The sequence below is a fragment of the Zalophus californianus genome, chromosome 5 (assembly GCF_009762305.2).
Source record: "Zalophus californianus isolate mZalCal1 chromosome 5, mZalCal1.pri.v2, whole genome shotgun sequence".
Taxonomy (NCBI): domain Eukaryota; kingdom Metazoa; phylum Chordata; class Mammalia; order Carnivora; family Otariidae; genus Zalophus; species Zalophus californianus.
In genome coordinates, this window is record NC_045599.1 from 62029110 (window position 1) to 62605825 (window position 576716).

The window sequence follows — 576716 nt, forward strand, 5'->3', positions numbered from 1 at the left end:
TTGTTTGTTTGTTTGTTTGTTTTGGCAAGCACATAGAGTAGAGTTAATATAAGTTAGGTTTGGGATATAACCTTACTATATGTATTTTCAGCCTGACCTCTTTCATGAACTCTGAATTTATACACCAAACTGCCTACCAAATATCACCTTTTGGATATACCAATCTTGATTGTTTTAGTTAGATTTCTGAAAGATGAAGATATCACATACTTGTACACTGCTTAGGAAAGTCATTTATTAAAAGGATACGGTGATGTGGCAAGCGTACAGCTCACACGCAGAGTGTTTTCCTATTAAATGGGTTGATGTTCTTTTTCCAGACAGATATTCCTCTAGCATTATACAGCCTGGCTAGAGCCATAGGCAGCTTCGGATTGGTGGAATCTCTAGGCCAAGTATCACACAAGTCAGTAACCTCTGACTAAACAGCTTTATTGAGACTCCTGGGATTCATAAGCAACTAGGAAGGCATTGCAATTCTTTACTGGTCTTATATTAAAATTTTCTGCTTCATCCAGTGGCTGTTACATCCTACAAGACCATCCTCACGAGGCCATCATGACCAATCGGCAAGGCAAAATAGCGTTTCTGATGAGACTGAACATCTGACTATTACAAGTAGGGGGTATGTTGTGTGTATTAAGAACCAGTATCAGGGGGCACCTGGCTGGCACACTCAGTGGGGAGGTGTGACTCCTGATCCTAGGGCTGTAAGTTCAAGCCCCTTTGGGTATAAAGATTACTTAAAAATAAAATCTTAAAAAAAAAAGAACCAATATCAAAGACAAGTCTGTATGACAATAAACTTCACCTCCTCTTTATCAAACACACCAAACAGCATAAATAATTAAAAGCATCATAATACAAAGCAGTCAAACATTACATCAAAGATGTAGCAGCACTACTCAACTGTGGCCTGTTTCATTTGACATTTGACATTTGTCCTCTTTCTTCCTGTCATTATTCATGTTCCATAATATGTATCTTAACATGTCTTGAGTATATATAGAGTAAGGATGCCTGTTTATATCCTTCTACTATCTCTGCCTATAAATTTATACTATCAGCCCCTTAATTTGAGGAAGATTGAATGATGAAGGGACATTTTCCATGGTCAACACTGGGTTGCAGAGGGTAGGAAACTGTACATTTGGAATATCCCATTATCATCTTTTGCTGGCCATCACATTTTGGCTTTTCTCCCTTTGAAGTTGATCTCTTTGCCTCCATTCTTACTCCCTTTACAGAACAACGGGATATAATTTCATCCAGATAACATTCTTTTCTTTGTGTCAAATATATGTTCAGTAAAGTTAATATTGTAAATCATTTGCTCCCATCTAAAAATTGCAGACATCAATTTTAATTTTTTTATTGGAGGTAGCATTCTTTAAGTTTATTATAAAAAGTAACACATTGATGATACATTATTTCTTCTAAATCTGAAATACCAAAAAAGTATGAAGAAGAAAAGGCATTCATAATCCCCTTACCTAGGGATAGGCATTGTTAATTTTTAGTTGTACCCTCTTATTATTTTTCTATAGGACCATAAATGAAGTCATACTTTAACATATTGTTTTGTTCTGGTCATCTTTCTATAATAGAAAACACAGATTATTGATTATATTAATGATTGTATTATTCTATTGCCCCTATGTGTCGACCTCATAAATTTGAAAATGTGTATCTTTTTGTTTTTCACACCCTGCAAAGGTGGGATTATTACTAATTCCATTTTATAGATAAATAGATCCTGAGGTTCCGAGAGGGTAAGTGACTGCTTGAAATCTACATGTCAAGTAAGTGGCAGAAATAAAACTTACTCTATGACTTCGTTATGCCAAATTGGTATCCTTTCCACAGTGTGCTTTCCATCTCTCTAATGAGATAATGCAGATGAAGGGGCCGAGCAAATGCACATTATTGTTATTTATTTTAAGAGGCAGCTTAAAGAGAGCCATTGCCTTGGGAGCAACTTCTGATTTGGTTAGGGTCTAGGGCAGCTTCATGAATTAAAATTGCACAAAGGCTTCCCGTGCTGCAGGCTGAACTTGTCTTAATGCAAAACATTATTATAACACACCAATATATCAATATGCAATTGAATCCTACAATCAGAATTAATTCCTGATCAGTAAACAGCCATAGAACATTAAAGGAAACAGGTCATTATTGAACCAGGACATTCAAGTCCTTGTGTGCAAAAAGGCAGACCCTATGTATGTACATTGATCTTGTGTCATTACCCTCCTGGTATTTTCTTTGCTGGGTGATGAGTGGAAAGTCTAGCAGGGGAGAACAATCTTTTGTAGTTGTAAGGAATCTAACCTGTGGCCTAGAAGGCACAGGGAGCTTGAACCAAAAATTCTGAAGAATTTGAGATTCTGTAGTTACTTCTTTTTTCTCTACCTGTTGCTTTACAGATCAATGGATTCTGGATATAGGGTGCTGCGAGTATCCTGTATGACTTTTTTCCCTACATAATCCAAAGGTGAGGCACATTCTTTTACCAAAGATAGTTTGCTATTTATCTACTTTCTCATTTGCTTTTTCTTGGGCCCCACACCATCTTGGTCAAGATTTTGGTTTGCCTGGGCAGCTGTCCTGTTATGCCTCCAAAGACTCTGGACTGCTTTTCCCTTTGAAGGTCCTCATTTCAGTGAGACTTGGGACTGAAAGTGTGCAGTGAGAATTTATTCCTATTGGGTTCTTGGGTGCAAATTGCCAGGCCTCTGTTGAAATATAATTTTTAGAGAAAGATAAAATCATGACTTTCTTATAGATATAAAAATGAATGTATGTTAAAGAATTCATTTTACTCATGTGAGATCAGGGAACCAGGCAAAGTGGAACAGAACTGATTTTTCCATGGGTAAAATGGGGGAGTCAATTAAAATCCTTACCAGACAGGACAGAAGTTACATATATCTATCAATTACCTACAATTTACAAAGTGCAGCAAAATTACTTAAAGATAATGAACAAAGCTAGAATCTGATAACCCAGAAGGATATGCTATAGACATGCATAGTTTTTTCTGTATACCTCCCCCCCCCCCCCGCCAAAATAAAAGAACAAAGGGCCCTCTTAACCAGTTTCAGTGGGAAAAACAAGCAACTTGAGTAATGCCAGATCACTGCCAATGTGGTCCTTTTAGAACTCTGAATTCACCTGACAAATTTAAAATAAAAGTTTTGGTTCCTAAATGTCCTCAAGATGCTTGAAAGAAAAAAAATGTCCAAATACGAATATTAGAAAACAAAGACTAAATATCAAAATTCATTAAAATATTTCGACCTTTATTTAGACAATTCAAATTGGATTATTTCCTGAAATGTGTTATATACCCTTCATGATACAAACTAGATCCTCAAGGATAAGGTCTTCAAAATACAAGCACAGCTATCCAGTCCTATTGCTATACACTGTTAGCTTCGGCATCTTGCTGCTGAGATTCTATGTTAACATTATCCTTTGCTGTCATTAAGACTTTTACAACTTTGGGGCACCTGGGTGGCTCAGTTGGTTAAGCATCTGCCTTCAGCTCAGGTCATGATCCCAGGCTCCAGGGGTTGGGCACCCTGTTCAGCAGGGAGCCTGCTTCTTCCTCTCCCTCTGCTGTTCCCTCTGCTTGGGCCTCAAGCCCAAATAAATAAATAAATAAATAAATAAATAAATAAATAAATAAAATCTTATTTATTCTCTGTCAAGTAAATAAATAAATAAAATCTTTTAAAAAAGGGTTTTACAACTAATTTTCAGTAACCTTCAGAAATTTTCTAAAATTTTTCTTAGGAAACAAGATAATTATATATAGATTGTCATTAGAAAAATGACAATTTTCCATTGCTATTTCCATACAAATACTTGAATCCATGAGTATCGTGTCACAGTCCCCAACTTTATATACTTTAAGTACATATGCCCACTACTAAAAATCAAATGAAACATATAGTAACTTAAGTTCAGCAATAAGTTTCCCTAAATTAGAATTATGAAATAAGACAAGCCCTAAGCTAAGGAATGTGATCAATATAGAATTATAGTCAAAGAACACAACTTGTATTTCCATAGTGATTCCAAAATATATGTTTACTCCTAGGTATTTACCCAAGAGAAATGAAAATATATGTCCACAAAAATACTGAATGATTATTTTTAGCAGCTTCATTTATAATAGCCAGAAACTGAAAACAACCTAACTGTCCTTCCCAGATGAATGGATATACAAACTGTGGTAAACTCATGTAGTGGAATACTAATCAGCAATAAAAAGGAACTAATTACTGATAAATGCATCAATGAAACATGCTGAGTAAAAAAAGCCAGACACATGTGTACTGTATGTACTGTATGATATCATTTTCTAGGATTGGCAAAACTAGAGTGACTAATCTAGAGGAAATGAGTGGTTGCTGAGGGTCTGACGGTGGAGGAAGTGATTAACTGCAAAGGGGTAGTAGGTCACTTTTTGAGATGATAGACATGTTTTAGATTTTGATTGTAGTAATGGTTAAATGGGTGTATCTGTTTGTCAAAATGTACTGAACTATAGACTTAAAATGGGAGCATTTTATTATATGTAAATTACCTTTAAAAAGTTTGATGATAAAAATAAAACCAAAAACCAAAAAATATGTCTGTACTGCAGGTATACTAAAAGTAACAAATAAGTGGCATGATGGACAGTTTGAATCACCCTGCTATGATTATTATGAGTCCCTAAAATCCCATTCTTTGATATGGACTATTGGTTTTTTTCAGTGTCATTAAAAAAATTAATAAACTTTATGTCTTAGAAAATTTTTGTTTACAGAAAATTGAGCAGATAATAGAGAATTCTCATGTATGCCATTCAGTTTTCCCTTTTATTAACATCTTGCTTTAGTGTGGTACATGTGCTTTAATTGATGAGCCAATATTGATAGATTGTTGTTAAGTCCATAGTTTATATTAGAATTCATTCTTTGTGTTGTATAGATTTATAGATTTTGACAAAGGCGTAATGTCATATATCCACCATTTCGGTATCAAAAATGATAGTTTTGTTGTCCTAAAAATGCTGTATGCTTTTTTATATTCCTTCCCCCAAACTCTGGCAACCACTGATCTTTTTACTGTCTCTATAGTTTTGCCAACTATAGTTTCTTTCTCTCACTTTTTTAGGTAAGTGCTATGTACATACAGGTTTATGTTTCTTATCTTTGCCATCCAATCAGATTACCTCCCATAACTCTTTCTTTTATATAATTTATCTTTTCCTGAGGACTTTCTGGAGGGTGGTGGAAGAGATCTGCCTATTAAAAGCTGCAGCAGAGAGCTATTCCTTCCCAGTATACATTCTGCCCTTCTTCCTTTTAATAATAAAATAATCCCACTCTGTCAAGGTTTGACTGAGCTCTTGGCTATGAGTGCATTTCCTACCTTGCTTGTATCTTGGTGTGGCCTGTGGAATATGAGCAGAAAGAAAATGTGCAAGTGATACAAATTGACAAGATTGAGAAAATAAGACATTTACCATGTAATTTTAAAGATTTTCATTTCGGGTTCCTGGGTGGCTTAGTCAGTTGGGCATCTGCCTTTGGCTCAGGTCATGATCCCAGGGTCCTGGGATCAAGCTGCGCATTGGACTCCCTGCTCAGTGGGGAGTCTGCTTCTCCCTCTCTCCCTGCTTGTGCTGCTCTCCCTTGCTCTCTCTGTCTCTCACATAAATAAATAAAAATCTTAAAAAAATAAAGATTTTTATTTATTTTTATTTTAGAGTGAGAGAGCATGTGAGTGGGAGGGAGGGGCAAAGGGCGAGGGAGAGAATCTTCAGGCAGACTCCCTGCTCAGCATGGAGCCTGACCTGACCCGGAGCTTGATCCCAGGATCCTGAGATCATGACCTGAGCCAAAACCAAGAGTCGAATGCTTAACTGACTGAGCCACCCAGGTGCCCCTGCCATGTAATTTTAGACTGGTGTCGCATTCTTGGACCACACTACCTAAAGGATATTGTGAATTAATATTATCCTTGGGACGGACAAATAGGAGCCTGTGAGGGTAAGTAAAGGAGCTGTCAAGGGAGCTAGAAGGAAAATCAGGGGACTGTGGTTTTATGGAAGCTAAGGGAAGCAAGTCTTTGTAGATGTGATCAACATGTCCAAAAGAAACTGAGAAATCCAATGAAATAAGGAATGGGGATTTGATCATTAGTCTCTGTTTTCATATCTATAAAATGGGTATCTTGTGTAGTTATCATATGGTTGACTAAATTAACTAAGCTGGCTTATGGTGGGTACTCAATAAATTTTAGCTTCCTTCTCTTTTTGTGATTAATCCATTGTTTTATTCAACAAATACTTATTACTTACTAGTGACGAACTCTGCAAGAGGCTGGCTAGGCAATGATGACAGACCCTGCCTTAAAAGCACTCGGTAGTGTTGTAGGGTGAACACATAAACAGGCCAGTACTATTCCTTGCCAAGAGTGATACGATGAAAGAAAGTACATGGAAGTTACCTGATTTATTTCGCTTTGTTTCTTTGGTTTTGGCAGGCGAATTACAAAACTTAAAAACATCTCAAAGTGCAAAAAAAACCCACTTTTTTTTTTAAAGATTTTATTTATTTATTTGACAGAGAGAAACAGCCAGAGAGAGAACACAAGCAGGGTAAGTGGGAGAGAGAGAAGCCGGCTTCCCGCTGAGCAGGGAGCCCGATGCGGGGCTCCATCTCAGGACCCTGGGATCATGACCTGAGCCGAAGGCAGACACTCAAACCGACTGAGCCTCCAATGCACCCCTAGCAGGATCTCTTTTTAAATTGAGTTTTATTTTACATTCAGTAAAAATCTATCCTTTTTATGAGTTTTGGCAAACAAAACAACAGTGTAATCACGAACACAATGAAAGCATAGAAGTTCTATTACCCCCCAAAATTTCCTCAAGCTCCTTTTTAGTCAACCCCTTTTTCTGGTCACCATTGATCAGTGTTCTGTCCCTTTTTAAGAACTTTTTATTTTGAAATAATTATAGACTCACAAGAAACTGCGAAAACAGTACAGAATCTCGTGTACCCATCACCTAGCTCTCTCCAATGGTGACAACTTACATAACTGTGGTACAAGATCATAACCATGCCCTGGTAACGTTTGAAGGCAGGTTTTCCTTTCACTTCTTGCCCGTGTTTACTTTTTTTTCTTTTCACACAAATTTAATTCTGTTGTGTTAAAAGGAGCAGATGCTAGTTTTCCCTCAGATGTCTGCTGTTGCATTTTCAGTATTTCAGTTCCATCACCCCTGTTACTCCTACATCTTTCTGTGGTCGTTTCTTTATCCCACCGCCCTCCCTACCCCCATTTTAATTCTGCTGCTAGATTTTTTTTTCCCTGAGCTTTGTGCCACAGATGGTACTATTGTAATTATTGAATTGCTAACTTCTACCTCAGTCCTTACGTTTTAAAGGAGGGAGTCGTGTTTGTGCTTAATTGTTGCAGTGCTTACAATAGTTATACAGTGTGTGTATGTATGTTAGCCGGCTTGGCTCTTCAACCTCAGAGGTTTTTGCTCTACCTTTTCTCCCTTAGTCACTCATTTATTTCCTAGATATTTGGCTATTTGTTGGAAGAAAGGGTACAGCGACCGTTAAAAACGCCGGTATCCCCCTTTCCCAGGCTTGCCTGCCGCACCTCCCTAACAGGCCGCCTTTGTGCACGCAGAGAGCACAGCCCGCGTTCAGTTCCTGGGGCCAGTGAGATGAGGGGCGGGGCCTCGGCTCTGTGGTCCCGGGCGGCAGGAAGGTCACGCCCCCTGGCCCGGGTCCTGCGCGCGCGGCCCGCGACGTCAGCCACCCGCGCGAGCCTGGCCCCATGGTGCGCGGGAGGTGCTGGTGCGCATGCTCTGACTCGCTCGCTGCGGTGGCGGTGGTTGCGGGAGGGCTGGGCCTCTCTCTTGGTGGGTCTCTTTGCGTGTTCGTTCCGCTCCTCTACTATCGTCTCCGTGGCCCCTGGGAGCCCATCACTCTCCTCCCTGGGGCCGCTGGCTGGAAGGCAGCTGGCAGAGCGATGGGCACCTCACCCCGATTCCCCTCCCCCTGCCCCGTTGCCCCGCCTGCGCTAGGCTGGGCGGCGGGGTCAGGGGCCGAGCGGAGCGGGGTGAGTATTCCCACAGCCTTTGCTGGCCCCTCTTCCCGGCTCTGTTTCCCGCACGGTCCTCACCCCACTCCTGAGATGGTGAGGAAGGGCGGATGCGGGTAGGCGACAAATAGCCCAGCCCTGAACAAAAGACTGGGAATCGGGGCTCTCGCCAGTGAAATATAGGCTGTGTCCTGGCGGTCGTGGGGCGAGCTGGTGGGGGGTGGGGCCGCAGGGGGAAGGAAGGCCCGCACCCAGTGTGACCGGCCCTCTTGGGCCACTACTGAGCGCTCGCGCACAACGTCGGTAGTCACTGCCCTGTGTTTAAAACCTGCGCAGGGATAGCAAGTCTTTGTCCGCGTAACTTTGAAACAAAGGGTATTAAATTGTCGGTGATTCCAGTGGCGAAGTCCCACTTAAGTTGAAGGGGTTTCAGATAATCAGTAAGAATCAGGAGGAATAAGTTAATATTTATAGCCAACAGTTTTTCTTCTCCCAAATAACATATCTACTCACAGTATGTGAAATATGAGTTGGGGGGTAGTTAACTGATTTATAGAAACATTTATGATGGCGAAAATTATAAACATCTAGGAAAAGCAAAAGAATAGCTCAGAATGGAACCTTGTCTAAGAGGCCCACCTGAGGATGAATTAATTATCTAGGGGACTTGACTCTTGCCTGACATAGTATTGATTAGGGCTCAGGCCCAGCAGTTACTTTTTTTGTGTGTGTGTAATGGAGATGCAAATTATTTCTGACTGGGAGAAAAAAACACTCCTGAAGATTGTGATTTTATTGCCCTATTTCCAAGATTTTTATAATTTTTACCATTCAGCTTGCTCTGTCATGAGTTCAATAAATCTTTGCCACAGGCTCCTTTTGGGTGAATCATGTTTATAACTGAAAAAAATTACAGTTTAACAGTGGCCTCACTCTTGAGTGGCAAAAGCTTAAGTTTATACTTTTTAGAATTGGAAAACATAGGCCCTTTGTAGTACTTAGCAACATTAGAGGACCCCAAGTAGAATTCTTAACTTCTTGCTTCTGAAGAGTCAAATATGGACAAAAGGAAACATTTACAAAATGAAAATTTAATCAAAAAAGAAATGTTGAGCATTGAGAAATTCAAATTAAGGTATTGTAATTACAAGGATTAAAAATCGTTATTGATATTTTAATTGAAGTTAGTGGAAACAGTTTCTAGTTCTACACTGGATTCATTTGGATATAGACTATTACAAGATTATTTCTCTTTACCTTCTCACTTTGCCACTTCCTTTCCCCCTTTATTTAATATTAACTGAGATACTGCTACATCGTGAGGCAATCAAGTTGGGCATAATGTTTTATGACAAATTAAATTGATAGTAGTTCTTAATGCTTATAAATTTCTGAGAAAGATAAGCAACCCTTTAGGAAAAATATGTCAGGTAAAGTTTACATAAATAGATTGTTTTAAGTCTGGGTTTGATTTGATCATTAGTATCTTTGAAGCCTAGAGATGTGTTTGGGACCGTGGAGGCAGTGTTTGAATCATAAACATAGTCAGGAACCATAACAACAACAAAGTGCCGTAGAGATTATTTAGTGATTATGTGCTGAAAACAAATGTCTTCAGGGGCTCAGCAGACTGGGTATGAAACTATTGGAAAGTAGGGGAATGGAGAATAAACACTACGTGAAAGCATCCAGATTAGGGAGAGGTTGCTGAAAACTGCAAAACCAGAGGCACCACTAAAGAATCTGGTATCTCAGGCCTTGAAGTGCTGATCTCAGGCTTACAAAACCCAGGAAGAGTACTTATTAATCTAAGATTAGTTTTGAGGTTAGGGTTATTTCATATCACTGTCATTAATTGCCATCAGAGAAAACTTTTAAAATCATCTCTACACTAGCTCAAGGACCTGCAAAGATTTCTTACTGCCCACTGCTTTAAATGGAATTTCTTAAGGTTATCAGTAAACTGCTTTCCTTCATCCAGCTTGCCCACCTCCCCATAGACTAAATTCTCAGCTTCTTGGTGGCCAAAGGAAAGAAGGAAGCATAACACAGCTTTCTTGGAAGTAAAGATTTATTGAGTCAAATGCAGGTTGTGATCTCAGATTTCAAAGCGCTAAGAAACACCGTGGTTAAGTTTTCTAGACTTTGTGAAGTTTTAACCTACTTCCCAGTGTTTCTTAAAGGGAGCTCAACTGGCATTTGTATGGGGCTGTCTCATACATTGTAGGATGCTCATTGTATCTGGTCCCTGAGCACTAAATTGCAGTGGCAAACTATAATTCCTCCTCTTTGTGACAGCCCACTATGATCTCACTCATTTCCAGATAACTCCTTTGAGAATGATCCCTCCTAATGTTGGGAACCATTGGACCATATCTGCCTGTAGTTTACTACCCAACTTATGCTCAAGTGTTGCCATTTTATTTTTTAAAACTTAGCATCAGGCCCTCTGTTGAGGAGCTCTTCCATCTTTTTATTTTATTTTATTTTATTTATTTATTTGAGAGAGGGAATGAGAGATAGAGAACACAAGAGGGAAGAGGGTCAGAGGGAGAAGCAGACTCCCTGCTGAGCAGGGAGCCCGATGTGGGACTCGATCCCGGGACTCTAGGATCATGACCTGAGCCGAAGGCAGTCGCTTAACCAACAGCCACCCAAGGCACCCGCTCTTCCATCTTTTTGGCATGGCTTTGTCTCTACTTGGTAAGCCCTTATTCACATGTGAGTTCTTAAAGAACTGAATTCAAGTCTTCCAGACTCCCCTCTTTTAGCGTCTTCTCTGATTTTCCTAGGAAACATGATATTCCTTCCTATGAGGACACACAGAGCAAAGTTCTAGGATATTGTAGGTGCCAGGTGAATGAATGAAAGCTTGTGGAAATAAGAAGGTACATTAATCTAGTTTTTAACAAAGACTTTGTAAGAAGAAAAGGGGAATGTCTCTTTCATTAAAAAATGTCCAACTACTATTTTTTTAATGGTACTTGGTAGTATATTTTAAAAATGCATCTCTCTATCATCTATTTTCAGAGTAGCACTGAGTCTGTAGCTTCTGATACAGTGCTGATTTTTTTCTGAATCTTCTTTTTTGTTGAATAACTTTGGCCAGACTTACACACCATCAGTTCCTGGTTCTGGCCTAATTAGCATACATGCAGACGAGAGTTAGTTCAAGTCACACTCACTATTCAAAAGTAAAGGGGCTCCAGGGGGCGCAGCTGGTAAAGCATCCAACTCTTGGTTTCTGCTCAGATCCTGATCTCAGGGACTGAGCCCCGTGTCGGGCTCTGTGCTCAGCACCGAGTCCGCTTGAGATTCTCTCTCTCTCTCTCTCTGCCCCTCCTGCTGGTGCTTTCTGTCTGTCTGTCTCTCTCGAATAAATAAGTCTTAAAAAGATACACAAAAAACCCAACAGTAACAAGAGAGTTGGTGGATCAGTTTAAATCATCAGCAGTGGTGGAACAGTTGCACTTCTGTGCTTGCAGAGAAGTCTAGTTTTATATAAAAATATGATAATGTTAATAAAAATAATGACGCTGGTATCAGAAAGATTAGATGTCATATAAATCTGTTGTTTGGGTGGGAAAAGACCAATTGGTAAATAAGCTTGAAAGTTGAAGAAATGTACTATAGAGAGGTAGAGAGATATAAAATAAACTCAAAATTTTTAATTTTTCTTTTATTCATTACAACTTTTATGTAATGTTTATAGTGTGCTTAACTTTGTTGTAGGTGCTAAGATACAAACTTGTAAGTCAGAAATTCGCAGATGTTTAGACATTCCTCTGTCGACTTTTGGTGTTCCCGCGGTGGAGGCTACCCAAATTTTTGTTCCTTTGTAGGTAAACTCTTACCTGCCTGCATCTTTGTTTTTTCTTTTTCTTTTTTAAATTACAATATTCCACTAGGCTACCTCTAGGCATAGTTGTTGTTTTTCCAACATTTTTCTCATAAATAAAGTGAATCCTCTCAATTTAGAAGGGTAAATATGTTTGATCTTTTTTTTTTTTTCTCCCAGCTCAGGAATAATTTTTCAGTGGTATGTTTGCTTATGATTTCAGTTCAGAAATGCCAGTTATTTGTAGATTGGATTTGTATTTTTTGTCCTCCCTATCAATCAATATGCTTTGTTTTCATCTTGGTCCTTTTTCTTCTGTGTTTGGAGAGCATCTCACATGTATATGCTAAAGTACTAATTAGATTTTTTCCAGCTTCTGTACTTATCTCTATTGCCTCTCATATAGAATTTAAATCTTTACTATTATTATATATTTGAATCCCCTTCCAGTTTTTTCTTATCCAGTTTCTTTTTTACTCTCAGCTGTTGTTTCCCACCTCATCTCTTGGTTTTAGAGGCTGTGTTTTTCTTTTCCCTTTGTCTTTTTCAATTGGGAACGTAAAGTAGATAATTTCCGAGTTTTTCTCCTGATTCCCAGTGTAAGCCCACTACAGAAGCAAGCTTTCTCTCTTCCTCTATATGGCGGTGTTCTTCTTCCTTATGGTTGAAGAGCATGGTCTTGCTCCCACACTGTTATTGATGTTCTTGATTTTCTTACCTTCACAGAAAAGGGACGTATGTAGGGATGGTATTGTTCACTCTTGTCAGAGTGAGCAAGCTCTCTGTGTCACTCTCACTACCTCTAGGTGCTGAAAGACTCTTCATCTACATGTGAGGTAGGAGACTCTTTGGAAAGATACAACCAGATTTCTGAATGATAGATCTTTCTGTACTCAGAAGAGGTCTTCCTTGGCTGTTGTTTAATTTTTCAGTCCTGTGTCTATAACAAGGGGAGTGTTTCTGTATGATTTGAAATGGTTTATAGTTTTTTGAGTTTTTGCAGGGAAAGAGGTTGTGGTGAGACTGTGATCTTCTGAGGGCTCATCCTGTTCCCAGAGCCTCCAGTTGCTGACTTCACAGTGTAGTATGCATTGCTCCACTTGGCTTCACCTTCCACTTCTGGCCATGAACATTTTATTATTGAGAGAGAACTGCCTTGAAAGAGAATTAGCAATGGGCTTGGAAGCCAGTAGTGGAGGGGGCACCTCAGGGTCTTTTTTTTGAAGGAAATATAGAATGGGTAGAAATGAGATGCCTTTGTATGCTCTTCCTAACTGGACCTCCTGCTGCAGAGGCTGCAACAAGCATCAAGCTACCAATTAACATTCTTCAGTTCCAGTCCAGGTATAATGTTGTATCCCGTTTAAACTTTATTTGGGATATATATTTCACTGGGAAGGGAAGGAGGGAGTGCTGAGCTTACTGGTTAGTTGCTGTCGAGACTGAGCCAAACTTTCTCCCTTTTGCTGCTTCCCTGTGCTATTTACTGGATTACTGGGTCTATCCCTGCTCTGTCTCATCCAGACTATCAAATGCCTTGAAATCCAGGTCCCTCACTAGCCCTATCAAACCAATCCATCTTTTGTCACAATTTCCTAGCATGATCCTTCCTCAAATGTATGTCTGGTGCAAATTACAAATGTTTGTTTGGGGGGCTTCAGAATCAGGTAATCTCTTTGGCCTGGGCCTTAGATTCCACATTTGAATTTGTATCCTGGCTTCTGCTTTGCTCTCTGAAATTTGAGGCTCACTGCCCAAGGACCCTGCTAGGTAAGTGATTATCTAAATGAATTCAAGCCAAATTCTCATAAAGGTATTGGGTTCAGTTTATCTCCCTAGCTAGTAATTGCATGTTTTTGTTTGTTTGTTTTCTTAGGAAAGAGTCTAAACCTAAATTTATAATAATGTGGAATTGTTACAGGGAGGGACAAATGTAGAGGAAATTGCCTATTTTTATTAGTTAAAAATTATCTTTAATGTTTAAAGGTATTCATAGTATATTCTATGGTAAGCACATCTTAAGCTCTGGGGAGATTTATATTTCTTTAAGTGTTTTAGTCTCACTGTGATTCTGATATACATTGATTTATAGGTTCATCAAAAGTGTCTCTGACCAAAAATAAAATAAAATAGAATAAAATAAAATTAAGTAAACATAAAGAATCAGTTCCCCACACATTAGATTAAAAAGCACATAAAAAAAGTGGAGAATGGTAGTGAAAAAAATTGTTTTTAATTAGAAAGATGCTTTGAACAATGATTATACACAGTATTAGAATTTACAGGGGCTGTTTTCTGAAAAGATAATTAGTAGCAGCAGAATAAGCTTCACACTGTCTAGTCTTAGGGCTAACCTCTAGTTTAGAAAGACTGCTTTCACTTGGTGGGGAGAAAAATTATTCTACCTTCCCATCTGTAGCCTCTGCTGAAGCAGTTAAAAGAAGGTTTTGATTGTTTGAGCTTAAAAAAAAAAAAAAATCGAATAGCTTTCCAGCAGGAGTAAAACTCAAGCAAAATAGATGCATTAACAACTTATATTTTATGGCATGAAAAAGCTTGAACTCATTTCTAACATTTACTTGTAATAAGAAATGAGAGGTTCATTGTTTAGGATGAGATGAGAATTGGAATTAGTCTTTTTACTGAAAGTTCATTTGTGTTCTGTTGTCGTCTCTAGTCTGAATTTGAGATAGCTTAAGTCTGGAAACAGAGGCAGGTCTAAGGGGTTTTACATTTGCAAAATAAAGTCTTGCCATTTTTGCTTAAACTGAAGTTGTGGTTATTTCCACTTTTTTTTTTTTTTTAAGATTTTATTTTTTTGAGAGAGAGAGAGCACACAAGCATGGGGAGGGAGGGGCAGAGGGAGAGGGAGAAGCAGGGAGGGGAGCAGGGAGCCTGATGCCGGGCTCGATCCCAGGACCCATGACCTGAGCTGAAGGCAGACTCTTAACCCACTGAGCCACCCAGGTGCCCCAAGTTATTTCCATTTTTGACCATAATTTCAGCCATCTCATAGTAGGAAGTTCTAACATTCTAATTTCTGCCTCTACTAGTCTGTGAATTTGGTAGAGGACCAGAGAGTGTTATATATTGTATTATATATTGAAAAGTATGTATGAAAATGTTGATTGTATTATATTTTAATATTTAATGAGTTGAAATATTCTTACTTGAGCAAAGACATGATAATTATTCAGTGATATTTTCATTATGGCATATTACGATGATTCAAATTGAGATGGATATCATTTTAATATAATATAGTTCCTAATTTTGTAATCAGGCTGTGTTTATATTATTATATGTAACATCCTTCAGCAAAGCCCAGTCCTTAGATAATTTTAAAAGTATTCAACCAAATATTTAGTGCTTTGATGTGCTGTCATCTTGTTAGTGGCACAGTGCTGTTAATTAGATAAACTATGGCTATTGAGTGAAATTTTATGTTTTGAATAACATTTTGAATAGTTTAGTAAACCTTAAGTAACCGGGGGGCTTCGGGAATGGAATGTTTTTACTTTAGTTCAATTTTCTTGTTAAGTAAGGTTTCGTTTGGAATTTATAAAATATGCCAAAATGTATTAGTATTTTTTTATGAATTAAATTCAATTTTCATTTGATTTAGTATCTCTCAATATGTCAGGGTCATTGTATAGATGAAAAAACTAATTTTCTGACTGCTCCATTTTGGTCTTCCTAATCTACTTCTGTATCCTCCTCCTGAGTGATCAAATGTGTTCTGTTATCTATACAATGTTGATTTAGAATTAATATTTCCAGCCCAGATTTCTCTTTCTTTCTGAGTTCCAGATCCATCTCAGAATGCCTGCTAGATTCTCTTCACATGGGTATTCCAAACTCCAAATCAATATGATTTATTTAAGTCCATCTCACTCCCCAAACCTGTTCTTGCTCAGTGCACCACCACCTATGGCAAAGAGCAGGGAATCTTTCTTGAATCTTCTCTCTCACAGATCCCTCACCTACGGGATCCATCAGTTGTAATGAGTATACTATCAAAATGTCTTTTGAATCCCTCCCCCTTCTACCCTACTTCCAGTCTTTGGCTCTGTTTGGAATCATTTTGTCTTTCTTGGGTTATTGCAAGAGACTTTTAACAGGTGTTCATCTAGTCAGGCAAGACCTGAGGCTCCACTGGAAGCCAGAATGCATATCTGATCCATTTACTCCCACTGTCGAAACCCTTTTGAGCCCTCAGGCTAGCAGGCTCTCCTTTCTCATCAGCAGTGGTTCTTCCAGTACCTTTCCTCTACCTCTGTATTTCAGTCAAGCAAGGGTTCTTTGATTACCGGAGCTTCCCTTATATTCAGATTTTGTACATTCTATTCCTTTGCCTCTCTGCTTTGCTAAGTTAGCTTCTCTTCTTCCTTTTAGTTATCTTCTTAGATGTCACTTTCTCAACTTGTGTCTGCACTGAAGCACCTTAGCCAGGATTTGTTGTGTAACCCGAGATCTCTTTCACATACCTGAAATGTTTGATGACTGCCTCAGTAGAAGCCCCTGCATTTTATTGTCTCTTATATACTTAGAATTCCTGTACTTGGTGCTTTCTTTTCCCAAACCTCTTCTCCTACCCTCTCAGATTTTCCATTGTGATCTCAGGAGCACACATCCCTAGTAAACAGACTTATCTAAATCCTTAACCCATTATTGTCTTTACTACATTCTGTGGAATAAGTTAAGTGTTCCCAGAAAAAGAATTTTATGGTCAAAAGAGTCAGGAAATCCTGAGTTAATAGTTTCCCCATCACAATGTATATTGTCAATCTCCAGGGTGGGGGTGGCGAGTGGATATAGTGTGGATCAGTTTCCACATCTCACATGGTGTTAACATCTTCACAGGTCAGTGCTTCCACTACTAACTAGTTTTAAAGGAAATTTGGCTTTGAAACAAAAAAGAACAAAGAAAAACTGAAACTCTTTGAGTGGAAGCTGCTCCTTCCTCCACCCTACAGATTTTAGGGTATGAAGATTGCTGGTAGCCCCCACTTCCCCAGAATGAATTTTAGGTCACTGCTTCTCTAGTCTCATGTAAATATCCCTGCTCCTTTGGGGATCTTTTGAGGAATTTTATATCCTATGAAATTCAGCTCTACCGGATACAGCAAGCTAGGTTTTTTTTTTTTTTCCCCTCACATATTCACTGGTAGTGTCACATATCCCTATTCACTCGTAGTGGCTGCTTTTAGCACCATCTTGAGAAGGAATCCAAGGCTGTGTTTTGGCTCATCAGGATCACTTGTATTAGTCTATTAGTGATTATTCTTGATGAATTTAGCATTATACACCATGTATCGCCTATCATCTCTGGGCTCTTCCATCTTCTACCATTTGTCCCTTGTCATTTACAAATCTCTCATTTGATCTTCCATCTTCTTTAAAGAGCTCTCCACCCCCACCAACTCTCCAGATAATTCTAAGTGACTTCAGCAGCCATGTGGAAAACGGCAAACATAAGCCTCATATTTTTCTGAACTTCCTGAGCTCCAGTGACCTTTATCTGTAAGTTACTTTATATACTTGCTGAGACCTCCTGAATTCTAAAGTCTCAATGTCTTCTGGTCTTCCTTTTCCCTCCTTTCACTATGGTTGTTCTTACCCCTTTTGGTACCTAATATTCTTTGATATTACCATGTTTTCCGAGCCCCTTCAACCTTCTCTTGGTATCTTTACTTTCCTACCTAATCTGGAACTCTGAGCTAGTCTCACTAGCATATTTCATTTCTTCTTCTACCTTTATCCTTCCACTGAATCAACCCAGCAAAACCTCAGCTTTGCATGTGTGCTCAGCGCAACTCCCTGCTGGTTCCTGAGGGGAGCTGAGTATTGCTAACGGTAACCACAACAACCTTCCAGTCCAAACTCTTGCATGGCGCGTTAAGTCTCCCTTCAAAAAGTTTATTACTCTTCAATCTTGTGCCTTTGAAACTGTATCTCAGCCTTTCTGCTCCAATAGAGGGCAGACAAGTTTAACTTGCATGTGACTAGACTATATCTGCCTACACTTCCTGCATCATGTTTGTGAGATCAGACTTGGAGTTCTCTACACCCTAACTTGCCTTTGTTCGTACCATCCTCCCGGCTTGGACCACTGTCCTAAGCCTTGTGCTTTACCCACTGACAATCTGCGCTACAAAAACTTATATACCCGGGGTGCCTGGGTGGCTCAGTTGGTTAAGCAGCTGCCTTTGGCTCAGGCCATGATCTCAGGGTCTTGGGATCAAGCCCTGTGTCAGGCTCCCTGCTCAATAGAGCCTGCTTGTCCCTCTGCCTTTGCATGCTCCTCTCCTTGCTTCTGCGTGCGTGCGCGCTCTCTCTCTCTGTCAAATAAATAAATAAAATCTTAAAAAAAAAGAAATGAAAAACTCTTATATACCTTAAAGATTCATCTTCACATCCACCCCACACATACCATCCCACTCTATCCCCTCTTGTTAAGGGACTTCATCATTTGTATATACTTTAAACAGAAGTCCTGTTTTCCAATGCTGTCAGGATTGAGAGTTGAACAATTAATTGAAAAATTTGATTAAAGCTAGAGTTAAAAAAAAATACATGCAGACATGAAACATTTTATTTTAACTTAGAACTGAAATGCATTCATTTGTCAATTGTCTCATGTATGACCAAGGGATTTTCTTTGAGTATGTGTACTTGAATGGAATTCATTGTTACTTCATGAATGTACTGAACCCAGAATGCATCCTCTAGATTTCCAGTTTGGGTTTAAAAGAAAGAACTCAAGCTATTTGTGTAGCAGTCTGAGCACAGAATCCTGGATTTGTATGGTTTTTTTCCCCACCAATCTTTTCAGTTGCATTGTCCATAGCTACTTCAGTAATTGTTTTTCTTATGGAGACTTACCTTTATAAAGTCTTTCCAAGGCATTAAATCATAGAAATAACAGTTGTTTTTCTTTTTTACTTGTATTTTATTGGTTTGGTTTATGTAGCTTTTAATTAAAGCATGTATTTATAATATACAAATTTGTGAATATAAACTCAACTGATGGGAGTAGAAGTGCTCATGATCACCATGTTGTAGACATCAGTGTTTACTGAGGGAAGGGATATTATGTTGGTTAACCTGGCAAGTTGGTTGAATGGAGGTTGGATAAGAGAGTTTCTACTGTAATGATTTTTATTGCTTATCTCCCTTCATTACAATGTGAGCTCTTACAAGGCAAGGACTATATATATATTTTTTTTTCATTTTGTATGTCTAACCTTCCCCTATGCACAGTACCTACTGTAGATATTCAGTATGTGTTTCTTGGATGAATGAACAAATTCTTCTAGAGGTCATACTAAATTTGAATAATCAGAAAGAACACTGTATTGAGAATCAGCTAGTATAGACAGATCATTGGCCTGGTAGCCAAACTGGGGTTTGAATCCTTTCTCATTTGCATTGCTTGAGCAGATTACTTTCTTTTATTCATTTGGGGAATGGGGATAACAGCAGTCTTTGGGTTGTGTGAGGATTAAATGGGGAGGTAAGGTGTTTAGCTTAGTGCTCGACATAGTAAACAATCAACAAGTGCTAATTTTCCTGATGATGCTTATCACCAATGAGGAGAATGTAGGAATTCATTTGGTCTAACTTTTCTCGCCAAGGGTCTTGAACTATATAATTTACCAGTTTCCTTTTAGCTCTAAAATTCTCTTTTTATAAACAATGGTTCATGATTTGGACAGATTTATATAAGAAATATGTGGCTATTCCTTGATTTGTTAAATTTGTAGATTCGATAAAGTAGGTAATTGCTTAGATGATCATAACCTTACAAAACAGAACTTTCAGGCTTTAGAACATCATTTGTTAGTGAGTTGAACTCCCTAATAAAGTGTGAAGAACAGTGCAGATCTAAGCACTGCCACACTATCTACGTAAGAGCAAAGTAAGGTAGAATGTAGAGAAGGAAGCTCTGAGGAGATTGGAAGCATTAGCTTAGAAGAAGTGAGATGAAATTAAGCTCTTGAAACTAAATTTATGGACAGATTTAACTTTTTGAACCACAGATGTGTATTTGTTATAAATATAGGTTTTAAGTTTTCATGTTGATCACATTTTCTTTCTGATTAAGAAATGGGGATGGGTGAGAAAGATGGAAACATAGCACTTTTTTGGAATGGCTCTGAGGATATTTTCCATTCTATGTCCCAAATTTTGGTTTGTTTAAAGAAGTAAGGGATTTAGCAGAATTCCTTTTAGCATTCATTCTACAGCTCATGCTTATACTGTTTTTATATTGCAGTTATCAATTAGTATGGAAGAAGATGAGTTCTTTGGAGAAAAAGCATTCCAGCGTTTTTGTGTAGAATTCATTAAACATTCACGGCAGATAGGTGATGGCTGGGAATGGAGAACTTCGAAGGTAAGAACAGAAACTTTTATTTTCTATTTTAATGAAGTTTTTTTGTTTTTTTTTGGCTGTATAAAACCTCAGTAATTGAGGGGTGCCTGGGTGGCTCAGTCAGTTAAGCGGCTACCTTCAGCTCAGGTTATGATCCCAGCGTCCTGGGATCGAGCCCTGCATCGGGCTCCCTGCTTGGCAGAGAGGCTGCTTCTCCCTCTCCCTCGGCCTGCCGCTCTGCCTACTTGTGCTCTCTCTCTATCTCTGTTAAATAAATAGATAAAAATCTTTTAGAAAAAAACCTCAGTAATTGAAACTAATGTATGAAAGCTAGTTTGATTTAGTAAAAGGCTTAAATTGAAGAATGTTTTAAAAAAGATGTCCATTTTATTGTTGCAACTATATATACTCATTATAATTTGGCTAATGAAGTATTATCTAGAAAAGTCCTTAGGTGATCTGCTTTAATTTAATAGATAAGAATGCTTAGCATATTAATTATCTGAATGTAAACAGATGCTTCTGGGTGCTTCAAACCATTTATTTACGCTATTAATTTTCTTAGGAAAGTACTTTTGTCCAGAGAGTGGAAAGATAATCCTGAAACCAAACCATAGTCAAACAATCACAAAGTCTGAAATATTGAAGAATGAATTAATTGGAAATTTCTTAATAATATAAACACATTCCAAAGTATTCTTTCTTTTGGTTCTATTCAGTAATAATAATGTAAAAGGTCTATGGACTCATCTATTTCCACACATACACTTAGTAAGGATTCTCTGCCAAAAGCTCTTTAAGAGTTCCTTGAGATAATTTTCTGAGAGGATAAATTTTCTCTACTTGATATCTTAATCTGATGCCTAAAAAAAATGGTGATTCCCTATTTTCTGCTTATTGGCTCTATTTGCTATATGAACTCTGAGAAATGTGAATACTTTTGAGCTGATTCCTATGATTCAGAAGTAGGGCAGGGAAATGCGGGTTTTGATCTGATCCATGATGTCACCGGAGAGAGAAGCCATGATTTCGCTTTGGGTCATGTGCCAGCTAAGCTTTCATGGGGCGGGAGTGGGGAGGTATCATGGGAGCCTCCAGCCCCACTCTTTAAGTTAGTGATTGGACGGTTCATAAGCTCCTAAGGCATCTCCTGCTCCAGGATAACATGACTTTATTATTAGTACCTTTTATTAATGTTTTTCCTGAGTATTTTATAATTTTGTTTGCTATTGTGTTTAAGTTTTTATTCCTCTTTATTCATCTTTTATTGCCTTCATCCCGACTTTATTTATTTATTTATTTATTTATAATCAGAGAGAGAGAGAGAGTGAGAGAGAGCACAAGCAGGGGGAGCAGCAGGCAGAGGGAGAAGCAGGCTCCCTGCTGAGCAAGGAGTCCTGTGTGGGACTTGATCCCAGGACCTTAGGATCATGACCTGAGCTGAAGGCAGCTGCTTAACTGGCTGAGCTACCCAGGCGTCCCCATCCCGACTTTAATATCAATGTTTCTGATATATAATGATTTTTTTAAAATGTTGGCTGTTTATTCGTTGAATGAATGGAGGTTTCTGATCCCTTTGACCTGTAATAATTTGTATGGTTATTCCTGAGAACCTTTTCCTTTCCTTTCCACAAATTTTTTTTTAAAAAGAAATTTTCTTTTGTTTTAAGCTGGAAGTAGAATAATAGATACTCTAGTTACTGTTTCAGTGACCTAGTAGAATGGGGGAGGAAAAGGTTAGGGAGGGAGATGGGACTGTGTGTGTGTGTGTGTGTATGTGTGTGCATGCATATGCATGCATGTTGGGGGTTGCTGGGGAAGGTCTCCAGGAGGGAGATTCATAATAATAGAAATATCTGTTAGAAATTTCTTCACTGAATTTGTTGAAGCTAGTGTGCCAAGAACTAGTTTCCAGGATTTGTTTTTATTCTTGTCTGGCCTCTGCTTCAGGGATGGGTATGGCTATGTTTGGCTTCTTGTTTGTTGCTACTGCGTGCTCAGTTAGGAAAGTTACCTACCCTTTGGACTTGGAATTGCACCTCTAATTAAGGGCAGGTTTTTTTGTTTTTGTTTTTTGTTTTTTTTTTAATGTGGAGGTGAGTCCATAGATAGTACCAAAACAAACAAAACGCTGTTTAGAGAAAATCTTTGTAACCTTAGGGCAAGGACTACAAACTCAAAAGCCTTGGAGTCCAGGCATGGTAACATAAATGGATCAAGCTGCCAGGTACAAGACAATATGGACACTGAGTCCTAAGGCCTGTGCTGAGCAGACTGCTTGTCCTCTTGCCTGGTTGGGAATGTGGACCCAAGAGTTACCAGACCTTTCAAGAAAAGTAAAGATATTTCCCCCCAGAAGATTGGGGGGGGGGAGAAATCTCTAAATTTTCAAATATTGGCAACTACTTAAAAAACATTTTTCAGAAATAGGACCAAACCCAACATGCTAGTGATGAATAAAATGTGGGATATGAGTGGCCAGTTGATGATTTCTGGGATTGGGTATGTGTGTGGTATAACTGGTTTCTTACCCAGCCCTGCTTCAGTGCATGCTGTTGATCTGAGTTAGTAAAGGGGGCTCTTGGCAAAGCAGATACCTCTCTTGTGAATTTTGGTAGGTTTGTATTTTTGCCACTTAATTTCTGCAGTGCTGGACCACTTTTATGAAGGAAATTACGAATCAGTCACTTGGTTATTTCCTTCAAACCTTCAGTCTTTATCTCAGTCTTTTTGTTGGACTGTTTGGAGAGAATACTTATACTGTTGTTTTACTTTATAGGCTCCAGAAATTTATTTTTATTTTATTAAAAATAGTTGTCTTGAGGTGTTATTGGGAAACATAAAGCTGTGCGTAGGTGAGACCCATGAACCCTCACTATAGTCAAAGAGGGTGATCATATCCATTACCCCCAAAGGTTGCTTTTATACCTTTGTAATGCCTCCCTCTGCCCTTGAAAGTTATTTATTGTATTTTTTTCCTGGAAGCTATTTTTAAAAAGAATCTTGTTTATCCCTATATATAGAGCCTCCTTTAAAGAGTACACATTTGTCACTCATACCTTCAGGTTTGTTTATAAATACCCCTCAAGAAGGTGGTATACTCTTGTTGAGAGCCATTGTTTAACATAATGGTCTGTTAGATATTAAAGATATTCGTTAAGAGCATGGACTTCAGAGTTAGACATGGCTATAAATCCTTACTCTACCATTTACAAGCTGGATTTTGGACAAGTAACTTAAGGTCTCTAAACTTCATTTTTTTTTTTTACTTATAAAATAGGAATAAAAATAATACCCACCATACATCATGGTAGTTGTGTAGATTAAATAGGATTTACATTCAAAGAGTTTAGCACAATTTCTGGCACATGGAAAGCCATATTATGGTTATGACTTTTAGCTGGTTGTTTGAAATTTTCAGATCTTTTATTTTAGAAATAATGCTATAAATGAAATTGTAGTTAAGTTTTCAGAAAACTCTGTGAAAATCGATTTACCACCAAATATACTGTGCTGGTCTTTAGTGTATTATACTGAGTCCTCCAGGATAAGACGAAGAGCAAAAGATGGCAAACAACAATGAATGCATGCAATGAAAACTTTTTTTTTTAGATTTTAATTACTTACTTGAGAGAAAGCAAGTGAGAGTGCCTGTGCACATGAGGGGGGAGTGGCAGGGAGGGGCAGAGGGAGAGGGAGAAGCAGACTTTCTGCTGAGCAGGGCACCTGACATGGGGCTTGATCTCAGGACGCTGAGATCAGGACCCGAGCTGAAGGCAGCCGCTTAACTGACTGAGCCATCCATTTCAGCCACCTCTGGAATACAAGTATCTTAAAAACCCATCAGTTCATAATGTTAGAAAGAGAGAGAGAGAGAGAATGAACAAACAGGAGAGAGTGGAATAGAAGAGTCTCCAAACCTAACTCACTGAATATTTTTGGTTTGAAAATTGTTAATCAAAAGGAAAGAAATAAGCATTTATCTTACCTTTCCTGTATTATCTGTATTTCATGGTAGCTAAATAGGCTAATTTGATAAGGGAACTGTTTTCCCCCAGAATTCCATCTGATAAATGTAGAAAGGATGGTAGAATTAGAAAATCATTACTTTTCAATCCCTAATGAAATGAATTAGGTGACAGTAATCAGTGGATGAAATTATTAGGTGAAAGGTTGATGGGGAATTTACAAAGGAGGGATTGAACTATCATCACCTGAACCCTAGTGATTAATCATGGCATTACTAAAAATAGTACATTCAGGTACTATATACTTGAAGTTTTATAATATGAATCGCAGAGTACAATCCATGAAATATTCTTGCCCAAAATGTTGAGCTTGAATAGAATCAATTAAGGAAGTCAAGTGATAGAGAACCAAGTTAATTGACACCACAGGAAACAAATAGAGAAATCCAGAAATCTAAAGGACAACTGACCCAATTTCCTTAAAAAGTTAATGGTTGGGTAAAGAAGTGAGGAGAGGATTGCTTCTCTAACTATCTGGTATTGAAGACCAAGCTTGTTTTGTTTTTAAAGTATCCTCTGAGAGCGCTTGGGTGGCTCAGTCAGTTAAGCGTATGACTCTTGATTTCAGCTCAGGTCATGATCTCAGGGTCGTGAGATCAAACCCCATGTCATGCTCCGTGCTGGGCATGGAGCCTGCTTTACATTCTCTTTCCCTCTCCCTCTGCTCCTGCCCCCCACACCACTCTCTTAAAAAAAAAATCCTTCCTGGGCAGCGACTGGTAGGTGGTCCTAGTGTGCAGCTCATGAGTCACCATGGGAGGGTTAGGACCACTGGCCTGGTTCAGGGTCATAGGTCCACTGACCATGCACTGGGATGTTTTGAGTGTCAACTTGCTGTGAAAGTTTCTAAGTCCTCACTTTTCTTTTCTGAATTTATCTCATTAACCCATAACAAAGAATTTGAGGACCGGTAACAGTTTTTGGACTGACAACAATTAGTTCTTGAACTGGCAACAGTTCAGACCATACTCTAGATTAAAAGAAATTAAGAGATATAACCTAATATAATTTGTGACCCTTATTTGGATCCTAACTCAAACAAATCAACTGTAAAAGGACCTTTTTAAAGACAATTACGGATATTTGATTATGGAGTAAAGTATAAGATGACACCAGTTTAGCTTAACAAAATAAAAATTCACGGATAGAAGAAGCAAATGTGGCAAAATATTGTTATGTATTGAATATGGGTAATGTGGATATAGGTTTGAATTTGGTACTTTTCTCTTTACTTTTATAGATGTTACATATATGCTTCCTTTTCTTCTATCTTATCATAATTTACGCTTTACCGTAAACTTTATTAATAATTACAAATGTTCTTAGCCTTATTTTAGATTTAGATCCCCGTTGGCGATATGTGCAGAGTTTAAAACTTCAAAGCAACTTGCCTTCTAAATTTTTTGTTTTTACCTACTAGATATGAATACATTAGTTTAGGACCTCAGTTCTGTGATTTGACCTTTCATAGGTTATTGATAAAATAATATCCCGTGGGTTTTCAACTTTCTTCTCTCACTTTTGTATAGCAAAAATGGGAAGAGAGATACTCAGATACTGTAAACAAAATAGTCTACAAATATTGATATTGGATTTTATACAGTTAATACTAGATTATTTTGTATGTTATTGTTAAAGAAGAACTAAAGGCCCCCCAATTAATTCCATCTTTAGTTAAACCTACTTGATTATATTTTGAAATTTACATAGCAAAACACCAGAAATATTTTGATTACTTTCTTTACAGCTTAGGAACAGGTGACTGAAAGGGCTTTTATTTCCTAATTTAGATAGAGTAAAATTTTACACTTTCATTTTATTCTTAGAGATTTAAGTTGATTTTTTAATTCTTTCCTTTCAGTAGTCTTTCTGGTTAAGTTCACATTGTTCTCCCTAAAAACCCTTTACCATTATTCTAATTACATCAACTTCATATTTTTAAAAAATAGATTGTAAAATATTTCAATATTTTACTTTATATTCCATCTCTTAACACTATCTTGGTAGAAAACGTACCTTGCCATTCCCATCAATACTTCTGCCCTCCTGAATTTCACACTTTGCTTACAGCTGTTTTTATTTTAAATGTCTTATAAAAAAATTTCAAATGTACAAAAATAAAGAGAATAGTGTAATGAATTCACATGTGCCTGTCATCTAGCTCCCACAATTATCAACTCACAGCCAGGTACATACTGTTTTAAAGCATGTCTAGCATATATAAAGTGATATAACATATCTCAATATAATTAACTTGGCTTTCTTTTTTCCCTGTCTTAAAATTATTGGTACTTCAAGTGCACTCTATTTCTCATTATATATTAAAATTAATGAATGAACTCAGGAAAAGACTCAAAGACATATTATTTCTATGATTTTTTTTATTTCTATAATTTTTAAATTTATTTTTAAAATTATGGCTGGGTGCCTGGGTGGCTCAGTTGGTTAAGTGTCTTACTTTGGCTCAGGTCATGATCTCAGGGGTCCTGGGATCGAGCCCCGCATGCTGCTTCTCCCTCTGCCCCTTCCCCGACTCGTGCACTCACTCTCTCTCTCTCTCAAATAAATAAGTATATAAAATCTTTAAAACTATGGTAAAATACACATAATATATAATTTACCATCTTAACCATTTTTATGTATGCAGTTCAATAGACTTAAGTACATTCATATTGTTAATGCAACCAAGTTCCAGAACTCTTTTCATATTGCAAAGCTGAAACTTTGTACCCATTAAATACTAATGGGTATTTCCATTGCCCCCTCCTCTCAGCCTCTGGTAATCACCATTCTACTTACTGTCTCTCTGAATTTGATTATTCTAGGTATCTCATATAAGTGGAATCATACAGCATTTATCTTTTAGTGACTGGCTTCTTTCACTTAGCATAATGTCTTCCAAGTTTATCTATTATTTCTACAAATTTTGATTTAGGTTTTATGAAGTAGAGAGCTAAACAGAGAATTGGGATTGAATTTCTGTTAGATGATGACATTTTGTATTGCATAGCCTCATTCTGTTAAGAGATTTCACTTCTTTTATTTCTATTATTAAAGAGGATTAAAAATGCTTTCCATGTATATCTGAGAAGACTAGTTCTTTACCATGTCTCAAATTTGCTGATAATAAATAATCCCAGCTAGATATTTCTTATCAGAAACATAATCAAATTAGAGAGTAAATAATGGAATTAGTATTTTAAATACAGTTACTTTGCTTACCCATTCACCTTTGTGATATTTATACATTGAATTGTTGGAATTAGTGATTTTTATTTCAAGAGTGAAATGTTAAACACCCATTTTTTTGATCTCTGTGTATATAATATGCTTAGATTCTTTGCTGAAGTTAAATGACAATTTTAAGGTTTACTGAAAGAAATAGACATTTTTCACAGGTTTCTTTTTTTTTTTTTAAGATTTTATTTATTTATTTGAGAGAGAGAGCACATGAGAGGGGGGAGGGTCAGAGGGAGAAGCAGACTCCCTGCAGAGCAGGGAGCCTGATGTGGGACTCGATCCCGGGACTCCAGGATCATGACCTGAGCTGAAGGCAGTTGCTTAACCAACTGAGCCACCCAGGCACCCTTTTCACAGGTTTCTTAGAGATCATGTTTCTTTGAGTAACAAATACATTTGTTGGTTTGAAATACTTAATTTTTGGTTAACTTTTCTTCTTTTTCCTCTAGCTTATTTAAAAAAAATTACATGTCACTGTATTAACAGTCGCTTTTAGGGAAGTTGTGAGCATGTTACTTCTATTAAATTTTGGTGTAATGCTGTATTTGTTTAAGCCATCCACTGTGAGTTAATGAAATTTTATTTCTGGGCCCAAATGTCACTAGATAAAGATTAAGTATATTGTATTGAAATAGTAGCTTGATTAGACTAAAGTAGATTTTTTTTAGTTTATCTTTGGAGATTAGGAGAAAAATGCACTTGGAGCAACATTCTGTGTTTTTATAATAAACATTGAATCATAGTCAGTTACACTAGATTTTTTAATTCATAATTTATTGTGTGTTATGATTTGTCACTTAAGCATATACAAATCTTAAGCAATCATTTCAAGAAGAACAGGTTCAAGTGTATCACTTGTGAATTAAATATTTTTGAACATCACTTTTAAAGATTATCAAGAGTATCAGAGAAAGAAAAGCTATACTACTTCACAAATTTATAAATAAAATGTAAATAGTGATAGTAATTTTGCATGCTTAACAATTAAAAGCATATTCTTGGCTAACAGTGATGTTTGAGTTTACTGGGCAGGATGGCAGGCTGTATTTCAAAAAGCCTTGTGGATCTCCCGCTGACCCTCCCCCTCTCGTGCTCTCTCTCATATGAATAAATAAAATCTTAAAAAAAAAAAAGGCGCCTGGGTGACTCAGTTGGTTAAGCAACTGCCTTTGGCTCAGGTCATGATCCTGGAGTCCCACTTTGGGCTTCCTGCTCAGCAGGGAGTCTGCTTCTCCCTCTGACCCTCCCCCTCTTGTGCTGTCTCTCTCATTCTCTCTCAAATGAATAAATAAAATCTTTAAAAACAAACAAACAAAAAGCCTTGTGGAGAGTTATCTTTACATTCTTGAGTTTATGAAGCCCAAGATCATCTTACCCTTAGGTTCTAAAGCTTATATATATATATAGAGAGAGAGAGAGAGAGAGAGGAAGAGAGAGGGGGACAGAGGGAGCCAGAGAGAGAGAGACAGAGAGTATATAGAGTCTAATTTATTAATTCATAATAAATAAAATTGTCAAGTGAACTAGAATCCTGTCATGATGATTCATTTTTGCTTTGTAGATGGGCTAATCACAAGTGTATGAGCACAGAATAAGTACAAATTCTCATGTGTAGTTGTAAAACTGAGATATTTAATGGCATAATCTGAGAGTGGCATACATCTTGCTCTGCAATAGGGGTAGTCTTACCATTGAGGAGAAGTTGCAATTTTAGGTTTGTAAGGTAAGAATCTCTCGCTTGAACTGTGCAGTGGACACTGCCAATGTTTCCTTCACTGATCTCTCTCTCTCTCTCTTTTTTTTTTTTTTTCAAGTTTTAATGACTGGCCAGTCTCTCTTTTGGTTGCTGTCAGGTTACAGTCAAATCTTGCTGGCTGGGGAGCCATTCTCTCTCATTAAGTAATTCATCTATGGGGCACCTGGGTGGCTCAGTTGTTAAGCATCTGCCTTCGGCTCAGGTCATGATCCCAGGGTTCTGGGATCGAGCCCTGCATCAGGCTCCCTGCTCCGTGGGAAGCCTGCTTCTCCCTCTCCCCCTGCCCCTGCTTGTGTTCCCTCTCTTGCTGTCTCTCTCTCTGTCAAATAAATAAAATCTTAAAAAAAAAAAAATTAAAAAAATAAATAATTCACCTATGTGTTCTGACCTATTATGGGTTATTTTTAACTTGAAACTTGAACTTGAAAAATGCTTATTTCTAAAGCCTTGGAAAAGGCCTTCAACTACAGACAATATTATTATCATGGATATTTGTAAAAATATAGGGGAAAAAATAATAAAAAATCATACTACCCTAGTACAGTTGTGGTTGTTTTGGTGAATTTCCTCATATGTCTATTTACCTATTGGGATTTTAATGAGTATTCTTTTAAATTATAAATTTGGAGTGAAATTACATATCTATAACATTGTCTTACTTTTTAGGAAAACAAGTTTTCACTTTATTTTTTTTAATTAATTTTTTTTTAAGAGAGGGGGAGACGTGAGGTGGGATGGAGGGAGAGGGAGAGAGAGAATCTCAAGCAGGTTCCATGCCCAGCACGGATCCTGAAGCAGGGCTCAATCTCACAACCCTAAGATCATGACTTGAGACGAAATCAGGAGTTGGTCACTTAACCGACTGAGCCACCTAGGCACCCCAATAAGTTTTCACGTTATTAGATTTTATTTATTTGTCAGAGAGAGAAAGAGAGAGCACAAGCAGGGGAGTGGCAGGCAGAGGGAGAAGCAGACTCCCCTCTGAGCAGGGAGCCCCATGTGGGACTTGATCCCAGGACCCTGGGATCTTGAGCTGAGCCAAAGGCAGATGCTTTACTGACAGAGCCACCCAGGTGTCCCAAGTTTTCACTTTAAAGATTGATTTTGCTAGGTATCTTTTGGAACTGGTTATCTAAATGAGCTGTTTTCTACTTCTAGTACTTTTAAAAATAATTATTTGGTGCTTTCCATGTCATCTGATATAGTGAAAATATGTTTTTTTCCCCAATATTTATGGCTTCATTTTGGTCATATTATTAGTTACAATTTCTAGGATAAATTGTGTGCTATAGCAGCAATCAAATGTATTCTTATTTTACAGCATTCTTTTTATGTTCGTGACACTCCTGTAAGTATATAGGGCAGTATTATTTTCTTCATTTTGTATGAAGATAACTTGAATCAACGATAGACTTTGGCACCAAAATAATAACTGACCTGCCCAAGTTTGAGCTAGAACTGGAGTGAGAACTCAGGTTTTTGGACCACTACGGTCCCATATTTAATGATATTAGCAGTCTCACAGATTAGAGTTCTGTGAACCTTGAGCTCAGTGTAATCAAACCCTGAGCTCATCATCTTTCAACCTCCTCATTTGAACTCTTTGTTTTAGTAGGTGGTTCCACCATCCTTCTGGTTCAGACCATGAAGCTGAAGGCTTTCACATTCCTCCATCTCAATACCTAAACCTAATGGATCATTCCATCAGTTTATTCCCCCTTTAAACATCTTTCATACTGACTCACCTCTGCATTCTCTGCTTTCCTTTCCATTGCCACAGTGTTGGTTCAGGTTGTTATTTTTGCTCTCTGTGTCTTATCTTGCCCTCTGCCATCCTGCCTTCTATCCTACCAAAGTGATCTTATAAAATGCAATTCTAGGGCGCCTGGGTGGCTCAGTTGGTTAAGCGACTGCCTTCGGCTCGGGTCATGATCCCGGAGTCCTGGGATCGAGTCCCGCATCGGGCTCCCGGCTCGGCGGGGAGCCTGCTTCTCCCTCTGACCCTTTCCTCTCTCATGCTGTTTCTCTCTCTCTCTCTCTCTCTCAAATAAATAAATAAAATCTTTAAAAAAAAATGCAATTCTAGTCCATTACTCCCTGGTTAAATCCTTCAGTGATTCTTCATTACTTCAGGATATAGTTCCAGCTCCTTAGCTAAGCATACACAGCTCATTCCTAAAAAAGATGTACTCTTTTGAGTCTTGCTTCTTTCTCTCAACATTACATTTATGTATAGCTTCATGGGCTATGACTGGTCAGAGTTATGCTCCAACACCCAGAGCATGAAGGGTGGAGTAAGATTTCCACTGACCTGAAGGATCTGTATGTGGGCTGGGGAGCACATTCAGAGTTCAGGCAGGCTTCTAGTCTGCCTTGGCTTCTACTTTCTTCCGTGTCCTCTGTGCATATGTGCAGCCCCACCATCAGAACAGGACATGAAGATAGCCTGGTTTCCTTAAGACATGCAGGTGGAAGGCAGCCAGCGTCTCTCATTACTAGAATCTTCCTGTTACCTTTCTGCTTATGTTGCTGGTTGGTTGGTGTCCTAACTGTGATGGCTACCTCAGACTTGCTAGTGAGATTGCTACTTTTACTGGAGACATTGCTGAATGGAGTATTTTCTTTCATCTTCAGCTCCGGATCACTTGAGCCTCTCTGGCCTTAAAGCTGTCCTAGCTGTGGTCCAGGGAGAACACTCACCCAGACCACTAGGAAGGATGGCAGTCACCACAAGCAGGAGTGCCACAGATTCCTCCTGTTTATGTGCAAATCACAAAGGGGTTTCATGAACAAGTGCTTCTTAATCTTTTATTTGACTTCGGTTGATTGCCAGATTCCTGAAATGGTTGTTTTTTTTAGCAATTTTGAATAGTTTCAAAGTTGTTTTTTTGGAGAAGATTTGAAGTCCTGCCTTCTGAGGCCACGTGGTGACTTTAATTTGCATTTTCCTAAAAATTAGTTCATTTGAATGTATTTTCATATGTTTATTAGTTATTTGGTACCTTTTTTGTGACTTGTATGGTTAAGTCCTTTGCACATAGTCACTGCATATTTTTTCAAGATTAAATTTAAACATCACTTCCTGTAGGTAGGCAACCCTGACCCCCATGTTTAGCTTAGATGCCCCCTTCTTTCTATTTCCATAAAATTGATGCATAATTCTACATGGTGATTATCTGTATACTTGCCTGATTCCCCATAGTAGTCTGAAAGCTTGACTGTCAGGAGTTTGTTTCTGTATCCTCACTTCTATATCCTTGGTGCTTAGCATGATAAGCACTCTATATGCACTTGTTTAATTGAGCTAAAATCATATAAGTTGCAAGGAGTTCTGCCAGGTTTGTTATTTGTATAAATACATGTCATTGTATTTCATTTCATTTCATTGTATAATGTATTGTTTGAAATAAGTGGGTCATTGAGCAGTGTTTAAAAACCTATTTGTTTTAGAAGAATTTTTATTAAATAGCAAAATTCCTTTTTAGTGGAATGAACCATTGGATATGATATTATATAATGTCATCAGTGAACTCTAAGTTCATTACTGCTAAGCTCATTAGTAAATTATTTGATCTTTTAATAGTTTTTGACAGGATTTATCATTCTGTTCTTGTTATACTTTCTTCATTTGGTGTTTTCACTCTCTTGGTTTACCTCCTATATTACTCTTCACTCCTTTTCAGTCTCCTTTGTTGTTGTTTTTCCTTTCTCTACAACCTCATAATATTAGTGACCATGCTGTCTATGTCTTATTCTCTTCTTTTTTCACCTTATTAAAATACTGAGTTTATTTCACATGTATAGTTTTGTCTCGTCACCATTCCATTTGACCACCACAACTACTATGTCTTATTATAACATTCCATACATACTTAAAACCAAGCAAAGGGTGGAGTTCCATCTTTAAAAACTAAACAGGCATTTTAGACAACACATTCTTGGCAATGAAACCTGGACATTTATCAGACACAGTAGAGGAAGTTCTCACTCTGCATTATAAAAGGGACAGCCAGATATCAACTGTTACAGAAATGAAATAAGATGGAAAATTTTAACAAACTGTTTAAACTGCTTTCTAGAAGAGACTTCCTCCTCTGCCAGAGGCCTCTTGGTCAGTCATCCAGAAGCAATTCTTCATGGCTTCCACTTTGGGAAGAGAACCACCTTTTTCTATACTTGCTTGCATGTTTGCTTTAATTTCTTCTACAGAACTAAGTCCTTTGGGTGTTTTGGGAGTCTTTTCCTATTTTTTGAAAGATTCTTTGATCTTGATGTTGATGGGTTTTGACTTTTTTCCATTCTGGTTTGATTTTTGTACATTTTTGGCTGGAGTATCTCGCATAGATTTCTTTACTGGAACCTTTTCTTCAGCTTCCTCATCATCAAAATCATCATCATTATCATCATCTTCATCATTGTCTTCATTGGCAACAAGTTTTACTTTTTTCTGTGGAACCTTGCTACCCCTACCAGGGGCAGAATGCTTTGCAGATACACTAAGGAGTTTCTTCCTCTTCCTCTTCTGACTCTGCATCTTCCTCCACAGCTTCCAAGTGCTGTCCACTAATATGCACAGGCCCTGAACCACATTTCAACTGTAAGACCATAGGTGGTGTTATTGCAAAGCCCCCAAGGGAAACCGTTGGCTGTACAGACATTTTCAAAGTTGCCAGTGTGACTTTAGTTGGACTGCTTTCATAACGCATTGTGTCTGCTTCAACAGTGTGCAATTCATCCTTTGCACCAGCCCCTACATTGACCCTTCTTAAAGATAACTGGTGCTCATTTTCATCATTATCCACCTTAAAGTGATAATCTTTGTCAGCCTTTAGTTCACAACCAAGAAGATAGTTCTGTTCTGGGGCTTCAGGGGGCTCATGTCCACATCCATCAAATCTTCCATGGCGTGGTCGCCTGCACTTAGGTGGGAGAGAAGGCAGATGGAGATCAATGACTACTGTTCCATAGAACAGCTATGCAGGAGGAAATCACACCAGGGACTGTCTTATTCTTTTAGCTATTCTCATGAACCTGGAGGTCATCATTAAATTGCATCAAATGCTAATTACTCCCACATGTATATTCCCTGTCCAGACTTCTGTCTTGAATTCTAGATTCATCAGTCCAACTTCTTATTTCACATTTCTACTTTAATGTCTCCTCTTAGATCCTGAAGTCAACATGTCCAAAATTAAACTCTGAATCTTCCCCCTCCCAAACTTACTCACCCACTACTACCCAAACTAATCTTCTCTCAATTGATAACTGCTACATCTTTCCAATTATTCAACCTACTGGAGTTATCCTTACCTTCTCTATTCCTCTCAGACCCCATTTTCAGTCCATTAGGTCATCCTGTTGCCTCCACCTTTATAATATCTAGGATTAGACCATTTCTTATCATCTCCTCTTGCTCCCACCCTGGTGTAAACAACCATCAACTTTCACTAGGATTACCTTCCTATCTGCCTGCTTCCACCCTTGCCTTCTGATGTTATAACCCTTTTAAAATGTGAGTCATAGCACATCACTTCTCAACTCTACGTAAAAGCCAGAACATTTATTTATTATTTTTTAAAGATGTATTTATTTATTTTAGAGAGAGAGAGAGAGTGCATGCAAGCATGAGCAGGGGGAAGGGCAGTGGGAGAGGGAAGAGAGAATCCTCTAGCAGACTCCCTGCTAAGTGCAGAGCCCCAGTGCGGGGTTTGATCCCAGGACCCTGAGATCATGACCTGAGCAGAAATCAAGAATCAAACGTTCAACTGACTGAGCCACCCAGGCGCCCCAAGCCAAAACATTTATAATAGACTGTAGACTACGTGATCTGCTCCTTCCTTACCCCTCTTATTACTCTTCTGACTTCACCTCCTGCTCCCTTCTTTTCATTTGCAACCATCCAGGCACACTGACTTCTTGCTGTTCCTCAAACACACCGGAGAAACACTAGACAAACATTCCTGCCTGGAGCCTCTACATGGGCTGGCCCCTAGGTGTACACCATCCCTCTTCCACGTATGGCTGACTGCCCTCCTCTCATCATCCCCCCATTGTTCATGTGGGAGCTCACACATCCCCTTCTGCCTGCAGCCTTCTCGTCACCCTTTCAACACGTCGGACCACTTGATCTCCCTACCTGCCATCCTCACTCCTGACTTTGCTCGTCCTTCTCCATGTTGTCTTTTTCTCATACAACTCTTCACCTTCCAATGTGCTCTGTAATTTACTTTTTTATTATGTTTACTGTTTAATGTCTCTTTCCCGGCTTAGTCTGTGAGGCCAGAGATCTTTGTTTTGTTTGCTGATATGCCCAGTGCCCCTAGAATATCACCAAATATGAATGTACAAACACGAATATTGGTTAAATGAATGATTTTCTGATTTTCTGTAAAAAATAAAAATTCACAATTTGTCCGAAGAACTTTATTAGGTGAAAAGTTTTATTTGAAAAATTATGAGAAATTTTTAAAAATGCCGATGTTCTTTTATCCCTTAATTGGTGAATTAGGATCCATGAAAACACCATAAAATTTACATAAAAAGTTAATAAGTATCATTCAAATAACCTCTTCAGGGCAGTCTTTTTAATAAAACTGGCATTTCTGTAAAAACGGAATTTTTCTATAATGATATGCAGTATAGTGGAATTTAATGCATACTTTAGATTTAAAAATAACCATGTAACAGTGTGTTGAGTGGGACCTTTTTATCTTGTTCCAGAATTGCAGCTAAGGCCTTAAGCTGAAGACAAAATACCCTGAGTAACTATTTTTCTATATTTGGATTGCTATGAATAACCTACTAGCCACTGGGACCAGAAACCTGCCTAGAGAGATTGCTCTGAGGAACCATTCCTGAAGAACTGGGATCCCCAACCCCATCCCAGTATGAGAGTAGGATTCAGCAGAGGAGAAGTGTAAGAGTCTGTGATGAGGAATGATTCCTTCCTTCCTTCCCCTCCCAAAGTCTGCCTTCCTTGTCCAAGGAACCATTTATAAAGAGTATTGGATGCCCTCAAGTCAGAAGGAGGGTCATTTCATTGCCTAGTTGAACATTTGCTTAGCATTAGACTGGCTGGTCCGCCCTTTTCTGCTAAAACAGTGGCAAATGGAATTGAGAGTGGTAGTATGGGGAGAGAGGACACTGTTTAATCTGTTAATGTATGCACTCCAGAGAGTAGCTAGGCTTGGCCTATTTTTCTGTCATCCTGCTTAAGCCAGGAGGTAAAGGGACCTCTGCAGAGGTAGAGGGTGCATGGTCACTCTATCATATTGGGATGGGGTTGGGGATCCCAGTTCTTCAGGAATGGTTCCTCAGAGCAATCTCTATAGGCAGGTTTCTGGTCTCGGTGGCTAGTAGATTATTCATAGCAATCCAAATATAGAAAATTAGTTGCTCAGGGTATTTTTGTCTTCAGCTTAAGGCCTTAGCTGCAATTCTGGAACAATGTCCAGAGGGTGGTTTCCCTGCACGATCTTCTGAAGAGCCCATACAGTCACCCCATGAGGGAGCTGGCAGCTGCGTGCTTGCCACATGCAGGGACACTGACAGCCAGTCAGTATCAGCCAGAGAAGAAATAGCAAAATGGCAGAGAGGGTACCGTGACTCTACCCAGTTAAGCAAGGGGATAACTGTCCTTCCTGCTTCCAATTCTCAAGCCATGGGCTCCTGGAAGAAGTATTGAGGGACAGCAGGTTCCTCTGAGCAAGACCATGCTTCATTTCTCCATTCCACGCTGCAGAGAGTATGGGTTGAACCACAGGGAGAAAAGAGCTTCAAATTGATTTTGAGTCTGAAGGCTTCAAAATAACAATAATAATAATAAGATTGAGCTCTAATTGTCTGAAGGATAGAATTCTAATAACTGAAAGTGCCTAAAAAGTTATAGTATGGTACTGAGTTGTTTAAGGATACTTAATATATCAGTTAGGTATTGCTGCATAATAAACCATTATAAAACTTAGTAGGTTTTTTTTTAAGATTTTATTTATTTATTTGACAGAGAGAGACACAGCGAGAGAGGGAACACAAGCAGTGGGGAGAGGGAGAAGCTGGGAGCCCAATGTGGGACTTGATCCTAGGACCCTGGGACCATGGCCTGAGCCGAAGGCAGATGCTTAACGACTGAGCTACCCAGGCGCCCAAAAACTTAGTGGTTTAAAACAACCATTTGGTATTTCTGAGAAGCTTATAAATTAGCTAGACCATTCTTCTGATCTGTGACACGCTTAGTTGATATCTGCAGGGCTTGTGTATGTATCTACAGTCAGCTCAGGGTTGACTGGGAGCTGGCTTGTCTAAGATGGCCACAATTGGGATGATTTGACTTGGTTCTGTGTTCCAGGAGGCTAGCCTGAGCTTGTTCTTATGGTGGTGGTTGGGGTCCAAAAACAGAAAGTAGAAACACTCAAGCACTCTTTAAAACTTCCATTTAAACTTTTCTTGGAGGCCAAACTCAGAGTCATTGTGGGAAGGCACTGCCAAAGGGCAAGGATATAGTGAGGCGTGAAAAAGTGGGGTCATTAATGCAGTCAATCTGCCACACTTAACAAGTGGGAAAGGAGATTCCACATAAGGGAGTTAAGAGCAGCTATTGGGAGAACAATTTCATATTTGTACTCTGAGGAGTAGAGACCCTTTAATCACAGGTTACAATTGATTTGGACTACTCTCCTAAGATAGAGTCTATTTCTTCTCTATGTTCTTTCTGATGTATAAGTTTAACAGGAATCATTTTTTAATGATTGTGGTTTTTTAGTTTGAGGGTCAACCCTGAATTTCATCTATCAGGAGAAAGCTATATACATAAAATATATGGAATTTGTAGATGAATGCCAGAAGATATAGCAAGGAAAGTTGCAAATGGTTGCCTCTAGGTAGACTGACCAGAATATGGGGAAGGGTAAGAAAAGGCTGCTGATTTTTGTTATATATACATATATATATATATATATATATATATATATATACATATATATATATATATATGTGCATTTTAGTGCCCTTTGACTTTTAAAACTATGTGTTATATTATTTTGATTAAAATGAGTCATAATTTTTTTTAAAAAGGAAAATCCATTTTCAAAGCATCATCACTGTGCTATTATTTACATATGCCTAATTTCATTTAATCCCCACAATATCCCTATGAATTAGCCATTATTCTTTCTACTTCAGATGAGATATGTAGGCTTAGAGAAGTTAAGAGACTTATAGTCTTTATGTAAGAGGCAGGGTCAAGATTGGAACCAAGGTGTGTCTGCTTCCAAAGACTACCATCTTAACCCCTAAACTGTAGTTTAATATGTAATTTGCTCACTTAGTTTGAAGTTGAAGTTTAATCTCCTCCATACCAGAGATTCACACTATTATGTAACCCCCACAATGGAACTAGGATATATGTATTTTTTTCCTACTAACAAACTTTAGTTGCTTCTTATCAACATTTAGGCTTGAAATGGAAAAATAGTGATGGAATAAATTCTTCCAGGGGAATATGATGAATATCCAGCTTATTTAAATTTGCTCTGAGGAAAAAAGTATTTACTTTTACGTAATACTTTGATACATTAGATGCTTAGATTCCAGATATTAGATTATAATAGCACATAAATTTAAATGTTTCTTAAAACGTATGCTTTGTAGCATCTTGTCGTATAAGTATTTATAATTAGGAGTTTGATTAAGAAGAACTGATCTGCTTTCATGATTTCCAAGTTATCAATATCCGGCTGTATTATCTTACTTTAGGTGTTAAATGTGATACAAACTTCATATACTAATTGCTTTTAACAGCTGCTGTAGATATTTGTTGCAAAATGTCATTGAAAAGACAGATTTAATCTATTAGTTTAGTATACATGGTGATTAAAGATTAGAGTATGTTAAATAAACTGTGTCAGAAATTATAAATAAACTAAAATGAGTAAAATTATCCTAAAATTGCTAGACAAGTCTTCACATTTAATGTTACATTAATGAGTTTTGTACAGAGACTTTATTCTAAAAAAGAATAAAATCCTTTTTCATCAGATGTTGCGCATATGCCTTCACTGTTTGTTTTTCTTCAAAGTAAAACTTAATGAAACAGCTAATAAAACCCAATTTTACTCCTGATCCTTGAACGAAACAAGCTCTTGAAGTGCACCCACTGTTTATTCTTTTGCACTGGTTTTTGCCACTTTTCAGCATGTAAATTTTCCAGTAATGGAAAACAGTCAAAGCCATAAACCTTTTCTTCCAAGTCTTATAAACCCAGTATTTATTTCTTATTTGTAAAGTGATTGCACAATGGAAACACGCTTTGCACACATACGGAGAAGTTTGGTCTCAGATCTTCATGTTCACCTCCTGCTGGCTTCAGGAGGGCGTAGTGCGTGTGCATTTAAATGGATCTTTATTATGTAAATAATGAAGAACCAGAATAGGGGATTTAACTACCCCCCCAAAATGAGAGGTTTCAGAGTGAAAAGCATATATGAGACTCCTATACCCTGTTACTCTCATAAACCTGAAAATGTATTAGATTGGTGAATAACTTATGAAAAAGGATCAGCTTCCATCAATTAGAAATATATAGATGGCAGATGTGTATGTACCCCAAGTGGTTTTTCACTAACCATAGCATATGCCATTTGTGTCTTCCTGGTTCTTTTATGGAGAGGATTGTTTTTGACTGTGGTGACAGGATGGAGGTGGATATTTGGGTTGAAATGAAAGGCAGTGTTACTCAGAAATGTGGTCCTGGATTGGTACCAGTGCAAGGAGATAAATGCAGAAATTGAAAGTGAGTGCTTGGAAACTTGTAAATAATTTGACAGTAATATTATGTCTGTCAAATATAATTTGAAAATCGATACTGATAATGGGGGAGGCCATGCGTATGGGGGAGGCTATGTGTATGTGGGAGCAGAGATATATGGGAGGAACTCTGTACCTGTGAACTTAAAACTGCTCTAAAAGAATAACATTCTTCTTCTTTTTCTTCTTCTTCTTCCTTTTTTTCTTAAATTGAGACATATTTTGTATGTTTTGAATTTTTTAATTTCATTTTTTTTCTAGTAATTCATTTTAGTGTTTTTCACAAAAGCATGTCTATGACAGATTGGAAATAAAATTCCTGATCTTTTACCACAGATGGTTTGAAAAGCATTTGGTCTAGGATGAGATTTTCAAATGTTGATTTATGTTCCTTTGCCCCATTACATAACATTTGATATTCAAATTTGAGTGAAAAGAAAAGGCTATCATTTGTAATTTCAGGACCCTAACAAAACCACTTGATGACATTGAGTGGTTAATGAGCTAAGGGTTGGTTAGTAGAACCTGAAGTGGAGATAGTCTGTGTTTCCCCATTAAGGGCAGGTTCATATGCTCCAGTGACCCCTGGGTGGGAACTGGTGTTGACATTCTTGAAAGAAAATCAGAAAGCCTGACCAGGATTTGTGTCCAAATGGAGGTGGGCTATTGCCAAATTGAAATTTTTAAAAAATTAGGGCAGGGTTTTAGGTGGAGGAAAGTGAACAATAGAGAAAGCTGAGCTATGTTCTTTGTAGCACTTTTGAAGGGTTGGGAACTTTGAGCCACCACGGGATAATCTGTGGGCCTTGACGAAAGAGTGGTGGTAGAAATGGGAGTGCATCAGTGGCAAACTTTAGTTTTCAGTTTTACCCAGCATATTTTAATCCTACTGAAAATCATGGTAAGGGATGCTTCTTTGATACGTATGTTATTCATTGCTGATACCTGGACAAACAATCAGAATATAAAGCTGAAATTTATGTGTTATTTAACCTTGAGTCATAAAAATGTTCATAAGTCATAGAAATAGAAGTTTAGCGTTAGAAGGTCACATAATTCACCTTGTTCCAGGTACTGCTTCTAGTAAGGCAGCTTATGATGAATTAGCTTTTTTTGCAGCCAATCTAGGTATGAGTTCATGCCAATGGTGCTGGAGGGAAGGTAACCTGGGATAGCATTCAGGAAGTAGGGATTCCAAACCTTGGTTGATCTAAGGATGAGATTTACCCAGAGGATTGTCCAGGAATAAATATGCTGACCTTGGGAGAGAGACAAGAGGCTAATCAGGGAGAAAGTTGGAAGTTGAATACTTGAACAGGCTATAAGTGGGCTCAAGATACTAATGGTCATAATTCATTAACAATGTCTCGTATAGCCATTCAGAAATTTATAGTAGTTGAAATGGTATTTGAGCACTATTTAAATGACTCTATATGTAAACTCCCTAAATTCAGCAGTTATTTTGGTGTGGCACCTATGGCCAGAAAGTTCTCTGTAGTAGCCATATCATATAGCACCTATGTTTGACGCTGGACCTTGAATCATCCCAGTGATTACATACTTATGATACACTTCTCATCAGTAATTTTTTTTTAATTTTTATATTTGTGGTAAAAAATATAAATATAACCACTTAAATTAATTTAAAAAATTATGGTAGAAAATGAATGACATAAAATTTACCATCTTAACTCCTTTTTAAGTGGTTCAATTCAGTAAAAGTTTTAGTCGTAGTAAGTACATTTACATTGTTATATAGCCATCACCACCATCCTTCTCCAGAACTTTTTCATCTTAGTAAACTGAATCTCTGTATTCATGAAACACCTCCCCATCCCCTCTTCCTCCCAGCTGCAGGCAACCACCATTTTTCTTTGTGTTTCTATGATCTTGATTTCTCTAGGTACCTTATTTAAGTGGAATCATATAGTATTTGTCTTCTTATAACTGGTTTATTTCACTTAGCATAATGTCTTCAAGATTCATCCACATTTCAGATTTTTTTCCTTTTTAAGGCTGAATAATATTCCTGTGTGTGTGTGTGTGTGTGTGTGTGTGTGTGTGTGTGTGTGTGGGGCACGTTTTATTTATCCATTTGTTTGTTGATGGATATTTGGATTGCTTTCATCTTTTAAAATTTTGTCTTTTAATACATGTAGAGTATTTGTATTTTAATTTCAGCTTAGTTTATCATTATCACCATCATCATTTTATAATTTTGTTGACTTAGAATTTACATATGATTATTTTTATTACTTTTATTGCCATTTTCTGCTACTGAGTATTGCTAAATAAAACATTGATTTTGTTATTCTTGATTTATTACTTAGTTTTTGCTTTTGGTGGTAACACTTAGCCAAAGTTACATTCTTGAAAGACTTTTGTAACTACTATTTGTTTTTGGAAATTAAAAAATATTTATTTTTAAAAATCAAGTAGTGATTGAATGTAATTTAATTAGGTTTATTCATTAAAAGGCTTTCTAGCCTTAGAAAATACATTTGTGAAAATATTTTTAATCACACATCAGTTGATATGTTATATATTTTGTGACCTGTGTCAAAGTTTTAGTTTTTGGAATAAACAAAAATCAATGATGGATTATTTGAACTTTTATGAAATTTGTTTTAAAAACATTTTATTTTTTATTTTTATTTTATTTATTTATTTATTTATTTTTAAAGATTTTATTTATTTGAGAGAGAGAGAATGAGAGATAGAGAGCGCGAGAGGGAAGAGGGTCAGAGGGAGAAGCAGACTCCCTGCTGAGCAGGGAGCCTGATGTGGGACTCGATCCCGGGACTCCAGGATCATGACCTGAGCTGAAGGCAGTCGTTTAACCAATTGAGCCACCCAGGCACCCTAAAAACATTTTATTTTTTTTAAAGATTTTATTTATTTGACACAGAAAGAGAGAGAGAGCAAGAAGGCAGAGCGACAGGCAGAGGGAGAGGGAGAAGCAGGCTCCCTGCTCAGCAGGGATCCTGATGTGGGGCTCGATCCCAGGACCCTGGGATCATGACCTGAGCCAAAGGCAGATGCTTAACCGACTGAGCCACCTAGACGCCCCTGTTTTAAAAACATTTTAATGAACACAGAAGATTCCCTATTTCCCTATTCCTGTAAATAGATTTTATGTAGTTGTAAAAGTCTATAAGCCCCATTAGGTCTTTATATTTGAAAAAGGTTTAAATTTTACAGGTACTGTACTTTTCAATCTTAATGGATAACTCTTCATTAAAGCTGGAAAGCCATCAAGTCACTAGTTAGGTAATAAAATGAGAATCATCCCAAACTTGAAGTTGTGTGCTCGGTAACTTTTTCCCCCTCAGTCTAAATGTGTTGCTGGCAGGAAAAATTATTGTGAAGACAAGGTACAAAGCAAACGGTGCTGGCACCTCACCACAAAAACTCAACCTGTGCGGGAAAAGACTGGAACATTCTTAAGTTTTGTAAAAGCAATACAAAAAACCAAAACTCTTTTTAAGATTGGTTCCAACAATGAGCCGTTTCTTTTTTCTTTTTTTTAATTTTATTTTATTATGTTATGTTAGTCACCATACAATACATCATTAGTTTTTGATGTAGTGATCCACGATCCATTGGTTTCATATAACACCCAGTGCTGCATGCAGTACTTGCCCTCCTTAATACCCATCACTGGGCTAACCCATCCGCTCACCCCCTCCCCTCTAAAACCCTCAGTTTGTTTCTCAGAGTCCATAGTCTCTCATGGTTCACCTGTCCCTCCGATTTCCCCCCCTTTGTTTCTCCCTTCCTTCTCCTAATGTCCTCTATGCTATTTCTTATGTTCCACAAATAAGTGAAACCATATGATCATTGACTTTGTCTGCTTGGCTTATTTCACTTAGCATCATCTCCTCCAGTCCCATCCATGTTGATGTAAAAGTTGGGTATTCATCCTTTCTGATGGCTGAGTAATATTCCATTGTATCTATGAACCACATCTTCTTTATCCATTTATCTGTTGAAGGGCATCTCAGCTCTTTCCACAGTTTGGCTATTGAGGACATTGCTACTGTGAACATTGGGGTGTATATGGCCCTTCTTTTCACTACATCTGTGTCTTTGGGGTAAATAACCAGTAGTGCAATTGCTGGGTCATAGGGTAGCTCTATTTTTTATTTTCTGAGGCACCTCCACACTGTTTTCCAAAGTGGCTGTACCAACCTGCATTCCCACCAACAATGTAAGAGGGTTCCCCTTTCTCCACAACCTCTCCAACATTTGTTCTTTCTTGCTTTGTCAATTTTTGCCATTCTGACTGGTATAAGGTGGTATCTCAGTGTGGTTTTGATTTGAATTTCCCTGATGGCTAATGACGATGAACATTTTTTCATGTGTCTGTTAGCCATTTGTATGTCTTCTTTGGAGAAGTGTCTGTTCATGTCTTCTGCCCATTTTTTTGACTTGATTATTTGTTTTTTGGGTGTTGAGTTTGAGAAGTTCTTTATAGATCATGTACCAACCCTTTATCTGTAGTGTCATTTGCAAATATCTTCTCCCATTCTGTGGGTTGCCTCTTTGTTTTGTTGATGGTTTCCTTTGCTGTGCTTACCAACAATGAACTTTTTCAGTTTATTTAGATTAAGCTAAATAAACCAGTTACAAGGTCACACCATTAAATGCTAAAGCTGAGCTGTGTCACACAAGGATAGAAGCCCTTGTTTTGTCAGCCAGTCTAGACATTGAGGCCAGTAAAGCAAAAGAGATGGAAAAAGTGGTACTCTCAAATAATACTTATAAATACATTAATGATATGTCAGATAACATAAAGAAAACATTAATCCAGATTATTATTAAATCAGACACATGTTAGAAACTGCCAAATTCCAGCACAGTTAGAATTCCTAAAGAGAAATGCTGGGAAGAATATCAGTTCTTTGTAAAGCAATACCAAAAGAAATTACTGGGGATGAAATATTGAAGGTGGTGAATTCATACTTTGAAACAAATAAGGTATTATGGAAACATGCTTGGGTTTGTCTACTGCTGGAGTGAGTGCAGAGACAGGAGGAAGGAGTCGTGAAAACACAGAGATTCAAATAATACGGTGTTTGATTCTCAGAGAAACTCTCTTGTGTAAAAGTTTGCCTGTACATGAATTTCACATAGTCTGGTGTATCTAAATGGAGAATACGTATAGCTGAAGCTGCCTTATTCACATCTGTTATTAGCTTCACGTGAAGAAATGGGATTGGGATATAGCTTTCCACTGTTTCATACTGAGGGACGGTCTATGTCCAAAGAAGAGTTCTGTTAAAGTTGATGAACTAGAAGGAGAATTCAGACTTTTTCTGTAAACAGTTCTTGCTTTGAAGATTTGTTAAAAGGTAGTTACTGCCTTGAAAAAAATACATTCATTAGGTGAGTGAATAAACCTAATAGAAAATTGCCAGGATCTCATGATAATGTATTTGCATGTACTGATAACATTTATGGATTCAGTGCAAAAATTTAGCCTTGGAAATGTATGCTTAAAGAAGACTGATTTGTGGCATTTAGTTTGTTGCGCGGTTTGAAGAGTAAAGACTGATCATTAGGACAAGTAGAGCAACATCTTGTATACTTAAGGAAGAACTGCATCATAGATTTAGGTGTATGATTTCAGTTGTATTCACAATTTATTTATACTATTGTAAGAAATTTTCACGTTACGTTTGTTGATGAAAGTAAAGGAAGATCTGTTTGGTTTGCTAAGTGATGGCAATTTTGAGTACAATTTAGATTTGAATTATCCAAATTCTGGTTAGTGATGAGAAATAAGTTTCTATCACTTGTCTCTGTAGAGAGAGAAAGTAGAGTAGCTTGGGGCTGGGGGTAGGAATGGGGATCGACTAATAATTTTATAATATAAAGAAAATGTATTTAAGATTTTTTTTCACTGAGTTTCACATAGACACCACCAAATTCCCTCAAGTTTACTCCATTATACTGTTTAAATATGAATTTTCATGTGTGTCATGATGTGAAAAGGTTAGGAAGCACTGGAGTGAATCCTATGACAGTCTGGAAATCCGAGGCAAGAATGTTAACTGTGACAGGTCTCAAATGCAATAAAGGATTTCAGAGAATGGAGTAAAAAGCAAGGACTGGGAGAGGGTAAAATTTCAGGAAATGTATTTACCAACTGGGCATGTGTGATGGAGCAGAGCCTGCAGTATCTTTTGTCTTACTGAGGTGGGGGATATGGGCCAGCAGTAGTGGGATGGGTAGGTGGCAAGAGGATGATGAACCAGACTCACCTGGACTAAGCCAAAAAGCTATTCAGATGGCCTCTTAATTATGTAGAAGAATAAAGGCCTGGGAAGAGAAATAGGTTATCCTAGCCTTCTATAACTCACTCATGGGGATTGATCAAAATAAATTAACTTTTGAAGGAGAAACCTACTTTTTGGAAAAAAATACTCACTAGTAATTACTTTGTGTCAGGCTCTATTTTTAGTGTTTGTATGTATTAGTTCAGTTTAATTTTACACTGGTTGGTAATAGTACTCATTATTATTCCCATTTTATAGGTGAAGAAACTGAGGTCACTCTTATTCATGGTAGAGCTGGTATATGAATTCAGGCAGTGTGGCTGTAGAGTCTATGTACTTGACTCTATGCTGTAAAGGTTCTCAAATCCGTAGTAATCCTAACTACTCCTTTCCTTCTAAACTCCCACCCCTGATCTCAGTGCAGACTGTTTTCACAGCCTGGACCTTCTCCTGTGAAGGATGTGGTCTACAGTGGGTGCTGTACTAGGGCCTCCTCCTAGGTTATGACTCAGACTTTTTTTTTTTTAAGATTTTACTTATTTGACAGAGAGAGAGAGCGAGAGCAGGAACACAAGCAGAGGGAGTGGGAGAGGGAGAAGCAGGCTTCCCCCCCGAGGAGGGAGCCCGATGTGGGACTCGATCCTAGGACCCTGGGATCATGACCTGAGCCGAAGGCAGACGCTTAACGACTGAGCCACCCAGGGACCATATGACTCAAATTTGATGGGCCCCACATCAGCTGCTTGTTTGGGGAAAAGTTGATGAATATAGCTGATCTTAAGATGTCATCAGAATGTTTACTTTGCAGCACCTCATCATTTATGTAGCTGTGCTTTAGCATGTGGTGGCCACTAGCTACATGTGGCAATTCAAATTGAAATTTAAAATAAGTAAAATCAAATTTGATAAGAAAACTTGGTTCTCTGATTACAGTAGCCACACTTCAAGTGGCTACTGGCTACCATTTTGGAGAGCACAAGAAAGTTTTCCGTCATCACAGCTGGTTTTATTGGACAGTAGCTTTGTTGCTGGTTCTCTTTAGGTCTGCTTCATCAGAAGTGAGAGCTTGTTTCCTCTTGGCTCCTAACTCCTCAGGTTGCCTTATTGCTTCAGTGGTTGGCTCCACTGATTCTGTCTTTCCTTATATTGTAAAAGACAGCAATACCAGAAAATAATAGATGTTTGTGGCCATTAGCTGCTGGTTCATACAAGATTTGCTTTCTTAAAACAGTTCTACAATACTGTTGACCTTGCTGTCCTTACCTTATTCTGCAAGTATTAAAATTACAAACTGAGTTCTAAGAAACCCACATATGACAGCCTGTCACAATTTGGCTCCTATTGAACTTGAAGGCATCTGTAGCTCTTGTGGCTTAAAAGTGGGCATTACTGTTCAGCAAGAGCTCCTATGGGTGTGTAGTTGGATTTTTGTACCTAATTTTAGGATATTTTTATTCATCCTGAGTGTCATCTTATTTTTCCCTGTTGTGACTGAGGTTTTGGTTTGTTTGTTTGTTTTTAAATTAAATGTTGATTTGATCTCCTGACAAACCATTATTCTTCTTATTATACCCAGCTTTGATAAGCATACTTTTGTAGGTTGGCTAAAAAAAAAATCATGTCAAATTAATCTTTTATTTTCTTTTGAGAAGGTTACCAGATGGGCAGGATGCTATAGAAGTAGTGTCTGATCTCAACCAAATCATTTAGAATGCTTTCAGGGGCTGGCAGTTAGGTGAGTAAGGACTGCAGAAATCTTACCAATTTGAGAACCTGAGAATATTTAATCTGCAGAAAAATAGACTATTTTAGATATTCAGAAGACTGTTGAGTGAGCAGTGTTGATCCGAAGGAGAGTTTATTGTTATCAGAGGAAGTTATTAAGGTTACTTATGAGAAATATAAAGTGCTGTTGGTATGTTTGGGGGACACACGTAAGTTCCCAAGACCTTGGGGCAGCACTACATAAGCAGGGGTAACTGCAGGATATTTTCATTCTTGCGACCACAAAAGTGAAGTGAGCCAAAAAGCACAGTGGGAATTAAACAAAGTAGGGTTAAGTTTTCATTAAAGGCTGTGCGGTGCATTCACCACTCCTGGTTGCCCTGGCAACCAGGCTCCCTTGCATGCTAATGACATTATAATGAGAAAAAAAACACATGCAAATGCAGTAAATAGTAATTAGAGGCAGAGCCATACATGGAGTGGTGAGCTCCACCTTGGGAAGGTCTGGGGAAGAGCTGCTGAAGGATTTGTACTGAAGACAAAGAAAGAGGTAATGGAAGAAAGACTTGGAGTTATGTATGAAAGGGTTGAGTCTGCATAGAGCACACTTTAGCATTTGCCTCCCACAAATACCTGTTGTTTCTCCAAGCAGAATTTAGTCAAAGTCCAAAGTCATGCAGTTGTACATCCACATTATCATAACCGTTCTACCTGTTGGCATCACGAAGTGGAAAGAATCTTAGCTGTAATTTGCCTTGGGTGTGGAGCAACTGTAGCAGCCTGCTGTTTGGAATGTCCTTTCTGCTCACATTGGACAGGGCTGGGCCCATCCAGACAAGGTAGTGGGGCCAAAATATTTAGTCAAAAGTCATTCTTGGTGAAGAGACAGTAGAGTCTTTATTCTATGTTACTTCAGATGAGACAAATAGGACCAATGAGGGACTACATTTGGTTAATATAAGGTGTAACAGATTAAGAATACATGCTGTCTACATCACTAGAAGTGTGTCAGAGATGCTGGGTGACTATGAATCAGTGTTCATAGTCTATGAATCAGTGTTCAATTTCGTTCTCTTCCCTTTACTTCATTTTATTCAGGCTCTTCTTTTCTGTCTTTTCTATTTTTATTGCCACTTGTCTGTCTATGTATCTTTCTTGGAAATGACTAGAAAATGTTCTATCGCCTGCTTCTGATTATCCTAATTCTTTGATTTATCTTTTCAGTGTCAGCTGAACCATAGATTATTGAATGAAAAATCACCAAAAATAACCATGAAGATTCATAAATTTTTACTATTCTTTTTCCTCTTTAAATTAAAAAAGTTGAAAAATTTCACAAGAAGTGCACATCTACTTTTGTAAAAATTTGCATTAGTATATTATTAACAATTCAAGTAATTTAGGCATATATATGGTAAAGTGTTTAAGTCCCTGTCAGCCACCTCTCACTCCTCTGCCAGCTCCCAGTCCCAAACTTCAGAGAAAGCAAGTGTTAACAGTTTGGAGAGTAAACTTCAAAATCTCTTTGTATGAATTTATATGTGTGGTTATTATTTATTATATACATTATTATGATATTAATTTCTAATACTTATTGAGTGCTATGTATCAGACACTGATCCTTTTTGTATATTAATTCATTTAATCCTCAGATAACCTCCCTTTGAGGGATTTTATAGAGGGAGGGAGGAAGGCCAAGAAAAGTTAAGCAACTTGCCTAAGGTAACAAGCCAAATTTATATCCCAGGAAGTCTGTTTTGGAGCTCATGTGTTCTCTTATCACACTATCCTGCCTATTCTGCAGGTAACATACACATACATGTTTTCTTTTTCCATGTGTCTGGAATCAGTCATTCCATATGATTATTCTTCAAGTAGTTTTTTTAACTTAATATTCAGAGATCATTCCATCTCAGGAACTTACCTCTTCCATTTATTCTAATTATTCCAGTTTATTCTCTTGTTCACATGCACCATAATTTAAGCAGTCCCCTATTGATGAGCATTTAATTTGCTCTAACAAATAGTAATTTAGAAGTATCCACGGAGAGAGCAGTTTTCATGTGTGCTTATATATTTCTGTAGAATAAACAGTTCAAAATGGAATTGCTGAATGAGAGACTATTCTCACTTTGCATTTTGACAGATACAACAAAATTAGCACAGTTATCACTACCTTCTTGAAAATATTCTTTGCTTAGCATCTGGGACACTGACTTATCAGTGTCCTTCGCCCTTGAGACTGCTTCTTTTTCGCTTCCTCTGCTGGTTCCTCCTCATCTCCCAACTGAACACTGGAGTGCCCCAGGGCTCAATATTGGATTTCTTTTTTTTCTAGTTAGACCCACTCTCTAGGATATCTTATATAGCTCCTTGGCTGTAAATACTATATATTCACGGATGACTCTTAAAATTGTATTTTTGGTGCCTATCATGTCCCTGAACTTCCAGTTTTTATATCCAGCAACCTGACATTCCACTTGACTGTATACATGGCATTGCACATTTAACTCATTTTTACTCAACCTCTTTCCCTCTCTACCCCAACCTGCTTCTTCTACAAACTTCCCTATCTCAAGAAATACTAGCTTCCAGTTACTAAGGACAAGAACCTGAGGCTCTTCTCAAAGAGGTGAGAGAACCTGAGGTTCTTTTTGACTCCTCTCTTTCTCGTGCATCCATGTTTAATCCATTAGTAAGTCCTACTAACTGAATCTGCAAAATACATCCATAATCAACCACTTCTCGCCACCTGGACTGTGCCACTTTAGCCCAGGCTGTGTCATTTCTCGCCTGGCTTATTGCAATAGCTTCCTAATTAATGCCCATTTAGAATCTGGTCTTTAAACAGCAGCTAGAGTGATCTTTTAAGAATGTGAGTCCTGTTGTAGAACTCCATGGCTCAGAGCCCTCCAGTGGCTTCCAGTTTTAGGAATAAAATCCAAAGCTTTGTTCATGACTTCCAAGGCCTAACTGGTCCCTACACTCTTTCTGTCATTCCCTAGTCTTACGTTCTATCATTTTCTTATTCTGTCATTCTGCTCCAGCCATACTAAGGTGCCTGCTGTTTACACCATGGGGCCTTGGCACTTCCCATTCCTACTGTCTAGTGTGTTCTTCTAGAAAGCTTTATGACTTATTCCCTTACTTTTGTTAGATCATTGCTTACCTTACCAGTGAGGACCTGCTACCTACCTACCTTATGTAAAATAGCGTCTAACTAACCTGATAATTGTCAATCCCCCTTACCCTAATTTATTTTTATTGCACTTAAAACCACCTAATTTATGTATTTAGTTCTTTGTTATTCCCTCCACCCTCCACCCTGTCCTCCAGAATGCAAGCTCCATGAGGAGAGGAACCTTTGACTGTGTTGTTCACTGCTGTATCTCTGGGGCATAGTAGAATACTATGTATGAAGTAGGTGCTAATAGTATTTGTAGAATGAATGAGAACGTGGACAAAATTTCTCTCCAAATATACTGTAGCAATTAATTTTCTCATCAAAAAGTATATGAGTATGCCCATTCTCTCATACTGTAAGAAATTAGGTATTACTGATCTTTAATTTTTTCATTCTCAAAGGTAGAAAATGGTATATTGTTTTGATTTGCATTTTCCTCATTACACTGATGTTGAGCATATTTTCATATGCTTATTGGTCACTGGTATTTCGTCTAGGAATTTTTTGTTTATGTCCTGTGTCTCTTTTACTGTAGGGTTGTTTATCTTTGTAATATTGATTCATAGGAATAACATATATTATGACTATCAATCCTTCATTTCCTGTGTGTATTGCAAATATTTTTTCCTAGACTGTCACTTCTCTTTTAACTTTGTTAATAGTATCATTTGTCATATAGGAGTTTTAAATTTTTAATAAATCTGCCAGTATTTTGCTTTATGACTTCTGGGTTGGTGTTTTGCTCAGGAAATCCTCCCTAACTTCAAATTCTGAAAATATTCTTTTATTTTCCTCTAGACCTTTATTTATTTTTTTTATATTTAGGACTTTAATCCATCTGGAATTTATTTTGGAGATTTTGTGGGATAGTAATATAGTTTATTTATTTTATTTAATGTTGAACCGTTGACTTCATGTTTATTTTTTTATTTTTTATTTTTTTAAAATATTTTTAAATTTATTTTTTATTTTTTATTTTTTTATTTTTTAAGATTCTATTTATTTATTTGAGAGAGAGAGAATGAGAGAGCACAAGAGGGAGGAGGGTCAGAGGGAGAAGCAGACTCCTCCGCCGAGTCCCCGATGCAGGACTCGATCCCAGGACTCCAGGATCATGACCTGAGCTGAAGGCAGTCGCTTAACCAACTGAGCCACCCAGGCTCCCTGACTTCATGTTTATTATTGACTTATCTGTTCTTCCATCTGTGATCCAATTTTTTTTTATTATATATTAAATTCTAACATGAGTCTACTTCTAGACTCCCATGTTCTAATCCTTGATCTATTTTTCTTCTCTGTCACAAAAACATAGATTTTAATTGTTGCTAGTGCTTTTTAGTTAATTTTGATATCTGATAATTATACCATTCATTGCTCTTTTTAAAAAAAAATGACTACTCCTGTAGTTTTTTTTTTTAACATGAATTTTAGAATCATTTTACAAGTTTCATAAAAAAACTTGTTGGAATTTTTTCATGGTCTACAGTAAATTTGTAGAGTTTTCCTGACATGGTAGGTATATTCCTGGATATTTGACATTTTTTGTTCATGTTTTTGTTCATGGAATGGTGCATTTTATCTTTATGATTTTAATTGATTATTGCTATATTTGTAAAATTATTGATTTTTATATGTTGATCTTTTTCCTGGCCACTCTCTGAAAGTCTCTTATTCATTTTGATTACTTTTTCTGTTGATTCTCTTAGGTTATTTAAGCAAACCATGGAACCATCTGCCATTTTGTATTTTCTTTACAAGAACTTTCTCCAGCCACTGAGCTGAGACATTTGTAGAGCTCACCTTGTTTATTTCCCATCTCTTAGAGATCACTGTCCTGCAATGCCTGTGTCTCATATCTGAAAATTCTGATTTCACGTTTTTTGTTTGGTTTTCTAGTTGTTTAAGATAGGAGGGTAAGTCTAGTCTCCATTATTCTATAGAAGACTCAAGAAACACTTAAAAGAATGCAAAACTTCTTGAAGGATACTAGTGTGTATTGCCATTATATGAAATGTAAATTTAAGAAATACAGATTTTAAGCTATTAGATACCTGATCATCAGTTCAACTGGTCTGTTTCCAAACCTAAGATTGGGAATACAGCAGTGGGAGAACATGATTAACTCTTGGAAAGGAAGAAGAGGTATTGAATGATGTCTCCCTAAGATTTGTAACGTAAGTGTGAGGCAAGAGGGGGTGTGTTTCTGTTCTTTCTGCTATTGCATTGTATCAGCCCAGTTTTCTCATAGCTCCTGCCTTGATGCAGAGGCAACAGACCTCCTTCTTCTTTGAGACTTGCTCATGTCAAGCTATAGGAAGCAGGAGTTCTGATAAAAGATACAGAAGGAGAGAACATTCGGTAGAAGAGCTTAAACATGCACAGGCTTGCAATGGAAATGACTATAAGGACACAGATTGTGACTCATTCTGGGAAATATGTCTGGAAACTTTTGTTACATTAATAAAAAAGTCTGAGTGGATAACATCTTCCTTCTCTTTTTCCACCTTTTCCCTCTTCTCTGTCGACAGTGTGTTTGCCGTGTACTTGGTATTGATCCAAATAGTGGATATTGAATGCTTTTTGGCAAGTAGAATGATTTTAGTAAAGTCTTCAATCTCATATTGTCCAGGCCCCATGGACAAAAAGCAGTAATTGTACTACTACTGTGCAGCCTTCTCTAAAGGCTGTCAGTATCTTCTTCCCCGTGATTGGTCAAAACCCTTTCGGTTTCCAGCAGGAGCCATGAAAATCTGGCCTCGTGTGCTCAGGCTGCAATAGCTTCTGAAATATTGGCCATTGACTCTGTCCTACCTTGGCTTTTCTTTTGGGCAAGCTGCCTCTGTGTTAGGTGCAGGAGCTGTGTGACTACTTTTCTCCCACCTCCTGCTTTGCCATCTGTACTGAGTTGAATAGTGCCCCCCCCCAAATCATGTCCACCCAGAGCCTGTACCTGTGACTTTATTTGAAAATAGGGTCTTTGCAGATGTAATCAAGTTAAGATGAGGCTATACTGGATTAGAGTGTTTCCTAAGTACAATATAACTGGTGTCCTTGTAAGAACAGGGAGATTTGGACACAGAGGTATAGACACACAAGGGAGAAGGCCACATGAAGACAGAAGTAGAGATTGGGGTGATGCATCTACACGTTGGCAACAACCAGAGCCTAGGAAAAGGCAAGGGAGGATTCTCCCCTAGAGTCTAAAGAGAGAACATGGCCCTGCCAGCACCTTGATTTTGGACATCTATCCTCCAGATTCAGTATGGTGAGAGAATAATATATCTCTGTAGTTTTAAGCCACCCATGTTATGGTACTTGGTATGGCAACCATGCCAGGAAGGCCTTTCTCACTCCCTCTTTGCCTTTTTCCCACCCTCCTAGCATGAGCCTTCTCGGAGTAAAACTGCTTAAACTCAGGCACCCTTTATTTCTTGAAAAACTAGGAAAGTTAAATTATTTGTACCACTTTTCAAGAACAGTGCTTTGAAATCAAAGTGACAACTTGCTACCCTGATAATTTTCTACTGTCAGACTATCAAATTTCTTTCAATTTACTTTAAGTATAAAATTACTTGAGTACTCTTAATTCTCTTGAACGATTTGCTTAGAAGAGATAATGTTATAAAAAAGGAATTACTTATGAAAGGAATAAGATTTGGAGTAACTTTAAATCTAGAAATCAAGACAGGTTAGTTCAGAACATGGGTCATTTATATGTTTGCTTTCTAAGCTATGATATTAGAAAAGCAATGATAAACCTTTGAGAACATTTTAACGAAGCAAACAAAATATGGCAAATCTCTATAAAGTTAAATTGGAAATAGAAACAGAGAAAAATTATTTTTCTGCACCAGGTTTTCCACATGCCCTCTAAACAGTTATAGTAGCTGTTGGCCATTCCTTGGGCACAAATAAGCAAGAATGCTCTAGGAGGCAAAACCAAATTGTTTAATATAAAAAAAGTATGAGGGCACAGATGGAGGTCCCACATCTATGAACTGAAAATTGAAAACTCAAAATGGGCAAGTTGGAAAACCTGAAAACATTATTAAAAAACAAAAGAGGAAAAGGAGAATGAAATCTCACAAAATGCTTAATAGTGAAATTTAATACTGTAGAGATACCGGTTGAAAGTGTTAATAAGGAAAATGGAACCAATGTGATTTAAAGTTACTTTTGATGCTTTGGCTCCAAGAAAGGGAAGGGATTTAGCATCATTTAAACTGTAATCATTCTTTAAAGTCCTGTATAAAATAAACAGGCTGTGTAGGTATGTGTAAACAAATAAATGCATGCTCTCTTCAGATAAGGTCACCAAATTGGCTCAGTAACCTTTTCTGATTTGATAACTGGCTAATTTTCTTCTGCTCTTTTTCCTTGGAGCCACTGTGCTTTGCTGTGCTTTGACCTGCATTTGGGGAAGGGGAGAGTAGTGAGTCTACTGCTCATCTCCAAAGACAGGAAGAGGCTGGAGGTGAAAAGAAGGGGGACATGGGAGGCCTGAGAGTCTTACCAGGGAAAGGGAGCCAGGACTGTTGTAAAAACTAAAATAGGTTTTTAGACAAATGAGCACAGTGTCGGGCTTCTCTGTATGTTTTTATTGAATGAAATAGAAAATTGAAAGCCCTTAAAATTGAAATTTTAAGTGGCCAAAAAAAATGCCCACTTGAAAAACAAAGTGAAGATATGCTGTAATTCTAGGAAAGAAGTATGTATCACCCTTCTTTTGGTTTAGCAACTAGAGGGTTAATTTAAAAAGGAGAGAAAGTAAAAACAAAAATTAATATTGTATACAAGAACATTTTATGGTTCTTAGAATAATTTTGATTTCAGAGTAGAAGGAAAGTTTTAATTAACTTTCCTAATTCAGTCTTCCTAGGACAGTGTTACTTTTTATTTCATGGGTTAGGTCTTTATTTTATTTGTTTTATTTAATTTTTACAAGGAAAAACGGTACATGGCCATTGTAAAACTCTGATAATAAGTAAATATATAAAATATAGATGAAAATATTTTCTTCCCTCTCTTTTGACTCAGTTCTATAGTTTGTTTTCTATGTGTATATATATGTAGAAAAAATATATATATATGAATGCACATTTATAATATATTTACATAAATGGGATCATTGTTCTGTAACTTACTTTTTCACCTAACATTATATCATGGCATTTTTCTTCATGAGCATATAGAGAAATATCTCATTATTTCTGATGGTTGCATAATGTTCCATTGTGTGGATGATTTACATTTGTTTATTGGAGCCTCTATTGCTGAAGAATAACTCCTTAGTTATGCTCATAGTTATCCCTGTAACTTTAAACAATGTACTTCTACTTACTCATTTTTGGACAATGATGATTTATTTCTGCTGTGATAGATGAGGAACTTAATGTGCTTATACTGTCTCCCACATTCCTTCCTGTTCCCCTTCTGATTTTTAAATTATAGTATTATTTTTATATCATCAAGATTTATAACATTTAGATTTTGTTCATTAATGATAATTAGTTCTCTGTGCTGTGTTTATAGGTTGATTAGAAATTTAAATCTAATAGAAGTATATAGTGAGTGTGCTAATGTAAACAAGATTCACTGCTGAACTAAGTATTGTGATAGAAGGCAGTGTAACCCTCTGATACACTGCTGCTGTAGAGAGAATATTTCAGTTAAAATCCTACAGATTCTCTTTTCATTTCATACCATGGCCATACTAAGAAAGCTCTTTTAATTGGGAAGAACCAGAGAACCTGTAGTCAAGGGCCAATGGTCACAGTGTTTTTGTGTGGTTTAATTACCAGCTCATGAACAAATGTGTCCAGTAGGCATTCACACATTAGGTCACACAGATAAAAGCAACAGTTACAGGTTGTGTTGTGCAAATGGTAAAGCAAGGGGGTATCAGCCTTTATTGGATGGGGCCCAGCCAGAAGATTTAATTTTTCCTAAAAGGACAGCCCCAGCTTCCTCAGCTGGAGCTGAGCTGTGTCTCCATTCCTCTCCCCTAGAAAGTTTTGAAAGAGCGTGGGCTATTTAATAAATGACTGTTATGTTTTATAAACTCCAAAATACTGTAAGACCAGGAAAGATTAAAGATGTACAAAGCTCTTTTTCAAAGGTGAAGTATGTTATATCCTCACTTTTACTTTTGGGTTTTGGTTTCTTGAGTTTTTGGTCTTTTGAAATTTTTACCTAAGTGAGTCAATGGTTGACTTACCCATGAGTCACCATGAGTTACCCATGGATTACTTTGACTGGATCTGGTCACTCTTGATACTGACTCAGAGGCATTAGAGTCGGCCGTGCCAAGATCTACACATGTATTTGGAAGGTTTAACAAGGATCAGAAATCGAAACCAGAGTTAGTGAGATTGAGTAGGTATTAGCAGTGGGCGTGAGGAGGGGACACACTAACATATTTAGAATTGAGTTCTGGAGGATCTCTAAATCCTTAACAATTACTTTCCTATACTATCTAACTTTGGCTTTTTAAAAAGTGGAGAGATAATAGTTTAATGTCTGATCTACCCAGTGTAATCTTTGCTTTTCAGCAGCACTGTTTATTTTCTTTTTTTTACCCCTAAGATTAATCGGCTGTGGGCAGCTGCTGGTAGTATCGATTTGATCTCTTACTGAGGGAAAGAATAATCACTTGAGATCTGTGGCCTAGGTTTGGCCTGTTCCTCAGGGTTCCACTGACCCTGAAGGTCTTGTTTGATCAGTGTTTGCAGTGACCTAGAAACTTCTGCTTGTCTTAATTGCTCCCCAACGGCCTTGCCAAGTCCTTCCTGCAGCTGGTCATTCTGGGCAGTACACTTGAGTTTGAGTCCATATACATGCAATACTTTATTGCAAGGTGGAGCTGAGGCCCTTAGATAAGCACCGATATATAAATTTTTTTTTTTTAGATAGCAATGTTTTTCTAGAGAAGATCATTAAACCCTTACTAAAATTCAACAACAGAAACCCTATAATTATTTGGATAGCTGGATTCCAACAGGCATAATAGCTCTCTGGGTGGCATAGCCTATGGCAACTTGTGAGAAAGCAGACACAAACTTGTTCTGTTAGGAAATCCTTAGATCCCCACCCAATACTCAGTCAGCACTACACTAGAAAACTTGGTTGTCTCTGTAGGGTTCTACATAGCTTCCAGGACATTTTCTCCCTAGAAGTTCAAAATTGGAATTTATTACAGCAGTGTGATAACCTGGAGGCATATGTTCAAAAGGCAGTCAGTGAAGTATTTGTGCAGTATGGAGTGTTATTTATAGGCACAAAAGGGTTTGTGCCCTAAAAAAGTAAGTTTCCTTCCTAACCTTCCACCGTCCTCACCCAAACTTTCAGAGGTCACCAATGATACCAGTGTCTTGTGTATCCTTCCAGATATATTCAGTGCACACACAAACACATGCAATTGTATTTAAATAAATGGTAGCGTAATATACATACATGCATACTTTTGTGCACATTTTCCCCCTAATGATCTATCTTAGTTATTATTCCATATCAGTATTTATAGAACTTACTCATTTTTTATGGCTGCATAACATTCCATTATTTGGATATACCATAGTTTAACCTCACTGATAGGCATTTAGGTTGTTTCCAATAGAATGCTATTAAAGCAATACTTTGTACGTATCATTGCATGAATTTTATTTCCTGCATGTGCAACTATATCTGTAAGATGGATTTCTGGGTGGAAGATATGTGCATTTTTAATTTGGATAGTTATTGCCAACTTGTTCCCCAGGGAAGTAACACTAATTTAAACTACCCTGCCCATGGCAATGTGTGACAGTGCTGTGTATTTTTTCTACATCTTTATCTACACACAATACAGCGCTTTTGATCTTTGCCAATCTGATAGGTAAAAAAATGGTATCACATAGTTTTAATTTGCATTTTTCTTATGGGTAATATATCTTATGAGTAAAACAGGTTTATTTTTATATGGTTAATATCTGTATGTACTTCCTCTTTAGTGAACTGTTTATATCGTTTGCTTATTTTCCTGTTGAACTGTTGGTCTCTATTTTTTTTTATTTTTTAAAGATTTTATTTATTTGAGAGAGAGAGAGTGTGTGAGAGAGAGTGCGCGAGTGGGGAGGGAGGGGCAGAGGGAGAAGGAGAAGCAGACTCCTCGCTGAGCAGAGAGCCCGATGTGGGGCTCGATCCCAGGACTCTGAGGTCATGACCTGAACTGAAGATAGCTGCTTAACCAACAGAGCCACCTAGGTGCCCGGTTGGTCTTTTTCTTATTGGTTTATTGGAACTACTAATACATTGGGGGAATTAAAACTATTTATATACTAACAAAATTAGTCCTTTTCTATGATATGGGCTATAAATCTGGTTTTCACATTTTGATATTTGTCTTTTAACTTTATGGTGTTAAGATTTTTTTCCATGGAGTAGAAATTATCTAAATTTTATTATGACTGTGGGGTTTTTATCTGTTTTTAAAATACCTTTAAAATACATATATAAATATAAGTATGAAATTATATATGTATATTCCTGTGTTTTCATCTAGCACATTGATGGTATTGTTTTTCTCATTTAGGTCTTTATTCCTTGTTTTGTTGTAAGGTGAAAGGTATTCTGTGTAGATAACTTGAGTTTTGACTGAGAGGAGGGAGTGTTTTTTTTTTTTTTTTTTTTTCCCATTAGTGGTGTCTGGACTACAGGACCTGGACATTTCCTATTATTTCTCTTCTACAGTGACAGAGTGAAGCAACCTGCTTTGTTGTGGATGGGCAGTATGGAGTTCTGTTGGCTGAAGTGTAGTTGGACATGGCACAGTGACAGTTTAAAGTTATGAGATTAATGGCAGTTACAGAAGCTTGGGTCAAGGCTGGGCAAGTTGCCAGAAAGCAGAGTTTGAGGTGGTCGTGAAGACCACCTAAAAAGCAGTCTTGGTACTGTCAAGATGAGAATTTGCTCAAGCTGAGAATTCAGAGGCCAGTTCAGCATATGGAGAGCTCCAAGCGAGCCATGGTATTCCTGGAGGTTGGGAGTTGTTTGTGGCCATTTCTCCTGAGACAGCTACGGATTACTTGGCTGACTCTGTTCTCGGAGCTTAAAATGGCAACTTCAGTGAATTAAGTAAAGTAGTTCTCAACCCTGGCTCCTGCCTTAGAGTCTGCACTACAGGAAGATTGTGACTTCACTGGTCTGAGGGGGACCCCGGCTGGGGTGAGAAGCACTGTTTAGTGTAATCAGTTTGCAATGCCTTTGAGTCAGAGGTTGCAGTGCACGTTGCCTCAGTGCTTCCTAGTGTGCACACAAATCATCTGGGATCCTGTTAATTACAGATTCTGATTCAGGGAGTCCGGGGTGTTGCTTGAAATTCTGCCTGTCTAACAAGCTCCCAGGTGACAAGGAGGCTACTGGTCCCCAGACCTATACTTGAATGGCTTCAGTTTGTTTTACTCAGTGTGCAAAGCGTGGACTTACACCACTCTGTGAGAGTCAGTAAACATGTTTCTGCCATGATCCGGACTCTGGCAGAATTGCTTAGTGTGGTAGAAAGAGCATTGGGTCAAGAGGTCTGCTTTCTACCTCCAGCACTTCCCCCATTTAGCTGTAAGACAAGTCTCTTAAAAGTACTTCAGTCCTTCACCCTCTTATCTCTAAAACGAGAGGGTTGAACTGGATAAATTGCAAGGTTCTCTTTGTTCCTACCTCTCCTGTTCTGGTCCAGGGTGTTTTCAGGGACCATGGAACAGGTTTTTATGTGGAACTAGACTCTGTAGTTAGGACCCTTTCTTCCCCAGAGCTGGGGGCCTAGGCCCTAATTTTGGATTGATTGGGGGAAATAAAACTAACACATGTTAAAAAATTAAAACTTTTTTTTTAAAGATTTTATTTATTTGAGAGAGAGAGAGAGAGCACAAGTGGGGGGAGGGACAGAGGGAGAGAGAAAAGCAGACTCCCCACTGAGTAGGCAGCCTGACATGGGGCTCAATCCCAGGACCCTGGGATCATGACCTAAGCTGAAGGCAGACACTTAACCGACTGAGCCACCCAGGCACCCTCCAAAATGAAAGAAAACTTAACGTTGAATTGTAAGCTATCATAAGTACAGAAAGAATGCAGGGAAGCTAGAGTTGAGTGTCTACCAGAAAAGTCAGTCAAGATTTGAGTCAATTATCATTTATTGGGCCAGATGGACTGTAGTGCTAGTTCAGGGGGCAGTTCTCATGCTTTTGTTTGCTTGTTTCTACAAAAACAACCTTCAAAACAGTGAAGAACAAAACATATTTTTCTGCCTTAAATTAAAACAGTGTAGGAGAAAGGCCTACTTTCATGGAAGTAAATGTTTGAAAGGAAGCTAAAATGCTATAAACTGTTTTTTTTCTATTTTTAATTTTTCAAGGCTAATCTTGACTGTTGAGAGATTGATACCAAAAAGAAAATTACCATGACCAGATAGAGGCTGAGTCAAAAACCCTTGTGCATTTCCCTATAGACACTAATAAGTAGCATCAGAAATTACCTAAAATAGAAATAAATTCCCTTAAATAGTAAGTAATATTAAAAATGACATATTTCTCTATCTTAATTCATTGGAAAAGAGATCAGATAATACATTTAGATTTTATAACATAGGTGCATAGGAATTTTGGACTTAACCTCTTGATGTCAAAGGAAGTGTATTTTGCCTTGTAATTAGGGTTTTACTAAACTATAGTTTGCCTTAAGAAGAGGTTGTATGATTAGCGCTCATGAAATAGAATAGTTACTCTTGTTTGATGAATCAGATTCAGTACACAGTTTAGTTCTAACTCTTCTCTGAATATCTTGAGGTCTTTTTTTTCCTCTATAGCTAGATTATTTTTAAATTGCAGACTGTTTTTACTTTTTGTCTCACAATCACCTACCTTTATGGCTTTACTATATTTGGCAAATCTATATAATCAGCTATTGATTATCTATTATAATGAGGGTAATCATATAATACAGTAGAAATCATGTAGTTTGTTTATTCATTCGAGTCAAACTATTTTATTGTTTAAGAGACTCTTTCTGTGATCATAGGAGGCTCATTCTCAACAGTAGGAAAATCTCATCTAGTTTTAAACTAATAACATAGATCATTTTATAGAAAGATTATTTTAGTTGCAAGTGACAGAAAACCCAATCCAAATTGGGTGAAGTCAAGAAAGGACTTTTTGGGGCCATGTAACTGTATTTGAGGGTGGAATTAGCTTTAGGTATGGTTGGTGTGAACAGTGTCATCAAGATCTGGTCTTTCTGCATCTCATGGCTTTGCTTTCCTCTGCACTGGCTTCATTCTCAGGTTCCATTTGATTACATGATGGCTGCCCAAACTGCCAAGGCTTTATCTTCCTGGTTCAAATCCAGTAGAAAAGAGAATATCCTCCCCCATCCCCTAATCCAAGTCCTGAACTGTGTTTCATTGGCCCTGAGTAGATTTTTTACCCTCCTGAGTCTCTCAGGCCAACAGGACTGATGCTCTTATGGGCCAGTTCAGAGTCTTGTGATCATTCCTGTAGTAGGAGGCCATGTCCACACTGATAGGGGGAAGGGAATGATTCCTTAGAGAAAATTGGCTACTGTTTCAGAAGAAGGGGAAATAGATACCTGATGTAAAAAGCAACAGCAAGGGCGCCTGGGTGGCTCAGATGGTTAAGCGTCTGCCTTCGGCTCAGGTCATGATCCCAGGGTCCTGGGATCGAGTCCCGCATCTGGCTCCCTGCTCCTTGGGGGCCTGCTTCTCCCTCTGCCTCTCTCTCTCTCTCTCTCTGTCTCTCATGAATAAATAAATAAAATCTTTAAAAAAAAAAAAAAAAGCAACAGCAACAACTACAATCCCTATATATATCTTTCTCAGTTTAAGCCAATATTAAAAGTTATTTATGTTGTCTAGACACAAAGACTTCAGTGGTTGAAGGCCCTCAGGTATGCTTTGCATTTGGATGATGCAGAGCTAGAATTTGAAACAATAATTTCATCTATAAAATGTATCGTATTGGGGTGCCTGGGTGGCTCAGTCAGTTGAGCGTGGGACTCTTGGTTTCTGCTTGGGTCATGTTCTGGATGTTGTGAGATTGAAACTCCCATGGGTTCCACTCTGGCACAGAGTCTGCTTGAGATTCTCTCCCTCCCCCTCTGCCCCTCTTCCTGCTCAAGCTCTTGCACTCTCTCTCTCAAATAAATAAATAAAATAAGATATTTTTAAAGGTGATAGTATTGGTTACCTGATAGCTTACGTTACAGGGAGGAAGAGTATTTAAATATTTAACAATCTGTGGCAGGGGCATCAACCAATCAGAATAAGTTGGGTCCAGCCAATAGAACTGGTACTGATCAGGACCAACCAGCAGGGTTCTTTGGTGAGTGCTGGTGGGATGTCAGCCCAGTTAACTGGGAGGCATTGTAAAGGTGCCACCAGAGTTCTTAGAAAATATAGTTCCTGTATTAGTTTCCTAGAGCTACCATAAGAAAGTACCATGAACTGAATGACTTAAAACAAATTTATTCTCTTCCAGTTCTGGAGGTTGGGAGTTGAAAATCAAGGTGTCTGTAGGGCCATGCTCCCTCTAAAGGCTCTAGAGAAGAACTTTTCTTTGCCTCTTCTAGCTTCTGGTGGTTGGTGGCCATTGTTGGCATTCTTTGTCTTATAGATGCACCACTTCAGTCTGTGCTTCTGTCTTCCCCTGGCCTTCTCCCTTGTGTGTTTGTGTCTCTGTAGCCAAATTTTCCTATTAAAAGGAAATTGCTTATATTGGATTCACGGTCTACCCTATTCCAGTATGACCTCATCTTCACTTTATTACATTTGCATAGACCCTGTTTCCCAAATAAGGTCACATTCACAGGTTCCAGGGGACATGAATTGTGAAGGGACATTATTCAACCCAGTACAGTTACCTAAAATCTGATGCTCTTACATAGTTGGCATGACACAATTTTTTAAAGATTTATTTATTAATTTTAGAGAAAGAGTGAGCAGGAAGGAGGGGCTGAGGGAGAGGGAGAGAGAGTCTTAAGCAGATTCCACGCTGAGCACAGAGCCTGACATGGGGCTTGGTCTCACCACCCCCAAGATCATGACCTGAGCCGAAACCAGGAGTCAGACGCTTAACTGACTGTGCCACCCAGGTGCCCTGGCATGACACGAATTAAAAAAAAATAAATTCAATATTAAATCACTCACAAACACTATAAAATTTTTCTTTTCTTATTGTGTAGTTAAAAACTGAATTTTTGAATCTTAGTAAAATTAAGTGAATTATGAATGGTTTTAGTTGGAATGCTATCCTGTACTTTTGTTACTGCATCAGATTAAATAATCACATTTCCTTAGTTGTAACTATTTAAATTCTGTTAAAATTTGAGTGTGACAATTTTGTGGAGAATTAATAATATTCATTAATATGTGAGTATGTGTATGAGGAAGTATTATATTTTTATACATGACTTTATTGAATTCAACCAAGTTTTGCTTTTTAAAAAAATGGAACTGACCATAATTAGATAAACTTAAGTGTGTTTAAGAGCAAGTATAGGAAAGAGGTGAGAAATACAACTGGTGAAAGGCTTGGAAATCATGTCTTCTATGGAACGTGTGCAAATGGTGCTAATTGTCTTCAAATTTATGAAGAATGGTTTTGTGGAAGAGTTTAGACTCTGGAGGGCAGAACTAAAACCAGTGAGTTAACGTTAAAGAGAAACATTTCAGTGCAATATAAGATAATATTTTCTCATTGAACTATGTACCATGTACCAAAATGGAGGTGGTGGTCATATAAAGGAGTAAAGCAAAGGTTCCTGGAAGTGCTTAGGCAGGTGCTGCACAGTTACCCCCATGTGATGTTGTAATGGAGATCTTGCCTTGAACAAGAAGTTAAAATGGAAGGTCCCTTTTAGCTTCAGGATCTGTTGCAAGTCCTCTTTAAATCTCTCTTTCTATATAGGCCATGAAATCAATATTAATATGTGACAAAGTATTTCTATAAGTTTAAATGCTTCTTTTTTTTTTAAGTTTTTTTTATTTATTCATTCAAGACACAGAGATACAGAGAGAGAGAGAGAATATGAGCAGGGGGAGGAGCAGAGGGAGAGGGAGAAGCAGGCCCCCCGCTGAGCAGGGAGTCCGATGCGGGGCTCGATCCCAGGACCCTGGGATCATGACCTGAGCCAAAGGCAGACGCTTAATGACTGAGCCACCCAGGCATCCCAGTTTAAATGCTTCTTAACAGCTGCAAACCTGAGGTTTTGCTCCATGACTTATGTGCTATGAACTGCTTGGAAGAAAAAGGAAGGGGGATGCCTAAGAGAAGGGGAGACATCATTAATAAGTAAGAAAGGTAGGGGATTAAAACTGCTATTCAATGAGTACCTACTATGTGCAGGGTTTATCGGATGAGTTTCTCTATCCATATTATATCTCATATCATTTAATATACTTAGTTTTTTATTACTCAGATTGAAATTTATGAGAAACTGTAGTTCTTAATATGATGAATTCTAAAAATAATTGGCATTTTCTTATGTATTCTTTATGTGGAACACAGGATTGTTCTGAAGGCTACATGTGCAAAACAGATTTTCAAATTAAACCTGGGACAGTGGTGTCACATCCGGGAACATCTGCCCATGTACAGACATGTCTTCCCATGGAGGTAAGTGGTTTACTCTATCATATTCTCCTTTTCAGTCTTTGTGAAGTATAAATGAAGCAATTTAAATCTGTTAAATATATATTTGAAAAAAATGACTGACATTGGATCCTGGGCCTGCTCTAGGGGGAGAATTGAACATCATTGGTTAGGGGGTATTTTCTTCTATAATATTGAAAGCAGGAATTGTGGTAAAGCTAAGATCCACTCTGAGTCAATACAGACTGTGGATCTGAAGACCACCGATGCCTTCTATTGCCTGTTGATTTTTCTCCAGTGAAATCCTCCCAGGACAACACAGACCTGTCCCTCAGCTGATTAATACATGGCTGGAGACCTCTGCCTAGTCTGTCTGCCTTTAACTGTTTTTTCCTATGCTCTTTAAAATATGCTGGATCTGGGTCTCATTCCTTAGGGGACTTTAACCTTGACTTGAAAATCTTGGTAAATTAAATTTTAATAAGGTGATAATGGCTTAGTGGTTTTCTGGGATACTTTCAATTTTATTTTTATCAAAATGCAAATAGCCTTCTTGTATTGTTATTGTTAGTAAGGAAATTTTTAATATATCCATGGCAAAAGTAAACAATAAAGACATATATAAAGAGTAAAAAACTCCCATATGTCCTTTAACTGGAGATAGCCACTTTTAATATTTTAGTAAATGTCCTTCTACACATTTTCTATCATATAGACACATATTTTTCTTTTTTTGCAATGAACAAGTCATATATCATGGAGATCTTTCATGTCAGCAAATGTAGAATTCCATAGTTCTTTTTAAATGGCTTCATTGCATTCCACCCTATGGATATAATCACCATAATTTTGTAGAGCCCATTCTGAAGTAAAATACTTGAATTCTAAAATAGAATTCGTGGAGATCTAATTGTTTCAACACAAAGGAAGAAAATACTAATGCTTGGAATTCTGAGCATCCTGGTAAATGGGAGAGGACACTTTTCTTGTGAAGGAAGAGCCCTTTCTCAGGACCTGTTAAATCAGTCCCATTTGGCAGTCCAGCATTAGCTGCCCCCCATATATGACACTGGCCTAGAAGTAACTCTTGCCAATGTAAATTCAGTTTGCAAGTTATTCTTGAGGGTATTGTGTTTGGTAATAAGCTAAGTGCCCCTGGGTAGGCACTCAAATCCTGCTTACTGCTTCATAGTTCAAATAGCCAACATCAAATCTGAGGCCAAGGATGTCAGGAAGCTTTTCAATTCATTATATATTAACTTAAAATATGCACATGAAAATGGTGATTTAAAAGATGAATTACCAATTTATGCCTAACAAGTTGGCAGAGATTGAAAAGCACTAAAAAGTGGTGTTGACAGTGTGAGGGAACTGACACTTTTTGGTTGATGTTTTAACTTTACACAGTGTAAAGATGGGCACATACTATGAACAATTTATTCCAAGTCTAGGAATTAACCTCATAAAATAGAAATCTCTTCAACATTTTTCGTTTTAAACATTTTCTAAAAAATTTCAAACATGAAAAAGTTGCAAAAATTTTGAAGTCAATATCCATATACTCATCACCTAGATTCTACCATTAACATTTGCTGTGTTTGCTTTATTATATGTCTGTCCTTCTACTCATCTATCAGTACATCTTATTTTTTGATTTAATACTTTTACCTCAAAGTAGATTGCAGACAAATACTCATAGAATAATTAGAAGTATACACAGATTTACCTGCAAGTACATTCATCTCAACATTATTTATACTAGGAAGAAGTGGGAACTACTGAAGTGTATAACAATAATGGATTGGTTAATTATGGCATATCTCTATGATGGCATTTTTGATTCCGTAGGTCTGGAATAGGACCTGAGAGTTTGCAGTTCTAACAAGTTTCCGAACACTGCTGCTGCTGCTGGTCCAGGGATCACATTTTGAGAACCAGTGCATTGCTCCGTGATAGAATGCTTAGCATATTTGAGATTCTGTACAGCTGAGATAGTTAATATGATATATGACAGAGTCGATATTACAATAATCTTGGTGGGATGAAAGATGTCTCAGGTTGGGTTTGCCAGAAGCAGAGCCTGAAATGGAGTTGCCTGTTCAAGTGATTTGTTATGGATGAGCTCTTAGAAGAAAGAGAGTGACAAGCAGAATAAGACAAGGGATAAAAGCTAAGGAAGAACGTGGTCTCCTCTAGAAACGAACTTGGGTCTGATCCCATGGGAAGCTCTGGAGCACAAACTATACCCAGAATTAGTTCCACTTTGTGTCATTGGGATGGGTCTTTTGTACTCTGTGATAGTTATTAGCTTGTCATTCAGTCATTGGATGAAGTGGAGGTGAACATAATTTCCCAAGCCAGGTGGCTCCAGTGTTACTGAGTAATTCTTCTGTGTGTTGTTATCAGCTAACAGTCAAAACAGCTAAGTGGAGATGGGTGCACTGGTCTGAAGGGGAGCTAGAATGGGCATCAACAGTGTCCACTACCAAAGAATAATGTGAAACCAACAAAACGGGATCTATAGGAAAAATATATATTTAAGTTCTGTATTTATTTATTTATTTATTTATTTATTTAAATGGAGAGGCAGGCTCACTCTCTTTTTTTTTTTAAGATTTTATTTATTTGACAGAGAGAGAGATAGTGAGAGCAGGAACACAAGCATGGGGAGTGGGAGAGGCAGAAGCAGGCTTCCCGCGGAGCAGGGAGCCTGATGCAGGGCTCGATCCCAGGACCCTGGGATCATGACCTGAGACAAAGGCAGACGCTTAACGACTGAGCCACCCAGGTGCCCGTAAGTTCTGTATTTAGATGCAAGGAGGGAGACAATGCTGTTTTGGAAAATGTGTTTATTTTTCAAAGAAATTTTTCATAGAAGTATGCCATTATGTTAACATGTATTTTAAATGAACTAATAAATATACTTTTATAAATTTTAGTTTTAATTGCTAATACAGTGAATGTCAGTAGATAAACTCTATTAAACAGAAGCTCATTGGGATCTTCAATGAGTTTTAAATGTGAAAACGGGTCCTGAGGCCAAAAAGTTTGAGAACCATTGATCTAAATCAAGGGAATATTACATTATTACATGTGAAGAACACTGATAACTAGAATATATAATAAACACACAAGTAAGAGTTGAAAAATCATAATAAATAGAATATTTATTATAAGTAGAATTCATTCATGCCGAGAAGCATCCCAGGGGCCATAGATGGGCTTGCATACATTGCTATGAGGAATATTTGGAGGCTCTGGAGATGTTAAACTGGAAGTGAAGACCTAGGAAAAGTTGGTTGTCTTCAGATACCTAGAAGCCTGTTCTGTGGAAGAGAGAATAATAAGGTTACTTTGTTTTTGAGGATAAAACCAGTTTGTGTTTGGAAATTATTCTAGATAATTCTCTCTAATGTTTAGTGTTGCCTACAGTGAAGTTGGTCACCTTGCAAAGTTATATGCTACCTCCCCTTTCATGATGATGTTCATCAACAGAGTGAATACAGAGAGTGGTCATTTACTGAAATGCTTGGATGCTTAAAACACAAGGCAGATGATGAGTGAGTGAAGTGGGCTGATGGGAAGTGCAGTGGAGAAGTGGAGAAGGCACGACTCATCCAATAGGGCAGCAGACATGCAGGTCCATGTGGATTTTAAAGATGAGGCACAGATCTGGATTTTTGTGCATTGGCTTAATTAAAACAAAACAAAACAAAAACTGTGGAGGTCATGTAGACCATAGTTATGGGCTGCAGATTGTCCTTAGGCCACCACCCTGTAACCTAGCCTCTATTATTAAAGAAAGGAGTCCTGCATTGTATAGAAGACTAACCTAGGGGACCTCTGAATCCTCTTTTGAATTTAAAGCCCAAAAAGTTCCATATCTCTGCATTTCCAATTTAAAGATATTCTGCTAATAGTTGTTTCAGTTTTGTTTTCTTTTAAATGTGGCCATGTATAATGTGGGATATCAGCTCACTTCCTTGTTCTAACCAGAATCAGCCTTCTTGATTGTAGAAAGATAGCTGGATTCACGATTTTTATGACTGTAATATTATCTACAATGGTATGTTATAATCACAGGATATTTATTTATTTATTTTCAATTATTTTTATTTATTTATTTATTTATTTATTTATTTATTTGAGAGAGAGAGAATGAGAGATAGAGAGCACGAGAGGGAAGAGGGTCAGAGGGAGAAGCAGTCGCCCTGCTGAGCAGGGAGCCCGATGTGGGACTTGATTGCGGGACTCCAGGATCATGACCTGAGTCGAAGGCAGTCGCTTAACCAGCTGAGCCACCCAGGCGCCCCTCAATTATTTATTTTTAAAAGATTTTATTTATTCACTTGAGAGAGAGAGTGCGCATGCACAAGCAGGGGGAGCAGCAAGCAGAGGGAGAGGGAGAAGCAGTCTCCCTGCTGAGCAGGGAGCCCAAAGCAGGGCTCCATCCCAGGGCCCTAGGATCATGACCTGAGCCGAAGACAGACACTTAACCGACTGGGCTACCCAGACACCCCGGTCACAAGATTTTAAAAATCAAAGCAAAATATAATGGAATATATAAGTGAAGTAATTTGTGAGAATCATAATCTATACCTTCTTTGAATTTTTAACATAGAATTCAAAATGACAGTTAAAAGAATGAGATGATATTCAGAAATCTAAATTTATTGCAGTGTTCTTTAGTACTGGTTTGGGGGAACAGGAATTCTTATAGTTTAATCATATTAGATAACACATTTATTGAGAGTAGTTAATATGATTTGCTTATGACATTTCTGAGTTAGCAAAATTACAACCAAGACACTGGCAGTTTTTGGACAAGATATTTTCTTTAGCAGTGACTGAAAGAAATCCATTGCCTCAATTTAAAATCTTTGATATGAATGACTGTTTTCACCAGTCATAATCAACTCTGGTCCTTGAAATATCTTATATAACACTTATTTCCGTAAATGTATATTGGTATAATACTTCACTTTATCACCTTATGATTTTTTGGATTTACCTGAATACTTTTCTTAGATAAATTAAGATTTGATCATTTATTTAACAATAGTAAAAACATTTAATAATTGGTCTGCTTTAACAAATATGAGTTTATTGCAAAAGTCCTTATTGAAGCCTTATTTATATAAATTAAATAATTTAAGAATGGAAGTGGGAATACAAGCTGTATATCTCAATTAGACAAATATTTGATGAAAATTTGTCATTATTAACCTTTAAAATGATATGTGTATATTATTGCAAAATAACTGCTAAACCTTAAAAATATTTTGTAAGATTCTAGATTAACTCATTGGCTAATAAAGACTACAGTGACTAGTGTGGAGAAACAAGGTGATAGTTTTCTATCATGTATAGCATTAAACCACTCTTAATAAAAGGAAACAGTGAGATGAATATTCAACATGAGTACTGTCTGTTAATAATCAGTAGTAAAAATGATTAGTGCATGCTTTGAAGAGGAAAATATCTGAGAAATTCTTTCCTATAGAAAGAATTGTCTGGCTGACATTGCTTTGCATTTTCGTTTTATCTCTGACTTCTTCATTTATGAAATTCTGAATCATTTTCATAGACTGGAGATGCCCAGATTTTGCCCTTTGATTAATTCATTTCAGATACCTATATATATTTATTTTAAGTTGGTCAATTATTTTTTATATTATTGAAGTTTGGATTCTTCTAAAGTTAGATTGCTAAAGTTCCATTTCTGCCTCTTGAAGAAGTGTATCAGAGATGGGTGTGGAGCGTATTTTATTTATTCATTTACTATCTTCATTACTTTAGAGCCTCAGGTTGTACCTTCAGATTACATTTTTTAAAACTATGAAAATGACAGAGTCATAAAAATAGCAATAGTATGCTACTGGAAAAAGGATTTTTTGTCCTAGGGCCTTGTAGTTCACTAACTGGCTCTTTCCTTAGTCCAGGACAGGTAGAATATTATAGAGAGCCCCCACAAAACAACCTATCATAAATTCCCTGAAGCATAAAGCCGAGAATCAGTAACTGGAGATGATCTCAATAGCCAAAAGAACATATTCAAGAGAATGATGATCTTCTGAGGTAACCAGGTCTTCAGATATACTCATTAGCCCTAAGGATTTTATTAAGTGGCTTCTAGGATGAGTTCTATTTTGTATGTCCAAAATAGACTCCTATGTCAGAATATTGTAGAGTTGTTTTTGTTTTTGTTTTTTTAGTAATGGAATAAATGACAAGCCACAGTTCTCAGTTAGTGTTAACAGTTTCTCTGTAAAGCAACTGCTATTTTTAGACTAAAGTATAAACATGTTGGTAAATGTAAATGAGTAATAAGCATGATTTTCCCCAGTATTTGAAAATGTAATTATTAAAGCATTGTTAAAATGCTAGAAGTCTTTTATATTTAATGTGTGTAGACGCAAATGGAAGCATGTGTAGTAGTCACTCAGTATTTATTGCTATGATGAATCTAATGTTGATAGATAAATGAGTTTTAAAAGAAAATAACTATTAATACAGCAGACCCAATCCCACTTCTGTGTTTTTCTTGAGGTATTTTGAAAAAGTTAAAAGACAAAGCAAGTCATTGTTTTATTTAATTTAGAGTGTAAATATATGCCATAGAGTGAGGTGGTATTTGAGAGTGGAGAGTATAGGACATTCTCAAAACCAATCAGGACTGATTAGGATTTGCAACTCTAGTAAAATTGTGGATTATTGCACTAGATATAGTATTTTTATGCAAATTATATTTCTTTACCATATGACAGAAGTGTTAACTTATTCTTAGAACTCATCAGAAACTACATATAAAGATGTAGCACTAAAACTGTTTGATCTAATGAAATCTTAGTGGTATTAAAGCAACTTAGTGTTCTTTTGTGAAGCCAGGGACTCTTACAGGGAAATGTTTCACATTCTCCTGACTCTTCTTTTTTCTCTAGGCCTTTGGTACCTGAATAAATATCACTTTGCAAAATTCAGAGAGTGTATTAGGTTCATTGAGAACCTATAACCTAAATGGCTTCTTTAGGTTACTTCTACATTTGAAATTCTCTGTGCTCTGTTCTCCTTGGCAGAGCAAAGAGAGAATCTGGTTTTTTTTTGAGAGAAATCAAGTTGAATCAATTCAGGTAGATAACTAATTCCTTTTCTATTTATCAAGCTAGTAAAAAAGCTTTCATAAAGACACCTAATATAGTCATTGTATTTTAACTCAGCAGCACATTATATCAGAAAGTTTCCTTTATGTACAGTTCTAATATTGAGGGTTTTTTTTTTAAATCAAAAGTAAGATTATTTCTAGCCATAGATGTGTACTTGAGAGAATACTGAACTGGTATTTCTGTATAAAAATCTGACAGGCTTTCAATCTGGAATGCGTATGTTCATTTGTAAAGGTCTAACAAGAACCATTTGTTTCTGAGGAAGGACACTTAATGTATTACTTTAATTGTTCTAATTACATGTTCCTCCCATTTCTTTTAATGAGTTTGAGATGCTTTTCATGAAATAGCTTAAAAATATATACTTAATGGATTGATAGAGAGTTTCAAACTTTATGTGGGTCTTTTTTCATGGAGAATTTCTGAGCAGGATATCTTGATTTTATAATCGAATCTAAAATAAATGAAAGTGAAACCATTATTTTGTACTTCTTTCTCCCCCTTTGATTTTTTTTTTTTTTGAAATCAGTGGAAACGCCATGTGTGTAAAGGGATACATTGTCTAAATCTTAGTTAAATTAAAAAGGTTAATTTAAAAAAAACATTTTCTGGAGTGAAAGAAATATGCATTAGCATAATTTCCTATGCAGGGCTCAAAAACTGTTGTCGTATACTCTAAAGAAATTGAATGTTACAATGGAAATGTGTGATCTCATGGTGAACTATAATCTTCAGATGTTTAGAGGGTTGTTTTCTAGGTAGCTTGAAAGAAATTAGTTGCTTGTATGGATTTTTTTTAACTGTCAGATAAAGATGAACTATTGTATAGAATATTATTTTACTACAGAACCATTGCTTAGAACTAGGGACATACATGTAAATTGCTACTTATTAATAGGACTGTATAGCCTCCAATATTTCTTCCACTAATACCTGAAGTGCCTACTATTAAAGAGCCTTTATTAAAAATGCAGATGGATTATTTTGTAGGGAGAGAACAAAACATTTTCAAATTGGATTAGTGGTTCTGAACCTTACTATGGATCCGGTTAGATTACTCTGATCACCACTGTGTTCTTAGAAGCATCTAGCCCAGTGCCTGGCATATAAATGCCAAAAACTAATATAGTCTATATTTTGATTTTTGTGGATTGAACTATCTAGAATTTCCTGTCTCCTAATATACTGCCAACTTAACTAAAAGTCAGCAATGTCAGAATAAATATTTTATCATTATTAACTTATTGTCTCTTTATTAAGTGGTACTTAGAGAATGAAGTGCCAGGAATATTTGTTAAAGTTTATTTCTGAATTTCTGTGCCTAAGGGTGAATAATAGTCTTACTTTAAAGTTGGACTGTGTTAAAGGTTTTCAAAGTGAAAAGCTAAGGGGAAAAAACTCTTAAGAGTAAGGCGTCAAAGTGTTTTTAATAGTTATTGTTTTTGATTGCGTAAATGCGGTATGGGAACTTCATTACGTTTTCCCATATGGTGCTTGCAGATTTACTGTTTTAGAGGTATTCTTTGCTCTTAGCACATTATTAGTCTTTTGTATTTGTGCTAAGCATTGAGAAGTCACATCTAGTTCTAGCTGACCCCAAAGAGTACAGGTTTGTTTCAGCTATAGCTTAGAATGGGTTGGAAGGAGTAGGAAGGCTGTCAAGCTGGCAGTGTTACATAGAGAACATCCAGGTGGGTGCCTGAAGAATGCCTTCTTTGGCGGGTGGGTCAGAGGGTACAGCAGCCTGGCTGATTAAATGTGGTCTCTACGCTCTCGTTGCTTGTCCCGCACTTATTTTGAAGGAAAAGAAAAGTAGTTGTGATTTGAAAGTGGTGCCTCTTGGATGAGATAGTTAACATAATCACTGACTAATCGGAAGTGACATGATTAATGCTTTTTTCCCAATAATTATTTATGAAATAGTTCACCCTCAGCCTCCCTGTGGGTTTGTTAGATGTGAAACAAAAGGGAAAAAATATATGATGATCTCAAACTATGAAATTTTCCTGTTTATAAACCTCCTTATTTTCAACTGTATTACACTTTTCTCCCTCTGAATGTATACTCTGCTCTGTACACTCTTTTGTCTCAAGACCTTCAAAGATACCAGTCCCTTTTTTTATTTCTCTTGCTTTCTTTCTTAGTCTTGACCTTGCCATCCCAGTGATGTCCACAGCACCTAAGTTCCATGGTCCCAAACCTTTATGCCATCCTTAGGTTGCCACTTCTTAGTCCTCTTCTATAATCCTGTCTCACCTCTTTCCTTCACGACCTGATTTCTTGAATAAGTAATCTATAATACCTTCCCTCTTGTCACTCCTTTCAACTTCAACTCTTTCTCTCTTGACTTCTATCAAAATCAAGCTGTGGAAATTGATTTCTTCTAAGTTACTAGTTACCTTGTAATCACCACGTCTAGTGTGACCACGTTGCAACATTTGACATGATTGACTAAGCCCTTTCTTCTTAAATTCTCTCTCCTTTTTGTCTCTGGGATGCTGGTGACAAAGGATTATTTTTATTCTCTCTAACAGGTTATTTTCACTATTATTCTGTGGTTACTATCTTCCCTAAATCAGAGTCAATGGGGGAATATTGAAGGTCACCTCATGCAAACAAAGATGAATCCTGAGGGCAAGGGTGGGGCTGGAAATGAGAAACCATATCAGTAGTCATGACTATAGAGCTAATCAGGATCTTGGGCAATTACCTCAAATAAAGCTGAAGTGCCCATAGCCTTTCAGTTTGACAGCTGGCATTCTGACAAGTCAGCTTGACTTAAAAACACATGGTTGGAATCTGGCAGCGAGAAACTTGAGGGCTGGGATTCCATCTGTCCCTCTGTCCCTCTGGCTGCCTTATGAACCCACAGACCAATCTCTGTTTCTATGCTGACTCTCAATACTTAGGAAAGAGGCTGTACCATATGCTGGACATTCTTGAAGTATGATTCTAACTTCCAAAAATGTTTTTCCAAATCATACTCTTTTGGTGACACAAGGTGTTGGAATTAACCTGCCAGGAGGACTCTTTTTTTTTTTTTTTACCAGTTATTACATCTTGGGTTCTTGGGAATGGCTGTAGGAGATCTACATGGTGGTAAGTATAGAAGGTAGTGGTGGGAAGCAAGAGGGGCTCTGCACTAAAAGTAATTTTGGATGGAACGTGGGAGTGTTAAGACTTTAGATTGGTTTGAGAAGTAGTTAGAGTTTTTAGCATGGTTTGTTTAAATCTCCCCTTCTGAGGAGTAGTAGGCTGTCCATGTTAGGGCATTAATCAGGTTGTTGGTATGTTGTTAGGGAAATCTGGGATTTCCATTCAAGTTAGTAAGGGGTACTGAGAATCAGAGAGTCAGAACCTATTAAGGAAAGCTGAGATTGAAATACCAGGAAGTGCAGTACAAACATTGACCCCCCCCCCAAAGTGAAGGGAATGATGGTGTCACGGGTTTGAAATTAGGCAGAGATGAGACTATACTGAGGTTAGGTGGTGAAAAAAGGGAGGACCTGAGTGACCGCCGCAACCAATTTGGAGTGGGCTGGATCTTCTTTGCATTTCATGGATGAATGGTTTTGAGTGTATCAGACAAGTTTGAGGGGTTAGGTAGAGTGGAGAGGTAGTGTGAATATGTGGGAAGGAGAATCAGATGAGGTCTATAATTTGAATGCTTTCTCTTAGCTCTCCTTGTTTTAGTCTCTTGCTTATTTGAGGGTATTTGGTGAGTCTTTCTGGATGTTCTACATCTGTTGCAGATATTGGTTGGTAGCTGGGGTTATTTATATCTTGCTCAGAGGTAATGAGAAGCAGCTGAGTGGAAGCTGTGGCGTCTAGTGTTAGCTCCCCTAATCAAATGCTGGCTCCTTGAGTGCAGGATTCATAGCTTACTTATTTTATAGCACTTCTCAGGGACTCATTTTGAATGAGGGGTATACCAGAAGTATTATAAAGAAAAATCTATGGAAAGTTTTATTCTATAGAAAATTTTTTTGTGAAAATATGCAGTGTGGCATTATTGCTGTATGATAGGCATTTTATGAAATAATGAAGAAAAAACCAAGAATATGCTTGTCTGAAATCTGTTGTTTATAGAAGCTCCAAGGTATATTAACATGAAATTTCAGTTGCCATTTATCCCAAAGGACCAAAAATGTCCTATTTGACAGAAGATCTTTTTTTTTTTTTTAGGTTTATACAGTTTCCACACTGGAGCTTTTACATATGATTGGTAGTTCAGTGTTTTTAAAAATAATAAACAAATGAATGTTTCAGGAAACCTGTGATAGATTGAATCAGGTGGAACTGATTTAATGTTATGGATAATTACATAATTAGTGCTGTAAAAAATAAACCATACTATCTGCTTGATGGACTGGAGCTGCTGTGAAGGAGGTGTGTAATTATACAATCAGCATCCTCCTCCTATACTGATTCTAGGTAATCCTTTTTCTGTCTTGTCTGAGAAGGGACTTCCTGTCTTGTGTTTCCTGATGTTATTTAAGTGAACAAAGCTGAACATTGAATAGTTTCCAGTCCCTTGATAAGTCTCTCCATGTTCTGTTTCTGTGTGAGAGTTATCCTCTGAGACCAGTGGCATTCCAACTTTTTGATATAAACCCACAACAAGACATACATTTTACAGCAGGACCCAGTACACTCCACATACACATACTTGAAACTAAGGTTTATGAAATGATTTGTTTTTATATACCCTGCTTTACTAATCTATTCTGCTGTATTTAATTTTTTTTTTAAATGCTGGTCGAGGCCCACCACTTGATTTCAGAACCTGCTAATATGACTCTCATTTGGAAAATACTACTTAGACTTTTGGTGATTGCTAATGTTAGTTGAAAGGATTCTGACAGTAGTGTAATGAGGTTGCCATGGGCTTTGGGTAGCAGGTGGCGTAGCATGGTTGATAGAGCAAGGGCTTTGGAGTTGGGCAAATTTGGTTTTAAATCCCAACTTTCCTTCATTTTAACTGTATACTTTGAACCTTCTTGAGTCTCAAATCCCTCATCTGTAAACCTGGGCCCCAAATACTTAAGGGAGTCAGGAGGTGGGGAATCAGAGGCTGTGCCTAAGTGGGGTTGATGTGTGCATTAAATGATATCATGGAAGAAACACCTGGCCAGTGCTGGGAAAGTAAAACACATATTGCGGGCAGTGCTTCATAACGTTTATATTCCTTTCCCCACTCTTTTTCAACATCAGACACGTCCACAGTTGAAGGGTGTGGAAACAATCCCTGCCTCACAGGGTGGTTTATGAGGATCAGATAGGATGATGGGGACAAGGATAACAAATGTTAATTTTTATTAGTGCCACTTAAGGCAGCTTTACGGTTTCAGAGTAAATGTGTGCAAGGCGGATCGAGTCCTACAATGGTTAATTGACAATAGTGGAAAACAAAACTGGTTCTGAAATTCTGTGTTGTGACTGTTAGCAGCAAGAATTGTTTTGAGATACAGTGGTGTTGCATGTTGATATTGGAGAGCTGCTACCAAAACTGCCAAAGGATGATTTATAACAGTGCCCGTTATAAATTGCTATATTTGGGTTATTCCATTTTGCATTATATGTAGAATTTAAAGAAACTTTAAAATTATTCACTAAAGGATTTTGCTTCATTAAGACCTGGAAGATGAACATCAGAAAACAACTAATTACCTATTGTATAATATTTGTCAAGTTTTCTTTACCTTAACTGGAATACAGTATAATAATGTAATTGTGAGACTTAGAAAAAAAATGTAACCTCCATCTGACTGCGTGAAATCTTGGAGAGGGGAGAATTATCATTGTACAATTGTATGTTTTTTATAAAACCACCTCCTTTTCTTTCAATGTGTGGTAGTTCTTACTACTTCTGAAATAGTTCATGACTTTGAAGTGCTATTTCCTCGCTAGTTCCAATTTTTAACTTTCTTGCCTGGAAGGAAATTTCTCGGTTTTTATGCTGTCTGTGCTCCTCTCTTCCATGCATCTTTTCTCTGGGATTCTACTGATATTGTGATTATTTAATGGTAACCTGGGCTGTGTTGGTCATGGGAAAGGATATAAATCAGCTAAGGCAAATATGAAGCAATGGCAGCTACAGAGCATCTTTTCCGTCTCTTATTTTCCACGGTGTCCAGTCTCTGCTTACTCTGAAATTTTTAGGTATATGTTGACTGAGTGTACTTAATTTCTGTGCCTTTTCTATGTTTTCATCCCCTTACATCACGTTAAGAAATCCCCTAACGCTTGTGTTATGTTCAGCTCACACTTCCAGACATTCAGGAGAAAAGGCCTGGCTCCTTTAAGACAGAAGCACCTTTTTCTCTGCCAGAAAGCTCATTGTAAAACTGAAGGGCTTAACCAAAAAGGGCTTTAATGTAAATTGAATATTGATAAAGAAAGGAGGTTAATTGGCCTCAGTAACTTGGTTGCTAAGGAAGCATTTTCCTGATTGGGAGGAAACTCTCCTGGGTGTTGTGCATCTTGTTGTGGACCTAAGATGCTTTGTTTTATCTCTTGCTTTCTGTTTCTGAGTTGGAAGAGGAAAGAGCAGAAAGCTATCATAGGAATGAAAAGCTGTGGGAAGCAGATGGTTGCTCTCTCTTAGCTACAGAAAGAGAGCTAAATACTGACTAGCAACAAGCCAATGCCAGCAAGGACTCTTTGTTTAAGGCACATTTGGAAATACCATGAGGGCAAGATATAAAGAACTTGCATAGGAGAACATAGAGAGGTTGAACTAGGGTTTTTTCAGTTCCTGAAAACATGCAGGTGAGAGAAATTAAAGGACATTTGAGCAGATATCCAACAACCACATTAAATAATAAGGTTACATGTTTTCAGTGTGAGTGAGGTTATTAAGAGAAGTTATTCAGTTTATATTTAGTTTGCATTTTTAAGGTTTTATAGTATATGTTAAGTTTAGTAGATTTGGAATTTGTTAATCTATAATTATCTTAAAAAAGAATGTTTAGTTATAGATAATCTCTTTATGTTATCATATAGTTTATTGCTTAGTGTAATAAAAGTAAATTTGGAGTAAATTAAAAATTTTCAGGGAAATATTTTTTTTTTACCAAAACCAAAATGTCTTTGAATGTTGACTAATCCATATATGCTAAGCTCTCTAATTATCCTTTAAGTGATTTGTGAAATATTATCTCCACATACTAAATGATACTTCACTAACCTCAGGGAGTTAGTGCCTATATTTTAGTTAATTTCACCTTTTTTTCACTCACTGCTTTGTTCAACAAATACTTTTGAGTATCTGCTGAGCATCAGGTATTGCGTTAAAGGGTACCAAAAGAAATAAAGCACTCCTAGGAAGTAGTGACATACTTCTCAGGAGAGTTTGGAAAACAAAAATAGTTTTGCTGCTATTTTATGGTCGGTTTTAGCTTTTCTAGCTTTTTTTCATTGTTGACATTGAATATTATTATTTGTACTGAGTATTGTTATTTAGTTTTTTATGACACGTTTAAATTGTAAAATTCTTTTCAACAGTGTTATTTGGATTTTTTTTATAGACATAGGTCTAAAGAGTTAATTAGAAGTTCTTGGCTCTTCCTATGACCCTGGATGCAGTCATCCTTGATAACCTCTCTGGAATTTACCTGCTTTTCCTGGGCATATACTCTTATACTTTGAGTGTGATAGGAGGAAAAGAGGAAAAGCAAAATGTGGTGAACCTTTTGAGGGCCCTTGATTATAATAATATTCTCAGAGAAGCTAGTTTACCATGGAACTACTTATGTATAACCACAGGGCTTAGTAAATTTTTGCATGCTCATCAATGATGACTCCCACACTGCAAGGCCAGACAGCATGATCAAGTAGAACACATTGATAGAATAATAGAATAAATTGGACCCCTTCAATAGGATAGTAATAGAATAACATATTAAATATATGGAGAGTACTTAATAGTCTTCTTCCTTTTTAATGTGAAGGTACAGGTACTTTCTAATAGTTAAAAAAATTTGTGTGCGAAGTCCACATTTTCAGATTTATCTGCTCCCTAATTCTAATCTTGCTTCACAGTCTATTGGTTTAGGCTTCCTATATCCTTTTTAACTTGGATTGTCTTTCAAAGATGTGAGGTTTAGTTAATGAATGGTGTCTTCAGGAGAAAGGAGAGCAACAAATATAAAGTTTAGTGTTAAAAGGTAAATACTTTGTAGATTTTAAGCAAAATGATGAATAATGAGAGAGCACAATGAGAGAAACTGACATGCCAATATTTAGTGGCCCTTTGGTTGTCACATTCATTTTAACTTAGTATTTATTACCTTGTAATAAGTGTAGTGTTTATTTTTTTTATAGTTGTGAGAGAGACTGCACTGAGCTGAGATTAAAAAAATTTTTTTTTTTAGAACTCAACTGCTTCTATTAAGATGAAGCTCGGCTAGTAAACTCATTAAGTAAGGACCCTAGGCAGTTCTCTAGTGTTGAGACTGAAAGCACAGTATTGCAGACATCTTTGCATCACTGTCATGAATGACCTTGAAGGAAGCCAGCACTTCATAAAGCAAAATCCTCTCTGTGGCACTTTGTTCTGATTTGATTGATGCTTTAGAAAAGCTGTAAGATTTTCTTTTCTTTATAGTGTGGAGCCTATACTCCTTATACTTCATAGATTTTTGCACTTGTCTGGAGTATTTTGTTGGCAGGTTCTTATAGGTTCTGATCTTTCACTGACTGTAATACAAGTAAGCAGTGAAGACTCTCCTTTGATCAATTATTATTAGGGAGTGAGGTCTCGGTGCATTGGGATCATAGTTTTTACGAATAGAAAAATACTGAATTTCTAACTTGAGTGTAATACAGTCATTTTTCTTCCATCATAATCTTTCCAAGCATCTCAGTTGGTCGCAGGGTCTTTAATACTGACGTTTTATGATTTATATTATTCAAAGGATATACATTTCTGTCTAGCCGCCATCCACTTGCTTTCTTAGATTGATAATTCCCCTCCTTTTAGTTTTTACCTTAATGTTCAGTGAAGGTTTAGTGTACATTTTTATATCCAAAGAAGAGGACACCAGAAACCTTAGAAGATAAAATGATTATTTTACCTCTTTGGAGTTACTTGATCATCATCTCCTATGTAAGAAGTTGTAAGTAAGGAATAATCATTCATTTGTCTGAGCACTGCTGGAGGAACATCAGGCTCTGGAAGGTGTGTAAAGGCTATATTGGGACCCTTGGGGCTAGGTGTTTAAGAGTTCCCATATACATTACCGTGAGGTGGAGCTAATATTGGGTGCAATCTGATGTATTGCTGAGACCATTATAGCCTTCTCCTCTCTACCAGGGAGCCCCGTCAGCCCGTGCCTCCAAACCTCAGTGCCTCACTTACCCCCTTTGGGATCTGAATTCACTATTCCTGACCTACTTCTTCTAACCTGACACTGAATTTTGCATCTTGATTGGCCCACCTTTCTGCTTTTCCTTATAATTGGTCCTCTATGAATCTCCAGTTATTTCTAACTGTACCCTTGCAATTCAATTCAAATTCCTGGGGTCGCTTCCTTTGTTTCGCAGTTTGATTTGATGCGGTATGGTTCTATCTGAACTAAGCCAGTCATTCGGTTTTTTTGGATAGGCTTCCAGTCCTAATCATTAAACTTCTGTCTTATGAAAATAAAAGGGTAAAATCAGACTTTTTTTTTTCTAGGCTCCTTGGCCATAGCAATCCATATCTCCTGGAATTCAGTGAAGTGACTTTGTGAGAAATTTTGAAGAAGGTAGTAAAAATATGAGAAATGTAATTTAGGAACACCTAAATACCTGTTCTCTTAGATCTTCTCATTTGTTGAACCCAGAAATAGCTCAGTAAATAGGCACTTAGCCAGGCTGAGTTTTTTTCCTTCAGTTATTTGATTAACGTCATGTCTCACGGGCAGCTTCATTTTGAAGACCCTCTTTGAACATCCTTCATTTATTCTAAATCTCTTATATAATATATTTTCTGGCTGATGGACGTCTAGATTTTTCTCTTTTAGAAGGACACTGTGAATGCATTGAGACAAATAAAGTTTCAGCCTTTTATCTGGCTGTTAGTAACTTTTCATTCTTTTTTTAACCAAAATACTGAAATGATTAGAAATCCATTTACTTTCATGAAATAGAAGGCAAATCAGTAAGTCTGGAAGACTGAGGTTTTAGTAAACAGATATATTTATAATTTTTTCCATGTAGTCACAATCAAGGTTTTCTTCAAAACTGATTTTGTAAACTAGGTGTATAAACAGTTATAGCAGAAAATTTAAAATTATTAATGGCACACATAGAATATAGAATTGCAGTAGGTACTCACTAAATTTCGAAGAAACTGTTGCTCTATTAAGCTTGTAAAGTTACAATGGGTATTTACAAAATATGTTAAAAAATTCTTTTAGAAAAGGTTTTGTAGCTTTGTTCAAAAGCTATATTAAAGGACTATTGTATTTATTTCTAATTATTTCATATTTGGCCCTCAAATGCATTTAAGATGTCAAAATATTTTATTTTTATTTGTGACTTGATTGTTGGTTGATTACAGTATGCATTTTGGAGTAATAATGAATTAAAATTGGTACTATTGAATTAAAATAAAAGCTTACGAATTTTAAACAGATGTGACTGTGGATGTCACATAAAAAGTCTTCATTTAAAAAAATTTTAACTGGGTCAGTGGTGGATACAAGATGTTTGAATGAGTTTGAATGAGTTTTTCACCAAATGATCATTTCCCATTACTCATCAATTCAATTATAAACTTTTATTGAATAACTACTATGTATTACTTAGTAAAAAGAAAAAATAATTAAGATGTTGTTCCTACTTCCAAAAAATGTTTAAAAGCTACATATTTTAATAAACAGTTGAGTGGATTCTACAAAGAAAATATTTTCTGTTATGTTACTGTTATTTAAAGCCAATTATAATTTATAATATGAAATAATGGAATAAAATTAAAAGTTGCAATAAAATTAACAAAATAAAGCCATGAAAAGTAGCAATAGACAAATGAAATAGTAATAGCTTTAGGGATATAACTGAAATACAAAACATGTGTATATTATAATCCTGTTTTGCATGTGCCTGAGTGATTATGTTTTAAGTATATGTTTTGACTCTATATTGCTGCCTAAAAAGCCACTGCAAAATGTAGTGATTTTAAGTAACAGTCTGAGTCTAGAGTCATTTGATGTCTCAACTGGACTACATATCCAAGATGGCTTTTTCACTCACATGTTTTGACACCTTAATTCAGATGGCTGGAATTCTTGCTGCTGGCAGGACATCTCTTTCTTTCTACATGTCCTCCCTACGTGGCTAGCTTGGGCTTCCTCTAGCATGGATGTTTTAGGGTAGTTAGATTTCTTAGCTGGTGGCCTTCTTTCCCAGAACACAGAGTCCAAGAGACCCACATGGCACCAGAAGGGATTCTTACTAACTTAACCTTAGAAATCATGCCACATAAATTCTTTCACATTCTCTTGGTCAGAAATGAGTCTGAGGCCACCCAGCTTCAAAGGCAGGAAACCACACAGGGGCCTGTATACACTCAGAAGGCTTGGTTTATTGTGACAGGGAAGAGGAGGAAGAGGAAGGAGGAGCTACCACAATGTATAATATTTTTTCCTAAGTGTATTGTAATCATTTCAGCATAGACTTGATAAAATTTTTATCAGCATACTTCCAAAATTAAAATTCACACTAATTTTATAAGGAACGATATTTTATGGCCAAATTGTACATTCATCTGTAGGTTAGTAAGTGTTTTAGTTGCAATGAGAAAAATAAATCTTTCCAAAATATTGGCCTTAATCCTTTAATTTCAATTTATATTGAATATATAGTAGGTGTAGAGTATTGCCCAACTAGTTAGAGGAAAGATACTGGGAATTATATGACCCTGATATACAAGACCCAGCACTCAAGCAAATGTTAGTTTTTGAGACAAAGTCAACACATCCAAAGTCAAATAGCAACCCACAGCAGTGACACAAATTTTCAAGAAAGGGAGAGAGAAACATGGTCTGAAATTATTTAGGAAACTTTGTAACAGAATTGAGACTACACTAACAACTGAAGAATGGGTGAAATTTTAGGTAAATGGAAAGTCCAAGGACAGTATAAACTTGAGTATGTAGAATCACTCTGTATTTTGAAAAGTGCTATGTAATAATGGAAATTGTTATTAATGGGACTTAGGAGATCCATCCCTTAATGAACAGAACAGATCCATGTAATGTATGACCAGATTGTGGAGAGGTTTTGTATTGACATCTGTTCTTTCTCCCTGTTCAGCACTTATTTTTCACTTCTCTGATTAGGTAATTTTGTTTTCCCTCAACTGATTCATTTGGTGAATATTTACTGAGCTCACACTATGTTTCAGAAACTGATATATTTTTTTAAGATTTTATTTATTTATTTGACAAAGAGAGAGAGAGCACAAGCAGGGGGGTAGGGGCAGAGGGAGAGAGAGAAATAGGCTCCTCTCTGACCAGGGAGCCCAACATGGGGGCTCGGTTCCAGGACCCTGGGATCATGACCTGAGCTGAAGGTAGACACTTAACCAGCTAAGCCACCCAGATGCCCCAGATACTGTTCTATATGCTGGAGATACAGTGGTGAATATCACTGTCAAAGCCTAGCCCTTAGGAATCTTCCCTTATGTTCCCCAACTGGGAATTATTTTGTTAAGACAGTGAATCAAAGTGTCCTGCCCTCCTCTGGCCTAGGGTAAGCATATGACTAACCTAATAGAGGCCCAAGGATGGAAAACGGATGGAGTTGACTCATTCTGACTGTGGTGCCTTGAGGAGTCTATTAGTTCTTTTCATCTACATCCTCAGAGCCAACATGGTTCCTATCTTTTTCCCAGGCATAGTTAAAGTTTTCCCTTAAATTCTAGTGACTAGCACCCATCCTTTCAATAAATCGCTTTTTGCTTTGTTTTGCTCCAGAGTCAGTTTCTATTGCTTGCACCCAGTGAGCAATAAGGCAGTATTGTATTCCTGTGTCTTTTCCTAAAGGACTTGAACTAAATTGTGTAATCAGTAAGGCACTCTTGGCAATTTTTGAACAGATTTATTTATTTATTTGTTTGTTTGTTTATTCATTTATTTATTTATTTAAAGTAAGCTCCACACGCAGCCCAGAGCCCAGTGCAGGGTTTGAACTCACTAACCTGAGATCAAGACCTGAGCTGAGATTAAGAGTCCAATGCCTAACTGACTGAGCTACGCAGGCACCCCACAGAGCTTTATTTTTAAGAAGGTTTGGAGATGTCTTGATAGGTTAGAACAGGGAAGGATTACAATTAGATTGACTATAAGAAGGCTGTTAAAATGCCCAAGTATATAGGAATAAAGGGGTGAATTATGCTGATTGCAGGAGTAAAAAGAAGTAATGGGAAAGAGCAGGGCTGGGATTAGCGTGAGGCAAGAGAGGTGTACTCACCTAGCATGCCTCCTTAAATTTTTTGCCCTACGTGCCTCTCTTACCTCATCCTAGACCTCACCCTGGGGATGATTTATTTAGAGGAAATATTGACGGTCTTGATGACTGATTAGCCATAGGGAATAATCATAGTCATAACTATACCTGTTACTATGTGCAGATACTGTTTCTAAGCACTCTACCTTTAACTCAAAGATACTGTGTGGGGTCAATTTTACTATCTCCATTTTACTGTTGAGTAACCTGAAGGAAGCTCAGTGAAAGGTCTAGGTCACCTAGGTAACGAGGGAAAGAACTGCGGTATAAGAAAAAAGGGATTGAAAAATGAGAGTTCTACTAAACATGTGAGGAGGAATTAGTGCCAGTTCTATACAAGCTCTTTCAGAAAATGTAAGAGGGAACACTTCCTAGTTCATTTTATGAAGTTAGTATTATACTGTTACCAAAATCAAAATATCCCTTATGAAAATAGTTGTAAAAATCCTGAATTAATATTAACAAATAGAATTCAGCAATATAAAAAGTTGTACACCATGACAAAATGTGGTTGGTCCTACAGATGCAAGAGTAGTTCAACTATTTGAAAAATAAATCAATATAATTCACTATATTAACTGGTTGAAGAAGAAAAATGACATCATATTATTCAACACAAAAAAAGCACTTGTTCATGATACAAACTGACAAAAAGGAACAGGAGGAAACTTCCTTTTCTTGATAAAATGTGTAGTTAGTATTCTATTTAATGGTGAAAGATCAAATGCTTTCCCCCTAAAACTGGGAATGAGACAAGATTGTCTCCTCTCACCATTCTTATTCAAATAGTGATAGAAGTTCCAGCCAGTGCAATAAGGCAGGAGGAGAAAATAAAAAGCATACAGATTGAAAAGGAAGAAATAAAACTCTATTTGCAGATGACATGACATGAGTTTTTATGTCGAAAATTCTAGGAAATTTATTTTAAAAAAACACAACAGACCTAGAACTAATAAGTTAATCAAGGTCACTGGATACAAGAAAACATACAAAAATCAGTTGTTTTTCTGTATACTAGCAGTGAACATGTGGACAGTGACATTAAAAATATCACTTACAGTTGCTCCAAAGAACTGGAAAATATTTAGGTATAGACCTAATAAAATGTTAATAGAACTTGTATGCTGAGAACTATAAAATGCTGATAAAAGAAATTGCAGAAAAATAAATGGAGAGATAGGCTGTATTCACAAATCAGAAGTTTTGACATAGCAATGATATTAATTTTCCCTAAGTAGATAGATTTACACAATTCCTATCAAAATCTCAGCAAGATTTATTGTAGATATAGATAATATTGTCCTAAAATTTTTATGAAAAGGCAAAGGAACCAGAATGGGAGGAATCAGTGTACCTGATTTTCAGACTTTATGTAGTCACAAGAATAAGGATCATGTGCTATTAGTGGAGGGATAGACATACTGCTCTCAATGAAATAGAATAGAGACTCCAAAAATAGACCCACATAAATATGTCCAACTGATTTTTGACAGAAGTACAAGAACAAATCAGTTGAAGAAGATATCCATTTCAACAACTGTAGCTGGAGAAATTGGACATTCAGAAGCAAGATGAACCCCGACCGAAGTCTTAACACCTTATACAGAAATTAACTCAAAGTGGATCATGGACTTAAAAATACAATATAAAACTATAAAGCTCTTAGGAAGAAAATAAGAAAGAACTTTTAGAATCTAGGACTATAAAAAGAATTCTTTGATGTGAGACCAAAATCATTATCCATAAAAAGAAATATCGATAACTTGGACTTCCTCAAATTTAAAAACTTTTGCTCTGCGGAAGACCCAGTTAAGAGTATGAAAAGAAAAGTCAGAGTGGGGGTAATTATTTACAAACCACATATCCAACTAAGGACTATTATTGAGAACATATAAAGAGCTCCTGTGGGGCGCCTGGGTGGCTCAGTAGGTTAAGCCGCTGCCTTTGGCTCAGGTCATGATCTTAGGGTCCTGGGATTGAGCCCCGCATTGGGCTCCCTGCTCAGCGAGGAGTCTGCTTCTCCCTCTTCCTGCCACTCCCCTGCTTGTGCTCGCTCTCTCTCTCTCAAATAAATAAGTAAAATCTTTAAAAAATAAAATAAAGAATTCTTGAAACTTAAACAGCCCAGTCGAAAATAGGCAAAAGACATGAAGAATTACTGATGATATAAAGATGCGAATTAAAACCACAATGAGATATCAGTACACACCTATCAAAATGGCTAAAAAAAAAAAAAAAATTAAAACAAACAAAAAGCCAGATTCAGTACCAAAGCTGGCAAGGATACAGAGAAACAGAATCACTCCTACAACTGCTGGTTGAAATGTCAAATGACCTAACCACTCTGGAAAAAAATTGGTGGTTTCTCAAAAACTAAATGTTCAACTACCATTCAACCCAGCAATTATACTCCTAGGTGTTTATCCCAGAGAAATGAAAACGTATGTTCATCCAAAACCTGTACACAAATTTTTATAGCAGTTTTATTTGTAATAACGAAAAACTGGAAATAACACTTTAATGGACAAGTAGTTAAAAAAAACAAACAACATCTGTGGTACAGCCTTACTATGGAATCCTATGGAATACGATAGAGGAATAAAAAGGAAAAGTACTGATAGGTACAACAACCTTGATGAATCACTAGAGAACTATGCTGAGTAGATGACACCAGTCCCCCAAGGTTACATAATGTATGATTCCATTTATATAACATCCTTTAAATGATAAAATTATAGATTGGAAAACAGATTATTGGTTTCCAGGGTTAAGGAGAGGGTGAAGATCGGAGGGAAGTGAGTGTGACTATTAAAGGGCAACACAAGGGATCTTTGTGATGATGGAAATGCTCTGTGTCTTCCCTGTATCAGTGTTCATATCCTTATTTTATTTTTTTTAAAAGATTTTATTTATTTATTTGAGAGAGAGAGAATGAGAGATAGCACGAGAGGGAAGAGGGTCAGAGGGAGAAGCAGACTCCCTGCTGAGCAGGGAGCCTGATGTGGGACTCGATCCCAGGACTCCAGGATCATGACCTGAGCCGAAGGCAGTCGCTTAACCAACTGAGCCACCCAGGCGCCCCATATCCTTATTTTAATTTTGTACTCTCTCTATCTCTCTATCTTTATCTCTATATCTATCAGTATCGATACCTATATCAATATCTCTCTATACATATATAGATATGTACATATCTGTATACAAATATACATGTCTGTATAGATATCTATATATCTAAAAATATATATATTTTTAGAGAGCATGAGCAAGGGGCAGGGGGAGGGACAGAGAGAATCTTAAGTAGGCTCCCTGCCTAGTGCGGAGCCCAACTCGGGGTTTGATCTCACCACCCTGAGATCATGAACTGAGATGAAATCAAGAGTTGGATGCTCAACCGACTGAGCCACCCAGGCGCCCCTACTTTTGCACTATATTTTTGTAAGAAGTAACAGTTGAGAAGAATTGAGTAAAGGACATACTTCTTATATTATTTTTTATAATACACATGTGTGTATTATACATGTGTGACATGTGTGTATAATCATCTCAAGATTAAAAGTTTAGTTAAAAAATGATTTTAGATTTCAAAGCTAATAACAAGGAGAATGAAGGTCTTTTTAATGTAACTAAGAAAATCCCATTCCTTCAATGTGGGTGGTTTCTACAACTTATTAGAAAAATCCACTGAAAGAACAAATTAACACAAATGTGATGATGTTTGATAAGCTCTTAATGTCTTAGAGATTTCTGTATATTTTAGAAAGAGAAAACTTACTGACTGAAATGAATCTCTAATTGAGGTGATTTCAGGCAACATGATAAAATTAAGGGGAGCAATCCTAGTAATTTGGGACTTTTGGGGGGAGGGAGTAATGTATAGGCAGGCGGTTCTTTCTAGGGACCCCATTTAGAAGTCAGCTTTTTTGCTATGTCTGCCTTTTTAAAGCTTTTTCCCCTCCCTTCAATTCAGTGGCTTCCATGACACTCATAAAGGAAAATTTGACAATAGAGTAGAGCTAAAAGGAAGCAACTCAGGAGTGTCCATTTGAATTTCCCCTTTTTTACTTGAAGTTAAGAACTGGATTTCTCCTTTAATATTGTTAGCATGCTTTGTGGGTAGGGACATAGGATTTAATCTTGCTATTACATTAATTTCCATAAAATGTCTTCTTGCAGATTTCACACTAAGGGACTAAGAAATTCTCAAGAGACCTGCATGTTGACAAAGTCCTACCTAAAATTAAACAAGATCTGTTTTTCCCATATTTTTGTAGTGTGGAAAAAATTGACTTGAATTTTATCTCATATTTGTAGATTGCAGTGAAGGCTTTTCAAGAAGTGTTTTCAGTTGGATTAATACTGACTTAAGGTCATTTGGTTAGTACATAGTCAGGGAGCTGTAAAAACCACATTATAAGATCAGGGTTAATTAGTACCAGCAAAATCATATTATAGTGAATATAATACTAAAAAGCTTTCTGAATAATAAGACTATTTCTATAACAAAATGTTGGAAAACACATGTTTCTGATTTTCGTCTTGAAGTGAAAAAATAATTATATTTATAATAAAGTTTGCATATACATACTTAGAATGGAAATAAGGAATTTTTTTATAGAAACACTACTAATTTGGTTTAATAGCTTTTGTATTTGAAAGTGAGTTTGGACATTGTTCTTTTGGATTTGTCCCTTTACATTATCCTCAAAATTTAGTATATGGTAAAGTAGCATTCAAACCAATGGAGAATGGTTATTTATTAAATTTTATTAGGATAAACAGGTAACTATTTGAAAAAACAAGATTGGGTGCCATCTTCATATCCTATGCCAAAACATGTGCTAAATGTACAAATTCAAATATAAAAGCACTAAAAGAAAACTATTGGTTATGTTTTTAGAATATGAAGTGGCAGGGGCTTTCTAAACATGACACTAATAACAACAACAAAAAAATATGTTCCTGATCTCTATTGGTAACAAAACATCTCAAAACTTAGTGGCTTAAACCAACAGTGTTATTATATCTCTCTTAAGAGTTTGTAGTTTGGTGAGGTGGTTCTTCCATGGGTTTCATCTGGACTCATTTATGAGGCAGCTTTTTTCTGGTGGGTTGGCTAGAGCTGAAGGGTCTAAGAGGCTGCAACGTCTCCCTCTCTGTTGTGTCATTCAGTTGACCAGCCCAAGTGTCTTTATATGATGGCTTACTAATTCTTCAGTGGTGTCATTTCTGGGTCACTTTCAATTGGTGGATTTTTCTGCTTCATTTTGACTTGTATTTTTCTGCTTCTTTGCATGCTTTTTTTTTTTTTTTTAAATTAGATGCCAGCCATTGGTGGACTTCATCTTGTGTGCTGGGTATTTTTATATTCTTATAAATATTCTTGAACCTTGTTCTGGGATACTGTTAGGTTATCTGGAAACAGTTTGATCCTTTTCAAATTTTAAAGTTAAGCTTTGTTAGATGGGACCAAACAGTCTTGTCTAGGGCTAATTTTGCTCATTAATGAGGCAAATCTCTTCAGAGAATTTTATCTAATGTCCGTGAATTATGGCTAGTAGGACCCCGAGTTACCCTCAGCCCTACGCAAGTATCAGTTTCCTCTTATTCTTTTGGATGGTTCTTTTCTTGAACTGAGTTTTTCCCTCAAACATATGAGCTAATCCATACTCAGCTGAAGATATGAGGGACTTCTTTTTTCTGTGCTGTTCTTTCCTTTGATTCTTTGTCCTGCAGAGTCAACAGTCTTGGCCTCCTTGGATTCTCAGTTCCATCCACTCCACTCAGGAAGCCTGGTAGGCTTAGCCTGGGTATGCCTCCCTGCACGATGGCCTGGAAACTCTCACTAGGCAGTAAGCTGGGACAGTCCTAGGCCTTACTGTGTTTGTTTCCCATGTTTCAGGGATCACTGTCTTTTGTTGCCTGTGTCCAATGTCTTGAAAAATCATTCTTTCATATTTTTGTTAAGTTTTTTAGTTGTTTCAGGTGGTAAGATATATCTCTTCTCTGTTACTTTCTCTTAGCTAGGAGTGGAGGTCTTCTAATAACTTTAAATGTCAAGTGGTATTTGTATTTTACTATATTAAAAATAAATAATAATACTATAGAACATACTATAAACAAACTTGAAAGACAAATGACAAACTGGAAAAGAATTTGCAATTATTGTGCCCTACTAAGGATTAATAGCTCCAATATATAAGCAGGTCTTGTAAATCAAAAAGAAAAAGATGAACAATTCCAATAGAAAAACGGGAAAAGGCAGTTTTATTTGTTTATTTGCTTTTGTTAGTGGGCAAATGGCAAAAGAAGAAATTAAAATGACCAGTAAATACGTAAAAAGATTTTCTGTTCTAATGCTAATCAAAGAAATACTATCAGAGGGCGCCTGGGTGGCTCAGCTGGTTAAGCGGCTGCCTTCGGCTCAGGTCATGATCCTGGAGTCCCAGGATCAAGTGCCACATCGGGCTCCCTGCTCAGCAGGGAGTCTGCTTCTCCCTCTGACCCTCTTCCCTCTTGTGCTCTCTGTCTCTCATTTTCTCTCTCAAATAAATAAATAAAACCTTTAAAAAAAAAAAGAAATACTATCAGAAATGACTGAGAGATACCACTCTTACCTCACATATTACCAGGGAAGAAAACAATTGATATGCATTGGTGACAAAACAGGTTCTAATACACTTAAGTAGAATGTAAATTGTCATAGTACATACATACATTGTAATATGTATGAAAATTTGAAATAGTTACTTGTCTTAGCAATTCTAATTGTCAAAACTTATCCTAGCAAATCATCCCATAAATTTGTAAACAAAAAATTTTATTGTAGAATTACTGATAAAAACTGGAAATAACTTGAATATCAGTTATTAGTCAAGTAGTTAATCTTTATATATGCAATTACTTATTATTTTTAAATCCTACAATTATTTTTGCAATTTTTTTATAGTTATTTCCTCAGTTGTAAAATACAGGTATGTATATATATTCAGGATACCACTATTCTACTATTACAAACAATGAGGTAGGTATATATTTATTAACACGAAAAGATGTCTTCAACATATTAAATGCAGAAGGCAAGTTATAAACGAGTATGTATAGGTGATACATGGGAAATATAGATACATACAAACATACACACAGTCATTGTCTGGCAGGTAGAATTATAGGTGATTTTTATTTTCTAGTTTCTTTTCTCACATTTTAAAATTTTTGAAAATAATGAGCATGTATAACTTTTACAGTCAGAGACCAACCAACCAGAAAGGAAACCGGAAAGGAAAGAGAAGCCTTCTAGGGTTCTGAGAAGCTAGGTTATAGAATGAAGATGAAACCTGTGATTTGTCAGTTGAGAGGTCTGGGTAGTAGAAAAAGCAAGACCTGGGTTTGACTCCTGATTCTTCCTTTTGTAATTAGGGTGATCTTGGGCAAATTAGTTAACATCTTTGACTTTAATAGTTCTTGAAGTCATTATTTTAACAGATCACCTATTATATTTACGTCACAGGTAATACAAACATCCAACAAAGGGTAGTTTGATTTTTAAAATTATTTTTTGATGAGTAAAATAGGGGACTAAGAATAGTTTTTACCAGGCATCAAGTCTACTTGGACGATGGGTTGAGTTTATTATCCTCACAGTACAATTAGCAAATACCAATTATCTATTTATGAGAGCTATCTTTAATTTCATTTGAGCTCAATTTTTATCTGAAATGTGATCTTTGATTAAGAGAATCACAGATTATTTTGTCTTACTTCCTGTTAGCCAGGAGTGGTGTATGTGCTTGCGGCCAGGAGTTCCCCTTGTCCTGTCTTCCCCCAGCATATCACAGCCCACTGTGGCTCCTCCTTGGCTCCTTCTGGCTGAGGACGGATGGCGTTAGACAGGCAGGGCCAAGGTTTATGTCATTGCTGAAGAAGTTGGCCCAGTGATTTGGTGCCTTTGCTCATGAGGGTCTCTCAGCTTTCTCTTCGTTTCTAACCATTCCTTCACTCCTAGACATACTGGCTCTAAAGAACAAGAAGAGCCTGTGTTTCTTAAAACAAGGTGTATTACTTTAGTGGGAAAATTAATAGACATTAAAGATCTTGAACTCTTAGAAACATTTCTGTATCCCTGTGCACCCTGATGACAGCCCAGCTCTGGAGACTGCACAGGCAAGAAGTCTGTCAGCTTCTTTCCTTTGCCTTACATGTAGCTGCTTGCCACTCAGAGTGGACAGTAGACACCAGGGTTTATTACCAAAGCTATTACTAATCTTTCAGATGAAAACACTGGCACATTAGCTAACACATGGATATCATTTTATAGTCCAATAACGACTCCTAAAGCATCAGTTCTACAGTCTGGCCTTGGAATATTTTTATGCACTGCTGTGAGGAAAGCAGGTGCACTCGCACATCTATTTCTAAGATTTGTCTATTTTGTCATATGATTTGGGTTTAAAATTTCTGCAGATGTCAATCTCAGCCACTTTTGCTATTAGTAGAGCAGCTTAAAAGTTAGCTCTTGTAAGTCTAACTTCGTATTTATTTTAGAACGGCTTAAACCTTGTAGCCTATTTTCTCTCTCAGATATGTGTTTTGTGGAATGACTTAAATCCAAAGTTAGCTCAAAATGGAACCCTTCCCCTGTTGGAATATTGCTGTTTTAATACCTCAAAATCTTTTCCAGTTCATGGTGTCAACACTGCTTTGCAATTTCTTTTGCTGTCCTCTAAGCCCTTTGGCTCTCCTTTCCATTACTGTATTTCCTTGAGGAGTACCTGTACCAGGCTTGGAGGCATTGAGGGTCTATAGGTTGTAGGCTTACTAGGCCGGCTTCATTATCGAAGTCTTGAGAGCTCATAATGAGACTCGTCTATCCAAAATGGAACAAAGTTTGTTAGCTGATGTTAGCATCCTAGTGAGAACTATGAGCTGGCCTGGTAATTTAGCATTTCATCCGAGAGTGAAGGTTTCTATGAACACATAATGTAGATTAATGCCCTTCCTTACCAAAGGAAATAACCGATGAGTAATTACATATCCTTTCATCCTGTGCTCTGCCACACCCCACTACCCCAATTTTTGTTGTAAAATCATCTGATCAAATAATATCTCCTGTTTTTTAACCACTGTCTTTAATGCTTATACTGTTATTATATTTATCTTAAACTACCTACAGAGAAATACCTACAGAGAGATACCTATGAATTATGTACAAAGCAATATCTTCTGAGTTACCTCAAGGTTAAGGTAAATTAGCTTCATTTATGTAGTAGTTGTGTATGCTTTTTGAAACAATAATCTATTTTTAAATTTAGCAAAAGTAGATTCCCTGCAAAATTATAGCCAGTTATATTTAAAAGTATCTTAAACTTGCTATATGTTTTGTAAAACGGAATTTTTCAGTCAACTTTGTTTTTGTTGTTGAGGAAGGAATTTTCTTTCTTGAAGAAGAATGCCATGTAAATACAAAGTATTATTATTGTTATTATGGACGCTAATGACCTTTATCCCTATAAATATTAGTATTAAAATTTAAAAACACCTTCTTTTCGCCAAACCCAAACATTCCTGAATAAAGATCAGAGGTCACAAAACTTATGATGATTCAGTAGTAAAATATCAAAATATTTAGAAAATCTTTTTCACAGTTGCTTAAATTATGTGAAAAGGTTTATCAAAAGGTCTAGGACCATCTTAAATTACAGCATAATATTTGTCCAAAGAAGTCTCAGGAGAACTTACGATACGTTCATGCTGCAAGAATTTCAACCTCAGCAACAAGATAGCCTTGTTGAAAACCTAAACCCGAACTAGAAACATGAATCATTTTCCTCATTTAATTTAAAAAATCCATTGCCAGTAATTTCCCATGATATTGTCGCTCCATTTTAATAGTTGAAGATGCCAGGCTTAGAAGGTGTAAATAACAGGCATATTTCTACTCCAGTGAAATTTTTTTAAACTATCATTCATATTGCTCACAAAACGAAACAAAGCAATCTTGTAAAATTGGGGTGTTGTTTATTATACCCTGTTCACGGTGATGTGGGCCTAGGAGAAAATTGGTATGTGTAGCTGGAGAACTAGGAGGGAAGACAATTGATATTTTAAAACTAGTTTAACAAAAACAAACAAACAAACAAAAACAATGAAGATACTATGTGGAAATGGATCAACTGTTGCTCTACGGTCTACGGAAATCTTGTTTCCCACTGTAACATTCAGTCAGGATTTTCCTACAGTTTTGATTGTCTCATTTAAGATGGTCAAGAAAAGTGTTTTTCAGCCCAGGCTTACAGAAGCTAAGACCAGGTAAAGGCATTGACTACTTTTAATTTAGATTAATTAATCAATTTTGAGACACAAGAATGAAACATTTAGTCTTTCCTTAGGTTTAATATGTTAATATCTAAAGAAATAGAATATATGATAATAGTGAACTAAATTTATTTTATTGAGCACACCTTTTTTTTTCCTAATTATTTGCTAATGTTAGTTTTAACACTGTGCAAATAAAGTGATCATTGTTTCCAGACTTCCGTACTTGATTTGACCTAAAGACAAAGCGATTAGCTAATGAGGCCAGTGAAAAATTTTCAGGTCCTTTAAGAATTGAATAAGATTTATTGAAACGTGAGACAGGAGTCCATCCAAATCCTAAAGGAGAACACAGGTAGCAACCTTTTCGACCTTAGCCGCAGCAACTTCTTCCTAGAAACATCGCCAAAGGCACGGGAAGCCAGGGCAAAAATGAACTATTGGGATTTCATCAAGATAAAAAGCTTCTGCACAGCAAAAGAAACAGTCCACAAAACCAAAAGACAACCGACAGAATGGGAGAAAATATTTGCAAATGACGTATCAGATAAAGGGCTAGTATCCAAAATCTATAAAGAACTTATCAAACTCAACACTCAAAGAACAAATAATCCAATCAAGAAATGGGCAGAAGACATGAACAGACATTTCTCCAAAGAAGACATCCAAATGGCCAACAGGCACATGAAAAAGTGCTCAACATCGCTTGGCATCAGGGAAATCCAAATCAAAACCTCAATGAGATACCACCTCACACCCGTCAGAATGGCTAAAATTAACAAGTCAGGGAACGACAGATGTTGGCGGGGATGTGGAGAAAGGGGAACCCTCCTACACTGTTGGTGGGAATGCAAGCTGGTGCAACCCCTCTGGAAAACAGTATGGAGGTTCCTCAAACAGTTGAAATTAGAGCTACCGTTCGATCCAGCAATTGCACTACTGGGTATTTACCACAAAGATACAAATGTAGGGACCCGAAGGGGTACATGTACCCCAATGTTTATAGCAGCAATGTCCACCATAGCCAAACTGTGGAAAGAGCCAAGATGCCCATCGACAGATGAATGGATAAAGAAGATGTGGTATATATACACAATGGAATATTATGCAGCCATCAAAAGGAATGAGATCTTGCCATTTGCAACGACGTGGATGGAACTGGAGGGTGTTATGCTGAGTGAAATAAGTCAATCAGAGAAAGACATGTATCACATGACCTCACTGATATGAGGAATTCTTAATCTCAGGAAAGAAACTGAGTGTTACTGGAGTGGTTGGGGGTGGGAGGGATGGGGTAGCTGGATGATAGATATTGGGGAGGGTATGTGCTACGGTGAGCGCTGTGAATTGTGCAAGACTGTTGAATCACAGATCTGTACTTCTGAAACAAATAATGCAACATATTTTAAGAAAAAAGAAAAAGAAGAAGATAACAGGAGAGGAAGAAAAGGGGAGTATGTCAGAGGGGGAGACGAACCATGAGAGATGATGGACTCTGAAAAACAAACTGAGGGTTCTAGAGGGGAGGGGGGTAGGGGGATGGGTTAGCCTGGTGATGGGCATTGAGGAGGGCACGTTCTGCATGGAGCACTGGGTGTTATGAACAAACAATGAATCATGGAACACTGCACCAAAAACTAATGATGTAATATATGGTGATTAACATAACAATAAAAAATTAAAAAAAAAAAAAAAAGATTTATTGAAACAGTCCTAGTCGCTGCAAGAACAATGAGTTCACAAGTACTGAATAGATAGTTCTCTTTTAAATGGTCCCCAACAAGTCAGCCTGACCAAATTGTATGGAACTTTGTTCAGCTCACCCACAACACATAGATTTGTTGACAGCATTGAAGTAAGATAGAAAAATGAATCTATAAAAGCAATAAAGCAGCATTACATTTTGAATTTAATTTAAAGTAGGGACTTGAATTGCCATGAATCATGACCAAAAATTAGACAAAACCATACTGATTTGTAGATCTTCTTTCCCTCACCCAAAGGAAAATAAAAAGCTATGAGAGTGGTTCAAACTGCAACCTACCTAGGTTTATATTTTCTTAAATTACTCATTGGGAAAAAAACCACAAAAAGAAGAAAAATCTAAATCATTTGTCAGCCAAACCTGAATGTTTTTTAATTGGAAAAGAAAGTTTAGCTCCCTAAAGAAAAGAATGAATCCCGTTTGTCTTCTATTTTATGGCAGCATAATAAATTTAAAAAGTATTTTCATTGATACCAATATTTAATAATTAATTTAAAAACTGATTGTTTATATACTGCGAATATCAGTTAAGATGTAATGTACTTAAGGGATCGTGATGTAATAATTAATGAAGTATTATAATTTACTATGTATGTTTCTTAATCAGAAATATATATATTTAAATATTCTTTCTGTACAGTCTTTTAATTTTTAAAATTTTTCAATTAAAAAAATTTTAAAAGATTATTTGAGGGAGAGAGCGCATGGGCTTGCGTGCTTTGTGCACACGAAGTGGGGAGGGGTAGAGGGACAAGCAGACTTCCTGCTGAGCTCTATCCCAGGACCCTGAGATCATGACCTGAGCTGACATCAGATACTTAACCAATTTAGCCACCCAGACACCCCTGCATATTCTTTTTTTATAAATGGAATGACATTTATAGATATAAGAACCTTTAATTTACAATGACTGAACCTACATCAAATTAATGATTAGTGACAATGCAGTAAGTATCTAAATGTTTTGCATTGTGTATGTTAGACTATGCCTCTTGTTCAGAAAATAGTGGTGTAGCTCTTTTAAAGTCAATAACGGTAATCATAAACAAGATAATTCCATCAGCACAAGTCAGTCTTACTCTGCATATATTAATTTAGCACAGTATTGCACTTAATAAATTATCATTAATCATAAATACATTTTCACATGTGCATATTCAAGTTCTTTAATGTTTGCTTCTTGGTTTTTCTGTAGGGCTAAGGTATAAGACACTCATTTCAAATCTGAGAAGCAGCATAATCAGTCTTTTGAAGTCCAATGCAATCAATATCTATGCAAATGGGGTAGTTATGGAATTTACACTACTTTGTCAATCAATCACTAGTCAAGTCCCCACCCTACACTCAATGTACTAGTAGATTTTTTTTTTCTTTTTAAGGAGAAATTTTTTTTCTTTTAAAGAAAGAGACTTCCTTTTTTCTAAGTATCTGTTATATTAACAAGTGCCTCTACCTCCTCACACTTACCTCCCTGCACAGTGAGTCAGTCCATGCTGCCGGTCTCTCTCTATATGGTGGTAGTTGGGTTCTGGGCTTCCTACGTGCCACCTGTGGCCTCCTATGGCCCTCTCTTGGGGCCTGAGTTCTTGAAAGAAGAAGACCCAGGGCTGGGACTGGGTCTGGGACCCAGAGCTGGTTGGACAAGCATCCCTAGAATGTTGATTATGTGCTGCCTGCCCACTGGCAGAGAAGTCTTCAGTGGATCAGTAAAGGGCTCTGTCTTTTGCCTTCATCATTTCAAGTTCTTGCGAAGGACTTGGTGGGGACACACAACACTTGCTAACTAAGCAGATGATAGAAGCTAATGAAGAAGGATAGTTAATTAGGTGGAATACAAAAATTGGGGTTCAAGGTTTATTTCCATTGCATGGAGTAATGGACTATAAAAAGAAATGTAATAAGGAGAAATCTGAAATTTTACACCTAGATTAAAGAGAAAGAACAAATTACTAAACATATACAAAGCAGGGAAAGTCTGGTTTAAGGGTCCTTGCAGTGGAAAACAAAACAAAGTAAAAACTAGATATTGTTTTGGCTACCTATAACCATGGTATGAATCTTTAGCCTTGAGGACTGCTGAAGAAGCTAATGCATAAGACTGTCTTGGAATGACAACAAAGGAAGTGAATAATTCCTCTCTTTTCTACTGGTCAACTCACATCTGGTAGATGCTTGGGTTCTATTCTGAAGCTTTTTTTTTTTAAGATTTTTTTATTTGACAGAGTGAGTGAGAGAGAGCACAAGCAGGGGGAGCGGCAGGCAGAGGGAGAGGGAGAAGCAGGCTCCCCGCTCAGCAGGGATCCCAATGCAGGGCTCGATCCCAGGACCCTGGGATCATGACCTGAGTTGAAGGCAGACACTTAACTGACTGAGCCACCCAGGTGCCCCTCTATTCTGAAACTTTTAAGAAGGATTCTGAAAAGCTTGAGCCTATATAAAAGAGGGTGACCCAGATGATGAGGAAGCTGAAAAAGTTGAAGTGTAAAGTAAAGAGGATGTAGGTAGAATATGATATTGCTCTTCAAATATTGAAAATGTTGGGGCACCTGGGTCACTCAGTCAGTTGGGCGTCTGATTCTTGGTTTCAGCTCAGGTCATGATCTCATGGGTCATGGGATTGAGCTCATGTCAGGCTCCAGGCTCAGCAGGGAGTCTGCTTAAAGATTATTCCTCTCTGCCTCTCCCTGCCTCGTATGTGCATGCACACGTGCTTGTGCATGCTCTCTCTCTCTCTAATATAGATAAATAAATCTTAAAAAATATTGATATCTGTAGACTCAGTATATGAGTTAGGAAGTAAGTTCCTAAGTTCTGTGTAACAAGTACACACATAGGGGTATTCTCTTGTGTAGATGAAATCTGGGGATGGATAACCCAGGGCTAGAAAGAGAGCTCCATGAAGTCTTTGAGGACTCCAACTGTGATGTCCTCAGTGAATGATTATTTCCATCTTCAAGATCACTTTATGGTAAATTACTGGAACTCCTGCAGTCACATCCCTATCCTAGACAGCAGGAAGGAGGATGGATATGATGTGGGGGAAAGGCACACCCCTCCCTTTTAAGAAGCCTTCCCAGAATTTTCACAGACGTTTCCACTGACAGTGGAAATGGCCACACCTGGCTTCCATGGAGGCAGAATAAAACCAGTAGGTGGAAGCTTAAAAAGGACAAATTTTACTAAAAATAGAGAAGAATTTCCTAATAGCTTTATGTGCCCCAAGTTGAATGGGCTTTTTTAGAGATACTGATGTAACTGTTGTTGAACATTCAAAAGCAACTAGAAAATTGCCTATCAGGGATATTTTAGGAGGAGACATGATAGGTACAGTTCCTTCTGATACTATGTGCCAAGACTATTTCAATATATGTATACATAGGCTGTGCTGAGTTTTAGTTTGATTAACTTTTCTTATAAGAGATTTTGATAAGATTAGATTTCTACTTATTACATATCAATAATGACAAATGTTCCTTAAAGTGAATACTTAGTACACAAGTCTCGTTTTTATGTTTTTCAGGAGCTAGCATTTCCTTTCCTTTCCTTTCCTTTTCTTTCTTTTCCTTTCCTTTCCTTTCCTTTCCTTTCCTTTCCTTTCCTTTCCTTTCCTTTCCTTTCCTTTCCTTTCCTTTCCTTTCCTTTCCTTTCCTTTCCTTTCTTTCCTTCCTTCCTTCCTTCCTTCCTTCCTTCCTTCCTTCCTTCCTTCCTTCCTTCCTTCCTTCCTTCCTTCCTTCCTTCCTTCCTTCCTTCTTTTCTTTCTTTTTGGTTAAAGATTTATTTATTTATTTGTCAGAGAGAAAGAGTGAGAGAGAGAGAGCACAAGCCAGGGGAGTGGCAGGCAGAGGGAGAAGCAGGCTCCCCGCTGAGCAAGGAGCCTGATGTGGGGCTCCATCCTAGGACCTTGGATCATGACCTGAGCCGAAGGCAGATGCTTAACCAACTGAGCCAGCCAGGTGTGCCTAGTGTTTTTTTTAATGGAAGGCAGTAGTGAAATAGTGTTCTGTGGACACATTAAGACTTCTTTGCACACTTAGCAATCTTCCTGATACTTGAAGTTTTGTGCCTTATGAATTCTCTTATTAATTTGCTACAGGAAGTATTGATCAATTGGTTGAACCAAATTTCATTCAATATAGCTATAAGACATACATTTTAATATTTGTGGCACATGAAATATATAGCTTCAGTCATTTTGTGGTGGATTTTTATTTTTTTTTTAATTTTTCTTTTTATGAGAATTTCTTCAGAAAATATTAAGATGTAGATGTGGTATGTGTTTTGGATTTGTATTTACAATACTATAATTAAGAGATCTAACATATTGAAGTTATGAGTTTTGTAATTTTAAACTATAGTACCCTGCTTGCACCATAAGTCTATTGGGGGTGGACTGAAAATGCTTTAGTACTACCTCTAGACCTGTGCTCATTCTTACTGACACAGATGATATTAAAAAGTTAGACACAATACTTATTGGATGCCAACTCCATTAGAAACAGAAGGAAAAAAATCTATTGCTTGCCAAATTAGAAAAATGTCATATAAAAAAGAAACTTTGCCTTTAGCTGCCATCTTGTATCCCCCTGTGTGTGTGCACTTAATCTCACCTTGTCCGCCAGAGACCCCCTGAGCACCGACTAGTCCCCCATGTGGTCCCATTTCTGTTTCAAGATGGAAGGAACTATCATAAACCAGGAGAAACTGCAAGCACAAGTGAGCATTGGTGGGAAAGGAACTGCTCACCAAAAGAAGGTGATTCATAGAATGGCTACACAAGATGATAAAAAACTTTAGTTCTCCTTTTTTTAAAAATTTTTTTTAAAGATTTTATTTATTCATTCAAGACACAGAGATAGAGAGCATGAGCAGGGGGAGAGGCAGAGGGAGAAGCAGGCTCCTCGCTGAGCCAGGAGCCGGACATGGAGTTGGATCCCAGGACCCTGGGATCATGACCCGAGCCGAGGGCAGATGCTTAACCATCTGAGCCACCCAGGCACCCCCAAAAAACTTTAGTTTTCCTTAAAGAAGTTAGGGGTAAACAGTATCTCTGTTTTTTGAGAAATGGTTTTGAAGAAGTGAATATGTTCACGAACCAAGGAACAGTGATCTAGTTTTAACAATCCTAAAGTTCAGGCATCCCTGGCATTGAACACTTCCACCATTACAGGCCATGCTGAGACAAAGCAGCTGACAGAAATGCTACCCAGGGTCTTAAACCAACTCGGTGCAGACAGTCTGACTAGTTGAAGGAGACTGGCTGAACCTCTGCCCAAACAATCTGTGGATGGAAAAGCACCACGTGCTACCAGAGAGCATGATGATGATGAAGTTCCAGATCTTGTGGAGAATTCAGAGGAAGCTTCCAAGAATGAAGCAAATTGAGTTGAGTCAAGTTCTGAAGAAGATAAAACTTGAAGAAGTTACTGGGAGCTGCTATTTTATATTATGGCTGCTTTTTAAAATTTTGTTCATGGTCTGATAAAATGTAGATCTCTAATATTTTTAAGCCTAAGTCCCTTGGACACTGCAGCTCTTTTCAGTTTTTGCTTATACCCAATTCATTCTTTGCAGTTAAGTTAAGCTGAAGAAGCCTGGGAATAAAGTTTGAAACAAGGTTAACAAAGTTCTTTGCCTAGTGAAAAAAAAAAGAAAAAGAAAAGAAAAAGAAACTTTGTTTTCGAGATTCCAAATAAGTAAATCAAGTATTATTAAGAGTACAATAGTAAACATTGTTAAATTGTGCTCTTTTAGAGACTTAAATGAAATTTCTAAAATATAAAAATATTGACCACACTTGGCCTATACACATTTTCAAGGCATAGTTTTTTTTTTAAATAGTATACTGCTATTTATTTATTATTTTTATTTTTATTTTTTTTTTAAGATTTTATTTATTTGAGAGAGAGAATGAGAGAGAAAGAGTACATGAGGGGGGGAAGGTCAGAGGGAGAAGCAGACTCCCTGCTGAGCAGGGAGCCCGATGCGGGACTCGATCGCGGGACTCCAGGATCATGACCTGAGCCGAAGGCAGTCGCTTAACCAACTGAGCCACCCAGGCGCCCTCAAGGCATAGTTTTGATTATTTATATCTGTATCTGTATCTTCATGTATAGGTACATTTGTATCTATATTTATTTTTAGTTACAGAGAACAGTTCTGCAAAGCGTTTTACTTCAGCTTGGAGTTCATATGGTGCAAGACGTTAAAGGACAGGACTGTGGCGTGCTCTTGGGGAGACCGTCCCTCCCACAGTGGGTACTGATACCCTTTCCTAATACATGCGCAGCTCAGCTCTGCTTTGTGGAAGCAGCTGTTAGATCCCAGGGCTTGGTCCTCCTCTTTTTTTGGCTTGTAGGTCTCATCTCACACACAGTTTGAAAACTTTTAGTTTCGGGGATCCTAACTCCTTGACTAATATGATAGGCACTATGTTGAACTGACTTGAGCTATTCCTTCTCAAGATCATGATTATTTTGCAGGGAGAAGGATTAAATTAAAATGGAGGGGTTGATTACTTTTGCCTCTTTCCTTCTTTCTTCCCAACTCCTGAAGAAAAAAGGGACGAACCTTTCCACCACTTGCTTTTTCTTAAAACTGTGCACAAATAACTTATCAGGCCTCAGGTTCTTTATCTGCAGACAAGGATAATAATACCTATTATGTAAGGATTATGGTAATTAAATTTGATAAACATCTTCTGAGCTCTTTCTGTATCTTTGGTCTAGTAAAATGTAAAATAATTTCTTTGTGAAGCTTTTAGCACAGTTTCTGGTACATAGAGATCAACAGTTACGATTCTCTTTGCGTTCTAAAATGAGGCCCTAATATAACAGGGACCCCACTGAGCCCATAGTCCCAGCTCTTATCCCATGGACCTCTCAGTTTAGCTTTCTCATGCTGTGCTTATGAGATTGGGATTCACTCTTAGATAAAGAGGCACTGCCTGCCTCTTTTTCTTTTTCTACCATGTATCTTTGGTATGTTAATAGATCCATTTCCCAGCTTTCCTCTCATGTCCTGCTTTCCACTTGTCTCCCTCCTCCCTGACTTATCTTTGAAATCCATTCTAAATTAGTGTATGCAAGTATGCCCGGGATGGGCATCACTGGCTCTCTTACTGCTTCTGCCCTTTTTGTTTTGTTTTGTTTTGTTTTGTTTTGTTGTTTGTTTTTTTAAGCTCAGTGAGCGTTCACAAAGCCATCACACCCATGTATCTAGATAAAGAAACAGAACATTACCAGAACCATAGACCCCCCTCTTGACATTCTCAGTCACTACTTGCTCTCCAATGGTTATGCTAATCTGACTTTACACGTAGACTTATTTTGCCTCCTGTTTCTTTTTGTTTGTTTTTTTAAAAGATTTTATTTTTAAATAGTTTCTACACCCAACATGGGGCTCAGATTTAAAATCCCAAGATCAGGAGTCATATGCTCCACCAACTAAGCCAGCCAGGTGCCCTTGCCTCTTTTCTTTTAACCTTATATAACTATATCACATACTATATGTTCTTTCGTGTCTTTATTTTTTTTAATTTTTTAAAGATTTATTTATTTATTTGAGAGAGAGAGAGAGAAAGAGAGAGAGTGAGAGTGCACAAGCTGGAAGAGGGGCAGAGAGAGAGAGAGAGAATCCCAAGAACACTCCCCACTGAGCAGGGAGCCCGACATGGGGCTGCATCTCAGTCTGAGATTATGACCTGAGCTGAAATCCCTCTAAAAACATATTATTGAACATAATAAGACAGGCACAAAAGGGGCGCCTGGCTGGCTCAGTCAGTTAAGCATCCAACTCTTGGTTTCAGCTCAGGTCATGATCTCAGGGTGAGATCCAGCCCCACATCGGGCTTCCTGCTCAGCGGGGTGTCTGCTTGGGATTCTCTCGTTCCCTCTCCCTCTGCCCTTACCCCCTCTTGTGCTCTCGCTCTCTCTCTAAAATAAAATCTTTAAAAATAAATAAAAATATGTTTTTAGATAATACTAAAATATTTTCTGTTGGTTTTGGATCAAACTTTGTACAGTTACAAAATGTCAATATAAAAAATTAAATACATGTAATCTGTTTTTCTGGATAATATTCAGGAAACTGATTTAACATTTGATTTTGCAGTGAAACTAAGTAGTGATGTAAATTAACCAGTTACTGTACTAGTTTTGGCTGCCATATTGAGATTAACTAAAGGCAATAGACAAAATGGAGTTGTAACAGTTGAAAGCTAACAGTTTTGAGGCACCTGGGTTCCTCAGTCCATTGAGCATCCAACTCTTGTTTTCAGCTCAGGTCATTATCTTGGGGTTGTGAGATCAAGCCTGGCATTGGGCTCTGTGCTCGGCTCAGCATCTGCTTGTCCCTGTCCCTCGGCTTCCTCCCCCTGCTCCCCCCACCCCGCCCCCACTTGCACTCTCTCTCTCAAATAAATAAATAAAATCTTTTAAAAAATAAATAAAACTAACAGTTTTTTCTTAAACACCATTATTTTCTTAAATTAACTTTTAAGCAAGGGTCTAATGAAGTATACCTTTAGAGACCTGCTGATCTTAAGGGACACGGAACTTAAGCCTTATCATTGAAGCTCTATGTGAAATTATATTGAATGATCATCAATAAGATCTTTTCTTCTTACTATTATTTTCTAGGGGAAAACATCTAGAATATAAATTTATATTCATTTATATGTATTTTTATTTCAAAATGTCTAGTATTTATCAAGGTAGGTGTTTTGAAAGAAACGTGACATAACATGAGTTGATTGTTATCAGTTCATACTGCATCATAGTGTCTAGAAAGGACTGAGTTATTATGAGGAACACATAATAATGTCAGCATTTGATGTCACACACTTGCACATAATGACATCAACACAGCTGGAGCCTGATAAATGGCCTTCCTTGACATTTTCTTAGAAAATGTCAGTAATTTCATTCAGAAATGAAATTTTCTCTACAGAAATGTTCAGAAATTGCTCAGTAGTTTACTGCACTGGTATTGGCTAATAAGGTAAATGGATTACCATAGGGAATGAAAAAAGCATAACTTTTATTGGATACTGTTTTCATTTTACAACAAACCACATCATAAGTTTCCTGTGTTCATTCAACATTGGGTATATATTATGTTAAATGAAAATGAATCACATATTCTGAATATTTTTCTTCCACACTTCAGAATGCCTTTTTAAGATATTGTTTAACTGCCAGCTAATTTACAGCTCTGAAACCTTGTTGTATTATTTTTGAATAGAGCATTCAATAATTTAAAGTGAAATGAATCACTGTATGATGAATTGCTGTTAAATCTTTTGGGATGTAAGGGTTTCTTTGCTACAGTCATATATGTAATTATACATTTCAGTGAGGATGCCCTCTGAACGTTAGAGGACATATTCATGAGCTGAATTTCCAAAAACAAATCCAGTGATTTGACAGCCCTGCTCAAAAGACAGCAACTCATCATTTTAGAGGTTGCCACGCATTGGATGACAGAGTCTCGGTGAGCCTGGGAATACCCTCTGTGCTCTGACCTTCTCCTTCCTCCTCTGGGCCTGGCTGTTGTTGTCCTTTGGCCTAACAGGGAGGCACCTAGTCACCAACCAGTCTGTCTCTCAGCAATCCCTTGGAGGGTGGGGGCAAACGGTGTGAATCCCAGCACAAGAATGCTGTCACTAGCGTACTGTCATGGCTAAACCCTTGTTCTTGTTCACGTGGCGACTTTCTTTCTTTCTTTCCCTTCCTTCCTTCCTTCCTTCCTTCCTTCCTTCCTTCCTTCCTTCCTTCCTTCCTTCCTTTCTTCCTTCCTTCCTTTCTTTCTTCCCTTCTTTCTTTTTTTCTTAACATTCTTATTTATTTATTTGAGAGAGACAGAGAGAGCACAAGTGGGGGTAGGGCAGAGGCAGAGGGAGAAGCAGGCTCCCCGCAGATCAGGGAGCCTGATGTGGGACTTGATCCCAGAACCCTGGGATCATGATCTGAGCCAAAGGCAGACGCTTAACTAACTGAGCCACCCAGGCGCCCCAACACATGGCAATTTCTTAAGGAAAAATAATTTCCAAGTTCTGCAGAATAGATTAAAAATACTATTTTGACATTCTCAAGCTGATTTCAACAAAATTCTTACTGCCTAATGTTAAGAATGGAATAAATATTTTCATAAATTCTTTGAAAGTAACCATAAACAGATCCAAATATATTGATTCTTTTTTTCTATTTGGCTTCTTCTGACTAGACCTTTAATATTACTGCTTTTAATATTACTGCATTTCAGTTTTATGGATAATCAAGAATGTGCATGAAACCTTAATTTCCAACACAGAAGGATAACTGCTCAGTGATCATTTACTTTCTTTAAAACATAACAATATAAACTAGGATAGGAACTAAGAAAAAGAGCTCTTTTTAAACATGGATGGTATTGAAATGGCATGTGAAATCAAATGGCATATGAAAAAAGCACTCACCTTTTTTTTTTTCCTGCCTTATACCTGTAACTTAAAGTGGACCTAGGATCTAGTTCATCTGTTGAGTCACAGAATCATAGGTAGCATCTTGCTGATCACTAGTAGTCTGAAGGTCGGGAAATGGAGCCTACCATATAAGTGATTTGCTTAGTAACAGAGGTAGCTCTAGCGTCTATGCCACTTAATTACATAAATCCACCGCTCTGCCCACTTACCTATAGTTTACTGTTTTTCTTTGTTCAACGACAAGGGTGAGATCTCATTTAACATGTTTTAGTTTAAAGAGATTTTATAGTACACTTAAAAGCACAGAAAACACGAATTTGTGAGAAAAGACAGTAACCTTTAACAGTGGCGTTTCTACTTGCCTCAGGTTAATCTTTCTGAAATATCAGTTCTAAATAATTTCTTTTTAAATTGACTCCTCTAAGCCATATCAAAGCTTTTATGCACACATATGCCAAAACAACTGGAGTGTGTGGTGTGAATAAACATTTCCCAACGCCAACCTGATTTTCTTACCACTGTTTCTTTGAGCAAGCAGAAGACCATTTAAAGTAAGAAAAGTGGAGGAAAATAGAGAAGTAATAAAGGGCAATTTGAGTAGTAAATGCACTATGGTATCTGTGGGACCCTTTTCCAACTTCATGTGATAGCGTGCAGTATAGAAAAGGTTCTTTCAGCAAGTGTTTAGAAAAGTATGTTCTAGAAGATCTGCATAACATTAGTGTAACCAAGTGTTCCTCTATGTGGCTTCCTGTTTTGGAATTAAATGCCTTCAGGGTACTCAGAATAACTCTGTTTAGAAACACAGGGAGAATTTAACCTCTTATGTTCCTCATCGGTTTTTAAAAAACTATAAATTATTTTGGAAACAAAAGATCTCATCCTACTTTATTTCTCAGTTTAAGCTAAAATTTAAAATTGCTTATACATAAAATAGGTGGTTTAACTAAAAAACAAAAAAGGTATAAACAGGAATTCTGACAGTAATTACTACCGCTGAAATTGTAAGATCAGTTTTGTCTCTTTTACAATTTTGTTAGACCAACTTTTTTACAGATAGTGTTATTTCCGAATGAACTCAATTAAAAATTTCAACTCTGGTTATTTGTAGGAGGTATATACAGGGAGCAGATGAGCTGAATATATGTTTACTTTGTAAACAGTGTTTGTAGTGTTATTGTTCAACATTCCTAACTTGCTGCTGCAAAGCCAGCAGAGGGAGCACCAAACAATATTTTTGTTTAGCTTGAAGCTTAATGTAGTTTAAACTTTTTCCCCACCATTTTCATTTAAAAAGCTACCCACACCTAGTTAATTATTGGTTATACATTTTAACCATAAAATATAGTTTTAACTTTTTATATGCTTCTAAATCTTCTTTGAAATTAAAAGACTTAAACGAGCCTATTCGTGCAATTCAGTTCTACACACATTCATTAAATGTGTAATATACTGTGTATTAGACTTGACAGATAATGGAGTCAAAGGTGAATACACCCATTGTCTTGGTCCTTCTGGAGTTTATAATCTAGTTCAAGAGAGAATTGTAAAGATTCTTCCATTTACAAGGTAAAATATGGGCCACTTAACCTTGATGAAGATCAGTGGAGGTATTATTGAGAAGGTGATATTTGAATTGGACCTTGAAAGAGAGGTTTCCTAAATGGAAATTCTAGACTGGAGGAAACAGTATAAATGCAGGGTGTATTGGGGGAAAGGAAATTATAGGTCTGTGCCTTGAGAGAACATGGATGATAGAGGGTACATAGTAGCAGATGAGGTCAGAAAGCTAAGGTGGGTTCAGATAAAGGAGCACTTTGAAATCCATGCTAAGGAGTTTTGGTTTTATTCTTTTGGCAAAGGAGAACAAGTTGCAGACCATTAAAAGAAAGAAAATGATGTTTTAATAAAATAATTCTTCATTCAGGGTAAAAGGTTGCCTGGAGAACTGAGATATTAAAATTGAGCATTTTTAAAAATTATTTTTGAGAGAGAGAGAGCAAGTGCATGCTTCTGAGTGGGGGGAGGGTCAGAGAGAGAGGGAGAGAGAATCTTAAGCAGGCTCCATGCTCAGCACAGAGCCCGACTCAGGGCTCGATCTCAAGACCCTTAGATCATGACCTGAGCCAAAGTCAGGGGTCAGATGCTCAAATGACTGGGCCACCCAGGCACCCCTAAAATTGAACATTTTTGTCCAAGATCAGATGAGATATTATAACAGCCTAGATAATAATAATGTCTTTCATTTGTATTTGTATATATATCATACATGTTTGCGTGTGTGCATGTGTTTATATAGACACCTATGTGTGAATGTGTGTGTCACATACAGTATATATAATAACACTGTTCCTAAACTATATATATGTATGTATGTATCCTTTAGAGTTGTCCTGTGATTTAAAGATTTATACTAAAAATATGTTAGGCAGTGTGTATAAGGTCTCAAAGGAAATTCAGGGCAAAGCTGGTACTCAAATCCTAGGTCTTTTGAGTCTAGACCTGCTATTGTTTTCATCACAGTGTACTGCTTTTACATTAGATGATGTCCGTGTGGGCAGGAAGGACGGAATGTGTGTGAGAGACATTATGGAGGTATAAAAGGAGTAGACACAGGTCAAGAAAGGAGTTGAAGACAACTCCCAGGTTCTCATTCTCTGTGACCAGGAAGCCGAATGTGTTGCCACTGCCCACATTGGAGATATCAGGGGAGAGCCTGGTTGGCAAGAGGGATGAGAGATAGGCCAGGGGTGGGAGGGGCAGGTGGAAGATAATTCAGCTTCAGCTCGTCAGATTCAGGATGCTGTAGAGACGTCTAGCACATACTTTCCATTTTAGGTTTAGAGCTCAGAAGAGGAGCCGGAGCTAGAGTTTGAGAGTGGATGAGATAATTCAGGGAAATTAGACTGAGAAGAGGAGTGAAGTGAGAACCACCCTTGGGGGATGCCTGCATGTAGGCGGGTAGGGAAAGAACGAAGCGTGGGCAGAAGCCTGCAGATACACTGACAGAGATGAGAGCAGTCAGGGGAATGCCCCATTCGTCACTCAACAATATTTGCATTGCTGCTGTGTACAAGGCACTGAAGCCTCTGTCCGGAGTGTAAAGGAGGGTGTCTTAGCAGGGTCAGCTCTTGCAGGGGACAGTTGGAGATGGGGACTGAGTAGAGGTCATTGGGTTTGTTTACTCAGGAGATCAGACTTCCTAAATATGCACAGAACCTTAGTTTGTGTCCTAAAATACAAAATAGACTTCTACCTCACAACTCTGTTTATGAGAAGTTAGAAGATCCCAGAGGATCTTGGCTCAAAATCTATGAACTATGACCTTGATATCCAGATGTGTTGTTTGTAGGTCAAACGTAATTCTGTAGTTTCCGAAAGATGTACAATGCCCTTGTAACCTTGATTATTTATCTTTATTTTATGTCTACTTTTAATTTTATTGTTTACAACAGAGAAAAAAATCACTATTATCTTGTATAATAAGTTCATCATAAAAAATTAAAATACAAGGGGTGCCCGGGTGGCTCAGTCATTAAGCGTCTGCCTTCAGCTCAGTTCATTATCCCAGGGTCGTGGGATCGAGCCCCGCATTGTGCTCCCTGCTCCGCAGGAAGCCTGCTTCTCCCTCTCCCACTCCCCTTGCTTGTGTTCCTTCTCTTGCTGTGTCTCTCTCTGTCAAATAAATAAATAAAATCTTAAAATAATTTTTTTAAAAAATTAAAATACAAAGAAGAAATTAAAAAAAATCACGCCTCCAATAACCACCATAATACATTAGATAGCCAGAAATACACCTTCCTTCCCTTTCTACTTCCTCCTCCCTCCCTTCTCTCTTCTCTCTAAAGGATTAAAAGTATTTTTACTTAAATGTATAAAAAGGAAAGGAAACTAAAAGGTACTTAAAAGAATTGTAGAACTTCCAAATAGGTATACTTCACTGCAAGAAGTAGTGTATATTTTGGAAGATCCGTAGAGAGATTATGGAAAGCATAAGGTTAGATTCATGATTTTAAGATGCAAATTTCTATTCAGACCTTACACGTGATCTGTTTTGAATGATGTGCATATATACTCTACCTTCCTGTCCTCTCCCTATTTTTGTTCATTACACATTATTTTTACTAATTTGAGCTTTATAACATTCACATTCTGTTTTGTAATTAAGGCCTATACTTGTTTAATTCTAGTTCTATATTTAACTGGAATATAATTAACTGGAATTCAGTACTCACTATGATTTTTTTACCTTGGCTTTTTCACCCTTGAATTTTAATTTTGAATTATATTTGAGTTGTCTAGCTTCCATCATTAAGTAAAATTCTTTATGAATGTGTCATAAGTGGCTGTTTCATGTTGAGAATGTCTTTTGTTGTATTTATCCTATGCTGTCATCTTGGTTAGGCAGACTGCTCCTGGGACATGGTTTCTTTCCTTCAGTACTCTGCAAACACTGGTCAGTTGTCCTCCGGTGTTGGAAGTTGCTGGAGAGGAATCTGATGCTGGCTTAATTGTTCTTGGCTTTGTGTGTGATTCCCATTTTTTCTTTTCTTCTCTTTTCTCTTCCCTTAAAAAAATTTTTTTTTTGTATCCTCTATTCAACTTTAAGTTGACTAGCTATAAGCTATAAGCATGTGGAAATGGATTAAATTGAACCTTTATTTCACAGTATCCCCAAGAATAAAATCCCAGACAGACTGAATAGTTAAAATATTTTAATGGGCCTATAGCACTAGTAAATGAAAACACTGGTGACCCTGTAATGTTTCTAAGAATGGCCTCAAGATAGAAACTGTGAAGAAGGGGCATCTGGGTGGCTCAGTCGGTTAAGTGTCTGATTCTTGGTTTCGTCCCAGGTCTTGGTCTTGGGGTCATGGGATCTAGCCCCGCGTTGGGCTCCACACTTAGCACAGAGTCTGCTTTGGATTCTTTCTCCCTCTCCCTCTCCTTCTTCCCTGTCAACCCTTTCCCCACCCCTCCCCCTGCTCACGTGCGCTCTCTCTCTCCCTCTCAAATAAATAAATAAATAAATAAAATCTTTAAAAAAAGAAAAAAGAAACCATGAAGAAATGGTCTATAGGTTTTTCTGCATCAAAAAGAAAAAAAAAACACAAGGAAACAAAACCCAACAGCAAAATATGAATAATGTTAAAGGAAAAATTGTAGCTGGTAAAATATTCACAACAAATAATAGATGGTAGATGTTTGTTGTATTTGTACATGTGTTTTATTCAGGATAAAATCAATACTACAAAAGAAAAGTGTGTAAGGGGTATGTAGAGTCATTTTATAAGTGGAATAATGCAAGAGAAGACAAGACTTACAATCATTTTATGTAGGCATAAAGGTGAACTTTTTTTTTTTAAAGATTTATTTATTTTAGATGGAGAGAGCATGCATGCGGGTGTACACAAGTGGGGGAGGGGCAGAGGGAAAGAATCTCAGGCTGATTCCCACTGAGCACAGAACCCATTGGGGGCTCCATCTCACAACCCTGAGATCATGACCTGAGCCGAAATCAAGAGTCGGATGCTTAACCAACTGAGCCACCCAAGCTCCCTATAAAGGTGTACTTTTAAGAAATCAGAAAGACATTTTCCTCTTTAGAACACAAGATTTTTAATGAGTCATTACATATAGTGGGTTAAATAAACTTGAACATTCCTCAAGCTGTGACATTCCATTCTAAGATGTTTATGTCTTATCCTTGGTGTTAGATTGTTTTTTCCTTGATAAGTTCAAGAAAGATACCTTATACATCTTTCTGCTCTTCATAGGGCATAGCTCAGAACTATGTATGTACTGTTCCTGAAATAAATATTTACTGAGTAATAATTGTAATGAATTTTCTAAGATTAGTGTTTGCTAGCCATTATTTTATGAAATGTATTTGAAAGTTTTTAGAATCTTTTGTATAGATAACGTTAATGATACTAGATTATTTTTTTAAAGTAATTTTTGATATTTAGTCATATATAGTAGAATTTTGATTAGTGCATTTTATTACTTAAATAGAAAGATTTATTCTTTTATAGGGTAATTGTATACGTAAGCCTCATTTTGCAAAATTCAATCTTTGTTCATTTTACTAGATGATCATATACAGAATCATATTTTTAGACCCTGATTCCTTATGAACTGCAAAGAATTTTGTTTACTCTGTACCTGGTTTATTGGACACAAATGCTATAATTATTAAAAAACTTTTAAAATGATTTTCATGTGAAATGACAAAACTGGCATGAATATGCACATTTGCATATATGGTTAAAGGTTAGTGACGATCATTTTTGTTATGTCATTTTGTTGATGTAAATAGGGAAACTGAAGGTTTTCTTAAATGAGGGCATATTCAAAGTGACAGAATGATTTTATAGGCTATTTAACAGCAAACTTTCTTTGGAGAACCATATGTATAAGCGGTTAGTGATATTAAAATCGGTACCAGCCTTGGGATACCGAATGTGTTTATTTTTAACTTGTATGCAGATATAGTTATTAAAATGTACATTTCAAGTGTCTTTCTAAGTAATTTTGAATGATTTCCTTTTGAGAAGTAAGGAGATAGGTTTGTTAGTTATTGATCCAAATATAGTAATATAGTTTATTTTATTGATCTTTCCATGATTTTTAAAATTAGGAGTGAGAAAAGTCACAGAGGCAGTTTGTTGACATATTGCAATCCATATGTGTGCTTTTCTGATAAGGAAGGTATAGCATATACCATCCCTGCAGAACATTTAGCGCCAGATTTATGATTTTTCTAATTTGGTTTGTAGCTTGCCAAAGAGCATGTGAGTGCATATTTGATCAGAAGCATATTTTGCCTTGAATCAGATGAAGAATACTTAATGAGTCAATGCCAAGAAGCATTGCAGAGAAGATGCAGACTAGCAGACTAAAAAGGCTTTAAAATGCCTTAATGTGAAATATAATAGAGATAAAGTAATATTACATAAAAAGTAAAGTTTTTTAGTTTTTCATCCCATTCCCTTAATAAAACTTTCCACCATAACTATTGAGAATAATATTTTACATTTATGTGATGCATTTTGCATTTTTAGTGGGGTGAAGACTTACTTCAAGTGTATTATATTCATTCTCTCTTGGGGGCTGAGAAAGGCACTGGTTGTACCTTAGAGGTGCCAATAGTTGTGCTCTCTCTAGCAAGTCTCTCTCTAAGAGTGAGTGCTAGAGATTACCAATTAAAATTAAGTTTTTCTTTTGTTTGTTTGATAGGAATAAAAAAAGTATCTCTTTGTTTTGAATTGTATTTCTTGGTTTATCAGTGAAGTTCGAAAATTTTTCTGTTTATTTAGCCATTTGCATTTCTTCCTTTATAAATTGCTTATTCTTTGTCCATTTTGCCATTAAGGTACTCACTTCTTACTGGTTTGAGATTCTTTATTTATTAAGGATGTTAGCATTTTGTTGTGGATGTTATAAGTATTTTGCCTAGTTTTTTTTGTATTTTAACTTGGTTTGCAGTGTTTTTTGTCATAGATAATTAAAAAATAATTATAGTCAAATCTAATAATCTTTTTAGTCTATGATTTCTATCCTTGTTAAGATTTGAAAGAGCTGTACCAACCCTGTATCATATGAAACTTTTCTTTTGAGACTGTGATGTAGGAGGGAATAAATAGGCAAAGCCTTTATATTGCTTCGTTTAAAAAGTTAAAAGCTATTACCTTTGTTGGAATGAGTGATTTTTATTTATAATGCCTCATTTACACATATCCCATGTATATGACTGTCCATTTTACCTCAGCCTGGGGAGGGCTTTTTCCAAATAAAATGTCTTCCAACATTGCTACTTCCGCACTGTGGAAGAAATGGACATGTTTCTAATGACACTCTTTTCTCTTCTAAGAGTGAAGAGCACTTTTACATACAGAAATTACATTATGCATAATTATTTGGTTTCCAGGCTAGTCTACAATAGTGATAATAGTCTTTTTTTCCTTCTATTCATTGTATGAAATTTCAGCCATATTTTGAGTTAATTGGGATTTTAAGGGTAGCTTGGGAACCCGAAGAAAATGGTTTCAAGTTCAAAAGAAGTTACAAATAAACTTTGGAGGCATAGGCCATTTGTAGGTTGTGTTGTGCTGGTCAGTCTTTTTAAAAAACTACATCTAAGGACCCTGGACCAGAAACGGTCTAGTTGGTCTTGGATGGCTCTCACGAGCCCTCAGTGATTCTGTACATTAGGTTTACATTGAGGCTTGTTTTCTAAGTTCTGTGAAGTGAGAGATAGTCTGATTGGTGCATAGGTATTTCTTCTCTTTAGATTCTAGAGCAGTATAACCCAATTGAATTTCCTGCAATAATGTAAAATGTATATCATATGACTATTTGCTTACTAATGGGAGAAATATTGTGTATCTTTGTCATCCAGCATGGTAGCCACTAACCACATGTGGCTGTTGGGCACTTGCAATGTGGCTAGTATGACCGAGAAACCGAATCTTTAATGTTACTTAATTTTAATTGATTTAAGTAACCACACGTGGCTAGTGGCTATTCCATTGAAAAGCATAGGTCTAGAGGTTTGTATTGAATGGAGTAAAGTTAATGCCTATTAGAGACTTTCTCCCTCATTATCTAATAGAAAATGTAATGGAATACATAGCTCTTAGTTGGATCCTGTTTAGGAAAAACAAACTATAGAAAATTTAAAAGACAATTTTGTGACAATCTAGGATATTATTTTTTAGTTGAATACAGTTGACACACAGTGTCACATTAGTTTCAGGTGTACAACATAGCAATTCGACAAGTTTGTACATTATGCTATGCTCACCACAAGTATGGCTACCATCTGTCCCCATACAAGCCTATTAAAGTGTCAATGACTGTATACTCTATGCTGTGCCTTTTATTCCCATGACTTATTCATTCTATAGGTAGAAGCCTGTATCTCCCTCTCCGTTCATCCATTTTGCCCATCATCTTTCTCCCTTTCCCCTCTGGCAGCCATCAATTTGCTCTTTATAATTCTAATTCTGCTTTTTATTTATTCATTTGTTTTTTTGAGATTCCACATATAAGTGAAATCATATGGTATTTGTCTTCTTCAGTTTGACTTACTTCACTTATCATGATACCCTCTAGGTCCATTCATGTTGTTGCACCTAGTACAATCTCATCTTTCTGTATGGCTGCATAATATGCCAGTGTGTGTGTGTGTGTGTGTGTGTGTGTGTGTGTGTGTGTGTGTGAAGCATGGGGTGCATATATCCTTTCAAATGAGTGTTTTCATTTTCTTTGGGTAAATACCCAGTAGTGGAATTGTTAAATCATATGGTATTTCTGTATTTTAATTTTTTGAGAGACCTCCGTACCGTTTCCACAGAGACTGTACTTCCAACAATGTACAAGGGTTCCTTTTTCTCTGCATCCTCACCAACAGTTGTTATTTCTTGTCTTTTTTATTTTAACCATTCTGACAGGTAGAAGGTGGTATCTCATTGTGGTTTTGATTTGCATATCCCTGATGATAAGTGATATTGAGTATCTCTTCATGTGTCTGTTGGCCATCTTTGGAAGAATGTCTAGTCAGGTCCTCTGCCTGTTTTTTATTTAGATTGTTTGGTTTTTTGGTGTTCAATCTAGGAAATTTAAACATGGCTTGGGCATTAGGTGATTTTATGGAATTAGTGTTAACTTTGTTAGGTGTGATAATAGGGATGGATTTGTGTTATTAATATACAACAATGAAGTTTTCAGATGAAACATTGATACTCAGAGTTTGCTTTAGGGAAAAATAGTATTCGTTGGGGAGTGGATGAGACAAGACTGGCCGATGTTCACAGTTGAGCTAGCTGAAGGGCATTTTAATACTTTTATACTTTTGTATGTGATGAAAAGTTTTCATGGTAAACAGTTTTGAATTGGGAGAGCTCCTTGCATGTCGTATAGTTCAGCATTTTGTCCAAGTTCATTTCCTCAGCCATTAAAGGCAGAGTTAGGATCCAAATCTGTCATTCAGTTCTGAGTTCTACTGATTTTTCTATGACATCACGCTGTATTGTTCTCCATCCCATCTGCTCCATGACTCTTGACAAGTTATCTTGCACATTTCCCTCTTGAGTAAGTAAGGCCAAATTTGGTAGTAGAGCTGGGCACATAGGTCAGCAGGGAGTAGAGTTTTTCATGGCAAGTTAGATCAGGTTGGCATGTTATAGGATTCAGATCTGAAGGCTGAATACAGATAGTAGCTTGGGAGGGTAACCAGAGAAGCAGTAGCAGTTGCAGATTCAAGAGAGAAAGAAGCAAGGTCAAATTCCCTAAGAGATTTGGCATGGGTACAAGATGGGACCAGCCAAAAGACTGAGAGCATAGTTTTTGTAGAAAATAAGGGTGCTGACTGCTAATTAGTGCTGGGAAATGGCTATGTAGTTTAAGGGCAGGTTTGCTAACTTGGCATATAGCCATATTGATATTCTTCATTGTGAAATTCTTATTCCACTATACCTGATAGTCTCTATTTCTTTAATATAAAATAATTCTTTAATATAAAGTATAATTTATCTGCCAGGGGCTGTTGAGGTCATCAAATCAACCCATTTATTTCTAAGTGTTATCAAATTCATATTATATTTCCAAACGGTAGTTGGCATTGAATTATGTGCCATAAAGATTCTAAAATTTCATTTTGTTTGTTCTCAAGAAGATTTTGAGATAAGTAGATAATAGTTATGATTATTCAAGTGATGCAATATTTGATTAAATTGGTTATTAAAGAATAATTTTATTTATAAAATAAAATTTATGAAATATAATTTATGAATTGTATTTACACTTACACTTCTAGTATCAGGGCTGTTAGGAAACAAGAATTTCTCTCATCAGTAAATGAATAGCCATGTAGCATACATTTTATATGTATGTCACAAGTGTTCGTGTTTTAGATTTCACGCCAGGAATGTTGGGAAGATGATGGCTTCAGCAACTAAGCCATTAGTGCTTAGGAATAAACCAGTGAGTGGAATGTGCCTCACGAGGACATGACTATTTAAAAGCAAAGCAAAACAAGACATTATTGAACAGCGTCATATTGACATTGTGATAATTTTCTAGCTGTGTTTACTTGTACCTTTCTTGAGCTATGTGAATTTATCTTTTTGACTCGCACTTCTGAATTCTTTAGTTAAAGCCAAGAAAAAGTATTTTTCTTCTCCTGTATCCACATTATTCTACAATCTAAAGCAACAAGCTCCTGAAATCAGTTTCTAAGTTTAATAGCAGATATTTGTACTTAATTAGGTACCATTAAATTAGGACTACTATCCTCATTTGTTGACTCATAACTTCATTATATTTATTCATTAATTTAACAAGCTTACTATGTCTTCCCATTGAAGATGAAAGGATGAATAAGATATAGTTCTTACCTCATGCTGTTCATATTTTAGCTGAGTAAACAGACCTGTAAGCAACTAATTGTGATTGAGTATGCCGATTGTTATGATGGCCGCATATGCAAAAGACTCTAGGAATATTATGGAGAAAAGGATTAGCCAGGAAACAGAATGGGGTTGGGTGACAGACAATTTTCATGGAAAGGAATCTTAAAGAATAAATTGCCAATACTAATATTGGCAACTGTGAGAACCAGATATTGCAAAATCATTGATGTTCTCTATCCTTAGCTTTGAACTTAATACCTCTGGTTTCATTTTCCCATTGTCTGTCTCAGATACTTTCTGTTCTACAACTTTTGTCCTATCTGGTTTTATTCTTCGTATCCTGGTTGGCATTGTGTTCATTTTAGATAACTGACCTGACTTGGAGCTGTGTACTCTTAGTCTGACCTGGCACTCTCTAAGTGCACTGCTTTTAGTAACTATCCCTCTCCTTGACCTATTGTGTCAAAAAAAAAAAGGGGGGGGGAGTTTTCCTGGCATGATTTTGCCAGGCCTCTAGAATCCTAACTTGAACCAGGAATCTAATGCCTTCCAGCCAGTTTTATTTTTCTGAGATCGAGTATTTGAAAAGGAAGTTCTGAGAGAATGCAGGTGTGATATGGCTAGAGACCAGGGTGCAAGGGATTGAGAGGGATGTAATAAGTTTGGAAAGGCAAGTGAAGGCTAGACAGTGAGAACCATGAAAACCATGGATCTGGGGCTTTATTCTTCATACTAAATAGGACTCATAAATTGTTTTCAGGAAGACTGTGATACCATTACAGCTATACTGTAGAAAGATAACAGTGTCATGACTGGAACATAAAGAGGAGAGGTTGCAGTCAGAGAGGCCAGTGAAAGGAAAGAGATGATGAAGCCCTGAAATGAGCATGATAGTAATGATGGAGAGGAAGATCTAAATCAGAAGGATTTCAGAAATGGAGCTTATAAGATCTGGGCACTAATTAGAAATTGAGTGTGAAGGAAAGAAAACTATTGAAGATGTCTTCAAGTTTTCTGCTTTGGGTGATTGAACAGGTTATTTTTTTCCTTTGTCATCACAATTGTAACTAATGTAAAAAATTGATTGTCCTTGTAACTATTTAATGGCTGTTTTCTCCATTGAATAATCTCCATGAGGGAAGGGAGTTTGTCTTTTTGCTTATATCTCTGTTCCCTAGCGCCTGGTGTAGTATCTGGTTATAGTAATCAACTCAATAATTGTTAACCAGCTGACTAGTTTCATGAATTTAGTACATTTTTTTTCCAAATGTAAATTTTTAATGAATACCAAAACTCTTCTGGATGACTTTTAATACCTTTAACTAAGACATGAAATATGTGAGAATGAGCAGTTTCAGTGAAATGATAATGGGTCATATTTTGGACACACTGAACTGAGATGCCAGAGACATCCAGTTGGAGATGTGAATTTATCTGAACTTCAAAAGAGTGATCTTGGTGGTGCACCTGGGTGGCTCAGTTGTTAAGTGTCTGCCTTCGGCTCAGGTCATGATCCCAGGGTCCTGGGATCAAGCCCCTCATTGGGCTCCCTTCTCTGCAGGAAGCCTGCTTCTCCCTCTCCCACTCCCCCTGTGTGTGTTCGCTCTCTAGCTGTGTCTCTCTCTGTCAAATAAATAAATAAAATCTTAAAAAAAAAAAGTGATCTTGGTAGGAGATTCAGATTTGGGATATAAGAAAAACCTGAAGCCATGGAATATTTACGATTAATAGAAAAAGTAAGTAAAGTGAAGCATAGTAATGGCTGAAGATAGAAGTCTGAGGGAAACAAATATTTAAAAGATAAGTAAAGAAGAGTTAACTAAAGCAACTTGAGAAGAATGTCCATAGTTTTAGGAGAAAAATCAGGGGGTAGTGTTGTTGTCAAAGGGAGGTAAAAAGAGAGTCTCAAGGAGGAATGCATCTTGGGATACAGTATTAGTGAAGTTTGAATCCCTAGAAGAGTTCTAGGAAGGCCAGGGATTCCTGAAGTATTCTATCCTTTGTTTTGTTTTAGAATTCTAGTCTGAACTCTTTAATTGATAATCAAAGTACTTACTCTAAACTTGGAGACTTTCAACTACCTTATGCATATGAAATTCAAATAAAATTCCTCCTGTACTGGTATTGTTCAGTTAATAAAGCCTTAAGATTGTCACCTGACTATGAACTGCAAGAAGAAAAGACCAAAATTTGGAAAGAGGCTTCTATTTTAGATTAAGTGTATGTCCTAAACTAATTTCCTCTTCAAATTTTCATGGTCCAATGCTCCTTTCACTTGAATAAATTTTACTTTTCAATTGTGATAATACTTTTAAAGCAATCAAAAGACAAATGAATTTCCAGTTATTATAAATTATTGTTAATGCATAAGGATATTATTAAATATTTGTGCACATACTAAAGTGTGTGGTAGAAAGGGGAAGCTGTAGTTCTTTGATTTGTAAGGCTTTCTGAGTTGCTATGACTTTTTTGAAAACAATAAAGATCACAATTTTGCTTTTATTCTCATTTTCTTTGGAAAAACAAATTATTTTAGCAATAGAATAATTCTTTAACATTCAAGTAGTCAGAACTAACAGAACAAAAAAGAAAAAGAAAAAAAATTCTTTGGAAACAGAAACCCATGAATTATTTGGCTTTAGGAATTCATAGTTTATTATATATATGTATGTGTCCTCATGAAGATTTGTTTGGTAACTCTGAATTCATAAATTGGATGGACTGCTACTCCTGTAGTATGACAGATTTCCTTGTAAATAGAGCCCATCAGTATTGTACTGCACACCCACTAGGTGATTAGTAAGTTTGGGTTGAAAGATTGATTGTTGACAAGACTTAGAAATTACCTGATGTTTCAAAAATGTCTGACTCATTGCAATTTATACAAAATCTAGAGCCTAGTGCTTCCCCATCAGTTGTTTTATGTGGTGGAAACTAACCTGGATCATTGGTAGTCAGGTTGGATCCACTGATGTTTTTTGGCCAGGTTCTGGAAATGTCTTCAATAATGGTGTAGATGTTATGGAACCATTAGCTCAGCAGGAAATTTCAGAGCCTGTGGGAAAGGCTTTGAAGAGTGGGGAAAAAGTCACAAAATAGATGGACTAAGTACATATTTAGGACTTAGTCAGATGTGGAAAACCTGTAGAAAGTATTTGTGTTTTCAATTTAGGTAAATCTTGAATATGATGGGAATGACTCAAGGGGAATTCATCTAATCCCCTTTACCATGGGTTTCTTGATAGAGATTGATTTTGGTGGTGGATAAGGGATGAAAAACAATCCTTACTTTCACTTTTCCTGTTTGTTTTGTTTTTATTAGCCCCACCCCTTTCTTCTAACAAATTTCACTCTTTGTTGATAGTATACTCTCTTTTCTAGGCAACATTTTTATCTCCTATGGCTGAGCAGAAAACTAAGTACTTGGCTTATAACTCAGCCAAGATTTAGGACAAGAATCAGTAAAACGGTTTGAATGTCTAGTGGCCTAAACCAGGCTGAAGAGTAGGAGTGTTATCTGCCCATCTAGGTTGAAAGGGTTATAATATTTCTGGTAGGAACATCCATATTTATTGCCCTAAATTTATTTGGAAATCTTGTGAACTATGCTAGCAAGACTTCAAAATATTTGATAAAATTGCATTCAACAAAATAGGATTCGATAACCCTAACATGGACCTAGGAGTAAGGTTTTTACCATCCCAGAGCCCTTTTCCTGAAAAGGTCATGTCTCCAGTTCTTTTATAGTTAATTCTTCAGCTTGGTAAAAGGAATTGTAACTTGGGGGGTATCGTGGAAACTCCTAGGGTGGTCATAGATTGCTTCATTTCTGTGTCCCTGCCAAGAGGAGCCACTGAGTGTCGTGGAACACAGATGCCCTCTTCACACATTTTCTGATTTGTCTGCTCAGAGGTAAACCTACAGAATAGAGTAGGCCCTTTGCAAAGCTGTGAATTAGACTGAATTTCCTTAGGATATTTTTGCTTTATTTATGGAGACTGCTTTTTACAAATGGAAGTTGGGGGTGGAGCTTATAGAACCTAATCCAAACCCAAACATTTGTTAAAATGAAAGGAAATGGTTGAGTTAAAAATAAACTATTTACTTTTTGTTTTAGTCCCCTTATACCCATGCTTTTTAGTATATCCAGCGGATAAATTTTTTGTATGTTTATAGAAAATGCTATCAATAAGAATGTTACTATTTAAATTTGGGGATTTATTTTGGTAAGAACAAAATTTTAAGCCATCTAATGAGGATTAAGTTAGAGTAGGGTATAGGAATTAATAACCTGTAATTAAATCTTTTTGTTATTGAAGCTTATTGTGCTTTAAAGGGTTTCTTGTACTGGTACACTTGATTTCAGCACAATCATTACTAATTAAGCTAATTAAGAAGATTGCTTTTGAGGGTTCAACTTTGATGTGTCCTTGACTTAAAATATATGTGGACTGTGCAGGAAATGTTTCTTGCCTAATGCCCTCTTTTAGTCTCAATCATAATTCAAGTTTGTAAGGTGGCATAAAAATGAGGAGGCAATGCTAAATTTTCGTTTAAAAGTATCAGTCACAATATACCCAGAAAAATACTGAACAGATGAAAAGAAAAGAAAAAAAGCTAAATTGGGCAAAATGCCCAGAGATTCCAGCAAATGTAGCTTACTTGAGACCAAAAATAAAAAAAAAAAGGAAAATAATGATGAATATATAAAATTTATGCCTAAGAGTAAAAAATTTCCTTCCTTCCCTCAGGGTAGTCTCTTCTGTCTTAAGGATCATTACCTGTATTTTTCTAATCCCAAACTCTTACTAAGGGGTGTGATTACATACAGTCAGTATCAGCTACTTAAAAAATATAGAGAGGGGCACCTCGGTGGCTCAGTTGTTAAGCATCTGCCTTTTGCTCAGGTCATGATCCCAGGGTCCTGGGATCGAGCCCCGCATCGGACTCCTTGCTCCGTGGGAAACCTGCTTCTCCCTCTCCCACTCCCCCTGCTTGTGTTCCCTCTCTCGCTGTGTCTTTCTCTGTCAAATAAATAAATAAAATCTTTTAAAAATTTTTTTAAAAATATGGAGAATTCTGCAGTTTCCTTTGTGAGAAGATTTTAAACTATAACCAGATTATTTAAAGATACAGAGCTATTTAGAGTATTATTATTACTTTTTAAAGTGAATTTTGTTAACTGTTCTTTCATGGATCTTATCCGTTTTATCTGAATTGTAAAATTTTTGACATACAGTTGTTCATAACATTTTCTTAGTATTCTTTTAATGTCTGTAGAATCTTTAGTGATAATCCCTTTTTCATTTCTGGTTTTGATGATTTTTTGGTGTGTTTTTCTTGATCAGTCTCACTAGAAGTATATCAGTTTTATTGATCTTTTCAAAGAATCCATTTTTGGCTTATTTTTTCTCTGGTTTGTCTATTTTCCATTTTGTTGATTTTGCTCTGATCTGTGTCTTTTCCTTCCTTTTATTTGCTTGGGGTTTACTTTGCTCTTCCAGAGGTTGAAACTTAGGTCACTAATTTTAGACCTTTCGTCTTTTTTAATTTTAGCACCTAAAGCTACAGTTTTTCCTCTAAGCACTGATTTAGCTGCATCCCACAAATTTTATATTGTTGTATTTTTATTATCTTTAAGTATGAGGTATTTTATAATAACCTTTCTGATGTTTTAATTTGACCCATGGATTATTTAGAAATCTATTGTTTAATTTGAAAATATTTAAGTTTTCCTAAATATCTTATTTTCAGTGATTTCTAACTTAATCTTATTGTGGTTAGAGATACTCTGTATGATTTCAGTGCTTCCTGTTTATTGAGACTTCTTTAATGGCCAAGCATATGGTCTATCATGGTTAATGTACTGTGTGTACTTAAAAACAGGGGCACCTGGGTGGCTCAGTTGGTTGAGCATCCAGCTCTTGACTGGGGCTCAGGTCATGATCTCAGGGTTATGAGATTGAGCCCTGTGTCGGGCTCTGCACTGGACATGGAGCCTGCTTGGGATTCTCGCTCTCTATCCCACTGCCCCTCACCCCCCTCTAAAAAAGTTAATATTTTGCAGTTTTGGGGGTACACTAGTCTATAAATGTAAGTTAAATAATCCTTTATATCGTGACAATTTTTGTTTAGTTTTTCTATCAGTTGCTGAGAAAGAGGAGCTAAAGTTTCTAACTATGATTATTTCTCTATTTCTTTTAATTCTGCCAATTTTAGGCTTTGTCATTCGGTATATATACATTTATGACTGATATTTATCTGAAAAAGTGACTCATCATTATGAAGTATCCCTCTTTATCTTCAGTGATACTCTTTATTTTAGAGTCTCTTTTATCTGAATTAATATATGTACCATGTATCTATACCAGACTTAATGTTTGTTGTTCACATGATCTTTTTCTATCTCCTTAACTTTCTATTGTAGACAAAGACTACCTTGTTTTCTTAAAATCCATTCTGATAATCAATGCTTTTTAATTGAAGTGTTTAGTGCATTAATATTTAATGTAAGAATATGACTGATTTAATGAATAATTTTTTCTGTTACCCCCTCCTTTTTTGTTGTAGTTGTTGTTTGTTTCCTCTTTCTTGCCTTCTTTTAGATGAATTTTTAGAAATCTCATTTTATCTACTGACTTTTTAGATATACCTCTGCATCATTTTATGAATGATTATGTAAAGTATACATACTTAACTTTTTGTAACCTATTTAAAGTTAATGTTATACCACTTTACATAAAATGTGGAAACCTTGCAGTTATATACATCCATTTATCACATCTCTCACCATCTCTTATATTATGGTTGTCATATATATTATACCTACATTCATTATAAACCCCACATGACACTGTTATAGTTTCTGCTTTAAACTGTCATATGTATTAGTTTTTTAAAATATTTTTTTAAAGTAATCTCTATACCCAATTTGGGACTTGAACTCACAACCCCAGGATCAAGAGTCACATGTTCCACCAACTGAGCCAGCCAGGTGCCCCAATACATATATAATTTTTAAATTTAAGATAAAACTATGGTCTTTAATATTTGCCCAAGTATTTACTTTTCCAGTGCTTCTCATTCATTCCTCAAAATCTGAATTTCCCTATGGTATCATTTCTCTTTAGCTTGAAGAACTTCTTTGTCATTTCTGTAGTGTGCGTCTCATTTCTGTAGTGATAATCAATTGCTTTAGTGTTTCTTTATTAAAAAATATCTTTATTTCATACATATTTTTTAAGGGTATTTTCACCAAACTAGGTTTCTTTAAAAATATTGTCCTGTTGGGGTGCCTGGGTGGCTCAGATGGTTGGGCATCTGCCTTCAGCTCAGGTCATGATCCCAGGGTCCTGGGATCGAGCCCCACATCTGGCTCCTGGCTCAATGGGGAGCCTGCTTCTCCCTCTCCCTCTGCCTCTCCCGCTGCTCATGCTCTCTCTCTCTGTATCTCTGTTTCTTGAAAGAATAAGTAACATCTTTAAAAATAATAATAATAAAAAAAGATTGTCCTGTTGCCTTTTGGCTTATATTATGTCTGATGAGAAATACATAGGAATTGTAATCATGATTTCCTTGTGTGTAATGTATTATTTTCTTTTTATTATTGGTTTTCATCAATTTAGTTATATGCCTGTGTGTGGATTTATTTGCATTTATTAGGTTGTGGTTTTCTTTTTCTTTTTTTAAAGATTTTATTTATTTATTTATTTATTTATTTATTTGAGGGAGAGTGAGGGTGGGAGGAGTAGAGGGGGAGGGAGAGGGAGGGGAAAAGATCCCAGGTGGACTCTGGGCTGAATATGGAGCCAAACACAGGGCTCAGTCTCAACACCTGGAGATCATGACCTGAGCTGAAACCAAGAGTCAGACGCTTAACCAACTGAGCCACCCAGGTGCCCCTAGATTGTGGTTTTCTAAACTTGAGTTAGTAAATTTATTTCTCTCACCAAACTTGAGACCTCTTCTGTCATTATTTCTTCAAATATTATTTTTCTGCTCAATTCTCTTTCTTAACTGACTTCTAGTACTCCATTTTTATATATGACTGATGCTTAAAATTGTTCCATAAGTCCCAGATGCTCTCTTTCCTTTTTTATTGTTTTCCATCTTCAGATTAGTTGATTTCAATTCATTTACTCTAGAGTTTGCTAATTTTTGCCTTTGTTATCTTCAGTTTGCTATTAGTCACACACACTGAATTTTTATCACAGGTATTTTTTACTTCTCAGTTTTGAAATTTCCAGTTCTTTGTTGCATTTCCTATATCTCTCCTGAAATGTCCTATATTTTTAATCAGTTTGAGCATATTTTCCTTTACCTTACGAAGTGTACTTATAGTTGCTTCTTTTAAGTCCTTATTTGTTGTTCCCCTGTGTCTCTAGTTAGAAAGGTGGTAAAATTTTTAGCTAACTGCCCTCTTTCAGCTCTTTTGCCACCACCACTGCTCCAGGAAATAAACTGTAAAAAAAAAGTCACTTGCTCCAGAAAAAAAACTGTAAAAAACAAGTCACTTTTTCCAGATACTGACTCCTGTCCAAAATCTGTGTACTTTTGTTAAGTCTCCAAAGGCCTCACATAGGTTTTTCCACCTAGAATATATATCTGTTATTTATAGGAGGATTGATCTGTTAGGCACTTACTCCCTACTTCATTACTGAGGTATCTTCTGGTTCTGTCACCAAGTTTGTAGCCCTCTTAGCATCCTAAGTTTCTCCTTCTCTACTGACTTATTCCATTTAGCCTACAGATAAACCCAGATTTGCATGTATGTATTTTAAAGCTCTTACTTTGACATTGGTACCCCTCAAGCTACCTATATGTTATCTTTGAATGTAACTTCTTATAAGGGTTATCTGTTATTGATACTTACAGTTCCTCACCACACGTTGATACCACGCTTTATAGTTTTGCATTTTCTCCCAATATGCCTTTGAAATTACTCTCTTAAAAGACAGGAGTGACAGCTGAAACATCAGTTCAAATTGCTTCTTAAGACTATTCTTTATTTTTCTGTAACATCCGAGGTTGTTGACCATGATCTGCTGGAACTTTTCCTTCTATAACCTCCATGTCATTTGTATCTCTTTTTCTTTTTTTGTGAAGTTATTCTCATGGCTAGCTTCCCTTCTCTTCTTCTCTCTGACAGATGGCATTCCTCAAGATTTTTCCTTGGCCTTATCATTTTTTTTTTCTTTAGCAATTTCATCTACTACAGTTGTTCCAGCTCTTGTTTTTATGCTGATGAGTCAAATTAAAAATATATCCAAGTTTTATTATTATTATTATTATTTTTAAAGAATTTATCTATTTATTTGACAGAGAGAGACACAGTGAGAAAGGGAACACAAGCAGTGGGAGAGCAGAGGGAGAGGGAGAAGCAGGCTTCCCGTGGAGCAAGGAGCCCGATGCGGGGCTCAATCCCAGGATCCTGGGATCATGACCTGAGCCGAAGGCAGACACTTAACAACTGAGCCACCCAGGCGCCCCTATATCCAAGCTTTAAAGTTGTATACATGGGCAGAATTCTAGTTCTACCTCTTACTAGTTGATCTTATTGTATAGCTGTGATTATTAGGACTCAATTTGGATAAAATAGAAGGCTTTATTGCATAAAATTGCTTATCACATGCATAGTTTATAGTATACATATAACACCTATAGTATACATATATACAGCTAATACTCAAATAGTGGTAACTATTATTAAAACCATTTTTGCAGTCCCCATCTCTCTTTAGATTTTTGCCTACAAATTCAGTGGCCCATTTAAATCAGCATTTCCAAAATAGTACTTGCTGCTAATGTCCCTTTTATTGTTAATGATACCATCATCTTCTCAGTTATCCAGGCTCAAAACCTTGGTATTAAATGAATGGGCTTGGTTTTTTAAAAAAATTTTTTATTGTTATGTTAATCACCATACATTACGACATTAGTTTTTGATGTAGTGTTCCATGATTCATTGTTTGCGTATAACACCCAGTGCTCCACGCAGTATGTGCCCTCTTTAATACCCATCACCAGGCTAACCCATCCTCCCACCCCCCTCCCCTCTAAAACCCTCAGTTTGTTTTTCAGAGTCCATCATCTCTCATGGTTCGTCTCCCCCTCTGATTTCCCGCCTTTCATTCTTCCCCTCCTGCTATCTTCTTCTTTTTTTTTTTTAACATATATTGAATTATTTGTTTCAGAGGTACAGATCTGTGATTCAACAGTCTTGCACAATTCACAGCGCTCACCATAGCACATACCCTCCCCAATGTCTATCACCCAGCCACCCCATCCCTCCCACCTCCCACCACTCCAGCAACCCTCAGTTTGTTTCCTGAGATTAAGAATTCCTCATATCAGTGAGGTCATATGATACATGTCTTTCTCTGATTGACTTATTTCGCTCAGCATAACACCCTCCAGTTCCATCCACATCATTGCAAATGGCAAGATCTCATTCCTTTTGATGACTGCATAATATTCCATTGTGTATATATACCACATCTTCTTTATATGAATAGGCTTGTTTTTGGCCCCTTATATCTAATAGTAATTTGCTTACACAAATAAATACTACTCTCTTGGAACATCTTTCTCATTTGTTCCTTCTTCCCTAATATAGTTCCCAATTATTTAAAAAAAAAATATTTACTTATTTATTTGGGGTGGGGGAGGGAGAATGGGAGGGAGAGAGAGAGAGAGAGAGAGAGAGAGAGGGGCCATGTGTGAGTGGGGGGAGGGGCAGAAGGAGAGAAAGAGGGAGAGAGGTAGAATCCCAAACAGACTCCTGGCTGAGGGTGGAGTTCAACATGGGGCTTGATCCCATGACCCTGCGGTCATAACCTGAGCCTAAACCAAGAGTCTGAGGCTCAACCGACTGAACCACCCAGGCTTCCTCCTCCAACTATTTTTTTAATCTCTTATGACCTCTCTTGAGGATCATTCTATTTAAATAGGCTTTTAACTTGTCTTACCATGTCTTCTCTAAATGAACTGAATCAGTTCATTTCCTGATTATTCTTTTTTTATTTTTTTAAGATTTATTTTATTTATTTTAGATAGAGAGAGAGTGTCGGGGAGGGGTGGAGGGAGAGGGAGAGAGAAATTCAAGCAGACTCCCTACTGAGCATGGAGCCTGATGCAGGGCTTATCTTGCAACCCTGAGATCACAACCTGAGCTGAAACCAAGAATCAGATGCTTAACCGACTATGCCACCCAGGTGCCCCTGGATTATTCTTTTTAAAACAAAGCTTCATATTACTCTACCACCCAACTAATAATAATAACAATAATATAACATCATTTTTGTACATGCTAAGCAATGTCCTTAATGTTTTACACTGACTTTTTCATTTAGATCATCTTTTTAAAAATACTGAGATCTTTATTGATATTCATACTTTAAAATCTTTACCCTTGAGTAGGGTTTTGATTTTCCTGGGTAGTTTTTGAAGATGGAGAGTTTTAGTATTTGAAATGGGAATTTTAAGACTAGTCAACGCAATGGACCATGGTAAAGAGAGGGCTCCAAGAATCCTGGTGAATAAAAATACTCACATAGCTAAAAAGCTTTACTAGGAACTATAGCTGCCATACCATAATAAGCCCAGGTCACAGAGACTTGCACATACAAATATAATAATTGTAAAATTTCATTTTTAAGGAGCTTTGGTCAAGCATTAGACTTGATAAAGTTAATCAGTGAAGATGTTCTAGGACAGAGGAACTTTAAGCCAAAATTTAATAAGGAGGAAACTTTTGTTCTCATGGTGAAGGGAGACTATTCTTGCACAGATGTGGGTTAGGCACAGTTTCGGCTGTTGAGCTGTGGTGGTTACAGAACAGAGGGGTGAGTTATTCCTTCTGGTATGTGGGTTGTGATCCCCTTTTGAATATTGAAAGCTGTCTGTTATCAAGTTCCTCAAGCAGTTCTTATATATTTTGTGTATGTGCATAGCCTCTGTTTTCTCACTCCTTTATCTTTTTATATCACAGTTTTGGGGACTATATTTTGGCAACAATGTAAATGGAGAATAGCAGCATGAAACTTGTTTGTATTGTTTTGTTCAGCTTTAGTCTAGCTCTCACTTTGATTGCTGTCTTTTGCCTTTTGTAAAAGATTTATTTATTTATTTTAGAGTGTGAGAGAGAGAGAGAGAGAGAGAGAGAGTGCTTGAATCGGGGGAGAGGCAGAGGGAGAGGGAGAGAGAGAATCCCGAACAGACTCCCAGCTGAGCACAGAGCCTGACTGGAGGCTCCATCTTATGACCCTGCAGTCATGACCTGAGCCAAAATCCAGAGTCAGGGGCTTAACCGACTGAGTCACCCAGGAGCCCCAACTGCCTTTAGTTTTTTATCATAGTATGTTTGTCTCTCTCTTTTCCTCTGTCCTCCTTCTTCTTCCTATGCGTTTTCTCTCTTCTCCCCTTCATTTCCTTTTTTCTTTTTTTCCAGATTTCTTAATCTGGCAATTGATTAGGAATTCATTCAGTAACTTTTGTTTGAGGAGGTCAACATGCTTCTAACTATACTATTTTGTGAATGCTCAAGACAAATCTAACAGAAAAGTAGAAGTCACCAAAAAACTGTACTCCTACAAGTCTTAAGCTCCAAAGCATTTGGGAATTCAGATTTTTGGGATTTTTAGAAAAGTAATACAATTTTATAAAAGTAAATTCTGTGTTATGTTACATTCCCACTGGTGTCTTGTGGGCAACAATATTAATATTTCCTTAGTTAAATAGTATTCACACAAAGTGGAGTAAACAAAGAATATAAGTCTCAGGTAAGAGTTTGCTGCCAAAATGAGTTTTGGTGCCAAACTTATGAAGAAATATATTTTTAAAAATTTCAGAGCTTTTTCAAGTTGAGAATTACAGATAAGAGATTGGACACTTGTTGTTGGGCTCTTGCCCAGATCAGCAGTGGTGGTCACTAGCCCTGCTGTATCCCCATGCCATTTACTGTTCCCGTATGTGCAGTGTTTATTGCACACACCTGTGACTCTGAGGGCATTTTGTGGCAGCAAGGGCATGTTCTGCTCCCATGTGAGGTAGCCCTGCAATTCCAGCAGTTAGCACACCAAAGCAGTCTTCAATCAGTAACAGATTAAGAGTTGGTGAATATACATCCCAACTTCTGAACCTCCTTAGATGGGACAAGTGTAAAGTGTGTTTCCAATGGGAATGAGCCCCAGTGCCCACAGTGTAATCTGCTTACTAATGTACCCTGTATTGCTTTCTTTCCCATCCTACCTCACTTCCTCACTCTCTTACTGGTGTTCCTGAAATCATTCATCAAATAGATTATTTGCATTCAAATCCTTCTCTCAAGTTCTACTCTGGGAGTAACTCTCTCTAAGACATGGACCCCAAATACAGCCTGGTTCTTGGATTAAAGAAGTATTCTTGCAGACTTTTATGTAGTAAACACCGTTTTTCATGTTTTTAAATTTCATCACTTAGAGTTGGGGGGATCTTATTGGAGTAAGGAGTTACCACTTTATACCTGCCACTGTTGATGTTCACACCCGCTCCCCCCACCCCCAGCCTTCCTGCTGCTGCTGAAGTTTCGGCTCCTTCAATGCCATGCTGGGAGCACACTGTCGGTTTGAAAGTTTTGGCTAAGATTAAAAAATTTTAGCTCCTAGTGATTTTAAGTGTTACGTATTCTCCTGGAAGTTGATGTCCAATGGCTAATTCTCTGGCTGATTCCTGGGGAGGTGATAGGGCGATTTGGTCTGGAGAAACCTTTCCTGCAACCTCAGATTTCACCGTGTTGGGTATAAGGCTGAGTCTGACCCTTTGTTATTTATTGCTGTAAATGATTTTGTGTTCACTTTCTTGCAAGTGAATTGCTTGAGTTAAAAGTTGAAGTTCTTGATACAACTCTAAATTCATTTTTTTAAAAAAAGTGAAATTCATTTATAGAGGAACTGAAATCATTAATTATGTTGTAGCTCCATATCTTTTTTATGATACACGTAATTGCTGTGAGTATAGTGCTCTAAAACATCTGCTCAATAGTCCGTTATAGCAACACAAGAATGCTTTTACGTGAATGCAGTAAAGTAGCAGATGCTTTTTAATGACAACTTCCCAATTCATTTAGGAAACAAGTCAGTTCTGGATTTGGTTTTTCTTCCAAGTGTGGCAACTGTGCAGGCAAATGATTCCAAAGAGATTAGAATTGACAAATCAAGTTACTCTGTATAGTTTTTTAGGGTTCTGCAAGTTAGTCTAAAAGTCTTACCTGACAGCACTTTAATAAAATTAGCATTTTTCCCACTATGCAAATAATGCTTACCATTATAAGTAACCAGGAAGATGCATTAATTCAGTATTACCAGTTTAAGCTTCTTTTATTTTCTGCTTTGGGAACTTCTGTTGAATGTTGATTTATCCTTACTTACAAATAGAAAAAATGGTTGAATGCACAGACTTGGTAACAGAGAGACATGGGGATCCAGCAATTAGAAGTCAAATGTATGTAGTTCCTTCTAGGAGCAGTTTCTGTTGCCTGAAAGATCCTGAGGCACTGGTGATGCCCACATGCTCCTTTGCATGGTCCTTGGCAGGGCTGGTGTTCTCAGTACAGTAGGCAGTCATCCAAAGGGTGTGTTCTGAAGGGTGCTGGAGAAGCGATCGCTGCCCCCTGCCCCGATGTCATGTTTTCTGTTACAGAAATTGTACAGTGAGTGGTGATTCATTAAGATTTCCCTGTTCAGGGAAGTTTTTCTTCAAAGGCAAAGACTCTTGGTTGGATTAACATGTCTAGCTTGTAACATTTACTGTTGGTAAATTTATCAGTTTCTTTTGCTCTGAAGATCAGATCAGAAGGGCTGAATTTGGAAGCTTTGTGCTAAAAGAGGAAAACAAAGCCATGAAAACTAGATGTATGGGATGCCAAAGATAAATTTCGGCTTCTTTATGTTTTGTTTAACAATGGTCTGGGTCACCAGCTGATAGTTTTTTAAGTGGATGCGTGCACCTCAGAGAGCTTGCAAAAACAGTTCATGGAGATACAAGAAATAACATTTGAACAGCTATTTATATTTACTTGTACTTATTTATTTTTTTTAATGAAGTTTCACTAATATTGAAGCATGGCCTCATGGTGGGTCTTCACACCATTCATGCCTCAGAAGACCAGATGTCATTTGTTACTCAAGGCATCGAAAGGCACAGTGGGAGCCAGACGATAGGAAGGAGCTAATAGTGGTGCCTTTACTCCTTCTGGCCTTTGTTACACACTTCAGTTTTCTGTGGCCTGGATTTACCAGGATGATACCATCCAGTTTCATAACGCAACTCCTGCTGGTCAGACTAGGGGGTTTACAGATTCCTGCAAAGAAACTCTCATGAACAAAAAAATGGCAGTGTGTAAAGAAATATATATAATCAGATCCTTCAAAAAATTAGCTGTCCAAATTTGAAACTAAGACTACTTCAGATAGGATTAATATTTACTGTTGTTAACAATGACTCTCAACCTGCCTGTATGTTGTGCCTGCCGATAGTATGAAGCTATCTATGTTGATTAGCAACTTACTAAAGAGCATCCAGAACATGAAGACAAACCTCTTATAACTGGAGAAGGAGACTGAAATGCCAGTGTCATGGTTTACTAAGCACACCCTGTGATATACAGTAGCTGCCCTTATCTGCTGTTTGCTTTCTCTGGTTTCCGTCACCCACGGTCCAGAAGCAGATGGTCCTCCTGACAGATCCTTAGAAGGTCAGTAGTAGCCTAATGCTATGTCCCAGTGCCTACACATCATTCGCCTCACTTCATCTTGTCACGTAGGCATTTTATCATCTCCCATCATCACAGGAAAAAGGGTGAGTACCATAAAATATGATATTTTAAGAGAGAGAGACACCACATTCATATAACCTTTATTACGCTATATTGTTATATTTGTTCTGTTTTATTATTAGTTATTGTTGTTAATCTCTAAGTGTGCCTAATTTATAAATTAAACTTTATCCTAAGTATGTATGTATAGGGGAAAACTCTATAGAGTGTATAGGATTCAAGTACTATCCATGGTTTCAGGCATCCACTGGGGGGTCTTGGAACATATCCGCTGTGGATGAGGGGGGACCATTGTACTTGTTCCATGTGGATTTGTACATCTCAGCTATTGCAACCATTAAAATTACCTATCAACAAAAAAAAAAAAATGGAAAAAGAACTGAAGCCAGAAAATGCCATATCACAATTAAGATTTAAAACAAAACAAATAAAACAACTGCAGCATATTCAGTCAAATTGTTCTTATCAAAATACTACTGGCAAAAAGGTTTCTGTATCATTATAAATAAAATAACCATATTTTTCTATAACATTTATTGTGTTGATCATACTTTTGGAACCCAGGGCTTTTTGTTTATGTGCTGATTAGAACGGGATTCTTTATGAAGAGAAAGACCCTTCAGAGTCAGTTTTGAGTTAAGGCTGTGCCCCCAGTGCTGGAGAGAGAGACAGGACTGCTGGGCAGGCAGGATCTGGGCATTTGGTGTCCAGCTGTCGGATTGTCTGGGACTGTGATCAGGACTGGCTGCTCAGCAGTACTAGCTCTGGAGCGGGGAGCCCAAGGAAAGACAGGCAACAGTGGGCTCATTTGCATGCTACTTACATGTGTGACCATTTTGAGGTGCTAACTTTTTCAGTGTCTATGTTAAAATCAACATTTCTGCAACTTTATTTAGCCACAGCCACTGGCCCAGAAAACTGAGTGCAAAATGGGCAAGAAGCCCAAAGAAGAGGTGAGAGCAGGGTGCCAGTGAAGGTTCTTTGGTGCTCAGAGCAAAGAGCAGGATGGAAAGGCTATTTCTACCCATGCCCAGATTATCATCTAACTAAAATCATTACTGGAAAAATAGTTCTCCTTCAAATTTGTCTCGAAAGTTTTTCAATTTTAATGTGTTTTATAATATATATAATATATTATATAGAAATGCATGTTCATAATTGATTGAAAGGTAAATATGCACATATTAAAGATGAGTGCTTACATTTTTTGACTTCTGGAGTCCAACCAAAAAAGTGTACAGCCTTCTGATTTATAGGGTGGAAATGGCAACAGAAAGTTTACACTCATTGCATTCATTTATTTCATTTAACAGATACTGATTGAATGTCTTTTATTTGCCAGGTACTGTTCAGGATGCTTAGGATACCTAAGTGAATAAGATAGGCATGAGCCCTGCCCTTGAGGCCCTCACATCCTAAGGGATGTGTGTATGTGTGCCATGCAGAAGAAGCCTTTCTTTGACCATGGACCAGATAAGGCCCCAAGATGCTCTCTTACATTCCTAGAGCATTTGCAACAAAGCTCTTTTGAGCAGAGGCCACGTCTGTTTCATTCACCTTCCTCTTTCCAGTGGCGGCTCCATGCCATGCACATAACAGTTGCTTAGTAATCGCTAGTGAATGAGTGTGTATGTGCTCTGTTCACACACACTGTGCACATGTGAGCACATATATATGAGTATGTGCAGAGCTGAGAAAAAAATGTATGGGACATTATTAAACAGAAACTGTTGCTGAGGGCAGCCGGAATGGAGTGAACAGGATGAAGTGTGCAAGGAGATCTTTTAGTGGGCAACACGAAGAGCTTGCCAGAAAGAAGCTTGGATGGTTAGAGGTTACAGAGGTGACATATTCTAGGTGATAAGGAGTCTGGTGAACACGAACAAAAAAACTCCTACTCCTAAAAATCTATCTGGATGGATGGTATGGTCAATGAACTAAAAATAAACCTTGGGAAACAGTGATTGGGATATTTAAGAGGTCCGAGCTATATAAATTGGTTTATACTTCAAAGAGCTGAAACAAAAAAGGTTAGAATCTCACACACCGAGTTTATAGATGTGGTAAAATTATATACACGCTGGGGACTGTGCATTTTCTCTAGTAGCACTTATTATGATGATAATTTCATTATTTGTGTGATTGCTTAACATGTTTCCTCCCTTGGGGGCGCAGTATCTGTTGTTCTGCCCTCTGTTCCCAGAGCCTAGGACAGTGTCTGGAACAAGGGTTGTCGAACTAATGCCTGCTGCCTATTTTTGTACAGCTCACTAGCTAAGAATGGTTTTTACTTTTTTTTTTTTGTTTGAAAACGAATCAAAAGAACAGTGTTTCATGACACATTAAAATTATATGAAATTTAAATTTCAGTGTCCATAAATAACGTTATATTGGAACAAAGCCACACTCAATTTGCATATTGTCTAGGCTGCTTTTATGCTACAGTGGCAAAGTTGAGTGGTTTTGACAGAAACATGTGGTGCACAAAGCTGAAAATATTTACTATCTGGTCCTTTAAGAAAATGTTTGCTGACCCTTGGTCTAGAGCAGAGAAGGTACCCTTTAACATTTGATGATGAATGAATGAATAAATTGATCTGTACACCTACTATGCGTCAGATAGTTTTACACTCTGTCTTGTTTAATACACTTCAAACAAGGGAAAAATGGGAGAAAAGTGGCTTTCCTTAACAAATAAGGAACTTGAGGCTCAGAGGGATTAAGTGATCTATCCTTCCAGTGAGAGGCAGAGCCAGGAACTGAATCCAGGTCTAACTCCAAATTCCATGCCGTTTTCCACATTTGATTATACTATGTTTCTATAATAGCTGGCTGTTTTTATCTGAGATTTTGAGTGTATTCTTACACTCCAGTAGAAAGATGAGAACTTTCATTGTGCTCTCATTGCTGCTGAAATAATATTATTTAAAAGTAACACCATGGGGGCACCTGGGTGGCTCAGTCAGTTAAGTGTGCAACTCTTGATTTTGGTTCAGGTCATGATCTTGGGGTTGTAAGATTGAGCCCCGCATTGGAGTCTGTGTTCAGCACGGAGTCCGCTTGGGATTCTCTCTCTCCTTCTCTCTCTGCCCCACCCCCTGCTCTCTCTCTCTCTCTTTAATAAATAAGTTTTTTAAAAAATCTTAAAAGAAATAAAAGTAACACCATGATTTGTCCTGGCACAAATACAGTGCCTGGCATGTGGCGTACGTACCTCTAGAACTCTTTAAGGGATTCTTCTGGTAACAAAGCCAACAAGCAAACGAATAAAGCCCTATTCACATCCACATAAGCGAGACACAGTCCTGAGGAAGTAGAAGGAGCTGCTGGCTTACTTGAAGGTCCTTGGGAGCAGTTCTCTGCTCTTTCCTCCATGTGCCATTTCTTGTGCACGGGGTGTGGGAGAGCCCCTACATTAGGGGGCACCACACTCTGAAAGTACTGTGGTGCTTGCCTTTTGGTCTGTTTATCAAGACCTTATCATTTTCACTCTTTGGCAGTGAAATTTACCCATTTCTGGATTTGAGTATACAAGTTTATTCATATGCTGAAGAAATTTGCAGTTTATTCATCAAGACATTTAAAAATCTCACTTGTTTAAATTAGGGTAGTGCTATCTCTGCTTTACTAAATGACTTCAGCCAAACTTCAGCCTATTGGATTCAATTAACATCATTCTTTTAAGGCTCGGAATTTATCCCCATAGGAAATCCAATGTAACATCGTAAGATTAAAAAAAAAAAGAAAGAAAAAGATAAAGGGGAAAGTTTACAAAATGGAGCTATAGTTCCTTTAATAAAATTCTGCTTACTACTTATAAAAGTACAATAAAATGAAATTAAGGAAGGCCCAAAGATGGGACTTGTAGGGGTAGGCAAACTGAGGTCTATGGGCCATACCTTGTTTTTGTAAATAAAGTTTCACTGGAGTATAGTCCTTTTGTTTACATGCTGTTAATGTCTGCTTTTAGGCTACAATGACAGAGACATATGGCCCACAAAGCCTAAAATATTTACTCTCTGGCTCTTCATAAGAAAACATTTGCGACCTCTGGAATTAGGGAATATAAGAAAAATGAGAAGAACTAGATTGTTTAATATGGGAAAGAGAAATCTGAAGACAGTACATTAGTTCATAATTTTGAGAGGTATTATATAAAAGATGACTCTTGTTTCTTAACTCTCTGCAAGGATAACTCTAGTGGAACCTGATTTACCCTGTAGCACAGGGAAGAATTTTCTGGCTCTGGATTTAAAACAAGGTGGCTTATAAGGCATGTCTTACACATTAATGGTTACATGCATGGTACAAAACTTACTTCTTTTTGGCACCCCAAATTCTACTAGTAAAGATTCCTTTTGATTAGGGCTATTAGCTACAGATCTGCAACTGAATGTAATAATCGATAAAGGAGTACCATACTAAGCCATTAATGGCCACTGATACTTGAACAAGAATTAATTCAAAGGAAAAAGAGAAAATGAAGGATTTTTTTTTTTTTTTTTTTTTGGATAGGAGGAAATAAAGGGAAAGACCAGGGTCTCTGACCCTTGAGTGGGGATGATGAGCTTATGTCTTAGGTTAACAGAGGTGCATAGGCTCCCACTGAGAGGAAATCAGTGAGATACCAATTCTCCTGAAGACATAGATGAGCAGCCACTGAAGGCAAGCTGGTTTTTTGCATGGTTTTGAGCCTCTGGTGATTGGGCTTTCTCCATGCTGGAATCCCATAAACTACAAAAGTAAAGAATCCCGAATTAGACCCTTCATGTATATGTGAAGCAAGGCTTTCTGGAGTGATTTGTTGACCACTTGCATTAGCATCACCTGGAACATTGTAAACAAGGTAGATTCTTAAATACAGTCCCAGAGGTGCTGAATTCAAAAGCAGAAGTTTGGGACTGGAACCCAAGAATACAAATGTTTAACATTCCCTACCCCTCAAATGTGATGGTCTTTGCTGAGTGAAGGAGAAAAACACAGAAAAAATGTAAACTGATGCTGGTTTTTCTTATGTGACAAGCAAAGGGGAACTCTGAATAGAATCACATTTGACTGATTCTGAAGCCCAGAATACCAAGTAAAAAGTCTTTCCGTCTTTGTCCACCTAGTCATGATTCCCCCAAGGAATGTCTGATTTTAAAATCCCTTATCTTGCTAACCCTTTTTGCTTATACCTGCTCAGGAATCCTAAAAAGTAGGTTACAAGAACCAAACTTTTCTTTTAAGAAGTCCTTCTGAGCGCTTCTGATTTTTTTCTCAGAAAACAATGCTATCTATATATTGTTCTCATGTCAGGGCTAATTGTCGTTGGCATCTGATAGGTGCTATTAAACATTATTACTGTTCCCTCCCACCAGGGGAGCTGTGTTCTCTGGCATGGAATCTAAGAGGCAGCCTCTTCCACAGTCAGCTTGTACTATCCGATATGCTAGCTGTCCAACTCCAGACTCAAGCTGTCTTGCTGTCTCCTGCACAGTCCTAAAGAAAACAGGACCTAAGAAGCACAATGGAGCCAGCTGTAAACATTCAGAAAACTGCCAGATGTGCTTTGGCGGGTTTCTTCGTCACCTCCCTCCTGCCTTGCCCTTGAGTATGCCAGGCTGCAGAGGAGGATTTAATCCTGCACAGGAGACAGATTCTTTCTCTCAGTGGGAGCCCACATTGGCCATGCTGATGCTAATTCTCTCCCCTCCTAGGAAACTGGGAGAGCAAAGAATCATGGGTGTTGTTTTGCTTTTTTTAAAAAATCAGGAGGAGGAGTGATAATATTCCTGGGAACAGGGGAAGCATCACTGAGATGCTATCCTTGGGATCATCTTGGTGACTGCCCTTTGTTGTTTTGATGTCACCCTGGGTACCGTAAGACACGTGCCTGTCTTGTGTTGAGCCCTCTCTTGCGTACCAGATACTACATTTACAATTGCTGAAAGAATGCCATCACTTGGAAAGGTTCTTGTGAGTCATTTACTCAAAAGCCACAGAGATCATGAAAAAAGTCATTCTAGGAGTAAAGACAGTAAAAAGACCACCCCACTGTAAAACATGTGAAACAAAAAAAGGCCTGCTTTTACTTAAAGTCCCACTTAGATTATTTTTATAATTCACTTTATATATTTTAATAATTAAAATTCTTTCTTAAGGAATTGATTTTTCATTGGTTTGTCAAAAAGCTTCATCACTCTGTCACTTTTAAAAAAAAAAATTATTTGAGAGAGAATGTGCATGAGCCAGGGGAGGAGTGGAGGGGCAAACAGACTTCCCACTGAGCATGGTGCCCAACGTGGGGCTCCACGAGGGGCTTGATCCCAGGAACCCAAGATCATAACCAGACCTCAGAGGCTTAACTGACTGAACAGCCCTGGCAACCTCAGTCTTTATCACTTCTGAAGATCCTAAAAGCTTTTGTTGGCTCAAGAAAATCAAGTTTGTTCCATAGCCCATTTTCCCATTGTGGTGAGATGGCTTATGTGTCCACTGATGGATATAACTGCAGATTGCCTCTGAACCAGAACTGCCCCCTATCACGCTTTGGCTTCCTGGCTATGATTCTGGCCCGTTACCGTTAGGCTTGAATTAAAGACCTGACTGGTAGAAGATAAACACATAGACTCTCTTTTCCTCAAGGCGACATTACGAATAAAGCTCGTTACTTAGGTTTGCTCAGTAATAGTAATAGAGATTTTTAGTGGTAGAAGAAAAGTTTTTCTTCCTTCAATTACTTTTCCCTGTAGGCTAAATAGAGATATGGATCTCATTTCCTAAGCCCAACACACTATTTGGGTTTGATTTCAATAAAATATCTGTGAAGAGTCTTCAGCATGATCCCTATTTAAAGGGATTTACTTGTAAAGCTTAATTCATATCAGATTTTGTAAATGAGAGATCACTGTCAACTTATTGTTAATTGAGTTCAATAAAAGCAAGGTTTCTATAATTAATGGGAACCACTTAATCTTTTTGCTCCTTGAATGTAGTTTTGTAAACACAGGTATCTTCTAATTTAATGAAATAGCAACATTTTGAGGAAAACAAAGGTACATGTGACTTCTTTTTTTAGTAACTATTTTTTTTTAAGATTTTATTTATTTATTTGACAGAAAGAGACACAGCGAGAGAGGGAACACAAGCATGGGGAGTGGGAGAGGGAGAAGCAGGCTTCCCGCGGACAGGGACCCCGATGCGGGGCTTGATCCCAGGACCCTGGGGTCATGACCTGAGCCAAAGGCAGATGCCCAACCATCTGAGCTACCCAGGCGCCCCCTCTAGTAACTCTTAAATCAAGTTACACATACCTAAATCCTTCTTTAAAAACATAATAAAAGAAAAAAGTATTAATAAACTTACTAAAAATATTACTATTAATCTTATGTTGTCCAGAACATCAGTGCAAATTAAGTATGGTAATAAGAAGGGGCATACTACAGTACAAAGAGCAATGATTTCAGTGTTTCCACATGGTTATAGGCCTATCTGTGCCTCTAACTAGGAGTGACATTGGGTAAACCACCCACCTTTCTGGGCTTTGTTGTTGAGTGTTGGGCTAGATGAAATGATTCAAGTTCCTTTCACTGTTAGAGTTCCAAGAGTTCTTTATCCTGCACATGGTTTCAGAAGACTTTGTTATCTATTTTTTTGGATAATTTAGAATATTAACAAAAGTAGACAGAATGGTATAATAATGAATACCAATGGACTCATTAAGCAACCCCAACAGTTACCACTCCGTGGCCAATCATGCCCCTGCTATACCTCCACCCACAGACCCCTCTCCTGTGTTATTGTAAAACAAATCCCAGAAATTAGCCTGTCTTTATTAACCTGATCCCTCTGCCATCTGTATTGTTAGCACCTGAGGTCTTAATTCATTTTTAACAAGACTCAAATTGCCTATCTTTCCTTTTCATTTTTTAATAGAAATATTTTAGTTAACTGTAGATTCACATGCAGTAATAAGAAGTAATCAGAAAGATCCTGAGTACTTTTTACTGAGTTTCCCCCAGAGGTAATATCTTGTGAAACTATTGTATAATATCACAACCAGGATACTGGCATTGATACAACCCACTAATCTTATTTGGATTTTCCAGTTTTGCTTGTGTGTGTGTGTGTATGTGTGTGTATATTTGGTCTATACAATTTTATCACATGTAGGTTCACGTATCCACCACCAGAGTCAAGATACAGAACAGTTCCATCACTATGAGGATTCCTCATGTTGCCCTTTGGTAACACTAACCCACCTCCCTTTGCCCCCCTCCTAACACTAATCTGATCTCTGCTCTTCATTTCTAAAATTCTGTCATTTCAAAAATCTTATATGAATGGAATTATATAGTCTGTAGCCTTTTTGGATTGGCTTTATCACTTACATAATTCTCAGGAAAGTCACCCAAGTAGTTGTATCAATAGTTTGCTCTGTTGAAGAAGTAAAAACCAACACCACAGAAATACAAACAAGTATAAGAAAATATTATGAAAAATTATATGCCAACAAATTGGACAACCTAGAAGAAATGGATAAATTCCCAAAACTGAAGAAGGAAGAAATAGAAAATTTGAACAGACCGATTACCAGCAATGAAATTGAGCAAGTAATCAAAAAACTCCAATAAACAAAAGTCCAGGACCAGATAGCTTCACAGGTGAATTCTACCAAACATTTAAAGAAGAGTTAATACCTATTGTTCTCCAACTATTCCAAAAAACAGAAGAGGAATTCAATGAGGCCAGTATTATCCTGATACCAAAGCCAGATAAAGACACCACAAAAAAAGAGAACTACAGGCCAATATCTCTGATGAACATGGATGCAAAAATCCTCAACAAAATACTAGCAAATCAAATCCAACAGTACATTTAAAAAAAAATCATTCACCATGATCAAGTGGGATTTATTCCTGGGATGCAAGAGTGGTTCAGTATTCACAAATCAGTCAACTTGATACATCACATCAACGAGAGAAAGGATAGAATCCGAGTCCAAGATGGCGGAGGAGTAGGAGACCTTAATTTAATCTGGTCCCAGGAATTCAGCTACATAGCTATCAAATCATTCTGAACACCTGCAAACTCAGCCAGAGATCGAAGAAAAGAATAGCCACAACTCTATGAATAGAAAAGTGACCACTTTCTGCAATGTAAGAGGCATGGAGAAGTGAATCTGAGGCAATATATGGGGAAGATAGACCCCAGGGGGAGGGAGACTTCATCAGCTGGCTACCAGCAAGTGATAGAGCAACAGAGCGCAAAATCAGAACCTTTAGAAGTCTGCTCTAGTGAGGGACATTGCTCCGGCTGCTAAGCAGGGACGGAACCCTAGCTGGGACAGTGTGGTCTCAGGATCCTTGGGGTCACAGGAAGATTGGGGGTGTCTGAGAGCAGCAGAGCTCCTAGGCATCAGATCGAGGAAGCTGGCTGCAAAGAGTGAGCCCAGGAGTGGGCTCGTAGCTCAGGGTTGCCATAAACTGCGGACCATAGCACAGTTGGCCACTACTCTGAGCAGGGACCCAACAAGCAGCAGAACCAGCGAGAACCCCCTTCCTCCCCTGGGAGGAGCAGTGTGGGAGCGCGCCACAGGAGTCTGCAGGGTTTGGAGACTCAAAATGGGGTTGCATGCCTGAGATAGAGCAGGAAGTACAGCTGGAGACCAGGGAGACAGGAGTGATTGACTGCTTTTCTCTGAGGACACACTGAGGAGTGGGGCCCCAAGCTTTTGGCTCTGAGGCCAGAGATTGGGAGGCCACCATTTTCTTTCTCATCCTCTAAACTGCACAAATGGCACATAGAGCAATCCGGAGCAGATTACTTAGCTGGGCCCTCTGGCAAGGGCGGTGTAGTTCTGCCTCGGGCAAATACACTTGATAATCAGTGCAACAGGCTACTCCCCCAGAAGATCAGTGAGAACAACCAGCCAAAACCAAGTTTACTGATCAGTGAGAAATGCAAAACTGCAGCTCTAGGGGAATACAGCACGTGGAATTCATGGCTTTTTTTTTTTTTTTTTTAACTTTTTCAACCATTTCTTATTTTATCAACTCCTTTTTAAAATCCTTTTTTTTTTTAAGATTTTATGTATTTATTTGAAAGAGAGAGACACAGCGAGAGAGGGAACACAAGCAGAGAAGCAGAGGGAGTGGGAGAGGGAGGAGCAGCGAGCCTGTTGCGGGGCTCGATCCCAGGACCCTCAGATCATGACCTGAGCCGAAGGCAGATGCTTAACAACTGAACGACCCAGGTGCCCCAAAATCCTTTTTAATTTTCATTTTTACAATTACATTCTAGCCCTTCATTGTATTTAATGTTATTTTTGTGTATAAATATAAGTTTTTCTTCCTTTACAATTTTGGGATGCAGTTTCTTCTTTTTTTTTTTAAGATTTTTATTTATTTATTTATTTGAGAGAGAGAATGAGAAAGAGAGAGAGAGCATGAGAGGGGGGAGGGTCAGAGGGAGAAGCAGACTCCCTGCTGAGCAGGGAGCCCGATGTGGGACTCGATCCCGGGATTCCAGGATCATGACCTGAACCGAAGGCAGTCGCCTAATCAACTGAGCCACCCAGGCACCCTTTTTTTTAAATTTTTTTTTTTAAGATTTTTTTTTTGGGATGCAGTCTCTTCTAGCAGACCAAAATACACCCAAAATCTAGTGTATAGCTCTGTTCTATTCACCTGTCTGATCATATTCTTTTTCTTTTTGTTTTTCTTTCTCTTTTTTTTCTTTTTCTTCTTTCTGTTTTTTGTTTTAAGTCTTTTTAAATTTTCATCTTTACAGTTACATTCTATCCTTTCAATGTATTTAGTTTTATTTTCGTATATATAAATTTTTCTTTCTTTACAATTTTGAGATGTAGTTTCTTCTAACAAACTGATCAAAATACACTTAGGAGATAGTATATTGCTCTGTTCTGTTCACCTGTTGATAGTCCTTCCTTTTTTGTTGTTGCTGTATGTTTTGTTTTTCTCTTTTGTTCTTTTAATTTCCATTTTTACAGTATTCTGTCCCTTCATTGTATTTAACTTTATTATTATACATATATAAGTTTTTGTTTCTTTACAGTTTTGGGATCTAGTTTTCTCAAAAACAGACCAAATTACACACAGAATCCAGTGTATTGCTCTATTCTGCTCACCTCTCTGATTACATTCTCTCTCTCTCTCTCTTTTTTTTTTTCTTTTCCCCAGTTTAGGATATCATCTGATTTGTTTAGTGTATATTTCTCTGGGGCCATTGTTGCCATGTTAGTATTTTATTTTCTCATTCATCTATTCTTCTCTGGACAGAAGGACAAGATGGAAAAACTCACCTCAAAAAAGAGAACAAGAGGCAGTACTGACTGCCAGGGACCTAATCAGTATGGACATAAGTAAGATGTCAGAAATAGAGTTCAGAATAACGATTATAAAGATACTAGCTGGGGTTGAAAAAAAAAAGCATAGAAGACACTAGAAAAGTCCTTTCTGGAGAAATAAAAGACTAACCAAGTTAGACTCAAAAAGGCTATTAATGAGATTCAATAAAAAATGGAGGCTCTAACTGCTAGGATCAATGAGGCAGAAGAGAGAAGTAGTGAAATAGAAGATCAAACGTTGGAGAATAAAGAAGCTGAGAAAAAGAGAGAAACAACTGGATCATGAGGGGAGAATTTGAGAGATAAGTGATAAGTGATACCATAAAGTGAAACAATATTAGAATAATTGGGATCACAGAAGAAGAGGAAAGTGGGGGAGAGAAGGTATATTGGAGCAAATTATAACAGAGAACTTTCCTAATCTGGGGAAGGAAACAGGCATCAAAATCCAGAAGGCACAGAGAACCCCCCCCAATATCAATAAAAATAGGTCAACACCACTATTATATGTAATAGTGAAACTTACAAATCTCAGAGACAAAGAGGAAATCCTGAAAGCAGCTCAGGACAAGAGATAAGTAACCTACAAGGGTAGAAACATTAAACTGGCAGCAGACCTATCCACAGAGACCTGGTGTGCCAAAAAGGACTGGCATGATATATTCAGGGTGCTAAATGAGAAAAACATGCAGCCAAGAATACTTCATCCAACTAGGATGTCATTCAAAATAGGAGTGATAAGAAGCTTCCAGGACAAACAAAAACTTAAAGAATTTGTGATCACCAAACGAGCCCTATAAGAAATATTAAAAGGGGGCGCCTGGGTGGCTCAGATGGTTAAGTGTCTGCCTTCGGCTCAGGTCATGTTCCCAGGGTCCTGGGATCGAGTCCCGCATCAGGCTCCCTGCTCCTTGGGAGCCTGCTTCTCCCTCTGCCTCTCTCTCTCTCTCTCTGTCTCTCATGAATAAATAAATAAAAAGTTTAAAAAAAAAAACAATTAAAAAAAAAAAGAAATATTAAAAGGGATCCTCTAAGCAAAGAGAGAGCCCAAAAGTTAACATAGACCAGAAGGGAACAGAGGCAATATAAAGTAACAATCATTTTACAGGTAATACAATGCAATAAATTCATGTCTTTCAATAGTTACTCTGAATGTAAATGGGCTAAATACCCCAATGAAAAGACACAGGTTATTAGATTGGATTTAAAAACAAGAGCCATCGATATACTGTCTGCAAGAGACTCATTTTAGACCCAAAGACACCTCCAGATGGAAAGTGAGGGGTGGAAACCATTTATCATGCTAATGGACCTCAAAAGAAAGCTGGGGTGGCAATCCTTATATCAGACAAATTAGACTTTAAACCAAAGACTATAATAAAAGATGAGGAAGGACACTATATCCTACCTAAAGTGTCTATCCAACAAGAAGATCTAACAATTGCAGATATTTATGCCCCTAACATGGGAGAAGCCAAATATATAGCCAATTAATATCAAAATCAAAGAAACACATCAATAATAATACCATAATAGTGGGGGACTTTCATGCCCCCCTCACTGCAGTGGACAGATCATCTAAGCAGAAGATCAACAAGGAAATAAGGGCTTTGAATGACACACTGGACCAAATGGACTTCACAGATATATTCAGAACATTCCATCCTAAAGCAACAGAATACAGTGCACATGGAACATTCTCCAGAATAGATCACATCCTGGATCACAAATCAGGTCTCAATGGGTGCCAAAAGTTTGGGATCATTCTCTGCATATTTTTGGACCACAATGTTTTGAAACTGGAACTCAATCACAAGAGGAAATTTGGAAAGAACTCAAATACATAGAGGTATCTGACTAAAGAATGAATGGGTCAACCAGAAAATTAAAGAAGTAAAAAAATTCATGGAGGGGCACCTGGGTGGCTCAATTGTTAAGTGTCTGCCTTTGGCTCAGGTCATGATCCCAGGGTCCTGGGATGGAGCCCCGCATTAGGCTGCCTGCTTGCCGGGAAGCCTGCTTCTCCCCTCCCACTCCCCCTGCTTGTGTTCCCTCTCTCACTGTGTCTCTCTCTTTCAAATAAATAAGTAAGATCTTTAAAAAAAATTTCATGGAAACAAATGAGAATGAATACACAACTTTTCAAAACCTTTGGGCTGCAGTAAAGGCAGTCCTAAGAGGGAAGTATGTAGCAATACAAGCCTTTCTCAAGAAACAAGAAAGTTCTCAAATACTCAACCTAATCTTACACCTAAAGGAGCTGGAGAAAGAACAGCAAATAAAGCCTAAACCCAGCAGAAGAAGAGAAATAATAAAGATTAGAGCAGAAATCAATGAAATAGAAATCAAAAGAACATTAGAACAGATCAACAAAACTAGGAGCTTGTTCTTTGAAAGAATAAGGTTGATAAACCCCTGGCAAGACTTATCAAAAAGAAAAGAGAAAGGACCCAAGTAAAATCATGAATGAAAGAGGAGAGATCACAAACAATACCAAAGAAATAACAAACAATTATAAGAACATATTATGAGTAACTACATGCCAACAAATTAGACAATGTGAAAGAAATGGATACATTCCTAGAGAGTAGAAACCAGCAAAACTGAACCAGGAAGAAATAGAAAACCTGAATAGACCCATAACCAGCAAGGAAATTAAAGCAGTAATAAAAAATCTCCCAACAAACAAGAGCCCAGGGCTGGATGGCTTCCCAGGGGAAATTCTACCAAACATTTAAAGAAGAAATAATACCCATTCTTCTGAAGCTGTTTCAAAAAATAGAAATGGAAAGAAAACTTCCAAACTCTTTCTATGAGGTCAGTATTACCTTGATCCCAAAACCAGACAAGCACCTCACCAAAAAGGAGAATTACAGACCAATATCCCTGATGAACATGGATGCAAAAATTCTGACCAAAATACTAGCCAATAGGATCCAATAGTACATTAAAAGGATTATTCACCCCGACCAAGTGGGATTTATTCCTGGGCTGCAAGGTTGGTTCAACATCTGCAAATCAATCAATATGATACACTACATAAATAAAAGAAAGGACAAGAACCATATGATTCTCTCAATAGATGCAGAAAAAGCATTTGACAAAGTACAGCACCCCCTTTTTTTTAAAGATTTTATTTATTTATTTGACAGAGAGAGACACAACAAAAGAGGGAACACAAGCAGGGGGAGTGAGAGAGGGAGAAGCAGGCTTCCTGCCGAGCAGGGAGCCTCACGCAGGGCTCGATCCCAGGACCCTGGGATCATGACCTGAGCTGAAGGCAGACGCTCAACTCAACAACTGAGCCACCCAGGTGCCCCTACAGCATCCTTTCTTGATTAAAACTCTTCCCAGTGTAGGGATGGAGGGAACATACCTCAGTATCATAAAAGCCATCTATGAAAAGCCCACAGCGAGTATCATTTTCAATGGGAAAAAACTGAGAGCTTTTCCCCTAAGGTCAGGAACATGGCAGAGATGTCCACTCTCACCATTGCTGTTCAACATAGTACTAGAAGTCCTAGCCTCAGCAATCAGACAACAAAAAGAAATCAAAGGCATCCGAATCAGCAAAGAAGAAGTCAAACTCTCGTTCTTTGCAGATGACATAATATTCTGTGTGGAAAACCCAAAAGACTCCACCCCAAAATTGCTAGAACTCATACAGGAATTCAGCAAAGTGGCATGATATAAAATCAATGCACAGAAATCTGTTGCATTCCTATATACTAACAATGAGACAGAAGAAAGAGAAATTAAGGAGTCAATCCATTTGCAATTGCACACAAAACCATAAGATACTTAGGAATAAACCTAACCAAAGAGGCAAAGGATCTGTACTCAGAAAACTATCAACATTCATGAAAGAAATTGAGGAAGACACAAAGAAATGGAAAAACGTTCCATGCTCATGGATTGGAAGAACAAATATTGTGAAAATGTCTATGCTACCTAGAGCAATCTATACATTCAATGCAATTCCTATCAAAATACCATCAACTTTTTTCACAGAGCTGGAACAAAGAATCCTAAAATTTGTATGGAACCAGAAAAGACCCCAAATACCCAAAGGAATGTTGAAAAAGAAGACCAAAACTGGTGACATCACAATCTGGACTTCAAGCTCTATTACAAACCTGTAATCATCAAGACAGTATGATACTGGCACAAAAACAGACACATAGGTCAGTGTAACAGAATGCACCAGAATGCCCAGAAATGCACCCTCAACTCTATGATCAACTAATCTTCATCAAAGCAGGAAAGAATATCCAATAGAAAAAAGACAGTCTCTTCAACAAATGGTGTTGGGAAAATTGGACAGCCACATGCAGAAGAATGAAACTGGGCCAATTCCTTACACCACACACAAAAATAGACTCAAAATGGATGAAAGATCTAAATGTGAGACAGGGATCCATCAAAATCCTAGAGGAGAACACAGGCAGCAACCTTTGTGACCTCGACCACAGCAACTTCTTGCTAGACATATCTCCAAAGGCAAGGGAAACAAAGGCAAAAATGAAGGTACTTCATCAAGATAAAAAGCTTCTGCACACAATGGAAACAATCAGCAAAACTAAAAGGCAACCTACTGAATGGGAGAAGATACATGCAAATGACATATCTGATAAAGGGTTAGTATCCAAAATACATAAAAAAACTGATACAATTGAATACCTAAAGACAAATAATCCAATTGAAAAATGGGCAAAGGACACGAATGGACATTTCTCCAAAGAAGACATACAAATGACCAACAGACACATGAAAAAATGCTCAACATCACTCAGCATCAAGGAAATACAGATCAAAACTACAATGAGATACCACCTCACTACAGTCAGAATCACTAAAATTAACAAGTCAGGAAATGACAGATGTTGGTGGGGATGTGGAGAAAGGGGAACCCTCTTACACCATTGGTGGGAATGCAAGCTGGTGCAGCCACTCTGGAAAACAGTATGGAGGTTCCTCAAAAAGTTGAAAATAGAGCTACCCTACGACCTAGCAATTGCACTACTGGGTATTTACCCCAAAGATACAAATGTAGGGATATGAAGGGGCATGTGCACCCCAATATTCATTGCAGCAATGTCCACAATAGCCAAACTATGGAAAGAGCCAAGATGTCCATCAACAATGAATGGATAAAGAAGATGTGGTGTGTGTATATATGTATATATATATATATACATATATACACACCCCACACACATATAGGTTATATACATATATACACACACATATCCATATATATACATATACATTATATACATATATATACAAATATATATATATACATGCAACAGAATATTATGCAGCCATCAAAAAATGAAATCTTCCCATTTGCAACAATGTGGATGGAACTAGAGGGGATTATATAGGTAAGCGATAGAAGTCAGTCAGAGAAAGACAAATACCATATGATTTCGCTCATATGTGGAATTTTAGAAACCAAATAAACAAAAGGAAAAAAGAGATACACACACAAACCAAGAAACAGACTCTTAACTATAGAGAACAAACTGATGATTACCAGAGGGGAAGTGGGTGAAATAGTTGATGGGGATTAAAGAGTATGCTCATTATGAAAAGCAGTGAGTAATGTAGAGAATTGTTGAATCACTATTTTGTACACCTGAAACTAAAATAACACTGTATGTTAACTATATTGGAATTAAAATAAAAAGCTTAATAAAAATGAAAGCAAAAAAAAATAGTTTGCTCTTTTGATTGCTGAGTAATGTGGAATGATGTATCACAGGTTAGCCATGACCTTTTGAAGGACGTTGGAAATATTTCAAGTTTTGGGCTATTCTGAATAAAACTGCTGTGAACATTTGTGTACAGGTTTTTCATTTCTCTGGGATAAATGCCCATGAGTGTAATTGGGTTGTATGTTAATTACATGTTTAGTTTGTAAGAAATTGCCATATGATTTTATAGTCTAAGCAGCAGTGTGTGAATGATCTAGTGTCTCTGCATCTCTTCCAGCATTAGAAGGTGTCACTATTTGTTATTTTAGCCATTCTGATAGATACATAGTGATATCTCATTGTAGTTTTAATTTGCTTAATGGCTTATTTGCCATTTGTTTGTCATTTTTGGTGATCTTTTGCATTTTTACTCCTCCATTTACTTCTTTTTGGACCTTGTGGTGGGGATGGTGTTCCTGGTGAATTAACTATGAAGTTTTTTGTAGAATACTTAGATGGGAGGAAACAGGTCTGCTCCTGAAATAGAAAGTATTGCTCACTATGATTCTCAGCTCTGTGTTAGAGTCTCTGGGAGTACAAAGATGAATAAGACAAGAACCTTAGTCTAATATCATCTGGCACTTTCGGAACGGGAAGCAGAAAAGATGTAGAAGTTTGAGATCTCCAAATTGCATGACATTTGCATGGGCATCATAAAGGTCACTGTGAATGATGGATAGATCCTGGCAGACACAGGCCAAGGATTCAAATTCATTTAATATGAGTTAAGGATGCAAAAATGTCTTTCCCCACAGGTAGCTGCCCAGAGTGAGGGACTGGGAAACACAGCAGCCCTCCCAGTGAGAGGAGTGCTCAAACACTCCTGCCTTCAAACCCCACAGAGGTACTCCTGCTGATGAGAATAGTGATTAGAGTGAGACTTCTCATGGCTCTTCAGGAAGCTTGTTCTGTCTGTCCCCTCTGTCTTATTCCTTGGGCCTCCTAACTGTTCCAGAGAAATTGGATTTATGTCCAGTTGATCACTACTGCAAAGTACCTGGTGTCAACCCCAGTGCATGCCTGAGTTTTGAATTTAAGTGAATGAGATTCTTTCTAGGAATTTCATCCTCCCTAGCAGGACTGAGTCTCAGGTAGTCTATATCTGCAGTCTGCTGCATAAATTAATGACCCACTTCAGTATTTACTAAGAATTGGACAGTGATTGTCTAAGGAGACAAATAGCTCAAGAGAGAATAAGGAATAAACATACACACAAATTTAATTTATGGTAAGGTGGCATTAAGAAGCAATGGGGAAAAGAGGGACTATTAGAAATCCTCTGGGAAAAATTCTTACCTCACACCATACACAAAAACAAAATTCAGATGGACTAATGATCTAAATGTAAAGTTAAAAACATATGTATGTTTGTGCAGAATAAAGTTTAACATTCAAAAAAGTTTTAAGGGTGAGGTGGGCCAAAGTAGGAGGCCTTTTAATGAAGGCGGTAACTCAGAATCTGCAAAGAGAAAATGTACGGATTTTATTACATAAAAGTGAAAAAAAATCTTTATGATAAAATAAGAAACGAAGTTAAAAAGAAAATTGAATGAAAATGTTATTTATATATATATACATACTTATTAATATCACACATATCTTTGCACATCTTTGTTTTTCTGTGATGCAGAGGGATATATTTATATCCTATAAAAGTTATTTGTAATATACAAAGAGTTTATATAATTCCATAAGAAAAGTGCAAACTAAATATCAAAAAAATAGGCAAAGGGTAGGAAAAGGCAAATCACAGAAGAATGCAAATTACCAATAAACATATTAATAGATGTTCACTTGCACTAGTAATCAAGAAACTAGAATTTAAAACCAAAAAATGCAGGGCGCCTGGGTGGCTCAGTTGGTTAAATGTCTGACTCTTGATTTTGGCTTAGGTCATGGTCTCGGGGCTGTGAGATCTATTGAGTCCCAAGCCAGGCTTTGCGCTCAGCCTGGGGTCAGTTTCTCTCTCTCTCTGCCCCTCCCCCCACTCTCTCTTCCTCTCTATTTCTAAATAATAATAATAATAAATCTTAAAAATAAAACCAAAAAATGACATTTAAAAATTCATCAAATACACAGAAATTAAAAACAAACAAATAATGTTCAAGTACTTATGGGATATGGGAAAGGACAGTCTCCTACATTCTTTCTGGGAATATAAATCGATGCAGTCTTTTTCTGAGGATAGATTGGCAGTTGTCTGTTGAACTTTAAAACGCACATAATCTTTCATACAATAATGCCCCCTTTAGGAATCTACCACAGAAAAATAGAGGTGTATAAGGATATATATGCTATGATATGTATTGCAGTATTAGTTGTAGTGGCAGAAAATTATAATCAACCTAAAATATCTAGCAATATGGAAATGCTAAAAGAAACAAACTATGGCATAGTCATGTAATGGAATACAATAAAGCCATTAAAAGAAAGAGCAAAATCTATAGCATTGACATGGCAGGACATGAAAAGATGGCCATGAATGAAAAGCAAAAAAATCAAATCAAGGAATATATGTATATACATCATGATTTTTTTTTTTTTTTTTTTTTTTAGAGAGAGAGAGTGTGTGTGTGTGTGTGTGTGTGTGTGTGTGTGAGGGGGAGAGGGGCAGAGGGAAGAGGGAGAGAGAGAATTTTAAGCAGGCTCCATGCCCAGTGCGGAGCCTGAGTTGGGGCTCAATCTCACGACCTTGAGATCATGACCTGAGCTGAAATCAAGAGTCGGAGGCTTAACTGACTGAGCCACCCAGGTGCCCCCATACATCATGATTAAATCAAGGGTGGGTGGGTGGATGTATATGTGTGTATGTGATTGTAGGCCAAAAAATTCTAAAAGTCTGGAAAAATACACACTGACCTATTAAAAATGGATACATACCAGAGGTATAGAAATGCTGGGGTGAGGGGAATTTCACTTTTTATTTTATATACTTTTACAATATTTGCAATTTTTTTTTTTTTTTTTTTTTTTAAGGAGGGATGGGGGACAGGCAGAGGGAGAGGGTGAGAGAATCTGCAGAAGGCTCCACGCTCAGTGTGGAGCCCAACACAGGGGTCCATCTCACAACCCCAAGATCATGACCTGAGCTGAAATCAAGAGTCAGAGGCTTTACTGACTTAGCCACCCAGGTGCCCCTGCAATGATTTTTTATCACGAAGACATAATGCTTTATAATGTTAAAAAAGAAAGGAAATTATAAATGCTAAACAACCTAATCTTTGACCAAAAAGAAGAATTTGGTTTGAAGAACTGCTTTTAAAGGAGATATAGGTAACTTTGCCTAATGAAAAATCAAACAGAAAAATCTCTTGCTACTGTATTAACTTTCTGTATCTGGACTATGTATTTCAGTGATTTCTCTCTGGTTCTTTAATTCATTGTGTTTAATTGATAGTGTTTACTGGAGTTTAGTGAAAACTATTTTGTACGTATCTTCGGTTGTGATTTATCTAGTGGAATATCTCCCCCAATGAATTGCCTGTGAGTGGGGAATTAGTGAAGCAGATACAGATCTGGAGAGTAGTCTGTGGCTTTGCTTATCTTCACAGGAAACCTTATTTCATATTGATAAAAGTTTGAAATCTTTCCTATAACTCTTTCCTATTGTTCATTGTTGTTACTGTTTTAATGAGAGGTAGAAATGAGCCAAACCAACCTTCTTTCGTTTTACTAATTTAATTTCAAAGGAAATTCTTCAACCCAAATCAACCCAAATAAATGAGTGTGGATGGAACCAGATTCTGACTCAACATGTCCAATTAATTGCTCCCAAACATTAAGATAAATTCCTCAGAAACACCCACAAATAATTTTTAAAAAGTTCCTCAGTAAAGAATGATTAGTGGGAAGTGAGCTGGCTATAACCATCTTTGCTTACAAAAACCGTGTTTAAGTTGGCATTAATATTTGCCATCTATTCTATTGTAAATATCAAGATTTATTGTAGAAATATGCCACAGATAGCACAATAATAAAGAAAACAGACTCACCTCAGGTTTTGAAATGTACCTAACAAACTCAACCTCTTGCAAAGTAACTTTCTTATTCAAAATGGAACTGGGAATTGTTCAGCACACAATGAATCATCTTTTGGCAAGTACAATAGAATCTTTAGGGACATTTCACAGCCTCTTGTTCAATTGTTAGGATGTTTTTAGCTTTCACAGGTAGGGAAGAAGGTAGCTTGTATAGCCATCATCTTGTTGCTAAAATTGTATAGTAAAGATTTTTCGGAGTTGCTGTTGCAATAGATCTTTGCTTTTTTTTTTTCCTTCCTGTTTCTTTACCCAGAGCTGCTTTGTCTCTCAAAAACAATCTGGAATTACTTAATGCTAATGTTTTCTGGTTTTACTATTTACCCAGGACTCAAACATTAAACATTAATGTTGGAAACTCCCTTTTCCTTACCTCATAGTGCTATATTTAACTCTTATTTTGCCAGAAGAAAACCTCCTCTTTCCCTTTCTGTGTTAATGTACTTTTTTTTTTTTTATTGACACACACATTTTGTTTTTGTTTTCAGGAGGCTTTAGAGCTACCCCTGGATGATTTTGAAGTGACTGAGACCACAACGGGAAGCGAAGTGATTAAATATGAGTATCATGTCTTATACTCCTGTAGCTACCAAGTGCCTGTGCTTTACTTTAGGGCAAGCTTTTTAGGTAAGACCATGTCGCCTGCTAGATGTAAATTCATAACATTTACATATAAGGCAGAAAGCAGATTTAGAAAATTATTCTTGAGAGAAAAAAAAAATAGAGTTAAAAATAAGAAAACTGTGGGTGAGGTAAGGTTTTACCAGTAAATTTTCTCATGCTTTAGAAAGAGTATCAAGACTTCAGAGTGAATGATATCATCCCAGCCTTAAGTCTGATCTTCAGATTCTTGGCCTCCTGCCCGACGTTGACTAAGCCCCTGGCCCTTTTTCTTTTCCTTAAACAAGTAGGAACAATATAAAGCTACAATGTTTATGTACTTCTAACTTTACAGTAAAAATGTCTTTCACTCTTAAGCGATTCTGTTAACTCAAAAGCCCCCATGTTTCCTTCCCCAAATGCTAATAATTATTTCAAGAATGGTTTATCGAGTAGTTCAAGCTATATTTAAAAATAGCATGAACATTTCCTTCGGCCATCTATACATCTCCAGTGCCGTAGCTTCCTGCCATGCTGTTACTCAACTCATTCCCCTTGCCAAGAAGGTGGAACACCCTGTCTCCTCTGAGGCCTTGGCTAATAAAGCTTATTCAATCAGCAGCCACATGGAGTTCTCACCCAGTAGTGCGGCAATGACTCCCCTCTTCTCTTCCTCTGACTAAACCGGGTCAGCATTGCAAGGCCCTGTCTCCCTGGGCTCAGGACGAGAGGAGCTGCCTCCCCAGCCCACTCCCTACCCTGTTTCTCCTTTGCTCTCTGGCCTTATCAGCAGCATTTGCATTTTGAACAGCCTTCTAACTTTTTCTGGGTAGCTAAGACATCTGAATTTAGCCAGTGATATTTTATTTTTAATTAAAAAGTAGCTTAAGCTACTTTGAATGTGTATTTGGTAGATTTAATCACTTGCTGCCTTATATTGTTTAATGGTCTCTAATTTTGCAGTGTTGGCGGTTTAACAAGCACTTAGGATTTAAAACACAAGAACAAATTCTCATAGACTCCCTGGTGAGAAGATTTTAATCTGAGGTGCAGTTCCTAAGAACTGACAATTTGGGGTAAATTTTCAACATGGGACATGGGGAATTGAGGACACTGATAGTTACTAATTCATAAACTCTTGCTGCAGATTTATCCGTATTATAGGCCTTTAAAACACTCACTTTATTGTTTTAATTCTCTTCAGTTTGGAGCCCAGAGGTTAAGGGGGTTTATTGTCAGTGAACTCTGTTATCCTCAAAAGTAGAAGGGGATACATTTATTTACCATGGGGGAGGGGAAATACTTTTCTTGGTTTTGGCTTGCAGTGGCTCTACCTAGTACCTTTCTAGATTTGAAGACGCATCGAGGCTGTAGGTAAAGGAAATAGGACACTACTTCTTCAATACTGTACTTTCCTATAATTAGTATTCACCATAAGCAGTTAATCACCAGAGAAGAGCTCCCAGAGACAAAACAAGTTGTTTAGCTTGTCAGCATTAGGGAATCGGAGGTGTTGAAACATGACTGCTTCTAGCTGGAAGTGGGTCTTGCCGAGGCTGGTGGATGAGCTCATTCGTGTACTTTGCTCTTATGTGCCAACAGCTCCCCTTACAGTACAGCACAGTGATTGTTCCTGCAAGTCCAATTATATTTTAACGAAATTTGTAGACTTCCTGAGATCTTTTCTTTATGATGGCTTTCTGTTCCTTAAAAAAAAAAAAAAAAACAACAAACCAAACAAATACCGCACTTGCTTTCTTGGATCCTATCTATATACTTGTAAGACACCCTTTATTTATGGTTAATAAAAGAAAACCCCAACAAGTCATTTATTTTACATGGCAGCTTTCCTTGTTCCTCCCTCCCCATTCTGTGTGGTGTGGAATGAGCACTAGGGACTTTTTTAAATTCCAGAATTCATTTAGTATTTACGCAGGTAAATTAAAATATCTAATTTAATTTTTCAAAGCATACTGAATGTTTTCTTGTGGAGGAACATGAAAAATGGTTCTTTCCTTTATCATATTCTAAGAATTTCTTTTCTCTTTTCTACTAAGTTAGCCTAGTGGATGTTCTAAAATGTTTCGCCCTTTACTCTGGAGTCATAATTTTTCATTTATTCCCCTTAATCCATTCCCTTTTTCTGCGGTATCTGATTACTCTGGCCCTCCATCTGTTAAACAGATCTCTGTCAGTGTGGTGAGTGGATTCCTACCGTCTTCCTCTTATTCCAGGTCCAGATTTTTCTTTGTCTCATTCTAACAGAGTTCCGACCTAGAAAGAGGATGATTATAAAAATTTCTTGCTCAGGGGTCTTTTTTGTTGCTTCAGAAATAGTTCTCTTAGCCCTGTTTTGGACAGATATTTAGAATTTCTTTTGCATTTGATTGTTAGTAAAATTTAGTTTCTCTGCTCTGCTCTGATTTTTCTTGTTACCTTTTTTTTTAAGTAAAGCAATTAATAGTAGTAATTCGCATTTAAGTGACATGACCTTTTCTTTTATCAACTGGTTTAGATTCCAGAAGAAATATTTACTGTGTTTCTTGAAATGCAAATCCATTGAATTGTGATTACTTCTTATTCCTCTGTATTGGTCTGTGTCCACCAGGCCTACTATTGCCAGGACTCAGCTAACATGGCACTTGCTCTTGTCACTTCCATATCATATCACATCACACCACATCATTTCACATCATGTCATATATAATATCACAAGTTTCACTATAAGAGAATTATTTGTTTGCTTGTCCCCTATAAAATGGTAAGCGAGAAAATGGAGCTGTAAGGTGAAAAGATGGAGGAAGGAAATTAATAGCGAGTACCTATAACCTACAAAGTGATAAGCTTATTCATGGTAGTGTGTGTGTGTGTGTGTGTGTGTGTGTAATACATATGTGACATTTGTTATTTGTCTTACTCATTTTGACACCCACAGGATCTGCTGTGATATAGTATCAACAAGTATTTATTGAATGAACCAATGATGAGGAATTTCTAACCATTTCTGCATACAACCCAAAGATGGAAACAGTGTGATGGGGCCTTATTTGAACTGCTCTGATGGATTATAAGGAAGAGAGTGATGCTGTTGTCTCCAGGAAGCTCAGGACCCAAAACATCTTTATACTTTTACTCTCCAGTTTGATACTTCTTAGAGACTACAGAAGTAGTTGACTAAGGAAAATGGCAAGTCTTGAGTACTCAAAGGGTGGGCATCCAAACTAGCTGAGCAGCTGCCCCACTTCTATAAACACATATTTTTATTCGATCCTTGAAGGCGGAAACAGCCAAATTGCCGCAGCATTCTGCTGCTGAGTACCTCTCATTCCTACTACTTGGACATTTAGGAGCCCAGTTCTCTCGAGGGTAACATGGATTTAAAAAGAGAAAAAGTCCTTCCCAGTATTCTTTTTTTTCCTAACTACTTTTACCATTTGAAGTTTGGAAGAAGTAGTGGGACACACTTAATACCATTTGTTACCCAGCGGTGGGTAAGAGGTAAGTAACTACATTCCTGTCAAGTAGTAATAAATAGCCTATATTCAAATAGTGCTTTGTAGTTTATGAATTCCATTCTCACAAAACACTGCCATCTTCAGTGCTCACTGTTTCCACTCCCCCCCCAACTATTTTTGAAGCACACTGTTTTAAAGAAGTATTTGTATCATGCTAAAGGCTTTGTGTATTGCCCATCATTCCAGCACCTTTTTATGTCCCATTTTTCCTTTTTGAGGACTTGGTTTTGGTCAAAAGCTGGTGGCAAGTGTTAGAAATGTAGTGAAAAACCTTAGCTATATACATAATGTCTTAGGGCTTCACCAGAGTCCTAAGCTTACATAGTTTTCCCTTTCATGACAACTAGAGATTTCTATATTTATTTCAATTTGAATTCTGATTTATTCCTGCCCTGTCTTTCTTCTTTTCATTTGTTCTCAATTTCTATTGAAAAATAGACCAAATGGTTCTTCTCATTTTCAAAATATTTAATTCTTTGGCTGACATATGGGTTCTTCTTGGGAACTGTTTTGACATATTTCTTTAATTAGTCAGAAGGGCTGCTTTTGAATAGGGAAGGAAACATTTCTTCCATTCAGCAACTGAATGTTCTTTCTGGAGATCCATTCTATTATTGGCCCGGGGAGTAAGAGTATAGAATTAAAAATGTAACCCAGATATTTCATGTGGAAGATTTGTCCACTTGTTATATGCCTAAAGGATCCTCATGGAGGAACAGGGAGAAAGAAATAGCCAAGGAATAATTATCTCTCAAAGGCAAACCACGATAAAGGCCAGCATAAAGGAAGAATAATGGAAAGTTTAGACTTAGAGCAGTGTGTAAATCATCAAGGAGAAGGAAGAAGAGCCTTGTTCAACGTGGTCTGGAACAAGAGGATGTCTTTGGAGTGCTTAGAAGAGAATAACAGGAAAACAGAAAGATGGAGTTGGAGGAAGTTGGAGAATAAAAGTAAAGTATCCACAGCTCTGTCCACAGCTTGCAAGGGAAGGACAGGTTGGCTTTTCTGAAGAGGTTGGAAAAAGCATTGGAGAAGAGGAGGAGGGTGAGTGCCAAGCTGTAGGGCTGGAGAGAGTATGGCATATTTGGGGAACAGTGAGAGGCCAGTTTGAAGTAAAGGTTTCCTTAAGATGAACTGTGGAAGAAATATTTGGAAAGATATGTTGAGATCAAATTATGAAAGAGATAATGGGTTGGAAGTGGTTGCCAGCAAAGTGAGAGGTAAGGCAGTTTGTTGAAAAGGAAAGAAAAAGGTGGATTGGAGAGGTTCTTAAAGATTGAGGCAAAAATGATTCTCGTTAATTATTACAATGAGCAGAATATAGAAAATGATTTGACAGATAATTTAATTTAATTTATTTGATCCTAGAGAATCTTTAGGAAAGTTCATATATGCCATGTATTCTTATATAAAGTTATAAAGCTATGATAATGGAATGGAACATGAATTTTGATACATTAAAAAGAGATTCAATGGATTGAAATCAAATTTAAGAGCAAACAGTGAAAGTTATTAAGAAAAATAATGAAAAATTAACTAATACAAAGATACTCAAATTGAAAAATCAAACAATAGAGGAAATTTAACAAGAATTATTTGTTGAACCATGTAAATGTTTGAAATAGTCTGGGGAGTTAGGATGCTTGATTAAAACATACGATGGGAATAGAATCCCATTGAAAAATCAAGCCCTAGTTTAAAAATGTTTTAAAGAGAAAAATGCTAGAGAAATGTGCAACAAAACTACAGGGAGAACTAATTAGCCAAAAGGTTTATTCTAACCTGTATTAGTGCAAAATACCATAGATACAAAAAGCAACAGATTTTAAGTGGATCCAAGGCCAGGAAGAGGACATGAGAAGGTAATTTATTTTCTTACCTGAGAGAGACTATATTTTAACTTTCCTGGATAGATGAATGTTTGTGTTGTGTTCCATAAGGAAGAAACATTTCTTTGCTTACTCTTGGCAAAATGGTACCTATTTGAAATATCCATGGGGCGCCTGGCTGGCTCAGTTGTTGAGCTGAGCGTTTGCCTTCGGCTCTGCTTATGATCCTGGGATCCTGGGATCAAGCCCCACATCCAGCTCCCTGTTCAGCGGGAAGCCTGCTTCTCCCTCTCCCACTCCCCCTGCTTGTGTTCCCTCTCTCGCTGTCTCTCTGTCAAATAAATAAATAAATAAAAATCTTTTAAATAAATAAATAAATAAAATCTTAAAAAATAGAAACATCCATTAAAACATGAGTGCCTACTATGTGCACAGTACAGAAACTCATTAGCCTATTTTCCAAATCTGAAAAATATCACTGCTCAACTTGAAACTAGGTTACTGCTTTTCTCCTTCTTTAAGTCCATATATTAGGGGCCCCTAATAACTGGATCTGACCATAATAAGTAGAAAAGGACTTATTGGAAACGTAGAACTTAGAGGCAACTGAATTCATTAGAATGACAAGATTAAGGAATGTCTACCTCCCTTTGGCTTTAGTGGTGAAAATGGGGCTTTGCCTTCTACTTATTTTGGAATTTCTCTCCCAAATTGGAAGTATGTATGGATATACTGAAAAATCAAACATCCACTATGTCTTCAGCTACTCGATACTATAGATTTATATATGTATGGGTTTTTAAAAATATAAGTCATGATTTTTTATCATGATTGTTCAGTCTTTATTCTTAGTAATAATTGTGCTATTTGCTGTAGAAATAATGTTGAATGTTCATATATCCAACCATTGGAAAATATTTATGCACAAGGCATGAAGATATCTGTGGGATACAGACATGAATAAAGGAAATCAGAGATGGTTGATGCCTTCAAGGGGCATACTGTCTAATGAGGGAAACAAATCACTGTAACAAGTAGAATATATTAGGAGCCCTAACAGAGGCAAAAATTGCTGCCAGGCAAAGTAGATTGGTGGTTGCCAAGGACTGGGCAATAGGGGAAATGAGGAAATGTTGGTCAAAGGGTACAGATTTTCATTTATAAGATGAGTAAGTTCTGGGGATCTAATGTACAGCATGATGTCTGTAGTTAACAATACCGTATGGCACGCTTAAAAGTTACTAAGTAGATTTTAAATGTTCCGACCACACACACACACACACACACACACACACAAAATGGTAACTATGTGAGGTGATGGGTGTGATAACATTTTGTGGTAAACATTTCCTAGTAAGATACATGTATCAAATCATGTTGTATTAATTTTACACAACATTTAAATTTACACAATATTATATGTCCATTTTATCTCAGTAAAGCTGGGGAACAAAACTGCTACCATGGCTCAGAGAACAGAGATTATCTTGAGCTGGAGTGATCAAGAGAGACCGTGGCTGGACTTGGGATTTGTCCAGGCGGTGCTGAGCAAAAGGGCAGGTCAGCCTAGTAAGAAACCCAGGAAAAGGCAAAATTCTGGATACTCCTTGGTTAGGCAGTGTTGGTGGAGACTACTAGTGACGACAACAACAGCACAGCTAATATGTGTGCATTGTTTTAAATGGTTTGCCGAGAGCTCCTGGGTACAGAGAGGTTGAGTGTAGTGGTGAAAGTGCAGGGTCTGGAGCCAGAAAGCCTTGCTTCTGATTCCTAGGTGTGCTACTAACTAACTGCATGTGCTTGGGGACAGTTATTGAACTTTTTGTTTTCTTTTCTTTCATCTGAAAAAAAAATTGAAGTAATAATAATAATTGTAGTAGTAATACCTACTTAATAGAGTTTTGAGGTTTGTGAACTAATATATGAAATGGGGCTTGGCATATAGTACTTCTCAGTAATGCTAGCTGTGTTATGTATTTTGAGCCTCACAATAACAGCGTAAGGTAGGAGCTGTTATCCTTGTGCACGTACATAAAAACTGAGTGCTTGATGGGGTTAAATGATTTATTCAGAGGTGCATAGAAAACTATGGGCTTGAGATTCAACTCTTTAGCCCATTTTTTTTTTTTTTTTACTGCATGATACAGTAACCAAAATTCAGGAAACATACAAGTTAACCAATGTCATACATAAGTCAAGAGAAGTTGCCATAATCTGTATTTTTGGAATTTTCATTCAGATTTCCTGAGATTAATAAAGATGTAAAGTGCTAAAAATGTAGGGATAAATAAAAATTACAGAATTAGGCAGCATAGTAACTGATACAAATGTACATGAACAATTAACACTCATTTCATATCACAATGCAGTTTTCTCACTGAAGCAAAAATGAATTTTCCCCTTTGGTGGAGCATCATCTCTGCCTTACCGTGGAGTATGACATGAATTTTTATATCCTTCAAAGCTCTCTTGAAGACAATATATTGAATAACGCCATGTTTCATTGTGAATAAGCCACCCTCTCCTTTTTATTTCTAGTGACCACATTCAGAACATTATTCTTAAACTTACTGTAAATAAGGTATATTCTCTGTAATCTTCATTTTAGGACTTACGAAATTTTAGTGAAACCATGCACAATAGGATAAAGGTGACTTCAGCATGCTTGCACTAGAGTTAGGTGGTACCAGTGAAATCTCTCATGCTATTATTTGATTCATGAAAACTAATAGCCCTGAGAAATTTAATTTAGAGAGCTGCACATTTTGAGTAATATATAGATTACTTGACATGTAGGTTATTATTCAATTGAGAGATTTTATATGAAAATTGTTAAATGCTACTGGCAGTTGCTAAAGATTGTACTTTTTAATTATTCTATTTTTCATCCAATGTCTCTTCTTCTTTTATCATTGACATTCTAGGTTGCTGACAGAATATTCCTTTAGCTCAAATGTGTATCATCATTCCAAGAGATAAAGGCACACAGTAGGCATTCAATAAACATTTGTTCAATAAATGGCCTTAATTTACCATGCTTACTTTGTGGGTTGCTGCTGAAATTATTTCAGCTTCTGATTCAATTTTTCAAGTATGCAGGGGATTTTACTGAGCTTCTCAGCCTCAGTGTGATTAATGAGATTTCTAAGTATGTTAAAATTGGTGCTATTGAATATCTTGGGTCCAAAACTAGGGAGTTGTTGATTGAGTATGCTTATGTCACCTCTGACTGAGGCCAGACAGAAAAGAATAGACCCTCTTAACAGGGCTTAAAGTTTCTGATTGAAGATACCTTCAACTGAACATGAAGGTACATAATAATGTGTTTCATGAGCTTAACCAAGTATTTGTTTATGCCGACAATGTATTTTAAGTTAAAATTTTGGGTCTTCGGTTTTCATAAATAGATTCAAAATCACAAAGTTCTTCAAGTTTCTGCAATATTTAAGCTCTACTTTTATGACGTGATTTTTGAAATATATTTGATGGTCTCTGTTTAATGGTTTCAGTGGAATTAATGAAGGCTCCATTTGGTTTTGAAATAATTAGAATAACAATCATATTTTGAATATATTTTGTGTGTCAGTAGTGTATGACATTGTTTTGGAGAAATTGCTGATTCGGTCAAAATTTTTTGTTTTAGCATAAAAGATCACAAAACTAATTTTTGTATGTCTTTGATCATGAAGGCATGAGCGTTGACTGGGCAAGTTGATGATAAAGGCTTAGAGAAAAGAACCCACATCACAGTCATTATTGTCATATCTGTATGTGAGAGAAAAAGCTATATTAGCCAGATCGTCTGCAGTGTAGATGGTCAGCAGAAGCTGGAGAGATTGGCACTCTTGTCAAAGTAGCTTGCACAAGTGCTCATTTGATCATCATTAATACATGCATTTTTAAACAGTCTGTAAATGCATTAGAGAATACAGTCACATCTATTCACTTAGAAAACACTCTTCTCTTTCTAGAAAGTGGGTAGCCCTCTTACAAACATGCATGTAGGAGCATGATGCATCTTTTTATGTTTGAACTTAATATTTTTAACTCTGTAATTATCTGTTATTTCTAAGTTGACCAGATCATTGTTTTAATTCCTGTATTGTAAGATGTTAATTGTTTTCCTGTAAATCTGAGGTTCTCTGAAAACATATGTCACACACCCTCAATCGTAGCATCAAATCTGATGAAAATATTCTGTTACATTTGTTCTGGGTCTTTCCACATTGTTGGTAGCTGCTGATTATTGCATTTTGTATGAATGGTTCCAGTAGGGTATGCGGGGTTTTGACAGTGGTAATATCCGAACCACTTACTCCATCCTCAGATTGTAGGCTGAAATATTTTAAGGAGTAAAATTAAAATCATTATTGATGGCCAGATATTAAACCCAGCATTCTTCTCTAAGTCTGCAAAGCCTTTCTCTGTCTTAGAGGAAATAAAGTTAAGGAGGGTGTCCTTTCATTTATCATTTACTCAGTAAATATTTATAAAGCATTTGCAATGTGTGATTGGGGCTTGGAACTACACTGTGGGGCTGCAGTAGTGAAAGGATAGGGGCAGTCTCTGCCCTCAGAGGCTGCAGGGAATGGCGGGAAGGGTACTGAGACCCGTCCCCAGAGGTTGCCGGGGATGGCAGGAAGGTCACTTGAGACTTGAATTCCTGAGTCATGAACTGGCTGCATAATTTTGCCTGATGTATGTTTGGCTGATGTATGTTTCCCAAGACCTTGGTTGACTTAATTATACCAGCTCTAACATTTTATTATCCTACAACTTGATTTCTTATAACTTCGACATCTGAAAATTATTTTAAAAGCATGTCATCTTTTTATAATTTGATTATTTGGTTTACCATTTGACATTGAAGTACTTAAGACCCTACTCCCCTCTTCCAACATCAGTATACACACACACACACACACACACACACACACACGTGTGCGTAGTTTGAAGATATGTAGTGCTTATCTTAAGGGCAAAGTTTGGCCCTGCTCTGTAAATGTGTTCAGAAAACAATATAACACAGATACTGAAGGCAGCTTGTTTTTAACTTGTACCTAAACATGACATTCAAATGTTAATTGGATGAATAAATCTTGTTCATTTTACAGACATGGAAATGTCAGTGGAATAAAACTATTTATCACAAGATAATGGTCTCCTGCCGCCAGATAAATGCCAAGATGAAGATACTTATTGAAAATGTATCAAAATATTCTATTGCTATTTATTGAAAATAAAGGTTGAGGAAAAGTTCAACTTTTCTGGTCAAACATGAGAAATGCCCTGCCTCTGGTATTAGTATATTATATCATCAAACACAATGTGCATGGTGTAGAAACTTGAGAAAATTCTAAGAAATAGTGGTCTGTAAGTGAATCCTTTAGCTTTATAGTATGGGAAGTACTGAAGTGGTGCAGTGGGGGCTGGGAGGAAATACCTACTAGATATTAAGCTCTGACTGTGTGCCTGGCACAGTCCTGGGTGTATTCACTGATGCAAGCCCATTCACATGAATAGGATTTGAGAAGGATAATTATGCTCATTTACAGGTAAAAGCCAAATAACTTGCAGTCACGTAGAGAGTTAAGTGCTGACACCAGAATTCAAATTCAGCCTGGGCTCCAAGTCCAGTGCTCTTTTCCTACAGTCTACATCTCTACTTAAACTCCATGAATCTGAGTACAATACCTTTTGCTTGGTGGTGGGGGGGTTCGGGGTTGGGGTAGATTATTTCCCCAAGTTTTATTGCACTTGATGACCAAGTACTTCTTTGGGTCTAAGGATTTGATATACTGATGAGCTTTCTTTCTTTACTTTTTTTTTAAAAAAGCTCCCAGGAGTGAGAGTGTTATAGTTTTTTTTTTTTTTTCTTTTTTTTAAGATTTTATTTATTTATTTGAGAGAGAGAGATACTGAGAGAGGGAGCCCAATGTGGGACTCTGACCCAGGACCCTGGGATCATGTCCTGAGCTGAAGGCAGACACTCAACTGACTGAGCCACCCAGCCGCCCGTGATGAGCTTTCTTTAAATGCTATTGTCCACTTGCCTAAGGGGGCACAACCCTAAGTTCTGAGGACTTGATAGCTTTGGGCCAAGTAGCATTAAATTCTAGTAGTAAGATACCTGCTGTCCAGCAGTGTGTGGTTTCAAAGTCTTTAGGTAATTTCTTCTTTCTACTTTATTTTACAAATTTAAGTACCTATTTCTCTTCTAGTGCCATAGTGGTCTTCATAAAATATATTGTTTGGATTGTTATGAATATAGGTGAATTGTTGTGTTTGTTATAAATATAAGTGAATTGTTGAATTGTTTAAAGAAAGAAAAAGAATTATTATTCACTAGAATAATAGTGACTAATACATCCCCTTCCCTAATCTCTTCATGCCAATTCCTTCTCATGTCCTTCCACCCTTAACAATTCCCTTTCTCCATCTGCCACAAACGCTGGATGTTAAAGTCTCCCTCCTCTGTACTGTCGGAGAACTGAAGTTTTCCTCTTGGCAACAACAACTCTTTACCTAGTATTTTAGTATTAGTGTACTATTGATATACTTGTCGTAGTTTCCCTCGTAGATGGTAGGCTTCTTACCAGGAGGAACTGTGTGCTTTCCTTTTTTCTATTCCCCATGGTACTCAACAGAGTGATTTGAACATACAGATAGATGAGAGAGGGAAAGAAACGTGTACATCTTTGGTTTAAGAACTCAAGGAAGTAGTAAGACTTCAGAGGTATTCATAGTGCACGCTTGTGCGTGTGAAAGTCTGCCTGCCTGGTCCTTCGCCTGTGCTTGCAGCTATCAGTTCTCAAATACACTTGGATTTTATTTATTTTGTGCAATTCCTACAGGCAGTGAATGAGCAGATAATTTAACTGCTAGATGGTTACAAAGGAGAGAAGCTTGAATGTTTAAATTTCCCTCAGGAAGAAAACAGTAATTCATATGGCACTCTTTTGATATATAAGTAATATGTGTACTAGCAAAGATTTAAAAAAAAAATCATAACATTCTTCTAGTAGTTTCAGATAAACACCAAACATCATTGTGTCAAATGGATTACTGACTGATGGTTTTTGCCATGCACTTTTGCAGATGGAAGACCTTTAGCTCTGAAGGACATATGGGAAGGAATCCATGAGTGTTATAAGACACGGCTGCTGCAGGAGCCATGGGACACCATTACCCAACAGGTTAGAGGGTACTTTTATTTTATTATATGTGATTCTTTCCCTCTGCTCATCTTTTCTTCTAGTTCTCTCCTCTACTCTTTTTTCCTGTTTCATTCCTCTGCATCCTTACAGATTTCAGTTCAAAGACAGTTTCCTTTAAAACACCTCAGACCCAGAGTTGGTTTCTCCTCCCTGTTATAAGCTCTCAAGGCAAGCTGTAGTTTTCCTTTATAGTGCTTATCACAATTTTAAATTATATATTTGGATAGTTTTTTTTTAATTAATGTCTTTCTTTGTCATGTACTATGCATTCCCATGTGGGCAGAACCTTGTTTTCTTATTTATTTATTTTAGAGAGAGAGCATGAGTTGGTGGGGGGAGAGAGGGGGAGAGAGAATCTCAAGCAGACTTTGCACTGAGCTTGATATCACGACCCTGAGATCATGACCTGAGCCGAAACCAAGAGTCAGGTGCTTAACTGACCGTGCCACCCAGGCACTTCTTTTTTGTCTGTATTGTACACCCAGCATTGGTACAGTACTTATCATATAGTGAGGGCTCAATAAAAATGTATTAAGTAATGAGAATAGTAACTAAGTTGGCATATTCACTAAGAAGTACATGATTTAGCTTGTATCACCTACAATGCTTCAGAGTTTTGCTTATAGGTACATTTGCAAAAAAATTAACTTTTGATTAATAATATGTTTGCAATAGTGATCTGAAAAAAGGAGAGAAAATACATCTGCAAAAGTAGATATAAAAAGTAGATTTGCAAAAGTAGGGAAAAATAGATCTGTCAATCATTAAGTCATTATTACTGCCTTGCTAAAATCAGCAGTTAATTATTTTAGAAATTTAAAAATACTCATCACCTTGCAACCAATCATGGTTTCCTTAAAAATAATTTTTACTTATATCAAAAATCTTATCTTTTCCCAGCCTCTGTTAAGCTTAATCAAAGCTTCCTTTAAAAATGATTTTATCAGCCATTAGAATTTTTATGCCCTCTTATGTGTTTGATCATAATAATGACAGTTTACCTCCCAATCAACGTAAGAATCCTTAGCATCTTGTAAGTAGTTCTTTGACAGTGACTGCAAATGACCATTTTCTAGGTTCTAATTAAGGACAAAACTAGGTTTAAGTACATGCATATTTCACACAGCCCCTCAAGTTAATCCTTTCCTTTCCTTTCCCTTCCCACCATCACCCTCTTAGATCAAGTCCTCTAGCCTTACCTGAAACCGTTAGTAAGGCTTCACAACTCTGGTCTGCTCCTTCCTCCCTGCATCCATCATCAGTCACATCCTCCTAACCACCGTGTGCATATGTTGCCTATGCACAAACCTGCATAGCTGTCCAAAGGCCAATGGCATGTGGTCTAAATGCCTCACCTGGGCTCCAGTGGTTGCCACTCCCTGGCTCCAGCCTGCCCTTTCAAGCTTATCTTGTACTCTGCTGTACACAGTCTCAGCTCCTGCCAAACATGGCTGTTCATTTCCCAGAAGCTATCCTGTGTAGTTTGTTCTTGGAATTCTTTCCAGACTTGTCTTCCCTGTTGCCTTTGTTCTGTCTTTGTATTTCCTTTTTTTTCTCTCATGTTCCTTTCTTGAAACGACTTCAGCTCACAGAAATGGCCCCCTCTGCAACCCAGTTCTGTAGACCAGGTATGGGTGGTTGTGCTGAAGAAGAAGAATGAGATATATAAGCAAATCCATCATTAAGATTTTTGGCAAGAACATTTTATTTTATGCAGAGCGTTTAGATTAGCCTTTAAGCACCAAGGTGAGTGCTAAGAGTTTCAACTTCCAGTGTCTTGCCAGGGACCACAGGCTGTCTAATAATGTAGACTGTAGTGTCAGAATCCACAGGACCCAGAAAATGTTTGATTGTAAGAGTCAAGGAAGATGGCAAATGTTAGAGGCAGACGATAGATGCCAAAGACATGCAAAAGTACATCTGCATTTAACTTTAGTGCCTTTTTTCTCTGTTTCTTTTCATTTACATTTTACATTATGTTCTTGATCCCATTTCTTATCCTTTCCCTTTTTCTGTCACTACCAGTGCTGTTATTAATCTCAGTGCAAGTCTATAGCACAATTCCTGGTGATCTATGTCATTTTGGGTTTTAATTCTATGTGTCTCTGTTCTGACTTGACATATGAACAAGACTTTGTACTCAACTGTATTTTCTTAGTTTCCTAATATGATGTTGTCAATAGATTTCTATTGATAGAACTTCTAAGTTGCTAAACCAACGAAATGAACCAATCTGTACTTTGATTGTTTTTAAAGGAATTGACTAATATCTTTTAATTTGTAGATCCTTAAGTGTCATGTAGACAGCCAGTTAGTGGACCATCTTTTCCTACCCGACATAGTATAGTAGTGATGATCAAATCCAATCACAAAAAGCATTATTTCTAACACCCAAGTGTGGGGGCTCACTTAATGGGACAGATGGTTGATATAACCAAACTACAACACAACTGGAACGTGTAGGTGTTCCTTTGGGATTTGTCTTATGGGAATTGATCTGTGGACAGCTATCCCACTTTTGACAACAAACTTTGTTTAAGCTTTAGAATTGCTCATCAGGGTGTATGTGCGGGCATTGAAGACCTAGCCAGGGAAACTCACTTGTCACCATTGCATTACTTGGCATTCAAAAGTCATTATGATTGTCTCCTTTGGTGGTCTTGGCTTTTAATCCTAGATTAGTTAATGGGTTGGCATTTACATGCTCTTCTTTGCTTGAGATCTTTGAGAGAGTGGGTCTTCATTTTTGTAAAACTGCACGTGGAGAAAAAAAACAGTGTCCTCAGTTGGGGGAAGGGGAGGTTGTGATACAGCACTAGGGGAGAATGAGCTGATAGACTAGATAGCATTTTGCAGATTACCCTAAAGAACCATTAGCTCGCAGACTGAACATGATAATAATATCCTGTCCTTCAGAGTGGCTTAAAAACAAAAGCAGCCTTCACACAATATAAAATGCATTTCACTTCATCTTCAGGCTTGATTGTGCTCATATAGTTTGTTGCTCTTCATCTTTAGTAATCACACTTCTGTTCTCTCAGCATTTGTCTTGATGATAAGGACCTGTTCATGTCAGACATGAACCCTCTCTTTTGACGACAAGCCACTAATGAATCTCATACATTTGATTATGGTGATTACTTACCTGCTTTTGTCCAACATTACCTATTATCTCAACCCTGTAGCCTAATAAAGAACTTCTGAAAGAAAGTTAACAGATGCTTAGGTTGGATCTGCCCAAAGTGGTACAGTGAATGTTACAATAATGATTACTTGCAGGTGTGGGCTCTATGTTTTAGGTAAAGAACTCCTGTGATCTTCGCACAAATTAAAAGTCATGAGATAAGAAAGCATACCTTCAATTTTACTTGAAGATGTGTGTGTTTATGTATGTGGGTGTGGAAGTGGTCAGATAGGTAATTGTTTCTTACTCTCTTCTTGTTTTTAAACTTTATATTATGGAAAATTATAAACATATACAAAAGTAGAGCTAATAGTATAATACATTTACGAACTAATGGCCAATGTTACTTTTTTAGTATCTCACCCTATCTGGAATTTTTAGAAGCAAATCTGAAACATCATATCTCATCCATACAAATTTAAGTATGTATCTTTAAAAAACAAGGACTTTATACCAATGCTTATAGCAGCTTTATCCATAATAGTCCAAATGGAAACAATTTTGATGCCCTTCAGACCATGGAGATTAAATGAAGTGGTACATCCTTGCTAGGGAATACTATTCAGTAATACAAAGGAACCAACTATTGATACGCTGAACAACCTGGATGAGTGTCCAGAGAATTATTCTGAGTACAAAAAGCCAGTCCCAAAAGGTTGTGTAGTATATGATTCCACTTAAAATAACATTTTTGAAATTAGGGAGGTGATTTGTGGTTGTTGGGTGTTAGAGGAGGTGTAGGTAGGAAGGGAGAGAGTGTGGCTATACAAGGCAACATGAGAGGGAACCTTGTAGCAATGGAAATGTCCTGTATCTGACTGTATCAATGTTAGTATCTTGGTTGTGATATTGTACTATAGTTTTGCAGGACGTTACCATTGGGGAACTGGTGAAGGGTACGAATAATCTTTTTGTAATATTTCTTATAACTGCATGTGGAATCTACAGTTATCTCAAAAAGTTTAATTTTAAAAAGGTAAGGACTCTCAATAAACATACCCACATCTCTGTTATCACAATAAATTGAAAATAATTTCTTAAAATCATTAAATAAGGAATTGATGCTTAAATTTCCACAATTTAAAAAAAATTTTTTTACAGTTTCTGTGAATCAGGATTCAAATAAGATTTATATATTAAAATGGTTAACATCTCTTAAGACTTTTGAAATAAAGATTCTCATTCCTTTCTCTGTTTTTTTCCTCATAAATTTTTGTTGAAGAAACAAGGTTGTTTTGTCCTGTAGTGTTTGTAGTCTGTTTTTTGTTTGTTTTTTCCCTAATTGTATCTCTGTGGTAGTGATGGTGTATTCCTCCCTGAGCTTTCCATAAACTGGTAGTTAGATCTGGAGGGTTGATCAGATTCAGGTTTGTTTTTGGGGGCAAGAATACTTCATAGGTGATTCTGGATGCTTCTGCCAAGAGGCAAATAATGTTTGGTTATTGTTCTTTTTTGTGATGTTAGCAGCCATTCATGATTATTGCCTAGATCCATTAACTCATTAGGGATTGCAAATGGTGATGTTCTAATTCCATCATTCATTATTTATTAGCTGGACTGCTTTATAACAGCAGTTTCCCTCACCAGCTTAGTTACTTGAGGTATGCTTTGTATAGAAAATGCAGGATAAATGTTCTAGCTTTTAAGATAATGAGCTGGTTCCCTAGCATCCTAAGGTGACCAAGAAAGTTTTCTTATATATCTTTGTGGACTCATGGATATAATATGTTTTATGCATTTCAATTCATTATAGTGATTATCTTTATTGTTGCTTGATTGTTGCAACAACGTGGATGGAACTAGAGGGTATTACGCTAAGTGAAATAAGTCAGTCAGAGAAAGACAAATACCGTATGATTTCACTTATACATGGAATTTAAGAAACAAAATAGATGAACATAGGGGAAGGGAGGGAAAAATAAAATAAAATGAAAACAGAGAAGGAGGCAAACCATAAGAGACTCTTAACTCCAGGAAACAAACTGAGAGTTGCTGGAGAGGAAGTGGGTGGGGGGATGGGGTAATTGGGTGATAGGCATCAAGGAGGGCACTTGATATAATGCTCACTGGCTGTTACATGCAACTGATGAATCACTGAATTCTACCCCTGAAACTAATAATACACAATAATATAGTGTATTATTATCTAAATTGAATTTAAATAAAAAAATTTTTTTTTTAAATTCTCTTTAAGTTGGTTCCTGAGTTAATTTTGATACAACCCAAGTAGCTCTGGTGGCTTCTTACTTTTTGGTTTCATGAGTTGTTGCACATTCACATTGTGCAGTTCATGCCCAGACTTACCCCTCCATTTTCCAAGGAGGCTTGCTTTGTTTCAGAGCCTTTATCAAGGTGCTGGAACCAGACAGAGTGAGCACCACCGCTTACTAGCTGTATGAACTTGGGCAAATTTCAAAAACTCTGTGTGTCTTATTTTTCCATATAAGGTAATGGCAGCATCTACATAGAGTTGGTGGGAAGACTAAAAAAGAGGGTTGCATACAAAGCTCAACCTGTGTCATATCTCCCTGCAAATATTTTCTAACACCTCAACTGTGCACTTTAAATTTGGAAACCCAGACTTTTGAGGTCTTTGTTTTCTGATTCCACATGTCTGGGGAAGGCTGTCCAGGTACAAGTAAATGAATGGGATTGGGTGGATAAAGTTGGAAGGAAACTCATTATAGTCCCTCATGTGATCCCACCCAAGTAGCATGTGAGAACTGGATTATATATTTGCAGGGAGTAGAGTTAAGAAGAACCTGTGCAATGCATATTTTACATATCCCAAATACCATTAATTTCATTTTTTTAAATCTCATTTTGAAGACTTCATCATGTCCAAAACATGCAAAAATATGGTAATTAATTTCAGTGAGTTTTCATTATATTTCCATCATAAATCTCTCAAGGTAAAAAAAAAAAAAAAACCCAAACACAACAAAAAACAAAACTCCTTAGGTACCTTTTGGTGAATGAATTGCCTTGACTCTCAGTGATGCAGGAAGTCACTGGTTAAGGAGTCTTAAATAATGAAGCTTGATATATTGCCTGGTGATTTATAATGATGGCTGATAAACTGATGATTTAATTGTGCTTCCTCTAGTAATAATCTTAAGTGCTCAAGTGAAGTTCCAGTGATTGGCTTTCTTCTGAACTCAGTCTCCCTGGAGTCTTTAGGCATCTCTTTTACATAACATCCGATAACTGACTTTTAACTGTTCCTATTTTAAATAATACAAATCAATTAAAACACACAGCTGTTTAACAAAACTTCTCAGTGTTGGTATAGGTCTCGGTGGGTATTTCCTGATAGCTCATAATGACATCAATTTAGTGCACCTGGTAGGATCTGTGTGAACTGGAAGTGGCTTAATTCTTAAATGACAAGAAAATTAAGAAGCCTATTATGGATTGCTGCCGCTGCTTTAGAATCCCTGCCAGCACCACTGAAGACTCTTTCCTAGTGGAGTTTGATTTAAATGGGACTACAGACATCATGTGATTGTTTTCTCTGTAATTTGTCGTTGGATCTGGGTTTCTAGGTATTCATTCTGGACATTAATAAGTCACTTTAGTGGGTAGTTTATAGTGCCATAATCTACTTTGCAGACTTTTGTAGAAACTTTCTAATGTTTTTACCAGTACTCGATGGTTCTACCACCCTCTACTATCTTAGAAGAGTAAAATATGCTTTCGTCACCATATCTCATTTTCTTTGGTGTTTTCGGGTAGTGATGACAGTGCTATTTTTCTCTGTCTCTATTAGTAATTATTTCTAGATTGTCAGTCTGCACATGCATTGTGACTTTTAATATTTATTGAATGCTGATGCTGTGAGCACTTCACTTTCCATATTCTTTTTTTTTTTTTTAATCAGATCAGAAAAACCACTGTCACTCACACGCCATTGTGCTTTTCTTGTTTTGGGGCTAAAAAAACCCCCACATTTTTCTTAAGTTTTGCTTGTTCCTCAGATTTTCTTTATTTTTAAAGATTTTATTTTTCAACAGAGAGAGAGACAGCGAGAGAGGGAACATAAGAGGGAGAGGGAGAAGCAGGCTCCCCGATGAGCAGGGAGCCTGATGTAGGACTCGATCCCAGGACCCTGGGATCATGACCAGAGCCAAAGGCAGATGCTTAATGACTGAGCCACCCAGGCACCCTCAGATTTTCTTTAGATTAAGAAGGATATGAAACTTTGTTCTCGTTATCTTCGACGAAATAATTTCTTCCAAAATTTTCTTTTGATTTTACACCCTGGAATGTTTTTGAAAGCCTTAACTTTATCCTAAGTGCTCTTTAGGCATTGGTATGATATTACTTTCTCATCCCCCTTTTACTTTCTAAAGTTTTCTGGCCACTAGCCACTAATTAAGTGTTCAAATTAATCTAAGTAGAAGTGGGGGCTGATTTATTATGTAAGATCCTTGTCTTATTAACTTCTAAGATATTTTGTTTTATTCCATTTTACTGAGCATTCAAGATAAATAAACAAGGAATGGATTTCTTATAAATAATCAGTTTATACTGGTATATTTGAGTTTCACTTCTCTAAATTGAAATTTATTTCACTAGGTAATAAAAACAAGAAACTGGTTAATGTACTTTGTTATATGTATATCTGGTTGAACATAGGGTTGCTTAGCATTTTACCATCACAGTTGCGCTTTTGACTCAGCACGTGCCTTGAATTTATAGAAGGGCTTTCTTTAAACAATTTCCCAGCATTTCACTGATCCTTGAAATTTCTGTTTCTAAAAAAGGAGCAGCTAATAAGTGTAAGAATAAAATACCATTTAAAATATTTATAATTAATTTTAATATGACTAATTTTAGCACATTTCATTTTTATTATTACCTACCATCAATTTTTAATTTTTAATAAACAGCTTAGTTCCAAAACTTTACATTTGAGGAATATTTATATTCTTGTTTCTGGTTTTTGAGAAAGAGGTTATTGGTGGGTAGGTGGAAAAGCAGCCGCTATAGGCAGGAAAAGAAGCCTGGGGGAGCAGAAAGGCAGGCGCAGGGCCCAGAGGGGATGGAAGGTAGAGTCTGCAGACATACTTATCCCGATGGGCTTTGAGTCCCCTGTAAGGGTATAAGCTTCCTAAGAAAGATGCTATTCGTTTTATCTTATTTTTGGCACAACAGTGGCTGGACATACATTTTTCTACCATGCAATTATTGCACATTTTTTTTTCATTCCACTTCCTACCCTCTTCAGCTTTTTTTTTTACCTGTTGTTTTCCAGATTCTTTTCCACGTGAGCCGTTACATTCCACATATTTTATTTACAGTTTATATTTTGTAGGTTAAAATTTGGCCAATAAGTAGGGATAATACCAAAGTATATAAAGTATGTGTGCAAGTCATTACAATTATTGTATTGCATGCTGATATTTTTTTCACTATGTTAATTTATTTCTATTTCTCTCTGTCCAGTCTGAATTTCAGAAATATTTCAAGTGGTGTAGACATACAGTCCAATATAAGAGTAACGTATATACTTTAACCAGTAAGAACTAAGTGGTGGAGAGGAAAAGACAGTTGTAGCAGAACAATCTAAGCTAAGGGTCGATTCTGAGTTTTCTTGAACAACAAGTAACAAAAAGGGAAAGCCAGTTAAATCTATTTCTTTTATTCTGTTTATGGAAGGAAGCAGACAAGTTTATCAAGAGAAACAAACTTTTCTTGTGTTAAATTTTAGGAAGATAATTTTACAAATATGAAAAGCTGGTCTCCTTTTTTGATACCACTTAAACCAACTTTAGGAGATGGGGATGGAGTAATGTCCAGTTGTCGTTGTGTGAGAGTTACATTAATATATATTGTGTGTTTAGGTTTATACAGCAGAGGCCCCTATTAGCAGCTTCCTGTTCAGAAGCAGCCTGCAGATGTATGCTGAGTGCTTGGAAATTTTTTTGAATTTGAATGCCTTTGAACTGGCTATGTCCCCTGTAGTTAATCATGGTCACTTACCTTCTTATTGCCTCATACCTGGTCTATACTTGCTTACTTTGCCTACCTGTCTTCTAAAGGCATTTGTGTTTGCCTATTCCTATATATTTTTTTAAAGATTTTATTTATTTATTTGACAGAGAGAGATACAGCGAGAGAGGGAACACAAGCAGGGGGAGTGGGAGAGGGAGAAGCAGGCTTCCCACTGAGCAGGGAGCCCGATGTGGGGCTTGATCCCAGGACCCTGGGATCATGACCTGAGCCGAAGACAGACGCTTAACCGACTGAGCCGCCCAGGGGCCCTGCCTATTCCTGTATTAATACAACGTACAAAGAAAGAGTTTAGAAATTCTGTATGATTCTGAATTTGTGAATCTTGGTATGTATTTTGGACTATCTTCAGATGAAAGTGCTATTGATGAGGGAGCAGAAGGCTGGCTGAAGACAAAGCCTCCTGGGTGGGACATGTGTGACATTCTTCCAGGAATCTCTCCTAACTATCTTAATGTTAATGCCTTGCTAGAGGGGAAAAACAACCTTAACTTGGCAATGGCAAGGCCTCTGATATCTTGTAGGTATCCTGTAGGTACTCCTTAGCATATGAAAGTTCTCTTGAAACCTCCCTTTTCCTTACCTCCCCCAACCCCATAGTATTTAATCAGCTCTTTCTGCCCACGGGTCCTGGCCCTGTGCTTCTGTAAACCACCTACTTGCACCAAAGACTCTGAAGAATTCTTTCTTGGTGGTTGACGCTGGACTCCACCCCACTGAACCTCACCTATATTCCATAACCACATCATAATCATCTGGGCTTGCATTTTTAATAATTGCTGTTTTTTTCTGATTAACAAAAGTAATACATACTGTTAATTTTTAGCAAAATATAGAGTAGCAAGAAGAAAATAAAAATTACTAATAATCTCAAACATTCAGTGGTACCATTGTTAACCTTTCAGGGCATAACTTTCTAAAAATATTTATTTATATAACTATACATGTGTAATACATATATTCACATATATGTATATATTACATATAAATATACACAAATACAAATGAGATTATACTATGCACCTGGTTTTTGAAATTTACATCACAGACATCTTTTCATGTCAATATTTAAATACATCTAAATTTTCCTTTTAATAAATGCATAGAATTTCATTCTAAGGCCATGCCATAATTGTTTTAACCAATTTTATACTTTGAACATTGAGTTCTTTTCTAATTGTTTGTATTCTAAACAATTCCTAAGTGAACATCCTTGTATGTATAATTTGTGTAGTTGTCAGATTATCTCTTTGGAATAAATTCTTAGAAGTGAAATTGATGAGTCAGTAAGTACTGACTTTTAAAGATTTTGTTAAATATTTCCATGTCAATATCAGAAAAGGTGTGCTAATTCTTACTACCAGTAGGATGTTAGAGAACCCATTTCCCTAAGTGTTCGCTGACACTGGTCATATTGTTCTTAATGTGCTACAATCTGATGTCAACCAGGCTTTGGATTGGAGCCAGGTAGCTGAACACTGAAGTTACTGATGAATAGCTGAAATGTAGGTTTTTCTTGCAGTTCATTGGGACATACATTTTAGACACTAAGGAAGTTGACATATGGTCGTAATTAAAGGGTCTGATTTCCATTCTTGCCAACACTGAGCATTGTTTCTATTGTCCAGAGGCAGCTCAGCAGGGCTGAGACTTTTTTTTTTCTTTGTAAGCCTTATTAGATTTGCCCAAATGACTGAGCAGAATACTTGGAAGCCTGTATTTTTTTTTTTTTTAAGATTTTATTTATTTGACAGAGAGAGATAGTGAGAGCAGGAACACAAGCAGGGGGAGTGGGAGAGGGAGAAGCAGGCTTCCCGCGGAGCGGGGAGCCCGATGTGGGACTTGATCCCAGGACCCTGGGATCATGACCTGAGCCGAAGGCAGACGCTTAACGACTGAGCCACCCAGGCGCCCATAATACTTGGAAGCCTGTAAATCCTGCTTCTTTAAGTACGGAATATAGGATATTGGATAGCAGATTTTTGCCAGCAAGAATTATCAGTCATCCACCTTGCCCAGAGTCTTGCCCACAACACTTGTATGGAATATTTGACTGAGTAAAACTATACCTGAAGGGGCTTGCCAGATGACCTAACTATTAATTAATACATTCCCCTGCAAACAATTAAGAGTTAGCATTTAGATTACTTTCAAAGTATTATCCATGTGGGTCCCAAAGAACATCTTCCCAAACTGGCAACTTTGGTTTTGGCACAGGCTTAAACTCTTCCGCCTGGTAGTAATTAGCTGCTAGATTAATGTATCCTTTAAATAGAATGAGGTCATCACCATATAAACCGGTGCTTGTCTTTCTGTTTACTGCCACAGGACATCAAGTACTCACTTCTGTAAGCATATGAAAGTAGAAATAAATTTATGTATGGGGCATGAATGCAAGTCTTTTAAGGTTAGAATTTATCTCGCCTAAGGATTATTCTAGTAACAACAGCTAACATTTAGGGGGCATTTCTCAAGTGCCAAGCATTCTTCTGAATACACATATTTCGCTTAATCTTCTGAACACCCCTGTTAGGTTGAATCTGTTGTCCAAATTTTAGAGAAGGAAAAACAGACACACAGGCATCAGACAACCTACTAAAGGTCACACATCTACTAAGTGGCAGAACCAGAATTTGAACTAGTGAGCTTGAGAGCTCCTGTCTTAATCAGTATGTCTTAGTCCCTCCCACAATGCTAATCTTGTTCTCAAATGTTGTCATGTTAATAAAGATATATTAAAGTAGATCTGACCCCTTTCTGGGTCATGGACTTCTTTGAGAATTTGATGAAAACTCTGGAAACTTTTCCTAGGCATATAGTATTTTGCAGCCCTAATCAGGAGAACCCTCAACAGGACATCCAAATTCTTGGAACTTATAGTGGCCATTGTGGATTAGAACTCAACATTCATCCTACCCTACCTCTCTTGTGCTCTTCCTGTACTGCAGACCCTGGAAAGCCAAAACATAATTCTCCATCTCTTTCTTGGAGAGGGGTCTGAATTTGATTTAGGTTCATCACATCGAATGCATGTGTGCGGGATTTGGAAGGCAGAAGTGTTGGAGGCTGCGCTTTGTTGGAAACACTGCAGGTCATGGAGGTTCTATGTATGGCTCCAGTATTCAGTCACTAGCTTTGGGTGTGTCAAAAGGCAGATGATGGGGCAGTCATCGTTCTGCTGGTGTGAATTGCAGCAGGTGTGGTGTGGCCCTGGTGATGACCACAGTAGAGACAGGTTTCTGATCAAGGGACTGGGGCTATGATTCTAGAATGGCAGATTCTTGATCTTGAAAAGAAGCAGTAGGTCCCATGATGTCCAGTTCTCCAATAAGAGCTTAGAAGTTGTTCTTGGAAAATCATTTTAAATTTGTTTATTCAGCCCTCCCAATGAGGGCTTCAACTAGTCAGAGTTGATTGTTTTTTGGCAACTGAACCTTGACTGCTACAGTAATAGCTAGACCCGAGGATAGTTTTTTCAACAGGTTGGGAGTTTGGCTCTGAAGTCAGAAACACTTGGGTTCTTATTCAAGTTCTGCTTATTAACATTGTGACCAAGGACAAATATACTTGACTTTTTCCCTTCCTCATTCTCAAAATGGAAAATTATTCTATATGGGAACTATTATAAGAACTACCTCATTGGGTTGTTGTGAGAATTATGTGAGCTAATGCATGAGTAATTATTATCATTAATCCATTAATACTGTGAAAAGGAAACACAGTGGACATAATTTGTTTCATATAAAATATAGCACTGCATTGGTCAAAAGAATAATTGTTTGAGCCTCAAGTTTCTTACGGCAGTATATTCACAGGCACAAACTGATAGTTTATTGAGGAGGGAGCTGGCCTAGAGTATTTAGGGATTGTATTTACTTAGTCAACTAAAGAGTTTTGTAGTTCTCATTCAAAATAGCATTCAAAGAGTTCTGGTAGTGAATCTCCTTTCTCAGGAGAGACTTTTAGCTATTTCAATAGTGTGCTGTATTTTACATGATGGGACTGGCAAATCATGGGAGTAATGTCCCAAGGCTGCAAGAACAGAAGTAGCCCATCTAGGCCTGTGAGAATCCATCTCCACAGTGCTTCTCCCTGAGCCATGTCATGAGCAGTTTCATTCTACAATCTATAGTTGTTATTGGGCCCGTGGCTAAACCTGCAACATCCTATTGAGACATAGATATATCTTAGCATACCCTACAATACGTCTAGAATTGAATACTATAGATACTGTAGTCAATTTTTTAAATCACTTGCTGGTAGAAGGAGTTGAATTGAATACATGTCTAAGTAGCTTCCTCTAATCAATATGACCCTTTCTGTCAGGCTCTCTCCCTACCCACACCTTTACCCCCCAGCCTTATTCAAATAGTCATTAATAACCAACAATGCAAGGGCCTGTCCCTCAAACCCTCACATGGCAGTAAGGCAGGTTTTTCAAACTTAGTTTTGTTAATATGCAACCAGTGGGGAGCTCCATTAAAGGGCATGGAACAGTAAACAGCTTAGATCACGGAAGGTTGCTTATATAAGCCATTTAAAAGTTCCTAAAGCCTTCTTCCCCCCACCTTGATTTGCAGGTTGTCACACATTCAATTTAATTGCAAACAGCTGATAAAGGAGACAATACCTTTAAGAGTCCTGTAAAATGGTCACTTTAGATCCTCCAAAGTCTATATCTCGTACATAGAAAAAAATCAACAAAATGCAGTTATTTTCCACATTGTATTTAATTTCTTCACACGTATGTTTGACATCAGTGTCACCACCAGGAAAGGCTAAAGGACCATTACTGTTGGTCTCTTGAATATGTTGAGCTAGGCAACTAACCTTGCCTTGTTCCTTGACAAGGGGAATTTTAGTATTGAGACGTGTCAGGTCTATCTTTTGAGAGAGTTGAGTCTGGAATATATAAGTCTGTATTGTTTCTAGCAAGTTGCCCAGAAAAAAAGCCCTTTTGATCTTAACTGAGATCAGTGTGGCCAGGCCTACGTTTGCATCTGCTAAAGTTATTTTATGGAGTGATTGAATAAAAAAGGTTCTTAGATTCCATAGCCTTCGATGCTACAGAATTCCTTCTGTCCAACAAGTCAGTTCTAACAACTAATGATATGACTCAGAAGGAAGACGATCAGGGTGTTTGAATTTACCTGTCCCTCCTGGCACTTCACAAGGCACAGACTTTTGGCCCTCTGGGTATGTTCTAGAGTTCCCTTAGAATAATAATAGTAAAAAAAAAAAAAAAAAGTAGCCGGTTAACTTTGGAAAGGAAGGATCTTAAGTTTCCATAGCTGCCAGTAATGTCTCCTTTTTTTCTTTAAGCTCACTCAGCTCATTTGTACCTTAGATAGGAAGGCCAATCTGCAGATACACCAAGGTAGCTCAGGGAAATCACCCAGGACGCTCTTTCTTCCTTGCTTGTGCAAAGTGTGCTTTTACTCTTGTCTCATTCCTGCCTTGTTTCAAGTGCTTTATTGTTTAACTCTAGTGTTGACACTCTCTGGTCCCATGACCTTGGTATTTGAGAGTGATCTTCCTGATGCACAAACCTCAACTCTCTCTTGCCAACATTGGCTTGGGTCTTAGTTCCCTGTGTTACTTGAAGAAAATTTCTCATGTCTTCTTCTGGCCCACAAACAACAAATGTGGTAGGATCTTCCTAACCATCCTAAACTCTTTGCAGCCAGGACTGGATGGAGACTAAAGCAATCTGAAGTTCAGCATACCCAACCAGTCTTTCTGAGATGGGAGGTTTTCCAAACCAGTTTATCTAAAGACAGTGGTGATTTTCCAGGTGATGGTTTGGAAATTTTAAGGGCCCCTTATTTTATGTCTATCTGTCCGTCTCTTTAGGTTAAATGATTTTTGCACCCATAGCAAATTCACATTCAGGGGCTCAAGTGACTGACCTCAGTGGAGTCCGAAGGCCCTGAATACTCTTGCCAAGGGCTGGTGTTTAGCAGGCAGTGAAGTCTGTTTTCTGATCTGTGAGTGTTGTGTCCAAGTCCGGATTACTGTGTGATGTTACACGGAGAAGAGAATCCCTTATTTTTTTAGTGAAAATATGAGTGAAAAATGAGGGAGGGACTGGGCCTAGGGAAGGTTGATTAAGGTGATTCAGCTAGTAATACAGTGTATTTCCCTTGGGGTTTTCATTTAATTCACCTGCCCAATTCTAGATTTTATTCATAGACATTCTAAGTAATATTAGACCACATATAGGTGAGCAAAATAAACCAGATTTGCATTTAATAACCAAAATAGAAGGCTAGGATAAAGGATGCACATATTCTACATGTTTTCTGTAGTTTTGACCTCAACGTTAAACTCACTTTCAAAAGCAGAGATTCCACAACCTGAATTCATGGTCTGAGAGGTTATTGCTCTCATTTTGTAGTATTCTAAGGACAGGCAGCTATTGTATTTTAATTGAAAACAAAATCCCAGAAGGGAGTAGTACTAGAATAGGTTCTTGGGATTTGGGGACTTGCTTGAAACTTTATTTAATTGCTGTTTTGCGTCTACGGCCGTACCACCCTGAACACGCCCTATCTCGTCTAATTGCTGTTTTGCATGACTTTTCACATTGACTGTTCTGAAGACTGAACATCCTAATTTTGTTAGTGCAAGTGTTACTTAATATGATGATTTACCTTTAAGGAATGTGATGTGCCTTAAACATTTTCAGGTACATATGCACATTCAGCTCTCACATGGATACATTATATAGCTCATTTCCCCTACCTTTTCCTGCAGATGTTTCAGTTAAAACCAGGCAGGTTCCTTTGATCATTTATCTCAGCTGGGGGGGGGGGGGTGTCAAATCTAAATGCTGATACTGATTTTTTTGTTAATTTTTAAAAAATTTTCACCATTTTTAAAATTTAAATTCAATTAATTAACATATAATGTATTCTTAGTTTCAGAGGTAGAGGCCAGTGATTCATCGGTCTTATATAATTTGATTTATTTTTTAGAAGTCAATTTCAGAAAAAAAATTGATTTAAAAAAGAATTTAGTAAAAATTTTGAAATTTCGTGTGGGAGTGATGGATTGTTTCTATTATCATGAAAAGAAAACAAGGTAAAAAATCTCCAAGTCAAACAAAAACAGTCTCACCAATATTAGTTAAGTAAACATTTTTCTGGAAGAATATTTGCTAATTTTTCTCAAAATATGAAAACTGCATTTATTTCATGGTGAAATTTTTGTGCTTTGTGAGGGATTGTCTTAAACTTTATTTTTTTTTTTAAAGATTTTATTTATTTGAGATAGAGAGCATGAGCACGAGAGGGGGGTGGGGGTGGGTGGTAGGGAGAGAGAGAGAAGCAGGCCCCACTCTAAGCAGCAAGCCAGACTCTGGGCTCCATCCCAGGACCCTGGGATCATGACCTGAGCCAAAGACAGTTGTTTAACCGACTGAGCCACCCAGGCACCCCTCAAACTTTTCTTTTTAATTAATAAATTTCCTAAGTCTTAATAACTAGAATCTGAGTCATTAAGATATAATAAAAAGAGCATAGACTTTATATCAAGAAAGAGGTGGACTAAACACTGGATCTGCTCCTTACCAGCTATATGTCTTTGGGCAAATTGCCCAAAGATTATTTTGCCTGACATTAATGTAGCTATACCAACTTTCTTTTGGGTAGTATTTGATAGATTTTTCTCTACTTTTAATTATTCATCTTTCTCTGGTTTATTTTTTTCCTGGTAAATAGAACATTATTTTAAAAATGTCATATAGTAAAATTGACCTTTTTTGGTGTACAGTTTTGTGAGTATTGACCAACACATAGAGTTGTGTAACTCTTGCCACAATCAGGATACTGAGCAGTTTCTTTACCCACCCCAGACTCCCAGGTGCCTCTCCGGGTAGTCAACACTTTCTCCCACCCCAACCCTTATTCTCTGTGCCTATGTTTTGCCTTTCCCAAAATGTCATATGTAGATTTATACAATATACAATAGTCCCCCCCCTTTTTTTTTTAAAGATTTTATTTATTTGACAGAGAGATACAGAGAGAGAGGGAACACAAGCAGGGGGAGTGGGAGAGGGAGAAGCAGACTCCCCACTGAGCAGGGAGCCCCACACGGGCTCTATCCCAGGACTCTGGGATCATGACCTGAGCCGAAGGCAGACGCTTAATGACTGAGCCACCCAGGCGCCCCTTCACTAGTCCCCTTTATCCACAGTTTTGCTTTCTAAGGTTTCAGTTACCAGTGGTCAACCATGATCTGGAAGCAAATGATCTTCCTTTTGACAGAACCTTGGAAAGTCAGTAGTAACCTGATACTACATCACAATGCCTATGTCATTCACCTCAGTTCATCTTATCACATAGGCATTTTATCAACTAACATCATCATCAGAAGGGTGATGTTTCTTTTCTTTTTTTTTTTTTTTAAGATTTTATTTATTTATTTGACAGAGACACAGCGAGAGAGGGAATACAAGCAGGGGGAGTGGGAGAGGGAGAAGCAGGCTTCCTGCAGAGCAGGGAACAGCCCAATGCGGGTCTCGATCCCAGGACCCTGGGATCACGACCTGAGCTGAAGGCAGCCGCTTAACCGACTAAGCCACCCAGGTGCCCCATAAGGGTCATGTTTCTATTATGAATTTTCTAAGGAACCTCTGTAATGTTTTCATAGTGGCTGCACCAGCTTGCATTTCTATCAACAGTGCATGAGGGTTCCATTTTCTCCACATCCTTACCAACGCTTGTTGTTTCTTGTCTTTTTGATTTTAACCATTCTGACAGGTGTGAGGTGATATCTCATTGTGGTTTTGATTTGTATTTCCCTGATAATTAGTATGTTGAGCATCTTTACATGTGTCTGTTGACCATCTGTATGCCTTCTTTGGAAAAATGTCTATTCAGATCCACTGCCCATTTTTAATCGGATTGTTTTTTTGGGATGTTGAGTTGCATAAATTCTTTGTATATTTTATTTTATTTAAGATTTTGTTTATTTATTTAGCATGAGTGGGGGGAGGGGCAGAGGGAGAGGGAGAGAGAGAATCTCAGGCAGACTCCATGCCCAGTGTGTATTCTGACGCAGGACTTGATCTCGTGACCCTGAGATCATGACCTGAGCCAAAATCGAGAGTTGGATGCTTGACTGATTGAGCCACCTTGGTGCCCCAATTCCTTGTATATTTTAGATATTAACCCCTTATAGGATATAGCATTTGCAAATATCTTCCCTTCAGTAGGTTGCCTTTTTGTTTTGTTCATAGTTTCCTTTGCTGTGCAAAAGCTTTTTATTTTGATGTAGTCCCAGTGGTTTATTTTTGCGTTTGTTTGTGTTGCCTGAGGAGACATATCTAGAAAGAAGTTGCTACTGACAATGTCAGAGAAATTACTTCCTGTATTCTCTTCTAGGATTTTTAGTTTCAGGTCTCACATTTAGATCTTTAATTGATGTTGAATTTTTGTGTATGATCTTAGAAAGTGGTCCACTTTCCTTCTTTTACATGTAGCTATCCAGTTTTCCCCAACACTATATGATATCACTCATGTGGAATCTAAAAAAAAAAAAAATGAAGAAACAAAAAAACAAAAAGCAGAATCAGATCTGTAAATACAAAGAACAAATTGATGGTTGCTGGCGTGGAAGGTGGGGAGAGGTGATGGGCAAAATGGGTGAAGGGGAGAGGGAGATACAGGCTTCCACTTAAAGAATGAGTAAGTCATGGGAATAAAAGGCACAGCATAGGGTATACAGTCACTGACACTATAATAGGCTTGTACGGGGACAGATGGGAGCTACACTTGTGGTTGAGCACAGCATAATGTATAAACTTGTCGAATCACTATGTGGTACACCTGAAACTAACACTGTGTGTCAACTATACTAAAAAAACAATAAAAAAGGTAAGTACAGTACAAAAATATACTTTGAGATCACATTCACACATTTTTGTAGTATATTGTTATAATTGTTTTATTTTATTATTTATTATTGTTATTAATCTCTTACTCTGCCTAATTTATAAATTAACCTTTATAATTGGTGTGTACATACAGGAAAAAAACATAACATATGTAGAGTTTGATACTATCTTTGGTTTCAGGCATCTCCTGGGGGTGTTGGAATGTATCCCCCACAGATAAGAGGAAGGGACTACTGTATAGGGTTTTTTTTTCATATTTTTTATTATATTATGTTAATCACCATACATTACATCATTAGTTTTTTATACTGTATAGGGTTTTGAGTCTGGTTTCTTTCACTTAGCACAACTTTGAAGTTCATTCATGTTGAGGTGTATATTGATAGTTTTAATTTTGTATTGCTGAATAGTATTCTATTATATGAAAGTACAACATTTTGTTTATTCATTTACCAGCTGAAGGACCTTGGGTTGTTTTCACTTTTTGTTCGTTAAGAATGACACTACTGGGCTGCCTGGGTGGCTCAGTTGGTTAAGCGTCTGCCTTCGGCTTAGGTCATGATCCCAGAGTCCTGGCATCAAGTCCTGCATCGGGCTCCCTGCTCAGTGGGGAGTCTGCTTCTTCCTCTGCCCTTCACCTCGTTTGTGCTCTCTTGCTCGCTCTCTCTTTCTCAAATAAATAAATGAAATCGTAAAAAAAAAAGTTACACTACTGTATGTCAACTATACTTCAATAATAATTCTTTTACAAAGAATAACACTGCTATAAACATTCATTAACATGGTTTGTTTGTTGATACAAGTTTTCATTTCTCTTGGATACTTAGGAGTAAGATTATTAGTCTATATGGTAAGTATTTTTTAAAAAACACTAGACTGTTTTCTAAACTATCTGCACCATTTTTCATTTCACCAGCAATTTCTGAGCTTTCCACTTGTTCCACATCCTCACCAGCACTTGTGGTATGGTCAGTTTTTAAATTTATTTTAACCATATCAATTAGTGTAGAATAATGTGTGGTTTTATTTTGCATTTACTTAATGACTCATGGTGTTGAGTATCTTTTTGATGTGCTTGTTTCACATTCTTGTATTTTCTTTGGTGAAATATCTTTTCAAATCTTTTGCCCATTTTTTAATTGGATGCTTTATATTCTCATTATTGGATTTTGAGAGTTCTTTACATATTTTAGATTCAAGTCCTTTACCAGATATGTAATGTACAGACACTTTCTCTCAGTGTGTGGCTTCTCCTTTGATTCTTTTAGTAGTGTTGCTCAAAGAGCAAAAGTTTTTAAATAATAGGAAGTCCAGTTTATCAAAAAATAATTTTGTACTGTACTTTCAGTATTCTATCAAATAACTCTTTGCCTAGCCCAGGATCACAAGACTTTTACCTAGATATTTTAAAGCTTTAGTTTTTACACATATCTGTGATCCAGTTTTTGTGTAAGGTATGAGTATGGGTTCAGGTTTATTTTATTTTATTTTTTGCATGTGGATGTCCAGTTGGTCTGCCACAATTTTTTGAGAGATTATTCTTTTTTGATGGAGTTACCTTGTACCTTTTCAAAAATCAATTGGCCATATATGAGTGGATCTATTTTTAGACTTTCTTTTCTTTTCCATTGATCTGTTTTTCTGTCCTTTCACCAATACCACACTGCCGTGCTTATTGTAGCTTTATATTAAGTCTTAAATTCAGAGTGTAAGTCTCTCAACACTGTTCTTCTTTTTTGAAATTGTGTCAGCTATTCCTTTGCCTTTCCATATAAATTTTAGAACCAGCCTGTCAATATCCACAAAATTTGGAATTTTAATTGGAATTCTGTCTGATCTGTGTAGATCAATTTGGGGAGAAATGGCATCTTAATAATAATGTCTTCCAATGTGTGAAAATGTATAACTCTCTATTTTTGTATGTCTTTTTGCTTTTTTTCATCAGTGTTTTTTATAGTTTTAAGCATATAGATCCTATATGTATTTCTTAAATTCTTACCTAAATATTTCAGGATTTAATGCTATTATAATTGGTATTTTTTTAATTTCAAATTTCACTGTTCTTGTTATTATATAGAAATAGAAATACAATTAATTTTTATATATTGGCCATTTATCCTGAGACCTTGCTAAATTCACTTATTAGTTCTAGGAGCTTTGTTACAGTTTTGGGGCTTTTCTATGTTGGTAATTGTGTCACCTGTGAAAAAAGACAGTTTTATTTTTTTCCTTTTTAACCTGTATGCTTTTTCTCCTTTCTCTTGCCGTATTACACTGGCTAAGACTTCCAGAATAATGTTGAATAGGCGTGAGGAGAGCTGTGATGGCTAATTTTATATGTCAACTTGACTAGGCCATGGTGCCCAGAGATTTGTCAAACATTATTCTAGATATTTCTGTGATGGTATTTTTTAGATGAAGGTCACATACAAATCAGTAGACTTTGAGTAAAGCAGGTTACCCTCCATAATGTGCATGTGCCACATTCAATCAGTTGAAGGCCTTAATAGAAAAAGACTGGCTTCCCCAAGCAAGAAGAAATTCTGCCAGCAAACTGCTTTTGAATTCTAAATACTCTTCCATGGGTCTCCAGGCTGATAGCCTGCCCTGCATATGCCTCATGTGAGCCAATTCCTTAAAATAAATTTTTCTCTGTCTATCTATCTATCTATCTATCTATCTATCTATCTATCTATCTATCATCTATCTATCTACCTACCTACCTATCTATCTAAACACACCCATGCACACACAACTACACACACCCATACATCCTGTTGGTTCTGTTTCTCTGGAGAACTTTGATTAATATGAGACAACACCTTTGCCTTTTCCCTGATCTTAGAAGAAAACCACTCAATATTTCTCTGTTAAATGTAACTAATTCTATTTTCTATTCAATAAAATGTTAGCTGTAGATACCCTTTACTAGATGTTCCTTAAGAAAATTCCCTCTTTTGTTAGCTTGATGAGAAATGTTTAAAAATCATGAATGGAAGTTCAGTTTTGTCAAAGGCTTTTTTATCCATCTATTGAAATGGTCATAAGATTGTTTTCTTTAGTACATTAATATGGTGAGTTACATTGATTCATTTTCATATATTGGCCCAAGCCTGTAATCCAGGGATAAATTCCCCTTGGTCATGATATATTATTCTTTATATATATATTTTTTTGGCTTCAATTTGCCAATGTTTTGTTGAGGATTTTTGTATTTATTTTCATGAGAGATAATAATCTGCAGGTTGTTTTCTTGGTGTTTTTCTGGGGATATGAATAGTCTTGGACCCTTTTATAGAGTCCCACAGTTTTTTAAATCTTTCTTTCCCCCCCTTCTTCAGATTGGGTAGTTTGTATTGATCTATATTCAGGTTTTCTAACTTGTTCCTTTGTCGTCTTCATTCTGCCAGAGAGCCCATCCTATGAATTTCTCATTTCAGATATTGTATTTTTCAAAGTTTCTGCTTGGTTCTTTTTTTATTTGTATCTGTGGAGAACTATTTTTTCATTCATTTTAAGAGTGCTTACCTTTACTTCCTACAGCATGTTTACAATAGCTGCTTTAATGTCTTCGGGTAATAATCCAGTATTTGGGACATTCTGAGATTGGCATCTGTCTTTTCCTTTGAGAATTGGTCAAATTTTCCTGGTTCTTGTTTGTCAAGTAATTTTAAATTAATATCCCGATCATTTGACCCTTAGGTCATGAAATTCTGAGTCCTGTTAAAATTCTGAAGAGAATGTTGATTTTGTTTGTTTGTTTTTCTTAGCAGGCTATCAGCCAACTGAGGTTCAGTCTTCAAGTTCTGTCTCATTTTCCCTGAGTGGTGTTTCCGATGTCAGTTTAATTTTCTGAGCATTTGCTATGCTGCTTTGCATCTCTCCTTTGCATGCACTTCTCAGGCACTACTCTGAGACTTGAGTAATATTTTAAATTTCAGTTCAGTTCTCACAGTTTTTCTAGGCTGGTTTGGATCTGTCCTGGACATGCACAGCTTAGGGGTGAGCCTGGGATGTGTATCTGTTTGTATACAGATTTAGGGGATCCATTTCTCCAGCTATCTATGCCCCAGGACTTCCCCCATGCTCTCTGGGTATTAGAGGCTCCTTTTCCTGGTCTTCTGCCTGGAAAGACAGAGCTTCTCTTGGAGTTTTAGCCTCTTGCTGTGCATGTAGTTCCATGTGACTGGGACCACCCTTGAGACAAAGCAGCAAGAGAAAAGAGAGAAGAAGAAAAACAAACGTGTAAAATCACAGTGTCTCCTTTTCCCAGTTGCTCTAACCAGAAACAGATTTTTTTCTTTTTATTGTTTGTTTTTCTCCAAGTTTTAGGCTGCCACTGCAGTGCAGGTCCATGACTGGGACCACCTTTGGGGCAGAACTATGAGAGAGAAAAAGAGGGAAAGAAAACATCAGAGGATTCCCCCCCCCCCCCCCCCCCGCCCAATCTTCTTCAACTCACAGAGACCCCTTTTCCTGGTTCTCTGGCCAAAGAGGGGTTTATCCCAATGTTTTTGTTGTCTATGCTTCTTACACAGTTCCACAGTGGGACAATCCTAGGGTCAAAGCTAGGAGAGAGAAGAAGAAAAATCAGCGAACTTACTCCCATGGAAGTTTTTCTTCAAGTTTGCTGTTCTTTCCAGTATGCTACTATTGTTAAGTTTTCAGAGTCCTAGGATAGCTGCTTTTTATATTTTGGTTTTTTAGTTTTAATCAATGAGAGACATAGGCTTAGTGAGCTTACTGCATCTTGACTGGCACCGGAACTACAGTGTTCTTATGTTTAAGGACTGTACATATTTTGTCCTATATTGCTGTGCCAAAAATTTTTGTCTTTAAACCAGAGAGTTTAATCTGTTAACTTTTATTGTAATGACTGATACATATCAATTTTTTTCTACATCTTATTTGTGCTTCTGTTTGTCTTACCTTTTGGTTTCTTCCTGGAGTATTCCTGTACATCTTAAGGAATGATGTAACTTCTATGAGACTCTTTTTTAAAATCTCTAAAATAGAGAAAAAGGGATCTAGCTAGAGTGTTATTTTAAAGAATCATAAGATAAAATATTTAACATATCTAGCACAGTCCCAGATACAGTTAATTTCATAATATTCATTGAGCACCTCATATGTGTTCCGTAACAGAACAGATAAAAATTACTGCTCTAGTGGAACTTACATTATAGTGGGGAAGATATCAGTAAACAAAATAAATAAGTAAATTACATAGTCTGCTATGGGAAAAAATAAAGCAGGGAAGGGAATAGGGAGAACAGTAGCAGGTCAAGGTGGCAGTTGTAAACTGGCAAGTTCTTTTCTGTATGAGAAATGGTACTGCTTTATTCTTTGCATGTTAGCACTTTATATTTATTTATTTATTTATTTATTTATTTATTTTTAAAGATTTTATTTATTTATTTGAGAGAGAGAGAATGAGAGATAGAGAGCACGAGAGGGAAGAGGGTCAGAGGGAGAAGCAGACTCCCCGCCGAGCAGGGAGCCCGATGTGGGACTCGATCCCGGGACCCCAGGATCATGACCTGAGCCGAAGGCAGTGGCTTAACCAACTGAGCCACCTAGGTGCCCCGCACTTTATATTTATTGATAGCACTTTATTTGTATAGCTTTATTTATTTATTTAGTTAGTTAGTTTATTTATTGGAGGGGGGCAAGGGGCAGAGGGAGAGAGAGACTCTTAAGCAGTCTCCACACACAGCACAGAGCCTGATGTGAGCGCTTGATCACACAGCCTGAGATCATGACCTGAGCTGAAATCAAGAGTTGGACGCTTAACCAGCTGAGCCACCCAGCCACCCCTGTATAGCACTTTATATGTCATTTTGCAAAGCATGCTAATATCTCATATTTTATTTCTATTCCCATTCATTGATTCAACAAATGTGGGCCAGACTTGTGCTAGACTCTGGGGTACAGTGGAGAATAAAAACAGATGTGGCATCTGTATGAAGTCTTTAGGGCTATTTCTACATTATTTCCATATTAGAGGAACTCACTGATAACCAATTTACTTATCTCTTTCACAAATATTTCTTGAATCTTACTCTGTACTGGATAGTATAGTAATTGATAGGTTGGCAAGATTGACATGGTCTCTATTCTTATGAGTCTTATAATTTAATGATAAGATAAATGTTTAAACAAGCAGTTGCCTTCTCTGGCTCTAGTAAGGAGATGATTGGAAGGCAACAGGAGTGGAGGAAGGAGGCCAGTAAAGAGCAAGAAGAAGTCACCCAAGAAAAATATGATGATGGCCTAGATTGGGGTGGAGGCATGTAGAAATAAAGGATGATAATAGAGATAAAGAGAAACTCTCTTTAGGAGATGGAATTACAGTGCTGGGGAATGTGGGTGATGGATGATACCGCGCACAAAGGAGGAATGGGATGAGTTCAGTTTTCAAGATCCTAAGTTTAGGGGCGCCTGGGTGGCTCAGTTGTTCGGTGTCTGCCTTTGGCTCAGGTCATGGTCCCGGGGCCCTGGGATGGAGCCCCACATTGGGCTCCCTGTTCGGCGGGAAGCCTGTTTCTCCCTCTCCCACTCCCCCTGCTTGTGTTCCCTCTCTTGCCGTGTCTCTCTCTGTCAAATAAATAAATCTTAAAAAAAAAAAAAAAAAAGATCCTAAGTTTAGAGAACAGAGCATGCAAGACATCCAAGTGTCATGTCTCTGAACCTCATGAGACATGCCAGAACTAGAAATGTGGATTTGGAAGTTATCAGCAATAAATAGTAACTGAAGCCATGGGAGTAGATGAGGTCATCCAAGCATATATAAAATGAAGAGAGAAAATGGCCCAAAAGAGAATTCTGGGGGCGCCTGGGTGGCTCAGTCATTAAGCGTCTCCCTTCGGCTCAGGTCATGATCTCACGGTCTTGGGATCGAGCCCCGCACCGGGCTCCCTGCTCGGCGGGAAGCTTCTCCCTCTCCCACTCCCCCTGCCTGTGTTCACTCTCTTGCTGTCTCTCTCTCTGACAAATAAATAAAAAAAAAAAAAAAAAAAAAAAAAGAATTCTGAAGCATTCTATCACTTAAGAGGTGAGCAGAAGACTGTCTATGAAAGACCCTAAGAAAAGGTAGGCAGAAGTATAGGAGGAAACGTGGGAGGTGTTGAGGCCCTGGAGCCTAGGGAGGAGTGGGTTTCAGCACTGTGGACATACTGAGTGTGCAGAAAAGCCAGGTAAGAAAAACTGAAGTGTGCCCATTGGGTCTGCCACAACCAGGTCATTTGTGTAGCTATGGTGAGTAAACAGACTGTTGTGGTGTGATGCCTGAAAGGGTGATGAGGAAGTAGACACAAAATTAATATTCTTGTCATTAACTGGGGTGGAAGATAGGATGATTCTTGGAGAGAAAAATGGAGGGGAAGGAGGATTTTATTTTTCACTGTAGTTGATTTTTTTTCTCTAGGATGGAAAGGACTTGGATATTTTAAAAACTGGTAGGAAAGAGCCAATGGAGAGGGAAGATATAGGAAGAAGAGAATTGAAGGAACAAAGTCCCAGAAAAGCTGGGGGTGATGGAGGGACAAGAGACGACTCTTCCTTTTTAACAGAAGTTATAAAGAACAAGATATGGTTATGGATTCAGATGTATTTTTAGTTTGGCAAGAAAAGGATATTTTATGGTTTCTATATTTTCTGTGAAGTTGGAAGCAAACTCATCTGCTGACAGAGAGGGATTTCATAGCTTTAGAAAGAATGGAGAAGATTTGACTTCCTTCCAGGGGGGGATGGAAGAGTAGACTAGAGAAATATGTCAGGTCAAGGAGGAGGCATGGAGGGTCCACTTGAGGCAAGCCAAGTTATATGGTCTTCTCCAGCAGTGCTCAGCAACCTGGGTGCACATGCAAAAGAATCAGCCAAAGGTGGGATTTTGCCAGGTGTTAAAATGGAGAGGTAGTAGGTAAGGAAATTGAGAATATTGGTAAGAAAGTGATTGAAATGACTAAGAATAGAATCTAAGTTTAAATAGGAAGAAAGGAGGTGAGCTTATGGAAAATGTGGACCAGAGGTTCCCATGAGATTAAAGAACTGAAGTCTTGGGAATCTCCTAAGAGATCTGAAAGTATAAATGTTTTGGTCTGACAATGGTTTTAGAGGGGGGAGTGACTCTTGATGTTGGTTGCTCAGTGAGGCTGTTGGAGTACTTAGCTGAAGTGGAATTCAAGAAAGAGAGGCCAGTGTGTTGCATGGGTCATCCACATGCATATAGAGTCACCTTAGATGATAAGGGGACTTGAGTTAGAAGGGAAGACTGAATCAAATGCTAAAATTTTAGATGCTAGATCAATAAATAACAGCAATGAGAAGGAGTTAGAAGGTATGAGAATCTGATGGCATGTACATGAAATGAGCTGATTTTTTTAACATTCTCTTATGGAAGTACAACATATATTAACAAAAGTATAGAAATCTGATATATGCAGATATTAATTTTCATGTAGTGATTCTACTTATGTAGCCACCATTCAGTCAAGAAATACGTTTCTGAAATCTCAGAAGCCCCTACCTCATGCCTGCTTCCCATCACTTTCTTTCCCTTTTCCATAAATAAAACCATTGTCTGATTTCTAAAACCTTGTATTAGTTTTGCCTGTTTTTTGAACTTTATGTAAATGGAATCATATACCATGTACTGTATTCTTTTAATTCTGGTTGCTGAAGCACAATATCATGTTCATGAGATTCATCCATATTATTGCATATAGCAGGAATTTATTGATTTTTATTGCTGTATAGTACACTATTTCATTGTATGACTACACCACAATTTATTCATCTTTCTACTGTCAATAGACATGTGACCCTCCCCCCAAGTTTTAGCTATGATCATTCTGATCGTGTCTTTTGATACATATACATATATACTTCTCTTACATATATACCAGAATAGAATTGCTGGGTCATAGAATATGAATATGTTCAACTTTAATAGGTAATACCAGTTTTCCAAAGCTCTTATATTAATAAACACTCCTGTCAGCAGCATAGGAATTTTGGTTGCTCTATCTTATGACCACTGTTTGACATTGTTGTTCTTTTAAAATTTAACCATTCTGGTGGCTGTGTTTTAATATTTCATTGTGCTTTAAATTTGATTTCCCTGATAATTAATGAGGTTGATAGGTTCTTTTGTGAAGTGCCTGTTCAGATATATTGCCATTTTTTTTTCCTATTGGGTTGTCTTTCTCTTCTTGAATTGTAGGAATTTTTTGTATATTTTGGGTATGAGTTTGGTGGATGTATGTGTAGCAGATAGCTTCTCCCACATGGTAGCCTGATTTCTGATTTTCTTGCCTAGTGTCTTTTGATAATCAGAAGTTTTTGTTTTATTTTTTTATTTTTTATTTTTTATTTTTTATTTTTTTAAAGATTTTATTTATTTGTTTGAGAGAGAGAGAGAGAGCATGAGAGGGGGGAGGGTCAGAGGGAGAAGCAGACTCCCTGCTGAGCAGGGAGCCCGATGCGGGACTCGATCCTGGGACTCCAGGATCATGACCTGAGCCGAAGGCAGTTGCTTAACCAACTGAGCCACCCAGGCGCCCAGAAGTTTTTGTTTTAATGTAGTCTAATTTATTACTCTTTTCATGGTTTGTGCTTTTTGTAGACTGTTTGAGATAATTATCTACCACAAGGTCATGAAGGTAGTCTATGTCCGGTGCTGTTCAACAGAAATTTGTCTAAAAATACAGATGTTTATATCTGTACTGTCCAGTGCAATAGTCATTAGACACATTTAGCTCTTGAGCTCTGGAAATGTGGCTAGTGTGACTGAGGAACTGGATTTTAAATTTTATTAAATTTTAGTAATTTAAATAGTCATATGTGGCCGTTAATTATGCTGTTGGGCAGCTGTCTTACCTAGATGCTTTATTATTTTACCTTTCAGATTATTTCTGTGAGCCACTGGGAACTGGTTTTTGTTTGTAGTATGAGGTATAGGTCAAATTTCATTTTTTTTCCATATAAATATCCAGTTGGTGGCACAGCACTATTTATCAAGAAGATTGTCCTTTCCACACTGCTCTGTCACCTTTGTTGCATATTAAATTTCCACATATGAACAGTCTGTTTCTGGATTCTCTGTTTATTCAGTTGTCTGTCTTTTTGTCAGTATCACACTATCTTTATTACTGTAGGTTTATAGTAAGTCTTGATATCCAGTGGAGGAAATTGCCTAATTTTATTCTTCTTTATCTTAGCTGTTCTTGACTCTTCATTTTCATTTAAATTTTATAAGCAGCTTATCAATTTCCACAAATTCATTCTGGGACTTTGGTATTAAATTAGATCTGAGATCAACTTGGAGTTAGTAGAAATTTTTACAATATTGACTCTTCCAATTTGAATATGGTGTATCCCTCCTTTAATTTAGTTAAATTTTTTCCTTTAATATCATTTTATAGTATTCTACTTATAGCCCTGCCATATCTTTTATTGAATTTTCTTAGCTTCTCGCTTTGTCTATGGCCTCCAGTATGTTGTTGAATAGAAGTGATATGGGCATTTCATTCCCAATTTAAAGGGAAATCTTTCAGTACTTTAAGCATGAGACTTACATTAGGTTTTATTGTAGGTATTCTTTATGTGATTGAGGAAGTTTCCTCCTATTCCTAGTTTACTCAGTGTTTTTGAGACGATGATTTTTTTAATTCAGTGCTTTATCTGCATCTTTTGAGATCAACGACTTCTCTTTTACTCTCTCAATATGGTAAATTACATTAATTTTCGAATGTTAAATTAACCTTACATTCTTGGGGAAAATCCAATTTGGTTTTAATATACTTCCCCTTCACTATATTGCTGGATTTTGTTTGCCAATATTTTGCTTAGGACATTTTCATTCATATTCGTAAGAGAAATTGGCCTATAATTTTTCTTTTTTTTTCAGTTTCAGATATCAAGGATACATTACCTCCATATGATGGGTTGGGAAAGAATCTTTTTTTTCTCTTTTCTGGAGGAGTTTATGTTATATTCATATTATTTCTTCTTTAAATGTCTGGGAAAATTAATCAATGAAGCATCTGGGTCTGGAGTTTCCTTTATGGGAAGGTTTTTAATAAAAGATATGATTTCTTCTATAGATGTAGTACTGTCCAGCTATCAGTCTTATTGTGGCTTCTTTGAAGGTAGTCATTTTTTTCTCTGGCTGCTTTCAAGATTAACTTCTTGTGTTTTTTTTTGTTTGTTTGTTTGTTTGTTTTTTAGCCATTATATGTATATTTTCTAGTCTTTATCCTCCTTGAGATTCATGGTTCCCTTTGAATGTGTGGCTTGATGTTTTCCATTGGTTTTTGAAAATTTGTGGCCATTTCCTCTTTAAATATATTGCTTCTGCCCCAGGCTCTCTATACTCTCTTGGTGACTCTAATTACAGGTATTTAGACCTCTTTACCATATATCATATGTCTGTCATGCTCTTTTCCTTTTCTTTTTTGTTTTTCTATGCTTCATTCTGATTTTTTTCCCTGACCTATCTTCCAGTTTCATCTGTGTAAATATGGTATGAAAGCCTTTCATTGAGATCTAAATTTGAGTTATCGTATTTTCGGGTCTAGCGTTTTAATTTAGTTCATTAAAAAAAGTCCAGTTTCCTACTAAAATGCTCAAGCTTGTCCTGAATATATTAATAGAAGTTTGAAGTCCATGTCTGCAAAATTCTTTATCTGGATCATGGGGTTATTTCTATTGTCTGTTTTTTCTCTTGGGTTTTGGTGAAATCTTTTCATCTGTCTACACATTTAATAGCTTCTTTTTATTAGGATCCAGATGTTGTGTGTATAAAACTTAAGAGAGATAATCTAGGGCTCTGTGAAATGTTATTTTTCTCCAGAGAGAATTTATTTCTGCTTCAGGCAGGCAGCTAGCTGAGGGCACTAGCAATTTCTGATCACATTGATCCAGTTAAGGATTGAGATGTTTCGAAGCTGGGCTTCAGTTGCTGTAAGGACTAAACTGTTTCCAGTACCCTGCTTTTGAAATTTAGTCCTTCTAAATCCAATCCAGTCTAAATCTAAATGTGTTTACCAGGGGCCCTCTTCCTTGGTGGACTCTGAACTTTCAGAATCAGCAGTCAAAAAGGCAAAAGGCAGTTCCAAATTCCAGCTTCACTTTGCTGGGCTTCCTTCTCCTCTTGATTCTTTGTCCTGTAATCTCATGTTTTTGTAACTCTTGGATGCCTTCTAACAGATGTTAAATTTTTTTCCAACCTGTCTAGTTCCTAGTTGGAACCATGCTGGACATGGAACTTGTTTGGGTTTTTTGATGAAGGTTAGGCAGGGGCTGTTTGGAATTGGCAGTGGGAAGGATCCTCCCCCCGCGCCCCCCCCCCCCCCCCCCCCCCGGCCCAGCACTGAGTTTCTATTTGAGAGGATTGCAAGGAAAAGAGAGCCTTAAGGGGCTGTCAGATTTTAGTCAGGACAAAAGTTAAAGGATTATGTGCTGAGAAAGTTGGAGAGTTTGGAGGAGGGGAGGGTCAATGTAAACTTTTTTTTCCTCTTTCTTTAGGATGGATTGGTTGAACTAGATGACATCTAAGTTTCCATACAATTTGAAATTCTAGGATTCTATTAAATGAGCTGGGCTTCCATTCAGGTTAATTTAGAAGTTTAATTAGAACTTAAAATTTCTCCTGTAGAGATAAGGAGGCTTATCATCGTAAAGAAAACCTCCTGGTTTTAATTTCAGCACAATAGCTTCCAGTTGTAAAACATCGAACCAGCTTCTTTCCATAGTGCACAATAGGATTCTAAAATCTTAAGTCCAAAGGGAACCAGTTGCAATATTATCTGCTAGCAGTTTACTATTCTGTGGATCATTATATAGTGTTCACTTATGGAAACTGCCTCATTTCTATCTTACAGTGTATTAAGATTTTATTATTTCTTATATATAACCTACAGATTCTGGATCATTCTCTACCCATGATGTAATGATCTCCATTCATCTAACTTCCCCTGGATCCTCAGACTCATTCTGTCCTGCCCTTTCTATCTGTCAACTATGTTTCCCACTTCTCCCTCCATGCCATACTTTTCACTGTGCTGTCTGGAGAAAGTTTCAATTATTCTCAGCCATTCCACGGACTGTTCCTTTCAGTTCCTGTCTTTAACTGAATCTGGCTCTCTCTTCCCCTGCAACCTTCTCTTTCCTGAACATCTCTAACTGCCATGTGAGGCTCATGGCCCCTTCAGCCTTGTAGAAAATCTGTTAGCACCTTGTGGCCAGGGCTGTTTCACCACGCACCATCCTGATCTCTCAGGGACTGCTTCTCATTCCCATACTCCTGTATTCCCACTCCAGTAGTTCCTAGCTGCACAGAGTCCTTCAGTCCATTTACCCCTTTGCTTTTTACACTCACCACCTCTGTACCTCAACATTCTCACACCTCTCTATAGCGTGTGTAGGCTCTATGACCCAGGTCAGTAGTCATTCTCTTCCAAACCCTTTAATATCCTACATCTCTCTCATGTTCTGCCCATCTCTAAGCAATTGAACATCTCTGGGAAAAAAAAAGTCACACAGCCATATTGTTGAAGCCCACTTCAAAATGATGACCACAAATCTGAAAGGGACACACAAGATGGCCAGGTCATTTGATACCATTCCTCTAGTATATTCACTTTCCTACTCCCCTGTTTCACATCTTTTCCTCTCATGACTCAAGCTCCTCTTCCCTGCACCCACCATATCTCATAGTGAGAATAAACATAATCAGGAGAGAGCCACCTCATTTTCTTAGCATGAATCCTCAAGCCTACCAATATCTGTACCCAGATACTCCACTTACATTACTGTTACTGTGGGGAAAAGTGGACCTGCCCCTTTCCCACTATAGCCCCTGCCTTGTGTCCTGGATCCTCTTCCTTCTCAGGGATGGGACTCCCACAGTAATGCCCTTCCTCTCTTACATCATCATGTCTTCCTGCCATGAGGTCCTTCCCATTGCTATATAAGCACCCTTATTATCACCTATCTTGAAAAACTTGCCCTTCAGAGATTATGAACAGAAAGTTCATAGACAGGTACAAACAAGCATCTTATATTTGAAAAGATATTCAAGCCTACTCATACGAAGAAGAATGAAAATTACAACTATACTGACATGTCGTTTTTTAACCTACCATATTAGCAAAGATATAAAAGTTTGAAAACACATAATACCGAGACGAGTATGGGAAGAAAGGGTATTTTCATACTGTGCTCTTGGGAGTAAATAAGTACAGCTTCAGGGGACATCAATTTGACAATATCTAGAAAAATTACTAAATTTATATGCCCTTTGACCCAGCAGTCCCACTTCTAGAGTTAATCCTGTGTTAGACCTGCCAGTGCTAGAGTGTCCCCAAGGGCTTAGGAGACCTTCTGTGTCTGCATTCTCTTCCTAAGTGGTTTTATCCAGTTCCATGTCTTTGAATATCTTTATATGCCAGCAACTCAAGTTCAATCTTTAGCCCAGGGATTCCTGTGCAGGCCAGAGTAATTTATTTAAACAGTCTTTGTGGTAGTTTGATGGCATCTCAAACCTAAAGTGGCCCAAATAGGATTGATGTTCCTCCTCCCCAGTCTACTCCTTCCCTCGTCAACCCTTTTTCCTTTCACAAAATTATTCCACTATTCTCTCAGTTTCTCAGGCCAGCAAACAAACCATAACTAGTGACATATTTGATTCCACTTAGTCCTGAACTTTTTACCTTTATTTATTCCTTGGCTTTATTCCATTTGTAACTTATCTTAACTCAAAAGACATTGAATTTGCTTCTCACTCTCCAATTTCTGTTTCATACTTTTCCTTTGGACTTGAAACAAGTTCTCATCTTCCAGTCTCAGAGTTTGGTTCCTCCTGACCATGGTTTTGACTTTTCATCTCTCCCTTCCCTTCTAAGTGCTTTTCCCAGTCTTCCTTGGTGACCTTTTTCCCTCTGGCCACCACCTTCCTTCAACTCTTTGGGCAAAACTCAGAGAATGCTAACCAGTTAAGTGACTAATAGGGAAAACTTAGAACATCCATGTATTAATTTATAACCATGCCAAATGAAGGTGAAAGCTCATGTTAGCTGACCAGCATTGAGGAAGATTATTGGAAGCCATCTTATAATGACAGTGTTAGCCGGTGAGCCTAGAAGCACAGCAAGGAGAGTTTGATGATTTTAAAAGCAACATCTAGCCTGGTGTGGCCAACTCCACCATGCATATTCCTGCTAGTTAGACTAGTCACTTTGTCTGTCATCTACCCTACTAAAATATAGTTTGTGATAGCAGGATCCATGTCTTTTGTGGTCACCATTAAATCCAGTGCTTAGCTCATGGATTAATACTCCTAGAATTCTCTGTCCTGGATGGTGCTACATGAACACTGCCAAAGTCTGCTCTCTGACTTCCATTTTCTCTGATCTCTGCTAATTCTCTCTTTTATGTTGACATGTTCTTATGAATTATTCAAACCAGAGTTGTGTTCTCTCCACTTTGGGCCTTGGATACTGTCTTTTAAGGTAACTTTTGAAAAAAATTGATCCCAAACATTTGGGGTTGATTTCACAGTTTGATTATGAGGTTCTGCTTCACTGTCACTTCTGTGTACTTCCTAAACTACTCCTTGGCCTACTTGTGCTTCCAAAAGCTAGAAGAGTGAAATGTCTGCTCATAGCTATGGACTTCCATGTGGTAATCTTTGAACACTACTTCATAATCCACAGATATTTAAATATGAATGACTTGAGATGTTTCTAAAAATGTAATTGATCTTCAGGAATACAGATTTACCACCAAAAGAATGTGCCACAAAATCTGAAGGTAATGTGAATATAGTTGAGTTTTTTGACAGGTAAGAATAGAACAAAAAACATAGGCGTGACAATGAGCTAAATGTATGATATTTTGTAAGCCTGATAGGAATAATTTAGTAGAAGCAGATGAAGACTACTCATTTACGAAAGATTTGAAGTTGCATTGTTGTTGCAACAATTATAATTGGGTTCCAATTATAATTACTATTATGATTAGACTAATGGGATAAGTTTTTTTTTAATATGAGAAAAATTTATTCAAGGCTTGTTCTTACCCTTCATGTATAAAAGAGTCTGAGTAATAAAGTGTCACTACTTACATATTCAGAGCTCTTGTTGTACCTAAGAAGAAGACTGTCAGCCCCTTGGAGCAGGGAATAATTGTTCAGACCAGGCTTTGGCTTACCAATGGCCTTCTGCGGGAGAGTGTATCTCTGAGGCCAAGGGCCTCTCTCATCACGTGCAGTAAACACTCATCAAAGTTCCTGTGGAGACCCAAATGCAAAGTGCCCGTCAGGGAAGGGCATACAGGGCAGTCTTCTCCTGGGCCCAGAGAACAAGGGCCACATGTGTTCCATTCTCCACAGCATTCCTAGAATCTAGCCAAGTGCCTGGCATATGAGAGGCTCTTACAAATATTTACTAAATAGTATGAATGATGACATTATGCATTTTAGAGCTTTTATTTGTTATTTTTTGCTGTACAAAAGATTACCCGCAAATTTAGTGCCCTAAACATTTATTATCTTCCAGTTTCTGTGGGTAAGGAAAACAGGCATAGCTTAGTTGGGTCCTCTGGCCCTCGGTTTCTCACTGTGCTGCAGTCATGTCAAGGTTCAACTGGGCAGGATCCACTTTCTGGCTCACTTACCTGATTGTTGACAGGACTCAGTTCCTCATTGGATGTAGGACGAGGCCTCATTTTGTTCCCTGCCATATGAGTCTCTCCATCGAGCGTCTTCCAACATGGCCGTGTGCTCCATCAGACTGAGGAAGTGAGAGGGCAAGAGAGCGTCAGGAAGAGAGAAACAGCTAGTATTGTAGAGGCCACGGCCTTTTGTAGCCTCATCATGGAAGTGACATTTCATCACTTTGGCCGTATTCTGCTCATTAGAAGCAAGTAATGAGGTCCAGCCCACATGCGGGGAGAGGGGATTGCACAAGGGAATGAATACCAGGAGATAAGAATTATTGAGCCGTTTTAGAAAGCTGCCTACCAGACCTGAGTTTTTTTTTTTTTTTTTAATGATGATAGTCTCAGAAAAAGAATTTTAATTTTTATATATCCTTTAAAAAAACATTAGAATTAGATGTGCCATATTTGTTAAGAAACATCGGTTCATTTTTTCCTGAAACAGAAAAACAAAGGTTAACACTGATAAATGAAGCACCTGCATTAAGCATATTTTAAAAATATTTCCAGATTGTTGCATTGTAATAAATAATGACTTTCTGAGTATTCAAAGACCCAAATAGAAGGGAGTGTATTGCAGCAAGCTTAATCAATGTTTAGTGATGATGGAATGTAAAATCGAAAAGCCAAGGATAGAAATCAAATTGCCTTTCTGCAGAAAGATCCTCAACAATTGAAAAACTGCTCTATAAAACTAAAGAACAGCTTGATGATTTAGAAAATAGAAACTGCAGAAATATTCTGTAGTTCCTAGATATGTCCTCACTGCTTATTAGCTTGTCTGTTTGAGAGCAAAGAGGAAGGGCAACAAAAAGAGATTCAAATTAGTGAATTTTGCTCTGGCCCTGAGCCACACTGGCTTAGGACTATTAACTCTTCAGTATATCCTGGACTAAAAATAAATCTTCTGCCCTTTTATTTTCAAGTACTTTTCTTTCTGTATATTCAAACTAGAACACAGACGCATATTATTAATTTATATTTGGACTTATTTAATGGACCCTTGAATGAATGGATTTTGATGTTCTTATGTGGTAAAATTATTCATTATACCCACAGTAATATTATTGTTTTGAAATAACACAATCGAATAGTCACCTCAGCAACTTGTGTAACTTCAAGAATGCTAATTGGATATGTATAGAATGGGAGATCAATGACAGATGGGCAACACTTCAGCCAAAGCCACTTCTAGATACTTAACCTATGACCAGGAAATGTCTTAATCTAGCAGTAGATTATTCTAATATGCCTAGCCAATAACACTCACGCTATTAAGAATTTTCAATAGATTTGAGTTTACAACTATAAGAATGAAGATAGTAGCGGCAGTTTACTCACACTTTTTTTTGTGTGTGTGTGTGTGCAACCCATTTCCTAGAAGCAAAATGTTTGACTTCTGTAAGAATGCTTAGACCTGTAGTGAAGTTGAAAAGGTCATGGGCTTTGCAATTAGGCAGATATCAGCTTCTGCCTAGTTCCTTGATAGCTGTGTGACCTTGAGTAAGTTACTTAACTTCCTTGGAAACTCAGTGTCCTCCTATATAAAATGTAAAAATGGTGTTGGTGATGATGATGATGATGATCACAACTAACATTTGTTAAGCACTTGTTGTATACCAGGCACTGTTATTTTTTATGTGCATTACTTTGTTTACTCGTCATAATAACCCTATGAGGTGTGAATCCTATATATGTCACACACACACACACACACACACAGATGAATTCTTTCAATCTGCCCATTACTCAGTGATTTTACCATTTCCACCTTTACCTACCTCCACTCCAGAACCATAATCACAGATTTTGGCTAGACTCTGTCTTTCTTCTTCTAGTGAAAGATGCAAATTGCTTGTGGAAGCTTATAGCCCACAGATTATTAGGGGCCGTTTTTGCTTTCTGTACCATGTGGTTTTTTGCTACTGGTTCTAAATGCTTTTTTCTCCCTTCCTAATACTTCTCATTATACTGACTTCTTTGGGGTGAATAACCTTGAATTTATGTGTCTTATTTTTATCCTTGGGTGTGTGTGTGTGTGTGTGTGTGCGCGTGCGTGCGTGCACGCAGAATGATCATTGCTATTATAGCTTGCTTTTATTAAACAAATTCAGTTGTTTTTGGTACAACAGCCAGGAGGAAATGGTGGAGATAAACCCATCAATCATTGGAATATGTCAGTTTCCTTCATCTTCTATTTACTATCCAGATCTGAGGCTATTTTTACATGAATCCAGAGTGTGTGCTTTTTCTAATATGTAGTTAACAATCTGAATGACACGTTCTTTATAGTACCACAATAATTCCATCCATTACATCACTTAATTTATGGGAGTGCTAACACCAAAATCGATAAACATTATTTCTGAAATGTCAAGAGTGTTAATGGTGTGATTAAAAAAGAAAAAGATTCTAAAATCTCTCTGCACAGAACCCTTTGATATACTGTTGTTGAGGTGCGCCTATCCCAAGCTGTGATATGGAAGACTTAAATCATTAAGACTCTGTCAACTTTAAAAATGTGTGTCGGCAGCTATTTTTAGCCACACGAATCTTTTGTGCCATATTGTGGAATTCTGTTAGCAGAGAGAGGGAGAGACTATATGTCTCAGAGAAGATTGTCTCAGGTTGTTTTGAGACATATCAACAGTTGCTAAGGAACCGTCGCTAATGCTTCTGGGAAATCCTGTAATATTTCACTTAGAAATCGGGAGAAATTTTTATAGAGCAAAGCTTCTTAGACAAGGAAAGCAGCATATATAGGGTGATATTAGGGAACAGTTTGAAACTGGAAAAAGTATTTTAAAGTTTCCTAGAAGATTGAGTTTAAATGGAGTTTCTTAGCACCATATAATCGCCTCTTACAGAATCCTGGAAGCTCTCATTTACATCTGATTTTAGAACAAGTAGCATTTAAAAATCTGGTCACATTTCAGTTTATTTTCCATGATTGATGTTTTAAAATGGAGATTAGCATTTCTTTTCACACAGAGAATTAATTAGCATGCTAGGATGGTGGTTCCACTGATTGTCTTATTTTTTGGTGAAAAGACTGAATTAATAGTCAACACTTAATAGGCACTGACTGTTTACTAGGTCCTACATAGAGACATACTCTTGGCATGTAATGGTTTTGTAATCCAAATAGTTCCCTCTGATTAACTGTGGCATTGTAGATAGTGAAGAGATTTTCACCAGCCACCTCCACTGAGGCTTCTGTTACTGAGAGGGGCTAGCAGCCTAACACAGTTCAGTGCACCATCCAGCGAGGACTGCTGGGCTAATCACTTGCAATAGTCCAATGTCCTATTAGCTAGCATCTACCTGGCCACACAGAGAAAGCTTGCTTCACATGGGAACATTACTTCTAAATAGCTGATTTTAACCGTACAATTTGATCTACACATTTTATTACTTCCAGGCTTAATATTAGAATCTGGGGAGAGAGTGGCAGTAATTCACTGTTTTCTCTTTCATTCACAAATATTAAATGAGCACCTATTACAAGCAAGGAACTGTGGTTAGTGCTGGGGTTAGGACACAGTTAGCACATAGTCCTTGCCCTCAAAGAACTTATATTCTGGTGGAGAGACAAATCTGCAATCAAGCAATTGCAAAACAGTAGGATAAGAGTCATCATGAAAGTGTGTAAAGAGCTGGGTGAGGAGCAAGTGCAGTTTTCCTGTCTCAGAGAAGGGGCAAAGACCTCCTAGCTGGAGCTGAATAGTTTGTGAGTCACACACACGGGGAAGCGGGGGTAAAAGGAAGCAAGCAGTGAGTGCAGGGTCCCAAAACCATGACCAGGAACAGGCTCCACTCAGTCCTTAATGGTGGTACCCAGGGCAGGGGAGAGAGTCAGAGATGGAGCAGAACAGGTGAACAGAGGATCTGTCATGGAAGGCTTGTTCTTTCAACATCTACGCAGTGATTCTCCAACTTCTTTTGAAGTGCTAGAGCCCCTGTGTTTTTGATTAGAAAACTGCTGTAGTGAGCCAATAATAATAGGGGTGGGGAAGTAATAATATTAGGAGGGAAATGATGTTGCAGGGAAATATTAGGAGGGAAAATGTGTAAAAATTGGTGAAGCCGTTGGGGGGGGTTGCCAGTTGAGAAAATACATGATCCAACTTTCTCCCAACACGCATAAGTTCTTTCTGTCCTGTTCTCCATCTCTCTGTGGCCCTCTCTACACCAGGCTGTTTCACAGCCCCAGGCCCTTGCTTCCCTCTGTCTGGAATGCTTTCCCACTTGGCCTGGTGATCCTTTCTGAGTTTTCATGGCAAGCCCTTATGATGCCTCTGCATTTCCCTATTTAGAATACCAACTGGAAACTGTTCAGAGATACATGGCTCCTACTTAATTGCAACCTCTTCCACTGCAGTGGCTATATTTTGCTTTTATTTGTGTAGCATGCATAAGCAATGCATAACTTTTGCCTAACTAAGGGCTAATAAATGTTCATTGACATGAAATGATCTGATAAGAGTTTCAAAAAACCTGAAGATCAGGTGCCAAGTTCAGTAATAATTTAGAAAACATCCAGATGTGAGATGATCACAGCCCAGGCAACTTGTCTTGATATTGCCACTTGTCTTAGTGTCTGTTTACATGGAGGTTTTTCCAACAGCCAGAGAAATCAGAGCCAAGGCAACATTAGGCCATTTAGACCATTTGTTTGGACTCCAAATCCACAATGTAGAGATGGTTCGAGAACCTGATGCTGGCAATGTGAGAGGCAGACATGCAAGAATACAGAAACAAGTAAGTAAAATTAATGATAGCAAGTAAATGCTAAGTGTCAAATAGGTGATTCAGACTGACATATGCTCGAAGAACATAGAGGCAATACAGAAGGCCAATCGCCCTTGAGTATAGAGTAGCAAATTTGGCATTAATTCCAAGTCTGAAGCCCTGACTTTGCACTCCAGTCAAAATATTCACCAAATAAAGGTTTTGCTAGTCTTTTAGTAAATGTGTAAACAGAGAAGCTTGTATCAGAGTTGCATTAAAGGTCATGCTTGAAGTAGACCAAAATGTGATATTGATTAGTGCATTTCTTCTTATGCTACAGAAGCAGAAGCTATCAGAGAAAATGTCTGTGATGGTTTGCCTAGGACCCTCTCCCCAGTGTTGTAAAAAGAACAGAAGCATTCCTGGTGATTTTGTACTTGTCTTAGCTGGAACCATCTAGTCAGACAAATTGTTGGTCATCACAAAGTCAATAATACAACCAATTGCATGGAAACATGTTTTGTTGTGAAGGTAAAGGTTCCTTGGAGGAAAACTCAGCATTTATTAACATTAGACACTTATCTATGGGCCAACCCATTGAACACCATATGTTTGGAGTCATGATAAATATCTGACACCATTTTTCCCCTGACATGGCAGGACAGGGTACACAGTTAGTGTTGCCTCTACTTCCCAGTTTAAGAGTGGAACTAAATAAATGAGAGGTAGTATAACAAACATAATGATTAAGAACAAGCCAGACTGCTTGGATTCAAATGCTGGCTTCTCCAAACTAGTTGTAAGCCTGGAGTGAGGTACTGAGCCTCTCCATGCCTCAGTTGCCTCATCTGTAAAATGGTAACAGTACTTCATGGAGTTGTTACATGGATTAAATAAAATCATAAATATAAAATATTTAGGATAATTCCTAGCACGTAGTATGCAACCACATGATAAATATTAGCTTTTAGTGTTGTTCATGATCTTATCTCAAGTTGACAATAAACATCGTCTCCATTAATGATGTCAGCAAATTCTGTACTACTATGTGGTTAGTATAGAACATAAGCTCAAATAACAAATAACATTATCCTTATGTAGAGATACACTCATATTTTTTGCCATCAAACAATCCTCATTTGGTGGAGCATTTGGTGATTGTAGCTTTATGGAAATCTGCCACCCGGGGTAAATAGCAACCCATATGGAGATTGCCCCAGGCTCTGGAAGGTAGAAGACATTTTCAGGATTTCAAAGGCACATCAACTGTGCCATTGCAGAGGCACGAGTAGAACTGTACATGCCAGGATAACAATCAAGACATATTATTCTTTCAGGTTTCAAAGAAAACAAGTATCGTGCTTAAGAAATTTAGTCACACCATCTCTGATACAGTCCTAAGAATAGCATTGTAATTTGTATGCCATATACTTGGTTTTAACAAGGCATTTGATTCTGTTAAGCACATTGGTAGGTTAGAAAATCCTGCAAAGGCAGGCTCTATGGGGAAGTTTATAAGCAACATTTGTTTACTCTGCGAGGAAATGATGGTGAGAGTTATAGATGCAGACAGAGATAGCAAATGCATTTACAGTGACTAATAGCACCAAACAAGGCTGCATTCACTATACCCATTATGATCTGCTATCTGGTTTTTGTTTGTTTGTTTTAAGATGCCCTTTGTCACCTTCAAAGATTGTGATTCAGGTATTAACTTGAGGGTTAGGTCAGATAAGAATGCATCCAATCTCTGCCATATGTAGATGGCAAAAGCAAATTATTATTTAGAATATAAACAACCATATTACATATTGTCTGCATGCTGATGACTGCACATAGGTGGCTCACCATCAAAATGATGAATAACAGTGGTTGGGTTGGTTTGCTAAGTTGTGCATCACTTTGGTCATGCTATCAATCCCCAAGCAGAGAATGCTTCTCTGAAATTTCTCTGGATCACCCCTGAAAGTTAGGGAGAAGTTTTATCACTCCAGTGGCATCATCTCTTGCCATCAATCCGCAATAACTAACAAAGGGAGATTTAGTGGTGGTGTGTGTAAGAGGCACTATGATGGACAGCACTGGTCAGGAAATAGAAATCTATAACATGGTCCCCCTTTCCAGAGATGGGGTGATAATTCACAGATTACACAGCAGAATTAATCGATAGTAATAAGTTATATAATAAAACAGCTCTAAAGAGGTGCTATAGGCAGTATATGAAAAAGTACAAGATCACTGATAGAGATTATAAGAAGAGAGTTTTATTGTGAGCTGAAATGATTCTAGAAAGACTTCCTGAAAAGAGAAAGGCTTGAAATTGCCTTTGAATATTTGGTAGATGGAGAGGGAGGTGAAGGATTATTCCAGGTAGGGGGATCAGCATAGAGATGAGGAAACACAAGGTAAACTGAGAGTAGAGAAAAAACCCAGTTGAAAAGAGTGTAAGGTACGTGAAGAGGTAGGTTTCTAAAACTAGGAATTGCATACCTTTGAGGATATGCAGTAGTTGGTCAAGGTGTGACAAGACCACATCAGGATAACTGTGGGTTTCTAGAATATGAGCAACAGTAGAAGCTTTGTTGTTTTATTTGCTGCTATGTCTTTGGGGCTTAGAGTAGTTCCTAGCATATGGTGGGTGCTCAGTGGAGACTTAACTCTTGTCTGTGATTAGGGGTACTCTGATAGAATGTAAGGCTTGAAAAATAATTGGTGCCAGCTTGCAGGGAATCTGAATGGAGGGCCACACAGTTCATGCTTCATAGTTTTGGGTTTCTTACTTAAGGGTCCCAAATCCCCAAGTTTCAAGGGTGTATGTGAACCCCTTGAATCGTAGGCAAAAACCTGTGTGCATTATGCATTCTTGCAAAGTCCACAGCCCTTATTGGATATTGAAAGGGATAGGTGCCCCCAAAAGGGTTAAGCTTTGCTCAATAAGCAGTGAGTAATAAGGAATGATTCTGAGCAAGAGAGTGACATAAAATTGGTAATTGGGATGATGAATTAGGTATCTGTGCAGGGTGAGAGTGGAGAGACTGGAGCAGAGGAAACCAGGAGTCTGTGGCAGGCCAGAGGGAAAGAGCGGGTGTGTGGGACCGGGCTGTCTTCAAGGAGATAGAGGAAGGGGTTGAGGGGGGGAGGGTAAAGGAGAGCTATACTTTGGGGGATACTGACAAAATGTTTGTGGAGAAGATAAGGAAATGGGAGGCAGTGAAATTAGAATCAGTTTCCAAAGAAATCAATCCATCAGTATTTATTTATGTAAGCCTCTTGAGTCTTCACCATTTTGATGTAAGACTTTTGCGTAAAGAATATTCTTTTTACAATGAGAGCTTAGCTTTTCCTTGCAAGACCTGATTGGAAAGCTTGGGGTGCCTCCCTCTCCCCCACCCCAAGTATTAAAAATAAGGACATTAGAGAATTGTAAGCTGCAAACTCAAGTGGATGCCAAAATTCAAATAGTTTTTTTTTTTTTTTTTAATTATCTGATTTCACATTTCTGGTTAAATTCATGGAAGTTGAAATACCTTCAGATGTTTTGGATGCTTCTGTTTTTTGCAGGTGTTTAGTTGACCAGTTGGATAATTAAGCTCTTTTATTGTCTTAGTGTCACACACTCCCACCTCGAGAGATTTCAAACTTTGTTGTAGCTCAGAAACAGAGTCCCTCACTGTCTCACTGCAAACTAGTTTGGCCTGATCATATTTAATGAGAGAATATTAGAATCCTGAAAAATAACATATTCCAGCTGACCATACAGTAAAAAAATGAAATCTTGTACCTTCCTCTCAGGTGCTACAAAGATTTGGGGACCATCACACTATGGGAATGTTCACATTTGCCCTTGATCACCAGACTCAGTAGGAAAAATGAACCTCTGGGCCTTAAGTGAACCCCACCTAACTGTTTGCAGTTTATCACATCTGGAAGGCAGAGGCCAAGTGGGAACTATGGAAAGGAGACACTGTGTTCAAAGATAAAAGTACTTTGCTGTCCAGGCAGATTCCAAGTCAATCCATCTGTCACAAGTGATCTCAAAACCAGAATGGCTTTGGCCCCATTATCTGATGGTGAATATGGCTGTGGCAGAACCACCTGCGGGCCTCTGATGCCGTTGCCTCTGTGAAGCCCTTTTCAGACAGCCTGGTGCCTTGCTTGCTGGTATCCACACAGCAGGTATATTAAGGAGCGTCTTCATGCCTCCTGGGTGACTGGATGGCTCTCTGGCGGTCTCTGGTGGTGAATATTATATATGCGTCTAGAGGGAACAGCTGAATACTTGACTGCATTAGAGCAAACACAAAAACAAACATTTGAACAAATATGCTAAAATTCTCTGGTAGGAACCTAAGTCCGATAGTAACTTCTAGTTGTTAACTCAGAAAGATCATGGTATCATTTATGTATGACATAGAGTAGCATCTTAGAATGAGTTATCCATATAATATTTAATCTCTCTCTCCCTCCCTCCTCCCCTCACACCCTCCCTCTTCCACCAACAAAAACGCAATTTCTCCAGTAGTTCTTCTAACAGGCAATTCTCAAGATATGTCTGTGGGTGTATATAATTTACTGTTAATTTTTTGATAACCAGCTCTCTGTAGATCTGAACATTAAACATCTTAATTATTACAGTTACAAATGTCCATTTTAGCAATTTGCTATTGTACCAGTTAGTGAATTGGACATACTGAGTTATTATACCAAAGAGAACTGCTGTGTGTACCCTCAGCACATACATATCTGGGCTGCATGTTACTAAGTACATGAAGGTTCTTTTTAATTCTTGCTATAGTGTGTCTAATCAGTGACATAAACATCATCCATTAGTCAGTTCAGCCTTCCCTGAAGTATTAGTATGCTAAACAATCCTATTACCAAAGCATTATTTTGATACTTTATTAAAAGTCCTACAGCTCTAGCATCGCTATACTCAAACATAGCTTTATGCAATTAGGATTATAATGGAAGCTTTATTACAATGATATACAACTTGTATCATTCTAATAAAAGTTCCTGTACATAGCAATGCTTTAATAACGTTGTTTCTATAACAGTGATTCCTTAGTAATGGAGCTTCTCTCATGGCAACTTCATTATTAGAAAATGATTTCAGTAATAGAAATGCAAATAAAGATTTTGAGAGGAGGGTTTTATGCATGGCTCTATTACTGACCTGCTATCTTTTCATGCATTACATCTAATCATTATGAAACTACCATGTAGATTATAGTTATGCTTATTACTATCTGGTTACATTTTAGCATTTGGGTCCTTCCAAATTATTGAAATTAACTGCCATTTTAAAATAAAATTCAAGGGTTAAAATAATTTAAATTTTAATTAAATTTTGTTTCAAAAGCATTAAAAATGTTTCACAAAACCTCTAATTTGTATTGTATCAGAGATTGAGTAGACCAGTTCCATTCAAACTGGAGTGTATGTACCCTTGTGTGTATGTGAAGACTTCCCAAAGAGTGTGTGGGTATGGAGAATTTTAAAGGAATTAATTTCCAGATCTTCCGCTTCCATATGCACCCTCTCATAGAATCCATCTGTCTGAAAAGGCACTTGTGGCCAAGATTTTCCTTTCCCACTTTCCCTTTTTGCCTTTCTGCCACTGTACAAAACAAAGGCGTACCTCACACCCATCCCAGCCCTTAGCATGGCCTATTGCTCAGCCAGGCCACTAAAAGGAACACTTGGACACCCTCTTTATTTTAGCTCCCCTTTTCTGGCCTCAATCTCTATTTTTAAGAGTCGAGATGTACTGGGCAGTGGTTAAGTGACTGGACTGTGGAGCCAGAGAGTCTGTGTGCAGATCCAGGCTCTGTGACCTTGAGGTATCATTTAAGCTTTCTTGACCTTAGTTTCTGCATTGATAAAATGGGGTTAATAATAGTAGGGTGTTGTGAGGATTAAATGGATTCATACATGTATGAAAAATGTATGACCTGTAGTACACACTAAGTGAGGCTACTATGATTTCCAAAAATAATTCACTTTTTATGTTTATTTTTTCCAAATTTTATAACATTTAGTTTTGATTAACTGATTACTATTAATAATTATAATGACAACACAGTCAGTTGTCTTAGCTAATTTAACACTTAGAGCAAAATGGTCATGGGAAATTTTGGAAAATGAATTCCTTTCTTCTATTTTTTGTTTACAAGAATATGATCAATAAAAAGTTTTTAAGCATAAAATATACATTAAGATAAAATTCTTTGACAGAGCAGAATGGAGATGAATTCAAGGAGAAAAATGTAAAATATCCAATTGTTCATATATTTTTAAAATGAATGATGGTAGGTATCATAATACTGTGGCATTCATTTATTTTCGACTGAGTACATTTAAGAGAATGACAGAATAACATTATTTAAAATGGTATATGTATAAAAGCATGTATTTAAAATGGTCAATATTTACAATACACTGGAAATGACACCCTTTGCAAATATTTAAGGAAAAATTTAGAAGTCAACTTATGTTCCTGTTCCTGGATATATGTGTGTGTGTGTGTAAAGATTTATTTATTTTAGAAAGGGGTGGAGGGGCAGAGGGAGAGAAATTCTTTTTTTTTTTTTTTAAAGATTTTATTTAGTTATTTGACAGAGACACAGCTGAGAGAGGGAACACAAGCAGGGGGAGTGGGAGAGGGAGAAGCAGGCTTCCCGCCGAAGCAGGCAGCCCCATGTGGGGCTTGATCCCAGCACCCTGGGATCATGACCTGAGCCGAAAGCGGACCCTTAATGACTGAGCCACCCAGGCGCCCCTAGAGGGAGAGAGGATCTTAAACAAACTCCACGTTGAGCACAGAGCCTGACATGAGGCTCCATCTCACAACCCTGAGATTGCAACCTGAGCTGAAGCCAAGAGTTGGACACTTAACCAACTGTACCACCCAGGAGCCCCAATTGATATATATTTTTAAAGTGTAAGTGTGTATAAGCAAAAATGCTAAAGATATTGGAATAAAACACTGACTTATAGAAGAAAAGATGTAAATGAAAGTACTGGCATAAAATCACCTTTTAAATTTATGTTTTCAGAGTACTAGGTATTAAGAATATAGATATTAAGAGTAATATCTTCTTTATCAAATTGGGAAACTAAGTACAATTCTAAAATTCTGAGGCTTCCCTAGTGGAAAGTTAGACTGACTCTGTGTGAACTAACTTGGCTGAGTATCTCCAGGGCTTCACAGGGAAGGTCAGTGCATGGACATCACACATACTCCCAACTTGATTGGTGTGTATTGCCTGGGATAGAGCCCTTTTCTTTGAGGGGGGAGCTGGATTTGTCCTTTGATCTGTTTGTAGATGGGCCCATCTCAGCGTGGATCTTGTCCTGAGGCCAAAATGGGGAGGCTGTTCTGCTTGATGAATGCTCTGAGAGTTTTACATTGTGCTGGAAAAGCAGCTGTTACTATTACTAGAGGAGCACCAGCTAGGACCCCCCCCAAAAAAAAAAAATTAGTAGGCCTCATGAAGAACATACTAAAAATAGTATTTTCAGTGTAAAAAAAATAAAAAGTGTTGAAGAAAATTCACATTCCCTCAGGTGTGTTTATTGCCAATTATATTTATATCAGTTTGACATTCTTCTTTCATGCCATGCTGCAAGATGAAAGTTTGGATACCATTTTCTTAGTGGGCAAGTTTCATGTCAGCATATCCATAGTTGTAATCATAATGAATATACAATGTTGTGTGCTGGTTTTTACACTTAACATTATTTTCCAAACCCTTGCCAAGGAAACTCAAGAGCTTTTAGAGGAGTGGTATGATAATACTATAGCCATATTTATACCAACTGCCACAGAATCTGAGGAGAGCATGAACTTTAGTTAATGTGATTTGTCATGGCCTATTTTCATGGCCTCTGAGACCCAGGTACCATGTTGTTGGAGACTTGGGTCAGATAATCCAGGCCTCCTCTGAGAGATTGAGGCTTTGGCATAGCTTTCTGAGAAGTTGGTGACCCTGCCCCAACCAATCTGGAAAAACAGCATCAGGGACAGAAGGTGTTTACGAGCATTTGAGAGAGTCACCCTACCCTGAGCCCTAACCCTTCTCCGTATGTTTGTTCTCCTACACCAAGTCATTAATTCCCAAGGGTTGCGTCCTATGGCCAAGTCAAAAGTGGCATAAAGCCTAAGCTAGTTGCCTAGAGTCTTCATAAAGTCTGTGTGATATTCCTGTGAAATATTTCCAGGAAGGATTTAATTCTAACATTAAGATGGTGCTACTTAAAACAGTGAGGGACTAGACAAGTAGTTTGTATTGGTGGCAATATACATTGGTTTAATAATTTTGGAGGGAAATGTGATAATACAGATTAACAGCCATATAGATATCCCCACTGTTTTTACTTATTCCTGAAATGTTATTATAAGGAAATAACCCATAATCCATGACACACACACATACACACACACACACAATGTATAATAGTATAAAACTGGAAAATGGTCTAAATAACAGAGGAATAATGGTAAAGTCTACTATATTGGCCAGATGGAATATTATATAGCTAAAAAGAAAGTTATAAGTATGCAAAATACAGAAAAGTGCATATGAAATAATGTTAAGAGCTAAAAAGAAAAAATGAATCAAAAATGATATATTCACTGTGTACATAGCTATGAAAGATAAGTAGATAGATCAGTATCAATAAAATTGGGAAGAAATCAACCTTTAAGAGAAAGGAAAAACAAAAACTTAAGGATGACCTAGTCTGAAGCAATCATAAGATTTATTGACTTCACTGGTTGAAGGGACGTATGAGAGAATAATAGTGATCTCTTAGTTAGCCTTGAGGTCATGTGGGAAGCCTGCACGGATTTCCTGGTACCGGTTTTCTTTTTCAGTTTTAGACTCTCTTTTTTGTGTCCTAGACTTACAGAACTAGATCCAAGCTATAAAAATCAGTTCTTAAAATTCTAGCAGAAGTTACTATGGAGAAATGAAAAAAATGGATTTGGTTGGGACGTGGGACTAGAATGTACATTTTTTTATCCTAACATTGCTTACATTTTTAATAAAATATCTTTAAAAATAAGTAGCTGCCATCCTTACCCATAATACTTGTTTACACAATACCAAGATACAATTGTCTGAAGAAAATCTGTGATTATAGTTTTATATGGAAGAGTATAATTTCTTAATACTATAGCCTATTAGTAGCATTGTTTTTATTACCTCATTTCTAATTATTAGTAGTCTAAAAAGTGGGAGCAATTATCTCATAGTAGCTAAATTTTTATGTATCTTTGCCTAATATTTTTCATTATTAAACAAGTAATAACAGATTTGTAATGGGTTTATCACATCCTTAGGAATTTTCTTCATGGAGTCTCTTTTGAGAGATCTTCTTAAGAGTAAAGCTAATTTTAACTTAAATCACTGGGAAATCTGCTTCTGGGAATAAAAGGGATCTTTATATTACCAAAGTTGGATAAGAAGCAGGAAGGCAATACGTAACTGTTAGTTGTAAACTAAGGTGCTTTTATTAGGAATTTACATTGATTATATTTATCTGAAGAGAGCATTGTGATATTTTTTAAAAAATCATCTTGAAGATTCATCTGTATGTCTTTTTGTTGCTTTAAAATTGTGTTTGGCACCGTTCTAAAAAGTAATTATACTAACAGACTGCTATTTTATTTTGTATTGCTCATAAAACATCTTCCTGTATGATAGTTGTCAGACGTTAATATCTGATTATCAATGAATTAGGTTGTGAGTTTGTTGTTGAAAACCCTTGAATTTTATCATTGCTGATTCACCTCGCTATTATACCCCAATATCCCCAGCTCCAAAATAGTGTCACTGTTTTAGTGAGTATCTCAGAAATAGACTTAGTAAGCCAAAAATTGTCACCATTATGTAATATAGTAGAAGGGGGGGGAAAAAAGAATTAATGCTTGGAAAGAACAAGCTCCCAGTTGTTTTCCTTTAAAACAAAAATAGAATAAATGTAATGCCTGCAAGTTGTTTCATGCTGAAGCGCTTGCTGCATTTAGTCCTTAGCAGGCTTGGCAATGGCAGGGAAAGACTCCGTTCTATTCTGGAATCTGGACATGACTCTTAGCTCCATCATTTCTGAGTGCTATGACCTTGGATAAGCCACCCCTCTGAGCAATTTTCTAGAAGATGGGTGGAGTCTGAATGAGGGTTCTGTCTGGCTCTCCCAACACTCAGGGGTTTGACTAGAGAGAGACAAACTGAGAGTGTCCTCTATAGACACCACCGCCCATCAGGTATTTTTAAAAAATGGATGTTTCCACCAGAACAGAACATTTTAATAAAAACGTTGATATGGAACATAACGAGGCTTTTAAACAGAGACTTAGAGTCCTTTTGTCTTCATTTAAATCTGTTTTATTTTTCTTTCTGTGACACTATATAAAAATCTCATCAATATACAAAATCATGGGCGCCTGGGTGGCTCAGTTGGTTAAGCGACTGCCTTCGGCTCAGGTCATGATCCTGGAGTCCCGGGATCGAGTCCCACATCGGGCTCCCTGCTCAGCAGAGAGTCTGCTTCTCCTTCTCACCCTCCTCCCTCTCATGCTCTCTGTCTCTCATTCTCTCTCTCAAATAAATAAATAAAATCTTTAAAAAAAAAAAAAAAATATACAAAATCATTCTGAGCCTCAGATTTTCTCATTTTCTCTGGATGAGAGCTTTGATTAGCTTTTTACAAGTTCTTCATTAGTAATTGGCTTGCTCTTTTGTTTTTGTTTTTGGCTGTTGTCTCTAATAAGTTTCTGTTCTATCAAAGAATTCTTTGAGGATGGTCTGAAATATGCTATTCTGCGTTATGTTACAGAGTATTACAATTTAATATTCTTTATAAAATGCAACCAACAAGTGCTATCAGGATTAAATGTTCATTTCTTCTTTTTGATGCTGGTGGCTGGGATGGGTTGTTTAGTCTTATCATCATGCCTGACCTAGTTGTGCAGCCATTCCTGTTTAATTAATAGACATTTACATAAGCTCTTTTTCCCCCAGCAAGCTTCATAATGGTCTTGTTGGTTATCTCCTTTCGCCCTGTGAAGTAGCAGCAGTGCTGTTTCTATTTTGCATATCAAAATACAGAGAGATTAAATAATGTACAGCAAATTGATAACTGAAGAAGTTTGGGAACTCAGAATTCTGACATATTAATGGTGTTGCTTAAAGCAACAACCCATATAGAGTCTATAAATGTATTCCAACTCTGCTTTCTAATCCAGGGGTTGGAGTTGGGACTGTCAGCAGCCCTTTGTAGATGTATGCAGGAGTGGGAGAATTAGTTTCTGGACTCCCTCTGGAGCCATGAAAGGAAAGTTTTTGTTAGCAGAGGAGGTGGTATCTAAGAACTATTGCTGTGATGTTTGTAATTTTTAATAAAAATTCTAGGAAGCCTAGTGGCTTCTGTGCAGCATATGAATTTGAAGAACTCTTTTTTTTTTTTTAATCTACCTTTCCAAACACCGTTAGGGTTTTATTCCTAGTTAACTGGCCACAAAATAACAACAGGTGCAACTTGAGCAAAGCGTCGCTTCCCCGAGCTCCCCGTCTGTCCAAGAAACAGGAGAACTTGCTGACCTCTCATGGTACTTGGGCACGACTTTGATTTCTTTCCCACTTGAATCTATTTTTGAATATTCTCTCACTGTCTTTGTAGCTGTTTCCTCACACACTCGTTGACGATAGATGTCTGTCCTGGGATATTTCTTTCCTCCCCCCGTTTTTCCCTGTCTCTTTTCAAAACTATAAGAAAGGATTGCTTGTACTTCAAATCTTGCTTCTTTGTCTTGTCTAGGTGTTGATTACTTCCAGAGAATTCTTTGGATCTTACAGGGATCGCTTCAGTTATTTAACGTCACCAACACCATAAACAAAAATAGGCATTTTGGGGGCGCCTGGGTGGCTCAGTCGGGTAAGCGTCTGCCTTCGGATTGAGCCCCGCGTCGGGCTCCCTGCTCCGCGGGAAGCCTGCTTCTCCCTCTCCCACTCCCCCTGCGTGTGTTCCCTCTCTCGCTCTTTCTGTCAAAAAAAAAAAAAAAAAAAGCATTTTTCTTCTCTAACTTTACCAGACTTCTCAGTCTTACTTAAAAGATGGAAGTCTGCATGTCCCTCACTTAGCTCCCTTCCCACTAAACTTGGAGTGATCTCTTTCTGTCTTAGAGCCTCCAGCCACAGGCTTCTCTCCCTCCGCCCCAAGTCCTGCCCACTGTTTTCAGGCCTAGATGGGCTGAAGCGCCATGTCTTCAGCAAGTCTTTGCTGCCCCTCCTCCCACCAGTCAGAACTGACCTCTCCTTTCTCTCAGTTCCCATATTCCTGGATTTCTGCCTTTTGAGTGGTACATAATCTGTTGTGTGTTATAGTGATTTCTGTAACCCTTGAATCGTGGTTGCCCTCATGAGCATGGGGAAAGATGAGGAGCGGAGAGGAGATGTTCTATTCCATTTGACTCCAGGTCCCTCTGGGCTCATAAAAATATACATCCTGTGCACAGTCCAGTGTTTCCAACTGCGTTGCACTCAACGCAGCGTTATGGAAACCCCTCACGTTACAACAAGCATTAGATTTGCAGGATGAAATAGTAGTTGAGGAGGCATCAGGATCTCACCATGAGTATCACTCCAGGGAACAAAGAGTCTTTCTGTCCATGGGTCCTCAGGTCTGGGCTGCCTCTCGTTTATTGGCGAGCTCATCTCTGGCCTCTAGCACTTGCAAGCCTGTCTCAGGATCCCCTGCATCTCACAGTGGGGAGCATATTCTCTACTAGTGCCTGAGATCCCTACGGACTTCTCTGGAGTGGGAGGCTTCCTCATGTCTCTTCTCCAAATGATGAAAAGAAAAAATCCCTCCCACAGAGGGTACCTCTCTGCCAGCTTTTCTGGTTTCTGCTCACAAGTCCCACTACTCCCCCCGCCAGCATCAGGCCAAATGAAATTTCTGTTCTCCCTAGGGATTTCTTCTTCCATTCTCTTTAGAAATCCTAAGTGGAGGAGAGTGAGTGGTGAAAAACGTATTTGACCTTTGGAATTCTCTCCCCTGGAGGTGCAAACCAGGACTTTGAGTATTGGGGGAGCAGCTGGATTGTAAACCTCAGGAGTTGAGATAATGGGATGTTCTTTTCTATCTTTCTAGTACCCAAAACTAGACTATAAACTCCATGAGAGCAGATTTTGCTTCTGTCTTGAGTATGCTTATATCTCCAGTGCCCAGAACAGTGCCTGGCATATAGAATTATGCTTCTAAATATTGCTTTGAATAAATGAATGGGTGGATGGACAGATAGATGGTTGAATGTTTAGCATGGAGTCTTACCCACAATAGGTATTCAGGGATATTTGTGAATGCATTAGTGAAAAACACATGAACTGATAGAGGAGTGAGTTAAGTAGAAAGTCATGAGTTTATTATATATTTTAATAGTGTTTTTTAGTTTCTTAGTCTGGGTTACACACCTTAGGGGGATACTGTGGTATGGCAGGGAGTAGGCTAACTCAGAGATTTAAAATATGCATCTTGGTACATCAATTTTTTTCAGTAGTAATATAGGATATTATTTTTTGTGTGGAAGCTAATACATAGATTTTAGAATGCATTGCATAGTTTTGTTTTTTTTTTTTAAGATTCATTTATTTATTTGAGAGAGAGAGAGTGAGCAGGGGGAGGGGAGGAGGAAGAGAGAGAATCCTGAAGCAGGCTACCTGCTGAGCACAGAGCCTGATGCAATGTGGGGCTCAATCCCAGGACTCTGAGATCATGACCTAAGCCAAAATCAAGAGTTGGCTGCTCAACCGACTGAGCCCCCCAGGCACCCCAGCTGGCATAAGTTTTTATGTGGAGAGTTATTCCTGACCATTCCTTTAGACCCTCTTCTTTGTTCTTAGATGCACTTTGGAAGAAATATTTGGGAAAACAGATACTGAAGTTCTTATCTTATCTGGAGACTCATAAACGTACAGAAGATACTGCCCCTGGTTTTGTGACGAGAGAAAATGTTTCTTTTCCCTTAACGTCCCCACAGCAGCAGAGGGGCCACTGGTGCGTTCCACACAAATATCCCCCTTTATAAAACAGGCTGCGTATGCCGATAATTTACTTTGGCACAGTAGCTTGTATTTGTCTATGCAGTAATTCCACTAATATATATTGAGTGCCTACTAGGTGAAAGGCACTATTATGGATGCTGAGATCAAAATAGTAATCAGAATCCTTCCTCTCCCCTCAAGGAATTACAGTCTAGTAACAGAAGATTCCTGTAAACAGTCAATTGCCTATGCAGAATGGTGTGGAATTAAACAGTAGGCGTAAGCAGGGGGTGCAGTGGGAACACAGAGGGAGGGCACCTGATGCAGGATTGGGGTAAAAGAAAGCTGAGATCTGTAGGAGAAATGGGCATTAGTAGGTGAGAAAAGGTGGGAGGGTATTCCAGACAGAGAGAACCTCATGCACAAAGGGTTAGAGGTAAGAAAAATAGTGTTTTGGGGGGAACAGCAAGTAGTTTACTGGTAAAATATAAATATAAGTACATAAATATAAGTAAATATCTAGTTTTCTAATTCTGAATAGGATTTTTAAACATAAAAATGATAAAAGAAATAAAAGAAAAAATACAGATTTAATTATCTAATACTACATTCCACATGTAAATCATCATGAGCAAAATTTAAAGACAATGAACAATCTAGAAATTTAAAATATTTTGAATATTTCAGCATCTTTTATGGGAGCTGGTGTTATTTGTTTATGGAGCACTCTATTACTAACATTTGAACCATCACTGTGAAGTGATGGCTGAGTGAATGAAAAGAATTAGTGTCCTCAAAAGTTATGAAAGAGCTAATACCCATTAATAAGAAAACCCCTGCAAACCCTCACTAGACAAATAGTCAAGAAAACATGAGCAGATATTTTAACTTGGGAGTCATCCTTGGTTCTTTCTTTTTTCTCATACAGCATATTGAATCCTTCAGCAAATCTTGTTGGCTCTCCTTTCAAAAATAAATCTCAAACCTGACCATTCTCCCCCACCCACACTACTATCACCTAGTACAGGCCACCATCCTGTCTGAGCTACTACACCACCTCCTACCTGCTCTTTTGCTTCTCCTTCTCCAGTATCAAGACTAATATTTGAAACTGTAAATCAGAATATGTCACTTACTTTAAAATCTCCCCAGTCTCCCCATCACACTCAGAATAAAACTCCAAATCTTTTCCGTGCCTTGCAAGGTGCTCCACGATCTTACCTTTTGGTTATCCCTCCAGTCTTCCTTTTGCCACTATTACCCTTCATCCCACCCGGCCACCTTGGTCTTCATACTGTTTTTTGAACACTCCAAGCACTCTCCCTCGGGAGGATCTTAAGGTCTTTGCCCTTGTTGTTCCCAAGCTGAAAATACTCATTTCCCAAAGAATTACATGGCTTGCTTGTCACTTGGTCAGCTCTCTGCTCAAGTGTTACCTCTGGCAAAGAGGCCTTCCCTCACCAACTGGCCGAAAATAGCATGCCTCCCCATCATTCTCTATATATTAAAATTTTTTCCTCTTACCCATTTGGACCCCTTCTGCCATACTCTATATAAAGCATGTAAAAAGAATAAAAGATGTAGACCCAGAAAATTCCTAATTCCTAAACATGTGAGTATGGAGTTGGAATCCCTCTTCTTCCCTCCCTACCCCTAGGCATCAGAAAAAAAGCATATGTAAACTTCTCTGGAGGGACACATTTATAATCCTAGGCCTCAAAGAATTACTGTATTTATAGTTCTACTTGGTCACAATTTAAAAAATACAGAATTTATAACAAGCCACTAAAAGTGAAAGCTAGCAAAAACAACAAACTATAGTATCAGATACTCAAATTTATATGTTAAAAATTTTTGGTGCAAAAATACAAAATAAATATGTTGACTGTAGTTATTAAAATAGAAGAAAATACTGACAGTATAATACAGGAAAAAAGACTATCAAAAATGATCAGGTGAATTTAATAAACAATCAAATAGAACTTTTGAAAGGAAAGCATCTAATTAGAAAGCCTCAACTGAAAAGCAATAAATACAGTTGAAGCATTGATGTGTTAGAAGAAGACTCTGAAGAATTATACACATTGTAGCAAAAATTGAGAGAAAGATCATAAACAGGCTAAGAGACACTACAGAGGGAGTAGGACAAAGACGTGTCTAATAGGAATTCCAGAAGGAGGAGCTGGAGGGAATAAAACAGAATTAATATTCAAAAAGCTGATGCTGAGAATTTTCCAGGATTGCTGAAAGGACTCTGATATTCAGATTCAGGAAGCTCAGTGAATCCAAGCAGGATAAATGAAAAGGAATCCACACATGGACACACTATAGTAGAACATCGAAGGGAAAGAGAAGATCTTAAAAAGTGACAATGTGGGTGCCTGTGTGGCTCAGTCAGTTAAATGTCTGCCTTTGGCTCAGGTCATGATCCCAGGGTCCTGGGATCAAGTCCCGCATCGGGCTCCCTGCTCAGCGGGAAGCCTGCTTCTCCCTCTCCCACTCCCCCTGCTTGTGTTCCTTCTCTTGCTTTGTCTCTCTCTGTCAAATAGATAAATAAATAAATAAATAAATAAATAATCAATCTTAAAAAAAAAAAGTGACAATGTGACCGATAGTTCACTTCCAAACAGACAAAAATGGAAGCCAGGAGAAAATGGGATAATATAGTCAAAGTGTTGAGAGAATATGATTGTATCCTAAAATTTTATATCTACAAAAACTTATTTTTCGAAAATGAGGGCAAAGATAAAGCATTAACAATATGGGACATTTACTACCTACAGATCTTCACTAAGGGGTGTTCTGAGGGACATATTTCAATGATAAAGAAAATGATCCTAGAATGAATACCCTAGATATAGGGAAAAAATGGTAAGCAAAAAGAATAGTCAAATGTGAGTAAATCTCAAGCGCTGAGTTCAAAACAGTAATAATATCTAATTTATGGGATTAAAAAACAAAAGATACAACTGAAATACTGCACAACAGTAGAACAGAAATCAGGAAGGAGTGATCAGAGTTAAACATCCCAGGGTACTTGAATTATTTGGGAAAAAGGCAAATATACTGAGTAACTATATTTTATTAAGTAAAATATTTACTTAAAGATTGTGGGATAATTTCAAATTCATAAAAAGAGAAAAAAGCAATGAGAAAATAATTTGAGCCTACACTCAATTAATCCAAAGGAAAGCAACAGAGGAGGAAAAATGAAAAGCAAAAGAAACATTAAAAACAGAATAAGTAAAAAGTCTAAAATAAGAGGTGGCTGGGTGGCTCAGTTGGTTAAGCATCTGACTCTTGATTTTGACTCAGGTCATGATCTCGGGGTCATGAGATCTAGCTGTGCATTGGGCTCTGGACTGAGCATGGAGGCTGTTTCAGATTCTCTCCCTCTCTCTCTGTGGCTCCCCCCACCAGTGCACTCTGCCCCTCCCCATCCTGCACATGTGTGCGTGTACGCTCTCTCTCTCTCTCCAAAAAGAAAAAGTCTAAAATAAGATGGAAGGAATTAAATTATACCAATGATCACAAAGCCTATAAATGAACTAAACGCTCCATTTAAGAGATAGATTAAAAAGGTGGATTTCTTAAAAACCTGTCAATGTTATTTTTATAGGAAACATATCAAACATGAGGATACACATTGAATGGCAAATAATTTTTAAAAGGCATAAGGTAAATAGAAATTTGGTGTGGCTATATTTTTATCAGAAGTCCCTTTTTTGGGGCACAGAAAGCATAATCAGAGATAAGTATGATCACTTTGTATTAAAGCTTCATTCCCTAGGAAAATATATGCATTTAAATAAAGCAGCTTCAGGTTATATAAAGCAAAAATCGACAAACTACAAGCAGAAGTGGACAGATCAGCTATTATAGGGGAGATTTGAACTTCTCTTAGAAATTCATAGATCAAGCGGATAGGAGTCTAGAAAATGTGGACAACACAATTAACCAGCTTGATCTAGTGACACATGGAGAGCGCTGTAGCCAACAACTCAAGATTCCATATTCTTTATACATATTCTTAAGCACCCATGGAACATTTAAAAATTAAGAACAACAGAATAGGTCCAAACAAAATATATGTTGGGAAAAAATAGAAATAAGCACAGAAATCTGTAAAACAGAAGACAAAGAAATTTCGCGAACACCAACAAAAAACATATGGCTGGGAGTGGCATGTAGTAGGCACTTGATAAACATCTATCTGTTCGATGAATAAAAAGCAATAGAAAACTACATGTGTGTACATGAAAAAGTTTGAAATTCACCAAATAGTGATGAAATCTGAGTTGGGCAGTTTTAGGTTATCCTGCTTTTACTCTTTGTTCTTTTCTGTATTTTCTGAGCTCTCTGTATATATTGCCCTTACAATTTTATGAAAACACATTATTTTAAAATAAAAACAAATAGATTTTTGAAGAGATGGGCTAGAGAGGATTAAATGTCCTTGCTGCCACCTCTGGTCAGTGGGGTGAGGCGGTGCAGTGTAAAGACTGGACTTTGGAGGTGCTTCACCCCTCACTACATGGGTGACTTTAAACATAATCCCTTTGAACCCATTCTCCAAAGTGGCAAAAAGAAAGCTTTCCTCAAAGAATTATTCAGATAGGTGACCCTGTGCAAAGCACTTAGTACAGTGTCTCATACTGTAGCTGTTCGATAGCCCTGTTCCTCTCCCTGCTTGAGGAAGCAGGCTTAGGGAAATATTTCTCTCCATTTCTGAGGAATGTACCCTGAGTGCAAGGCAAATTTGATCAGTCTGGAATATGAAACTGGATGAAAGCTTAGTATGTGAAATTATATTTGTGCCCTCCTGGAGAGCCAGGAAAATTAAGACACGAACCAAGAAATTCATCCCCTTTATTAGATGTAAGAATGAAGGTGCAGTATTATCATTTCCTTGTGATAGTAATATCTAATAGTTCTGAAACCAATTCACAGTTTTCATGTCAGACTTATTTTATGAGACATTTAACCATTGCTAAATTAAATTTCATAGGAGAATGTGCCTATATAACTCCTCTGGAGTTACAGAGATAGAAATCGGACCCATCATTTCTATTTTCACGGAAAACCATTTAGCAGAACTTTGCTCCAGTAGAAGTGTTTATTGAGTTGTAAGCCTAACACAGTTCATTGGCTGCATGTATTTCCACACTGACATTTTTCTCAGTGCAGATTTGCATCAGTTCATTAGTACTGACAGCAGATGGTAGCACTTTCACACAAATTTACCTTCTGAATTGATCTAAGAAATGTCACTAAAAAGATCCTGACAGTTTTGATGTTCTTCCATTTCTGAAAATGGTATGTTAAACAAATAAGGTGTAGGATTTTAGATTTTTTTGAACTCCAGCACGTAATTCCTAAACCAAAAATGAAAGACGGCTTTCATCTCTGATTCTGGCTGTCTGAAGCCTGAGCCTTAAAAAATCCAGATAGCATGATCCTTAAAAAATCTCCATTGTAGAAAAATGGCTTTTGGAGAGTATTATCCAGATTGATTGTCTACACTAATCAGATGGCTCAAATTATTTGTAAATTCTCTACTTTGCTTTGAATACAAATTGCTTGGCTTGCAGAAGTAGTGGATTGAATGTGACCAAAAACATAGTATTGGCTCAGGTCATAAGGCTAACTTTGAATTCTGTCACTTCCGCAGAATTAAGATATCCCTAAGATTAGCCACATTTTAAAACTACGGATCCTTTTGCCTTTAGTTAGGGTTAAGTCATTATAAAATTATCAGGCAGGAAAACTTAATATTTGCTAATTGAATGAATGCGGGTGTATATGAATTCTAATCACATTGGGGAAACTTTTTATTTTTCTACATTAAATAATCATTATTATATTCATAATAACTAAGGTCTGTATTCAGTAGTCTTACATATTTAGAAACAAGGATTTGGGGGTATTTTAAAAATTAATTTTCCGTCTGTATTTGAAAAGTAATTAATGGTTTGGTTAATTTGCCACAACTAAGAGGAGCTGTTATATTTGAGAAAGCATTGGGTGTTGGCCATATACAGTTTAACCATGGAGGTGATTATGGATGTTTTTGACACATTGCTAGAAGAGTGGTCATGATTAACAACATACTTAAGGGATTTATTTAACAACAAGAAGGAGCTTTTGGGTTCCAAGTGCTCTCAAAATCAAGGGACCCTTTTTATTTTATTCATGGCACTTATTATTATTTGGATTATCTTGTTTCTTTATTTGTTCTATGTATTTATTGGCTGTCTCTTGCACTGGCATGTAAGTTCCATGGGATCAGGGACTTTATTTCTGAGATATAGTGATCTCTATTACTATATGCAGAACTGTTCCTGGCAGACATGTAAGAGATGATCAATAGATATGTGTTGAATTAATAAGCACTAGTTTAAGGCAGGTAAGAGGAGCCAGAATTAAGCCGGGCTGGAGGACTTGCCTTAGGCATAACACATTTGGTTTGTGACCCTAGGGTTGGCTTAGGGAAAAGCGGGAGGGGGTAGGGAAAGAGCAGGAAAGAGGGAGCCCAGGCTCTGCTGTAAGTCAGGCCGCCGGGCAGACTCTGGAAGTGGCACTTGGGAGACATACACCAACCCACACCCAATGGATACCTCAACCCTCATCATGTATATGCATCCCCAAATCTCCACACCCAGTGTCTCCAATACATAGTGGAGGTGCCTCCAATTTCCTGTGAGTAGGTTTGTGCACATTCACACAGACGTAAGTGTTTTGGGGTTCGAGGCTAGAGTTAGCAGCAACAACCACATGTAATTCTTTCCAGGGATGCTCTGAGTTCAGCTCCTCCTTGGACCGGCTGAGAAGAGGAGAAGAAGCCAAGAGAAGTTAGGCCCCTAGTCCAAATCCAGCCAAGAGGCTTGTTTTATTTGGCCCAGTCTGTTTTTTTTTTTTTTTTTTTTAAGTGCCAAAATTTAAATTTAGGAAGTTTTACATAAAAATCTGGATTCCTAGGCTATTTTGACAAATGGGAAGACCTGGCACACGGAACCTGCATTCCCACATGGCACAATTGGCTGGAGCAGAGTAGCAATCATAGTCTTGGCTGAGAGCACCCTCTGGTCCCCCATAGTCCCTGTCACTTGCTGGTGTATTCAACTGACCTTGCTCCTTCAGGTCACCTGCACAATCTCTGTAGGCATTTGTCTTAGATTGCTTGGGAAGCTGTAACAAAATACCACAGACTGGGTAGTCTATAGACAACAGAAATGTATTTCTCACAATTCTGAAGTCTGAGCTCAGGGTGCCAGTCTGTTCTCATGAGGGCCCCCTTTCAGGTCACACACTTCTTGTTGTGACCTCACGTTGCAGAATGGGGTGAGCTAGCATTTGGAGGTCTCTAAGGTCCTAAATCTCATTCCTGAGGGCTCTACCCTCCTGACCTAATCACCTCCCAAAGGTCCCACCTCCTATAAGACCATCACCTTGGGCATTAGAATTTCAACATATGAATTCGGGGAGATACAAACATTTAGACCATAGCAGTATTTGCAGTTGCAGTCTTTGGCATAATGGTGAATCCACAATGTAAACGATCAATAAATTTATTGTCAATAATTGCTTTTGCGTCAGTACAATTTGTGCGAGGTCACTCCCTACAGGAAACCTCCTAGGGCTCCCCATTGTTTGACAAATGATGTGCATCTCCCTACCCTGGCAGCGAGCTGACCTGTATTTCTATGCAGTCATTCTCTTATAAAGGCAGTGGAATTCCAGTGAATGGGCTTTTGACTTCCAGAAACAGCCCTATAAGCTTGGGAAAGACAGAAGGATAGAAACAGATAAACAGAGGAACTCAGGAAGACAGACAGACAGACAGAAGTACAACAATTTAAATAATGCAGGCCATTCTCCTGCCTCATCCCCCTGCCATTCTACCCATGGAACATGTGCCTCTTGGCACTGCAGTCAGGCTTGAAACAATCAACATAGTGGCCAAGTTTCTGCAAAAAAGTGTGCGAAAGATTTTGTTCCCCTTGCAAAGAGGTGAATGAAATATGTTGTTCAAATGGTCAGGCTTTTGGGTTTTGCAGACATCCCTGAGGAAAAACTGGGGAATAATTATAAGCCGAAGGGAAACACCAGTTGACATCGAATTCGAGGGAACTGATACAATGGATCTATAATTCGTATTGTGTAAACAAAACCGTGTACCCTCCTCCCCTTGAATGTACTGCTTTATCAATTTGTAACTCCTTCTCTCCAGCTTTTTCTCATGTTTGGATTATGAATTATATTTCAAAACTGAAAGTGATCTGTATCTTAATTTAGTAACTTGGACAAACTTTTATTTTAACAAACCAGATTGTGTGTTTTAACTTTTTCAAAGTAATTCACACTGGCAATCCCGGACCAACTCTGATTTTTACAGGAGCATCCAATACTTGGGCAACCCTTTTTTGTACTTCATCCCTGCAAGACGAATGAATTCATGACTCCTGTATTAAAGAATTCTCGAAAAATCAATAGGTAAGAAACATCATCAAGATACGTTGGCTTTTACTCTTATTTTAAAAATGTAAATCTTTTTATGTGACTCTAAAACCTAAGCTAAAAAAGAAATATATTTTGTAATAATAGTAATGGCTAACAGTTATTTTTACTGTGTGCTAGGCACAGTTCTAAGTATTTTAGATAATATTAATACATTGGATTTTTATAACACCCCATGAGCTAAGTTCCATTATTTTACCCAGTTTACAGAGGAGAAAGCTAAAGCACAGAGAGGTTAAATGACTTGGCCAAGTTCACACAACTTGTTCAGTGGTAGAACTGGGATTTGAACCTGGGCATTTTCGCCTAAGAGCCATGCTCTTAACCACTACACTCTGCTACCTTAGCAAATGCCGTAAATTTTAAGTGTCAAATTGGAATCATCAAGAGGAGTCAGGAGCCTTAATGCCTTGACTCCCCCATTAACTACCTCAGTCTCTTTGGACCTCAAGTCCATGTCAGGCAATGGAGCTGACATTTGGAAATGCTGGGATTCCACGTGGTGGGCACACACCTTTGAAGACAGCTCATCTCTTCTGTTGGTAGTGATTTTCTACCACTCATCCAACATTAGAATTGCCTGTATTTTCACTTGTTTCCTAGGAGTGTCAATTATATCACGTCATGGCTGAGCATTGTAGGGCCAGTTGTTGGGCTAAATCTACCTCTGAGTTATGCCAGAACAGCCTCTCAGGATGAATGAAATGTCACTTGACAAGGTAAAAAGGAAAGCCTGCACTGAATGTTTTGCTATTATAAAGATCCTGTTGTCTCTGTTGTACTTGGGGTCCCTACTGGCCCCATCACATATTAAGTCTTCTTTCATCTTTAATAGACTGAATATGAACTGTTTGTTTAGGTTTTCAACCAACCAGTGCCCAAGCATTTGGGAAGCATTGGACTTTGCTATAATAACACTCACCCAACTACAGGAGTGGATGACTTTATTTCAGAATTGTTATTCTTGAAATAAGTCTTTACTGTTCAGTTAACCTCCTTTTATTCTCTTAGCTTTTGTTTTGTTCTTGTTCTTATTTTCTTCTATTGAGCCAAAGACCTAGAAATTGCGGCATGAAGAACACCAAAAGTGTACCTGGCCAGCTCTGGTTTTAATAGGATAAATACCATGCGATAGTTCAACTCACCAAGATTTTGACATGGATTTATTTTTCCATTGGAAGCAAATGTCTGCAGTAACTGCTATGCTGTATCCCTCATCTGGAAGAATTGTTGGTTTGGAGTTGCTTGCTTTGTTTTTCATTTTATCTTGCCAGGGGCTGAAACTAAGACAAAAATGTAGTTGTCTCTTTAAAGAATCTAGATTAGTGTCTATCGATGAGGGATGTATTTTAGGGTCATCTGAGGATCTTTTATGATTCAAGTGCTGGGGTCCACCTCCTGCAATAGCCTCTCTGGGGTAGTTCTGACACACCTGCTTCTGGAGAACCTCTGGTCTGGATGTACCTTTAGTGTGGTATTTATTTGTTTTGTTTTGGTCTCCCAACAGGCCTTTTCCAATTCTGTGTGTCACTCCAACAAGCTGGACTTACTTTCTAACATTTGTCTGGGCATTGCCCTGAGCCTCCTGGTTATTAAGAATATCCAGGAGACGTGTGTTCACGAGGCAGGCCACTCAGAGGAAGTGGTCAGGGAGAAGGGGTTATCGGCTAGCCAATTACAGAAGACAGTGCCCGCACTTTTAGTCTGTAGGTTCGGGGCTGAGCTCTCACACATGGAGCAGAAGTAGAGAATGGGTTAATTCAAACTGCTAGAAAAGCTAAAAGTAAATTTTAAAATGCTGAGCTGCACATATTCATGCTGGGATGAGAGCCTGCTTACATGCTTGCTGGGCATTTTGGTATTTACCACTTAACATCTTTTCAACTTCTGCAGGGATTTCCGCCCCCCTCCCAATGTAAACACAGATTTCTCAGCAAGTCATTTCTCAGACCATGTCATTTCTCGAGTAAAAAAAAAACAATAAATTATAATAATGTGTCATCTGGATGATGTACTTGTCTGGAAATAATAGTTATCCTTTGCTAACAGATTCTGAGATGATAGTAGTCAATCACTGTAGGGACAGTGTGTAGGTTTTTTTTTTTGGTGTTGGTGTTGTTGTTTTTAAATTAATTTTTTTTCTCTGATTGATGAAGACCTTAAAATTCATCAGTAGCAAGAAAAAGTCCTGAAAAGCTCTTATAGGTTCTAGAGACCTCCCTCCTCAGATAGATCCCTCTCCTCAGGCCGCTCTGTTTCTTTTCAGAATATTTGGCACTTAAAAAAAACCCACACATTTAATTTTTGGTTGACAAAAATTTCCATTTTTTAAGAATGCAGCTATATAACAGACTGTTATCCCAACAGTTATAAAACATTAGAAAATATTTTGTTTTCTCAAAGTAACGGTTCTTACTCTGCAATACGAGGATTTTCCCTCCGGGTTTCTTCTCCAGTTAATATAATGCAAAACCCTTTCAATCAGAAATAAGGCTGGTTAAAGCTGCTTCCAGCCAATATCCTAAACTCTGCTTTTGTGTAGCCTTGGAAAACTTACTTCACCTCTTTGGTCCTCAGCTGTGTGATTTGTGAGAACAATTGCAATTCTCGGGTCTGTGAAATCGAAGTGTAGAGATCTAGACTGAGTTTGGTTAGCTGCTAGCTGCGTGACTTGGGCTAATTTTCCTAATTTTCTTTAGTCTTTTACCATTTCTGTTTGAAGAGTCCCGTAATATCCACCCCCCTCACCTAACCAGATCAGGGAGGAGATCAAAATGGTAAGTCAACCTGAATGTGCTTCATAACCTGCACAATGCCATATGGAGAGAGAGGCGTGAGGGATAATTGGCCCCAGCTCCTGCCCAGCACCAGCACACCTTCTCCCTCCCACCTTATTTCAGGCCTGATTCCTCCCGACACGCATGGGCCCCACCTCCTTATCTGACTGTTGTTCATGCTGGCTCCCACCTGGAAATGCTTCCTTCTCCATCTCTCTACTCAATTCCCAACCTACTCTATAAAATTCACTCTTACAAAGCCATCTCTGATCACCACAGCCACCACTGGTCAGCCTCTCCTTTCATTATTTACTATACTTAGTCATATTAGCATTTCATTGTCTCCCTTCACTCTGATTTCTTCCTCTCCTTAATGATGGGTAGTAAGTACTGACCCCGATTTTTTTTTTTTTTTTTGGTATGTTATAAAGGTGGCATGCACAGAAGAGTTGCTGTCTGTCCCTTGGAAGTGATCCAGGGAAGTAAGGCTCTCAGTCCAAAGATTCAAGTGGGTGGGTGAGAGGCCGTGTTGACCATTTGGTACTAGCTTACAGACCGGGAGCTAAAAAAACAAAGTTAACCATCCTCCTAACACAGATGTATTAGAATAAAGAGGAAGAAAGGATGTTAAAACTGGATTTTTCCATCCATTTTTCCTGAGAATAGGTATAGTTCTTCATGCTCTCAAGATATGAGGAAATGGAGGTCTGCACTGTCACAACCAGCTCTTACATAATTCAGAGCTGATATTCCAGTGAGTTGGGTTTTTTATTTTTTTTTATGATTAAAATATGAGAGTAAGAATATGCAAATATTCACTCCACCAGCTACCTATTGAGTTCCTCTTACATACTGAGCCCTAGGCTAGCTGCCAGGGATGGTAAGTGGAAAGACATAACCCTGGCTCATAAGAATGCCACAGTCCAATGGAAAGACAGACAAGAAGATTCAGGGACAGAGGGATGTGTGCTGTGGCAAAGGTGTGCAAAGGAAGCACCCAGGAAGATTTGTAGAAGAGGAATGTGAGTGGAGTCGTGAAAACCTTAGGATTTAGCCAGGTCGAGAATGTAGGAAAGACCTTGAAAATGCATAGGGAAGTGGTCAAGGGTGAGGCTGGCTAGCAGGACTGGGGCTAGGTCTGGAGAAGATCGATTGCCACACTGAGAATTTGTATTTGGTCTAAAAACCAGAAAGAGCCACTGAGGGAATTCAGGTAGAGGAGGTGAAGTGATCACATTTGCATTTTAGAAAGATCCTATATTTTTAAAATGACTATTGCATGTAACTAATCACACATACACTGTCAATTTTTTCACCAGCAGGTTCTGGCCCACAGGCTTTAGAAGGTACGAGTGCAGAAAGGGCTGGGAGTATGCCAAGGACATTTTTCAATTTTTGCCCAGGGCCTTCCAAAACAAAACTTATCAGTGTCCTGAAAAGCCTGGCTGTGTTACCTGGGGCAAGTGACTCCACCTCTCTGAGACTCTCTTTGCTAATGTATTAAATAGAAGGAAGTGTATTAAATCAAGTAAAATCCAGTTATTAGTTTATGACCTATATATATATATATATGTTTATGAAATAGAATATGTCTGGGAAACGCTCCCTGTGTGTCTTCTTTATTCTCACACTACACACACAACACTACTGACTCTAGATGTGTGGATTTTTCACACAACAAACAATTCTGCAGTACCAGCTGGGGTCCTACAATTCAGTTCTGACACTATCAATCTGGAGTTTAGGATCAAAGCCTGTAAGTTAAGACCTAAGTCCCACAAGACTGCCCCACTTTAAGACCCCAGTCACAAGTCCCAGATTATCACCTGTGTTTCTAACTGACCAACTATGAACCAGGGTTACCATGACCCCCTCCTTGCGTTCATTAATTTGCTAGAATGGCTCGTAGCATTTACGGAAACACTTATGTTTACCGGTTTATTATATAACAAAGGTATGTTAAAGAATACAGATGAATACCCAGATGAAGAGCTACATAGGGCAAGATCCAGAGGGTCCCAAGAACAGGAGCTTCTGTCCCCATGGAGTTGGGATGTACCACCCTCCTGGCATATAGATGTGTTCACCAGCCTGGAAGCTCTCTGAACCTCGGACTTTGGGGATTTATGCAAGTGTAATCACATAGGCATGAATGGTCATTAACTCTACTTCTAGCCCCTCCTCTCCCTTCCTGGAGGATGGGGGACAGGGCTGAAAGTCCCAAGCTTCTAATCAGAGCTAGGTCTTTCTGAAGCTATTCAAGAGCCCACCAAGAGTCACCTGCTTAGAACAAAAGACACTCCCATCACCCAGGAAATTCCAAGGGATTTAGGAGCTCTGTGTCAGGAACCAGAATCAAAGGCCAGGTATTATAGAAGAGATGCTCCTCATGCTCTTATCACTTAGGAAATTAGAAAGTTTTTAGGAGCTCTATACCAGGAACTGGGGGCAGAGGGCAGAGACCAACATGTGTATGTTCTATTATTTTACAAATACATGGGGGAAAAGCACATAATAAGGATATTATTTTCTGAAACTTTGGTTTCAGATATATATATAATCTGTTTATATGGGTGTGTACGTATTTGCACATGTGCATACTAGGTGGTGATGTAAATATATTTCTAACTCCAGGGAATAGGGATTTGAAAACTGATGGACAAATAAGCTGCCTTTCAATTCTGAGACCCTTTGATTCCCCCCTATTTTACTGCTGGCCAGTAAGTTGCTGAGGGTTGTTCTAGAAGGATATAGGCAGTACTTAACTACTATTGTGCCCATGGCACTGAGATACTTAAATATGCACGTAGGTCCTTTTATAGGGCTTGTCTATAAAAATGCTTTCACATTTTTATCCTTAAATGCTGTGGTGGTCTTTCAAGCAGTATTGTAACGTAAAGTCCTTGCTTTTAACTTTTGTATTGTCAGTAGCAACACCTAGTGGTAAAAGAGCCCAATTGCAAGTATCCTGTTTTCTAGACTATTAAAACTGAAAGTGATTTTAGAGATCACCAAGTCCCATTTGTAAATTATTAAAAACAAACTGGAAACTCACATTTTTTTCCTTACACTGAAATATACTTTACATGAGAATAAATAAAGCCTCTGGTTGCATTATGATTTCTTGGATTTCTTTGAAGCTTTTCAAATACCCAGAAATCACTGTTACAACTGAGGCAAAAATTTAAGCATACCCTGATAGGTTAACCTGGAAATCATAGTTCAGGATATGTACAGCCTTTGGTGCATTTTTATTTACACCTGCATGCCAGATCTTCAGCGTTTAGCATGATGCCTGGCACGTGGTGATACTCAGTTTACTATCTTTGTGGAATGTTTGTATATGTGGCTGAAGACTGAGCACAGGGAAAGATCTCATGATCTTTCTGCAGGCACCAGGCACTGGACTTGCTTTCCTCTTTGAGAACTGTGACCCACTCTTTCCTTTGAGAAGACTTCTGTTCCCTGATAGAGAGGTGGAGTGGGAGGTGGTCTCCTCTACCCCCTTCTTCAATAGATTCAGAGAGAATAGCCAGGCCCTTACCTGCTTATTAATAGGGAAATGGCTAAATCAAACGTGATGGCAGTTAAGGGGAATGGCAGTTAAGGGGAATGAATTCAGTCTCCAAATAGGAAGTTCTCATAAATAGATTGTTGAGTTAAAACAGAAACTAGATGATAAATATGCATGCAACTTAACACTATTTATATAAAAAATACACCAGTGCCACACATTTTCTATAGTACATATTCAGTATATGTATGTGAAAACATTAAAAATGATCTAGAAGGACACACCAAATTTGTAGGAGAGGTTACCTCAAGAGAGTGGAGAGTGGGAACTTGGATTGGAAGAAATCAAAGATGTTGGCTCTTTCTGTAATGCTACATTTATCTAGCCGAAGACTGTGAAACTAAAATTCATTTTTAGAAAAGATTTTAGTCCTCATAGATAACTTGGAAGCCACAGAAACATTTGAAGGAGAAAATTTTAAATGTGCTTAAGTGTAAATCACCCATGGATAACTGCAGTTAAATTTTTGATGTATTTCTTCATACTAGTTTAAACATATTTAATTAGGATCATTCCATATATGGTTTTCATTATGATTTTTCCCACTTAACATTATATTGGCAGCATTTTCCCATGTCATGTGGTTCTTTGAAAAAATAACTTAAAATGACTAGTAATCTTCTATATCAAAATGTCCCAACTAATTCTCCTGTTGTTGGACTTTTAGGTTGTTTCTAATTCTTCACTGTTTAATTAGTATACATTCATTGAGCACTCAACCTCTTATGTGGTCAGGACCTGTGCTAGGGAGATAGTGGTCCGTAAGGTAGACATAGCCCCTCTCTCAGAGAGCTTTCAGAATGTAATGCAGTGAGAAATGTGTGCAGAAACAGTTGCTCACATTTGGTTTCTTTAGGTTATACTGTTACTAAGGGAATGAACAGATCAAAGGATATGGAGTGTCTTAAGACCTCTGACTCATGTCACTAAATTGTTCACCAGTAAGGCTATAGGGATTTATATTCACAGCAGTAGTCTGTATTTTACCATATCCTAAAATCTTTGAAAATAATTTTATTTTCCTTTGCTTTTATTATGGAATTGATCATTTTCCTCTTCATGTCTTGGTAAAATTTGCATGGATTCTCACCTTTGTTTCTTCCCGATATCTATGCATTTCTCAGTGCTGCTAGAGTTAGTTTTCCAGCTTCTTTATTGTCCATTTTATTGCCCCAAATGTCTGTTTTTTTCTGTATCAGAGCAGACTGTCCATATATTGTTCTATTACAACCAGAAAGCCTAGAGTTAAACAAATAACAATTACAGTTAACAATGTAACTTTAAAAAAATATTATGGAAAATCTTATACGTACTCAAAAGTAAACAGTATAATGAACCCTCATATACTTACACATCAGAATCTGTAATTACCAAGATTTTTGCCATATTTGCTTCATTTAACCTTAACTTTATATTTGCATAAATATTTTAAAGAAAATTGCAGACATTATATCATTTGTTTTTACAGGTGCATACTAAATATTTTTCATTTGATCTATTCTGACAAGTTTTACTTCAGTTTTAGATGTTAAAACATCTTTGGGTTCTTGTCCTCTGCTGCTTCTCCTGAGGTGGTGCTTTGCACCCTCTTTTGGATTATGCCTTTGCCAGTGACATTGGGGAACTTTCCTCTAAAATGGCCTACTCTTGAATCCTCTTACACTGCTGGTGGGAATGCAAGCTGGTGCAGCCACTCTGGAAAACAGTATGGAGGTTCCTCAAGAAGATAAAAATAGAGCTACCCTACAACCCAGCAATTGCACTACTGGGTATTTACCCCAAAGATACAAATGTAGTGATCCGAAGGGGCACGTGCACCCCGATGTTTATAGCAGCAATGTCTACAATAGCCAAACTGTGGAAAGAGCCGAGATGTCCATCGACAGATGAATAAAGAAGATGTGGTTCATGTATACAATGGAATATTACTCAGCCATAAGAAAGGATGAATACCTACCATTTACATCAACGTGGATGGAATTGAAGAGTATTATGCTGAGCGAAAGAAGTCAATCACACACACACAAATATGCAGGCACACATGCATACGTATTATGTCATGGGCAAGAAAAAGAAGAGTATAGTGGCAGAAAAAAACCTACCTAATTATAAACACTAAAAAATGTATAAAATACTGAAGGGACAAAATCAATTACTGCATATAGAATTAAAAGGGTTGGAAAAAAAAACTGGGAACCTAAAGAGGGGGAAAGTGGTCCTACTTACCTGCAAATGTACAGAAAACAGCACCTGAAGCTGTCAAACTATATAGAAAAAAGTATAAAGACTTAAAATAAGCATGGATAAATTCACAAAGCTGATGGGGAAAAATGATATGACAGAACAATCTATTTCATATCACTGTTTCCAAAGCAGGTGTTGATGGACAAAACATGTTTCAACAAGTAATGTTTCTCTCAACTGTTCTCAGCAGTGACTGAGATGAAATATTATTTAAAATGTGGTTTCTTGGGGCACCTGGGTGGCTCAGTCATTAAGCATCTGCCTTCGGCTCAGGTCATGGTCCCAGGGTCCTGGTATCGAGCCCTGAATCGGGCTCCCAGCTCGGCGGGAAGCCTCCTTCTCCCTCTCCCAATCCCCCTGCTTGTGTTCCCTCTCTTGCTGTCTCTCCCTCTGTCAAATAAATAAATAAAATTAAAAAATAAATAAATAAAATGTGGTTTCCTTTGCCCACTATTGTACGATTTAAACATTAGCTGATTGGTAAAAAAGGTAAGGAAGCATAATAATGTTTTCATTAGCATCTAAACTTATTTGAAAATTTGGGTATGTTCAATCTTTTTCTTTTTAAAGGAAATCTTTTTTTTTTTTTTTTTAAGATTTTATTTATTTGACACACAGAGAGAGCACAAGCAGGGGGAGCGGCAGGCAGAGCGAGGAGAAGCAGGCTCTCTGCTGAGCAAGGAGCCCGATACAGGGCTCAATCCCAGGACCCTAGGATCGTGACCTGAGCCAAAGGCAGCCGCTTAACCGACTGAGCCACCCAGGCGCCCCGGGTATGTTCAATCTGTCCTACACTTTTAGCCCAGCCAAGTAACTTGATCTCTTGTTGTTTCTAATGAACCACAGCAAAAGAGATTTTAGAAAGTTAGACTTAAAACAAAACAAAACAAAAATTACTCATTGTGAGTAAAGAACAGAATTCATGTCAATAACTTATTACCACAAATAATCAAGCAGATCACTGGAAGGTACTTCTCTGGAAGCTGTGAAGGGGTGATCCGGGGCCATGATTTCCTCCTCTCCCTCCTAAGAGAGCAGCTCTCCTTGGCACTCAAATTGCTGTTTGAAAGCTTCAGGTTGTCTGGGAAGCAGAATGTGTTACAGGAAGGGATCTTGATGGTGCTCATTATATCTGACTAAAGGTCCAAGGTTCTGTGTGTGAGGGGGCCCCTTCATTTTTGAAGATACACACCACATATTAAAGGCTTGAGTGACAACCTGAATGAGGCGGCGACTGTGCATGTGCAGATTTGGAAATGTTATCTGTGGCTCATGAGTCCCTTCAAATGTGTCACTCTAAAAATGACTTTCTCGGGGCACCTGGGTGGCTCAGTCGTTAAGCATCTGCCTTCAGCTCAGGTCATGATCTCAGGGTCCTGAGATTGAGCCCTGCATCAGGCTCCCTGCTTGCAAATCTGCTTCTCCCTCTGCGTGCCGCTCCCCCTGCTGTGTTCTGTTTCAAATAAATAAATAAAATCTTTAAAAAACTAAAAAAAGTTTAAAAAAATAAATAAAAATGACTTTCTCCTATGAGACAGTTTATGCCCCAAAACATACAATTTTAATGTTTTAATGCTTTGGCCTAGAACCCCTGTGGTCATGTTTTTCTGATAATAAGGTTTAAAATCCACTTTTCTTCCTCACATACTAACAAACATAGTAACATCACTTTACCAAATAATATGGAGAGGAATTGTGCTAGAAACTAAGAATGCTCAGTACAACCTGCCAAGACAATCCCCCAACTATAATGTCATAAGAATTGTGAGCTAATATTTGAGTGATCCATTTAAACAGATTTTATAGGCTAAAATAACAATTTTACAAGCCGCTGTTAGTGAAAAATTTATAGCAATATGGTAATTTATGATCTTGGCCTCTTTTCTTGACTGTGCAAAGCCAATAAAGGAACGTTAGCTACTTGGACAACCTTGAAACAGACTCCAGGAGTGTTATCCACAGCATGACCATTATGACCAAATCCTGCCACCAGATATCTTCCTAGAATGAAACAAAGGAAATTCATGTATTTTTTAACAGGACCATTTGTTCCCTTGAGATTAGAAAGTTCTTTATGTACTTTTGATACGTTTGTTGTTGGATGTATGATTTGCAAATATTTTTGTCTAGTCCGTGGTTTGTATTTTCATCCTGAGATCTTTCAGAGTAAAATTTTTAAAAAGTCCAATATATCTTTTTGTTTTTTTGTGGAATGTACTTTTGGTGTATTGTCTAAAAGCTCTTCACCTGTTAAGTCATGAAGATACTGTTTTCTTCTACAAGTTTTATAGCTATACATTTTATTCAGATACTATGATCCATTTTGAATTAATTTCTGTATAAGGTGTGAGATTTAGGTTGAGGTCCATTCTTTTTTGCAAATTAAACTTTAATTAAAATTAAACGATACTATTTATTGTAAAAACTATGCTTCCTCCATTGAATTGCTTTTGTCTCTGTCAAAAATCAGTTGATCTTACCTGTATAAGTCTATTTATGGATTCTATTTTATTTATCTGTGTCTGCCCCTCCTTCAATACCACACCCTCTTGTGTGTAGCTACAAATTAAGTCTTATTACCAAGTTTTGTGATTCCTCCACCTTTTATTCTTCATTTTCAGTATTGTTTTAGCTATTCTACTTCCTTTGCCTTTTCATATTAAATTTTAGAATTAGCTTTTTTTTTTTTTTTAAGATTTTATTTATCTGAGAGAGAGAGCCAGAGAGCACACAAGCAGGGGAGTATCAGAGGGAGAGGAAGCAGGCTCCCCGCTGTGCAAGGAGCCCGATGTGGGACTCCATCCTAGGACCCGGGGATCATGACCTGAGCCGAAGGCAGACACTTAACCAACTGAGCCACCCAGGCGCCCCTAGCTTTTCTACTTCTATAAGAAAAAAACCATCTGCTGGAATTTTGCTTGTATTTTGCACCCAGGTGTCTCATTTCTCCCACCCTACAGCCTCCAAGTGCAGTTGGGCACAGCCCAGGGCTGGGCACACACTTAATGCTGGATCAGGATCCAAGAAGGGACAACTTCTGTCACAAGGTGGTGGGGGATGGGGGCAGAATGAGCCATAAGGAGGCAGATTTGTTTCAAAAACTTCAGGGTTTGGGACATCAGAGGTGGATCTGTGTCAATCTATCAGTCACTTAGCTATAGGACCAGCATCCAGGGTGCACCCAGCAGAGAAGTGTGAGCCACTGTCACAGGTCATAACTCCCAGGTGTGTTGTTCTCTACAGGTTTGGCTGAGGTCTCAACAGGGCAGGAAACAGGACATACTGTAGAGGGGTGGGTGGGTGTTGGTACCACCCCATCCTTTAGCCCTGCCTTCTCCCCCCTGCATGGTCAGGCAGCACCTCCTAGCTCCCCACACTGCACCTGACCCACAGCTGACCCCTGGGGATGGAATCTTGTGGCCCTTGGTGGCCTCTTGTGGTTCAGGCCCTGGTAGGGGTAGTGCGAGACCCAGAGATCTATTGGGTTGGGTCAGCTATGGCCATCCAAAAGCATCTGGTCAGCCTTTGAGAATGACTTAACCAATACCTGTTCAACTACATACACTAGTAAGCCCTGGAATAGTAATCAGTAACAGCCCATCTTATTACCAGTATAAATTATCAAATTAACATGTATCTCGTAAATTTATACAATGTTGTATGTCAGGGCGCCTGGTTGGCTCAGTCAGTTAAGCAACTGCCTTTGGCTCAGGTCATGATCCCGGGGTCCTGGGATGGAGCCCCACATCGGGCCTCCCCTGCTCACTTTGCGGGGAGGCTGCTTCTTCCTCTCCCTGCCACTCCTGCCTGTGCTCTCAAATAAAATCTTAAAAAAGTTCTATGTCACATGACTTTGTATTTCAATTAAAACAAAAGCCACTTTCCATCCTTGTGGAAAGACAAATCACAACAATCATTCGTGGCAAGAATAAGCACAAGTGTGACATGTTTGGGGATCAGTGAGGTCTGAGATGGAAGCAGCAGGCGGCATGAGATACCCCCTGAAACTGCATGGGGAATGCCAAGTTTGAGCAAGGGAGAGATCAGTATTACTGGAGTAGGTTAAGGACCAGACAAAACACAGATCTCCTGTGCTGTGGAAAGGATCATGGTCTTGACCTTATGGGAAATGGAAAGCCAAAGAATTTCCATTTTCCAAGATCCTAAAACATAACCTAACACTAGGCTTTGATCAAAGAGCAAGTAACTCACATTTATTAATGCAGCCAACAGCAGTTCCTCTGATGAGGTTCAAGAAAGCTACTAAGTTTTATTTTAGACCTGAGATTTTACATTTTTTCTAAGGAAATTTTGAAACAATTTACAGACAGAACAAACTGATGGCTACCAGAGGGGAGGTAGATGGGGGAAGGGTAAAGTAAGTGATGGAGATTAAGGAGTATACTTGTCATGATGAGCACCAAGTGATGTATGGAATTTTTTAACCACTATGTTGTACACCCATCTTCCAACAACTATCAAGCTACAACCCTTCTCCACTAACTAATCACTTATACTTTGTGCCTTGAAATAAACCTCAAGGTCAAAATCTATTCACTTACTGACAAGGTCAGTACAAAGAGCATTTAGGCAATCTTTTATAGCTTAACACCCTTACTCTTAAACAAGTTTTTCTCCTCTTGAGTCTTAATTTTCCAGGCATACACTTCCATTAATGCCTATCTAATCAATCACCCAGTGCCTTACTTGCTGTCATAAACACAGAATTACAACATGGATTGTGAACCTTTACTCAAATCCCAGAGCAGAGAGCAACTGGAGGGTAGGTAGGTCCCCAGGGAGATGGATCCCAGAATGTATATTACCATGGTTTCCCAACATGACTCCTGCTTTAAGTGCAGTGAGTTTTTAAAGCCCTCTATACGGGGATACCATGCATTTATTCCAGATTATCTGCTACTTTGTTTATTCCATGGAGAGGAGATTAACTGAATCCCGTTTACTCTGGAGAATTCTGAATTCACGGTATTTCCACTCTCCTAAAATGGTAAGGCATACATTGCATCTCTGCAGTAAGGAAAATAAGACACAAAACATTTTTGGCTTACAAAAATTTATTATTGTCATGTTTTCACCATCAAAACTTAGGATCTTGGTCTTTCCTTCTTGCCTTTGTATAAGGCCAAAAGAGAGACATTGGCTACTTTGACAACCTTAAAGCGAACTCCAGGAATGTCACCGACAGCATGACCTTTGCGACCAAATCCAGCAACCAGAACCTCATCATTTTCCTGGAATAAAATCAACAGTTTACTTCTGGTGTCACTGGTAGTCACTAAAAATACCCATTCATTGTATAAAAAACTAGGAACAACCATCTCAGGACCAGAAACAAGACACACTTACCTCAATAAAATTCAAACAACCATCATTGGGTACAAAGGCTGTGATTTTTTTGCCATTCTTGATCAGTTGGACCCTGACACACTTCCTGATGGCAGAATTTGGCTGCTTGGCTTCAACTCCTCTAAAACATAAATGGCACAACACAGTGAGCTGCCTTTCTGAGAAGGGATACCTTTTAGTTTGTTAGGCATACAATTTATTAGAAATTATACTGTTTCAACCTTTTTAGTCTAATCCTAAATTAGCAAACTCGTGTTATCAACCACGCTTTTCCTCAGTCTGGTACAAGAGGGAAAACATCTGGCCTCTTTACCAGCTGTAAAAAATATGTATCAAGAAATGGAGCTAGGAAGCTTGGATTCGAATCCTGTCAGTAAATTGGAGCCTTAAAAATTTGTAATTTGTAACCTCGGGCAAGAAACTTCTCTTTATCTTAGTTTTCCTAAGTACAAAGATGCGACTGATTTCAAAGGTTAAATAGCTGATGATGCCAAACGCTTAGAAGAGTTCCCACACATTTTTAAGCGCTCACAATGTCCCTTATTTTACTGTCACTTTTTCCTCCCTCAATGCAACACCAATTCATTACAAGCTAACACTCAGATTAAAAACCTTAGAGTTACCTAACCCCCAAACCCTCATGTTACCAACTTTCAAACACTGCTACAGAAAGACCTAGAATTTACCTCACCACTTCTTTAAATGTAGTTGAGGTACCATAGTAAAATAAACCTTGGAGGAGTTAACAGTGGTCTTTCACTTACACTTTTTCCAGCACAATTCCTTTTGCATGGGAAGCGCCTCCAAAAGGGTTGGCCTTCAGGGCTGTGCCCAAATGGGCTTTCTTGTACTGTTTATCATGCCACTTCTGATCTCGTCGGTGGCTGCGGAGCTTCCTGGCAGTACGGAGACCGCGACACTTACCTAAAAATAAAATCTCATTAATTCCCCCGTAAACACCCCAGTCATATTCCACATCTTGCAAGACCCTAGCCTCACCTGGACTACAAACCGATAGGCTCTTTCATCACACCTTAGCACATGATCCAAACCTCCAAGTTTCCCTCGAACCAACAAAGACGTGGACACAAGCGCTCCACTCGGTGCATTGTCCCAAAGCAATGAGCCCCCTCAACAACGCTCCGGGGCAGCACCGGCCACCCGACGTCCCTGATAAGGCGAATTCCGCGGCCTCTGCGCCGCATGGGCCCCTTCCGCACCAGGCCATGTGCCTGCGACAGGGGAGCTTCCCTGGCCTTCCCCATAGGGCCTCCCGGTGGCGTCCTCCTCACCGCTCTGTTTCTATCCGTCCGCCCGTCCCTGAGCCCCCGAATTCGGCTTGCGGTCCCCTCAGCCCGACCCCAAACAGCTCACCCATCCCGCCGGCGCCACGGGCCTAAGCAAAAGAGAGAAGCAGAGCAGGAAGGAGCCACAAACCCCTGCGAACAAGCTCCGCCCAGCCAAGGACCCATGCAGCTGTCTGCACAGTGCCTGGTCCGAAGCTGGCGCCCCTTGTTTGAAAACGACAAGTTTGCAACACTTTCCAGAATCTGCGTCTTATTTAGTTTGTGTGAAATTCAGTGGTACCGAACTTGCATTGTTGTTTATTTCGTTTTATGTCAATGCTAGAGACAGAAGAAATGTGGACTACCAATCCCAGAACTCTTTGCATGAGACTCGATCGAAGCGCAGGCGCTCTTGGCAAACCCACCGGGGCGGGGCTTAGTCTGAGCAAAGAGAGGTGACTCGTCCGGGGGGGGGGGGGCGGGGGGGGTAGAGAGTGGTGCACTTCAAAAAAAATTACTGAAGGTATATGTTGTAGTAATTGGAGATACACCAAGCTTTTAAAACCAAAGCTGCCATTTATGGGTGGTTGTGCGACCTTGGACGATTCATTTAACTTTTTAAACTGAGGTTTCTCCTGTAGAATGAAATAGATTTGAGAGATTTCTGGCATGTTGGGTCATAATACAACTATTTTTTAAAATGTTTTCTTCGTGCCAGGCATTGTTCTAGGCTCTGAGGATACAGTAATTAAGAAGAGTAAAGAGGTGTGTTTTTATATTCTAGGTGCGAGAAGGCAGGGAAAAAAATGTAAGTGTATTTAAAAATAAACAGGAAAGTTTTAAATACTGATAAGGGTTATAGAGAATATAAAATTGGTTAGGTGGCAGTGACTTGGGGATGGGGATGGCTACTCTGGAATAGGGTGGTTTTAGAAGCCATCTTTGTGGAGATTATATTTGAGCTGAGATCCTAAAGAGAGGGAGCCATTTAGACAAGTGTATGGGGTAGAGCTTTCAGAAGAAGGAGTCTCAGTAAGTCGAATGGGCTGGCACTTTTCCAGAACTGAAAGATCAGCGAAGGGGGGAGCTCAGTGAGTGAGTAGATGTGGCACTAGATGAGGTCTGTTTCTGAACCGGGAAACATGGAGCCTGTAGATCACAGTAAAAGCTTTGTTTACTTTTTGTATGGTTGAGTGCCATTGGAAAGTTTCGAGCAGGGAAGAAACAAGATAGGATTATTTTTATAGGATCACTCTGGCACTTGTGAGGAGAATAAGAGATGAATCTGTGAGGCCAGTTGAGGGTGTTACAGTACTCCAGTTGAGATATATAATGATGGCTTTGACTGTCAGGTGGAAAAAAAGTGGTTGGATAAGACAAATGGTTGAGCCAGTAGGATTTGCTGAGGACTGTAGGATGTGAGATTGGAGTTATGGTTTTCACCCTGAGCAATTGGGTGACTTGTGTTATTTATTGAGTGTGATATACTGGGAGAGAAACAGATTTAGAAGGGGAAATTAAGAGTTCTGTTATGGATGTGTATGTAAGTTTGGGTTACATCCGGGTAGGGATGGGAAGTAGGTAGTTGGGTATATGCATATGGAGCTCAGGGGAGTCATCAGTGAATAGACAGTATTGAAAGCCATGGCCCTAAGTAAGATCACTTAGGGGATGACTGTAGGTAGAAGAGAGAAAGGTTGCAGACCTAAGCCCTGGGCAAAACTTAGTGATGCAGAAGAGAGAGGCAGGTGAAGCAAAATAGACTGAGGATTAGCCAATGCTGTACTCTAATCAATGCCAAGTGAAGAAATAGAAGTGAGCAAGTGTGAAAAGGGGGTCAGATGAGGACTGAGAATTGTCTTGCATTTGGCAATGCAGAGGATATTGGTGACTTTGTCAAGTGGGGATCCATGCAATGGCAGAGATGTAAGCCTTATTGGATTGGAGCCAAGAGAATATGGGAAAGAAGGAAGTGTAGACAGCAATTATAGACATACTTTTGGAAGGAATTTTTCTATAATCTGCAGAAAAAAGAGGTTCTATCAGGAGGAGGATGTGGAGTCAGGATGAGTTTGTTTAAGATGGCGGATTTTATGACATTTTTGTAGGGGATTGTACCAGTAGAGAAGAAAAAATGGATTAGTTCATTAGGGAAAGGGGATAATTGCATAAATAGTTGCTTGAGGAGACTAGAGGGGTGCCCAAGTGGAGGAATTGATCTTAGGAATAATAACAGTTTATCTGTAGTAATAGAGAAGGAAGAGTCTGGGGTACAACTGCAAGTAAATTGGAAGACTTGTTGGGGAGATGTGGAACTTCTCTTTTGATTGCTCTTTAATGAATTCAGCAAGGTCATCAGCACAGAGCAAGAGTAGGGAAAAGACGTTGGAAGAGAGAGGATAAAGTGTGAAATCATCTAGAATAACACTATTTTTTTAATTTTTTTTAGAATAACACTATTTAAATAGTATTATTTAATACTATGTGCCACATACTGTTTAGGTGCCTTACATTTATTAACTCATTTAATTCTTATAACACTAAAAGGTGAATATTTTTATTATCCCCGTTTTACTGAGGGATAGTGCCTTAGTCCATTCAGTTACTCTAACAAAATACTGTAGACTGGGTGGTATATAAATAACAGAAATTTATTTCTTGCCGTTCTGGAGATTGGGAAGTCCAAGATCAACATGCTGGCAGATTTGGTTTCTGGTGAGAGCTTACTTCTTGGTTCATAGACAGTTCTCTTGCTATAACCTGAAATAGCAGAAGGGCCAAGGCAGCTCTTTGGGGGTTCTATTTTATTTGTTTGCTTCTTTGTTTTTTCCAGTTTTTTTGAGATATAACTGACATACTGGGGTCTTTTTATGAGGGCCCTAATCCCATTTGTGAGGACTGCACCCTTATGACCTAGTCATCTCCCAAAGGCCCCATCTACTAATAACATCACTGGGGAATAGGTTTCAATATATGAGTTTTACCTCCTAATCTAGAAGTGTGGGAGGATAGTTTGACAAGACAATATAGGAAGGTTGAACAGTTCTGAGGGCCCATTTGACACTGTAGTTAGAAAGTTACATCAGTCAGCATGATTTTGTGTATCTTCAGATTCATTCAATATAATGACTGAGTAGGTGGAGAGTTGGTTTTAACAGGGCTGGTGGTGGAATCTAGTCCGGTGAATGTGATGGAGGAAGGACAAGGGAGTTGAGAGTGATTGCGAAGAAGGGACTACAGTGAACCATGAGATTGAAGCTAGAGGAGTAAAGAGCTGGGAATAGTCAGAACACTTCTGAAGACCTGGCCCTACCAGATAGGAGAAATTTCTACGAAGCTCAGCAAAATAGTTTTAGTACAGAAGTAGGTAAATTGACCAGTGAATAGAATAGAGAGGCCAGCAAGAGACTCATGAATGTAGAATATTATTAAATAACAGAATTAGATGTTGGATCAGTGTATAAAGGGAGGACTGATGGAGCTGTACAAAATCTGGTTACTCAAAGTAAATTGGATCACCATGTCAGGCTAGAAACAAAATCAACTCCAGACAGATTGAGGACCTACATGTCAACAACAAAAATTTTAATTTCTTGATAGAAAGCAAAGATGGATATCTTCATGAACTTGGGAAAGGAAGATATTTCCGAATGGGATAAGGAGAAATGAATTACTGAATTACCTACAGTAAGGGACAAGGAAGGACTCGGCTGTATTGCTTAGGGACAGACTTCAGAATAACTATGATACTATTGTGTTTTCTGGGAGGTTTTTTTTTAAGATTTATTAATTTTAGAGAGAGGCAGAGGGATAGGGAGAGAGAATCTTAAGCAGGCTTCATGCTCAGTGTGGAGCCTGACACAGGCTCTGACATCTCACAACCCTGACATCATGACCTGAGCCAAAATCAAGAGTTGGATGCTTAACCGACTGAATGAGCCACCCAGGTGCCCCTCCTCTTTTTAATAATTGCTTCATAAAGCTGTTCAGACTTTCTGTTATGCATGAATATATGAATGTTTATATATGTTGTTGGGAATTGAATTCAATTTCATTAGGAAGTGTTATACTATTCAAGTTATTTATTCTTGAGTGAGTTTTGGTAACGTGTACCTTTCAAGGAAAGTGTCCATTTTGTCTAAGTTGTCAAATGTATGGCCATAAAGTTATTTGTAATATTCCTTTATAATCTTTTTAATATCTGTAGATTCATAGTGATGTCCCATCTTCCATTCCTAATACTGGTAAGTTGTGTCTTCCCTCTCTTTTTCTTGGTCCGCTAGAAATTTATTAATCTTGTTGATCTGTTCAAAGAACCAGCTTTTGCTTTAACTGATTTTCTCTGTTTCTCTGTTTTCAATTTTATTGATTTCTGGTCTTTTGTGTATTATATACTTTCTTCTGCTTGCTTTGAATTTAAATTTGCTCTTCCTTTTCCAGGTTTTCAAAGTGAAAGCTTAGGCCATTGATCTGAGACTTTTGTTCTTTTCTGTATATTTAATGGTATAAATATCTAAGCACTGCTTGAGCTGCATGCCATGAGTTTTGGTATGTTATATTCTAGTTTTGTTTTTGTTTTGTTGTAGATTTTATTCATTCATTTGAAAAAGAGAGAGAGAGCCTGAGCAGGAGGAGGGGCAGAGGGAGAGGGACAAGCAGACTCCCTGCTGAGCAGGGAGCCTAGTACACGGTCTGATCCCAGGACTCTTTGAGATCATGACCTCAGCCACAGTCAGATACTTAACCAACTGAGCCACCCAGGCACCCCTGTTATCTTCTAATCTGAATTTGATTCAAAACATTTACTAACTTCCCCTTTGAACAGTGGATTATTTAAAATTGTGTTTCTTAATTTCCAAATATTTGGGGACTTTCCAAATATCTGTGTTGTTCATTTCTTTCTCTTTTTTTTAAGATTTTATTTATTTGACACAGAGAGAGATAGTGAGAGCAGGAACACAAGCAGGGGGAGTGGGAGAGGGAGAAGCAGGCTTCCCGCGGAGCAGGGAGCCCAATGCGGGGCTCGATCCCAGGATCCTGGGACCATGACCTGAGCCGAAGATGCTTGATGACTGAGCCACCCAGGTGCCCCTGTGTTGTTCATTTCTAGTTTAATTCCATTATGATCTAAGAACAGACATTTTCTTTTACTTTAAAAAATTTTTGTTGAGGTTTGCTTTATAGCCCAGAATATAGTCACGCATGGTGAATGTTCCATGTACACTTGAAAAGAAAATATTTTCTGCTGATATTGGGAAGAATGTTTTATAAGTATTAATTAGCCCATAGTGGTTGATAGTGCAGTTCAGGTCTTCTGCATCCTGTATTCAAGATGATAATAGTGATGAGAGGTGGGAGTGGGGATCATAGTTGGATGTTGGGTTATGGTTTATTTTAGGTAGTGAGTTTAATTATTATATTATTATAAAAACAAATAACAAATGAGGTGTAAACCGATGGTCAGAGTGTGTTATGAATGAAGGATTTTGATTACTATGGCTAAGAAAAGGAAAAAAAAAAGGATTTCATTTTTGTTTTTGGAGTTCTGAGTTTTTCATTTCCTGTTAAAGCATTTATTACTTAATTTGAAGCCTGAAAAGAGAAGGAATTTTATTTGACCTTGGGCCTAAATTTCTTAAAAGGGCCCTAAACAAGAATCAGGTTTAGGAATTAGAGGGGAAAAAAGAAGGCTGCCAAGCAGAGCAAGTCAGCAGGAGACTAGAGGGAGGTGAAGTTAGAGACTTGGACAGGGCCAGCTCAAGTCCAACTTGCAGGCCAGGATAAGGGGTTTGCACTTTATTCTGAATATGAGGAGAAGCCAGCCACTGAAGGGCTTCAAGTAAGAGAGTGACAAGATCTGATCTACATTTTTTTTAAAGATTTATGTATTTATTTTAGAGAGAGAGGGAGCACGTGTGCATGGTCAGAGCGGGGGGAGGGGCAGAGGGACAGGGAGAGAGTGGGAGAGAAGCCGACTCCCCACTGAGTGGGAGCCCAATGCAGGGCTCGATCTCACGACCTTGAGTTCATGACCTGAACCAAAATCAAGCGTCACACACTTAACTGACTGAGCCACCCAGGCGCCCTGATCTGATCTACGTTTTTAAAATATCATTGTGCCTGCTATGGAAGGGCACTACGAAGGGGCAAGAGAGGACTTGGTTTAGCCAAAGAGGGGACCGACGCGATAGCACCAGTCATTGGAGATGAAGAGATGTCATAAAATTGCCAGTGTAATTGGGACGTAGATCCTGATGGAAAGAGCAAAATCACTGACATCACCAGCACCACCGTCTGTAATAGGGTTTTGAGAGCTATTTCGGTGCCAGGCATAGGACTTCACATGCCTAATTTTTCTTAGTCCTCAAAACAGCACCTGTGTGGTAGGTGCTATTATTAGCCCTGTTTTACAGAGAGGAAATTGAAACTTAAAGAAGTTAACTTACTTAACCAGAACATGTTTATTCATTTCCAGATTAGTTATAAAAGCGAAGTCTTGGTTTTTAAGGAATTTAGAAGAAAAAACTTTAATGAATGTTAAGTAAATAAGGCACAAAATTAACGAAAACAATTTTCTTTCTTTTTTTTTTTTTTAAAGATTTTATTTATTTATCATGAGAGACAGAGGGAGAGAGAGAGAGAGAGAAGCAGAGGGAGAAGCAGGCTCCCAAGGAGCAGGGAACCTGATGCGGGACTCGATCCCAGGACCCGGGGATCATGACCTGAGCCGAAGGCAGATGCTTAACCATCTGAGCCACCCAGGCGCCCCAACGAAAACAATTTTCTAGCCAGCAAAGTATCAGGAGAAATGAAGGATACAGTTCTTAAGATTACAGTATTCTTATTATAAGTTGCAACATGACATCTATAGTTTGTCAGAGGTATATGGAAACTGATAGACACTTTGTTATGAAAGAATTGTGTTTGGTAATTCTTGAAATGTTGGGGAAGTAGGGACAAGAAGGAGAACAAGTGTTTCCCTTTTCTAGTATTTCCTTCTGAGTAGAAGGAGTTAAATTAGTGTAACTCCTTATTTCTCTGCCAGTTTACCCATGCTGTGCCAGCTAAGGATGACATCTGTGGTAAATCAGGAAAAATAGTCTAGGTATGTTCAGCTTTTTTTTTTTCCTTTTTGAGACCCAGCCTCCCCATGGAGTATACCTTTCCCTTTTCTTCTGGGGTAAGCCTCTCTTCCTTCTTGAGAGCCCACTGCCGCCATGACTGCAGTCATGTCCATCTTCTGTGGAAGGGGGTTTGGTTACGGTCCATTTTGTTTCTGCACCAAACTTCATCTGCCTTCTTGGCCTTTCACAGTAATGAGGGTGGTATTTTGGTCTCTACTTGTCTTCCCCCTTGTTTTATTTCCCAGTTGGTTTAGCACTCAGGTGGGGCGGAGAGGTAGTATTATTTACTTATCTCAGAGTCCCCCCACCCCCCTAACTAAGAAAAAAGACTGGTCTTCATAAATTAGATCAGTCGATGAGATTCATGTCAAGGATGATGCTGATTCTTTGTACCATATGAAAGAGAAGTTAGCTTTTTGGCGAGAGCAGCCAAGGGTTTTAACAATGTTGACTATTTATATTGGAGCATTTAGAATAGTTAGAAATGACTCCAAGTGTTTTAACTATAAAAATTGAGGTATTAGTTGCTATGGAAATGTGACAAGTTGAAACAACAGCTTTAAGTGAGAAAGAAGAAGCAGTAAGAATAAGACCGATGATTACAGGCTCTGTAAAACTCCTAGTGATGAATGTTGAGTGCTTCATTTCACCTGATTAAATTATTAAACACAATTTTTCCCTTAACCAAAATGAATGAGATTTCTTATTCTCTCATTGTAGCTACTTTTGGTGCAGTGAATATTTCCTCTCATATCTATTCCAAGGGGGAACTAAAGAAATATGTGTGTATTACCATATAAACATAACAGTATTCAAGCCTGGTCTTTAAAATCTTGTTATTATAATTAAACCTCTGTGTAGGATCTAGGGGGGATTGACAACACTGTTCTTTGATGCCCTTTGTGAAGTTCCTGGAAGGGAGTTACCATTTTAATATGCATATTGAAAGTTATTCTCCAGGTATTCTCTAACTTGGCTGAGAACCAACCAAAGAAAATAGGCTTTTATTTCAGCAGGGACCTTTGAGTTGTAAGAAATGATAAGAGATAATTTTACTCCCTAGGAACAGAAAGATAATTTCTTTCACTCAGTATAATATTAGGTTTAAAATCTCATTCCCTGGAGAGATTTAAAGAATCCGGTATATGGGCCACATCTGTGCTCTCTGAGGACCAGGTGATCTTCAGTGATGGGGAATGGCCAGGGGACAGTCTTCCAGCTTTTGCATTCCATGGTAAAATGAAATTTCACTAGGACTATTTCTAGAGTATTTAAATGTGATAATGTATAAGTTCTTGTAATATAAATATAAAAACTCCTGTAAAAGTAAATGTGCATTTTTATATCCCTAAAACGTTATTTCTTAAAGGACTTTAAAGAAGGTAAAACAGGATTTCCGCCCTCCCTTAAATTAAAAGAAAAAAAGAACAAGAGAGAAAAACGAGTGAGGAACTAGAGGAAGAGAGGAAGAAAAGAAATGAGGGGTTCTGGGTTTATATAGGTACAAAAAGGACAGGAGGAATTTTTCCACCGATTTAACACTGTTGGTTCTAGCAGTCGTTACTGATTATTAAGGTAACCCAAATGAATGAATCTGTAACGATTTCATAGATATGGTCATTTTTCATTTTTAAAGTAGTGTTATTCAATTTATTTAAACTAAAAAAAAAAACAAAAACAAAAACAGAAAAACCCAGTTTACCCATTTTTCCCATCCTCCCCTACCCTGTGCCCCTGGTAACCACCAGTCTGTTCTCTGTATCTATGAGCTTGGTTGTTTTCTTTTGTTTTTTACATTCCACATACAAGAGAGATTATATGGCATTTGTCCTTCTCTAACTTTTTTCACTTCGCTTAATGCCCTTGAGGTCCATCCCTGTTGCTGCAAATGGAAAGATTTCATTCTTTTTTATGGTTGAATAGTATTCCATTGTGTATAATATTCCATATAAATATACCATAATTTCTTTATCCATTTATTCATCATAGTTAAACACCTCCCAATGTAGAAACCTACATAGATGTGTGTGTTAAATTAGATGCCTGCCCCTCAGGTCAAGGTTTTAATATAAGGGTGAGTCCATCTGAGTGAAAGAGACCTTCAAGGGCCATTTCTTAGATCACTACTGTCTTGTGGGTTTTGAACATGAGCCCCACTGGTTTTCAAAATTGGATGTTTTGGGAGTTCATCTCTCAAGTACATGTCTTGAAGGTTGAGGTGTCCAGTATGGAATTCGAACTCTTTACTACTCAGGAAGAAGCTCTGGGTTTGAGTCCCCCCTCCCCGGGTTGTGGGTTGCCACACCTGGGTTGGTGTCCCAGCCTCTCCTACACACTTTGATTTGGTTTTCTTCTCATTTGCCTGATGTGTAATCATCACTCAGCCAGGCTTTAGTTTTTTTTTAAATAAGAACTTGTTCCATATGTAGTGGTAGACTCAGCCTGTCTGTGGGAGGAAATGAGTTGAAGATCTTAGAAAATAAACATCTTAAAACCAGAACCCCACTATGAATATCATTTCTCGTAGTATAGAATGCTCATTTGCCAAAGAGTATTTAAAATTTACTCGGATAGGTTTTTTAAGTTAAAATTTCCAATGATATTAAAATTTACTCAGACAGGTTTTAAGTTAAAATTTCCAAACTTATGTTAACTATTTAGAAGACAACATCTTGGATTTGTAGCAGGTAGTTATATACAATGCTCTCTTTGCAACTAAGCATGCTGATTAATTTTTGTCCAAAGAATCTATTTTGCACTTATTATAAATGATGGCCTAAACTGTAGGACAACATCAAAATAGCACATATTCTCAATATGAGTTTTACTTTAGTGAATTAAAACTCGGTCTCTGGTGAGGTGGGGACCTGCATGTTCCTAATGAGCATTTTTGAGCGTGTTGGAGATCTTTTCTTCCTTAGGATCCAGGTCTGTTAGGTTCTCCCTAATACTTAAACCCTCCTTTCCTAGTCCATGCCTCTAATTATCACACGAAATTTGGTACTTAGTAAACCCTTAAAGTTTCTTTTGCACTGTAACTAACAGAAACCCATTTCAGGCTGTGTTAAGAACAAAAGGCAAGTTACTGGAAGGACATTGGGATAAGTCACAGACTTCAGTAGCAAGAGATACCTGCTGACCTCATGAGAGAGTAGAATCAGGAATTGGACTGCCGCTTCAAACTCTTCAAAAAAGAGTTCATTATGTCTCATCTCTTATCTCTTAATCTATTATATAACTGCCTCCTTCTACCCCTCAGCCATTGCTTGGAGTGAAGGTGTGGCTAATATCAGTGGAGGTCACTGGATTGCTATGTGAAACATTCCAGGTGTTTACCCCAGCAGTTATGTGCTCACATTTCTGTACATCACTGGGCTAGGAGCCTCAGTGGGGCTCTTGTATTCCTGGCATGTAGCATACGGCAATGAATATTTGTCTAATGAACAAATTTATGAAAGAGCAGGACTCTTGTCTCAGCTTAGCTTGAGAACCAAAAACATAAATATATGCCACTAATTTGGTATATTATTTGTGTTCCAAGAAGTCAAAGGGGAATCAAAAGTAAGAAAAATTAACATTTAAATCAAAAGCACTTATTTCATTTACTAACCTGATTCTAATCAACTCAGAAGTTGATTTGATGAAAATTAGGAGAAATCATGGCAGCAATTAGGCTCTGAACCTAATAAAGCTCCTGTATTAGTCTGGATTCTCCAGAGAAAACCAAATATATATATATATATATATCCACGCATGTGTATATAAAATTAATCCTAATTAATCCTATATTAATTCTATATATGATTTATTATAGGAGTTGGCTCATGCACTTATGAAGGCTGAGAAATACCAGTATCTGTTGTCAGCAAGCTGGAGACCCAGGAGAGCCAATGGTATAGTTCCAGTCTTAGTGAGTCTGAAGGCAGGAGAAGACTGAATTCCCTGCTCCAAGACAGGTAGAGAAAGTGAAGTCTCCCTTACTCCACTTTTTTATCCTATTCAGGCCTTCAATGGATTGGATGAGGCCCACTCATATTGGGGAAGGTGATATGCTTTACTCAGTCTACTGATACAAATACCAATCTCATTTAGGAACACTGTCAGAGAAACAGCCAGAATAATGTTTAACCAAATAGCTGGGCACCTTGTGTCCCAGTCAAGTTGACATATATTAACCTACACAGAGTCACACTCCCTATAAGGGGCAAGAAGTGCATAGGCCGGTATTTTGCTAATGAACTGATGTAACTTGGATTTTGTATATTTGCATTTTCAAGCTATGGAATTTGACGAAATACTTGAATTAGTTGATTTTCTAGTTACATTTGCCTAAATACTCAGGCCCTGGGAGTCACGACCATGTGGCATGAAGTAAGAATTAATTATGTGGCATTTTTGATAGGCTTATTCATTACCCTGCACATTTTATTGAGCATCATCTAGGACCAGCAGTAGCCAAGGCTCTAGGTGTATCAGTTAGTTAGATGCAGTCCCTGCTGTCTTGGAGCAGGCCTTCCGGTGAAGAAACATACTGTAGATAGGTAACAAGAAAATAAATGTCTCATACAAAGGTGATATATGTTATGATGAGGGTGAACAGAATGCAGGGAGAGTTAGGAGGGTATGAGGGGATCTCTACAGATGGAACAATATGTACAGTTACTGAGGTGCAAAAAAGTTGGCATGTGGAGGGTGTTGAGAAAAATCCAAGCCAGTGTGCTGGAACATGGTATGGAGAAGGATTGCATAAAACGAAGCAAGAGAGACCAGCAAGGTCCAGATCATGGAGGTCTTTGAAGGAGGTGGATGGATTTGGATTTTGAATCAATGTGCGAAGACCATTGCGATTGATATGAACATTTGACTACTGTGATTTTTGGTCTGAGAGCATTTGGATGATTGGAGATTGTGGTCTGGCAAATGCTAGTTGTTCCTTCAGGCAAATATTATAATTAAGTCAGAGGCATTTTTTTTTCCTTATGATAATACAATTCTATATGATCACGTATGATACTGGGAAGATAGATTTGTGATATTCAGATTTGCAGGTAACAGTAATATATCGTAAATCAGAAAATGAAGCGAACACAAGGTATTTTCAGTTGAAAAGAAGGCAGCATGGATGTATAATCTCCTGTTCTCTCATGAAAACTGTTGGGATATTTTCCATGCCCCTCTGCATTTTCTGTATATCTTATGCGTGAGTCACTAACTGTTTTTTGTTTTGGAGTATCTTTAGGATGCATGTATAGTGAATGGCCTTGAAAGGTAGAAATAGTGTCTTCCTCTTACAAAGGGCAGGTTTACTTATAGCCTTGGAAACTCAGGGTTTCTGTCCTGAAATGAAACCCACTGTGTGTACAAGCATCCATGTGGGCCCAGCTGTATTGCTCTATGAGCAAGGGAAATTGACGCAATATACTGATGCTCATGCTGCTTGCTTCTGTGTGAGTAATAGAGTTCTTTGTCTCTGACCCTGGAGTCTGTGTCTTCTGCCAGCATCAGTGAAACTGGCAGCTACCTTCTTAGCTTATCAATTAGTTAAATGTAAGACCCTTCACAGTTCTGGACAGGGACCCTTCAGCCATCTGAGCAGGGAAGTATAATGCCAGGCAGGTGATATCCTAGCGCTTTACAGCCTGCAAGTTATCACATTAACATTTTTGTCACTGCTTTTCTCTAAAGTCACAAGATGAGCTATTCCCTGACAACTACATCTTAAGTGTGACTTCTGTTTTAAAATACATGTGTGAAACCTACAACACTAATTATTTTACCTTAAATATTCTTTTTTTAAAGATTTTATTTATTAGAGAGAGAGCACAAGCAGGGGGAGTGGCAGGCAGAGGGAGAAGCAGACTCCCCGCTGAGCAGGGAGCCCGATGCAGGACTCGATCTCAGGACCCTGGGATCATGACCTGAGCCAAAGGCAGATGCTTAACTATCTGAGCCACCCAGGTGCCCCTACCTTAGATATTCCTTAACCAAGTGGAAGAAAATGTCAACAACAGAAAGATTGCTATGTTGAAATTTTAGGATGATCAAGTCATAAAATATATTAAAATGAAATATATTACACATAAAATATATTAAAATGAAAATGAAAGTGATTTAAAATTTAAAATTTTGTATATGTTTGTGTGCCTGAAAATATAACTGAAGCATATTTCCATGGAAGGATTGTTACATGATAAGCACTAAGGAGCTTACAGTCTGGTTTGAGTGTTAACAGAATCATTATTATTACAGTGCATATCTTCGTGGGCTTGGTTTCTTACCTTCCCTTGACCAGAAATTTGAGGAGCAATGGGTCAGACACTGCTGCTGCTGCCAAGAGACTATGAGGTATTGCTCTGGCAGCTGGAGGAAATATTTTATATTTGTACTGTCCAGTACAATGGCCCCTAGCCACGGGTGGTTATTGACCACTTGAGATTTTGGTTAGTTCGAATTGAGATGTACGTAAATGTAAATTATATACCAGATTTCAGACTTAGAGCAGAAAAAGAAGGTAAAATATCTCATTAATAATTATGTTTGAAATAATATTTAAATGTTAGGTTAAAGAAAAAATATTAAAACAATTTTCACCTGTTGACTTGTACTTCTTTCAGTGTGGCTACTAGAAAATTTTAAATTACATATGTAGCTCTCAGTCTATTTCTGTTGAACAATGCTATTCTAAGTCCTTGCTACTCACAGGACATTTGGCAGGCAAGCAGCATCAGCATCATGTGGAAGCCTGTGAGAAACAGAGAGCTCTCGGCCCCACCCCAGACCTACTGGATCAGAATTTGCATTTTAACAAAATCTCACATGATTTGTATGCATGTTAAAATTTGAGTAGCAGAAAGCTCTAAGACAAGGATTGCCAGATTTAGCAAATAAAAATATAAGATGTCCAGTTAAATTTAATTTCAATAAACAGCAAATGATTTGTTTAAGTATGGTATGTCTAAATATTGCACGTAACATACTTATTATTAAAATTATTGCTTTTTTGAAATTCAGATGTTACCGGGTGTCCTGTATTTTATTTGGCAAACCTGCCTAAGACTAAATTCCTCCTTTCCAGACCTGTCTTGCTACCTGAAATTCCACGTAATCAGGAAAAAGGCAGAAAGGTAAAAGACACGGCAGGTGGAAGTTGGGTAAAATGAAAGAACAGAGAAGGAAAGGAAATGGGAAGTAGGAATAAGATGGGCATGGAAAGGCAACATTGATAGTGGTGACCTTTTCTATTTTATAATATTTCTTAGCATCTTTCTTTGTTATTTCTCCATCTCGATCTCCACCCCCTAACCCCCCACCCATCCCTAGTCATTGTGCTTTCATCACCTCTTCTCATTTTCTATAGGGCTCCTTAGAGCTATGTTAGAAGATGGTGTGTGTGCAAAGTGGATAGTAAGGAAGGGGAGTATGTCCTTTGGGTCAAGTCCCCAGACTTCCTATAATCCATCGTCTCTGAAATGTCACTTACAAATAGCCCCTTTCAGCTACCAGTACTTTGCCATTAAAGAGATCAAGGTTCTTAAGTGCCAAAAATGCTGACACTTTCGTTTTGGAGGATTTTCTTTATTGTGGCATTTTAATTGTATTTTTTAAATGTAAAATAACTCTTCAGGATTTTGTTGTTTGGTTTGTGTTTTTGCACACATTTTAGGTGGCAGGGGAGTGGGAGTGGAGACTCGCAAGGAGGAAATAACAATAGATAATCTTTATTTAGCTAGGCATTGAAGTAAGAAAAGGTTTTCATCTATTATATTTATTTATTTAAAATTTTATTTTATTGTATTAAGAACACTTAACATGAGATCCACCCTCTTAACAAATTTTTAAGTGCATAATACCGCATTGTTAACCGTAGGTACAATCTTGTACAGCTTATCTCCAGAATTTATTAATCTTGCACAACTGAAATTTTACACCCAGTGATTGGTAACTTCCTATTTTCTCCTCCCTCTCCTGCCCCCCAGCCCCTGGAAACCACGATTTCCACTCTTTGATTCTATGCTATGCCTATTCTAGATACTTTATATAAATGCAATCATGTGGTATTTAAGACTGGCTTATTTCAGTTATAATAATGTCTTCAGGGTTCATTCATGTCACATATTGCAGAATTTCCTTTTTTAAAGGCTGCATAGTATTCCTTTGTATGTATATACTGCATATTCTTTATCCATTCATCCATCCGCAGACACTTAGGTTGTTTTTCCATCTTGGCTATTGTGAATATCAGTGCTGCAGTGAATATGGAAGCACTAATATTTCTTTGAAATCCTGATATCAAGTATTTTGGGTAAATACCCAGAAGTGTAATTGCTGGATCATAAGGTAGTTCTATTTTTAATATTTTGAGGCATATCCATATTGTTTTCCACAGCAACTGTACTATTTTGTATTCCTACCAGCAGTGTACAATCCAATTTCTCCACATCTTTGCCAACACTTGTCGGTTCACTTTCTTCCTTCCTGCCTGCCTGCTTGCTTGCCTGCTTGCTTTCTCTCTCTCTCTCTCTTTCTTTTTCTTTCTTTCTTTCTCTCCTCCTCCCTTCCTTCCTTCCTCCCTCCCTCCCTCCCTTCTTTCCTTCCTTCCTTCCTTCCTTCCTTCCTTCCTTCCTTCCTTCCTTCATAATAGCCATCCTGACAAGTATTAGGTGATATCTCTTTGTGGTTTTGATTCACATTTCCCTGGTGATGAGTGACATTGAGCACCTTTTTATATACATGTTGGTCATTTGTATGTCGTCTTTGGAGAAATATCTTTTCAAGTCTTTAGCCCATTTTTAACTTGAGTAATTTGTGTTCTTTCTGCTACTGAGTTGTAAGAGTACCTTATATATTTTGGAAATGAATGATTTGTTAGATGTATGTTTGGCAAATACTTTCTCTTATTCTGTGGGTTGCCTTTTTTACTGTTGATTGCTTCCTTTGCTGTACAGAAGCTTTTTAGTCTGATGTAGTTCCACTTGTCTGTTTTTGCTTTTATTGTCTGTGCTTTGGTGTCACATCCATGAAATCATTGCCAAGAACAATTTCATGAAACTTTTCCCTATGCTTTCTTCTTTTTTTTTCTTTTTAAAGATTTTATTTATTTATTTGACAGAGAGCGAGAGAGAGTGAGTGCAAATGTATAAGCAGGGGAGCTACAGGAGGAGAGGGAGAAACAGACTCCCCACTGAGCAAGGAGCCCAACATGGGGCTCCATTCCAGGACCCTGGGAACATGACCTGAGCGGAAGGCAGATGCTTAAAGACTGAGCTAGCCAGGCGCCCCTCCCTTTGCTTTCTTCTAGGTTTTAAGTCTTTAATCTATTTTGAGTTGATTTTTGTGTCTCGTGTGAAATAAGCCTCCAATTTCAGTTTTTGCCTGTGGATATCCAGTTTTCCCAGCACCATTTGTTGACGAGACTGTCCTTTTTCCCATTGTGTATTCTTGACACCCTTGTTGAAGAGCAGTTAGCTGTGTATGTGTGAATTTATTTCTAGGTGCCTGTATTATGTTCTGTTGATCTATATGTCATTTTTAAAAAAAGATTTTATTTATTTATTTATTTATTTGATGGAAAGAGAGAGAGTGAGAGAGAGAGAGAGCGATCACACACACAAGCAGGGGGAGCCGCAGGAGAGGGAGAGGGAGAAGCGACTCCCGCTGAGGAGGGAGCCCGATGCGGGACTCAATCCCAGGACCCTGGGATCACGACCTGAGCCGAAGGCAGACGCTTAACCAACTGAGCCACCAGGTGCCGCATATGTCAGTTTTTAATGGCAATACTATACTGTTTGTTTGTTTATTTATTAAGATTTTATTTATTTATTTGACAGACAGAGTCACAGCAAGAGAGGGAACACAAGCAGGGGGAGTGGGAGAGGGAGAAGCAGGCCTCCCGCGGAGCAGGGAGCCTGATGCGGGGCTCGATCCCAGGACCCTGGGATCATGACCTGAGCCGAAGGCAGATGCCCAACGACTGAGCCACCCAGGCGCCCCGGCAATACTATACTGTTTAAATTACTGTAGCTTTGCAATATGTTTATTAAATCAGGAGGTGTGATACTTCCAGCTTTGTTCTTTCTCAAGGTAGATTTGGCTATTTAGGGCCTCGATATATCTTTGCAACAGTTCTTTGAGCAAAACACTTTTGTCCCCACTCTGCAGATGGGGAAACTAGAGCTGGGAATGCAATTGAGGGCTGTCTGACTCCAAAGTCAGTGCTCTTTACCATTACATTCCAGATCTCTTAGCACATGGAGTGTCACGAATTTAACAGAAAACTGTGAAGTAGGACACATATGTAAAATTAGGTAAGTTTCAGAGATTTTTACTCATTTATTCACCTGAAAAATGCATGTAATAATGTATATTTTGTAGATTTTTGACGCGAATTTAATAGCTTCCTGAAAAGCAGTATGAGATTCTTATTAAGAGTTAGAGTATCAAAACAATGCTAGTTTCTAAAAAGAGGTTAATTGAAACTCTGCTCCCTAATAATCTTTAATGAATAAGAAACATCCTAAATAGACCCACTGCTGGGCGCCTGGGTGGCTCAGATGGTTAAGCGTCTGCCTTTGGCTCAGGTCATGATCCCAGGGTCCTGGGATCGAGTCCCGCATCGGGCTCCCTGCTCAGCAGGAAGCCTGCTACTCCCTCTGCTTCTCTCTCTCTCTCTCTCTCTCTCCCCCCACCTCTGTCGCTCATGAATAAATAAATAAAAAATCTTAAAAAAAAAAAACAACTAAATAGACCCACTGCTTTCACTCTATACTCTAAATTAAGCTGTATCAGGCCCCTCCCTTCACCCTCTCCCATGCATAATATATCCTGGGAATATGGTCTTTTTATTGGTTGACTATGTTGTCAGTCACAAGACATGGAAAATTCTGCCTCTGCTCTGTTTGCATTTAAGAATTAACAGATGTGCTTGCTTTGAAGAAACTGATTCATTTCTTGATGGGAAGAAAAATCATCTTCAGTTTTTCACTTATTTTTTTATGTATAGGATTTTCACTGACTTTGGACCAAATACTTGCCAGGAAGAATGTAAGGTGAGTAATTGCACATTTGTTAATTCAGCGCATCTGTGAACTTCAATGCAAGTGTGAAATTAGATGGTTCTGTAATTTCTTTATATTGTTGCATAGCTATATTTGTTTATAATTCAAATCGGATATATTAAATTAGATCATTCTGTGGCTAACAAAATCATTGAACTAGAGTTTATAAATAAGACATGAAAATACAATCTTTATTATAAGAAGCAAGAGTTATTCAAAATGCACAAGAAACATTTGTATTATGTATCAAAGTATGTATCTATGAGAAAATGACTCAAATCAGTGTTCAGGTTTCTTTTATACTTACAAGTAATATTAATTTCATGGTTTTCTCCTGCCATTGTTATGAGAGAAGAGAGCAAGGAAAAATTTAAAAACCTCAGAAATATATAACCTGTCCTTCAAAGAAAAGGTGTTGAATCATTTTAACTGGTAGGGGACGGTAATTGTTTGGAGTACATACTGCTTAAAATTAACAAGCAAAACTTCTATTCCTGTATCCTTTGTCTTTTGGCTCTTTCCATACCATATAAGGGAAACTACAGAGATTTATCTATAAGGGAGAATATTCAGAATCTGAATAGCAATTAACTTATGTTATATCTCCTAATTGCTCATTATGTGCCATCCCAATAAATACATCAGCGAATTTAGTGTGAACACAAAGGGTAGTGCCAAGTGGGATGGTCTGCCAAAACTGTGTTAAAGAATCTTTAAGTCACCCGCTGATAAAAACTGTAAGTGCAGGCATTTTCTATTTGTTTCCCCCATTGTTTCTAAATCAGTTAGTGCTTTCCTTCAAGCTCATTTTCGAATAGTAAGAGACCTATACTACTCTTAGCTTATTAAAGCTTAGTAAGGTTTCCTTACTTCATTTGTACAGAGATGACTGATTTGTGTATTACACTGATAAAATGTACACCAAATACATAAAAATCCCAATTATGTTTTTGAAGCAAGGTTAATGGGTTTAAATAATCTCAGCTTCGGAAGGGACCCTAGAAATCACATCAATCAATGATCATTTGAATCTAAAAATATAGCATATTAATTTATTATGAAAGAAACAACAGTTGCTGTTTTGTGAATGTCTTTCAAATCATGGATCTGAAATTTAAAATATCTTTCATTTTTATGGGTCCATTCAAGGTTCTTAAGTCTCTAGGAAGGATGATTGTATTTTAAATTAATACTTGTTTCCTAAGCTTAGAGAGAGTAGGGGTCACCACTCTTTCTTTACATATTTCTTCCTCAAACTGGGTTAAAACAATTCCTTTAACAAAAGGAAATATTTTGCCTCTCACACAGTATCCTGTGTGATCTCTCATTTTCTACTTCCCTTTCAGACTTTGTTCATTCATTCATGCATGTAGCACATATGTTTTTAATACTTGGTACTTTTAAATAGCTAGGTGCTGTGCTAGGTACTGGGTCTACACTGGTGAGCAAAACAGGAATAGTCCCTGCCTTCATGAAGCTTTCAGTCTAGTGGAGGAGGTACTCTCATTAGTCAAATGTGAATCATGCTGTGAAAGAAAAGTGTGGGAGGCTATGAGCACATATAATAGGCGGGTCTGAACGGGTCTGAGATAGTAGGAAGAGTGTCCTTAAGGAAGTGACATTTAACTGTAATCTGTAGCAAAGGGAGGGAGTACCTAGGAGGAGGGGGAAGAGGAGGTTAGAGAACATTCTAGGTGGAGGGAACAGCAAGTGCTAAGACTCTTATGAGACAAGAAGGGAACATGAAGCCTTCAAGGAGCTGGACTGAAGACTGCTGGTGTAGCTAGAACAGACGGGAAGAGGTCAGATGAGGTGAGCACAGTTAGCAGGTCTCTGAGGGCCTCAGAGGCCATGGTGAGAATATGGTCTTCCTCCTGCACAGACTCATGGCAGAGCTGTTTCACCTTTACCTTCATGAAGGCATTACTTTGCAGACTCATGATGGACTACAAAAATATGGCACCAGCCACTACAAGCTTCGGGCTCTTGATTACTTTTCAAAGGTATTGCAGAGATCCCTTTTACTGGACAAGGATTGGAATATTTTTAGAGACAATATAGGTTTTGTTTCTTTATTATTTATTTAAAAAAAATTTAACCAGTGTTACTCAGTTTATTCATATAGATAACTTTAACCAGTTAATTCTTTACAATCTTACTTTAGTTCAGAGATTATGTAGTGATGTGAAAAATGTATATATATATATTTTTTTAAAGATTTTATTCATTTATTTGTCAGAGAGAGAGCACAAGCAGGGGGAAGGCAGGCAGGCAGGCAGAGGGAGAGAAGCAGGCTCCCCACTGAGCAAGGAGCCCAGTGTGGGACTGGATCCCAGGACCCTGGGATCATGACCTGAGCCCAAGGCAGACGCTCAGCCGACTGAGCCACCCAGGTGTCCCGAAATGTATATATATTTTATCTTTGGTTGAGATTATGGTTTCCTATAAAACCTTGTTAATTCAGTCTTATGGGTATGGGAAAGGCCTATCTAAATTATAGTTCATTTAAAAAAAGAAGTATAGCAGCATTATTGTGTGTTCATAACCATAGATTCAGTGAAATGAAAATAAGCCTTTGTTGTCTTCTAAAAACTTTTCATTTGTGAACACATGGAAATTTTTAATGAGTAGAGCAAAGTCTCAAGCCAAGCATATTATCAGTTTGGTAGCTCATCCATCCATCTCTTCATTCATTCATTCATATACTTTTATTCAGGAAACTTTTATTAAACTGTTCTGCTAACTAGATATTTCCAAATGACTTGATAAATTTTCATATTATTTAGATGAAATATCTCATAATTTTCTTTTTTTGTTCATTAAGACATTTTAAAATTGAATACTTAACCCTGTATCATGAAATGTGCTTTTTGGATAAATGAAGTTTAAATTAAAGAAATTTTAAAAGTCTGTTTGTGTACAATGATATTACTAGAAAGCTTGAAGCTCTTAAGAAGTATTGCTTGGGTATTAGTGTTTCTTTCATGTATTCAGTCACTTTGGAACTTGCAGTACAGAGTTTGAAATTTAGGTAAGATAGAGATCTTTTAGCTAAAGCACATCTCTATTGTAGTTACATGATTACCGGTTGGAGCCTCACTTTTGCTGCTCAGGAAATTAAATTTCTTAGTGCTCCTAAGTGTATTTGGGCTCTGAGGACTGATTTATGCTAATCCTACTCACCAGAGACTATCAATCAGAATGCTAATTTATAAATTTTTAAAGGAAGACATCTTTTTTTCTTCTTTTTTTTTTAGAGACAGAGAAAGAGAGAGAGTGGGGAGGTTGGGAAAGGGTCGAGGGAGAGGGAGAGAGAGAATCTCAAGCAGGCTCCATGCCCAGCGTGGAGCCTGATATGGGGCTCCATCTCACAACCCTGAGATCATGACCTGGGCTGAAATCAAGAGTCAGATGCTTAATTGACTGAGCCACCCAGGTGCCCCAGAAGGCATCTTTTTAAAAAGAATAAATTAAAAAAATCCATCATGGTTTTAAAAAAATCAGGTGTTACCAAGACACATCATAAATTATCGAAAAAAAAGTGTCTCCCATTTAGTCAGCTTCTCTAGTAACAAACAACTCCAGTTTTCCAGAATCTTACCGTCTTGACCATTTATTTCTCACTCATGTTACATGTTGATAGCTATTCAGTGGGCTGTTGCAGGCCTGCTCCAGCTGTTTCCCATGTCTTGTCATTCCAAGACCTAGACTGAAAGAGCAGCCCCTGTTTGGGCACACTGTCATCATGGCAGAGAGAAGGGGACAAGGAGGTGGCAGACACATGCAGTACCTCAGAAAGTGTCTGCAGAGCTGGTACATTGTTGCTTCCCCTCATGTTCCGTTGGCTCGTTGGCTCGAACAAGACACATAGCTGAGACTTACCATGGGGCAGGAAATACTCTCTACCTACAGGGAGGTGCTGCAAAGCATATGGCCAAGGGCAAGGGTATATACATCTCGGATTATTTCCAGGGAGTTGGGAACAATCCTACAACCCACAACACTGCCACATTATTTAAATATGTGTAGAGGATTTCTCAATTTACACGTTTAATTTTATTTTTTAAAAGATTATGTATTTATTTGAGAGAGAGAGAATGAGTGAGAGAGAGAGCACGAGCAGGGGAAAGGGGGAGAGGAAGAAGGAGACTTCCCGCCGAGCAGGGAGCCCGATGTGGGGGCTCAATCCCAGCACCCTGGGATCATGACCTGAGCTGAAGGCAGACGCTTAACCCACTGAGCCACCCAGGCACCCCTCAATTTATACATTTTAGACATTGTCTAACAACTTCCTGTTATTGCTGACAAAGTTTTTGCCTCCAACACTGCCCTCACCCTCCTTTTCTTCATCCACCTGCCCGTCTAATATATAGTTACATTACTACTTTCAGTTAAATCTGTGCTGGCATCAGTGTGACTGTGCGTGTATTATTCACTGACAAGCCAGTTAGCATACTATAAATATTTCTCTTTTCTTTATACAGCTCTTTCCTTTTCTCTTGAGTTAAAAATTACTACCCTTTTCCATTTGCAATATTTAAAAAATATATATATTCTTGGGGCACCTGGGTGGCTCAGTCATTAAGCGTCTGCCTTCGGCTCAGGTCATGATCCCGGGATCCTAGGATCGAACCCCACGTCCAGCTCCCTGCTCCGCGGGAAGCCTGCTTCTCCCTCTCCCACTCCCCCTGCTTGTGTTCCCTCTCTGCACTCCCCCTGCTTCTGTTCCCTCTCTGGTTGTCTCTCTCTCTCTGTCGAATAAATAAATAAAATCTTCAAGAAAAATAAAAATATATATATTCTTAATTCTTTTCACAAGTCCCCTCATCTAACATGTAGTGTAGCGTCTCAAATCCTTTTACCTAGAGCCCTCCCTCTATGTCTCCTCTTTGGAGCTCTTTTGTCCTCTCACTGCAATCTGGATCGATGCTCTCTAGGTCTGATAAGGAATAGGCATCCTGAAGTTTCTCTTCCTCACCCTTCTAAGTTAGAGTCTCTGTTGATTAGTGCCTCAGTTTCCTCTTTCTGGGTTTCCTCTCACTTTGCTTGAGCACATCCTCCTCTAGCGTCCGTGAAAGGGTGTGAGAGAGACATTTTCCGAATCCTTGTATGATTCTTGTGTTTGTTTGTTTTTTTCTAATTTCTGGAAACTAATAGGACATTTTCTTTATCCAGGTTCTAAAATGTTACAAGTACCTCATCTCACAAATATGACTCAAAATGGATAACAGAGCTAAATGTAAAAGCTAAAACTTTAAAACTTCTAGATAAAACACAGGAGAAAATTTTGTGACGTTATGTTAAGAAAATGGTTTAGACCCAGAAACATAGACAATAGAAGAAGAAAAACAAATACATTAGACTTTATGAAAATTAAAATGTTTCCATTTTGAAAGTCACCATTAAGAAAATGAAAAAGCAAGACAATGGAAGAAAATGTTTTCAATGCATGTATCTGACACAGGACTTGTATCCATACAGAGAACTCTTTCAACTCAATAAGAAGAGACAGTTAATTAAAAATGTGATAAAAGATTTAAACACAGAGTTCACATAAGAAAATATATGAATGGTCAATAGGCGAAAAGATGCTCATTCTCGTTAGTCATCAGGGAAATGGAAAAGAAAACTACAATATGATAGCAACCCATACCTATGAGAATGGATAAAATTGAACAGATTTACAGTACAAATATTACAAGAATGTGGAGCCACAGAGAAGCTCATATAGTGAAACTGGCAGTTTTGTTAAAAGTTAAACTTTTACTATATGACTCAGCCATTCTTCTGGGTATCTATTCAAGAGAATCCAAAAAATATTCCATAAAAGCCCTGTACACAAATATATTTATATCTTTATTTGTAGTAGCCCCAAACTCAAAACACCATACATGTCCATCAGTGGATGCCTAGAGAGACAAAATGTGGTATATCCGTACAATGAAATACTTCTCAGTAATGAAAAGGAATGAGATATTAATATATATAACAACATCAGAGAATTCCAATCATTATGTATAGACTGAAAGAAGCCAAGCACTGAAGAATATATATGATTCTATTTATAATTCTAGAAAATGCAAACTAATCTAAAGTGACAGAAAGCCATTATTTAGTTTTCCTGAGGCTGAAAGTGGAGGGAACATCTCTTTACTGCAAGAGTGCATGGGGAAACTTCTGTGGTTTGTAAATATTCTGTATCTTTATTATGGTGGTGTGTCATGGATATATGCGTATGCCAAAACTCATCAGGTTATACACATTGAGTCAGTGTAGTTTATTGTACTTAAATTATATCTCAGTAAAGTTGATAAAGTGAGAATAAGTTTGTATGCATGCATGAATTTATTAACAGCAATGAGTAGATATCATGGTCACCAACTTGTCATCTTCACAAATTCTCATTAGATAATAGAGATTGTATTACCAAGAGAATGGTGCGTTCATTGTGTAATTGGTTCCATATAATTCATTTTAAAGCACTTTATGTTACAAATTTAGTAACTCTTGAACTAAAGTTATGTTTTGCATATGGGCCATGGTATGTAATATATATATATATATATATATATATTTCTCTAATTGTAAATATATTGAGTTTATATAACAATTATACATATAGGTCTTGGATAGCAATCGCTTAAATACAGAGTTTGATCTGCATTCTTATATACTACAAGGTACAAGTTCTGAAAAATTTTAAATAGGCAGTAAACAAAATTTTTATGACATTTATGACATAATCAGAGATTTAAGCACTGGCATGATAGTTTTAAAGAAATTATTAATATTTTCTAGATATAATTGGGCAGTTATTTTAAAAAGTCCTTATCTTTTAGAAATACATACTTAAATCATATTAATTTCTGGTATTTCCTTCAAAATAATACCAGAGAGCGGAAATGGGTGAGCTCATAGTTGAAACAAGATTGCTTATACCTTGATAATTACTAAAGCTGGATGGTGGGTACAAGTACATGGGGGTGGGGAGAGGGCTTATGTTTTTCTGTTTATATTTGTATGTGTTTACAATATTCCATGATAAAAAGATGCGTAGATCTTCTAAGTTAGCAGTTTCACTTCTAGGAATTTATCTTAAGGAACTTCTTGGGGGTATGAACAAACACTCCACAATAAGGTTCAATGTAGTATAGTCTGTTAATTGGAAACAACCTAAATACATAATAGGAATTTGGTTGAATAAATTGGTACATTTGTGTGATGTAATACCAACATGGAATTCAAAATTATGTTAGAAAATCATGTTGAGCACCGGGTGATGGATGGAATTGTTGAATCACTATATTGTACATCTGAAACTAATATAACACAGTATGTTAACTAATGGGAATTAAAAAGTTAAAAAAATTATGTCAGAAAAATATATAATTACATGAGAAAATATTTGTGATATTTTTTTAAGTTGAAAAAAATTTTGCAGGCTCCAAAACAGGCTGTTTACACATATCTGTTTTTGAATTTTATAAAAAGTAAATTTATGTGTGTTGTGTGTGTACATCTGTGTGTGTGTGTGTGTGTGTGTACAGTGAAACACTGGAAGGATATATAATTTATATCCCCATAATTTTCAGAAAAAGTTTTTTGGCAATAGAGTCTGTCTTGTTTTTTAATAAAAAAATGAATATTTTTGCTTTAATATGGTAACAGTACAATAACTATAAAACTTCACTGTAAAAGATTTTATGTTTCATTATTTATTTGCTTTATTATTTGGTTACTATTTATTTTGGTTAGACCTCAGTGTTTAGTACATTACTTGGCACATGGTAGGCCCTCAATAATAATATTCAATGGATAAGAATTAGGGTTTATATTTACAAATTAAAAAAATTCTGACTTTTTCTTATTTTCTTTGAAGAACATATATTACTTTTTTAAATCAGAAATTCAGTATGAAAAAGTGGACAGTTTTGACACGTAAGTTTCTGTCTTCTCTTGAGATGTAATAAACTGAAATATCCTCCTTAAAACTTCCTATGAAATCTGATATATAGATATCTGTTCAGCATCTTTTTATTTTTGTTTTTTTCTAGTTTCATCTCTCGAACATCTTCAAATAGAGAAGTGGTTATAAACGGTAAGACCTGTATTTGCCTGTATGATTCCTTGAAGGGTTGAGAAGGGTATTGTTTGTGGTGGGCCTCACTGAATACTGGTGATTGGAGCAGGAGTCTTACATGTAAAAATCTCTTAAACTGGTGTATTCCAAATTATGAGCCAGAAGAGGCTCAAGCCTGGCATATTTTACAGTGCTTAGCATTTTCGTATCTTTCAGGTACATTAATAAATCAGTGACATTTAGCCTTTGTACTCATATCATTTATTTGACAGATCAGCTGAGTAATGGAGATATGAATCCAATCCAGAATTTCACAACAATACCAATCACACAGGTATGGATATGTTAGGAAACTAGGTTGTATCTTTAAAAAAAAATTTTTTAAAACACATTTCAATCAGGTCTGTGAAAATATAAATAATACTTTTGTTAATAACTAACATTCTTGCTTAAGTTTTGGATGGGGAAATGTATTATAGTAGTCTTCTAGTAAATAAAAAACTAAAGTTTTACTTGTTCTTGTATATTTTCATTACAATACTCAGTTTTACTTTTGTTGCTTTCCAGACAGGATCACTATAGTAATAGTTTATCTTTGGTTCCTGGTAAGCTTGGATTGCTGCTGCCTCTTTAATTTCTCTTTTATCTGTACTAAGATTGGAGTAATCGGTATGGACTAGTTGATCTAGATAAGTGGATCTTCTGTCAGATATTTGTGACTTCTAGAGTCAAGTACTGAAGTGCATTGTCTCAGGCTGCCTCAGGATTCATAAGATGAAGAATGATGTTAGAAGACCCTGCTAGTTTTTGTATATTACATGATCTGGAGAGACTGTCTAAGGCAGTAGCCACTAGCCACATGGGGCTATTTAAATTTAAATTCAAATGAAATAATGTTAAGTAAAATTAAAAAATTAATCTGTTGCACTGGCCGCATTCCCAGTGCCATGATAGGTACAGAAAGCCAGTGACTGCTACACGGGACAGTGCAGGTATAGAACATACCCGATGTTGCAGAATGTTCTATTGGATATTAGTGGTCTGGAGAATTAGGCTTGATAGCTAGAAACTTCTTGTTATGTTTGTTTGCTTAACATATTAATTTCTTTATTTTAAAATCTTGCCTTATTTGGGTTCCTATTTTCTGAAGAGATAGATTACTGCCATTAGTTCATGGCATGGTGAATTTTTGTTTTTAATTCCTAGACTTTTTTTTTTTTTTTGAGTAGTTTTAAGTTTACAGAAAAAATTGAACAAAATAGAAGGTTCCCATATGCTCCCTCAATCCCTTCCGCCTTGAGTTTCCCCTTTGTTTAACATCTTGTGTTATTGTGGTATATTTCTTAAAGTTGATGAGCCAATATTGATACATTATTATTAAGTAAAGTCCATAGTTTACATTTGGATTCACTCTTTGTGTTGTACATTTTATGGGTTTTAACAAATGTATAATGATATCTACCTACCATTATGGTATTTTACAGAATAATACTTTCGTGGCCCTAAAAATCTGTGCTCCACCTATTCATCCCCACTCTCTCTCCCAGCCTGGAAACTTCTTGAGTCTATATTGCTAATATTATTATTTGCAAAGTCGGCTTTTTTTTTTTTAATAATTTAGCCCTTTCCAATTTGGGTGCTGTGTGGAACTAGGCTCATAGACCTTTCAGATATATCTATCAGTTTTGGCTTGTTAAATGATTAAGATGGGCCCACCTATCATCTCCTTTGTCCCACAGTAACATGGACTCTGGAGTGAGAGAGATGAAAGTTTCAACCGGTTGTAAATTAGTCCTTTTACTCCAAGAAACCTTTTGTGCCAGGGAAACAAACCTGTCTCTTAAATTTTGTTTATTTGGTTAACTAGACTCTCAGCTACACTCCGAGCAGACAAGGACATTTAGAAAAAGAACCTTGGAATGCATTCAGCCATCATAGCCCAATCAATGTCTCCATGGATGGAATTCCCTGCATTCTTTTCTGGGCCAAAGGAATAACAGTAAAATTTAAGAATCAGACCTGGCTGGACCTTACAGATGAAGCTTTTGGCCAGGCGGCAACAGTGGACATTAGCAACTCAAATTGCAGTGAAGAAAGTGCCATGTAAGTTGATTGCTTTGCTGGAGGCCCTTAGGGTGATTGTAATCTGTTAACTGGATGGTCAAGTTTTCTGACGATTCAGAAAATGGTACAAGTAGGTTCATTTGTAGTGAACTTGAAACGCATCTCTTATGAAATGTTTAATGTCTAAAATAAAAGAAAAAAGTCAGAAATTAATTGAAAAAAAAATTCCCCCCAGCAATTCTCTTGTTACAATACCTTGAGGAAAATCAGAGTTGTAAACGTGAAGGTTTTCCAAATTCATTCTGAAAAATGAACAGGATTCCAGGCTTGGTATCAACTTCAAATGTGAGGTATCATACTACTTTTGTCCTAGCAGGAGGAAATCATGCATCATGGAGCAGAGTCATACATCTTCTAGTGGGTGAAAAAAGAGAAGGCTGACTCTAGCCAGGGCAGATTTCTGATTCGAGGGAGTGTTCTGAAGTTGTGGGACGTTGCCAGTTTGCATATGTGCAAGGGTACCTTTGAATGGCCATATTTCAGAGAATTCTTTAGGACATTTGTTCAAAATGATTTTAATAATTCCTTTTGATATGAGATAAGCAGATTAAACAAATATCCCTTTTGAAGAGGAAATCAATTTCCCGTACCTTTCTCTGCTTTCTAGTCATCCAAGCGAAAAGTTTTTGCTTGTATTTGTTTTGGTCGAGGAAGAGTAAGTCTGGCATATCCCACTTGCTTTCTGTAAATCTCCTTGCTTTCAACATTTGCTAGTGTAATGAAAGCTTTTGGAAGATTGTCTGCATTTGTCCTGGCCTGGTTTAGATGGACAGAATGCTTTGTATACTCTGTGTGCGTGCGTGTGTGTATGTGTGTGTGTATGTGTGTGTGTGGGGGGGTATTCATTTTATATATTTGGGCTGGAAATACTTTTTTACTCCTGAACTTTACTTTTCATTTAAAAATTATTGGTGATGGGTAAAAGTGGATTGTATTAATATTACAAGTTTTAGTGAGTATCTTGCTATTCAGAGTGATTATCTCTTATTAGGGAATTAAGGAATTGTAAGTATAAGCATCCAGAGTCCTCCCAGATTTGTTTATTCTGTGGCAGCACAGACTACCGAAGAGACTTCAGCACTGTTGAGAGCTTGGGCCTTTTTCCCTTGGGCTCTAATTAATTCCCTACAGGGCTCTTTATTTGTGGCCAGCTGCCTGGAGAGAGACTGATTGCCTGGGGATCATCTTGCCTATCTGTGGCTGACTGGCCCGCCTTGATTCCATTTATTCTTACCCCTGGGTATTTGTGGGGAAGATCAGAGCACCACACTTTTTTGCTGGGCTTTAGAAATCTTAATGATCACTGGGAACCCAGAGACAGAAAGAATGAAAACTTGGCTTCTTGTCCCAGTTCTGCCAGTGCAGTGCGCGTTGTGACTTTACAAATAGGAGCCGCCATAGGATCATCATCTGTGAATGGAGATAATGATATCTATTAATTGTAACAGGCCTGAGGCACTTGCTTTGGGACAGGCACAGTGCGAGGACTTGACAGGCACAATATCTGCTATTCCTCAGGGTACTATTGAGTCACAGACTGTTACCATCCAAAATCAAGGCTCCTAGAGGTTAAGAAACTTGATAAGATCACACAGCTTATTTGGTAATAGAGCTGGGGCCTAAAATGTGTTTAACAATGATATTTTACCTCTTTCTTGGCCCTGTTTCATAGCACTGTGAAAATCAAACGGTGAAATGTATGGACGAGAACTTTGAGAACTCTTCAAGTGCTACTCGAAGTAGTAGTATTATCTTCCTAACATACTAATGATAACCAGAGTAAAATAGTGTCTATGCCTGGTTACCTGGTGGAGAGACCTAGGGAAGCTTTGGTTTTCACAATGCACAAAGGAATGATTGGGTGGGACCTGGTTTTCTTCTTGGTCACCACCTACATATTCTACTCGGATGAGTCCTGAGTGAGCAGCATCTACCTCCTGGAGTCCTGTTCAGGCGAGTGTGTGGGCATCTTGGACAGCCCACCCATGGGGATGAATGGAAGGCTTCCCAGTACATGAGACATGCAGGGACCAGATACTGAGACCATCCCTCATTCCTGTGAATCATGGACATTAGTGAGATGCCTTTGCTATGCTGGCAAGGAAATCTTAGGTTCTCAAGAACCAGAGAGGGAGTTGCTGAAAGAATAAATCCAAGTAAAGACATAACCATGTAAGGTCAAAAGCACAGATTTAAAAAAGGTGACCTTGTTTTAATGCTTGGAAACAAAATGTTCAGGGAAAGGCAAGTTGTTGGCAGACAGATTTGCTACGGAAATCTTTTTAAATAGTGAATATAGAGCATAATCTGAGCATCTGGGGGTATTTTGAATTTAGGCAATTATAGTCTGAAGAATACAGTCTGTTTTTTTTTTTTTTAATAAGATTTATTTATTTATTTATTTGACAGAGAGAGAAACAGTGAGAGAGGGAACACAAGCAGAGGGAGTGTGAGAGGGAGAAGCAGGCTTCCCGCAGAGCAGGGAGCCCAATGCGGGGCTTGATCCCAGGACCCTGGGATCATGACCTGAGCCGAAGGCAGACGCTTAACAACTGAGCCACCCAGGCGTCCCTCAGAGTCTGTTTTAAACATGGGAGGTTAGGGTGCTTGGAAGAGTAAAAGCAGTTCTTTTTTGAGTGACTTGCTAGATTGTATTTCTCCTTCATGTTCCCAGGTTATGGTGCAATGCCTGGCTCTTGGAAGAGTCTCACTGAATCGTTGTTGAATTTGCTTTGTTGAAATCAGGCATGTTCTTTACTCTGCAGCAGAGCATGTTAACAGCTCTCACTGAAACCAGGACTGCTGGAGAAAGCTCTTGGGAGTGTCAGAAGCTTAGAGGCCATTGAGCTGCTCCATCGGGAAAAAGGGACAGCAGTTAGGTGGACTCAGTATGGCCTTGCTTTGAGGTTTAGTTCAACAGCTACAGAGTCATTTTATGGATAGCTAAGCTATTCTGATTCCTTGGAAGAAGTGGAGAAATTTCTGTTAAAATAAGTGACCAGTCGAACTTGTAAAATACTATTCAAGAAATAAATTTTATTTCTTTAAAGTATTTTAAGTACTTTGTAACAGGCTATCAGAATAGTCTTAGAGAAAGGCCCTTTTGGAGACCTGCTTTACTGAATAAATTAGCTTATAAAGTGTTCATAAATGAATGCTTCTAAGGTGTCTAAGCTTATAATGTTAGAAAAAAAAGATAATTCTCCTAGTAACTTTATCTGGTTTATTTTGTAAATACCCTTCCCCTTTCCCCATAAATAGTATGACGATAAATTTCAGCTCAATCGCTGACATTTCTGTTTCTTGATAAATAGGACTAAATAAATGAGATTACATTTGTGTGATGTTTTTTTCAAGCTTGTAATTGGACGTTTTATGGCTATCCACTTTTGCTTTTTTGGTTTTATAATGTATGTTGAGTTGTTATAATTTCTAGACATTATAATGTCACATAGCTGCATCATCCTTTCTGTATTTAAATTTTTCACATTTTCTCATTTCAGTTATTTAGCTTTTTCTCGTTCTTATTTTTCAGCCTTATTGAAATGTAAATAAAATACACTAAACTGCACATATTTAAAGTACAGTTTGATCAGTTTTGACATATTTGTGCACCCACAAAACCATTACTACAATCAAAACAGCAAACATTTTCATCACCCTCCAAAGTTTCCTTGTGTCCCTTTGTAATCTTTCCCTCCTGCCACTCCCAGCCCTCCAGGTAACCACTGACCTGCTCTCTATAGTTATAGGTGAGTTTGCATTTTCCAGAATTATCTATAAATATAATCATATAGGGGCACCTGGGTGGCTCAGTTGGTTAAATGTCTAACTCTTGGTTTCGGCTCAGGTCATGATCTTGCAGTTGGGGAACTAAGCCCTGCTTGTGCTCAGTGCGGAGTCTGCTTCAGATTCTTTCTCCTTCTCCCGCTGCCCCTCCCTGCTCATACACACTCTCTCTAAAACGTATAAATAAAATCTTGAATAAATAAGTAAATAAATATAGTCATATGGTGTATACTCTTTTTTAGTCTGGCTTCTTTCACTTAGCTTGATGATTTTGATATTCTACATTGTTACATGTTTCAAAGTGATGTTTCTTTTTAACTGCTGAGTGGTAAGTACTCCATTATATGGATATACCACAACTTATTTATCCATCCACCTCTTGATGGAAATTTGTTTTGCCCCAGTTTTTAAATAGCTTTCCAAGGAAAGTTGCTTTAAACATTCATGTACAAGGCTTCGTAGGAGTGTATATTTTCATTTTTCTTAAATACCTAGGAGTAGAATGGCTAGATCATATGGTATGTGCATGTTTAACTTTTTAAGAAACCGCCAAATTGTTTTTTAAAGTCATTGTACCATTTACCTTTCCACCAGCATTGTATGAGGAGGTTCCAGTTGCTTTACATCCTTACTGACACTTGGTATGGTCACTGACTGTAAAGAAAATATTTTTGTTTCTGCATAGTTAGCAATTTCTGAACAAATTTGACTGGGACTTGGGTTAAAAGATAAGCCTTGGATTTAGTAAGAGATTTACCACCTTAGACCAATGTGTTTACCTGTCAAGAAGTAATGAAAATCCAAATCAAAACCTCAATGAGATATCATCTCACACCAGTCAGAATGTCTAAAATTAGCAAGTCAGGAAATGACAGATGTTGGCGGGGATGCGGAGAAAGGGGAACCCTCCTACACTGTTGGTGGGAATGCAAGCTGGTGCAGCCACTCTGGAAAACAGTATGGAGGTTCCTCAAAAAGTTGAAAATAGAGCTACCCTACGACCCAGCAATTGCACTACTGGGGATTTACCCCAGAGATACAAATGTAGGGATCCAAAGGGGTACATGCACCCCGATGTTTATAGTAGCAATGTCCACAATAGCCAAACTGTGGAAAGAGCCAAGATGTCCATCTACAGATTAATGGATAAAGAAGATGTGGTATATATATACAATGGAATATTATGCAGCCATCAAAAGGAATGAAATATTGCCATTTGCAATGATGCCAGTGGAACTGGAGGGTATTATGCTGAGTGAAATAAGTCAATCAGAGAAAGACATGTATCATATGCCCTCCCTGATACGAGGAATTCTTAATCTCAGGGAACAAACTGAAGGTTGCTGGAGTGGTGGGGGGTGGGAGGGATGGGGCATCTGGGTGATAGACATTGGGGAGGGTATGTGCTATGGTGAGCGCTGTGAATTGTGTAAGACTGTTGAATCACAGACCTGTACCTCTGAAACAAATAATACATTATATGTTAAAAAAAAAGAAAAAAGAAGAAGATAGCAGGAGGGGAAGAATGAAGGGGGGGAATAGGAGGGGGAGGCGAACCATGAGAGACTATGGACTCTGAGAAACAAACTGAGGGTTCTAGAGGGGAGGGGGTGGGGGGATGGGTTAGCCTGGTGATGAGTATTAAGGAGGGCACGTTCTGCATGGAGCACTGGGTGTTATACGCAAACAATGTATCATGGAACACTACATCAAAAACTAATGATGTAATATATGGTGATTAACATAACATAATAAAAAAAAGATGTATATGCATGATATATATGTTTTCTGAAACAATATACAAGGCAATGTAAACTTGAAAATAAATCTGAAAAACATAGCCTATAATTTGAAAAAAAAAAAAAAAAGAAGTAATGAACCTCAGGACCATGGAAGTACTCCAGCACTTGGAAACCCACAGAGGCTGCTTGTCTTCCTCTTAGAGACAATTATTTACATTCACCTTTATGGTGACCTATTTATTCCCATCTAGAGGCTGATAAAACTCATCAGCTTACGTTGTGAGGTAGGTACCTGGTACTCTTCTCTTTTCACGTGCCAAGGAAAATTTTTGACACTAAGGAAGCAAATGTTTCCCTTTCTCAGGGTTAAGGGGGATCTCTGTCTCTCTTTTACATAAACTAAAAGATTCCCAGATTCACAATTTTGGTGTTCCTCATCTGTATTACAAATCCCAGTATGTACAGGATGACATCTGGCTCTCATCCTGTTGCCCAGGCAGAAGAATTGGGTTAAAAGGGGAACCAATGTGGTTATTGCTATGAATTACTAATACTCTGTCTCACATCCAGGAAATCTCACGTTAACTTTCAGAAAAATGTGAGTAACTATGATATTAAGAGCTTAAGAGTAGGTTCTTTTTTGAGAGCAAAAGTGCAGGGGAAGGACAGAGGTAGAGGGAGAATCCCAAGCAGGCTCCGTTCCCGTTGTGGAGGCTGACACAAGGCTTGATCTCACAATCCTGAGATCACCACCTGAGTGGAAACCAAGAGTTGGGTGCTCAACCAACTCAGCCACCCAGGTGCCCAAAGAGTAGATTCTTAAAAAAAGTTTTAATTATTTCGATTACTGTACCATGATGCTTTTATCTTATTGTGGTTTTATTTTACTGATAACTAAAGATGCTGAGCATTTTTTTCATGTATTTATTAACTATATGTATATCTTCCTTTGTGGACTGCTCTTTTCACCATTTTTAAGTTAAGTTGTCTTCTTATTATTGAGTTGTTAGTGTTAGTTATTGTATTCTGGATACTAGTTCTTTGTGTATATGTATTGTGAATATTTTCTCTTGTTCTGTGGCTTGCCTTTCTTGTTTTCTTAACACTGTCTTTTTTTTTTTAAGATTTTATTTGTTTATTTGACAGAGAGGCAGTGAGAGAGGGAACACAAGCAGGGGGAGTGGGAAAGGGAGAAGAAGGCTTCCTGCAGAGCAGGGAGCCCGATGCGGGCCTCAATCCCAGGACCTTGGGATCATGACCTGAGCAGAAGGCAGACACTTAACGACTGAGCCACCCAGGTGCCCCTTAACACTGTCTTTTGAAGAGTAAAAATTTTTAATAAACTCCAGTATATAAATTTTTTCTTTATATTTTATACTTCTAATCTTTTTAGTTTATTTTTAATTAACATATAATGTATTATTGGTTTCAGAAGTAGAGGTCAGTGATTCATCAGTCCTTATATAACACCCAGTGCTCATTACATCATGTGCCCTCCTTAATGTCCGTCACCCAGTTACCCCATCACTCCACCTCTGTCCCCTCCAGCAACCCTGAGTTTGTTTCCTATGATTAAGAATGTCTTATGGTTCTATATTTTTTCAAGAAACCATTGGCTAGTCCAAGATTGCAAAATTGCTATATGTTTATTCTATAAGTTTTATTGTTTTAGTTTTTCCATTTTGAGGTAATTTTTTAGTATAGCGTGAAGTAAAAGTTATTTCTATTTTGATGGGCTGTGTTGTTTCTGTTTTCTTAGTTTGTCTCTGAAGTTTGTTGATGCTGAAATTCCCAAAGGTCTTGATATAAGGTAGGTATGGATATTACTTTGGAGTGTTATAGGTTCAGCACTTCATATTGGCTCCATATAATTTACTCACTCAACATGTAGTATCAAGGGCCCGCTATGTGCCAAGCACTGTGACGTGTGAAATGCCACATATAACTAACTATGCAAAGTCAGCAATATTATGGTGGGATCCTATAGTGATGATTTCTTTAGTTTCTACCAAAGCATCTGTATAGATTTTCCTTCTTCAGTTAGGACTTAGAAATTACATGAACCTGAAAATGTGATACTCTTTTCCTGTGAGCAAAAAATATATGTAAGCTCCAAAGCTGAAGCTCTGGTTTGAAGTTATTTTCTATATCGTGCCTTACAATAAATCACACTTATCATTTTATAATCACAAAAAACCTCTCTGTTAGCTGAATTTCCCAGCAGATAACCCAGGCCTACATTTTGCTGTGTTAATGTGTGGAAGAATGCATCTGCCAACAGTGGTTTATTCAAGTAGTTAGGAACTGCTCCAGGAGTGAGGACAATGTCAAAGCATTATATTTTTTTTCTTATGAAAATAAAATGTTTCTGTTCCTATAGGACCAACGTTTTAGTGGAGATAAACAGCTATGTCTTTAACATTACTTGAAAAAACCAGTAGCATGTGCTAGGACAGTCTTTCCTAAGCTGTGTTCTATGGAACACTTCTGCTATGTAAAAATATTTATAAGATTCCTCAGGAAAGGGGTTCTGTGGTCAGATGTGTTTGAGAAAGACTGCACACCGTGTCCTCCTCTTGGAGATTCACAGTATAAATTTGTATATTAAATTTACTGTGAAGACATGCTTTTAAGGAAGATTGCAACACTTGGTGACTGATTAACCTCTTTTCCTATATTTACTTTAGAAAGCTCTTTCCTCAGAATATTTGCCTACATATCATGGAACCACTAGTGTTTCACTGGTTATAATTTAGAAAATACATGTCATCATCTTTTAGATAAACTTTATAAGGAAAATAGAATCCCACAAGGTGAGCAAGCATACAAACACAAATATACATATCTGTTTGATATAAGTGAGTAGTTTTTATTCAAATAGCACTTTTTTTCCCCAAAAGGAAAATAACTTTATGATTATTATTTTTTTCTTTTGGACGAAGGAATGCAGCAGACGCTGTCAGTACCCCATCTATATCACTTTGGGCTTTTTCCATTTGAGAGCACTATACCAGCTCAACTTTGAACTGCCAGCCTTTCTTTGCCTAAAAGCTTCCTTTAGCCAAAGGGTCCACTGCCTCCCATCCCTACCCCAGCAACTCTCAACCAATGACTGAAAGAAGTGTATAAATACCCCAGCTCTCTCACCCTGAGCCTCAGGTCAGATAACAAGCATGTGAACTACCCTCATTCCCAGTGTACCCCATGAGCATCAAACTGCACTTGTCCACAGTGGAAACGTGCTTAATAATGTGTCCTTTTGGGGTGTCTTCCATTCCTCTGTCATTTTTCTTTTCTTTTCTCCATTTGACATATTTTGAATTCCCAAATAAATTTGGGACTACCAGGGCACCTGGGTGGCTCAGTCGTTAAGCGTCTGCCTTTGGCTCAGGTCATGATCCCAGGGTCCTGGGATCAAGCCCCGCATTGGGCTCCCTGCTCCATGGGAAGCCTGCTTCTCCCTCTCCCACTCCCCCTGCTTGTGTTCCTTCTCTTGCTGTGTCTCTCTCTGTCAAATAAATAAATAAAATCTTTAAAAAAAATTTGGGACTACCTCCCCAAATACTTCCTCTCTTCACATCATTGTCTCAGGGTCTGCTTCTCTAAGAGTCCAATACATGACCAGAAAACAAAAAGAATCAGAAAATGTTTATTTATAAAAAGAACTTGAAAATCATTCATAATTTAATCACCATTTGTAATCATTATTAACATTTGATCGCTGTCCTTCCAGAATTTTTTTTCTACACAGTCACATGTTTGTTTTTTAATGAAAAAATGATCATGGCATATTATAACTTTTTTATTGCTGGAGAATATTCCATTCTAAAATGGCTAAGAGTAAAGACTGTAGTCTCAAATTGGATTTGGAGCCCAGCTCCAATACTTAATCTCCGAGTAAACTTGCACAAGCCATTTATTTCACCCCTCTGTGTCTCGATTCCTCGCCTGTGAAATGAGGATAATAGTATCTTTCTCATGTTAAATAAAATACACATAAAGAACATAGAAGGGTGCTTGACACAGTAAAAGCTCTCTTTGGGTTATTTTTGACCATTATTTACTTAGCTAATTCTATATTAGCTTAGAATTTAGTTTTTTTCAACTTTTTTTGCTGTAATAAAACCAAGTTTTGATTTAAAAAATGAAATTAAAAACAAACTTTTTGTGTTTTTCTTTTTGAAGGAATTTGTACTGTCCACTTTTGGGGTCTGCCCTGTCTTTTGCTTTCGTTCAAACCTATCAGGAGACTGCTTCAGCACTAGAAGGAAACTCTCTCAGAGCCAGTTCTGCTACCTGACAAAAGAGGGTGCAATTGCACTGCTCATAGATGATTTCCTGCGTCAGCAAATATCCAAGTGCTTTAGGAGTAATACTGTTTGTAATCATTTTCAGGTTCATCCTTACCAGTTACAACAAGTTGTACCTCCAGAGCTGGTTTAGTCTACAGCGAGTCGAGATTATTTTCAATAATTCAATCCAAGCAACTTTTAATGCAACTGGCATCTATGCTCCGTCAAGTTATTCCTACCACTGCCACCGTGTCAGCAGCCTGCCGCGGTATGATGCCCTCTTGTTGCCCAGCTACGCGGATGACATGGCAAACCTGTGGGAGGTCACTTTTGTTGATTTCCAGGTAATGAACTAAAACATATGCTCAGTGCGCCTGTATATTTGGTGCCAAAGAAACTCAGTGTTTGAAAACACCGGAAATATAGATGTTTTGAGAAAAGAGAGGAATGGATACCTTTAAAATAATATTGGTATTTTTTTCTTTATCTTCTAAGTCATGAAGTGGAATAGGATAGAATATTTCCTCTCCCTGTGCACTACCCACACCCTACGCACTGCCCCCCGCCCCCCACCTTGCTTTTACAGTCACATTTCTGCAGTCACTAATAATTATCAATGAGGAATGCCAGCAATCTAAGCTGGAGTGAAGCTGTGGCATGAAGCCCAGTGACTGACACTTCCTGGAGTGAGAGGCCCTTCTGGGGAGAGGAACTGTTAGGTAATTATTTTATTTCCTTCAGGGAGTGGAGCAGTGATCCTATCAGGACAGATAAGAAGTACATCTGTAGCATGAGTGACACCTTTGGCAGTTAGCACAGGAATGGAACTGTCAGCTAAGGAGTCAAAAATACCCCAGAGATCCTCTTGAAAGTATTTGGGGAAAGGCATGGGGGCATTAGATGTTTCTTTTCACCACCAGAATCTCAGGCAGAAAGACATCTGTCAACTTCCTCTGTCCTGTTTACCTGTGAAGAAAGCTTCACTCGCTCTTCCAACTCACTGAAATAGGCCCGGTTTTGCATGTCCCTCTTATGGGCACTTTCCAATCTTTTCCAAATGTAAATGGATTTACTTATTCTTCCCCCCAGTTTGGAGAGGTGTGCAGTTTGGGGTAGGGAAGGAGCTTGCATTTTGGAGTTTGAAAGAAAGACTTGGTTTCAAATTGCTTGTCAGCTACCTGGGCAAACTACTTCACCCTCTTGATTTCTGGCCTTTCTTTTATGAATGTAAAGAAGTCATGGCCTTATTATGTGGCAACAGCGAGGACTGTGTCAGGCATGGATTAACAGTACTACTTATGAGTCCCCTGCCCTGTGTGTCAGCACTGTTTTGGTTATTTTACATACTTTGTCTTCAAAACTTATAATGTTGCAAGATTGCTGTTGTTATCCCTGTTTTAAAAATGCGATGACTGAAGGTCTGATGATTACATAATTTTTCAAAGTGATATAACTTGTAAATGGTAGAAGCAGAATTTGAATTCTGCACTGACTTCAGAGGCACTTTATAATATATATAATGTATATGTATTTATCAATATTTAAAAAGTACATATTATATATATTTCTCTCACTTGCACTTTAAAAAGAGAAGTAGGCCCAAAGTAATAACGAAAACAAAGAATAATTCACACATAATCTTGCTTGATGAGAACAGAGGAATTGACCGACTTATACCTCTTCCTTGTTTCAGAAATGATTTAGGGTGACTTAGAGAAACACTGTAAGAAAACTGACTTTGAAAAATGCACAAACCACACCCATTAGGATGGTTATTATAAGAGAACAAGCAAACCCAAAACAGAAAATAACAAATGTTGGCAAGGATGTAGAGAAATTAGAACCCTTGTACATTGGTTGTGGGAATTTAAAATGGTGTAGCCTCTGGAAAATGGTATGGTGGTAGGTCCTCAAAAAATTAAATGTAGAATTACCATGTGATTCTGGAAATTGGAATTGGAAGCAGGGACTTGAACAGATGCTTGTATACCCATGTTCATAGCAGCATTATTGACAATAACCACAAGATGAAAACAACCCAAATGTTCATCAATGGATGAATGAAAAAGTCTAGTGTAGACATGTGATGGAATATTACTCAGCCTTGAAAAGGGAGGAAATTCAGATTTGGCAATGGCATGAATGAACTTTGATACTATGCTAAATTAAAGGAACAAAAGGGCAAATATTTGTATGAATTCACTTACATGAAGTATCTACAGCAGTCCTCCTGTCCCCCAGAAGAGGGACAGGAGGAATTAGTGTTTAATGGAGTTACAGTTTGCAAGATGAAAAGTTCTGGAGATGGATGATGGTGATGGTTGCACAATAATGTGAATGTACTTAATGCCACTGAACTGTACATCTAAAAATGGTTAAGATTGTAAATTTTATGTTATGTATATCTTATGATAAAAAATATAAAACAAAAAAATGGGCAAAGACATGTGGCTTAAGAAAAACAAAGGAAGAACAGATCAATTAGAGCCACTAGCGAGGTTGGTACACAAAACCACAAGACCATCTGTCTGATCTGGCTGGAAGTGGCACAGTGATTTGGCCCTGAAGCTTTGGAGCATCCAGTATAAGAAAGAATCGCTCAGTTACACGTTCTTGGGGTTCATAAGACTATTGGAAGTGTGCTTGCGGGGAGCACATCCATCACTCGTATGGTGCAGCATGTGCTAACATCTGTGACAACAGCCTTACAGTGAACACAGCAGTGGATGTCATGGTGGGCCTTGTTAAAACACCACTGATGTAAGCAGATGGTGGAATGCAAGCTCAGTCCACGCAAGAGGTGGTGGTGATAGTGATTCAGGTATGTATACAAAAGGCTGCATTCCACATAGGTGGCTTTGCCCATCTGATTTAAGAATAAAGTATAGCGTGATGCCCCAAGCATGGCAAACTGAGATGCCCTTGGTGGGCCATCTGGATACCAGTAAAGTGTAGCAGCATCACAAAGAGTACGTTTATTCAACTCCAGTTAATTTAATTTTTGCTTCTTAGGAAGCAAAAAGCATTCTTAGGAATGCAGCCTCAGTGTTGCTGGATCTTCAATTTTTCAATGGAAGCTAGAAGTCTGGATTTTAATAGGAAATTCTCAGGATGTTCAGAACTCTGGGCCTAACAAAACTCACCTGTGGGCTAGATACAGTGTGTTTATAACCAGTAGTCCAGAAAATGGATGGAAAGATGTCCTTCAGGCATTCTCCACAGACACTGTTCTCAACCAAGTCTTAAGAATTAAATAACAGTCAATGTGAGGACATTGCCTTTGGCTGGAGTTGTGGCATTGAATGAGGCCATCTTTTGTCATTTTATCAAGAGCTTGACTCTTCAGGCACTAGTTTGAAGAGAAGACCACTTTGCCTCTTCATAGAGGAGTGGGCCAAGGATCCCAGAAGCCAGGCTAAGAGTCTCCTTTTGGAGCTGTTTTGGATTCAGTCTAGTGCACAGACAATTGGGTCGGCAAGGCCTCTAAACTCTATGGCTACAGGCATTTTAGCATGAAAAAATGACAAAGCACCCACTTAAGTCATAAAAATGAGTTCTCACTTAAAGCACTAATGGATAATTCAGTTTTCTGATGTACCCCTTTGAAACTAACTAGGTGACCAAGGTGATGTTGTGTAGGATTCTGTTCTAAAAGCCAACTAAGTGTGGGAGCTGCCTTCTACAAATGATTGCTCTTATTTAGAGTAGTTACTCTGGGTCAGTCTTGATTTAAAATTGTTTCATTGTCCCCATAAACACATTTACATTTGTTAGATCATGTGTTCAAATTAGTCAGTAAGTACGGCCCCAGTATCTTAAATTTGGTTAACTAGGAGTCCAGAACCCTCAGCCCAACTAGAGGTAGATCTTAGGAGAGAAAGAGTATGTCACTTCAGCTTTTTGTCCTGACAGATCCAAGGCTTCACCATCAAGAGGAGGCAGTTTGCCAAGCCCCGAGACTGTGCCTCCTCCTTCACACCAGCCATTCTGATTGGCCTGGCCATGTCCCTGATCCTGCTGCTGGTGTTGGCCTATGCTCTGCACATGCTCATCTACCTGCGGTATCTGGAGCGGCACTATGATTTCATCACCTCTCCGGCCCACTTCCCCCAGTTGAAAGCTCAAGATGCAGCAGAAGAGAAGGAGCTGCTGAGGAGCCAGGGAGTCGAGTGCTATGAACTGAGAAGCCAACAGATCTGCAAAATTTATGTGTAATAGCGCAGGCCCCTCTTCCTCACGAAGTCCGCAGTGGGCTCTGAAAGGAGTTATTTCTGTCTGTCCTCTTTGACTTCTGATATAAAGTGTTCACCTCAAGGCTTAAAAAAAATACATGCAAAAAATACATTTTGGAGCATCCACTGGCCTACTTAGAGAGATTTGAGGCAATGAAAAAGTCCCAGGAACCCCACAGAGGTAAATATGATTGTTGCCCTAAAACTACTTGGAAAGCAAAGGGATATTTCAAGTTAGGAAGACAGAAAAAACCATTGATGCCATTAAGAGAGGGGAAAACATATTTGGTCCTCCTTGCTTGTGCCAGTTCAGATGTGATAATATAGAAACAATAATTCCAAGGTTATCTGGAAGTTCAGAATTTAAAATATTTTGTCAGTTTGCATTTTTAGAAATTATATCCCAGTTTTGTTTTAAAAAGTAGTCTTCTCTTTCCCGGAGCTATTTAGGGAAGACACTTGTCAATATGATAGAACAATTTATTCAAGGGCTTTCTTGTCATTTACTTTGCTGTTCAGAGGCACCCCAGTTCAGTTTGTGAAAGAGGGTAACAGTCTTGTAGTTTCTTACCTTTTCCATCTGGTTGTGGTGCCAAGGCTTGTTTCATTTGTCTGATTAGACATCCATTAACTCTCCTAGGTGCTACTTGAAATAAGCAACTGAGCTAAGAACAGTGTGCTTGCTATGCAAACACAGCTTCACGGCAAATCTCCTAAACCCCCTTCCAGTGAGATTGTGTCCCTTAAACTCTTCTTTAATAGAAATTCTGCATCCACCACTGCTCTTCTTACATATGGATTTCTGCATAGTCTTTTCCAGTTCTTGACAGATACTGAAGATTGGCTTTCCCTGAATTTTCACCAGAGCGTCTCTAATATGCCTTGTGTGTTAAAGAGAGCTTATGTGTAAAAGTACATTGTATTTCCCTAACTAGGTTTCCACACATGAACTAGGGTTCCATACATGACTTGCACAAAACTTAGAAAGCAGATGGGAACAATGTGGGGTAGAGGATCATGCATAGAGAAATTGAATCTCTTGGGCAGCTGTGGTAATAAGTTTACAGTCTAGTACCAACTTTGATGCCAAGTGTGAATGACAATGATTTGGGTTTCTGATAAAACAGTCTTATGTTGGACATTTCTTTGGCTGCATTACTCTTGGCTGTGAGTATAGGTTTTGTTCCAGCCCTCTCAGAATTCTGTAACCTCTTAATACTCTGTAGTGAATTTTTTTTTAATACCTGGCGTAGATTCTGTATTCTGTAACTAAGAATCTTGATTCATGTACCTATTTGTACCAAAGATGGTTATAGGGAACACACCCTGAAGAATTTGGGAATCTAGTATTGATTTTTTGGCCCTGTTTAGCCTAAAACCAAGGAGGACTCTTAGCATTAGAGAGTGGGAAACAGATAGTTCACATCATTCCATAATGAAATTTTCATTGTGGTTGTTTTGAGTATCCATTGGTGGTATCAGTGGTGGTCGTGGTAGGCTATAGGTACTTGAAGGATAAGCATAACTTACGGTCCAACTGGGACACTTTTGAAAGAGAAAACGTCATTTACAATTCCAAGATAACAGACATAAGCAGAAGGATGCCAAACTGGGATATATAGTCATCCTAGATATGGTAAGACCATGCAGGTATGGTGATTGTCCTACAGGGTGAGACCCTGTAAGGTAAACTGGTTCTTTCTAACTGTGCTAGAGGGCTTACAGAAAGAAAATAATAGCTTAAGATTTAAAATTCACAGCTCAAGTCATGGTAAAAAATAAAACAAAAACAAAAACCCAGGGAGTTTCTGTGACTGATCTATAGCTCTTTTCAAGGAGCTGGCATAGTTGCAAATCAGACACATAGGTCTGATCCTGTAAGTTGGTAAAATACGTTGTAGCTGGAATTCACAGCCTTGCCAGATCTCTTAATGAATATGAGGGAACTGATTTTTACAAAAAAGAAGAAACTTGAAATAAGAATGGTAACTTGGGGATAATTAAACAACTTTATGGATATTGAACCCATAAACTCCACTAAGTTTTTCTTGCTAGCGGGAGCAGCCATGTGAGGTGAAGCTATTCTGACCTCACCAAAGATAGTTACCTTGCCAGGGGGTGCCGATTTTCCTCAATGTCTCTAGACAATTGGAATCACACTCTAGCATATCCCAGGGAACCAACTGCAAAGTCAAATATGGGAGAATAAAAATTGGAAGGTTTTGCTAATTTATGCAACAAAAGATGGAGGAATATGTGGGAGAATGGATTCTGGAGGTGCTAGCTCAGAGAGGGAAGTGTATAATTTTAGATTGGGCTGAATTTTTTTAATAGGTTCTCTTACTAGATTTTGGGTTAAATATTCTGGTTTGAATTTGCAACGACGTGGGTGGAACTGGAGGGTGTTATGCTGAGTGAAATAAGTCAATCAAAGAAACACATGTATCATATGACCTCACTGATATGAAGAATTCTTAATCTCAGGAAACAAACTGAGTGTTGCTGGAGTGGTGGGGGTGGGAGGGATGGGGCGTCTGGGTGATAGACATTGGGGAGGGTGTGTGCTATGGTGAGCGCTGTGAATTGTGCAAGACTGTTGAATCACAGATCTGTACCTCTGAAACAATAATGCAATATATGTTAAGAAAAAGAAAGAAGAAGACAGCAGGAGGGGAAGAATGAAGGGGAGTAAGTCGGAGGGGGAGACGAACCATGAGAGACTATGGACTCTGAAAAACAAACTGAGAGGGTTCTAGAGGGGAGGAGGGTGGGGGGATGGGTTAGCCTGGTGATGGGTATTAAAGAGGGCATGTTCTGCATGAAGCACTGTGTGTTATGCACAAACAATGAATCATGGAACACTACACCAAAAACTAATGATGTAATGTATGGTGATTAACATAACAATAAAAAAATAAAAAAAATATTCTGGTTTGAGCAGCTGACAGTATTTCTAACCATTTACTCAGTTGATTAAGATGTGGCCTCAAGAGTGACATGCCCTAAATGAAATAGACCAGAAATTCATTGGTATAATATAGAGGAAGAAAATAAATTTAACAACTTAGAGAATTGAGATATAGAAATGGATTTATTATGCATGTCCTGCCCTCCATCCCCAAAACTATTTTCCTCTGTGAAGGCCCCAGAGGACACTTATTGTCATAGCACTGAGCTGAAAAATACATTGGGAACATAGCATCAGCATTTTTGGAAAGTGCTCTAGTTGCTGTCCTCTGTAGGCTATCGATGAAGGCAGGAGATGCTATCCTTGATTCCTTAATCTCAGTGGGAATGCCGGGATCCTGGAGATAGCAGCATCACAATGTTAGGGGGCTGTAGGGCAGGAATGTTAATCAGATTAGATCATGTTTGTTAATGGTAAAGTAATCTATGACAGATGTATCAGGGCAGTCCACTAAAGAACTCACATTCATTTGAATAATCGTAATCTTAATAAAATCTAGTCCTTGTATAAATAAAATCTAGACCTTGTTTGAACCATCATGGTGGATTCCCAGAGCTGAGTCTGTTGATAACAAGAGAGCTCTCGACTGAAGAGGAGACCTCCTAAAAAGGGGTCTTTGGTCTTCATATTTAATGTTGAGCATTATCATGAATGATTTTATGCTTATCCATTAGGTATCTTTCTTTTTTGTATCACTTCTGGTATGTTCTGATCTTCACGTAAAGACCTTAATGCTAATCCCATGCATACCTTTATTATTAACCCAACAGGTGTGTGATTATAGCCCTATAATTGTTAGTGCTTCAGGAGCATAGCCTAAGAGATGTCTGTCTTCCTGGGAGGTCTGGAACAATATGGCAATGAAAGTGATATTTGATATGAATAGAAGTTGACTGGGCAGGTAATATGGAGAAGGACAAATATGGCAGATGGAAACACATATGCAAAGACTGGACTTTACCATGCGAGAACTATGAATACATGTCTATGGGCAGTCACATATAATGTATTTAAAGGAGCAAAAGATTAAGCTGGAAACAATTGAGGGAACAGGTCATCATACTCAACTAAAGACTTAGAATCTTGACTTGAGGTAATGGAGACATTCCTGAGGAGATTTTGGAGGATTTTAAGAAAGGGGATTGCATAGCAGATAAGTGTGAGTAGAATAGGGACAGATACTCCATTTAGGAGATTATTGGAATAGTTCAGATGAAAAATAATAGGATATAAACTTAGACAGTGGGGTGAGAGGAAAGAGCAAGAAGAGGTATTGAGGAGGTTGGTTCAATAAATTTTGGGAACCAACCGGCAAGTCACAAATGTCTGTTAGGTATCTTATTTGGGGTGCTAGGTGGATGGTGATACCAATTTCTGCAATCAGGGAGGAATAGGAGAGGGTAGGAGTTTGAGATGGGAGATGCCTTATAGGCAGATCCTATAATGGAGATCCAAGTAGACAGTTTGGTTTATGGATTTGGGGCAGAATAAAGAGATCTGGACTAGAAATTTGGAGATGTTACAGATCCTGTCAGTGTCCTGCCCATATTTCTTTGCCCTTACTGTATCCTGACCCATCTCTCCATTGCCAGTTACTGCCCTCTAAGGCTGCTCTCCTTGTGTTCATGGCAAACTGAAGACTTAATGCCTCCCAGGAGCAGCCTTCATGCAGCAACTCTCAGGAGTTGTGAATAAATACTCCAACTCATTAGTCCCTTGACTAGAATATTTCTAGAGTGTGTTGTGCATCATTTCCTGGAGCTCCCCAGCAGGACTTAGCTCTTTTGCCCTTTGTGGTATCTTGCTTGATAAAGTTCAGTTTATTAACTCCCTTCTGTTTCTTGTCTTCCTTGCTCCCCTAATGATGTTTCCTAATGATGTTGGCATTACCTACAAAATAAACTACTTGTGTTTAAATCCTAGTCTCAGGATCTGCTTCTCAGGAAATCAAAACTAAGACGAGCAGTAATGGGCATGGAGGCAAAGTTGACTAGTTGACTGCATTTGAAAAATAGCTTATTTTTACAGCTTTTACAAAAACATAGAATTATTAGAATATAATGCCCAGGAACCCTTCCAGAGCCCTGGAAGAGAGTTACATAAGTGAATATGTGTGTGTGTGTGTGTGTGTGTGTGTGTTTGTGTGTGCGTGTGTGTGTTTTTACAGAGCTTTGACCTTATACACAATGGTGGACACAGATTAAATAGTTTCTGTGAGCTTGTCACCTTCATCTTTGGTGCTAAAACTTGAAGTTTAGCATAGCAGGCAATTGGGAAGGGAAAATGGATGTAAGGTAGTGGAGAGCAAGGACAAGCTAGAATCCAAGAAGAGCTGGGACTGTAAGAATGAACTGGGGCCTGTGTCGGTGTTCACTGCCTCCAACTTTGTTACAGTAGTGCCCTTTGTTTAAAATGGCCCAGAGCCGAATGAATGGCTCAGGGATTGAAGGTGTTGAATCCAGGAGAAGGTGGAGCATCTGCCGGCCTGGGTGCTGCCCTCTGCCAACAAGGTGAGCTAGCAGATAAATGATAATTGATATGATATGATATGAAATGATAATTTGCTTGAGCTACAAATGTACCTTGACCCCACCATGTGAAGGTTAAAAAACGATACGGCTGCTGCTTCACTTCCACCTTCTAAATCTCATGCAAATAGATCTCTCTAATATGGCTTATCTTAACCAGAAACATACAGGAAAATTAATTCTGGGAAACATAGTTCAGCTTAGCTGTATTTTCCTTCCAGGCAAAATGAACAGCCAGCTACATTGCTCAAAGTCCTGTCCACAGGGAGGATTGCCCTTTACCACTGTCCATCAAGGCCAGCCCAGCATGGGGCTGTAGTGTGATAGCTGCCCAATTTCAGGTTGTGCTTTGCGTGTATTAAGTAGAACCATCTGTAAACCAAGCCTGAGTTTTTTCTTCCATAGGAACTGCTCACAAAGGACTGCCCATTAGGCCATAGGTATAGGTTGAAAGAGAGAAGGCAGTTAGTAGGAGTGGGAGGCATGGACATCTAAGCTACTTCCTCATGCAACTGACTTGTGCCTCCAAGACTTGCTTGAGCCTGCTTTCTATATAGAATTTTTATTTGAGCCTGGAGTGCTGCTACTGTGCATGCCTAACTTTGTGGGCTTGGTGAGTCAGACAGTACTTCATGATGGGCACCCTAGGTCACATGGTAACTTGGTAGCCCATGGTCAGATGTTCTATTTCTACTAAGGTCAAGTGGAAAGTCAAAAAACCAAAAGCTGTTTCTGAAAAGGAGAGTAATTATCTTCATAGGATGGCATGGCTCTGTTGCAAAATTCTAAGGGTCCTTATTGTGACTCACTAATAGGGCCCTGCCGCAGGCTCCATAAAACAACCGTATCCACCACTGACACTTTAAGCTGACTCTTTATGCACAACCTCACAACATTGCAGCTTTTGCAATATCCTTCCCCTAGAACTAAATATAATCCCTAAACTCTTGGTGTGTGAATGTTTGATATGGACCCTGTGGTAAGAATAATGCTTCTCACCCAGGGTTGTCCAAATCCTAACTCCTACACCTGTGGATATGTTAGCTTTCATAGCAAAAGAGGCTTTGCAGATGTGATTAAGTTAAGGGTTTTGGGATGGGGAGATTATCCTGTTTTACCCAGGTGGACTCACTGTAAACAGGAAAGTTCTTGTATTTTTTATAAAGATTATTTATTAGAGAGAGAGAGAGTGCAAGTGAGGGGAGAGCCAGAGGGAGAGGGAGAAGGAGAGAAGGACTCCCCACTGAGTGCAGAGCCCTACGTGGAGCTCAATCCCATGATCCTGAGATCATGACCTGAGCTAAAATCAAGAGTCAGACACTTAACTGACTGAGCCACCCAGGTGCCCCCATAAAAGTTCTTTCAAGAGAAAAAGGGAGAGAGGAGAGAGAGAGGAGGAGGAGATGGATGTGACAACAGAAGTAGAGGTTGGAGTAATACAAGGAAGGAGCCATGAACCAAGAAGGTAGGTGGCCTCTAGTAGTTGGAAAATTCAAGGAAACAAATTCTCCCCTAGAGTCTCCAGAAGAAATTCAACTCTGCTGAAACCTTGATTTTAGGACTGTTGACCTCCAGAACTATAAGATAACAAATTTGGGTTGTTCAAAGCCACTGAGTTGGTGGCAGCATGTCACAATGGCAATAGGAAACTCTGATGTGAAACTGGACCCAAGAGGAAATGAAGTGTCTGGGCAGAGTCCTCTCCCTCCCGGTGCATTCCTCCTCCCCTCCCCGGTCTCCATCATTCGCCACAAGACTGGCTCCCAGCAAACTTACAAAGGATGCAAGTAGGTCCTCATTGCAAGACTTTCCTTCTACCCCTTCGTCTGTGCCCTGTGACCTTATGTAAACCCCTGGCTACTTGAGGGCCCTACTAAGTGGACCCTCTGTCCCATCAGTTTTTTTTCAGCAAGCTTCCTTTTTAATTCCTTTTTTTTTTTTTTTTTTTGCTTAGGATTTGAACTCTAGTGGAAAAATGATAAGCTGTTAATGAAGCAATGACTTACATTTTCAGATATATTTGAAATACATTTATATTTTCATAGAGTTTTTTTACAGTCTTAGCCACATAAAAAAATTACTGGTAGAAATTTCAGTATTGTGGCAGGCTAATCCTAGATATTTTGGAGCCTCTCAAATTACATCAGGTAAATGCCAGTTTATGTGCGGGGCATTTTCTGACTCCTTATTGCTTATCCCTGATGTCCATCAATGAATGTTTCCTGTTGTTGGGTTTGGCAAATCATAAAATCTTCAAAGGTTTACACTGTTCAAATACAAACTTGTATTAGGAATATGATTTAGGATCCAGCACCCACTGAAATAACTAAGTTCTTTTGTCTAGTTTTACTCTGAAGGTCTGTAGATGTGACAGTGACACATTTTCTGCTGCTCCTTCCTCTGTATCAGAGCAGTGTTGCCGGTCTCCTCAGGACTGGAGAGCCAAGGTAAGTAGCTTGTGTTAGTGGTTCTATTAGGACTGTGAGTCCGTGCAGGAATCTTTCTAGCCAAGGGATTTTAGTTAAAATAGCATGCAGAAGAGAGACTTTTTTTGTACTTCGATTTTTTTACTCCAGTTTTATTGAGATATAATTGACATATAACATTTCATGAGTTTATTTTTTTTATTTTTTTTTATTTATTTATTTATTTATTTTTTTTTTTTTAAAGATTTTATTTATTTATTTGAGAGAGAGAGAACAAGAGATAGAAAGCACAAGAGGGAAGAGGGTCAGAGGGAGAAGCAGACTCCCTGCCGAGCAGGGAGCCCGATGCGGGACTCGATCCAGGGACTCCAGGATCATGACCTGAGCCGAAGGCAGTCGCTTAACCAACTGAGCCACCCAGGCGCCCATGAGTTTATTTTTTTTAAAGATTTTTATTTATTTATTTGTCAGAGAGAGAGAGAGAAAACACAAACAGGGAGAGCAGCAGGCAGAGGGAGAAGCAGACTCCCTGCTGAGCAGGGAGCCCAATGCGGGACTCAATCTCAGCACCCTGGGATCATGACCTGAGCCGAAGGAAGATGCTTAACTGACTGAGCCACCCAGACACCCCATCATTTCATGAGTTTAAAGTATACAATGTGTTGATTTGATATTCTTTCATACTACAAAATGATTACCACCATAGTATTAGGTGACACCTCCATCATGTCACATAATTACCATTTTTTGTGTGATGAGAACAAATAAAATGCAATCACTTAGGAACTCTCAAGTACATAACACAGTATTATTAGCTGTGTTAATAATAATAATAATTATTAATAAATATGTACATTAGATCCCCAGATCTTATGCATCTTATAACTAGAAGTTTATAGTTGAAAGAGATACTTTTAAATTGCCAGGGTCGAAATGCACCATCTCATACCTTGACGGTATTTGCAATGCTGTTCTTTGGATGAAGTCTTCTCTTAGAGTATTAAAACCAGCTGTGTCTGTTTTCCCAGCTTCTAGCCTCCAGTCTTGCAGCCTTCACAGTCCACAGGTCTGCTTTGTGAATCTATGCCCTGGATTTGGTCCTCTGTGTCCTATGCCTATGTATATGACAGAAGGAAGCTAGTAGGGAAATGGAAAATAGCTCTTCTCCTTGGGTCTTAGAGCAGAGATGGACTAAGCTGCTGCTCCACATCTCTTTTGTTAATAGACCCTACCCTGGGGCTGGGGAGGCTACCTGTGGTAAGATTGCGGAGTGGCCACTAGTATTCCCCTCTCTCTATCTCTATCCCTTGTGATTATCACTTCCCTTAAAGAGTGAAGTGTATTTCCCCAGCATTTGAATCTGGCCTGGCCTGATGATTTGCCTTACCAATAGAATGCAGCAGAAGTGATGCAGGGCCGATTCTGAGCCTAAGCATCCACTTGTTCTTCTGGAATCCTCTTCGGCTGCCAAGTAAACAATTACAGGGCAGAGCCTGCTAGAGGATGAGAGACCACCGGGAAGAGAGATGAGCCATCTGAGCTGAGGCCATGCTAGACTAGCAAGCCCCCAGCTGACCCAGCAGCTGACCATGGATGTCTAAGTGAGCCCACCCGAGACCTGAAGAACTGCCAAGCTGAAGTCAGCCTAATTGCCCACCTGCAGAATTTTGAGCTAAAAATCGTTGCTTCAGTCACTGGGTCTTGGAGTGGTTTGTTATGCAGCCAAAACTTACTTAGTTGTCATCAAGGTTAGAAGCACTTTCAAGTTAGGAGTTATATCCACATCTGAATTATCATACTTACTACATAAAAGGAGAGAAAGAGCAGAGGATGAAGCATATATGGAAGAGAAGAGATATAAAAGAAGGAATATATAGTTAGGCTGCTAATTACTCTCAGCCCATTCTGGTTATAATCCAATTTCTTCTCCCACTAAATAGATCACTTACAATTCAACAGGAATCTTTTGTTTTCAAGACTCAGAAACTCCCCACACTGCCTTAAGTAAAAGAAAATTAGTCTCGAGGGTATCTCATGGGTTCCTAAGAGTCTGGATCCCAAGACCTAGCTAGGTCTTCTAGAGTGACTAAACCTGGAACTGGCATATGATGTGAAATCAAGGGAACTTTCTCTGCTTGGTTGTCTTTCCATCTCTTTCTCTTTGGTGTGAGATCTCGTATCACTTCTGCCTGTTTGCTTCACTTTTTCTCTTCTCAGTTCTCTGCTTGCCCCTAGCTTTAGCATGCCTATTCCAAAACAGCAGCCTCGGCTTCAAGTCTTCATGACCTTCTAGCTCAATTTCCATAAGTTCAAATTCCCAGTCAGAGAAAATCCAGTTGGTCTTCTGTGGTCCAGTTAGGTATGCTTGAATGGTAATTGGCAGGGCCAATAAAAATACCCTTTTGTTGACATTGGGCAGGCATCTTTTGTAAGAAACAGGATTCGATTGCTCTTCTTAACATCTGCTGTTGGCAGGAGTCACCACTCTGAGTTTCTGGAATTCCTTTTCTACAAGTCACCAGTAGATTTTTACTTTTGCCTTCCAGTGGAGGATCCCCTTCTGCATCCTTCCATTGAGGAATATGAATGAGAATGATCAACAGTTTCCTTTCCTGATCAGGCTAGGGCAGGGACTAGAATACCTTTCTTAGCCCAGGGCCCTGCTTCATATGCGTTCATGGTGCTCCTGGTGTCCCAAGATTTTGTAGTTTCAGCCTCTCCTTCATATAAAACTAGCTTCCAATGCAATAATGTTCCATTCAGCATCTGGGTCTATCCTTTTTTTTTTTTTATTATTAAATTCTGTTTTTGTTTTGTTTTGTTTTGTTTTATAACAGTCAAAATCTAAAAGGCTGCTGGTTGAGACACTCTCTAGTGGCAATTTATAGTTATATGGATTTTATGAACTCGACATTTTTTTAAAACAAATCTGAGTATTGACATATGGTTACCAGGTCTATATTTTGCCACATAAGGTAATTACAAGCTCCCATATTCAATTCAATTGTCATCCTTTAATGTTGGATTGAAACCTAGGAAATTGCCATTTTTGCAGGTCAAAAACAGTTAAATATTGGCAATTTCTGTGGTTCAGTATAGTATATTAAAGCATATTTTAACTTGAGAACTATAGAAAGGACATAATCTTATAAAAAATTAGCCTTTACAATGCATTTATTTAACTTTATGAAAAATGCACTATACTTTACTTAATTTTCTTGTTTCATGATCGACCATGAAGACTTGATCATGGTATGGCACTAGTTTTTGGTGTGTTTTTTAATCTTAATTTTAATTTAATTTAATTTTGTTGTTGTTTTTAGTTTCAGATTTTATTTAAATTCCAGTTAGTTAACATTGATGTATGGGTTTTTTTCTTAAACACATGTCTAGTGAAACATGTCTGTGTGATCCTCCTAGGATGACTTTCATCCCTGAGAATGCTTTTTTCCTAGCCTCTGAGGTAGGGTTCTGGCCCTCCCTTGGTCCAAAGTCATGCTCAAAGAGCAGTCATGTTCTCTGAGGCCCTCTTAAGCCGTTGTTGGGTGAATCCTTCACTTGCACCCACCTTGGGTATTTGGGAGACATGTTTGCGGCACCCAGTTCATTGCCCCATTCCCCCTCATACAGTACATGGTCACATTTACAAAAGGAGCCTCAACAACCTCCCATGGCTCCTCAGTGAAATATGTAAACCAATTTTTCTATCAACCAGGAGTTAAAGATTCTTTCCTTGGATTGTGTTTTTTTACACAACTTTTCTATCATCTCAGACAACTCCATCAGCACCCTGTATTTCCTACCCAAGCGATCTTCGTCTCTCTTATAAGCAAGATCCAGACAGATTGTATAACAAACTGGCTTTAGCTATTAAAAACATCTTTTTAGCTCTTGGCGCAACAAGCAAAACCACTCCTGATGAAAAGAAAGTCTCTCTCTCCCATATGGTTCTCTAAAGAAATACAATTTTCTGAATTTACTGTACATGTGAAAACAATAAACAATTTGCATTTCTTTCTTTTTCTAGTAATTCAAACTCTAACCTGAGGGTTTTTAAAGAATAGATTTAGTAATTTCTACATTGCACCATTTTCTGAAATATTACTGATTCTCAGTGAAGTAACTAAGCCTTAGCCAAATGTTTCAGTTTATCTTTCTTTTTTTGTGAATCTGCAAATGCGTCAGAAAAACGTTTACTGTAATGTTAGAATGTGCATGTGTTGGCATTAAAAGTGTGGTTTTGTCCCTACGGGGAATCAAATAGAAGCAAAATTACAGTTAATTCCTGGTATCTGTGGTAATGGAGAACAGACTGAGTTTGTACCAAATAGTATTTGAAAAATTTATTTTAGAAATTAAGCTGAACCTTGTTCTTCACTAACCCTGCCAGAGATCCACAAGTAGTCAAGTTCTTCTCTCTCCTGCTGGCTCAGCCAGAGTCTGGGATAGAAAAATGGCCAGCAGGAAAGAAAGGTAGAATCAAAAGACTTATGGTCATTAGATTTTCTCTACATGTTGACTACAGCTCTTTTGTGGAAAAAGGAAACCACTCTGTAGTAAAAGAAGAGGACAGTCTTTCTACTCCTTTGGTAAGGCATCTTGTCTTTCCTTATGATTAAAGAGATGATTATCAACCAAAATTCATGTTACCTCCTTTCCAAATTCAGTTTTCAGTTAATAACTGGAAAAAGTAGACAGATTTCAGAGAATTCTGAAGCCTCTTTAAAGTTACTCTCTTCGGGGCACCTGGGTGGCTCAGTCAGTTAAGCGTCTGCCTTTAGCTCAGGTCATGATCTCAGGGTCCAAGGATCGAGCCCCGCATTGGGCTCCCAGCTCAGCAGAGAGCCTGCTGCTTCTCCCTCTCCCTCTGCCTGCCGCTCTGCCTACTGTGTTCTCTATCACTCTGTCCAATAAATAAAATCTTTAAAGAAATAAAGTTATTCTCTCAAAAATGGGAGATTTGAAATGTAGCTTAATGGGAAGAATGCCCCCCACCCCAGAACCATCTACTTCTAGCCAGTAGCCTGTAAGAGAAAGGATTTATTTCATCTGGTTCAGTCTCTGACCCTCTGGGAGAGGAGATGACATACATGTTCTCTATGGCCTCTTGGCTCCCACAAGGGTTTTCAATAGACCAGAGAGGCAGGGCCTCACTTATTCTGGATCTGTAATATTTCCTGAATGTAAAGAACTCACATGCTTTCAGGGACAAGAGTGCATTGCACTCGTGGTGTCCAGATGTGATGCTCCAATGATGTCAGCCATTAATTTGTTCTGAAACTATTATTGTTATCTGTTGAAGAAGATTTAGAAAATGACTTACAGTTTTAAGAAATCCTGGAGAATTTTGCAACTTTCTGCTGCTCATAGCAGTAATCTTGACACAACTCTGCAAATGCTTTGGAGATATATGATTATGAAAGATATATATGATTATGTTAGGGATGAGAGAAACCTTAATTAACTACATTAGAGAAACTCAAAATACAAAATGAAATGATGGTTTTAAATAAGGCTGGATATCATAATTAGTCGCAGATGGTTCCTTTGTAGTCAGGACAGTTCTCCCTAACAGCCACATTTCTTTGTTTGAATGTCACAATTGAAACTGAATTAGTCTTATGCACTGTGTTCTCATCCTCCCAGCTTCTTTGGGACCTTACAGTGTAGGCCTTGTGAGATGGCCATTGAGAGGAAAAGATTGTGTCCTCCATAATGTGCTCTTTACAAGGCAGCTGATGGTCTTACAACCAACCTCTACAACCTCAGAACCAAGGGTTTCTCTTTCCTTCCAATTTTCTGTATTTGCTTTTGGTAATGGAAGACATTTTCTCTTTCTATGATTCAACTACTCAGGTGCCCATTGCCCTGGAGGAACAGGCTCAGAGGTCTCAGGGTATCATCCTCATTTGCTGCAGGAAACCAGGCTCATCACCAAATTGGGAGCTCTGATTCTCATGGAGAATACCGGGTAGATCAGGGAGAGGTATCTTTAAGCAAATTCTGTTTGCCATGGAAAACCAGGGAAAATCAAACCAAAGGAAACACAGTCAATTGCCAAAGAGGGTGTTATCTTCAGTCCTTTCCAAGAGACATCAGTTGTTTCTTGATATCTCTAATAGAAAACTTGTCAGAATAAATAAATTTGTTTCCAGTTCTGTCCTACTGATAAGTTTTGCCAATTGAATTATTTAATTGGTTGCAGTCATCAGTAAGGAAAATGTAGACACACCCAGGCTTTTCCTATAAATGATTCCCCCAAATCTGCATTTATTTGTTTTGGGATCCAAGGTTCCTTTCAAAAATTTTCAAAATATTGATGGATTAACACACACAATCTGTTTCTTCCTTACTCAGAGGAAACTAAGTTAATGAATCATTGCTTTTTGTCAGCTGGTACTTGATTTGGAGCAGGATGAAGCAGGCCTTATCTCTATGATGTGGGTGGTGGACTTCTTAAAGTCTACGTGACAGTTAATAAAGAATAGAGTAAGGCATTTTGTATCTAGATTCATTTGTATTTAGAGTCAAGGAAATGATAATATTTGGGTAGATAAACAGTGCTACTTCCTCTCTCTAGATCTACGTATTCATATATGTACTTTTTGATTTTTAGTAATATAATAAAATAAAACCTATTTTGTAATAAATGCAATGCATAGGAGACCAATGAATCACACTAAAACTAAGGTTTTCCCATGGACTAAAGATTACTCATTACATGTAACTATCAGCTTTTCAGGAGAAAACGGGCTATTTCCCAGACCATGTGAAACAAAACCAGCCCTTAGTTTTGTGTGAGATATTTAGTGGACTAAGCAAAATACAGTACCTCTTTTGAAATATCTGGATGATTGCTGAAATTCTCCACTTTTCTCTTTAGTGGATATAGAACCCAAACTTGCCATTTTTTAAAAAAAAAATTATTTATTCATTTGAGACACAGAGATACAGTGAGAGAGAGAGAGAGAGAGAGCATGAGCAGGGAGAAGCAGGCTCCCTGCTGAGCCAGGAGCCTGATGTGGGGCTCAATCCCAGGACCCTGGGATCATGACCTGAGCCGAAGGCAGACACTTAACCATCTGAGCCACCCAGGCGCCCCCAAACTTGCAATTTTGAAATAGATGTATCTGTTTCACTTGCTGATATAAAAACACCTTATTTCTGTTTTTGATCCCCCTGTAATTTGTATTTTTCCCATAGGACATCTTGCTTTTATAGCTAATTTAAAACAAATTATCAATATTGAACAACTAGCAAAATGTTCATCAGCAAGCATTGATCAACTAGCAAAATTGTCATCAGCTTGGCATTCCCTCATTAATGTCAAGGTGTTACTGATTATGCAGTCAGGGATTATCAAATGCCTGAGTAGCAAAATAGCATCTAAATTATAGTGAATATCTTCAATTATAATACATATTTTCTTAATATTCATGTATTTTATTAACATATCACACATACTTTTGATTTCAGGCTCTGTCCTTGTAAGTTCATATGGATTCGCATGGCCCTGTTATTATATTTAATAATTTGTTGCTGGAGCTGATTTCCCAACTGCAGCATTTTTTTTGATTTTAGGAGCACTAAAGAGTTGGTATTAGAAGTGTGAGAAACTGGGCAAGTCATTTAAATTAGTTTTATATTATTTAAGACTGCAAATGCTATAAGACAGCAAATATGAAATGTCTGTTATTAATGCTACATAGCATTTGTCACCCTTAAAATAGGTATTTAGAATAAGTGATCTCTCATTCATTAATTCATTCATTTACTCATTTATTTGTTCATTTATTCAACAAATGGATATTAAGCATTTACTATGTACCACAATGCTGAGACACACTGATGAGAAAATTTAGATACAGGCCTTGCTTGGAGTCTGATGGCATAGTAAGTAGCATTTATTAAGCATCTAATCTCCAGTTACCTTGAGAATTTTGACAATCCATGAATCTGACAACCATTCAGTTATAATATGGAATCTATAATCTTGGTGGAAGTCAAGGTGATGAAAGTCTTTCTATTTCTTGCCCACACCCCTGCACCTAGAGAGCAGAAGGCAGGGAAAGGGAACATGGCAGCAATGTGAGGGGAAACGTAGGTAGCTGCTGCTGGTAGGCATGGGTTTATTTTTCTTGAAGGGTAAGGGTGGCTATATATGTGTGAGTCATACTATGAAGGTGATGGTTATGTTCAGATTAAGAAAATGCAAAACTCAAATCTCCTTGCCTTTCAGTGATTAAAGGAAAGTCAGCACCAGTTTGGGAAATATGAACCCCAGAAAAACACTTCTGAGGTCTTTTGTTTGCAGGTCTTGCATTTCTTCCCTTGCCTAAAAAATGTATTTCCTCTAGATCTCTTTATTGCATGGAATGAGGAGTAAAAGAGATTCCTTAAGGCCAATGAAATAAAGGAAGTCCGTTTTCTGAAGGGAATTCATGTGGTAACCCCTCTCTCATCTCTGGAATTTCCTGGGCTTGCCACTAAAGGAGTGGATAATAATCTTGCACATACTTGTGTTTCTAAGTGAGCAACTCATTTGGACATGCTGAATACCATGCTTGGTACAGGAGATTTGTTAGAGGACTAAAGAGAGTAATGGTAGATTATTTGAGTAGATTTTAGTGCAGCATTCTTTTTAGGATTTGATGAGCTGTCACCTACCTATGAAGTGAGTTATGGATGTGTTAAACTGTATGGGTTTTCTGATCTATATATGAGTGGAAACAGAGTATGAGGATTGAGAGCTGAGACTATGCTGATGTCCACCCCACCATGGAGGGAATGTTTCAGGCATTAAAGAGGTTGTGAGGTGCAGGCTTGTTGAACATCTTTGGAAATATTTTGGTGAAAGACATCAGTAAGACATAACTGACACTGGGTGAAGAGGTGTATTAGGAGAGCCTTGCAGTGTCAGTGAGCACAGGGAGACAGCAAAGTCTGAAGCTTGGGAGATAATTTTTGGAAAATGTACTTCATCTGACGAAGAGGGAAGGGAGGATAACATGATGAACTGGACACAAAGCTGGTACTCAAGTGGACACTGATGAATGGCAAACTACATGTACTGGGAAAATGACTCTTTTTAAAAATTTTTTTAAGATTTATTTTTTTTAAAGAGAGAAGAGAGAGCTCGACAGCACTTGTGAGTGGGTGGAGGGACAGAAGGAGAGGAAGAGAGAGAGAGAAGCAGACTCCCCGTTGAGCTCGATCCCATGATCCTGAGATCATGACCTGAGCCGAAATCACAAATTAGATGTTTAATCAACTGAGCTGCCCAGGTGCCCTAGAAAATGACTCTTTAACCTGAACCTTGATTCCCAAGAAGAGCAGATGGACAGAGAGAAGCTCCAGAAAGGAGCAATTCAAATGGGGAAAGTAAGAAATGTTTCAAAGAAACAAGTAAGTAGAAGAATTAAATGTGAAAATATGAGCATAAGGAACTCATTATCTGCCTCAATCTATTACAGTATGTATACTATATATAATCTGTTATATAATCTATATATTATAGTATATATGATTTTTTTCCAGGAGGAATGGAGTACTTTAAATAGGGCAAGTATGCTGAGAAGGAGGAAGAGTAATAGCATTTAAGACTCAGAGTAAAGTTCCTTCAAGAGGAGGACTATTTTAGCTCATCTAGTGGGTAACACTGTCAGGGATCAAGGAATTTAGCATGTGGTCCCACATACAGAGCTTTCCCCATCCGCATCTCAGGAGCAGTGGCCCCCTGACTCCTCAGATCACACACCGTGTGACTTCTTCTTATGGGGGTATGTCAAGAACCTTGTCTTCTGACCACTTCATCTTCTCACATCTAAGGGCATGAAGGACCACATCAAGGCGGCCATTTCGGCATTCACAGTGTGCTGCTACACAGGTTCTGAAATGAATGAGATGCAGGATTGAGGCCTGCCAGGTGACATGCAGGATACATAATGAGCATCTGCAAGAGTGAAGAAACTGCAGTGGCTTCTTTACAAATTGGTTGACTGCATGTTCACATACAACTTAGATACTGAACAATAAATTTTTTAAAGTGTTCATTTTGAATAACCTGACAGATATTCAATAAATATTTGAAATGAGTCGTTATAAAGTAGTGTTTATTACATGTGTGGTATGTTCTCAGAACTTTGATAGAACTGTAGGGAATTTTTAAAAAAGCTCCAAGGAGTTTATAATTTTGTTGACTTGCTTAAAAATGGGTGTACTAAATTCTTAAATTTTTTATTTAACAAACATTTATATGAGAATACTGTGTGCCAGAGATTTTTCTGGCAAGTGCTTTACAGATATTAACTCCTGTATTCATCTAGATTAAATGACCCAATGATTGGAAGTGCACTTATGAGGACTTTTATAGAAAAGCCTTCTTGAACAGAGGGAATACAAAAGGTTGGATATATACTGTGAACATATGAAAGTCTAGAAATGGACTGTGATTTACTATTTTTCATGTCCAGAGCCCACTCTATGTAAATTTGTCAGGTAAGCAAAATTTGCCTACATGTTCCTCTGCCTTCAGATATTAATTGAGCCCTAAGTTTGTTTTTTGCTTTCTACAGTCTCTCATTCTGGTTTCCTGGTTGAGTTTATCTATCTGTGATTTCTAAAATGCTGGGGTAGGCCATGCACTGATGCCAATTTTGGGTGCCAAGAATTATGATAAGCTGTTCATGGGGATCCCTGGGATGAGCTTTGAGAAGGTGTCCAGTGATTCTCCTGGCATCTGAAGTTTCTGACTTTAATCAATGGAAGATGTGAATTTAACCAGTTACCATGATGGTTAGGGTAATGCTGACTAGAAGTGCCCCCACCTTTTATGAGAATACTTAGAGCCATGGGTGAATTATGTTGATGAGTTGGCTTGCAGGAACTTCTGTTTACCCACAAGATGGCTTAAAATATTCTAATTGAATTTACAATCTCCATGCTCCATTCCTTACTAGAACAGACATTCTTCTAGTGGAGGCGCCAACCTGATCCCATCCAAATTCAGTGTCATTCCTAGAATAGCTAACAACCACTGCTAAATATTTCCCAAGTAAGCCCCGCTAAGAATAGTGTCTTACTTCTAGAGCTCTGACATGAGGAACTCAACACCCTGTTGGAGTCAGATAAGCTGAACTTATTTTTGAGTGCTTTGTCCAAGTGAGACTGAGGAGGGTGGAGTCTGAGAAAGATTCAGGTTGACTGGGAGTCTAATAAGACTCCCTGTATCATCTGTGACATGGCATTGAGTGATGCTGTATGAGACCAGAAGTGCCTGTGAGCATGCCTAAATGCTAGATTGACCACCTGTCAGTGCCTTGCGCACCAAAGAGACTTACATTAACTCTGTCCAAAAATCAAAGTTTCACTTTTCCTATCTTGTGGTTCTTAAACATTAGTTGATAACTGTATGATACCTCTCCTACTTGTGCTACAATTTGTTGAAAAGTTAAATCTCCATCTTGCTTTCTTTAAGGCAGAAAAACATACTTGCTTCTTAAGAAGTTCAATTTATTTTTTTTAAAGATTTATTTATTTATTTATTTATTTGACAGAGAGAGACATAGTGAGAGAGGGAACACAAGCAGGGGGAGTGGGAGAGGGAGAAGCAGGCCTCCTGCTGAGTAGGGAGCCCGATGTAGGGCTTGATCCCAGGACCCTGGATCATAACCTGAGCTGAAGGCAGATGCTTAACGACTGAGCCACACAGGCGCCCCAAGAGGTTCAATTTATAAGGGCTTATTATTAGTCTCCAAATTTACTGTCACCTTACAGTTGATATGGTACTGGACACTGAAAGAGCAAGAATTATCATCCCATTTTTATTAATGAGAAATAGAGGCTCAGATGGGTACCTACTAATGGTTCATACTTAGCAAATAATAGGAGATTTTGAACTAGACCCCAGATCTTTGGACTTCCTTGTGTGATATTGCCATTACTTAATCCTTAAGTGTCCAAGGGCTGGTCCCCACTGCCTCCTGCTCATGTATCTATCTGCTTTAGTTTGGCAAGGAAAAAAGGCTTTGGGGCTAGGAATGGGCCTCTAACCACAGCACAATGTTTGAGGCAAATGGTCTAATTTTTCCCAGTACCAAAAAGGATCATTTCTATAATATTTCTTATATGATTCTCTGTAACCGACAAGAGTATCACAATATTTTTTGGTCTGAAGTACAAACTATTGTTTCGGCATGGCTGCATTTGTTTAACATAGATGGTTTGTGTTTAGACTGCCTTGTGCTTTCTTCTCTAGCCTAAATTATTCCTTCCAAGTTGGAATGTTTTTTTCTTCTTTGGCATCCATTAAAAATCATCAGCAACATGGCCACCCTCCAGAAACACTTCTGTAATGCCAGCCACAGGACTCGACATCTAAAAATATGAGTTGAAAATGAGATTTAAGTTAATGCCCAGAAAGAAATCTTTCCATGTGTCTTTACTAAAATTTGGTAAAACCTATTCTAGGGAAAAGTGTGAAATACATGAAACCTTTATTGCTACTTCCTACAAAAACTTTGGCTGAGTAATTAGTGAGAGCTCGTCCTTTTCAACCTGACTCTCTCCTATTAGCCACTTTTCATCTTTTGACTTAAGGTTATGTAAGTTCAGAAGAGATTCTCGTTCTATCCAGAGCCCACAGCTGAGCAGCCTTACTGGGAAAAAGCAGGACTCCTCAGTGATGATTCCCAAGCTCTTGAAGTTTATATTTTCATTTGGCCATCATTTCTGTTTCCTTTATGAAACTGATTAAATTCACCAAATGATGAAACATGAAATAAAATAGTTTGGGAAAAGTGTGGGCAGTTTAAAATTTCTTTGACATTTAGTGGGGAAACTGCAAAATTTTAAAAAGTATATCAATATTAATTAGCTGAGATTTCCTCACCCTTTCTTCCATCTAAAACCCCCTTCCAGTTCATTCCATAAGAATGATCATATTCTATAATAAACCATTCTTAGTTGCCTTTTATGTCTTTACTCAGCTTTTTCCTACATTTTCCATCTTCTGACTTTCAAGTACACAGTCTAATGATAAAGCCCTGTCCAGTCACTTATAATTCCTCAAATGCTCCAAATTTGGCATGTTACTCCTCCTCCCTCCCTCCCTTCCATCTTTCTTTTTTTCCCCTCCCTCCTTCTCTCCTTCCCTTCCTTTTCTGCACACGAACTAGCGTAGGAATTCTTAGGGCAGGCTATTAGGGATTAGTAATAGTTACAATTACCTTTTCTAGAAGATGTAAAAATAAAAGGCTGAATCCAAAGGTGAGACAGTAAACCCATTTAATACGTGATGATTGCTGACTTTTTTCTTATTGCATTTTCTTATTTTCACAGCTTTTATAGGTGGTTGGAAAAGTGCAATGGACATTAATTCTGGAGGACAATGGAACAGTTCCGCAGCTGTTCTCTCTCCTCAGTAGTCTGTAAACCTCATGGCACCACATTTCCCAGACTCACTCAGATTCAGACTTAGATTAATGGATTTAGTCACTCAGCCAGGTTTGGAATCTGTCAGCCTTATTGCTACTTTCGAAAGAAACCTTGGTTTCTCTCTTCTAAAGATGACTATCTTTATCTACTGTGGATTATTGGGGATTCATACAAACCTAAAACTTAATTTTTTTTCCCCAGAATAATTTTGTTCTCTCTTGGTCTTTTGGACTCAGATATTTCTGGCAGACTTTTGTGTGCATGTGTTAGGATGTCACAAAGTTATAGATTTTAAACGTTTGTAGTTGCCCTTAGTCTGTATCTGTATTTTTTCAGTAAGGCAGTCTTAGCTTTTGTCCCAGGCTGAACCTAGACTGATCAGTTTTCAAAATATTGAGTTTTCCCTTGCCAAGGAGACCATGCTAGGATTGATCGAATCAAAAAGAGGATTCACAAGTCTGTGACTCATAGCCCATAGTTTTTTGGGTTTTGTGTGTGTGTGTGTGTGTGTGTGTGTGTGTGTGTGTGTGTGTTTTGTTGTTCTTTCCTTCCTGTTCATTTCATGTTTTGCCCTATTAGACCCCTACTGTTTTTTCAACTTTATTCAGGTATGATTGACAAATAAAAAGCATATATTTAAAGTACAGCATGTTAATTTGATATACATATACATTGTGAAATGATTACGTGTGTGTGTGTGTGTGTGTGTGTGTGTGTGTGTGTGTGGTAAAAATACTTAAGATCTATTCTCTTAGCAAATTTCAAGTATACACTACATTACCATTAACGATAGTCATCATGCTGTACAGTAGGTCTCCAAACTTACTCATCTCATAACTGAACTTTGTACCCTTTGACCAACATCTCCCCATTTCTCCACCCCTCAGCCTGGGATAACCACCATTCTCTCTGTTTCTGTAAAAAGTTCTGTTCCACTTTTTTAGATTCCACTTATAAGTGGTACCAGGCAGTAATTGTCATTCTCTGTATGGCTTATTTCACTTAGCATAATGTCCTCCAGTTCATTCATGTTGTTGCATTTCTTTCTTTTTTTAAGTTTGAATAATATTCCATTCTGTGTGTGTATGTATATTACATTTTCTTTATCCATTCTTCTGTTGATAGACACTTAGGTTGTTTCCATATCTTGTCTATTGTAAATAATTCCCATGTCATGGGAGTGCAGATATCTTTGAGATAGTGATTTTATTTCCTTTAGATACATACCCAGAAGTGGAATTGCTGGATTGTATGGTAGTTCTATTTTTAATTTTTTGAGGAACCTCAGTACTGTTTTCCATGAAGGCTATACCAGTATACACTCCTGTCAACAGTGTAAAAGGGTTCCCTTTTCCTCACATCTTTACCAAAACTTTTTATAGTTTGATTTTTTTGGTAATAATCATCCTAATAGGTATGAGATGATATTTCATTATGTTTTTGATTGGTACTTACTTGATGATTAATCATGTTGAGCACCTTATCACGTACTTGTTGGCTATTTGTATGTCTTCTCTGGAAAAATATCAACTTAGGTTTTTTGCCCACTTTTTAATCTGGTTATTTGTTGTTATTGTTTTTTGTTTGTTTTTGCTGTTGAATTGTATGAGTTCTTTATATATTTTGGATACTAACCTCTTATCAGATATATGGTTTACAAATATTTTCTTCCACTGGGTAGGTTGCCTTTTCATTTTGTTGATTTTTTTTTTTTTTTTTTGCTGTGCAGAAGCTTTTTAGTTTGATGCAGTTCCATTTATTTATTTTTGCTTTTGTTGCTTTTGCTTTTCACCTCAAATCCAAAAAATCATCACCAAGACTGATGTCGAGCAGCCTTTTCCCTGTGCTTTTTTCTAGGAGTTTTATGGTTTTAGGTCTTATGTTTAGACTTTTAAACCATTTTTATAATTTTAATTCCATTGTAATTAATATACAGTGTTCTTTTTATTTCAGGTGTACAATGTAGTGATTCAACAATTCCATATATTACTCAGTGCTCTTTAAGATAAGTGTATTTGTAATCCCCTTCACCTGTTTCCCCCATCCCTGCTCCCATCTCCCCTCTGGCAACCATCAGTTTGTTCTCTATAGTTAAGAATCTGTTTGGTGCGCCTGGGTGGCTCAGTCATTAGGAGTCTGCCTTCGGCTCAGGTCATGATCCCGGGGTCCTGGGATTGAGCCCCACATCGGGCTCCCTGCTCAGTGGGGAGTCTGCTTCTCCCTCCCCCACTCCCCCTGCTTGTGTTCCCTCTCTGGTTGTCTCTCTCTGTTGAATAAATAAATAAAATCTTAAAAAAAAATAATCTGTTTTTTGGCTTATCTCTTTTTTTCCTTTGTTCATTTGTTTTGTTTCTTAAATTCTACATATGAATGAAATCATGATATTTGTCTTTGATTTATTTTGCTTAGCATTATACTCTCTAGATCCATCCATGTTGTTGCAAATGGCAAGATTTCATCCTTTTTTATGGCTGAATAATATTCCATTGTGTGTGTGTGTGTGTGTGTGTGTGTGTGTGTGTGTGTGTGTGTGTGTAGACAAAGACAAAGACTCTTACATTTGTTAAGAGTATGGTAATTGTATTCTCCTAGTAGAAGCTTCTTCTTTTATTCTGTCATATATTGCTAACCTATGCAATGGAAGAAAATATTTGTAAACCATATATATATATATATATACCACATCTTTATCCATTTATCTATCAGTAGACATAATTTAGCTATTGCACATGCTACAATAAACATAGTGGTGCATATATCCTTTCAAATTAGTGTTTTTGTATTCTTTGGGTAAATACCCAGTAGTGTGATTACTGGATTGTAGGGTAGTTCTATGTTTTTTAATTTTTTGAGGAATCTCCATATTGTCTTCCACAGTGGCTGCACCAGTTTGCATTCCCATCAGCAGTGAACAAAGGGGTTCCTATTTCTCCATATCCTCACCAACACTTGTTGCTTCTTGTCTTTTTGATTTTAGCCATTCTGACAGGTGTGATGTTTTGATTTGTATTTCCCTGATGCTGAATGATGTTGAGCATCTTTTCATGTGTCTGTTGGCCATCTGGATGTCTTCTTTGGAGAACTGTCTGTTCATGTCTTCTGCCCATTTTTAAATTGGATTATTTGTTTCTTTGGTTTTGAGTTGTATCAGTTTTTTTTAATATGCTTTGGGTACTAAACCTTTATTGGATATTCATTTGCAAATATCTTCTCCCATTCTTTTAGTAGTAAGTTGTCTTTTAGTTTTGTTGGTTGTTTCCTTTGCTGTACAGAAGCTATTTATTTTCATGTAGTCCCAATTTTATTTTTGCTTTTGTCTCCCTTTCTTCAGGAGACATATCTAGAAAGATATTATGGTTGATGTCAGAGAAATTAGTGCCTGTGCTCTCTTCTAGGATTTTAATGGTTTCAGGTCTCATATTTAGGTTTTTAATCCCTTTTTAGTTTATTTTTGTGTATGCTGTAAGAAAGTGATCCAGTTTCTTTCTTTCTTCTTCTTCTTCTTTTTTTTTTTTTGTATATAGCTGTCCGGTTTTCCCAACACCATTTGTTGAAGAGACTGTCTTTTTCCCACTGCATATTCTTGCCTCTTTTGTTGAAGATTAATTGGCCATGTAATTGTGGGCTTATTTCTGGGCTTTCTATTCTGTTCTACTGATCTATGTGTCTGTTTTTGTGCCAGTACCACACTGTTTTGATTACTACACCTTTGTAATGTAACTTGAAGTCCGGAATTGTGATGCCTCCAGCCTTTTTTGTTTGTTTGTTTGTTTTCCCCCTTTCTTTTTCATATGGCTTTGGCTATCAGGGGTCTTTTGTGGTTCATTCCATACAAATTTTAGAATTGTTTGTTCTAGTTCTGTGAAAAATGCTGTTAGTATTTTGATAGGGATTGCATTGAATGTATGGATTGCTTTGGGTGGTATAGACATTTTAACAATATTTTTCTTCCAATCCATGAACATGGGATGTCTTTCCATCTCTTTGTGGCATCTTTAATTTCCTTCATCAGTGTTTTATAGTTTTTAGAGTACAGTTCTTTCACCTCTTTGGTTAAGTTTATTTCTAGGCATTTTATTTAGTTTATTTATTTTTTGGTGCAATTGTAAATGGGATTGTTTTCTTAATTTCTCTTTCTTTTGCTTCAGTATTAGTGTATAGAAATGCAACAGATTTCTGAACATCGATTTTGTATTCTGCCACCTTACTGTATTCATTTATCAGTTCTAGTTGTTTCTTGGTGGAGTCTTTAGGGCTTTCTATATATAGTATTTAGTTTTAGGTATTATGTTTAAATTTGTAATCCATTTGAGTTGGTTTTTGTGTATTCATGTATGGTGTAAGATAAGGGTCTGGTTTCATTCTTTTCCATATAGACATCCATTTTTCCCACTCTCATTTACTGGGTGAGAGCCTGAGATGCAACCACCTGTGGGCAGCACATGTCCTGTGGGATGGCACACAGTTGGGCTTCACAGATCATCTATCGCATAGTTTGCACTCATTTGGTGAACTGAACATATGGCTTGTTAGAAACATTTTTCTTCCGTGTTTTAGCATGTGCCTTGTAAGGGAAATTTAATCCAGATGTGTCGAAGATTAATTTACACTTAAATCATTAAAGCATTGTTCTGAGGTTTTGCTGCCTAACAAGTCTTTCGACTTTTTCCAACACACCCTAAATGCTTTGCCAAGGGCAAATCTAATGCCCAGCACCAGAAAACCCAGGTTTTCTCCTTGAGTCTAAAATCCTTGCTTATATCTCAGGGAAAAGGTTTTTTAGCAGTCAACATCTACCTGCTCCTGTTTCTAAGTGTCTCAGAGGAGTGGAGCTCTGGAAGGGTAAAATATGATTTGGCATGATTTATACATCTGGCCCCAATCTGGGCCTGTTTTCTAACTTGGCAGGAGGTACAGGATGTATTCTACTTTCATCTACCTCTGCTTCATTGGAGACATTGTGTGATGCAAACCCCAGACGATTCTGAGTTCATCTGGTCAATGGAAATGGAAGGGAAGAAGCCTCTCTTCACTGCAAGAATTTAGGGTAAACATATTAAAGAGCATGAAGGCATAGAGAAGCATTATGTTTCTGTTATTCCGAGACAAGAGCCAAGCCACCAGGGATGAATCTGCATTTTACCAATAGACTTACATCCTTCGCTTGGCTAATAACTTCAGTTACCTCACTTATGGTTAGAGTTGGTCTTAGGATCATGTGGTGATGCCAGAAAGGCTGCCACCAGAAGGAACCTCTTTTAGTATCTTTCCCCTTCTTGTTTGCTTTTGATATTTACCTTTAACTCTTTCCCTGTGCTCAGAAATTGCCCCAGGTCCTTCTGGGCATCCAGGAAAATATGAGCTAAATTAAGTCCTATGAAATTCCTCCTGAGATCACACCATTTCCGCAGGATGGGTGACAACTTGAGGCAGGTATTATGTCTCTTTTATTTCTGTGCCCCTGGTGTTTAGTAAAGTACCTGTGCATACAATCAGTGCTCAAGTCATGTTTGCTGAATAAATTTAGTATCTTTGTACATGAGAGAGTCATGCTAAATTCAAAAGGCTGAATTCCTGACCATGAAATTTCAGCTGTTAACCTAATCTCAACAAAGAGCCTGTCTTTCTATATTTTGTATAGTGGTTTCATCCATTCAAACCTGAAATCCACAGCAGGAAGTACACCAACTAATGGCAGGCCATGGGGCATTGTTTTTGAGTGGAAGTCTCCACTACCCTCCAGTCACCCAGGGAGTATAGGAAATGTTGGAAATGTCCAACCCTTGGGACAGAATGAGGCTGAGGCTTCTTTGCTGATTGGCTTGCCCTTGTGTTGAGGCAGTGTGTGGGTCCACTTACTACCTGTGAGATTCTGGTCTGTTATCTGTGGGTTGAAGTTCTCACCTCTGTAATGGGAGGTGTAGACTAGTTCAGGCGTTCTACCTATACCACTCATTTCTTTTTTAAAGATTTATTTATTTGAGAGAGAGAGAATGAGAGAGATAGAGAGCACGAGAGGGAAGAGGGTCAGAGGGAGAAGCAGACTCCCTGCTGAGCAGGGAGCCCGATGTGGGACTCAATCCCGGGACTCCAGGATCATGACCTGAGCTGAAGGCAGTTGCTTAACCAACTGAGCCACCCAGGCGCCCTATACCACTCATTTCATGTGTCACTTTTTGTGAAGATAGTCAGACTTCAGAAATTATTCAGCTTCAGGTTATTTGGGACAGGGACAGACTCAGTCTTTTTCTGGCTATCCCTACTGGTCTCTCTACTATAGTTTTGAAAACTCATGTAAACCAATTTAGCCAATGACAATGTCAGTTTCTTTCGGTGATTACAGGTCACTTCCAACAGTTAAAAGTAAGTGGGAACTGATAGCTCTTTTCCCCACCCTAGTTACCAGGTGTTAGGAATAGTGAAAGCAAGTCTTAGATGTAATTCTACTATAATCTAACATTTTTTAGTAAGCAGTCATGTAATTGGCTTGATGACGTCTTTGTCCTTCACGGCACTCAGGCCCAACACAAGGGGGAAAAAGCCTTCTAGTTTGAATAGGCAGAAAAGTCCTTCATCAAGTGGAGGAAGACCGGACCAGATCTCGGGTCTCACACTGAGAGTGAATGTGACAATTTTTTATCCTTTTTCATAAGGTTAAGGTGCCTGCATACAATTTCCATCTGACCACTATCTAGAACACCTGTTATTTCACCAATGAAAATATTATCTAACATGTTTACATGCATTCTGTCTTCTAGTACAGATCTGAAAAGCCATATTGAAAGCTGCTTGCAGTAGGCTTCTCAGAGAATGTCTGATTAGGGTCTTTTAAACGCTAACTAATCACCCCGTGAGGAGTTCAGGTTAGTTAAGGTTCCCATGCAAATATATTGCTCTGTTTGCAAGTATTTTAAAATAAATTAGATACTATAACAGCCTTGAGAACTGATAATTTTTATGATCCTATCAATAAAAATGTGATTATCCTCCTTCTGTATGTATGTAAAAGTCTAAAATGTCAAACTGAAGCAATTTTGAACCAAGGTTAGTTGCATCCTTCTTTAACTTAATGTCCAACAATGTATAAAATGATCGCAGGTATCTGCTGTTTTTAATGTATTGATTTTAAATGAAAAATGGGAATAATACTTTTAAAAAATGAAATTTATGTCATCAGTTTATTATTCACAACAGTTAACATATTTTAACGTCTTAAAAATGAAATATTTTTGAATAAGTTATTTTGATAGTTTTTAAAATTATATAACATGACATCTTTGTGAAATCATGTATTTGTATAAGGAAATGTGTTTCAGTCACAGCAGGGAAATTTCATCTAACTCATTCAAGCATGACTCTTACATTTGTTAAGAGTATGGTAATTGTATTCTCCTAGTAGAAGATTCTTTTATTCTGTCATTATATGTTGTCATTTTTAGATACAAAACTAATTTCTGTCATATCTTGCCAAAAAAATGGGCCACATTTCCAAGCAATCACATTATTATTCATACTCTGAGCATTTTTTTCTATTATAAAAAGATCTCCCCTTTATCAGCCATGCGTGACTCTGGACTTCAAAGAAATAGATGTATACACGTGACGGTTAAATGTGGAGGCAGGATGACTTGCCTCATTCATCTGTTATTCCTCCTGAGTGCCTACTAGGTGCCAGGTTCTATGCTGAGCACAGCATTGGATGTGTGAATGTAGCAAGAAGCTGACAGATGTGTACCTAGTGTCCTGGGGCTACAGCCAAGTACCAAAGAAGAGATGTTCATTGGTTTCATGCGCCAGATGACAACCTTCGTGTCTTCCCACTCTGAGTTCCACTGTGAGGTCAGGGGTTGTCTTGCTAATTTTGTTTTCAGTGAGTGGGGGATGGGGAGGTAAAATAGAACAGCACTGTGTGTAAAATACTGTGTACATATAATCACATACACAAAGACAGAGTGAAACAATCTTCTGTGTGCCAGGCATGTATAGAAGTCTCCCTGCGGCATCCCACACACATACTCAAAGTTTTAAATGCTACCCATATGCTGATGGTGCCAAAATATTAATCTATGGTTCTCATTTTTCAGACTTATACATGCAGATGCCTTCTGGGCCCTCCACGCAGACGTGGTTCAAGAACTTCAAATTCAAAGTAAGCCAAGGTGTTGCCCCTGTGGACCTGTGTGCCTCAGTGAATGGTAGACCCAGGGCTGAGGTAGAAACTTGGGAGCCATTCTAGACTTTCCCCACTCTTTCAGATCCATGTCTAATCCAGTGTTATATCTTCCTGATTCTAGTTCCTAAATACTTGTGATCATTATCTCCTCTTTCTCCCTATTATTTGTTTTAATGCAGTGCCCTCATTGCAGACCACCTTAAGAATCAGAAGAACCACCTGTCTGATCTGCCTCCTCCATTTATCTTCCTCAAAGTCAAACTCCACAACAGCCCAGAGCATGATTTATTAAAAACACAAATCTAACCAGGCTACTTCTTTATTGATGTCACTTCAATGGCTCTACCTCAATTATGGCAGCAATGTTTACACCATCAGTGGGTTATGAAATCAGTTTAGTCACTTGCGATCAGAGTTTTAAAGAAAGTTAAATAGGATAGATAAGGATAAAATAGACTATAGAGAACAGTGATCCCCCCATTAGTGAGAGTAAGTAATGCTCGCAAAACTTTTGTTGGAAATGTGTGTGTGTGCGTTTGTGTGTGTGTGTGTGTGTGATGGGGCTGGGTGACTACGAAAAATGCACATCATTTTTCTTTTTAACTGGGAATCCTGATTTAGCAAAAATTAAAGCTACTGATAAAGAACTTCTCAAAATTTGCTACAGAAATACACTTAAGGACTGAAGAGGATGAATGCAATCCCCAGGGAACATAGGGATATCCTCTTTATAAGTAAAAAAAAAAATTCCTATATTATCTTTACAATTTACTCATCAAATTTTACATTCTTTTTACTAACAAATCTACATTTGTCTTATCATAAATGCAATGCTTTAAATTACTTACATGTGTTTCTTTACTCTGAGGCTTTGCATAGTCCTGCCATGGCACCTGGAGTCCTCATTCCTTGTCTCAGAAGGCAGACCAAATGTTAATGGCTAAGCTGCTCAGCACGCTGTCTTTTGAAGATCTACCCCTGTCTGTGGGGACTCCTTTGCCTAGTACTTTGGGTTCCAGAAATACCTGGCTGCCCTTGTGTCTCTCTGTCCCTCCCCTTCCATGACTATGACCTTCATGCCTTCACCCTTCCTCTAGCTTCTGTCTCAAATGTCCTCTGTCTTGTCCTTCTCCGGGATTTTCCCCCTTCTTATGTTAGAGCTGAGCTAAGGAGTCATTCCCCTGTGGGAAGCCACCCGGACCCACATTATCTGCTGAGGTGACCAGGCCACTGCATTACCCTGTCCCAAGCAGGAGGTGCAATGACATAGAATACAATCATGTTTAAAAGTATAGATCCTGGTGACTCTGTCATCAGCATGACACAATTGAACATTTATTTCCTGATGTGTTATTGCGACAGAATGTTACCTTGGGATATTAATTTGTATTTTGCTTGTTGCATGTTCCAGCTCCCCTTTCAAACACCTGGCTGATAGGCCCTTTGGAATCATTCCCTCTGGGAGGAAAGGAGAAACTGTGTAGAGGGAAATCGGCCTGCCTTTTGTCCAGGAATCACATGAAGTGTACTGGATGGAGAGAAAGGAGCGGGGTTGTGGGGGCACCTTTGTGGATAAGCAGAAAGGGAAAAGAGAGACTCCCAAAAGGGGAGATGGGGGAGGCTGGTAAATACAAGCAGGCCCTTGGCCAGCAGGAAGACCTCAGAGGTGGCTGCGTGGTGTGTTGATCACATGGTCTCCAACCTTGGCAAAGGCTCCTGATCCCTGAGAGAGGCAAGGAGGTGGCAGAGCTTCTGGCCCAGAGGGAATCATGTGGGCCAAGACATGAGATGCTTTAGCAGAAACCAGAGCATCAGAGGGGCAGGTGCCACATGAAGAAGGCCTCCTGGTGTCCTTGAGCTATGGAACGCTCAACCCCGAGAGGGAGGGAGTCCAACAGTGACTGTGTTACATTTACAAGGGGATTGCGTTGTGCTTAAATTGATTTAAAGAACATGGGAGAAGTGTCCCCTCTTACTCATCTAGGTTTGTAGACTGTTTCATGTCCATCATAGTATCTTTTTTTGCCTTTATATTTGATATTTTTTTTTCTTATCCCATGAAGAGCTGACATTTGGATAAGTTTGTGCCTTATGTATATAGGCTCATTGAATTCTCACAGTAGTTCTTAATAAGGTTGACCCCCATTGCCATCTTTATTTTACAAATGAGAAAATGGCAATCTAAAAAACCTTTCCTAAATTCTGGCTAAGTGCTGGAATCTGGATTTAAACCAAAGCCAACTAGATCTGGAGTCTGTGCCCTCACCCCTACACCATCCTGCCTCACCTGTGCTGGGTTGCTGGTGGATGGCATCCCTTTGAGGACATACCTTGTGCTCTCGTCTTCCTCAGAGTGCTTGACTCAGTGAGGGACATTGGAGGTGATCAACAGATATGACTTGGTGTCATAGGCACTTACCTCAGTTTTGTCCCCCATTTGACATTGTTTGGGCAAGAGGAGCAGGGTGGTTTAAGATGAACTCTCTTCCATCTCAATCCCCCCACTCTCCTGCCCTTTCTACTGCCCGCCCAGCCATGGGGAGAACAATAGATGGGTTAGCCACAAGCTGGCTGTCTGTCCTTTCTATGGTTTTGGTCTTAAAGTTCTGTGAGAGGGTGCTTAGTGAAGAGCTGAGGGCATTCCAAAACTGAATCCCGCAGTTCCTCTCCTTCCCCTGACAAACTCCCTCCCAGGAGTGTCCTTAGTGCTTGGGCACAGGAACCCAGGGGATCCTCAGATGAATAGCAAGGATGTTTAGGTCTATGATGGTCAAAGAAGGAATCTCTGAGAAAAGTCTTCTAACATTTACAAGTTTCTTCCAGTGCAGAGAGATAAGGCCCCCACAGAGGGCCAGATTCCCTCTCAAAGTCACACTCTTATTTCCTGGGGAAGAGGCTGCATTCAGCTTTTGTGACTTGATTTGAAACAATTGAAACTGAGTGTCCCACCAGGACAGGAGCACCCTGTGCAGGGGTTTCTGCATAGCAAGGGTGATAGTGTGAACCTTCACTGCACACCATATCAGGGCCTAGCCAGGGATGATAGAGGGGTGACTCATGCCCATCTGGGGCTGCTACACTTTGTGAACTCCAGGAAGAAGACATGTGCCTGAGGGCCTTTGTAGCTCAGGGACTGGAAAATGAAAATATGAACCCCTTCTCTTTCCTTGCCTTGTTCTTGCCTAAGCCCAAGAGGTGAATTGAGCTGAAGTCTGGGGAGACTGTCAAGCAAGCTGTTTCTGGAAGGTCTGTCCCCACAGGACTGTGGGACTTTTTCTGATAACCATGTTAGGCTTACCCCAACCTGTTCAGTGTCAGGAATGTCAGACCTCCTTTCAAAATCAGAGCAACTCATCAAACACAAATGGCCACAGGTTGATTCAGTATCTCCCTGAGGATTCAACCTTGGTTGTTTGGGATATAGAATTGGGTGGTTTCTGAAAAGTGCTCACGCAGCTGCAGATGATGCTGGGGGGATCTATCATAGCTACATGCCGAACATTTGATTCTGCAGCCTGTGTGCTGGTCGTACTCTGAAGCAAGTGAAGGAGTGTTATTAATAATAGCTTGTGTCTCTCTAAGGACTGCTGGAGAGAGCTAGTCATGAGCTAGTCTTCTGGCCTTTGCTCTAAGTTCCGTATTTGTTCAGTTGTATGAATCTATCCCCTCCCCAAATTTAGTAAGAGGGCCCAAGAGAGTCTTTGTTTCTTCATGATAATACCACTTTTTAAACTTGAGAATAGAGTTGCAGGGCCCTCGTTCACATAGCCCCACTCTATATTTGGAAGCCAGGCTTAAGGTAACTTCCTACTGCACAGGTGGCCCATAGCAGGAGGATCCCAGGTTTGATGTTGGGTACATTGGTCATCCCACTGTCCCCCACCTGGATGGACACAGGCTGGCAGCCCCCTCCTTGGCTTGGTGCTGGGAAAGCCCTTGGGACCTGTGGCTGGAGGAATGGGGGAGACACACATTTACCCCTGTCCTCTTCCCTAGCATCAGATTCTACTATGGCTGCTGCAGATGTGTATTTCTGCAGACGTGTCTTTGGCTCTCAAGAGGCAGAGTGTTGGCTGGTCCAGTGCCGGGGGCTGCCAATGGGGGTGTCATGTGTTTCGTGCGTTTTTTGTCTGGGTGGTTTTAATGTTCCCAGCTGGAGTTTTCTTGCTCATTGCAATGAGGCCTCTCTTCTGTATATGTTTAGCTTTCTTTCTATCTGTTGATGAAGGAGAAAGTTGGTATAAGGGGACTGAATAAGGAAAGGAGACCAGATGCTCTCTCACTCTCTTCCCCCCACAACCAACATGCCTTTTGCCCTGCTTTTCCTGGCAGGATTCAGCTCTGCTCTGAGCAGTCCAAGCCTGGGACTGTTTTGGAGCTCAGCTCTAGACCACATGGGGAGACCATCCACCCCAGGAGCATTGTGGTCTCCCATTGAGGGCAGAACAGGGATGGTCTCTCTGAAGAGCAGAGGATGCCTTCACCAAAAATGGGTTTGAACCCTTCCTCCTTCATGGAGTCTGGGGCTGAATTCCTAAATGATGCAATGGGAGAATGACAGGGAAAAAAGGAGACATACATGAGCTTGATTCTTCTGTAGTTTGTCCCCTTCATCCCCAGACTATGTGCATGAGATGAGAGGTGGAGTTAAGTGTCTGGCCCTCACTGCACACCACACTGCTTCTACCCTCCTTTGGCCTGTGTACATATCCACTTTGCAATCATGTCCTGGGCCACACTTTTAATCTCAACATTTTGTAAATTCTAACCACTGGTCTATGCCCTACTTTTGATGTAAACTTCTTACCTAGGTTGATAGTAATATATCATTTATGGATATTTTTTCTTATGGGCAAACCTAGCTAATTATTTTCTCTTAACTTTCGGCTTGAAGGACACCTGTAGATATGAGTTTTTGTCAGAGATGATCTCTCCAGGCCTAAGTCTAAACCATTGACCTTCTCTCAGAGGATGAGGGCTGGTTCTTGAATTTCAGACACTTTAGCATTTACTAGGGGAGAGGAGGAGAATGGAGGGAGTGAACATCAAAGTGCTGTATTGAACGCCATGGTGGGCAGATTTGCCAAGGCCTGGAAATGATTTCCTTCTCCTAGTACTAGGGCAATTGGCCCAGCTTGCCAAAAACCAATTTGCCAATTGTTAAATGACCAATTTGCTGAATTTACCAAATTTACTAATTTACCAAATTACATTTATGCATTTATAAAGACTTGAGCAATTGGCACAGGCTGGGTTTGCTGGGCCTGAAAAACCTCTGGGAAGTCAGAAGCAATGGTCCCTGGGAACAGCCCTGCAGGTGACTCATAGGAGCCTCTACGGTACGCCACTGACCAGATTGTGATGTGCAATGGATAAGTAGGGGGAAGTTATTCAAGGATTCACTGCTGAAATACAGAGTGTTCCTGACTACTCTGTTCCTGTTTTTAAGCCAATTCTTACTTTTTACCATTATTGTGTTTAAAAGCTCACCAAGGTGTATTCTTCACTGGCTACCTTGCCTTACACATTTCCCATCCTCCTACCGTGTCCTTTGCTTGGCTCTTCATCTCTTCTCTTCTCTCCTTTCATTTTGGAGTAACATCAAATCTCTCATGTTCTCCTGTGGAGCACAAGCAGAACAGGTTAGCTGTCTCTTTATTGCTTTTGTTCCTGATAACGCTTGTACTTTCAGGGTCCACCTTCTACCACAAAAGACTGACCAGAAGAAAAATGGTTTCTTCCCCAAGAGCAATTATTGTGCCAGCTTTTCAGGTAATAATAGTAATAAAAAAATATTTTCTACACCTAAGCATGCCCTTAAAATTTTGGAAAATAGAAAAAAAAATTTCAAATTTTTGCAAACCCATTGTGATAGCCTTCATATATTAGGCACTTGATAAATATTTTAGGGATTAACAAATGACTGGTTTTTGTAATGAAATAATGTGATAGCTCTCTACCCTCTCCCTTCTAAAGTCATAGCAGACTGCTTCACCTGGTTTTACCCTAGATCTTAGGGGAGGAAGAGAAAACTGAGCTCAGCAGATTGGGAGATCAGATTAGGAGCTTGACACAGAAGCTCTTGTTAGGAAATGAGGACTTTGTCTCGTCTTCCCTGCCTTCTCGAAATCCTGAAGTGTGACATTTGGGGCTGCTGGGTGGGCACGGGCTATAGGTTCTTTGGACAAAAGATGAGAACATTAGACGTCAGGGCTTATCTTGTAAAATTAAAAAAATATTTATATTTGAATATAAAGTTTATATAATATATAAATATAAAAAATAAATATAGATATAAATACCTAAAATATATAAATATAAATATATATAATCTAGTCTGCTTTGGCTGCCATAACAAAATATAGAATGGCTGCCTTAAACAACAGAGATTAACTTTATCACAGTTCTGGAGGCTGAAAGTCTGAGATTAGGGTGCCAGTATGGCCAGTTTTTGGTGAAAACCCTCTCCTGACTAACAGATGGTCACCTTCTTACTGTGTCCTTACATGGAGGAGAGAAAGTGCAAGCTCTCTGGTGTCTTTTCTTATAAGGGCACTAATCCCATCACAAGGGCTCCACCCTCATGACCTTAGCTAAGCTTCATTATCTCTCCAGGGCTCCATCTTTAGATATCATCATCTTCTGGTGGGGGGTGGGGGATGTGTGTGTGGGAGGGAGGGCTTCAATGAATGAACTTGAGGGAGGAACAAAATATAGTCCATAGCACTGGTTGAGAAACTAGCTTGCTTTTACACTATGATCATGGACCTGGATTTGGATAACACAATAAAGATATCGCCAAGTATTGTTCAGTGGTCTCTGCTATTTCCAAGATGGATTGAACTAAGGAAGCAAACCAAAGGAAAGGGCTGTATGCTGCTTTTTTTCCTCTCCTCGAGCCTTTGATTAAAAAGTTCTCTGACACCATTCACTTCTAGGATGCAACTCTCCATTAACTAGCCTTTTATAACTATGTATATGTTTATTTTATGGACCAAACATTAACTTGATAGGTCTTTTGGGAAATCCTATATTTCTATGAATAAGAGAAAACTGTTCAAATGTGGGTCCATGTTAAATAGTTCCTTCTGGGCCGGCTGCTTCTGTCACGGGCCTGACTGACTCTCAGTCTCACATCCAGGCCACTCAGAATTAAAGGGAAAGGGCTTCATCTGAAGTGGGGATTTTTAAAGATGAATTAGAGAAACGTGTTTGTGATCTCGGACTAGAACTTCAAAGTAAAGTGGGAGCTCAGATAAGATTTATAGATGATGTGCCCACAGCCCACACCTATTCCTATTGATGTGATTTACCTCTTTCTATTACTGAGGTATGATTAGTCCAAACCAGGAGGAATCACAATCTAATGCCAAAGAAATGACCTAGTACAGATTGGTGAATATATATATATATATATATATATATATATATACACTTAATATATGATATATATCTATATAATTTTAGTAGTTGGCTAAAAAAATTTGGGAGAGGAAAACCAAATTGCCAACTAAAATGTGTACATAATAAAGGTTCCGGTTAAAATAGATATTTATGTTGCTTTTACCACAAATCTGTGGAAATGATCTTTTATTTGTTGGGAAGGGTCATCTCTGAGTTTCCTGTAAAGTTTGGCATCATTTATTCTATCCTTTCTGGCTCTTCCTCAAATATATGTATATATACAGCCTGTCTATTTCCTGAGCTCCACAATGAACTGACAGACTAGCAGTAGTTTGAACCCAGCCCTTAAAATGTAATCTTCTGGGATAGTCCATTTCATGCACCTGAAGAAACAGTCCTGGAAGAATAGAGTGGAGATCTAAGGTAGCAATAGCACATTCTTGTACTTATCTGAAAGTCTAGGCTGGTATGAGAATCATGTAACAGAAAACCAAATGAATATCAGGGTGAAAGAAGATGTAGGAGCCCGTGGAATGCATGGGAGAAATGTAGTCTTGATTGGATCCCTTGAAGGGCAACGTGGTTTCTGATGTGTGGACAACCCAAGCAAAGCAATGAAAATGGGCAAAGGCCCAGCAAGGAGAAGCTCCCTCTGAGGCATTTAGGGCAAATGGGATTATAACATAGAAAAAGAAGAAAAAGGCGAGAGAAACAAAAGTAGATAGAAAGTAGATAGAAAAGTAAATGAATGACTCAAGCTGCCCATTATTGAAGGTTTCCAGTGTTTCCCTAATAGAGATCACCAAGTTACAGGTCCTAATTTTTGCCTTACATCCTTCTGGTCATTACAACAAGGAGTACCTCTTCTGACCACTTGGGGTCTCTAGAGAATCACTGATCAGTGTCTGAAGCCTGATAACCTTTTGGTTATCAATCACTGGAAGAGGTATAGGTGTTTTATTTTTCCAACAGGATTAGTCACAGGAGATCCAATGCCTGAATTTTATATTTCTGAAGTTTAAAAAAATGTATTTAGATACTTCAGTGGGTAGCTACCACCCGAACTCCAAGCTGGCACTGACCGTCATCCCTCAAGTTCACCCCTTGCTGTATTGATGGTAGGAATTTCACAATTTCACCATTATTTCTTGGGGTAATGACACTGCTTCCTATTACAAAGGCAAATGCCCATGAGGGACTAATTTATACAATCAATATAAGTTATTTATGCTTTCGTATGACTTACTCTTACATTGGAATTTCCCAGAGTGCTTATTAAGGACAGATTGGAATCAGCAGGGAGACACTGAAGAGGTGAAGACAAATTTCATTTACTTCACACCATTGCAGAAGTCTGACCCTGGGTCCTCTTCCAACTTCCTGCCCCTAGGAGAGTGCTAACCCTGGGGTCAAGAGAGCAAACTGCCCTCTGTTTCCTTAAGCCCTCCTGTTTGAGAGGATGACTTCCAGACTTTCCAGGGACACTGACAATATCACCTCCTGAGTCCTTAGTGGGATTCTTCCCGGTCACATAGACTGTAGCTATTTTGGACATGACTGACATTTTTGATAGTGTTGGTAATGAAAGGTGTGCATTTCAACATTCTTTTAAATAATCCTGTAATTATTTGGAATGAATCACTGACGAAATCTGGGGAATAATGAAGTCCTTTCTCAATGTTTGGCTGATGTGCTGCAGGAAATTTTACTTTGATGCTCTCTTATTTTTATTTCAAGAATTTTGGATGCTGTTTCCTGATGCACTTTGGTGTACATTAATTTCTCATACATTTATCCATCTATCAAACATTTATTGAGAGTCTTTTACTTTCTACCTACCGTGAAGGCTCTATGAATATAAAGATGAATAAGAATGAGGATGGGTTCTTATGAAGTCCATCAACCAATAGGAAAGACAGATGTGTAAAGGCAGTTAGAAAATGTGTGATCAAGAGGGAAGTAGAGGGGCTCCTGGGTGACTCAGTTGGTTAAGAGTCTGCCTTTGGCTCAGGTCATGATCTCAGGGTCCTGGGATTGAGCCCCACATTGGGCTCTCTGCTCAGCAGGGAGTCTGCTTCTCCCTCTCCTCCCAGCTCACGTTCTCTTTCGCTATCTCTGTCTCTCTCAAATAAATAAGTAAAATCTTTAAAAAAATAAAAAAAGAACAGGGAAGTACAAAGTGCTTTGGGACCAAGGAAAAAGAATTTTTGAAAAGGTAAAGTTCCTTTTCTCAGCTTGTTTGAAGGCAACCGTCTGTTATTGTTGTTGTTGCTATGATTATTATTTTTATCAGAGAACCCTAGTCTAACTGACAACTCACCTTGATGCCTTTGATGCATTTTTAAATTGCTCCCAGCTGCTTTAAAAGGCCCTGATCACAGCGTGATAGGGTAGAGAGCATGAAAAGCAATCTGGCCAAGTCCTGCTGGTGTAACTCATTGTGCAGGAGTGACCTTTCATCTATTTTGAGGGAGACCAGTGACTGGTGGGGCTGCCAATGCTTTCACAATAGATACCCTGCAAATCTTGGGTCAGTCCTGCTGGAACACAGACCATTCCTTACTGAAGGGAATGTTCTAAAGTACATATGTTCTTCACTTCTGGAATTTTTCAAGGAATGTGGCCATCTCTCAGCAACCTATCCTTCTTTTGGAAACTTGCTTACACAACAATTAGGTGAGTGTCTGAGATTTGGAAGTGTGTATGCACAGAAAGGGAGAGAATAAACCCTGTCTTTTGAGCAAGGAGGTGAGGTGGATACTCACCACTTCCCTGGGGCCAGTATTCTCAGTAGGCCGTCTCTCCTGCTGAAGATCGTTTCCTGCAGTATGGTGTGGACTTGTTTTATTTCTGACCCAAATAGCATTTGTACTCCCTTCTCTTCATGTTGAGAGCAAATTTCATTTCTTTGTGTGTGTGTGTGTGTGTGTGTGTGTGTGTGTGTGTGTGTTTTGGTAAAAACCCATATATTTATAATGAAGTAGTCCATTTGGCTTTTTGCTTTTAGGTGGGCATGGACTTCTATTAATTCCAGACCCTCCTTTTCCCTTGGAGAATCACTTTTGTTCTTTTTAAAATTAAATAGATCCATCATTTTCTATTTTCTCTCCTGTGATACTCTTCCTGGAAAAAATATTATTTTCAAATCTCCAAACCACAAAGTGAAAAAACAGGAAACAGTGTTCTTACAAGTGGGAAGATTGTGTGTGTGTGTGTGTGCACCCATGGGTGAGGGGAGAGGTGAGCAGTGGATAAATATAATTTGTATGTTCTGATGTCATATAGACCAACCTATTAAACAACTGAATTTATATGAAGACCTAAGTGGGTAACTCACCAACCAAGAATTGAAAAGGATTTCTGGGGGCGCCTGGGTGGCTCAGTTGGTTAAGTGTCTGACTCTTAATTTTAGCTCAGGGTCATGAGATTGAGCCTGGCATCAGTCTCTGCCCTGGGTGTGGAGCCTGCTTAAGATTCTCTCTCTCCCTCTGCCTAACTGCCCCCCTCCCTGCCCTCCCCTCACTCTCTCTCTCTCTCAAAAAAAAAAAAAGGATTTCTGAATCTAAGCTTGAACTTGTTTTCAAAGTAGTGTTGTAGGTCAGTTAACATTTATCATATGCACTATGCACCAGGTGTTGTGAGACCAGATTATGGAAAATGTGGGAACCTGAGATGAACAGTTGCCAAGTTAATATTTTTATGTCCCTGAACAGAGGAAGGGATGAATTTGTCATGAGAACATTCACAGGAGGCCCATGCATCATCCTCCCTGTCTTACTTTCATTATTAGCACAACTTAGAAACCCCAGAGGCCTCTTCTTTGTCTTTCTGCATTTGTGCTTCAGAGAACCTCATGTCAGGTAGTCATCACATGGATGCCCAAGAAAGCTCAGAGTGTGTATTTATATCTGCATCCTGTGGACATACATTTACATAGGTTGCTATGGTCATCTTCTTTTTTCTTACCCAGGGCTACTTTAGAGATGCAGGTGTTAAGACCACTCAGCATCATCTTGGAGGAAGTAATTCCCCTCTTTGATGCCTTTAGATGCTGGGGCCTTAGAACAAATCCTTTGTGTATGGAAATTACAAAATCTAGACTAAGGTGGGAGAAGAGAAGGAGGCCATTGGGAGTTTGATAACTGAAGAGCAGAGAAAGTTAGTTTAGAATAGGTTTTCTTGTATTGAATGGCATGTCAGTCCAAGTTTTAGAAAGAGGGGCTGAAAGGCCAAATGAGGACTGGTCAGCCCTTGATTTGAGGTGTCTCATCCTGGCTATCAGTTTCCCATACTTCTGATGTAGTCAGGACCCAGAGTAATGGAATTGAGTTCAGATCAACATTTGAAGGATAGCCCTCACCCTGTTCTTTGCTTAGATTTGCTCAGCTCTGTCACAGGGTTAGGAACTGGGGGCCTTTGAGGGTTAGCCTCTTGTTAATGATGGGCCTCAAAATTTGACTTCTGAAGCTTTCTCCAAAAGAAGGTGTACATATGGTTATTAAAATTATTCTTGGGTCAAAAGCATATGTTTCCTAAATGTAAATATAGGAAACATACCCTAATTTTTGTAACAGTGTTTTGGCATTTATTCATTTTTAAAAATATATTACATTTCCAAATTTGGAATTGGCTCGGACCCCTCTCAGCCTCTGAGAGGGCCTCAATTTACCACCAAACAGCAGCCAACATTTGAGGTCCCCTGGGCTTTTGTCCTGGGCCAAATGACCCAGCTGGTCCCTCTGCTAATAGATCCAAAAAACAGGTTAAATTCACTACACATCTTGATCTTTCTTATATGAGTATTTTAAAATGTTTTTTTTTTTTTTTTTTTGTATCAGTTTTTAAACTTTGCTCTGCATGCTTGTAGGACACTAGCACTTTTTTGACTTATGAGAATATTTTCCTCATTGAAAAAGTGCCCCAACTGGGGACATTTCTAACTATTGAAAGTGGCAGGGGGAAGGCGGGGTGAAATTCCCAGAGTGCACCCAGACAAAAGTGAAATGGAGTCTGCCAGTATCTTTCTAGTACTCCATAGGAACAAAGCAGTAGAAATGAAACAGTGTTTGGTCTGTTGTGTGAAGGGGTATGTGTGTGTATGTGTGTCTGTCTGTCTCTCTGTGTATCTTTGTGCAACAGTTGTGTGACTGAGGCCTTATTCATACACAAATGAAACTAGCTCAAGTGGTGGCCTCCAATTACAACAGATTCTTTGTTTTGCCTTTCTCTGGGCTGAAAGTACGCCAGAATTATCGGGGCAATGTCTGGGGCCCATTTCCATTTGGATTTGGAGATTTAGACCTCTAAAAATTTCCAAAAGAAATGTCCACTTGGGCCCGTAAGGGAAGCTGTGATGCAGTCATAGGATACTTATTCTTTAATTGCTGTTTCCTGTACATACATGTGTTTATATATTTTAAGACATATTTTGCCTATTACATACGCATTTTTCGGACCATAAAATAATAATACATGCTTTTCGTAGAAAATTGGGAAAGCATAGAAATATATACTATAAAGAAGCTAAAAATTCATGCATAATCTCAGCAGTTATTTTAAGCTGACTTAATTCTAAAATAAGTGTTATTAATTTTTGCAATGTAATCATTTCATTGGAAGTAGTAACATAAACATTAGAGTTTTATGCTTGACCGTCTAAAACTATTTATTGTGACCCTAAAATACTAGAGGGACTTATTGAGCTGCCATCTAAAGTCCAGAGGTTATGTGATATATATCCTGAATCTTCTCTTTTTGTTTAAAAACGAACAGTTAGAGGCAGACGGCCTCTTCTGTCCTGCCCACTCTGCTCCCTTGTTGTGTATTTCATAAGCTTCTATCTCCTTAAAAAACAAAACCCAAAAACAAACAAAAAAACGCAGTAGTAGTTAATACTCCGTACCAGCCACTGTACTAAATTCTTTACATGGATTAAGTAATTTAATACTTACAACAACCTTATGATGAAAGTACTGTTGTTAAATTTCCATTTTACAGATGGAAAAGTTGAGTTGAGAGATAACGTAGTCTCCCCATCGGCAGTTTTGTTTTCCGCAGTTTCGGTGCCCTGCCGCTGTCAGCCGTGGTCTCGAAGCTGGTGATTCTCCTTCTGACGAATCATCGGAAGGTCAATAGTAACCTAACTCTACCTTATGTTGCCTACGTTATTCGTCTCACGTCTGTCATCTCGTCCGTCGGCATTTTATCATCTCACATCGGCCCCCAAAGTAAGGTAAGTACAGAATAATGAGATATTTTGAGAAAAAGACCACGTTCACGTCACTTTTATTACACTAATTTTTACAACTGTCCCATTTTATTATTTATTGTTGTTAATCTTTTACTGTGCCTAATTTATAAATTCAACTTTGTCATAGGTATGTACGTAGAGGAAAAAAACAGTATATATAGGGTTCTGTACTGTCCGCTGTTTCAGGCGTCCAAGGGGGTCTTGGACAGCCTGCGTCCCCCCAAGATAATGGGGGGGGGGGCTACCGTATTAAGTAATTAGACCAAGATTACAGACTTGTAGGTGGGATTCTGAGCAGCACCTATGTTCTGAAACCCTCAGCAACCTACTCCTAAACTCGACAGCGCTTAGTTTCTTAAAAAGATAAGGCTCCAGTCACGCCGGTATGGCATTTTGAGCACATTATAGGGCAGCAAATCATATCCTTTCCCTTTGATTTCCGCAGAAACATGTCCCTTGTATCAAGTGGTGACAAGCTGCATGTGAGTTTTGCTCAGGCGTCAGGCTGGAAATGCACGTGTGTGGCAGGCAGGCTTTTGAGATCACATCCGAATGCTGGCTGGACTCATTTCAGTCCTTTGGAGTGTTGATTTAGATGCAAAGCCCTCTTCTTTGGCTTAGAAGATTATGGAGCTGCAACTTCAAAAGCTGTTTGCAATTTTATATTTGCCTCTTACTGCCAAGGTGCTTGCTTGTCTTAAGTCAGTTGGCTGAGTCTGTTCTGAGTCAGCCAGATGGATGGTTTCCTTCTGCATTTGGAAGGGGGTTGCAGGAGCAAGAAGAGGGGCGGGCCGTAGAGGGGTATGTGTGGCCGGGAGCGTGATATGAGTAAAAGGAGGGAAATAGGCAGAGAGGATGGATGGCAGGAGGAGCAGGAGCGAGAGGGGCTGGGGGACAGGAGGCCTTCCTGTAGTATGTGCTGGTGTGGGACACCCTGCACTCCTAGCAGAAAGAGCACAGAACTTAAGAGACAGATCTGGTTAGAGCTGTGGCTCTGCAGCTTTTTTGTGACCTTGGTCAACTGACGAAATCTTTCCAGCCTATGTGTCCTTTCCTGCACTGTTCTCTGTTTCTGGCCAGGCTCAGGTAATGTTGCCCTTAACACTCCATGCCCAGCTCGATTTAGAAGGAAGAATGCTGGTTTGGGAGGCAGGAGATCAGGATTAGGTTTTTTTTTTTTTTTTTTAAGATTTATTTATTTATTTGAGAGATCGAGAATGAGAGAGAGAGTACATGAGAGGGGGGAGGGTTAGAGGGAGAAGCAGGCTCCCCGCTGAGCAGGGAGCCTGATGCGGGACTCGATCCCGGGACTCCAGGATCATGACCTGAGCCAAAGGCAGTCGCCTAACCAAGCGAGCCACCCAGGCGCCCTAGGGTTTTTTGTTTTTTTTGTTTTTGTCTTTCCTCTTCATCAGCTCTTTTCCTGGGCAGGACAAAACTTCCTGACATCCAGTTTCCTCACCTCTTAAATCTGTAATAGTACATGCCTATCTCACCTCACATGGTTTTTGGGAGGCCCAAAGGAAATCAGGTATTTGAAAAAGATTTTCTAAACCTAAAAGGATATCTAATGAGCTATTTTCTAGATGCTGGGCTAAACGTGCAACTGAGCACAAAATGTGGGTGGGCTGCTTGATTCTCACTGGGGGATAGTAGACAGGTGTCAGTTTGTGAGCCAGCTCTCACCGACTGGTGGTGGCTGCCTGGAGCTCCACCTGGAGAAGGATTCTGAGTCTTCAGCTGGGCTCAGTGGGAGGGGTTATTAATATCTGCTCTGGGCAAAGGAACAGGAGAATTGACTCATGTACCCTGTCTTTGCCCAGTGATTCATAAGTATGGTTGATCATTTGATTCATGTGGAAAACTTGGTAAAACTTGCTACAGATTTCTGATTCAGTAGGCCAAGGGTGAGACCTGGGTGAGGTCAGGGAATCTTCATTTTCTTAAAAAAAAGTCTTTCTTTCCATGTTATTCTGATAGTTGTGCAGGTTTGGGCACCATTGCTTGTATCTGAAGTAGAGGAGCGGCAGAGATGGAGTCTCCTGGACCTCTCAGAGTTGAAAGAACAGAGTACAGAAGAGTTAGGCAGCTTTTCTAGACATGGTCTTAAGTTTTAAAAATGTAGATTAGACCTGTAGGTTTTTTTTTTTTTTAAGATTATTTATTTATTTGTCAGAGAGAGAGAGAGAGAGAGAGCACAAGCAGGGGGAGCTACAGAGGGAGAGAGAGAAGCAGACTCCCTGCTGTGCAGGGAGCCCCATGTGGGGAATCCATCCCTGGGGCTCGATCCCAGGACCCCAGGATCATGACCTGACCTGAGGACCCCGGGATCATGACCTGAGCTGAAGGCAGATGCTTAACCAACTGAGCCACCCAGGCGCCCCAAAGACCTGTGGTTTTTAGTAGGTTGCCTAACTTCTTCCCTATTAAACAGATTGGTTGTATTGTCTGTTATGACAATTCTACCACTGGCTTCAGGCCGTATCCTTTTTCCTTGTGGTTCAGGCACCAGCTCCCAAATGGCCAAATCCTGAAATCCATTCCCCCACCCTTACCCCCTGCTTTGAATCTACATCAGTTTGGGATGGGTGGTTTTCATAAATAAGGAAAAAAAAAAGGTGAAATTAGCTTCCATGTTAACGAATGAGAGATAGAGAGCACGAGAGGGAAGAGGGTCAGAGGGAGAAGCAGACTCCCCGCCGAGCAGGGAGCCCGATGTGGGACTCAACCACAGGACCCCGGGATCAAAGGCAGACGCTTAACCAACTGAGCCACCCAGGTGCCCCTAGATGTGCTTTGAAATTTCTGCTTTATATTTAAACATTTTGATTTTAACTTTTATTATGGCACAAGCCTGCAAACAGCATTGTAGGTGTATATATACCCCCAGACATGCTGAAGAAGCAGCTGATATTTCACCATCTGAAAACAGTTGTGCCTACAAGCGGCAGAGGCGCAGGAGCGGAGCAGTATGGAACAGGATGCCTGCGTCTCTTTCCTGTGCATCTGTCATCTGAGCTGACAGATAACCAGCATGTTGGCTGAGAAAACCTTGCAGAGAGAAGAAAGTGTTAAATTTAATTAAAAAAGAAAAAACGACCCCCTCCAAAAACCCCCCAAATACCTTTTCATTCAAGAATCAAAAGAGGGGCTGGGGCACCTGGGTGGCTCAGTCGTTAAGCGTCTGCCTTCGGCTCAGGTCATGATCCCAGGGTCCTAGGATTGAGCCCCGCATTGGGCTCCCTGCTCCGCGGAAAGCCTGCTTCTCCCTCTCCCAATCCTCCTGCTTGTGTTCCCTCTCTCACTGTGTCTCTCTCTGTCAAATAAATAAAATCTTAAAAAAAAAAAAGAAAAGAGGGGAGCCTGGGTGGCTTAGTCGGTTGGGCCGCTGCCTTCGGCTTGGGTCATGGTTCTGGGGTCCTGGGATCGAGCTGCACATTGTGCTTCCTGCTCAGCAGAGAGCCTGCTTCTCCCTCTCCCTCTGCCTGCCTCTCTGCCTACTTGTGCTCTCTCTATCTCTCTGTCAAATAAATAAATAAAAATCTAAAAAAAAAAAAAAAAAGAATCAAAAGAAAGACGCTGTAACTTTGGAAGTTCTGGTGCTAGTATCAGCCATTTGTCAGTAGACACAGACCAGCCCTCCTAGAACCCACCATGGTGGGGGCCCTCGTCCCAATTTGAGCTCTGCAGAGGAGCTCTTAGAAAAGGTCATCACATTTGCTGAGCAGGAGTAACCACACCCCTGGCTGCTTACGGATGAACTAGGGAGAGTTGTGGTTCTGGACGTGAGAATTGCTTCAGTGCTCACAGAGTAGAGATGGGGGCAGAGTTCAAAGTTTTTGCTACTGTGAGAATTCTGACTATTAATAAGGAATAGGGGTACAGGAGGTTGGGGTTTTTTGTTGTTCTTTGGGGGGGTTTGTTTTTATTTTAGCAGAAGCTGAGGACTCTGAATCCTGCCTGTATGAACAAAATATAAGCTGAGAGTCTGTATTTTTTTCCTGCTTTTTCTCCTTTACTCTGTCTTTGTCTGAAAAAAAAAAATATACACATGTCTCTAGGGGAGAAAAGAAGAGTTTAGTACTAGGGCTGTGTGTGTGTGTGTGTGTGTGTGTGTGTGTGTGTGTGTGTACACGAAACCAGGGGTTGCAAACTGGCAGCCCATCTATGATTTTGGGCTTCAGAGGCACTTTGGTTAGTACCTTGTAACTTTGGTTAGTACAGTGTTTCAGGGTTTTTTTTTGTGTGTGTTTTTTTTTAACTAAGTGGAGATGCACACTCTCGTTTTCCACAGATCCCTATTTTCCTACACCTAGGATTTTTATAATTCATAATTCTCATCAGTGAAGATGTTCAAGATCTCTTGTACTTTCTGAGATCTTGTATAAACGTGAAAAAAGAAGACCCCAAGCATTCTGATGTGAAACTATAGTGTTCATTTCTGAGCCAGTATATCACTTTATAGTTTTTAATTTCCCTATTAAAGGGTACATTTAGTCATAGCGAATGAATCTTCAAATTCCAGATATTCCAGGACATGTACTGACCCCAACTTTGAGGATTTTAATTTTTTTGCTTTATTTTGCTTTGTTTCAAGGGTAGGAGTGAAGAGGAAATTCAGGGATGCACAAGAAGGCAAAAGGGCAGGAATGATTGATGGTCATAGAAAGTCCTGACAAATTTGTAGTCAATATTGTTTGTCTAGAGCAGCTTGTATGACAAAAGAAGTGTCAGCAGCCGCCTGAAGTCTCATTCTTCAGGACTGGGCCTCTGAGTTAGAATAGGGGGCTTGAGTGAAATGCCTGTCATGGTTAATTGGAAAGATCACTTCAGATGAGTGAGGAAGGATGACAGTTATGCATTACAGGGAGAATTTAGTATGTCTTACAAGGTTGATACAGGCACCAAAAGTGACTGGCTTTAGTTTTTTCCTAATTAGGAAGGCCACTGGAAGGATAAAACTGAAGAAAAGAAGCAATGTGTTATTTCGGATTCATACATGCTAGTAAAAGACTTCCAGCCCTATTAGTTTCATTGTCACCTCTAATCTTTACCCCAGGACCTTTCTATTTTTAGGGTGTTTTTCCCCCCTGTCCTTGCTTTCTAATGACTACATGGAGTAAGGACCAGGGATGATTCCAGTAAGCGTATGATGAAGGGGGAGACGTGATAGACTGTTGTTTTCCCCACTCCCTCTCTAGCTCTGAGTGGGAGTGTATGCCTGGCGGTGTGGGGCTGGTCAGGAGCATCTCCAGCTATCGCTCTGGTGCACAGCAGGCTTGGTGCATGGCTCATTTGGTGATTTGTTGATCTGTCAGTATTTCTCACTCTCAGACAGTGAGAGCTTCTGATTCTGTAGAGGCTGGAGATTTTGGTGGACCTCTGAGTCCGGCTGGTCCTCTGAGCTCCCAGGAGCCTGCCATCTGAAGGCCGCCACCATGGACATTGGGACATGGAGGTGCACATTGGTCACGGGGCTCTTCAGCTTGATTTTCATCATGCATCATGGGTGCCAGCATTGTTCTCTGGTGTGCCCCATATATTTTTGAGAAGTGGAGGACAGCTTTGTGGCTTGAGGCTTCTGAGTCTGTTTGGCCTCCGGGACTGCAGCCATCAAGCTGTGAAGTAGTGCTTCATTTGTGCTGTCCTTTGGTGATGTGTAGAGGCTGGTGGCATTTTATGAAAAGGATGTGGTCCTGAAAACTTTGCATAATTCAACACTTGAATAATTTAGGCAATAAGCCTCAATTCAGTTTTATAATTTATTTGGCCTGCCAGCTTTGAAATTATGTTATCTTGAAAGGACTTAAATTTGGAGGGTTTACATTACTTCACGTTTTGAGCATGAAGAGATTTTATTAAATTTATTTTTTTAGTATTACACTATTTCAAATTTGTGTAAACTGTAACCACACTAAGATATTCTGTTGGGGCTTATGTCTGGTAATTCTTTTAATTTTTTAATGCATAACCTAATTTGTAGAGCCAAATATTCTAAATCCTGCTTATCGAAATATGGGTGTAAATCTTTCCTAAGTAAGAGGGTAAGCTAATAGGACTTGAGAAGTATTTTGGGATTGATCTGGGGGCTGTTATTACTACCTTTACATGTGGCAGCTTGAAAATGTCTCAAACAGAAATGAATTGAATTCAATAAAGATTTATTTAGTACCTACCAAGGATCAAGGCATTGTAGCAGACGTTGGGGCTCCCACAAGGTCAGGAGTTGAAATAAAGTCAGTGAATTGAAACTAAATGATCCAAGAATTCTTTTTAAAAAATATTTATTTATTTGACAGAGAGACAGAATGAGAGAGAGAGAGAGAGAGAGAGAGAGAGAGAGAGAGAACAGGAGCGGAGTGAGGGGCAGGGTGAGGGGCAGAGGGCTTGATCCTGGGACTCCAGGATCATGACTTGAGCCAAAGGCAGACACTTAACCGACTGAGCCACCCAGGCGCCCCATGATCTAAGAATTTGAAACTAAAACCAGCCATGCACATCCCTGAACATTGCTTAATTTTTCTCATTCTCTAGCTTTTTATCCTGTTCTTTTATGAGATGAATATAACAGTGCCAATTGATGTGAAGAGAAATATAAAAGTATTTAGGACATTTTTGGGAATGCCCAGAGAGGTAATGGAATATCTGTGACTTTTTGTTTGTTTGTTTGAGTTTGGTAGCCTACAGATGCTCCATGTCGCTTTTAGCTTTGTGTCATTGGGTGAGTCACTTAACCTCTCTGTGCCTTTGTTTTCCCTTCTGTTAAAACGAAGAAAATATAAGTCACCATCACAAAGGGTTGTTATGGGTATTAAATGAATTAATGTTTATAAAGCTCTCAGAACATGCTTGACATATTCCAAGTTTATATTATTATTTTGATAAATAATATATTTTTAAAATGTCGTCATCCAGTTTTTTTTTTTTTTTTTGGTTTTAGTTATGTATGGCATGCTTACACAATGGAATCTTTGTCTCTGATACAGAGATTTTTTTCAGGGTCAGCTCAACTTTCATTGTCCAGAATGACAACTGTAAAATTCTTGAAAGTGGAAATCAATGTGTACTAAATGCAGAACTCAACCCTGGTACCAAATTGTTTTGGTGAGATTTCTCTCTTTGGTGACAGTATGATGCAGAAAATGTTCCAATCCTGGTTGAGGTGGTTGTAGTCAAAGTTTAATTGTAGTTTGGAAATGTAGTCTTTAAATGGTGTTTGCACTCTCACTAATGCTGAGTTCCATGATGTTATTGATGGGCCTGAAAATGTATTTTTATCAAGGCCTTTTAAAAAGTGAAACAAATGTAGCTAACATACTGATTCTTTATAATCTATTTAAAATTCAGCTTCTTGGAGGAACTTTATATTTTCTGAAATAAATATCCCATTGAGCCTATTGGTACATATAAATATGGATTCACTAAATGTCGATTTGCTTAAAAACAAGATATGCCCAACTAACCTCATTTCCTTTTTTGATAGAGAGGGGAGACTGGTGGTGAGGGGAAATGCCACAGACAAAATGTGTCTGGATTTCAGGAAGACGCTTGACAGACTCTCTGGTGACGTCCTTGTGGGAAAGATGAAGATATGGGAACTGGGTGATAGTTAAGCTAGGAGGACCCATGGGCCATTGATGTTGATATTCAAAGGACACTCAGGAGGGAGGCTTCGGGGCTCCATTTCTTGACCCTACCTTTTCCACATCTTGATGTGAGGTTTGGATGATCTCACTAGAGAGGAAAATTTAGAAATGAGAAAATAAGAATGTGAATTTTAAAATAAGTTCTTCATTTCAGTGAAACATGTAGCCTGCATTTATAGGCTTGGGGAGATCTTACTTTCTGTGTGTGAGAAAGGCTAAGGATTCTTGTTGACTGTGAACTCTGTCTGAATATCAATGTGACATAGCTGCTATGAGAATTAAAGTCATCTTCAGCTGTCTTTAATTATAAATATGGTTTGATAGCAAGGAAATAATAGTCCCACTGTGCTCTGCTATTGGAAGACCATTTAGAGTGTGGCTCAGCACTAGACATTGTTTCTTGATTTTGTGGGGAGAGGTGATAACAAGCGAACCCCAATAGTCAAAAGCCTGGAAAACTAGAAAGAGTTGGAAGATCTGGGGCTGTTTTGGTTGGAGAAAAGAACAGTGGGGTTAGGGCTGGTGACCTGATACCTGGTTTCAAATATTTAAAGGCATGTCAAGTAGACCAAGGAATTGGTCTTTTGCATAGTTGCAGTAGAATAGTAGAATAGGACCAAAGGGTGCAAAACGTGGGGCAATAGGAGTTCTTTAAGCAAGGAGAGCTGTTAGCTAACAGAATGATTTGCTCATTACTGGATAAATCAAGAGGGACAGGGCAGCTGTTTAGGAAGGCTGTGCAGGCCATATGTCAGGTTGGCTAAAAGTATGGGCTTAGGGGTTGATAAACTGGTTGATGCTTGAGTTCTGGTTTTGCTAGTGGTTGTGTCAACTTGAGCAATTTAGGTAATATCTCCATACCCCAGAGTTATCATCTATATAATAATAGTTCCTTTCTCCTATGTTTGTTTGTGAGGATTTAAGTTAAATAATCCATGTAAAACGCTTTCCATGATCTAGCAGATATTCAACAAGTGACAATTACTACTATTACTAGTCCTGGTGTCAGGGAGTGTTGAAATAGATGCTCTCCTTTCCAAACTTAGCGTTTTATATTTCTGATCCTTATAAGGACTTAAAAGGGACAAATATAGTCATAGTCCTAGGAAACCTTTAGTTGCATTTGAGTCTCTCTTCTTCCCACTGCTTCTACTCAATGCTCCTTTCAACTTCTTCAGGGGTATATCCTGGAGCACAAGTGTTGGTCTTCTTTTTCTCAAATATATGTCACCAAAAATGAAGTGGCAGTGGCCTCAAGAAGATGAGCTCCTTTCTGAGGACCTAGGGGCATACTTTTGCTCATTTGCTTGGGAAGGGTGATCATATTATACAGTAAACCAGAGAAGGATATGCCTAAATTAAAATTGTGTTAGAGATTTTTACGCCTACCAATTTGTTATTGTTTCTGTGCCTTGTATTAATATAATATGAGTTCAGTAAGTATTGAGATAATTGTGCAATTAAAGAGAATTATAGTCATTGTTAGAGAACAAAAGACAAATGCAACAGAGGCGTAGCCTTGTATTACGTTTTTACCCGACTTCCGCAACAGTTTGCTGACAGAACACCCACACCACATTTGTTGCAAGAGAAAACCATTTCCAGGAGTCTAGCTTCTTTCTCTTCCTCCTTTTTCACAGCCGCCTCCTCTCAGTTGCCTGAACACTCAGCAGAAAGTCACCAGAGGGCATACTCAGACCATTTATTATCAAGGGACTATAGCTGGGAAGAACCAGACAATTCTCATTTAGGTCTCCTTTTGGTTGAAGAGGCAATTTCTAACTCTCACTTGGAAACACTCGGAGTCTGAAGGCGGCCTTGCTAAGTAAAGCACCACCCAACCTTGGGGAATCAGCAGAGACATTTTACTGAGTGACCACATCTTCAGATCTTTCTGTTCCTGTACTGATCTCAATGCTGTCCTCAAAAGCTGGGCAGGCAACATGGGCTAGGAGAAAGACTTTTTGCCTGGGAATCCAGAGACATGTGGAATCTGGCTCCAGCATTAACTGATTTTTTGAGCTTCAGCATACTAACTTTCAAGCCCTAAATCTTAGTTTTCTCATCTGTAAAACAGAACACTGGAAAGATTACTTTGAGTTCTAGCAATCACTGATTGAATTCCTTCCTTTGTCCTATCTCTATCCTCCTTTCCTCCTTGATTAAACTAAAGGAGAAACTGGGATTTACTGATACTGTGTTTGGGTAGGTCAGTTACGGGCTTGTAGTGGTGAAGAGACAGTCAATAAAGGATTGGCAAAGTACGCTGCACATTGTAGAGTGGGAAGCTGAGCGCCCAGGCTTTGAGTGTAGACCTCCCCTGCTCCTTTGATCAGGATTTCCAGACTGGGGCATTCCTACCCCCAGGCATGGAACAGCTATGGGACCAGTATAGTGCAGTACCTTGGAGCATTGATTCTACTCAAGAATTCAGGAAAAAAGGAAGACATATGACATTTTTATGTTAAACACAGATATTATGGAACATAGTTTAAATTTTTGCATGCATTTTTATTGTGTAATAAAGGATTTTAAAAATGTGGGGTTTATACTTGGATGCTTTGGATTATACTTCTAGATTTCCTGGGATTCGAATTATTTCTTCATTGTATTAGGGGTGCGTTAGAAAGAAAGTTTGGGGAAGCTTAACCCTTGGGGTATGTTTTGAATGTATCTTAGGTTGAGTTCCCTAGAAGCAGAGTTGGAGGCAAGCATTCAGCTGCATGTAATTTACTGAGGGCATGCTCTTTAAGGAAAAAAAAGAAAATAAACAACTTGCTAATAAGTGACAGAAACAGGATAGGAAAGGAGAAAGAGCTTAACTATGATGTGGTCTCAAGGAATAAAACCTGGTTTATGGGTGTGATGAATAAATTACATCATAGAATTGACTTTGCTTGAGGTAAGGGGGCTGGGATTTTGTACCTCCATATCAGTTAGTCATTTCTGTGGGCAGTTCCCACACCGAGTCTTAGAGGTGACTTTCCTTAGTCGGAGTAGGAAGGAAAGTTGGGGGGGGCAGTTCCCGAGAGGAGAAACAGCTGTGAGTTGTGTGCAGCCAGTAGTGTGCTAGAGTCCACTCATAGAGCACACCGGAGCTGACTGTGTGCATTGCTTCTCAGCTCCCCACTCAGTGACCTCATCCTGATAGCATGATGGGAGCATTTGCATCAGGAAAATCAAACAAAAGCCACACATGGGGGCTTGTATATCCCCACCAAAAGCTAGTTGTTCAACATTTACCAGCGTACCTCTGGGCAACACTCTTGGCAGCTAAGGGGGGGTACCCTGGCTGGTGAAGGGGATCTGGGCAGGGCACCAACAGCATCTACTACTTTGGGGCCATAGAAGACCAGCCCACAAATGATCTCCCTGATTTGTCACTTGGCAAGCCATTCTTTTAGGGTTTGCTTTTCTTAGCCTCTTTCTAAGTGCACACAATATTGAGAGGCATAGAACTAATAACTCACAACACACCAGTCAAAATAGCTGATTATGTTTTTTATGTGCAAGAGAAGAGCAGAGTGGAATGAGGAAAGATCTTGTAAACTGAATTACCTGTAGTAAGGGACAAGGAAGGACTCTGCTGTATTGCTCAGGGACAGAATTATGAATAAATATGATACTATAGTGTTTTCTAGGAGATATTTTTAAAAGATTTATTTATTTATTTGAGAGAGAGAGCCTGCGTGCCCACATGGGGGGTGGGGTAGGGCAGAGGGAAAGGGAGAGAATCTCACTCCCCTTTGAGCATGGAGCTGGAGGTGGGGCTTGATGGACCCTGAGATCATGACCTGAGCTGAAACCAAGAGTTGGTTGCTTAACCGACTCAGCCACCCAGGTGCCCTCTGGAAGATATTTTTTAGACCTTATTTAAAATATTGCACTTCATTGAGATGATGGAGGGTTAAACTTTTATTACAGAAAATTTATTAGGGAAAATCTCAAATATATACACAAGTTGAGAGAATAGTATAATAAACTCTTGTATTCATCACTCAGATTCAACAATAATTAAATTATGGTAAATTTTATTTCATTTATACCCCCATTCCCTTCCCCTTGGGGGTGGGGGAAGTTTTAAAGACTTAGTTAATTGGGTAAATGTTGAATGTGGCCTAGGAAAAAACAAACAAACAAACAAACAAACACACAAATCACCAGGGATTGGGGGAAAGGTTTTGACAGACTGAAGTCACAGCATCTATGACTACTTTCCCTAATATGTTAATATCTAGTACGAATCATTAGAAGCACATGAAATGCATTATATGGGACATGTATTCTGATTAATCCCAAGCTCTTTTTATCTCCAACTCCTCCTGAAATGAAGAGCTGGTGATGGAAAGAAAAGAGAAGTGTTACAAGGCTCCTATCAAAGGAGCTTAATATTCTTTGCTGTCTAAGTACTTCTTATCCCCTGGGCTTTTCTTTCTGTTCAGATGTACAGCAGCAAAATATCAGGATAATTTTGAGTACAGATTCTAAATGATCTTCCAGTCTGAGAGCAAGGCTTGCCACCACTCCAATAAAAGAAGAATCTTGACTCTTATTTGATGGGCAAAGAAATTTCCTTAGAAAACAAACAAGCCTTCTTATGATAGTTTTACTGTGTTTATAGTGATGGATTAATGGCATATGTACTTTTTTTTTTTCCTTTCTCTTTTTTTCCTTTCACTGTCTTTGGATATTTGGGATAAAAGATGGCCTCTGACCTTTTTCTGAGAATGGCAGGTTTCCTTCTACTTTCTGGCCATTCTGCTTTCCCTCTTGCTGTTGTAATTCCAAAGATAATACAGATGTGAGCTCTTGACCACCTGGAGCTGAAAGAATAAGTAATGGGGCCCTAGGGAGAGCATGTTTGAAAAATTAATAATTAATTCAGTATGAATGAATAAGCTAGGAAAAACTCCATTCAGTCATTGTATATTTATCACTTGAAACTTCTTCCAAGGTTAGTTGGAAGTGGACAAATGGCTTGAAAAATTAGACCATTGGGAACTTCAGAAAGTCAGTGCAGGGGGAGAAGTAGATATAATAACAGCAGAGAAGCAACTCTGTCTAGGTTGTTGTCTAGCTATTTTCTAATAAATTGGTTGCAGCTACTTTATTAGAACTGCCCATGATAAAGCCTGGTCCTTTATGCATGTGGAGAACCTGAGAAAGAAACCGCTCTGCTGTTGTAGACAAGGGCGTGAGCTGTTTATCAACAGAGGGTTTTCACTTGCTGGTTGCATGAAGAGGTTGTTGACAGGTTGTAAGCCTGGGCCCATATGGATCAAAAGCAGAAAATAAAAGAGAGCATTCTTTCCTAAAGGATGGTTACAGCCAAAGATTGGAAAAGGCTGTGCGAGTATCAATTCCTACAACTCATCTCTTCAAGCTAGTAAATCTTGAAGATGTATTTGTTAAGTTTAAAATTGACCATATGCTGGCTGAATTTCTGTAGAGGTTTTCCCCGTTATTGGGAATCAGTCTTAATTCTCTCAGTGGATTTCTTGGCTTTTTTATTGGAGAATACTTTTCATTGTTTTCTTTTCATTGAAATGTCGTGATGTCAAAGTAAAAACAGTTTGCAATCAAGGTGCATAAATAGTTCTGACATGTTATCAAAAACAAGTTTTCTAGAACATGTGCATATGTGTATGTATAGTAAGAGAAGTTTGATTTCATTTTTTAATAGAGTTTACTTTTTAGAGAAGTTTTAGATTCACAGAAAAATTGAATGGAAGGTACAGAGATTTCTCATATAGCCCTTATCCCCACATAGGTACAGACTCCCCCACTATCAACATCCTTTATCAGAGTGGTACATTTGTTATAATCGATGAACCTACACTGATAGATCATTATCACCCAAAGTCTATAATTTACATTAGGATTCAATTTTGGCATTGTGTATTCCATGGGTTTTGACGAATGTATAATGACATGTATTCACTATTATAGTATCATACAGAATAGTTTCAGGATTTCATTTTTTTTAAAAACCTAAATTCTTGCATAACTTTTATTCTCTTAGGCCACCCCAATTTGTCGTCAAACCAAGCAGCATACATGGTGATTGTATGTTACAGTATGCATAGAAATGCATACTTTTTATAAAAAGTGCCATTAGGCCAAAATTTCTTGTCAGAGCATATGCTCAGCAACTAAGGAGGAGAAGACGTTTGAAATGTAAAGCTATTGTCCCACTCAATAAAATCCACTGACAGCATGAGGATGTTGGTGTGTATTCAGTCAGTCCAAGTAGAGGGCTCTTTAAATTCAAGACCATTGTTGTTCATGGATCCTGAATAGAAGCCATCAGACAACAACTTCAGAAATGCTTTTACAAGAACCTGTTTTGAGCTCCTTTGTGAACTTCTGTCACCCAGATTGTTTGGAAACATATATTCACCTGGAAATGAGTTCTAATCAACCTGATTCATATTAGTTTATGATGGAACAAGTGCCAGTAACTTTAATTTCCTCAAGTGGTGCTAGGATAATCTAAGGCAACCTAAGTGGCCAAATGCTAAGTCCACTTAATGGTGAACACATACTAGTGGCCTCAGTCACCCTGAGATTCTAACTGTGTGATGAATTTATGACCTAAAAGCTAAGCGTAAGAAATCTGGACCCCTTATGCAACTTAATTTGTTGTGACAGGGATAAAGGGGAAATAGAAGATTCAGATTAAATGAAGGGTGGAAAAATATAGATTAGGAAAGTAGTAGGACATGAATGTCAAAAGTGTAGGGGAGGAAATACAATTTTCTGGCTACTCTTCATTGTTCTTGCCTGAGATTCCTCCACCCCGTTTTTTTTTTTTTAAAGATTAGCAGGCTAAAAAATAATTTTAATTACATATATATAGGAACCCCCAAAAGATATGATACTTGAAAGGTGGCCAGAAGATTGAGGCTTATATACCATCCTGAGCTAAGGAAAGGGATAGTGGTCTAGGGCTTCAAAGGGGGGGAAGGCAATCATGGACAGACAAGGCAATTTGTAGTGAGAAGAGAAAATGTTTGGTAAACAGAGGTTGCCCTGAGTAGATTTTAAAAGTTCTTATCACAAGGAAAAAAAAATGGTAACTGTGTTAACTAGACGTCTTGCTGTGATCATTTCACAGTATATACAAATACTGAATCATTACGTGGCATCCCTGAAACTAATGTAATGTTATATGTCAGTTCTATCTCAATATAACCAAACAAAAGACAAAAACAAATGTTGCCCTGCCTTACAGATAAATCTCTCAGGTGAAAAAGTGATCTCTGGTAATAGTTCTCTTTCCAGTACAGGTCCCCTTTCTAAGGTAAATTTCTCTTATAAAAGGGTAGCTTTTACTTTGTTTCAGAGCTTCTCTGTCTGTAACTCAAAATAATCCTTATGCCAAAGAGGCAGATTTCGGGGTGGCATTTCTGCTATCCTTCAAAGAGCACGTGGTTAAAGAGAAAACGTGAACTGCTACTGAATGTATATATGTCAGTTCTTCAGTCTGTTTTCAGGAGTATTAGTACCGATCGCCAAATGGCAGATGAAGGAAGAGCCCTGGCTCTGAGGCACACAGAACTAGATAGGTGCAGACCTACCTGTCTCCTGGGGTTGCTGAGAAGATTAGAGAGATAATATTGTGTGAGAAAAGTACCTTGCAATCTACAAAGCTCTAGTTAAATGCAGATATTATTTTAACATAAGAATTGGCACTTTTTCCAAAAGATCTTATGACAAAACTAACATGAATGAAGGAGAATGGCATGTAATTGAATTCTAAATTGGGTTATGAGGATGTCATTCATGTAGGAGCCCAGGGATGAGAAAAATCCAGGTGAAATGAAGTATTTGCTCAATATTCCATGGAAGAGAATAGACTTGAGCTTGTCCTTTAAAGGCAGGTAAAATAAACCATGTGAAGGGTGGGCTCGAGGGGAAGCATTCCAATCAGGGAGGACTTAAAGTAGGTAGGGATAGGTAAGTACGTGCTGGGACCTGTGAAGCAATCTAGAACAAACCATAGCCATTCATTTGTTAAATATCACTCAGGGAGTTCCAGCTGGGCGTGGAGTGCTAGAGGAACAAGGACAAGAAAGCCAGGGCTCCGGCTCCGGCCTCGGGGATTCAAGTCTAGAGCACCTGTGTTGAAAAGTGTTGGACAGGACAGCACAGGTAAGCTTGGAGATATGCAGGAGAACTCTTCAGGGGATGAAAAGTGGACTTGAATTAAGTGATTATGGTTAAGGAGCACGAGAGAAAAATTCAGAGGTAAAAAATAACACCAAGGTAAGAATGAATTACTACTACCAGTAGGTCCTTGGATTTGTTGCCTAACTTCTCCCCTGTCCAGTTTCTTTAATTGTAGCCAGGAATGATAGAGTGTATGGGCAGCCTGTGTACCTTTACTTGATATTGTTGATGATGTGAGGATCTGGGGTTCCCAATGTCCAAGGGAAAGTGATTGGAAGGGGATGGGCCAAGAATCAAGAGTATAAAGAAAGAAGTGTAGAAAACTGGGGGAAAGAGCAATGACAGAGGCATGAGGAAAGCAGGGATAAAGGGGGGAAAGCCACAAAAAAAAAAAATGATTTCAAAAAGCATAGGGAGCATATTAAAAAAAAAAAGTAACAGAAGACAAAGCAAGGGCAGAAAATGGGTCTCCAAATAGTGGCTGGAGCTGCAGTGGATGGAAAGAGCTGAGTTTGGAGCTTGAATGCTTGCTCTACTACTTGAAAATTTAATGACTGAGAGCACGGCACAGCCTCATCGCGTTGGTGGAAAGATTCACAGAGAATAATGCAGCAAGAAACAACTGACACATAGTAGGCACTCAGCAAATGTTTAAATACATTTAATCTAGGAAGATATATTTTTGCTGTAAAAATATATTTTTTACTGTAAATACAGGTACTTAATGAGTAAAACTAAAATAGAATACAAGTTGAACATAAGGGACTGTAAAGAAAGCTGAGCCAATGGGAGACTCAGAGTGGTGTAGCTGTGAGGCTGGAAGTCCAGGATTTCAACATACCTTGGCTAAGGATTATTCTTTCTCCAAGACAGTGATATTTACTGATGAGGTAAACCTAATGAGCTTCTACTAGATTTTTCTGCCAGTAGCGCACTGACGTTGCCCACCTGGTCTTTCTCCTCTGAGGTCACTTCATTAAGGAGTATTTTTTATAGGACACTTCATTAAGCTCTTGATACCTCTAGGATGCCATATGCAGGAAGCCATTCAGCAGGAACCCTGGTACTTCCCAAGTGTACGAGGCCTGCCTGGAATAAATGCTTCTGACCAAATAAGACCCTGCATTTAGCACCCCTTTGAAGGTGAGGTCTGTGTGGCCACAGGCCTGGCCCTTGGTCCAAATAGCCGATACCATGGTTGTGCTTTGGGTTGAGACATGAGAATCATGAAGAGATTTGGCTTTAAAGGATGGTGGATCATAAAGCATTGTGGCCACAGCAATGATTTGCTAATACATGCCTGTGACTGAGCCAAAGGGGTAACAAAAGGAAGGGATACCCTTGATATCAGAGGGAACTGGAGGTGTATAGATACTTGCTGCTTGTGGACTCTGAGAAGCAGGGCATTTTTGTTTGTTTGTTCATTTGAATATGAATTTTAGGTAGATTGTTTCAGCTGAAACTGGAAGTCAGAAATTGAATAAATATCTGCAAACTTATTTTAAGTAATATGAGAACCTACTCAGTCTAGCTGTCTGGAAGTCTTGGTCTCAAATTTTTTATTTTATTAACAACTTTTTTCTCTGCTATTTGCCAAGCTTTGGTTCAGGCATTTTGCTGAGTTGAAAACTGTGGAAATTTGTTGTAATTGGAGGGGAAAGAATCACATGTGGTTTCTTCTAAACCTTTTTCCAATTTTTTTGTTCTGTTCTGAATTCCATGGGAAAATTACCCAGAAGGGTTATTTTCTCCTTTAATGATGCAACAATGCTTGGTTTGCTTTGCCTGTTTTTATTTTCTAGCTGTATTATAATTACATTTTCCCACACAACTTACTTTTTTTCCTTCCAAATTAGTAGATATAAAATTCTGATGGCTCTTTAGGGAGCTAATCTTCAGATATTCTCTCCTTGGGCCATCCTGTGTGTGGGAATAGATGTTGCTGGATGGCCAGGCCCCAGTCTGCAGTCTTGGTGGCGATCCATCACCCTGGGCCCTTTAATGAGCAGTTGCAGGTGAATCACTAATTGGCCCCACATTTGCATACATAAGCCAGAGACTTGCAGGTTTACAGTTATAAATCTTAATCATTCAGGCAGGGCATAAATGTTAGAATTCATCGCTCATTCCTTACAATTGCCTTATCAGCTGTTTTCAAAGGGTTGTCCTATATTGGTAATTTTAAATGGGTGAAAAATGACTTGTTATATTAATTTGTTAGAAAAGCATGGTATTTTGAATAAGAAAGGGCTAAGAAAAAACAAAGCAAAAGCATTTACTCTGGGCTCCTTGAGACAGCAGCAGGGGGACATGGTACCTGAAAAATGACACATGGTTTAATTTCTTTTTTTTTTATTGCTTTGAGTTCTTTGGTGGCATTAGCATGGTGAACACTATTAAAGAAAAGCCTCGAGAGGATTTTGTACTTTCCTAAGACAGAGCAGTTTAAGCAACAACAGTGAAAGTTCTTTACCCTGGGCCTATATTGATTCTGACCTTTAGGAACCTGAGAGAAATTCAGTCTTAATAATGTTGAATCTGATCAAAGGGACAGTCTGTTGTCTGACCTCATCTCGACTCCTGATCAGTGTGGATGCCGTGGATCTTTATTTAAGTGGGTACTTTGCTCATCAAGTTTTATGATCCTCCATCTGTCTGGAGGCAGAGATGCTCCCAGCTTCCAGTCATTTCTAAGGACATTCTAATTTGTAATTCAGTTAAAGACATAATTACCAACATCACATACTGTTTACCAAAGGATCACATGTGTGGAAAACTAGACCACTCACGGGACAAAGCCTCTATTTGTCCTTAGTCTGCCACACAGCCAGAATGGAAGCACAAAGGCAATTGGTGTGACAAATGTATTGGCCTAATTGATAAACAACAATCTCAAAATTATGTAGTTTCATATGAGAGATAATATCAATATTTCTTTTGAAGGCCATGACCACGGGCACAGAGGGTTCTCAGGCTAATACAGACTAGACTACAATCAAGTAAGTATGGACAAAGGTGAGAGACACCTTTGGCTTATGTTCCTACCAGTGTAATGCCTCATACCAGGCCCCAAATGTCCCTTCTTTCTTGTAAGAAAGTAAACTAAGGTGGGTTTTTTTTTTTTAAGATTTTATTTATTTTTTTGAAGGAGAAAGAGGGAACACAAGCAGGGGTGGGGGGAGGGGCAAAGGAAGAGGAAGAGGGACAAGCAGGCTCCCCGCTGAGAGTGGAGCCTGACCAATCCCAGGACCCTGAGATCATAACCTGAGCCGAAGTCAGATGTTTAACTGACTGAGCCACCCAGGCACCTCAAGGTGGGTTATATTTTTATTTGAGATGATTATAGTCCTCCAAGTGGACATTAGATGATATTGGCTGTGCTTCTTTCTTTGCTGACTGCAGGGCTCACTGATGGCCATGTTGATTTTATGTTTCAGCCTTAGAGGCTGCCCTCTTTGATGTTGTATGATGTCATTTTCCAGCCATTACCTAGGTAATACTTTTTCCTTTTCCCAAGTTAACCTTGTATTGCCCATTCTGATTTCTCTCTCCTTTCCCTTCCTAAAAAGACCAGATGCTTGCTTGCTGGGGATAGAGAGAGAGGAAACAAGGAAAGGAGAAAAGTCATATTGTGTGTTAGCTTTTGCTGCAATATGTTGTATAACAAACAATACCAAATCTCAGTGTCCTACAAAACCAAACATTAATTTCTCATGTGCAGGTTTGTGGTCAGCTTTGATGCTGTATTCTAGCCTTGGGGTCAAGTTCCTGTGTGCTCCATTGTGTCTCTCATTTCAGGGCTACTTGGGGCTTTCTCTTCTCATAGCAGAGGGCAAGCAGAAGTGAGCACAAGAGACCAAGTCAAACCATACGAGTGCATTTAAAGCCTCTGCTTGGTTGTGACATGTGGGATACATTATGTCTGCTCTCATTCCATTGGTCAAAGCAAGTCATATGGCCACGGCCAATAGGAATGGGATGGGGAAGTATACTCTGCCCATGGAGTAAGAGTCAGAAAGGAGAAAGTGGATAAATAATGCAACCCACCATTCATGGCTGTGTTTCAGTAGAGAGTTTTGGAAAATTTAGTGATGCTTACTCTGGGAATAGTCCTGGACCCTAGAGAATTGGGAAAGAGAAGAAATAAGATTTAAAATTTATCATTGCATTTTATGAATGGAGTCTTCCAGAAATACAAATAAATGGTTTGAATTACTTTTAAAATTACTTTTGGTATTTGGAATTTCTTTTCTTGAATGTAATGTTACTCTAAGCTTGGACCACTTAGGTGTCCTGGATGTTATGGATTATACACATATTCATTAAAATTTGCCAGACCTGTGAATTTTTTGAAGTTAATCAGTACTATCACTGACTTGTTTGTGAGTGTTCTCTCTTAGCCTCTAGGCCTATGTTACTCACTTCTGTGCCTATTCACTCCTTGGAAAAAGTAATGTGATTTTTACTACCATGTCAATTCTCATACCTCTGTGGAGTTCTGTATGGCAAGACCATTGGCAACATTCTGACTTCTTACAAGATTTATCAGTCAAGAAGTGTACAACTCTATAGGCATAGTGGATATATGTGCTATATTTTATCAAATGCTCTTTTAATATAAGAGCTGTTTAACAGTTTACTCCCAAAGAGAATAACCACTTTTAGTCAAGAATTTCCAAATTTTGTTTAATTCCAAATATTCCAAAAATGTAAATATTATCTGACTACAAAATTTTCTTTATTTCCTTTTTTAAGAAAGATTTTATTTATTTATTTGAGAGAGAGAGTGAGAAAGAGAGAGCACAAGCAGGTGGAGAGGCAGAGGGAGAGGGAGAAGCAGACTCCCCACTGAGCAGGGAGCCCTACGGCAAGGACATGTTGATGACAACGATGATGATGACAATGATGATGACGATAATGACGATGATAATGACAAAGACGACTGTGCGGCGCTTGATCCCAGGATCCTGGGATCATGACCTGAGCCAAAGGCAGATGCTTAACTGACTGAGCCACCTAGGCGCCCCTGACTACAAAATTTTCAATTTGGAAGTTGCTTTTGCACTGCAGAAGAACTGGTTAATATTGCCTGTGTAATTGGCTTCTGCTTTACTAAGTTGTGAACAACAGCTGACTCTGAGTTGGGCTAATTGTGAAGTAATACAAATTACTGTGTTGTCACTGAATAGGGGTGCAGGGGTGGGCATGTGGGATGTGGTTGAAAAAATCTCTTTCCCTCTCTGCAAATTCTTTTTATAACAATGGCAATGCTTTGGACATATTTATTTCCCACAAAGAAATAACATTTCTTGATAAGTAGATTTGTTTTTCTCCTTCAAATACATTCTGTTTCAAATTAAAATTATTTTTTTCATTCTGTTATAGTTATTTAGTAAAATGATGGAGTGGAAAGAAATTTTGGTGACTCAGTTTGGTGTAGTCCATATAGCAGGTATGGAACTCCAAAAAACCTGAGTTCCTCTTCATGATCTACTCTTTTGATATTGTGTATTCTTTGTGAATTTACTTCATCTCTGTGAACTTCCGCTTCCTCCTCTGCAAAATGTGAGTATTGGTAGAAACTCTCTGACAGGGTTATTGTGGGGACTAAGTGAGGTTATAATCACAAGTTACACAGCACAATGCCTTGCTCATAGTAAATGCTCAGTAAATATTAGTAATATCATTAGTAATAGTTTTCTTAGTGCTGTGGATAATGAATGGACATGTGAACCTGATAGACTGACATTTGAGTCACTTGGGGGGAACTTTCTGTGGAGTTTTAAATCTTCCTTTTTCTTTGAAAAAAAAGATTCAGGTTTTTGAAAAACTGACACTTGATCTATAAGGTACACGTGGTAAAAGAGAAAAGACAACTATAACCTATTAACTGAACATCATGCAATTTTTTTCTTTTGGTTGTACAAAATTTTAACAAGTATATTTTCTGTCTTTTTTGAAGTTATCTGGAAACCCTATCTGGGACTTATGAAATGTCCAGAAATTGCAAAAGGTCTTTGTGCCTTATTCATATCCTTTCACTCTTATTCTACTCTCATCCCTACCATTTAGACCAATAGTTTTCAACCCTGGATGTACTGGGAAAAATATTTGTAAATCATATATATTGATAAGGGGTTAATGTCCAAACTATACAAAGAATTCATACAACTCAATAGCAAAAAAAAAAAAAAAAATGGGCAGAGGATCTGAATAGACATTTTTCCAAAAAAGACATATAGTTGGCCAACAGGTACATGAAAAAAATGCTCATCATCACTCATCATCAAGGAAATGCAAGTCAAAACCACAAAGAGGGGCACCTGGCTGGCTCAGTTGGTGGAGCATGCACCTCTTGGCTTCAGTGCTATGAGTTCAGGTCCTAGGTTGGGTGTGGAGATTACTTAAAAATAAAATATTTAGAAGGGAAAAACCACATGAGATACCATTTCACACCTTTTAGAATGGCTATTATCAAAAAGACAATAAATAACAAGTGTTGTAGAGAAAAGGGAACCCTTGTGCACTGTTGGTGGGAAAGTAAATTGGTGCAGCCACTATAGAAAACAGTGTGGAGGATCCTCAAAAAAGTAAAAATAGAACTATATGACCCAGCAGTTCCACTTTTGGGTATATATCTGAAGAAAACAAAAACACTAACTCAAAAAGATGTATCACCTCTGTGTTCATAGCGACATTATTTACCACAGCCAAGATAGGGAAACAACCTAAGTATCCATCAGTGGATGAATGGATAAAGAAGATGTGGTATATATATATATATAATGGGACATTATTCATCCATAAAGAGGTTGAAATTTTACCATTTGTGACAACATGGATGGACCGTGAGGACATTATGCTAAATGAAATAAGTCAGAGAAGGACAAATACCAAATGATCTCACTTATATGTAGAATCTGAAAAACCCTCACAACAATAAGAAAACATGCTCATAGATAACAGAACAGATTGGTGGTTGCCAGAAGTGGTGGTGGTGGTGGGGAAATGGGTAAAGGGGGTCAGAGGGTACAAACTTCCAGTTATAAAATAAATAAGTCTTGGGATATTATGTACAGCATGGTGATTATAGTTAATAATGCTGAATTGCAGGGCTGCCTTGGTGGCTCAGTCAGTTGAGCGTCTAACTCTTGATTTCGGTTTAGGTTGTGATCTCAGGGTCCTGGGATTGAGCCCTGCATCAGGTTCTGTGCTCAGCAGGGAGTCTGCTTGAGTGTCTCTCTCTCTCTCCCCCCCTCAGCCCCTCCTCCTGCTCCCCCTAAATAAATGAATGGATGAATGAATGAATGAATCTTTTAAAAAATATTGCTGTATTGCATATTTGAAAGTTGCTAAGAGAGTACATCTTAAAAGTTGTTGTTATAAGAAAAAAAATGTGTAACTTTGTATGGTGACAGATGTTAACCAGACTTGTGGTAATCATTTCCCAATATATACAAATATTGAATCATTAAGGTGTATACCTGAAACTAATGTAATATATGTCAAATTGTACTTCAATTAAAAAAGTAAAATAATAAAAAGTAAAATGATAAAAATTCTAAAAAAAGAAAATTTATGATACCTGAGCCCTACCCCTGGATATTCTTATTTATTGGGTCTGCTGAGAGTCTCTGGACTAGATCCCATTTCTGGAATCTCTCAATTCCTTTCTTCTCACTTACTTCTACTCTCTAACCATTTCTCACCTTCCCTCCAAAGCTCTCCCTGTTTTCTCAGTGAGGAGAGCTGGGTTATGCTGCAGGACCAACTCCCAAGTCTCAGCAGCTTAAAAGAACAAAGGTTGATTTCTTCTGGTACTACATGTCGTCCCTCATTAGTGCAGGGGCTCCAGTCCCTGGCATCTTCACTCCAGGATCCAGATTGGCAGCTGTTCATCTCTCTGGAATGTATCTGGTTGTGGTGCTAGAGGAAGAGGGCACAAGGACAGCAAACACTGGCAATTCAGTGCTCTAGACCAGAAGTAACATAGGTCACATTTGCTTAAGACATTTTGGTCAAAACTGGCCACCTGGCTACACCTAACTTCAAGGAGAGCGTATATGCAAGCCTCCCTTGTGCCAGAAGAGAAAAACAAAATATTTGTAAGCAGCTCCAGCGTCTACACATTTGGCAACATTTGCCATCCTTTCCTTACCTTTCCCGACTTCCCACGGTACCCATCTGTACCACAGAGAGACTGATCATTTCACTACATGTTATTTTGAGCTTTAGATCTGGAAGACACCTTAGAAATCATGTGGTTTAACTTCCTTGAAGACTTTGCTTCGTAAAACTAAGGTGGATTCCGATGTTTATTTTTAAACAAAGTGATCAAAGCAAATGTTTTCAACTTATTTTTTCTTTTCATTGAAGGACAAAATAACTTGTAATGGAGAGCTACTGGAAGGAAATGCATTTCTGCATCTAGCTGCTGTTGAGTGCCTTCCTTATTTGCCGGGGGGGGGGGGGGGGGGGTAACTATGTTTCATGCACATTTGCAGAATGGTTACTTGTTCCCTGTTGGTCTTGTGCCTCTTTGCACTTTAGTGATATTAACAGTTAGGAAGGAAATAAGACTTTTGGAGAAAGCTACATAATCTTGGTCATTCCAAAGTTTTATTGAATACATTTTTACTATGAAATAGCCTCAAGAGATAGGCAGACTAATAAACTAGACATGATAATCATATCAGGTATGTACAGAAATTATGCTTATTCCCCAGTGAAATAAGACTTCTCAGGCCTCAGTGGAGACAGATGAATTTATCTGTCTGTAGCATCAGGGTGGGTCATAGCCTGGGTGGCAAACTATGTAAATATTAATGGAGATTCCAAACTCCTTTGTGTCTATAGTAATTTCAATGTTGTGTTAGCAGCTGAAGGTCAAGGCAAAATAAAATAAAATAAAATAAAGTAAAAGATAGAGAATGGTGTGGGTGGGTCTTGGATATTTTCTACTGTAAGGAAAATCCTGTTTATTTATTATTTTTTAAAATTCTTTTTGTCTCTTTAGAGTCTGTAGCCATCTTAAAACCTCTACATGATGCTAGAGCACACTTTACTCTGGAAATCCACTGATACTTTTGCCATAAGGTTATTTGACCTCTTTCTTTCTAATTTCACAGTGTCAGTGTTTGAGCTGACTAATTTCAAACAGATTTGCCTCCCAAGAACCCTTTTCTTTGTGGAGCAAACCATGAAGAAACACTTGACTAGTGGGTGAAATGACGAATACCCTCAACCTCACAAACTATTAGGAATCAATTTCTCAAGCATCATATCTAATTATTCTCCCTCCCCCCCCATTTCAATCCAGGAATCCCAAGGTTAAGGAAAAGCAGCTGAAAAAACAGTATTCTTGGTTGATATTCATGTACTGAACATTTTTTTTGTTTTATGTAACTGTAGAATGGGAAGGGGAGAGAACTTCCAAAATCTGTCCCTTTAATTGCCAAAAAAGACACAGAACAGGCAGAGAAAGGAAAAACAAAATTGTGCTATTTTGTAGAGATAATAGTGTTGCTAGGAATATTAGAAGTCCTATTGTCTAATGGTTCTCAAAATGTGGTCCTTATGGTGGCACCAGGCATTCTGAGTTGGGAGGAACCTAAGAAGGAATGGGTGGGAGTCCAGCTGGTGTGGATGCCCAGGAGGGAAAAGCTGTTTAACTAGGTTGCTGTGAAAAGGCAGAGTATGTATGGGTAACACTGGAATGCATTTTATGTGTGGAGGTGTAGAAGTAGCAGGATGACAGTAAGTGGAAGGCATTTGAGATGAGAAGGCAGAAAGAGGAATTTGCATTGCTGAAGGGGGTAGGTGGTCTGTGTATCATTACAACTGGTCCAAACTTTGTAGAACAAATAGTTTTCACCCAGTGTAGGTGACACAGGTAACACCCTGTGTCTGGGTGTTAAGTTATTCAAGACAGTTGTCCAAGATAATTTAAGATCAGGATAGGTTCCACATACATACTTTATAGCAAGTTTAGCATTTGAGCTCCTTTTCAGTCAAAATTTTTACATAAAATAGTAGTCATATTCATCAGGTAACTCTTGCTGAAGTCCAAGACCACTTTTGTTGTTAGGTGCTCTGGAGATAGACAACAACTGATGGTGTAGCAAAGACTTGTTTTTGTTCCAAGTGACAGAAGCCCAACTCCAACTAGCTTACCAAGGAGGTGATTTATTGGCAAATGTAACCAAACTATGGGAAGGGCAGGAGTATGGTTGGTCCTTTTAGTTCCATATAAAAGACATCCAAGGGCAGAGCTATGATTGACCCAGTTTGAGCCACATGTGTTCGAGTCAGGAAGGAATGGGTATTGTGATTGGCAGCCCCAATGCAACCTTATGTTAGAGTCAGGGAGAAGCTCCTCTCTTCAAAAGAGGGATATATGTTGTTACTGTCCATCCAGCTGATGAAAATCTTCCTTTTTTGATCTCACAAAGTTATCTGTTGGACTTTGGTGTTCTAGAATATTTATTTTAAGAATTAAATTGGAATAGATAATCTGATTAGAAGCTCCTTGAGGGTAGAGATTATGTTTTATAAGACTTTTGTATCCTCTGTTCTTGCTTAGGAGAGTTTTGAAAATGTGCTTTTGATTTGGTTTGATTACTTGTGATAATAAATGGATTCATAATATAATAATTAAGGGTGATATTGGGTTACTTATAGGAAACCTTATGAGTTTGGTCTTCTCTAGCAGATTTAGTTTCATAAGTTTGCTCAGTATAAGAAAATATTAAAAAGGCATTGGGTAAAGTTGTGAGTGGGCTGTGTGGTTAGGGGAAAGTTAGGTTGTAGTTTTATTTCTGTGTTAGGATTTATTTAAAGTTTTGTTTGTTTTGTTTTTATTTACTTGAAGTGGGGCTTTTAAAAAATTCTCTTAGGAAGACATTAAGAATCTTAGATTTGGAATAACAGATTTTTCTACATGATATACCTCACTTGAGATTTTCAAAGTAATTTTTAAAAGTGCCTTTTATAATTTTTCATACCACATTGTAGGAATGGCCAGGGTCATTAACAACACTATTAACCATGCTTTATTCCTCCTCACCACCATAAATTGTGGTTGAATGTTGGTTGAAGCAAAGCTAGATGGAATCATCCTGTCAGGAGCACTGATTTATAGTCCTGCTATTCACATTTCTTAACACACTGCTGCCTTCCCTCTTGTTGGCTCAAACAACTTTGAAGTACATAGGGAACAAACTAATATGGTAGCTCCCATACCTAACTAATTCTTTCTAGAGTATCTCCACTGGAAGTATTTAAGAACAGTATTTATTTTCCCAGTATGATTAATGTAAACATTTGTCCTATTCACAAGTAGCATATTTTCATGTCTAATTCTGGGGGGTGGAGTGGGGTGGGGAGGAGAAACCTTCTCTGCCTGTCTAGACAGAGCCTTGTTAGTATATGTCTGATCATACGTGTGCTCATGGCGGTAATATGAATCAGTGGGAAGTGAGCCAAGGGAAGACAACCCTATCTACCAATTAAATTTACTGAGCTTACAGGGTGGTTTATAAAGTCAACATGCTGGGCAAGGTTTACATCTGACCAGGGAAACTGTTGTTTTCTGATCCCTGGTTGGCCGTTATCCACCCCAAACACAAGACAGATGTTGGCTTTACTAGGGTCAGGGTTATCACAGAGTGGGATGAATAATCATTGGCTCTGGGGTTTGCTACTTTTCCTTTGCTGATGAATAAGAGCAAATAAAATAATTTCTGAATGCTTTGGGGGTGGGGTGGGGTGGGTTAGTTTTGCAAAGCTGGATAGGGCCACCGAAAACCAACATCACAGAGATGAACCTTCTGTGTCTCAGATGTTTCTTAGTTCATTTTGTTTGATCTGAGGATGACTGATTCTGCTGTCTCAAAGGGCAAAGGTTAACGTCTTCTCATAAAGATAACAATGATAAACATAAACAAGGTATTCACTCTGATATATTGGTTTCTTATCCAGGGATCAAGGCAAAAATGTGGGAGAACTAAAAACACAGAATTTGAAGTAGCATCAAAGTAATTTGTTGGTTTTTGAAGTAGGACATTTTTTTATTAATATGTTTTCTTCAAATAGAATTGAGGTATATAATAGCGTGAAACTGAAGGAAAACGATGAAACTGGGAGATATTTTCTATGTTTGATATGGTGTCAAGTGTGTAAAGCCTGTACATGTGATTCCTTCCCATTTGTGTTTGTCCTTTGGGATGGTGTAGTTTCCATCAGGTGTTAAGAAAACTAGTCATGCACCATTGGCTTCCCAGGAAGAGAGCCAGACCTGAGAGAATCCTGTCTGTGGAAAAGCCGACTTGTGGGGGGTGGGGTAGAGTGATGAGCCCCAGTGCTGGAGCTTTAGGATACATGTTGGGGACCGCCAGAGATGTCATCTAACACTGGGCAGTGAGGGAGAAGGCTGAGAGTTGGTAAAACTTTTCGTGCCCTTCTGGAGGGACTAATACACACAGCCTTTCTTAAGGCTGGAAAGATACAGCCAGGTCGACATAATTTATTCTGGGAATTGCATGCTGAATTGTATTCCAGATACCAGGTTATATTTGGTGGTTGAGTAGAAAATAGTATACCATTTGTCTATTTAAGGCTAAAAATCTCCGACGTTGCCTTTTAAGCTTACAATTGCCCATGGAAATAAACAGATATTTCCCTCCTTATTCAAACTGCTTTTCTCATCTGCTCATTCTGGAATGCTCTTATAAAAGTTATCTGCCTCTCTGACCACATTTATCTTTCAAATTCTTTTCTCATTCAGTGGTAGCTCTCTCTTCACCTCATCCATGCTATGCTCCAGACTTTGACTCACTTTGGCTTCATCTTGGGCTTCTGCACCAGGTCTCATTCCTGTCCTCCTGGGTCTGAGTTTGTGGTCACCCCCAAGCCAGCCTCCTTCCCTGAACTCCTTCTCAGTCTCCCTGATGGCTTCCTCAAAGCTCCTGTGGTCCACCAAGCTGAGCACAGACCCCCTTCTCTTGGAAGATCCCTTTGCTCCCACACACCCAGTGTTACTAAATTGAGGGCTCTTAACCTCTGACCTTTTCCAGCTGGAGCCTTTCAACCTAACTGATGCTGTCTAAATGTGCTTGCATGCCTATTGGGTGTTTTCTTATTATCTCCTCCGTTTATCAGTCATGATGTTTTGGGGTCATTTTGGTTAGTTTTTCTTGCTTCTTCTCAGCCTACATAGTGACTTCAGCATTAACATATTTATGAGATGCTGCCTGCAGCAGATCTGAGGACCCAACACAGTAACTTTCCTTCTGTAGATTGTTCTTCTCACCCCAGGGCAGTGAGGATGAGCCCATCTGTTTGCATTAAGAATATTGGTTATGTTCTGGTGAAGCTATTTGGGAAATCATCATTTCAGGCAAGGCTCTGCCCTCCATATCCTCTTTCAACAAAGTGATTAAAACACTAGATATGACAGTAAAATAATGAGTCGTCAGGTTCACAGAGATGTCAGGCAGAAGAGATGGATTATGGAACCCCAAGACATAGATTTTCCTTCTTTCTTTCTTCCTTCCTTTTCTTTCTTTCTTTCTTTCTCTTTCTCTTTCTTTCTTTCTCTTTCTTTCTTTCTTTCTTTCTTTCTTTCTTTCTTTCTTTCTTTCTTTCTTTCTTTCTTTCTTTCTTTCTTTTTCTTTCTTCTTTCTTCTTCCTTGATTCTGTGGCATCACTGCTATCTTGTGGAAAAATTTCATGCAGGAAGTTGTTTGGCTGTGAGTCAGTTTCTTTGCTCGAGAACATTGTCTGGGGCAGTAACAGAGCTATTATTTTTCCTTCTGCCTCCCTTGTTATTAATTTTTTTTTTCTCCAAAGGGAAATTTTGGCCAAACTCTCTGACCTATGGATTAGATTTTGGGTTTATAATCAGCTGAAGGAAGCTGTCTTGCCTGGGAGTGGAAGGCATAGGAGGGGGGGGAGGGGGTGGATTTTGGTTGGGAAGCAGTGCCCCCCTGCTGCCCAGAGGGGCTGTAGGTAGCTGTTCACCTCTCAGTGTTGCAAGGTCAGGGGCCAACTTCAAATGCATGGGCAGTCTCTGTCTTGTTTCTGTGCTGCTTGATGCAGTAGTGAATATGGACTATATTTCAGAAAGCCTGTATTTCTGTAGTATAATTGGACTACCTGTGTTTGTACAAAAAGAAAAAAAAAACAACAACAAGATATACTGCACTTTAATTTTAGCTCACAGTTTTTCTAATAGGAATCCCAAGTTCAGAAACTTCAAGGATCCTGTCTTCAGGGTCTGGTCTCTCACATTCTCCTGTGGAGATAAGTCAGTGAGTCACATATACTCTGGAAAATAAAAAGAAGTGAAAATAAGATATTGTAAATCTCATAGAGTCCAGAGATTTCCCATACTGTGTGCTTCTGCTTGCCCTTCATTTATACTTGACTTGTTTGAAATGACCCTGCTGTTAACCTTCCAAATCAAATTTTCTTTCAGATTTTTTTTTCTTACATGATGCCATCATTCTTCTAGGATTCACTGAGGAACCTAATACTTCGATGAAAATGATACTTCGATGAAAATGATACTTCTATAAGAAAAATACCTGTGTCACATGATGAAAACTACATAACATACACTTTTTCTTTCTGGCTGCTGTTGAAAGTTTCCTTTGGGGTCTAGTGGTATCCTATCCTTAGGGTAGGTTTTCTAGTACATTAATTCTCTACAAAACTATCTCCCTACTATGTCACTTCTTTTTCTGTCTTTGTATTAATAATCCATTTGCATATTTATATTTTATTATAACATAGTTCAAATAATTTTTAAAAGGATTTCTAACTTACACAATATGATAGGATGTTGTAAAAGAAAGATAGTTAAGACAAAGTAGAAATACATTTGTAAGATAGAAGTACAATTCTGGAAAATAAATAAACAAGAATAAGTAGCTTGTTTTTGATAAGGTGACATGACTCCTGAGTAGCCTGAAAGTATGTAGCAACATACTTGTATCTTGATTTTGTAGTGCAGTTTTGTTCCTCTGTATGGAATCTTTCTGCTGGAATGAATTCAGATTAGCTTTAAAATTATTTCCACAAAAATTTATAGGAATATATTGAGAAAAGATTTCTCTATTATTTATTTTACAAACAAACTTTAATTGTATAATAGCCTACTGATTTGAGGTTGATAATAATTTATATATATCTGGAATGAATTATGGCATATATGCAAAGCACATATATAGTATAAACATGATGATATATAATTTAACCTATTTTATTTTATTTTATTTTTTTAAATATTTTATTTATTTATTTGACAGAGAGAGACCTAGCGAGAGCAGGAACACAAGCAGGGGGAGTGGGAGAGGGAGAAGCAGACTCCCTGCCGAGCAGGGAGCCCGATGTGGGGCTCGATCCCAGGACCCTGGGATCATGACCTGAACCGAAGGCAGACGCTTAACGACTGAGCCACCCAGGCGCCCCTAACCTATTTTAAAAATACATTTTTTTGAAAGATTTTATTTATTTGAGAAAGAGTGAGAGCATGAGGGGGAGTGGTGGGGGGAGGGAGAGAGGGAGAGGGAGAAGCAGGCTCCCTGCTGAGCAGGGAGCCCAGACAGGGGCTTGATCCCAGGACCCTAGGATCATGACCTGAGCCAAAGGCAGACACTTAATTCACTGAGGCACCCCTAAAAGACTTATTTTAAATATATTAAAATAATCAATTAGCAAGTATATTTATGTAATGTTCTTCATTAATATAGTTTATGCTAATAATTATAGTTGAAAATACTAAATCATAATTTAAAATAATGTAATTAACATTGTTGGATATATTAGAATGATATTACTCTGATTAATTTGAATGATAAAAACTTCAATAAATCAAATATTTCCTAAGTCCTGTCATGTACGAAGTACGGTGGCAAATAAAAAGAAACATTATTTTGCTAGGGAAGGTATTTAATAATTATTAAATTTAAGTAACAGGAAAAAAAATTACAGTTGATGGGAACATAGCCAAATGAGATCAGCAGATGGAAAGAGCATTGTGGGTTGAATGGTACCAAATGGGTTTATAGGGAAACACTTGAACCTATTCATAAAGATCATAAATGTGGTAGACAGGATGGACACAAGCATGCTGACCAGCTTGGTAGTCTGTGAATAGAATCAAGATTCCTGTAGGAGGAGAACAGGAGAAGGTAAGTTGGAGATACATTGTGGAGAACTTGGAATGTAAAGGTAATAAATTTGAGCAGTGAAAAGTTATTGAGGGTTACAGTGGTCATTTCTCACCAGGTTTATCTACCTCCACTCAAAGTACATTCATTGAGCATTGGCTCTTCATAAGGATACTGTGCTAAGTGTTTTAAGAAAGTAAAAAAATTAGCAATTATGACTTCTGCCCTCAAGCAGCTTATAGTCTATTATACAGGAGAAAATACATGTACATAAATGGCTCTTGACTAAGTCAGAATATGACAGGTGTTATAAGTAAGAGAAGTGTGTACCAAGTATGAAGATAAAACAGGGGAAGAGAAATTACTTCCGGCTGGGAGGATTAAGGAATATTTCAGGAGAGGGTAGGCATTTCAGTTGGTCCTTGCAAGATGGAGGAAATTTTGACAACACCTTCCCTCCATGAGGGGAACATGCTTTCTAAGTAGGAAAACCAAGGGCACAGGAGTAGGAAATCGCAGTACAAATTAAGGCCTAGAAAGTAGTTTAGCTTGGATACAATCCAATGAGCATCAGGAGTGAGAGGTAAGGGCAGAAATGTGGAATGAGGCCTGGACACGTAAGAGCTTTAATGCCAAGCTGAGAAGCTTGCACTTTATTCTTTCCAGGGATTCCCTATGTTGCTTGTTTTTTTTTTTTTTTTTTTTTTTTCATACTTTCATACTGTTTACTTATGCCGCAACTTCATTAATAGCCTCTTTTATTTCTTAACCAGGAATGGTTGGGGAGAGGGTGGAGCTTAAAAAAGACCTCTCCTGAAGTTCTCAGAAGTACTTCCAGGGGTTCATGTCCTGGTGGTTGATACATATGGTGAATGATAAAAACCATACCCTGGGGGAATTACTAGGAAAGGTGAACAGTGGGCGGGATGAATCAGAAAGAGGAAGTTATAGGAGAGAAGAACACTTGGGAGCTGTCATTGTGGTGTGGGTGGGTCTATGAGGGTCAGAACTACTAAGTTCTTTTCTCCCCCTAGCTTGACATAAAATTGACATATAGCTTTGTGTAATTTTAAGATGATTTGATATATGTATATATTACAAAATGATTTTTACAATAAGGTTGGTTAACACATTCACACCTTGCATAGTTTGTACGAAGTTTGTAATTAGCCTCTTATCAATCTACACTTTCTGCATGAGCGATGGGAATGTTAAACAGGAGACAGGTTTTAGACTTCTTGCCAGGGTATAATGATAGTATTCAACAGCTGACTAGATGTCAGGATCAAAGTTAAGGAGGAAGTAAGGATAATTTCATGATTTAAGTCTGTGTTAACTAAAGGATAATATCTTTCTTAAAAAGAAGCAAAACATGGAGAAAACGGAATAGGAAGAGTTATTCTGGTTGCCTGCAATCTAGTGTACCTGGGTCCAGGATTTCAAGAGAGCAAGTCAAGCATATTTATTTACCTGCCCTCCTTCTATAATTCCATTGAGATCACAGCAAAGTGGTTGGGCTAGAAATTCATAACAACCAGGTGAGAGTTAGAGGTCATAAGAAGATGAGAGTTTAACAAATTTCTGGAAGATAGAACACAGAGAACTGAAGGAGACAGTATGGAGGAAGTAGCTGACTGGTGGGCATATGGGAGATGAAAAAGATGTTTGGGCCCCAGCTGGCAATCATGGACTGCAGAAAACTGAAGTGATGGTTTGAAGGTTGGTCAATGTAATGCAGAAGGTGTATCCTCCCCTCCTCCATATGTACAGCAGCTTGGAGGCCTGAGGGCTGCAGAGCAGCTAGACCTGCTGGTGGATCTTCTCTGGCTGAAAGCAGTACCCCAATACATCCCCCCCCCCATATATTTGATGATGTAAAAGGGTTTGGCAAGCAGTGCTCTGCAGAACTTAAATGGTCTGGAGAAAACAGACTTCTACCACTGTCCTCACTCTAGTTCCTTCCTGTCCACTCAACACTTAAAGACCCCCCCAGCCCATGATTACATAGTTTGTGGTCATTCTTCCCACTCAGGGGAAGACATACCTAAAAATAGTACAGAGGCAACCTCAATCAGTTATGTAGAATAATAAACCCAGACCTTTGTTAAATGTGAATGGACATCCAAGATACCAGATAGTAGAGGAAACATAGTGGTTTTGAAAAAAAAATCAAGATAAGCAAATATTAATAAAAATATGTGTTAAATACATATAAAATATATAACAATATATATTGGCCCTGGAGAAGTAGAGGTAATTTGGGGAACAAAAGAGAACTTCTTTTTTTTTAAATCAAAGTCTAGTGGACATACAATATTGTATTAGTTTCAGGTGTACAAGATAGTGATTCAACATTTATGTACATTACAAAGTGATCATCATAATAGGCTTAGCTACCATCTGTCACCATACCTGGCATACATAGTTATTGCAGTATTAACCACACTCCCTATGCTGTACATTGCATTCCTGTGTCTTATTTATTTTATAACTGAAAGTTTATACCTTTAAATCTCCTTCCCCTATTTTGCCCATCCCCCGGCCCCTAGAAGAGAACTTAAAAAAATTTTTTTCTATCAATATTGGTGAACTTTGAGAAGATATTACATCCATAAAACAAAGGCAGGATCCCTTGAAAAGAGAATAAGGAAAATGAGAAATGAATCTTACAGATTCCAAATGACTGCTGAAAGGTAAAACTCCAAGACCATCAAGCAAAAATAGAGTCACCAAAGTATGACAGACAGGATATGATAAATCTAGAAGATCTAAAATCAGATTAGTAGGAATCCCAGAAATGGAAAGCAGAGGAAAGAGAGAGGAAGAAATGAACAAAGGAATAAAAGAAAAATTCCCAGAGCTGATCATCGATGAAGAGAATTCATCAAGTGCTTCAAAAGATGACTAAAAATACCCACATAGGCATGTTCTTATGAAATTTCAGAACATTTGGGATACTGATAATATCTTAAGAAGTTTTGCAAAAGAAAAACCTCACCTAAAAAGGATGGAGAATCAGACTGGTATTAAGGCATCTGCTCAGTCACATGGGGTGTTTGAATACAACAGAGCAATGCTTTCAAAATTCTGAGGAAAAGTTATTTTGACAAAGTTTCATAGCCAATCTATGAATCAAGTATTAGGGTAGAATAAAGACATACTCAGATATAGAAGAATTCAGAAAATTTGCCCACCATGTATATCCTTTTGGAAGACATTTCTGTGATAGCAAAATGAGGGAGAGAGCTGAGAAAGAAGACATGTTACCTCAACCCGACGTTCAGTGTAGGAGAGCCCAGGATGAGGCCTCCAGGCCATACGTTGTCCAGATCTATTGAAGAAGTATCTCTTGGGAAAAGTAGATTTTGTTATATGGTTGAGGGTAAATTTCAGGATTTGGTAGAAGCATATATGTCTTCTATTTACAAGGAGAAAACAAGACAATTAAACATCTCCTCTCTGTCCTCCAAACCAAATCAAACGCAAAAAATACAAGAAAGTCATGTTCCAAATATGAAGCAAAAAGAAACGTAACAGGATTTGGACAATGAAGGCCACATTGGCCACATGGATCCACAAAGGATCCATTTGAGGGTGAGGCAGGAGTGCTGACTTTGGAGTCACCCAACGTAGTGACATAGGACTTGTTGAGAAGTAAAGATAAGCTAGTGTATTTCTTGGCTTTGCAGTAAATAATATTTAGGTAGTTACAATGACTTAAGTACTCTTTATTGGTTTTTAATTTTTAGAATCTTTACCCAAAACATTAAAGACAAGTATGGTTGTACAGAATATAAATTGTGAAAGTAAAGGTTTAGGTAACAGTATTTAGAAGAGAGAAAGAGGAGGGAGAAGTAAGGAAAGAGTAAGGGGCTAATATCTTCATCATTTGACCCAGTGAGAAGTCACTAGATCATTTCAGAAGTTGGCAGAATAAGAAACAGGTTTAAAAATCTTTAAAATTTTCAAATGTGACCGGTAGAATAATTAATAATGATAATAACAACAGCAATAGCATGTAGGGAAGATGGGAGAGGGATGAAAGAAGTGAGCTAAGTGCTCATTTTTCATAAGCTTATCTTTGATAAGTTAAAAAAAGAAAGAGGTAAACAACAGGAAATCAGAATGGTAAGGAGTGTTTACCTCTGGGGGACAGATGGTGTGGGAAATTTATTTTAGTTAAAATAAATGCATTTTAGTAAAACTAAACACCTGAAAACCCAAAGAAAGAAAGTACCAGGCATATCCAATGGTAGCTAGGTCTGAAAAATTTCTTACGGAAAAAAAAAAAAATAGGTGCATTTATTTACGTGTCTGAAATCAGCTTGGTTAGTTGGCAAAGGAAGAAACAGGAAGTAGACAAAAAGTTTAGTAAATAAAATCCAGAGGTAAAGTTCAAGAGTCAGAAAATCGAGTTAGTGTATGAAAGCTAAATTTCAAGGGAAGGGCATTTTCAGGTAGTTTCCTGCTTTAGGACGTTATTAAATTTTGTGGCAGTTTCTTAAGGATGTGGTAACTCCTGATTTAAAGACTTTAATTTTGTTTTCTTTTCCTGATTATAAAAGTAATAGATGTTCTTGTAGAAAATTAGAAAATATTGAAAAATATAGAGAAACTCCAACCTAATTAGTATGTGGCACCTTAGCACCCCACTATTTTTTTTAAGATTTTATTTATTTATTTTACAGAGAGAGAGAGAGAGAGCAAGAGAGAGAGAGAGAGAGCAGGGGGAGGAGCAGAAAGAGAGGGAGAGAATCCCAAACAGAGTCCACCCTGAGCATGGAGCCCAACTTGGGTCCAATCCCACGACCCTGAGATCATGACCTGAGCTGAAACCAAGAGTCAGACGCTCAACTGACGGAGCCACCCAGGTACTCCACCACCCCAGTATTTTCACTTCATTCCTTGAGGTACCAATAAAACTCCCATCTCCACCCCTACCACCAGGTAAAAATCACTTACTAGCAGCTGGATAAAAATCAGTAGTCAAGAGGTAGAAAGTAGCTTAGCTTAGCTTGCTGATTATATTCCTGAGCCACTATCCAAACTTCCTGGATGTGGAAAACACCTCCTCTCTTCCCACCTTGGCTACTCTGGCTGTAGGTGCTACTCTCCCAGCGGTGGCAGAGAGCAAGCAGGGTGTGAGAATGAAACATCCTAAAAATTTAGTGTGTGTAAGACTCATCAGAGGTATTCAAAAAGTGCTGATTTCCGTAGCTTCAATTGGTCAGAGTGGAGGCTAGAAATCTGAATTTTTAATCAAGGACTCTTAAGAACTTGATACTTGATTCTTGATTGTAGCTCATGGGCCAGCAACATAGACAGCCCTGGGAGCTTTATTAGAAATGAAGACTCTTGGGTTCACCTCAGACCTCCCGAGTCTGAATATACATAGAAATAAGAGCTGCAGGTGATTCAAGAAGCACTGGGCTGGATGATCTTATCATTGTTGTGGGGGACCATTTTTTTTTGGGTGAAACACCATCTCACTACTCTTAATGAAAAGCAATCCACTCAGAACCAGAGGCAGAACCACCATCTCTTTTCTTTTCTTCCTCTTTGGGGCTTTAATCCTTTCACTGACATTCAGGAGGGTGCTCACCACTTGTTCAAGTTTAATTTGAGTCAGAGTCAAAGGAAGGAAGTCTTGCAGGATGGTGGGTAAGCTGAGACAAGTGAAGGTGGATCTTCACAGAGAGAGCCTCTGGCTGGGACCTGAGGGATCCTTTCCAGCTGGGTCCTCCCTTGTTCACTGCCGAGGAACATATTAGATACTGGTCGCAGTCAGCAAGATCTGCGGTATTTCTGTGTTGCATGCAGCAAGTAAACTGATTAGGTAAATTAGCACTTATTCTTAAGTCTTAGCCCCAGGAGAAGACAAGCTGGAAACAAACACCATTCAGGTTCACAGCTGAGGGATTTTTGGTAGCTGATGTGCCTTAAGACATCAGAGGCTTGACATCTAGGACACACTGATTTTATGGGATAGGTTCATTCAGGCCAGAAGATGTTTAAGTGGGACTCACATTTTTGAAACTCTACAATAGAAACCCTTTGATCTAGTTTTTTTGGGGGGGAGGGGCGGTGAAAATTTAAAATTGTGTTTTCTTTACATTATTTTACTTCCTTTGAAATTTTATTGAAAACAGTCTGGGGTGTGTGAGTCAATGTTGTATTTTATTCACTGTTGTCTTGTCTCTTGCCTCTGGGCAAGAGTATATGGGGTTCATCCTGCCCAACAATATGAGATATCTCCTTATTCTGAAAGCATTCTTCCTCAGAATGGACTGTAGACATTATTGTAACATGTGATGATTCGGTTGCTTAGCACACAGTTCATTTGCTGGCCACTCTGGATCTGGGTGCTTTGTGCTTGTTTTGGGTTGGAGCCAAGTCTGAGCCACGTCCGTCTGCACGGGCTGGCCGGCTGTGCTCCGACTCCGGTCAGCCCTGGCTGTTATTCTCCTAGTCATCTTTTATCTTCCTGGGTAATCTTGGGCTTAATTTTGTTCCTGCCTTTAATACTCCCATCTGGCTTCTTTCTTTCTGTCTCTCTTTTTAAACATCTGTCTGAAACTTACATAGTCATCCTCATGACCAGTTGGTTTTTTAGAGTAATGCTTCTCTCCTTGTGTGGAGCTGGAGTCTGTGATACAACTCCTTATATAGAACACAGAAGAAATCAACTATGAGTTTATGTAACTCTTTAGATGCTGCGAGAATGTTCAGGTCATTTTCTTTGGTCTTTGTGGTTTGTACCTGTTCAAAGTAGTTACTTGGGGAACAGAGAGTTTGTCATTGGGACCCTACCTCCTCAAAAAAATCTCGTGTCTCCAAAGAGAATATCGCTGTGTAGGCACTTTGTTCAAACTAATACAGATAAAAGTAAGATGTATTATATAAATTAACTGTTAGATTACTTTTCTGGAGAAAGTTTCTCTGTTTTTGCACCTATGCTTTTGTTTGTAAGCATCTCCTCTTTTTTTTTTTTTATCATTCATCTTGATACATTTGCTGAGAGATTAAGAGATCACAATTACAGGTAACAGGGTTTGCCTTTTGTTTACTTGGTTTTAGTATCAGTGACTAAAATTGATCAACTTTAGTACTTGCTTTAAAACATAATGGCAAATAATGGGGGCACTTGGAACTTTCTGATGTGATGAACATGTACTTCATGTTGCTTGTGTTGATGGTTACTGAACTATATGCATTTGTCAAAACTCATCAGATTGTACACTTAAAAACTGGCGAATTTTATTGTATACAAATACCTCAGTAAAAGTGATTAAAAAGAATTACAGTGCTAAGTAAAAATTACTCACATCTGAGATTTTCATACAACACATTAGCATTGTTATCTTTTAGACCATCCAAAATTAACTTCTTCCTTTTTTTCCTTAGGTATTGTCTTAGTTTAGGTTGCTAAAACAGAATACCGTAGGCTGGGTGGCTTATAAAAAAGACAGAAATTGGTACCAAGAAGCTGGAGTGCTGCTATAACAAATACTAAAAATGTGGAAGTGGCTTTGGAGCTGGGTGCTGGGTGGAGTTTGAGGTACATGCTGGAAGGTTCACATGGACACAGATGGACCTTTAAAAGAGATTCTATGGAGGATTCCAGAAGAAAAGGGGGGAGCTGTAGAGAAGGCCTCAATCTTCTTAGAGAATCCCTTAGTAATCCTGAACAGTATGGTGGTGGGACTATGGATGGTAAAGGCTCTTCTGCTGAGGTCTCAGACAGAAGCAAGGAACATGTTAGTAGGCAGTGGAGGAAAGGCCGTCCTTATTATCGAGTGGCAAAGAATTTGGCTGAATTGTATTCATCTTCTGGTGTTTTGTGGAAGGTAGAACTTGCAAATGAGGAAGCTGGATATTTAGTGGAAGGAATTTCTAAGCTTCTGACTGCTTTTAGTAAAATTCTAGAAAGAGAGAAATGACTTAAAGATGGAAAAATTAAGCAAAAAGAAAACAGAATGTAAAGATTTGAAAAATTACAGCCTATCCATATTGCAAAAATTGAGAACACTAAGGATGTGACCAAGTGACCATTTGATAAGGAGATTAGTATGGATCAGCCATCGCAACAGAAGCCAGGAGATATTCTCTGAGGCAATGAACAATGACCCTGAAGTCATTCAGATAATCAGAGCTGCCACTACCATCACAGGCCCAGAGTGCAAGGACCAGGGATTGGGGCTGGGGCTGGGGCTGGTTGAGTTGGGCAGAGTAGTTTCAAAGCAGGGGCTTGTGTCACCTGCAGAACTCAGAGTGTGCTGAGATTTACCTGGAGGCAGTCTAAGCGGTGCCAAGGCTCTGCCTTACCACACACACTGTATCTGGGGTCAGGTCTGTGTCTGGCTCACAGGACAGTGGGCATGTCCTTCATAAGTGGGCACTTGGGGAGGGGTGGCTGATGCCCAATTCTGCATATTGACTGTTACTTATTAGTACTATTGAAGTTATGTATGAGATTATTTAAAATTTTGAAAAGTATCACATGGTTAGAAATATTTATTATTCCAAATTTTGCAGGTAGATAGAGGAAATCTCAACTTCTCTCCATCAATTCAGCATCAGAGAATTCATCTTAAAGGTAAAACTGATATGATAGATGATATTTGTATATCCTTAGTTTCTTATTGAGCTTGAATAATTCACAGACGTTTGATTGAAAACTTGCTCATGCTGGTGGTTGGAATCCAATTTGCAGTAAGTCACTTGTTCATTGCCAAGGTTAACGGTTTCTAAGCTACAGAGAGATGAGGAAAGTATTTGTAGTCAATAAATTACCATTCTCCCCTTTTTGAAAACATCATTCTAGGTTTCTACATTTCATTTATTAGCTCGGTGGGTGCTGCTCACTGCTATTCTATAACTGGATTACTTTTTACGGTGGCCAACACCAAATATACTTAGTATAGAAAGTTTTTAGTGTTTTCTTTTTAAAATTGAAATTTGGAGTGCTGAGCACTTATTTACTGCCCAGAGTTAATGAGAAATAGAAAGCATAGTGGTTAAGCACATTTTTGGTCAGATCATATTTCAGTTTCTAGTTGTATAACACAGGGCATATGATTTAACATATATGAGCTCAGTTTGTTAATCTTTAAAGTGGAGGTAATACTTGCTACTTCTTAGGATTGTGGTAATAATTCAATAAGATAGGTGACGTAAGGTGCTTAACATAGCACCTGCTATGCTGTAAGCACTCATAAAAGACTAGCTCCCGTTGTTGTTAACGATGACATTTGTTGTATTTTAGCCACCAGCATCCATGCTTTCCCTTTTGGTAGCTCTATCCCAATTTTCTTTTGGCAAAAAACCTCTCTGCTATTGTGGGCAATCTTGTTGGCATCATAATTTAAGGGGTCAATGTCTGTCCTAAAATAGTTTAGATTTTCTCTTTTGGAACCTTGCTGCCTAAGAGGGAAGATGCAGGAACAGAGGCTGACCTAACCAGTGCCTGGGGCAGACTCATCCTTGTGGCAGCTTCGATGAGGTGGGAAAGCTCAGGAGGGGTTCTGGGCTCTACCCAGCATGAGCCTGGGTCTTCAGGCCTTTGCTTCTCTAAGCCACACCATATCTTTGCAATAAATTATCATTTGTTAAAGTTACTCAGAGTAGTGTTTTGTTTTTTACAACCAAAGAATGCAAAATAATATTAATTACATAAATATGATTAGGACTCATTTTTCAAGGCTAGAAAACTGTGCTGAGGTCTGAAATACATTATTTTTTGGATCTCCTATTATATTATTCTGCCTATTCTAGGGATCAGTGAGCAACAATTATTTAGAGGACTTCCCTTGTGGTAAGATCCTCACTGATCTTCACTACTGTACCACACTAGAGGACCCCAGTCTCTGTAAACATTTGCTGAATTAATGGAGAAATGTTCTCAGCCTATTTACATCATTTTGGGGTTACAATGGTGTTTTGATTCTTTTATGGGAAGTAGACCTTTATTATATACAGCTTCTTCTGAGTATAGAATTAGACATTATGCTAGTACTTTAAGAGTATTGTTCCACTAATCCTCACAGTGATTTCAAGAGGTGGTGTTTTTCATTTCCATTTTAGATTAGTAAACTGTCAGATAATTTAAGGAAATTGCCTAAGGTCACATACTTAGTAAGAGACAGAGCCAGGGTTTGACAGAGCCAGCTCTACCTGATTTCCAAAGGATGTATTTTTCAGTAGACTATAGAAACCTCTAAAATATCTCCTTTATTTCACGCTCTTTCATTTCCTGCTCTTTTCATTCACACAATTGTCTGGCATCCTACTTTTGTGCATTTCCTTTGTAATACAGGGAATGATGTTATGATTATCAAGGAATGAAACTGACACCTAAACAAGTATGTTCAAGCTAGCATGTCTACCTGAGTGTTGTCTCTTTCAAAGTGTTGATCTTGGGAAGTTGTGCTTTCTGTTACTCAGCATATTGTCTACATGTCTGCGTCCTGTTCTCTTGAATGTCCTTAATGCAACAACTCTTTTTTCTTTGAGAAAGGATTTGATCTTTAAAATAGCCAAAGGCATTTGTAGGGCAATCCGGTTAAAAAGATGGACAATCATGTTGAGAGGGGCCATTTTTAGTGAAAAATGAGATAAGAGTGTAACTATTGAGATTGGTACAGTTGTGGCTTTTTAACTGTTCTGAAGACTGCTCCCCAGGAGGGATCCCTGCACTCTTTTGTTTCATCCAACAAATGTTAGGACCTGCGTCAATCACTGAATATATATAGTGACCAACGAGATAGAGATGAGTCTAGGTCTCATGGAACTCGCAGCCTCGCAGTGAGCACAGGTATAACAAACTGGATTTTTAATACATTTGTGAGACATGCACTAGTGTGTAGGAAGAGTCCAGGCTGGGATGAGTGCCCTGTCTTCGGGAGAGTCAGGACATCTTTCCTGAGTAAATTGCCAAGTGGCGGGTGAAGAGAGCACGAGGCAGGGTTTTTCAACCTCTATACTACTGATTTTTGAACTAGATAATTGTTTGGGGCTGTCCTTCGCATTAGGAGATGCGTAGGATCTCTACCAACTGGTTGCCCATAGCATCCTCTCTAGCTGTGACAGCCATCATTGTCTCCAGGCATTGCTGGATGTGCACTGGGGGCAAAATCACCTGAGTGAGAGTCACTGGTGGAGGTGAAAAAGGAACATCGCGTTCCATGCGGCAGGAACGGTATATGCAAAGCCCCAGGATGGGAAGGAGGACAGGGGCATTCTGGGAGTACTGAAAGAATGGTGGTGGGCTACTGGGGAGATAGTCATCAGGGTAGAATGGTTTGTGGTCACCCATAATGAAGTCAGTCGCCCCTGACCTAGTCCTCTCCTCCTACTTATACCTCGTACTTAGCCCCTGTCCTCAACTCCCTCTCACTCCTTTCTTTCCTGCTCCTGTAGTCCTTCTCCCCCACAGGCTTTTGTAGAAGCTACTGGTCTCTTTGTCCCCTAAGCCAGGTCAGTCACCTAATGCCAAGTCATTCTGAACTCATATACCGAATGTCCAGGTAAATTCCGGCAGTCTCCTCCCTCAACTAGTTGGTGATCTTCTCATATTAAACTGAGCATGATTGGGTTAATTGCAATGAAAACAAAAGTGTCGTAATAACCTGCCAAACATTCCTTTAGTGAGGGGGAGGGATTTAAACAAGAGGTCAGGCCAAGAAGCAGGGGCTGTCCTGTGCATTGCAGGGTGTTTATTTTAGCGGCGTCCTTGGTCTCTCCTCACTAGATGCCAATGGAACTAGGGTATTTACAAATTTTAACACAAGCAAAACAACTTTTTGTTGTTGTCGAGTGGGGAAAACAGCCACCTTTGCAAGACTTTGAGGTTATAGTAAGGGAAACAGAAGGAAACAGGCAGCATGGACATGGTGAACAACCTGTAAATTATAGGTTGGAGCTGATCCTCAGGGCACAAAGGAGCGGCCTCCGTAGCCAGAGCCTTCAGGCATTGCTTCTAGTGGCATTGTCGCCAGCTGACCTGAGGGAGCAGTACAACTGTGGCCATTATCACCATGGTCCATGTTGTGAGAAATGTTAGAAAACAATGCTAGATAACCAAACTTGCTAGAATACTATAAAAAACAGTATAAATTGATCACGAACGAGTGGTCTCTTGGATTTGTAAAAGGTGTGCAATTCAGGACTGTAATTTAGTAGCTCTTCTCAAGAGATACGGTTATTCATATTTTAAGTCCTGTCCATACAGATGACAGTTTAGTTGCTTGCTGTCACTGCCATAGCAGTGCTTTTGGCAAACTGCCTTTCAGGTGGCCCATTGCTCTTTGTCGTTGGGAACTATTTCAGCATTCTCTACTGAATGGCAGCATTCCTTTCAGTGGGAAAATCATCCACCATAGCTTTCTTTTTTTCCTATGGGAGTTGATTATAAGCCTCTACCGGTTCATTTTGTTCCTTTATGAGCCCCACAGGGTGTGAATGACCCTGTTTGAAGCCTGTCATCCTCACCAGACTGTAAGGTGGGAGCACTGCACCTGTTTTGTTCACATAGCATCCCTGCTGCTCAACAGGCATATACTAGGCTCCTTGTAAATATGTCTTGAGTTAAGACAGTCATTGATTTGGGAAAGTGGAGGAACCCAAGGGGAAAAGACCCCATAAAGAGGAAGCAGGGAGATGAGAGGAATTGGATTTTTTTTTTTTTTTTGTGGACATAGGATGGATCTTGGGCCCTTTTTACTTACCCCCTTAAAGGTTTAGTTGACTTTGGCTCATATCTGGGTTAGACAGAAGTTAGTTGTGGTAAGAATTCAGTTATAGTTTATGGAAACTAAAAAATAACTTTGCTACTTAAAAATTTTTCTTAATTAGTTACTGAGGATACATTGTGAGAACATGAAGTTCATGGCCTGGCCTCTCATATCAATGTGTTCATACCTAGTTGCATGTGAAACAGTTAAGGAAGGTTGGGTCACCTCCGAGTAAGAAAAAGGAACTTTCTGTATTTCAGTTAGCCTGAGCTGGTAAGGAGCCTGAACTTCTTAGGGTGAAACTCGTCTCCCACCCCTCATGAGGTGGGGCTAGGGTTGGGGGACTGGCTGCTTCCTTGTCCTCTGCCTAACTCACCGTAGTCTCTTAACCGGTTTTCTTCTCTTCATGTCTCATTGCCTTTTCACGCTCCATTACAAAACATGTCTGAGACAACAGAAAATCTGTGGGTAGCATTCTGTTTAGGGCCAGGCCAATACAAAAAAACAAGTTACCTTTAACAGTCGCAACTTCGCATTTTGTGGGCATCGAAGGTTAACTTAGAAGTCATGGTTGTGAAGGCAGAAGCTTTCCCACAGGAATGAATATAGGTTGTATTGAGGAGAATGTTTCTTTAAATAAAATCACAAGTCACTTGTGGTTAGTGAATCATTCCCAGTTAAGATTCATGAACAAAACCCTCTACGCTGAGTGTAGTTGGACAGGATTTCAATTTAATTCAACAACCACTTTTGAGTAAGATCTGCATTTCTGTCTGCTCTGTCCCATATATAAGAATTGCCCTCGATTACATGGTGAGGTAGTGTGAGGTATATAAAAATTGTTTCTGACAAACATTACTGTTTGGAAATTGAACCTACTTGACCTAAATAAGTTCAGTTATTTTCTGAGAGCTCAGTGAGGTTAGAATGAAATTTGTAATTTGAGTTGTATATAAAATAGAGAAACATAACTCAGAACATTTTGCCAATTCTTGCATCCATTCTGTACCTTAGATGATTATACTTTTTATTTCCCCCAAATAAGATTTTAAGCCATTTGTAGGGAGGCAACTGGGTTTAACAAGTGTTCCCAAGCATATATTGTAGTGTATAGACTCGGTAAATACTGACTGACTGAGGGGATGTGTGTATTCCCAAAGGTGCGTCCTCAGTGCTTGGTATTTTTCCGTGAGAAGCAAATCCAGTGTTGAAGCATAGTTCTTTTAGGTTGGGATGGTTTCCTGAAAAGTTTCAGCAAAATGACACTGATTCGCTGCCAGACTAATTGCTCTCCACCACCAACCTTGTTTCATGGGCAAACTGTGCCCCAGGGTGAAATAACATGCACACTGAGGCAAAATTTCCAACATGTGCTCCTAAACCTTCCCCCTTGAATCGGGAAAGTGACCTTTTGGCAAACAAATGTTCTTTCACCTTCACCGTTTAGAAGTTGTTAACACTGGGAGGGCTACATGATTGATGCAGGAGTTTTCCTCTCTTCTGTGGAATAGGTTTCTACTCTTTCCCCCTCAGAGCTGTGAGCTTTTTATATTGTTTTCCCTTGATAAGGTGGCTGGGCTACCCATAAATTTGTATTTTTTAATGACCTGGTGGCTGCTGAAAGAGTGTTATTCTGCTTTGCAGGCTTTTGGCTTTTCTTCTGCAACTTACATTGCTGGCTGAACCTTTTATGAACATGTCCTACTGTGGGTAATCTGCTTGAAAAAAAAATTAAAGCTGGATCTCTTGCTTATGGTTGAGCTTGGTTGTCACAGGCAAATGAAAATATCTTCAGATCTTTTAAAGTCACTTCTTTCAATAACCTTCAGTTTTCCAAGTGGAGGATGGAAAGGGTAGAGACCTCAGTACCAATTTTCTTTAGTAACTTTTGATTTGGGGGCATGAGGGTGGAGAGCGAGGATGGATATTTCCTCAAAGCCTACATTGCACATACCAACAAAGGGGGAGGTAGAGGTGCTCTAGGAGAGTGATCAGGAATGAAGACTCCAGGGTGAAGTATATGACCTTGGGCAAATTACTTACCCTGCTTGTACCTCAGTTCCCTTGCCTGTAAAATGGAAATAATAACAGTACTTACTTTTTAGGGTTGTTGTGAAGAGTACATGGGTTGATATACGGAGTGCTTAGGCCAGAGCGCCTGGTACTTTGTAGGTGTTAGCTGAATGTTAGCCATTATAGGTTTTCCAGCAATTCTGCAATCCTAACAGCTTTAACATTGAACAATGGTAGTTTTGTTATTTTTAAACACACTTATTTGGTGTCAAAACTGAACCTAAACTGAAACGAGACTATTTTTGTCTTTATTTATGCCATTTAATGTGAATATTTGTAAGCTGCTGTGGAAATATTAATGCATTTGATGTGCGGTGCTTCCCAGTCTACCAGGTAGGTTACACATGTATGTTGTATGTTCCATGTTATATTTACAAATCAGAAAAATTCTGAATTCTGAAACACATCTGATCCCAAGGGTTTCAGAGAAAGGGCTGGATGTGTGCTGAGATAAGATAATATATTGGCAAAAATATTTGCTGTTTGATCATCCATCCTACTTTGTCTTGGTTTCATCTCCTGGTATTTTCTTACAGGAATTAAAGAAAATAGAAATTTCTCAGGCTGTTCACTCATTTATTAAATATTTATTGAAAACCTACAGTGTGTCAGACAGTCATGGTTATTTTCAGGGGCTGATTGGCCAGTGGTAGCTGGACTTTATCGAGGGCCTACTATGTGCAAAGCCCCGATCTAGGCACATCATTAGCATGGTCTTTGATTTTGAAGAACAGTCAGTTCTTACAGATGAAGGAACAGAGATTCAGAGATGCTCAAATCTGGTGAATGCCTGAGCTGGGACTTTAACTCTAGAGTGGCTCCATGGCCTCTGTTCTCCCCACCTCACTGTGTTACCTCTTCTAAGAGCACAGGGGCCTAATGGCTCTTAATGAGGGTCTTGAGATTTTAATCTCTTTGTCACATGCCATGTTGTGTATGGCCTTGCACCCAGGAAAGGCCTGTCCTGGGGTGGGGTCATTGGGTGCCGTTCCCCTTTACCTCCTGGGAAGGGTTGTGTCACCATGTACAGGAGACACGTGAGCAGCCAGCGGGCAAAGCCTGTAAGCTGCAAATGAAAATTGTGCAATGGGTTTTATATGAAATATTGGAAAACTGCAAAGTGACTTTTATTTAAGGACTCTTTGTAACATTTTAATGGAAATAAAGTTTATATACAATAAAAATCAAAGATCTTAAGTGTCCAGTTCAGTGATTTGGGATGTGAATTATGCATCTGCATACTTACCACCCTTACTACCTTGTCTTCTTCCAGTCAAACCTCACCGCAAAGACACCATTGTTCTGAGTTCTCTCTCCATAGTTTAGTTTTGCTGGTTCTTGAGCTTCATATAAATGGAATCAGACAGGATGCACTGTTCCGTGTTTGGCTTTTTTGTACAGTGCACAGTTTTTAAGATATATCCACATTGTTGTGTTTATCAGTAATTCATTCCTTATTATTCTGTGTAGTATTATATTATCTGAATACACCACAATTTATTTTTCCATTCTTTGACTGTTAGACATTGGGGTGCCTTCCAGTTTGGAGTTACCGGTAATGGAGTTACCGCTATACACATTATTGTACAAGTCTTTTTGTGGACAAAATTTTTCGTCTCTCCCAGGATTCTTAGGATTGGGAATTGCTAAGTTGTGAGCTATATTTAGTTTAATATGAAACTGCCAAACAGTTTTCAAAGGTTGTTGTACACATTTCACACCATGAATATCTGAGAGTTGTAGTTGTTCATGTCCTTGCCATCAGGTGTTGTCTCTAGCTCTTACAGTGGGTGTGAAATGGTAGGTCACTGTGGTTTTAATTTGTATTGATTTGATGATTACTGATGTTGGGTATATTATTATATGCTTGTTGGCCATTTGCGTATTTCCTTTTGTGAAGTTACTGTTGAAGTCTTTGTTCATTTTTTAAAATTGGGTTGTTTGTCTCTTTTTTGTTGACTTTAGAAGTTCTTCATATACAGATCTTCCTCACCTTAACAGTGGTGTTACATCCCAATAAACCATTGTAAGTTGAAAATATCTAAATTGAAAATGTATTAGCCTAACCTGCCTTAAATGTGCTCAGAACACTTACTTGTCCTACAGTTGGGCAGTCATCTAACACAAGCCTATTTTATAATAGAGTGTTGAATATCTCATGTAATTTACTGAATATTGTACTGAAAGTGAAAAACAGAATTGTTATATGGGTACAGAATGGTGGTAAGCATATGGGTCGTTTACCCTTGTGATGGAGCGGCTGACTGGAACGGTGGCTTGTTGCCACTGTCTAGCATCATGAGAAAGTATCATACCACATATTGCTAGCCCAGAAAAAGATCAAAATTCAAAATTCAAAGTATGGTTTCTACTGAATAGATATTGCTTTTGCACCATGATAAGGTCAAAAAGTCTTAAGTCAAACTGTTATAAATTGGGGACTGTGTTGAGATACAAGTTTCTTCTTTCTCAGATAAATGCATGTATAGCAAATATTTTTTTCCCCTTTATGTGGAAAACTACAAAATCAGTTCATTAAAAGTAAAATTTCTTCAGGAGAGGGGTTCTGGTGTCTTCCTCATGCTGATTGAAGTATTTGTTGTAATGTCTTCCTCTTTCAAATAATGGCAATGTTTGCAGTTGACAAGAGAAGGGACATTTGCAGAATGAAGTTCACATTGCTTGTGGCCCCCAAATTATTCCCCTTATAGGTGCTCCTCTGAAGTTGTAATGGGAATATGTCATTCACTCACCAAAAATTTATTTTACCCTGTTTAGGATCATACTTATTTAATTAGGGGAAGTAAAAATTACTGAGCAAATTAAAACAATAAAAACTGAAGACTTTTTTTTTCCAAAAAAGGAACTTTTAGAAAGATGTTGTAATTGTTTAAAAGTTTTCTTTTTAATTATAAAAGTAAAACACATTTCATGCAGAGTAAGTTGGCCAATATTTTAAAGAGCCCTGAAAGTTAAAATGGATAGTTAATTTAAAAAGCAAATAAAACAGCCCACAGATTTCTGACTTTTAGGATTAATCCCTATTTTACTTTGTTAGACAAGCCGTGCTATATTTGTTTCTGAGGAGAAATGTATTAACAATTCATGAGATATCACTAGAACTGGACTTGTTAGTTTCCAATGTCAGCTCCGCTGCGTGTGCCTTCATGTTTGAACTCTCACCTAATCCAAGGGGATCAAATAAGAATTTAAGACCACAGTTAGGGGAAGGAAGCATGAGTTACAGCCAGGTTTATCCTCTCAAGTATAAACTAGCTGTAACCATAAAGCAATTTTTCCCCATTTAGAAAGTAGTAAAGTTGGGTGACTATTCTGAGCTTTTTCTCCCGTCCTTTGGGCTCGGTCTCTTCAGGGACAGGGCATGTCTAATGCATGTAGTGGTGGGTTTCTGCCCAGGTTGCTCTTCTAGTTCCTTAGCCATATTCCTGTCTGAGTGACTTCTTAATTCATGTGTCATTGCTTCTGTTCTGGGCTGAATTGTATCCCCTCAGAAATCATATGTTGAAGTCCTAACCCCCAGTACCTCAGACTGTGACTGTCCTTGGGATAGGGTTTTTCAAGAAGTAATTATGTTAAAATGAGATCATTAGGGTGGGCCCTGATCCAATATAACTGGTCTCCTTATTAGAAGAGGAACTTTGAATGCAGATAGGTGCAGAGAGAAGACCATGTGAAGACACAGAGAAAATGGTCACATAAAAGCCAAAGAGAGGCCTAAAAAGAGACCAACCCCGTCAACACCTTGATCTCAAACTTCTAGCTACCAGGACTGTGAGGAAATAAATTTCTGTTGTTTAAGCCCTTCAGCCTGTGGTTCTTTGTTATGGCAGCCCTAGCAAACAAATCAAGCCTCTAATGGACCATCACTCTAACACAGTAAATGTTAAGTAATGTTACGAGGTTGGGGCAGAGACTGAACTAAATGGCAGCACATATATTACTCAAAGGCTCAGAACAATTACATCAATCACTTCTCTTTTTTACCCTATTTAGTATTTTTAAAAATAAAATAATTGTAGTTTATTTGATGGTTTAAAAACATTACATAAATTTGGATTAACATGTATCTCCTGAATTCCACCTGATTTTCTACAAAATATGTAGTCATGTGAAATGTATCAAATAAATATATTTTTAAACTTTTAGAGTGAGGGGAATAAAAGTTTTCCTTTAGACGTTTAACCATAATTTTTTTTATTCTTGGGGGAAATTACTGAACATTTTTGTGCTCTAATTTCCCTTCTAAAATGGGGGGATAATGGTAGTCCCTACCTGATGGAATTATTTGAGCATCAAATAAGATTTTTACTTATAACAATGTTGATACAGGTTTATAAGATAAAACTCTTTGGAATTTTAGTGATTTTCTAAAGATTTAGCAACTCATGAGAAATACACACACACACACTTGCCACATGCATGAATACACACATTTTTTTTCTTTTCTTAATATACTTGTGTTGATTTAATACCAGGACGGAAAGAAATTTTCAAGATACGAGTACCTACTCTGAGAAGTGGTGGTCTAGTTTTCCTTCCTTTTTAGCATTATGAGTTGCTTGCCTTCAAGAGGGAGCTTCTGACCCTTCATAAAGACACACAGGCTCTCCATCTGGACTCCATCACTTCAGGGAGAGGCAGGGACCACTCCTGGGGACTGACATTTGGTCCCCTGTTTTCCTCTCTCTTGCCCTTTGTTTCCTGAAGTCTCCAGAAATTGAAGGAGGTCATTTTCCAATGATCAGTAAAAACTTGCTGGTCCTAGTTCTTCAAACATACATGGAAGCCTCTTCTACTCAGAAAATTAGTTCTGCTTCAGGAAATCCATTAGAGTTAGTAAGCTCTAAGAGAAACATACCTCTTAGCCATTGACACCTCCAAGTTCATTACTTAAATCAGATAATCACATTTCTTCTCCTGATACCAAGCTGGAGGTATGTGATGTGTGAACACAGGAATGAATAGGAAGGGCAGGCCTGAGCAGCAGGAAGATACTGGAGAGTATAAGAGGCCCTGGGGAAAGAGAAAGAGCCTTGGGAACTGGAAGAGAGTATTTAAAGGAGATAAGCTTGTGCTGCTTGAAGCTTGTGCTGCTTGAAGTATTATTATTCTAGGCCCTTGTTGTTGCCTAACTGGGGACAGAGTTTCTCCATTAGTCTTCTTCCCTGCCTCTCCCCTCCCTCCCAACACACATTACTGAGTTATGGGTGCAGGGCTAGCTTGAGTCATAGCACTGAGGTAGATGAAAGTTACCCTCGCAAATCTCATATTTTATCCCCCATCCCCACTTCTTGCCCAGGACTATTATTTCCTCAGTCCAGAACCTACTGCTTCTTCTTACCTGGCAGGGTCAGGGTTTCCACTGGGACCCACATTCGGACTTGTGTTCTCTCCTCTAGAAATGCTCAGCGCATCCTCAGCGCTGAGAGTCCTATTTCCCCAATCTATTTCTCCTACACAGTCAACACAAATGTCTCTTCCTAGGAACGTCTGTCTGAGCCCTAGAATGAGGTTAGGCTTCTGTATTACATATCTTCCAGCAGTATAAACCTGTACTTCCCAGTGCTTACCTCAGTTGGCAATGGCCCATTTATTTGAAGGAGTCGTGATTAACATCTGCATCCTGTACTGCGCTGTAAACTGCATGAGGGGGTTTGTATTTGTCTTTTTCACCACTGTGTCCTCAGACCAAGCACAATGTCTGGCATGAAGTAAATTCTTGATAAATATGAAGAGTAAACTAATGAACAAATGAGGGCCGCTTGGAGCACACCTTTCCTTCCTCTGCTTGGTGGCCAAAGAATGAAGCCTTCTTTAACTTCTAGTGAGGCCAGTAAGTGAACATGAACTGGAGTAGTTCAGAGGAAGAGACTAGGCAATTTCAAAGCTCTGGCCCAGGTGGCTCCTTTGCCCGTGGACCTTGGGAACATTTGATATGGATGGGTATAGCATGGGTGGTGGGGTGCAGTGGGGCTGGTTGGTTCTCTGTAGGAAGTGCTTGCTGGTGGTAATGGAGAACACAGTCATGATTTATGCATTTATAAGATCCTTCCAGAGGAACAGAATTCATTAGAGGCAATTTGGTTCTTTCCCCTATAATTTCAACTGTTGCTTTCTCCCATGAGGGAAGACTATAATAACCAAAAACCTTATTTGGGCTGATTCTGCAATTGTTGACAAATGGTACAAATTTGCATTTTCTCTGGATTTTGCACAGTGCTAAGTGTATTCATTATATGGCTATAGCTCAAGGCCTTTAATAGAATGACTTATTTCTCATTTTTGTGGATAGTAAAAATAGAAAAACAAAGTCTCACTTACTTTTGTAGTCTATTGTGGAATTTTGCTGATTTGTTTGAAATAAAGCTCATTTTTTCCCCCACAACCATAAAACAATTGCCAAACCTCACTTTGATTATCAGATGAATGAATTATAATGATGATGCTTGCATCTCTGTTACCTACAAAACTTCTGTCTATGAGCATTAAAAAATATCAGTGTGTTTTGGAAACACTTACAGTTATTTGGAATGTCATTTCTATTTCCTGAGTTTGGAAGCTAGACTGTTGAGTGTTGAGTAAGAGTTTCTGGTGCTTTGTGCTTCAAGGTGAGGGCATGGGCAGTAGAGATGGGTGTAAAGGTGTGAACTGAATGATTTACAGTCTACTTATTTAATGTGCAGGGAGCAAAAATATAATTACATAACTGAGAACCAGAGACCTTATCTCCTGGCTGAAATGAATCTCATCCCACTGAAGATGGGAACTTCACAGCCAATCTTACTACTTCATATTTAGAAGAGGCCCTCTAGGTCAATGGGAGTGCACTGGGAAAAGCATTAGAAGACCAGTTCCAACTCTGCCACTTTCTAATTATGTGCCATTGGCCAAGGAATTTAATCCCTGACATCTCACTTCCATCTGTACAATGGAAATTTTAATAGCTCTCGTCACCTACCGCATAGGGCTTGTGGTGATGACCAAATAAGACAATGTAGGCTAATTACAAAAGATTGTGCAAATGTAAGATATTATTTTATTATATTATATTATTTTCTGTTTTTATTTTTACATATGTAGTCCTATTTCCCCAATCTATTCTATGGTTTAAAAAATTTGCCATACTTATTAGTCATAGTTCAGTGGGAGAAGCAGGGCCACCAGGAGATAGAGTATGTGAGATTTGTCATTACAGGCATTTAACTTCACATCCTGGTTAAGCAGGAGTCCTTGTGTTGGATGCTAGAGCCTAAAGTCTACTGGGTGGGCTTCAGAAGGGAAGAGGGATATAAAGTGGAGAAGAACAAGGACAAACAGGAAGCTGTAGGCACATACTGGAACTCAGGTCAGTTCTTCATGTCTCCAGCTATGATGTGTCTGTCATGTGGGAAAAGCTGGTGTCTTTCATCATGAAGTCCAGCAACTGGATAAGCTGAAGAAGAATCCAGGGGAAGGTGGAGCAGCTGCAAGCCCCCTGCTGCCCCATGCCAGTGTGTTGAGTCAGCTGATCAGCAAGAATGTACGAGAGCGACAAAAGCATCTGCCTCTCCCTTTCAAAGGTGGAAAACAATATAGGTCCTCTAAATTTCATTTCCATGCTCTAAATCTTGTGCAGATATGTCTCTCATGGTACGTCCTTTTCATCATGTGCATGAACTATACAGGCAGGGTCGGCTACATGATGTGTGGGGCAACACAAATGGAAAATGTGGAGCTCCTTGGCCAAAAGAGCTGAAAAACTGCTTTCCTTTCTTTCACAGTCTTTTTCTGGATATGTCATGGTGTTCATTATTTGCTACTTCATGCTGCATTCCCTAACTTATGGGATACTCATAGGGTGTATGCAGACCTCACAGGTACCCTGGGCCCTGTCCCATGACTTGGCACTCAGAGAGTGTATGCCCGCATCCAACCCTCCCTGCCCCATGTCCTGGACCCCACTGGGGGTGTCAAAAGTCTATATAATGGGGAAGGGGAGTCCCAGGGAGCCAGGGAGGCAGTAAGGGGTGAGAACATGTGTGAGCCAAGGCTGCAAAGCTCTAGAACATTTTCCACTCTCCCACTGGACTTCACTTATAAAATACAAATTCAAAGATAAAACTAGTAAGAATTTCAACACAGAGCCTTAAACCCCAGCATGGGTTCTCCTTCTGGGAACACATCTCTGTGCAGTTGTACTGTTTGCATGATCATTAAGCTTGTCCTGCTTACAGGGAAGGGATTCTGGGGAGCGTAGTTTGGCCTAGCCAAGTTGACACATTACAAGGCCACCACACTATCCACTCTGCCTACTTCCTGCATTTTTTTCAAAGGGCTATCATTACATATTGAAGCAAATAAAGTAGAAGGTTATAAACATAGCCTTGTTATTTTTCTGACAGTCTGCCATATGGAAGCATGTACCTCACTATGGCACTACCACCCATGTTTCTCAACTGCTGTTTCCCCAAGGACCAAGACTTTTGATGTAACATATTTGAAGACATACTACTTCTCTATGCCAATCCTTTCTAAGTGAGAGATCTAAATTTTTCAGTTGGGTTCCACAAGCTAATGAGGATATTTGTATAATTGAATTTCCTAACTCAACAACGTAGTCTGTGAGATTTCTCAGGTGAGATGTTGCAAGATGCACACACCTTGTTGGGAGACAGAGTGCTCTATGAGCTTCTGCACTCTTACCTGTCTGCTGCAAGGCCCTCAGTGCTCTCTATGTGAAGTATTTCTCAAGGTTGTGTTGGCAGAGAGCAACTCTAAGAGATGAGGCAAAGGCTCCCTCTGGGACAAATAGCAGATTTGTCATAAAAGTGGTGGATTCCCCAAGTTTAGTGTTTGTGTTTGTTTGCTAGGGCTGCCACAACAAAGTACCACAGCTTGGCTGGGTTAAACAGAAATTTATTTTCTCACAGTCCTGGAAGCTAGAAGTTCAAAATCCAGCTGTCAGGAGGGTTGTTCCCCTCGGAAGCCTCTCTCTTGGGCTTGTAGATGGCCATCTTTTCCCAGAGTCTTCACATGGTGTTCCCTGTGTCCTAATCTCCTCTTCTTATTAAGGCATCAGTTATATTGGATTAGCTTCCCCCACCCATGACCTCATTTTAACTTACTTTTCTCTTTAAAGACCTTGTCTTCAAATTGGAAATGATAAGCAAACTCAGAATTTATGACCTAGTCAAAGTGCCTTGTTCTGGTGTTGGATGAGTGCAGTATCTGTCATCATCTCAATCCTCTGTGGGCCCTCCATGTCAGAGGAAGCTTGGCTCTTACTGTGATGGAGCCTGCCTGAGCAGAGATTGTCGGCAATATCTTCTTACAAGATCCTATGCCAACATCACTGAGGTGGCTTTGTATCTCCAAGGACGTGCATGCCTACTGCTTGAGGGCATCTGGGCTGTGAGGTAGAGGGGTGTACTTTATTGAGAGGCCTTCACTCTGCAGAGTTAGAAGATGGTGCAAAACCTTTTGCCAGGAAGGCTGGTAGATAGAGAAGGCATTCTGAGTTCACAATTTAACCCTGCCCTTCACCCCCTCTCATGGGCTGAACTGTCCCCCACTTCCAGCTTCATATGTTGAATTCCTAACCCCCCCAGTACCTCCCTTGGAATGTAACTGTTTTTAGAGATAGGGTCTTCAAAGAAGTCATTAAGTTGAAATGAGGTCACTAGAGTGAGCTGTAATTCCATATGATTTGTGTCCTTCTAAGAAGAGGAAATGGGAGCACAGACAGGTACGGAGAGAAGACCACATGAAGGCATGGGGAAGACACAGCTGTCTACAAGTCAATGAGAGAGGCCTCAGAAGAACACCCTGCTAACACCTTGATATTGAACTTCTAGGACTATGAGAAAATAAATGTTTGTTGTTGAAGCCACTCGGTCTGTGGTACTTTGTTATGGCAGCCCTAGCTGACTAATACACCCCCCATTCACATACATACTTTAAACATATAAAATGATAAATAAAATGGAACAAGCTAAACTAAAACCATTTAGCCATGTCTTAAAATAAGCCATCTTTTTAACATCTCAGGGGATGAGATTTGCAAAATAGTCTAGGGAGGGACTAAAGTCATGTGTCTGTTGGACGTCAAGTTGGACAGCAGGCAAGCCATGAATATGTTTAACGTGGTAACTGAATAAAAATGCCCTTTCCAAATCACACAGGCGGGACCAGAGCTACCTCAGTGCTTGAAGCCAGGGGTGAAAGTGATTTACCCATTCATGAATGGAGGCTGCTAATGGAAGCTGTTCTCAGCCCCTGACTTGTGCTAATTACTACATGCCTACTGCACAGGAGATGGGAGAATGTGGACACCACCTTGTGATTAGCACTTAAGCCAAAAATGCTCTGATGAAATCTATGAGATCTCCAATGTCTTTGAGGGCCAAGAGCTTCATTCAAAGCCTGAAGTCCTCAAGCCCCCTAGTTCTAGACTAGAAAGTCCGAGGAGCTGTGTGGAGGCCATTGTAAAACTGATGTAGAGGAGGGAGAGAGGGAGATAGATAGAAATAGAGAGAGAGAGAGAAGAGAGAAAATTTTTACTTTTCACTCAAGGTGAGTCTGCAAACCAAAATTCCAAAGCATATAAAGAAAACTAATGCCGGGGTGGGAGGGATGGGGTGGCTGGGTGATAGACATTGGGGAGGGTATGTGCTATGGTGAGCGCTGTGAATTGTGTAAGACTGTTGAATCACAGACCTGTACCTCTGAAACAAATAATACATTATATGTTAAAAAAAAAAAAAGAAGATAGCAGGAAGGGAAAAATGAAGTGGTGGAAACTAGAGGGGAAGATGAACCATGAGAAACTATGGACTCTGAGAAACAAACTGAGGGTTCCAGAGGGGATGGGGGTGGGGGGATGGGTTAGCCTGGTGATGGGTATTAAAGAGGGCACGTTCTGCGTGGAGCACTGGGTGTTACATGCAAACAATGAATCATGGAGCACTACATCAAAAACTAATGATGTAATGTATGGTGATTAACATAACATAAAAAAAAGAAAACTAATGCCTTCACATTCAAGAATTGAAAGAAAGATTCACTTAGGTCCTTTGCTGCCTTGTGGTGGGGGTTTAGCACAATAGTCTTCCATTCACAATATCAACCTTGTAGCCTGATAGCAAGGAGACACCTGAGAGCAAGGGGGACTGCGTAAAGAGTGTCTCCCACTGGCTATCAGCTACTTACAGTTCTTGCAGAGAAAGCATCTTATAAAAAAGACCTTATTTACAACTTATCAGTAGCATGCCTTTCAGGATGTGATTGTAGACACACAAAGAATCATTTCCTTGAATGTAGACTTGACGAGAGAAATCTTCTGACTCCAATTCTTTGGTTTTACCTCCCGAACACTAACCAGATGTACAAGATAATAGAATTAAATTTCACTAATTAGTAGAAATGCTGTACTGGTGTTAACAGCTTTGTCTGGGCCAACTGATACAGGGAAACAGCTTCCCATAGCTGCCCAAGTATTGTGTAGCTAAGGTGGTAGTGGTAGGAGTGTTATCCATGCTATTGGATTCAAAGGAATGATGTGGCTTCTGAGTCCTTGTGGTGTCTGCAGGACCAATTTAAAGTGGGAAGCAGTCTTCACCTCAATAAGGGGCTGGTTGTTGAATGTCTACTTACCCTGTGCCCACTTTACTGCTACCCACCTGTTAAGTCCTTCTAAATTGCCATCCCATCACCAGTCATTGCTTTGTGAAACATGACTCAGTGCTCACAGTGACAAGTACACTCCTTAATCCCCCTCACCTATTTCACCCTTTGCCCCATCCACCTCCTCTCTGGTAACCATCAGTTTGTTCTCCATAGTTAAGAGTGTTTCTTGGTTTGTCTCTCTCTCTCTTTTTTATAATAAAGTTTTTAATGGAAAATTGACATTAAGATTTTTCCCTTTTAGGGTAGAAAAATGTCATCTAAAAATTTATATGCATGCATACCTCTTAGAATAGAGACTGTAATTTATTTTCAAAGAAGCCTGACCTTTTGATTTGGGCAAATCAACTTGAGTTAGCCCTTTACTCAGGCAAAATGTAAAGCAAATCCCCCCCTTTTTTTCTGAGTTTTGGTACAGAACCCAAATGCTTTCATATAACCCAAAGCAGATACTTCAGCCCTTAAATGCTATGTTTAGTGATTGGCAGGATTTTACTTCAGTAAAATTAGATATTTTCCCTCCAATATTTAAAATAAGACCACCCTATATTTGAAATTATAATTTGTAGTGTGTGTGTGTGTGTGTGTGTGTGTGTGTGTGTGAATTTGTGTCCCATTGTATGTGTACATTATTCAATCACTTATCAAGAAATTGGAAGTAGGAAACTGATTATGACAAAGTTGATATAGAAGCTTGGTCTTCTTACCTCCCATTAGAGGTAAGATCAAGGGCTTGACTAAGTGGTTTAAGATGTACTGGGCTAGATTGCTGGTGTCCCACATATGGTCTTATCTCAGTTTGATTAAGACTTACTTTAAAAAATGTGTTCTCCAACTTAAAGATTCTTGTTGAGTTTTTGGCCTAGTTTTTGATGTCAGACCAAACACTTGGATGGATATACAACCCCAAGGGAATGTCTACCCCCAAAGCCAAACACCCTAGGGAAAAGTTACTTCTGGAATAAAAATGAGACAGCCTTAGATTGGGAGGGAAAGGATGCTGTTTTCTTTGTAAGGCCAGTGATAGGTTGGGCCCTAACTGAGGCACAGAGATTGATGTGTGTGGAGACAGGGAAGGAGCCAGACAGGGAGCTGGCTCAGTAAGAGTGTCTGAGGTCCATTTGTGCCTATGGACTCTTGGAATAACTAATTCTAGCAAGGATTGTGAGTTATGCTCTGTTATTCTTCTGTTACCCCTAATCATCAATTAAGTATTATTAAAAGTTACAACGTGATCTCTGGAACCAAGTCTTGGTCCACTTTTCAAAAAGACTAACAAAAAGGAGGGAGAACATTATTTCCTCCACAAGGCCAGAATGGGACTTGCGGCTGAGGACACCAGCAAAGGACAGCTGAATCCAGTAGAGGAGCCTCTGAGGGTATGGTTAGGAAAGGCAACAATGTGGCATGTTGACAAGGAGGCTCCAGTGCAGGAAGCTGGGGATGTTTGCTAGGTCAGAAATTAGTGAGCGTTCTTGGAAACTGTTAAGTAGATGTAGGCCTAGATTCCAGGAACTGGAATCATGGGAACTTATGTCATAGTGATTTGGGAATAAAAAGGCGGTGCAACCTCATTTCCCAGTCATGGGCTGATAAGTGATTATGAGGTTCCATCTACCTCTCGATTTAGAGTTTCCTCCTGAACTTCTTAGGTCTTCCAAGGTATGAGGGGCTCTCCTTTGTGGGAGGAGGCCTGGCCCTTCCTCTGGTTCTGTCTGCATAGAAAGGAGGAAAGAGGAGAGATTTCAAAAGGGAGGGAGTACACAGAGGAGGAGAGAGCACATTAATATCTTATTATCCTTCCACTGAAGACTCTGTCTTCTATCTCTGCTGAGCTGTAATATATTGAGATTCCACTGAATCTTAGACCAACTTCAGAGCTTTCTCCATGGATGTCATAAGTTGGCTACTGTCAGACTTCATGGCTGTACCCCTTCCCCCTGTTCTCCACTGCAGCTGCTCTCTGCCCTTCTAGCCCATCACCCATGTCTGTCTCCATGGCCTGTTTCATGCTACCTTCTTCCAGCCCAGACTGTGCACCCATTGGGCACCTTGGGCACAGTATCCAGGACTTGGGGACTTTCACAGGCTTACAAGGAAATTAAGTCTTGAAAGAACTTTATTGCCCATAAAATACAACATATAAGTAAATACCTTCAAAATTAAAATTAATAAATCTTGAATTGAATAATAAATTATTGAATAAGATCTCTTTTACAGTTACATACAGATTACTGTTAATGTGAAATGTGGCTGCATTCTAAAACATTTGTTGTTCTATAGGTTGGGTGTGGCTTCCAAAGTTGAAAGTTCCTGGGGCCCATGAGAGTCATAAAACACAAGCTAGTTTTCACTGTCTACTCTCAACTAGCCCCTGCCTCAAATCTTTTTCATATTAGTCTGTCACCTACCCAGATTTCTTTAGCTAGAGTTAATACCTAGGATATCATCCAGCAGGAAAAAAATATAATAAAAGCCCAAAGAAGAAAGAAATGCATTTCCTTCCCAAGGCCAAGGTCCCTGGTGCTTAGACCATTCTACTACAGGATGCTGACTCGGAGAACTTGCCATCTGGCTTGGGGTGACACAGGTGTTCTGTTGAAAAGGAAATAACTCAGGCTGGAGAGAGGAGTGAGATACTACATGGCTGATTTCTTCTCAGCCAGTCCCCAGTGAACAGCTCCTTTTTCAGCCTGCACCTGCACCTTCCATCCATCCAGAGCTGGGAGTTGCCTGGGATTTGGAGCAACTGGTTGCCATTTTGTTGGGTCCTTGGATGTTGGATCTTACCTTATGCCAAGAAGGTACTTTCCTTTTCCTATTCATGGAGGGACTAATGCTAAATATGTCACTGGAGAAGGAGCTTCCCAGTTAGCAATAATGAATATTTATTATTCTTTAGACTTATGGTCACTGTTTTAGGTGTATATAATACACGAAACAGAGCTTGGAAATTTGTACTTTTTTTTTTTTTTTTTTTGAAATCTGTACTTCTTAATCAATGTGTCACTCTTCCCAGCTCCCAGTTTCAAGAAGTAGAATCTTATAGCCCCCTTTCCTATCACCATAGCTCTGAAGTACTCTGAGTAGGTGAATCTATAGGCTGGAGGAGACAAGGTGTGAAGTATGAGCTGTGGGCCAGGCCTGGCAGGGTGGCAGTTTCCAGCAGTGGAACTTGAAGGCCAATAAGCTTAATCTGAACCACAAGAACCATTGGAAGTTGAAAAATGCATCCAGCACTGTATTAACACCGTTGCTCCGAGTCAAGTATGTTCATGCCAAAGATGGCATTGTGGTCTCTCTGGATATACTGGCTCCAGCCAGGGCTCGATTTTATTGCCCATTCCTCTGGGGGAGAAGGGTAATAATTTGATGGCTGTTGACAGAATGCCCAAAGAACATTGGATTGGGACCTCAGGAGACTTGGATCATGGCCATTAATTAGTTGAAGGATTTCAGGAAAATCCCTTAATCCTTCTGTGCATAAATTTCCCATCTATAAAACTGAGCGTAATAATAGTGCATATCTTACAGAGTTGTGTGAGAATAAAATAGGGTAAAATGTCTAAGGAACATTAGAAATAAATTTAACAACTTCCTGGGTGAAGGAGCTGAAGTTAAGTAAGAAAATAATGAGAGAAGAGCTTTAAACCTGGGGTTTTAGTCCGAGCTTTGCCATTTACTGTTTAATCTGGGGCCTTTGCTCTAGCTGGGGCTCTGGTGCCTCAAGAGTGTATAATAATCGTTACAACCGGAGAAGTGTTGCATGGGTTAGAAGAGATACCGTATGAGGTTATCAACTACACAGTGCTATACAAATGGTAATCAAAATAGTGATTCGTCCAGTGCCTTGCTATCCTCAAGCTGATCAGCTAGCTTATTTTTCTTTAATTAACAAGTATGGTTATTATCACCCTGATAAATCTCATATTTATTGGACATTAGACTCTAAGGCTCCCCTCTCACATTTTTCCATCCCTGTTGGGCAGAGGAGGAAGCAGGTGGGATACCCTCTCAAGTCCTTTCTGCTCCTCTGCTCTCTGTACCACTTGCTGGGTAAGCCAGCACATTCCAGCACTGCCCCACTTCCGCAACTTGTACAACTGGAGGTTTGGTGATGGGTTCTGAGGGGATTGCCCAGCAGAAGGGATGCAGTATTTGGCATTAGCTGCTTGAATCGAGGCTCTTCTGCCAGAGTAATTGGCCAAAGCCCCCTGGCTCTTGCCTGCTGTCTGGCTGGTCACAAAATAAAGAATTAGATTCAGAAGGTCTGGAGAAACCTCAGAAAGTTGGAGACGTGTGGGAAGGTAGGGAGGGGCCGTGTTTTTCGATCAACCTTGTGGACTGCTTACCTCGGGAGTTCTGTGTGTGCCTTGAGAAGACACTGCTGCTTGAGCCGTGAAGCACGGAGCAGGCTCTTCCTGGTCCTTGGTTTCTTGCCTTTTCTTCTGAGTATCATCAGAGGCTTTGCTATTGATATCAGCAGTGAGCAGGGCAGAAAGCTCAAGATTGCGGCTCTTGCTGTTTTTCCCTTTCATCTGGCTTCGCCACTTCGAGATTTGAAGGATGCTGAATAGCAGTTCCAGCTTGTTAGGGCTGCGAACAGGTAACCTTGCTTTCTGGTCTGAGAGGCAAAGTGCTACACGAAAATTGCCTGTTGCATCTTTCCATCCGCTTAGCCCCACAGTATCCCCACAGTGGGCAGCTGCAGCCAGTCAGGCAAAAAATCAAGCCATTGTTTGTCTACATGTGAAAGCCTGAGAAGCCAGGGCAGTTTCAGAGAGGACATTCTCATTGCAGGGCGTCAGAACAACCACCCAGAAGCCAGCGGGCGTGTTGATTGATTCGCGGGCCACGCCCACGTGAAAGAAAGAAATGCACAGGCGGAAATGGACACCTCCCAAGATAGATGGGAATAGAATAGATTTATGGGACTTCAAGCTGGAGAAAAATGAAAGCAGGTTCTCTTGTTCTCATATCTTACTGAAGGCTGGAATAAGAAATATCAGAATGATTGAGACTGAATTGGCTTTTGTGCTTACAGACCGTACTATAAATTGTGCAGCCAGAGTGAGTAGTGTTTATGGGAAGCCGATCAATTGCCTGTAGTTGAGTTTGTTTCTGGTGTGATTTGCTCTCCAGTCAACTAAATAAATATCTTGAATAATAAATGAAGAAGACAGACACACAAACAAAAGTCATGGGAAGAAAGGCAGGAAACAGGAGCTTCAAAATTTTCAGGTTTATTGAGAATCCACAAATGGACTTGAGGCGGTCACACCAAGATAGATCCTTCTTCCTCCTTACGCCATGAAGGTTCTTTCTCAATGCATTTTTATGTGATTCTACAGAAGAAATTTCTTTCTTTCCTCTTTTCTCTTAGCAGTAGAGCTGGTCTTTGTTCTCCTTTGCTTCCCTCAGCCAGAGCCTCTTCAGAGGGAATATAAGTTCGAGGCTACTCAGGGCATGGGGAAGCTGGACATACTGCCCCTGGCAACAGAGTACATGTACCCGGGGAAAACGGATTCCCTCCACCCTAACTGGAAGGCTGTTCTTGGAGCAGGGAGTGGGAATGGCAAGGGGTTGAGATCCTGAGAGGCATCTGCAGGTTGTATGGCACGTCCCTATCTTCTTGTATTGACCATGTTTCCTTCACAGAAGGCTGTGGATCAGAGCAAGTGTTGGTGCCTGTGCAGTTGTGACTCAAAAGAGCTCACTTTGCTCTGCTGATGAGAGATAGAAGCAGGAAACGCTGACCAGAACTAGGAGCATGCCCCGAAGATAGCTTGTTCTTCTTAGTTCTTCTTGCTAAGGAGAGAAAAATGGAAGATCTTTTCTTCTTATTACTGGATGACCTCAATGTGGTGATGAAGGCAGTGAAATGTCAGGCACTGCTATTGGCAAAGGGGCAGCACAGGACTCAGGGCTCCTTGGTTTCTGCAAGGCAGAAGCTGTTGGCCAGCAAAGGGGCACAGTGGCCACTTCCACTACCATAATATGACCTTCCTCAGTCACGGGGAGAGGGCAGTGCCAAGTGGTGAACAGAAAAAGCTTGGGAGCAGGAGAAGGAACACACTTAGTCTAAAACGCTCACCCTAGTTGTATGTAAAGGAGGACGGTATTGATAGAGGGTGTATTCCTCAGCCTGTGAAGAACTACAGAATTCCATCTGGATCTGAATAATTGGAAGGGAGTATGTTAGTGAGACTGAGACTACTCGTCAAATTATCGTCACTGTCATTGTCATTGTCATCATCATAATCAATCTTTGCATAAATAGCTCTCTGTGGTTGTTCTGTGAAAAAAATTGTCCTAAGTGTTTTATGAATACTACCTCACTTTTGAAAAATGTAGAAGCTGAGGCATATAAAGTTTCAGTCCAAAGTTATTACTGTATAGCTTATTTGTTGCCATTAGAATTTGAACCCATGATCACTTGATGGCCAGGCCTGGGCTTTTAGCCACCATGATATTCTGCCCCTGAAATCAGGTTGTGTAATCTTAACTGAAGGAAGGAACAAAGAAGCTTCCTTTGGAATGGATCTGGTCCTTTCTCAAATCATTCTGATTATATTTTATCTTAAGAAGTACTGGGCGTTTTATAAGTTCTTTGTTTAATTTGGATAGTAACCCTTTATCAGATATGCCATTTGCAAATATCTTCCCCCATTCTGTAGGTGGCTTTTAGTTTTGTTGATTGTTTCCTTCGCTGTGCAGAAGCTTTTTATTTTGATGTAATCCTAATACTTTATTTTTGTTTTTGTTTCCCTTGCCTCAGGGAACCTCTCCAGAAAAAAGTTGCTACGGCCAATGTCAGAGAAGTACTGCCTGTGTTCTCTTCTAGGATTTTGATGGTTTCAGGTCTCACATTTAGGTTTTTAATCCATTTTGAATTTATTTTTGTGTATGATGTAAGAAAGTGGTCCAGTTTCATTGTTTGCATGTTGTTGTCCAGTTTTCCAAACACCATTTGTTGAAGAGACTTTCTTTTTCCATTGGATAATCTTTCCTGCTTTGCTGAAGATTAATTGACCATATAATTGTGAGTTTATATCTGGGCTTTCTGTTCTGTTCCATGGATCTATGTTATCTGTTTTTGTGCCAGTATCATACTGTCTTGATCACTACAGCTTTGTAACATAACTTGAAGTCCGGAATTTTGATGCCTCCAGCTTTGCTTTGCTTTTTCAAGGTTGCTTTGGCTATTTGGGGGTCTTTTGTGGTTCCATACAAATTTTAGGGTTGTTTGTTCTAGTTCTGTGAAAAATGTTGTTGAGATTTTGATAGGGATTGCATTGAATGTGTAAATTGCTTTGGGTAGTATAGACATTTTAGCAATATTTGCTTTTCCAATTCATGAGCATGGAATGTCGTTCGATTTCTTTGTGTCATTTTCAATTTCTTTCATCACAAAGGGGGAAGAAAAAGAGAAAGAGAGAGACAAACCAAACAACAGACTCTTAACTCTAGAGAACAAACTGATGGTTACCAGAGGGGAGGTGGGTGGGGGGTTGGATGGGTAAATAGGGGATGGGGTTTAAGGAGGGCACTTGTGATGAACACAGGGTGATGTGTGAAATTGTTGAATCACTGTATCATATACCTGAAACTAATATAAAACTGTATGTTGACTAACTGGAATTAAAACAAAAATTAAAAAAAAAAAACAAAAGAAGTACTGAAGCAGTCTCCCTGAGTGGAGACCACATCCCATAAATGAGTTAGGTGCCTCCTGGGACTATCTCGAGACTGCTGCTGAAGGAATGTAGGACCCACCTTTGTGTCTGACTGGTTGCCAGGGAGGAAGTGTGAGACGGGAGATGGGGGAGCTTTGTGTTCCAAGTTTCTTACTCCTGCCTCAGAACGCTAATAAAAAGGAAAGTTTGCTTTTGCACAGAGTCAGTGGAAGATTGCCTTGCTGTGGTTCTTGGGCCAATACAGATGGAGCTGCATGGTTCTCATGTTCAGCTCTTTGGTTCTGCACATTTGTATTCAGTCTTCTTGTGGTTAAATAACTGCTTTCTCTGAAGAGTCTCAATGCTAGAATGTTTCAAACCCTATTATTATTTTTTGAAAAGATTTATTTATTTATTTATTTGAAAGAGAAGAATGAGAGAGAGAGAGAGAGAAAGAGAGAGCACATGAGAGGGGGGAGGGTCAGAGGGAGAAGCAGAATCCCTGCCGAACAGGGAGCCCGATGCGGGACTCGATCCCGGGACTCCAGGATCGTGACCTGAGCCGAAGGCAGTCGCTTAACCAACTGAGCCACCCAGGCGCCCCTCAAACCCTATTATTAGCTGTGTGGATATGACATCTGTATGAGTCTCACTGCTTTATATAGTCTGAGACTATGTCACTGTGCGTGTATGCTTAAAATCGTTTCATATCCCTGGTGCACTGTTCCTTTTGTCATAATGTAAGAACCATCTTTATCCTAAACAATTATTTTTTTGGCTCAAACTCCAATTAGTTCAATATTATTATAGCTATACCTGTTTTCTTTTGATATGTATTTGCCCCATATATTTTTCTTTATCCCTTAATTTCAACATTCTTTGTTCTTATGTTTTATGTGTATCTATTCTAAAGAGTATAAAGAACAATTTTGCTCTTTTTATCCAATCTAGGAATCCTTTATAATTGGCAAGTTTAGTACACTTACTGCTGATAGATTTATTGATTTTTGCCAATTTTGCTCTTCTTCCTGCCTTTTCTGTTTTTTATCTTCCAGTTATCCTTTATATTGATCCATTTTTCTTGATTACCTCTAGACTTCTAAACTACCTCTACTAGTTTAGAAGTTAACACATTCTAGTCCTATTCTTTTTAATGGTTACATTAAAAAATCTAACATGCATTCATGCCATAAAATAAAAATTTGCTCACTATATCTACACTCCTCATGAATGTTGTACCAACTGTACAACAATTTACCTCCAACCTAGCCCCTCATTATTGTAAGTTATTTTTTACTAGAGTGGTGTTACCTAGTTTTTGTCTTACTTATTACAGTATTAGGGTTCTCCAGAGAAATGGAGCCAACAGGGTGTGTGTGTGTGTGTGTGTGTGTGTGTGTGTGTGTGTATGTGTGTGTGTGTATGTATGTATACATACATATATAAATGAATATATCCTCACATATATACATTGAATCTGATGGTGGTCTTTTGGCAAAATTCTCTGTTCTTTGGAAGAGGTCTGTTTTTTTCTCTAAGGCCTTCAACTGATTGGGTAAGTCCTACTCACATTGTGGAGGGCACTTTATTTACTCAGAGTCTACTGATTTAAATACTAATCCCTTCTGAAAAGTACCCCAAAGTACCAAAATACGTCTGTGAAGTATGACCTGGATACCATGGCTCAGCCAAGCTGACACATAAATTTAAGCATCACAATTACCCACATTAGTTGTTAGTTATTGTTATTTTGCATTGTTGGGGATTTGTTTAAATTTACCACATGTTCACTAAGTTTTTTCCTGTATCTAATTCAGTCTTTTTTTCTAGACTCAGAGTCCTGAAAGAAAGCAACTATCAACCCCATAATTTTATGCCCAGATAATCCATTATTTGAGAGTCAGAGATAATGTGAAGACATTTTTCCAGACATTTCAGAAAGTTTACCCCTATTAGAGCAAGTAAAGGTTCACTACAAACTGAAGTGCTTTGAAAATTATTCCGTTGTCTTCAGGCTGTTAATTAATTGAGAATGCTGTTAGTTTCTTTCTTTCTTTCTTTTTGGCAGATAATCCATTTTTCTCTCTGCTTTAAGATCTCTATGTCTTTGGTGTTCTACACTTTCCCTGTAATAAATCTACACAAGGACATTTTATTTATCAGTGTTTTAAACTCTGTTATACTTGCTATATATAAGGATCATATCTTTTATGAATTCTGAAAATTTTCAGATGTTATTTCACTTGCCCTCTTTCCACTGATTCTCTTCTGATGTGACTGTTGGTTATGTTGGAACTTCTCACTCTTCCCTTCATGATTCTTAACCTCTCTTTCATATTTCATATCTCTTTATCCCTCTGTGTTGCATTTGGGATTAAGCCCTCACATCTAATTTTAGTTCACTAATTCTTTTTCTGGATATAGTTTGAACCAAAAGTTCGGCTTTTGATTTCAATGCCTTTATTTTTAAATTCTGCAAGTTTTAATTTTTTTTAAATCTACTTATTCCTTTTAGATATTGTTTTGTACATTTTTCTTGATTTTAATTTTTCTTGTATATCTCGATTCCTCTAAAAGCACACTGTTTCTGTAGTTCTGTGATCTAGAGTTCTTAATGTTTAGTAGGGTCATTTCTTATATCTGCTTCTCTAGTTCATTCTGAATTGTTTCTTGAGTGTATTGTAATTTTGGATTGTAATAAATTTTAAGCAGGGCTTCACTTACAGACTTTTTTTCTGGTCTGTGTTGAAAGTATGTCTCTCGGGAGTGGTTCTGTGTCGGTTTCTAGCCAGCTACCTCAAGGGTATCGTTATCCTTGGGTCTATGTTGTTTCTTACCTGGGGGATTCTGGACCCAGCAGGAAGCATAAATTGGAACCCCAAATCCAAGTGTGGCATGCCTACTATGGTTATGCATTTTCAGTTTCACTCACCCAGATCCTAGGCCCAAGTAGACAAGCTTGCTTGTCATTTCCCTAGCTAGTAGAAGAATTTTTCTTCTCTTTTTTTTTCAAAGATTTTATTTATTTATTTGAGAGAGAGAGAGCACAAATGGGAGAGGCAACGAAGAGGGAGAAGCAGACTCCTCCTGAGCAGGGAGCCCAATAAGGGGACTTGATCCCAGAACCCTGAGATCATTACCTGAGCAGAAGGCAGACACTTAACCAACTGAGCCACCCAAGGCACCCCAGAAGAATTTTTTCTAAAGCATTCTTGCAGTGTAGGTGTAGATCTTTAAAGATTCTAACTTTATGTGAAGGTCTTAATTCTGTATGCCTCCTGTTCCCCACGTGGTTGTCAGAACTTAAGCCCTTTGGCTTCCTGAGGCATTCCAGGGATTACCACTCTGTTTTTTACTTTCTCCTTCACTTTCGGCCCCTAGAGATTTCCCTTGCAAGTGTGTGAAATCAGATATGCATTTAAAAGGGGTGTGTGTGTGTGTGTTTTCTAAAGCAGGAAGTTTCTGTGGATATTTAGTTACATCATATTGCTAGAAACAAAATTATAAATTACTTTGTAAAGCTACCACCAAGATTGTTTATTGGTCAACAGAGCAAGATTATGCCACTGCTCTCAAGGCAGTGCCCTGCTGTTTTCCGGTATCTAAGCTTCTCACAAAGATGCCTGTGTCTTTTTCTCTCTGCCTCTGTCTCTCTTGTTTTTTTTTTTTTTTTTTTTATTTTTTCCATAAGTCGTTGTGTTCCCCAATAAATGGCTGACTTTCTTTCTCATCTTGTCAGGGCCATTTATTTTTAAATTTTTACGTATGTATTATTTTTACCTCAACAACTTAACACAGGGCTTACAACCAGGAGATCAGTCTCCTAGTAGATCTTAAAGTTGATTTCTGCTGTAGGAGCCTTTCTCCTGTTCTTTGTCTTTTCTATGATTCTTAAAAGCGAGTTGAGTGCAGTCCCTAGTAATGACCTGCCTCTAATTCCTAGAGGGTAGTGACTGTGCCCAATTTGGAGCCATGTCAGTGAACAGTGCAGAGAATACAGAAGAAATGCTTTTTGACATGAATATGATATTTAACAGCAAGAGAAAAAAACAAATGCTTCAGAAATCAAAGTTTAGTTTAGTTGTTGCAAAATGTATTTTTATGTGATACCCAAGGTTTATTTTTAAGTAACGAGTTGTTTCTTTCAGGATCATGCTGTTCAGAAACTGAGCAAGTACAGAAGCCATTGGGGAAATTAGTGAATTCCCTCAGTTTTGGCAGCTCTGTAGTTTTGTTGCAATCCTTACTTTTACTATGTTAAACCTCAGGAAACTACTTTGTATATGCTGAGCTCTTCTTCTGTCTGCCAAGAGAAAAGTTTCACAAGCAGAGTAGATACATATCTACTAAATTATAGCCCAGAGGTTAAAAAGTTCAGAGACTGTTATGTCTAAAGCTCATGTTTTAAATTTGAGAGATAAGTTATCGGTTCCTATAAAATAGGAGTATATTCAACATAGTCAAGTTCTAATTCTATTTTCTCCCTTCATTTCTCCATGAATTCTCCAGTCACTTCTTCCTGTAGTAGGTGATGGTAAACTTCGTTCAAAATATTTCTGGAATTCTATGCTGGTAAACTTCTGCATTTGCTCCATTAGTTTTTCTCACTCTTTAAGTTACGGACAAGATGTCCTCCAGTATCTGTTTTTTCCTCCTCTCCCTCCTCCCCCCCTTCTTTTTGTTCTTTAGCTTCATCTTTTTTTGTGTCTTTATTTTCTTTTTTTTAGAATGAGAACCCCTGAATTTAGCTCGGCCTGTGGTCGTATAACTGAAGACTATATTTCTCCCTTCTTTTGCAGCTCGGTATGGTCAGTGGGATGTGAGTAATGGTGATGCAAGTACCTTTTAGTTCATGACCTTGAGGTGGGATTGGGGTGCTAGACAGCCATCTTGCTCTCTGTTTTGTGAATCTGATCAACCAAAGGGTATCCCCAAAGGTCTTGCAATAGACTGCAGGGAAAAAAGACTCATGGGCTATTGGAGAAAGAAAAGGGCTTTCCAGTCTTTTGCTTTATGTTTTATACTTTTTAATATTTCTATATACTTTTAGATAGCATTTTCTTTTATATAATTCTGTGTGAAAAAAGTTCTGTGTAATTTCATTTTCCATAAGTAGATGATTACTATATGGTATGATAAGGTCTTTAATACAAGTATGAACCAATGCTCAGGAACAGCGGGAAGGGCAGCCTAGTGCAGATTTGTGAATCTAAGAAAGGTTTTCTGGAGAAGACTGAGCTTGTCCTGGAGGATTGAATAAGGAATAAGCTTATCCAGGAGGTTTATCCAAGCAATTAGCAGGGGCAATAGTCCGGGGAGAAGGAACATCATGGGAAAAGCCATGGTGGCATGAGAGCACGTGGAGAATTCTGGGAAATTCAAATCATTCTGATAACAGCATGGGTAAGAATTGGGGAGTAGAAAGAGATGGTGTAGGATGGGAGTGGTGGGGGAGCTTTGTATGGCCATGCTAAGGTGTTTGTGTCTTGCATGAAGTCTATGGAAGGATTTTAAGCTTGCGATGTGATCAGGTTTGCATTTTAGAATGACCCCTCTGCTAGCAGTGTGGAAAATGTATTGAAGGGGGTCCAAAGACTACATAAAGTTGCAAGATGCCTTTGTGAAAGAAAAGACTTCATCGATTAGAGTCATAACACAGAATGAGATGGCTGTATTGGTACATTGGTCTGCAGTGTTTTCTACAAGACAAGTGGAGAAGTTGATTTCTTTCTGCTATTTAATCAGAATCTACAAGTTTGTTCCACCTCTTTGAGAATTTTCCCCAAAGGCTAATCTTTTTCATTCTGTGTCCTGGACTCCTTGATGAACTGGAAGGGAATTTCTCAATGTCTTTATCCGTTTAAGGATTTCCTTGTGACCTTGCATGTCTCCCTCAAGGGTGTTTGGAGGGGAATTGGGAAGGTCTTTTCTGCCTATCTTAACTGACTGTTCAACACAATCAATGCTAGCTTATAAGCCCGTTTTCCAAAGTAACAGGCAAACATTTAATCCCAAGATTGTCCCTTATTCCTCCAAGAATAGGTCAATTATCTTACTTTGGTTTGGAAATAAATGAGGTCACAATTGTGCACATAGTGTGATAATTTGCCAGATGTGTTTCCGTTAACAAGAAAGACTTGGAGGGTATGAAAGGTAGATGTTTTTTTAGAATATCACTTGGTGTTTCATAAGCAGTGCTATTACTCTAGTTTATTGAATGTCAGAATTTTATAAGGGAGCAGAGAACTCTTTAGGCAGATATAACCTGGGCCTGTTGCCAAATTGCTCTCTGTAGTTAATATGAAAATCAGTGAACAAGGATGTAGGACATATAGCATAAGCAACAGAATGTGTTCCATTTTGGTCACTGGTCATGCAAGTGTGTTGCGAGTATATTCAGGGAAAAGCCTGCTTGTGATATGTCTGTGGTAGAAGTACAAGGTGAGTCAACATTTTTGGTGTATGTTAGCTGGCATTAGTAAGAAAACAAATTGGATTTTTTTGCAGAAAAGAAAGTCCCTAGACTCAGAATTTTTATTTTTTTATTTTTTAAATTTTATTTTATTGTTATGTTAATCACCACACATTACATCATTAGTTTTTGATGTAGTGTTTCATGATTCATTGTTTGCATATAACACCCAGTGCTCCATTCAATACGTGCCCTCTTTAATACCCATCACCAGGCTAACCCATCCCCCCACCCCCTCCCCTCTAGAACCCTCAGTTTGTTTCTCAGAGTCCATAGTCTCTCATGGTTTGTCTCCCCCTCCAATTCCCCTCCCCTTCATTTTTCCCTTCCTACTATCTTCTTCTTTCTTTCTTTTTTTTTTTTTAACATACAATGTATTATTTGTTTCAGAGGTACAGGTCTGTGATTCATCAGTCTTACACAATTCACAGTGCTCACCATGGCACATACCCTCCCCAATGTCTATCACCCAGCCACCCCATCCCTCCCACCCCCCACCACCCTAGCAACCCTCAGTTTGTTTCCTGAGATTAAGAATTCCTCATATCAGTGAGATCATATGATACATGTCTTTCTCTGATTGACTTACTTCGCTCAGCATAACACCCTCCAGTTCCATCCACGTTGTTGCAAATGGCAAGATTTCATTCCTTTTGATGGCTGCATAATATTCCATTGTGTGTGTGTGTGTGTGTGTGTGTGTGTGTATATATATATATATATAATTTATATATATGTATATATATATATATATAATAATACACACACATACACACACCACATCTTCTTTATCCATTCATCTGTTGATGGACATCTTGGCTCTTTTCATAGTTTCGCTATTGTGGACATTGCTGCTATAAACATTGGGGTGCATGTACCCCTTCAGATCATTATATTTGTATCTTTGGGGTAAATATCCAGTAGTGCAATTGCTGACTCGTACATAGACTCAGAATTTTTAACATGGCTTTGGTTGTTTTCTGAACATCTGCACTCAGGAGAAAGTTGGGTTGAGTGATCACCCCTCTGTTCTTCACATAGCAAATCATAGGCTGTTTTTATACACATGGACAACCTAAGAATGCTCCCCCATCCTAATATTATTTTTCTCCCCCTGGGAGGAGATGAGGAGGGATCTTGTGACTTGGAGGGATCTTGTGACTTGGAGATTTAGGTAGGGCAAACTTAGGACATTCAACAGGGGTGTGTAAGCTAGGCCTGGAGTCACAAGTTGGCGAGTTTTAAAAGCCGTTAGAAAGGGGAAAGTGATAATATATATTTGGGAAAGGTCACAGTATTTATCTAGTAGAACAAAAGGAGCCTGCTTGTTGTCCAGCGAACAGAAGAGGGAAGTGCAAAATTGAAGATTACAGAGGGGTCATGATATTAGTTCAAGAGAGGAAAGCATTAGGGGTCCTTTTTTTTTTTTTAAAGATTTTATTTATTTCTTTGAGAGAGAGTGAGAGCACGAGCAGGGGGGTTGGAGGTACAGAGGGAGAGGGAGAAGGGAGCCTAATGCAGGGCTCAATCCCACGACCCCGGGATCATGAACCACCCAGCTGCCCCCCACCTTTTTTTTTTTTTTTTTCTTTTTGGTTGAGGTTTTAACTGAATATGTGCTGTGTAGTTCCATTGATTGTGGCAGCTGCATTCCCCTTTTGGGGCTTCCAAGTCATCACATGTTCCTAGAGGAGCTCCATGCTATTTTCTGGGGGAAGTACCACCCAAGATACCCCATTTAGCATGGGGGTGACCCTCTTTACCTGGAGGGCCCCAGTATTTGTGCCCCCCAGATGTGCTAGGTGCAGCTTTCAGCTGAGTCCTTCCTATCAGTAACTTCCTGGTAAATAGTGTAGAGTTGGGAGAGCAGGAGGGGTGGAGAAAGAAGACAGCTTTTCTTCAGGTTTGTGTTCTTTTTAATACTTCTCTGTGACCATCTTGAATGAGAAGGTTGATTTGCTCATTTGGTTTCAGAAGAACATTAGCTCTGTCCCCATTCTGGGCATGGAGGAAAGGAAATTTTTCTCCTATCACCTAGAGTCTGTTTTTTTTTTTTTTTCTTTTGTTTTTGAGCTCACGGCTAACCTCCCTCCTCCCAGCAACAATTTTGAGTAAAACAAGATTAGTGAAATTTGTATTTTTGGATGGGATTATTGATCAAATGGTACTTTGTAGCCACCCCATCACCACCACTCCCCTTCTCCCCATCATGGTAATGTTGGTCTTGCCATCATGAGGGCTTTGTCATAGCATTCTGTAGTGTGACCTGCTGGAGCTAGGATAGAGATGGACAGGTTGGCTGGAGATAGATAGACAATATGATCATATGGATATATGTCATTGAGGAATGAAAACATGTGCCAGTGGTTGGGCTGGTAGATGGTTGTATACTGGAAAGTGAGTGACTTCTGAAAAGTTTGAAATTTGGAACAAGGTTGGGGCTGAGGACGGTATCCCCTTAGATTAGTGCATGCAGGCCATTAGCCAACCCTGTGCCTCAGGAGCCCTAGAGTTTGGATTGAGTTTCTCCCCCTTTTCTGAGTGGCCCTTTGGTGATTGGAATAGCTGGAAATGTCAGTGCACCAAGGATGCGGTCACCCCAAGAGGATCACTCTGTTGTCCAGCAGTCTTTCCTGTTCTGGATTGTGTGTAATTGGGCCACCAGAATGGTGCTGACAGCATGATTTCAGGTGACGCACATTGTTTATAGAGACAGAGATTGGCAAAAAACATTTGCCCAGGTCCCAAATGCCCTAGGGGTGGCCATGGCTGGAGACACAAATTTGGAAATAGTTTGTTATTAAAAGTCATGGAACTAGATGAGATCATCTGGGAGCGAGTGTAGATAGAAAAGGAACTCACACCAAAAGTCCTGGGGGTTTATGGAGTTGGCGTGTTGACATTCTTGATTCTCTGTGTTGCATGCTTTCAATAGAGACCTCTTCCAGCAGTGATGGCAGGTCCCCCTTGTCTGATAGGGGTTTTCTTACACAGATGGGCTGCAGTATAAAAACAAGGTCTTCATAGCAAATGCAGGCAGGCACAGAATGCCACTTTCATGTGACTCCCTAGCCAAAGGGCTTTGAAGTTGAATTATTTTTCCTCTTCATTTAGTGTGGGTGGACAAAGCCAATATAAAAATGACTTATAGAAATAATTGTTTAGATAAATCACACTAAGATGTTACTGTTGGGGGAGAGGGGAATGGTTTTCTAGGGAAAAGAATAGACTGATGAATGTGTATGTGCTTGGGAGGTAGGGTGTGGGTAGGGTGGGGCTGATTTTTTCAGCTTTTCCATTCACTTCTACTTATTTTGGTCCATTCTACTTGTATGGTTTCCTGGAGCCTGGAGTTATTATCTGCATGGGCCAAAACAATTGAATAAGTAACACTTTACTTTTGGCTTTGTAGATACAGAACTGGCATTTTTATCTGAGTATTTTTTTTTAACATTAAGCAGTTCCCCACTCTTCCGTCAATTGTCTGGAAATTTTAGTTTTAGATCAGAATTATCAACACTTGTCTAAATTCTTTCCTTGACTACTTACATTAAATAAACACCTTCCCAACTTCCTGGTCCCTGACATAGGGACTTGCACCCAGGACGTCCTCAATTAACTTTAGTTAAATTAACTTTAGTTAACTTTAGTTAACAGTAAAATTCACAGTAACAGTAACAATTAAACAGTAAAATTTACAGTAACAGTAACAATTAACTTTAGTTAAAAGTTAATTTTAACCAAAATTAATTTTACTGATGTTCCTTGAGGCCATAGTTTGGTATAGATTAAACATAGAATAGGAACTGGAGAATGACAATTTTCTTGAATTTACATCCATAAAAACCAAAAGCATTAAAATAATCTTCCTCTCCATGAAGGCAGAGTCCCTTGAATTAAATAGGTGAAAAATATCTTCCTTGTAGCCAGTGGTTTTGTAGGAGACAGAGTTAATTGGAACAGTTTTGGCTTTAAAACCAATGAATTTGGTGCTCTGGAACAATGCTTGAGGAGTTTCCATGTCAAATAAAGCATTTGCTTCTCATGAATGTCCCCTTGGCTTCCTCTGCCTGTAATAGTCTAAGCTTTCCAAGATGACATCTGAGCACTTGGGACAGGGAGATTTACTGTATGTGAATGAATCCATGCAGAGTGTCGGGAAACATTAATCACTCCAGGACTTCCCTCACTGTCCACTGGCTGGGTCACACACACAAAGGATCTAATGGGCCACTCTGAACAGAAGACAGGCAGGAGAAGAAGAACATAACACAGGCCCTCTTCTGAGACTGGAGAACAAAGGCTACTGTGGATAGTATTCTGGGCATGATTACAGGCCAGAGGGAGAGCTTGCTGCTCATTCATCTCCAAAGTCCAGAGGATCGTGTTCTCAGACATGCTTGAAGACCAGAGGGTACAGGAGGGAGTGGACATGGAGGAAGAAAAAGTCTTTGGGAGGATGGGACAGGGGTGGACTGGGTCACAGTCACTGTCAGATTCCTTGTCTATTTAGACTGTAGCTTCGCTGCCTCTTTGATATGCAGATTGAACCCACCACTCCAGCTCGCTAGAAGCTGAGGTGGTCATTGACCTCCTGTGAGCTGTGGGCTCTGCAGGGCTGATCTTGGTGTAAATGGGTAACTAGGTCATCAGGAGCCCGTCACCTCGGCAGTGTATACCATATGATCTCATAGATTAAAAGTATAGTCCCCACTCATGTGTCTGGTGCTGCTTTGTTGGGGGGTGTGTGTGTGTGAGTGTGTGTGTGTGTGTGTGTGTGTGTGTGTGTGTGTGTGTGTGTGTGTGTAGGGATATCTGAGTTACCAGTCCACACGGAGCCTACAGGAGTTCCAAGCAGCATGAGGATACCCAGTAAATCTGAGGATGATGGAAGGAGGCTGTGTGTGTATTGGGGGTGAGAGGTAGGGAAGCGAGGGGTACAACATAAAGATTGAAAGAGTTTTCTAATTTTTAGTTTTTTTCTAAGGTAGCCCTGACCATTGGGGATCAGAGCTTCTTGGATGAGAAAGTAAAGTCTTGAGGCAAATAAGCCTGTATTGTTAAAGACATTTTTTCCCAAGTGGGCCTTTATTCATTTTTGGATTTTACTCTTGTTGTAATCCTCCAACTAAATTCTTCTGAGTTGAGATATAAGGAAAGATGAAGTAGGAAACATCCAAGAGCGAGCTTGGGGAACAGTAGTTTTGCAACATATTAAAAAATAGACTTCTGGGAATGTTGTTCTGTTGAAATAAATCCAACCTTGTTTGCCTTTACTGAAAACGGGATATTTTCTTCAACAGATCTTTCCCCCTAGCTGCTTAGAGGCCCTTTAACTTCCCCCTTCTTAGCCCTTTGAAGTGGGGGGAGGTTGTCGGGTTGTCTTTGATTTCTGATTAGTCCTGGAAATCCTGATGGACATTCCACATGGAAAATATGTAATTTCTGAGTGGGGACTTGGGAACATAGACACATTTTTCAGCCAAAAGATCACATCAAACCTGGCTCTGAGAAGTCTGAGACGTAAAAACTTAAAAATGATCCCATTTCCTTTATGAAATCTCGAGTTTTGGAAAGGATACTTCTCCCCCGGCAGGTGATGTGCTGGAAAGCAAGTTTATGGGCTGCGGATTACTATAGGCCTGGTCTGAATCATGGTCTGATGAACACGCATGAGTGCCTCTCGGCCTCGGCTTTCTCATCTGTAAAATAAGGGTTACAGTACCTTCTTAGCTGCGTCATTGTGAGGATTAAATCAGGTAATGAGAACAAGAGAAAGACTGGTTAGTGATGGGTTAGGGACATGGACTCTGTCCTCCCCTATTACCTGTAACCTGGGGAACCTTGGCCAAATCTCCTAGTCCTTTCCTGCCTCACCTTTTCATCCGTAAAATGCTGATAATAGTACCTACTCCGTAGACTTCTTAGGAATAAATGAGATAATAGATGCAGAATAGTCAGAAAACTGACTCATAGTAAGACTGGGACTGTTATTAAAATGATTTTTCACATAGGAGTGTTCAGTACAGGATAGCTGTTAGAATTGCTATTAAGCAGAAAGGTTGGGTAACCCTTTTGCCCATTTGGGTCCCAATGGCCATTTCCCAAAGGCCTCCTTTTGCTCAGAATTTCCACCAGATCAGTCATGGATTTTCCCCATCCTTTGATCCAGATCACTGCAGCTTGCGTTTAAATGACCTCATTCCCTCCTGCAGATGATTGGCTTCTGCCTTGCTTTCCGTGTCCCACCTCTAAGCTTATAGGCAATAAACTCCATTCACCTACGAAGCCACACACTGTTGGGATGTATTCCTCCCCATCCTGCCCTTCCCTCCTCAGCCCCTGTCTGTCCCCTTATCATTTTTACAATGCCTCAGCCTAATAAATGGGTTCAGAAGGCAGCCCTGCCAGTTTTTCCAAAGCTCTGTTTTATGGGTAAAAGACACAGATTATTTCCTACAGCACAATTAGAGCTAGGCTGGCAAATAAAATCTTCCCCTCATTGATTGGGACTGATTAGTGGTCCTTAAGTGCCAACCATACATTTCGGTACTTTAAACTGTCACTTCTTTGAACACTCTATTCCCTTGGCCATATTACCTTTAGTGTGTCAAGAACTCTGTAGGAAGTTAGTGAGAGGCAATGGAGCCTTTCTCCCTGGAGTCAAAACCACCCAGAAGTATAAAGGACCATTTTACCAAGGAAGGGTGAGAGCCTACACCTTCCTGTCTCCCAGACAGACTCTAGAAATTCTAGTCCTTCAGAAAGAAAACCTGAGGTGCAAAGGAGTTAATGTAGTAGACAACACTGGGTAAAATGGGCTTTTTAAATTGTGAGGGAAGGGGTCTTCTCATTTCCTCAACTTGCTTTGGAAAATAATGGGAACGTCCGGAGAGGAAACTGTTGTTTACATGTGGAAAATGAAAACACCTTACATTTGTGAACCATAGGTTACTCACTGGGGGCTTAGGCAAATTACTTAATCCCCTTGAACTTTATTTTTCATTTGATAAAATGAGAATAATAATATCTGTCCAGCTTACTTTTTGAGAAATAAAGTAATATTACATAATATATATATTATTTTATTATCTATATATAGATATATATTACGTTAGATATAAGTAGTAGTATATATTACTTTTTATCTATATACAGATATATATATATATATATATATATATAGACATTACATATCTATCTCCCTGTCTATCTGCTTTAGAAACTTAAAGTCCCATTTAAGGAATTATATTTCTTCAAGTGCTCTCCCATGCCTAACAGGTTTTGTTTTCTCGCATTTATTTATTCAACAAATACCCACTGAGAGAAGGCCATGAACCAGGGACTGTGCAAAGTATTTGGGACACTGATGTGACCATCTAAGAGCTCATGGCTTAGGGCTTTTATGTGTGCGTGTGTGAGGGGGAGAGACGCAGATAGGTAAAGAAGCACTTGAATACTAGGGAAATACAGAGTATTGGATTTTTCTCAATGATCCCAATTTATAGGTTGAGAAAACTTGAGGCACTACAGACTGGAGCTGATTTTGAGCAGAGTCCCTGAGTATTAGTATGTTTTCCTATACTGGCTCATGTTTCCTCATGAGTTGGAGGCACGATGAAGACTCAGAAGGACAGTGGCTGGCTGCTCTAGGTCTGGATGGGGTTGGGGTTGGGGGATAGAGTGTGTCTTCCATAAATATATCCAGGAGAGTTCTCCAGCATGTCCCACAAAGAAAACAACTGGGAAGTACTAAGCAACTTGATCTCCAGAGGGCACTTCCAGCCTGACCAGCGTATGAAACACAGTAAAATAGCTCCTCGTCTCCAGGTATACTGACAACTAAGGTTGTTCTGAAGGACCTGGGGGAAATGCCTCTCCAGGTGTCTCAAAGGAAGCAGATCCTCTGGGGAGGCAGATTGGACTCCAATTTGTGGCCACATTGGTCTCCAGGAAAGTTGAAATTCACCCTATGCGGTTATTTTTGTTATAATGGTGTGTATGCTATAGCCTTTTCACCTGTAAAGTTGGCTCAGTAGTTATTTGCCTCAAATTCTCATTATCTCAACCTGAAAACTCATTTTAAAACCAAGCCATTTATTTATATGTCCATAATTGCACCCTGATAGCATTCTTTACTTAAAACATTTATCACCGTAGTAGACATTAGAAATGTTGAGACCTATCTAAGCTGCTCCTTCCATTTATTGTTTAATAAACAAAACAAAGCATGCAGTCAACTCACAGTTTAATTCCTGCATTAAATCCCCTCAGCTTGAAATCTGTAGTGGTTCCATTTTTCTGACTGGCCTCTGAACAAAAACAGACTTATCCACAATAATGAGGTTTATACTTTTTTTCCCCCTTTTGCTCTCACTTATTGGGATTTCTCACATCTTTTCAAGTGGTTTGCTTGTCTATTCTTTTTTTTTTTTTAAAGATTTTATTTATTTGTGAGAGAGAGAAAGAGAGAGCGCACAAGCAGGGGGTGTGGGCAGAGGGAGAGGAAGAAGCAGACTCCCTGCTGAGCAGGGGCCCAAGTCTACTGGGGACTCCATCCCAGGACCCTGACTGAGGTCATGACCTGAGCTGAAGGCAGCTGCTTAACCAACTGAGCCATCCAGAAACCCTTTGCTTGTCTATTCTTGAACCCTGTCCTCCCTAAATTGCTGTTAGCGGTAAATGTAGCTGCTTATGGGGCTCAGCTTGGAGAGACCTCTGGTATGTCATTTGGCTAAGAGTTCTTCTATATTGCTTTATCTTTTCTTTTTTCTTTTCTTTTTCTCTCTTCTCTCCTCCCTCCCTTCCTTGCTTGCTTCCTTCCTCCTCTACATAGGTTCCTAATACTTGTGTCATTGTTATGTCTCATATGTTTGCATGCCTTATTTAGAAAAAAGAATTTTGAGGCATCTTACCTGACTCCATGTCTCAGCTTGGACTAGAGGATCAAGTATAGCTTGGTCTGTCCTGCCTAATCACTGATGGGTTGGGTAGAGAATAGCAGGTACATTCTCAAGTGGGACAGAAAAAACTAGCAGTTTTCATGAAAAAAATCAACAGAAAATTACAAAATAAAGTTTATCACATTTCCATTACGAAAGCATATATATATGTGTGTGTGTGTGTGTGTGTGTGTGTGTGTGTATATATATTAGGTAGGAGACAGGAAATGTAGAATTTTTTAAAAATCATTTAGAAACAATATTTTACTTTTTCTCATTCTTTTTTATGGTTTTGTGTATATATGTGTATTTTCTGTAATTATGATAATAAACTTTGTATATTTCTTTTTTCACTTAACATGACAACGGAATTATTTATATGTTTTCACGCATTATTTTAAACATAATTTTAAATGAAGGTATAACTGACCATTGAGATTTTGCGAGTGGTACTTGTGTTTTTTTAAACTACCCCTTTTTATTAAACATTTAGGTTTTATGCACTGTCTGCCATTATTATTAATATTATGATGAACATCTTTGGCTATAAAGAAGTTTTTATATTTTGGATTATGTTTTAGTGTGGCTTCTGAGATGTGTGTTACTGGCTAAAGCATAGAACATTATGATCTGAGAAATGAAACTTGGAAAACAGAATGTGATTCATTCCCTTAAGTTTGTTCAACATGAGCCCATGTTAAAACATGTTGAATAGTGCTGAAGCCAGACTGCCTGTGTCCACATCCGGGCTCCACCCCTCTCTGTGTGACTTTGAGTAAGTTACTAACTTCCATGTCCCTCAGTTTCGTTATCTGTAAAACCCTTATAAAGTTGTTAGGAGGTTTAAATGAGCTAATTTCTATAAAGTGCTTAGAATGTCATCTGACACATAATAAACACTATATAAATATTAGCCATTACTGTTATTAATAATATCAAACGGGAACTATAAACAAGTTGTGAATTTCTCAGAGTGCCTGGTGCTGGTAGATAAATCCAAGGAAGGAATATTAGAGCTATAGAAAGTACAGAGGGAAACCTTTCAAGTAACAAGATGGGGGATAGATTAGCTGGTTGATGGAGACAATCATAATATTTTATATTTATGGAGGGCTTCACAGTTTATAGCCTTTTGATACTGGTACTCAGCCGTCTCCCCCCCATCACACGTTATGTCTGTGAGATGTAGGTCATATTAGTTCTATTCAACAGTTAAGGAAGCAGGCTTAGAGTTAGGAAGTGACTGAACAAGAGTCCATAGTCAGTGAGTGGAAGAGCCAGGTCTTGGCTTTAAGTCTTCCCCTCTTTAATATAACAGTTGGTTGCAATACAGAATCACAGTCTAGATAAACTGAATATGAATGGATTTATACAAATTCTAGAATAATTGAATAAAAGGGAGAGGTAATTTTAGGATAAATGATAGGAAGTTTTACTGTCTGCTACCTGTAAAAGTGGAAGGTGCTGAATTTATAAATAAATTCCTCAAAGGATAAATTGTGGAGGAAATTCCATAAATGACATCAAAACACTTCAGGGGCAAAATTAGTTCTCTCTAAATCTTTTGTGTGACAGCCTTAACGTGAGGTCAGATCCACGCTAATTTCTTATAGCAAAAGTTGGTGCTCCTAGCCCTTACATAGGTGGAAAGGGTCTTTCACACTTGATGTGTTTTTTGCTAAATAGCTACAGACCAAAGAGGTCATATTCATTACTAAAACTATGAAACTAAGCATCTTTACATCTTTTTGGGAGCATCAGCAAGAAGGGAAAACATAATAGTAATTTAATTCATTAATTTGTTTCATCAGCATTAAAGACCACTTTCTGGAGGGTGAGGCACAGAGTGTCTAATGAAAGGACTAAAGGTGCTTAGTGATGAAATTTTTTGGGCAGTGAACCAGTGCATCTTTCCAGATTATGAATATCGAGCCTGTGGTAGGTAACATTGTAGCAACTCTATGCTTCCCTGTGTCTTTATGGAGGAACTTAAAAAATGGAGTTTTGGGGACGGACACAAAGTTTTCATTTGGTTTCATTTTACTGAAACCAACTGAATTCTGCTGTGACCTTTGCAGTACCGAAATGCTCTTGCCCGGCATGGCCTCAGAGTGGCACATTGTCCATCTGGGTTGTATTAGAAGGAAAGACCAACATTTTTTGGCTTCACGTTCATGGTGGCTTAATTTTCAACAGAAAGGGAAGATTTAAACAAAAGATTTCTTGTAAGGAGAGCCTTTTTCTCCTTTATTGTTAAATATTATAAAAATATAAGCTTTTCCTCAAGTTGGTATCATTGCACTACCACCCTTAATAAAAAGAAAACAGAATAGAAAATCTAAGTAGCCCTATGTCTATTAAAGAAATTAAATTTGTAATGAAAAACCTTCCCATAAAGAAAAGGAAACAGGACATGACTTGATGAATTAACATTTTGCTTTCAGAAACTGGTTTGTGTATTTTGGCAGTTAAATCAAATTCTGCTCGACTTTGGAACAAAACGAAGGTCCATTTAATGACGGCTAAATGGAGGTGTGGACACTTCACTGATGGGAGACACTGACTGTGGCACCTTCACAGAGGGTCCTCTTTCAGACTCAGCTTTCACACGGCTACGTGATCAGCTAATGGTGGTTTTGTCTTTTTTTTTTTTTTTGCCTTTTTTTTTTAATATTGAATTGAATGGTCAGTTTAGTATGTGAAAATGCAGTTCAAGTGTTCTTGGGGAAAAAATGCATAACACAAAGACAAACAGTGAATGCAAACTGACATCTTGAATTGTGACTCAGCCTATGAATTTTGATCCTCGATGCCCATGAAGAGCTGAGTTCACATGCGCTGACTTCAGAAAAGCCATTTTCAACACTCTTCATGCCAGTTTCATCCTTTGTCCCTGTCTTGAAGATATCCAGATTTATAGTTCGTTTTTTAGTCTTTTTCTCAAGGTTCATCTTCCTGGTGCATGTCTTTTATCTAGCTGTCATGACAGACTTTAAGATGAAGATGTCTAAAACTGAAATTTTCATTTCCACCTGCACGTTTTCCTCTTCTTGGTAATAGTGTCTTAATTATTCCAAATCTCGGCATTGGCCCAGCCATCTACTTCTCAGCCACCTTCCAGCCAGTTGTTAGGAGAGTAGGATGTGCTTACATCTGCAGATCCTTGACATTTGTTAGGGGTAGATTCCTTAGACTTCTAGAACCTGTAAGTCTTCAAATACTCTTCAACTACAACTATTATTGTCCCATAAAATTCAGCAAAATGTAACTTTATGCTACTAAAGTTAAGACAACAAAAAGCTGCACCGAGGAGAAAACATGGGACAATCAGTCGGTCTGGCTCACTGACTAAACTGCTCCTTCCAACAAAATGTGCCTGTTGTCAACCTAGCAAAATGGTACATTGAAGGGAACCCTTGCAGATTTACCTTTTCTGGGCTTGCTATGTGTTATGGCCCTGAAGGTCCATGAAGTTCCTTAATTTTCTTAGGCCAGCAAGACAAAAATATTTCGTGAGACGACTTCGGCCAGCACTCCAGCCAGAACAAGAGCTGTTCAGCAAGGGAGGGATAAACTTCAGTGAAAGTGAAAAGACAGTTAACTTATGGTGTGAGGATATGCATAGGAAACATACGACTCTTGAGGAAATGGGATGAGGAAAATGCAGGGAGCACACAGATATTTCTGTGAAGGGCTAATGGAGTCACTTCAGTTTTTTCACTTGTATCATAGTGCTTTTAGGAGACAAATTATATGCAAGAGTTGCATTGGTGAATATGAGATTCTTGAATGTCTAAGGATGTGTTCTCTGTGAGCGGTAAGGGTCTACAGAACTATATATCAGGAATCTTTAAGGTTGCTTACTTATAAGCAAATATCTATGATATTTGAAAAGAAATATGTATATATTCATGTATACATTATATACATGTATATATTTATATATGTATGTATATATACAAACACACATAGATGTACATTTATACATAAATAAATGTGTGTGAATTTCCTTGATTTTTTTTTTTTTTGTACTCTTGTGTATTGTTGATGAAAATTCTTAGTCAGTCCTGCAATTTCTGATGTGTATCAATCCTGACATGAAACAACTAAATTAATCCCTGGCCCCATGTAAGGCTCCCAACAATTGCAGTTGTTTATTTTCACTGTTACAAATTGAATTTAGCCCCCTGGTATATTTCATAAAAATCCACAGATGGTAATTGCCTTCCAGGCGAGTTGGGTTGGGTTTGAACCAATGACCTATGTGGTAAAAGCTCTTTTCTCAATCTCTTGATCTATCCATTTGCCTGGTTACAATCTCAAAGTTGAAAAAAAAAAGTCTTAAAAATACTTTTGTGGGTTGTCTTGATCATCAAATTGGTATGTCCAAATATAAAATTAATCTATAAAGCAACTCAGCTTAAAAGTGTCTTTCTACCCCTAATGTTTTAGAACATTTTTTAAAAGCGAGTTTTAGGGTAGGAATCAAGAAGTTGGCAAGTCTGACTTTCCAAATGTTATGTAAAGGGCCTTTTACTTGGTAGGAGGGATAGATTCTTTTGGTCTAGATATTTTATCCAAGTGCTGTTCTTCATAAACAATCAAAAGTTTATTGTGCAGGGAACTAAGATTCCCAAATGCAGCATGGAGTAGCTCTAAACAATATAATTTACTGAGAATTTCAGGCTACTGTGAAATCTCAATGTCTTCTAAAAATGGAAATAAGAGAAAACTAGCATGATGGTGGTCTTTAAGTATTTACCCTTTGGTCCCTGCATTTCCCATAGGAATAAAGAATAAACAAACACAGGAAGACTTATTTTCTATGGCTTGTCAATATGGATATCTGAAGCTTGATTGATTTTTGGGGGGATCAATGAGGTCATGCGTAAAAGGCTGATGGATATCTAGACCTTGTTGCTTTAAACACTATGTAAACTAGGCCATATTCTTCCCCAGAAGCTGTAGTCTGGTTACCGTTCAGGGTCGCTGTAATTAACTCATGACCCAACACTCTTTCTGTTGGAAAATTGAGCACTTCCTTTTTTTCAGTGAGAAAACATTCAGGAATTATTAACTTGGGTAGATACACTGAACACTAACTCTCCCCCATCGGCTCTATCTGTTTTGCGCTGCTACCAGTGCTTGCTCATAGCATCAGTTCTGGCTGCATTTCCTTTATGGCAGTGTTCCATTCAATTAGAGTCCTCCTTGAGTCTATTTTCTCCACTTCTCCCACTCTCAAGGATTCATCACCCTCCAGGGGCCCTGCTATCCAATCCAGCTGAAGTTCTATAGACTCTGTCTCCGGTGTGGATTCTGACTGGTTAATTATCTCTATTTCCATTATCATCAGCCCTGTTCAGGCCACCATTTTTCCACCCCTGGATCATTGCCATAGCTTCCTTTTTAGAACCGATACTGGAAAGTCTGTCCTGGGCAATCTATTCTTCATTTGGCTGTAGTCAACTTTTTAAACAATGTACATCAAATTATGGCTCTTTTTTGCTTCCCATCCCACTAAGCTTAGAATTCAGATTTCTTAACCCTGCATGATTTATATCCTATGTCAACATGTGCCCCTTTCCTCCTGGACCTCTGTGCTCTAGGTGCTCTGGTCTTTTTTTTTTTTTTTTTTTTGACACCTCAAAAACACTAGACTTAAATCTAGACCTGTGTACTTAGCTTTCTCTGTGCCAGGATATATTCCTCTACTTCCACCCTACTCCCCACCAGATATTGCATAGCTAGACCCTTCTTGCCATTCAGATCTGTGTCAGTTGATGCATCCCCAAATGTCTTCCTCTGACCATCTCATCTAAAGTAACCATCAGGTCACTCTCAGACAAATCATTCTGTCTTAATCCTTTGCATAACAGTTAATACAATATGATATTCTTTCTCTCTCTTATCAATCAAGAATCTACTTATTGTCTTTCTTTCTCCACTGGAATGGATTGTAAGCTCCATGACATCATGAATCTGTCTTTAAGCCTTAGTGCCTAGAACTATGAGCTTGGTACATGGTATGTGCTCAATAAATGTTTGTTGAATAAATTAATGAACTTGTAGCATCTAGGCTAGTTATTAGTCATCAAGGCTAGAAAAGATGAGTTTCCCCACTTTTCTGCCAGAACCACATAACCCTGTTGTTTAAAACAAAATGAAACAAAACAAAAACCAAAAAAAAACCCAAACCAACTCCATTGTCATCCTTTATTTTCTGTTCTCACTCTGTACTCTGTTCCAGCCCCTTATCACTTCCAGTCTAGGGGACATCACCAGCCTCCTTGGACTATATGACATTAGGCTCTTAAACCTTCAATTGATCCTACTTTCATCATATGTATTCCCTATGTAAAAAATCTTTAACATTCCCCAATTGTTTTTTAAGATTTTATTTATTTATTTATTTGAGAGAGAGAGAAGTGGAGAGTGCTGAGGGTGAGAGCAGGGGAGGAGCAGAGGCAGAGGGACAAGCAGACTCCATGCTAAACTTAAGAGTACAAAGTGGGGCTTGATCCCAGGACGCTGAGATCCTTACCTGAGCTGAAACCAAGAGCTAGAGGCTTAACCACTGAGCCACCCAGGCACCCCAAACATTCCCCAATTCTTTAACAAAAAGAAATTTATTAAAATACTATTAAAAAATGCTAAAACAACATTTTAAAATACAAAGAAATCACACATAATCAACATCCTAATAGGGATTGTCTTTCCTTTCTCAATATTCATGTTTCAGTCTATTTATACATGGAATAGTCTTACATGGCCATAGTAAGTGTGTGTACAGTTCTCTGTATTCCATATTTTTACTTAATACTTCATAAACAGTTTCATGTTATTCCATAGTTTTCCTATTTTGTTTGTATTGGTCACATAATGTTCCATTGATTATGTGCTGTAATTAAATGTCCAATAACAGAAAAGAGGTTGGACCATTTCCAGTTTTTTTGTTAATGTAATAGCTATGAATATTGTTGTACAAATGACTTTTTCTTTTCAGTTATTTCTTTTGGAGAAATTCCAAGTCATAGAATTAATGGGCCAAATGTTGTGATCAATTTATGTGTGTGTGTGTGTGTGTGTATAATGTGTGTTTGTGTTACTAAATCCTATATCCCCCTTCAAAAGGCTTATACAAATTTTTAATGCTATAAACCATGTATAGATACTATTATTTTTCCTGGAATTTGCCTGGATTAGGTTTCTTCTTTTGTAAAATTTGGTTAATTTAACTGTTTTATTATTGTTTTCATTTGCAGTTTTATTTCTTACTGCAAGTTATAAGGCTTAATGTGTTTCCATATATTTGCTTCATATTTGTATTTTCCCTTGTGTGAGTTCACTGTTCACACCTTTTGGCTCTTTATTAATAAAGGTCCTGATGTTTTATATTTATATTAATCCTTCCTTGAACTCAACTTTTGCCATAGTTGTCTGCTTCTGTCTTTTCCCCACTGTGGCCCCACCTCACCTCTAGCCCCATTGACAATGGCCCTACAATCACTCATCAGATCAGCTTTGTTGTTGACTCACTTCTATCCGGTGATGTGATGCACAGGTTGATGTTTATTCTTACTGCTGTGCTTTTTGCAATCTTACTTCATTTGATTTAAGTGAAGTAAATTCCCTCCCTCTTTTCCAAGTCCTTTTGTACCCATAAAGTCCCAGATAATGAATACTTCCCTGACTTTACTCTCCTGACTTCTCTTCTCTTGCAATCACCTAGAGCAAGACAGCGCTTACAGTGATCAAATGTTAGATTTAGGACTTAGGATCTCTAAAAAGAGATGCATAATCTTAATTGATAACATTCCCACTTTCTGTTTTAACGCTCTAATGTTGGCTCACTCCTAACGTCTCTCCCAGAGCCTTGGGGTAACTAAAACGGGGTAAGAGTGTGTGGAGGGGGTGACAGGTCAAATGTGATCTATGCAGTGATGCACTTAGGTTTTCTTGTTTTTAAATTAAAGATGTGTTATATGTCTTTGACATCTTTATGATGTGTTATATGCCCACTATCACAGAACAAATAGATTTGTGATCTATGTTTCACAATTTGTATAATTCATTTAATGTAGTAACAATGTATTTCCAGTAGGTAAAACACAGTTTTTCTCCTCTGGGATCTTATGGGAGCCAGTGTTGACATGTGGCATTATACCCTTTTGTTATGACTTCACACCTCCAGTTTCTTCAACTACTCTGTGTGGGTCATGATTTTCAGAGTCTTCACTCTCCCTACCTTCTTTTGGATGTTCTATGCTGTGCTGTTCCCCTCCCCCAATTTAAATGACCTCTTTAAATAGTGCTAAGTACCCCCAAACTGAGGAAACTATTCTAATCACAGTTGGAGCAGAACAGACCCTGACATCACTCTTCCTCCTAAAAGTTGTGTACCTCAGAACAACTTGACAAGCATTTGTTAAACACTTTCTCTGTCTTTATGCTTGGCATTGTTGTTTGCTTGGGTTTCACGTGTTCCTTGTGTCTCACACACTGGGTTGCAGGCACTTTGATGATATTAACACAGTGATGGTGTTTCTCTCATCCTCCTTCCTATTGTCCACAGGGCTGAGCACATATAAGGTGCTCGGCAAATACTTCCTGATCACTTGCTATTTCCTTTGAAGCTGTTGGGAGATTTTTAAGAAATTGTTCTGAAAGGACTGACCTGAGATGGCCCATCACTCCCCCCAACAGATTTATTCACCCAGAGAAGCGTGGTCCTTGTTTTCCCAAGAGTAGAACAAGAAAGGGAAGGAGAGTGTAGAAGGGAATTGAGGAGTAAGTCAGGTGAACGAAAATGAACCATTTTAAACATAGCCTTTGACTTCTGAATAAAAAAAAAAAGAAACAATCTGTAAAAAGGTTCAGCACATCTTAAAAAATGAAAATTTCCTGAAAGTGACCAACATCAGCTTTATTCATGTAAAAGCCTCCTTTCTCCCACTACATCCTGTCATTTATAGTAGAGCATGCCATTTATAGTTCTCCTACGAAGATCATAGCAGAGATAATCCTACAAAGATCTCCCCTGGAGCATTTTAGCAAAGGGAGAAAGTCAGATTATGAGAAGCAAATGGAAGATTTTTAGGTTAGTGAAACCTGAGGTCACCTGGTCTAGCCCTCTCATTTAACAGTTGAGAAGTCTGAAACCCAGAGAAGTAAAGTGACTTGACATAGATCATATAATTAGTCAGAAGGGCAGAAATGATATAGGCTAAAAGGATGCTGACTTCCCTGTGTTTTTATTTTAACAGTACATTGTACTGTTTTGCATTTTTTATTTAAAAAAAAATTTTTAAGATTTTATTTATTTATTTGACACACAGAGAGAGAGAGAGCGCAAGTAGGCAGAGCGGCAGGCAGAGGTAGAGGGAGAAGCAGGCTCCCCGCTGAGCAGAGAGCCAGACATGGGGCTCAATCCCAGGACCCCAGGATCATGACCTGAGCCGAAGACAGCTGCTTAACCGACTGAGCCATCCAGGTGCCCCTGTTTTCCTTTTTTTTTTTTTTAAATTATTTATTTATTTGACAGAGAGAGAGAGCACAAGCAGGGGGAGCAGCAGGCAGAGGGAGAGGGAGAAGCAGGCTCCCCACTGAGCAGGGAGCCTGATACAGGACTTGATCCCAGGACCCTGGGATCATGACCTGAGCCGAAGGCAGTCGCTTAACCAACTGAAGCACCCAGGCACCCTGTTTTCCATTTTTTAAACAAATTCTTATTTTACAATAAAGAATAGTTAACATAAAACAATTTAAAATTCACTAATATCTCTTTGTTAAAAATGTTCCAGCAGTGAATGCCAGGAAGACCTCAAGACCATTTATCAGACCAAGTTATTCGTGTGTGTTGAGGATTGCTAGGGTCACTTGACCTTCATCATTGTACCTCATGGGGCAGATAAAGCTGATACTAATGGCTTGTAAACACAAGCAGCCGTGGGCGCCTGGGTGGCTCAGATGGTTGAGCGTCTGCCTTCGGCTCAGGTCATGATCCCGGGGTCCTGGGATCGAGTCCCGCATCGGGCTCCCTGCTCCTTGGGAGCCTGCTTCTCCCTCTGCTTCTCTCTCTCTCATGAATAAATAAATAAATCTTTAAAAAAAAAAAAAAAAACACAAGCAGCCGTGCTCTCTTGCTTAATAATTTAGAACCTTAATTGGAAAGAAATCTTCAATAAACTTTAATTGTGAATAATAATTTGCCAGGTTTTTATGAGTTGGAGAGAACACTCAGGTAGAACTGGGTAAGCATTTAGAGAATAGTCATTTTATTCCATGGGGTTGTAGAAGTTGAAGCAAATGATTATCACTTAGCCTGAGCTGCTGGGATTTCTTTTTCGGAACTTGATGACAGGCCTTTTCATCTTTTTATGGAATCAGCTTCCTTTCAGCTTTCAAGATATATTTCAGAATATAGATTAATCAGGTAGATTCTGGATGAACCAAGCAGAAGAAACAAAAAATATGAGAGGGTATTTGGTTTTTTCAGAGAGTTTTCAGTCAGATATAGTAGCTATGCATATAATATTTTCTCTATTTGCTATCCCATATCAATGCTGGGGATTTTGTTTTTTGAAATTAAAATTGAATTCCCGTGAAGAATAAAAGAACTACATTTTTTTCTTCTCTGAGACAGAGAGAGAGAGAGAAAGTGGGAGTTGGTGGGGGGAGGAGAGAGAGAAACTTAAGCAGGCCCCACGCCCTGCACAGAGCCCCGACACAGGGCTCCGCCTCATGACCCTGAGATTATGACCTGAGCTGAAATCAAGAGTCAGATGGTTAACCAACTGAGCCACCCAGGTGCCCCCAAAGAGCTATTTTTTAATAGATTTGCTGATGCCTTTCAGCCCCTCTTTTTGGGTATTAGTTAGTGATTGAGGTGGTGTGCTATACTTGGAAGAGAAAGAGTGGTAGACTGGGGCAGTCCCTCATTCTGCTTCCTGTCTAAACTTGTACTAGTTTTCTCACCAATTGTAGGGCACCAACGCTGACATTCCAGGGCTCTCTGACCCATTGGAAGACCCAGTTCATTCCAGGTAGGCAGGTAGGCAGGGTTCTAGACCCCAAACATCTGGATGCTCCAAGTCTGAATCCTGGGGTATAGTAGCCTGTGAGTAGCTGGCCTCCTCATTTCCTGGGCCTTATAGGGAGGGAGGATATTCTGATTCCATTGGTTCTTTGGAGAATGGCTTTCTCTGATATCTCAATTTCTTGGTCCTTGAGATGTCAAATAGTAGAGGCTGTCTTTGTCTTTTTACCCTCATATCCCAAGAAAGTAAATACATTTTCTTTTTTAGTTTCATCCTTGAGTTACGTGATAGAGGTAGAAATAGAAGTTGAACATGTTTTCCTGTTCCCCAGAGTTATGATTAGTATTTTACATTATCCTCAAAAGCAAATTTTAAAGCTAAATTTAAGGGAAGAACAAGTTCTTTATTTTTTAATTGTGCTTTTGCATTTTTCTTTCATTGTTTTTCCATAGCTAATGTCTCCCACTGTTTTAGCTTCTTCCTTTCTCCAGGTTTCGTTTATCAGACAGAGACAAACCTGGCATTGTACCCCACCCCCTTATATCCGAATTTCATATTGTTAGAACTTGGACAACTACCACTGATAGCTGGAGAAAGGAGAATGTTTTCAGGCATATTGTTAGCAGTTAATTAGAACAGGTTTTGTTTTTAGTCTAAGAAAGGCACTGGAAAGTTACTCTACAATTCTGATTTGAAGTTATGTATGTAGAAACTGCAACAATGCTCTAAAGCAGATGTTACTGGAAGAAAACAGCTTTGTACAAATATTGAATAGATTCTGTCATTTAGGTTTTACTTCCAGGGCTGCATTAAAAAGGATTCCATCTAAGCTACTTGTGCCTTCCTCCCGGAAGCTGGCATATACTTCCTAGCAATGACAGTCCAGATAAGGTCAGCTATGCCTTGGGTGTGAGGCAAGAGAGATATGGGAAGGTAATGGGGCAAATGTGGGTGTCCTAGGTTCAGAGTGGATGAGTATTTATTTTCCCACAGTTCTGCAGACTGGAAGTCCAAGATCAAGGTGTTGGCATAGTGGTTTCTGGTGAGGCCCTTCTTTCTGATTTGCAGATAGATGCCTTCTTGCTGTGTTCTCAAGTAGCTTTTTCTCTGTGCACACATACTTCTGATATGTCTCTCTCTTCATATAAGGACACAAATCATATTGGATTGGAGTCCCACCCTTATGACCTCATTTAACTTTAATTACCTCCTTGAAGGGTCTGTCTCCAAATAGAGCCAAATTGGGGGTTAGAGTTTCCACCATGTGGATTTGGGGGTAGGGGATAGTTCAGTCCATAACAGGGATCTACACAGCCAACATTCCCTCACAGTTACCATGGCTTTGTCAGTCAGTTGTAACCTGGCTCAGGAGTAACAACTAGACTTTCTCATTGTGTTGAAAAACCAAACTGTGGGGTATGATCTTACCTATCTGGGGGACTGAGGCCAGTCAGCAGCTGGAAGGTTCAGGAAAATCTTCAGGGCTGGAGAAATTCTGTTTGAATTAGAAATCCTTACTCATTTCCTGACACCTACAAGTCAGGAAGAAGCGAGGGAACCTTACCAAGTGGCCATCTTGGTGGAGGTGAGCATTCCAGAATAACCACTCAGAGTGTGATAAACCATTCATCCAGTTCACCACGTTACTTTTCTCCTATTTGTCCTTAACCAGGACGTATGTTAATATCAAATGCGGTCCTTCATTGACATCACGTTTTGTGGGTGACGGATCACCTCATTGAGGATGAATTTAGGATTCAGTAGTTCATTTTAGAAATAGGTGGTGGGAAATTAATGTGTTCTTTAAAATACGTGGCAGCTAATTTATTTGAATCATTATAGCCCACTGAGCATATACATCAAGGTCTCCTACAGTCAAGATGTTAGATGCTGCTAATCAGTCTTCTGATGTTTGAGAGATGAAGGCAGTCCACTTATATTTGATGATGATTACTTCAGATTTAAGGCAAAGCTTTTGTGTTTTCGTTTAGATTTTTAAAATATTCCGGAAATTAGGCTGTAAAATTTCCTCCTTCTGAAATAATAAAGCCCTGTATGTATGATATGTACAACACATTCCCTCAGTGGCCTTCCAAAGCCAACCTAATTTTGGAGGTTCAACAATTTTTTGAACTCTCAGAAAGAAAATTTTGGTCAAGCATTCATTCTTTGATTTGATAAATATTTATTAATTTATTAAGTGCCTGCTATTTGTCAAGCACTGTGCTTAGTGAGGACAAGATAAGATTGATAAATGCTCCCACTTGGAGCTTACATTCTCACGTAGGAATAAACATTGAGCAAACAAATACAATACACAAAAGAAAGATCCAACAACAGTGCTATGCAGATAATGAAAATAGGGTAATGTGAAAGGTGGCCAAGGGATGTCTCTTTGAGGAGGAAATGCTTAAGGTGCCAGCCATGCATCCACCAGGGCAAAGGAATGGCAAACAAAGGGGCCAGCAGGTCAGAAGTTTCTACAGCTGAAACAAGCCTGGTGTGTTGTAAGGACTAAAAAAAGGCCTTTATTGCTGGAGCGCAGAGTATGAGAAGAGAGAGTGGTATAAAATGAGAAGTTCAGTGATAGAGCTGAAACCAGACTTTGTAGGACTTAGGAAAAGTGGAGAGTTCAACTCTCATGTAAGTGCTGTGGGAAAGCAATCGAGGATTTTGAAATACCGCTTTGTCTGCTGTGAGGAGAATGGTTTGCAAGGAGCAAAAGCAGAAGCTAAAGGACATCTATAAGGTTATTGCAATCGTCCAGGGTGGAGAGGAGAACAAATTAGACTAGGGTAGTGCCACTGAGGATTGAAAGGTCACAGATTTGGGTTACATTGGGTTATGTTTGGGTGGATGGTGACGTTTTTAAGCTGGAGAAGTCAAAGTGGGTGGTTTAGGGAAAGAGGAGGGAAGAAATGGAAATTAGGATTTATGTTTTTTGATTGTTTGTTTTTATAGAAGGTGTTCTCCAAATACTGCCCTAAAGTTTAACATTTTTAAAAATCTTGAACTTTTATTTTTCAAATTGTTCCTTACCAATACTTTGACTTTTAAAAATGATTTAAATTTATTGGCTATTGCCAGATGTTTTATTATTCCTATAAACTTTGAGATCATTCTATACAACTGCTTCTTGCCTCCCACCAACAACATAAAATGACAACCTCCACTGAAAATCCAATTAGAATGACACTGAGTTTTTTTAAATTAATTTTGGAAAATTTAATCTTTTTAATATGTTGTCTTCTCATTCGTGAACATGGTGTACCTTTCTATATGTCCATAAAATTTTATAATTTTCTTCATATAGGTCTTGAGCTTTTCTTGTTAAATTTTTTGCTAAGTACTTTTATTGTTTGGTGCTATTTTAAATATTTTTCTGAATACCATTTTCTTTTGTTAGGTGATTTATAACTAAAGTAGAGAAAAACTAGTGCTTTATTTGTATTTATAGTGTATTCCACATCTTACCAAATTCTCTTATTAATGCTATTATATTTTTCCAGAATATCTTAGATTTTCTAGTTATTCGTTATATCAACAAGAGACATTTTTATTTCTTCTGTTTTAATGCTTATATAGTTATTTAATTTTCTTATATTACTAGAGCTTATGAAATAATTTTAAATAATAATTAGATGATTTTAATAAAAATTATTTTAGTGGCTTACCATTAGGGAGAATATTCTTGATTTTCAGTAAATGTTTTGATTCTAATAAATTTTATTTTACTAGAGAGGATTTTTTTTATCAAGAATGGTTGTTAAATTTTATCAAATGCAGTTTCAGCATTTATTGATTTGATATTTTTTTGTTTTGTTGATATAATAGATTATGTTGATAAAATTTCTGATTATATTGATATAATGCCTTGCTTTCCCAAAATAAGAATTTCTTGGCCACAGTGTATTAATCTTTTAATATATTGCTGAATGCTACTTGTTAATACTGTATTAAGCATATATATATACATATATAGTAGGAGAAGGCATATTGGACAAATATAAATAAGGACATAAATGGATATTAAAATGAATAAGGACATAAAGAACTTTTATATTTAAAAATTTTAAATAGAAAATTGTATGTAGAAACTGTATATAGAAAGAAACTTAAACCCTCAGGGGCGCCTGGGTGGCTCAGTTGTTAAGCGTCTGTGATCCCAGGGTCCTGGGATTGAGCCCCGCTTTGGGCTCCCTGGTCAGCAGGAAGCCTGCTTCTCCTTCTCCCACTCCCCCTGCTTGTGTTGCCTCTCTCGCTGTGTCTCTCTGTCTGTCAAATAAATAAAATAAAAAAAAAAAGACTTACAACCCTCAAACATAATATAAATTTTCACAAATATAACCCTTGAACACTTATAAAAACTGATTGTATACCCGCTACAAATTCCAAAAGCCAATACTTTACAGGAAACTGTTTTACTTCATAAGATAATGAAATTAAAATAAATAATCAAGCATGATAAAAACTTATCTATTTGGAAAATAAGAGTCACATTCCCAGATAAGCCTTGAATGAATTTTTGAATCAAAATTTTAAACTTTCTAAAAAAGCAAAGAAAAGGAAAACAATTTATACAAGAAATGCAGTCAGTTTTTGCAATCCAGTTTTCTCATTTAATGAATTATAAATGTCAGTCTGTATCAATGAGCAAAATGATCTTATAAAAACAGAAACTAGATTTTATCACCTCATCTCCTTAATAAAATATTTCACAGTCTGAATATACTTATAAATTTATATTTATTTATATATTTAAAGAAATATATATATATATCTCCAAGCTTCATCATCTGACCTGCAAGGCCCTGAGTGATCAGGCTGTAGACTTGCCTTATACTACTGTGTGCCTCAATTACTTTGCTCCAAACTCTCTTTCAGCTCCTCAAGTACATGAAACTTTCTTGCATCAGATTCTTTGTTCAGACTGTCCTTCTCTAGGATCTTTGCATGGCTGGATTCTTCTGATCCTCTTTGGATCTCAGCTTAACCTCTTCCCTGTATGGTCAAATGAGAGTTGGATTCTGATATGGAGATCGTGTGTCCCAACTTGCTTGGCACAGTTTTCACCTGTTATTACAACATAATCATTAATAATGTCTCCTTTTACTCTCAAAGTGCTGCAGAGTTTGAATGATGAGTTTTAGAGTTACCCTACTCATAGTCCCCAGTTCTTTCCATTTGTAACAGTTACCATAGTTTATAATTATGAATTTGTCTCTCTGTTTACCTGTTTGTGGTGTGTTAGCCCAAAATCTCAGTGAAAGTGGAAAAAAATTTGTTCTCCACTATACACATCTAGTCCTTAGATTTTGACCCTCACAATACATGTTTTTGGTTGAATGAACAAGGGGAGAGAAGATTATAAGAGATGTTGAGTTTGGAAAAACAAAAGAAGAAGGTACAAGAACTTATGACATAGAAAGGTGGAGTATTAACTAGGACAGCCTCAATAAAATACTCAAAGAAGGGATTGAAGGGCAGAGAGGGCGAGTGCAGGGGATAGAAGCTGGGCCGAAATGGTCTGAGGAAAGTGATAATTTTTAGGGATTCCACAGATAGTAGAAGCAATAGATTTTTATATTGCTAATAAAGATATCATTTACCTGATTTAAAAAAATGAAGGCAGAGAGAATATGTAGTGCTCTGATACAAACTGAAATTTGGAAACTATCCAGAGTTCACCATTCCTTCACAAAGAAGAAGTCTACAATGGGACATCAAGATAATGGCAGATTTCCACCAGCCTAGCCTGCTGACAACTGAGCAGACCAGGCTGGATGCCATTATTGTGACTTGAGCACCTAAAGTACTTGGCAGATGCAGCTGGAATCCTTAATCCTGTCACACTCCCCACTTGCACAGCAGCCCACCTCCAGCTGGCTCAGAGCTCCCCAGGCTCTTAATCCAGGTAGCTCCAGCCAATCAGCAGAACTCACAGGACTTGCTTTCTGACTGTGGGAGAGAAAGGGTGGTCTTTTGGCTTTAAAAGGTCTGCTGCTATTTTCTTGCTCCAACCTCCTCCCAGGGGCCAGACTTTAACTGGGTTGCTGCATCAGGCTCCCCATCTGGGAGAATTTCCCCATTCAGAGCTCCAGCTTTGGTCTCTACTCTTTATATTTTTCTTTAACAATAATATTCTTTTACAAAAGGTGAAATGCAGTTCTTACTCTGCCTCCTCATCCCTATACCCTTTCTCAGTCTCCTTTGAAGGTGAGGGGTTTTCTAGTCTCTATGAAAATCGTTAATAAGTTTGAACATTAAAAATATTTCAGAAAGCAGTTCAACCCATTGGCTAATAATAAAAGTGTAAAATCTATTAAACAAGTCCTTGAAAGCTTAAGTGCTTTTATTAGCATCTTTGTTTCAATTTAATTTAGTTTAGGTATTGGGTTTTGATTTGGTTTAGTTTTGATTATCTGCAATTAACTGTGAGGCTTATTATTTAAAACCAAAGTTAGCTCAGTGAGATTTGCCTTGCTTTAGTCTATGACAACAAGGAATCTAACGCTAGTCACAACAACTTCTTTTCTTTTCTCATGAGCAAAATTTCTGCAAGTCTATATGCATCAAAATGAGCTACAGACCACAGAAGTATTCATTTCCCCATAAAAATCTATGATTTTTTCATTCAGGTAGTGAACATCAGAGCATCTGAACCAACAAAAGGCCCTAAATACTAAGGATCTAAAAATATTTTAAAGATATTTCAGTAATCATGTTTTCATTTCTTATGATTCATACCTACCCCATGAAATAAATACTTTTTTAGAATTTAGTACTGCCAATATTTAGTAATAATTAGTAATATCTTAATACTTAGTATAGTTTAGTTTTCCTTTTTTTTGAATAATCAACCATAAGCCAGTTTGTTAAAAGTTTTTAAAGACACTTTAAATAAAGTCCAGTTTGAAAGAAATCTTGAAATAAAAGGCTTAATCAGTGAGGAGGCATTTATTTACTAAGTAGGCGACATGGCATTAGTCCAGTGCTAAGCAATACCAGGCACAAAAGGACAGATGTCTGACAGGAATGCATTTGCTCTCTGGGGGTCCCCGCTGCTACTGCCCGTGTCTAAGCCTTCATCCCTTTGCCTCTGCAGGACTGAAATAGTCTGGTCCTTCTCCCTCCCAGCCCCCACTGTCACCTTCCAGCTCCACCCCATGTGGCAATCTGCACATACTGCCAAATCCATCTTACTGAAATATTTTCATTACTTTTTCTTTTTCCTAAAACTGCTTAAGCTAAACTCCAAAGTTCTCAGCCTTACACAGAGGGAGAAGCACTGGTTTAGAATCAGAGCCAGGCTCACACCTTTGTTTGGATTCTTATGTGAATGACTTGAGTACATTGCTTAATATCATGTGTAAAATGGGTATGATCATGATTACCTCACCAGGGTGAGAAAAGGAATAAATGAATAGTGTATGCAGAGCCCTAAGCAAGTCCCAATTGCTTACCACAGGTTTGTTTTCATTCTTAAATTAACCGGCTTTGGACATCCTTTGCTATGGGACCCCTCTTCCTTTCTAATTTATCTCTTTTCACTTTTCTGCACCAACACTCTTTGCCATATTATGTCACCTACACACAACCTCTGCACATGCCTTTTGTTTTCCCATTTTCATGTCTTGGTTCATGATTTGAAAAAAAAAGATAATATTTATTTATGTGCTAGTACTGCGTTAAGCTGACATGTTAGCTCATTTAATCTTAACAAATAATGTATTATTATAGATGAGGAAACAGTTTGAAAAGGTTGAGAAACTTTAACTTTAAATGCATTAGTATCCATCATTTGAGGATGGTACTTTTATTTTTCCCATTTACAGATAAGAAATTTCAAAGAGGTTTGTAAAAAAAAAAAGGAAATTTTAAAGAGGTTAAAAAAGTGATGAGTAGTGGTTTCAAATAATTGAAGTCAGCTTGCTTGAATAATGACAGAATGACTAACTAATTTCCATAAAAAAGTAGAAGATACGGTGATAATTTATAAATGAAACAGACAACACAGTTTTGAAGACAAAGAACAAAATAAGTGTCCTTTCCTGTCAGATAAGAAGATAGTATAAAGCTACAGTAATTTGGGTGAGGTGGTATTGGCACAGAGATAGAAAATGAGCCAGAGGAACAGAATACAGAGCTCAGAAAATGGGCCCATGCATACGGAAGAATGCTGTATATGGCTGACATATCTGAATCACTGAGGAAAAGGATGGGCACTATAATAAATGGTGTCAGGGGAAAAATGAAATTAAACTTCTACTTCATACTGCATGCAAAATACAAAAATAAATTTCAGGTGGATTGAAGATTAAATGAGAAAAACAATACTATAAAAATATGTGTAAAATATCTTTTTGGTGGGGAGAGAATGTGTGCGTGTGCAAGTGGTGGGGGACAGAGGCAGAGGGAGAGAGAGAATCTTAAGCAGGCTCCGGGCCCAGCATGGAGCCCAACACTGGGCTTGATCTCACAACCCTGAGATCATGACCTGAGCTGAAATCAAGAGTTGGACACTTAACCGACTGAGTTTAAACCGACAGTGGTTTAAAATATCTTTTTTTACCTTAGAGTAGAAAATGATTTCTTAATGCCAAAAAGCACAATTTAGGAAAAAATGTGTTATAAATTTGTCCAAATCAATATCTAAGCCTGCAAAATTACCACTTAAACTAAAATATCCAACACAATTTTTTACCTATCATAAAATCACTCAAGCAAGCATTGTTATGGTGATTTGTGGGAGTTCTCGTAAATCATTTATTTAAACATTATACAGTTTTCATATTCGATTTTTAGATCCGTCATATTTTGGTGATAGGTATATTAGGAGATCATCAATGTTTCCTCTCAAATGAAGGAAGATATAGAGTAAGAAAAATAGTAAGATGATTCTTTGATGCCTTGTGACCTGGATACTTTACTCTTCTTTCTGTGAAGTGAACATGTGAAAGGGCATTTATTTCTAAAAGAGATCATCTCCTTTCATAAAAATCTTCTGAACTCAGAAAGGAGCTTGCAGCCAAAGAATCAGTTCAACACCAGGGCTAAGGCTGGGAAAATAAGTGCTCTTCCTGAATCTCTAGAATTTGTACTGGCTCCTCTTGAACTCCCACCCTTTGGCTCTTTTTGATCCCTCTTCAGAACCGTCTGTTTCCTTATCCACACCAGATAAGATCCAACCCCATTCACTGGCTCCCAGTTCTGACCACCACTATTAACAGTTAACAGTGGCTTGCTATGAACTCCTCCCCTGTGCCATATTGGTTTCTAAAAGTATTCTTCATAAAATGAAATATTTAAATAAGCTAAATATGATATTTCTCAATAGAAAAAAAGAGATATAAATAACAGAATCCATGAGACCTTAGGCTTTTAATCCTTAGAGTCAGCTTGCAGTTTCTCCCCTGCATCTCCTAAGAAGTGTTGATCTTAGTCTCACTTCACTCCAGTATATCTTACTGCTACTGTTATTTATCAATTTCATGTCTAACCAAAAGCCCAGCCAAAACTTAAAAAAATATTTTTGGCCTCCAGGATCAAGAAAACATCTACAGCCTAGAATGAAAGGTTCTGCATAATACTGTTTGTCTCTCTCTATCAATTTTATTCTTTTCTTTGTTCATAAACTGCCATCTTGAGTTCCATATTTTCCCTGATGCTTTACCAGCTACCCAACATGCACTCATCTTCCATCTTTTCCACATACTTTTCGTATGTACTGTAATCTTCATTCTTCAGCATCTGTAGTGACTTTCTAACATGTCCTTGACATTGTGGCCTCCATAGGTAAAAATTAGGTGGTAACTTTTACCATAGTTATCACAAACTGAAATGCTTAACGTGACATGAATTTAAGTCAAATCAGATCAGAGGATTCTTAAAAAATGGCATCCTGAACACAGCTCACTTACTCCCACTACCTAGTCTGATTTGTCTATCTCTGCTGAGTCAGAAGACTGCGTGGTAACTCCACAAGCAGATAGAGCCAGTCAGAATAGATGGAACATCCATTCAGGGAAGTGGCTGAAGTAACAGCAAAGGAAAAAGGAAATTAAAAGAGCTCCTTATGGAGATTTAAACAAGTTGAAATACAGCACAAACATTTTCTGGACATAAAGAAAATTATCCTGGAAATTATGCAGTGGATGAACTAAAAGAGAAGTTAATCACTTTTAAGACCCATATTAGTAATCTGGAAGAGTATATGGAAGATAGATTTTAAAGCATGGCACAAAAATACAAAAAGATGAAATTAGAAAAAGTAAGAGGAAACAAAGCATAACTCCTGGAAATCTGTATTCCTTTTCTAATTTCTTATGGTGTACATTATGTTTTTTTTTTAAATTTTTAATCTCTTTAAAAATGAAAGCATATAAAGACATAAAACTTTTCCATCTGTCACTGTGTCCTGTAGATCACATTTATGTGTTTGTTTATGTATGTTAATATATATAGCAAACATATAGCAAATGGCCTGGGCAGATATATAGAAAAGAGATTACCTGTGCTTTACAAAATTTTTTGCTTATCTGTATTTAAAAATTTTGTTCATTGACTATGGATTATATCTATGATAATTCTAAACTAGACCAAAACAAAACCAAGAAGATTACTCTGGTTGTTTTGTGGAAAAAAGACTGGAGTTAAGTCCTGGATCCCATCTTCTCACAGATCATCTGGGATGTTGGCCATCAATTATCTTTCCTCTGGATACAGTTTTAATTTATCATTCATTAGGTTCATTTTTCCTGGCCAGTGCACACACAACTAGATTTTTCCTATCTGAAAAGAATCTCTCCATTTCCTTTTCCTTTTTTCTTTTATTTCTCCCTACCAAATGTCTTTAAAAAGAGAAGTCTCTACTCATTGCCTTCACCTCCTTCCTGTTGATTCCTTTGCAATAAAGCTTTCATTCTCCTATTCCCCTCTTTCCTCCAAGGTCACCAGTGACCTCCTAGTTGCTGAATTTGATGGCTATTTTTTTGGTTCTTTTCTCTCTCTGGCATGTCTTACAGTATCAAATATCATCTTTAAAAAAATTACTATGGAGAATTTCCTACATGTACAAATGTAGAGAGAATAAATGACATGGGGGACAGAAAGAGATGCTCTGCCATATACCTAATTGACATTCCAAAAAGAAAACAGAGAAAACTATTAAGAGAAAATATGAAAGAAATACACCTGATAATTTCTTTAAATTGATGAAAGATGTGAATCCACAAATTCAAGAAATATCAAATATCATATTCATCTAGACATTGTTTCATAAAACTGAATAATATTTGAAAGATCTCAAAAGATATAAAAGACAAATGACTTACATTATATAAACCAATAATTTTAGGATTTAATTTAATTTGTGAGTTAAAAAATATTAGAAGCTGGGGGAGGCACAGTAAAGTATCCCTCAAAATGAGAAGGTACTTTGAGACCAGAAAATGAAGCAGGTCCCTCCATATAGTTTACACAGAGTTTTATTCAGGGTAACTTAGTGACAGGGGGCATCAGGCAGATGATGATCCAGCTGCATGGTTATTCTCTGCAAAGTCTGGACCTTAGTCCAGATTTTACAGAATGATGGGACATGGAGAAGGGGACACGCAAGAGTGCACTGTAGTGAGGTCAAAGGGTTTCATGCACCTAATTGACAGCTAACCTTTTATTAGATCTTGTGGCACCACCTGTGAATCAGGAAGGGGCAAGACTATGATATCCCAACAGATTCATGGGAGGCCAAAACAAGTCTCCCCACATTCCAGCCTTGGTAGGCATTTCTAAGGTATGTATATTAATCTTCAAGGGGCCCAGAAGACATAGCCCCAAGAGAGGTCCTAGAGAGAAAATGAATAAAGTAGAAGGCCAAAGATAGAGTCAGTATTGTCAGCACTCCTACAAAAAACAAGAGAGATAAAATACTAAAGAAAATCATGTAAACTGGGAGGAGGGAGTAGGTTTAAAACATACTAAATTCCTTGTATTATTTAGGAAAAAGGAAAAATAATTTATTGCATTTAGATTGTATTGTGTATATTAAAATTTGCATGGGTATCAACTAAATGAGTATAAATAAGATATATATCTTATAAACAATAGAAGGAAAATGTAATTTTTTTTTAAAAAGGCAAGAAAACAAGACAAAGTCAAGAGAGAAGAATGGATGCAGAAACACCAAGATAATGAAAAAAAAACTGGTAGGAATCAGTCTGAATATATCAATAATAATAGTGAATGTATTGAGTTCTCCAGTAGAAAGTGTATATCATTAGGGACACCTGGGTGGCTCAGTCGGTTAAGTGTCTGCCTTCGGCTCAGGTCATGATCCCATGGTCCTGAGATCGAGTCCCACATCGGGCTCCTTGCTCAATGGGGATCCTGCTTCTCCCTCTGCCTGCTGTGCTCTCTTTTCCAATCTCTCTCTGACAAATAAATAAATAAAATCTTAAAAAAAAGTATATATCATTAAGACTGGATTTAAAAAAATCCAACCACGTGCTGTTGACAAGATCACATCTAAAATATAAGGACCAGGAGTGCCAGCATGGCTGTCAGTTAAGTGTCTGACTCTTGATTTCAGCTCAGGTCATGGTCTCCGGGTCGTGAGATCGAGTCCTGGATCAGGCTTCCAGCATGGAGTCTGCTTAAGGTTCTTTCTCACGCTCTCCATCTGCCCCTCCACTCCCCCCAAAATAGAAATAAATAAATAAATAATAAAATAAAATAAAATATAAGGACCAGAAATGTTTTAAGTAAAACAATGGCGATGATATACCAGTCAAATGTAAACCAAAAGAAAGTTTGTATATTTATAGCAGATAAAATAGATTTACATTTAAGGGAAAAGCATTACTAGAGCTATAGGGTCATTACATAATGATGGAAGTTTTAAATCACTGGGAGGAGGATTGTAATGTGCTACTCACAGCCCTCTTCGGGATTAAAGGATTTATCACTTCAGCTACTGGGAATGTCACCTGCACATAGCCCTCAGCTGTCATTCCTTGAGGCAGATTGGTGCCTCTTCAACCAAGTTCACACCCTCTTCCCAGGGCAGCTCAAAAGAATGACTGACAGCCCAACATGGGACACTCTGAAAGGTCAGTCCATCTTCAGGACTCCTCACATGGTCAGCTTGGGCATTCCATTGAGACCACATCACATCTTGACCTCTTTGGCCAGTTCTGCTCCCTTCCCTTCACTTCCCTTCCCTCCCCTCCCCTCCCCTCCCCTCCCCTCCCTTGCCTTCCCTTCCCTTCCCTTCTATAGGTGTTGAGTGCAAAAACACTTTCTAATAAATCTCCTACATACTAATTTCTGTCTCAGAATTGACTTCCTGGGAAACCCAGGCTGTAACAGATGGTACCAGAATGATCCAAGAAAAGCAAGTACGGGGATGGGATTTTGGAGCAGTTTCCCCCACCCTCACTCAGTTTGTCCTGGAGATTCCAAACTTAATGGTAGGTGAGGCACAGACAGTTCCTGGCATAAGATAGCAAGCAGTGCAATTGCTAGAACCTTCCCTGGAGGTGAATTGGAATGGTGTACCATTGGAAGGAAATGTATTGGTTTGTGTGCTGTTTCCAGCATTTGAGAAATATGGAAAAATATTAACTATAAGAACAGTGGCATTGGGTAGTCATTGTTAACCTCAATTGATGCTGTAGAAAAAGATGACAGAAAGCTAAAAACATTTAATTGAGAATGAAGAGCTAAGTGTGAAAGCCAGAGGATGTCCTTACTAGGCTGTGAAACTAAACCCACCTTTTAGAGTGGAGGGGCAGTAAAGCCTGACACAGCCGAGAAGGTTGTAGAGCTCCAAAGTCCATTAGGTGTCCAGCCGAAGCTGATTTGCTGTGATAGGACCTCAAAGCCACAGAGGCAGCGTGATGGTGTATGTTTTTGTGAACTTTTATTATAAGAGTAGAGAGACAGCTACAGGAGACCCACAAAAGACCCACAGAGAGTTTTGGAGCTGGTTAATAGAACATGATTGTCCCTAAAAGCAACCAAAAGGACTGGATCTGTACCATCAAGGGAAATTAAGGACAGACAATCAGGAGTCGGAGGTCAGTCATCCAAAAAAAGTCACAATCCCTTGCCTTGCTTCTAGACATGGGCCAGGTTTTGGACTCAGAAGCCATTGAAAATTAGTTTTGAAAAAGGCAAGAAAAGATTTCTTCATGTTTGATAGACTATAAAACTCCCAGTCGAAGAACATGTCTTTCACTCTAATCAGAGCAGAAGAACTGTGTTCTCCATTTTTCTTCAATAGGGTAGTCAGCACATTTCGGCATTGCTTTTTTTTTTTTGCCCTTTGGGCAGCCCTAAAAGAATGTTTCTTTAGAAAACTGTTTCTGAGGCACAGTCTGTAGGTTTATTTTAGATGTGACCACCTGTGTGAGGTGTAAGGGTTATTTTAAAAGGAGCTCTTTCATTTGTCTTTGTGGGAGAGAGGTTGCCCCAATCAAAATGACATCACATTTGTGGGGCACCTGTGAAACTATGCAGAAGTTGGCTCAAGTACAAAAGACTTTATTTTCTTTTTTTCTTTCCTGTGGTAGTTAACTTGATTTCTTTCTCCATAAATTCTTTAATTGGTTTACTAAAATACACAACAATCTGGGTGCCCTTCTCTATTAGTTCCATTGTGAACATTTATGTAGTGAAGTTTAACTAACCAAAACAGAGCAGCTAGAAAATACTTAAAAGAAGAGAAAAATTTTAAAGCAGTAGGGCTTTCTTTGATAATAATTCTCATGATCACATTAGTTGCTCTTAAATAGAACCTGGCCTGGCATTGTGCTGGCAATAAAGAAGGCATAATCCCTCTGTATTTTTATTTCTGTAGCATGTGGAGTTTTACTAGTGGGAGTGTTAAGCTAATTTTTTAAAAGACAGAAACAAGAGAAAAGATATAATATTAACTAATGCTGTGCCTTAAGGCTAATCTTACACAAGTCCCTGACGATAGGAAACAGGCTCCCATTATCCTTAACATAATGAATTTTTTGGTAAGTAATTTGTTTCTCTGTATATAGCCCATCTCCCATTGCAGTTGCTGCCCCCTGCCCTCCATGTCACCCTCCTCACCTTGCTGGGGTCCCAACCCCTCATAATTGGCAGCCCTCTTGTGTGGACTCCTCTTCATTTTGCTTGGGCTCTGATTCTCTACATAGGTGCCCTTCTACCCCACTTGTGCTCTGAGACCCTTACCAGGTTATTCCTGCTCTGGGGAGCCCTCTTTACCTTGCTTGGGTTTTGGTACTCCACCGTGCACCACAGTCAGTGGTCTTAACTAGTTACAGTTAAGATATCTTTTGTGAATTATAGGACACATGTGACCATATGAACAAATTTGTAGGTTCCTGTCAGAGCTCTCCAACAGGTCATGCAAATGGAAAGTCCTTCCATCACAGAATTATCTTTAGTATTATTCATACTCCTGCACATTGCAAACACTGGTAAAAAGGAAATGGCTGTGACCCATGCCTTCTGCTACTTCCGTCACTCATTCTTTTGTGGTACTTGATTCTGCATAGAGTTAGGCCATTTATATACATGGCTATTGCCTCTGAATGTTTTGCTTTCTTAGACAGAAAACAAATAGCCCTGTGTCTAAAGTTTTTCCAGTTTTATCATTCAGATGTTTTACTTGACTTATAATCATATTATTAATTAATTCACATTTCACATTGGATGAGGACTGCCCTTAAGAACTATTGTCTTAGTGGGGTGCAGCCACTGCAGGGATCATGGCCTTGAAGTAGAAAGAGAGTGGGGGAAGAAATATCCTGACACCTTTCTCCACCACTGCCAGAAGGCAAGGGAACCTGAGTGATGTAGTCAGGGTGGTTAGCTCCTGATAGTACAAAGCAATGCAGAGAATGTGGTACATGGTTACTGAGGGTAGGGGGGCTTATTTCCTTATTTCTTTTCACCCTGTATATATTAGTTTACTATTGCTACTGTAGCAAATTATTGCAAACTTGGTGGCTTAGAGCAACATAAATTTATTACCTTATAGTTCTTGAGGTCAAAATGCTGAAACACACAGGGCTAAGTTCATGGTGAGTCTGCTTTCCTTCTGTAGGCTCTAGAGAAGAAGCCATTTCCACATCTTTCCTACCTTCTCAAGGCTGCCTGTATTCCCTGACTGGTGACCTCTTCCTCCATCTTCAAAGCCAGCAATATCAGGCTGAGTCCTTACATGGCCATATCTCTGGTTCTCCCTCTTCTGCTTCCCCCTTCTACTTACAAGAACTCTTGAGATTACATTAGATCCACCTGGATAGTCCAGGATAATTTTCCCATTCGAAGGTCATTGGATTCACGACCTTAATTCCCATTTGCCATGTAACCTAACATTCACAGATTCCTGGGATTAAGCCATGGACATCTTTGGGGAACCATTATTCTGCCTATCACATATTGTTAGTTCAAAGAAATTCCTTAGGAGTATTATGACTCTCCTTTTGCCTCACAGTACAGCAGATAATGACCAAAAGTCCAACTAACTATATTTTTAGGATTCTCATGCATTTCTACTCTTGGTGTTTGCTACTAAATGAAGCATGAAGATGTCACTAGTAGGGTGTATATTGTCACAGATGTACAAGGATTTCATTTGAACACAGTTTTGAATTTGAATTTATTAACTCTTCCCTCATTGGAACTCCTTATGATATTTCAGGATGTCCCAGGTTCTGACCTTGAGAAAAAAATCACATAAGACAATTCTTTTTTTTTTTTCCTCTTTCTCTCAAGATTTTATTTAAAACGAGTTAGTTAACATATAGTATAGTATTAATTTCAGGCATAGAATTTAGTGATTCCTTACTTGCATGTAACACCCAGTACTCATCACAAGTATCTTCCTTAATGCCCATCACCCAGCTACCCCATCCCCCCACCCACCTCCCCTCCAGCGACCCTAGACAATTCTTTTCAACAAGTGTCTCAGTGAAGAGAAAACCAGCCTGTATATTGGGTCATGCATCTCTTTCTCAATGAGGGAGGGAAATCATATTAGTGTTTGTACTTTCAGGGATTTATACCTCCTTTACAAATTACACATTCGAGGACCAAAGAAAATATCCATTTTCTCCCATTATCTATATTACAGCTGACATAAATTGATCTGATTATATTGAGTTCTTAAGCTTTTTTGGGTAGGTAATGGTAGTGAGTGATGTGTACAGTAAGCTATTTTTCCAAAACCTTGCCACCAGTTTATAATCAAAGCAAGACTTTAAGTTTTGCCACGTATAACAGATATTTACTATATCAATGTTCATTAACAAGCTAACATGAACCATTTTATAAACCTGTTCTGAAGGCTTGATAAAATTCCAGGCCCATGTTCTTTTAAGTGTCCTGATGAAAACCACACAGTACAAGGACTATTCATTTAAGGTGGCCAAAACAGCATTCCAGAGGCAACATTCTTATCATTGCCACCAGTCAGGCAGAAATCCTCCTATGACAAAGGCTAGATACAAGAGTGTTAAAATATCAAGCCCCTGGGTTCATTCTGAAGTTTGAAGACCATAGGCTTGTGCTAGGTTCTTATATCTTGCTTTAAACTATTTTAGTCAATTGACATATCTTGAGTAATTTCACCAAGGAAAGGCCATTTTCAACATTACGCTACCCTCAAAAAAGCACCACTTTTTCCATCAGGTGAAATTTGGTTCTGATATTCACTATGTTAATTATCCATGCCATAGGCATTACTGGAGGTTGGATTAGTTGAAGCCCTTGTAGTAGCTCCCTTTGAAGTTTGGCCTTTCCATAAATTCCTAGCTGACCACTTCTAGACTCTTCATTCTCCTTTAGGGCAACTGACTGCTTCAGAATGAAGCTCAACTAACTGGTACATGCATAGTATCATACTGCTTATGTTCAAGTATTTAACACTTCATGGCAGGCATCATAAAAATCAGTAGTGAAAAATTTAAAGCCCACTAAAGAAAACTGCAGAGTTCGCTTTTTTGTTGATCAGAAGACAAGAATTTGTGGCCTGTGAAGTTGATTTTCCTGGCAAGTGTCAGTTTACTATAATTATGGCCCACATTAAATGGAAGCTGACCAGTATTTGCTGAATTTTAGTATTGGGCATTGTTCTTTTTTATGTATAGCTTCAATGTAGGGACCATCCAAAACCTATGGTTATATCAGTGTTGGAAATTTTATGGGGACCCTAGAAAGAGTAGAGTGGATCTGGAAGACTTTTAAGTAGTGCTCAAGAAGTGTGTGATGTACTGGCTTCTATTACTGTACATTTTTCTAATGACTTAATTAATGTAAAGCCTGCCTCCTGACATTATTAACAATCTCCCTCTCTCTTTCATCTACAATTGGTGTATTTGCCAGGAAGCATACTCTTGGGGAGGGGTTATGCCTGGATGTGGTTCTCAGAACTTCTTTTCAGGCCTCTCCCTGGGATCCCTAGAATCTACTTAGGCTTATTAATTTGGTCTTGTCTTTTCTAGTCCATAGTAGCTGTGATGGTTAATTTTATGTGTTAACTTCTCTGGGCCACAGTACCCAGGTATTTGATCAAATATTATTCTGGATGTTTCTGTGAGGATACTTTTGGATGAGATTTACATTTAAATCTGTGGACTTTGAGTAAAGCAGATTGCCCTCCATAAGGTGGGTGGGCTTCATCCAGTCATTTGAACATCTGAGTAGAACAAAAGGCTGACCTCTTTCCTGAGCCAGAGGGAATTTTCCAGCAGATTGTTTACGGACTTCATCTGCAACATCTGCCCTTCCTACATCTATGGCAGACTGCTTTTGGACTCAAGACTATAATTCTTTCCTAAGTCTCCAGCCTGCCAACCTCCCCCATCAGATTTTGGACTTGCCAAGCCTCCACAATTGCATGAGCCAATTTCTTAAAATAAACTTCTTTCTCTATATATAAACATCCTATTGGTTCTGTTTCTCTGGAGAACCTTAACTAATAGAGTAGTCATCGCAGCTCCAGAGAAAAGGAGAAAGCTTTACAGTGCCTGATAGGTGGGCATCTCCAAGTGACTGGATGGCCCGTGGCTTAAAGGTCTTTGTTAGTACCTGATAATTATTGGTGGCAAAATGCCACTTAAACTCATCCATGTTATACAGAACCAAAGTTTCATAGAAAGGTAAAAAAAAGTTTAATTGGGATTTCCTTGGAGAAAACTCATCTAAAATTATGAAAAATCAATCAATTTTAATTACATCAAATCCATCTAAAATTATGAAAAATCAATCAATTTTAATTATATCAAATAAAATTGAGATATAATTGCAACTGTGCTCTATTAGGACAAAGGGCATGTTGTGTTAAATATTTTGCATTATTCATCTGACTAAACTTGTGACAGAAATATGACGTACTTTATGTTGCCTTTGGCAGCATAAAGACTAGCACAGACATTTTGGCAAAAACAACAACAAAAACAACACAAAAACTTTGACACTGTCATCAATTTTCTTAAAAAGTCTTTTCAGTCTTTTGACACTCAAACCATTTTCTTTTGAAAGCTTATCTCGCTTTAACCCTTACTGATTTTCTTTTTTTTTTTTTCCATTTGGAGATATTTTAATGACTACAAATATCACAACAGGTTGAAGTCTGATAAATCTCAGAATCTGTCTTGATAATAATAATTATCATGTACTATCTACCAATTTTTAAGAACCCGTTACTGATTTTCTGTGCCTCAATTGCTAACCAGTTTAATTGCCAGATCCTCATTTGTCAATGTAATATTTGAATATTTCCCCAGTATTATGTTCAATGGCTTCATCCAACTTGTCTTTTGAAAGTTTTGCAGTTTTACCTGGAGAATAATTTGCCATACTTGCACTGTACTCTTGACTGTTGCACACATCAGCAATTAAAGACAGTCCAAGAGGGACTCTGGCATGATGGGTTGAGATCAAAACTGCTGTTAAACAGGGTTGATGAAGGTAGAGAGAAATGGAGGGACACTGGTTCATCAACGGTCAGTTCCTTAGAGTTTTGGCTACTTTTGCTCCTCTCTAGAGTAAGTTACAACTTATAATTGCAGTGACTCAGATAGGGAGAATAACAAGGACCCCTTCTATCTCAAGACCACAGAGGACCTCAAATCTGGGTCTGTCTGTCTAGGGCTCTCCAAGATTGGCAGAGACCCAATTTTAAATCATATGCCCTGCAGGTTGCTGACTCCTGCTTCAGCTGTTAGCTTCCTAGAGGCTTTTTATGGCTATAGCTCCCATTCTGCATTAGCTTGCAATGACTTGACTATATTTCAGATTTTAAAAGCTTGTCAAAAATGTGTGAATCATGTTTCTTTTGGAACAGTTTACCAAGTTCTGCTATTTTATCTGGGATTTCCGTAGAGACTCCTTCAGAGAGGGGCCTCTGTACTTGGTAATGTTTGTTGAGCAAGTTGATAGAGCTGATGAACTCAAGCTGCCACTTCAGATAATTTTTGATTTTCTTTGTTTGGATACACAGTCACTTTCATCTAGAGCACACACACAGTTTTCAGGAGCTTTTAGAGCTTCCAATTTCAGCAAAATGGTTATTTCAGCAAGTAGCTTTGAGAACCTGAGCTAATGTCCTGTGACAGGATGTGAAGAAAAAATGCTGGTTGGTCTTTGCTGGGGCTAAGACCTCTAAGATGTAGCTCTCTAAGATGTAGCCATCTGTGCCCAGAGGTTGGTCTGGGCAAAATTATCTGTGTATTTGGCCTTAGGAGTGGTACAGGGATTAAGTGTGGTGGCTTCAGAGTCAGAAAACTGGGTTTGAGCCCTGAGTCTACCATTTAGACATTTTATGATCTCAGCCTTGTCCTGTTATTGCTCAGGTCCTCAGTTCCTATATTTGTAAATTGGGAACATTAAAAGCACTTGACTCCTTAGGTTACTGTAAGGATTATAAAAGATAAAATATGTAAAGGGATAATACTAGATGTTCCCAAATTTTTTCAGTTTATGGGGACCTCAGAGTCTCAGTAATTTTTCATGCTACTCCCAAGCCAAAAGAAATACCCAGTGGCACAGTAAGGATGCACAAGTGTACCTCAGGAATGTCTTACTATGGAAGTACGTGAACAGAACTTTCCATTTACTAAGTGGTTAGGTCTATATAACTTAATACATGTTTATGTCTCAACAGCTTAATGACTGCTTGAAAATATGATATACATATATTGTAAGAAAAAAATTTCATTCTTGATCACAATTTCTTACCAATGTGATGTGATGTATGTTCTTGTTGGGAGCTGCTAAACTTTGCAGGCCTTTGAAATCAGACTGGACATTGCCACTTTCATTTTCTGTTCTACTTTGTTTTTCCTGTGGTATTTGCTTTTTTTTTTTTTTTTAAGATTTCTTTATTTATTTTAGAGAGCGAGTGCCCGGGATGGGTGGGAGAGCAGAGGGAGAGGGAGAGAGAGAATCTTAAGCAGACTCCGCTCTGACTGCAGAGCCTGATGCCGGGCTGGATCTCAAGATCCTGAGATCAGGAACCTGAGATCACAACCTGGGCCAAAATCAAAAGACCCTTAATGGACTGTGCCCTCTAGGCGTCCCCCTGTGGTGCTTGCTTTTTATTATATTACAGTGCTTGTAGAAAACCCAGCTTCGCAAAGACTTAATGCCTTTGAAAGGAACATATTGTAATTTCTTGTTGAGAGTGTGAACTACTTCTAGTTAGTAGGTCATGTGATAGTCTATACATGGAGAGTATCGTGGTTTCCTTCCTAATGCAAAATATCCCTCCCTTCCCCTGCCCCAGCTCCTCAGAGTTTGCTGTGGTACGCTGAGGCAGGACACCATTTGACAGCTTTCCTACTCTGGTTGCGTGTGTCCTTAAAAGCTCTTCTAGGTGATTTACACATATAACAGGACTTGCTGGGGAGGATAACACTTGAGCAAACACAATGACAGGAGTATGTTATCTGACTAAGTCATCATGACTTAGAATCATCTCTGGGAGAGCAGCTGGTAGCCGCTTTACACAATACTGTTCTGAATTTCCACTTTATGTATATGGCACTCCTGAGAACACAATAGGAATGATGTCCCTTTGAGACCCTCGGGACTAAGGTTACAGGCATTGCTAAATACTTTGTGTGGATTGTCTCATTTAACCCTTTAGAAGACCTTCAATAGGTTTAGGAGATGCAGTACGGCTTAATAATAAAGTTATTTTTGGAGATAAAAAGATTGTGTGAAAATCTTGGCTCTGTTACTTAACCAATAGTGTAATCTTTATAAAGTTGCTTAAACTCTCAGTGCTTCAGCTTCTTCATCTAAAAAAATTTGGCTAATAATAGTCATCTACTTCCCTGAATTATTATGAGGATAAACTACTTAATTCACGTAAAGTCCTTTGAGCAGTGCCTGATACGCCATAAATAGTAGCTTTTATTGTAATTGCTATTATTATCTTTATTTTACATATTGCTATTTGTAATAGAATTGAGGCTTTTGAGATATTAAAAAGCTTACCTAAGTTTATAAGGCTAGTAGGCAGTGATGAAAGGACTTGTCTTTCTCCAGTTATAGTACTCTGGGGAAAAATTTTGTGTCCAACTTGAGAGGGCCAAATGTTACCTAATCTGGAAGAAAGGTTAAAAAAAGTTGGGACACTGATATACCCTTATAATTTAAACCTTTATGATTTGAAATGTATGACCCATTTCCAAGTTTATTATCAGCTCTTTTTACACATAGCTCTCTAATTTTGCCTTGTAACATTTTGTCATGACCAGCTTGTTTTATTATTTAAGGGAAGTCCAATATCTAATCTTTCTTGTACTTTCCTCTCATGCAGCAAAATTAACCAGGCCAGAAAAGAAATTATGGTGTATGGATGTCCAAATTCTCTTGGGTGTTTGCACCCATGCCTTCATGCCTTCGTAAATATCAAGGAATGATTTTATCTTTTACGATATCTCTTAAGCACAGAGCTTTACTGAAGAAATGGTAACAAAATTTCAGTCTTTTGGCCTGGAGAAGGGAGATAGGAATATGAAAAGCCTGGGCCTTCTGAGGAATACCATGGAATGGATGCTCTGGGTAGTCAGGACTCTGCAGAAAGGTGGGACAGTAGGGAGTGAAAAGGGGGAGGCACAGGAGAGGAGGGGCGAAGAGGCGGACAGTATCTGTCAGGATGAGCTTAGTCTAGCATTGAGGGCAGCCATTTGAAGGGGAAAAAACAGAAGGGAAAAGTCATTGATATTTATTTATTTTCTGTGTCAGATATCGTGCTAGACATTTTCACATACTTAACCTTTTTTTATTCTACAAAATAATATTGCAATGTAAATACTATTAAACCGAATACACTATTGTGGAAATCTCAAAAGTTCAAGTAAGTTGCTAAGGGCTCCCAAGTACTGGAGCTGGGGTTGCAAAGAATCTCTGCCCTCCTCATTGAATTATGGGGTACTTGGGATGACTGTTAAAATTGTTCACAGTCATCGCACAGTAGTATGCTAATTTGCAAGAGTTAATTGTGCTCATCTCTTCCCAACTCTGAGCTCAGTGACATCATGTTGGTAGCTTGAAATCAGCCACCATGGTACGAAATTGTGAGAGTATTTATACTGCAGAAATTGCCAAACATTGTTTGGCTTTCTGGAGTAATGTACCACCTTTTGTTGGAGGTAATGTATGATAATAAAGCTTGGGATGGAGAGAGAGGTGCTTTATATGGTAAAGAGGGAGAAAGGTATTTGTGGAAGGGAAAAATGGAAAAGAAAAACACGGGTGGGTCCTCAGGCAAATCAATTTTAGGGAAAATATATAAATGAAAGCTGAAGACCTGGAAAGTGATTCCCATCAAATTATGGTCCAGGTGCCTGTATTTTTCTTGGACAATCTTTTTGTACTCTCAGAGGTATGTATAATCTAATTTGAAGAGCACCAATGAAAAGATGCGGTATTAAACAGAATAAAGACACTAGTCCCTTTAAGTGACTCACAGTGTAATGAGAAAGATAGATAAGAAAGAAAACTAGAATATAATGTAAATCATGTTATAGAGCCTAGCCAGTTTCCTTTGATGTAGGATGAGAAGTTCAAAACACCAAGGGGATATACTCATCCACACATCTGGCCTTCTCCCATTGGACCAGATGACCTTTCACAATCCCTGTGATTCAGAAATCCAGGTCAGCACAGCCTTTTCCCTGGGCCCATTTTCCTGAGGACATTTGTGTGTTTCTGCTAGGCCTGAGAGGTTGGTAAGGGGTAACTATGTCAGAGGAATGTGGGCATAAGTTGAGATTGTAGCCTGGAGTGTCTAGGGGACACCTGCCATGCTAGATAGAGCCAGGGGTAAGAGGAGAAAGGAGGAGGAACCTGGGTCAGGGGGAGGATCTCCCTGTGCAGGTTAAGTGCTGGCAGGATATGCTGCAGAACCCAAGAACGATACATTTGAATACTTTATGAAAGTATATTTGTCAAGAAGAAAATAAGATATTTAAGTTTGTTGGCTTGATTTGGAGATTTCAAATAGTTAGGTACAAAGTTTTCTACTCCTACCCGAGGTCCTGCCAATGTTTGGGTGGAAAGGTTAGGGGCTGGCTACATGAGCTTTCAAAGCATTATTTGGCAGAGAAGTAAGGTGATCAGTTTTGCATTTCAGAAAGATCAGACAGCAGTGAGATTATCAAAGGGTAAGGTTCTAGGAAAGGGAACAACAGCAGGAAATCCAGATAAGAAATGATAATTCACTGATATGATGACAGTGGGATTAAAAAGAAAGGGTGGGTTAGAGAAATACATAAAATGTACAGTCCACAGGGCTTATTTGTGACATTCAGTTACATTCAGTTAGATATACAATTAACAAGTTGCGTATTTGGGCCAGGATCTCTAGAGAAAAGTTGGGGCTTTCTTTTTCTGAATTTGGGGATTACAGTGTGTATAGGGGTAGTTTAAGTCATGGTGGGGAATGAGGTCACTTGAGAGGTAAGTAGCTAATGTGAGAAGAGTCCTGTCACCAAATCCCTATGGAGCAGCATTTCAAATACACATAGAGAAAAGAACCCTTGAAGAAAGCTGAGAATGAATGTTAGAGAGTGGGAGAGAAATCCTGAGGATTTGGTGTCAAGAAAGCCATCTTTAGAGAAGAAAGATCTTTAGAGAAGAAAGATCAACAGTGTCAAATGCTATAGTATTGTCAAATGAAATACATATGGAATAGTGCCCATTGGATTTGGCAGTATTCTACACTAGTTTAAGCTGGTCAGTAAATATTCTTGAATGACTGTGTGTTGAACAGCACGGATAAAGAAAATGTGTAAAGAAAGAAGTGACACAAAACCCACAGGATGTTAATCCAGCCACTCTGTTCTAGTCAACTTGAATTGAAATCATGGTTATATTGTCAGGTATTGGTCGCCAGCAAACAGCCTAGCACAACTCTAGATATGGTAGAGATGTTAATATCTGGAAACATTGATTTCTAAAGAAAGGAGAAAATAAAATAATATCAAAACAGACAAAATAAATTTCCATAGGTAAAATTTTCTAAAATGTCATGTCAGTCAATGCCATCTGCCCCCATAGTTCTTCCTGAGCTTCTGCTCTGTAGGAAATCCTCCCCTTCTTTCATAACCAATAAAATAAACCCTACTTCTCCTGAAGTTTCTCCTTCACGTTTGTCCACTGCTCTTTTGGCTTCCTAAATCTACTACCTTTGATACCTTGTGAACGACTCTCCTACACTAGCACTTTATTTGCATTATCTAATCCCCCCAGTGACATTTTAAGGGCCTTGTCATTTTATGTATTTCCCACAGTACCTAGTATTGCGGTTAGTAAATTCTTAAGAAAATATTTTGGAAAGAATACTTTATTAGCAAAGGGCAGTAAACATGCCAAACAATGGCCATTTCTTTGTCTTAGAAACAAACAACCATAGAATTTTAGAGTTGTAAGGAGCCTAGTAGAACTCCAGTGCCGGTTTCTGACTTTAGTTATATGTTCAGAGTGAACACGTGAGCAGGGATTTGCGGCGTTCTATGTTATGTGGAGTAATTAGGTGCTAGCTTAGGAACTGTGACAGTCAGTCATTGGCCTCTGCTCTCACATTTGTTCCTTGTCCTCTGTGAATGATCAAGGGGGCTGACCCATGTAGACCGCATTTCCCAGGCTTCCAGCTGAGCTCAGCCAAGGAGAGGCCAATGAGGGATTGGAAGATGGGAAAAAGGAACCAGAGTATTTTGCCCTGGCTCTTCCTTGGCTGAAGTTCCTAGCAGTGGCTCTATCTTCCGCATGGCTCCCTATCCTGCTGGACAGGCCACTGTGGTTCCAGCTTTACTGGTTTCTAGGCTTTTCTTTATCCACTTGCAGTGGTAGCGGTTTTCTCTGTTACTAATCTCTGGGTTGCCTAACCCATCCCTATTTGGCTTTAAAACTGTTCCAACACTCAGTAACCCAGTTTCTTTTATTCCATTCTCCTTGTCTGAAATATATAACAGAAGGCCAGTCACAGAAATAAAGATATAAAGAGGGGGGTTAGAGTTTGAAGAAGAGATGAAAAGCGGAGAAAAATGAATATTCTCTCTAAGAAAGAAATACGGGAAAAGGTCACTAAAAACCACACGTGCAAAAACACTGCAAACAATTGTGAGACTTCACCAGAATTACTAGCAGCAAAAAGATTTTATCATTGGAGTAATTTGAGAATCGATTGCTCTGACTGAGCTCAGTGGAGCCAGAGAGGAGACAAAGGACAGCTTGTGATCTGATGGAGATGAGCTGGGAAAATTGACTTTGGCACTTTGGCCCACGGAAGGAAATGAACCGTATATAAGTACATAAGTAGTAAAAAGGGGGATAAGTTGCTACTTGGATGAGCCTCGATTTTAACTTGGTGCCACCGAAGGGTCTTTGACACATGGGACAGTTTCTACCTATACCAGATTGGCAATGCAGCAGAGCAAATAACTGTGGACAATTACTGGTGACAGAACAGAATTTCTAGATTAGCACCGCTTTGCCTTATTTGTGTATAAATCACCAGTGGATTCATTTCCCACCTAGAAAACGTCCATCATCCAAAAATGGTCTTGAAACTGTAATTTCCCTGCTGTGGCCAATCTGAGTGCCAGTATTTCTTTTTTTTTTTTTTTTTATGGAACTATGGGTTCATGTTCCTTGAACTAGAAAGATGAGAGTATCCCATGGGCCCGAAGGACCATACTCCTGGAGGAAAGAGAAAAATATTCTCATTAAAAAAAATCCCAATTAATCCCTTTCTCCAACCAAATCAAGCCCAAGCCTGCAGAAAGTTAAAGCAAACTCCTGACCTGAAGAAGGATACATGCGTTGTGATTCTAAAAATGTAGCCAGAGATGAAATCTAGGAACAAGCCGGCTTTCAAAGGATTGATAGAATTTATTTTTTTTATTTCAAAGATTTTATTTATCTATTTGTCAGAGGGAGAGAGAGAGAGAGAGAGCACAAGCAGGGGGAGCGACAGGCAGAGGGAGAGGGCGAAGCAGGCTCCCCGCTGAGCAGGGAGCCCAATGCGGGGCTCAATCCCTGGGATCCTGACCTGAGCTGAAGATAGATGCTTAAATGACTGAGCCACCCATCCATCCCAGATTGACAGCATTTAATCTTTGTAGTTTTCCGAGATAATGTGCCTAGATATTGGCTTTTCCAAACACTTTTGTTTTCTGGTTTTCCTGGTGTTGAGAGTAGTTTGCTTATTGGATTGGGATTAAGCTTTGGGCTTTGTGATGTAAATGGACATTAATATTCTGCCAAAAGGCAGCCTTTGCATTATTTGGTGACATTTCTTCAGGATTCCCCAAAGGAAGCCTGGGACCTGCAGACTTCCACACTGCATCAGAGTGGGACTCTTTGTTCAAATTTGGGAAAAATCACAGTCATTGACCATTAAGCCAGGGTTGTTCTGGTTTTGTGAATGCTGATTAGTTAGGAACTTCTCAGAAATCAAATCTTATTTTGGCATTGTACTCCTGTCTTTTATTTTAAAAAGAGAAAAGCACCATTCAAATACTTCACAAACATTTCCAATGACCTCTTTCAACTGAATTTTTATAAGAAATATTTATATGGCTATAGAGGTTTCTCTGGTTAATTTTCAACCTGCAATATGGTTTCAAATATCAAAACAAGGCTCAAGTCCTTAGTAGAGCAACAGATCTCTAATTTACTATTTAGATTTTCCTTTTATAACCTGTCAGCTAGATGTTAGGAAAAAAATTCCATAAATCCTAAATGACCAGGGACCTACAGCTGTATATTAGTCAATAAAAATGGAAGTGCTGAGAGTAGGTGTGATTATATTTTTTTATCCTCTGAGCAGCTACGCTAAGACAGAAGGGTTGTGTTAGACATCAGAATTCAGAGCTGAGGGTCTGAGTTCTCAAGAAGTTCATGAAGGAGACAGAATCTAAGAACTAAAATTTCAGTTGTTTGTTTTCTTAATGTCTGAGTTTCCTCACTGGTCAAAATGCTCTTTGTGAAGTCATAATCGTAATATTAGCTAACATTCATTGTGTGTTCCTCCATGAAGCATTTTAAGCACACCTCATGCGTTAATACATTAAATACTCCAAATAATCCTATGACATAAGTCCTTCCGCCCTCCCCAGTTTCTTGAGTGCTTACTACCTCTCTGCAGAGTAACTCTGGGTTCCCTTAGTTCTTGTGGAGTGACTTCAGGCCATTTTTCATTGTGAACAGTGGCTTCTCCAACATATGTAATTTTCTGAAACTTTTCACTAAGCTTGAGAAGAACCTCCCCATACTGGCAGAAAGCCCTCTGATGTTATTTTTTAGGGACTTGTTGTCAAAAAGAGGTAATGAAAGTACTCTTGGATTTAGTTATCAATGGAAGTGTCCTGAATACTATATATGGCAGTAAATGGATATCGATTTTCAGCTATATATCTTACAAACCTACTTAAATTTAGTTTCTTTTCATATATTTCAAGAAGCTATTCTTTGAAAACTTAGCATCCTATCCATGGCTAGCATAGGGCCACAAAATCTTCTAGCTTCTAGACTTGGGTCTCTGCTGAACAGAAGGCTGACTATAAGCTGACCCAGCACAAAGCCCTGCTTTCCACACCAGCAGTGATTATTTGGCTCTCAATTACAGTATCAACTTTCTGGAGGAAGACTAGAAAAGAATGACACTCCCTTTATTCTCAGATATATCTGGAACAAGGCACAATGGTAGTCATTAACAATAAAGATGAGGTTAATTTGCTTTCCCTCTAAATCTGAATGCTAATGGAACCATTTAAATAGTGCCAAACAAAGGAAATAAACAGAAGACTGAATTAAACCACAAATGTATAGGCCTCTACCACTTGGCAAAACATAAGAGCCAGCAGTATTGAAATAACAGCAATTAATGCTTATTATGTAAAAGGAACCATAGTACGGTTTGGGTCAGCAGAGCAGTTTATCAAAGTGAACCAACGTGACACTAGAGATAGGAATATGTCTTACTTGAAATGAGGTAATATGATTCCATAACATTTCTTAGATACTGTCTAAGTTCTTAAAACTCTGATAGCCCAAATCTGCTTCCTTGTTCTCCACGTTCTGTCAGTCCTTGGAGTACTGAGAGGTTGTGTGGACCCCCAGGGTGAACATGAACTGCCCAGTGGGGAGGAAAGGGAGGGAAATGTTGAGGAGCCCTTCAGCCTCTCCTGTACCACTGCTGAGGAACCACAGGGCCATTCTTCTAGCTTGTGTGGTTTATACACATTTTGTTAACCTTAAATTATATACTACTCTTGATCCTACTAGGTGGAAATGGACAATGGTTTCTAGAGCATCTCTTTGCAAATAAATAAACTTTGTGTGTGTGAGTAAAACCCAGCATTGTGCATGAAGCTTCACACATGTTAGAGTGAGCAGGCACAATTTTTGTGCCTCGGTCAAGTGTGTGTGCAGTTTACCCTGTTCAGCTTTTGGCGCCAGGGTGTCATTATGTGGTGGTAAGTGTAGCTTGTGAGAGCCGTGTGATAACATTTAGGGCCAGTCAATTGTAGATTGTAGAACCCCATGCAAATTATTTACTTGAAACTCAGTTTCATCATTTGTAAGATGGGTGTGGTGATCCTTACCTTGTAGAATTAATAGGAGAAATAAGATTTTGAGTGTGTTTATATGTTTTACCCTACAGTGTGTCTGCTATTAATTATTTCTCAAATAATGATCACACTATTATTAGGGGAAACAGTGTTGCCCCACAGACTTAGAGTCTGGATGGGAAATAGGATATTTATTTATGAAATAGTGCATAAGCAGGGCTTCATTTCTACTTTCTGAAATGGAAGTCATTTTTCTCTTCTCCATATCCCTGTGCTAGTTTTTTGTCATCAGAATGGATCACTGAGGAGCCCACACAGGACTCTTGTAGGCACAGCACTAGGAATGGGAGATTGAGTTCTATTCCAGACCTTCCCACTTTTTTGTTGGTTGACTTTGATCAAGTTCCTTAACTCTTGGGAGTCTCTATTTCCTCTTTTATAAAATGGGAATAATACCGTAATTCCCTCCCAGGATTTTTGCAAGGATCAAGGAGGTCATGAAACACCAGAGTCCTGAAATGTATTATAAAACACAAAGCATTATTAATACTGTGCTGTGGTTACTCATGAATATTCCTTATGCCTCAGACTAGTTAGAAAGAGTCACAGCATGGTGACTTGAACAGCCAGTTTTCAAAAGCTGTGAGCTAGGGAGGGAGACAGCCGGTTTTCAAAAGCTGTGAGCTAGGGAGAAATATGTTAGAGCGGCTGTTAGGTAAGCATTTCTAGTCCATCACTTCATCCATTGAGACTTTTCCATGTAAGTTCTTTTGATTTTTTTTTTTTCCCAAGGAGTATCCAATGAAGGGGAAAATGAACAGTTGGGATTATCAGGGAATGTTTTTAAGATCCGGGACCAGGAAGGGCAAACAATAATGGATAGACAATAATAATGAAAGGTTTAAGATACCTCTTGCTGGGGTGAGTTTGTGCTATGATGGTATATGTGGTGTATTTATTATCCATTCCTATGACAATCTCCCCCCCAACACACACTCAAACCAAAGTAAACAAACAATGGAAAAAACAACCAATCACCAAGAACCAACCCAGCCATCAACAATTACTCTACTTATCATCGTAAGAGCCAAAACAAATCACAAGTAGTTTTAAGTTGCGACTCTCTGGATGGCACAGAATTAAAAAGATCTCTCTGATGCCTAGGTCAAATGCCTTCAATTATGGACAGCCACAATCTGTGACTTTGACTGCATCTGTGTCTGATGCCCTCACACACTGGGCACACAAAAGGAACCAACAGTGTTTATTGAAGAACTGTTGCATATTCCTTCAAAGACTAGGGACGGACAGGTCATTTTTTCTTATTACCAGCCCTTATGATTCTAACAGGGTCTTGACTTGGGGTAATCTCAATCCCAAAATTGACAGGTTCTTTAGAGTGATGTTTTGTTAGAATATCTGAGGGTTGCTGGAGGGGAGGGAGGTGGGGGATGGGGAGGCTGGGTGATGGACATGGGGGAGGGTATGTGTTGTGGTAAGCTCTGTGTGTTGTGTAAGACTGATGAATCACAGACCTGTATCCCTAAAACAAATAATACATTATATGTTAATAAAAAAATAAAGTGAGTCTCTTGTAGACAGGAAAAAAAAAAAGAATATATAGTGTTCCTACAGGGAAACTCACCAACAAAAGTAATTTACACTAAGATCCAAGAGATTAGCATTCCTTGTGTGTGCCTCTAGCCACCTTGCTAAGGGAAATTATTACCATTGTTAAACATACAGTTTGCCCATGTGAGAAGGCTCTTGATTACTGTTTCTGAGAGATTACTCTTTTGACTTTGAGCTGCGGCTCATATTTCAAACCACAGAGTTTTAAGATGTCTTCCGATTAATAGACCTACTGGACTCTAGTGCCCCCACTTCAGCTGTTCTGGAAAACATGGAGTCATTCCTCTAAGCCCCCATCCTCGGGCCCTTCAAAGTTAATTTCTCAAATACTATGTAAGTCAGACCATCCAGATATTCTATTCACTCAGTAGTTTTCACATGATGTAATGATTCCATTTTTATTTATGTAGATTTCATAAGTAAGAGGACCCAGATAACAGTGGTTAAAGAGCGTGTCTGAAAGTTCAGTTCCAATAAAAACGACATGATGGATTAATATGCGCAAAGGGTAGCTGAATGTCTACTGCGTGTCCCAAGGCAGTGGTGGAGAATTTCACACTATTGAAATTCATCTATAACAGTGCTGTAGGGGACCCATTATTGTTTTTGTTTTATTGATAAGAACTATGAAGATCAAAGACATTAAGTAATTTTTCCAGTGTTACATAGCTGCTTAATGATGCAGCCAAACTATGAAATCTGGTCATGCATCTACTATTTGTAGAGAGAATAGGTTTTTCTTGCTTTTAGTTTGGTTTTCAGGAAGCACCTCAAAAATTCTACCCTAGTGTTTAAGCAGTACTTGAGGGACTTGCATTGTTCCAGGACACTGTAACTAGTGAAAGGCATATGCAAAAACTATTTACACTACAATATATTTTTTTCAATGTAACATGAACTTTGTGGCTACTTTTAATCTATATTTTAGGTAAGCATTTTTTTTCTATTTGCTTCCATAGATCCTGTATAATTCTGCAACAAAGCAGACTCCTGTAAGAAGGGCAATCATTGATTAGGTTTTGAACTAATCAATTAAAAAAAAGATCTATCTCCAGGCTAAAAGGCTATCATGATTTAATTGTAGGTAAAATCTGGTGTGCCTAAATACAGACAACTTGAACCTTTGTAATTTTTTTTAAAAAGTATTTTGAGCAGCTGTTTTTGGCTAAGTGGTTTTTCTATAGCAAGTTTATTATTAGATAATGAAGGATTTACTTCAAAAATGGGATTATTTTCTTTAACAACTCTGATTTATACAATGTTTAGCAAAAGTAGCATCATAGAATGGGATATTTTTTTAAAAGATTAGCAGGCTCTGGAGGTATTTCCTGGAATACTTAATAAAATTTTGATTTGAAAACTAAGCCAATACACTATTTAGTTAAGGGTGTTTCCCTTTGTTTCCATAATTTGAGACACTGAAAGAAAAATGGAATCTTTAAGTCTGGGAAATAAATTCTTTTCTCTTGAGCCAGCCTTATATTGGTCAAAGTGCCGTCCTCATTTTCCTAGTGATATTAAGAGGCACACCCCAGTGTCACCACTCCGTGTGAGACTTTAGGGGTCAGATGTACATGAGGATAGAGTCAAAAGCCCCTGCCGGTGTTTCAGCCAACTTCAGAGTCCTTCTGTGGGCTAATTTATCGTCATTTCTAGCAGTCCTCCCCGAGCGTGAGCACGTGAGGAATGAGGACGAGAATCAGACTGAAGTGTAGGACTGGCCTGCCCCAAATCGTGAATTTGGCCAAGTTTGTCATGAGTTCCTCTCCCTTCTCTTTTCTACATTTCCTTCTCACTGTGAGTAGGTCCCCACTCACTCAGTGTTGACCCAATATTCCTCCACTTCCAGTCTCGCCCTGGTTAATTTAGGGGATTAAAGCTCAACTCTTCCCTGTCTCCTTCTGTCTGAGAGAAGGGAACTTAGGTCCATGGAGTACCTTCTATGAGCCAGAAGCTTGACATGATTTTTATCCTTTCATCAAACTCCAAGCGATAGTAGAGGATGCTGTTTTTTATTTTTTTAATTTTTAAAAATTATTATTATTTTTTAAATTGTAGTTATTTATTTTAGAGAGAGAGAAAGAGAGTTACACAAGCAGGGGGAGGGGCACCTCAAGAAGGCAAGGGAGAGAATCTCAAGCAGACTCCCTGCTGAGTCAGGAGCCCAACAAGGGGCTCATCTCACTCTCACAACCCTGAGATCTTGACCTGAGCTGAAATCAAGAGTTAGCCGCTTAACTGTCTGAGCCACGCAGGCGCCCCGAGGGTATTGTTTTTAATTTGCCCGTGAGGGTCATATGTATTAGGCAGATTGCCCAACTCACATCACTAGTAATTAGTGAACTAGTGATATGAACCCAGGTCTGTTTGACTGACAGCTCACGTGCTTAGTACTGTGACATGCTGCTTCCCAATCTAACTTACTACTCCATTTTTTCTACTTCTTCAGAGGCCAGCAAAGTGTCTGGGTAAGATCAGCAAATGAACCAGCTCCAAATAAGGTGTGAATGGCTCATGTCAAGTCAGTTTGAGCATGGAGAAGGGTCACCATTTGTCTGCAAGTGTTTCTTCCTTCTGAGATCTGCTGTCTGTGCTCTTGGGTGATCAAGGCCAGTGTTCACAGCATAAGCCTTGATCTCAGAAGGTGAGCCTGTGACCTTTCACCCAGAGATGAATTTCATTTCCAACTTTAAGAGTCCTTCTTTGGTAAACACCCTACCTGAAAGTATGTTCCTCTTGGATAATATTTGTGTTTAAAAGCAGCCTTGAGTTGGGCACCTGGGTGGCTTAGTTGGTGAAGTGTCTGCCTTCGGGTCAGGTCATGATCCCAGGGTTCTGAGATCGAGGTCCTGGGATTGAGCCCCCACATCGGGCTCCCTGCTCAGCGGGGAGCCTGCTTCTGCCTCTCCCTCTGCCTGCCACTTCCTCTGCATGTGTACTCTCTCTCTCTCTCTCTCTGTCAAATAAATAAATAAATCTTTAAAAAAAAAAAAAAAAAGCAGCCTTGAGTGATGTCAGCGAGGTGGCAAAATAGGAGGTCTGAGCCCTCATCCCCTCACAGAAACACTGATTTAACAGCCGTCCTTGGACAAAATATGCTTATGAGAGCTCTGGAATCTGGATGAGAGGTTGTAACACTAGTGGAACACAGAAATGAGAAAAGATGCATTGCAAAGGTTGTATACAGTAAGCATGTACAGCTTTTTGCATGTCAGTCATACTTTAATAAAGTGGCTTTAAAAAAGAAAGCAACCATAATGTCCTAACCCAAAGGATAGAGTAGCGTAGACATTTTTGCATAGGGCGAGAGAGAGAGAGAGAGAGAGCACTTTCGTTAGGCCTTCTCCTTTTCCTCCTCTCCACTCTCATCCCACAGAGGTGACCTCCTGTGCCACCTCCACAGAGAGCCAGCCCTTGCCCCATTGCCATGGAGCCCTCGAAACTCCAGCAAGCCTCATTCTCACTCAGCATCAGATAAATAACTGGGAACGTGAATGTGGCAAAGGCAATTAGTACAAGCTAAATATTTTGTGTTTTTCTAAATCTCCTCTCCTCCCTGCAGTTAAGGCAATGTGACCAATTTAGGTCAATGAGCTGTGAGTAGGAGTTAAGTCAGTGTTCTCCCTCTGTCTCTTATTCCCTGCTTAAGGAAAGGTAGGGGAGACGTGGATCCCTGAATTACTGAGTGCCCTGGAAGATTTGTTCCATCTACAGCAGATTTTGCCTGAGAGAGAAAAGAATCTTGTTTTTGTTAAGCCACTGAAATTTTAGTTATATAGATTATGCATATAGGTTATGCAGCATAGTCTATTATGTTCTGAAGAACACAGGGAGATTTTGTGCAAAATGCCCTCCTCATTCTCAGGATATATGCTCTATGAACTGACCTTTTAGAAACAGACTTGTTATTTGAAGGCGAGTCCTTCCCACACCTTTGGAATTTGTTTCAGCCTTATAATGGCAGTCTTTGACAACTTTCAAACAGCACTCAAGTTTATATGAATACCTAGATGGTTAAGTATGGAGGAACAAAGTTAGTTGTAGTTGTAGCTTATAGGTAATAAGTGTGCCTCTGTTATAAATGCTGTGATTCTCTCCGTCTCTGCAGATTAACCAGTGAAGGCTGGACGACGTCTTACACAGAAACCAGCATTGCAGACACTTCCTCATGTTGAAATGGCTTGGATGATAGGACTGCTATTTAACAAGAGATGCTACTATGGTCTCTGTTGGGTAGTTCTGGCTTTGGCACTGGCTTCTCTTCTTTCTCAGGAATTTCCAGGGTTAAAGTAGATGCTATTCTTTGTATTGTTACAAAAGCAAGAATAAAAAAAAATTAGATCACTATAAAAGAAGCTTGCAACTTTGCTCCCAACTCTCTCTGGGCCATTTGGCCATGAAATTCGTATGTGTTTGACAGAAGGCTGTCTGCCTCTCAGCCTCTAGATTTCATGTCATGCTCCAAGGAATATGCAGATGGCAAAGATGCCAGATGCACCAACCACATTTTTTTCTGGGCTGAAGATTTTGGGTAATTTGCAAACAACATACCATATATATTTTTTTCTTTCTCTCCCTGAAGTTCCTCCTGAATTGTTTCTATTAGTTAAGGCTTTCCCCTCCTCTCAAATTGGAACTTTTTACCTCGAGAATCTTTTCCTTTAAGCATTTTGGGTTTTTCTCTGTAATAGTTTTAGTCTCATCTCCCAAGAGATGTCTTTTCTGCCGTGATACAGGTCTGTGCAGTCTCACCAGGCTAAGCTTTTAAATTCACTGCCTTGTTTGTGTTGAGGCTTATTGTATCAACAACATTTGCTGTCTCTTCTTTTCTTGTTAAATTTCCTGACATTTTGGTTATCTCCACCAGGATCCAGGGTAAGCTCCCTCATATGTGACTGTCCTGGCTTAGTTACAGAATCCATCCTGCCCATATTTTATTGAACTGAGTGAACTCTCAGGTTCCATCTGTTGTGTTTTCGGAGGAAGACAACAAAAGCAAATCCCAAGCAAAGATGGTAGGGCTACTTCAGGATCCAAGTTCAGGAGAGTAGCCAAGAAGTATTACGGTCTTTTGGAACCACCTACACCCTGCCTCTTTTGAAGGCTATTCAGGAATGGCACTGATGGAGTGTTTGAAAGCTGGGAATTCACAATTCCTCTGAAATGTTATAAAGCTACTCAGAGGTCTGAGTAGACTTGGTGCATTTCTTTCATCAAGGAGAAACTGTACCACCTCTAAACACTTGCTCACTGTCCTTTACCCACACATCTGAATCTCTGTGAGGTGGCTTAGACCCCAGACTCACTAGGAGTTTGCAGGGTGCTTCTGAGAGAGAAGTGGTGGCATCTCTGATGTGAGTGTTTTTATGTATTGCTTCATGATAACAAACTGTCGTGAATGTCATGACAGGTCATGAACCACAAAGATTTTTCAAACCCTGGTCAAGAATGGACTGCAGTGGAGTCACACATTAGAGGGAGGATTACATTCCAAAGACAGTGAGTCAGTGAGAACCACAGAGGGGCAGAATAATTCTTGGAAAGCTTTAAGGAAGATGCTCCATTGGAAACTGAGATAGAGCCAGTTTTCCTTCTGATTTTCAAGCAGATGAGCCCCAGATGAAGAGGTTGGCTTATTTTGGGGGGCCATGCTATTCCAAAAATATGTATTTTTAAATACTCCAATCATACTTAAGGGGAAAGCAGATTTGCCTCTCCCATCTCTGGGGCATTTTCTTATTGAAGGGAAGGCAAGCAGATTGCCCTTAATTGCAATCTCAGTTGCAAACTCAATCCCTGTGTTTGTATGCCTAAATTTGTGTAATTTTGATATATATATGGTGTGGCTTCAAGACAGTTACTAGGAGAAATGTGGCCAGTCCCCAATTTTGAAAGATAGGAAGAAGTCTGGAGTCTGTCCTGCTGGATGGCGGTATTGAGGAGAGCAGAAGTGTTGTGAAGGAGAGATTATTAAATGTATCCTCAGTGAGAAGTCAAAATCCCCATCCTCTGAATGAGTGTTTGTACAGAGACTACTGAGATGCGCAGGGGGAATGAGGCTTCTGTGGTGAAAATCTCCAGTTAACGATACTGGAGCTGAAAGTCTAAGTGGATGAGCTATTAAAATTGTCAGTTCAGGAGACAAACTCTAGGGAACATTCTCCTAAAATCTGGAGAGCTCAGGTAGGGCCGTGGATGCCTTGAAAGACTAAGACCTTTGATCTCTCTGATGTCAGAGTTCAGAGTGGACTAAGCAGCAATGGCAGGGAGAAATATCTGCATTACAGTTCCGGGCTTGGGAAATTCTCTTTCTTGGAATTTTAGAAGTTGATTGGCAGAGGTTCACTGAGAAAGCCTTATTTTGTTACTGTAACTTGGATGGTTTCCATTGCAGCCAGTAGAATCTCTTTATAATAAATACTTTTCCTGGCCAGACTAGTTGCAGGCGGCAGCACTGAGCTGTTAAGAAGAGACATTTCTATGGATTTCTAGGTAGGACTTGAATGAAAGAAGTCTGATTCTCTTGTCCAGGGACATATCTGCTCTAATTCGGGCAGGGGAAGCAGGATGTCCAGGGGGTTGTGTCCTCCAGACTTCATCCCCTAGAAGGCGTACCTGTAAACCTGCCTCACCAGCCATGTTGGGATAAACCCTTACCAGGAGCGATTGCTATTTGTCTGATAAGGAAAACTAAGACAACATAATAGTTAGTGAGTCTTAATTGTTTGACCTATCAATGGCATGGTTGCAATGTGGCCTCTGGCTCACACTCACCTTGTAATGCTAGTCAGCAAGTTTGTATGTAACAATCCTATATTTTCATTTATTTTAAGTCAAACATCATCGATTTAAATGAAGGAAACAAGAAAAAAAAATATTCATGTGTTGAGAGATCCCAGATTTGGTTCTGGGTTTCTTCTAAACTTAGATGAATGGAGGAGGGAGAAATGTAACAATTCACTGAGGTTTTTTTCCTTTATAAAATAAGGTGGCAAGGGGTGTGGTGGTGGGTGGTGGGTTTTGGCTAGCCTACCATCTGTTACTAGGCTAGCAGTCTATGGGTCTGTGATGAGCAGCTCGCTTTGCATAGACTAGAGATGAAATATGTTCTGAAACATGTTAGTTCCCTAATAGCTCTTGCTGGAATGTTTTTCTGTTGATAACTGTGGTTCTGTATTTTGGACTTTAGTAAATGAAAAGATCCCATGTACTACTTAATCCCTATGCTAGTGGGTTTCTGATGAGCAGTGTGGCTCCAGAGCCGGATTTTGTGAACAACTCAGGGCAAATGTGTAGATTGGTTAGCTGATGCCAAGTTGTAAAAGAGAGTGAATTATAATAACTGAATACTGATGGCATGCCAGGCATTCCTCTTACCACTCTACCTGCCTTGTTTTGTTAATGTTCACAATAATCTTAAGAGTTCAGGATTATTTGGATCTCATTTCATAGATGGCTGTAATGAGGGTTAGAGAGTAACTTTTTTTTTAAAAGATTTTACTTATTTATTTGAGAAAGAGCATGAGCAGGGGGCGGGGGAGGGGAGGGCAGAGGGAGAGGGAGAAGTAGGCCTCCCCGCTCCCCCAGCAGGGAGAGCCAGAGCCCAACTTGGGGCTCAATTCCAGGACCCTGGGATCATGACCTGAGCCAAAGACCAGATGCTTAACCAACTGAACCACCCAGGCGCCCCGTGGGAGTTAGAGAGTAACTTGCCCAAGCGCACAGAGCAAGAAGGTGGCCGAGGGAAGATTTGAACGCAGGTTGCTTGTTGCTGGGAAGGCTCTTTTAAACATGGTGTGATGGTCTGTTGACTTTTTATGTTTATTGCATTCAACTGTTTTCTCCAGTGCTTTGGGAAAAGTGAAAATATCTTAAAAAGTTACATGTGATACATGTTTTAAAATTCCCATCTAAAAACAAGCATATAACTTAACCAACCATTAAAACTTTTATATAAACTTACTGTACAATAAAATGTACCAATTTTAAATTAAACAGATTAAAATAAACATTCAGTTTGATTCCCAGAACTGTCAGCTACTCACTCTCTGCTCAGTCAGTTACAGACTATTAGCTATTTGTGTGTTCAGGAGTTTTATTGAGTTAACTACCAGCCTCTTGGTGTTTTGAGAGTGTTTCTATGGATGCTGTTGCTTTGCTCTGCTTGGAGAAATGCTGTCAGAAAGAGACAAGCACACACAACTGAACTGGTGTTTTTTTCCAGTGAAAAGACTATTTAAATGGAAGGCTGGCTTCATGCTGATTACTGTTGAAGATTATGCCCACAGTGAAACTGCCTTGGACAGTCTCACAAGTCACCCTTTCTTGCAAGTATATTTAAAAACGGCAAACAAAAGCCAATGTCAACAATAATCCTCTCATGTAGGCTATTATCTTCTACAGACTGTCCAGAAGCCTCAGATAGCTCAACGTTTTTCACAAGTGAGTCCATAATTCCCTAAGAATGCTGAGAAGCGTTTAAGGGGGCAGATCTAGAAAAGTATGGGTGAGGCTGGAGGGAGAATGGCAATTTCTTCCAGTTTTATTTTCCTTTCACCCCAAACAGGTTTGGTTAATGGGGTCCTCTCCTTGGGACAATCATGGCATTTTCTTATTTTTCATGGTATGACAAAATATTTCCCTTTTCTTACTCAGAGGAGGGAGAGATGTCATAAAACACATGAAGGACCTTTTGGTCTTTCAGCTGCAGTAGTGTGATGCTGTCTCTTCTACATACCACAAAAACTGGACCCTGCCTCCTCTGTGGATTTCAATCCATTTCTCTTCTGTTTATTATGATCAGAGGTGTGTGAGATGAAGGAGTGATAGCGCCTCTCACCACGAACTATACTTCCTTATGGATCCACAATAGGGTGGGCTACTAGGAAGACGAGCTCTGTGTCCTCCAACTTTATAAGTGTTTTCCCCAGTCCTCTTCTGTCTTTCTCATTGTTTCTACTGGCATAGGGCCACTCCTGTCTTTCTCTGGCTGCTCCTGCATCATTTTTTTTTTTTTTTTCACTGCACTGACGGGTTAGCCTGTTAGATATCGTGAGAATAAGCTGCTCCCTGTCCTGGCATTGCTTTTTGAAGGAAACATTTCCTTCCCTTGTGCAAGCCAAGGAGTTACTTCCATGGGGAGAAAGTTGGAGTGCTGATTGGAAACATGCACGATTGCTGGTTTAAATTTGGCTTATTTGCAACAGACAGAGGTTGGGAGAGATAGGAGAGAGGGGTTCTCCTGGTTCTGAGGTGGTTCCCACATCTGCTTCTTATTAGGCGCACTGTGGAGAAAGAGTTTGAAATTAACTTAGTTGTGGAATAATAAAGTAGGCCTCTTAATATGGGGGATTATAAATAATTACCCTAGAAAATGAAGGGACAACTTTTCATCCCCTAGGTCTTTTACTTTTTCCAAGGTGGTTTGGCACCAAACAGAAACTGGAGAGATATTCTGTACGCTCTCTGTCTCCAGTGGACAAAGGTACTGTTTTACTCCCTCTTCCTAAGAGTCTAGATTCAGGCTTTTAGGGCACAAAGTATGCAGCCAGCCAAGAGCCATTCATCCACATGGCCCTAGTCCTCTGGGACCTAACAGCAGCCAGGGGCATCTTAGGGACATATACAGATTTGTATCTGAACGGGAGAGGCCAGCCTGTTAGTCTTACCTGTCCTGGAGCTCTCAGGTGATGCTCTAGAAATCGGCACTGGGGTACAGATCATAAAACAAAGCAAAAGAAAACAGTATATTTTGACACTCTTTCTCATTATTTCAGCCACTGACCTCTTAAAAGGTCAGCATCATAATCTGAAGAAGACACCCAGCTCTCATAAATGCTATTCTCTGTATATTCTCATTTATTCATTTGTTTTTTTCTTTTTTTCTCCCCATATTGAATATAAAAGCTCTAATAGCAGAGATCTTGTTTTACTATTTTATATTCCCTGTGGCCAGAGCAGTGTTTGGAAAATTATAAGCACTTCACAATCAACTGTTGACTGAATCAATCAGGGAAGCCAATGGAGGAAACTCTCTGCCCATAAAAGGTAATTTTAGATGCTGCCTTGGACCCTTAACTGTCTTGGGGTTCTAAACTGAGATGGCTCTGCATTGGGACCAAAGTCTCAGAGTTGTAATAGATCAATCTCACCCCTCTGAGGTCAACTTGACCTACATTTGGGGATTAGGCAGGAGGAAGCCTGAGCTGTGGAAATGAGAAGGTAGATGACCTTCTGGACCGCTTCCCAGACCACTTTCAATTACCATGATTTGGGAAGCTTTTACATTCACTGGGAACACCCTCACCAAAGAGTTCTCAGAATGGGAACAACAATCGTCCATTATATATGGTGTAAGTTTGCAGGCAAGGGCTCAATTAGTTCTTTAATGACCATCTAAGTCCATGATTCTTCAATTTTCCCTTATTAAAGTGTCCCTACATTATTGATTTGAGAGTTATCTTAACTGGTCTCTTTTGGTTTTAAGAGCCCGATCAGAAAATCACTGATTACCTCAGAAAATGGGTGTTTATAGTGAAGATAGATTTTACATCTTGTCGTGAGAATTTTTGTATTGTCCACTTTGTGATTTCTCTGCTAGATAGTGTGGAAGGTCACCTCTTCATGCTTCAGCTGAGAGAGGAGAAGTTGTAATTGAAATAATTTCTGTTGGTCACCTTCGTTCTGAAAGAGGGAGGCAGGTCATTCCAAATGAGAGAACCTATTTCAGGACATGTCTAAGCTTGGCCCTACTAAGGCAGGGATGTCTCCAGTCTGTACTCACACTTCTGAAGTGGTCACGGAGGGAAACCACCACAGAGGGCTGTGATTAATCAAAAGCCTTGTGACTAATAGCTCACTATTTTTTAATACTATCTTGAGTAGAAAACAAGGGGCCTTTTGAAATAATCTTCTAAAGATGTCCATCTCAGAGTTCCAAACCTTTTATTTACTATCTAATACCAAGAAGTCTAAGTGATGTAGTACACGTAAGGAGGAACAAACTTCCCTAATCTTTGGATAAAATTGTTTTAAATTTCTTGAGCTTCCACATAATCTACCATGGACTCTCTAGCTTTTCTGCTTGTAATGAGTATCCATCTCTAAATTAAATGAGTACTTGATTTGTTTTCTCCATCTAATTCAAATTTTCCGAATCTTATTGGTCATGCTCAGTTAGTTGTAACAGGTCATAGCCAGTGTCTGGATTCCTACCTATGGACCAAGCGACCATGCAGTTTCTGTCCACATTGGCTTCCATGAGGCTGCCCCTGGAGAGCTCTAACTGGGGAATTTTCCCTCAGAAGGAGACATGTTTGTGGCAGTGATTAAAAACCTTGGCATGTTTGGGAATAGAGTAGGATCAGAAACCTGGCTTCCTTAGTTCTTTCAGTTCTTGGAATGTCAATTCATTACAGAAAAGCATTGAAGAATTTGGCTTCCCTTGAAGCTGAAAGCAACCTTGGATAGTATGTCGATCAACCCCCTCATTTTACAGATCAGAATCTGATGCACAAATTCCCTGGCCAAAATCACAAAGGTGGTTAAAGGCAGAATGGAGAATTTCAGTAGACTCACTCAAGGAGTGATGACGTGGTTCTGGCAGGTTATCTCTACTCGTACCCCCACATCCTCCCCTCCCTTAATTTTCCTTGGTAAAGAACAGAGGTTAATATCCAAACAAATATATTAAAAGCAAAATTAGAACACCAAGTAAGAAGGCAGTAAATAGTTCATTGGTAAGTTTTAAAGTGTTTACCTCATCTAGCTTATGAAATGAAAATAACTTTACCCAAATTTTGGTAATATTGTTGACATTGTTTAGGCTCTTTGACTTCTCTTTATGGAAATTGATAATATACCTCTGACTACATCAATGGAAACAGTGCATAAGCATGTAGAAAATATTAATATTAATATTAAACCCCAAACTCCTGTTTATTGAGAGAGAAACCCAAGTTGGTAAAAAGAAACAATTTATAGAACAAAGAAGAACATTTACTGACTTCAAGTACATAAAACAAATATAACCAGGCCAACAATATATTTATCTATTAGTATTCCTAAAGAGACATACTATGATGACTACTTAGTATATTAACTTTTTGTGTTCGTAAACTGTGCTTCTGGAGTGTATAAATTATCCAGATGGGGATATTACAAAACTAAACTTCATTCCAGACCTTCTTCTAATGAATACCAATTCTTATTTAGTATAGCTGAACTTAAAGGTTTACATAGTTTTGAATATTTTGACTTTATTATTTTTAAACATTTATTTGTCAGAGAGAGAGCGCATGCACAAGCAGGGGGAGCAGCAGATGGAGAGGGAGAAGCAGGCTCCCTGCTAAGCAGGGAGCCCAATGTGGGACTGGATCCCAGGACCCTGGGATCACGACCTGAGCTGAAGGCAGCTGCTTCACCGACTGAGCCACCCAGCCATCCCAAATATTTTGACTTTAAAGTTATGTATTTCTCTCAGAGATGTCAACATGCTTTACCACAATTAGGTGAGCACAAATATTATCTGTGGACTATATTTTGCTGATGGGAGTCTGAATCTCAGGACTAAAGGGGAACGGATAGGGTGGTGTTCACTAAAATCTGATTCTTGGACTAATGACTGCCTTAGGCAAGAGACCACACTCTGCTGTTCCCATTTATGTTACATTTATTCTTTAGGAGTTTGACATAGAAACATGAGTTATAAAATATGGTAAAGGCCATTTGTCAGTAGGATGTAGATATAAAAGAAAATATAATATACATAATATTATGTTCTTTGACCATATGACATATGTTAAAAAGCAGGAAGAACAGTACCCTATAGATTGACATTAGGACCTATATGATTCATCTCCTCTCTAGGATCATTTACTCTCTGCTGGTAGGGGTAAAGCTCTGGAAAACAACATGGCCAACCCAGTCACTTTTGTCCTGCTTGGGAATTGCAGACTTTTCATCTTCAGTGAGTCTTTTAGGAAAATTTGACTTTGTTGAATTTGTTTTGGCAGGTTAGCATGATGTAAGTGTATTAAAAAAAAATTCACAAGCAATTTAATTACAAGAAATGGAAGATAATTCCCTGAAGGCTGCTGCTGTTATAGAGGTAGTCATAACAGCTTTTTTCATATTTTCCACTTTTTACCATTTCGAGCTGTCCGAAGAAGAAAGAGTGAGAGCGCCTGCCGAGCGTCCTGCCAGTGTGCTAGACATTGAGACAAAGAGCACTGGTGACATGTCAGTTCTCCTGGGGAAATCCAGGCTGTTTCTTAAAAAAAAACCATGACCTTGAGAAACCTTGGTGAAACCCTTGAGGAAAAACTTATCAATATTAAAGGACATTACGAAAGTCGTTGGAGATATTTATTTCACCTTTTTTCAAAAGGCTTTATTAGCTTGGTTGTATTTTATGTGTAGCGTCAGCAGGACCTCTTTCATCCTCCCCTCCCCTGGCTCCTCCAAAAAACCCTCAGGACTGACTACACATCAAATCACGACATAACATAGCTACCGAATCTCAAAGGAATAAAAGCACTAATATTGAATCATGCTGTAAGATACAGCACACCCTTCACCCCCAGCTAAGGCATGCTCTTAACAAAGCAGGCAAGGTCCTTTCTCAAGCCATCTTTGGGACAGAGGGAAATAACAACAGGTGACACTCCGTGAGCAGCTATGATGGCCAAAGAATTACTACTTCCTTCGCTTTGTGGCTCTGTGGAGTCATCAGAAGGTATGAGTGAAAAATAAAAGCCAGATGACATTGTTCTATAGGAAATGATTTGTAAGGTTCTGATTCGGTTAACAGGATGAAGGCCTTTTCAGATAATCAAACTTTATTTATTTGTTCATTTATTCAAAAATAGTATTGAGCACCAGTTTGTGCTAGCCATTATGTTAAGAGGTGCAATAGTGAGTAAAGAAGTAGTAGGCTCCCTCCCACCCTCCCTCCCTTCAGTTCTTTACTTTTGTGTATTATAACACTAAGTCCTATGCAAGCCGCTCTATTCTGTGAGTGGTCCCTCTCACACATACTTCTTATCCCCCTCCTCTGCTTTTATTATCCTTAGCCCTTATTACTATCTAATATACAATATATTTTTATTTATTTCTTACCTGTATCTCCCATTAATGTGTGTGGGGAGCCACAAAGCCAGAATTTCTTTTTTATGTGTTCATAGCTTTATATACCCAGCACTTAATGTAGTGCCTAGAAATAGACACTCAATAAATATTTAAGTAATCACCCAATTAATGAGTGAAGCAAGGACGTAGCTACAGAATGGCACTAAAGACCCCATTCTGTTTTTTATTTGGATCCATTCATCAGTATTCATTGCATCTGATTTTTCAAACTGATCATCAAAAGCATGTAACTTCGGAGGGAGATAATTAGAGTTAAAATATTCTAAGATATGTGGATTTTTCAAGGTGGATAACACAGATTCCATCTGAATTATGGAAATCAAATTTTTAGGTGCAGTCACTAAAAGAAAGAAAAACAGTAACTTTATTAGAGAGAACATTATTGAATTACAAAAATAAAATACTTTGTCAACTAGAATACGTCGAAGGAAGAGCAACAGGGTATCCAAAGGTCTTGAAACAATGGCGTAGAAATATTTAGTTTTGGTAAGAAAAGACGTTCTCTTTGGGGCAGTTATTCTAATAATTTCTTCAATTTTATGGCCTTCAACTATTTTAAGCTTTATCATAAAGGGAAGGGATTACGTGTACTATTTATTTAATTATAGAGGATTGAACGAGGGCTATGGATATGAGTTACAGGGAGGTAGTTTGGGGGCTTATTATATGGGAAATATTTACATAAATGGAACGGCTACATTTTAAATACTGCATTCTCCTTCACTGGAGGTTATAGGGTCATCTGTCATGAAATTTTTGTGAGGGTAATTCCTGCTTTGGCTCCAAAGTTGGACTAAAAGAACTAATGAGTTCTCTGCCAACTCTTAAGAATAATAGTGGTAATTTATTTAAATTGAGCTAGTCACCATAAAGGCATTAATGTATTCAATTTTCTCAACACCACCCTTAGTTAAGTATTACCTCTGTTTTGCAGGTGAAGGTGCTAAAGTTCAGAGAGTTTAAGTAACCTGATGAGGATGTGTGGCCTGTATGAAGTACAAAGTGAGATTTCACTCCAGAATGGCCTTACTAGGAAGTGGAAAACTTTAGATTATGCCTCACTGAATCCCAGGATCAGGAGCACCAGTTAGCTTTGATCTTGCCAGATTCTCACAGAAAAAGCTCCCTCTGCCTCACCATATTTGTGTAGAATATCGTAAGTCACAATTGGCAAAAGCAGACATACACACACACACACATACACACACACAGGCTGAATTCCTCAAACAGGCGTTAATGTCTTCTTCCACAACTGGCAAAAGCAGACACACACACACACACACACACACACACACACACACACACACACACACACACACACACACAGGCTGAATTCCTCAAACAGGCGTTAATGTCTTCTTCCACAACTGGCAAAAGCAGACACACACACACACACACACACACACACACACACACACACACACACACACACACACACACACACACACACACACACACACACAGGCTGAATTCCTCAAACAGGCGTTAATGTCGTCTTCCTTTCCGAAAACCAATGTATTATAAGTAACGAAAGAAAGCTTTCTTCATCCACACAAAAATACATTTGTCACAGTGATTTTTGAAGGTACTTTTGTTTTTAAAATTGATTTTCCCCAGTACATGAAATAAACCTTTGTTAGTTTTCATGTAGTTGCTTTTTTTTTGTACTTTACCTATATACAATTGCTTTTTTGTAATCTTTTTTGTTTTTCATCCATTCAAGGATTTTTAATGAGGTCTGGTGGTGTTGGGTATTCTTGTACCAATTCTGCTATAAATTTTAATTTTGGCTTTTCTACTAATAGGAGAGGCATAGCACAACTACACTACTACTGATTGAAGAGAAGCTTAATTTGGAAGATGCCTTCCAAAAAAATAAATTGGTATGTAGTGACATTTAAGAGGGAAATTAGGTAGAAGATAAATGAATAAAAATTATTTTAGACAAAAAAGAATAAAAATTGAGCATATCCCCAAACTGAATTTGCACTAACTTAAAACTCTAGTAACTGCTAAATATTGAAAATATCCATTATGGTCCTGAATTGGGGTAAACAGAAAGGAGATGTTCTGTTATCCTGATTAAAGATGCACTATTTCCAGGGTGTTTTCCAAAGATACTTGAGCTAGGCATATCTTTCCTGGAAACAAATTGTCTAACTAGCCAGATTTGATGGCATTTACTTGGATTAGATGAACTCAGAGTAAACATTCCAAATCTAAATCCTTCTCTGAACTGGCTGGTAAACCTGTTGGGCTCATAGGTCATTGGTGAAAAATGTCTTTGTTTGAGTACGTAAGTTTTTGCTAAAGCTACTAGTAGCTGTTTCTGGGCGAGGAAAAGGCATGGAAGAGTCTGACCCCAAAGGAAATAGTGAAAATATGGAGTAGCACTGCTGGGACCTTACCATCTAAAGTTCTTCCTTGCTGTGGAATGTGTGTACACTCTGCCCTTCACTACCAGAGAGGTTGAATTTCAATTTCTACAGTTGACTGCTAGGTATATAATTTTCACTCTTCTCTCTAATTACCAAGAGGCAACAATTGCTTTTATTGTTGAGTTTTAGAACTCTACTTTTTTCTGTAAACACAGATCTTATTGTGGGAAAGTAGGGATGGTGGCAGGGCTGCTCATCACCTCCTCTCACCCACTGAAGTAGGGAGGTTAGGTAGGAGGGAAGGGTAATCTAGTTGAGAGTCACAGTCCACTTTGGCTTGCCCGATTATAAAAGGGATTTCTTAGTCGTGTGCATATGCGCACGCGTGTGTGTGTGTGTGTGTGTGTGTGTGTGTGTGTGTGTGTGTGTGTGTGTGTAGGCCTGTGTGTTGGGGGGGGGGCATTGCTTTGCCACTCTCTTCTGAAGAAATATTTATGTAATCATGTTCTGCCTGTGCTTGATAGTAGTTCCTTGAAGGAGTGCCCTGAAAGTGGCTTAGGTTTAAACATGTGGCTCATTAGACTTACTCTAGGGGATCTGTTGTTTTCATCTGCCCGCACTCCTTTCTTGGGAGAGGTATACTTTTCTTGCTTTATGCAGTTGTGGAGGGTAGGTGTGATAAGGGAAGTTAAAGCTGAATTATACCTCTCTCACTGTATTCAGGTGGTCAGGGAAAGCTAATGCTAAATCAGAGAATTTTGAGACTATATCAGCAGTCACCTTACCTTCCAGGAGAAGAGAACCCACATGCAGAACGAAGTCAGGCAAGGAGAATTGGAGTTGAGATAGCAAGAAATCTCTGCATATGGTTTTGCAGAAATCCAGTTCTACCCCTTTGAGATTCCAGTTATATGAGTTGATTAACGTGTGTATTTTGCTTCAGCCTGGTTTTACTTGCATTTTGTCACTTGCAATTAAAACCGCTCACTGCCCACAAGCTCCATGATTCAGAGTAAGATAGAAATTGAGATAACTATTTCATCTGAGGGTTTGTGATGGCCAGAAATTATATTTATCTAGAGCTTTAAAATTGGCCCCACTAAACTGTCACTTAGCATTTCCAAGAAACCTCATCTTTGCATTGTTCATAGCAGATGGCGACTGACTTACCAGACTCTGAAACACCAGACCCCAGATATACTCAGAGGTGCTGCCCTTGATAGCCCCTCAAAACGAACACATACACATCATATACTAATGAGGGTTCCTGTTCGCCTTTAGCTTGAATAGGACGTTCATTTACTTTTGATATATTGTTTCGTGGCTCCTATGTATGATCAGATATTATATTTTCTGTACTGGTGAGTTTTTCCTGAATGCATTATGCTTTTTGTAAAACTTTCCACCAGTCTCCTTCTCCCACCCATTAGTTAAGATTTCTTAGGGAAGGATGTTCTTTGAATTTTCTGTGTTTTTAGAATATTATAAATGTGGAATGCTAAGTTAAACCTGACATTCCTCTCCTCAGCTCACTGAGCTATGCCCTTTTTATTATAGTCATATAAGTTAAGTATGTGCTGTCAGCTTTAATTGAATTTCCTGAGTTGTGTTTATGATTTAACCCTATTCCACAATTGGAATTTTAAAAAGATGAGTCTCATAGTTATCTTTACAAGATATGTGTTTATGCTCATGTTCACTCTTACCAATTTCTCTGCCAACATGGCAGGTTTTCATTTTAGTACCATAAAAATGCATTTGTCTTAGTGGACGGAATTACAGAATTACTGTATTTTAATGATGCTGTTTCCTTTGTTCAGTGTCCAGGCCATTGCTCTAATTTTCCAGTCCAGTATGGCTAGGCAAGTTAAAATGTTTTAAGCAATATTTAGGATGGCTTGACTCCACTATGCAAAAAAACATGCTGGTAATATTATAAATCCTTGTAACTTTGGAGATTTTTCTCAATGTGTAAATACAGAGGTGTGGGATAGATTTTGCTTCGGGTGGTTTTGGAGGGGTGGCCATGTAAGAAATTGTTTTCAAAACAATCACTCCTACCATCTGTGCACCAGAAAACAGATTCACAGAGCTGAGAGCAACACTTGGACATAGCCAGCAGAAAAGAGCTCAGGTAACTATTGAGATCACCTACGCTTTGTGAGAAAATAATTGGGGAAAAAAAATGGCTTTGTAGAACCGACGTTGCCTGGTGGAGGGTATCTTTAGGTTTGGGGGATAATAGTTATTTTTGTTGTTGTTTACATAACATGACTTACTGTTGCTTTACTGGCAAAGTGCTATTTTCCTTTCTCTTATTAATGAAAGTTTCATAACTATATTATTAGGAGGTTCTGTAAGAGGTCCAAATTGTTAAAAGAATACAGAAGAATACGAGTAAGTAAAGAGCATGGAATTGTTGCGTTTGCAAAGATACACTGATTTTCTTAGGTAAAAATATCTTCCTAATTTCAAATCCTCTCCAGGGGGCTAAGGAAAGCCTTAAATATCCATTCAAAATTCTCCACAGCCAGACATCTCTTTTAAAAGAATTAGGTTACATCAGTTGATGTAATTAACTCAGATTGTTTGGGTGATTCAAATCCCAAAGGCCGCAGTACATCTGTGCTGCATGCACATTTCCCCTCTGTGCCAAGGCGTCAGTGGTTTCTATTGGGGGTGTGTTTGGAGGGGCTTGAGGGAATGAGGGCAAGGGAATGGGCAGGTACCATTTATTCACTTCTGACTTGCAGGAAGAGGGCCTAGAATCTGTGCTTTCAGAGCAAATCCAGTTGCTTTATTTTACATTTGAACTCCATCTCACATAGACTCTTTAAGCCGTAAGGATATGTTCATGCTTAAATATTTCCGTCTCCAGATGCTGTTGCACCTGATCTATTTCATAGTTTTCTAGTTTTTTTATTGATAAAAGATTTTCTTAATTTTATTAAGTTTTTAAATTTTAATTCCAGTATAGTTAACTTACCATGTTCTATTAGTTTCAGGTGCACAATATAGTGATTTAACAATTCTGTACATTACTTGATGCTCGTCAGGATGATAAGTGTACTCTTTAATCCCCTTCACCTATTTCCCCCATCCCCCCACCCACCTCCCCTCTGGTAACCATCAGTTTGTTCTTTATAGTTAGGAGTCTGTTTCTTGGGCACCTGGGTGGCTCAGTGGGTTAAGCGACCGCCTTCAGCTGAGGTCGTGATCCTGGAGTCCTGGGATTGAGTCCCGCATCGGGCTCCCTGCTCAGCAGGGAGTCTGCTTCTCCCTCTCACCCTCTTCCCTCTCGTGCTCTCTATCTCTCATTCTCTCCCTCTCGAATAAATAAATAAAATCTTTAAAAAAAAAAAGTGTTTCTCGGTTTGTCTTTCTCTCTCTTTTTTTTCCCTTTGTTCATCTGTTTTGTTTCCTAAACTCCACATATGAGTGAAATCATATGGTATTTGTCTTTCTCTGACTGACTTATTTCACTTAGCATTATGCTCTCTAGCTCCATCCATGTCATTGCCAATGGCATAGTTTTCTAATTCTTAGAGATATTCAGAGCAACAGATCATGCCCTTTTTCATGATAGTTATTAAACCTTATCTCCATAACAACCTGTTCTATATCTTTGTCAGATTCTACAGAGCTTCAGTAGTCCATACTTACTCTTATTGTCACATCAGCAATTGTGGAAAACAATCGTTGCTATCTTTCTAGATTAAATTCTTTTTGATATTTTAAAACTGAATATTTCTGCCTATTGTGAGAAGATTTATATGGATGTAATGTACTCCATTAATTAAGAACATGGTATTTTCAAAAGAAAATTTTTCCGTTCATATTTTATATAGCTTAGTTCAGGGTTATGTATTTATTTGTGGCAGAAAGACATTATTTTAAGCAAAAGAAAGCATTCTGTACACATTTTTGTCTTTAAAATCAAGATTTTGTTGTTGTTGTTTGGGTATACTCTTCTGGAATAAAAGGGTTTTGAAATCACATTTTGTCTATATTCTTAAAAAGGTCTGGTCAAAAAGATATCTGAACCTTACTCAAAGAATATAAAATATAAGAATTTCAATTACATTTGAAAGAAAAACTTCAACCTGATACTGACCACAGTATTGGAGGGGCTTAAAATTGTTTTCGAATGGATGTCAGAGTTTTGGCCCATTTGTCTAGAAATCACAAAGGAGGGTGCTTTTTCCAATTCTAGGGCCAATCTATATAGTTCTGGCCAGCTTCTGTCTATCTTATCCAGTGTATATCTCTCCAGGGAATTTTCCTGATTGGTAATAGTACAGAAAATTTATTTTTAGTCCTGGAGTTGTTTAATGTTAGAGTTGAAAGGATCCTTAGGAATGATAGGTCAACTTCCTTTTGTAGATGAAGATTCTAGGAGCTAAAGAGTTGAAACAACTTTCCTTTCCCTATGCCATACCACAAATCTTCGTTAGAACTGGACTTAAGACTCACTGCCCAGGGGTTCCTGGGTGGTGCAGTTGGTTAGGCATCCGACTTTTGGTTTTGGCTCAGGTCGTGATCTCAGGGTCATGAGATGGAGCCTTGCCTTGGACTCTGGGCTCAGCACAGAGTTGGCTTGTGATTCTCTCCCCCTCTCCCTCCCCCCTCCCCCCGCTTATTCTCTGTCTCTGACTCTCTCTCTAAAAATAAATAAATCCTTTAAAAAATGACCCACTGCCCCATGAGATTCATATTCAGTCTCTGGAATCATCATTCTACAGGTTGGTGAGTTTCCTTTCCACATATGGACCATTATATATCTCTCTAAGTTTTGGGACGTTCGAAAGATAGGAATTGACCCCTCTGTGTGTTGGTGGCATGAAGGACAAATTTGATTCTGAGCTAAGAGACATAGTACTTAAATGTGACTAATCTTTAGTACATCAGTGTTACTGCTTGGTAATTACTGTGACTTCGTGGAAATGATTTGCTGCAGTCTTCCAGTTAAATAAATTCAATTCTTTCATTTGGAAGGTAGGAAATAAGAATTTCTAAACAAAGTATCTCTTTTTCTGTAGAAGGGCTTGGATCAAAGACCATTTTACTTTGTTAACAGATGAATCAAATGTTTTTACCGGCAAGTTCTTGGTCAGTCTTTCATACAGTCTGTTAAAGTGTTGACTTTCCTAGACTGGTACTTAAAATGGAAGCTAGAACCCTATGGACCATGGTGAAGGGAATTCTCAGGAATTATCTTCTTTCTGTGTGTTAATGTTGGAGTGTAGGGTGGGTTAAAGGATTGATTTTCCATCATTTGAAATCGCTTCTCACAGGAGACAGAGCAAGATTCTCTTGAAATACATAGAAAGGGAATCTTATAATTAGCAAAATGTAGATTTTGCCTGGATGCAGAGCATGCTGAACATTTTTATAAAAGGTTTTTCAAGTTTAACAATGTACTACAACTCTCTTAAAATTATGTTTGCATGTTGCAGGTACTCGTGACAAATATTTCATGAACTTTATTTTAGCAAATCACAACCCAATTTAGATAATGACTATTAGTTAGACAAAGTAAATATAATGTCAATACACGTTATTTTTAGTATATTCTTAATGGACTAAATCTCTTCTCCAAATCACATTTCCATTTTCATCTAAGCCTCTTGATTAGCAAATGCTAAAGGAATTTAATTATCAGAACAACATGGTTCTTACTCTTCTAACCCTTCTACAGAGCAATCTCACATTTTGTTTTTTTAAAAATCTTAAAAACATGATAGCCTTTTACACAGACTGTCACTCTAGGAATGTGTCCTAAGTGTATAATCAAATTAAAGAAAAAAATAAATGAAGATCTTAATCACACTGCTATTTATAATACTAAAAAAGTAAATAAAAAAAAGTGAAACCCTAGAGAACCAGTGGAATAAAGCATAGAATCTTATTATTATGTAATCCTAAACAATTAATATATACATAAATATTTTTTGACATAAAAAATGAATCAATATCAGTAAGTTTGGCTAGAGAAGGTGCTGTTTATAAATGTGGTATTTTATGGTTTCCTAAAACACCTCAGTGTTATCCTAAGGTTAAAAGTTCCATGAAATCAACATCTTTTGACATTTTCTACCATGCGTTTGACCTTCTCTACTTGTCAAACAGCAGGGGTTAAATGCAACTGTTAAATGTAGCTTTTCCTACTATCTCAGAGACCTCAATGGCTTAGAATAACAGGTGTCTCAGTTTATCCATGTAGGGTGTATTAAGATTGTGAAACCAGTTTTTCACTTGACTCAGAATACCTTTTGAGGGTAGAAGAGAAAAGATACAGTTGGGGCCATCAGAGACAATCTGTTGGAGGGAGAGTGGATGTGCTGTGTTCCCAATGATCATCCCCTTCCAAGGAGTGGAAGCGGTATTGAGTAATCTGCTTCCCCCTAATCACAAGCCAAATGAGAGCAGCTTCAGAGAACAATGTGGGGAATATATTTGTCTTCTCACGTTTGAGGGATCTGAAGACTGACTAATATCTGAAAAAGTTTAAAAGTGAGCTGCTAACTTCTAGCTCTCCTGGTGGGAGAGGAACGAGGAATGACTCTGATAGAGTGAGCTGCACAAACCCCAACAAAGGGACAAGGTGTGTGTTTCCCAGGTGCCAGACCTTGAGAAATGGAGCCAAGAATTGTCTTCACCCAAGAAGACAGTAGAAGAGACTAGGTGGGTCTCTAAAGTCATGGGCCGAAGGGGAGTTGTAAGTGACCCAACATAGAAAGCCTCACTCACACTGCCCTCAGAGCTTCCAAGCTGGATGGGGAGAAAAAGCATGCTTGTGGTACTCACAGAAGTGACCCTTCACATGATGTTTTGCCGTTTGCTACACAGAGAGCCCTGAAACCAGATCACGAATGTCCTAATTAAGTATGATCTCTGCATTTCACCTCCACTCCTCCCTTAGTAACAGCCCTAGTGGGACCAAAGGAATCTGCTGAGCACAAAAGGAATTGTGGGACAGTGGACACACAGTGAAAAAGCCACCCATTCTCACTCCCCCAGCCTCGCTCCCCTCCCTCTACTATAGGCTTCTGAGGGGAGGAGGGGGAGAAATTTTGTTGTTGTTGTTCTTAAAGATTTTATTTATTTATTTATTTTAGCGGGGGGAGGAGCAAAGGGGGAGGGAAAGAGAGGGGGGGAAAGAATGTCCAGTGGACTCTCTGTTGAGTGTGTTGGAGCCAAGGTGGGGCTTGATCTCAGGACCAGGAGATTGTGACCTGAGCCAAACCAAGAGTTGGACACTTAGCTGATTGAGCCACACAGGCACACCTCAAGGGGGAGAAGTTTTAAAGTAGATAATAGATTAAAGCTTTGAAATCAACTGGGTGGGTCTTCTTAAAAATGCAGTGGTATTTTCATGAGGCTTTGTCCAGGAGTGTGAAAAGAAAAAAAACAACACAAAAAACAACAGTTGATGAAGGAGGTCAAAGGAGAGCTTTATGAGAAAAAAAAATAAAATTTTGTTTGTACCCTCTTCAAAGTACTCAATAAACTAGTAATATTTAGAAGGTTTTCTCTGGTAGGTAACTTACTAATTTATGAAGGTGTGTCATTTTTGAACAATTCTGACTTTTAAGAAGTCCTTTTTTATAACAGTCTTAAACCAGGGCTCCAATAGACTCTTTAGCTTTAGTGCAAGTTCATCTCTTTGAGTCCGTCCAGAATGAGACTAATATATATAATAACTCTTCTTTACCTTCCCCTTTGAATTCTAAGATAGCTCTTATTTTAGGTAAAACTGTCTCTATTTCTTTTACCCTCCTGGTCTCTGAAATATGTTCTATTAATGTATGAAATGGGAGCACCAGAGTTCAGTGTAGTTGCACTGGGAAACCATTCTTAGTGGAAGTAAAAAAGTAAAGAGCTTTAGGTAAAGATTTAACCTTTACGATGAAATGTTGGTCTCTTAGAGCCTGTGATTTGGGGAGTGGCTCTGTTCCCTCATGCCAGAAAATAATCCTCACGTGATGGTGAATGAATTCTTGCAGAAGCCCCCCCCAACCCCCCACCCCACCCCATATAAGTTGTTGAAGGGATAGCAAAACAGGCTGTGCTATCCTTCCTTCCTTGATTTCAGAGCCATTGCCATCTCGCTGAATCCCCACTGCTCAGCAGTTGTGAATGATGAACCTATTATGAATTGGGCAGGATAGCTGAGAAAAGTGAAAAATGCAATTCAGACAGATGTGTATCTCACTTTGATTCTTTTGTTATTTCTCCAGGTTGCAATTTTACCCCTGACTTTCACTAGGTACTTAGTTCCAGCAGATGAACAATATTTTGGCAGTGCCGCATATCGAATGAAAATAGAGTAAGGATTAATTTTGGGGGTGTTTCCAAGCCATAGAACTGGTGGCAGAATGCCAGCCCCCCTGAATGCCTTTCTCAACAGCTCAAGTCAGCAAACTCTTGGCCATTACAGTCAAATGAATGTTGGAGTTTTCAGTGGTACCTGTTATATTAAATCACATATTGATGGGGAAAGAAAGCAGAAACATCATGCTATTGTGTAGGGAATAAATGAGCTCCAGAAGCTTTTTTTTTTTGCCAATAGAAGGCTTTTTAAATAAGTGACAGTTTTTGGGTTTTATGATACTCCTATTTATTTGGATGGAAACCAACAGAATTTTTCACCTGTTAATGTGAGTTTCTATGTTAGCTCTGAGGCAGTTTTCCTCTGGCAGGAGAAAGCCCTAGAAGTTGTGCTTTCTACACTCCCTAGGTGTAGAAAGCAAATAGGTGCATAAAGCAAAGCCCAGAATCCTAGTTAATAAATCACTGAGCTGGCAGACAGATCATTAACAATAATATTACCTTCAAATAAATCAGTAGGTTATCAGCACAGTCAGAAATGTATGAAGCATTATGACACAGCCAGACTTAACTAATGTTGGGGCAGTGTGGATTCAAAGACCTACTTTACACTCCATTCTTTTAACCCATCTCCAAAGTAGTTGTATGTGTTCTGACCTAGCCCATTTTTCATGGCCCCTTTCACACTATTCTTATTTCTTCCAAAGCATGGCTAGTGGTGTTCTTACAACCTGGAGAACACCAGCCTGTCTCTCCATTTCTCTTTGGTCTTCTTGGAACCCTTGTCTTCACTTCATCATTTACTTTGCTCCCACTCATTCCTCAATCAGCTCCAGTAGAGCTTCTAATTCTACCACAGCCACTCCTACCCAGGACTCTGAGGCCTCAGTGGCCATATCCAAGGGAAGGTGTTTAGTTCCTTAGGTTTCCTCTCCTGTCAGGCTACTGTTCTCTTTCTCAGCATTACCTCCTCTATTTGGATCTTAGATGTTTGTGTTCCTCAGGGATCCTCATTTTAACCATTTTAAAATATATATCATGCAACCATCACTACTGTCTGGTTCTAGAACTTTTCATCATTGCAAAAGGAAACCCCATACTTACTAAGCAGTCACTCCCCATTCTCCCAACCTCTTGTCCTTGGCAACCAATAATCTGCTTCTGACTCTATACATCTGCCTATTCTGGGTATTTCATATAAATAGAATCATATAATATATGTAGTCTTTTATGTTTGGCTTCTTTCACTTAGCATACTAACATTTTTGAGATTCATCGATGTTGTAGCATGTTCACATTTGTAACCAACCACATTTGATGTTCTTCTGTCCCATGTTCCCCATGTGCCTATCACATTGAACTGTATTCAGTTTCTCCGGCATGCTATAGGCACTCCTCCAAAATCCCCTCTTGCTTGTACTCCTGCCTAAGGCACTCTTCCATTCTTCTCCCTTCACTTAATGAATACCTACATAACTTTAGAGTCTCAGTTTAGAAATTATTTCCCTGCTAAAATCTTTCCTGACCTCCAGCAGGACCAAATCCAGGTGTGTGGGACTGGAGCTTTTATTTTGAAGGGTTCCTTTTAAGAAAAATAAAATCCAAATCAACAAATGCAAAAGTAGACACAAAATATAAGAACAGAAATCAAAGCACATGACATATATAAAAAGCTGATGTTTAACAAACATTACATAATCCAGAAAAATAATATATTTTCATTACTGTAATGCCTGACACATTTACTTAATTTTCTCATACATTTTTTGGCTTAATAGTTTTTAATCACTCTTTGATCATGATAAAATTTGTAGTATCATTGACTATAAGGAGAATAGAAATAAAATTCAACCTTTTCTCTAGTGTATTTGATTAAAAAATTTTCCTGCATAATTTACTCTTAATGTCATAAGATATTAATTTTAAGATTGTCATCAAAATTGGGAAAACCTCTATCAAATTTCTTTCATAAGCTATAAGACTTCTTGTGCCATGGCTAATTGGTAATGTACATTAACCTGTTTTCTGTAATGTCCTTACTGTAGCAGCATGTTAGGAGTTTTTTTTTTTAAGATTTTATTTATTTATTTGACAGAGAGAGAGATAGCGAGAGACAGAGAGAGAGAGAGGGAGCACAAGCAGGGGGAGCGGCAGGCAGAGGGAGAAGCAGGCTTCCTGCCGAGCAAGGAGCCCGATGTGGGGCTCAATCCCAGGACCCTGGGATCATGACCTGAGCCGAAGGCCCTTGCTTAACAGACTGAGCCACCCAGGCGCCTCTGCATGTTAGGAGTTTTATATCAAATACATTGATGTCAGAATTTTGGGTCAAATCAGCACCAAATTTAAATATTTTTCCGGTGTGTTCATATGATACCCTTTTCTTCTCTAATTATATTATCAATATAAGACCTTCTCATTACTTTCTGTGAAAATTTTTCTTAGTATTTCCTTCTTGATGTCAGAGTGATTTTTATTGATTTTATTGTTTATTTCTATCATTTTAGTTTCATATTCCATTATTTATTTGCTTCAGTGTTCTTTCAGTTCTTTAATAAATAAAATTAATAATGAAAACAATAGAGTTCCCTTCACAAATATCCAAGTCGGAGTTTGTGATACATTGATTTCTTTCCAAAGCATTTTTGAATCCACTGTCCTGTAACACTCACATGTGGAATGAGGCAAGGGAGGAGTTCACAAATGGGGAAACTGAGTTTAAGAAACATTTCAGATTTTCTATATTGTCAGTGTAACTGAGAAAAGAGGTTGTGTTACTCAAGTTATTCTCCATTTTCATCCTTCCAAGTACAGACTGTCAGTGCATTAACCATTGTCATTGTCTAGAATTTTTAAATTTATAGTGTTTATTTTTCATCCTGTGGGGCTGATCTAAGATCTGAGATTTTAATCAAAAAGTATAAGCTCTCATAGATCATAACACAAGATGGTAAAGTGGTCTAGAACAAGTTCTAGTTTTGCAGTCTTCTTGGTTCATAAAAATATACAATATGAGGATACTGGCTGAAAGTGTTTTTCACAATGTGAAGCCTCAATATATTACCCAGGACTACAGAGAACTCTAAAAGATGGAGATGGACTTTTGAATATAAGTTTAAGTAAAAAATTTAAAAAGTGGAAATCTGGAATTTTTTTCGTGATTTTTTTTTTTTTTAAAGATTTTATTTATTTATCCATGAGAGACAGAGAGAGAGAGAGAGACAGAGGGAGAAGCAGGCTCCCAAGGAGCAGGGAGCCCGATGCGGGACCCGATCCCAGGACTCTGGGATCATGACCTGAGCTGAATGCAGACGCTTAACCATCTGAGCCACCCAGGTGCCCGTGATTTTGGTTTTTAATGTGCTTTCAAAAAGTATCTTTAGGGCTAATTGAAAATTTGAGTTCTTTGGTTTTTCTAAATTAAAAGAATAATCTCTCAATTTAGAAGAGAAAATCTTATTTAATAAAAATGAAAGAAAATTATAAGCAAATATTACATGGGAATTTTTATTAACTATTATACATTTGTTATAATGTGGTTGATTGATCAATGTAAAAATAGAAAGAGACAGTGAGGGAGGAAAGAGAGAGACAAAATACCCTTATTCAACACGCACAGCTTTCTACTCAGAATGTTACTATTGATCCTTGATAGGTCCTTATGGGTTTAAAATAAATACTTTCTACTATTAAGTTATCTACTGGTTTTTGGAATCAATTTCCATGAAACTGTAGAAAGAGAAAGCATTCATTGAAATTCTTAGCTTGTATTTTTGGCGGGACTCCTTCAGCTGGAAGGAGCTCACAGGCATTCCTCCAGGCAGTAATCAGCTCATAGCAGGTTTCCAAGTAAAGCTCAATGAATGGATAATACTACATCTGCCCTCTCTCGACCCCAAGTGTATTTCCAGTTGTACCTGAACACATACACATAAACACACACACACACACACACACACACACACACACACACACACACTCTCACAGAGGTACTTCCCACCTACAACTCACTCTTCTTTTGATCAGATCTGTCTCCTTGTAACATTTGCAATTTGACCTTTGTTCAAGCCCCTGGGATCAGAAATAGAAAATCTAATCTCTCTTGCCCAATCAAATGTGAAGGACAAATATTGTGGCCTCTTGGACACTTTTCCTTTAACTATATGATAATTACATTTGTGATGGTCTAAAGCTTAAAATCTTCACAGAAAAGAGTATCTTAATTATGTCAGAATAAGATAGATTTTTTTTTCTTCCTGAAAATAGCCAGAGCCAAAGAAACATATTGAAGGCACTAAATCTCATGGAAAATTATTTTTCCTTATTTGCCATGAGAAGCCCAAATACCATCACCACACTTTAAGGGCTTCTGAGGCTGTGAGAAGTTATATCTTATTAACAGGAGTTCTACATTCCTTCAATAGGGTCATGTAATATTTTAACTGAAGACTGTGCAGAGGTAGCTTATTTGAAGGTCATACGCCTCTGCTTAGCATTTGTATTATTGTGAAATGATTTTGAAGTTCTCAGTCTGAAGAGACTTGTTCTGCATTGTCGAATGTTCTCAGACTTTAAGAAAGATCTGTAAATATGTTTTGAATACTCGAAGGGATCCTGAGATAAATTGCCATTGAATTTGTTTCGGTCACCATGAAAGGTCAGTGAATAAAAGGGAGGCAGAGTTCCAGTTCAGTTAAAGTAACTCATTAAGCCAAGAAATCATGCTATTAGGTAATCACTAATTGTTCAGCAGTGGCCATTAGGTGAAAAATAGAGCGATGTGTTTTTATGTGCTCATATGTGAACAGAATATTACTTTCATGAGAGTGATCAGTCTAAGTCATGTGTAAGAAGTGTCATGGAAATGCCAGAAATGTCATGGACATGCACTAAATTTCTTTTTCTCCCCATCTTTCTCTTTTTTAATGTTATACAAAGGCAGAAATTTATTCCCATGTGTTGTGTTGGAGCCTTCAGACCCAGGAACCAGGTTAAAGAATTTGTCTCGTTTTCACTATTATGCCTTTACAGGACGTGGTGGAGACTTCACAATGCTTGCCACTCTCCCATAGGAAGAGTTAGATGTCCCAGATGTGCGAAAAGACCTCTCTTGGATGTTTACTTGTGAAGGCATTTCCTTCCTCTTTTCTAACCATGATTTAGGTGTATAGCTTTATACAGCTCCTGGCCCTGTGGGGTCTGGGTAGAAATATTTGGCCTAGGGTAACCGGCTCTCCTCCTGACCGATGGCCTTAGTGAGCACAGCAGAGGAGAGACAGCCCTGTGTGCATTGTGTGGCAGAGGGTGACCCCCCTTTCTGGCCCACTGTCCAAATTGGATAAAGGTGAAATTTTCTGTCCACAAATCGGCCAGAGTATTGAGGAGTTTCTTTTTCCTTCACATCTAGGAGATGCTACCTTTCCTCTCTTACCTCCTTGCTTCCAGAAAATCTAGCACTTTCCAAACAGGAACCATCATGAAAAACTTTCCCTAAGTCAGTGTCATTCTGGAATCATCGATGAATATGCATTCCCAGTGGCCTGTGGTCCAGGAGCTGCCCTGTGGCTCTGGGGCAAGCCCCCCATGATTATGCTGGAAGATGATGGGTAGAGTGGATTGACCACAGGTAGTGTTTTGCTGTTAATGCTGCGAGGAGACTCTGAGAGGCTTTACGTGCATATGACAATTAGCCTAAAATGCTGCTCAATGTAATGATGTGTTGGGAAATGGAAAATGCTGAGGGGTCATTTAGCAATCATATCCTGATAGTGTTCTTTCAGCAGATTATAGGTTTTTTTCCTCCCTCTTTAGAGTAATATATAGAAGTAAATATAACAACTTCTCACAGCAACAACAAATTCAAATTCATAGTCAGATGAAAACAGGCCCTTATCAACTTAAACAGCTAGGGAAATTATCTGAGAAGAGACCTCTTTGAAGAGTCTTGGAAGTTTTCATGGATAAACCCCAGGGAGATGTACATTCCTGCTATCTTCTCCTCAAACAGTGTTTGATCTTGTAAATTCACATAAGCATATAGGCCTGAACCCATGCTTGCTTCCAGTATTTCTTACGATTCTCTGTCATAATTACTTTGGAGAAGAAGAAAAAGATATAAAAGTGTGAATTTAAAACAGTTTTCTTTCAAGGCTGTCCATTTTGATTAGAACCTGCTTAATTATCTCCATATCTGAAAATCTGTAACTCTTAAGGAGGCAAAGCTGAAATCTTAACTTGTTTGAAAGTGAACATTGTGCAAATTTTTTCTCAGCTTTTTTAAAAAAGAGATTGATGTCAGAAAACTTTTTACATGTTTACATTTAAATAGTTGTCTAGTTCTATTTTATTGTATATGAATTAATGATCCATTTGAATTGAGTTTCACCTAAAAATACTGTTACTATTGGATAAATAACTATATTATTTTTAATTACCAATATGAAGTTAAATGTGTGGTCACTTGCCTGTCTGGAATCTCTAACTCAATTTTCCTCTTACTTTCTTTAATTCTGTTTTTAAACCCCTAAGTCATGCCAAATAGTTTTACTTTCTTTAAAGATCATTTAAAAATGTTTTTCCATTTTCTGAAACGTGCTCAAGTTATACAGTAAAAGGACTTTTAAATCTCTTTCCTCCTTGAAAGTTAGATAAAAGCCAGAGAGATTTCCTTCTACATTTGATTTTGTAATTTTCTACTGAAATCCCACAAACCACATTATTTACTAAATCAGGTCCTCAGAATAATTCATTGTTTACTAAGGCATGTAAATATGGTTTCCACAGTTAATAAGTACTATTTACTGAAGGGAACCACCATTTATATAGTACAGCAGAGTTACAAGGGATACTTTATATCAAATGAAGAAAAGTTTCTCACTAGATTATTAGGTTTTTGTGATTTTTTTTTCTGGATAGTGGATGGGAGAATTAGTGGGCTGGAGAAAGATTGTAAGTTCAATAGCATAAATTGTATGTAAATAGCCAAAGCATACTGTTTGGGTTGCCAAATACTCATGGGAGATTGCATTCATTAAACTAAAAACTTGTCGACTTTCTAAACACAAAGTGGCAACATTTCTAAACACACAGGTTATACTTAAATGTATTGATGTAAAGTTGCATGGTAGAATGTCCAATTTGCTCATTTTTCCTTCTCTTCTTATTAGATGATGATGATGATTGTCTACATTTATTGAATGCTCACTATGTGTCCAAGGTATTGTTCAAGGGCTCTAGGTGCATTATCAATTTATTCTTCTCCAGCCTACTTTTAACCTCATAGGAGTTTTGACTTGGTTGCAATTTGCATGGAAAAGAAAAAAAAAATCTTCACACTCCCTGAATTTGTCTCCCTTACCTTTTATTTTCTCTGCCCATACATGAAAACACTTCCTAGAGTTTTGTTTGAAATACTCCTTGGTTTGCTGTTTTCATTCCCTCCTTTTGTAGGGACACTTCCAGAGTCCATTGCCCAGGTAAATGCATCTCAGAGGCCTGATTGCTGTTCTACTTTTTTTCCTTTCTCTCTCACCTCCCACACAGCTCCACAGTAGTGCTGGCCCTTTTAGCTGAACAAAAAAGTTTTGTTAATAGGCTCAGCCATTACTCAGCTTAACCTGATTGTTGCCATAGGATAATGTTGTTCTAGTATTGTCACAGTTTGGGTTTTTTAACAAGAGTATAGAAATCTAGGTTTTTATGCAAAATCTGATATGGAAAGAATCATTCAATAATTGAGAAAAAAGTTGTGAAAACAAACAAACAAACAAAATTACCCTTGGGTATTTCTGGGTTCTTAGTTTGAAGTCTCCATTTCAAATCCAATCAGTGCTAGTTCATTGCTTATGCTTGTAGGTGTTAAACAACTACTACTTTTATAATTAGAAAAATCTTCACTCCCATGAATTATAAACCTCAAAAATTTTAAAGAAAGGCCACAAGGGATTACAAAAGCCACTGATTCCAATAATTAAGAAATTAATTTAAGAACAATATAAGTCTCTATTATAAGGTTTTTGGTTTTCTTATTCTGCTTCTCCAGTCATATTCTTTTAGTTCATTTAGGAACAGACAATCCCTGGGAACACTAAAGCTTTAGTTAAAAATGTAATAATATTAATTTTAAAAGAAAAAGCATAAAAGAATGGAAGATTCAGTGATCATGATTCCATTTGATAACTGGTCCACTCAGGGAAAAATTTAGAAATAAAACTTAGCAACGCTCACAGGCATGACAGATTGCCCCTGTGGCCTTCAGCACCCCTTCTGTCAAATGAAGCTCTCTCCTACTCTTACTGTCCTGTAATTTTTCCTTCAGTCACATCCAGAAGGCCTCAAAATAACAGGGAGAATTATATGTAGAGGGAGGTATTATTAATCTTTATCAAGACTCTTACTAAGAGCTTGCTGTCTTAGCGCCTGTAGTTCTTTGAGCGCCCATCTCTGCCTGGAAAGAATAATATGAGTGTTGAGATTTACCTCATCTCTTAGTCAGCTTGGGCTGCTATACCAGAATATCGTTGACTGTGTGGATTGAACAGCAAACACTTATTTCTCACAGTTCTGGAAGCTAGAAATCTGAGATCAGGGTGCCAGCATGGTTGAGTTCTTGGTGAGAGTCCTCTTCCTGGTGTATAGACTGCTGCTTTCTTGCTGTGTATCTACACGGCAGAGAGAGCTCTGGTCCCCTCATCCCCTTATAAGGGCCCCAATCCCAACATGTGGGCTCTACGCTCATGACTTATCCAAACCTAATTACCTCCCAAAGACCCCACCTCCAAATACCATCACATTAGTGGGTAGGGTTTCAGCATATGAATTATGGCAGAAGACACAAGGATTCCATCCATAGCACCTTTCATTGGAAAGTATTAGAGACTTTAAGTTTAACTGCGTTGTGAATTTGGGCGAGTTCTTCAACTTCTCTTATCTCAGTTTTCTCATCTTTAGAATGGGGATAATGATATTACCTACTTTATAGGATTGTTGTGAGCACTGAAGGACTTAATCCATTTAAAACCCCCTTAGAAGAAAAGCTGACAGGTTAGTATTTAATAAGTGCTGGCTATTATCCATAGACTGTAGGAAGAGAATACATTAACGCAACTAGACACCACACGTCAGAGATGGCATCTCCCTTGATCATTTGTATGCAGCCATGACAGCCAAATAACTTAGGTCATGGCAAAATATTGCTTTTGGTAGAAACCTCTAAGTCAGTGTTTGCAATTTGGGTGGGACTGAGAAAGTGGTCTGTGTTTCACTGGCCTATTTAAGTTTATATTCACATTTATAAGCCAATAGTTCTTTCTCACAGGCTCTTGTCCAAGTCGCTATGCAGAATAATTAGGCAGGTCTTCATTAAGAGTTGCTCACTCAGAGGGCATGCATTCCAGGGCAATCATGAGAGGAGGGTGGGCATGATTCCCTGGGTTGCAAGGTGGATGGGTATCCAGGCTGCATCTTCAAGGACTCAGTGCAAGAAGACCTTCTTTGCATACTTAAGGAGAGGGAGGAGGAAGGCGTGAGACAAAGAGCTGGGTATTGGAGGAGAGAACACGTACTTAGCATTTCTCATCAGAAGACTTTCTTCAGTGAAAGACCCAACAAGGCAGCTATTCATAAGTTATTTAGACTGTCTCATTAGTACCTAGAAAACAAAAATGGTGCTACTGATTTTCAATATCTTTGATTTTTTTTGGCAATTGATTTTTTTTGCCATTTATTATAGCATTTCTTTAATAAGTATGCCTTTGATTTCTTTTTTAACCTAGAACACAAATGAAGTATATTTAAAGGGACATGGATACCACTTTTTAAAAAAATTTCCCGAAAAGACTCTGGCAAATAGTGAAGATCAGAAAAAGTGTTCCCTAAAACCTTAAACTTTTAAAGGGCTATGCTAAATGATGCCATTCCTAATAAGGTCCAGTAAGTTCCCAGATTCCGTGCAATATGCTCATTATCTGTCTCTGGGGTACTAAAGAATAGGATTGAGGAGTTTTTGGTTTTATTTCTTTCACTTTCAAACAGATAACATTGAGGAAAGTATAATCTGGAATTGAAATCACGTGTCTGACACGATTTGAAATGACGGATTAAATTGTCTCAGGTTTGGAGAGGGGTTGAGGAGGGGAGACATTGTTCTTCAATACGTAGTCCGAGTTTATGAGGCCTGCCATGGAATAAGAATGCACTACTATGAAAATGAAGGCTTGGAGTCGGTGGAAATGTTCCAGATTAAAGAAGTCTAAAGAGATAGAATGGCTAAGGCAATACTAGACTGGATCCTGTCATGGAAGGAAAAGAATGCTATAAAGGACATCGTCAGGTCAATTGAGAAACATGGAAAAAGGATAGTAGATTAGATAAAAGGATTGTATCAATGATATATAATTATAGTACAGCTTAAACTGTACTATAATTATGTGAGAATATACTTTTGTTCTTAGGAAATACATACCAAAGTGTTTAGAGGTAAAGATTCATGCTGTATGCAACTTACTTTCAAATGATGTTAAAAAAATATTGTACCTATTTTTTGTACATAAAATGGTATGTATGTATATATACGAACCATACATATGTATATATACACACACACACATACACACATATATGTATATAAATACAAACATACACACATACAGTCTTAGTTCATTCAGGTTGCTATAACAAAAATACTGTAAACTGAGTGACTTATAAACAGTAGAAATGTATTTTTCACAGTTCTGGAGGCTGAGAAGTCCAAGGTCATGGTGCCAACAGATTTGGTGTCTGGTGAGAGCTGTCTTCTCATTATAACTTCCCATAGTGAAAGAGGCAGGAGAGCTCTCTCAGGACTCTTTTTTTAAGGGCACTAATCCCAGTGACCTCTCAAAGGTCCCATCTCCTAATATACCATCACTTTGGGGATTCAGATTTCAACATATGAATTTTATGGGGACACAAACATTCAAACTATAGTGTATTTACACATAAAAAGACAGAGAATGGGGCGCCTGGGTGGCTCAGTCAATTAGGCATCTGATCTTGATTTCAGCTTAGGCCATGATCTCAGGGTAATAAGATAAGAGCCCTGTGTCGGGCTCCCTGCCCAGTGGGGAATCTGCTCCAGATTCTCTCTCTTCCTCTCACTCTGCCCCTTCCCCCTCCACCCTGCCCTCTCTCTCTAACATCAATAAATAAAAAATAAATAAATCTTTAAAAAGAGAAAGAGAGAATAAATGATAAAGCAAATGGTACCAAATTTTATCAATAAGCGAGTCTGGCTAAAGGGCATACAAGGGTTCTGTGTGCTGTACTTATTCTTGTATCTTTTCTATAAGTATTAAGTATTTCCAAACAAAAAGTTAAAAAAAAATTAAAAAATTCAACATTAACCAAAAAAATTAAGGCTTTCTGATATTCAGGTTCCCATTACTTGACCTTGGGGGTACTAACAGTGCACTTCATTGTAAGCAAATTGTTTAAGAAAATACTAAAGGTGGAAAGCAAACTTCAATTAAGAGCATAAAAGGCCCTTTAAAGGAGCAAAAGCACGTGGGGAGTGTTTGCAAGTTGGCAAAGCATCCTGTGGTGGAGAAGCTGATAGTCTTGAATGTCAGCTGGCGGGGTCTCTAGGCAGCGGTGGGTCTTCTTAGATGTCTCTGGCAAGAGACCAGGTAGCCACGTAAAGGGAGAGTAAGGGGAAGGGAAAGAAATTGGAGGAGCAGTAGGAAAGAGGAGGGAATTGTCACATTAGCTGCTATCATTGAGCACTTCCTATGTGCTGGCTTTGCTCTTTGGTTCTTTTACTTCGTTTCATCCACTCCTCCCTCTGAGTAAGCCTACAAGGTTAGTATTAGTATTTCCCTTTTATAGGTAAAGAACCTGGGACCCAGAGAAGCTGCTGTGCAAGTTAGACAATTGCAGAGGTGATCTTTAAACTGAAATCTGTGTGATGTCAAAACTATTAACCACTGCATTATAAGGTTCCCCCGGTGGCTCTTGTGGGGAAGTGGTATGAGGGTGCCCCAACAGTTCCCTCAGTAGGCCTGTTGGCAGCTCCAGGGCTGGGCCCTAGGTGTCAAGATGTTAGGAACATCCATCTCGATGTTGGCTGTTCCAGCAGTCAGATCACCTGAAGTCAATGAAGAACTGTCCCACGGAGTAGTTTCTTAGATTGCCTAGCACCTGATGCCAAGAGAAGCAATTCCATTTCTCATGTGGCTCCATGTAGTTCCAACTCCCTTTCCTTCCTTGCTATGCAGACACACACTATGGAGTGTAAAAATTGATTTGGGGGCCAAATGCTACAGTATGGATGGAAAACCCTTGCCTCATGCAGAAGCAGCTGTGGAGTTCTTGGTATTCGTCTTTCTTTGACTGTCTGTTAAAGAAACCACGTGAAAATATATGATAGGCGGTTTGTTTGAGGACCTGCACACATCATAGAGGTATTGAGTTGTTCACTAGGTTTTTGGTAGGTGGAGAGTAGGTTTCCAGATACAGCCAATGACATTCACTTATGGGGGGTGGGGAAACTTCAGCATTCAGGTTGTTTTTCTTACTTCCCAACACAAAACCAAATTGTGGTTCAACCCTGCTTCGAGAGTTCTGTTCTCTTTTCCAAAGATCGGGGATGCCCGTTTATGAGGATAATTGCTTTTGAAAAACCAATGATTATGCCTATTTCAAGGCTGAAAGCAAAGTTCATCATGCCCAAAGTGCAGGCTGGAACAGGGAATTGGCCAAACCAGCTGTTAACAGGATATATAGTCATTAGAAAGTTGTCTTGCTTATAAGAAGCAGAACTTCCTCAAGTCTTTGTTTTCTTGCTTCCTTTCTGTTGCTGGATTTTAGAACCTTGTGTATAGATAATCTATCTCATATATCTAAATAAAAATTTTCTCAGAGAACCAAAATGTTCATTATTCTTTTTTTTAAAGATTTTATTTATTTATTTATTTGAGAGCGAGAATGAGAGAGAGAGCGAGAGCATGAGGGGGGGAGGGTCAAAGGGAGAAGCAGACTCTCTGCTGAGCAGGGAGCCCGATGCGGGACTCGATCCCGGGACTCCAGGATCATGACCTGAGCCGAAGGCAGTCGCTTAACCAACTGAGCCACCCGGGTGCCCAAAATGTTCATTATTCTTAATCCCCAGTATAGATAAGCCCCAATTAGTTTGTCTTTGGACTTTCTGTTTGTTGGGTCATCTACCTACTTTGTTGTTTGTATTTATTGCTGTTAGTGGTGAGATTAAAGAGTACTATGATTAACTAAGTAATCTTTAAAATGTACTGGACATTTATTCTGGGTCAAAGACAGAGTTCCTGCCCTCAAGATTCGCATAATCCAAAGGGAGAAACAGGGAAATAAACACCACACAGTAAGATAAGTATTATGGTCCCTGCCCTTGATGTCGGCTCCTCTTTGGTATCAGTGAAAACTGTCTGCTTCACACAAAAATGACACACCCAAAGGCAGTCTCCCTGTGAAAGCATGCTTTTCATGGGAAAGGGGATTGAGAGAGGGCTTGGGGGTAAGAAAAGGAAACTGACCTGATGTGCAAGATGTTCCTCAGGCTCTTAGTAAGGCATGGGCGCAGGAGCCTGCGGCGAGAGGATCTCCTCCCCAGGGCATAGTCTTCTCCTGTCTGCAGTGGGAAAGCTGCTGGAGCAGTTGCAGTCACAAGTGCCATGCAGGTGGGGCATTATAACATCCATTTTAAGCCAATGAAGTAGGATGAGAAGGATAAGGAATACCTCTGGGAGCTTTATGATCGAGATTGTTCCTCTGTTCCTTGAGTGCAGAGAAAAATGAATGATAAGAGAAACTGTTCTCAGGGCGTAATTTTCGTTTTCGGAGCTAGAATAACTAACAGAGAGAGAAGAGTAAAATACAACCGGTGGTGCCTCCAGAAAAAGCTTAACTAGTTCAACAAAGCAAAGAGTGATTCTCTACATGTTTATTCCTGGACAAGTATCATTTGGAGCTGTTGCTAGAAGTTCTTCACATAGGTCTCCATTTTATACATATGCAGAAATGTGGTTTTCTATGTATGTTTCATCAGCCAAAAATAAGGTTGTATTTGGCTTCCTTAAAAGTGGTCATGTGTGAAGCTGAGTGGAGGAAATTATGTCATATTTTTGGTTATTTTAAATTTAATTGATAGAATCATGAACTAAATTCAAAGACTATGTAGGCCAGCATTTTCTGAGAAATTCACCAGATGTTATGTGGTTATATGTGAGCACACCTGAAAAGGATTTTGAACACTAAAGTCTGAATCCAGAACATTAACATTTTTAATTTTTCTTAAAAAGACACCTAAGACTGAAGACTGAAAATGTTTAGGAGGTGAACTTCCCAAGGCCCAATCAGTGAAGCCAGGTCTACATGAAGCCCCAAATCGACTTCTGCCTCGTGGGGTCTTAGAATTGTCTTAAATGAAAGGAAAAATTGCCCATAACTGCAAGGGGAAGTAGTCATTAAGGCAGGCACAATCACCACCGAAATAGACCACTTCTTAACTTAAATGTGTTTCATCACTGGACACTATAATAAACGCGAACTGAACAATGAGATCACTTAAACATACCAGATAGTTCACTTCTTGAGAAACTCCTTGTCTTTTTCTCCATTTTGTCATACTTCCTTCCTAAGGTGGGGGACATTGCAGAAAACAACGAAGGAAAATTCATCACTCCAGATTTGATCCTATGTGCTTGCCAAAACTTGTAGGTTTATGATTGCCCTGAATATACTTGGCTGTCAGCTAGAGTTGCCAGGATATCTTTGAATCCGTAAGACGGTAGGAGAGGCCAAACGTTACCTTTGTCTAACCTTTGGTTTTTGGCTGAGAGTCTTTAACAAAAAGACAGATTAATAAGAGAAAAACAAAGTTTATTAATGCAGCTTCTTAATTGCATTTAGTTCAAAATAAATTTATGTCAAAGAGGGATATTTTAGGGTTACATATTCCAGTCTCCTTCAAGGGCCACTTAAGAAGAATTAACTGGTGGTCCTCTGGCAGAATCTTCCCGGGCCAAAGCGTGTCTTTAGTACTCCTAAAGAGGTCCTCTTTCTTCTGATGCCCTCACTACCAGTAACCGTGATCCTTTGCTACTGCACTCTCAAGAATGGAAAATTGTCCCATGCCTTTTTTGTCACTATTTATTTATTTATTAAATAAATAAATAAGTAGGCTCCACGCCCAGCATGGAGCCCAACATGGGGCTCAAACTCACTACCATGAGATCAAGACCTGAGCTGAGATCTAGAGTTGGATGCTCAACCAACTGAGCCACCCAGGTGCCCCTTGCCACTCTTTAGTTTGAAATCATATGGTACCTAGAAGATTTGCAAAGACAGTTATTGAATCCGTTTGCCCTTAACCCCACTTTTCCAATGTTAGCTGTGCTGTGTATTACTCTCTTATTGTGGTTTGAATTTACATTTCCTTAGTGACTGCTGATGTTGAGCATCCTTTCATAAGCTTATTTACCATCCATATGTCTTCCTTGGTGGAGCATCTGTTCAGAAATATGTCCCATTTTTAAATTTGGGTTGTATGTTTTCTTATTGTTGGGTTTTGAGAAGTCTTTACATAAGTTAATTATCAGATGTATGATTTGCAGATATTTTCTACCAGTCTTTGGTGCTCTTATTTCCTTTCCCATATCCAAGTTTCAGTCTGGTATCCTTCTGCCTGGTGAAATTCCTTTAAGATTTCTTGCAGAATAGATTTGCAGGTAATGATTCCATTCATTTTTATTTGTTTGAGGAAGTCTTCTTTTTTCTCATACAGTTTTGAAAGCTGTTTTCACAGGGTGCCTGGGTGGCTCAGTTGGTTAAGCGACTGCCTTTGGATCAGGTCATGATCCTGGAGTCCCAGGATCAAGTCCTGCATTGGGCTCCCTGCTCAGCAGGGAGTCTGCTTCCCCCTCTGACCCTTCCCTTCTCCCTCTCATATGTTCTCTCTCTCTCAAGCTCTCTCTCAAATAAATAAATAAAATCTTAAAAAAAAAAAGAAAAGAAAGTTGTTTTCACAGGTTGTAGAAGTCTGGATTGATGGTTTCCCCACAACCCCCATACAAGCATTTTAACCATCTCTCTCATTGTCATCTGGGTTATATGGCTTCTGATAAGAAATCTGCTGTAATACTTAACCTTTCTTCCTCTGTATGTAGTATTTCTTTTTCTTCTAGTTGCTTTTTTTTAATTTAATTTTATTATGTTATGTTAATCTCCATACATTACATCATTAGTTTCTGATGTAGTGTTCCATGATTCATTGTTTGCGTATAACACCCAGTGCTCCACTCAATACGTGCCCTCTTTAATACCCATCACCAGGCTAACCTATCCCCCCCACCCTCCTCCCCTCTAGAACCCTCAGTTTGTTTCTCATAGTCCATAGTCTTTCATGGTTCATCTCCCTCTCCGATTTCCCCCTCTTCATTTTTCCCTTCCTACTATCTTCTTTTTTTTTTTTTTCTTAACATATAATGTATTATTTGTTTCAGAGGTACAGGTCTGTGATTCATCAGTCTTACATGATTCAAAGAGCTCACCATGGCATATACCCTCCCCAGTGTCCATCACCCAGCCACCCCATCCCTCCCACACCCAACCACTCCAGTAACACTCAGTTTGTTTCCTGAGATTCAGAATTCCTTATATCAGTGAGATCATACGATACTTAACTTATTTCACTTATATATAATACCCTCTAGTTCCATCCACGTTGTTACAAATGTCAATATTTCGTTTTTCGTTTTTTTGATAGCTGCATAATATTCCAGTGTGTGTGTGTGTGTGTGTGTGTGTGTGTGTGTGTGTGTGTGTGTGTGTGTGTGTCACATCTTATTTATCCATTCATCTGTTGATAGACATCTTGGCTCTTTCCATAGTTTGGTTATTGTGGACATTGCTGCTATAAACATTGGAGTGCACGTGCCCCTTTGGATCACTACATTTGTATCTTTGAGGTAAATACCCAGGAGTGCAATTGCTGGGTCATAGGGTAGCTCTATTTTCAACTTTTTGAGGAACCTCCATACTGTTTTCCAGAGTGGCTGCACCAGCTTGCATTCCCAACAACAGTGTAGGAGGATTCCCCTTTCTCTGCATCCCCACCAACATCTGTCATTTCCTGACTTGTTAATTTGAGCCATTCTGACGGGTGTGAGGTGGTATCTCATTGAGGTTTTGATTTGGATTTTCCTGATGCCGAGCAATATTGAGCCCTTTTTCATGTGTCTGTTGGCCATTTGGATGTCTTCTTTGGAAAAATGTCTGTTCATGTCTTCTGCCCATTTCTTGATTGCATTAGTTGTTCTTTGGGTGTTGAGTTTGATAAGTTCTTTATAGATTTTGGATACTAGCCCTTTATCTGATATGTCATTTGCAAATATCTTCTCCCATTCTATCGGTTTTCTTTTGGTTTTATTGACTGTTTCCTTTGCTGTGCAAAAGCTTTTTATCTTGATGAAATCCCCATAGTTCATTGTTGTCCTTGCTTCCCTTGCCTTTGGCGATGTTTCTAGGAAGAAGTTGCTGCGACTGAGGTGGGAGAGGTTGCTGCCTGTGTTCTCCTCTAGGATTTCGATGGACTCCTATCTCACGTTTAGGTCTTTCATCCATTTTGAGTCTATTTTTGTGTGCGGTGTGAGGAAATGGTCCAGTTTCATTCTTCTGCATGTGGCTGTCCAATTTTCCCAACACCATTTGTTGAAGAGATTGTCTTTTTTCCACTGGACATTCTTTCCTGTTTTGTCAATGATTAGTTGACCATAGAGTGGAGGGTCCATTTCTGGGCTCTCTATTCTGTTCCATTGATCTATGTGTCTGTTTTTGTGCCAGTACCATACTGTCTTGATGATTACAGCTTTGTGATAGAGCTTGAAGTCCAGAATTGTGAAGCCACCAGCTTTGCTTTTCTTTTTCAACATTCCTCTGGCTATTCAGGGTCTTTTCTGGTTCCATTTCTTTGAAAAAAGTTGATGGTATTTTGATAGGGATTCCATTAAATGTGTAGATTGCTCTAGGTAGCATTGATATCTTCACAATATTTGTTCTTCCAGTCCATGAGCATTGAACTTTTTTCCATTTCTTTGTGTCTTCCTCAATTTCTTTCATGAGTATTTTATAGTTTTCTGAGTACAGATTCTTTGCCTCTTTGGTTAGGTTTATTCCTAGGTATCTTATGGTTTGGGGTGCAGTTGTAAATGGGATCAACTCCTTAATTTCTCTTTCTTCTGTCTTGTTGTTGGTGTATAGAAATGCCACTGATTTCTGTGCGTCGATTTTATATCCTACCACTTTACTGAATTCCTATATGAGTTCTAGCAGTTTTGGGGTGGCGTCTTTTGGGTTTTCTGCATAAAGTATCATATCATCTGCAGAGTGAGAGTTTGACTTTTTTGCCTATTCAGATGCCTTTTATTTCTTTTTGTTGCCTGATTGCTGTGGCTAGGACTTCTAGTACGATGTTGAATAGCAGTGGTGATAGTGGACATCCCTGCCGTGTTTCTGACCTTAGGAGGGAAGCTGTCGGTTTTTCCCCATTGAGAATGATATTTGCTGTGGGTTTTTCATAGATGGCTTTTATGATATTGATGTATGTACCCTCTATCCCTACACTGTGAAGAGTTTTGATCAAGAAAGGATGCTGTACTTTGTCAAATGCTTTTTCTGCATCTATTGAGAGGATCATATGTTTCTTGTTCTTTCTTTTATTAATGTATTATATCACATTGATTGATTGGCAGATGTTGAACCAACCTTACAGCCCAGGGATAAATCCCACTTTGTCATGGTAAATAATCCTTTTAATGTACTGTTGGATCCTATTGGCTAGTATTTTGGTAAGAATTTTTGCAGACATGTTCATCAGGGATATTGGTCTGTAATTCTCCTTTTTGGTGGGGTCTTTCTCTGATTTTGGGGTCAAGGTAATGCTGGCTCATAAAATAAGTTTGGAAGTTTTCCTTCCCTTTCTATTTTTTGGCACAGTTTCAGAAGAATAAGTATTAATTCTTCTTTAAATGTTTGGTAGAATTCCCCTGGGAAGCCATCTGGCCCTGGGCTTTTGTTTGTTGGGCGATTTTTGATGACTGCTTCAATTTCCTTAGTGGTTATGGGTCTGTTCAGGTTTTCTATTTCTTCCTGGCTCAGTTTTGGTAGTTGATACATCTCTAGGAATGCATCCATTTCTTCCAGGTTATCTAATTTGCTGGCATATAGTTGCTCATAATATGTTCTTATAATTGTATTTCTTTGGTGTTGGTTGTGATCTCTCCTCTTTCATTCATGATTTTATTTATTTGGGTCATTTCTCTTTTCTTTTTGATAAGTCTGGCCAGGGGTTTATCAATCTTGTTAATTCTTTCAAAGAACCAGCTCCTAGTTTTGTTGATCTGTTCTCCTGTTCTTTTGGTTTCTATTTCATTGATTTCTGCTCAGATCTTTACTATTTCTCTTCTCCTGCTGGGTTTAGGCTTTATTTGCTGTTCTTTGTCCAGCTCCTTTAGGTGTAGGGTTAGGTTGTGTATTTGAGACCTTTCTCGTTTCTTGAGAAAGGCTTGTATTGCTATATACTTTCCCTTAGGACTGCCTTTGCTGTATCCCAAAGAATTCGAACAGTTGTGTTTTCATTTTCATTGGTTTCCATGAATTTTTTAAATTCTTCTTTAATTTCCTGGTTGACCCATTCGTTCTTTAGTAGGATGCTCTTTAGCCTCTGTATATTTGAGTTCTTTCTGACTTTCCTCTTGTGACTGAGTTCTAGTTTCAAAGCATTGTGGTCCGAAAATATTCAGGGAATGATCCCAGTCTTTTGGTACTGGTTGAGACCTGATTTGTGACCTAGGATGTGATCTATTTTGGAGAATGTTCCATGGGCACTCGAGAAGAATGTGTATTCTGTTGCTTTGGGATGGAATGTTCTGAATATATCTGTGAAGTCCATGTGGTCCAGTGTGTCATTTAAAGTCTTCATGTCCTTGATGATCTTTTGCTTAGACGATCTCTCATTTCAGTGAGGGGGGTGTTAAAGTCCCTCACTATTATTGTATTGTTGTCGATGTGTTTCTTTGCTTTTGTTATAAATTGTCTTATATAATCGGCTGCTCCCATGTTAGGGGCATAGATATTTACAATTGTTAGATCTTCTTGTTGGATAGACCCTTTAAGTATGATATAGTGTCCTTCCTCATCTCTTATTATAGTCTTTGTTTTAAAATCTAATTTTTCTGATATAAGGATTGCCACCCCAGCTTTCTTTTGGTGTCCATTAGCATGGTAAATGGGTTTTCCACCCCCTCACTTTCAATCTGGGGTGTCTTTGTGTCTAAAATGAGTCTCTTGCAGACAGCATATCGATGGGTCTTGTTTTTTTATCCAATCTGATACCCTATGTCTTTTGATTGAGGCATTTAGCCCATTTACATTCAGGGTAACTATTGAAAGATATGAATTTAGTGCCATTGTATTGCCTGTAAGGTGACTGTTATTGTATATTGTCTGTGTTCCTTTCCGGTCTATGTTATTTTTAGGATCTCTCCTTGCTTAGAGGACCCCTTTCAGTATTTCTTGTAGGGCTGGTTTCGTGTTTGCAAATTCTTTTAGTTTTTGTTTGTCCTGGAAGCTTTTTATCTCTCCTTCTATTTTCAATGACAGCCTAGTGGGATATAGTATTCTTGGCTGCATATTTTTCTCGTTTAGTGCTCTGAATATATCATGCCAGTCCTTTCTGGCCTGCCAGGTCTCTGTGGATAGGTCTGTTGCCAATCTTATGTTTCTACCATTGTAGGTTACAGGCCTCTTGTCCCGAGCTGCTTTCAGGATTTTCTCTTTGTCCCTGAGACTTGTAAGTTTTACTATTAGATATTGGGGTGTTACCTATTTTTATTGATTTTGAGGGAGGTTCTCTGTTCCTCCTGAATTTTGATGCCTGTTTGCTTCCCCAAATTAGGGAAGTTCTCCAGTATACCTTCTGCCCGTCTCTCTCTTTCTTCTTCTTCTGGGATCCCAATTATTCTAATGTCATTTCTTCTTATTGTATCACTTATCCCTTGAATTCTGCCTTCGTGATCCAGTAGTTGTTTATCTCTCTTTTTCTCAGCTTCTTTATTATCCATCATTTGGTCTTCTACATCACTAATTCTCTCCTCTGCCTCATTTATCATAGCAGTTAGAGCCTCCATTTTTTTATTGCACCTCATTAATAGCCTTTTTGATTTTCACTTGGTTAGATTTTAGCTCTTTTATTTCTCCAGAAAGCGTTTCTCTAGTATCTTCCATGCCTTTTTCAAGTCCAGCTAGTATCTTTATAATCATCATTCTGAACTCTAGTTCCAACGTCTTACTAATGTCCATATTGATTCGGTCCCTGGCAGTTGGTACTGCCTCTTGTTCTTTTTTTTTTGAGGTGATTTTTTTCTGTCTTGTCATTTTGTCCAGAGGAGAACAGATGAACGAGAGAACAAAATGCTAACAGGGTAACAATGGCCCCAGAAAAATATACACTAAAAGAATCAGAAGAGACCCTGAGCTGCAGCAATATGTCTCCATTTCATGATGAATACTGTCAAGAATGACAATGGAGGATGGAGTTAAACCATCATGAAGATCCTCCTGGATAGATACACGTCTTCCTCTTAGGAAGACATTCCAAGGAGCTAGAATAAAATGATACAGTGGAAACCTCTTCTTGGAGTCACAGGGACTACCTCCTTCTATTGTTGCTGGAATGGGACCTGGCATCTCTGAGATGGGCCCCAGGACTCCGACCGCCACAGAGAGGCCACTGCCCCCAGGACCCACGGAGTCCCAGTCAGTGTCGGGCTGTGGCCTCCATCCCTGGGTCCCCCGCATGGCTATCCCAGGGGCAGCAAGAGCATGGAGGGCCAGGAGGAGGCCCACACCACCAGCCAGCTGCTGGAAGACCTCAGGTGGTGGCTGGCGCGCACCTTGCCTCTTCTGGTTGCTTTTAAAATTTTATTTGTCTCTTGCTTTCACTAGTTTGAATACAGCATTTGAAGATGTGTGTGTGTTAGTATTTATCCTGCTTGCTTTTCTCTGAGCACTTTGGCATCTGCCACATTAATTTGGGGGGGTTCTTGGCCATTTTTTTCTTCAAGTGTTTCTTCTATACTGTTCTGTCTTTTCTTTTTGGGATTCCTATTATGTGTAAGTTGTAAATGTTTGGCATTGTCCCACAGCTACTGGTTTATTTTTCACTTTTTTTTAAAATCTCTGTTTCAGTTTGGTAATTTCTATTGCCTTGTCTCCAGGTTAACTGATACTTTCGCTGGTAGGTTCATTGAGCCTGTCAGTGCCATCCATTCCTCTGTTACTATGCTTTTTCACTTTAGCATTTTCATTTGTTTCATGTTTCTCTGATAAAACTATTCATCTGGCCTTGCATGTTGCCTGCTTTTCTGTTTAGAGCTTTTCATTGTTATTTTAAAATTCCCTGTCAGCTCCATATCTGTGTCATAACTAAGTCTGTTTCTAATGATTGCTCTTCTTTGCATCTCTTTCTTTCTTTTTCATATACCTCATAATATTTTGTGAAAGCTGGATGTCTTGTATATGATGGAAGAGACTAAGGTAGATAGTTTTTAATGCCCGGAAATGGACACACCTTTCCTTTCATTAGGTCTTTAGTGTGGGGATTGGAGGTAATATTGTGAGCAGTTGGGCTGGTTTCCAGTGGTTTTGTTGCTATGGTTACCCTCGATGTTCCAAGGGCTTCACATTTCTTAGGGCTGCCTTGTGTTTAGGTTGGGAGTTTGTTTGGAGAGCAGTGTCTGTTTGGTCTTCTCTTTCTATTTTGCCTCAGTGAGGTTCTCTGTGTACATTCTTGCTCCTCTCTTTGTACTTTCTTACTCCCTCTCTCTGCAGTATTCTTGTTACCTGTTTGAACATTTTTTTGTAGTGATCAAGGACAGTGGAATGAAACATACTCTATTGTCATGATTAAATCTCAGTCCTAGGTAGAGTCTTGGGAGTATGGCTTTCTCAATTCCTCACTCACTTCCTTGGCTGTAATTTTGAGCCAGTGTGTATTCATGCCCCCCTAACACAGGATTAAGCTTTTTTTCTTTTTCTATTTTCCTCCCCCAGCTGCAAAGAGTTTTCACTTGTGCCCTAAGGATGGTGTTATTGTTACTCCTCCCCTTTCCCCAAAGATTAAGACTTTTGTTCAGTAGGGGAGATGAGGGAAATAGATGAGGTGTCCTTCTTCCCCCACATGACTGCTGTCCCCTCACAGGTTTGCATCAAAACTGATAATCTTAAAACTTTTTCTTTTGTGTGTGTGTGTGAGCATCTGGTGGTGTTTGTAGAGAAACGAGGGCTGAAGGTATGCACTTTCCCAATTTCTGTGGTTCTCAGCGCTTTCATGCCATCTTCCCCATCCTGTGTTGGCCTTCACCAATTCATCAGTTATTCTAGCTAAATCTTACTTGTCTTCTGTTGCTTTTAATCCAGGTAAGTGAGTGCTTCCATCTCCTCTCTCCCAGTAGGTGCCTATTTCTCCTCAAATTCTGAGCCAGTTATTTTTTCTACAACTTCAGTTCTCTGAGGAGTTCAAAAAATGTCATGAATTTGAAGCTCCTTTAGCTCTTTTTTCATTGTAAGGTTGGGAGTGATATTCCTTCCAGCCTTGCCAGATAAAATAGATAACAATGAGTAATTTTTTAGTATATCTCATACAAAATTCAAATTTAACTGGGTGTTCTATACTTTTGTTTGCTAAAGGTAGCAACCCTACTTTGAGCTCCCTGAATCATGGTACAGAAATAGAAATCCCATCGTGTGTGTGTGTGTGTGTGTGTGTGTGTGTGTGTGTGTGTGTGTGTCATTCTGTCACAAGAAGTTTTATGTATGAAGAACATTTTAAAACAAAAGACATTTTTAAGATGGAGCTGAAATAAAATCTAATCATGAACACAAAGGAATCAAGGAATTGTGACATTTGAGGTTCCAATGGAAGGACATTTTTTCCTTGGATTTTATTTTATTTTTTTAACTCCTTGCTGTCCTTCCCTATAAGCTGGACTAAAATTTAAGTTGAGTGAATGGTTTCATTTTTCTCATTTATTCATCAACAATGTGATTTTTCTTACTTTAGGTTCATGGAGTTCTGTGAGAAGCTGTTGATAGTTATGGATATTTTCCTGAGAAAAATTTGTATAACATACCTGAGAAACATTTGTATAACTCTTTCACTTATGATTTCTGAGGTTCTCATACCTTGTAAAGATCTTACACAAAATTCTGGTTGAGGCAGAGAGGGAGGAATTTTTGGATGTTACCTCAGCTTATTAATGTCATGTCAGATATGCTGAGTTGTGCTCTGTATTATGGAATGTATGATAGCACACTGATTACTATGAGATGGGGACATATCTATTTTGGTCAAGGAGATACTTACTTTAGAAATAGTTTTATTTAGCCATTATTTGGGTGAATCAATGACCTATTTGCATTTTTGTTTATTTCTGTGCTTGACACAACCATCCATACACAGTAGCATTTTTCTTGAACTTTCAAAGTACAGCAGACATACTGTGAAGCTGAACTTGGATGATCCATCAGTGTAGACAGCCCTTTATTATTTTCAGTTGTGTTTCCTGTTCTGGAAGTTGTTCAAAGTTGTGTTCCTATTTCCATATATACCACAATGACTTCTCTTCTCTTTTCATATATTTTAATAAACTAAAATATAGTGGTGAAAAGGGACAAGAGGATGTCATAGAAACCAAAAGATATAACCTCACTCCATAGTTCTTTAAACTTCTTTTTCTTGACCATGGTTTGGAAAAATAGAGTTGGCAGGCTGGCCTTGTTTTTATAAATAAAGTTTTATCAGAACACAGCCACACTCATTGATTTATGTATTGTCTCTGGCTATTTTCACTCTATAAAGGGAGAGTTGAGCATTTGTGATGGAAACTATATGGCTCATAAGCCATTTGTAGTGTCTGGCCCTTTAAGAAAGGGTTGGCTGTTTTAGACAAAGGACAAAGAAAGATAAGAGAACAAATTTATACATGACCACAAGCTGTTGTGTAACTCATTTAGTTTCCACAGCAAAGTTGTTGCTATGTGAAAATTGCTTATTTATACTTAAATTCTTTAGAAGGCCCCAAGTTGCCCCGAAAGGCTCAGAGGCAATTTCAATAGCCTCTTTAGGCTACTTTGGAAAATCTCCCCAATTTTCCCTTCTACTTTCATCCCTCATTAGTCTTGGGATAAAAACCAAGTAGAGTTGAGAGCCAATCGTCTTGGTATTGTGGATAAAAGAGTTATCCCAAAAGAGTTATCTTCCATAGCTGAGAGAGAGAATTAGAAGTTTTATCTCAGCATGAGATCAGGAAGGGAAAGAAGGATCTATGTGATCCAAGAATAAATGCATTTTATTTAGGAGTCTCTTTTATCATTTTTAGAAATTTTGCCAATGATTTTAAATGAAAACGAATTTTCTTTCTAAATTAGGAAATGCTGAGGGAGACACTACATTTTTCTTCTTAAAAAATAGATCTGTGGAATTTCTTAAAGTTCAGTTGTAAAATGCTCTCTCACACACACAGCTTTTGCAAAAAATACTATGTGGATTTTGGGGCAAAGACCATGGGTTTAGGATCTGGGATTTGGCCCTCTTTCTACACAGAGCTGTCAGGTATTGTACAAGCTCTGTAGGAACCAGTGTTGTTTGGGATGCTATCTGAAATGAACTGGAGATCTTGGGGTTTAGTTGCAGTTGATGCAGGTATCTGATTCTAGCAGGAATCAGAGGTGCTCTTTTACTCATATTTCTGTAAAAATAACAAAATAACTAACTGGAAGCCAAACCCACACTATGAAATCAGCTTAAACAAATGGATTTCCTAGGGGTTCTCTGTTGGTGTACATGACAGGCTGATGAACTGCAAACATTTCAAGTCGAACAGCTATATCTTGATCAAAGTACACAGTGTATTTGAATTGTGACTGAGTATACATGCTGTTATGGAGATGTCTGTCAGAGAGAATTTTGGGTTATACAGGTTTTGTGTCTGTGAGGTGGGAAATGGTATGAGTAAGAAGTAAGAGACAATGTGTAATATTAAGCCAAAGAAAAAGTATGTGTTTACTAAAATACGCTAGAAATTTGCTTCAGTATATAAGAAACAGAGAACCATTGATAATCTTAACAATTCCTTGACCTGGTAACACCATGCTAAAGGGAGACAAAGTACCTTAGCTTGGGTTCTCAGTACCCAACTAAAAACAGAGCCTGAGACAAGGGCTTGAGTGCAGATAGTTTATTTTGCAAAATAAATTTACTCTGATAAGAGGTTAGTAGGTAGGAGGGAAACCAAAGAAGGATGTGTAATTGAGTTGGTCATTACTGCAAGCAACTGGCTCTTCATCACACTGGGGCCTTCTGAGGATCTGTGTAGACTATTAGAATGTCCATCTGTGTAACAGAAGATGGAAGATGTTTCTACTGGCTCCTGTCCTTCACTGGTCAAGAGGTACCCCACAAAGAGTAACTTCCTTGTACTTACCCATGAAGGGTAGCAGAATTTACCACCCAAAATATGCCTCTTTGGTATAAGGAATATTTTGGGCTGATTATTTTTTATTTTATTTTTAAAAATTTTTATTTATTTGAGAGAGAACGAGCACAAGCAGGGAGCATGGCAGGCAGAGGGAGAGGGAGAAACAGGTCCCCCACTGAGAAGGGAGCCCAATTTAGGACTTGATCCCAGGACCCTGAGATCATGACCTGAGCAGAAGGCAGATGCTTAGCCACTTTAACTGACTGAGCCACCCAGACTGATTATTTTGAGGAACTGCAGATATAAGAGAAGCTCTGAAACAGGAGTAGCAATTACTATTTTGAAAGAGAAATCTACATTAGAAAGGGGGCATATACCTGGAAGAGAGCTATTACCAGAGATAACTTTTTCACCTGAGAGACTTATCCGCATAGTGGGGCAACCTTTGTTTAGCAAACATTTCCTCTTTTCATTTCCCCCTCCTGAAGCTCCAGACTTTTATCCCTCTCCTTAGCTTACGGGGGTATATAAACCTCAATCATTTGGCCACCTTTGGAATCTCATATATGTGTGGGGCGAACATAATTAAAAAATTTTTTTTTCCATGCTCGCTTTGGCAGCACATATACTAAAATTGGAACAAAAATTATTTTTCTCTCCTGTCAATCTGTCTTTTATTATAAGGGAGTCTTAGTCACAGAACCTAGAAGGGTAGAGGAAAATTATTTTTTCCTCCCCTACACAGGTTTGCCCACGTGTAATGCTGAGCAATTTCTCACAGGAGTCTTATACCTGTAGTGTTAGAACATGCAGGGCACAAAATGAGAAACAAAATACAGCTAAGGTCAACTGCTGTGAACTCACACCTGTGAGATCTGATTGCCATAGCAGCAACTGGAATCAAGACATTGGTGTGAGAATATTAGGCAGGAAGTAGAAGTGTGTATTAGAGTTATACATTGTTATGTAACAAGTTACCCCAAAACTTAATGGCTTGAAACAATGGCAATCCTTTTAATGCCTTTTAACGGCAATCCAATTAATCCCTTAATTTTTCAGTTCAGTTGTTGCTAAAAATAGTCTCAAAGGCATTTCTTTTTTTTCTTTTTTTTATTCTTATGTTCAATTAAAGACATTTCTACTGTAAGTCATGCTGAGGAGAAATGAGATCTAATCTTACTCTCCAAAAATAATACTATACTGTTAATCTAAATATTGCCTTCTATATTGGAAATATAATGGATTTTTTTCTCTATACTTCCTTCCAACACTTATTTATACTTCAAGGTTTGAAATAAATCTAGCCAGAGATTTTTTTTTCAATTTATTTGTTTAGTTGACACACAATGTTACATTAGTTTCAGGGGTACAACTTAGTGATTTGACAAGTTTGTACATAATGCTATGCTCACTACAAGTGTAGCTACCATCTCTCTCATTACATTGCTATTCCAGTATCGTTGACTGTATTCCTTATTCTGAGCCTTTTATTCCTGTGACTATTCATTCCATAACTGGAAGCCTGTATCTTCCTCTCTTCACCCATTTTGCCCAACCTTCCATCCTGCTCCCCACTGGCAACCATCAGTTTGTTCTCTGTATTTATAGGTCTGATTCTGCTTTTTGTTTGTTTATTCTTTTTTTTTTTAATTCCACTGATGAGTGGAATCATATGGTATTTGTGTTTCTCTGTCTGATTTATTGCACTTAGCATAATAACCTTTAGGTTCATCCATCTCTCAAATGGCACAATCTCATCCCTTTTACGGCTGCATAATATCCCATTGTGTATATGCACCACATTTTCTTTATCCATTCATCTATTGATGGACATTTAGGTTGCTTCCATATCTTGGCTATTGTAAATAGTGCAATAAACATAAATGTACATACAGCTATCTTTTTGAATTAGTATTTTCATTTTCTTTGGGCAAATACCCAGTAGTGGAATTATTGGATCATGTGGCATTTCATTTTTAATTTTTTGAGGAGCCTTCATACTCTTTCCACAGTGGCTGTATCAATTTACATTCCCACCAACAGTGCATGAGGGTTCCTTTTTCTCCACATCCTTGTTAACACTAGTTGTTTCTTGTCATTTGATTTTAGCCATTCTAACTGGTTTAAGATGATATCTCTTTGTGGTTTTGATTTGCATTTCCCTGATGACTAGTGATGTTGAGCATCTTTTCATGTGTCTGTTGGCCTTCTGTATGTCTTCTTTAAAAAAATGTTTATTCAGTTCCTTAGTCCATTTTTTAATTGGATTGTTTGGTTTTCTTCGTGTTGAGTTGCATAAGTTCTTTATATGTTTTGGATATTAAACCCTTTATTGGATATGTCATTTGCAATATCTTCTCCCATTCAGTGGGTTTTCTTTTTGTTTTGTTGATGATTTCTTTTGCTGTACAAAAGCTTTTTATTTTGATGTACCCCAGTAATTTACTTTTGCTTCTGTTTCCCTTGTCTTAGGAGACATATTTAGAAACATGTTGTTATGGACAATATCAGAGAAATTACTGCCTATGTTCTCTTCTAGAATTTTTATGGTTTCAGGTCTCACAGGTAGGTCTTTAATCCATTTTGAGTTTATTTTTGTGTATGGTGTAAGATAGTGGTACAGTTTCATTCTTTTATGTGTAGGTGTACAGTTTCCCCAGCACCATTTATTGAAAAGACTGTCTTTTCCCCATTGTGTTTTCTTGTCTCCTTTGTCATAGGTTAATCGACCATGGGGTCTCTATTTTGTTCCATTGATTTGTTTATTTTTGTGTCACTACCATATTGTGTTGATTTCTACAGTTTTGCAGTATTTCTTGAAATCTGGGATTGTGATACCTCTAGCTTTGTCCTTCTTTCTTGTTCAGAATTGCTTTGGGTATTTGGAGTATTTTGGGATTCCATACAAATTTTAATATTACTTGTTCTGGTTTTGTGGAAATGCTGTTGTTATTTTGACAGGAACTGCACTGATTCTGTAGATTCTTTTGGGTAATATGGACATCTTAACAATATTAATTCTTACAGTCCATGAGCATGGGATATCTTCCCATTTGTTTGTGTCCTCTTTAATTTCTTTCATCATTGTTTTATAGCTTTAGAAGGTCTTTCACTTCTTTGGTTAAGTTTATTCCTAGGTATTTTAATTTTTTTTTGGTGCACTTGTAAATCGTGTTGTTTTTTCAAATTTCTCTTTCTGCTACTTTGTTATTAGTGTACAGAAACACTACCAATTACTGGGTATTAATTTTGTACCCTGCCACTTTACTGAATTTGTTTATTACTTCTAGTAGTTTTGTGGTAGAGTCTTTAGAATTGTGTATGTATAATATTATGTCATCTGCAAATAGTGACAGTTTAACTACTTCTTTACCAATATGGATGCCCCTTATTTCTTTTTCTTGTCTGATTGCTGTGGCTAGGACTTCCAGTACTACATTAATTAAAAGTGGCAAGAGTGGACATCCTTGTCTTCTTCCTCACCTTAGAGGAAAAGCTGTCAGTTTTTGCCATTGAGTATGATATTAACTGTGGGTTTTTTATATATGGCTTTATTATGTTGAGGTATGTTCCTCTGACTCTACTTTGTTGAGAGTTTTTATCATGAATGGATGTTGAAACTTGACAAATGCTTTTTCTGTATCTGTTGAGATGATCATATGATTTTTATCCTTTATTTTATTGATGTAGTATATCACATTGATTGATTTGCAAATATTGGGCCATCCTTGTATCCCTGGAATAAATCCTACCTGATCATGGTGAGTGATCTTTCTCATGTATTGTTGCATGTGGTTTGCTACTATATTGTTGAGGATTTTTGGATCTATGTTCATCAGAGATATTGGCCTGTAGTTTTCTTTTTTGTGTGGTGTCATTGTTCAGTTTGGGTATCAGGGTAATGCTGGCCTCGTAGAATGCATTTGGAAGCTTTCCTTCCTGTTCTATCTTTTGGAATAGTTTGAGGAGAATGGTTATTAACTCTTTAAAAGTTTGGTATAAGTTGCCTGTGAATCCATCTGGTCCTGGACTTTTATTTTTTGGTAGTTTTTTGATTATTAATTCAAATTCATTACTTGTAATTGGTCTGTTCAAATTTTCTATTTTTTCCTGCTTCAGTTTTGGAGCTAGGAATTTATCCATTTCTTCTAGGTTGTCCAGTTTGTTGGCATATGATTTTTCATAATATTCTCTTATAATCTTTTGTATTTCTATAGTGTCTGTTTTTATTTCTTCTCTCTCATTTCTGATTTTATTTATTTGTGTCCTTTCTCTCTTTTTCTTGATGAACCTGGCTAAAGGTTTGTCATTTTTGTTTATCTTTTCAAAGAACCAGCTCTTGGTTTCTTTGATTATTTTCTATTTAATTTTTAGTCTTCATGTCATTTATTTTTGCTCTGAGCTTTACTATTTCTTTTCTTCTACTCACCTTGGGCTTTGTTTTTTGTTGTTTTTCTTTTTCTAGTTCCTTTAGAGGTAAGTTTAGATTGTTTATTTGATCTTTTTCTTGTATTTTGAGGTAGGCCTGTATTGCTATATAATTCCCTCTTAGAACTGCTTTTACTGTGTCCCAAAGATTTTAGATAGTTGAATTTTCATTCTCATTTGTCTCCATGTATTTTTCAAAGTTCTTCTTTTGATTGCTTCATTGGCCCACTGGTTATTTAGTATCATGTTTAATCTCCACGTGTTTGTGTTTTTTCCTGTTTTTTTCTTGTGATTTATTTCTGGTTTCATACCACTGTGATTGGAAAAGATGCATGATATGATTTCAATCTTAATTTTATTGAGGCTGGTTTTATGGCTGAATATGTGATCTATTCTTAGCCAGAGATTGTTTATGATTCACCCAGTTGCCCCTCAGTTCTTGAAACAATGCTTGTGGGGAAATAAGGATTTTAATCCAGATTGTCTCTAGGTATGATTCTAGCAACAGGAGTCCTATGCTGGCATTTGGCTCTCCAGAAAGAATATCAGTTATTAGGGACATAGAATATAGAGAGTTTAAAAACCATTGATAAGGCCAGATGTTTGAACAATCTGCATTTGCTTGAATCCCTGTCTCCCACACTGTGGACAGTTTTACCTTTCCAAAGCAAATGTGAGCACGCCCATACATCCTTTCTAAGCAGTTGTTTTAGATGGAATTATATGAGCATTAAATTGAATATGTTTGACTTATATGTACTCACAAAGAAAGATCTCCAAGATACATTGATAGAGGAAATACATTACAAAATATTATACAGAAGGTGATCTTATTCAAATTAAAATAAGTATTGAAAAACTCTGGGTGAATATACTAGTGTGTAAACAATGGGGGTTGTAATAAGTGAATTTTCACCTTTTCCTTTAACTATTTTGAAACTTTTGAGATTTTTGTAGGTTCTGAATTATTCACGTAATCAGAATGAAGATATAACTGAAAAATATCACAGTTGTCTAAACATTTTTTTTTTTAAGATTTTATTTATTTGGCAGAGAGAGAGACAGCCAGAGAGGGAAGACAAACAGGGGGAGTGGGAGAGGGAGAAGCAGGCCCCCCACGGAGCAGGGAGCCCAATGCAGGGCTTGATCCTGGGACCTTGGGATCATGACCTGAGCCGAAGGCAGATGCTTAATGACTGAGCAACCCGGTGACCCATACCTAAACATTTTTTAACAGATAAATCTCAACTTCTTCAGTCAGATACAAAACACACTTGATCTAGCTTCCACCAAACCGTGATCTTATCTCTCATAATAAGCCCTCTATAAAGGCCACATTCTAGGTATGAGAACTATTTCTTGAAGATTCTGTTCCCTCTGTCTAGAATGCCTTTTTTCTCCTGTTTACTAAATGAACTCCTATTTATCCTTTAAAGCCCATCCCAAAAGAAATCACCTCTGATTTCCCAGCCTTCATCCTCAAACTCCTTGGAAATGTGGTTTTTTTGTTGTTGTTGTTTATTTGTTTGTTTTTTGTTTTTAAGATTTATTATTTATTTATTTGAGAGACAGAGAGATTGAGAGTGCAAGCGTGGGGAGGGGCAGAATGAGAGAGAATCTCAAGCAGACTCCCCTCTGAGCTCAGAGCCCATTGTGGGGCTCAGTCTCATGACCCTGAGATCATGACCTGAGCCAAAACCGAGTCAGATGCTTAACTGACCACGCCACCCAAGCGCTCTAGAAATGTGTTTTTTATAGCCCCTATTCCATGGTATTTTAACTCTTCTATTCCTTCTTTTGGATGGTAAACACAAGCATTCATATTTATTCTGAATGTTCCCTCTATAATTGGAGAACACAAATTTTCATATGTTTGTGTTTGTGTATCTGTTTGAATATGTTTCTGTGCTAATATGTTAAGAGTCCTTTAGCTGTAGTGATACAAATAAGACTAAGTGACAAAACTATAAATTAAAAAGAGTAAATATTTTTCTATACTTTTAAATTGTCTTTGTTGTTGGATTTATCTGGAACCTGAAATACATTTCTAGAAGTAAGTTTACATGAAAAAAGAGTAAAGGAGGGAAAAAATGGTAAAATATAAAACCAAATAGCTCTACTTTATGATCCAGAGGTGATTTTAAAGTCTTGTACTCTGAAAATTCTTTTCATTTAACAATTCTGGATACGTATATGTAAATGTATATAGTTTAAATTATAATTAATTTTCTCCTAAGAAACTGAAGGCATGGAAGAGAGAGCTGGATTCTGTTTCACTAAACCAAACTGACAGCTCTGGTCTGATCCCAGAATCTTAAGGGCTACAATGAGGTAGAAAACAGCCCAACTTGCAGCTCAGACTATGAGTTTGCCAAGCTACATGTTAACAGCGAGCTCCACTGGGTTTATAAACTGCCCAGACTTGGCACACATTGGGTTCAGTTTTATTCTTAGTCTGTTAACACTTCAGTGTCATGTTTTAGAATAATCCAAAATATCATGCTTAATAAGAGCAATACGGTCTATATAGTAGTTCACTGGGAAATAGCGTCTCCCAAATGACATGGGTATGTCCATGTTTTAATTATCGTTCTCCCCAGGGCATCATAAATGCTTCAGAGACAGCAAAAAGAATTTCAGAAATAGTGTCCACCCTAAATGTTAAATAGTCATTTTCTTAGGCTAAATTCACTGTTAGTTCAACCTAAAAATTAGAATTGCTAACTTTTAGAACTCAAAATGTGAGGATAGAAGGCAGTCTGCAGTTTCACATGCTAAGTTTTAACAGAGTAAAGAGAAGTGTCTAATTTGGCCAGTGACTGCCAGTGCTACACAGTGGTTAACAGGATCCAAATGTGGAGATGTATCAATCAAGACAAAGCAAGAATTAGAGGGAAATGAAGCAATTCCTCATTAACAGCTAAGTGCCAATAAAAATGAAAAATCAAAATGAAAATGAATCAAAAGGAAATTGCCTATAAAAATTACTAGGGAAATATGGACTCTCTGCTAAGTCATATTGTCATTTCTTTATACTCAGCTCTCATTAGGAATGAAAAATAGTCCAATTATACTAAAACTTGTCTTGGAAAATCTGAGTACCTATGCTGATTATATTGTACATACCAGCCCCCTCCCTAAGTCAGGTCCACTTTCTGCTGTTCTCTGCTCTACTTTGGGCTGCAAAACACTGACCCCTAAGCATGCTGGTCTCCTTGATAAATGGCCTTGGCCAATGACAGGCACCGATAAGAGATAAGAAGGCAGCATGAGAAAAATAGGGCATTTTTTCCCTGCATTCTGCCTACTTTGGGACTTTTTTTTTTTTTTTTTTTTTTCTGGCATTGGGTGCACTCCTCTACCACTAGAGGTCCTACTAAATGCACCTGCCTCCCTGGCTCTTTCTCTCATTTGACTTCTCAATGCTATTGTCTCTTCTGCCCCTTCAGGTCCATGCATGATAATGGATTGCTTCCTGTGTTGCTAGTTCTAGGGGATTCCAACATCATTTTGGGCTTCTTAGTCCTGCCTACATCTTTGTGATTGGTCTTTTATTAAAGTCTATTTTATCATGTGAGTTGGATTTTCTTTCCCCACGGGAATTCAGTGATACAGTTCTTTTCTGAGCTCTGAGAGGTAGATAAACTTACTACTAAATCATGAAGACACTTGATTTTGTGTCCTTAACCCCTCTTTCTCACGCTTCTGCAAATCAGTATCAATTGTGGAAGAAAATGTGCTGTGGACTGTAAATACTCCCTGCAGTTCCGATGAGTTCTAATCATAGTGCTGCCCAGATCACCAAACCATATACCAGTCTTTCTAGGAGCTGATCTTATGCCCAAGGTAGTTGGGCAATGGTCATCTCAAGGGGTTGAGAAGGGCACTGTTGGATGTACAGATACAGCTTGTGCTAGGAGGGTAGTGTTAGGAGGGATGGTGACACACTGTCCGAGGTGAGAAAAGTGTGTGATGAAAATTTTTTCTATTTCACACTGATACTTGAAAATTTAAGTGACACCTCAGAGGGAGTATAAAATCTTATTGCTGGAGGGAGTAGAATTCATGTAGTCCAGTGATTTCACTTTATAGATAAGGAAACTGAAGGTCAGAGAAATTAAGTTACTTTCCTAAGGCTAAGTAACTACTTAGCATGGAAATAGGACTAGACCTTCAACTCCAACTCTCTACAGATCTCTTTGTTCTCACTACACTGTTCAATAAGATCTTACTGTGGGCTATGGTGTGGACAAAATCATGTGTCAAAGTTAATGGTAAAAAGAATTTATACTGATCAAGAGAAAAACAATTAGGAATTGTTCTTTATTTCAATCAATCTTTGGATGACAGAAGTACCACGGGATAGGAGATACAACCTCAGTTTTATAGTCTTACTATATTTTAAGATGGCTTCTGTTGAGGAAGAGAGGGAGAGAAGCCAGGAGGGAGAACCACAGGGAGGAACATAGGTGAACTTTCTAAGGAATTAAAAAAAAAAAGTCTACATCTCACATATTATATTACCGCCTCTGTCAAGTAGACATCATCACTCATCCATGATGGAGCATGCTGAGTTTCTTCTTGAAACCAGAAAGCCCTGGCTCATTCAATATGGGCTTAAAATACAAAATAATTTTTTAGTCATCCTTTAGTTTGAAGTGTGTACACCCAGCCATAAGTTTTCCTTTTCATTTATTTAAGGTTTCCTGTCCATTTGTGGAAATTTTAAAACTTCTTTCCATTATAACATACATTCCCTTAAAGTCTAAACTGTGGTGATTAGTTCAGAGTTTTGGAGTGAGACAGCCTGGACTTAAGCACCCCCTCTGACGTTTCTACTAACCATGTGATTTTGGGAAAATACCAAGTCTATCTGAGCCTCAGGTGCCTGCCTCAATAGTTAAATGGGGATGATCATAATAGTACCTACTTTTTAAGGATGTTGATATTAAATTTTTTTTAAATTAGATTTTTAAAAGTATAGTCCTCATTACAGTGCATGGAGAATAGTACATGTGCAATATAAGATAGCTGTTATTAGTGAGAATAATGATTTATAGCCACAATCTTCCCTCCCCTCACTTATTAGTTTCCCAATTAATAAGAAAAAAAAGTGAAATCTTTGCTGTAGAAACTGTATTTCATTACAGATGTGGTATCTAGCTCAGAGAATTAATTGCTGATGATTTAATCTGAATTTTATACTTCTACACAAGTTATAATAGTAGTTAAAGGTCAGAGTTGCCTATTTAGTTTTAACATTTTTTTATTATATCAAAAAACAAAGAGTCCATTGAAAATGTTATCCAAAGGAAATTACCTTTACCCTCTGTGGCTATGGAATTTTTTCTTCCTTTTTGTTTTGTTTTATTTTGTTTTTCCTGAAATGAATTCTGTGGTTTAATTTATTTTCATCTTGTATTGAAAGTTTTAAAGGCTAAGAAGAAAATTGTCCAAAAAGGAAAATGTTGGCCTGGAGGATTGAAGTGCATATTTGCATAATTCAGACTATATTCTTTCTCTCTTCCCACTATATCCATAATTCAATAAAAATTGAAAAAGTAATTTTTTTTTGGTAAATGTTCAACATATGATTTTGTTTTTTCACTTCCAACAGACTAGATAAAACCAACACAAGACATAACTGACATAACTAAAGCCATTTCAAAGATAATTTCCCAATAGTTACCAGTTACATGGAAGTTTAAAGAATCAACTTTGAGTTACCCTTTTTAAAAATATTCATAATAACCCTCATTTGTTAGTCATAATAATCAATAAGACTATTTCATAAACACTATCAGTAACATAGCATTTTGATTCCATTTTGTTTTATGTTGACTTCATTATGAGCAATTTTAGTTTGGGCTCCTGGAACAAAAGTTCCATGTGTAATCTCTAACCAGACTGGCCTGTCCCAGTTGGTCAAATCACCAAGTTAGTCCATCATTCATTCCCGAGACCTCTCATGAGTCTCCCACTATGTTTTTTCAGTTCTAACTTCACCCTCATTCCTATTTCTAAATTTGTACATGTCAACATATAACATCTCTATTATATTTTTATGTATTAGTGATAAATACTCTTCCCCACTGAAGATAACTATGGAATTATTAGCGGTTGCCTTGATGTAAGACCTAAACTTTCTCCTCAGTTTCTGCCAGTGGGTTTGAACCCTTTGTATCACCAACAATCTCAGCAAGGATTAGGTTCCATTGCCAGTAAGAAAATATTCAAACAAAAGTGGCTTCAAATGTCCAGTAAGACATTTGCTGGCTTGGTTCAGCACTTCTAGGATGTCTTGGCCCAAATTTCTAAGATTCTCTTTGTTTTCACATCATGAGTCCAAGATGCATGCTGGAGATCCTGTGATAATTTTCATTTCCTGGCAAAAATGTTTTATCCAAAAGGCCACTCAGTACTTTCTGCTTATACCTCATTTGCCACCTTTTCTGTAAGGGAGGCAGGAAAATAAACTATTTGTAAGAAAAAAGAAGGGAAGAATAGATATTAGTTTGGATAGTGTTTCTACCACCCCATTCAATCTTAGTTGATGGTAATTTTTCTATTTACACCGTCGTTGGATATTAGAATTCTACCAGAGCCCTTACTCAAAATAATTTCCATATTTTCCATTATTCTTACATATTTTTTTCTTACTAAAATCTACTGCCCGTGTTTATAAGCTATGTTATCCTCAAAACCTTCAAAAACAAAACAAAAATAGAACTTTGGTGGAAAAGGAGAAGGACCAAACGTGTTGTTTAGTCACAAATGAAACATAAGTTGGCAGGGGGACAAAATGCATCCACTGTATTGGATATTATGTGTTCAGTGGGAAATGAGTGACTAATACGGATACACAACAGGTTGCTCTACCGGAGCCTGCCGAAATCTCCTTAGGGTTGGAGGGGACAGTTCTAACTGCTTGCATCTGTAGTCCCTTCTGCTTCTTCTGATTTGACCCTGTTTGTGTTTTGGGTTGGCCTGGCTTTTGTGTGTCTGGTAAAGCAGGTTGCAATTCCTGAGCTCTATAGAGGGATTGGATCTCTCTCAAGTTGTTAAATTCAAGCCGATGAGTACATATCCATGAAAAAGCCAAAACTAATTCCAAAATAACAACAAAAAGATTTAAATAATTTCCAAGGGTCAGAGAACAACATCATATACTTAAAAATTCACTGTTAAAATGCAACTTTGGGAAGTCCAGTTAAAAATGGGAACTAGGTTATTAGCATCAGGAAAACTGAACTGGCTGGATGTAATTAGATGGAGCATTTGCCATACTGGCTTTATGTACACAGAGAGCCATGTGTAATACTCACTGAAGCTGTGATAGGACAAACATTCTCCTTATAGAATAATTTTTAGCTTTTAAAATCTGTAGCAGTTGGGGCTCCTGTTCCACTGACAATGTCCTGATAAATGTAACAGTAAACTGTGTCATGATGGGTCATACAGTTCTGTGCTTACTTGGAAATTTTAGGGACCTTGCATTGGCTTGCCTCTTGATGTCTCTCTATTACTTCCATGAAATAATATACTTTCTTATCTAGATATAGATACGCTTTCCTATCTAGAGCTCTGTGGCCGAGCTCTGCGTCATCTATTCCATAGATCAGTACAGTTCAGTGAACATCGTTGTGCTCACTGGAGAAGGTACCATTCCTGCCCTCAAGGAGCTCTCAAGAGCAAGGAAATGGTGCCAGTCATCTTTCCCACACATACATGACTCTGAATCTCTGAGTAGCCTAGTTTCTTTAGGCGAAAACTTTTTGAGAATGCAGTTATTCTTTTTAGTTAGAAAGGGTAACTGTCACTATTTCCATTAGCATGGTTTAAACTGTTCTTAGCACACAAAAAGATGCTCAGCATTGTTAGCTATTAGGGAAATGCAAGTTACAACCTGAACACACTAAAAAATCAACAGCTTCTGTTAGATCTGTTAGAGAAGTGACATCATAGGAAAAACTGCTGCCCTCCAGTATTGGAGAGACAGACAAGCAGGTACAGATAATTGCAACCTATTGTAGCAGAGATCCACAATCAGAATCCTCCCAAGGAATCAGTGCCTGGGTAGAAAAACCTGAACTGATTGGCCAGTGACTGGAGGCTCACTGTGGGCAAGTCTGAGAGTTAACAGCTCTGACACAGACCACTGGAGGGGTGCCCCAACACTTTTATGAGTTTTCCTTCCAGTTTCTCACAGTGTATATCACAGAAAAATACCCTCAGGCTTCTGGCAGGAGAAGGGAAAAAGTCACCGTTTTGCACAACCAGAGCATTCTGTTCTTAACAAAGCTTGTCCTCAGGAGAGACTGTTTTCAGAGCTTAACCTGCTGAGATTTTATCAGAGCCTATAAACCTAGATGACTTAGGTTGTGCAATGACTCTTCAGATACAGTACCAAAAACGTGAGCCATGAAAGAAATAATTGATAAGCTAGGCTTCAATAAATGAAAAGCTTCTGCTCTGTGAAAGACAATGTTAAGGAAATGATCAATAAGCCACAGACTGGGAGAGAAATATTTGCAAAAGACACATCTAATAAAGAATTTTTATGCAAAAATTCTTAAAACTCTAAGAACTCTTAAAACTCAACAATAAGAAAACAAAAACTCAATTAAAAAAGGGGCAAAAATACCCTTAACAGAGAGGCCTCACCAAAGATATACAGATGGTAAATAAGCATACGAAAAGACACTCTGCATCATATGTCCTCAGGGAAATGCAAGTTCGAACAACAATGAAATACCACCACACTCCTGTTAGGATGGCCAAAATCCAAAACACTGACAAAACAAATGCAAGTGAGGATGTGGAACAACAGAAACACTCATTTGTTGCTGATGGGAATGCAAAATGGTACAGCCAATTTGGAAGACAGTTGGGTGGTTTTCTTGCCATATCATCTAACAATCTTACTCCTTGGTATTTACCAAAATGAATCGAAAAGTTATGTCTACACAGAAACCTGCCCATGGATATTTGTAGAAGTTTTATTCATAATTGCCAAAATTTGGAAGCAGTCAAGATGTCCTTCTATAGGGGAATGGATAAATTGTGGTACATCCAGAAAATGAAATATTATTCAGTGCTAAAAAGAAATAAGCTATCAAAAAAAAAAAAAAAAGAGCTTTCAAGCCATGAAAAGACATGGAGGAAACTTAAAATGCATGTTTCTAAGTGAAAGAAGCAAAACTGAAAAGTCTACACACTGTATGATTCCAACTATGTGACATTGTGGAAAAGGCAAAATTAAAGTGACAGTAAAAAGGTGAGTGGTTGCCAGGGGTTAGGGAAAGGAAGGGATGGCAGAACAGAGAGGAACTTTAGGGCCCGGAAACTATTCTGTATGATACTACAGTGGTGGTTACATGTCACTGTATGTTTGCTAAAACCCTAGGATGTGTAACACCAAGAATGAACTGTAATGTAGTCTATAGACTTTGGGTGATAAGGATGTGCCTGCATAGATTCATCAGTTGTAACAATTGTACCACTGTGGCGCAGAGTGTCTACAGTGGGGGAAGTTGTGCGTATGTAAGGACAAGGGGTATATGGGAACTGTACTTTCCATTCACGTATGCTGTGAACCTAAAACTGCTCTAAAAAATACAGTTTACTAATTAGAAAAACCCCACAGGGGAATATCACTACACACCTATCAGAATGGCTAGAATAAAAATGACAACAATACATGCTGTCAAAAATGTGAAAAAACTGGATCACCTGTGCATTGCTGATGGGAATGTAAAATGATATAGCTGTTTTGGAAAACAATTTGGTAGTTTCTTAATAAATCAGATGTGCAATTACCATACAATCCAGCAGCTGCATTTTGCTCTCTTGTCTGTTTATACCAAAGAAATAAGACAGGTTTACACAGGAACCTGTACACAAAGATTACAGCAGCTTTATTCTTAACTGCCCCAAATTGGAAGCAACTCAGGTGTTTTACAATGGGTGAATAGTTAAATGTACTTGTGGTAGATCCATAACATGGAATATTACTCAGTAAGAGTACTGAGAACAAAATGTTGATATAAGCAGTAACCTGGGTGAATATCAAGAGAAATTAGGGTGAATGAAAAAGCCTATCCCAAAAGTTTACATATTGTATAATATCGTTTATGTAACATTCATGAATGAAGAATTAGCGGTTGTCAGGGTTTGAGGAGGGATTGGGACATGAGGGAAAATGTCTGTAAAAATACAACAGGAGGGACTGAAGGAAATGTCCTGTTTTTGACTGTATCAATGTCAGGATCCTGGTTGTGATATATATATAGTTTTGTAAGATGTTATCCTTGGAGGGGGTGCTAGAGAAATGGTACACAGGCTCTCTCTGTGCCAACGAATCTATAATTCTGTTAAAATAAAAAGCCTTAATTAAATAATGCAAAACAAAAAGAAATTATTAAAACTTTACAATTTGTTTCTTAAAAAACAACAAAAACCCCACAACTGTCCTCAAGAGCTCTTTGGCTTTCTTTCTAGTCAAAAGGCTCCAGGCTTCCCTATGTGAATTTTTTGAGTCTGGTTTTCAGAAGAAAGGAAAGAGAAAGCAAGATGAGGGAGATTAAAGAAATAAATAAATAAATAAAAAGGAAAGCACTTAAATTTCTAGCATGTTGATTAATTAGATCATGATCTATTCATGCAGTAAATGCAACTATTACAAGGTCAGCTATAAAAGAATACTTACTAATTGGGAAAATGTATGTATTAGTCCATTAAAACAGAACTAAAATACATCAGTATTATAAAATATTTATTAGGGGCGCCTGGGTGGCTCAGTCGTTAAGTGTCTGCCTTTGGCTCAGGTCATGATCCCAGGGTCCTGGGATCGAGCCCCGCATCAGGCTCCCTGCTCTGCGGGGAAGCCTGCTTTCTCCCTCTCCCACTCCCTCAGCTTGTGTTCCCTCTCTCGCTGTGTCTCTCTCTCTTAAATAAATAAATAAAATCTTTAAAAATAAAATATTTATTAATATTCACAAATTCATTCAACAAATCTTGCATATTCAACAAAAAATGCATTAAGCCTACCTGCTCCATGCACTGGGGAGAGAACAGTGAGCAGAGAAGCTCCCTCATGGCACTCACAGTATATTGATGCATGGATTTCTTGCCCTATTCTTTCTGTTTGCATCATTATATTCAGATTTTCAATAAGTATTTATTGAGTACTGATTCTATGCTCAGTACTCTGAAAAGTTTCATATGGGATCCCAAGGGCATATTTTATGTAGTTTGTGACCTTAAAGTGATTATAATTGGGTGGAGGGTAAGATTCATGAACACATAATAAAAATCAGAGAACAGTAGCATAGAGGGTATATGTCTGCGTTGTTGTAAGTGTTCACATCTGAGGCATCCCTCTGGATGGGCGTGGAGAATGGTTAATCTCGCTGGGTGTGCCCAGACACCTCGCAGGTCAGTAGTGGCAAAGGGAAACAGAATCTCCCGCGGTTGACTCTTGGCCCGAGTTGCTCTCTATAGCCAGTGCCTCCCTGATTCTTCAACACCAATTTTGTTGTTTGAGCCATCTTTACTGTGACTGTGCCCCTCCCAGCTGACACTAGTGTTTCGTTTCAGTGTAGTCTGTGCACTTTCTGAATTTGAATTAGCTGAGTCTGAGCCCAGCTTCCCTGCAGCATTCTTTACTCCCTTTCCAAAAGAATTGGTAAAAACATTTGACCCCTTTTATGTGTTAGTGACCCACCAAGCACATTAAAACCCTCTCAGTAAGTAAACCTAAGGACAGCCCTGGAATTCTTTTCCCAGCACTGATTCTCCAGTGGCTGATAAAGACATTCCCTGAAGCAGTTATGACAGCCTGGAGAGGCGCAAGCTGTGGGGAATGATGTGTTTCCACAGTGGCATATGAAAGGGAAGTCTTTCATTCAAGGTTGCAGAAAATGGCACATGTAGGCAAGAGTGTCGGACACCCTGCTGATAATGCCATTAAAAATCCTCGGTATAGACTTTCAGAAATAGAGCGTTACTGCTTGGCACAGGCATCACTATATATTGGAGAGAAAAAGATGACATATTTCATTATATAGTTTCTATGTATCCTTTCTATTTAGCGCATTAAGAGACATTTGCCTCCACCTCTGTTAAGCACTGCATGAACTAAGGCCTTCTCATTAGCAAAAAGAGACAGGTTTCTATTGGCTCTCAGGACCCTAAGCACTTTCACATACTTCCACAACTCACAATTCCATGAAGACCATAATTTTTTGGACATTGTTCAGTGAATGGGTGGAAATTGTTTGCAACAAGTCTCACTCAGCAACTCGGAGTGAACTCCTCTGTGTTCTGTTTTGTCCTAGTCTATGGAATAAACCTTAATAAAATTCACATGCCTAAGAACTGTGGTTGCCTGTGAAACTGTTTCATCCAACAATGAAATATTTGGATTGGCTGACGTGGACTACCAGCTGGCTAAACATTGGTAAAGCTGGGTGTATTGAAGTGGCGTCATTAGTAGAAGTTGGCATACAGTTCACCGAGATACAGCACTATAACAAGACTGTGTCTAGCAAATAATGGGAAATATTGTAAGAGAGAAGGTGAAGCCTCAAGCCTACAATATTTATAAAGTGCTTTGCAATTGCAAATGGGTTTTCTAAAGAGTTATTTTTCTCCCTTTCAAAAGTTTACTTGTATGTCCAACATCATGATACCCTGATAAAAAAGTAAAATGTTCCTTTAAGGAAACAATGGTGGTTTGTTAGGGGCCCCAGACCAAATTTCCCAAGAGACCATCTTACTGTTATTGTTTAAGTCATATTGACCTGGGGCTCAGAAAATGCAATCTCAGCAGCAGGCTTTATTCTCTTTACATGTTCGCTGTCTCCCATGACAAGCCTTTAGGGTTACAAAAAAATGTACATTGAAAACTCTCATTGTTTGTTTTTCCTGAAGTTCCCTATAAAATGTCAGTATCTTTGAAGGGGTTCTCCTTGAATTGAACTCCTGAGGTTGGAGATTTACCAGGTTGATTTAGGAGTTTGAAATCCTGCAGTGTTTCCATAAAATGAGGATTTACAGTTCATAAATATAATGACAAAAGTGTGAAGATACATTTTTGTTCTTGAAAAACTGTTGGAACAAAGGTACTTTTCATAAAAAAAAAAAAAAAAAAAAAAAAAAGCCCAAGCACTGCCATTTCCTTCAGACAAAAATCTGTTCTGGCTACGTGAAGTGGCTTTTTCTTGCCAGTTGTTTAAGATGGTCTCCCCTCCCCCTCTCCACCCTGTCACCTCCCCCCCACCCCCCCACTTCACCGTCCACCACTTCACGGGGTGCACAGATAGAGAGAGGAATTGAACTCTAGGACGTTTAACCAGTGACAAACATAAAGAAACGAAAGGAAAATGTGTGGTAAGGTAGAGCACATTCCTTCTATTTGCCTCGCCTCTGCCTGGGTTCAGCTTCCAGATCACTACAGTCTGGTTCCCTATACTTAATCTCAGATGGTTAGCTACGTTCTTTTTCACATACGGCAGCAAATGACTTGGTTATTAATTGGCATTAAATTGTCTATTCTGACTATTTGGGGCAGAAAAATATGCCGTGCTTTGGCCTTATACGACGTTATAGGGAACAATAAGGAAATTGTGTCACTAATGGATCTTCTCAATAGATGATAGAAGTGGTGTGAGACTGGTACTTGCATAGTTCTGTGGAAAAAGGCCTGGGTTGAATAATAGCAATGAATTCATGAGCCTGGGGAAAATCTCTGGACTTTCTTTCAATTTAGCTGTGAATTGAATTGACATGATTTCCAAACTGAGGATAAATGTCGGCGCTTACCTTGAGGTTAAAAAAAGGACAGCCTTCTTTTCTTTGATTTATTTGTTTTTTTTAATTTTATTATGTTATGTTAATCACCGTACATTACATCATTAGTTTCTGATGTAGTGTTCCATGATTCATTGTTTGTGTGTAACATCCAGTGCTCCATTTGTTACGTGCCCTCTTTAATACCCATCACCAGGCTAACCCAACCCCCCACCTCCTCCCCTCTAGAACCCTCAGTTTGTTTCTCAGAGTCCATAGTCTCTCATGGTTTGTCTCCCCCTCCAATTCCCCCCCCTTCATTTTTCCCTTCCTGCTATCTTCTTCTTCTTCTTCTTCTTCTTTTTTTTAACATATAATGTATTATTTGTCACAGAGGTACAGGTCTGTGATTCATCAGTCTTACACAATTCACAGCGCTCACCATAGCACATACCCTCCCCAGTGTCTATCACCCAGCCCCCCCCATCCCTCCCACCCCTCCACCACTCCAGCAACACTCAGTTTGTTTCCTGAGATTAAGAATTTCTCATATCAGTGAGATCATATGATACATGTCTTTCTCTGATTGACTTATTTCACTCAGCATAATACCCTCCAGTTTCATCCATGTTGTTGCAAATGCAAGATTTATCCATCCATCTGTCGATGGACATCTTGGCTCTTTCCACAGTTTGGCTATTGTGGACATTGCTGCTATAAACATTGGGGTGCATGTACCCCTTCAAGTCCCCACATTTGTATCTTTGGGTTAAATACCCTGTAGTGCAATTGCTGGGTCATACGGTAGCTCTAGTTTCAACTTTTTGAGGAACCTCCATATTGTTTTCCAGAGTGGCTGCACCAGCTTACATTCCCAACAACAGTGTAGGAGGGTTCCCCTTTCTCCACATCCCCGCCAACATCTGTCATTTCCTGAGTTGTTAATTTGAGCCATTCAGACGGGTGTGAGGTGATATCTCATTTAGGTTTTGATTTGGATTTCCCTTATGCTGAGCGATATTGAGCACTTTTTCATGTGTTTTTTGGCCATTTGGATGTCTTCTTTGCAGAAATGTCTGTTCACATCTTCTGCCCATTTCTTGATTGGTTCATTTGTTCTTTGGGTGTTGAGTTTGGTAAGTTCTTTATAGATTTTGGTTACTAGCCCTTTATCTGATATGTCATTTGCAAATATCTACTCCCATTCTGTCAGTTGTCTTTTGGTTTTGTTGACTGTTTCTTTTGCTGTGCAAAAGCTTTTTATCTTGATGAAGTCCCCATAATTCATTTTGCCCTTGCTTCCCTTGCCTTTGCCGATGTTTCTAGGAAGAAGTTGCTGCAGCTGAGGTTGAAGAGGTTGCTGCTTGTGTTCTCCTCTAGGATTTTGATGGACTCCTGTCTCACATTTAGGTCTTTCATCCATTTTGAATCTATTTTTGTGTGTGGTGTAAGGAAATGGTCCAGTTTCATTCTTCTGCATGTGGCTGTCCAATTTTCCTAACACCATTTCTTGAAGAGACTGTCTTTTTTCCACTGGACATTCTTTCCTGCTTTGTCAAAGATTAGTTGACCATGGAGTGGAGAGTCCATTTCTGGGCTCTCTATTCTGTTCCATTGATCTATGTGTCTGTTTTTGTGCCAGTACCATACTGTCTTGATGATTACAGCTTTTTTAAAATTTTTTTTTTATTTTTTAAAGATTTTTATTTTTATTTTTTATTTGAGAGAGAATGAGAGAGAGAGAGCACGAGAGGGAAGAGGGTCAGAGGGAGAAGCAGACTCCCCACCGAGCAGGGAGCCCGATGTGGGACTTGATCCCGGGACTCCAGGATCATGACCTGAGCCAAAGGCAGTTGCCTAACCAACTGAGCCACCCAGGCGCCCGATGATTACAGCTTTGTAATAGAGCTTGAAGTCCAGATTGTGATGCCACCAGCTTTGCTTTTCTTTTTCAACATTCCTCTAGCTATTTGAGGTCTTTTCTGGTTCCATACAAATTTTAGTATTATTTGTTACATTTCTTTGGAAAAAGTTGATGGTATTTTGATAGGGATTGCATTAAATGTGTAGATTGCTCTAGGTAGCATTGACATTTTTACAATATTTGTTCTTCCAATCCATCAGCATGGAATTTTTTTCCATTTCGTTGTGTCTTCCTCAATTTCTTTCATGAGTATTCTATAGTTTTCTGAGTACAGATTCTTTGCCTCTTTGGTTAGGTTTATTCCTAGGTATCTTAGGGTTTTGGGTGCAATTGTAAATGGGATTGACTCCTTAATTTCTCTTTCTTCTGTCTTGTTGGTGTATAGAAGTGCCACTGATTTCTGTGCATTGATTTTATATCCTGCCACTTTACTGAATTCCTGTATGAGTTTTAGCAGTTTTGGGGTGGCGTCTTTTGGGTTTTCCGCATAAAGTATCATATCATCTGCAAAGAGTGAGAGTTTGACTTCTTCTTTGCCTATTCAGATGCCTTTTATTTCTTTTTTGTTGTCTGATTGCTGTGGCTAGGACTTCTAATACTCTGTTGAATAGCAGTGGTGATAGTGGACATCCGTGCCATGTTCCTGACCTTAGGGGGAAAGCTGTCAGTTTTTCCCCATTGAGAATGATATTTGCTGTGGGTTTTTCATAGATGGCTTTTATGATATTGAGGTATGTACCCTCTATCCCTATACTCTGAAGAGTTTTGATCAAGAAAGGATGCTGTACTTTGTCAAATGCTTTTTCTGCATCTATTGAGAGGATCTTATGTTTCTTGTTCTTTCTTTTATTAATGTATTGTATCACATTGATTGATTTGCAGATGTTGAACCAACTTTGCAGCCCAGGGATAAATCCCAATTGGTCATGGTGAATAATCCTTTTAATGTACTGTTGGATCCTATTGGCTAGTATTTTGGTGAGAATTTTTGCATCCATGTTCATCAAGGATATTGGTCTGTAATGGGGTCTCTCTCTGGTTTTGGCATGAAGGTAATGGTGGCTTCATGATACGAGTTTGGAAGTTTTTCTTCCATTTCTATTTTTTTGAACAGTTTCAGAAGAATAGGTATTAATTTTTCTTCAAATGTTTGGTAGAATTCCCCTGGGAAGCCATCTGGCCCTGGGCTTTTGTTTGTTGGGAGATTTTTGATGACTGCTTCAATTTCCTTAGTGGTTATGGGTCTGTTCAGGTTTTCTATTTCTTCCTGGCTCAGTTTTGGTAGTTGATACATCTCTAGGAATGCATCCATTTCTTCCAGGTTATCTAATTTGCTGGCATATAGGTTGCTCATAATATGTTCTTATAATTGTATTTCTTTGGTGTTGGTTGTGATCTCTCCTCTTTCATTCATGATTTTATTTATTTGGGTCATTTCTCTTTTCTTTTTGATAAGTCTGGCCAGGGGTTTATCAATCTTGTTAATTCTTTCAAAGAACCAGCTCCTAGTTTTGTTGATCTGTTCTCCTGTTCTTTTGGTTTCTATTTCATTGATTTCTGCTCTGATCTTTACTATTTCTCTTCTCCTGCTGGGTTTAGGCTTTATTTGCTGTTCTTTGTCCAACTCCTTTAGGTGTAGGGTTAGGTTGTGTATTTGAGACCTTTCTCGTTTCTTGAGAAAGGCTTGTATTGCTATATACTTTCCCTTAGGACTGCCTTTGCTGTATCCCAAAGAATTCGAACAGTTGTGTTTTCATTTTCATTGGTTTCCATGAAATTTTTAAATTCTTCTTTAATTTCCTGGTTGACCCATTCATTCTTTAGTAGGATGCTCTTTAGCCTCCGTGTATTTGAGTTCTTTTTCTTCTTGTGATTGAGTTCTAGTTTCAAAGTGCTGTTGTCTGAAAATATGCAAGGAATGATCCCAAACTTTTGTTACTGGTTAAGACCTGATTTGTGACCTAGTATGTGATCTATTCTGGAGAATGTTCCATGGGCACAAGAAGAATGTGTATTCTGTTGCTTTGGGATGGAATGTTCTGAATATATCTGTGAAGTCCATGTGGTCCAGTGTGTCATTTGAAGTCTTTATTTCCTTGTTGATCTTTTGCTTAGATGATCTGTCCATTTCAGTGAGGGGGGTGTTAAAGTCCCTCACTATTATTGTATTGTTGTCGATGTGTTTCTTTGCTTTTGTTATAAATTCGCCTATATAATTGGCTGCTCCCATGTTAGGGGCATAGATATTTACAATTGTTAGATCTTCTTGTTGGATAGACCCTTTAAGTATGATATAGCGTCCTTCCTCATCTCTTATTATAGTCTTTGTTTTAAAATCTAATTTTTCTGATATAAGGATTGCCACCCCAGCTTTCTTTTGGTGTCCATTAGCATGGTAAATGGGTTTTCCACCCCCTCACTTTCAATCTGGGGTGTCTTTGTGTCTAAAATGAGTCTCTTGCAGACAGCATATCGATGGGTCTTGTTTTTTTATCCAATCTGATACCCTGTGTCTTTTGATTGAGGCATTTAGCCCATTTACATTCAGGGTAACTATTGAAAGATATGAATTTAGTGCCATTGTATTGCCTGTAAGGTGACTGTTAATTGTATATTGTCTGTGTTCCTTTCCGGTCTATGTTATTTTTAGGATCTCTCCTTGCTTAGAGGACCCCTTTCAGTATTTCTTGTAGGGCTGGTTTCGTGTTTGCAAATTCTTTTAGTTTTTGTTTGTCCTGGAAGCTTTTTATCTCTCCTTCTATTTTCAATTCCATTTTACTAGTGGGATATAGTATTCTTGGCTGCATATTTTTCTCGTTTAGTGCTCTGAATATATCATGCCAGTCCTTTCTGGCCTGCCAGGTCTCTGTGGATAGGTCTGTTGCCAATCTTATGTTTCTACCATTGTAGGTTACAGACCTCTTGTCCCGAGCTGCTTTCAGGATTTTCTCTTTGTCCCTGAGACTTGTAAGTTTTACTATTAGATATTGGGGTGTTACCTATTTTTATTGATTTTGAGGGAGGTTCTCTGTTCCTCCTGAATTTTGATGCCTGTTTGCTTCCCCAAATTAGGGAAGTTCTCCAGTATACCTTCTGCCCGTCTCTCTCTTTCTTCTTCTTCTGGGATCCCAATTATTCTAATGTCATTTCTTCTTATTGTATCACTTATCCCTTGAATTCTGCCTTCGTGATCCAGTAGTTGTTTATCTCTCTTTTTCTCAGCTTCTTTATTATCCATCATTTGGTGTTCTACATCACTAATTCTCTCCTGAGCAATCTGCTCAGGTTTGCTCTTGGGAGCTTTTGTTCCCTGCAAGCTTTCCGTACAGCTTTGGAGGACGAGAGTGAACGGTGGCCTCCCAATATCCGCCCCAGAGGAGACGAGACCTCGGAGCCCCACTCCTCAGTGCGCCCCCAGAGAAAAGTCAGTCAATCACTCCTGTCTCCCTGGTCTCTGGCTGCACTCCATACTCACCGAGCCTGTGACCGAGGAAGGATGTCTATCTCTGGCACCTCACCCCGTGTGGAGTCTCCAAATGCAGCAGATCCCTGCGGTGCGCTCCTGTGCTGCTCCTCCCGGGGGAGGAAGGGGAGTTTCCCCGGATCTGCCGCTTGTTGGGTCCCTGCTAGAGGAGCAGTGGCCTGACAGTGCCTCGGATCCCGGTTTATGGCAACCCCGAGCTGAGAGCCCACTCCTCGGCTCCGTCTCTGCAGTCAGCCTCCCTGCTCCAATACCTGGGAGTTCTGCTGCACTCAGGCACCCCCGGTCTTTCTGTGACCCCCAGGGTCCTGTGACCACACTGTCCCAGCGAGGGTTCAACCACCCGCTTAGCCACTGGAGCGACAGTCCCTCAGCGGAGCCGACTTCTAAAAGTTCCGATTTTGTGCTCTGCTGCTCTATCACTTGCCAGAAGTGGCTGTCGGAGGCCCCCTCCTCTGCCATCTATCCTCCCGAATATCGCCTCGGATTCACTTCTCCACACATCCTACCTTCCAGAAAGTGGTCGCGTTTCTGTTCAGAGAGTTGCTGCTATTCTTTTCTTCGCTCTCCTGTTGAGTTCATAGGTGTTCAGAATGGTTTGATCCCTATCCAGCTGAATTCCTGGGAGCACACAAAAATTTAGGTCTCCTACTCCTCCGCCATCTTGCTTCTCCTGATCCAGACTTCTTTTCTTTATCCCAATTTGCTTACTTTATCCCAATTCTCCATTCTGATGTGACTAAACATTTTGCTCCATAAATTTCTAGTAACCCAGGAGGGAGGATGTGTTGTGCCTGTCACCCACTTAATATTGATGTTTGAATGTGAGAAACTATGTTCCAGTCCTGGATTCATCACTGACAATAAATTACTGTTCAAGCTGGGACACTTTGAGGGTAAAGGGTTGCTATTAATACTTTTTACCGGGAGAAAAGGCATAAACCAAGACTGTCCTTGGAAAACTGGGATGCATGGTCATTCTACAACTTTGTATTTGGGCAAACTAATTCATCTCCTTAAGTTTCTAGTTCCTCACCTATAAGAGGGAAATAACAACAATAATAATATAAGAGGGGAATAACAAGTTCCCTATGTTATAGGGTTATTATAAGAATATAATGAAGTAATATATGTGCAAGTGCTTTGTGAACTATGAACTATGAAACCATATACAATGCAAGTAAAATCATGATAATATATTCTATCAGCTGTAGCTGGAAAAAACTCTCAGAGAAACATCACAGTATGCCTTCTGGGATGAGAGCAGAGATTTGAAAGCAACAACTGTGGATATAAACCCAGATAAAATTGGGGTTTCTAAGGGAATATTGAAGGAACTGAATTAAGATGGGCTATTTTTCATAGTCTTTTCCTTTAAACCAATATAATTTTTAACAAGAGGTATACTCTAATGTGAGAAGAGGATTGTGTTTGGGGAAGTATTAGGGAATTTTGAGGATCCTGATGATACAGTTAGACAATGCTGTATCTTTGTATATTTAGAATCTGACCTGAAATATAAAAGCCTGACATTTTGGAGAATTAACTTTGTTGGAGATTAAAACTCAAGGACTCTTAGTTCTTCTCATGTTGTAATTTGATGGGTTTTTTTTTTGGCCTAATTTTGCTGATCAGCCTCAGGCCCTCCACCCCACTGTGTGTGTGTGTGTGTGTGTGTGTGTGTGTGTGTGTGTGTGTGTGCGCGTGCGTTTCCTTTTTTTCAGAATGAGAAGGAATCGGGCTGACTTATACAGCTCCTACCCCCAAGCTGACAACCGTGTTCATGGTCCATGTAGTCCAAACCCCTTCAGCCATATGCTCAGCCTACTGGCCATAGTTCTTCATTAAGCAACTGGAAGCTGGTCATTAACAAATACCTTCTGTTCACTTACATGACCATGACCAAGAAACTTCGATTGGCAGTTTGAGGTCATACAAGACACTTGAGTTGTGTATGTTTTTGTAAGAAATTCAGCTCATAGGCACTACTATGTAAGCACTATATATGTGTTGATTAAATAATATGAACACAAGGTCATAGACAAGTATATACAAATAAGGAGATTATTTATTTATTTTTGTCAAATAAGGAGGTTCTAGCTGTGTAAGCATCCCTTTAAATCATCCAATGGGTATCTTGTAACATCTTTTAAGTAGGAAATGGGACTAGTTAAGTGATCAACAAAAATCTGTGTTCTTTATCCTTGGAAAGAGCTGAATCCTAGAAAGCTGCTGCCAACCTAGGATCTTGATTTTCTGCCAAACCTGGCATAGGTAGAGACTAGTCTCTAGTTCTTGACCATGAAACATGATTGGATGTGAATGTACTTTTCTTCAGTCTCATCCCTGTATACTGGTTGAATCAGAATGTTTACAAGATTCTGGAGGAGGGAGGGTCCACAAAGTGAAAAGAGTCTGATCCTGAATAACCATATGGAAGGCTACTAGCCAAGGAAATTAATGTGAGTGAGAAATATAGCTCTGTTGTGTTAAGATTTGAGGGGTTATCTATTAGTGAAGCTGGTGTGATCTTAAGTAATACAGCGAGGCACTGGGATTTTATTTGTAATTTATTTGTTTCACAAAATATTTGAGATAACCTACAAGATTCCATAATTTAAATAGCAAAAAAGGAATAAAAATGGGAAAACATAAGTTAGAATATAAGCCAAGATCAATGGCAATTTAGAGCAGAAATATTCAGGCTATACATAATTATAAAGTTGAGCCACAGATTTGACTCTTGACTTCCTGGAAACCAAAGCAATACTAAAAATAAATTTTAAAGGTATATGACTCATATTGTTCATAAGGAGAAAGCAGACCAATTTCTGAGGGAAGAAATTGTCCTGACACTTCAATTTGAAAAAAAAAAAATGATGGAGTATCATATAGAGAGTACTAATAATGTCCTCAACCACCTCTCTTAGTAAATATAAATAGTGAAATTTGTAGACAAGTTTCTTGTAAGCTATTGGCATCTGCCACAGGGCAGCTTGTCAATGTGATTCTGGTAGTGGTGACTAGTTACAGAGATAAATAAGACATATACCTTGAACTAGAGAAACTCAGTTTCTAGTGGGAAAGAGAGATGTGTCACACAGTAAGTGACAATACAGAGTGATTACTGGGAGAGAAGTATTAATCAGCATATTCTGGACGTTCTGTAAAGTTTTCTTTCTTTCCTAGAAGCTTCAAAGAATAACAGCCATGTTTTTCTTGGTTTTATTTATTTTGTTTTCCAAGATAAGAACATGGGACTTTCTAGATATGGAGTTACTCCTACGGTGGTAACTCAAAAGTTTCTGCTTGTTGACTCTGGAAACAGCACTGAGGGAACATGAGAAGGAGTAGGCAAAGGCTGCAGAAAGGTATGGGCTTTGGATTATGAAGCTCTGGGGCTGAATTCCAGCTCTCACATTTATTAGCTGCCTAACCTTGGACAAGTTACGTCACATCTCTCAGCCATATTTTGCCATAAAATGAGGTAATGATTTCTAACTCAGTGATTATGTATGTGGAGAGTCTGATAGTTTAATCACAAATATATCCAGTAATTTAAAATGCTTCTCTGGATAAAATATGCTAAACTAAGCTTTACTTAAATATTTTCCTAAATCCTGCTTTTGACTTCTTTTTAGAGAAGTACTTCTTTGCATCCCTTGAATCTCTGCATGAATCCTTTGGTCAGTTCAGACCCAACAAGTGTTTCTCCAACTGTGGTTTTCAGATCAGCTGCATAAAAATTTTTGGAAGGATTCCTGCTGACACTTGCTCTTGGGCTTCACTCTGTATTACTGAATCAGAATGTTTGGGGAGGGACAGGGAAGCTGCATTTTAAACAAATTCTCCTGGTAGTTTTATGAACGCTGAGAACCATTGCCTTAACCATTTAGATTTGAACTACTTTAGTGAGAATGGCTACTGGCAGTGCAAATTTTAAGCTATAATAATGTCTTAAATCAACAAAGAAGGGTCATTATATATTCACTGTATTTTCTTTTTTTGCATGTGTTTTGGGGCATTTTGGGCAGAACTTTATTTTAAAATCCTCCCTTACCTATTTTTAAAATTTTTTATCATTTAAATATAGTAGATATACAGTGTTACATTAGTTTCAGGTACACAAAATAATGATTCAACAATTCTTTACATTACCCAATGCATGTCAGGATAAGTATAGTTACAATCTGTCACCATACAATGGTATTACAGTATTACTGACTATATTCCCTATACTTTACTTTTCGTCTCTGTGGTTTATTTTATAATTGGAATTTTGTACCTCTAAATTCCCTTCACCTATTTTGCCCATCCCCTTACTGCCCCCCCAGCCAACCCCAGCCCCACTCTAGCAACTACCAGTTTTTTCTCTTTTTATTTTATTTATGTCTGTTTCTGTTTTCATTTGTTTATTCATTTATTTTGTTTTTCAGTTTCCACATATAAGTGAAATCATGTGGTATTTGTCTTTCTCTGACTGACTTATTTCTTTTAGCATAATACCCTCTAGGTCCATCCATGTTATTGCAAATGGCAAGATCTCATTATTTTTTATGGCTGAAATATTATTATTATTATTATCTCACGTCTTAACCATTCATCTATTGGGTAGGTTGCTTCCATATCTTGGCTGTTGTTAATAATGCTGCAGTAAACACAGGGGTGCATATATCTTTTCAAATTAGTATTTTCATTTTCTTTGGGTAAATATCTAGTAGATATTCACCATATTTTTGTTTGAAGGCAGGAAATTTCTGTTCCCATATTGTTTTAATATAGGTATTAGATATAAGATATTAGAATATAAACAGTGATATAATAAGCAGTCATGAAAAGAGTTGATGACTACAAACACTTGAATTTTCAAAAACATTAATCTGATGCAAAGGATGCATGGGGATTATTATACATAAATAATCTTCATAAATTGATATCATTCACTTTACTTTTTTACAGCCACATTTTTAGCTTTCCTCCTTTCTTGGATAAATCCACAGTACCAATTAGAAACATCAATAGGCTCTTTTTCTTGATACCATGTATAGTTAATTCTTATCATATACACTGGTGATTATACTCAGTTACTAGATGAGAGGACCTGTCCTTAGAAAGAAAATTTAAAGACTTGAGGCTGCAGGTGAAAGAAATCATTGTATGTCTCAACCACTCTACCACCCCTGGCCTCATAAACCAATTTCTGATCACTCCTATATTTACTAACAGAGTTACTTCAGATAGGGATTCAGGATCCATCTCTGAACTATTCTTCATCACCATTCTACACATGATGACCAAGTCTAATAAACCCAGTGCTATTGTATTGAGTTACAGAACTTCTTGTCACAAAACATACAGGCAAGAAAACAATGAGACAGCATTTGTAAAGTAAAATATTTGAACCTAGAATTCTAAACCCACTAAAAATATATTTCAAAAATGAAGGCAAAATAAAGACTTTTCAGTCCAAACAAATCTGAGAAATGCATAGCAAGTAGACCTAGTCTAATAAAATATATTAAAGGAAGTTTTTTCAGGCAAAAAGAAAATGATGCCAGATGAAAACTTGGATCTTCACAAAGAAGTAAAGAGCAGCAGAAATAGTAACTATATATGTATGTTTTAAGATAGTTTACTTCTCATCAAATTCTCCCTCTTTGTAGATGATATGATACTTTATGTGGAAAACCCAAAAGACTCCACCTCCAAAACTGCTAGAACTCATACAGAAATTCAGTTAAGTGGCAGGATATAAAATCAACGCACAGAAATCAGTGGCACTTCTATACACCAACAACAGGACAGAAGAAAGAGAAATTAAGGAGTCGATCCCATTTACAATTGCACCCCAAACCATAAGATACCTAGGAATAAACCTAACCAAAGAGGCAAAGAATCTGTACTCAGAAAACTATAGAATACTCATGAAAGAAATTGAGGAAGACACAAAGAAATGGAAAAACGTTCCATGCTCATGGATTGGAAAAACAAATATTGTAAAAATGTCAATGCTGCCTAGAGCAATCTACACATTTAATGCAATCCCTATCAAAATACCATCAACTTTTTCCAAAGAAATGGAACAAATAATCCTAAAATTTGTATGGAACCAGAAAAGACCCCGAATATCCAGAGGAATGTTGAAAAAGAAAAACAAAGCTGGTAGCATCACAATTCCGGACTTTAAGCTCTATTACAGAGCTGTAATCATCAAGACAGTATGGTACTGGCACAAAAACAGACACATAGATCAATGGAACAGAATAGAGAGCCCAGAAATGGACCCTCCACTCTTTGGTCACCTAATCATTGACAAAGCAGAAAAGAATGTCCAGTGGAAAAAAGACAGTCTCTTCAACAAATGGTGTTGGGAAAATTGGACAGCCACATGCAGAAGAATGAAACTGGACCATTTCCTGGCACTGCACACAAAAATAGACTCAAAATGGATGAAAGACCTAAATGTGAGACAGGAGTCCATCAAAATCCTAGAGGAGAGCACAGGCAGCAACCTCTCCCACTTCAGTCGCAGCAACTTCTTCCTAGAAACATCGCCAAAGGCAAGGGAAGCAAGGGCAAAAATGAACTATGGGGACTTCATCAAGATAAAAAGCTTTTGCACAGCAAAAGAAACAGTCAACAAAACCAAAAGACAACTGATAGAATGGGAGAAGATATTTGCAAATGACATATCAGGTAAAGGGCTAGTATCCAAAATCTATAAAGAACTTCTCAAACTCAACACCCAAAGAACAAATAATCCAACCAAGAAATGGGCAGAAGACATGAACAGACATTCTTCCAAAGAAGACATCCAAATGGCCAACAGACACATGAAAAAGTGCTCAACATCATGTGGCATCAGGGAAATCCAAATCAAAAGCTCAATGATATACCACCTCACACCCGTCAGAATGGCTCAAATTAACAAGTCAGGAAATGACAGATGTTGGCAAGGATGTGGAGAAAGGGGAACCTTTCTACACTGTTTTTGGGAAAGCAAGCTGGTGCAGCCACCCTGGAAAACAGTATGGAGCTTCCTCAAAAAGTTGAAAATAGAGCTACTGTACAACCCAGCAATTGCACTACTGGGTATTTACCCCAAAGATACAAATGTAGTGATCCGAAGGGGCACATTGCACCCCAATGTTTATAGCAGCAATGTCTACAATAACCAAACTATGGAAAGAGCCCAGATGTCCATCAACAGATGAATGGATAAAGAAGATGTGGCACACACACACACACACACACACACACACACACACCATGGAATATTATGCAGCCGTCAAAAAACACGAAATCTTGACATTTGCAATGACGTGGTTGGAACTAGAGGGTATTCTGCTGAGCAAAATAAGTCAATCAGAGAAAGACAAGTATCATATGATCTCACTGATATGAGAAATTCTTAATCTCAGGAAACAAACTGAGGGTTGCTGGAGTGGTGGGGGGTAGGAGGAGTGGGGTGGCTGGGTGATGGACACTGGGGAGGGTATGTGCTATGGTGAGCTTTGTGAATTGTGTAAGACTGATGAATCACAGACCCATAACTCTGAAACGAATAATACGTTATTGTTAAGAAAAAAAAGAAGATAGTAGGAAGGGAAAAATGAATGGGGGGAAATCGGAGGGGGAGACGAACCATGAGAGACTATGGACTCTGAGAAACAAACTGAGGGTTTTAGAGGGGAGGGGGTGAGGGGATGGGTTAGCCCAGTTTTGCATATTAAGGAGGGCACATATTGAATGGAGCACTGGGTGTTATATGCAAACAACGAATCATGGAACACTACATCAAAAACTAATGATGTAATGTATGGTGACTAACATAACATAATAAAATGAAAAAAAGATAGTTTACTTCTCATTTTTAATCTTGTTAAAGGCAATTGACTATATAAAGCAAAAATAATAGTGTTTTGCAAGGTTTATGATATATTGAATTGAAATATAGGTCAACAATAGCATAAAAGAGAAGAAGGGCGAATGGAAGTATACTATTATGAGTTTCTCGCAATATACAGAAACTGATATATTAGTGGAAGGTAGACTGCGATATGTTTGAGATGTATACTATAAAGCTTAAAGAAACTGCTAAAATAACACAGTGAAAAACTATAGCTAAGACAGTCAACAAAAGAAATAATATCATAAAATACTCAATACAAAGGAAGTCAGAAAAGAAGGGAAAAAAGGAACAAAGAGGTTATGGGATAAATATGTGTCAAAAACAAAGATGGTGGATTAAAACTTAATGATACTGATAGCTTTGTTAAGTGAAAATAACCCACATCGCCCTAGTAGATGGAAGAGACTGTCATTTTGGAAAAAAAAAGGGAAGATCCAACGATAGGCTATTTAAAAGAATTCTACTTTATAAATAAAGACACACTTTAAAAGTAAAAGGATGGAAAAAAGACTATGCAAACAACAACAACAAAAAACCTAACAACTCAGCATGGCTATACTAGTATTAGACAAAATAGAGTTCAGAACAAGAAATATTACCAAGGATAAATAGGGACATTTCATAATAATAAATAGGTCAATGTATCAAGAAGGAATAACAATCCTAAATTTATGTGCACCAGTTGAAAGAATGTCAAATTTCATGGACTAAAACCTGATAATACTGAAAACAGAAATAGGACAATCCCAATTATAGTTGGAAATTTCAACATTTCTTTCTTAGTAATTTGATAAAATAAAAAGAATAATTGAGTAAGGCAAAAGAAGGTATGAGCAAAACTATCAGTGAATTTGACCTAACTGACATTTATGGATACTCTGCCCAACAAAAGAAAAACACATATTCTTTTCCAGTACCCGATGGAACATTCATCAAAATAGACCATATGCTGATTTATAAACCAAATCAACAAATTTAAGAGAATTAAGTTGTGCAGAGTACGTTTTCTGAGTACAGTGGAATTAAATAGAAATTGCTAGTAGGAAGATGTATGAAAAAAATCCCCAAATATTTGGAAGTTAAACAACGCATTTCTAAATAAACGTTGGGTCAAAAGTCAGACAGAACTTGTAACTGAACAATAATAAAAATCCAACATAACAAATACGTGCACTTAGAAAGAAATTTAACAGGCACCTGGGTGGCTTAGTTGGTTAAGTGTCTGACTTTTTTTTTTTTTAAGATTTTATTTATTTATTTGACAGAGAGAGACAGCTAGAGAGGGAACACAAGCAGGGGGAGTATGAGAAGCAGAAGTAGGCTTCCTGCAGCTCAGGTCCTGATTTCAGGGTTGTGAGATCGAGCTCCACCTTGGGCTCCACGCTGGGTCATGGAGCCTGCTTAAGATTCTCTCTCTCTCTCCCCCTCCCTCTAGTCCCACCCCCTCAAAAGAAAAAAAAAAAGAAATTTATAGGATTACATAATCTTAGTAGAAAAGAAAAAATTTAAATCAATGACTCTAGATTTCACTTCCAGAAACTATGAAGAGCAAATTAAATGTAAATTAAGCAGGAGAATAGAAATAATAAAGAATGGAATAAACAAAGTAGAAACCATGAAAAGCTGATTCTTTGAAAAGTCAATAACATCAGTAAAGTTGATAAGCTGATATCCAGATTGATGAAGAAAAAAAATAATAAAATGGATATACAGGTACCAATATCAGGAATGAAAGAGAGGACCTGATAACAGATCCTGTTGAATTTAATTAAAAGGCATAATTGAAAATTACACCAATAAATGTCACAACTTAGAAGAAATGAGCCAATTCCTTGAAATATAGTAGCTACCAGAGCTTACTTAAAAACAACAGACAACCTAAATATTCCTATAATATATAAATAAATTGATTTCATAGTTAAAAACCTTCCCATCAAAAAATTCCTGGGCTCAAATACTTCACTATAAATTTTACCAGACAATTAATGAAGAGATGATACTATTTTTTACTGTTTTTACACAAAATCTTCCAGAAAACAGGAGGAAATAATATTTTCTCATTTTTTGAGGCTGGAATTAATGTAATAAATCTAAAATCAGATAAGAAACAATACAGGGAAAGAAAACTATAAACCAATATCCATCTGAATGTTAAAAAACAATATGGCAACAACAACAACAAACCCTTAACAGCATTTTAGCAAATGGAATGTTGAAATATTTAAAATGATAATAGATCATAACTAAGAGATTATTTTTTGATTTAAATTTTACTTAAATATTGCAATATTGGTTTCTGGAGTAGAATTCAGTGATTCATCACTTATATACAACACCCAGTGCTCATCATAAACAAGTGCCCTACTAATACCCATCCGCCATCTACCCATCCCCCATTCACCTCCCTCCATCAACCCTCAGTTTGTTCCATTCACGTTGTTGTAGATGGCAAGATTTCACTCTTCATGACAACTGAGTAATATCTTTTTTATCCATTCATCAGTCGATGGACATTTGGGCTCTCTCCATAGTTTGGCTATTGTTGATAATGCTGCTATAAACATCCGGGTGCATGTATCCCATTGAATCTGTATTTTTGTTTTCTTTGGGTAAATACCTAGTAGTGTAATTGCTGGGTCCTAGGGTAGTTCTGTTTTTAACTTTTTGAGGAACCTCCATACTGTTTTCCAGAGTGGCTACCCCAGTTAGCATTCCCACCAACAGTGCAAGAAGGTTCCCCTTTCTCCACATTCTTGCCAACACCTGTTGTTTCTTGTGTTGTTAATTTTAGCCATTCTGACAGGTGTGAGATGGTATCTCATCGTCGTTTTGATTTGTATTTCCCTGATGATGAGTGATGTTGAGCATCTTTACACGTGTCTGTAAGCCATCTGGATGTCTTTGGAAAAGTGTCTATTCATGTCTTCTGCCCATTTCTTAACCGGATTGTTTTTAGGGTGTTGAGTTTGATAAGTTCTTTATAGATTTTGGATACTAACCCATTTTTAGATATGTCATATGCAAATGTCTTCTCCCATTCTGTAGGCTGCCTTTTAGTTTTCTTGATTGTTTCCTTCCCTGTGCAGAAGCTTTTTATCTTGATGAAGTCCTGATAGTTCATTTTTGCTTTTTTTTTCCCTTGCTTCTGGCAACATATCTAATAAGACATTGCTACAGCTGAGGTCAAAGAGGTTTCTGCCTTTGTTCTCCTCTAGGATTTTGATGATTTCCTGCCTCACATTTACATCTTTCATTCATTTTGAATTTATTTTTGTGTATAAGAACCTGGTCCAGTTTCATTCTTCTGCATGTGGCTGTCCAGTTTTCCCAAACACCATTTGTTGAAGAGACTGTCTTTTTTCCACTGGAGAGTCTTTTCTCTAAGAGATTTTTAAACCAGGAATGTAAGTTTGATATTTACATTAGTAAATTAATTGATTTAATTTATTACATATAAGTGTATGTGTATATGTGTGGTGTGTGTGTGTGCAGTCTCAATAGGTGCAGAAAAAGGATTTGACAAATTTCAACATTCATTCATGTTAAAAAACATTCTTAGCATATTAAGATTAGATAGGAATTTACTTAACCTAACAAAAAGCATCTACAAAAATCTTCAGCTACATAATATTCAATTTTGAAAGACTGAATACTTTTCCACTAAGATCAGGAACAAAGCTGGAGTATCTGCTGTCACCACTTTATATGAGGTTCTTGTGAAATTAATAAAAAAAACAGATAATCTGTGTGTATATACAGTCAAAAAAGAAACAAAAGTCTTTATTCACAGACAATAAGGATCTATCATTTTTAAAAAAAGCTACTTGAAATAATGTACTTGAGTTTAGCAAGGTCAAAGGATACAAAGTCAATATATAAAATTCAATTTAGTTTTGGGGCACCTGGCTGGCTCAGTTGGTAGAGCATACAACTTCTTGGGTGTGGTGCCTAAATAAATAAATAAATTTTTAAAAAATTCAATTTAATATTTGTATCTAAGTTACAAACAATTGGAAATTGAAATTTTAAAATACCATGAAAATGACATCAAACTTTAAAATACTTAGTGATAAATTTAACAAATTATGTACAAGCCTGTAACACTGAAAAATAAAACCCATTGAGGAAGAAACATTAAAAAAAAAAACAAATAAATGAAGAAGCTTGCCATATTCATGAACCAGAAGATTCATGTACCTTGAAATTTTAGTATCAATTCTCCTCAAATTGATGTATAAACTCAAGGCATTCCAGTAAAACTTCACCATCTTTCTTTGCTTTACAAGCTCTTTCTAAAATGTATATGGAAATGTAAATGATATAGTATACCCCCCCAAATTTTTGAAAAGAGCAAAACTGGAGGATTTATATTACTTATTTCCAGAATTACTAGAAAGCTACAGTAATTAAGATAGTGCAGTATTAGTTTCATGATGGATATATAGATTAATGGAACAAAATCAAGTCCAGATACAGACACATACATGTATCATTAATTGATTTTTGTCACAGTTGCTAAGGTAATTTAATGGAGAAATGATTATCTTTTTAACAAATAGTGTTGGAACAATTGTATATACAAATGGAAAAAAAATCCAAATGAAAAAACTAATACCATGTACAAATATTAACTTGAAATTGATCATTTTAAACATCCTAAACAGAGGACCTGAAAATATAACACTTCTAGAAAAAAAGGAGAAACCCTTGTGACCACCGTAAGACAAAAATGTCTTGGGTCACAAAATCATGAACTGCAAAATAAAATGAATAAATTGAACTTCATCAAAATAAAAACTGCTCTTTGGAAGTTACGGTTTTGTAAATGGGCAAGTAAGCCCCAGGCTGGGAGACAATATTTTCAAGACATATGTCTGATAAAAGATTTGCACTCAGAATATATAAAGAATATTTTCATCTCAATAACAAGAATAGAAACAACCCAATTTAAAGAATGGACAAAAGATTTGGACAGACACTTCCCCAAAGATATATAAATGGAAAATAAGCATATCAAAATCAACATCTCAACATCATTAATCATTAGGAAAATGCAAATTACAACCACAATAAGATACCCTTTCTCATGCACTACATGAGTTAAAGTAGCTAAAGTTAAAAAAGATTGATAGTATCCATTGTTGTGTAGCACAGGGAGCAACTGGAACTCTCATACATCACTGGTGGGGATAAAAATGGTGGGAGTGAAAAATGAATGAAGTTAGGTAGTTTCTTAGGAAGTTAAGCAAACACTTACCATATGTATTTTCCCAAGAGGAATAAAAACCTGTGTCTACACAATGACTTGAATGTCCATAGCATTTTTATTCATAATAATCTTCAACCAATTGTGATATATTCATACAATGGGATACAGTTCAGCAAGAAAAAGTCTGTACTGCTGATGTAAATGTCCAACATGGGTAAATCTCAAAAGCATTTCACTGAGTGAAGGAAGCCAGACATAAAGAGTGGGTAGTGCATGATACCATTTACATAAAATTGTAAATTACCATTTACAAATGGCAAAACTATAGTAATAGAAAACGGATCAGTTGTTGCCAGGGGCTGAGGAGGAAGGGAAGGAAACAGCAGCAAAGAGGTACAGGGAAATTTTTGAGATGATGAAAATTACTTGATTATGTCATTGGTTATAAAACTGCATACACACACTGGACACAGTTAAAAATGTCAACTCTATTGTAGGTAAAGGATTCCTCAATAAAGCTGATTTTAAAAAGAAGAACCTAGAAAACTGGCTGATCCCAGTGCTATGCAAGGGAAATTATAGAATTAAACTGGAATCTCTTTCTGTGCCACAAGGTTAAGAAGTGTGTGGTGAATATTGGGGGAATGTCAAAACGACTAAGGGACCAGTTTGAGGAGGCTACCCCTGAGCAGGTCAGGGACAATTTGAGCATCAAAATAATTATAAAATGAGTTATAATTCACCGGATAAAGTGAAAATCCACAGTTATAAATAAGTTAATGAAAAAATAAACCAATGGGAGCAAAGAAAGCTCTTTCATAGGTAACTGACTTCCAAGTAGAGAAGGAATGATGGCATTAGAAAATCCTCAATGAACAGTACAATTAGTAGGTTAAAATCTTACAACAGGATGTTTACATACTCTCAAAGTGCCTCACCTGTTCTAATCATTCTTAATTATAAAGGGAAAAATAGTAACTTTATGGTGGGGTAAACTGGCAAACATCACCTTAACCAAGTGATCAAAGCTAGCATCACCAATACTGGGACAAACAGACATCATGTGTCTACTGTTACCATCTTCTGAGAAGGATGCAGAATCACTTCACTGGTCTTCCTGGCAAAAATGCATAACCCACATCTAATAATCAGGAACTATCAGACAAACCCAAATTAAAGGACAGTCTAAAAAAAACTGAGATGCATTCTTTAAAAATCTCAAGGTCAAAAACAAAAAGAAAGGCTGAGGAACTGGAAGTCTGGGTTAAAGGAGACAGAGGAGAAATGACAGTAAAATACAAGTTTTGATCTTGGATTGGATTTTGGGTCAGGAAAAAAATAACTATAAAAGACAATATTGGCAAAATAGTAGCTGTTAAGTACCTATAAACAAATGACATTATAGGCACAATTTGAATAGAGACTATGACTAGGGTGCCTGGGTGGTGCAGTAGGCTGAGCATCTGATTCTTGACTTCAGCTCAGATCTTGATCTCAGGGTCGTGAGATCGAGCCCCGCAATAGACTCTGCTCTGAGCGTGGAGCCTGCTTAGGATTCTCTCTCTCCCTCTCTCTCTGTCCGTCCCCCCCACTCCCACCCCTTCACACTCTCTCTCCGTCCCTTAAAAAATAAATAAAAAAAGAATATAGACTATGACTTACATAATAGTATTATATCAATGTTAAATTTCCTGATTTTAATAACTTCATTGTGGTTATATAAGAGAATAGGTTTGCTTTTAGAAAATACACACTGAAGTATTTAGAAGTAAAGGGGCATGATATTTCCAACTTACTACCAAGTGATTTAGAAACAGCATAAATGTATACAGAGAGAATCATAAAGCCGTATAAACAATTAGTGTGTCTGAATAAAGGATACATGGGAGTTCTTTGGAATAGCCTTACAACTTTCCTATAGGCTTTAAATCATATCAAAATAAAATGTAAAAAAAATAATAACCTGGTTTGAAAGGGTCTGGGTTTCTTTGTAGATTCATCTTTCATTCTCTTAATAATTTGACAGCCATCAGCTGAAAATCTGCATGTGCCAGGAATGGTTCTAAGCTCAGTGGGCTCTACAGAAGCAAAGCTTAATATGCTGTTTCTGATGTCAGGAAGTTTGCTACCTAATAAATATAGACCTGAGATAAGTGATGTAGCAGTGTTGGTTCAGGATAACATGTGAGACATCAGAGGCTCCAGTGCAGATCTGGAAGGCTGGGAGAGGATGACCTTTGAACAGCACTTGAAAAGTGGGATGGAAATTAACCAGGTGCAGAGACTTCCAGGCGGAAGATGCACCCGATACAAAGGAATGAGGGCAGATAAGGACACCCTATGTTCAAGGAAATGCACGTTTGTTTGTTGCGATTGGTCAGGTAGAGGTGAACGAAAGGGAGGTGAGATAGGAGCATAGAGCGTGGCCAGGGTCAGTTTATGAGAATTTTCAATGCCATGTTAAAGATCTTTTCATTGTGTCTTGAATGTGGCATTTTGGAAAGGAATTCAAGTGGAAATGTTCTTCAACACAGAAGAGACTCTGGCTCAGGAGGGTGTGTTGGGTTGGAAACAGACTTTTGGGAGACGTCAAAGTACAGTGGTTGTTGAAGACATGGACGTGGCCAGCTAACCGAGAGGAAGGTGGACACGAAGAGAATAGGTTGGAGACAAATCTTTGGGATCGTCGATATTCCTAGGACACAGGGCGCCTGGGTGGCTCAGTCGGTTAAGTGTCTGCCTTCGACTCAGGTCATGATCGCGGGGTCCTGGGATTGAGCCCCGCATCGGGCTCCCTGCTCAGTGGGGAGCCTGCTTCTCCCTCTGCCTGCTCCCCCTGCTTGTGCTCTCTCTCTCTCTCTCTCTTTCTTTCTGACAAATAAATAAATAAAATCTTTTAAAAAATATTCATAGGACACCAGGAAGAAAAGGATACAAACTTAGGAAAAGGGGCCAAAAGTTGGAAGAAAACCAGGAGAAAATGAGATGGCAGAAAACCAATAAAAAGGGGGCTTTGAAAAACAAAAACCCACAAAACTTAGTATTAACACTTTCATCCCCAGATGAAAAATCCCATATATGATATCTGAATTGAGTCGTCTGCCTAGTTCTTGCAATGTAATTTACTGAGCTATACTGGTAAATAGCTTAGCTACGAAGATCTTTAGCAGGAACAGTAAGGAACTGTACTAATCAGGAACCTTACCAATCAGAACTGATTCCTGAAGTCTTTTCTGCTTTAACTCCCTTTGATCTTATAGATGCTTGTTCAGAATTCAGAGCTCAGATTTTTCTGTGTTTATAGAAAACAAAGTAAAATGTGTTTCATCTATACTACGACGTGGCAGGAACTGCAGCTGGTTATGACTTATTTCCAAAGAGGGCAGAGGCAAGACTTTGGAAACATATTTCACATAATTCTAACAGTCTGCAGTCATGTGAAACTTCAAGAGTTTAAAGCAACAGAAGAAGTGGGACTGCTGTTTGTTAGGCCTGCTGGACCACATGGCTTCATTTACATCGTTACGGTGAGCTCTGATGTGGGGCTGAGGTTAAAAGTTTAGTCTTCAGACAAAACAAGGTGATTCAGATGTTGTCACAGTGAAGGTCTTGGCCAGATACTCTCACACAGACTGTTTCTGGTCTTTACAAGAAAACTAGTTGTTCATCCGCTTGAAAGTGTTTGTACACACATGTCATTTGTGTGTTTTTCCTGAATCAGTTTTGTTCTGCAAAGAACTAGTGACTACGTACTTTGTGTAAACACGGTGCTGGACACTGCTGAGGAGTACAAAGATGGGAATGACACAGACCCAGGCTGCAGGGAGCTCACCATCTAACAAGGGTGGTCAGACGTGTTTGGGGGTGTGCTCTTTACAGTCAAGAGCAGTCGCTGCTATGGTGTGTTCCATTACAGACACCGACGACACACCGGGTTTCTATATTTGAGCTGTAACAGCAGAGGGCCTTTGAAAGTAAGAGATAGTATGCATTTGAGCCTGGCTATCAGCCAGAACATTGATTCAAGGTGATGCAAATTTACATGAAGATTGATATTTAAGACAGAATAAAATTTCATCTCCCCAGGCACCTCCCCTTCCGAAGGGAGGGAAGAAGGAGCTTTTAGAAGAAGAAGGGAGTTGGGTAGTACAGTGAGACTCTAATATTTTGATAACCTGTGAGGTTCTTCAGCTACCCTCCGTTTATGTTGCTTATATGTGAAGGAGGGTTCTGAAAAAGCAAGAAATTATATATATATAAAACAGCCACTTAAATAGCACTGACTTTGTGCCAGGCACTGTTCTAGGTGATTTACAAATATTAACTCCGTGCCTTTAATAAATGTATAAAGCCTTATTATTCCCATTTTGCAGATATAAACTTAACTTGAGGCACAGAAAGTTTAAGGAATTTGCTCCAGTCATGTTTACATAATTTTATTTTGTCAAAAATTCTCAGAGGTAGAAGTGGCCTAGAGTACTGTTATGAAGGAAAGTGCAGCTCCTGACAGAGGACGTTACCAGGTAAGTTCAGTCCCCAGGCTCAGAACTTTGGTGCCATCATCAATGCCCCTCTCTCTACTCTTCAGAACCCATTGCTTATTCCTTGGAACATCCCTCAAAGTTACCGCTCTTAGACCAGGGCTCTGGGTCCCCACATCTCAGGGACTTTATGCTTTGGAGTGACTTCCTCAATTCTTTTCTGAGTCCGTTTCTGATTCCTGGAGTTGGCTGGCCTGGGATTTCTAGTAGTACCATTCTGGAAGATGTCTCATGCCTGGGATAGGTCTGGTGTAGCCTGTTTCTCCTTTCAGGGCGCTATCTCCACCTTTACTGATGAAGGACAGACCAGGACCGTTTTTTGCATCCTCTCCAGTCTAACTACAGATCACCTTTCCAACGCCATCTCTCAGCTTGTCGTGTGACCACACATCACGTCTAAAACAAAACTGAACCTCTGGCTATTCTTCAACATGGCTGTCCCTTTCTCATCTAACTTTTGCTTTTAGTATTCCTGCCCCATTTCTGTCTTTCGCATTTCTCTCTCTGTCAAAATTATACCCAATCTTGAAATTCTCACATGTCTCCTTTTCCCTGAGCCTTAAGTCAGATGCCACATCTCCTTTTCACTTCCTGTGCTTATTTATAAGGCTCTACCTCTTTTGTCAGTTCCCCACCCTCATCCCGCCCTTGCGAAGCTGACTTAAATGGCATGAAGACTAAGAACTGTGGCCAGGGTTAGGGTTCAAATTAGTCAGATATTCATTTGTATTGGCAAAAACGTATTTTTACTGCTGTCCACCATTGGCGCTTGGATCATTACCTTTGTTAAAGAGAATCATAGACATTAAAAGAAATATGAAGCTATGCTCTTAGTGGAAGCTGATAACAGGAATAAGCTTGCAATTCTCAAGATGAAAAGCCCAGATGCTATTTTGAGTCAAAGCTAAGAACAAACACAGTCTAAACCAAGACAGTCTAGAAACCTTATTAAATGACGTGCATCCACAAAGACATTTTTTCTTTTGGAAAAGAATAGAGTCAGAGGAAAGCAGATTTCTATTTATTGCCTTTGTTGTCTTAAAAAAGCGGATTCTGCCAAAACTATAGCAGTCATGCAGATCTTGGCATCTGCGATCTCTAACAGGTTTCAGATTTCCAAAAATGACTTGAAAATCACATGTCAGCAAACTAAAGGGGTAAAGGGAAATGCTGATAGGGAACAAATGAGTTTTATGTGCTCTTGAAATTCTCAGAAAAAATATGCAAAATGCTAATCAGAGAGCCTTCAATCTTTCATCTTCTCTTTATGACAGTGATTAAGCTCCTCATATCTTTAAGAGACTTAGGCAAAGAAAACTAGCAGGAAAATCAGTACAGCAAATGACAAACATGCCCTGGGTGTGGATTAGACTGAGAACCGGCGTCAGTGTGAACATGGTATTTGGGTAACACTGTCCCTGGATTGGCAAACTTAGAATTTGTGGTATTTTTAGTCTAAAACACATTGAAACACAGATATAGATGTGAAGGCATTGTTGTAACGAGAACAGGCAGTCTGGTGATGAAAGGTGAGATCCCTCTGATTTCATCTGACTCTAGCCCACACCTATTATAGATGAGCAGAAGAAGACTCCAGAATAGTAAAGTGACCTGTTTAAGTTAACAGTGTAGCTGGTGACGAGATCACAATTAGAATCAGGTGTCTTGTTTCCTAGTGCTCTGTCCACTACTTGACATCGCTTCTCCTTTTTAATTCCTCTCCAGTCAGCTTAAAACATGTTTTTAGAGCCTAGACGCCTGTGGTTATCTTATTGTCAGGGATGAACAATTTGAAGATAGATGGAAGATCAAAGCTGTGTTTATACTGCTGTTGTGAAGGAGCCCAAACTGATGGCCTAAGGAAGCCCTTATGCCAAGAGTGAATCAGGTAGTCTGTGATAGTGTACTCAGGGGCTGGAATGCCATTTGGTTCATCATTAGCCCACCTGAACTGCTAGCTATGATGACAGAAATATAAATAGGATATTTTTGTGTTTTGCAGATTTAGAATTTTTTGTGTGTGTATGTATAATTTATATGTAAAAAGGGTATTTGCTTTATTTTATTTATTTTTTTATTTGTGAAGGTCAGGACCTGTATTTCCTGAAATTGGTGGTGATTGGGGGTGCCTAGAAACAAACTATCACTACTTAGCTAAATATCTTTGGTACATGAACTAAAGGCATGTGGAAAGAGCAAGGAAGTATAGGCCAGATTTTGATTAATCAGGGAACTTGAGTTTTCCAGGTAAATATGTGCACAGGGCCTTGAATTTATTTTAAGAAGTAATTCAATATTGTATTTATTTGTTTGAAATAATTCTGGAATTGATGTGTAACAGGAAAGCTTTCAGACCTATGCAAGTCCACCGGTTATAAGCATTAGACTTTCTTTAAAAAAACAAAGACGTGTTTATGCAATTGAGTATAAACTGCCGTTTTAAAATAACTATCCCCTAAAGCACTTTACTTTCTAACTCTAAAGCAGAATTTTTTTTATTTTTAAATATTTTATTTATTTATTTGACAGAGAGAGACACAGCGAGAGAGGGAACACAAGCAGGGGGAGTGGGTGAGGGAGGAGCAGGCTTCCCACCGAGCAGGGAGCCCGATGCGGTATTTGATTCCAGGACCCTGGGATCATGACCTGAGCCGAAGGCAGATGCTTAACGACTGAGCCACCCAAGCGCCCCTCTAAAGCAGAATTTGAGGGAAGTTACGAAACAGGGAACACAAAGATGTTTCTTTACTGCAAACATAGGCCTTGGAGTCCAGCAGAGGATACATACCTCTGCAAATGAACTTTCAGAAAGGCCAGCCAAGGACAAGGTGTTTTGTTATGTAGATAGCCCAGGTTGTCCTTAAGAGACTCACACTAGTAACAGTTCTTAGACCAAATCTCTCCCTTTCCGAAGCCTCTCCTAATGCACTCATTTCTGAACCCAGAAATATATCTTTTTATTTATTTGCATCCCTGTTCTCCTGAAATGATAGAAAAGGGCACACACCACGGTCAAGGCTATCCACATAACATAGACTTCAAGCAGGCATAGGTCCAGGAGGGTGGGGCTCCGTATGTATTTCTCTTGAAAATTAGGTTAGAAATATGACCTAATGCTAGAAAAGTCTGTAGCTCCCAAAGACGAGCGTTGCAAAAATCGGGCACTGGCGATGGTGGCAAGTTGCCATCCTGACGGAATTGCACAATCAGCTTCCAGGACACGTTTCTCTGGTTTATTTTAGGAACCAGTAAGCTACACTAGAGGGCAGACTAACCTAGACCTTTTATTTTTTCCCCCCTTCCAGTGAGTTTAATCCTTTGTGTTTGACGTGATGCATTATACAAATTTGGTCCTATAAGGGATTAAAATCGTAGCAGTGTTTCATTATCATTCATGGAGATTGTGCCTCAGATGGAATTCCCTTATTAAACTTTGGACTTAGGGCATTTAATGTCTTAAATGTTTCATTTAGATAAGATTTAAGGACAATAAAAACAACAAAAAGCTTGTGAAAATAGTGGATGGCGTATGATGATTGCAAGTTGTGTTCATGGAAAGCACGCATCACTATGAGAAGGTGGTAATGAGCAGGTACATACCAGACCCTTCTCCAAAGGAACAGAAAATATATGAGACATCATCACAGTAAGATACGTTGGATTCATAACACCAATTTATGCCCAATATGGTGCTTAGTAATTTCTCATTTCTTAAACTATGAAATCTCATTTCTTTTCCTTTATGTGAGTATGAAACAGTCTAAAGACCAAGAAGACAAACTGTGTGGAAGTAGATTGCCCCAGAAATAAACTCAGCACTCTTCTGGCTAGAATGGTCCTACATCACCTCAGAATCTTCAGCCCTCTTAGTAATTCTAAGATGTGGTGGAGATGGGTGCAAAATTTTCAGACTGGTCATTGGGCATAGATATGATGATGAAACTGGTTGACACAACTTTTCACTGGTCGTTCTGTAAATTTACCCAACTAATAGGTATAAGGAATGAATATTTTCATAAGCTGTGAATATTTTTCATAGCTAGTATATTGGGGTTGTCCAGAGAAACAGAATCAATAGGAGATTACATCATATATTACATTATATATATATATATGATTAATTATAAGGGGAATTGACTCAGCTGATTCTAGAGGCTGAGAAGTCCCAAGATCTTCAGTCAGCAAGCTGGAAACCCAGAAGAGTTGAGTTCTAGTTTGAGTCTGAAGGCTGGAGAAAACAGGAGAGCCAATGGTAATAGTTCTAGTCCTAGCCTAAGTCTGAAGGCAGGAGAAGACCAATGTCCCAACTTAAAGACAGGAAGAGGGAGAGAGGAAGCAAATTCTCCCTTCAGTCTTTTTGTCCCATTCAGCCTTCAATGGAAGAGATGTGAGGCATACCCACATTGGGAAGGGTGATCTACTTTATTCAAGCTATTAACTCAAATGTTAATCTCACCCAGAAAACTTCTCAACAGACACACGCAGAATAATATCTAGCCAAATATCTGGGCATCTTTTGCCCAGTCAAGTTAATACATAAAATTAACCATTGTAGTTAGTCTCTTTTGTCGTATTTATTTCATGCTTTAGAGACATAAAGTGCTTCCATAAACATTCTTTCTTTTGTTCCTTACCACAAACCTGGGAGCTGGGTAGGGCAGACTGTCATTAACACATGGTTACTTATCACAGGTGTTTACCGTGATTATAAGTAATTAAGACTCTTGGGCACCTGGGTGGCTCAGTCGTTAAAGCGTCTGCCTTCAGCTCAGGTCATGATCCCAGGGTCCTGGGATCGAGCCCCGCGTCGGACTCCCTGTTCAGCAGGAAGCCTGCTCCTCCCTCTCCCACACCCCCTTGCTTGTGTTCCCTCTCTCGCTGTGTCTCTCTCTGTCAAATAAATTTAAAAAAAAAAAATCTTAAAACAAAAAAGACTCTGAATGATCTTCATGCCTTTTACAGATTGTGAAAATGAGGCATACAGAGATTTTGTAATTTGACAAGCATGCAGTTTGTATCAGATCTTCCAACTCTTAGTCCCAGGCCCTTTTGACTACATTTCACATTTATTTCAAAGTCAAAATAACAGCTACAACAGCAACCAAATCTCCAAAAGACGCATACTCTGACATACAAAGAAAATCTCCTTGGCTAAATTTGTCTTGTGTTATAATATGTGTCGAGTCCCTCTACTAAGCTTGGCACATTAGAGTAAACGTAACTTGAACTCAGTGGTGGTAGAGATTAAAATGGTCAAGAAGTAAATGGAGTAAGTATGTCAGTGTACTTAATAATCACAGAGCTAGGGGAACTGCCCCTGCCTGAAGACTTCTTCCCCAATAAGGGACTTAGATTTGTCAGATTCCCTTTTGTTTGTTACTTTTCCCAGACAGCATTTCCTTCCCCAAATAAAACTCTCCTGGGACACACATAGCACATTTTGTTTATCAGATGCTTTCATTCTGTGACCAAGGTCAGCAGGGCACACCAAGGGTTTAGCCTCCCAGCGACAGCAGAGATACTAAAAGGGGGCAAAGAGCACGGAAAGGGGAAAGGATTGCTGAACCAAATTCTCATTCTCTTGATTTTATGATTATAGAGCAGCCATCAAGACAAGACTTTAACTTATTAATTGATGTAACTTCTCTCTGTACTTGTGAGAGTTCAGTAGAATTGCAGCTGACCTGGGGACAAGACCTAAAGTTAGCACATAAGGCTAAAATCACACACAGTCAAAATCACTCTTGAAAATCTTAAATCACCCTTCAAATATAGTGTACAGGGTTTTACAACCCTGTTTAAAACAATGTGTATGCATAAATGTACAATATATAGCATGTAATAAAAACCCAAATACAAAATTTTTAAAATATTGTTTTACACAAGAAATACATATATTAAAACACTAAAACCACACTCCACATGGCATGATGCTCATATTTTGAGGGTTGTGTCAACTGAGGCTAGCTCAGAGTCTCATGTACCACTTTCTCTTATTCTGTGGCTTAAGCTCATTTAGTGGAATGGCAAATTGACTTGCAATGTAATTTTTTTCTTTTAATTTTTAATTTTGGCATAATTTCAGACAACGAAAAGTTGCAAGAATAGTACAAAGAATTCCCCACTGTTAACATTTTAGACACATTTGTTTCATTCTTTTCTCTCTCCTGTGTTTTTGCAGTAGATTTAAAAAATCGTTCTCCTTCATTTGTGCATGCATTATTAAATCTACATATTTTAAGTGTACAAATGATCCACCTTCACTCTAATTGCATCTCAGAGAAATTATGACAGTGATTTAATCAGTGTTGCTGGTGTGCAATAGGGGCTAATAAAAATGGGTAAATCAGAGATGAGTGAAATAAAGGTGCCCAAAATGCTGACCTGGCCAAGCAATATGAATCCTAGGAATAGTAAAGAATAGAAAGCCGACACTTCACTGTTGGTAAGAATGCTGAATTACACAAACCGTCACCAAATCAGAATAAAGTCCATCTTTTTTGAAATTTGCATCATTAATGAGCTATTATACTTTCGTGGTTTTTTTTTTTTAACGTACAGATGCAAGTGACATGTATGAGCTCATAAATAATTCAAAGATCCACTGTGAGTTCTCACCTCTGATTTCCATTGTTCCTCAGCAGAGGAGGATGGCTTTCTATTACCGTTGGAGCTGGAAGAATTGTCACCCTGCAATATTATTGTTATTAACGTTATTGCATGTGATTACTGTGATTACAAGTGATTATTCTTACAAGTATTTATTAATATTCTGAATTATCTGGTCTTCAGACATCAAGACACAACTCATGCATTTCAAAACATCACTCACTGCATCTTAACGTGTGTTAGCCCATGAGACTGGTCAGTAAATTACTACCTGATCGTGCTTGTCTTTGACTATCTTTTTGCTCTTGTACAAGCTTAACAATTAAATTATACTTTCTTAAACAATTTGTTGCAAATAATAAAAAATGCTAAAACAGTAACACCCAAAGAAGAGGGAACCACAATGAATAAGTCAAGTCAATTGAAGTTTATTGCTCCTTTAGTGATAATACTTTGTCAGCTGGTTGCCTTATGGTTTTAATGATATATTTGTAGTATGGTTTTTAAATCTGTGTACATATAACTAAGCTCCATGACTTCGTTTGTTTGTAGAACACTTTGTTTTATTTTAGTTAGCACATCTCCCCCCTTCCCCCCAAAACAGTGAAAAAAGTGGAATGGTCATTGATTGTTCTGAAGCTTAGAGAGAAGCCAGCCTTTTAGATGAGAGCCGAGGGAATGTTGAGCAACACCAGCTGCTTGCTCTTATCTATTATGTAACATGGACTTTGGACATAGAGATAATGGAACTGCAGTAACACGAATAGAATAAAATGCCTACTGTGGATGGAGCACAGTGCTGGCCATTTTGGAAGGAGATTTAAGGTAGTCTGAGAGCAGGGAGACTGAGGACACGGGTCTGGGTCCTAGATTGGCCATTCACTAATTGTGTGATCTTGGGCAAATACCCTAAGGGAAAGGTGAGATAAAGAATCCCACCTTTAATGGAGCATTTACTGGGGGCAAGAATTTATCAAAAGTCATGCCATTTAATTCACAGAGTAGTCCCAGAGAATGATGCTGTATGCTATCCATAGGGAACCTGAGGCTCGGAGAGGTCAAGTAACCAGTCAGATTCAAAGAGCTAGGTAAATGGAGGAGGGTGGGCGAATGTAATGGTTAAGACCATGGGTTCTGAGTCAGGCAGGTGGAGGTTCAAATCCTCTATCCTGGCTCTGTCGTTTATTGACTGTGTGTGTCCTCAGGAAAGTTGCTTAATAACCTTTATTTTCCCAATTTCTAAATTGGGCATATAATTATCCTTCTATCTTGTAGGATTGTTGTAAGGTATAATTAAGATATTGCTGGCAGCTGCTTCTATCAGTACTCGAACCTATGAAATGCTTAATTCTTTAGTTACAGTTTTATTTTACGACAGAACTGGAGTTTTTTAAACTAAAAAGCTCACACAAACAATAATGACCCTTCTCTTTTCTTGTATCATCAAATTATCGTGGGACTGGTGAAGTAATGTGAGGAAAGTATCTTGTGAATGGATATGTGTGCACGTCTTTGTGATTGCTCTCTTTCTTATGAGTATGTCTTGGGTCTCCAAATGTAAGCTTCTGAAAAGTGGGAGTAATGTTTTCATTTTTTTTTGGACCCTGTGTTGCTAACTCACATCTCTGAAAACATAAAGTGCACGATAAGCCCTAATTCAGTAACTCTTATATATCTGCAGTATTTTACTCAAATTAGAAACTACTTGTATTTCATAGTTATTATTTTTGATAGAAAACTATATAATCCGATTTGTCTTATATAGAAGAAGGGTATTATTGAGACCCAAGAATGTTATTAGAGTCCAGCAGTCACACTTTTATGATATTATAAATCTCCCTCTTCCACATGTCTTAAATATTGTTCATAGCAACCAGAAATCATTTTAAAGGGGCACGTTACTATTTTTAATACCCACAGGTGTTTCATTCTTAAACTCCTTTCTTGCCCGTATTAATTGCTACCCTTACCCAGTACTGAAATAAATGCATATTAATTTTTAGTGTTGTTTATTTTATTTCTGCAGGTGCGTATTAATTTTGAAGTCCAGTTAAGCCTGTCTACACCTTAAATGCCACCAGATCTCTTAAACACACATTTAGTTTTTATTGTTTTTGTTACATTCTTTATGATCAGAATGAATGAATGTAGTTTTTTAAAGCTTATTACTTACCCTGAAGACTGGATTTGAACGTGCTGTTCTGGTCTGCTGAGTAAGTGGAGATTTAATTACAGATATTTAATTGCTTATTATGAACCTGATGGGCTGGAACTGAATAAGCCCTTCTTCCCTGTTTGGCATCTTTAAATGCGCTACACAAACTCATCCTGTCTAGCTGTCATTCTATAGAACTTTACCAACGCATGAATCATCGCTACCTGGTATTTGATGTAAATGTATGTGTGTTGGACGGTAATCAAAGGACAGTCCCTGGCTTTTTAAAAATATGTGAAGGAGGAGTATTTTATTTTAAACCAAAAATCAAGGTTAACCTTACGAGAAATGAATTCATGAGTTAAAGAGGAAGATAATCGTCATTTTGGAGGAAACATAATTGGAATTTTGAAATTAGAAGGCCCACTCAAAGACTCAAGTGAAATGTTGGAGTAAAATGAAATTCTAATATCTAACCATATTTATTTTCATAACAAGTCAAATAGAAAATGGGGTACAGTGGCATAGAGGGATTTTAGTGCCAGCAGAACATAGTAATGAACTGTAACAGTGATTGATTAAAGTTCAGTTACAGTTCCCTTTCACATAATTATTTTTTGGTGCAATGTTATAGAAAGACCATATTTAATACAGATTTAATGAACTGACTTTAGCCAAAAAATTTTTTGCACTTCAAACATATTTATCCTGCAGCATAAAATAAACTTAAAATGTTTATGTAATCTTGTTGGTTGATCAGTGTTTTAATCAGAAGAAGTTTATGATTAAATTTTCACTTAAAAAAAACAGGTATTTATATTTGGACTGAGAATCTGAATACTGTTTATGTTGACTTGAGAGCAGGAAGTTAAAAAAAACTAGTTTCAGCAAAACTGTCTCTTAAATTAATATGACTCCCAGTGTGATGCCAAAACATTATAAATTCACAAATATTTTTTACTTTAAATATTCTTTTATTTTTATTTTTTAAGAAGATTTTATTTATTTGAGAGAGAGAGAGAGAGAGAAAGAGAGAACGAGCCGGGGGGGGCAGAGGCAGAGGGAGAAGCAGACTCCCCGCTGAGCAGGGAGCCCGATGCGGGGCTCCATCCCAGGACCCTGAGATCATGACCTGAGCAGAAGGCAGATGCTTAACTGACTGAGCCACCCAGGCTCCCCTTTAAGTATTCTCTTAGTGTTGTGTAACATGGTGGTCCCTTTCCACAGCGGGGCACGCGAACAGGCCTTGTCAAACCCTGCCCTGGAATCTCCAAAAATCCGTCAGGGAACTAACCCAAGTCTTCTTGCCGTGGTGCTGGTTCCAACTTCAGTTAAGTCAGTGAATCTGTGAGGTTGAGGAACTTCACAGTTTTCTCTAAAGATAATTGCTTCAGAAGGAGCTACTAAAGCAGAAGATCTCAGGTCAGACCCAGAAACCCAGATAGTCATGGAATTCTCCTCTAAGACCACTTTTGTTTTTATTTGAAATATAGTTGGTATATAATGGCGCATTAGTTTCAGTTGTACAACATAGTGATTCGACAAGTCTATGCATTATGCTAGGTTCACCATGAGTGTAGCTACCATCTGTCACCATAAAATGTACTTAAGACCACTTTTAACACTGAACAGCTCCACTGCCTCTTGTTAAGTCCTGAGTACTGATCCTGGGGATGAGCTTTCTGTTCCAGTGGAGGCCATTGAGGATGTGTGAATTCTTTCCTCAGTGCCAGTGGTTTGAGGAGATGATACTGGCCTAGGACAGTGATGTAGCTCTTTCTCAGGGTACACAACCACATTGTCAGGGTACAAACTGTCTCCCTCCTGGGTATTGGAACATGTTCTAGGGGCCACTAGTTCACAAATGGGGGATTTCTATCCCACTTTGACCTTCCTACTGGTGCATGGTTAACCTTTTCTCATGGGGATTTTATTTTAGGGCTCTCATTGTCCTTCCCTGACATTTGTTCTTTGTCTGGATGATTCTATTTCACCCTGTTAGGTTTCACTATGAATCTTTTGAATTTTTACGGGGATTTGCCCAACCACCTTCAAAATCTCCATCCAACACCTACAAAATATCAGTTGTGCCTCCCTGGATTAGCTTCTACAAATGTTTTCACTGAAGCAATTGTTTTCATAGAATATATTGTATTTCATGAACATTTCTATTTCTGAAATTACAGTATTTTTGGTTTTGGATAATGATCAAGATTCAATTTAAAGTTACCTGGAAGAATAGTAATTTAGTAGAAATGGTCTTCACTTAAAAAATTATTTTTGGGTGCGCCTGGGTGGCTCAGTCGGTTAAGCATCTGCCTTGAGCTCAGGTCGTGATCCCAGGGTCCTGGGATTGAGCCCCACATCGGGCTCCCTTCTCCCTCTCTCTCTGCCTGCTGCTCTGCCTACTGGTGCTCGCTCTCTCTCTCTCTCTCTGTCAAATAAATAAATAAAATCTTAAAAACTTTATTTTTTACCATTTAAAAAATTCTCTGTCTTATTGAAGAAAATTTTGTAATATACTCTAGAAAAGTAAGAAGACACTTAAATACTCATGAAAATGTACTTTATTATGTTTTGTGGACTATCTTTACCACTGTTTCTTTTCCATCTCACTTGTTATGAGGGTAACAAAAGAATATAAACAGTATTCACAAAATTTGACACACTCACTTTTTTTTGGCCTTCCAAAAAATCAGATATACATGATAATTTTTTTAGAAAATAGTTCTGTATTACATGTGGTCTATTGGACATAAACCCCAAATCAGTTAATGCTCCTCACAGATCTAATTTGGGCTGTAAAGAAATGCAGACAAAAGCATATGGTAGGAGGCTTTCTGAGTGTTGTGGGCTGGAGGGGATGGGTTAGAGGTAGGTGACTTCGGAGTGACTAAGTAAAAGATACAAGCACTTTCCTTCCTGTTCTACCCTAAAAGGTAGATGGCAAGCTGTTCGAATATAGTCTAGCTTTGGATGATTTAAGACATAAGATACTCAATAACTGTCGCAAAAATATTCAACGGTAATTTCAGAGAGTAGGGAACAGAAAAATATCTCCCATTTAGTTTTTGACCCACCCTTCAAGAGTATCATGGCAATGACTACAGGGTATTGTGGGAAGTCAGTGGCTGGAAGGGGCTGGGATATCTCAATACAGTGGGATTAAGGTGAGTCATCACCAAATGTAAGCAAAGTCAATACTCAAAACAGCACTTTTCATTCAACTAAAACAGATTAAAATATATATGCTTTCTTTTTCTTGAAAGATATATTTGTAAAGAATTCTTTGGCAGACCCTTTGTGGGAAGGGAACATCAAGCATTCCATCATCTCAGGTTTTTTTGAAAGATGAGTTGAGTCAGTTTGTTGGAGTTGTTGGAGGTGTCAGCAGGAGAAGGATATCAGCTCGCTCACCCTTTCTGGTTCTTCTTGGTGGATATGTCATCATGGACTCAGAATAATGAGAGTCCTTTTCGCCTCATATTTCCTGAACTCCTTGCACATGGGCACAACTTTACTGATCACTGTTGGCTCTCTGACATTCCAAGGAAGTTTAACACATCAAAGCCACAGCCACTGGGATGGAATCCTGTCATTTTTTAAGAGGAGGGGGCCCTAGTCATTGTTGAGTCCATTGTTTTTCCTTCAGAGCTAAGACAAGTAAAACTTATGAGTAACAAGTATAATAATAACAGCCAACATTTATGGACACTGTGCTGAGCAAATAACATGGATTATTTAATTTAATCCTCTTGACAGTCCTGTGAGGTAAGGACTATAATCCCCACTTCATGCCGAGAAGATTGAGGCGCAAACAGGTTGAGAATCCTGCCCAGAGTCACACAAACCCATGAGCGCAAAAGTAGAATTTGATCTCAGAAATACGTCTGCAATGGCAAAAGCTTAATGACTATATCATACTGCCCTTTCATTTTTAAAATCAAATTACTGTCAAAATATTACATGGCAATTTGATAGAACTGCAACCCAGATTTTCTTCTTCTCAGGCTTCTGCTAATGATTAATGATTATGATTAATGATTTGATTGAGCAATAGTAATAGCTGCTGACTTTAAATATATTTATACGCACACACACACACATGCACATACATCTAATTGGTAGTTCTTACTTCATTGTCCCCTCCCTTTCTCATTTCTTGTATGCCTCTTTCTTTTCCCAGCTTTATTGAGATAAAATTGACAAATGTTTGTACATTTAAAGTGTACAACATGGTGATTTGATATATGTATGCATTGTGAAATATTTACCACAATCAGGTTAATTAACACATCCTTCACATCACATAGTTCCCTTTGTGTGTGTGTGTGTGTGTGTGTGTGTGTGTGTGTGTGTGTGTGTGTGGTGAGAACACTTGAGATTGATATTCTCTTAGCAAATTTCAGGTATATAATACAGTTTTATTAATTACAGCCATCATGCTGTATGTACATCTTGTGTTATCCTTAAAGACCTTTGCCAGGAGTTTAATTTACTCAACCTTAAGAATTTTGTACAACTTTGTTATCTAAGTAACTGTAAACTAGGAGCATCTTTCTGCCTGTCCCAGCCTCAATTCCCACATGTGATTTCTTTGTCCATTTTTTCCCTTTTAAACAAAAGGCTGTTTCTCTTCTGTATACTCCCCCTGTGGAACAATTATTCTTCTCCAGCCCAAACACAAATTCCATACTCTTCCAAGTGTCTCTGGAAATTGGTTAGATTTTTGTCTCATAAATATCATACAGAAAGGTGCATAAACATAAGTTCCTTTACAGATTAATTACCAAGCAAAGGAAGCCTCTCAGGTCAGGAAATCAAACATTGCCAGCACTTAAAAGCTCTTTGTGGAACTCTCCTTTATTACAAGCTCCTACCTCCCAAAAGGTAACTTCTGTATCAATGTTGTGTTAATTATGCCCTGGATTTTTTTTTAATATATAGTTTTCCCATTCTTGATTACATACATTGAGTTTAATTTGGCCAATATGATCCTTATTATTTTTTTCTCTTCTCTTCATCTCCCCTACAGTGTCTTATCTTACATTCTTCCTCTTGTCTCTTTCATGTTTCTGGTACAGAAATTCTGTTTAATCTTCATGTGGTGCATATTAATCAGTGTAATCGAAGTCTGTCGTCATTTCTACATAGCTGCGTTCAGTTCTTATAAATTCTCTTATATTGCTCTCTTATTTATTGCTTCTATTTGTCATTACATGCCATTATTACCTAACAACCTGAAAAGAAAGCAAAATTCAGAAACACGTTAGGGAGGGAGAAATGGCACGGTATAGCATTTACTACTTTTTTTTTAAAGATTTTATTTATTTATTTGACAGAGAGAGACACAGCGAGAGAGGGAACACAAGCAGGGGGAGTGGGAGAGGGAGAAGCAGGCTTCCTGCAGAGCAGGGAGCCTGATGCGGGGCTCGATCCCAGGACCCTGGGATCATGACCCGAGCCGAAGGCAGACGTCTAATGACTGAGCCACTCAGGCGCCCCAGCATTTACTACTTCTTACCTTCAGAGACAATGACTTGTGGGTGGATTCCACATTTGGTGAGCCCAGATCTATAATCTCCAAAAGCCTACACATCTGCTTCTCTTAGTCCTTCAGGAACCAGCTGAATCAGTCCTTGGACTAACACCCCACCCCATGAAAAATCCTGATGGAAAATGGGAAGTGTAATAAATAAAACAAAATCTAAGAACTATTTGTGCTTATTAGAAAAGGGCTATGATCTTGTCTAGCCAAAAACATTTCAACATTGGTCCATTAGAGAAAATGACTATGCTGCCATCCCAAAGCGTGTTTTGAAGACCATTTAATGATCTGGGGGAAATGCTCATATTACAGTAAGTGAAAAAGCAGGTTCCCAAACTCTAAATAGAGCATAATCCCAATTTGGTGAAATAAATGCACAGAGAAGAAATGGTGGAGAAAAATACTCCAAAACATTATAAGGTTTGTCTCTGCCTTTCAGTGGGATTAGGAGTTATTTTTAATTCATTCTTTACATCTTTCTGTATGTACAGGCTTTTCTATAACAAGCATGCTACTTTCATAACTGAAAAAAAAAAGCTATGTTTAAAAAAAAAGAAAATTAATGACCTTATTGGGTAGTTTTTTGCCTAATGTTTGACAAAAAAAAAAAAAAAAAAAGGCCCGGAGAGGGTTGCACGTGCCTTGTTTTTTGTCTCAGTCAGAGCCCTGCTATATGTCAGTGGGGACCACAGCTCAACCATAGGGGCTTTTGGTTTTGATTGCAGACATTTGGATTGGCCCTGCTTGTCCTTTCCATCCCCATTCCCCAGGTGCTTCCGTCTGGGCACTTGTGAGCCCCACTCAGCTCCCCAACTTCACCTTATGCTCCCATAAGTGTTCCGTAAGACTTGGGAGCCATGTTTCCCTGATGATAAAGGAGGTCTGGACAAAAAAAGTCCTGCCTAAGTCTTATCATCCTTGCCGCACCAGACCTGTGTCCTCATGACTTAGGGACATGTGAGGCACCAGGGCACGAAGGGTATCACTGAATGAGGACATCCACTAGGTGGATTCCTTTCCTCCCCCTCTGAGCTCTGGCCTCCTCCTTCACCAGGGACTGCAAAGCGATGGGCACCATCAGGAAGCACATAGGCACACTGGGTCTCTGTGAAACTGGGAGTTTGGGTTAGGAAGTTAATTGCAGTTTTCATCAGGATAAAGATATCCAGATGTGAGAGAGAATTAAGTTCCTTCCCATGCCATGGAACAGATGACTGAACTAAAACGTTTATTCTGTGAAGGAAGTAAATGAATACACCTGCACTATCTTCTCTCTACTCTCATGTTCCTTAAATTAAATTAAACCACCAAACAGGTCCTACTGGCTAAAGGAACAAATGCAATACTGTACTCAAGAGCATTTGATGTAAATTTCTTAATGAAGAAAGAATAAACAGAAATTTACATGATGTATTTGGATGCTGTAAACCTTGTAAGAGATTTACACAAAACTTCTTGTTCCCAAACCTATCATGTAAATGTGCTGAATCCATTCTGTACATGTTATCTATAGAAGATTTTTGCAATGTTTTATATGAGAGCAGTTTTCAGATGTGATTTATATCTCATCACTTTATAGTAATATCTTCTAAAATTTTTGACTGAATCAGAGAATTTTAAAGTTGTATCTCAAAGAGTGAGATCATGCTAATTTTTTAATATGGAAAAAAAATATTGAGGTCCAGAAGTAAACATACATGTGTAATGTATATGTGTATGTGAGTTGAAACCTTAATTGAAGTTAGTGGGTTTTTCTTTACTTCTAAAAATATCCTACAAGTCTAGTACTTTATTATATTCGTATTTGTTGATTAACTAGTTGATAGTTTTAACCAGGATGAAAAAATAATATTAAGCAAGAGAAGTAAAAGGGACTTCAAAGAACAATTATCTACCATGAAAGTGGAAACCATGGATTGGCATATGAAGGAAATAACATGTTTTTATTGCTACTAGTTACACAGTATATTTTTAGTGGTGTTCTCATCCCTGATGACAGAAATCACCATCACATGCTAAATAACTAAAAGCATGGATTGTGGGTAAGAAAAAAGAGAGAGGGATGAAGTTTGGGCCAAGTCTACAGTGAAGAGGTTTAAATATCTTGTAAAACATCAGACCAAACTGGTCTTTCAGAATTTAGGGCAGTTCACTTTTGGCAAAGTCCAGCTTCCTGTTCACAAGAGCAATGCCTTCAGATTATTTTTTGAACATCAAACAGGCTTTTTTTCAGGACCTCATTTTGATGAGTTCTGATGGGTAATCAGAAATACATGGATTAAGTCTGCTTTCAAATAAACATGGGTTTAGCAATTAAAGAGAAGAAAGCTTGGCTCAGTGTGCTCTGAGTCCAGCCAAACTCTAAACATGGGACGAGGCAGTTGAGAGTGTTGGATGAGAACATGCAGTTGAACTAGGCCTCCCAACATTATGTTAATAAGCTTTGCTCAGCTTCTTCCTGGGGGATGAGAAAACCCTTAGTACCAGTATATCAGAGACTGTTCATTGGCCCCAGTCAACACCTACATGGCAGAGATTCAGAAAACAGAGACTGTGCCAATAGCTGTCTGCATTTAGATGTGTTCCTACAATTCTCATTAGCTTTCCCTTCACAAGACAGTACAGTGCAAAGGGCACAGTCTCTGGAACCACATTCAAACACCAGCTCAGTCACTTCCTACGGGTGTGTTACTTAGACTCTCTCCGTTTGCTGACCTATGAAATGGGAGCAATAATACTGTATTTCATAGGGTTGCTGTGATAATTTGATAAAGTAATAAAATGTCCAATAGATATTAGTATTATCAGTGTCTTAACTATTTAAATTCTGAGGATTTGACTGAAATTTTTCACAAATTGTGTCTGAGCAGTATGTCTATTAAGAATAGACAGCTTTGGGCGCCTGGGTGGCTCGGTTGGTTAAGCGACTGCCTTTGGCTCAGGTCACGATCCTGGAGTCCCGGGATCGAGTCCCGCAACGGGCTCCCTGCTCAGCAGGGAGTCTGCTTCTCCCTCTGACCCTCTTCCCTCTCGTGCTCTCTATCTCTCATTCTCTCTCTCTCAAATAAATAAATAAAATCTTAAAAAAAAAAAGAAGAGACAGCTTTGTTAACTCTCTAATGATGTGATATTTCCAGAGAGAACTGGATTAGAAAAGTGTTAGCACCTTCAAAGACCACGTTTGATAAGACAGATATGGGGAACCTGCTATTGTCAGCACTCTGGGATATGGATTTATAGTCTTCAGAAAGAAATCAAATTAACTAGGTTGTGCATTTTCAGCAAAAATATTGATAAAGTAATAAGAGTTTAATAGGAGAATGATATGGATTTTTCTTAAAGGCTGGTCTACATTAGTAAAGTAGATGCTTAATATACATTTAGGTAAGCATTTTCCAAAGTTTGTCCTATGGACCACTAGTGCTATGAGATGCACCTTAAAAAAGGGTTCAGAAACTAATGATGTAATGTATGGTGATTAATGTAACATGGTAAAAAAAATTAAACTAAAAAAAAGCGTTTGTGGTCTGATACATTTGGGAAATAGTGATTTCTATTATGCCACTATTATCCCACCTCAGAAATTCATAATGTGTCTTAGCTTATTAAATGCTCTGATGAGTCTTGCTGTAAAGAAATCTAAATAACTTTAACCCAGTGTTTCTCAAAGTTATCTGACTGCAGATCCCAGGGGAATTTTCCATGAAACACACTTTGAACATGCTAATATATATCACCTAAGGAAAGAATCATGGTTTCATTGTGCAAACCCTGACATTCTAGAATCTTGGAATTCTGGAAATAACTGACATGAGAAAAATGGAGGCCTGAAACAGCAGCAAGAGGAAAAGAAAGTGGAGAGCTGACCTGAGAGTTTAGAAGATGAGAATGTCAGAACTTACTTACCCATTGATGTCCTGGCTTGGGCACCTCTCCAATCAAATGTCATTTCTTCTAGGAGGACACCCTTGGCCATCCTTTCTAAAAAAAATGTTACTTTCTGTCCCTTATCTTGCCGTATTTTCTTCATAGACCTCCTTACTCTGTGAGAGAACATTTGTGTGTTCACTCATTTATTACCTCTGAGGGCAGGGACTTTACTTTCTTCTCTATTCCCAGGGGAGAGAATAGTGCCTGGTATGAAGCAGACACCTAATAAATATTTGTTAAAAGAATGAATAAATGATAATGGTGTGATTCATTGAGATTCCCACTAGTAGAGGAGGAGAAAATTTTTAGGAGGAAATGAAACAAGTTTAGTATTTAACATAACAAGCTTGAGAGGAATCGTCAGATACAAATATTTGTAGGAGCAATGGAAGTGAGACCTTCCTATATGAGCTGTGGGGTGGGAAGAGTGCCAATAACAACAACAACAACAACAACAACAACAACAACCACAGCTAAAATTTATTGAGTGTTTGCTATTTGCCAGAAACTATTGTAAGCACATTCCATGTGTGAATTCACTTAACCTTCACAATAACCCTTGGAGGTGGGTGCTATTATTATTCTCATTTTACAGCTGAGCAAATCAAAGCTTGAGGTGGTTTAGGAAACCCTTTCAAGGTCAGACAGCTAAGAAGTGATGGATTTAGATCCTTGCTATTTCCTTAGAAACAGCATTATTTAACTATTGGACAGCAAAAGAGGACCTGGTAAAGAACACTGGGAGAAAGAGGCCAGAGACATTAGTGGACAAGAGAGTCTAAGAAGAAGGAAAAATTGATGTTATCAAATGCTGCAGGGTGAAATTTGAAAGTTTTATTTCTTTTTTTCAGAGCTCTTTCAGTGGTGTCGTGTGGACAAGCCAGATGGCAGCGGCTTGAAGGGTGACTGGCCGGTGAGTAAGTTGGTCTATTAGATTATTCTTTTGAGGAGCTTGCCTTATATAAAAGGTAGAACAGAGAGGAGTAAATAACTAGAAACTGACATAGAGTAGGGAGAGCATTTTAAAAATCTATAATGTAGTGGAGAGTCTGCTTACAGGCTCTGGGGAAGAAAACAGTGAAGAGGGAAAGGACAAAATGATAGGAGAGGGCGAAGTCCTGGTGTTGAGAAAGCTGAGAAGAAATGGAACAAAGAACACAGATGGCCAAGAGATGATGGCCAGGGGCTGGACTCAAGTTAATTCAGATGATACATTTCTCATGGACTCAGTCTGTACACACGTGTGTTTGTGAGTGTGTGTGTGTATATATACAATAATACTTAGCATTCTGTGTAGAGAAATGAAAAGGTCAGTAATGAGATTGAGCCAAAGCGGAGGGCAGGGTGGCAGAAGGACCCCAAGAATTCTGGTTGAAGTGGTGTTAGAAGGTCTCTGAGAGTAGAGAAGGAGACAAAGCTGTAAGGAGAGTGTGGTCAAGGAGAAGGGAACGGAGGAGGCTTTGAAGGCCTCAGCTGGAAGAGCAGTTGCATGGGAATCAGGTAGGTGAGATTGCTGGGGCCTCAGGTGTGCTCATGTATTTCTAGATGGAGGAATCCTGAGTGATGAGGGAGCCTGGGAGGTGTTCGTAAGAATGGGAAGCTGGGGTGGAGTAGAGGTGAAGATTGTTGGTTTCAGGAAGTGAGAAGCTCTGTGGGTGGTTTCATGGATTCCATATGTGATTGTGGAAGCTGTCCAGGATGACAGCAGGACTTGGAGTGGAGAAGAGAACGACCTGGGGACAGTCTATTCCATGACTGGGGATGTGAACCTGGGAGCTGTGTAGATGACAGCCACAAGATGAGTGGAAGAGCTGGATGACATAAACTGTAAGGAAGAGAGATCATTCTGTGAAGGTGACAGATTTATGGTCTATTCCCCCATTCTAGCTCTTGCTTCAAATGAACTCTGACCTCTCTTGATTCGGCTAGTTTAGGACATTCTAGATATACCTATCAGAACCAGTCTTATGCTGATGTCCTGCCCCCTCCCCCCACCCCCCACTCTCAACATCCACCAGGGGTCCCTTTCTTTGAAAAGGGTAATGAAGACAGGTTTTCCAGTTCCAGTGTCTGAACAAGACTAACATTTAAGCTATTGTCAGCTCTGAACTAAAGGGCTGATCAGCTTGTCCACTTGGTTAGACAGCAGGAATCTGAGAGATGAAAAAATGAGTGACATTTGCCAGGGAGGCACCAACAAGGAAGAGTCAGGTGCAGAACACCTATTTCTGGCCCGCTCCAGTGATACAGTGTGTAAATACGATTCTGACCTTGCAGCAGGCTGACGTGGAGCCCTGAGGGTTGTATAGATGCCCAGGAAAAGTCAGGGGCACCTGACAAGTCGGTGACATGTTGTGCCATGACCGTGCGTGGTGGTCCCTGAGCGATTCACTGTACTGTCTAAGCCTGAGATAGTTGCTCAGGGTCCCCTAATTGCAGGATGAAGCAAAGACTTATTTTCCTTATAAATATAATACTCATCTTGCTTCTGCCTTTTCTCACACCCATGTCTAACCTTTTAAATATGGAACTAAAACATTGTCTCTGCAGATGAGGTAGCACAGATAAGGAGGATGGAGAGGAATTTGTACTAAAACATTGTCTCTGCAGATGAGGTAGCACAGATAAGGAGGATGGAGAGGAATTTGTAAGTTCCTATTTCTTGTGTGTTTGTTTGCTAAGAGATATGAGGCTCTAGGCCAGTCTCATTTCTCCACTGACTGCTTTCTCTGCACAAAGATTTCTGACCCTGTGTCCGGGGGCCTCTGTCCAGGCATTTGGACGATGCCATCTGCAGGAAGCCGAGAGCAGCAGTGTGCCAGTCAAGAGCTCCACTAGGTCCCTGGTGGACAAACTGCCCTCTGCCATTGGTCCCTGCTCCCAGACAGAAGTGGGGAGAAGCAAACCCAATGCTAGTGTCGGCCCAGGTGCCATGGTGAGATGCAGCTTAATTGTAATGGATTTAAGAAACACAAAGATACTGAAACACAGAGGCTCATGAAAAATTACCCAGAGACAGGAGGGAAAACTTCAGTTCTCCGAACGTTTCATCACTATCCCTGTTATTTTGGTGGGTTATCACAAATCAGGAGTAGGTAAACTGAGAGGTGGCAAAACAAATATATAACTTCCAAGTGCTTAATTTTATTGGGTGGCAGAATATGCTGGGCAGTGAAAAGTGCCTTGGGTGGTTTGAATGCTGTAGACATGTAGTGTGCATGGTTTGGTCCAAGTTTTATCCCAGATGTGCAAACTGATAGTTCTTAGGGGGGCAACTGTAAACACCCACTACTGAAGCACTTCTTGCTCTTTTGACTCTTGGAGATTCATCAGTTGATTTTGATTGGGGTCTCCTCTATCATTTTAGCTTATAAAACCTTCACATTTTAAAGAGCATTTTCTCTCTAACAGATGGGTCCACATTTCCACAGGTCCCTCCACTGTAGACAAAACAGTTCCAATTTCAATTCTCAAGCCAGAAGAGGCCATAGTCATCGCTCTTACTATGAAAGAACAGGAAAGAGAAATCAGAGGCTAAGGAGAGCTGGGGGGGCTGGCTTCAGTCTCTTCTTTAAGGCTCCTTCTAGTCCTGCTAGAATTCATTTGAAGTTTGTCTTTTCAGAAGGCTTCGTATTTTGTTCCTGTATGCATTCAGTCACAATGAAGACATTTTTCTCTTTCATATAATGTGAAACATTAAAAAATAATAGTCAGGTGATGCACTGGGGAGGTTTGCTTTTCCTAGTGTGTGGTTCTTGGCCCAAAGTGTATGATGGTTGGAAAAAAATCAACACAAGGCTGCTCTGTATAATATTATGTCTCTGGTAAAGAGAGTGGTTGGAGGGTTTTATGGAGCACAGATTCTAAAGGTAAAAAGCCTTTAACAAGTCACAACTCAGCGACTGATGAAACCTTACGTTCAAATCTTCGATAAATAAACTGAAAAATCTCCAAAGGAGAGCAGTCGCCAAGTGTTCACATTTGATTTTGGATATTGCATTTAAATATTTTCCAAGTTTAATATTTCCCCTTCCTTTTTTTGTAAGGAACCAATCAAGCAAACAAACATGCATGTTGGAAATGCATATATCTGATTTTGTAATATCTTAGTATGAGGATTTTATCATGTCCCTTCTAAAATTATTTGTCACCCTTTCATTTTCCCAAAGAGAACTGGGAAGACTCTCAAGTAGAGTTTGCTAAGGACACTTTGAGCTAAACTTCTCTGCCATTTATATTTAATGGTCTTCACTCACACCATGTCTTGGGTTTCTTTCCCCTTCCACGACATCAGATATATTCAGAAAATCCCATAAAGCCCATCACTGGTCTGTAGTAAGGAAGGCTTAGCATTACTGTATGGTTTTACATTTACCTTCATGTTTTAAAAAGGGATTGAGGCAGAAGTAACAGATTCCAGGGATATTGATGGCCCTTCATAATGCATCGCCTTTGTGTAAGGGTAGGGTTGTGGTAAAGAGGCTGCTTCACTTGCTTCTGAGGCCAGATTACTTCCATACATGATTACATTTGGCTTCCTTAAGTGCTTTCTCTGCAAAGACAGAAATTGATTTTGAGAAACTTAGGAGTCACCCTGACTCCTCTCACTTTGTCATCATCCGCTAACATCCCTTCATCTCCAAATACTGATTCATCTAAACTATTCTCTGAGCCCATATGCCCTTTTATCCCCCTACAGTGCCAGTGCTGCAATTCTGGTTGTCATCCAAAACTGATGACTTCTAAGCTTGCTTGGTTGCTTTGGCTTGCCCTCCCTTTGCAGTCCATTCTGTTCTGTCATGGACAGGACGGGGTGATCGGGCACCCTCCCTGATGAAACACGTCACTTGACCTGAATGAAGAACAGAATCTTTATGTGGCCCATCAGCCACTGCAGTTCTCCCACTTACAGCCTCATTGCTCACCTCCCTCCATTTCCAGTCTGATCTCTCCTGTTGCAGCAATACCAAACTGGATGGAGTCTCTGCCTAGAAACAGTGCTGCTGTTATCTCTGGGTCTCTGCTCATGCTGGGATTTCTTTTCCCCAAGTGCCCAGGCTCACTGCTTCTATTCCCTTTCTTCCCTAACTCTTCCTTATTACTGAAGCTCAGCTCTGGGAACTGATTCTTTAGGAGGGCTTCCCTGAACTCCTCCCCACCCGCTGCACCACGCAGGACCAGCTGCCTGTGCTTTATGCCCCCACTGCTGCTCTTAATCCCTCACCAGTGTTCTTCTCCTTCTTTACATCCCCAGCACTTAGCACAGAGTAGGTACTCAAACATGATTTACTTGTTACATGAATAAATGTATGCATGATTGCATGAATGCATGACTGAGAAATTGGTGATTACTTTTGATTTAGCCAAACAGAGGTTAGGAATAGTTTGTCTCTTCTTAGCCCATTTTATCACATTTGCTCCCCACTTTAGAGGAAGTAAAACTACATATAAATTGAAGGTTCTGTGTGTTTTTCCCTGATCCTTCTCTCACTCTAGAGGTAAGAATTATTCTGGATTTGTTTTATCATATATTACCAGATACATACTAGACATGTATCAGTAAATAATACATTGTTTTGTATATGTTCAGACTTTACATAAATGGTATTGCATCCAAGTGTCAGTCTCCAACTGTTCTCTTCAATCACTACTATACTCTGGTGATTAATAAATATTAACACATGAGACTCCAGTTCATTATTTTAATTGCTATATCAAGTTGCATTATGTAATATACCACATTTTATATTGATTAGACTATTGTAAATACTGCTGTATGAACATCCTTCTCCGTATGTCCAGGATAAATAGAAGAGGAATTGCTAGGTTGAAGTATATTCACAGTGTCCACTACACTATATATTGTTGAATTATCCTACCACATTGTACCAATGCATGCTCCCACCAGCAGTTTATGACATTATCTATGGCTCTACATCCTTGCTCACATTTACTGCTATCAGAGTTTTAAATAATTTTAATGTGGTGAATTTGAAACACATCTCATTTTTTGTTTAATTCAAATATCTCTTACTATTTCTGGTATTAAGCATCTTGTCATACACTTATTAATCATTCAGATTTTCTCTTCTGTGAATAGATATCTTAGACAAATGAGTAAGAAAAAGTAAATAATCCAGTAGGTTAAATACCCGACCAAAACTGGGTACTGTTGAAAGGGGGTATGGACATTGTTAGGTAACTCCCAGTGTCTGCTATGGTCATCAGGGCATGTCAGTTTTGGAAGCTCTCTTTGTGCTGGTGGTCCCTGTGGGTCTTCCATGATTTGCTAGTTTCCCTGCTCTGGAAATATAGAAGAGGAGGAGATGAAGACATACTCATGTCTATAAATCAAAGTATCTTTAGTTCAAAAAAAAAAAAAGTAAACCTAGTAAGAGAGAGGAGATGTTTGGGGAACAACAAAAAATGACACACCTGTAGCTCTGGGCACAATGCTAATTTTTTTTCCATCCATTCTGCCTCCCTGTTTCCTCTACTTCCAGCTCTACCCTACAATCTTAGTCTTGGGTTCTTGGCTATGCAGTGAGGAACATAAATCTTTCAGGGTTCATAAAAGGTCAGCAAAATACCTGAACCAACAATGTCCAGCAGAAATACAATGTGAACCACATATGCAATCTTATATTTTCTAATAGGCACATTTTAAAAAGGAAGAAGAAAGAAGTAGAATTAATATATTTTATCCAAAATATAATCATTTTAACATGTAATTAATATAAAAATCATCTGGATATTTTACATTGATCTTCTTTTAATAGTA

The 576716-nt window shown here is 38.4% G+C and overlaps 2 protein-coding genes and 1 pseudogene across 8 annotated transcripts; 1 reads left to right on the plus strand and 2 right to left on the minus strand.

The window, feature by feature from the left end:
- The first annotated feature begins 7863 nt into the window (after positions 1-7863).
- Positions 7864-294005, plus strand: ATP6AP1L (ATPase H+ transporting accessory protein 1 like). Of its 7 annotated transcripts, XM_027605200.2 has the most exons (15): positions 20336-20357; positions 65900-66007; positions 108071-108208; positions 158038-158176; positions 161085-161647; positions 170592-170689; positions 233701-233798; positions 267194-267239; positions 275128-275186; positions 275303-275346; positions 275601-275662; positions 277196-277431; positions 284743-284793; positions 287379-287619; positions 291188-294005. In XM_027605200.2, the coding sequence occupies exons 5-15, from the start codon at positions 161521-161523 to the stop codon at positions 291488-291490; spliced, it is 1365 nt and encodes a 454-aa protein (XP_027461001.1). In that variant the 5' UTR covers positions 20336-20357; positions 65900-66007; positions 108071-108208; positions 158038-158176; positions 161085-161520; the 3' UTR covers positions 291491-294005. The 7 variants fall into 7 exon arrangements, with proteins under 7 accessions (XP_027461000.1, XP_027460996.1, XP_027460995.1 ...); XM_027605199.2 differs by lacking the exons at positions 108071-108208; positions 161085-161647 and adding an exon at positions 7864-7939 and having other exon boundaries at positions 20238-20357; XM_027605195.2 differs by lacking the exons at positions 108071-108208; positions 161085-161647 and adding an exon at positions 7985-8139 and having other exon boundaries at positions 20238-20357.
- Positions 33377-34263, minus strand: LOC113928903 (annotated as a pseudogene).
- RPS23 (ribosomal protein S23) lies at positions 247475-249265 on the minus strand. The gene is made up of 4 exons (XM_027605202.1): positions 249159-249265; positions 248549-248708; positions 247785-247905; positions 247475-247669 (listed from the first exon to the last, which is right to left on the minus strand). The coding sequence occupies exons 1-4, from the start codon at positions 249160-249162 to the stop codon at positions 247523-247525; spliced, it is 432 nt and encodes a 143-aa protein (XP_027461003.1). The 5' UTR covers positions 249163-249265; the 3' UTR covers positions 247475-247522.
- Positions 294006-576716: the final 282711 nt, after the last annotated feature.

Coding starts and splice junctions, on each gene's coding strand:
- ATP6AP1L (XM_027605195.2), top strand. CDS start 8,050: ATGGGCACCTCACCCCGATTCCCCTCCCCCTGCCCCGTTGCCCCGCCT. Junction 275,663..277,195: donor CAACAATACCAATCACACAG/GTATGGATATGT, acceptor TTGGTTAACTAG/ACTCTCAGCTACACTCCGAG. Junction 287,620..291,187: donor TCACTTTTGTTGATTTCCAG/GTAATGAACTAA, acceptor TTGTCCTGACAG/ATCCAAGGCTTCACCATCAA.
- RPS23 (XM_027605202.1), bottom strand. Junction 247,906..248,548: donor GGAATTGTGCTGGAAAAAGT/GTAAGTGAAAGA, acceptor TTTATGTTTTAG/AGGAGTTGAAGCCAAGCAGC. Junction 247,670..247,784: donor GTTGTTTGAATTTTATTGAG/GTAAGTGTGTCT, acceptor ATTTTATTCCAG/GAAAATGATGAGGTTCTGGT.